Raw genomic sequence first — 576,716 nt, 5'->3', positions numbered from 1 at the left:
TGCATGATGTCATAAAAAACAAAAACAATCGATCAAATCCATTAAATTAACCTGGAGAACAATAAACAAAAGATAATAAAAAAATAATATACCTACATTAAAAAGGAATCTACAAGTTGTTAAGCAATTTACAAAATTATGATTCCTAGGAAATATTAGTATAGCTTTAACTCTTGGTGAACAAAATACACAATTCTAAGTCAGTGCAAACTGTAACCCCAAAAAATCCCACACATTTCCTCTGACTTTAGCTCTCCTGGCAGCAATTGCCTAAAAGGTGGTGCAGGGGTTGTAAACCATCAAGGGATATCAGAATCAACTCATAACCCACAACACTGCCTATAGCACCTTATACCAATGATCAAACCTAATAAAAATATAATTGATCAATAAATACAATGCAGCCTAGAACTAAGTCACGATGATGTAGTGTGGGACGGATACAGGGCCAGGTTAGGCCAGTTGGAAAAGTTACTTTCTCAAAGTCTGCTGTTCAGAGTTTAAAAAAAACAGGATTTCACAAGAGGAGCTTAACTGATGCCAGCCATGTCCTGGGGAGGCACCTCTTAGAAGCAGAGCCTCACACCAGCAGAGGTGAGTAGCACTTAGGCAGGCCCAGTTGCAGGTCCAGGCAGATCCAGTTGCAGGTCATGTAGGGGCAGGTGCAACAGATCTGCTGAGCAGTTTCAGGGATGCATCTAACACTTGTAGTGTCCCTATTGCTCAGAACAGGATATCAGCCAACTGACGCTTGGAGTCACTTGGAGTTAGTCCTGGGTCCAAGGTGATGATCCTCTCCCTTCAGGCAGGGCAGGCCTCAGGCAACAGGGTATTCGTCTGAACTGCCAGGTAGGCCCCAAGCAGCAGGGCAGCCTTCTCAGAGCAGCAGGGCAGTCCTCTGAAAAACAAGGCAGGTCTCAAACAGTAGAACAGTCCTCTGTGAAAATAGATAGGCCTCAAGCATCAAGCCAGTCCTCTGGAGTAGAAGGCAAACTTAGTTTAGCCTTCAACAGGTCGACAAGTGTACTGAAGAGTTGTTTTTAGTGTCCACTATTTATAACTGGTGCCAGCTTTGAAGTGGAAAAAACGTCTAGAGTTTTCCCTCCACAAATGTTTCTGGAATTGTTTTCCTTCCTGCCCAAGTCACAAGATGTCTGAAGTGACAAAAGCATCATGCCAAGTTTTTTCTGAGTGTGCTGAGGCAGCTCCTTTGAAATGTAAATGGGACACAGAACAGCTCTGTCCCTCCCTTGCTAGCAAGGTGGCACTCTCCCAGTTACACCTAGGTCCTATTCTTCACTGTCTGGGTCCAATACACATTCTTGATGGGGAAGCAATTAACAGGCCCAGGCAGCATAAAACTCCTAGAAGGCCTCATAAAATTTAGGGCAGGAAAACGTAAACTTTACAAACGTGGCATTTTCAAATTTGTAATCTAAAATCCAACTTTACGATTAAAGAGGGTTTAAATTACAATTAGTTTGAGTCCCAATAGAACATTTCTGGCTGCTCCTAGTCAAAGGTTAGCACTTATTAAGTGCAACTTGGTAACACAATATTATCCTATTGCAGGGGTAGGCCTAAATGTAGTGACAAAACGAATTTAGGAGTTTGCCACTACCAGGACATGTAAAAAGTAAAAGTACGTGTCCAATATTTTGAACACAATGCCTTCTGCCCCATGAGCTGTTTAGGACCTACCCTAGGGGTGTCTAATATGTATTTAAAAGGGAGGTTTAGGCCTTCCAAAACGTTTTTTTTTTGCTGGGACCAATTAACAAGTTAAAACTGCACTGCAGGCTGCAGTGGCAAGCTGAAGAGATGTCTTAAAGTTCTACTTAAGTGGGTGGCACAATAGGTGCTGCAGGTCTACTAATAGCATTTAATGTACAGGACCTAAGTACATGTTGTACCACTTTTCTAGCAACTTATAAGTAAATATGCCAATCAGATGTAGGCTAATTGTACCATGTTTTAGGGAGTGAACCCAAGCACTTTATCACTGTTTAGTTGTGGCAAATGAAGTGCACAGAGTCCTAAAAGCCAGCAAAACAGATTCAGAAAACAGGAGGGGTGAAGGCAAAAGGTTTGGGGGTGACCCTGCAGAGAGGGCAAAATCCAACAAGTGTATTAGCTGGGTGCTAGGATTTTTGCTATTATTCACAAATTTCTGTGTTTACTGTTACATAGAAGTAAGGAAATTGTGTTTTTTTCGCATTTCTTCATATTTGCTTGGTATTCTGCTTATAAAACGTAATGGAATCCATGCAGACCACACTTTCAAGAAGTCCTCTGGTATCTAGTGTTCAGTTGATAGTGTTTCCTAAGTGTCGGCTGACCACAGGCCCAAATATCCAAGCTACCCACATACAACTTGTAACCGTTCTCAAAGCAATTTCCACTTTCTTTATAAGATATTTATTTGCCTTTACTATTGCTGGCACTAGCAACCTTCCAAACACACACCATACTGGAATTTTGGTGCTCTGGCTTTTGCCTTCCCCACACATTTGTGGAAATGTGAGGGAATTCTGTTTTTTACATATAATTATGTGTAGTTGACTGAAGATTAGTCTGACAATATGATGGCAATGCACAGCACCATAGATTCCCTCATCTTTACTTATTGCCTCAGAGCCACCTAACACTTGGCCCTGTACTTCAGACATTTAGAGGCATATTTAAGAGCCCCTAGTGCCTTCTTGCGCCACATTATTGTTACTTTTTCTTTACACAAATTTGGCCCAACGAGGCCAAAATCCCTGTGCCATGTTTACAAAGTGGCGCAATGCATTGCGCCACTTTCTAACCCTTTGCACTACATAATGCCTGTGCCAGGTATAATGTATGCAAAGGGGGCATTCACCCATTAGGGGGGGCAAAAGAAATGGCACAAGGAAATCTAACAGATTTCCTTGCATCATTTTGTTGGCACTTTTAACGGCTGCTCAGAGCAGGCGTTAAATGTGGACACACCATTGTTTACAATGAGCCCAAATGTACCCTGCAGGAATAGTGCCAACATTTTAGCACTACTCCTGCAGAGTACATCAACACGTCATAAAAAATGATGCTACTGCCTCCTACCCTGCACCATGGTGCACCGTATTTTAAGTACGGCGCACACATGGTGGTGGTAGTGGGGCGGAAAGGGAACAAGAAAAGTGGTGCTGCTCTGTGTGCAGCGCCACTTTTCTTAAGTATTCCCATTAGTATTCCTGAATCTCTCTTAAGAAAGCATATTTTAGTCTATTGACTTTAGTGTGTTTTAGAGGTCTTTCTGTTCCATTAGTAAATTTAACCACAGGTTTGATATCATTTTTATTAGAGGGGTAGAAATCCTGAGAGTGGAATGGTAGAACTCTTGGTATTATCTATTGTGTTTCATTTTTTGACTTCCTTTGGAGGTGAGTGTTGACAAAATCACTGTTTTGGCATTGTGGAGGATCCATTATTGTTAGTGACTCAAATGGCCTGAATTACTAAACTCAGATTCATGGGTGATTTTCAAATAGATTTTCTTTCCTTCAAAACACATTTATATTCATTAGAGTTATAATTAAATGTTGCAAGTTTGGTGCACAATGACATTATTGTACGTCATGACTGGAATGTTGGCAATGGGTATCATTCCATTTCAGACAAACTATTACTAGAAGAGTTAGATACACCTACTGATATCTTATAAGTTGTAACTTGGCCTTCAGTTTACAACATTACAGATGAAAACGATTGCCTACACTTTTTCTCTTGCCCCACTTACAGTCACGTCCCTATTTTTTATGTTTACAATAAATCTCTGGGATAATCCTCATCATTCAGCTGTTAAATTCGACATGTCTAATTTTCCAAAATGTAGAACTTAATGGGCCCACCCAAGCATTTCAGACCTGTTTTCCATACAAATTTCGAAAAGATGCAAAATGCAAAATTAAGAAATCACTTTGATAAGAACAAAAACAGTGGTAAAGAAAAAAGATAAAGTTCCTCCCTGCCTCTGAAAACAAACAGGGAGGAAGGGGGATGTATCAGAACAAATATGTTTCGCCATTTTGAAATTCCATCCATCATCTGTTGTTTTTGCATTTGTTGCCTCAAGTGGGAAGGGTATGCCCAGACGTGGGTCCCCTGCTTGCTATGCCACCAGATTCAAGCTAGTCTGGCTGATGAAGCGTGATACCTTGAAACCGGTCCCAGGATGCTTGTTTCTGGTCCAGGGAAGACCTGGTCTGGCAGTTCAGGCTGGACTGTTCCCATGGGGAACAGGGTCAAGACTGATTTCCATATGGCTGGGTCTACACTGGAATGGCATGGCAAGCAAAAAAACTGATGGATTAAACCCAGATCTGTGACTGGAGTTGAATGTTTGATTTGTTCTGCATTCCGTCCATCATCTGTTGTTTTTGCATTTGTCGCCTCAAGTGGGAAGGGTATGCCCAGACGTGGGTCCCGTGCTTGCTATGCCACCAGATTCAAGCTAGCCTGGCTGATGAAGAGTGATACCCTGAAACCGGTCACAGGATGCTTGTTTCTGGTCCAGGGAAGACCTGGCCTCGCAGTTCAGGCTGCACTGTTCCAATGGGGAACAGGGTCAAGACTGATTTGATATGGCTGGGTCTAAACTGGAATGGCATGGCATGGCAAGCAAAAAGACTGATGGATTAAACCCAGACCTGTGACTGGGGTTGAATGTTTGATTTGTTCTGCATTCCGTCCATCATCTGTTGTTTTTGCATTTGTCGCCTCAAGTGGGAAGGGTATGCCCAGACGTGGGTCCCGTGCTTGCTATGCCACCAGATTCAAGCTAGCCTGGCTGATGAAGGGTGATACCCTGAAACCGGTCCCAGGATGCTTGTTTCTGGTCCAGGGAATACCAGGCCTGACAGTTCGGGCTGGACTGTTCCCATGGGGAACAGGGTCAAGACTGATTTACATATGGCTGGGTCTAAACTGGAATGGCATGGGCAGCAAAAAAACTGATGGATTAAACCCAGATCTGTGACTGGGGTTGAATGTTTGATTTGTTCTGCATTCCGTCCATCATCTGTTGTTTTTGCATTTTGAAAATAGACGCATAATGCACGCTATTTTTTCCATTTTTCAAACCAAAAAGTGAGCCATGTTTTGTCTACTTAATCTTGTGTCACTCCCTTGACACCATTACGTTCACCATTGTTTGGGAGAGAACGAAAAAAGGATAGAACTTTGGTCGAAATATCACTTGTGAGGAAAAAGGTATGGATCATGCGCTGTCTGAAATGTGAAAAAAAATTGTGAAAAAGAATTAGAGCCTGATTTAGACTGTGGAGAATGGATTTTTCTTCATCAGGGCGATGGAGTAAAATACTCCACAGCCCTTATTAACTGTCCTGGGAATCTGGAGATGTCCACTGGGCCAGTGGACATTTCTTACATTAGAAGGAACCACCGGGACGGCGGTGCGTTAAAAGTTTCAGAGATGGCCCCAAAAAGATGACAGTACCATCCGTTAAACTTTTAAACTCATTTTCTTTAACGTTCAAGAGCAAAATACCACATTGAATGTTTGTTTTTCGAAAATTCAGAAACTAATGACCCCCCCACACAATGAGAGTTTTCTGCCATGGTTTGGAGGTCTGTAGTAATCCATGTAATATGTGGGTTCTCTACGTGGTTGCTAGAGGCACGAGCTCTTGGAATCTTGACATTGTCACACTAATGTTCCACATAGAATGTGTCTTGAATCTGCCAGCATTTGGAGGTACCAGCAGTTCATTGTATACAGGCTTGAACAAATCACATTCTTGAACCTACTCCTGATGTCCTACGTCCTTAAAGTACTACAAGGTCATTTTGCAGTTTTTACTGCACCTTACCACCAAGTTTTACCTGCTGGTAACGGACAGTGAGCACTGGCCATTCGACCACCCATTCTAAAATGAATGGGTGGTCAAATGGCCAAACCTCTAACACCCTTGATGCCATCGGGCTGCTGGAGATGTATTTCAGTGGCAAAGATAGAGTAGTGTCAGCCCCTGACCTATTGAAGTTCTTCCTGAGTCTAAATGAGGTGGGTGGAACTTCATTTTGGCAGTGAGGTCATTCTGCCCCTTGTTGCAGTGGAGTACCCTCTCTGCTAAACTCTAAATCAGTGCCCCAGCATTTAATTTTAATCTATGCATTAGTATACTGATTTTGCGTTTCGTTTGTGTATTTCACCTCTGATTCAGTGCTTCTGAGGCAACATGTATTACATCAATGTTTGAGTTTATCCGCTGACATATAATATCCTTAGGGGCATATTTACAAGCTCCTAGCGCCATCGAAGCATCACTTTTCGTGATGCTCCAGTGGCTATGTACACTCCACTATATTTACAAGACAAAGTTAAGCCACTTTTTGTGGCGAAACGCCACTTTGTAAATATGGCCTCTTCACACGTAGCACTTTGCGTGGAAGGGGCATGAAATCGGTGCTGTTGTGGGTGTTCCACAGAAACACTCATTGTCTTTTGACACAGCACCAGATTTATGACTACTACTAGGGGTAGCGTTAGCATGGCAGAACGAGGAGAAATGCTTTTATTTCTCCACGTTTTTTCCTCTTTCTATGTGAGCTGCTGTGAGAAAGTAGCCTCTTTCTAGCCTTGTTACCCCCACTTTTGGCCTGTTTGTGAGTATATGTCAGGGTGTTTTCACTGTCTCACTGGGATCCTGCTAGCCAGAGCCCAGTGTTCATAGTGAAAACCCTATGTTGTAAGTGTGGTTGTTATGTGTCACTGGGATCCTGCTAGCCAGGACCCCAGTGCTCATATGTTTGTGGCCTATATGCATGTGTTCCCTATGTGATGCCTAACTGTCTCACTGAGGCTCTGCTAACCAGAACCTCAGTGGTTACGCTCTCTCTTTCCAAATTGTCACTAACAGGCTAGTGACCAATTTCACCAATTCACATTGGCATACTGGAACACCCTTATAATTCCCTAGTATATGGTACTAAGGTACCCAGGGTATTGGGGTGCCAGGATGACAATTCTTACACAGGCCTGCCACTGCAGCCTGAGTGAAATAACGTCCACGTTATTTCACAGCAATTTATCACTGCACTTAAGTAACTTATAAGTCACCTATATGTCTAACCTTTACCTGGTAAAGGTTGGGTGCTAAGTTACTTAGTGTGTGGGCACCCTGCTACTAGCCAAGGTACCCCCACATCGTTCAGGGCAAATTCCCCGGACTTTGTGAGTGCAGGGACACCATTACACGCGTGCAATGTACATAGGTCACTACCTATGTACAGCGTCACAATGGTAACTCCGAACATGGCCATGTATGTGAGTAAGTAGCCTCTTTCTAGCCTTGTTACCCCCACTTTTGGCCTGTTTGTGAGTGTATGTCAGGGTGTTTTCACTGTCTCACTGGGATCCTGCTAGCCAGGACCCAGTGCTCATAGTGAAAAACCTATGTTTTCAGTATGTTTGTTATGTGTCACTGGGACCCTGCTAGTCAGGACCCCAGTGCTCATAAGTTTGTGACCTATAGGTATGTGTTCCCTGTGTGATGCCTAACTGTCTCACTGAGGCTCGGCTAACCAGAACCTCAGTGGTTATGCTCTCTCTTTACAAATTGTCACTAACAGGCTAGTGACCAATTTCACCAATTTACATTGGCATACTGGAACACCTTTATAATTCCCTAGTATATGGTACTGAGGTACCCAGGGTATTGGGGTTCCAGGAGATCCCTATGGGCTGCAGCATTTCTTTTGCCACCCATAGGGAGCTCTGACAATTCTTACACAGGCCTGCCACTGCAGCCTGAGTGAAATAACGTCCACGTTATTTCACAGCCATTTACCACTGCACTTAAGTAACTTATAAGTCACCTATATGTCTAACCTTTACCTGGTAAAGGTTGGGTGCTAAGTTACTTAGTGTGTGGGCACCCTGGCACTAGCCAAGGTGCCCCTACGTGGTTCAGGGCCAATTCCCCGGACTTTGTGAGTGCGGGGACACCATTACACGCGTGCACTACATATAGGTCACTACCTATGTGTAGCTTCACAATGGTAACTCCGAATATGGCCATGTAACATGTCTAAGATCATGGAATTGCCCCCTCTATGCCATCCTGGCATTGTTGGCACAATCCCATGATCCCACGGGTCTGTAGCACAGACCCGGGTACTGCCAAACTGCCTTTTCAGGGGTTTCACTGCAGCTGCTGCTGCTGCCAACCCCTCAGACAGGTTTCTGCCCTCCTGGGGTCCAGCCAGGCTTGGCCCAGGACGGCAGAACAAATGACTTCCTCAGAGAGAGGGTGTTACACCCTCTCCCTTTCGAAAAAGGTGTTAAGGCAGGGGAGGAGTAGCCTCCCCCAGCTTCTGGAAATGCTTTCATGGGCACAGTTGGTGCCCATTTCTGCATAAGCCAGTCTACACCGGTTCAGGGACCTCTCAGCCCTGCTCGGGCGCGAAACTGGACAAAGGAAAGGGGAGTGACCACTCCCCTGACCTGCACCTCCCCTGGGAGGTGCCCAGAGCTCCTCCAGTGTGCTCCAGACCTCTGCCATCTTGGAAACAGAGGTGCTGCTGGCACACTGGACTGCTCTGAGTGGCCAGGGCCAGCAGGTGACGTCAGAGACTCCTTCTGATAGGCTCCTTCAGGTGTTGCTAGCCTATCTTCTCTCCTAAGTAGCCAAACCCTCTTTTCTGGCTATTTAGGGTCTCTGCTTTGGGGATTTCCTTAGATAACGAATGCAAGAGCTCATCAGAGTTCCTCTGCATCTCTCTCTTCACCTTCTGCCAAGGAATCGACTGCTGACCGCGCTGGAAGCCTGCAAAACTACAACAAAGTAGCGAAGACGACTACTGCAACTCTGTAACGCTGATCCTGCCGCCTTCTCGACTGCTTTCCTGGTGGTGCATGCTGTGGGGGTAGTCTGCCTCCTCTCTGCACTAGAAGCTCCGTAGAAATCTCCCGTGGGTCGACGGAATCTTCCCCCTGCAACCGCAGGCACCAAAGAACTGCATCACCGGTCCCCTGGGTCTCCTCTCAGCACAACGAGCGAGGTCCCTTGAATCCAGCAACTCTGTCCAAGTGACTCCCACAGTCCAGTGACTCTTCAGTCCAAGTTTGGTGGAGGTAAGTCCTTGCCTCCCCACGCCAGAATGCATTGCTGGGAACAGAGTCTTTTGCAGCTACTCCAGCTCCTGTGCACTTTCCGAGGGAATCCTTTGTGCACAGCCAAGCCTGGGTCCACGGCACTCTAACCTGCATTGCACGACCTCCTGAGTTGTCCTCCGGTGGCGTGTGACTCCTTTGTGCATCTTCGGGTGAGCACCATTTCACTCCACTTTGTAGTGCCTGTTTGGGCACTTCTGTGGGTGCTGCCTGCTTTTGAGAGGGCTCCTTGTCTTGCTGGACGCCCCCTCTGTCCCTTGACGCAATTGGCGACATCCTGGTCCCTCCTGGGACACAGCAGCATCCAAAAACCCTATCTGCACGACTTGCAGCTAGCACGGCTTGTTTGCGTTCTTTCTTCAGGAAAGCACAACTGCACAACTCTCCACGGCGTGGGACATCCATCCTCCAAAGGGGAAGTTTCTAGCCCTTGTCGTTCCTGCAGAATCCTCAGCTTCTACTGCCCAGTAGCAGCTTCTTTGCACCCACAGCTGGCATTTCCTGGGCATCTGCCCACTCTCGACTTGGTCGTGACTTTTGGACTTGGTCCCCTTATTCAACAGGTACCCTCGTCTGGAAATCCATTGTTGTTGCATTGCTGGTTTTGGTCTTTCCAGCAGAATTCCCCTATCACGACTTCTGCGCTCTTTGGGGAACTTTAGTGCACTTTGCACTCACTCTTCAGGGTCTTGGGGTGGGCTATTTTTCTAACACTCACTGTTTTCTTACAGTCCCAGCGACCCTCTACAAGGTCACATAGGTTTGGGGTCCATTCGTGGTTCGCATTCCACTTTTGGAGTATATGGTTTGTGTTGCCCCTATCCCTATGTGTCCCCATTGCATCCTATTGTAACTATACATTGTTTGCACTGTTTTCTAATGCTATACTGCATATTTTTGGTATTGTGTACATATATCTTGTGTATATTTGCTATCCTCATACTGAGGGTACTCACTGAGATACTTTTGGCATATTGTCATAAAAATAAAGTACCTTTATTTTTAGTATATCTGTGTATTGTGTTTTCTTATGATATTGTGCATATGACACTAGTGGTACTGTAGGAGCTTCACTCGTCTCCTAGTTCAGCCTAAGCTGCTCTGCTAAGCTACCATTATCTATCAGCCTAAGCTGCTAGACACCCTATACACTAATAAGGGATACCTGGGCCTGGTGCAAGGTGTAAGTACCCCTTGGTACTCACTACAAGCCAGTCCAGCCTCCTACAATGTAACATGTCTAAGATCATGGAATTGTCACCCCAATGCCATCCTGGCATTGGGGAGACAATTCCATGATCCCCTGAGTCTCTAGCACAGACCCGGGTACTGCCAAACTGCCTTTCCCGGGGTATCACTGCAGCTGCTGCCAACCCCTCAGACAGGTTTCTGCCCTCCTGGGGTCCAGCCAGGCTTGGCCCAGGAAGGCAGAACAAAGGACTTCCTCAGAGAGAGGGTGTTACACCCCCTCCCTTTAGAAAAAGGTGTTAGGGCTGGGGAGGAGTAGCCTCCCCCAGCCTCTGGAAATGCTTTGATGGGCACAGATGGTGCCCATCTCTGCATAAGCCAGTCTACACCGGTTCAGGGATCCCCCAGCCCTGCTCTGGCGCGAAACTGGACAAAGGAAAGGGGAGTGACCACTCCCCTGACCTGCACCTCCCAGGGGAGGTGCCCAGAGCTACTCCAGTGTGCTGCAGACCTCTGCCATCTTGGAAACAGAGGTGCTGCTGGCACACTGGACTGCTCTGAGTGGCCAGTGCCAGCAGGTGACGTCAGAGACTCCTCCTGATAGGCTCTTACCTGTGTTGCTAGCCTATCCTCCTTCCTAGGTAGCCAAACCTCCTTTTCTGGCTATTTAGGGTCTCTGCTTTGGGGAATTCTTTGGATAACGAATGCAAGAGCTCATCAGAGATCCTCTGCATCTCTCTCTTCACCTTCTGCCAAGGAATCAACCGCTGACTGCTCAGGACTCCTGCAAAACCGCAACAAAGTAGCAAAGTCGACTACTGCAACCTTGTATCGCTGATCCTGCCGCCTTCTCTACTGTTTTCCTGGTGGTGCATTCTGTGGGGGTAGTCTGCCTCCTCTCTGCACTAGAAGCTCTGAAGAAATCTCCTGTGGGTCGACGGAATCTTTCCCCTGCAACCACAGGCAACAAAAGACTGCATCACCGGTCCTCTGGGTCCCCTCTCAGCACAACGAGCGTGGTCCCTGGAACTCAGCAACTCTGTCCAAGTGACTCCCACAGTCCAGTGACTCTTCAGTCCAGGTTTGGTAGAGGTAAGTCCTTGCCTCCCCACGCTAGACTGCATTGCTGGGTACCGCGTGATTTGCAGCTGTTCCGGCTCCTGTGCACTCTTCCAGGATTTCCTTTGTGCACAGCCAAGCCTGGGTCCCCAACACTCTAACCTGCAGTGCACAACCTTCTGAGTTGTCCTCCGGCGTCGTGGGATCTCCTTTTGTGACTTCGGGTGAGCTCCGGTTCACTCCTCTTCGTAGTGCCTGTTCTGGCACTTCTGCGGGTGCTGCCTGCTTCTGTGAGGGCTCCCTATCTTTCTGGGTGCCCCCTCTGTCTCATCACGCAGTTGGCGATATCCTGGTCCCGCCTGGGCCACAGCAGCATCCAAAAACCCTAACTGCGACTCTTGCAGCTAGCAAGGCTTGTTTGCGGTCTTTCTGTGTGGGCACACCTCTGCAAGCTTCTTCACGACGTGGGACATCCATCCTCTAAAGGGGAAGTTTCTAGCCCTCTTTGTTCTTGTAGAATCCACAGCTTCTACTATTCAGTGACAGCTTCTTTGCACCCTCAGCTGGCATTTCCTGGGCATCTGCCCAATCTCGACTTTGTCGCGACTCTTGGACTTGGTCCCCTTGTTCCACAGGTACTCTCGTCTGGAAATCCACTTTGGTTGCATTGCTGGTGTTGTTCTTTCTTGCAGAATTCCCCTATCACGACTTCTGTGCTCTCTGGGGAATATAGGTGCACTTTACACCTACTTTTCAGGGTCTTGGGGTGGGCTATTTTTCTAACCCTCACTGTTTTCTTACAGTCCCAGCGACCCTCTACAAGCTCACATAGGTTTGGGGCCCAACGTTATTCGCATTCCACTTTTGGAGTATATGGTTTGTGTTGCCCCTATGCCTATGTGCTCCTATTGCAATACATTGTAACTTTACACTGCTTGCATTACTTGCTTTTGCTATTACTGCATATTTTTGGTATTGTGTACATATATCTTGTGTATATTTGCTATCCTCATACTGAGGGTACTCACTGAGATACTTTTGGCATATTGTCATAAAAATAAAGTACCTTTATTTTTAGTATATCTGTGTATTGTGTTTTCTTATGATATTGTGCATATGACACCAGTGGTATAGTGGGAGCTTTGCATGTCTCCTAGTTCAGCCTAAGCTGCTCTGCTAAGCTACCTTTTCTATCAGCCTAAGCTGCTAGACACCTCTTCTACACTAATAAGGGATAACTGGACCTGGTACAAAGTGTAAGTACCCCTTGGTACCCACTACAAGCCAGGCCAGCCTCCTACAGCTGCACTGGTTAAGGTCCTAATAACACGCAAGTGGATTGGCACTTGTGAGGTTAAATATAGGCACAGCTAATGCACTGTGAAAACGCTGCATGATACACTTCTTATGACGTCCGCATACTTTATAACACTTGTGGATAGTGAACTCTTTTCACCTCTCATCATAACGTAGTCTAATATTACAGATGTGATTGTTTCCGATCATGACTTGCTGACCAGTGCCTTTTGACAAGCATACAATTTTATGGCCTACAGGCTTTCTTGTAATGAATCCTTAAAGTACACAATCGCAATTATCGTTAAACTTTATTTGATGTAATCTCAAATATAAAAAATAGAATTAGGATATCATATTTGAAAGTAAAGTTATGATAGGCCAAAGTTTTACACTTCATAGAGGCAAAGGATGAAAAAAAATCACCTTGGTATCTGTAATGAGCTATAATTAAGGAACAAGATGCCTCTCAACGGGACAGTAGCACATTAAGGGGACCGTTAGCCATCTGGAAGAAAATTAAGTTAAGAGGTGACTCACCATGTCACCCCTTCCCTTTAGCCTCCTGGCCCTTACAGTACTCTCGGGCCTCTATTTAAGATGGCTGGATTGATGCAAATTAACTCTCATTGTGCAGTAGAAGGATTTCTGAACATTTTACAACTTTCAGTACTTAAAATGCTGTGGTATTACTCCATTGCACATTGATTATAACATTTGTAATGCGGTAATATAACAACACAGCACGGTAACGCCAGCTCCCCAACTAAAACTCATAGAAACTCACAGAAACAAATTATTCCTAATGTGTTGATGAATTTGCAGTATGCTGCAAATATCGGAGGTGTCGAATACCAGGGGTGCATGGATTTGATTCCACCTCGTGCCTCCTTCTTCCACCACCAAACACTTCCTGACCCTTTATCTCATTCCTTCAAGTTTATTCATCCCTGCTTTTTCCCTTTTTTGTTGTTTTCCATTGTTTCTTCATCTTTCTTTCCAACTTTTGAGTTTTTCTCTCTCTTTTGCTCCGTATTAAAGACCGATGAAGAAAAATAAGAGCTAGTACTCAAAAAGGAGAACCAGAGGGCCCTACCTGCAACCACTGGCTCAACTTATGCACTGGGGATTACTGTAACTTTTGAAGGGTACTCTAAATTAATGTTTTATTCTCTCAGAAAAGATTTGTTGGATTTCCAGCTTTTGTTCTTCATTGAGACAAGGGATGACAGTGGAGCACCAGGGATAGGAAGATAGGTAAAGGAATTGTTTTGTTCTCCCATCTTTCTTTGGAAGGAAAGTGCTAGGGAGAGTTCCTGGAGTGAAACCAATGAGCAAGTGCATTTATTTACATCATAATGTGCTGACAGGGTATATGGGAAACACTGGGAGCAGTGACGAAATGGTTTAGGGTATTCTTCTAAGAAATTTAAGATGTGACTTTTAACTAGCTGTGGGCTACTCGTGTAGCATGCATAACTACCATCTGTTTGCAAGGACAAAAGATTTTCCATATCTTTCCCTCACAAGCATCCACTGCCCAATTTTTGAAAGTCATATGGTGACCATTTCTAGTGCAGTGCACATAGCACACATCCAGTTTCACATTTCTATTCAAACCAAGCTTCACATGAAAGACAGCAGTATGGAGAAGTGTAAGTGAAAAAAGTAAATTACTCAAGATGTGGTTGTATGTCAGTATATCATATACAGACAAATCATGTGACATAAATATCATTTCAAAATATTTTCACAAAAACATCATCCCTTTGGGTGCAGATTTTCTGTTATTAACCCAAAGGCAATATTTTTTATAGATGATAATTAGCATAAAATAATTATTTCATACAATAGTATGAAAAAGATATCCTCATAACACACCCCGTTAAGAAGCAAGCTAAGAACTGCCTGTACTTTGGACCCTCCATAAACGATTCTCTTTTACAGGAAACACCTATACATTTATAGTATTTCCCTCCTAGTTCTTCACAAAGATTACATTAAGTGCATCTCCCACCCCAAGGTTCTGAAAAAAGGTTTAAATACACCTCGGTGGCTAACCAGAGTGTGTTTAGGAGACTGCTTAATCTGCTCCGTGGTTTAAACTGTGCTTGGAAGGTGTATGCAGCACTTTTTGTGGCTTGAAATGTGATTATTTTAAGTGCACAAAAAGTAGTATTTCAGAAGTTTCAAAATTTCCCTTGCCTGAAAAGTAGAATCTGCTAATTAGGAAGTGTGGAGTGTGCCTGTCAGTATCCAAAGCAATTCTGAATAGAGGTTTACCTCCCTGCCCCATGCCACAGCAGCCTGGGCTTTGCAATTTACTTTCTAGCTGCCAGGAAACATGAACCCTCCTCTCAAACCTATACTAGTCCTTTCAGCTTGTGGTGGTAACCTTAAGACAGCCACCTCCATTTAGTAAATCCAGCTTTTCTGCACCCTGAACAGCCGAGTGAGCAAGTGTCAAAGAAGGTGGTAAGATCACAGACTTTCTGTCTATTCTTGTAATAAAAAATAAAAAAAATCCCTATCTGTGACTGTTTACATTTGGCTCCCTGTTTTTCTGTAAACTTGGTACCTTTAACCCCATCTGTGCTGAGGGTGAGCAGGAGCCGTCGTCAGTCATGGTGCTTGTGTGCTGAGGATGGCCCCGGCTATCATCTGCACACAAGTAGGGAATATCTCTGGTGCCCGCACCAGAGGGATTTCCTTTCTGCAAAGACAGCCTCGGTAGGCTGTTTTTGTTTTCAGTGAAATGACATGCAGAGCGCATGTCACGCTTGTAGGAAGGTAGCCTCTTTCTAGCCTTGTTACCCCCACTTTTGGCCTGTTTGTGAGTATTTGTCAGGGTGTTTTTACTGTCTCCCTGGGATCCTGCTAGCCAGGGCCCAGTGCTCTTAGTGAAAACCCTATGTTGTCAGTGTGTTTGATATGTGTCACTGGGATCCTGCTAGCCAGGACCCCAGTGCTCATAGGTTTGTGGCCTATATGTGTTCCCTGTGTGGTGCCTAACTGTATCACTGAGGCTTTGCTAACCAGAACCTCAGTGTTTATGCTCTCTCTGCTTTTAAAATTGTCACTGCAGGCTAGTGACTAATTTTACCAATTCTGATTGGCACACTGGAACACCCTTATAATTTCCTAGTATATGGTACCTAGGTACCCAGGGTATTGGGGTTCCAGGAGATCCCTATGGGCTGCAGCATTTCTTTTGCCACCCATAGGGAGCTCAGACAATTCTTACACAGGACTGCCACTGCAGTCTGAGTGAAATAACGTCCATGTTATTTCACAGCCATTTTACACTGCACTTAAGTAACTTATAAGTCACCTATATGTCTAACCCTCACTTAGTGAAGGTTAGGTGCAAAGTTACTTAGTGTGTGGGCACCCTGGCACTAGCCAAGGTGCCCCCATATTGTTCAGGGCAAATTCCCCAGACTTTGTGAGTGCGGGGAAACCATTACACACGTGAACTACATATAGGTCAATACCTATATGTAGCGTCACAATGGTAACTCCCAACATGGCCATGTAACATGTCTAGGATCATGGAATTGTCACCCCAATACCATTCTGGTATTGGGGGGACAATTCCATGCATCCCCGGGTCTCCAGCACAGAGCCCGGGTACTGCCAAACTAACTTTCCAGGGTCTCCACTGCAGCTACTGCTGCTGCCAACCCCTCAGACAGGTTTCTGCCCCTCTGGGGCCTGGGCAGCCTGGTCCCAGGAAGGCAGAACAAAGGATTTCCTCTGAGAGAGGGTGTTACACCCTCTCCCTTTGGAAATAGGTGTGAAGGGCCTGGGAGGAGTAGCCTCTCGTGACCTCTGGAAATGCTTTGAAGGGCACAGATGGTGCCCTCTCTGCATAAGCCAGTCTACACCGCTTCAGGGATTCCCCCAACCCTGCTCTGGCGTGAAACTGGACAAAGGAAAGGGGAGTGACCACTCGCCTGACCAGCACCTCCCAGGGGAGGTGCCCAGAGCTCCTCCAGTGTGTCCCAGACCTCTGCCATCTTGAATGCAGCAGTGTGAGGGCACAATGGACAGCTCTGAGTGGCCAGTGCCAGCAGGTGACGTCAGAGACCCCTCCTGATAGGCGCTTACCTTTCTCAGTAGCCAATCCTCCTCGGTGGGCTATTTAGGGTCTCTCTTGTGGGTATCTCACCAGATAACGAATGAAAGAGCTCACCAGAGTTCCTCTGCACTTCCCTCTTCGACTTCTGCCAAGGATCGACCGCTGACTGCTCCAGGACACCTGCATAACTGCAACAAGTAGCAAGAAGACTACCAGCAACATTGTAGCGCCTCATCCTGCCGGCTTTCTCGGCTGTTTCCTGGTGGTGCATCCTCTGAGGGCTGTCTGCCTTCACCTTGCACTGGAAGCCAAGAAGAAATCTCCTGTGGGTCGACGGAATCTTCCCCATGTCAACGCAGGCACCATACTTCTGCATCACCGGTCCTCTGGGTCCCCTCTCATCCTGACGAGCATGGTCCCTGGAACACAGGAGCTGGGTCCAAGTGTCTTCAACAGTCCAGTGGCTCTTCTGTCCAAATTTGGTGGAGGTAAGTCCTTGCTCCCCACGCCAGACAGTAATCCTGTGTACTGCATGAACTGCAGCTGCTCGGGCTCCTGTGCACTCTTGCAAGACTTCCTTTGTGCACATCCTAGCCCAGTTCCCCAGCACTCCGTCCTGCATTGCCCAACTCACTGAGTTGGACTCCGACGTCGTGGGACCCTCTTTTGTGACTCTGAGTCGACTGCTATCATCAGATCTTCTAAGTGCCTGTTCAGGTGCTTCTGCTGGTGCCGCCTGCTTCTGCATGGGCTCTTCGTGTTGCTGAGCGCCCCCTCTGTCTCCTCCTCCAAGGGGCGACCTCCTGGTCCTAGCAGCACCCAAAATCCTAAACAGCAACTCTTGCAGCTAGCAAGGCTTGTTTGCAGTATTTCTGTGAGGAAATAACTCTGCATCCTCCACCACGCCGTGGGACATCTTCTGACCAAAGGAGAAGTTCCTGGCACCTTCCGTTGTTGCAGAATCTTCAGCTTCTTCCATCCGGAGGCAGCCCTTTTGCACCTTCATCCAGGGTTTAGTGGGCTCCTGCCCCCCCCGGACACTTGCGTGACTCTTGGACTTGGTACCCCTCCTTTACAGGTCCTCAGGTCCAGGAATCCATCTTCAATGTTTGGCAGTCAGTTATTTTCCTTGCAGAATCCTCTATCTCAACTTTACTGTCTTTCTGGGGTAGTAGGGTAACTTTACTCCTACTTTTCAGGGTCTTGGGGAGGGGTATCTTGGACACCCTTAGTGTTTTCTTACACTCCCGGCGACCCTCTACACACTACACTAGTCCTGGGGCAGATTTGTGGTTCGCATTCCACTTTTGGAGTATATAGTTTGTGTTGCCCCTAGGCCTATTTCTCCCTATTGCATTCTATTGTGTTCTACATTGTTTGCACTACTTTTCTAACTGTAACCTGATTTTGGTTTGTGTGCATATAATTTGTGTATATTACTTACCTCCTAAGGGAGTATATCCTCTGAGATACTTTAGGCATATTGTCACTAAAATAAAGTACCTTTCTTTTTAGTAACTCTGAGTATTGTGTTTTCTTATGATATAGTGCTATATGATATAAGTGGTATGGTAGGAGCTTTGCATGTCTCCTAGTTCAGCCTAAGCTGCTCCGCTATAGCTACCTCTATCAGCCTAAGCTGCTAGAACACCTCTATTCTACTAATAAGGGATTACTGGACCTGGCACAAGACGTAAGTACCACAAGGTACCCACTATAAGCCAGGCCAGCCTCCTACAACGCTGGCTTCATTTCACTGAAACTGAAAGTGATACGGAACCGATCAACTCATTTCACTTTTCCTGCCTCAGTGCTCAGGGGACTAGTGCAGCCCCCTGAGCACTGAAGCAGGCAGAGTGGTATCATTGTAAAGGGGAGAATCTCTTCTTTCTTATAGAAGCCCTCCCCAGTAGATCCATGCTCTGGGATCGTCCGAGGAGGATGATCCAAAGGTAGGGATCCAAACACTAGGCACCAGGACAAGCAGTCCCTTGGGCAAGGGCTTTTGCTCCCCCAATAATTTTGGGCATAGTCAGTCTTTTAGCCCCCCCCCTAGTGGTGGGCAGAGAGCCCATTAGATCACCAGGGATTTTTTTGTTTATTTAGTTTAGGGGTGGGGGCGGTCTATGATGGCCCTGCCACTGCCACCTCCCAGCAAAAAATATATTACAGTTTTTCTGCTCCCTGGGGGGCAGATGGGGACAATAGCCACTGATTTGCCCACAGGAGGGGCAGAAAGGCCTCTTGGACACCAGGGATTTTTTTGTTTATTTAGTGTGGGGGTGGAGGCAGGCAATGATGGCCCTATCAATGCCCCCATCCAAATACAAATAAGTACAGACTGTCTGCCCCCATGGTGGGGATAATAGCCTTCAATCTGCCCTCCCCAGGAAGACAGAAAGTCCACTAGCACACCAGGGGAATTTTTATTTATTATTAGTGTAGGGGTGGCCTTGTCAATGCCCCTACCCTACCCTCCAAAAAAGTGGACACAGTCTTTCTGCCCCCCAGGGGGGTCAGAAAGTCTACTAGACACCAGGGAATATTAGAGTGGTGGCTGCCCGGGAACGAGCATGTCAATGCCCCCACCCGCCAAAATGGGAACAGTCTTTCTGCCCACCCTGCTGACTAAAGGATTTCATCCCAATGGCATGGAAAAGGAAATTTGACTTTTTTGAGTGTTTATTTCACATATAGTCCAGCAGAGCTTGGCTAAATCTCAATATTGTCCCACTTGCAATGGTGAGTGGCTGCAATTTATGGTTTTGGGAAGGCTGCTACCTGGAAAAACCTACCAGACCCAGTCACTTCTTAAAAGTAGACATCTGTGGAAGTCCAGGATGGTGTGTAGGAGGCTGGCATGGATTGTAGTGGGTACCTTGGGTACTTACACCTTATACCAGGTCCACTTATCCCTTATTAGTGAAATATAGTAGTGTTCTAGCAGCTTAGGCTGATAGAGGTAGCTGTAGCAGAGCAGCTTAGAAATAAAGAAGAGGGTGTAATAACAGGGGATTGATGGCGCTCAGGAAAACACTTCGCCAAATGTATCTTCAGGGGTTGCCACCACAAGGGAAAACACCCATTCCTCCGAGGTTTCGAAAAAACCCAACAACAATATTTAACACAGTGTGAGGCCCCCTTAGTACAAATTATACTTATGTCAGTACAATAAATCAAAAAATCAAAAATCAAGTGAGTGATATTGTGACACAAGTAGGTCAAATTCAAGTGAGTTAAATTCAAATGAATGCAGTCCAAAGTTTCACATAAATCATTTCACAGTCCATTCTAATCCAGAGATTTATTAGAAATGTCTTCTACTTTACAGCATCATCCATGGAAGAACACTTCGAGCCAACACGTGTTTCGTCATGGGGAAGTTCTCTAGTTCCCAACGACTTCTTCAGGGCTCTATATCATGAGTAAAGATTAGTATTAGAAACCAAAATGTTCAAACTATTTATTACAAATTGTAATATATTAAAGACCCTTGTGTAAAAGAAAGGAAAAGCCCAATAGTGATAGTAGAGAAGTGATTCTATTTGTTGTGATGGCTCCAATACATGAAGAAAAAAGTCTTGTTCACCATTGGTCCACTAGAACACCACGAAAACAAATTATTTTTCAAATTGGCACATATGAAGATTATATACTACTCGCTATGTACTGAATAGTATGTGATGGCTTTCTCTGTCCATTTAGGTTTATAGGTAGATATATAATCTGCCTCTTGAAGCTAGATACGATCATTTATAATTGAGAATCATATAAGGTATGATCACGTGTTAGCATACTGCACCTTTGACTCTATGGGTGTTTCTGTTATTTGTATTAAAACTCTTGATTTGATCTGTTATATAGTTAATGGTCGCCGTTTGTGGATTCTGGCATCGGACTCTTCCCATTAGCTAACAAACCAAGTGAGTCACACATTTAAATATGTGTGGATTTATAATTTACCTGGTGTTGGTCTCACTGTTTTCATACTTATTATATTTTATTAATTTGAAAAATAATTTGTTTACGTGGTGTTCTAGTGGACCAATGGTGAACGAGACTTTTTTCTTCATGTATTGGAGACATCACAACAAATAGAATCACTTCTCTACTATCACTATTGGGCTTTTCCTTTCTTTTACACAAGGGTCTTTAATATATTACAATTTGTAATAAATAGTTTGAGCATTTTGGTTTCTAATACTAATCTTTACTCATGATATAGAGCCCTGAAGAAGTCGTTGGGAACTAGAGAACTTCCCCATGACGAAACACGTGTTGGCTCGAAGTGTTCTTCCATGGATGATGCTGTAAAGTAGAAGGCATTTCTAATAAATCTCTGGATTAGAATGGACTGTGAAATGATTTATGTGAAACTTTGGACTGCATTCCTTTGAATTTAACTCACTTGAATTTGACCTACTTGTGTCACAATATCACTCACTTGATTTTTGATTTTTTGATTTATTGTACTGACATAAGTATAATTTGTACTAAAGGGGCCTCACATTGTGTTAAATAAATGTAGCAGAGCAGCTTAGGCTGAACTAGGAGACACGCAAAGCTCCTGCAATGCCACTATAGTTACACAGTAAAAGACAATTCTCAGTGTTATCAAAAATGAAGTTAGTTTATTTCAATGACACAAGCCCAAAAATATCTTAGAGGCAATACTCCTTCTGTGGCTGCAGTGCAAGCCTCAGGGAGCTGGTTTGGCAGTACTGGGCGTCCATGGTGGAGACCCCAGGATGCATTGAATTGGCTCCCCAATACCAGATTTGGAATGGGGGACAATTCCATGATCTTAGACACCTTTCATGGTCATATTCAGAGTTACCATTGCAAAGCTACATATAGATTTGATTTGATTTAGATTTATTGTTCGATTAATAAAAACCATTGCAATATAAAACAAACACATTACGCAATAAAAATAACACTGTTAAAAATAAAAGATATTTTTTTAAAAAGCTTGACAGCTAAAAAACATTTCTAACCAGAATAGATTTAAAAGGTCAACCTTTGAGAACTAACCTACAGCAGATTTCCCAAGTCCGCTTCGTTCAGTTTCTTATGGAGCAGTTGTAAAATTGTTACCCCTTTACAGCAAAATGAAATTGACTCACCCTTGAGCCAGAATATTACCGCCGATCTACATGAACGGATATTATTAACTATAAAATCATGTTTTAGCAGTTTCCTCCTTTTCAGACCTAAAGCGGGACAAATACAAAACACATGCAGCAAAGATTCTTGTTTATAGCCGCATAGGCGGCAATTTTGATCGATGTACTAGCCTTACCAGGAAGGGCGATCTTCTTTAGTGTCAAAGAAACCCATACAGTATAACAGGAATTGATGTTTGATGTTAACAGAAAAGTGGTCGGCCAAGTACCCCTGTGTGGACAATTGCGAATAGGACCCCATGACGGCCCAGGCATGCCGTCTTTTGGCCAGGATGGCTTTGTCTGTGATAAGCGACAGTAGGCAAACCATCTTATTAACTAATCGGTTAAATTAAGCCTTCCCAATATTACATTTCCAGGCTTCTTCCATTCCCAGGCTAATAATAACCTGGGTTGGGTAGCTTCCCCATGTTCCTCTCACTTTACCAATCTGCTGCGCCTGCACTTCTTGCCAGCAGGAGTAGAGAATGGAGGAATCCTCTGCCGCACGTAACTTCCACGATGATTTAAGGAAGGCGCCCTGTTGCCGGAAACTTTGTTTTTTTAGGCCCATCTCCAGTCTGACCTACGCCGGGGAGGCACTTTTCGGGATGTTAAAAAAGGCCTTGTATGTTTTAACCTGACTGGTGTTCAGGGCCATGATCCCACGGCCTTTCAATATTTCAGACCTATATGTAATGCACACGTGTAATGGTGTCCCCGCACTCATGAAGTCCTGGGATTTGGCCCTGGACAGCATGGGGGCAGCTTTGCTAGTGCAAGGGTGCCCTCACACTTAGTAACTTTTCACCTAGCCTTCAGTAAATGAAGGTTAGAAATAAAGGTGATTTATAAGTTACTTAAGTGCAGTGAAAATGGCTGTGAAACAGTCTGTGCACTATTTCACGCAGGCTGCAGTGGCAGTCCTATGAAAGGGTTGGTCTGAGCTCCTTATGGGTGGCAAAAGAAATGCTGCAGCCCATAGGGATCTCCTGGAACCCCAATGCCCTGTGTTCCTAGGTACCATATACTAGGGACTTATAATGGGGGTCTAGTGTGCCAATTGGAATTGGTAAATTAAGTCACTAGCCTATAGTGACAAATTTAGAAGCAGAGAGAGCATAAGCACTGAGGTTCTGGTTGGCAGAGCCTCAGTGACACAGTTAAGCACTACAAAGACATACACATTAGGCCACAAACTATGAGCACAGGGGTCCTGACCAGCAGGCTCCCAGTGAGACAGACAAAAACATACTTACATAAAGGTAAAAATGGGGGTAACATGCCATGAAGGATGGTACTTTCCTACACAACCCCCCCCCCAAACGAGGTACAATAAGGCTAACCTTGCCCAGATGAGTCTCCATTGACTAAGTGGAAATATCTGAAGAGTCCATCTGCATTGGAGTGGGTACTCCCAGGTCTATGTTCCACTGTAGAGAAATGGACCTCCTCAACAATTTAGGGTTTTCCCCTTTCATTTGTTTAAACCATAATAGAGGTTTGTGGTATGTTTGAACAATGATGTGGGTCCCAAACAAGTAAGGTCTCAACTTCTTCAAGGCCCAGACCACAGCAAAGGCCTCCCTCCCTATGGCACCAGCGCTTTTCTCTAGGGGTTAACCTTCTGCTGATAAAAGCAACAGGTTGATCCTGGCACTCTAGTTAAGTTGTGATAACACTGCCCCAACCCCCAGTTCAGAAGCATCTGTGTTGACAATGAATTTCTTGGAGTAATATGGGATTTTTAGGACAGGTGCAGTGCACATAGCCTGCTTAAGCTCCTCAAAAGCTTTTTGACAGCTGGCTGTCCATAATACCTTTTTAGGCATTTTCTTTGAAGTGAGGTTATTAAGAGGGGCAACAATGAAGCCATAGTTCTTAATGAACCTCCTGTAATACCCAGTGAGTCCTAAAAAGGCTCTGACCTGGGTCTGAGTCCATATTGTCTGGATCTCCCAAATAGTGGTTCGGTCTGTTCTCCACCTACCAGGTGGCCCAGATAAACCACTTTCCCATGCCCTATCTGGCACTTTGAAGCCTTGATAGTTAGGCCTGTCTTTTGCAGGGCCTCCAAAACTTGCCATAGGTAGACCAGCTGGGCTTCCCAGGTGGAGCTAAATACAGCAATGTCATCTAAGTATGCTGCACTAAAAGCTTTCAAACCTTGGAGGACTGTATTCACCAGCCTCTGGAAAGTGGCAGGTGCATTTTTCAAACCAAAGGGCATAACTGTGAATTGATAATGCCCTCCTATGGTAGAAAATGCAGTTTGTGCTTTAGCATCCTCTGATAACTTGATCTGCCAATACCCTGCAGTCAAATCAAAGGTGCTTAGATACTTGGCAGAAGCCAGTGTATCTATTAGCTCATCTGCCCTGGGTATAAGGTGAGCATCAGTTTTGGTTACAGTATTAAGACCCCTGTAGTCCACACAAAACTGCATTTCTCACTTTCCTTCTTCGCTATGTGGTTGGGGGACAAGAACCACTGGGCTGGCCCAGGTGCTATCAGAGGGCTCAATAACTCCTATATCCTAGATCTAACATTTTCTGGACCTCAGTTTTGATGAAATCTCTTACATGGTCAGGCTCCCTATAAACTTAACTATTGACAGGTAAACTGTCTCCAGTATCAATTGAATGTTCACACCAGGTAGTTGTACCAGGTATGAAGGAAAATTGTTGCAGTCCTCCCTCTGCTCAGCAGTGAGGCAGTCTACATGCACCACTCCTTCCACTAAGCCATCAGCTTCAGTGTTGGAGAAAAGGTCAGGGAAAGTAACACTCTCTTCTTCCCGCCCCTCATCTGTGGACATGAGCAGGGTTAAGTCAGCCCTCTCATAATAAGGTTTAAGGCGATTGACATGAAGTACCCTAGGTGGGCTTCTGGCACTGCCCAGGTCTACCAGATAGGTGACCTCACCTTTCTTCTCCACAATGAGATGGGATCCACTTCATTTGTCCTGGAGTGCTCTTGGGGCCACAAGCTTCAACACCCACACCTTCTGTCCTGGGTCGTACTCTGTCAGGACAGCCTTCTGGTCATGCAATTGCTTTTGGAGCTCTTGGCTGGCATTAAGGGTTTTAGTGGCCTTTTCCATGTACTCAGCCATTCTAGATCTTAGGCCAAGTACATAGTCCACAATGTGTTGTTTAGGGGGCTTTAATGGTTGCTCCCAACCCTCCTTCACAAGAGCAAGGGGACCCCTAACAGGGTGACTAAAGAGAAGCTCATAGGGGCTGTGGCCCACTCCTTTTTGGGGTACCTCCCTGTAGGTGAAAAGGAGGCATGGCAAGAGTACATCCCATCTCCTTCTGATTTTCTCAGAGAGTCCCATGATCATGCCTTTGAGAGTTTTATTAAACCTCTCAACCAATCCATTTGTTTGTGGATGATAAAGGGTGGTGAATTTGTATGTTACACCACACTCCTTCCACATTGCCTTGAGGTATGCAGGCATGAAGTTACTACCTCTGTCTGATACAACTTCCTTAGGGAAACCCACCCTGGAAAATATTCCAAGGAAGGCCTTTTCCACTGCAGGTGCGGTAGTAGTCCTTGAGAGATAGCTTCTGGATAGCTTGTGGCATGGTCTACCACCACAAGGATGAATCTATTGCCAGAAGCTGTAGGAGGGTCAAGGGGACCAACAAGGTCAAACCCTACCACCTCAAAGGGCACCCCAACCACTGGCAGTGGGATTAAGGGGGCCTTTGGGGTGCCACCAGTCTTGCCACTGGCTTGGCAGGTGACACAGGAGTGACACCATTCCTTTGTGTCTTCTGACATATGAGGCCAGTGAAAATGGGGAACAAGTCTGTCCCATGTTTTACTTTGCCCCAAATGTCCAGCAAAGGGAATGTCATGAGCTAGAGTTAGGAGGAATTCCCTATGCTGTGGGGGGATGACCAGTCTCCTCGGGGTACCAGGTTTAGGGTCCTTTGCTTCAGTATAGAGGAGGTTATTCTCCCAGTAAACTCTGTGGCTGTCATTGACATCCCCAGTCTGCTGTTTGACAGCTTGCTGTCTGAGAACCTGTAGTGTGGGACAGGTCTGCTGTGCCACACTCAGTTCCTCCCTTGCACCCAAAAGCTCAGCTGTGTCAGCTTCAAACTCCTGTGGTGTAGGTTCTGCACAGGGAGAAGACTCCTCCTCATCAAAAGGGGAATCATCTGGAAAGGGAGGGATAGTGGACAAGGGTTTGCCTTTCCTATCCCTAGTTTTTGGTAGCACTTGGTCCATTGTTCCAGGACCCAAGTTTCCCTGTGCTCTTTGCTTCTTGGCCTGAATCCCTCGTAAGAGCAAAGATATACCCCGGAATGCCCAGCATTGCTTCATGGGCCTCCAATTGCACTTCAGCCCAAACTGAAGTCTCCAAATCATCTCCTAAGAGACACTCCACAGGTAAGTCAGTGGATACCAGAACTTTCTTTGGACCACTAACCCCCCCTCCCCAGTTGAGATTCACAACAGCCATGGGGTGGCTAACAATGTTGTTATGGGTGTCTGTCACTTGGTACTGATGACCAAGTAGGTGTTGCTCAGGGGCTACCAGTTTCTCCATCACCATAGTTACACTGGCACCTGTGTCCTGTAGGCCTCAACCTGAACATCATTTATTAGGCATAGTTGTTTGTACTTATCCATATTAAGGGGGCAATAAACTAAGGTGGCAAGGTCAATGCCACCATCAGAGACTAAAACAGCCTCAGTGGTCTCCCCAACTAGACCAACCCTCACTACATTACCAGAAGTAAGCCCAGCTACACCATTTGACTGGCTATTTGCAGTGTTTTTCCCACCACTACTGCTATTGCTAGGGGCACTAGTGGAAGCAGCGGGGTTGTCGTGCTGGGAGGTTTGGTGTTTCTTTTTGGATAAGTGGGGTCACTTGCCCTATGGCCTTTGGCTTTACAGAGATAACACCATGGCTTTTTCTGATTGTGTGAAGAGGATTTGGACCCACCACCCCCAGAGGATTTTTGTGGGCCTCATAAAGACTCAAGATTTTTTATCTTTGTCCCCACCCTTGTAATGAGACTAACCATCCTTCTTCTTGCTGTCTTTGTCACCCCCTGTATGAGCTTTTCTGCTCACCCTTGTTCTGACCCATTTGTCTGCCTTCTTTACCAATTCTTGGGGAGAGGTCAGATCTGACTCCACAAGATAGTGATGCAACAAATCAGGCACTTAATTGTTCAATATATGCTCTCTCAGAATTAAGTTATATAGGCTTTAATAGTCAGTCACCTTACTGTCATTTAACCAACATTCTAGGGCCTTTACTGAGCAGTCTACAACATCTGTCCAATCCTGTGATGACTCCTTTCCGGTCTCTCTGAATTTTATCCTGTATTGTTCAGTGGTTAAGCCCAGACCATCTAAGAGTGTATTTTTTAGTACATGGTAGTTATTTGCATCATCCTCCCTGACAATATGGAGTCTGTCTCTCCCCTTCCCAGTGAAAGATAGCCACAAGATAGCAGCCCACTGAACTTGAGGGACCCTCTGAACTTTACAGGCCCTCTCAAGTGCAGCAAACCACTTATAGATGTCATCCGCATCCTTGTAAGGGGGAACAACTTTGTGCAGATTTCTGGAATCAAATGTAGGTTCCCTAACACTGGAATTCCTGAAATTGCTGCTGCAACCATGGGGAACTAACCCAAACCCCTGCCTTTCCCTTTCCACAGCCAGGGCTTTCCTGGCCTCCTCTAACCTCAGCTTTCTGAGTTCCCTATCTAGGGACTGGTCCTCGGGGTTCGATGTGTGGGATGCTTCTGAAACAGAAGTAACATTGGAATTGGCAGAGGCTGATCTTTCCCTAACTTGAGCCACCCTAGTGACCTGGACTCTAGGTGTGAAGCGACCCCTACTAGTATGAGAACCCTTCCCACTCCCAGCTACACCTGAGGATTTGTTGACAGAAAGATCAGTGGAAGGACCCTCCTCAGGATTATCAGAATGCTCCTCTGAGTCTACCTGGTTGGAATTTTTCTCTACGTCCCCCTCTGGCTGTTCCTGAACAGTGCTAAGTCCCTGATCATCCATCAGGAGAAGATTTAAAAAGAATTCCTTATTGGGTTTCTTCCCAATCCCTAAACTCCTTTCAATGCAGAGACCCCTCAAACGTTTAAAGTTTAGATTCTTATATGTTGTCTTTACAACTCTAGTGGTAGCTTCTACACTAGACATGTTGAAAGAAAGAGCTTAGGAAAGAGAGTAAAAAGTTAGTAGACTAGCAGGCCTAACTTTTTAGAGAAAAGAAAAAATATTTTCAGAAACTTTGAACAACTTTTGCAAAGTTTAAATAACTTTTTAGAAAGTTAGAAATTACTCCCAGGTACAATCATGTATAGCGCTAAGTATTGGAGCAAGCATTTCTTGTGAAAAGCACTACTAACAAAGTGGTAAAGCAATTGCAAGTACTTCTCCCACCGCTGAACCACTAATGTAGGAGGCTTGCCTGGTTTGTAATGGGTACCTTGGGTACTTACACCTTATACCAGGTCCAGTTATCCCTTATTAGTGAAAGGTAGTAATGTTCTAGCACCTTAGGCTGATAGAGGTAACTGTAGCAGAGCAGCTTAGGCTGAACTAAGAGACATGCAAAGCTCCCACATTACCACTATTGTCGCTCAGTGTTATAAAAAATAAAGTTAGTTTATTTTAGTGACACAAGGCCAAAAATATCTTAGAGGCAATCCTCCTTCTGGAGGTAAGTATAATACACAGTTTATACACTATTAACCAAAATCAGGTAAGTAAACAGTTATAGAATAGTGTAAACAGTACAAAATACAATAGATTACAATGGGCCTAGGGGCAACACAAACCATATACTAAAATAGTGGAATGCAAATGTCAAATTCCCCCCTACGCAAGTGTAGTCTGTAGAGGGGCGCTGGAAGTGTAACACCAAAGGTAAGTAAAGTACCCCACCCCAGAGCCCAGGAAAGCAGGAGTAAAGTACAGCAAGTTTCTTCAGAACAAACTACAAGTCGTGATGAAGAATTATGCAAGAACCAAGCAGAGACTGCAAGCAACAATCAATTAATTCCTGAACCTGAAGACCTGTGGAGAGAGGAGACCAAGTCCAGAAGTCGAGGAAGAACAGGAGCCCCTACCAACCTGGAAGAAGGTGCAAAAGTGGATTCTCCGGTTAGAAGAAAAGTAGAGAAATGTACCAAAGAAGATAGCTGCAGGTTCCTGCTTGGTGCAAGAGATGTCCCACATCGGTTGGATACAGGCTGTTTGAGTCGCTGGATTCAACCAACAAGCCTTTATTCAAGCAAATATGCGGTTTGCGTCAAAGAGGAGCTGTCTGGACCCAGGAGGAACCTGGGGGTCTCAACTCAGACTGAGGAGACAGTTGGAGCTCTCAGCACTTCAGAGAGCCCAGAAGACCATGCAGCACCCACGAAAGTCTCAGAACACAGGGGCAAAGAAGATGCAAAGTGCGATCATTGCAGCACTACACTAGAGAGTCCCACGCCATCGGATAACAAATCAGGGAGCTGTGTGTCGCAAGATGGAGTGCTGGGGACCTGGGCTATGCTGTGCATGAAGAACTTTTGGAAGAAGTGCACCGAAGCCCAAGGAGCTGCAGAAGACACGGTGCACAGGGGTACTGTCGCAGCATGGGGAAGCAAGCTCTTACCTCCACCAAATTTGGACAGCTGGACCTTTGGACAGTCTGGGTCACTTTGGTCCACCACCTGTGTTCCAGGGAACACGCCCGTTGTCAGAGAGCAGTCCCAGAGTACCGGTTGTTGTCACAGAAGGGTGCCTGCAGAAGCAGTGAAGTGACTCCTTCACTCCACTGGAGATTCCTTCGGTTTTTCTGGTGCAGGGTGAAGACAGGCAGTTGTCAGAGCATGCACACCTTGGAAACTGTTGCTAGTGCTGGCTGGAGCTGAAGTTGCAAGTCACAATCGTCATCCTGGATACTTTGTTTGTAGTTACAGCGGTTCCTGGAGCAGTCTGTGGTTGATCCGACGGTCAGAAGCTGAAGCAGAGGATGCAGAGAAGTCCTGGAGGAATCTTGCGAACCGAATCTGAGGAAACACCCATTGGAGAGACCTTAAATAGCCCTGCAAGGGGGATTTTTCTACCTACCCAGGTATGCACCTATCAGGAGGGGTCTCTGATGTCATCTGCTGGCACTGGCCACTCAGAGGCCTCCATAGGGTCCCCCCACCTTGGAATCCAAGATGGCTAACGCCAAGGACACTCTGGAGGAGCTCTGGGCACCACCCCTGGGGTGGTGATGGACAGGGGAGTGGACACTCCCCTTTCCTTTGTACAGTTTCGCACCAGAGCAGGGAGTTGGGATCCCTAAAAAGGTGTAGTCTGGATTATGCAAGGAGGGCACCGTCTGTGCCCTTCAAAACATTTCCAGAGGCTCTGGGAGGCTACCCCTCCCATGCCTGTAACACCTATGGGAGCGGGTATAACACCCCTCTCCTAAAGGAAATGCATTGTTCTGCCTTCCTGGGATTGAGCTGCTCAATCCCCAGGAGAGCAGAAACCTGTCTGTGAGGTGGCAGCAGCTGGGGCAGCCCTGACTAAATGTTTGTATGAGCTCCTAATGGGTGGAAAAAGAAATGCTTCAGCCCATGAGGATATCCTGGAACCCCAATGCCCTGGGTACCTATGTACCATATATTAGGGACTTATAAGGGGGGTCCAGTGTGCCAATCTGAATTGGAATATGGAGTCACTAAAGTTTAGTGACAAATTTGGTAAGTAGAGAGAGCATAAGTTATGGCTAGCAGAACTTCAGTGACACAGTCAAGCATACTGACAACACACAGGCCACAAACTATGAGCACTGGGGTCCTGGCTAGCATGATCCCAGTGAGACACACAAAACACATTGACAAACAGGCAGAAATATGGGGTAACATGCCAAGAAAGATGGTACTTTCCTGCAGTGAGGATAAACTGCCCTAACACACTTAAACCAATAAAGCGACGTGCTCCTCACATGGGCAAGACATAAAGGAACGCTTGTCACACACTTGAGTAAACAAAGCAAAGTGCTCTGACTGCACTTCAATGAAGGGAACACAGGCCTGAGCATCCAGCCCCTGGAGACAGTCAAAGGGAGCACAGGACAGTAGGGCCCATCAAGCACGCCTGCACAGAGTTACAGTTAGAGGCAGTTCCTCCTGGAGACCCAACAGGTCACAGGTCAATGCAACAGCAGCAGTCCAAGGTGGTTCCTGGTGAGTCCCTCCAGCAGGTTCCTGTGTCCATTTCAGTAGTTCATCAATGTCTCTCCGACCATGGGGAAAACCCCCTGTACTCATACTCAGTTTTGCACAAGCTTTCACAAAATGGGAAGAAGAGGTTCAAAACAGTTCCAACTGGTTTTATGAGTGTCACCTCTCTCTTCCAGCAGAGGCTCCAGACATCAGTTGGGGGTAAATAAGCCCTTTGTGTGAGGCCAGGGCACAGCCTTTACAAATGCAGGTGTGTCCTGCCTCTGCCTCTCTCACCACAGGAAGACCATTCAATATGCATATGCACTGTTGTGACACCTCCACCCTCCCTGTGTACAGACTATCTGAAAAGTATGCACAAAGCACATCTGTCACTCTGTGCCAGATGTGGAATGGAGTCAAGCAGCAAAACGCCAGAGTCGTAAGCAGAGAGACATGTTCACTTTATAGAAGTGGCATTTGTATGATGGTAATAAAAAATCCACCTACACCAGTAAGCAGCATTTCTCACTACCATTACGACCATACAAACATGCCTAGTTCCCCCCTTAGATCAGACAATACCCCATAGACATAAGGCGGGGCATTTCCGATGCAATCCTATGAGCAAGGCAGCCGTGAGAAACCAAATATTCTGTTTGTCAGTAGCAGGGCAGGCCACACAACCATGCACATGTCCTGTCTCTTACATACATAGCACCCTGCACACAAGGCTAGCTAGGGCCTACATTAGGTGCGGCGTACATGCAGTAAAAGGGGAGTTGCAGGCCTGGCAAGTAAATTTAGATGCCATGTCCCTGTGGCAGTAAACTGCACATGCAGGCCCTGTGCTATCAGGCCTGAGACAGATTTGAAAGGCTAATTATGTGGGTGGCGCAAGCAGCACTACAGGCCCACTAGTAGCATTTAATTTACATTCCCTGGGTACAGACATTCCGCTCGCTGTACAAGGGACTTACAGGTAAATTAAATGTGCAAATTAGTTGTAAGCCAATCTTACCAACTTTAGAAGGGACCTGTACCTTATCACTGATCAGCAGTGATAAGGTGCTCAGAGTCCTAGAGCCAACAATAAGAGGTCAGCAAAAATAGGAGGAGGAAGGTAAAAGGTTTGGGGATGACCCTGCAAAAAGGGCCTAGTCCAATAACTAAAATAAGAAATCACTTTGAGAAGAACACAAATAGTGGTAAAGAAAAATGATTAAGTTCCTCCTTGCTCCTGAAAACCAGGAGGAAGTGGATGTATCAGAACAAATATGTTTTTGTTCATTGTTAAAACAGACAAATGTAGCACACTATTTTTTCCATTTTTAAAAACAGAAAGTGAGCCATGTTTTGCCTACTTAATCTTTTGACACCATTACATTTACCTGTGTTTGAGGGAAACTGAAAAAAGGACACAACCTTCGTCCGAATATCATTTGTGGGGAAAAAGGCATGGATCGTGTGCTGCTCGAAATGTCAATGACTAACTATTCTGGGTGAAGAATAATTAAAGCCTGATTTAGACCATGGAGGATGAGATTTTCTGAGGACGATCGGGTAAAATACAAATACACAGAAAGAGAGCAAGGGAAGCAAAGCTAACCCACACCGCTTCCCAAAAGAAACTATATAATCACAAAAGGTGTGGGGTAGTGGGAACAGGGGGTAAGACTGGGTTAGTCTTTTAACCAGTGTCTGGTTATTTTAGGTTGCTTGATATGGGGTGCTGTGTTGCCCTACAGGAATGGCGGGGGATTTTCCTTTACGGACTAGGTGGTCTCACACACATAGTAGTGTCATGCTTCATCATATGACCACCTAGCCCCACCTAAGTAAGATGATACTACTCAGGCGGACTCGACCTCTGGTTAAAAGAACCAGAGGTAGTGCTGAAATTAAATTGACTGGATAATTACAGTGATCCAGAGGGGGTGAATAATAAAATTACCTAACATGTCACCGGTGGCTCTTGTTAGTTTTAATAGTGGTGCATGTTGGTAAGACTAAAACTAAGGGGGAAGGCTCGTTAGAGGATAATGTCTCTTGGAGTCTAAAAGGGGTTGTACATGACCAACATGTTTCTGCCCTCACTAAGTGCTGGTAGGTCAGGGGCATTCGTCAGGGTCGGAGCACGTGTAATAAGTACGGTGCTCAAAGTAAAAGTGTGTGTCCTACCTGAACAGGTAGTTCACGGTGGGGTAGGCCCCGGAGCTGGGGGCGTATTGCCTCTGGTCTGGCTAGAACCGGGGGGGGGGGTTTCCCTTGTAGTCACACTCACGCCAAAGGGAATACCATGGGGGTTACCTACGTGCCGGAGCCAGGCCGGTCATGTACAACCCCTTTTAGACTCCAAGAGACATTATCCTCTAACGAGCCTTCCCCCTTAGTTTTAGTCTTACCAACATGCACCACTATTAAAACTAACAAGAGCCACCGGTGACATGTTAGGTAATTGTATTATTCACCCCCTCTGGATCACTGTAATTATCCAGTCAATTTAATTTCAGCACTCCCTCTGGTTCTTTTAACCAGAGGTCGAGTCCGCCTGAGTAGTATCATCTTACTTAGGTGGGGCTAGGTGGTCATATGATGAAGCATGACACTACTATGTGTGTGAGACCACCTAGTCCGTAAAGGAAAATCCCCCACCATTCCTGTAGGGCAACACAGCACCCCATATCAAGCAACCTAAAATAACCAGACACTGGTTAAAAGACTAACCCAGTCTTACCCCCTGTTCCCACTACCCCACACCTTTTGTGATTATATAGATCGGGTAAAATATTCTTTTGCCCTGAATAATTGTCTTCGAAATCTGGAGATGTCCACTGCACCAGTGGACATTTCTTACATTAGAAGGAACCACTGAGACTGCAAATTGTATCAATGTGTTAAAATTCACAGATGGCTCCAAAAAGATGACAGTACCATCCGTTAAACTTTTAAACTCTTTTATTTTTAACTTTCAAGAGCAAAATGACACATCAGATTTTTGTTATTGAAAATCCAGAAACAAATGACCCCCCACACAATGCGAGTTTCCTGCCATGGTTTGAAGGTCTGTAGTAATCCATGTAATATGTGGGTGCTCTACGTGGGTGGTTGAGGCATGAGCTTGTGGAATCTTGGCATTGTCACGCAAAGGTTCCACAAGGTATGTGTCTTGAACCTGGTTGCAGTTGGAGGTTTTCTGTGTGCCACCAGCAGCTTGTTGTGTACATGCTTGAATAAATCACATTCTTGAACTTACTTCTGATGTCCTACGTCCTTGAAGTACTACAAGGTCATTTTGCAGTTTTCACTGCCACTTGGCACTAGGTTTTACCCGCTGGTAACAGACAGTGCACACTGGCCATTTGACCACCCATTCTAAAATGATGGGTGGGTAAATGACCAAACCTCTAACACCCTTTGCTCCATCAGGCTGCTGGTGGTGTATGTCAGTGGCAAAGATAGAATAGTGTCATCCCCTGCAAAAACTGACATTCTGCCTGAGTCTGAATGAGGCAAGTGGAACTTCATTTTGTCAGTGAGGTCATTCTGCCCCTGTTGCAGTTGAGTATCCTCTCTGTTAAACTCGAAATCAGTTCCTCAGCATTCAATTTTAATCCATGCATTAGCATACTGATTTGTGTTTCATTATTATATTTCACCTCTGATCCAGTGCTTCTGAGGCAAAATGTATTACTTCAATTTTCATGTTTATTTGTTGACATATAATATCCTTAGAGCCATGAGTGATTTTTATTTTTAAATATCTAGATTCTAGCTGTGCTTTAACCAGATGCCTCAATTGATTTTCAAGTGGCTTACGCGTGTCCTATGGTTGAGTCCCTATTAATGCGCAAGTGGATTGACACTTATAAGGTAAAAAACTGGCATAGCTAATGCACGCAATCGCAATTATCGGTAAACTTTTATTGGTGCCACCTCAAATATAAAATAAAGAATTAGGATATCATATTTGAAAGGAAAGATATGATAGGCCAAGGTTTTACATTTCATAGAGGCAAAGGATGAATAAAAAGAAATGTCACCTTGGTATCTGTAATGAGCTATAATTAAGGGACAAGATGCCTCTCAACGGGACAGTAGCACATTAAGGGGACCGTTGACCATCTGGAAGAAAATTAAGTTAAGAGGTAATGCACCATGTCACACCTTCCCTTTAACCTCCTGACCCTTACAATACTCCTGGGCCACTTTTTAAGAGGGCCTGATTCATGGAAAGTAACTCATTGTGCAGTAGAAGGATTGCTGCACATTTTACAACTTTCAGTGCTTAAAATGCTGTGGTATTACTCCATTGCACATTGATTATAACATTTGTAATGCAGTATTATCACAACACAGCATGGTAAAGCCAGCTACTCAACTAACACTCATACAAACTCACAGAAACAAATTATTCCTAATGTATTGATGAATTTGCAGTATGCTACAAATATCGGCGGTGTCGAATACCAGGGGTGCATAGGTTTGATTCCACCTGGTCCCTCTTTCTTCCACCACCAAACACTTCCTGCCCCTTTATCTCATTCCTTCATGTTTTTCTATCCCCTTTTGTTGTTGTTTTCCATCTTTTCTTCGGCTTTCTTTCCACCTTTTGAGTTTTTCTCTCTTTCATTTGCAACGGGGTTATGTTAAAGTGTTAAAAGAAAAATAAGAGCCAGCTCTCAAAAACGAGTGCCAGTGGGTCCTACCTGAAACCACTGATTCAAACCATGCACTGGGGATTACTGTAACTTTAGTAGGGTTCTCTAAATGAATGTTTTTTTCTTTTGTTGGATTTCTAGCTGCTATTCTTCATGGAGACAAGGGATGCCAGTGGAGCAGCAGGGATAGAAAGATAGGTAAAGGATGTGTTTTGCTCTCCAATCTTTCTTTGGAAGGAACATGCTAAAGAGAGTTTCCGGCATGAAACCCATGAGCAAAGGCATTTGGTTACATCATAATGTGCTGACAGGGTGTATGGGAAATACTGGGAGCAGTGAGGAAATAGTTTGGAGTATTCTTTAGACTAATTTGAGATGTGACTTTCAATTAGCGATGGGCGATGTAGCATAATTTCTACTCATGTAGCATGCATAAGTCCCATATGTTTGATCAAATGATCTTCCATATCTTTCCCTCATAACTGTCCACTGCTTAATTTTATACAGCCATATGGAGACCATTTCTACTGCAGTGCACATATCAAACATCCAGTTTCACATTTCTATTCAAACCAAGCTATGAAAGACAGCAGTATGGAGAAGTGTAAGTCAACAAAGTAAATCACGCAAGCTATGGTTGTATGTCAGAATATCATATACAGAAAAATCATGTGACAAAAATATTAGTCCTAAATATCTTTCACAAAAACATAATTGCTTCAGGTGTAGATTTTCTATTATTAACCCAATGGGGCAATATCTTTATAGACAATAATTAGCATACAATATTTATGTCATGCAATAGTCTGAAAGGATATTCTTTAAACCACACCCCCTTAAGAAGCAAGCTAAGAACTGCCTGTGCTTTGACCCTGCATAATCCATTCTCTTTTACAGGAAACACCTATACGTTTATAGAATTTGCCTTTTTGTTCTTCACAAAGACTACATTAAACTTATCTCCCCACAAGGTTCCAAAAAAGGGTTAAATACTCCTCAGTGACTAACCAGACTGTGTTTAGGAGACTGCTTAATCTGCTCTGTAGTTTAAACTGTGCTTGGAAAGTGTATGCTGCAAATAAACAGGGTAACCCAATATTCCCCACAGAAATGGGTAATCTTAAATATAAGGCACACAATGTTCATGGAGGAATCATTTGCATAGAAATATTTCAGCAATATTAAATACTATTAATGTTGCAATAAACCATAGATTAAATTACACAAATGAACAAACAAAACAGGACAAAAGAAAACAAGCACCTTGGTAAAATACAGAAATAAAATAGATAAAAAACAAATCAAACGCTGTAACAAACCTGGCTGAAAACAAACATGAGCTATGCAAACTTAACAGAATATACAAATCATCAATCAAAAAAGCTAAAAAAAGGCACTACTCAGACAGAATTCAAAATGCTATGTCTGCAAATAAAGAATTACAATTTCAAAAACCTAAATTCATGGAAGCAACTCATCCTATTACTCAACAATTCACATACAAACTGGCAAAGCATTACACAACCAAGGCAAACACATTGAACTCCTGTTTAAAACAAAGTAAAACGACCAGCACCAACCCGTTTCCAAAAATCCCCTCTAAGAGTGAGCCAACCCAGTCTCTGCAATCCTTCAAACAAATATATTACAAAGTGAATTTATGGATCTGGTCAAAGCAAGTAGCCTTAAGGCTGCCCATCTAACATTTGTCCACCACACATCTTCAAGAACATTCTTCTTTTTACCTCGACTGCCACACCAGTAAGAAGAATCATCAATAATTCTTTAACTAAGGGAATCTTTCCTGCAGGCCTAAAAAAGCCATACATATGCCCATTATTAAAGAAAACAAACCTGGACCCGCATGACCCAACAACTACAGGCCAATAACAAATGGACGTTTCCTGGGCAAACTGATGGAAAGAGCGGCATTCACCCAGATGTCACAATTCATTGAAGATACCTCCATACTTTCAGACTACCAAACTGGATTCCACCCAGGAAGAAACACTGAATCTGCCATCATTGCCATCTGGTATGATCTTAAAAACACAATTGACTACATTGGAGTTGCCCCGCCCCCCCCCTTCTCCCGGACCTCTCAGCTGCCTTTGACACAGTTGACCATGATGCTCTAATACATAATAAGACCCTACAAAGCCCTTCATAGAGGGGACTGCTCTTGACTGGATCACATCCTACCTTCAAAATAGAACTAATATCACCCATACTCCCCCTTTCTTGCCCAAACCGTGCTTCACAAAAGCAGGGGTCCCTCATGGCACATTCATCTCACCCATGCTTTTCAACGTCTATATGATATCATTACCAGCAATGATCAATGATTTTTAAATCACATGCTACAACTATGCAGATGACACACAAATACTTCTTAAACTGGAGTGCCCCAAAAACATTGGAAACTCACTACTCACAAATCTTCTGTTGTCTCAGAGCCCTTGATCAGTGGATAACATGGCACCATTTCAAACTGAATGCTTCCAAAAAAGAAATACTCACATGTGGCAACTGGAAAAATGATGAACCACTCTGCGTGTGGCCTGACAGTCTGGGACCACCTTCTAAAGTATTTAAAGAAGTAAGAAACTTTGTAATTACCATGGACAAGTTAACAATGAATGCTCAAATAGACTAATTAGCAAGATCAAGCTTCAATACCATGAAAACTCTGCAACATATTTTCCCCACCTCTGATTTCCACACAAAGGGCCTGCTACTATCTCTTTTGTACTGTCTAAATTGGAATATGCTAATGGCCTGTACCATGGATCATTCCGATCTACTGTGAAAAAACAACAATGCATTCAGAACTCGGCTGCCAGACTACTCCTACATGTAAAGCCACAAGCCAACATCTCCCCTGCCTTGAGGGCCCCACATTGGTTACTGGTTGCCAGAATATCCACCTTCAAGCTTCTTGGTATCACCCACAAAGCAATACATGGAACAGGACTGCTTTCAATCAGGAATAAAATCACAAAATACATTCAACAAAAAAAACTTCACTCAAGATTGGCACCCCCTCCTCAAAACACCACCATCTAAGAAAAAGACAATAGATGGCACCGCTTTCTCTTTCAAAGCATCCAAACCATGGAATTCATTACCCCCAAATATAAGATCCATGGATAACTATCTAATCTTCAGAAGACTACTCAGGAGTTGTCTCTTTCCTACACAACCACCATACTCAAACAGCAATGGACTACATATGCCTGTGTATTGAAACATTTCCTAATATGATTATATGTATATATCTAGATGTGTCTTTCTTTGTACAAATATGTATAATAACTATTTTATCTTAAAATATATACAAACTCTTTAGGCCTGTTTAACAAATGTGTATTTTACCTATGGTAAAATGCATGTATGTATGTATATGTATGTGTAGGTGTGTGTGTGTGTCTGTGTGTGTTTATATATATATATTATATGTATGTGTAGGTGTATATACATATATGTATATATATATATATATATATATATATTTATATATATATATATATATATATATATATATATATATGTATGTATATGTAGGCATGTACATATATATGTGTATATTACTCTACACTTGACATGTTCATAGGTCATTGCATAGTTTCTATATAAGTTGTTTGATTAGATGCTTATTAGTCTCTGTTTTATTTTATATATCTCAATAGGCAAACATTTTCTTAACTACTACTCTACAAACATTTCACTTTTGAAATATTGAGGAAAGATAAAATAATGTTGTGAAAGTACACAAATAAAGTAACATCAAATACTACAACTCTAGAAACTCTGCGTTTATATGATACAACTGCAAATCTCAATGCATTCTATTCCTTACACATATATTCCCTTATTATGTCATCATGTATCTATATATTTACTTCTAAAGTCATACTGTACAAGATGGTAAAAAATAAAGAATAAAGAAATAAAAAAAGAAAATTACTCTCTTGAAAGCTTCACCCTGCCTCACCATCATCCTATACCGCTATCATTCTATCCTCCATCTCCACCCTCTGACTCATCCCAAACCCATTCTACTACTATATCCAAAATACCAAAATAACCCTCTAAGAATCTTCACTCCTCTATCCTTCTGGCTCACCCCAAACCTCAGTTTACTACTATGATCTCCCTAACAACCCTTCTAAATTCTCCCTCATTTATCCCTTGTTTGACTCATCCCAAACCCCATTTTACTACTATGATGTCCCTAATCCCTTTCTACAGACTCTTTCATCCTCCACCTCTCCTTTACTCATTCCAAACCTCATCTTACTATTATGATCTCCCAATTAACTCTTCTGCATTGTATCTTCCTCTATCCATCCAATATTCTATTCAATCCAACTTAGAGACTCACATGTCCTCCTTTCAAATTAACTCACACCTCCCTATATGAACACTGTACTCATATTCCCCCATAACATTCCACCACTAAAGCTTTTGCGTCCTGGATTAGTGTGCTACTCGCCAAAAGTGCTTCAATACCTCATCAGGGGTAGTAAGTGCTATAGAAATTACAATACCAAGGCAATGTTTTTGTAAATCCTTTTCTATCATGTTAAGTGGCTGTTCATGTGTTACAATCTGTTGTGTTGCTGAAGTTACCCTAAGTGGCCAGGGTATGCCCAGACCTGGGTCCCTTGCTCACTGTGCCACTGGATACAAGCTAGCCTGTCTGATGAGGAGTGATACCTTGAAACCAGTCCCAGGATGCTTGTTTCTGGCCGGGGAAGGACCTGGCTTGGCAGTTCAGGCAGGACTGTTCCCAATGGGAGCACGGTCAAGACTGATTTGCATATGCTGTGTCCAAACTGGGGTGGCATGGTGAGCAAAAGAACAATGTATTTAACCCTGATCTGTGACTGTGGGTGAGTGTATAAAAAGGTTCAGCACTCTGTATATCACCCTTTTATGTTGCTTAAGTTGCCCTAATCAGCCAGGGTATGCCCAGACATGGGCCCTTTGCCCACCATGCCACTGGATTCAAGCTAGCCTGGGTGTTGAGGGGTGATACCTGAAAAATGACCCCAGGATGCTTGTTTTTGGTCCAGGAAGGACCAGACCTGTCAGTTCGGTCTGGACTGTTCTCATGGGGATCAGGGTCAAGACTGATTTTCATATGGCTGGGTCCAAAATGGGGTGACATGGTGAGCAAAATAATGATGGATTAAAAAGTTTCAACACTCCATCCATCATTTTATTTTTGTGATGTTAAAGTAAAAAGATCTGTGACAGGAACACAAGGGCAGCTCCTCCTTATGGACATCTTTATGGACGTTATTTGGGATCCTATCCCCTTCTTTTTTCAACCTTTTTTTTTATACTAATAATGTAAATCAATATATTATCCTCTATTATTGTAATAGAAATGGAGCACAATGAGCTGGACTATAACCCTCTCTGGTAGAAGAGGTAAATAAAAAATTCTTTTGAATATTCAATGTGTGCATTCGTGCAGGTGACACTGTTTTTTTGTGAGAAATAGCGTGTGCATGTGTGACTCTGTGTGATTATATAAGCATGTTTGTGTGTGTGTCTGTCTGTGTGAAGAACAAGTTACTTACCTTCTGTAACGAGGTATGTGGTAGAGACTCTATCTAGCTGCAGATTCCTTACCTTAGAATTCCCCGGCGTCAGCTTCGAATGTGGAGTTTTTTCTGAGCAGTACCCTGCTCGCGCCGCCGGTCGGCGTCGTTCGGATCCACGTGTGTCGACCAGCTCCGCGTGCGTTGTCAGCGTCATTGGAGCCGTCTATGACATCGTGGTTGTCTATATAGATGCCATCTTGGCGCGTGTACATCAGTTCTTTTCCACAACTTCCCACGCCAGAAGCGCAGAGTCATGGAAGAACCAACAGTTATGGATTTTACTTCTTTGACTGTTTGAGGTAAAAATGCTTTCATGCCTTTAAGAAAGGCAACAATACCAAAATCATATTTATACATATGTATATATATATATATATATATATATATTTATATATATATATATATATATATATATATATATATATATATATATATATATATATATATATATATATCTGTATAACAAAAAAATATCCGCAGAGCGGGGAGGCTTGGGTGGGTGTAAGGAATCTGCAGCTAGATAGAGTCTCTACCAGATACCTCGTTACCGAAGATAAGTAACTTGTTCATCTGATAGAGACTTCTAGCTGCAGCTTCCTTACCTTAGAATAGATACCCAAGCTATAACCCCTGGCGGTGGGCCTGAAGGAGATTTTTACACTAGGAAGTCCTGCAAAACAGACCGGGCAAAATGCCCCTCTTTTCTCACCTGGCTATCCAGGCAGTAGTGTTTTGTAAACGTGTGCAAAGAAGCCCACGTTGCAGCCTGATAGATGTCCACCACCGGTACGCCACGTGCTAATGCAGTGGTAGCAGCTTTCCCCCTAGTAGAATGAGCTCTCAAGCCCTCGGGAGGCTGCTTCTTTGCCAAAGCGTAGCAGATCTTTATACCGAGAACGACCCAGCGTGAAATGGATCGTTTCTGCACTGCCCGACCCTTCTTTGCGCCAACGTACCCCACAAAGAGTTGGTCGTCCACCCGGAACTCTTTAGTGCGGTCAAGGTAGAACGATAAAGCTCTTTTTGGGTCCAGCCAATGGAGATGCTCCTCTTCCTTAGAGGGATGAGGTGGTGCAAAGAAGGTGGGCAGGGTGATATTTTGACCCAGATGGAAAGGGGTCACCACCTTGGGGAGGAAAGAGGCACGAGTTCTTAACACTACCTTGTCAGGATATATCATGAGATAAGGTGGCTTTGAAGATAAAGCCTGCAGCTCACTCACTCTCCTGGCAGATATAATTGTCACCAAAAAGGCTGTTTTAATAGTGAGCAGCAGGAGAGGACAGTTATGCAAGGGCTCGAAGGGAGCACACATAAGGAAGGTAAGAACCAAATTAAGATCCCACTGGGGCATAACGAAAGGCACAGGCGGGAACAGATGCACAAGCCCTTTCAAAAACCTCTGTACTATAGGTGATTTAAACATAGATGGTTGATTGGGCAACTGAAGAAAAGCCGAGAAGGCTGCAAGATAGCCCTTGAGAGTCCCCAAGGAGGAACCCTGGTGGGCGAGAGACAATATAAACAAAAGGATGTTAGACAGGGAAGAAGAAAGAGGATCAATGTACCTCTCTGTACAATATGAAACAAAACGTTTCCAACTGCAGGCGTAGATCGACTTAGTAGAGGGACGCCTGGCTGCCAGAGTGACATCACAGACCTCAGGAGGAAGGTCATAAACCATCAACTGTCGCCGCTCAATCTCCACGCATGAAGGCGCAGAGTTGACAGGTTCGGGTGGAGAACCTTCCCCTGCTGCTGTGACAGAAGATCCTCCCGAAGAGGCAGCCTGATTGGAGGACCGATGCTCATTTTGAGAAGCTGAAGATACCAAACTCTCCGTGCCCAAACCGGAGCCACTAGGATTACTTGGGCCCGGTAGTAATTGATTTTCTTGAGAACTCTGGGCAGAAGTGGTATTGGCGGAACGGTGTACAGGAGGCCTGAACTCCACTCGCGATGAAAAGCGTCACCTAGCGATAGCCCCCTTGGAAACTCCAACGTGCAAAACTGCTGACATTGCGTGTTCTCTACGTAGGCGAACAGATCTAACCAAGGCTCTCCCCACTGCTGAAAGAGTCCTTGCACCACCTCCAGATGGAGACACCATTCGTGATCCCCTAAGCATTTTCGGCTGAGCTCGTCTGCCATGGCGTTCAGAGAACCTGCCAGGTGTTGAACCACCAGGGTCATGCCCTGCTGTTCCAGCCACGTCCAGAGACGTAAAGCCTCTTGACAAAGGGTCCACGACCCCACACCACCCTGCTTGTTGCAGTACCACATTGCGATAGTGTTGTCCGTGAACACCTGCACCACCTTCCCTTTCACAACAGGAAGAAATGCTTTTCATGCTAGCTGGATCGCCCGAAGCTTCAGCAAGTTGATGTGGAGCCCGGATTCTGCCGGAGACCAGTGACCTCTGATCTCCATCTCCACCAGATGGCCGCCCCATCCCAGAAGTGACGCATCTGTCACTACCGTTATATCTGGTTGGGGAAGGGACAGGAGTCTGCCTTTGACCCAATCGCAGTTCACTAACCACCACTGCAGATCTTTTGCAGTCCCCTCCGAGATCTGAACCACGTCGGTAAGATTTCCCTGATGCTGTGCCCATTGGAACTTCAGGTCCCACTGCAGAGCCCTCATGTGCCATCTGGCATGCTTGACCAGTAGGATGCAGGAAGCCATGAGTCTCAAAAGCCTTAAATGTCTGTCTCACTGAAATCCAGGATAGAGGCCGAAACATCGGTATCATAACCTGAATATCCTGGACCCGCTGCTCAGGAGGATAAGCCCGATACTGCACTGTGTCCAGAACAGCTCCGATGAAAGTGAGCTTCTGAGAGGGAGTCAGGTGTGACTTTGGCACATTTATAGTGTACCCCAGCAAAAGCAGGAGGTCCGCCGTCGTCTGGAGGTGGGTGACGAGAGCCTGGGGCATAGAAGCCTTCAACAGCCAATCGTCCAGGTAGGGGAAGACTGAAATCCCTGACCTGCGCAGATGAGCTGCCACCACCGCCATCACCTTTGTGAACATCCGAGGGGCACTGGTGAGACCGAAAGGGAGCACGGTAAACTGAAAGTGCTTGTGGCCCACCTTGAACCGCAGGTAACACCTGTGGGCTGGCAGGATAGGAATGTGGAAATACGCATCCTGCAAATCCAACGCTACCATCCAGTCTCCTTCGTCTAGGGCAGACAAAACCTGAGCAAGAGTGAGCATCTTGAATTTCTCCTTCTTGAGGAAGAGATTGACGTCCCTTAAATCCAAGATAGGGTGAAGGCCTTTGTTCTTTTTGGGAATCAGGAAGTAGCTGGAATAACAACCACTGCCTACTTCTGATATCGGGACTCTTTCTATGGCTCCCTTGGCCAAGAGAGCCGTAACTTCCTCGCGGAGCAAAGCTAGATGCTCCTCCATCAGCTATTCCTTTGTCGGAGGGATAGAAGGAGGGAAAGACTTGAAGGCAAGGGAGTAGCCCTTCCGTATGATCTGCAGGACCCACTTGTCAGTGGTGATGGAAAGCCAGTGAGGGAGATGAAAATGAATCCTCCCTCCAACTGAACAGACGTGATCCCGCAGAACCATACTAGGAGGGCTTGGGCGCAGTGGAGGGGGGGCTGTGTGGCGGCCAACCTCTGGCCAGACCCTCAGGGTCTGATGGTACCATGACCACGTCCTCTTCCGGGATGCTGTGAAGCCTGAGGACGGTGGCTGAACTGTGGCTGGCGTGGTACCACGCCCCTTCTGAAGCCACGAAAGGGGCAAAAAACAGACTGCTGTCATGCTGGCGCTGAAAGGCCCAAGGATCTGGCTGTGGCTCGAGAATCCTTGAACCTCTCAAGCGCGGAGTCTGCCTTTTTCGCCAAAAAGGCGAGAGCCATCAAAGGGCATGTCCATCAAGCTGGACATCCCCCGAGAAACCATTAGAACGTAGCCAGGCGTGGCGACGTGGGCCACTGTCGTGTCCAAACCACACCGGATCGTAAACTTGGCTGCATCTCTCCCATCCTTGACAGCCTGGGTGAGAGTGTCCCGTACGCCCTCCGGGACTTGGGGCAGCACCTGTGCCACCGTATCCTGTATGAGAATAACGTCCCAATAGGCAAGAGGTGTTTACGGACCTCAATGCCAGGCTGGTGGAAGAAAACATCTTCTTCCCAAGCTGATCCAGCCTCTTGGATTCCCTATCTGGGGGAGGGAAGGGAAGGCACCACGGGAAGTAGAGGCTTGGACAACCAAGCTCTCAGGAGTGAGCTGTTGTGTCAGGAAACTAGGGTCTCTCGGAGCGGGCCTCTGGTGGCGGCCGACCGTCCTATTCACAGGAGCCCCTGTGCTGGGTTTGGACCACGTACCCAGAAGGACGTCATTGAAGGGCAACACTGGCTCTGATGTGGTCACCCCCGGCTGAAGCACTTCTGTCAGGATATTCGTCCTGACTGGCACCGTAGGCAAATCTAGGTCCAAGACCTCAGCTGCCCCACGCACCACCATAGCAAAAGAAGCACCCTCCTCCGTAGCCACATTAGGAGGAGAGAGCATACCAGTATCTGGAGACATGTCCAGTCCACTGTCCTACCCTAGATCCTCATACCAGTCCTGTTGTAATCCATGACGTCGCTCTGGCTCCGGATCATCCGGGATAAGGATGGGGCTGCCATCGGTGGGCGCCGGATCCAGTATCGATCCTGGGGTCCCCAACCGCGCCAAAGCCGCCAGTGTAAAATCCGAAGGGGCCCCTGCTGACCCCGCGGGGCCCAAAGACCCACCCGAGGGTGCAGCCCACTCAAAAACGAGACGCATGGCCTCGTAAAACTCTTTTATTTGAGCAGGGGTCGATCCGGTCCCTGGAAAGGGGTGAAGAAGCGGAGTTGACTCTGGCGACGGCTCCGCGGAACCGCTTTCGGAACGTTGATGTTCCCTAGGCGCCTCGTCGGCCGACGGGCGTGGCGAAGGTGAAGTCCGCTTGGACTTCTTCTTCTTCTTGTGCCTCTTACCTTTGGATGACCTCGAATGCAAGGAAGAGGACTTGGGACTCCAGGAGCGGTGCAGCAACCTCCTCCTGCTGCGGGACCGTGATCTCTGCGGAGTCGCGCCGATTGAAGATGAATGTCGGGCCGCAAGAAGCTTAAGGGATCTCTCCCTCAAGGCCTTCGGCGCCATGGCCCGACAGTCGGAGCACGAGGTGGAATCATGGTCCTTCTCCAGGCACCAAAGACAAACACGGTGCGGGTCCGTCACCGACATGGTGCGATGACACGCACCACACGGCGTGAACCCTGTCTTTCTCGAAGACACGACTTCAAACAATCAAAAAAGCCTCGACAAACCGTTGAAGAAGGGTAGCTCTTTCGGGAACTGCGCTTAACCGGCGCGAAAGGAAAAGAACTGACGTAGGCGCACCGAGACGGCGTCTATATAGACAACCGTGACGTCATAGACGGCTCCAACAACGCTGACGACACACGCAGACAGCGCGCAGGGTACTGCTCAGAAAAAAACCCGGATTCGAAGCTGACAGCAGGGAATTCTAAGGTAAGAAAGCTGCAGCTAGAAGTCTCTATCAGATCATAAAGGTTAAATGGGGTGTGATGTCACTGCCGCTGCTCCAGGCTTTTGGTGAATTGACATTCGTGGTCATGTTTACATGGAACCTTATAGCTGAAGTAACAAGGTGGTCTGCTCAGGTAATAGGTACAGTGTGCAATTCAATCTATTGCCCAGCTCGTTTTAGTTACGTATGGATTTGGCTTAAACTGAAATGTAAAAATGTGCATGAAGAGTGAAGCAAGTCTTTACCACCACTCCCCCCAAAGGGACGACTTCTCCATTAAAGACAATTTTCCCTGAATATTGGTTTTGGCAGGGGCATCAGTCCTACCACCTGCAAAATATGTCTACCCGAGGGAAATCGATCAGTACCTCTACATTTTTACAAATGAAAGTGTTTCGTGATGGATTTGGGTTTGTCTGTGGTCCTAAGTAGAATGAATAAATGGATATGTGTGACTGAGTGAGTGGAACGTTGAACGGTGTGAGTGACTGGACTTACAGATGAGTGTATGGACTAATCAATAGCTAATTAATGGTGTATGACTGGATGAATGTGCAAGTAAGATGGTTCATGAGTGTATAAACTTCGGAGGTCAGGGTACTTGAGACAGCCCATTTGTTGTTGAGGGAATAAGGATACCACTCTGTCCTTCCACCACTGCACCTTGCGCACTAATCCTTACACTCACTCATCCATATACACTCATTCATTCATCCATCCACGCTTACAATAATCCATCCATTTATCCGCCTATACATCCTCATCAATTTACACACCACACACACTAATTTATCAACCAGTGAATGATCAATGTCAGTAATATAAAATGTCAGATTTATTGAATTTGCAAATGTTTTATTAATGTAAATTTCAATTGTACATCATGCTTGCATTTGTGGCTGCCTTCCTGCACTGTGTGCAGCACCAATACACACGATGAGATCTCCATCAAATCAAAAGAATAAATAGATAAATAAATAAGTGTATGAACGTAGATTTAGATTACTGGAGCGATTTTGTGGATTAAATCAGGCTAGGTAATAAATAGGTTAGCGCTTTACAAAATGTTATGAACCATATCGTTTGGACGGAGCCCTTCACCCAAAGCTTTACGTGCATGATATTGTAAGCTTAAACGTGTGGCACAATTTGTAACTGAATGAAGGGCTGTTAGATTTTTATAATATGTACACTGTAGAAGGAGGCGTTTAAAAAGTGACAGAAAATCATTCTGCTAATAAAAGATTGTAAGGTTCTAGTGAAGCTACTGATGGAACAATGTGTCATCTCTTAGGTTTTGTAATGTTGAGAATATTTCAAAACAATAAAAGGTGACATGTCAGTAACAACATTTTATAGAGGACTCAGGATGGAAGCTCCAAGGTGCAGACTGACAGCAGAACCGTAGATCATCTTCATTAGGGGAAAACGTTTTATGGTTGAATGATTGAGGTGAAGACCATTATGAAAGTAATAAAATACAAAATATGTGTGTGACAAAAGTCTTTGAACAGCGCTTAAACCAAACAGTGCGTAGGAAACACTGCATGTAAGAAACCTTACTCGCAGTGGATTTTGAGTAAAATAATGTTTGAACAAACATTAAAGCTGGATTTAAAGCAGAATCACTAACAGACAAAGCCATCATATTCTTGCTTTGGAAGATGTACATGGGTAATTCGCTTTGAGACTATCATATGTAAGAATCTTCATACAACAGCACCAACAGAAAACGACTACACAAAAACATATATTTTTTAAATAGATACCTTCTATTTTCCATTCACATGTTCTGACTGTGCTCACTTTACATGCTGGAAGGCGAAACAATAAACAGCTGAACAAAAAAAGCACATCCCAGAATGACACAGCTGAAGGAGCATAATATGGCTGCGCCATTATGCATCTTAAAACGTGAGAAGAAGGGGTGAATAATTTTCTTCTTTTGATGTGTAAAACAAATTGTTAAATGCAGTGCACTGAAATATAGAAGTAAAAGTGCACATTGAAGTTATGTTTCATGTAAACTATATTTATTACTTGTTTACAAGAATGTATATATGTTATAGTATTTTAGAAATGTTAATCTTTATAATCAACTGATATTGGACATGTTAGATATTTAAAGCATATTGAACTAAAAGTTTTTTCCTGTTAATTTTAGTTGGTCAGTGTGAAGGCCACATTCCTTTTGTATGTTAATCTTCAACGTGAAAGCTTGTTTTCCCAAAGCTGCAGGTGCTGAAACTAACAAGGAGCTTGTTGTGCACAAGAGATAAGAGGGTCTAAACGGAGCGCTAGCAGACGGAAGGAATATCCTGGTATTGGCAGCTATAGCTTTTGATATTCCTGAATCTGAGGGTGTATCAAGTTTGAGTGTGGAAGACTTTGGAAGACCGAAGTGTTAATTATAATTGATTTACAGTTTTTTTTTCAAAAGAGAGTTTTGGTTATGATGTCATCACACCTGGAAAAACTAAGATTTAACTGTAGTGTATAAGGAAAGAGATTCAGATTATCTTTGCCCCTTGCTCAGAGCAGACCTTTTTGAGGTACAGACCTCATACTTTCTATGTGGCTTTATGCCACTGCACCTCTCTTGAGCAGAATCTTCCACTGAAGTCTTGTTTGCTAACTTTTCTCAAATATTCTTTTAGTATTAGAATAGTTTAGGAGCTAGACTCAATGGTTAGGCAAGAAAACTTAGGCCCATATTAATACTTTTTTAGCACTGCATTTGTGTCATTTTTTGATGCAAAAGAGGAGCAAACTTACAAAATACAATTATATTTTGTAAGTTTGTGCTGCTTTTGCGTCACAAATTACACAAATGTGGTGTTGAAAAAGTAAAAATATGGGCCTTAATTTTAGAATCCAGACATCTCTTACTTTTCCTGATTTTCTGCATTGTTGATATTGAAGTCTTTGGGGGTCATTCCGACCCTGGCGGTAGTCTACCGACAGAGCCGGGGACCGCGGATGCACCGCCAACAGGCTGGCGGTGCATCCATGGGCATTCTGACCGCGGCGGTACAGCCGCGGTCAGAAACGGGAAATCGGCGGTGTCCCGCCAGTTTCCCGCTGCCCTGGGGAATCCTCCACGGCAGCGCTGCTAGCAGCGCCGCCATGGGGATTCCGACCCCCTTACCGCCATCCTGTTCCTGGCGGGTTTCCCTGCCAGGAACAGGATGGCGGTAACGGGTGTCGTGGGGCCCCTGGGGGCCCCTGCAGTGCCCATGCCAATGGCATGGGCACTGCAGGGGCCCCCTAACAGGGCCCCACCAAGATTTTCAGTGTCTGCCAAGCAGACACTGAAAATCGCGACTGGTGCAACTGCACCCGTCGCACCCCTTCCCCTCTGCCGGCTCCATTCGGAGCCGGCATCCTCATGGAAGGGGGTTTCCCACTGGGCTGGCGGGCGGCCTTCTGGCGGTCGCCCGCCAGCCCAGCGGGAAACTCAGAATTACCGCGGCGGTCTTTTAACCGCGCAGCGGTATTCTGACGGCGGGACTTTGGCGGGCGGACTCCGCCGCCCGCCAAAGTCAGAATGACCCCCTTTGTCTGTTATATGTTGCTTCGATTTAATACTGGGCAATGCCTAATCCTCCATTGGTGATTTTGTATAAATCTACACTATGGAGACGTGGACTGGTACATGTTTGCCATGTTGGAAAGATGATGGGATTTAGACATCCCTTCATGTGTGTTTTCCAACAGGTTAAAGCTGTGATACAATCATGGCCATTAGTCCATGATGTATCTTCTCTTACTAATGGCATTAAGGTTTTTTGACGTACATAGACGTGGCACCAGAAGTTCCACTTACACTTCTCACAAAGACCTTATTTACACAAACCCCACTCTATTCTGCTGCATATTTCCCAGTCATGGTTGCAAGTGTTCAAAGGCTACTGAGTCTCATCACGCTCTGTTGGGCCCTTTTATCAGCAAAATCATAAAATTCACCACAGGTATCCGCAGTTGTTGTTATTATTATTATTATTATAAGTGTTGTTATTGTTATTATTATTGTTGTTGTGCACACATACACCGAGGTCTCTTCGTGCTTGGAACATCTTTAAGAATGATAAAAGGTGTAAAATGCTTACAGAGACGCATGATTGATGTAAAGTCTCAAGCTCAGAAAAAAAGCAAATTCCTATTCTCATTCCTATATGCTAGACCATTTACAATTGTGCCTTTCCTCAATGACTGACATTCATCTCAATTTCAATAGGGAAAGGTAAAAGTCAGTTCATTAATTCACTATGGAATAGATTTGATAGCGAGCAAGAAAAATTACAAATTACACATTCCGTATGTTTTCTCTTACACAGACGATAATATTACCAATACAAATATTACAAAAATGGTAAATAACAATTCCCTTAAAGAGAGATGAAAATACAAAAACACATGCATACCTTAATCTTAATGTCTAGTTCATTACATACAAACGGAGGAATTATTTTTCTGAAACTTGGTGCTTCAACTGCCACTTTTTGTCAAGTGTGATTTATTGACTGATTTCTGAGCAGACGTTAAGGAACAGAGCAAGGAGCAGGCACTACAAAGATTCCTTCCAAAGAGGCGTAAAGGACAGTCCCGGTTGTAATTCAGGCTCCAAACCACAGGGAAGGTGGAAGGGACGAGGCTGCCCAGAGACTTATCACCACCTGCTCAAATTGAATACAGAGACACAAGAGTCCATTCTGGTGAGATCAACATCGTAGAGGCCTCTGTTGGAAACAGCCATCTTCACAAGCATTACCAGTTGTTAGTCATAGCGGGATTTTGGAAGATGGGAAAATAAGAAGTTTTGCTGGCACTAATGCTGAGACAAGGTGAGCAGATTGGAATTGTTTTCATCAGGAGAGGCTGGTGAATTTTAATGGAGAGCTAAAATAACTATCCTAGACTGACTTCCTTTGGTTTTCACTCCACTACTTTTTTTAATTGTATGAAAATGTGCTCTTTGCAGCTCAATTTTGACATGCACTCGGTTACATTCCAAAGATTTTTAAGGGAAACTAATGGTATATTGAACACTTTTTGATGCCCTGATAAGAGTTACCTTCCCCAGACGTAATAGATTTTGAAACTAAAGGTCCCTTAATACAATGTGGCTCTGAAGTAAGTCCGGGACCGCTACCTTAAAATTCTAAAAGCAAGAATTGGTTGGATTGGCCACAGTTTCAAATTCAGGACCAACTGGCGCAGGGCGTACCACATCACCTAATAAGAAATGACAGACACCCGAGGCAAAAACATGCATCAATCCTACGACGAGGCCGTTGACCCGATGTTCAGCTTGAGCATTCTCTGAAGTAAGTGGCTTCAATGTATTTATGCGCAGAATGGAAGACCAACTTGCTGTGTCTCTGTTCACTACAGCTGCCCTCCCACTCAAACTATGAAAATGAATAAGCCTGTGGTGTAATTTGCCCGATACATTTGAGCAAGTCTCACTACAAGAGCTTGAAGGGAATTCATCGCCTTTCCGTCACTGACGGCATGTACTTTTGCATGTGATAGAGGACTGAGAAGCCATGTCTCTTTTCACTACAGCGGCCCTCACTTAGACTAGGAAACTGCAATCAAGCCGCCTCTTTTTCTTCAAAGCACGCAGTGTAATGTGCCACAGTGGCTTAAGCGGCCCATACATTGTAGCAAGACTCTCCACATGAGCCTGATGGGCTTCTAGCGTCTTTGTTCCACACATGGCAGAAGCTTTGTAGCTGTGTTCATTCCAAGTAAATTTTGTTTCCAGAGATAAATTACAGTTTTCTAACATTGACCATCATAAATTTACACTTTAAGAATTGCGAGTGACTTCTGATGAAAACTTATTTTGGATTGAAAACGCTGTGAAACAATTGGGGCCCTGTTAGGCTCACATTATCAAGTGAGTCAATATGTAATTTCAGGTTTCAAAGCAGTCTCGAATAACAGTTTGCATGGTTCTCCAACTGGTCATACATTGTTTTGATTAGCAAATCCAAAGTACTTGTATCTACGTGGGAGCAGAGGATTTTGAGCATACAGGACTGAAGTAGATGTAAATTTCTTAGTAGAGGAGATTTCTAGAATTAGTATAGAGCCCACGACTTAGGGGGTTATTACAACTTTGGAGGAGGTGTTAATCCATCCCAAAAGTGACGGTAAAGTGACGGATATACCACCAGCCGTATTACGAGTTCCATAGGATATAATGGACTCGTAATACGGCTGGTGGTATATCCGTCACTTTACTGTCACTTTTGGGACGGATTAACACCTCCTCCAAAGTTGTAATAACCCCCTTAGTCATTTGTAGGGTTCACAAAATGTAACATTCAAGAAAGTTTTTTTTCATTTTTCATTTTTTTTGTTTTAATTAGTATCCAGCAGTTCTTAGTCCTGAGAAGAACCCTGTAACTCTGTTTGGGTTTGAAACACATAAACCGATTACATACACAAGAGAGAGTGTATGAAAAAGAAGCTGTGGCATACAGGGAATTCCATGTACTATCCACACCTTTAGTCCCCTGTTTTCTAGCCAGTAAACATAATATAAGCTTCTTTCCCCTGGTCTTGGGTGATTCACTAAGAGCCTCAATTGTCAACTCAATCCATAATAGGCTCTTGTTGATGGTTCATTTCAGAACTGGGACAGCAATATTTATGCGTTTCAATAATTTGATGTTGTGTGATTTCTAACAATTTAGTATATTTAAAGCAGTCCAATCTGTTAAAAAAGTGAAGTGGGCACCTAAAAACTTCATTTGATGTGAATCAGTTTGTCTATTATTTCAAGGTTTATGATAGATAATGCAAAAACAAAAGATATAGAATAAGTGTGTGTTTCATAAATAATGATGTAAGTAAAAGGAAAACACGATATTTGAGTTGTGTGTTCTCAGATGTTAACAAGTATTTTGGTGAAGTAATGTCAGTACTGGCTTTTGTTTGTTTGACTGATACTTTTAGAAAGTTGGCTTTTTTTGCCTTAGCCCTTTGGTGCCTGCAGCTTGTCACATGACTGAGTGTAGCTGGCAGTTGGGCTTTGTGTATTCCTCCTAGACAGGCACACACAATGGGAGCTCAGGTGTGAGCCAATGGGTTATCCTGGGCAGGATGGGAGGGAGAAGTTGGACACAGTCTCATTTACAGCTGAATAGGTTGCATCTGTCCACACACAAAGGGCTTAAGGGCCCTTCTCCAGCCAGCTTGGAGCCAGGGTAGAGGAGGAAGGGGATTGTTTGCATTTCAAAGGCACTCTCTAAAAGCTTACCCACCTTTCAGAATCAGGGCAACCAAAGTATAAATACTGAAATTCAGACACAATCACTTCAGTAGACGTCTGGACCTGTGGATACTCTGCCAGGAAGAAGGACTGCTGTGCTGCTGAAGGACTACCACTCTGCTGGACTGCTGTTTTGCTGGACTCCTGCTTTGCTGACCTGTGCCTGCTGCCCTCTGTCTGTGGAGTGTGAAGAACTGAACCTACATCTCTTTATCCAAGAACTCAAAGTGACTCCAAGGGCTAGTTAGCTAGACTCTTGCTCTTAAGCCTCAGGGAAATAACAGGCTTCCAACAACTGTGTTCTGTTCCTGGATCCTGCCATCAGTGATTCTTCCTTGTCAAGTAATTTCATGGAAGCAGGCCTAAAATGTTGCTCCAGTGAAACCAACATATCCTGTACTGCAGAGCAGAATCAATGCATTAACGCTGTTGTGAGGAACAGAACTGACACATCACCGCTGATGCATGTGTGGAACTGACACAACAATCTCAACTCACTGCATCTTGGGACCAACACATCCCCTTCAGAATCACCACTGTGTGATGCTTTTCCCTTGCCCAAGCTCCTCACATCCCTTGTCAAAAGCATCCTTAAGAGCAACGCTGAACCTCTGCATTGCTGTCACTGAGTGAATCGGAAACCAATCCATCTCCTTGACTGCGCCATGCATCTTTGAATCCAGTCTTCACATTGCATGCCCCGATAACAGGATACTCAATGTGGATGCATCAGGATCTCACCCCCAAGCCTTGTCACATCTTGGAACCAACACATCACCTCCACTGCACAATGCGTCTATGCTTTGGACCCTTGCATCGTGCCACAACCAGGATTTCAGATAATTTGGTACCCTGGGCTAACTTGGTACTTGAACTTTTGACTTTGGCATGCTACTTTGCGACCAGATATCCCAGGTAGGCATTTCTTGCTTCTAAGCACTGTTTCACAGTTTATTCTTTCAAAATGTATTACTTAAATTCTACTTACTGGATTTTTATCATTTTTGGCCTTGTTTTATATATTAAATTAAGTTATATTTTTCTAAGGCCAGTGTGGGATCCTTTTTGTGTGGTATTTATACTGTTTTACTATTTAATGTGTTGCAGAAATACTTTACACATTGCCTTCAAGTTAACCCTGACTACTCTGTGCCAAGCTTCCAGAGGGTGAGCATAGGTTAAATTGGGGTGTTGCTTGTGCCCTACCCTGACAAAAAGGGTGGATGCTACCTGACCATGGATCCACCTCGGTCAACCAACAACTCATATTCTCACATTAGTGATTGTGAGGATTTGAGCGTACTATATGATATGACTCTGCAGCCTTATCATGCATACACTCACAAATACTGTCTTGGGTCCAGTCGTCTTTATTTACTTCACTTTAAGCTCAACCATGAGTATCTGTGGCTGTGAGCAGTGAGGCATCACAAAGGAGTTATGTGCAATGCATTTAACAGCATCAAACAACAAAATAAAAATGTCACACAATGAGAAAGAGGCATGAGAACGATTTTAAAAAATAAGCACATTTTTGTGAATTTAGAGTCCTTGATCTTCAAAATCCACCAGAGGGTTCAGGAGCTATACCTTTTTAAAGCATTAAGTAACTTTATATCACCCGCAAACAAGCATTGGTCAACAATAAAACTTGTAAACTTTTGAAACGATTGAAAGAGTTAGTCCACTAACTTCAACCCGTGTTAGGCAAGGAGGCCAGTTAGGATACTTTACAGTTACCTGGCCATCAGAGCCTTTCCCAGTCCAGTTCTAGCCTCTAGGAGACGACTGCCATAGATGACAATGCAGTGGTCCTGAGCTGGGGATGCATGATGAAAAGATGCTCAAAGATGATCCTGATGCTGTGTGGTCAATGGGGGTAAGTTCCTGGTTAGCCCTTGTTCAACAAGTGAGGTTGGGTGACTTTAGCTGCTGAGCTTGGGGGTCCCACTAAGTCCTCATTGAGATGGTTGTGAGGGTAGAAGGGTAACTGCAGTAGACCTTCAATTCTCACAACACAGATGTGAGGCTTCATATGTTTGGTGGGGGTCAGGGTCCCGCTTTGGTGATAAATCTGAAAACAGACAACACCCATGGGTCCAGCAGATACTGGTGCAACATTTGGGTACTTCAGATAAGTCTCTTTATGTGACTGGCATCTTTGTGTTTTCAGCTCTTCCAGCTTGGATGTCCCTGGTGCTGTTCCAGGGGGTCAGCTACCTGACCCTTGGAGTCACTGCTTTGATCTGGGCCTGGGAATCAACTTTTCCCTGAGCCAGGAGCCATAAAGACAATCCAAACTTTACTAGCCCAGAGTTCTGCAGGTGCAGTTCTTCAGATGGTGCAGACTCTTTTTGTGTGCTTTCACCACCAGCAAAATGGTCCTCTATCAGTACTTTATCCAACTCCACAGCGTATTGAAGTCTAGGGTGCCAGGGGTATCATACTTATCCCACAGAAGTGTCCCAAGGGCACAATGTGGTCACTAAGCAATGGAATCGGAGGTCCTCTCCTCTTCGATGACGAAGACTCTGGGGGTCATTCTGACCCTGGCGGTCTTTGACCGCCAGGGCGGAGGACCGCGGGAGCACCGCCGACAGGCCGGCGGTGCTCCAATGGGGATTCCGACCGCGGCGGTAAAGCCGCGGTTGGACCGGCACCACTGGCGGGGTCCCGCCAGTGTACCGCGGCCCCATTGAATCCTCCGCGGCGGCGCAGCTTGCTGCACCGCCGCGGGGATTCCGACCCCCCCTACCGCCATCCAGATCCCGGCGGTCGGACCGCCGAAATCCGGATGGCGGTAAGGGGGGTCGCGGGGCCCCTGGGGGCCCCTGCAGTGCCCATGCCAATGGCATGGGCATTGCAGGGGCCCCCGTAAGAGGGCCCCTACATGTATTTCACTGTCTGCTGCGCAGACAGTGAAATACGCGACGGGTGCAACTGCACCCGTCGCACAGCTTCCACTCCGCCGGCTCGATTCCGAGCCGGCTTCATCGTGGAAGCCTCTTTCCCGCTGGGCTGGCTGGTGGTCTGAAGGAGACCGCCCGCCAGCCCAGCGGGAAAGTCAGAATTACCGCCGCGGTCTTTCGACCGCGGAACGGTAACCTGACGGCGGGACTTTGGCGGGCGGCCTCCGCCGCCCGCCAAGGTCAGAATGAGGGCCTCTGTCTTGTGTGGGATCTGCCTATCCCATAGAGCAACATCATTGCCCAAGCCAAGATCAACCCTTCCTTGATCACCAGGAGCTTTGTAGACCACCTCAGAGGAGTAGCTGTCCAAGGGTTATACACCAACAGGAAAACCAGTTTTGACACTGGGTTTTCCTCTCTCTCCCTGTCTCCAACTTCAGGAACAGAAGGCAGCTTGCTTAGGAGTGTTATCACCATTTGCCCTTAAAAGCCGGCTTCCCCTTTGAAGCTCGTATTTTGGGTAACACCCCAATTGGCCTTCCTGGGGAAGGAGGTCACACCTCACTCTGTGGCAAATGCCTTTGTTTCTGAGCCTGGGAGTCATTCACAAGTCTGCCCATGTGGACAGAAAGCTGTCTATGTGCCTGGTCCTGTGTGAGGCAACTGAACTAGCTGAGACAAACAGTGACAACTTTCTAAAAGCTGCTTAACTTTAAAAGTGACATAAATGTTGACTTGACCATCAGGTCACATGTAATACCATGATTAATTTGATACCTTATAGTACAGAGTTAGAGAGTCCTATTCAGAAGTTAGCCAGGCTGAGATGCCAGCAAGTAACTCTGTGTTTGCCTAAGGAGTTACTAACTTTACTCAGCAAAACAACTTTTAGGACATATATGATACTGTGGGGTATGCTTATACTTGGTATGCTTGGTTTATGCTGTTTTAGCATCATTTATTTTGACGTTAAAATGGCACAAGCTTAACTCCATATTTATATTTGGACTCTAGGCCTGTCTAGTGTGAAAATGTAGGGGCTAGTGTCATATTGTGGATGCAGCAATCTACCTCCTGCCAATTAGATGCAAGGTAGGCATTCCCACCCACAATATCACGCTAATCTCCCACCGCCTTATTTTTACTCCAGCACACAAACGATGTGCACGGAGTAGGCAGACTCAAATAATGATGCTAAGCTTGCTTGGCGCCATTATTTAACGCCTTTGTCTGACCAGTCGTTAGCGGAGCTGTGGACTCATTTCAATGGCTAAACACCATGGAATGGGCCCACAGATGCCCACCTCAAGCCCCAGGAACAGCCCCACCCACACCAGAGGGACACCATAGGATGGGTAAGTATGTTTTAATTATTTTTTATTTTTTATTTCAGTGCCCTTAGGGGACCCTTACATGGGGCCCCCTGTCTGGCACTGGGTATTATTGTCTTGCCCAGGGGGCCACTGGTCCCCTGGGCTTGCCACTGGCTTGGTGGGCATGACTTCTGCCTTTACTAAGACAGGAGTCATTGTTGGGTGCTTGCATCGTAAAATGGAGCTAAGCTGGTTAGCAGCATATTACTTGCCGCTAACCTGCTTAGTGTAATTTCTGTCCCCGTAGCGCCTTTTCCCCTATCACCATCCCCCCAGCTAGGGTCTTATTCTTAGACGCTAGCCTGTGCTTTGTGCCAAAATGCACCATTCCATTAATATGGTATCCAGCTGGCACTTCGGAATGGCGCTAGCAGGTGCTATCGATTCTGACTCAAGACTGCGTTAGTGCAGTTTTGTGTCCGAAATCATAAATATGGCCTATATGTCTTGCTCAATAATATACAGCTCCTTGCCATACGATTTGCTAGGCCATCCTTATAAGAGACTTACTTCTATTATTAAGGGACTTGTGGGCTTTGGGCCCGATTTAGATCTTGGCAGAGGGGTTACTCTGTCACAACGGTGACAGGTGTCTTGTTTGCCAAAATCCAAATCCTGTAGAAAATAATGGTATTTCAATTTTGGCAGACTGGATATCCGTCACTGCTGTGACGGAGTGACGTCTGCACCGAGATCTAAATCAGGCCCTTTGTCAGTAATGGCAATGGCAAAGTCGAACTGACAGTGTGACACAGCTTTCTAGTCTGCAGTGGCAGGCTGGGAGCCATGTTTCACTTTTTGCACAGGCTGGCACAAACAGTGATGAAGCCTTGTGTGGACACTCCTCCTTCATGCCCTGTGTACCTAGGTACCAAATACTAGGGACTTATAAGGAAGCCAGTTCTTGCCAATTGGGAACACCCAATTCAATATAACTCTTTTAAAGAGACTGAACAGTGTCAGTGACTTCTGAACAGCAGGCGTAAGTGCACTCTCAGAGTTGAAAAATTAGCAGCTAATAGTCCACATTAGGGTAAAATGTGGAGGGAACCTGCAAAAAGCCTGTTTCCTTAAAGTGATCAGTAGTGAGGATAGGACTTGTGTTTGTGGTGTGCCATACAGTGATTTGGTCTACACTACAATGCCACACCCAAGACCAATTCAAGTTTGAAATTCTCCCTGATTGTTTCTTTTGCTTTTTCTGTAAAGTAATTGCTATAACACTTGTCTACCTGAAGATGGGGCCCTACCTGCTAAAGTGGATTTTGATCTGGCCAACCTGGAATCCTACCCTGTAGCCCAGCTCAAGGAGTTTTGTAAGCAGAGGGAACATCCAGCACAGATCACCAACAGGAAGGTGGAGCTACAATAAGCACGGAGAGCTTGGGCAGAAGTTAACCAGTCTTTGGCTGCAGCAACAGAGGATGAAATGGACAGTGAATTAGAGGATTTAGATACCAGCTCTGAGTGGGAAGGGCCTGGAGAGGACCTTTCTGTGGTTCCTCCTGCTGGGGAGTGAGATGACGTGAACCCTGAATTGGCAGTGGCTCCTCACACAAGAAGTAGTGTGTCTTTGAGGGCCCCCATCTTTGAGGAGCTGGAGGACAGGAGTGTTGTGTAGCCATTTTAGTTATGGCACGTTATTTTTGCATACTAGGCCTGCCGTTGTGCATTTTAACCTCAATATATTTTATTCAGATTTGTTTTATTGTTCTTACAATAGCCACTTTTGCGGTCTTGTTTTATTTCACTCTATCTAGCTGTTTTTGCCTAGGCCAGCACTACGTTCTCAAACAAAACATTCTTGCTCACTCTGTGCTTCTTTCAAGGCTGCCGTAAGATAGGTTGCCGGTGAATGTGATACAAGTTTTGCCTCTGCCATTCATAGAAAAAACACATCCTTACGTAGGGAAAATTTCTCAGAACATCAGCTGTTTTATTCAAATCAAATCAAATCATTAACATTTATAAAGCGCGCTACTCACCCGTGCGGGTCTCAAGGCGCTAGGGGGAAGGGTGTTACTGCTGCTCGAAGAGGCAGGTCTTGAGGAGTCTCCGGAATACGGAGTGGTCCTGGGTGGTCCTGAGGATGGTGGGGAGGGTGTTCCAAGTCTTGGCCGCCAGGTAAGAGAAGGACCTCCCACCCGCTGTGGAGCGGCGGATGCGAGGGACAGCGGCGAGAGCGAGGCTGGTGGAGCGGAGTTGACGGGTGGGGGCGTAGAAGCTGAGGCGGCGGTTGAGGTATTCTGGTCCCTTGTTGTGGAGAGCTTTGTGTGCGTGGATGAGGAGTCGGAAGGTGATCCTTTTGCTGACGGGAAGCCAATGCAGGTGTCTCAGGTGGGCGGAGATGTGGCTGTTGCGGGGTATGTCGAGGATGAGGCGGGCGGAGGCGTTTTGAATTCGTTGCAGACGTTTCTGGAGTTTTGCGGTGGTCCCAGCGTAAAGGGTGTTGCCGTAGTCCAGGCGGCTAGTGACGAGGGCGTGGGTCACGGTCTTTCTGGTGTCGGCGGGGATCCAGCGGAAGATCTTCCGGAGCATGCGGAGGGTGAGGAAGCAGGAGGAGGACACGGCGTTGACTTGTTTGGTCATTGTGGGAAGTGGGTCCAATATGAAGCCGAGGCTGCGAGCGTGGTCTGAGGGGAACACTTCCCTGTTCCTTACACATTAAAGGGAGATACCAGCCAGAAAACCACGACTGTATGCTGATTGCTGAACGCTTTACTACAGCTGCTTATGCAGACTTCAGGCCTTTGCTCAGGTATGGGGGATGATGTCTTCCCAGGGGAACCTGAAGGGCAGAATTAGAGCTTAACATGCTGTGCTCTATTATAGCCTAGGTAAGAATTAGTCTATTGACTCTAGTGGCAATATGGTAGCGTTATTTCTATGCTTCACTCTCCTTGTCACAATTTAAATTTGTCATGTTGTATCATCCTGGTTATTGCAGCACATGCTTTGCTATCTAAGATGCAGTTGCTTCAATAAAATCTTATTGAAACATATACTGCCTCTGTTTGTCATTGTGCATGTGAGACTAATGTAACTGAGAGAAACGGAGGAGACCTGAGTGACCACGTTTCCCTGAGAAATCAATTATATCATGCACTCAGCTGCCCAATCATCCCTGCCCTTGGGTAGAGATGAGGCACTGCTAGTTTGTCGGAGCAAAACCCGGATTAGGGAGACAGGTGTCACCTGTAGCAGGTCAGACTTGGTCTCCCACACCGCAGGCGATTCTGCCGCTCCAAATCAAGTAGTCTCATTAGAATAATGAGAGCCTATGCGAAATGCGCCGCCAATGTTTGGGCAGGCTCTCATTTTTGGGTCCTCCTGAGTAACTCTGTCTCACTATATACATGGACACCTCAGTACTATATACGGAGATGTCCGTAGTATTGAGGACTTCCTCCTCAGCTAAGGAGGGCACCCTATCTGATGCTGGAGGGTGTTCAAGCTTGAACCCTAAAAGGAAAATACCCATTTGGTATGCTTATCTCTGAACACATTTACCATCTAATATGGCAAATCCGCAACAGGTAGCAATTGCAGTCAATATGAGACAACCCCTGACTGCACATTTATTGACAAATGGCCTACCCCACACAATTGTACCAGTTAGGTTAGGTCCTCTAAGTAATGATGATCCTACCTGGCCTTTATTAGCCACTTATACACCTCACCCTGCAGTAGCAAACCTAGCCGAAGCTGAAGTCTGTCACTTATATACTGAGCTGATGGCGATATACAGATGATTAGTAAATTTGTAATGCAAACATAAAATACAAACCCAGCACATGCTGCTCCAGTGCAACCACATGCATTGACGCCAGGCATTAACCCTGTGACTGTAAATTCGATCATGGGTAAAGTACCCCCCAAACGAGAAGCAATTACATCTTGGTTAGCTCAAAAAACAAAATGCACTGGAAGCAGTATTTCCTCATATGGGACCTCAGGATAAACCTAGAATACTAACAATGTGCTTGCCATTTGGGATGGTTCCCACAATAGATAACTGTAATAAATGGGGCACAGTATTTGCCACGCTCATACTACCGAACACAGTACATCGACACTTGCCAACTTGCCGGAAGTGTTGAAACAGATTCAAGATGAATACGGGGCTGCTCCAGCCCTAGATTTGGGGATGCAATTAATGGGCAACTTTGCCACAGTCTCCTCAACTATGTTGAGTAACCTTAAAGGGGAAGTGGTCGCATTAGCGGTGCGCATGTGGCTCCGGGATGTTCCTCAACAGGATCAAGAACATGAGCTGCCAAAGATTACTCTACCATTGGTCGAGATAGTTTGGGGGCCAGACCAACAAAACCACAAATTCAGGGTAAATCTAGTAAAGATTTTTCCAAGCAAGCTCCTGAGGGTAATAAGAAACGCTGGGATAAAAAAAAAAAAAACTCCTAAAAAAAGAAAGGGGAGAGTCTCCGCGCACGGAGACCCTGCAGAATAGATATAATTTCAGAAATAGCGATAATAGAAAAACACCTGACAGAAATCAGTATACTGATACACGCCAATCTCATTCCTTTCAGGACTCATCGGAAAAACGCAGGCCCATATTTATACTTTTTTAGCGCCGCATTTGCACCACTTTTTGATTCCCCCTACCATGTAATTCCCATAAAAAATCAACCCCAACCTCAACCCCAATATCAAATAAAACATGACGCTAAAGCACCCATGATGGAAATCCTCACACAACTGGAGTACCAGGGGATAATTGAACCCTGCGTCTCCCCAAAGAATAATCATTTATTCCCAGTAGCTAAACCGGACCATTCATACAGAATAGGTTTAGATTACGGACACTTATACAGTTATACACGGACATATGCTATACAAAACTCACAGAGCACAGCACTGATGAACAACGTAGTGCGGAAAAAATATAAAACAACACTGGACATTTCCAATGTTTTTTTCTGCCAAAATATAGCATCTGAGAGTTGAGACTTAACAAGTTTCAGTGCACTAGGCTCTCAGAAAATATTCTGTTGTTTACCCCAGGGGTATAAGAACAGTCCAGGACCGTTCGCGTTTCATGTGACTTCAATTTTGCATGACATTGATCCTGAAGCGTTGACCTATGTAGATGATATCTATCTCAGGGATAATGAATTGCTACAATGTTTAAGATGAGTAGCCTGCATTGTTATGGGATTTGCTGAATTTGGCTACAAATTCAATAAAAAAAAAATATATATATCCTTCCTTAGCGTCTGGTTTCTGGGATATGAGCTATCGAGTGAAGGCTAGAGCCTAGCGCCACAATTCTTGGAAAATTGTGCACAATTACAACCTCCAAATACCGTTAAAAAACTCCAATCCCTATTTGGTTTCCTAAATTTTGGCAGAACTTACATTCCTGATTACGCAACACGCATAAAATATAAAACCTTTATGTGACTTAACACGTCCTGGCTTTTCAAGTAAATTTTGGAAAGTTGAACACACACACATTCTCAGAGACCTGCAAACAGACATGCTTGCAACACAACATTTACACACAAGAAACAACAAAACACGTTTAGTCATCAGAGTAATTGCTGGTGCCATTGGTTTCACCTTTTAATCTTTAATGAGGGTGAGACCGTCCCGATTGCATGCAAATCACATTTGTACTCAGCAGCAGAACAATGCTTTGCTCCCACTCAAAAAATTCTCACTGCTGTACAGATGGCTGTCATTAAAGAAAGACCTCTAGCCCAGGGCAAACGCATAATTGTCATCTCTCAAATTCCAGCCCTTGAGGCTGTCACCAAAGCCAGCGTTCCAAACGCTAAAGCATTACATCCACGTTGGATAAAATGGCCAACATCTTTGACAGCCACTGATGCAGACTACATTTGTGAGCCAAAATTGCAACCTCAAGAATTTTTGCAATACGAACTAGGGTACACAGTTCCTGCAAACACACTGCCTATTATTCAGTATCAAAGACTCAGGTACACCGATGGATCAGCGCAACATGCAATTGGCACAAAGCATAAATACTTTGCTGCTTTCACTGTTGTAAGTGGCTATATGGAGAATAATACATTTTGTCCCCAACATACCTACACACAAACCCTAGGGGATTGCACAGCACAAATAACAGAACTAAAGACTCTGGTGCTGGCACTGGAACATACTGATCCTGCACAGCTAACACTGATTGTTTGTGATTCGTACTACTTTGTCCAATCCTTCAATGAATACCTGCATTACTGACACCAGAATAGGTTCAGAGATTCTAAAGGCAACACCATTAAACACAGCCTTCTGTGGGGGAAAGTAGCAGATCTGAAGGAAACGCAACCAATGTGCATGTTGTACATACACTTGGACATCAGCGCATTGGACTACACGTTGCTAGGAATACACTGGCAGATGAAGCTGCAAAGTCCGCAGTAGCTACGACCACTGTTGCTGCAGTAACCTGCTTAGGTGCAAAACCGGACGAAGACATATGGGCTGCAATGAAAGCTACGGCTGAAGGTACACCCTATCCAAAAGCATTTCATGCTAAATATTCCTACTGAATGGGAGGCTGCCTAAATGCTGAGGTTAAGATACCAGACGTGGGGGATCGAGATATTCCCAAAAAAGATATACGACCAGAGTTGATTAAAGCAGTGCATGAGGGGGAAGCATCTGCCCATGCTGGTGTGGCGGCTACAATATCATTGTTACAAGCCCGTTATTGGTGGCCAGGCCTAAACAAAGAGGCCAAGCAGTATGTCCTTTGTTGTGACATCTGCCAACAAATTAAAGTTTCCACTGCTAAGTACCCACCGCAGACACCCCTCCAAATTTCCAAAAAACCTTTACAATGTGTGTACTTGGACCATTGTGGTCCCCTAACACCGGACAGTGCATACAAATACATCTTAGTCGCTGTTGACTCCTGCTACAGATTTCTATGGGTGTGGCCACAATGCTCTGCTGACGCTCGGACTGTTATTAAAGATTTGCAAGTCTTATCGGTGCATATGCAATTACGGCCTTCCACTCAGACCAGTGCCATGCTTTTGCCTCAAGGGGATTCAGGGATGCCATGGCTTCATTGGGGGTCCAACTCCAGTAATCGTCTCCATTTCATCCCATGGGAAATAGTGCTGTGGTGCGACTAAACCGTGATTTAAAGCAGTCCTTAACAGCCAGAGTTTTAGATACGGGTCGTAGTTGGCTTAATCACCTGTGTGGAGTCCAGAGAGAACTTAACAATCTGCCTCGAAGGTCCCTGGGGGGTTGTACTTCATATGAGTGCCTGCTCGAAACTAGAATGTATGTTGCCGATCTTGATGGTCCTGGCGAGGAAGCAGCAGAAACACCTTTTGACATAAATTAACATGTCACTGTCTTACAGGAATTGCAACAGTTCTGTGACGACAACGCTTCTGCCAGTGCTACCTCCTGGAAAGTACCATTTTGCCTGGCATGTTACCCCCATTTTTAGTTATGTGTCAGTTTGTTTTTGCCTGTGTCACTGGGATCCTGCTACCCAGGACCCCAGTGCTCATAGTTTGTGGCCTATATGTGTTTCCTGTGTGGTGCTTAACTGTATCACTATCAATAACCATATTTGTTGTAGCTCTAGTCACCCTTAGGTGTTTCATATTTATACCCATGGGCACCAGTTACTATATTAACTCCACTTGGATATTTGTATACATCCGTCTTGTACATTTGGTGTATTTGCACAAAATCTAATACACTTTCGGCCGTGGATTTTTGGACTCCCTTTTTTCAAGGTTGTTATTCATATGGTTATTTATATGTTTGTTTGTATTAGACATCATCCATCATTGTGACATACATCCGGAATTTGGAATATTGAGGCGTCAGATCGTTTTGTCTCTGGGTCCACATCAATATTGGACTAGATGGTTGAGAACTGCCCTGATGAAGGTAGCCTCTATGCAAGAGAATTATCGAAATTTGCGTAGGCTCTGGGTTCCTTCTGTGTTATTATCTGAGATTTTTGTAATATCAGACCCTAGATAGATTTTTTTATATATTTTTGTATGTATATAGATATGTAATTTTTCTGTATTTATGTCTTTTGATAAGTCCTTTTTGTATTAATACTAGGTTTTCTGTATTTATATTTATTTTTATCTATTTTGAGTATGAATGTGGAGTGATTGAGTCAATTTTGTAGTTTTTCTGCATCATATTAGTTTTTGTGAAATTTTTTATTTTTTCTAATAAAATGATATATTGTTGATACAATTTTCAGACCTCATGATGGAATATCTCATAGAGATTTATATCAGATCATTGATGTAGCCTAGACTGAAATTATAGTTATTAAATGTTCCTGTTTTGATGTATATATATTTTTGAAGACATACATAATCAGCCATATTGATATATATTTCAATGATTGTTGTAGATGAATGTCCTTTAGTAATATTAAGGAGTAGCTCTTTATATTGATTTACTTTTCAGTTCTTACTGCCTGTTTGAGCTACCTCATCTAGGTCAGGGAACCCCTTTTGTTTTTGACTTACACTTTACCACTGCTAACCAGTGCTAAAGTGCATACGCTCTCTGTGTAAATTGTATGTAATTGGTTTATCCATGATTGCCATAATTGATTTACTAGCAAGTCCCTAGTAAAGTGCCCTCGAGGTGCCAGGGCCTGTAAATCAAATGCTACTAGTGGGCCTGCAGCACTGGTTGTGACACCCACATAAGTAGCTCTGTAATCATGTCTCAGACCTGCCACTTCAGTGTCTGTGTGTACAGTTTTAACTGTAAATTCGACTTGGCAAGTGTACCCACTTGCCAGGCCTAAACCTTCCCTTTTCTTACATGTAAGGCACCCCTAAGGTAGGCCCTAGGTAGCCCCAAGGACAGGGTGCAGTGTATGGATAAGGTAGGACATATTGTAATGTGTTTTATATGTCATGACAGTGAAATATTGCTAAAATTGTTTTTCACTGTTGCAAGGCCTGTCCCTCTCATAGGTTAACATGGGGGCTACCTTTAAATCTGATTAAAATGTAGATTCCCTTTGGGAGTGGATGGACATGTGGAGTTTGGGGTGTCTGAGCTCACAATTTAGAAATACATCTTTTAGTAAAGTTGGTTTTAAGATTGTGTGTTTGAAAATGCCACTTTTAGAAACTAAGCATTTTCTTCCTTATACCATTTCTGTGACTCTGCCTGTTTGTGGATTCCCTGTCTGGGTCAGTTTGATAGTTGGGCTGGTCGCACCTCACACTAGACAGTGACACAAAGGGAGCTGGGGTGTAGTCTGTATTTCCTGATGAGCCATCTGTGCTAGGAGGGAGGGGAGGAGTGGTCACTTACACCTGAAAGGGCTGTGCCTATCCTCACACAATGCCGTCTCTGACGCCCTGGTGAGTGTCTGGGGCCTGGCCTGTGCAAGGCAGGATTTCACATTCAAAAGAGACTTTACTTTGAAGTAGGCCTACTTCAAAGGAGAAATTTGGTATAAGAAGGGCACCCAAAACCACAGACTTTAGATCACTTCTGGATATCAAGAGGAACCGGTGCCTGGAGAAGAGCTGAAGAGCTGAGGAGAAGTGCTGCCCTGCCTGTGACTGTGCTTTGTGGAGCTATCCTGCAGTTGCTGCTTCTGCCAGAGTAAGAGGGCAAAGACTGGACTTTGTGTCCCTTCCATCTTGTGAAGAAATCTCCAAGGGCTTGATTTAGAGCTTGCCTCCTGTTGTTTGAAGTCTCAGGGACAGCAAAGACTTCTCTCTGCCAGCGCCTGGAGTCTCTGGAGAGACTCCTGCTCTGACAAGTGGTGCCCTATCCAGTCCCTGGGCCCTTGAAAAGAAATCTGGTGGAAATCCAAGGAAATCTACTTCGCACAACTTCGGACCGACGCCACTGCTGATTCCGGTGACGCCGCCTGCAACCGACTCCGTGATCTTCACTGGAACGCGACAACCTTCACAGGCCTGATGCCGCTGCAGCCCCGCTGAAGTCTGCGACTCTGTGGAAGTCGCCGCACCACGTCGTGACCGACACCGCTCGAAGTGCGCGGATTCAACGTTTCGCACAGATGACGCGATCCCCGACTTCGTGCATCGACTTGTTTTCACTCTTCACCAAAGGTACTGTACTTGGAGGTCTAGGCAACTCCGTGTCCAGCGCCGCTGGTGTCGGCTTGTTGGGAATGACTCCGTCACTATGCCATGTTAACACCTTATCGAAGCATTTTGTGTTTCTAAGCGCTCTTTTTGAGTTTAATCTTTAAAAATTCATAACTTGACTTTTGTATGTCGTAGTTTTGTCGTTTTGGTCTTGTTTTGTTTAGATAAATATTTCCTATTTGTCTAAACTGGTATTGTGTCATATTTTAGTGTTTTCATTAAGTTACTGTGTGTTGGTACAAATACTTTACACCTAGCACTCTGAAGTTAAGCCTATTGCTCTGCCAAGCTACCAAGGGGGTAAGCAGGGGTTAGCGGAGGGTGATTCTCTTTTACCCTGACTAGAGTGAGGGTCCTTGCTTGAACAGGGGTTAACCTGACTGTCAACCAAAGACCCCATTTCTAACAGACTGCCTCCCTCATAATGTTGGCCATGTCTGCCAGCACCCCTGCAGTGGAGACCAGGATGGTATTGATGGCCTGCAAGCCCTCGCTGATCCCCTGGTACTGTCCCTCCTGCAGCCGCCTGTTCTCCTGCACATTGTCCAGGATCTGGCCCATCGTGTCCTGGGAATGTTGGTAGGCTCCGGGGATCTCGGTGAGTGCCTCCTGAAGAGTCAGTTTCCTGGGCCTGTCCTCCCCCTGGCGCACAGCAGTCCTCCCAGTTTCCCTGTTGTCCTGTGCCTCTGTCCCCTGAACCATGAGCCCACTGCCACTGACCCCAGGTCCCTGATTGTCTTGAGTATGGGGGGTGCCCTGGGGACCCTGTAGAGGTGGATACACTGCTGATTGACGTGTCCTGGGGACAGAGACATGGGTACGCTGCGTGGGTGCTGTGGTGATGTTTCCAGATGGGGGGCTCTGTGGTTGTCTGTGACTGGGCCGGGGCAACCGACTGTCCAGAGGTCCTTGATGGGCCAGGTTGGTCATCCAGATCCAGGTGACCAGAGTTGCTGTCATCACTGTGGGCCTCTTTAGTTAGGGGACTAGATAGTGCTGGCACCTCTTCTCCGCTGACATTGGCTGGGATACCTGTGGGGATGTAAATGTTGTGTTATTGTTTTTGTGTCTGACATATTGTGCATCCGTGGCTTGCCCTCTTTGGTTGTATTTGCCCTGGCAGTTTTAACTTGTGTAAGTTGGTATGTGGTTGGCTAGCTGATTCTCTCTAGTGTGCATGCTTTGGTGATAGGTGTCCATGCAGTGCTGTGAGTGATGTCCATGCATTGGTGGTGAATGCAGGGCTTGCCATTGAGATGGGTGGGATGTGATGGTGGGGTGTGTGGGAGGTGATGGAGTGATGGGAGTGAGGGTGGAATTGCGTGTTTGGCATGCAGGTAGGGGGTGATAGTAGTATAGAGTTGACCTACCAGAGTCCAGTCCTCCTCCTACTCCATGCAGGCCCTCAGGATGCATGATTGCCAAGACTTGCTCCTCCCATGTTGTTAGTTGTGGGGGAGGTGGTGGGGGCCCACTGTCATTCCTCTGGATAGCGAGCTGGTGTCTTGCTGCTATGGAATGCACCTTCCCCCATAGGTCGTTCCACCTCTTCCTGATGTCTTCCCTGGTTCTTTGGTGCTGTCCCACAGCGTTGACCCTGTCTGCAAACCTCCGCCATAGCTCCATCTTCCTAGCAATGGATATCTGCTGCACCTGTGCTCCAAATAGGTGTGGCTCCACCCTGATGATTTCCTCCACCATGAACCTTAGCTCCTCCTCCGAGAATCGGGGGTGTCTTTATGGTGCCATGGGTGTTGTGTGAGTTGTGTAAGTGAGGGTGTGTAGGGTGATGTGTTGGGGTGTGTGATGTGGGGTACATGGGTGGTGTGTAGGTGTAGGTAGTGTGTGGCTCTGGTTTTGTCTGTGGTTGTGGTGTTTGTCCCATGAAAATGGTTTGTATTCGTAAGGGGTTGTGGGTAATGTGGCTGTGTGTTTTATAGTGGTGTGGGTATGTGGGTGTGGTAGGTGTATGTGTGGTAGGTGTGTGTAGTTTGAATTGTCCAATGTGGTGGTGTTTTGTTTGAGTATGTGTATTTTGAGCGCTGTGGTATGTACCGCCAATGGGTTACCACCATTGAATGTCCGCGGTGGTGATTCGTGGGTCATAATGTGGTGGGCGTTGTTCTGTTTGCGTAACGGTGTGGGTTTTTATACCACCAGTTTATCACTGACCTTTGGTGTGGGGAACTTGTGCATGTGGCTGAATTCTGTCAGATTGTTGTGTGTGTCATAATATGGTGAACGGATAACCGCCGCGGCGGCAGTATGTTGGCGGCAGTCAGCATGGTGGTAAGTGGGATTTACCGCAAATGTCATGACGAGGGCCACAGTCTCTTCTGTATAGACATCATACAAACAGATATGTCTTCCTTACACCATGGACAGAGTCAACTACGGTCCATAATGCAGTTGGGTTGGACAATCCAAATACTGAAGGCAGGCCGCGTTCCCTGGCAACACGTTAGCGCAAGGGACATATTTTCTACATTTATTTTAATGCGACAACAACAACTAATGGCTAATAAAGAAGCGACTTATGTTATGCTAAACATTGAAAAGTTAGAAAAGTTGCCTTTTACTGTGGCTGAAATACCATCTGCTGAGTGACTAGTACTTGGGGTCATTAATATGCCTATTTCCACACTACAATTCACGTCCTGTTTAAAGCACATTCCAGTAGGCAGATGTGAAAGGCTGGGACATAGTTACATCCATGAGGTGTGGGAGCTGCCCTTCTCATACGAATGTCTCAGTGGCATGAAAGAGGTCTTTCTTAGCGGTAGTGAATACAAAACTTCTGTCAGCCATTCGATGGTTTGTAAACAGCTGTCCTTGCTTGGGGCATGTAACGCGTCTGCAGAGAACTTGGCTTGTTATCTGAAGGGAGTTCCAGTCCCCTTGATTAGAACTATGTTCCAGGTGCTTTAAAACGTCAGCTATGTTCTCCTCAATGGTGAAGACTGTTGTGGGATGTGAGCCGGAATAGTTTATGTTGTTTCAGTCTCAAAGAGAGTTACATGCTGCAGGAACTTAGGCCCATATTTATACTTTTTGACGCAAAACTGCGCCAACGCAGTTTTGCGTCAAAAAAATTAGCGCCGGCTAACGCCATTCTGAAGCGCCATGCGGGCGCCGTATTTATTCAATGACGTTAGCCGGTGGCGCTGTCTGGTGTGCGTTAAAAAAAACGACGTACACCAGGCAGCGTAGGGGGGAAATGGCGTATGGGCGTCCAGAAATGGTGCAAGTCAGGCTGAGGCAAAAAAATCGCCACAACCCGATTTGCGCCATTTTTTTACGACGCCCATCCCCCATTGAAATGACTCCTGTCTTAGCAAAGACAGGAGTCATGCCCCCTTGCCCAATGGCCATGCCCAGGGGACTTCTGTCCCCTGGGCATGGTCATTGGGCATAGTGGCATGTAGGGGGGCACAAATCAGGCCCCCCTATGCCACAAAAAAAAAAAAAAAAATACTTACCTGGACTTACCTTAATGTCCCTGGGGTGGGTCCCTCCATCCTTGGGTGTCCTCCTGGGGTGGGCAAGGGTGGCAGGGGGTGTCCCTGGGGGCAGGGGAGGGCACCTCTGGGCTCATTCTGAGCCCACAGGTCCCTTAACGCCTGCCCTGACCCAGGCGCTAAAATCCAGTGCAAATGCGGGTTTTTTAGACCCGCCCACTCCCGGGCGTCATTTTTGCCCGGGAGTATAAATACGACGCATATGCATCGCAGTCATTTTTTAAGACGGGAACGCCTACCTTGCATATCATTAACGCAAGGAAGGTGTTCACGCAAAAAAATGACGCTAACTCCATGAACTTTGGTGCTAGACGCGTCTAACGCCAAAGTATAAATATGGAGTTAGTTTTGCGTCGAATTTACGTCGAAAAAAACGACGCAAATTCGGCGCAAACGGAGTATAAATATGCCCCTTAGTTTTTCCTCCCACTAGATTAAAAGAGGTAGCTGATATTTGGCCCCATATTGCTGCTTCTAATGTGAATTTTGACAAGTTGAGCAGACTCAAGGCTTTACGGTGTGACAATGGCGCCCCTTCCTAATACCGGATCCAGATGGTATGTATGGTTGTTTTGTGACAGCGAATGCGGTCGCGAAACAATTGTAGTTAGCACCAGTTTCAAACTGGTGCTAACCCATTCGCGAACGGGAAGGGGTCCCCATGGGATCCCTTCCCCTTTGTGAATGGTAGCGAAAACATTTTTTCAGTGCAGGCAGTGGTTAAAAGAAAACATTTTATTGTTGATTTTGAAATGCATCTCGTTTTTCTTTAAGGAAAATGGGCTGCATTTAAAAAAAACTGCTTTATTTAAAAGCAGTCACAGACAAGGTCTCCAGCAGTTCACCATCCCTCTGAGGGCAGCCATTCCCAATGGGGTCGCAAATTGCGACCTACCCTATGAATAGTCAAGAGGTAGGTAATTTGCGACCCCATTGGGAATTGCAAACAGTGTCCTTGACACTGTTGTACATCCGGTTTTGAGAGTCGCAAATTGCGAGTCGTTCTGACTCGCAAAATGCGAGTCGCAAAACCTGATTTTTGTACATGTGGCCCTAGATTCGGTCCCTTCTACGTCACATGTTAACATTTTAAATTGTCCTTTTATATATGCTCATGTGTCATTTAAACTTATCATTATTGACATTTTTTACATACATATATATTAGGTTGAGTTTTAGTAGCTTTTATGTATATTTAGGCTTTGAACCACCTTCAACCGACTAGGGGAGGGTGTTGTGTAGCCATTTTAGTTATAGCTCCATGCACGTTATTTTTGCATACTAGGCCTGCCGCTGTGCACTTTAACCTAGATATATTTTATTCAGCTTCATTTTATTATTCTTACAATAGCCACTTTTGCGGTCTTGTTTTATTTCTCTCTATCTAGCTGTTTTTGCCTAGGCCAGCACTACGTTCCCAAACAAGACATTCTTGCTCAGTCTGTGCTTCTTTCAAGGCTGCAGTAAGATAGGTTGCCAGTGAATGTGGTACATGTTTTGTCTCTGACATTCATAGAAAAACACATCCTTACGTATGGACATTTTCTCAGAACATCAGCTGTTTTATTATAAAAACACTTCCCTGTCCCTTACACATTAGAGGGAGATTCCAGCCAGAGAACCATGACAGTATGCTGATTGCTGAACGCTTCGCCACAGCTGCTTCTGCATACTTCAGCCCTTTGCTCAGGTATAGGGGATGATGTCTTCTCAGTGGAACCTGAAGGGCAGAATTAGAGCTTAACATGGTGTGCTCTCTAATAACCTAATTAAGAATTAGTCTAGTGACTCTAGTAACAATATGGAAGCATTATTTCTATGCTTTACTCTCCTTCTCACAATTTTAATCTTGTCATGCTTTATCGTCCTGCTTATTGCAGTACATGCATTGCTACCTAAGATGCAGTCGCGTCATTAAAATCTTATTGAAACATACAGCATCTGTTTGTCATTGTGTCTGTGAGACCAATGTAACTGAGAGAAACGGATGAGACCTGAGTGACCACGATTTCCCTGAGAAATCAATTATGTCATGCTCTCGGTTGCCCAATCATCCCTGCCCTTGGGTAGAGATGAGGCACTGCTAGTTAGCCGGAGCAAAACCCGGATTAGGGCGACAGGTGTCACCTGTAATGGGTCAGACTCAGTCTTCCACACCGTGATTCTGCCGGTCAAACTCCAGTAGTCTCATTAGAATAATGAGAGCCTATGTGATTGGAGGGAGGAAAGAAGCTCAAGCTAGAGCTGACAACATTAGAGTTGAAGTAAGATGCAAAGAAACTGCCCATAGAGAAGAGGAAATTGATGTTGGCTCATGAAGTGAGTCTTAAGGAGCTGGACATCAAGGCCAGGCAGACAGACTCCAACAGAGATGGCGGCAACACTGTTTCAGTGCCCTCTGGAGACAAGAAGGTTCACATTCCTAAAGGTCTGGTGACTTTGTTGTGGGAGACAACATTGACAAGTCGTTTGAGGCCTATGAGATAGCTGTACAGATACACAGGATCCATGAGGAAGACTGGGGGGCTAGTCTGTGAATTAATATCCTGAGTGAACAGGAAGGACACTTGAAGGTGATGCCAAGTGTCTCAAGTGGGAACAGCACCTCTTACCAATGGGCAATCACTGGGGCAGGCTAGTGTATCCCTTGGGGAGGAGATTGTTCCAGATAGTTCTAGGGACAGAGCAGAGGTTACCCTAGTGTCACTGAGTGACAAGGAGATGGTACAGAGGGCCATAATGCCTAGCAATACTAAGAAATATAGGCAGTGGATCACCATCGATGGGCAAAGGGTGAAGGCTCTGAGAAATACTGGTATCGTCATGACTACTGTTAGATGTCATCTTGTTTTCTCAGTGACCGTAGTCTCTAATGCATTCTGCCAGCTGCTGACAACTGTGAGAGCCACTATCCAGTGGCTCTGGTTCCCTTTGAATGGGGAGTGGTCTCAGGTTCCTTGGGATAGCTGTGAGTCTATCCATGCCTGTGGATTGTCTGCTTGCCAATGACCTGGAGCATACCGCCTGGAGGTAGGCGGAGCCAAGGTCCCACTTGGAGACATTAGGGTTGCCTGAATGGGTGTGACTGACCACACAGTCCATTGCAGCCTGAGCGGGTAGTCAGAATAGCCCTGTGGCTGGAAGAATGAGCCTGCCAAGGAAAGAAAGGGCAAGGGTTGTGGGAAACCCGCTCCTGAACCTCCTAATATCTGGGAGGAGACTGACCCTGAGGGCGATGCCCCAGAGCCTATAGGGGAGGATGTGGCTGAACTAGGGAAGCTGGCTGAACTAGCAAAATGGCAGAAGGCACTGGGTCCCAACAGGGAGGAGTTCTGCAGAGCACAAAGGGAATGCTTTACTCTTGTGGGCCTCCAGGAGCTGGCTGAGGCCCAGGCAGCTAGTGACACCTCTGGTGATCACCTGATTTGGTGGGAGAATAGCCTCCTGTATATTGTGCCTAAGGTTCCTGAGTCTGCTGCAACCTGTGTGTTGGTGGTATCCCAGTACTACAGGGCCTTCCTACTGGAGCTGGCTCATGATATACTCCTGGCATGTCATTTGGGGCAGAACAAGACCTTTGACAGGCTTGTCACTCACTTTTACTGTCCCCAAATGAGGAACGCCTCAGATGTGTTGTGTAGGTCCTGTCCTACCAGCTATGCCAGTGGCAAAACAGAAAGGCAGTGCAAGTCTCCCCTGCAACCTTTTCCTATCATTTGCAACCACTTTGAAATTGTGGGCATGTACATCAGTGGGCCTCTGGACCTCAAAACAGCCATGGGCAACAGGTTCATCCTGGTCTTGGTGGACCATACCACCGGGTAGTCGAAGGCAATCACTCTGAGAACCATGACCTTGCCCGCAGTGGCCATTGCACTGATGGGGATCTTTACCAATGTGGGATTCCCCAAGGAGGTGGTGTCAGACAGGAGTAACACCTTCATGTCTGGGCTCTTCAATACCATATGAAAGGAGTGTGGGGTAACCTACAAGTACTCCACTCCTTACCATCCACAAGCCAATGGGCTTGATGCAAAGTTAAACAAGGGCATGATAATGAGACTATCACTATTCAAGAGGTGAAAGTGGGATGTCCTCCTGTCATGCCTTTTGTTTGCCTACAGAGAGGTTCCACGGAAGTGATTGGCATTAGCCCCTTTGAACTTCTGTATGGGCACCCTGTGCAAGGTCCACCAGGATGTGGCCAGCTACATGCTGGTGCTTCGCAACTCTGCAAGCCAGCCAGATAGACATGAAATGGTGGTATGACTAGAATGCCACACTGGTTGAGTATCAGCCTGGTCAAAAAGTTTGGGTTATGAAGCCTCTGGTGCCTGGGGCCCAACAAAACCGCTGTTCTAAGCCTTATGAAGTGAAGAAGTGCAAGAGTGATGACACTTACCTGGTGGACCTCAAACCTCCTAGGAACCCTTTGAGGGTTCTGCATGTCAATAGCCTCAAGGCCCACTTTGAGGCCAGAGTTGACATGCTCCTTGTCACAGATGATGGGGTGGCAGAGGAGACACTGGAGAGGCAGAGTAGACAGCGAGCCTCTCCCTGACCTCCTTTCCTCCAAGGAGCAAGATGGGTCAGTGGAGGGTGTCAGCCTCTTCCCTACACTGATGCTAAACTACCAGAAGGACTACCATCAGTTGAAGGGACAGTTTGCCTCTTTATTTTCCCTTACCCCAGGACTTACTACATGGTGCACCCATGATATTGATACCAGGATGGCCTGCTTGTAAAGATCACAATGTACAGGTTGTCTGATAAGGTTAGAACCACCATTAAAGGGGAGGTATCTAAAATGCTGCAGTTCAGGATCATTGACACCTCAAACAGCCTTTGGTTCAGACCAGTGGTGTTGGTCCTCAAGGCTGCAAATACAGGTGTCACTGCAGAACGTAGGTTCTGTGTGGACTACTGTAGGCTCAATATAGTCACTAAGACTAATGGGCACCCCATCCCCAGAGCTGATGAGCTCATAGATCGGTTAGGGGCAGCCAAGTACCTCAGCCAGTCTGAAGTAACATCATGGGTACTGGCAGATTGCTTTGGTCGAGGGGCCAAAGAGAGATCTACATTCTCTATCCCTGAAGGGCACTTCCAGTTTTGGGTAATGTCCTTCACCTGAAGAATGCCCCTTCTACCTTCCAGGGATTGGTCAACCAGGTCCTGGCTAGGTAGGAGGACTTCAGCACAAAAGAGTGTGGCTCCCACGTGGGTTTTCAATTCAGAACTGGAAAATAAGGGAGTGTATGTGTTCACACATAGGTGCTAGTAGATTGTTGATGGTTTTTCACATGTCTCAACTATGATTTATGTGTAACATTCTGTGGTTCATTAATTGTAATGAAAGGTTTGTTGATTTTGTTATTCATGTATGTATGACAACTGTATATGAGTTTATTTCTACATAAAATGTCTTGGGAATATTTCGGATTATCGAAAAATAAATGGCGGACTCAGTAATTAATTTGCAGTCCCATGAAATAAGAGAATAGATCTAAGGATAGTCAGCATTGGTATTACTATTGTTGTTGAATCAGACTCTGCAGAGTGCAGGCCTAACTATTAAGGCCCATAAATGCCAGATAGGGCATGGTCTACTTGGGTCACAAGTGGGTGGAGGTAAAAGCAGGCTTAAGTTGAAACCATCCTTGCTTGGGAACCCCCCAAGACCCAGTCAGAGGTAAGGGCCTTCCTAGGTCTCACTTGATATTACACAAAATTTGTCATGGGGTATGGCACCATTGTTTCCGCCTTGACAGAACTGACTTCTAAGAAGCAGCCCCATCATGTGAGCTTGACAAAGATGTACCAGAAAGTTTATGACAACCTGAAGGAGGCCATGTGCACAGCACCCATGCTTAAGACCCCTGACTTCTAACTAGAGTTAATTGTGAAGACAGACACCTCAACACATTGCATGTGGATGGTCTTATCACAGTTAAATTAGAAGGGCCAAGATCAACTGGTAGCCTTCATTGGCAGGATGTTACTTCCACCAGAACAGAAGTGGAGTGAAACTGAAAGGGAGACTTTTGCTGTAGTCTGAGCACTAAAGAAACCAAGACCATACCTGTTTGGGACTCAATTCCAGGTCCCGACAGACCACAGGGCCCTCAGATAGCTTTTGCAAAGAGGGGTGAAAATCTCAAACTGTTAAGGAGGTTCATCTCCCTACAGGGAATGGACTTTACAGTGGTACACTGTCCTGGATCAGACCAGTCTATTCAGGTTCTTAAGCCTTAGTGAAGAGAATTTCCAAGGGGTTGGGATAGTTCTCCCCACTTTCAGCTGGGGGGACGCATATTAGTCCTGTCAGCCTTAGGGTGATTTTCCCCCAAATTCTTGACTTTCTCCTCCATTTTTTCTGACCTCGTTTTTGCTGGCCTGAGGACTCTGCACACTTTGGCCCTCATTCCGAGCCTGGCGGGCGGCGGAGGCCGCCCGCCAGGCTTCCCCCCTCCGAAATACCGCTCCGCGGTCGTAAGACCGCGGAGGGTATTCCGAGTTTTCCCCTGGGCTGGCGGGCGGTCTTCACAAGACCGCCCGCCAGCCCAGGGGAAAACTCCCTTCCCACGATGACGCCGGCTCGTAATAGAGCCGGCGGAGTGGGAAGGTGCGACGGGTGCAGTTGCACCCGTCGCGTATTTCAGTGTCTGCTTTGCAGACACTGAAATACTTTTAGGGGCCCTCTTACGGGGGCCCCTGCCGTGCCCATGCCATAGGCATGGGCACGGCAGGGGCCCCCAGGGGCCCCGCGACTCCCCCTCCCGCCATCCGGTTCCCGGCGGGAGAACCGCCAGGAACTGGATGGCGGGAGGGGGAGTCGGAATCCCCAGGCCGGCGCAGCATGCTGCGCCGGCTTGGAGGATTCCTTTGGGGCAGCGGGAAACCGGCGGGAGACCGCCGGTTTCCCTTTACTGACCGCGGCTAAGCCGCCGCGGTCAGAATGCCCCGCGGGGCACTGCCGGCCTGTCGGCGGTGCCACCGCGTCCCACGGCCCTGGCGGACTTGTTCCGCCAGGGTCGTAATGACCCCCTTTGTCACTGCCTACCAGTATTAAATTGCTTGAGCTGTCTCATCTACACATGGTAATACTGGCTTATCCCCAATTGGCATAAATAGTTTACTTATAAAACCCTATTAAAGTGATACTACATATAACTAGGGCCTGCAAATTAAATGCTACTCGTAGGCTTGCAGCACTGGTTGTGCCACCCACTTATGTAGCACTTTAAATGGCTTATTTAGTTTACTAATAAGACCCTAGCAAGGTAGAAGCACATGTACCTAGTGCCTGTAAATTAAATGCTACTAGTGGAACTGCAGCGCTGGTTGTGCCACCCAGTTATGTACCACTTTAAACAATTCAGGCCTGCCATTGCAGTTTTTAACTGCCATTTAGACCTGGCAAAATAAACCTTTTGCCAGACCCGAACCTTCCTTTATAATACTAGGCGTGGGTGGTAAACTCAGCTGGCAGAGTTTGTAGAATTTTGCCACTTCACGCTCCACTTGGAGTGCAGAGTTTGCCAAAAACCCAACCAACCACCACATTGCAAAGTTTACTGTTTACCGCAAGCAAAAAACACGCTATTAGCCTGTTTTGTCCTGCAGGATAGGGGGCTCTACTTGTTTACCAGAATGCTGAGTTAGCACTCAAATTGTTTATTAGACCTGTGTTCACAGGATGGAAGTCAATAGATTGCCAAATACACTTCCTGGTCAGCAGGTCACGTGAAGAATATAGCCAAGGAAGGTGATGTGGTAGGTAACAAGCAAATCATGTTTTTCCTGGTTTTTTTCTCCTTCTAAATTTCCCACTTAATTGTTCCCAGATCTTTGCATCTACAATCAATTAGTCTGTTCTGTTTTGATGGGGCATGGGTTGGTTGTTTTAGTGTCTACTGCATCATTAGTTGGGGCAGCCACTTAGCAATGGTGTCATGCATTATAGTACATGCAAGGAAGATGCCGTGCACCTTCCCTGGTTTGTTATCAAAAGCTATCCTTAGTATGGAGCAGTGGGGTCTTCAGACTCTCGGATCCTGGCACCACTAAACTTGCTGCACTAATGAATTATTTTGATTTACCCTTGTGAGCAGCCCATTCCCATCTTCTGCTCAAAGCAAAAATTGTTACTACTGGCATCCACTTTCCAAACATCAGTGTCCCAGGTGCACCTTTTGTGAGCACATCATTCTTCAAGCGAAGTGTAGTATAGGGGTAGGAAAGGAACCACATCACAGAGGAGATGCAGCTAACAAGCTTATTTTGGAGTCTGATGGCTTTTTCATAATATTAGATACAAAAAGATACAAAGATTACTGGCCTCTGAGATCTTAGAATTTGAAAAAATGGACGAGCAAACGTCTATATCTTCTGCCAGGGAGCAGAAAGTTTATCAGGTCAATGTGACATATGCAAATCACACTGCTGTTTATTCTGATAGCTTGTGGCAAATTAATTTAAATCAAATTGTGTTGGATGGATCTTTACACACAGGTTTTTTCAGATTTCAGCACGTGAATGCATTCAATGTTTTTTTTTGTTAGCAAAGACTGCACATAAAATACTGGAACCTGCTTTATTTTTGAGGATTCTACGAATTTGTGGCAGCTTTTCAGAAGCACATGGTGCACTAAAGGGACTTGGAAGCAGACAAGGCATATCTTGCTCCCAGAAACCCATAGCTCACTCCAGCAGGGAGCCCTGATGTTCTCCCTCCGAGGCTGAGCAGTTCCATTGCACTTCTACCCTGGACTGAAGCGCTGTTCACGTTCAGTGATAACACTCTTCACATTTCATATTTAACAGAGCATTTGATGCTTTGTCGCTGCCATTCCCCATCTGTTGAACCTGCTGTGTCTCCAAACTTTTTTTTCACTTCTAGAGGACTAATTCATTCTAAAAATTAACACAACGACTGAAGACATCAATGGGGTGGATGGAACGCTGCGGAATCTCACTAAGTTTTTATGTAAATCTGCAAAATTCTGCAGAGTAAAACTCTGCGAGTTCCGCCCATCCTATTTAATAAATAAAAATCACCCTTAGGGTAGGCCCTGGAAAGCCCAGAGGGCAATGTGCACTTTAGTTAAAAATAGGACACATTCTATTATGTTTTACATGTCCTAGTAGTAGAAAACTCTAAAATTATTTTTTCACTGCTGCAAAGCCTTTCTCTCTCATGGGATAACATTGGAGTTTCCTTATTATATTATATAAGTGTAATTTCCAAATATTCATGTTTGGTGTCCCCGGAATCACAATTTAAAATCCTAACTTATGGTGGAGTTAGATTTTAAATTGTAATTCTGAAAATGCCACTTTTAGAAACTTGGCATTTGTATGCTTTATTCATTTAGTGCCTGTAGCGTGCCTCTTGGCACAAGACTGGGCGTAGCGGACAGTTGCACTTTATGTATCTCTCCTAGACAGCCAAACAGCAATAGGGAGCTAAGGTATGCCTGGATGGGCCATCACTGGCAGGTTTGGAGCGATGGGCTGGGCACCGCACACTTACACTTGAATAGGCTGTGTCCTATCTTCACACAAAGGGTTGCATACCCCCAAGTGGTTAATCTAGAGCTGTAGTAGGAAAGGCAGAATGCTTTGTGACTTCAAAAGGAAACTTCTAGAAGCTTTTCTCCCAATTTAAAGGCACTACTTGGTATTAATTCTGGACCTCAGTGACCTCCACTTCTGTATACGTCTGGACCTGTGGATTCTGTGGATTCTGTTCCATGAAGAAGGACTTCTGTGCTGCTGAAGGACTGCCACTCTGCTGGACTGTACTTTGCTGAACTTCTGCTTTGCTGTGCTGACCTGCTGCCTACTGCCCTCTTGCCTGTGTGAGAAGGGCTGGGTTTGCTTCTCTTGAATTCAGAACCCAGAGTGACTCCAAGGGCTAGTTGGCTGGCCTCCTGATCTGAAGCTTCAGAGACATAACAGGCGTCCAACAAATGTGCATCTGCTCCTGGACTCTGCCATCACTGGACACTTGGAAGTGTGCTTAAGGTGTTTTTCCAGCCTCTGTGAATCAAACAGAACCAAACCATCTCCTCTGCTACCTGGCACAACCCCAAGCAGAATGGGCGCATCTCCACTGCTACTTGGATTGGCCTATTCGCAAAGACTTGTATTGTCTCCACAGTCTGCATTGCCTTCGGAGCTGCCACTGTGCAATGCATCCTCGATAAAGGCCCTTGCATCTCTCGTTGATGGCAGCCTTTGAATATGACACCAGACTCCACATCCCAGTCTCATGGCTCTTCGAGACCGACACAACGTCCTAACTGAGCGCAGCATCCTTGATGCCAGACTTCGCGTCACATGACTTGTTGACAGGAACCTAAACACTGACGCATCTCAGACTCAATGCATCGCTTTAGCTCCGTGATGCATTTTAGGGGCAGATCGCATAATGCTCTGCAAACCAGGATTTAAGGTCATCTGTTCAGTGGCCCTAACTGGGTCCCTGCAACCAGCCCATGCTCTATCACAGTTGGCATGATCTTGTGACTTTGTCCCAGTCCAGCACGGCAACATATCCACACATCGCGCTATTAAACCTTTTAGTGAAATTTTCTCCAAAAACATCAAAATGTAATATCTCCAGGCCAACTAATTGGATTTCTTTAATCTTGGTCTTGTTTAATGTATTAAGAATTACTCTACTGTTCTCATACTGTTGTGGTCTTCTTTAGTGGTGTGTTTTACTGTTTTACTGTGTGAACAATGGTACAAATAGTTTACATATTGCCTATGAGCTAAGCCTGACTGCTTTGTGCCAAGCTACGGGGGTGAGTGCAGGTTAATTTATGACTTCACCCTAACACAATTTGTGACTGTTGCTTGAGAAGGGTTTTACCCCTCCCAATCAACCAACTACCCAATTTCTCACTTTCTTTCTTCCTTCTCAGTAGGTAATTTAGGGGGGCTTCTTCATTCAAACACCAGAACTTCTGAAAGCAATACATATATCTACAGTTTACTAAAATTGATAGGTTGTATATACAGGTTTAATAATCTGGGCTTGTTTTTCACACTAAGGATTATTTTTTGAGAAGTAATACTCATCTACATAGAAGGTGAAGAATGGCAAAATTAAAAAGAAATGCATATGTCACAATCTCACCCACTAGATTACAGAACTATCTCATGGTTACAGAGACTTTCTGTGGTTAACCTTGGGCATGCATTCTTGGCTGGAAACTATGTATGCATTTTAGAATGTGTAGGATTGAAGTGGGAAGTGGTTTCACCAGTGGTCCATTATTAGGGGGTCTCTACTTTCCTGTGAGCTTGGTGATATTATTCCAGATTATTACTATTGTTTTTTCTATATACATTTATATGGCTATTTTTGAAGATTGGTGATCTCCTGTTAGGACTTTACAGGCATAGGTAGGTCACAGGGATCAGTTTCACTCCACATCTGTTCTGTACACTTTTTAATGTTTTTTTTTATATTGGGGAGAAGGTTTGTAGCCCTCCTCCCAGAGAATTTGCTGGCCCCGGGGACAGCACTCTTTGTTGCAAGTGATTTTGTTATGGAGAGGGGGCATGCAGCCCTCCTCACAAGGCTCGAAATTCTCAGGGGACCTAATCCTTCTGGGTTGATATTCATTGAAAGAGGAGGAGGCATGCAGACACCTTCACCAATCCAATAATGGCCCTGAGGATGCCATCACCTAGGGACAAAGGTCGGTGCCCTGGTTTCACCCGGGTACCCACAAGACATACAGGCCCTCATTACAACCCTGGCGTCGGTGTTAATGCGGCAGTAAGACCGCCAACAGGCCAGCGGTAAAAAAAATGGAATTATGACCGCGGCGGAAACTGCCAACATAGACAGCCACTTTAACACTCCGACTGCCACGGTGGTACACACAAACAGCATGGCGGTCACCGCCAACAGACAGGCGGAAGACAATGTACCGCCCACACCATTATGAGAGGCCAATCTGCCATCTTTTCCGGGCAGATTCAACGCAAACAAAAACACGGCGGAAACTGGACTTAGAAGGGGAAACTCTCACCTCTACACACTCCACGAGGAACCAGGACACCATGGAGCCGGAACTCCAAATTCTACCTGCGATTGTCTTCCTGCTCCTCTACCAGGAGCGCGACCGACGGCGGCGACGACCAAGGTGAGTAATGCACCTACGACACGGGGGAGGGAAAAGAGAGTGACAGACACATGCAGCAACCCCTCCCTCACACACAACAACACACACACGAATACATGCTGAATCATTACATTTACACCCCCCAACACCCCCTGGAAGAACGCAAGGACAAAAGGAAATGAGGTGAACGATTGTAATCAGGAAAAATCCATTAGTCAAAAATATATATACACTATTAACAAATATGTACACCAAGAATTCAAGTCCATGTACTGCACCTACATAGTCCGTGGACCACTGGGCCCAAAATGCATGGGTGAGGCCCATACTCAATACCCGATCCAAACGGAGAGAACACTGCAGGGGCATCAGATCAAAATAAAACAGGCACCTCAGGGGGATGGGTAGGGGGGGCACCTCAGCCGGATAGCCACAGTCTCTCAAGTCTCTCGAGTGGGTGGTTTGCCCACTGATTTATCCTGGGGAGTGCAAAGCCACAGTCTCTCAAGTCTCTCCAGTGGGTGGTTTGCCCACTGCTTTATCCTGGGGAGTGCAAAGCCACAGTCTCACAAGTCTCTCCAGTGGGTGGTTTGTCCACTGCTTTATCCTAGGGAGTGCAAAGCCTCAGTCTCTCAAGTGGATAACAGTCTCCACTGGTTCTGGAGGGGGCTTTGTGCCCAGAGTGCTTCATCCTGCCAAGGACAGAGGTAGTGGATGTAATTCTCCACTGGTTCTGGAGGGGGCTTTGTGCCCAGAGTGCTTCATCCTGCCAAGGACAGAGGTACTGGATGTCATTCTCCACTGGTTCTGGAGGGGGCTTTGTGCCCAGAGTGCTTCATCCTGCCAAGGACAGAGGTAGTGAATGTCATTCTCCACTGGTTCTGGAGGGGGCTTTGTGCCCAGATTGCTTCATCCTGCCAAGGACAGAGGTAGTGGATCTGACACTCCACTGACGGTGGGGCAACATGGAAGCTGTCCAGGCCCCTGGAACTGACCACCAGCCTCGTAGGACTGACCACTGGGGATGGCAGCCATGTCTGCGGTGGTGCCACTGGCACAGGATGTGGCGTGGCTGCTGGCGGTGCTGGCGGCGGCCTCACTAGGGGCAGTGCTTGTGGTGCTCATTGGGCAGCGGTGCTGGTGTCCTGAGTGGTGGTGCTGGTGGGGGGCTCACTGAGCGTGCTGCTGGCGGCAGTGTCCTGAGCGGCAGTGCTGGTGGGGAGTTCACTGAGCGTGCTGCTGGTCGTGGTGTTCTGAGCAACGGTGCTGGTGGGATGCTCACTGCGTGTGCTGCTGGCTTACAAGGCCTATGCCCAATTGCTGCACACATGGAAGTCACAGGAGCCTGACTAGGTGTAGATGGCTCTTAACACTGGTGGGGTGGGGTGCCACATAGCCTGCCTCACGAAGGCACCTTGCCTACAAAACTCGCCCTGGCCTAGGGGAACCCCCAGCCCACCTCCCCCACCCAGACACCTCCAATGCGCGCTGAATCAGATGGATGTGACGGTACTCACCCCCTTGTGGCTGCTGTGATGCCCTCAAGCGCCCATCCAACTCCGGATACGCCACCGCCAGGATCCGGAACATCAGGGGGGTCATGGTGCGATGGGTACCTCTCCCACATTGGGAGATCATCCCCAGCTGGGCCTCCGCCATCTTCTTGCTCCAGCGGCCAATGTCCTCCCATCTTTTACGGCAGTGGGGGCTCTGTCTGTGGTGGACCCCCAGGGCCCGGACATCCTTCGCAATGGCCCGCCAAATATCCTTCTTCTGGTGGGCGCTGACCTACAGGAATAGTACAGGGGAAACGGAAAAACGATAACCGTCTGGACCGTCACAGTCATTGGCCCACGTTCCCACCCTTGCCCTGACGCACATACAATCACTTGAGCCATTGCCGCTTCCAGACTGAGGTCACAGCAGCACTTGCAGTGTAGGTCCTCTCCTGTCGAAGATCAGGTATCAAGTGAGTGAACAGAGAGAAAATGGTGGTCACGTCCACGGCGGTGCGTACCATCATGGCCGGCGTACATCGTCATTGGTTCCTGGGACCCATGGGGTCCAATGTTAACCAATGCAGGTTTGCGCCACGGTCTTCGACCACCTACCGCGACGGTGTACGACGCCAGCGCAGTTACCTCATATCCCCTTGTCCCACATTACAGGTCAGACAGCCGCCATTTCAGGGGGCCACATGGCATAAATTTTAAATGCGTCACACATATCTAGGCCTTGCATACACACTAAGACAGGCACATAGCGGATTGACAAATGTGTGCAATAAAGTTGTTTATTTCGTATCTCAGTGTTGGCTGACCCGCTGATCGCTGTTCTCGTCCATAGAGCACGTGCGCTGGGGCAGGTGAGGAGATGGCGGCATCCTCCAGTGTACAGACCGCTGGTGGACCTGTCGACAAAGGAAGAGCGACATGTAATAGTCACCTACAGACTTGGTCGTGCCACAGTCCAGGAACTGTGTGCCCAGTTCGAGCCAGACCTGATGTCAGCTATCTGCCATCCCACAGGAATCCCCCCTCTAGTCAGGTCCTGTCAGTACTCCATTTCCTGGCAAGTGGGTCCTTTCAAACAACAGTGGCCATTGCATCAGGCATGTCCCAGCCAATGTTCTCTAACGTGTTGTCCTGAGTGTTGTCTGCCCTGCTGAAACACATGCACAGCTACATCGTGTTCCCTCAGGTGGAGGATTTGCCTACAGTGAAAGGTGACTTCTATGCCCTGGGACATATCCCCAACATCATAGTTGCCATTGATGGGACACATGTGGCCTTGGTACTCCCCCACAGGAGTGAACAAGTGTACAGAAACCGGAAGAGATACCATTCAATGAATGTGTAGATGGTGTGTTTGGCTGACCAGACATCTCCAATGTGAATTCCAGGTTTCCTGGCTCATTGTATGGCGCTTACATTCTAAGGAATAGCAGCATCCCTTATGTGATGGGGCAACTCCAGAGGCACTGTGTGTGGCTATTAGGTGAGGACATGGACCCTATTCAGTGTGAATAAGTGTCTGGGTCTGGGGTTGTCCCTAATGGTTAATGTGTGTCTAACAGTTGTCCCTCAACATTTGCAGGTGACTCTGGCTACCCCAACCTGTCATGGCTACTGACCCTAGTGAGGAATCCCAGGACAAGGGCAGAGGAATGCTACAATGAGGCACATGGGTGAACTAGGAGGGTTATAGAGAGGACCTTCGGCCTCCTGAAGGCTAGGTTCAGGTGCCTCCATATGACAGGTGGTTCCCTATACTACTCACCAAAGAAGGTGTGCCAGATCATCGTGGTCTGCTGTATGCTGTACAACTTGGCTTTGCGACGACAGGTGCCTTTTCTGCAGGAGGATGGTCCTGAAGGAGGTGTTGTGGCAGTTGTGGAGCCTGTGGACAGTGAAGAAGAGGAGGCAGAAAAAGAGGACATAGACAACAGAAGCACCGTTATCCATCAATACTTCCAGTGAGACACAGGTAAGAAGACCTCACTGCCTCCTACATCTGATAAAATTGTTCGACCTCTCATCTGTCTGTCACTTTCACCCAGTGTATGGACCCTGATTTGCCACTTTCCCTTTCAATTTCACAGATGTGGGTCCCACTGTGTGACCTCTGCTATGTTACCTCATGGACTAGAGCTGTGTGACATAGGTATGTTGACAATACAATGGACATTGCTATTTCCCTCAGTTATTGCAAATACACAATTGTGAAAGCACAGACTGACTCCAGATTGTTTTGTGATTCAAGGGTGTTTATTTAAGTGATAAATAGTGGAGGGGGTTGTAAAATGGTCAGGGATGATGGTGAAGGAATGTCCATGGCAGAGTCCAGTCTATTTGTCTCACAGGTTCATTGTCCAAAGGGGCATAGGAAGTGGAGCTAGGGCAGTTTAAGGATGGACAGGGTGACAAAGTGGGACAGAAGGATGACAATCAGGGTGGTCTCACTTCTTGGCGGGGGTTGTGGCATTGTTCTCTGTCTTTGTCCTGGATCTCAGGGACCGGTTGTGGGGTGGTTCTCCATCTGCAGGGAGTGGGGTGCTGGTGTCGTGGTCCTGTGGCGGTGCCTCCTGTCCACTAGCGCCGGCAGATGTGGTGGGCAGTTCATCGTCCAGGCTGGTGTCAGGGGCCCCTTGTTGTGCCACAGTGTCCCTCCTGGTGTTCATGAGGTCCTTCAGCACCCCTACAATGGTGCCCAGGGTGGTATTGATAGATTTGAGTTCCTCCCTGAACCCCAAATACTGTTCCTCCTGCAGCTGCTGGGTCTCCTGAAACTTGGCCAGTACTGTTGCCATCGTCTCCTGGGAATGATGGTAGGCTCCCATGATGTTGGAGAGGGCCTCGTGGAGAGTGGGTTCCCTGGGCCTGTCCTCCCCCGTCGCACAGCAGCCCTCCAAGTTCCCCAGTTTTCCTGGGCCTCAGTCCCCTGAACCGTGTGCCCATTACGACTGACCCCAGGTCCCTGCTGTTCATGGGGTGGTGGGTTAGCCTGGGTTCCCTGTAGTGGTGGACACACTGCTGCTTGACGTGTCCTGGGGACAGAGGTATGGGCTCGCTGGGTGGGTGCTGTGCAGGTGTTTCCTGAGGGGGGAGGCTCTGTGGTGGCCTGTGACTGTGTGAGGAAAACCGACTGTCCCGAGGTCCCAGGTGGGCCGGGCTGGGCATCTAGATCCAGTTGAACAGAGCTGTTGTCATCACTGTGGGCCTCTTCTGTGGGGGGAGTGGAAATGTCTGGAACCTCCTGTCCGGTGACGTTGGGTAGGGGTCCTGCAGGGGTGTAAAGGCATGATTATTGCATCTGTGTGTGCCATGGTGTGCAATGGGTGGGTGACCCTGTACCCCAGTGCTTCCGTTCCTGTGTAGGCCCTTGTATGATAATTGTTTAGGGGTCTGTGTGGGTATGTGTATTGGACATGCATTGGTAATGGGTGTCCATGCTTTGTTGTTGCATGCAGGGCTTGGTGTTGGGATGTGTGGTTTGTGATAGTGGGACATATGTGAGGAGTTGGAGTGATGGGGGTGAGGGCGAGGGTGGGGGTATGGAATAGCATGCAGGTAGGGTGGGGGGTGAAGAAGTTAAAGATTTAACTTACCAGAGTCCATTCCTCCAGCTACTCCTGCAAGGCCCTCAGGATGCAGTATAGCCAAGACCTGCTTCTCCCATGTTGTTAGTTGTGGGGGAAGAGGTGGGGGTCTGACGCCAGTCCTCTGAACCGCAATGTGGTGTCTTGAGACCACGGAACGCACCTTCCCCCGTAGGACTTTCCACCTCTTCCTGATGTCATCCCGTGTTCTTGGGTGCTGTCCCACTGCGTTTACCCTGTCCACGATTCTGCGCCTTAGCTCCATCTTCCTAGCTATGGTGGTGTGCTGCACCTGTGATCCGGATGATTTCCTCCACCATGACCCTGAGCCCCTCCTCAGAAAACCTGGGGTGTCTTTGCGGTGCCATGGGGTGGTGCGGTGATGTGTGAGGTGGTGTGTGTTGTGATGTGTGGATTGATGTTTAGGGGTGTGTGGTGTTTTGTGCGTGGATGTCTATGTGTGATGTTGGTGTGTGCCTGTGGATGCTGGTGTGGTCTTTGCTTTGCTGTCTCTCTGGCCTTCTGAAAATTTTTGGGTAGTAAGGGTTTGTGGGTAATGTGGGTGTTTGTTTTATATTGTATTGTGTGCGTGGGAGTGGTTTGTGTATGTGTATCAGGTGTGTGTATTTCGATTTGTCCAATGTGGTAGTGTTTTGTAAATGTGTGTGTATTTTGAGCGCGGCGGTGTGTACCGCCAATGGAATACCGCGGTTGAAAGACCTCCGCGTGGATTCGTGGGTTGTGATAGTGTGGGCGTATTCCTGTTGGTGTGACAGTGGAGGTTTTGTTATTGCCACTTTATCACTGACCTTTGGTGTGGGGGACTTGTGTGGGTGTCTAGATTTTGGCGGGTTCTGAGCTGTGGGTCGTAATAGCTGTATGATCACAGGTGCAGCACACCTCCATTGCTAGGAAGATGGAGCTATGGCAGAGAATTTTCGACAGGGTCAACGCTTTGGGACAGCATCCAAGAACACGGGATGACATCAGGAAGAGGCGGAACGACCTACGGGGGAAGGTTTGTTCCGTGGTATCCAGACACCAGGTAGCCGTACAGAGGACTTGCGGTGGACCCCCACCTTCTCCCCCACAACTAACAACATGGGAGGAGCAAGTCTTGGCAATTATGCATCCTGAGGGCCTCGCAGGAGTAGCAGGAGGAATGGACTCTGGTAAGTCAAATCTTTATTACTATATCCCCCCCACCCAGCCTGCATGCCATCACATACTCCCATCCTCAACCTCACCCTCACTCCCATCACTCCACCATCTCCCACACACCCCACCATCACGCCCCACCACTCCCAAAACCAAGCCCTGCATGCAACAACAATGCATGGACACCCATCACTGACATGCAGAGACACCCATCACCAAAGCATGTCCAAGAGAGAGACTCACTCAGGGCACACAATCACCACTCACACAAGGGCCAAGGCGATAGTGCAAGCACAGTAATAGAGGGAAATACACCCATTGCACAAGATGGCCCACACAGATAAAATAACAATGCATTTTCACCCCAACAGGACCCCTAGAAAGTGGCATACCACCGGGCCCCTGACACTAGCCCAACCAATGAACATCCTTCCACCTCCACCGTGGAGCAGTTGGACAAACTGGTGGATGGGGTCCTCCCCGAGTACACGCTACTCTACGGTCCTCCAGACAAACAGGTGAGTACACTGTGAGCATGATGCGTGGGAAATGCCTGTTTTGAGTGGTGTGGATGGAAGATACATGTGGGTGGGGGCTGAGGCCTGCATGTGAGGATGGTGAGTGTATGTGCGTCAGGCATGGGTGGGAACTGGTGGGCAATGAGTATGATGGTCCGGACGGGAGACTAATTTCCTTTCATCCTGTACCTTTCCTCTAGGTCAGTGCCCACCAGAAGAAGGGTATTTGGTGTGCCATTGCCAAGGAAGTGCGGACCCTCTAGGTCTATCATAGACGGAGCACCCACTGCCGCAAGAGATGGGAGGACCTGTGCCACTGGAACAAGAAGACAGCAGAGGCCCAGCTGGGGCTGGCCTCCCAAAATGGAAGGGGTGCCTGTCGCACCATGACCCCCCTGATGTTCCGGATCCTGGCGGTGGCATATCCGGAGTTGGATGGGTGCTTGAGGCCATCACAGCAGCCACAAGGGGGTGAGTACAGTGTCATTAAGCTGACTCTGCACGCTCTATGAAGTTTCTGGGTGGGGGATGTGGTCTGTGTGGTCTGTGGGTTCCCCTAGGCCAGGGCAAACTTGGTAGGGTAAATCCCTTGTTGGGCAGTCTCTGAGGCACTCCAACCCCAATAGTGTTAGTGGGCATCTATAACTAGGCAGGCTCCTGTGGGTTCCAGGGGTGCAGCAAATGGTGTTAGGCATAGTACCCCATGGGCTGGTCCTACTAACTGCTTGTGCATGGCCTACTGCATAGGGCTGCTCCCTGTGTGTTGTGTCCGCCAACGGTAGTGGTGTTGCTGGCATTGACCATGTGTGTCCTCTGTCTTTCCCCCCCTTCTTGTTTTTTCACCCTGTCCTTGTGTGCATTAGCATCATTTGGCGGAGGAGCACAGGCACCGGCAACGGAGAGAGCTGCATCCCACATGGGCCTGGAGGGTGAATCTACGGAGTCTGAAGGCACCAGTGGGACGGAGGGCAAGAGGAGCTCCACGACGGGGACAGGAAGGGACACCAGCGACAGCGACTCCTCCTCTGAAGGAAGCTCCCGGGCGGTGGTGGGCACCTCTGTGCCCACCGCAACAACAGATAGAGCTGCCACCTCATCGTGTTTCCCGTGCCCGCTCTCCCAGGATGGTGGGCATCTCCTTCGCCCCAGGCACCTCAGGCCCTGTCCCAGTCAGCTCTGCTGCCCTCAGTGAGGAGGCTATTGACCTCCTGAGATCCCTCACTGTTGGGCAGTCAACCATTCTGAATGCCATCCAGGGTGTCGAGAGGCATTTGCAGCAAACAAATGCATACCTGGAGGGCATTCATTCTGGCGTGGCGGCCCAACAGAGAGCATTTCAGGCTCTGGCCACAGCACTGATGGCAGCCATTGTCTCTGTGTCCATCCTCTCCCCTCCAACTTCCACTACCCAGACCCAATCCCTTCTACCTTAGCCTATCCCAAGCACACCATCGGACCAGCATGCACACACATCAACACACAAAAGTGGCTCAGGCAAACATAAGCACCACACATCCCACAGACACTTACACAAGCACCATACCCATGCAGACACACCAACATCCACTGCCTCCACTGTGTCCCCCTCCTCCACATCCTGCATCTCCCTCCCAGTCTCGTCTCCACTCACACCTGCATGCACTACATCCTCAGACACTACCTCCATCACCAGCACGCCCATTACTACACACCGCTCACGTACAATCACCACACCCACTACCATTCACATGTCCCCTTTGTCCTCTCCCATTGTGCCTGTGAGCCCTCCTCCCAAAGTACACAAATGCAGGCACACACCCACTCAACAGCCATCCACCTCACAACAGCCTTCAACCCATGCACCTTCACTCAAACTCAGCAGACGTACACCTCCTACAACCACTACCTCTTCCTCCACTCCCACACCCTTTTCCTAGCTAACTTTGACCTCTTCCCTACACCTCCGCCCGTCCTTCCCCTAGGACCAGGATGTCTAGATCCCAGCCCAGCACCTCAGCCACAAAATCTACATCCGCTGTGGTCCCTGCTACTCCAGTACGGTCTAAGGGGGCACCCGTCAGAGCTGCCAGTGTGCCAACAACAGAAAAGAAGGACCACCCTATTCCACCACCTGCAAAGGTAAAAAAGGGGCCGACTTCCAGCAGGGGACAGTCACACCGCCCACCCAGCAAGGCCTCGCCCAAACACCGAGTGGATAGTGCCAAGGTCCCTGCAGCGACTGTCAAGATGGGGAAGGGCCACAAGCCAAAGGGCACATCACCTCTGGGCACGATGTCTCCTGGTGAGTGGCTGGTGACAAGTATATCATCAGGGATGGCAACCACATGCACCACAGTCACCACCGTCGCTCCGACTGCCACCTGCACCGGCGCTGCCACAACGTCAGTCTGCAGCATTCTCCCCAAGGATCAGCCATCCGAGGCTGCCGGAGACGGTATGGTGTCTCCATCCACGCAACAGTCACTTGCACCACAGCTAGCACTGGCAGCATCTCCGCCGCAGCCACCGCCATCTGCACCACCATCAGTACCGCCACGTGCACAGCCGATGCCACTCTGTCGGACGTCAGCCCCATCCCCAGTGTGCAGCGTCAGAGTCTGCAGGTGACGTCCTGGACCCTGGACATGCCACTTGGGACATCACCTCCAGCACTGACACGAACCAGCAATTGGCAGCCTAAGTTGCCGCAGGATGGAGTGTGGGTCTGCCTCCATGGAGTATCATGCTACCTGTTCCAGGTACATCACTTGGCTGAGACACCCAGGTGAGACAAAGTCAACTGCCACACCCCAGATGCAGCATCACTGAGCACAAAGCCCTCTCCAGAACCAGTGGAGAACAGCATCCACTAACCCAGTCCTTGGCAGGATGAAGCACTCTGGGCACAAAGCCCCCTCCAGAACCAGTGGAGAAAAGCATCCACTAACCCAGTCCTTGGCAGGATGAAGCACTCTGGGCACAAAGCCAATGGAGAAGCCATCCACTAGAGAGACTGTGGCTTTGCACTCCCCAGGACCAAGCAGTGGGCAAACCACCCACTTGAGAGACTGTGGCTTTGCACTCCCCAGGAGGAGGCAGTGGGCAAACCACCCACTTGAGAGACTTGAGAGACTGTGGCTTTACACTCCCCAGGACCAAGCAGTGGGCAAACCACCCACTTGAGAGACTTGAAAGACTGTGGCTTTGCACTCCCCAGGACCATGCAGTGGGCATGGAGCCCCCTAGAGGAGCATTGGCGTCGTACCATCATCCGGCTGAGGTGCCCCCCTCCCCTTCCCTCTGAGGTGCCTGTTTTTTTTTCAACCTGATGCCCCTGTAGTGTTCTCTCCGTTTTGAGGCAGGTGTCATGTATGGGTTTTGCCCATGCTTTTTGGGACCACTGGTGCACGGACATTACATGGGACAGTGTACGGACTTGTGTACTTGCTGTAAATATTTGTGTATACTGATTATTTGCTGTTCTCTTGGGCTATCTAATTGTTAGAATATTACACTAGTTAAACTAATTTCGTTTTGTCCTTGCGTTCTTCCAGGGGGCGATGGGATGTATCTGCGATGTTATTGGATATGTCTGTGCGTGTGTTGTTTGGGTGGGGTGTGGGGGGGTGTTGCATTTTGCGTGTGTGTGTCACTCTCTTTACCCTCCTCCCCTCCCCTGTGTGCTAGGTGCAGTACTCACCGTCGTCGTCGCCGCCACCGCCTTCTTTCCACTTCGTGGTGGCCCAGCAACATGGGTAGGATCTGCAATTCGAGCTCCATGGCGTCCTAGTTCTTCCTTGATTGTCGAGAGGTGAGTGGTTTCACTTCTGTGTACTGTTTTCGCCGTGCTTTGATGGCGTTGGTACCACCCCGGAAAAGCTGGTGGATTGTTGCCTTGTAATAGTGTGGGCGGTACATTGTCTTCCACCTGTCTGTTGGCGGTTACCGCTGCGGTGTTTGTTGCTTCCGCCGTGGCGGTCGGACTATTCTGTGTTGGCGGTTTCCGCCATGGTCGTGATTCAATTTTTTTAACCGCCTTCGTGTTAGCGGTATTACCGACACTTTAACACTGACCGCCGGGGTTGTAATGAGGGTCATAGTGTACACAGGCACAAATGGCATCTTTGTATCAACCATTCATCCGGTCTCCTTTATACCTATAATGAAATATCAGTTGCAGAAATATTATGAACTCTAGTGCAAGTATATTTGTGCATAGTATGAGCTGGATTGTTAAGCCCACATAAGATGTGAACAGATAACTGACAAATAGATGAAAGAGGAACAGCTGTAGTGATAGAACCAATCATTTAGTAAGATGTTTTACAGCAGAGAAGGAAGATTATATGATGGTCTTAGCATACTCTATGGGAACCCCTCTGCTGGTCTTACTTGAACACAGTGGCACAAGATCAGACCCAAGATCTTGAGATCCGTTGGCATGGTGACAAAATCTCCTCTTTGTTCTTCTTTCTGTATGTGTTGTTTGGATGCCACAAACCTGCAGAGATCGGGAGGGGTCTATCCTTATCACATGTTTGAAAGATAGAGGGACTTTGTTGCTTTGTTGAGATAATATTACATCCTCCACAAATATAGTTCATTTAGGAGAGATACATTATTGTCACAACCTGAATCAAAGGTGATTTTTCAGTCAAGCACCAGACATTACCATCATGTGTAATGTCTATTTCTTATATGATGTAATCACTGTTACTTTAAAAGTGATTGTTGGTGATCTCTGTGCATCGTGCTTGACCCTCTACTGCACATGTCCCATCCTGCTGCACCTGTAGTGGTGCTAATTCCTCCTCTTATTCAGAATGGACCTCAGGGTCCATGCTGTGCAGGCCCTTCCTCATGGCTAAGTTGTGGATAATGGCATCTGGCAAGGATCGTGTATGCAACACATCTCTGGCCTGTAAAGCAGTGCTCCACCAGGCTTGTGAAGACATCGGAGCCTAGACTTCAGTATGCCAAATGTAGATTCAATGATTGATCATGTTGTCTTATGTGCCCTGTTGTACTGCCTTTCACTTCTTGGATTCAAGAATATTGTCAGTATCCAAGGGTGCGAGGTATATGCACTGTCTCCTTTAATGCTATGAGAAACCATTAGGTCACATTACAGACACACTTATGGGCACTGTATGAATTGAGTTTGCTATTCTCTTACCAAGTAATAAGCAATCACCAAAGTCACCCTGAGGGAGACGGTTATGTATTCTACTGTGGTAGAACTTAAAGAAATCATGTGTGGGGCCTGGAAGTCTGCCTACAAGGTCAGTTATGATGGCACATTGTGTGAATGCGTGCTTTTACTATTTCTATATTAAATTAATTAGCACAGGAGGCCTATCTCAATATGTATGGCCTCAACTCAGCCAATTACATTAGGAAACTATGCTACCCTGTAATACATTTGTGTGGTCTGTTGCTAATACTGGGGCATATTTGGTAAACATGAATATTTGTTCACATGCTAACCATGATGACCAGAAACCTGTGAAAGAACTTTGAAGGTTCATTTTGTGACACTCCTGCTGCCACTGCTGTGACTCCCTGGTGACTGCCTGAAGCCAAAAGGTGTAGACAACACTATACCTGCATGTGTGGTGGCATGGCATTGCTTCTAATTGTTGAGGTCTGTAGCTGAGGTTATAATTCAGCAATTAATTCCAGGATTACCTCACTACTGAGTCTGTACTTCTCAAATATCTCATCCTCAGTCTGTTCAAACTGCGTGAACCACTCCTGAAATATCCTCACCTGTCTCTGCCTCCATCTCTGCCTACTAGCCAAAATCTTTATCCTCCTCACTAAGACATACAAAGCTGCCATTCTGAATGAGCCAGATGCATTTTGGGTGTTTTTTTGAGTTTGCACCTGGCTAACACCAGGGCCACATTGATGGTAATTGCATTTTCTAAATGGCAATTTTGCAATGAGTAAATCCTTTGTACATAGTGTTAGCGATTTGCTATTTAGAAATCCCAATTTGGTATTTCCTATTTAGCGATTTCCCAAATGTGATTTCTACTAGATAGAAATTGCATTTTGCACCACCACAAATGCCTTTCATACATAACGAAATGGCATTTTGCATTTCCTAGTGGCCTGAATTTGCGAATCGCATCATTGAGATTGAAAAATGTCTTAATCCATATGGCCCCTAGTACTGTTTCAACTCAAAGATATTGCAAAGGTAACATAAGTCTCATTGCCTACACTTCTGCATCATAATAAGCATACCATCATTAAACAGGAAGCAGCTGCTTGTGCTTATGCACATGATCATTTCAGATCCTATATTTGAGGAACATCTTTTATCACCCATTGTGACCATAAACCACTTGTTAAAATGTTAGCAACAGGAGATATGGTTTTGCAAAGTTGGCACTATTTCTTTGAGAATGCAAGATATTCTCTACACAATTGTGTAAACACCTGGGAAGTAGAATGCTTGTCTAGAATGCATGTTCATTTAGACAAATGTGAAAATGAGGAATGAATTTACCTCCAGGTGTTATTCATTCATAATTTCAGGTTTCGTGCTAAAACAAGAATGATTGATAAAAGGAGGATGAAATTGACAGTGTGCCACAACCTGTTATGGAGTTCTTGAGTAGGGTTGGCCAAATGATGATTCATTTCCTCATTTCCTCCCTTGTAGTATACTCAATGTTATAGCGGAGCTATTCCCTGAGGGCCATTTTGGAACTGTTAGAACAAAATCTACTGTTATGAATTTGCTTTGGCAGCCTGGTGTTGAATCAGCTATTGGAAGATTTGTAAGGGATTGTAAAATGTGTTTAAGGATGGAGAAGCCCTTACATACTGAGGCCTCCATTGTCTAAAGATATACTGTAACTCCTAAGGTTCTTTGGCAGTCAGCTGTTATCAATATAATAGGTGGTCCCATTGATGTTCCCCAGAAATATGTTTTGGTATTAATGGGTACATTCTCTCCCTGCTCAGTGGTGAAGGGGGTGGATAAAGCGGATACCAATTAAGTTGTAGAATTTCTTGATCATATTTTTATCTGAAAGTATTGCAGCACACCTTGTAAGTGATAATGATATGTGAATTTTATCTGGGAAGTTTAAATCATACTTTGAAAGACTGGGTATAAGACATAGAACAACCTCATCGTACAGTTCTAGTGACAATGAAATCATGTAAATGTCAGTCATCAAAATACCTATACAATCTGTGATCAGTAGTAATAAATATTGGATCACAGAACTTGGTAAAATGGTTTGGCCTTATTGTGTCACTAGAAATGATGTCACAAGAATGTGACCTGTTGTTGTTCTGAGGGGAAGGAATGCTAGATCCAATGCAATCTGGGTTGGTTGTTTCATACAAGGGTAGAACAATAGTCTTTGAAGGATGTTGATAGCAAAATGTTGGAGAAACATAGCAGAAGTAAAGAATATTAAAGTATGTTGACATCAAAGTAGTGATTGGGAGTAAAGTAAAGTCTGTAAGGGTGAATTCCAATTTATCCTCCTGAGGAAATGTTTGAAATTTTACATAATGCACTTAGGTTAAGGAATGATAAATATGGAATTTAAATTAAGTGTCTAAAGGATCTAATGCTTTTTGGAGAGGTATGGGTGAAAAAGGAAGTATGGGTAATTATGGTTGTCTACAGGATGAATGGGTACAAGACATCCTCAGGACATCCCTTCCTAATTGTGACTCGCAATCTCTATTTTGCAAGTCGGTACCTGGATACCGACTCACCAAATTGGGATGATGCATTATACAAGGCCATTTTGCGGTCACAAATGTCGATTTTTGCCTTTTGCAATCGCAAAATCGTGTCGTAAATCTGGCACCAGCTGTTATATTTGTGTCCTTAGCTGAATGACTTGACACTTTTACAGTTCTTAGAAAGGTCAGACAACACCTGTGACAGTATCAGAGATGACAATGATTCTGCACAAAAATAGATATGTGGCAACTCCCGTTTCTAAGATGGTGTCTGGGCCTACTCAAAATGGAGTCAGGCCTTATGTGCTTCACATCAGTTTTGAAAGCACTCTGAGCTGGGAATGTATGTTCTTCATCTCGAGTGAATGCCCCCTGTGATGGTTCCAAGGCTACCAATCATAGCCTGAAAAAGATAGAAGAAAGACTCAAATACATGTTGATGTATTTTTTATTGAGACTTTATTAAAAGCAAGTTATGACAATCACTTTTATTAAACATTGCAAAATGTGAATTTCTATAACATACATTTGATTATACTTATTGATTACATTTTGGCAAAGATAATATGTCTGTTTTATGTAAAAATTTGTTGACCTCCTCATAAAGCCAACAGGTCCACGTTTTATATTATGATGTTCTGACTGTTTGACAAAGTCAATAGATCTGTCTTACTTCTAATAACATCTCCTTATATTGTAATATCACGAAGTCAGTCGTGCACGCCGATGGTTTTTGGACCTGGGCCCTGGGCCCAATTCCCCACAGCTGAATTTGGGCACTGCACATGACCAAAGATTTACGTATGGTAATAAAAGATTTCTTTACATTAAGAAAGTTCTAGAAATTCACTGAAAAAACAAAGGTTAAAGTGGGGTTACAGTTAGGTAAGGCAACAATACCTTGCTTTGTATTTTAAAAAAAACTTAGAAATGTACTGAAAACCAGATCTTAAAGAACATTATTGCTAGGTGAAAATGTTGAAATTCACCAGTTATAGTTATTTCAAATAACTATAATAATTAGTGCCCTAAAGTAACCATAATGTATGCCCTAGACATTCACTGCATATGACCTCACATATTACAGCATTCAGAAAATTTTCTATCACATCATGAATAAATGACTGCCACATCTGAAATTACAACAGTGATGATAACACTGTGCATGGTGGGGGTGCAAGTAGTAGTTATTTTAGCACTAGTTATTGTTACTGAAATAATTATAACCGGTGAATTTCAGTGTTTTTTGTTTAAAACGGTATGTTTGAACAGGCATTTTTTCAACTAACTATAAAGTCCCTTTAACCTTTTTTCAGTGAATATATATATATATATATATATATATATATATATATATATATATATATATATGCACATCAATCTATCTATCTATCTGTATATGAAAAATGAAAAATAAAATGATACCAAGCTATCATTATACATATCTATCTATCTATCTATCTATGAAAAATGAAAAATAAAATGATACCAAGCTATCATTTTATTTTTCATCAGCTGGCTCATTCAGGGGCACGACACCCCTCCACCACTGTGGAGGAGCAGCCCCTGCTTCTTTGTTTGGTGGAGGTGTGGTCATATTCCTCCGTATGAAGAACTCATCTCCAAAAACAGAGGAAAACATGCTTGGGGAGACTTTTATTAGCTGTGCATTATCCTGGGGAAAGGGGGGAAGACGTTGCATACCACTTATGTATATGGGGGGAGCAAATGAATTGGGCTTCTAAGCCATTTTACATACTTGTAGTTTTTAAGAGAGTACACAATCTCTGGTCTCAGCAGCAAATTCAAGAAAGAACACTCTTGTCACAGTCATTACATGAGATGTTGACAAACACCTCCATCAAGGATCACAGATAACATTTTATGGTGAAAATGCAGAAAAAAACACTTGCTTTGCTTGGGTAATGCACAAGGACAGCTGGGGGTGCCTCAAGGCTGTGGCAGTCCCAGTCGGTTCCTCGCCTCCTGTGGGAGCCCACATTGCAGCCACATGCAGGGAGCTGCTGGAAATGCAGCTCCCTGTGTGCAGGAGCAATGCGTTCATCTCTTTCCCTGACTGTCTGCATGTCTGCTAGCAGGGAAGGAGATGAAAACACTGTTTCCAGCAACCAGGAGCATTTTGACAGCCCCCGCTTGCTGGAAGTGGAGTGTTTGCTTTTGCTTGTTGGGAGCTGTCACATCTGCTGCCAAGCAAAAGCAAACAGCTATCTTCCAAGAGGGCGCCTATGGAGATACCAGGGGCTGGCTGTGGTGGGTGTCAGTCACCAGGGCCATAAAGGGCTACAGGAGAGGTGGTCCCCTTCCTTTGATGTGCATGGGCGGGCCTCAGGGAGGTGGCTGTACATGGCACGGGAGGGGGGCAGTCTAGCGCCCTCCAGCTTCTTACCAAAGTAAATGCCCCTAGAGAGGTGGTGGTCCCCGGAGCTGGAGGTTCATGAAGACCCCTCCTGCATTCTCAATTTCACCCTGGGGAGACGGCGGTCCCTGGGGCTTCTAAAAACTCCAGGACAGTTATCATTGCAGCCCCCTCCTTTTTTTTTAAACAGCTCCAGGGAGTTTGTGGTCCCTGTGGGTCGTGTGGTAACCCCCTACACATTGATTTGAATTATCCCATGGGAGGTGGTGGTCCATGAAAAAGCCCTTAAAGGGGGGCACTATAAGCCCCCTTCCATTTTTTGAATGAACAGTGCCTTCCCCGAGGCCTGGCCCACCCAGGGGCTTCATTAAAAACAAGTGTGGGAGACTGTGCTTGTTTTGTTTTTTAATTCAGGGCAATATTCACACATTTCAACATAAATTTAAAACAAAATGTTTTTTTGCCCTGGAAGGATCCCAGGGGACCTCAGGACCAAGGCTGCCAACATTTCCTAGTTGATGTGTTGGCAGCCAATCAGATCTCTGCACAAGATCGGGAGTATTTGCAAAGTTGCCTATCTATCTATCTATCTATCTATCTATCTATCTATCTATCTATCTATCTATCTATCTATCTATCTATCATGCATCCATCCCCCTGCAGGCAGCTAACCCCACACCTTTCACAACCCTTGGCTGTGCTGGGTGCATATTGGGCACATGGCTTGGCCTGCTGCTAGGTCCTGCACCTAATCCCCTACTGTTGTGGGGTTGGGTGGTTGGAAACAGGGTCTGGCAGTGGGCACCCATGGCAGACTATGTGATTTTATAAAGGGTGACCTGCTGACTTTGTCAAATGGTCAGAACACCAAAATATAAGAGGTGGGCCTCTCAGAGGCTTGGGGATAAGGGACGCACGACCCTTCCCCTTTAAAATAGAAAATGCCAACCCCAGGCCCTGGGGCATCTCTGGGTATTTCTTTTAAAGAGAGGCAGAGCAAGTTCTTTTTAAAAAAAAAACTATTACTGTGGATTTTCATGTCCACCACCAATTCACAGTGCAAATTAAAAAAAATAAAGAATTCTTGGTCCTGGGAGGCCTATCAGAGACACCCAACTCAGGCCTAGAAGGGCCAAGTTATCCTTATCCTACCCCACTATATGTTTTTTGCCTAGGTCTGAGTCCCAAGTCCTGAAATGGTCTCCACATCTTTGTTGATGGAGTGGCAGTCAATCAGATCTTATCTCTAGATCTGTTGGTTCCATGGATGCTCCGTAGTATTAAATAGACAAATGTTTTGGGCTATAATTTCTCCAAAACTACTGAACAGATTTATACCAAATGACAAAAAAGGAACATTTCTTGGACAGGTTTTACCTCTGCTAAATTTGGTATAATTCAATTCTGCAGTTTTTGCATTATCTCTATTCAATTTTCCTATGGAAAAATGAAAGGGGAAATTGTGAAAAGTTATAGGCACACCAAAAAATACTGGTCGCTGGAGGTTGGGCCCAGGACCTGACCCCAAGCCTAGCCCTATGGCCGATCCCACACCACACATGACCAAAGAAGTTGGCCTTCTATGCGGTTGAGTGGGATTTTTTTTGAATGAGTACTCTGATTGGGCAGCCACAACTTTAACAGAAATGTTGAGGCACACATTATAGCAGTCAGTTACTTGGTCCCCTCTCTTGAAACCGTTTTGAAAGTTCAGGAGTAACAACTTTCAGGATTTACAGCATCCATGAGGGAGCACAAAAAGCTGATATTGTTAGTTAACTCAAAATGCTGCTGCTAGATTTGCTGCAAATCCAAGTGCAAGAAACTCAGGAACTACGACAGGCTCTCTGTCCCATATTTATACTTTTTGACGCAAAACTGCGCTAACGCAGTTTTGCGCCCAAAAAATTAGCGACGGCTAACGCCATTCTGAAGCGCCATTCGGGCGCCGTATTTATTGAATGGCGTTAGCTGGCGTTAGCCCACCGGCGCTGCCAGGTGTGCGTGAAAAAAAACCACGTACAACAGGCAGCGCCGGCGTAGGGAAAAATGGCGTTTGGGCGTCCAAAAATGGGGCAAGTCAGGCTGAGGCAAAAAAATCGTCTTAACCCAATTTGCGCAATTTTTTTACGACGCCCATCCCCCATTGAAATGACTCCTGTCTTAGCAAAGACAGGAGTCATGCCCCCTTGCCCAATGGCCATGCCCAGGGGACTTCTGTCCCCTGGGCATGGTCATTGGGCATAGTGGCATGTAGGGGGGCACAAATCAGGCCCCCCTATGCCACAAAAAAAATATAAAAAAATACTTACCTGGACTTACGTTAATGTCCCTGGGGTGGGTCCCTCCATCCTTGGGTGTCCTCCTGGGGTGGGCAAGGGTGGCAGGGGTTGTCCCTGGGGGCAGGGGAGGGCACCTCTGGGCTCATTCTGAGCCCACAGGTCCCTTAACGCCTGCCTTGGCCCAGGCGCTAAAATCCGGCGCAAATGCGGGTTTTTTAGACCCGCCCACTCCCGGGCGTCATTTTTGCCCGGGAGTATAAATGCGACGCAATAGCATCGGAGTAATTTTTTCAGACGGGAACGCCTACCTTGCATATCATTAACGCAAGGAAGGTGTTCACGCAAAAAAATGACGCTAATTCCATGAACTTTGGCGCTAGACGCGTCTAACGCCAAAGTATAAATATGGAGTTAGTTTTGCGTCGAATTTGCGTCGAAAAAAACGACGCAAATTCGGCGCAAACGGAGTATAAATATGCCCCTCTGTGTCTGCTTTACCATACCTCAAAGTCCATTTCTCCCTGACCTACTATCAAATGCCCAGGCCGTCATCTTTGTCAACAGGCCCTGTAGGTCACACCTACTTGTTGATGGAAATTGCATCTCTTTGTCAGATGACTTTTCAGCCATTAGCAACTCCAAATGGAAGCAATTCCTGACACTCTGCCCCCTCTTGCAGCACCATGGTAACAAATACGGACTCATGGAACCACATGGATGGTGCTGATGATGGATGGCTCCACAAGAGACTTCATGGACCCTGGAAATCTTGAACTGTTCCTGGACTCACTGTGTGACCCTGCCATGAACAATGCTGCAAAGAACGCACTGACCCCCCACTTCCCAAAAAGACTGTCTACCCCATGGAAGACAAGGGGGCCAGATTTAAGAAAAGTGGCACTGCACCCAGTGCAGCGCTGCATTTCTTGCACCCCTTAGCACCCCTTAACGCCATCATGTGTGTGCCATATCTAAGATATGGCACACCATGGTGGTAGTTATGGAACGAGCGTCAGAATTTTTGATGCTAGTTCTGAGCTCTGTAGGATTAGCATCAACTATTTTGAAGCAAATCCTGCAAAGTCCATTGAGGCCAATTTTAAACAATTGTGTGCCTTTTAACATCTGCTCTGAGCAGGCATTAAAGTGCCGAAAAAAATGATGGAAAGAAATCTCTTAGATTTGTGTGCACCATTTTTTCAGCCCCCTTATGGGGGAACACCCTTTTGCATACATTATGCCTGGCACAAGCATAATGTAGCGCAAAGTGTTACAAAGTTTTGCAATGCATGCATTGCACCACTTTGCTAATTTGGAGCAGTGATTTTGGCCTCATTGGGCCACATTCGCAAAAAAGAACATGACGCTAATGTGGTGCAATGAGGCACTAGGGGCTCTTAAATATGCCCCTAAGTATTAACCCAGTCACATCTGCACTTGTAGACCACTATGGAGGAGGTCTGATTGAGAGGGCCTCCATCAAATTGTAGATGAGCTTCACAAGGACAGACACAAATCCAGATCACTATGAAGCAGGGGGAACCAGCTGCTAATAACAACAGAGAGACTAAATCATATCCTTTTCACTGTGATGACTCTTTTTCTTTTTCTCTGGCTCTTGATGCTACCATTTCCTATACCCCTTCTGCTCCTCCCTTTTTGGCCTATACCTGCCATTGTCCTCTGGATCTCACTTGTGCATGCCCTGCTGGGGTGGCCCATCTGCCACACTGATGCATCTTCAGTTATGAGAGGCCATGGCCCCATGCTTCTCCTTCCCTCCTGGGCGATGGGCAGTCCCACCTTCGACTACATGCAGGGGGACATATCCCTGCTCTTTTGCTGCACCCTGAACACATAATGCACATGTAGCTCCCTACTTAACTAACCTGTGTTTTCTCACCCCTTTTCACCCTCACCTTGCGATGCTGCCCCCATTGGGGTGTCTGATGGCACTAGCAGGGGTGACCCCCGTCTCCTTTGCACACTCTTTGCCACCATACATCTGGGGGCATGGAAGGGGGTCCCAACACATGCCACCGGTGCAGTCCCTAGCCCAGCTCCACTCTATTATCCCAAGATCCCCATAAGGTTTTTCCTACCCCCAGTTACTTTCTTCCCTTAGAACCCTACCCACCCAGCCCACCTATTACAACGGAGACTTACAATCCAACACCCCTATAGAATATGTCCTAACTCCACCACTCATTTCTGCACATGTATAATTGCCACGCCCCAGGTAGCTGCCCTTTGACTTGGGAACACTGCATCCTTTCTGCCACTGTAACGTGTCACCCATCCTTCTCACTCTCATTCCAGTATGTTAATGGCATCTCTCACTACCTCACATGCACTAAGATCCTGCACTACGTACACACTAAGGCCCTCATTATGACTTTGGCGGTCTTCAATGAAGATCGCCAAAGCTGTGGGCTCCAGGAGACCGCCAGTGCTAGCAGTCTCCCGATCACCATATTCCAGGTACTGCCGGATTTCTGCCACACTTTGGGTGGAAATCCAGCAGTATTCGTGCTGGTGGGTGGAGGCGCTCTGGCAGTTCCACCACTAGCTCAGTCCCTCCAGTAGGACTCTGCCTGCCATATTATGGGTCATAATACGGCTTGGTGGTGTCCTGCTGATGGTGCGCTGCCAGCGTCTGAAGCACCCCTTCCCGTTCCCTGTCCGACGACCTTCTCCCCGGAGCAGGTAAGTTGATCGTCAGACAGGAGAGGGGGGTGTGAAGGGAGGGGATGTTGTGTGTGTGTAAGTGTGTGGTGTCTGCGTGTGTGCATGAATGTGTGCATGCGTGGCTGTATGCATGTCTGAATGTTAAAGTGAGTTTGTGTATGCATGTAAGTGTGTATGCGTCTGAGTATGAGTGTTTGGATGGGTGCGAGTTTGCATGCTTCAATGGCTGTGAGTACGCATGTTTGAATGGCTGTAGGTATGTGTGCTTGTATGCGTGTATGAATGTTGTTGTGAATGCGTGTATGGATGTGTGTATGAATATTGTTGTGAATGCATGTATGGATGCGTATGAGTGGATGTATGTTTGCAAGTGTAGGTGAATAGGTGTATGCATGTGCATGTGGGTGTCTGTGTGCATGTATGTAGAGAGGGGGTGCTGTGGCTGAAGGGGGTGGGGCACAGTGGCTAAGGGGGTGGGGGAGCAGGGTGCTGTGGCTGTAGGGGGAGTGGGGGTTGGGGGAGTCTAGTGCTTGCTGGGGGAGGTGGGGGAATAGGGGGTCTAGTGCTTGCTGGGGTGCCCATCTACTGGGGACCAGGAAGAAATTCCCTGTCACCTGTAGCCTTTCCGCCATGGTTTTCATGGCAGTGCTACTGCCACAGAAACCATGGTGGAAAGCCGGCTCCTAATACCTCCAGCAGTCTTCTGTGGACCGTCTGGTCGGAGATGATCATATCTGGCCCAGCAGTTCCAACCACCATGGTGGTATGAGTGGAGATGTGTCAGGCTGGCAGAGGCAACCAGCCACACTCATAATGTGGCGGTCTGCACCGCCACCCTATTGGTGGTGCGACTACCACACGTACCCTGGCGGTTAAAAGCCAGCCAGGTTCAAAATGAGCACCTAAATGTGTGGACATGACCCTGCTGCAGGAGACCCTTCTATCCCAAGCTAAATCTGCCAAACTCAAATGGGAATGGTTGAGGACAGTCCTGGCAGCAGTAGATTGGTCTCAGATCGCGATGTTACCACTTACAGTTGTAACTGCCCCAAAAAATGCAGGTGGCCATTCTCATGAGGAACTCATTACCCTGCACAGTCATGAGCAGACTACGGAGGCTGCTGGGTGTTGGCAAAGCTACAGATCCTAGAGAGAATCATAATAGTTGGTTCATTCTGTGCTCCCACCACAGTAAATCCTGGCTCAGCTTTCCACGCTCCTGTCCACCATTGGCAGAACACTAGTGCTGGTGGATGGCGATTGGACCCTGGCTCCTGACCCAATCCTGGACAGGTCATGCAGGGAAAATGTGCACAATAAGTGGGAATGGGCACTATTTGGGGACCTTGTGACTGATTATGAACTGGTGGATGTGTGGCATCTGCTGCACTGAGGGACCGAGAAAATACACTTGTCTCTTTCCGCAATGAGACTCAGTCCTAGATTGATTACTTCATGCTCCAGGGCCAGCTCCCACCAAACGTCACCATTTATGACATTCTGGAGGTGGACCTCACCTGCCACAGTGTAATCTTGCTTGGGCTCTGCATTAGGCACACTGCACCAGCCCCTGACGTTGGTGCATGAAAGTTTTCACATAGCAGCTACCTGTGGAAAAAATCCAATCTGAGCAGCCACATACAGTCCTACCTCTTTGACAAAATGATCTCTGTGCCCTCCCTCTGAGTGCTGTGGGCAACCAGCAAGACAACACTCTAGGGCTCCAGGATGGCAGATACTCTGGCCACAGACTGTAAGGAGTGCCCTGACTGGGACCTCCTAGAAAGAGAGATATGTGCACTCACGGAGGAATACACAACCTCCAAATCCCATTCTATTCTTAAAGGACTTAAACTCACCAAATTCCAATAAAACGTCCATTTCGCGAAATCGTTGGTCAGTGATATGACCATGAAGAAAATGTGGATAGGCTCTAAGTCACGCAGCTGAATCAAAAGGAACCACAACTGGCCATATGTGTGAAATGGAATCAAAAGGTGTCATTGTTTGTAAAATTGTGTGACATTCCCTCCGAATCTCTTCCTTCTACAGCTACCTCTATTCCTCAGAACAAGGGACCATCATAGATCAATTGGGTGCCTTTCTGATTCCCCACATCTGTTGGCACTCTCTGATGAGTTCTGTGACTTCTTGTCAGGAGCCTTCACTGAAGATAAAGTAGCTAATGCTATGGCAGACCTTCCAACGTGCAACTCCCCAGGGGGTGATGGGTTCACCTGGTGAATATTACAGGGTGGGAAAATACCTACTGGTCCCACACCTGACAGGCGCTTTCCAGAAGGCAGAAGAGGTGGGTACGCTGAGGGCTATTTTCAATAAAACCACTCTCATGTTTCTTCCCAAGATGGGTAAGGACCACTTAGATTGTTGCCTTTACCTCCTGAATTTGCTGCTCAACATTGACACAAAAATTATGGCTAAGGTGCTGGTTGCTCACTTGGGCAAAATAATACCCCTTCTCATCAATGAGTCCTAGGTGGGCTTCATCTTGGGCTGTAGCTCCTGTGACCACCTGTGGGTGCTTTCCTACCTGTTGTGGCAAATGAAGGATAATCTATTCAAACTCCAAGAGCATTCTTTGGACACTGAGAAGGAGATTAATCGTGCCAGCTGGAGATTCCTTTTCCATGTCATGTTCCACAGGGTGCTTGGGAGTGGACTTCATCTATAACACCCCGGTGGCTGAGGTCTCTTGCAATGGGCTCATATCGGACCCATTCTCAGTTGAACGGGCCATCTGCCAGGGATGACCCCTCTAGTACTTTTTATTCCTTATTACTTGGGAGTCTCTAGTGGAGGTGATCCAGCACTCACTAGCAGTGTGAGGTATCTCTACAGCTTTTGGAGAAGTTTAGACACTTCTCTACACAAATGCATCCTACTTCTCCAATCCTGCCCCTGAACCACAGCAGCAGCCACCATGCCACTCATTGATGAATTCTCCCACCTTCTGGGGTACAAAATTAACTGAGCAAAGAGTAAGGTCACCCTATTCCCCTCTCAACCATAAAAGGTTGTATCCATGATTACCTCATGTGATGGGTCCTGACAAGACTTACCTTCCTGGAAGTCAAGATCAACCAATGCCTCGCTTGTATGGTGAAGAACAACTGGCTCCTACTGATGGATTGCATGAAACAGGAATTTCAGAAGTGGTCTTTCCTGCATCTCTCCTTAGGAACCAGAGTACAGACTGTGAATATGATAGTGGCGCCTCATTTGAATTACTTGTTTGGAATGCTGCCATCATGAATACCACATACCATGCTTGCGAACACAGATGCAGATATTCATGCCTACATCTAGAGCTGGCATAAACCTAAGCTCTGGCTCATCCATCTTTGGGCAAATGTGGAGATAGATGGACTGCAATAGCCCCACTTGATATCATACTACCTAGTGTTCCAACTCTCCTGAGTTGCGGCTAACCTGGGCTGGCAATAGAATGCCCCATTGTGGACAAGGCAAAGCATTATTTAATTGGTGGCTCATTCCCTCTCACTACTCTATCTATCTCCCTCCCACAGGACAGTAGCCCATAATCTAATTCTGGTGGCGACTGCAGCGGCATGAAAGGAGGCACACCGACTGATAGGCGTGCCCCCGTTTCTGCATCTCAAGACACTATGATGGTGGAATTGGCCCTAAGAATTGGGGACATGCTGTTCTACTGTGTGTCCTGGAACACACTTGGGGTGCACTCTGTGGACCAAATGTTTGATGGCAATCTACTAAAGACTTTCCTGGCACTCAAAATGGACTGATATCAAATCATGATTGCTCCAATACTTCCATGCCCTAGGACATTACTGGGAAATGGTGTCAGGCCTCTATGGGGTTATTATTAAATTCTCCCATTTTGGACCATGTTGCATACTGTCCCCATGTTCTCACTCTCTAAAACCATTGCTGCATGGCTCGCTGCCTACTGATGAGGAAGGGTTCCTCTAATTTCACTCCTGGGCAGAGGATTCTGTCCCTCTCACTAGTCAACACATATGAGTCATTTTGGCTCCCTAGAGGCTTATATGTATACAGCAAATTCCACAACAAGTTATATGTTGACTGTTTGTATGATGTTCATGATTTATGAGGCCTATAAAATACCCCAGGAACCAAATGTTGCATGAAAGAAAATGTTTTGTAAAAAATAACATTAGGGGTGCAGCCTTGTGGTAAGTCACAAAGAATGCCCTTTTTCAATAAAATCCCTAGGTTTAGGCGAGTCCTCAAGGTATTGGCACATTCTGCTTTATTTTTTAAATAAATGAACGTGGGGTGGAGGTATGTGTGCTTTCCCCTCTCCGAGCCACACAGGCATGTTTCTTCACTGCCTGCACTCTTGTGGAAGCAGGGGGCACCACACCTGAGTTGTGGTTGTCCCGAGTGGGACCAGTGCACCTGGAAAATAAAATATGACCAACTCCCTTGGGTGCCCTAGTATTAGTGGCGGCTGGGTAGTCGATGGGGCCGCAGGGCTCTTACTACAGGACCTTAAAATATGCAAGTTCTGGGTGCCACAAGTAGGACCAGTGCACCTAAAAAACACAAATGAAATAATATGTTGTGGGCCGTCAAAGTAAAGCCATTTATTATTCACTGCTTCTGGCAAGTAGCTCCACATAATGCTATTTGTGGGCTAATTGCAGATATTTTCCTGATTTGTGGTGCTCCAATCATGGCAGGGGCATCTCCAACATGTTACAAAAATGTTGTGTTAGTGATGTGATCATTGATGTTCTCAATGATGGCATCTGAGATGTCATCAGTGTTGCCATTTACCATTTCATCAGTGATGCAATATGTGAGGTCATCAGCAGTGAGTGGTGGGGCTCAAGTTATAGTTAGACTAGTTAAGTATAACTGGTTGATTTAAGTTATTTTTTTTGGTTTTAAGCATTAGTTTGTATATTATCAGTCTTTATATTATTACTATCTTTGGTTTTTCAGTGAACAAATATATAGCACTATTGGGTTTGTCTCTTTGCTCCTTAGTTCCAATTCAATAGTGTCAAGATACTACTTAACTGTGTGGACACTACATGACAGAAGGTAAGGCTTATTTTACTGGCCTTACGCTTATGACTCTAATGTGATATTGAAATCAAAAATCATAAGATGCAAAACCAAGGATGTGCTTTCCATCAAATCTCCCCAAATCCTGTATAATCATAAATTAGTTTTACCTGTCACAGCTGCTTTCCATGGAAACTTGCAGTTTTATATAGCATGAACTCAGCCCTAGGTCATAAGAGAAGTTTGTATAAGAACATGAGGTTACACGTTTTTATAAGGCACAGGAAGATAAGGGGTTTGTCCTGAATCACACGATTCAAACATGGTTCCCTGGGACCAGCATTGGTGGCTCTAACCACTATGCCAAATTTCCTCCATGCTTGTATTGTTTGCAGTTTTAATTTGCCTATTCTTGATAGATTTGCTAGTTCATAAAAACTCAGGCACAGATTTAGAAGCCCCTAGCGCCTCCTTGCACCACATTAGCATCTGTTTTTTTTTACTGCCAATGTGGCCCAACAAGGCTAAAGTCGCCACACCAAATTTACAAAGTCACACAATGCATGCATTGCACCACTTTGTGACACCTTGCACCACATTATGCCTGCACCAGGCATAATGTATGCAAAGGGGACATTGCCCTGTTGGAGGGGGGGGGGGAGCGAATGGCACCAAGAAATTTAAAAAATTTATTTGTGCAATTTTTTTGGCATTTTTAATGCCTGCTCAGAACAGGCATTAAAATGGGGCACACCATTGGTTACAACAGGCCCCTATGTACGGTTCAGGGTTAGCGCCAACATTTTGGTGCTAACCCTGAACAGTACATCAATAGCGTCAAAAATGTTGATGCTATTGCCACCTTCCCTGTGCTATGGTGTGCCATATTTTAAATATGGTGCACACATAGTGGTGGTAGGGGGGCACTAGGGGGCGCAAGGAAAGTGGTGCTGCACTGGGTGCAGCGCCACTTTCCTTAAATCTGCCCCTCTGTTTTACTCAGAAGCCCTTGCAAGCCTAACACTTTAGCTAAAACACAGGTTTTCTTCACATTTCTCTGAGGGAAAGTTCAGGAATCCACAGATTTCTTACTACCCAGTGTTCCCATAGCTGGGATGATAAAACCACAGAACATAATATGGCCAAATCAAATTTTTCCACAGAAAATTCATTATATACCATATACAATCCGTTGTGCTACATTATGCCTGAGCCAGGTATAATGTATGCAAAGGCAGCATTACCCCTTTACAGGGTCTGAAAAAATGGCGCAAAGAAATCTAAGAAATTTCAGCACTTTTAACACCTCCTGAGACCAGGCATTAAAAGGAGGCACACCATTGTTTATAATAGGCCTCAATGGGCTTTGCAGGATTAGTGTCAAAATTGTTGACACTGATCCTGCAAAGCTCCGAACTAGTGTAAAACATTTTGATGTTAGTTTTCCTACCTCCAGCCATGATGCGCCATATCCTAGATACGGCGCACACATGGTGGTGTTAAGGAGGGTGCTAAGGGGTGCAAGGAAAGTGGCTCTGCACCTGGTGCAGCACCACTTTCCTTAAATCAGGCCCTCACTGCTTAATTTCAGCCAGTGGTTGCAGGTGGGGCCCACTGGCACTTATTTTTGGGGACTGAGTCTTATTTTACCTCATAAGGCTTTCACACAAAGAGCGAGAAAAGCACTAAACCTGAACAGAAGAAGGAAGAAAAATATTGGGAAAAAAACAATAAAGAGAGAAAACAGGGACGAAAGGGAACCTGAAAGCGTGAGACAAAGAGTCATAGATTGCCTGGGGGTGGATTAAAGAGGCATGGGTGAAAGGAACACTATGCCATCTTGGGAATCCTGCACTCCTGCCTTCGATAGCGCCGGCTGCGTGCTTCTGAGCAAGACTGTGGACACCCGCGCTTAGGGCCATATTTATACTCCGTTTGCGCCGAAATTGCGTCGGTTTTTTTGACGCAATTTCGACGCAAAACTAACGCCAACTAACGCCATATTTATACTATGGCGTTAGAGGCGAATAGCGCCAAAGTTCCCGGAATGTGCGTCATTTTTTAGCGTGAACCCCTTCCTTGCGTTAATGATATGCAAGGGAGGCGTTCCCGTCTAAAAAATGACTCCCAGGCCTTTACGTGGTATTTATACTCCCGGGCAAAAGAGACGCCCGGGAGTGGGCGTGGCTAAAAACGGCGCATTTGCGCCACTTTTTAACGCCTGCTCAGGGCAGGCGTTAAGGGGCCTGTGGGCTCAAAATGAGCCCACAGGTGCCCTCCCATGCCCCCAGGGACCCCCCCTGCCACCCTTGCCCACCCCAGGAGGACCCCCAAGGATGGAGGGACCCACCCCAGGGACATTCAGGTAAGTTCAGGTAAGTATAATTTTTTATTTTTTATATTTTTTTTTGGTGGCATAGGGGGGCCTTATTTGTGCCCCCCTACATGCCACTATGCCCAATGACCATGCCCAGGGGACAGAAGTCCCCTGGGCATGGCCATTGGGCAAGGGGGCATGACTCCTATCTTTACAATGATAGGAGTCATGTTGATGGGGGATGGGCGTCGAAAATAAATGGCGCAAGTCGGGTTAAGACGATTTTTTCGACGTAACCTGACTTGCCCCATTTTAAGACGCCCATACGCCATTTTCCCCCTACGCCGGCGCTGTCTGGTCTACGTGGTTTTTTCCCACGCAAACCAGGCAGCGCCGGTCTGATTGCGCCGTCTAACGCCATTCCATAAATACGGCGCCCGCATGGCGCTTCAGAATGGCGTTAGACGGCGCAAAACTTTTTGACGCTAAACTGCGTTAGCGCAGTTTAGCGTCAAAAAGTATAAATATGGGCCTTATTGTGTTAGAAATGAAGCACTGTAAAAAAATGTATGAATAACATTAGATGGGATTTGCGTCAGGCTTCATTGGCGGCTATGAACAAAGCTTTGGACAAGGTAAAATTGAAAAAGAGGTAGTTTCTCGATCTAAATACACTGATTCTCATAATTAGACAGCAGAAGTCAAATTGAAGTTAGATGCCAGGATTTCGTACTAAGACCGGACACTGTCTAAATATGTCTTAAAGAGACTGTTTAAAATATATCAGACTGCTTTCTGACATTTACTTTATAATAACAAAAAACAGCCCGCGTGGACTGTATATTTTTAGAATAATCTGCACACTTTATTCATAAAACAACTACAGAAGGGTTTAACTGTTCAGCAATATCTTTTTTTTTTTTTAAATCAAAACAATGTGTAATCTGTGTTTCGCCCACGCATTTACACAACCATTCTTTTTGTCCTTTTGCCATAGATGACATCAAAATACACGCTGTCAGGTTATGGTAAATCAGGACATTAACACCCAATAGTGCAAAACCGAAACTTCTTAAATAATTGTGCTATGTTCATTAAACCTTACTTTTAAGGTACTGCAGTGTTTTTTGACTTCCAAGAATACCAGTTCTAGATTAGAAAGTCAATTTTTTTGGACACATATTTCATGAAAAAGGCGAGAACCACGTGCGATAAACACCAAGTATAATGGCTTCTTAGTTTCTTAAGAATTCTATTCACCTACACACGATGCCACTCTTACAGATAAGTCAGTAAATAGTCAAAGAGAAAACTTCGTTGAAAGCTCTGTATGATGTCTTCCTGATCCCGGAGTCGGTCAAAGCAGCCTTAGGTTTGACATGCCACCAATTGCCTCAAATGCTTTGACACATAATGGACATAATATAGATGCCTTCACAATAGGATGAGCTGTGTGGTGTTAAAGAAAAAAAAACATTTTCAGTGTAGTTCACCAAATGCTGTCACTATGGCAACCACATTATCAATGAAAAAAAGAGAAAAGTGTTTACGCAGCAACATTCTTGAACTCTTGCAGCTCACTTTTTAAGAGAAGGGGAATTCAAGAATATTACAGGAACTGTTATGAATTTAGAATTATTTGGGTCCCCAATGGCCTTCTGAAGGAGAGTAGTTACTTTTATATATTGTGCATTTCTTGTCATGCAAGACAGTCCTGTTAGAAAAATTGAAAACAGGTAGCCACCAACAGGAATTTGCATTGACGTTAACAAAAGAGTGATGATAGAATTGCTGGAGTGCTCGTGGAGGTCTTCTTCCCGCCTCAGGTTCAGAAACCACAAGCGCTCTGGTGAGACATCATACCTTCTCTCACCACTAGAAGTCAACTGGATCTTTGGACTCAGTGAAGACTGTGGGGGTCAGATTCATTCAACACAAACCAATAACATAAAAACCATAAACAATTCTGGACACTGAACAATTTAAACACCAATTCAAACCCCAAGCTGAATATAGTTTCAAAATGTTATTACAATCCCAATATCAATGTAATGGATATGATGCACAAAACTAAGTTATAAACACACATGAAAACCATTGGCAGCAACCAACAGGAATTTGCATTGACGTTTACAAAAGAGTGATGATGGAATTGCTGGAGAACTTGCGGAGGGCTTCTTCCCACCTCAGGTTCAGAATCCACAAGTGCTCTGGTGAGACACCATACCTTCTCTCACACTAAAAGTCAACTGGATCTTTAGACTCAGTGAAGAGTGTGGTGGTCAGATTCATTCTATACAAACCAACAACATAAAAAACATAAACAATTCTGGACACCGCGAACAATTTAAACACCAATTCAAACTCTAAACTGAATATAATTTCAAAGCTTAGTTACAATCCCAAAAACAATGTAATGTATATGGTCCACAAAACTAAGTTATAAACACACATGAAAACCATTGTCTGACCAAAACGCCTAAAGAGATTAAGCCTACTAAACCTCAATTCTGTTAGACACTCCAAATGAATGACATAAATTAACAAAACCGAAATATGCACATTCATTTCAGATTTCAAAGCAGATGATGGTGACATCAGTAAATCATCAAAATACAATTTTAACAATCAATTTCAGAGATGGTCCATCCTTATCTCTGACATAAATTTGGACTTGCATGTATGGGAAGGGCTAACACATGCGGGCAAAACAAAAGAAAAATGCAAACATAATTTGGAAAAATCACCTAACAAAGATAACTCACTATAAAAATATGCTGGTGTAATTATATAAGCGGAAACAAGAAAACACATTTAGTAATACCTCTGATCATGGGACAGCAGACAGGAACATTTCATCAGAAGAGTGTTCACCTTCTTGTGACATCAGTAGACAGCAGCATCAGGAAAGGGCAGCACATGACAGGTCAGCAGATCAGAATTAGTGGCCATATTGGTACTGAACAGCATAAGCAAGTGGGACTATTAGGAATAAGAGGAAACTTAAGACATAAAGATTATATATGGCAGAAGTCTTGTAGAGGGACAGGAGGGGGAGGTTGTTAGAAATGGGGTCTCTGCTTGGAAGTCAGTTTGCATTCTGTCCAAGCAGGGACCCTCACTCTAGTCAAGGCAAGGGAGATACTCACTAAAGATAACCCCTGCTCACCCTCTTGGTAGCTTGGCACAAGCAGTCAGGATTATCAAAGGCAATGTGTAAAGTATTTGTACAAAAACACAGAATAATACAGAAACAAACACTACAAAATGGACACCATACCAGTTTAGAAGTATCGCCAATATTTATCTTAATCAAACAAGACCTAAACAACAAAAAGCCAAAATACACAAGTCGAGTTATGAATTTTTAAATTAATAGAATCTTACTCCATAGAAAACAGTTGAAAAGTTGTTGTTACACAAAGTACCTTGTTTGAGTCAAAAATAAAGCTGCACGGGCATGTGCATCAGAAAAGTCAGCTATGCCTTGATTCCTTTCTCGCAAGTGTGTCGTTTCTTCTCCAGTCGGGAAGGCGATGCATAATTTTTCTCTCCCGCAAAAGAGCAATACACTGATTTCCGGATGGGGCACCTCGGATCCACGCAGGTTCATGTTGATTTTGATGCCCAGCAATGATGCATGCGAAATCCAGCCGCACGATGATGGAAAACTGTGCTGCGTGGTGGTTACATTGTTTTCATAAGCTCCAAGTGGGTGTTGCATCATTTCTCCAGCCACGATTCAGGTGATGTGTGGATTTTTCCCAGCCGCGATGCAGGTGATGCTTTGATTTCTCAGCTGGGATGCAGGTGGTGCGTTATTTTCACAGCCGCGTTGCAGGTGGTGGGTCAAAATCTTCCTGGCACGGCTCCTCTCAGTGGAGTTCCACCTTGGTTCCACCAGCTTCACCTTTTAATGGCCCAGGGACTGGATAGGGCACCACTTAACAGGGTAGGAGTCTCAGCAGAGAGTCCAGGTGCTTGTAGAGGTAGTCTTCGATGGCCCTGAGACTTCAAAACAGGAGGCCAGGTCAATCCAAGCCCTTGGATACACTTCACAAGCAGGAATATACTACAAAGTCCGGTCTTTGACCTCTTTCAGGCAGAAGCAGCAACTGCAGGCAAACCTAGCAAGAAACAGTCACAGGCAAAGGGGCAGTACTCCTCCTCCAGCTCTTCAGCTCTTTTCCTTGGCAGAGGTTCCTTTTGGTTTCAGAAGTAATCTGAAAATATGGGGTTTTGGGTCCACTACTTATACCCCTTTCTGCTTTTGAAGTAGGCAAACTTCAAAAGAAAGTGTCTGTTGTTCACAAGATCCTGTCTTGCCCAGGCCTGGCCCCATACACACACCAGGGGGCTGGAGACTGCATTGTGTGAAGGCAGGCACAGTCCATTCAGGTGTAAGTGTCAGCTCCTCCCTCCACTCTAGCCCAGATTACCCATCAGGCTATGCAGGCTACACCCCGGCTCCCTTTGTGTCACTGTCCAGTGGAGATTCACAAACAGTCCAACTGTCAGACTGAATCAGACAGGGAATACAGAAGAAGGCAGAGAATGGTTCAAGCAAGAAAAAGCACACTTTCTAAAAATGACATTTTCAAACTGACAATTTAAAAGCCAACTTTACCAAAATGTGTATTTTTAAATTATGAGCTCAGAGACTCCAAACGCCACAACTCTGTCTGCTCCCAAAAGGAAACTACACTTAAAAGATATTTAAAGACAGTCCCCATGTTAACCTGTGAGAGAGTTAGGCCTTGCAACAGTGAAAACCAAATTTGCCAGTATTGTACTGGTAGGACATGTAAAACATATCAGTACATGTCCTACCATTCACACACACTTCTCCCTGCCCAGGGGGCTGCCTGGGTCTACCTTAGGGGTGTCTTACGTGTACAAAAAGGGAAGGTTTGGGCCTAGCAAGTATGTACACTTGCCAGGTCAAATTGGCAGTCTAAAACTGCACACACTGGCACTGCAGTGGCAGGTCTGAGCCATGTTTACAGGGATACTCATGTGGGTGGCACACCCAGTGCTGCAGGCCCACAAGTAGCATTTGATTTACAGGCCCTGGGCAGCTCTAGTGCAATTTATTAGTAACATACTAGTAAATCAAATATGCCAATCATGGATAAACCAATCATCAATACAATTTACACAGGGAGCACTTGCACTTTAGCACTAGTCAACAGTGCTAAAGTGCCCAGAGTGCCAACACCATCAAAAACAAAGTCCAGCAAACAGTCAAAACATGGGAAGCAGAGGCAAAAAAAGACAGGGAGGCTACATCAAGGATACCAGGTCTAGCAGAGGAGGTGATAGCAGCAGTATTCGCCAGACTCTCGTAGAGTCCAAGCAGGACAAGACAAGACTGACTAAACTCTCAAAAGACTCTCACTAATTCAAAATGTCCAAAGGCTTTCGATAGTTCCTTCGGATAGGCTCATCTTGCGCACAAGATCCAGCATCAAATGGTAGCCGCTGCCACTTCGAGTTTCCAACTATTCCGGATTTTCTCAGAGAAAGCACATAGTCATTTCAATGATTTCATATAGTCTTGCCAAATTATTACATTTTCTAGTTGATTGTTACTCCGGGATCCTTTCTCATGGTACACAGGATAAGCTGAACAATTCTCACATAATACTATAAAAAATTTCTGTCTTGTTCGACAGGTAGAACAAATATTGTTACTTAGTTAAAATTGAAACATGTTCTTCATCTTCAGTACAATAGGACTTTACATTAATAAACGATACCGCATTGCCACTGGTTTCAGCATATAGGATCCAACAACGCACAGAGAGCGATCACTTTCCACAACTTCTTAAGATCCGGAATGAACGGAATCGGCTCACCACTGCCAATATCATAATTTCAGCCCCAGTGACTTATGATACAAAAAAACAGAAATGGAAGGGGCTGGGCCTCGACAAAGTAATGGAAGAAGTGTACCACAGTGCAGGCACAACCAAAGAGCTCAAAGAATCACTAAGTGCACAGGAACTGGAAGATCACCCCCAAGGAGAACGAGTGATCGCTTGGACGCACTTGTGTGATTCTTTAATAAATACATTTCCCATCAAAAAACGTCTCCCAATTTGGGTCATAGAGTCAAAAAACAAAGTCAAGAGTTGCAAAGACGAAAAGCCATGGTTCAACAGGACATTGCGCAATCTGAAAAATCAAGTCTCTAGAGATTAAAAAAAAAGTCCTGAAGAACGTACACTGGGGGAGGAAATCTGATGACACAAGGCTTTCTGAATTAAGAGCCAAATATAAGAAAAACTGCTGGGTGGCAAAACAGAGTTATCACGAGGATCTGTGGACCAAGCTGCTTATGTCCAACAAACAGAAAAATAACAAAAAGTTCTAGGAACTAATAAACGGACTAACTAAGGGACAAAATCGACACACGAATGCAGGTATCAATGCAGCCAAACCTGCAGCCAAATGGGAAGCCCACGTACAGACAATGTTCTCACTCCCAGAGCACCATGCGAAGGAGCAGGCCTCAAAGATAGCCAATGACTTAAGCAAGATTAATTTTGGCTTCAGAGTGACAACGCAAACAGACTTAACTCTAAATGGAAACGAAGGTAAGCACGCACTAATGACCATTGACATAGAAATTCTGACAAGCCTTATCAAGAAACTAAAAATGGAAGGGGCAGCTGGTCAGAACGGTATTCTGAACGCCTTGTTTAGAGGAGACCCTTCATTCTGGGCGTATTATTTGGCACTGCTTTTTAACGAGCTCCGAGGCACTACGGGTCTCCCAGCTGCATGGAAAGGCAGCATTATTCACCCTATATACAAAGCAGGTAACCCTGCAAATCCTTCAAACTACAGGCTAATAGCATTGATAGACGTGGAAGCAAAACTCTGCACATCCTGCCTACTGCAACTACTAGCAGAATGGATTCATGACAGACAGTTAATTCCACAATGCCAGACAGGTTTCAGAGCTGGTATGGGTGCTTCCACCAACCTGGCAACCCTGGCCCTGCTGGGAAACAAAGCCAGGCTTAAGAAAAAAAAGGCTACTTGCATGCTTTATTGATCTAAAGGCAGCTTTTCATTGCATACCAAGAACCCGCCTATGGGAGAAACTGAAAGGGTGGGGCTTACCATGCAGCCTTCTTAGCGCAATGATGGACTTGTACACAAGTACTTGGGCGCAAGTAAAAATTGGAGAGGGTAGCCACGTCACCAAGAGAATATTAACAGCAAAAGGACTTAAACAAGGGTGTGTATTGGCTCCCACGCTGTTCAACTTATATCTTGTAGACCTAGCCGAGGCTCTAGCCCCCGTAAACAGCCATCCGACAGTATTGGCCAAGAAAGGAATTGCATAGCTACAGTACGCAGACGACATAGGTCTACTCAGCCAAACACCTGTTGTGCTACAGCATAGCATTGATGCATTTTATACATACATAACAATGCAAGGCCTAGAATTGAATTTGAGTAAAACTAAGGTTGTCCGCCTAGTTGACAGGAAGTTTAAATCTGCTTCATGGTTCATAAACGGATCCTGGGTGGAGGTTGCACCCACATATAAGTACTTGGGATTCACTATGGACCGCCTCCTGACTTTCAAGCCGCAGCTTGCTGTCGCTCAAGCAAAAGCCCTCTCACTGACCTATGGTTTTAAAGTTTGAAAACAAAAACTGAGCTGCCCTTCATACACTCACCTGCTTTCTGTCGTGGCAGCGCGGCTAATGCCCACCATCACTTATGGTGCCGAAATTATGCTGGGGAAGGAGGCAGTTTCTTTCAATCAAATCCAGACGAAGGCCTACAAAACAGTTTTTCGGATACCACAACCAGCATCTCCAGCTCAGGTTCGTTTAGAATTGGGTCTGAAAAATTGTGAATTTCAGAGTAGATGTGCCTTCATTAAACTATGCTGGAGGATGCGTGCAGCTGAGACTGGTACTCTAGACAACCTATGTTGGATGGAAATTGAGGAGCAACAGCGACACAATGATAAAAGCATCTGGGGTCATCACTTAAATAACTGTATTAAAGCACTAGGTTTGCTAGAAGCCTGGGACCAGAACCTGGACAAAAAGGAGTTTTTTTCGGAAAGCAAACGCTGTCACTAAAAAGAAATCTTTAAATTCTGATAAATAAAAACTGGCAAGCAGACAGCACGCCTGGACTATAATAACATCATATAAAACTTTACGGGGACAGGAATACCTAGCAGCAAACTTCAACCAGTCGCTGAAACATCGGTTTATGCTTTTCCGCTTTGGGTTGATGTAAACTAAGGATATGGTCCCTTCATGGAGAAAGCAGGATCTGACACATTTATGTCAACTGTGTGGGTACAGACAAGAGTCATTAGAACACACTTTTTGTGTGTGCCCGGCTTTGCTAAGCATCAGGACATTATATTTGAAAAACATTTTTAAGACACTGAACATACGCTCATGCAGACCGGCCATTATAAACTGGCTTAGGGGACTTTCAATCCCGTTTTCTTGTCGAGGGACTAAATTCATGGTACAGGCTCAGAAAGAATTAGTGAATAAAGTTGAAGCAGAGTGTGCAAGGGCCATAATTTTATGATTAGTAAAGCTCCGAAAGTTTAGTTCCAGCCAGGAAACAGCCCTAGGTACTACTTAGTATTCTCACTCAGTGTTAGTAAGGGAGCAAGAAAGTCCTAAAGTTAAGTCCAAGACCAAGGTTGGAATTAGCGGAGAACTTTTTAGCTATGCACAACTCTTTACCATGATATGTTTTAGTTTCAAATAAGCTTTATGATTTTATTATGGGTCTCTATTAACATAATGAGTAGGCAAAGTTTTTATATTATTATGCATTTTGGAATTGCGATGGTTTTAATTAACTGTGTCAAAAAAATGAAACTTTAAACTTGAACTTCGTCTTCAGTACAATAGGACATTCAACACCACATCAGCAACCTAGGGAAAAATTCAGGTCAAAGGGAACAGAATAAGCAAGTAATTTTCCTTTACTGCTGCAAAAATGAATCTTCAGGCCTAGTCCAGCTAAGAAAGCCTAAATGCACATTAATACAATTAATAGACGTAAATCCTATTGCACACCTTACACATTAAATCAAATAAACAGAGCAAAATAGTTCATTGCAAACATCATTTATGACATATTAGGACACTTTTAAACATGCATTTATTTTTCTGCACACATGTATATAAATTCATTTATTTCAATATAAGTATGATTAATTGATATTCATTTAGTACTCTTAATATACTTCATTTCCACTGTTTGTTCTTCAACATAATACTTTGAACATTAATTCATGTCAGTAATTCACTTAAATATGAATGCAAAATACCTTCATGTTAAAACATGATGTCAAAAACTAATGGAGGCCACATTTTCCACCATAGTTCAAATGTATACATTTTATTTTTCCATGTTAATATTTTCTGTTAGGCTTTTAGACAAAGGTTTGTAAGTCACCATATGCTAACTTCTATGCCGCTAAGGTATTAATAAAATGTGATGTCTATCAGAATGCTTGAATTGATCTCAGCACTGGTAATTATTTGGGCCTTAAGGAGTCCATTGTTATTGTGAACACAGCATGTTACCTCAGTAACAGCACAGTCATATGTAAATCAGTCTTGACCCTGAACTGCCAGGCCAGGTCCTCTCTGAGAAAACAAGCAACCCATCTACTCAGGAGCAGCTAGGTTCCAGCATCAAAGTGAGTAAGAGACCCACATCTGGGCATACCTGTTGCACCTAGTGCATTACACTGAAGTTTACAAAACATGATGGGTGAAATGCTTGATCTAATCTCAGCTACTGGTAATTACTCATGGCTGGATTGCAGCTCATCAATATTTTGCACATCATGTCACGTCACTTTGGATCCAGCCATATGTAAATCAGTCTTGACTCTGTTACAATAGGAACAGTCTACCCGAACTGCCAGGCCAGGCCCTACTGAAACCAGAATACAAGCAACCCAAGACTGCTTGTTCTATACCTTAAAATCTTCACTTTCTAAATAATTGAGTACCTCTAACACCAACCTGGTTGTTTTGAGATTGCTAGATCTGACCCAAGCTCAAGGATGTTTTAAGAATTTTTGTTTCTATAAACTCTAACAGATAATGGCCCTAATTATGTAATTGGCAGTAAAAAACGCCTACCGCCACAGTGACGGCTACCATCCGTCTGTCATACTATGCTCGCTGCAGGACTTCTGCCACAAGAAGGGTGGAAATCCGGCAGTGATCATAGTGGCGGATGGTGGTAAGGTGGTGCTGCCACCACCAGCACCGCCACGCCAGTAGACCGCCGCCAGCCATATCATGACCTGTAATATAGCCTGGTGGTGTTCTGCTGGCAGGCGCTGCTGGCGGTAGCAGCACACCTACCCATTCCCTGCCAGAAGACCACCTGGAAGAAGGTAAGTGGGGCTTCTGACAGGAGAGTGGGGAGTAGTGTGTGTGTGTGGGGTTGTGTGCATGAATGTGTGAGTGTGTGCATGAATGCATCTGTGTGTGTAGTGTTGTTTGTGTGGGTGTATGCATGTGTGTGAATGAGTGTAAGAATAGTAATGTGTGTGCGTGTCTGCATGTCAGTGTGAATGTGTGCACGAATGTGTGAGAGCATGACTGGATTTATGCTTGTATGAATGCGTGTATGCCAGTGTGAGTGAGTGGGTGTATGTGTGGTGCGTGTCTGCGGGTGTGTGCATGTATGGAGGGGTGAGGGGATGTAAAGGGAGAGTGGGGATGGAGGGGGCATCTGGGGAGTGTTGGGGGGTGGGTGAGCTGCCTACCTGTGACAGGGAATACCTTCCAGTAGGGCCTAACGCCATGGTTTTTATGGCATTGCTAACGCCACGAAAACCATGGTGGTAAGCTGGCTCAAAATGCCGCCGACATCTCCGGCCTGGCGCCTGCTACCGCCATGGCAGTCTGAATAGAGAAGTGGCGTGTTGGCTGTGGCTAACCTGCCTTTCTCATAATGTGGTGGTATGTACCACCACATTACCACTCACCGCCGGGGTCATAATGACCCCCAATGTGTTGTGCATTGCCACAGCATGCTTTAAATTCATTAACCTCTCATATTAGGCATTTACCACGGTCTACCAATGGGATTTATTGCACACGTAATTCACATGTATTTCCCACATAGTTTAAACAGAGACTCTGGAACATCTATAGAAAAATATCTAGCATACACACATACCTTCCAAGAGAAATATTGACTCCTGTTAAAAATCCTAAATCCTAATTCTTCACACATCTCTTCCAATTTCGAGAATAACGGGGTCATTATGACCCCGGCGGACAGCGTTAATATGGAGGAAAGTACTGCCAACAGGCTGGCGGTACTTTTCTCCATATTAAGACATTGGCTACAGCCAAACCGCCAATGTACCACACCAACCACCACAGCGGTAATGACTACCGGGCTGGAGACTTCAGTCTCCAGCCCGGCGGCCGTCACTTGCCTGCCTGCGGGATTATGACCGCGCCTACTGCCATGGTTTTTGTGGCAACCTTACCGCCACGAGAACCATGTCAGTAGGCAGTATCAGTGACAGGGAATCCCTTCCCTGTCACTGAGAGGGGTCTTCCCCACCCCCTCTCCTCCCCAGACCTCCCTTACATACACGCACCTTCATGCACACACGAACACACGCATACACACACTCATACCCACATTCATCCACACATGCATACATCCATTCACACACACATCCACACACACTAACATACATACAAACACACACGCATTCACACAATACAACATACATGCACTCACACATCCATACATGCACACACATACAACACGCATCACACACCTGCATACACACACGCACAGACATACAAACACCCCCCCACACAACACACCCCCTCCGCTGTGGTAGCACCCAACTTACCTGATGCCAGGGTGTCCTCCGGCAGGTGACGGGACGGGGCGCTGCTGCCGGCAGCAGCGTCCACCAGCAGAACACCGCCAGGCCGTATCATGGGTCATGATACGGTATGCGGCGGTCCATTGGCGTGGCGCTACTGCTGGCAGCAGTGCCACCTTACCGCCATCCGCCGGCATGACCACAGACGGATTTCTGCCAACCTTCTGGCAGAAATCCGGCTGTGGTCATTATAGGGCGGATGGCTGGTAGCCACGGCGACAGTCTTTTGGCAGCCGTCGCCACCGCAGTAGGAGGTTTTTACTGCCAATGACATAATGAGGGCCTTAATACTTTGTGCCTCCTTTTCCTCAAAGGTACATGAAACACTCAGGAGGCCGATTTATATATGAAAGATCCAGTAAACTTCAGCATACAATAAAGAAACTTTGGCCCAGATTTAAGAAAAGTTAGCACCTCCTTTGCACCATTTTTATGCAAAAGCGGCACTAACCCAGCGCCATATTTAGATTTGGTTGCTAGAGCAGTCTAGTGACACAATTTCTGACTTAGGGTCATTTTTTGGGAGCACCACCTCACCTTGTGTCATTCTACGACAATGATATGCAAGGTAGGCTTTCCCTCCCAAAAAATGAAGCTAGCCCGTTAGCACCATATTTGAAAGCCAACAAAAAAATGATGCACCCCTATGACCGGGTCCAAAAAATAATGCTAAGTCCCATTAGCGTCTAAATTTTAATGCGTGGTCAGACCCGGCCTTTAAAAGAGGTCCAGCCTCTACTACATAAGGGAAGCATGCACAAGTCACATCACCCATCAATACACATGGAGAGAGTAAGTGGGAGAAAGGGATTTTGAAGGGAACAAAGCGGTCCAGGGAGAGGACGGTATAAGCGCACAGCGAGCGCCATCTTTGATGCATGTCTGACTATAAGGGGACACTCCCCCTCCCGGACACCAGAGGCCAGTAGCGTCTAGGGATAGGGCCTCCTCAAGGTAGCCCCTTGGCAAGGTAGGCCGTTTTCTTTACCTTCTAGAACTGTTACTGACCGGACAGTGTTTTCTTATACTCCTAGCGTGAGTCTTAGGGATCCTTTGCCCTGATGAATGCCCCAAGACCTTCCTAGGCTCACCACTGAGGGCAGAAAAATGTCGGCTATCACTCTTTAGATAGGTGACCCTGTGAGTCATTGCTCTCACAGAGGTGTCTCAATCTACGCTTTTAACCACACCAAACAGACCCTACTATTAAAATTTACACAGGTATCTGTTTAGGTGTTTTTATTCCCTAGATTAGCTGGATCCCGATCTTTCCAGACCTAGAATTGATTTACGCACCCCCTCCTGTTCTTTTAACAGCGAGGTTGAGTCCGCCCAGGTGGCACTGTCCTACCTGGGTGGGGCTAGGTGATCATATGATGAAGCATGACACTATGGCCCTCATTCTGACCCTGGCGGTCGGCGGAGAGGCGGCGGTCGGACCGCGAACAGACCGGCGGTATTAAAAATGGCATTCTGACCCTGGCGGGAACCGCCAACACAGCCCGCCAACTTAACACTCCGACCGCCACAGCGGTACAAACAAACAGCGCGGCGGTTCCCGCCAACAGCCCGGCGGCAGACAAAGTACCGCCCACCCTATTACGACCCACCAATCTGCCACCTTTTCCGGGGCGGGAGCACCGCCGATAAGAACACGGCGGAAACAGACTACGAACGGGAAAACGCTCACCTCTACGCACTCCACGCGAGATTCCGGCAGTATGGAGCCAGAGTTACAGGTCATCCCCGCACTCCTATTCCTCCTCATATACCAGGAGCACGCCCGGCGGCGCGGAAGACATCGGTGAGTACTGCACCTACGACACAGGGGAGGGAAAAGATTACCGGCACACACCCACCCACCCACACCCACTACAACACACACATCAATGCATTCCCACAGATCACTGTCACAACCCACAAACCACCCCCCTCCGAAATAATGCAAAGACCAAAAGAAGAGATCATAAACGGCCAGATATATTGAAATATGGACACCAGTAATCCAAATAAATAAATAAACTATGTACAAAATATATACAGCTACTAAATGTAGTCCAACCACTGTCCGTGGATCACAGGGGTCCTGTGCAAAGGGGCAAGGCCCAGTCCCACGACAAGAACTCCACGGAGAGAACACTGCAGGGGCATCAGAAAGAAAATAGGACAGGCACCTCAGGGGGAAGGGAAGGGGGGGCACCTCAGCCACTTGAGTACACGACGCCAGATCCACGAGGGGACTCCATGACCACTGGCCCATCCTGGGGAGTGCAAAGCCACAGTCCATACAGTCCATACAGTGGGTGGCCTGCCCACTGGGCCATCCTGGGGAGAGCAAAGCCACAGTCCATACAGTCCATACAGTGGGTGGCCTGCCCACTGGGCCATCCTGGGGAGAGCAAAGCCACAGTCCATACAGTCCATACAGTGGGTGGCCTGCCCACTGGGCCATCCTGGGGAGAGCAAAGCCACAGTCCATACAGTCCATACAGTGGGTGGCCTGCCCACTGGGCCATCCTGGGGAGAGCAAAGCCACAGTCCATACAGTCCATACAGTGGGTGGCCTGCCCACTGGGCCATCCTGGGGAGAGCAAAGCCACAGTCCATACAGTCCATAACAGACCCCACTGCCACTGGAGGAGGCAAGTTGGCCAGAGGACATCCTGCAGCCCTGCCCGAGATAGATCCTGCCCTGCCACGTCTGCCAAAGGGCCAGCGGTTCTTGCCCTGAAGGGCCCAGTTCAGCGGTTCTTGAGACGGCGGGGCCCAGTTCAGCGGTTCTTGCCCTGAAGGGCCCAGTTCAGCGGTTCTTGAGACGGCGGGGCCCAGTTCAGCGGTTCTTGCCCTGAAGGGCCCAGTTCAGCGGTTCTTGAGACGGCGGGGCCCAGTTCAGCGGTTCTGGAGACGGCGGGGCCCAGTTCAGCGGTTCTTGCCTTGAAGGGCCCAGTTCAGCGGTTCTTGAGACGGCGGGGCCCAGTTCAGCGGTTCTGGAGACGGCGGGGCCCAGTTCAGCGGTTCTTGCCTTGAAGGGCCCAGTTCAGCGGTTCTTGAGACGGCGGGGCCCAGTTCAGCGGTTCTTGAGACGGCGGGGCCCAGTTCAGCGGTTCTTGAGACGGCGGGGCCCAGTTCAGCGGTTCTTGAGACGGCGGGGCCCAGTTCAGTGGTTCTTGCCTTGAAGGGCCCAGTTCAGCGGTTCTTGAGACGGCGGGGCCCAGTTCAGCGGTTCTTGCCTTGAAGGGCCCAGTTCAGCGGTTCTTGCCTTGAAGGGCCCAGTTCAGCGGTTCTTGCCTTGAAGGGCCCAGTTCAGCGGTTCTTGAGACGGCGGGCCCAGTTCAGCGGTTCTTGCCTTGAAGGGCCCAGTTCAGCGGTTCTTGAGACGGCGGGGCCCAGTTCAGCGGTTCTTGCCCTGAAGGGCCCAGTTCAGCGGTTCTTGAGACGGCGGGGCCCAGTTCAGCGGTTCTTGCCCTGAAGGGCCCAGTTCAGCGGTTCTTGAGACGGAGGGGCCCAGTTCAGCGGTTCTTGCCCTGAAGGGCCCAGTTCAGCGGTTCTTGAGACGGCGGGGCCCAGTTCAGCGGTTCTGGAGACGGCGGGGCCCAGTTCAGCGGTTCTTGCCTTGAAGGGCCCAGTTCAGCGGTTCTTGAGACGGCGGGGCCCAGTTCAGCGGTTCTGGAGACGGCGGGGCCCAGTTCAGCGGTTCTTGCCTTGAAGGGCCCAGTTCAGCGGTTCTTGAGACGGCGGGGCCCAGTTCAGCGGTTCTTGAGACGGCGGGGCCCAGTTCAGCGGTTCTTGAGACGGCGGGGCCCAGTTCAGCGGTTCTTGAGACGGCGGGGCCCAGTTCAGCGGTTCTTGAGACGGCGGGGCCCAGTTCAGCGGTTCTTGCCTTGAAGGGCCCAGTTCAGCGGTTCTTGAGACGGCGGGGCCCAGTTCAGCGGTTCTTGCCTTGAAGGGCCCAGTTCAGCGGTTCTTGCCTTGAAGGGCCCAGTTCAGCGGTTCTTGCCTTGAAGGGCCCAGTTCAGCGGTTCTTGAGACGGCGGGCCCAGTTCAGCGGTTCTTGCCTTGAAGGGCCCAGTTCAGCGGTTCTTGAGACGGCGGGGCCCAGTTCAGCGGTTCTTGCCCTGAAGGGCCCAGTTCAGCGGTTCTTGAGACGGCGGGGCCCAGTTCAGCGGTTCTTGCCCTGAAGGGCCCAGTTCAGCGGTTCTTGAGACGGCGGGGCCCAGTTCAGCGGTTCTTGCCCTGAAGGGCCCAGTTCAGCGGTTCTTGAGACGGCGGGGCCCAGTTCAGCGGTTCTGGAGACGGCGGGGCCCAGTTCAGCGGTTCTTGCCTTGAAGGGCCCAGTTCAGCGGTTCTTGAGACGGCGGGGCCCAGTTCAGCGGTTCTGGAGACGGCGGGCCCAGTTCAGCGGTTCTTGCCTTGAAGGGCCCAGTTCAGCGGTTCTTGAGACGGCGGGGCCCAGTTCAGCGGTTCTTGAGACGGCGGGGCCCAGTTCAGCGGTTCTTGAGACGGCGGGGCCCAGTTCAGCGGTTCTTGAGACGGCGGGGCCCAGTTCAGCGGTTCTTGAGACGGCGGGGCCCAGTTCAGCGGTTCTTGCCTTGAAGGGCCCAGTTCATCGGTTCTTGTGACGGCGGGGCCCAGTTCAGCGGTTCTTGCCTTGAAGGGCCCAGTTCAGCGGTTCTTGCCTTGAAGGGCCCAGTTCAGCGGTTCTTGCCTTGAAGGGCCCAGTTCAGCGGTTCTTGAGACGGCGGGCCCAGTTCAGCGGTTCTTGCCTTGAAGGGCCCAGTTCAGCGGTTCTGGAGACGGCGGGGCCCAGTTCAGCGGTTCTTGCCTTGAAGGGCCCAGTTCAGCGGTTCTTGAGACGGCGGGGCCCAGTTCAGCGGTTCTGGAGACGGCGGGGCCCAGTTCAGCGGTTCTTGCCTTGAAGGGCCCAGTTCAGCGGTTCTTGAGACGGCGGGCCCAGTTCAGCGGTTCTTGCCTTGAAGGGCCCAGTTCAGCGGTTCTTGAGACGGCGGGGCCCAGTTCAGCGGTTCTTGCCCTGAAGGGCCCAGTTCAGCGGTTCTTGAGACGGCGGGGCCCAGTTCAGCGGTTCTGGAGACGGCGGGGCCCAGTTCAGCGGTTCTTGCCTTGAAGGGCCCAGTTCAGCGGTTCTTGAGACGGCGGGGCCCAGTTCAGCGGTTCTGGAGACGGCGGGGCCCAGTTCAGCGGTTCTTGCCTTGAAGGGCCCAGTTCAGCGGTTCTTGAGACGGCGGGGCCCAGTTCAGCGGTTCTTGCCTTGAAGGGCCCAGTTCAGCGGTTCTTGAGACGGCGGGGCCCAGTTCAGCGGTTCTTGAGACGGCGGGGCCCAGTTCAGCGGTTCTTGAGACGGCGGACGGTCTATGGCCAACTGCTAATTGCCTGGTGGTGCCCTCCTGGGCAGCGGGGATGGTGCTCCTTCACTGCCCTCCTGGGCTGTGGGTGGTGGGGCCCTCCTGGCCAGCTGGGCTGGGTCCTCCCTGGGCAGCGGCTATGGGGGTGGTGGGCTCTCCCGGGGCAGCTGTGCCGGTTCCTCCCGGGGCAGCAGCTATGGGGGTTGTGGGCTCCTCCTGGGCAGCAGGCCTGCTGCCTGACCTCTCCAACTTGCTGCCCTTGCCCTCCTTAGTCGTCGGCCTGTGGCCCTTGCCTCCCTTTGGAGCTGTGGCTGGTGACTGTCTCTGGGTGGTGTCCGGGGGGGATGTAGAAGGCGGGCTCCTGCGGCGCCCCTTCCGCCTTCTGCTCCTCTTCCCAGGGGGTGGGCTGGCTGTCCCCTTGCTGCTGGGCGAAGATCCAGACATGCGGGCTGGCGGGCTCCAATACCCCTGCACCCTTGTCAAGGGGGCTGCAGGGCTGGTGGTGGCTGAGGTGCTCTTCTTACCCCGACGAGAAGGAGGGGGGGGCTCAGGGTCAGGAAAGAAGTTAGTAGTGGCGAGGAAGAGCTTCTTGGGACAATGGAGAGTGGTAGGTACAGTGGGAATGGGAGTGGAGGGAGAGGATGTGGTTGTAGGTGAGTCACGTTTGCTGTCTTTGGGTGCAGGTGCAGGAGGGATAGGCTGTCGTGAGGTGGATGGCTGTTGGGTGGGTGGGTGGCTGCGTTTGTGTGGTGTGGAAGAGGGGGTGACAGACACAGTGGGAGAGGACACAGGGGACGTGTAAATGGCAGTGGGGATGGTGACTGCACGTGTGCGGACTGGAGTGGAGGGTGTGCTGGTGATGGAAACACTGGCTGATGGTGAGGTGAATGGAGGTGTGAGTGTAGACGTCACAGGGAGGGAGGAGGGAGACGAGGAGGTGGGGGTCACAGAGGTGGTAGTGACTGTTGGCATGTCTGCATCGGAATGTTGCGTGTGTGAATGTCTGGGTGATCTGTGGTGCTTATGTTTGGATGAGCTTCTCTTGGGTGTTGAGGTGTGTGCAGGCTGGTCTGATGGTGTGGGTGGGACAGGCAGAGGAACAGGAGACTGGGAGGAGGGAGTTAGTAGAGGCAGGCAGGAGACAGGGACAATGGCTGCCGTCAGTGCTGAGGCCAGAGCCTGGAACGATCGCTGATGGGCAGCCTGACCCGAATGAATGCCCTCCAGGTACGCATTGCTGCGATGAACCTCCCTCTCCACCCCCTGGATGGCATTCAAAAGGGTAGTCTGCCCAACAATGAGCGTTCGGAGGAGGTCAATGACCTCCTCACTGAGGGCAGCGGGGGTAACAGGGGCAGGGCCTGAGGTGCCTGGGGCGAAGGAGATGCCCGGCTTCCTGGCAGAGCGGGCACGGGGCGAACGCGGAGGGGCTGCTGGGAGGGCGGAGATGGTGCGCTGGGTGGCGGCTGTACCTGTAATGGCGGGGGGCACGGATGGTGCCACCCCCGCAAGGGAGCCCCCTTCCGAGGACGTGTCCGTGTCGCTGCAGGCTCCAGTCGTCCCCGTCGTGGAGCTCCCCTCGCCCTCCGTCTCACTGGTCCAGTCTGACTCTGTGGCATGGCCCTCCTGGGCCATGTGAGATGCAGCTCCCTCCTGCCCCGATGCCACTTCTCCTCCGCCTGATGATGCTGATGCACACAAGCACAGAAAGACAAACAAAAAGGGGGGGGGGAGAGAGAAATAAAGGGATATTGAGTACATGGATCTCCGGTACAGTTAGCGGACATGACAGACACAGATGCCCCCTGCACTAAGTTGCGCACTTGGGGTCCGCTACGCATTCCGTGGAACATGCCCTACACGCCTAGAGTTGTCAACTGCACCCATGGATGACACGGCCCAGGGATGGCTGTACTGACACACTACTGAGGGTGGTGGCTGGGGACACAGGGGCTTACGGGGGTGCCCAGCCTACAGATATCGCCCTGGCCTAGGGGGACCCACAGCCCTCCTCCCCCACCCAGACACCTCCACTGCACGACAACAGAGTAGATGATGCTTGTACTCACCCCCTTGTGTCTGCTGTGCTGCCCTCACGCGCCCATCCAAATCAGGGTAGGCCACCGCCAGGATCCGGAACATCAGGGGGCTCAGTTGACGGCAGGCACCCCGCCTACGTTGGGAGGCCATCCCCAGCAGAGACTCGGCGGTCTTCTTGGTCCCGCGGCGGATGTCCTCCCACCTCTTGCGGCAGTGGGTGCCCCGTCGATGGTGGACCCCCAGGCCCCGGACTTCCTTGGCGATGGCACGCCAAATCCCGATCTTCTCATGGGCGCGGACCTATGTGACACGTACAGGGAGGGAGAAATACCACGTTCAAGTTACTCAGCATTTTCCTTTCCAGTGGCCCAACGCCCCCCATCCCCACCAGGCCCCCCGCCAGGCCCCCCGCCATGCCCAACATGCCCCCCATCCCCGCCAGGCCCCCCGCCAGGCCCCCCGCCATGCCCAACATGCACCCCATCCCCGCCAGGCCCCCCGCCATGCCCAACATGCCCCCCATCCCCGCCAGGCCCCCCGCCAGGCCCCCCGCCATGCCCAACATGCACCCCATCCCCGCCAGGCCCCCCGCCAGCCCCAACATGCACCCCATCCCCGCCAGGCCCCCCGCCAGGCCCCCGCCATGCCCAACATGCACCCCATCCCCGCCAGGCCCCCCGCCAGCCCCAACATGCACCCCATCCCCGCCAGGCCCCCCGCCAGGCCCCCCGCCATGCCCAACATGCCCCCCATCCCCGCCAGGCCCCCCGCCATGCCCAACATGCACCCCATCCCCGCCAGGCCCCCCGCCAGCCCCAACATGCCCCCCATCCCCGCCAGGCCCCCCGCCAGGCCCCCCGCCATGCCCAACATGCCCCCCATCCCCGCCAGGCCCCCCGCCAGGCCCCCCGCCATGCCCAACATGCCCCCCATCCCCGCCAGGCCCCCCGCCAGGCCCCCCGCCATGCCCAACATGCCCCCCATCCCCGCCAGGCCCCCCGCCAGGCCCCCCGCCATGCCCAACATGCACCCCATCCCCGCCAGGCCCCCGCCAGCCCCAACATGCCCCCCATCCCCGCCTGGCCCCCAAGCCAGCCAGTGGCCCCAATCCAGATAGAATTAAACTCACTTGTTGGTCTGGAGGACCGTAGAGTAGCGCATACTGGGGGAGGACCCCATCCACAAGTTTCTCCAACTCCTCTCCAGTGAAGGCAGGGGCCCTTTCCCCAGTCACAGCAGCCATTGTCCCTTCCAGACCGAGGTCACAGCAACACTTGCAGTATAGGTCCTCTCCTGTGAAAGTTCAAGTCGCAAGTGGATAAGTAGATAGAAAATGGCGGTCACGTCCGCGGCGGTGCGTACCGCGGCGGTGCGTCCCGCCACCGCCGGCGCCCTTCGCCATTGGCTCCTGAAACCCATAGGCTTCAATGTTAACCAATGCGGCTTCGCGCCGCGGTCTTGGCCCGCCGCCCGCCGCGGTGTGCCACGCCAGCGCATTGACCTCACATCCCATTGTCACACTTCACAGGTCAGGCAGCCGCCATTTCCAGGGCCCACATGGCTCAATTTCAACTGCGTCACACAGGCCTAGGCCTTGCATAGCCACTCATACACGCCATTCACTGCATAGAGAATCGTATACTGTGCTAGCTGTGAGTACGTACCTGTGGGTTGCCTGACTGTGTGCTCCATGTTGTCCTTCCTAGGCACCGTCCGCTGGGTTGGGCGAGGAGACGGATGAATCCTCCCGTGTACCGACCGCTGGTGGACCTGTCGACAATGGAAGAACGCCACATTATCCTGACCTACCGTCTTAACCGTGCCACTATCCATGAACTGTGTGCCCGGCTGGAGCCCGACCTGATGTCCCCCATCCGCCAACCCACAGGGATTCCCCCTCTGGTGCAGGTCATGTCAGTACTCCATTTCTTGGCAAGTGGGTCATTTCAGACAACCGTGGGAATTGCTTCTGGGATGTCTCAGCCCATGTTTTCAAAGGTGTTATCCAGAGTGTTGTCTGCCCTGATGAAATCCGTGAGGAACTACATCATTTTCCCTGAGGTGGGCGAACTGGCTACAGTGAAGGGTGATTTCTACGCCCTTGGACATATTCCCAACGTAATTGGTGCCATTGATGGGACCCATGTGGCTTTGGTTCCCCCAAGAGACAGGGAGCAGGTGTACAGGAACAGAAAAAGTTACCATTCAATGAACATCCAGGTGGTGTGTTTGGCTGACCAGTACATCTCGCATGTAAATGCCAAATTCCCAGGGTCAGTGCATGACGCCTACATCCTCAGGAATAGCAGCATCCCTTACGTGATGGAACAGCTACAGAGACACCGTGTATGGCTAGTGGGGGACTCTGGGTACCCCAACCTGTCGTGGCTACTGACCCCAGTAAGGAATCCCCGGACCAGGGCAGAGGAACGGTACAATGAGGCCCATGGGCGTACTAGGAGGGTGATCGAACGCACCTTTGGCCTCCTAAAGGCCAGGTTTCGCTGCCTGCATATGACCGGTGGATCCCTAATGTACTCACCTAAGAAGGTGTGTCACATCATCGTGGCCTGCTGCATGCTTCACAACCTGGCTTTGCGCCGCCAGGTGCCTTTCCTGCAGGAGGATGGTCGAGACGGTGGTGTTGTGGCAGCGGTGGAACCTGAGGAGAGTGACGAGGAGGAAGACGACGGGGCTGAAACAGACAACAGGGACAGAATCATTGAACAGTACTTCCAATAGGACACAGGTAACATTTCAAAGATAATTTAGTAAAAGTTAACTACTCTGCAGCATCTCTGCTGCCTGTCTATTTGCCCCAGTGTATGATGACTGAGTTTTGGCTTTTCCCTCCCTATTTCAGATCTGGGGTCCCCACTACGAGTCCTGTGCTTCATTTCCCCATGGACTACAGCTTTGTGGCAGCTGTTTGTTGACTTCACCATGTACAAGGACATATTTGCACTGTCATGTCAATTACAATCTATTGAAATCACAGCCAGACTCCTGATATTTTGGTGCAAAATAGGTGTTTATTGAAGTGCTCAAAATGGGATGGGTGGTTTCAAGTGGGTGGGGGCTATGGTGAAGGAATGTCCATGGCAGAGTCCAGAGTAACAGTCACACAGGTGCATTGTCCAGAGGCCTGTGGAGAGATGGAGCATGGGCAGTTCGAGGATGGACAGGGTGACAATGTGGGACAGTGGGATGACATCAGGTGGTATCCATTGCTGGCGGGGGTCTTGACATCCTACTCTGTCTTGCGAGATCTCAGGGCCCTCTTGCGGGGTGGTTCTTCTCCTGCAGGAGGTGGGGGTCTGGTGGGCTGCTGCTGTGCGGGGGCCTCCTGTCCACTAGCGCCGGCGGAGGTGGATGGCTGTTCTTGGTCCCGGCTAGTGGCAGGGGCCCTTGGGTGTTGTTCAGTGTCCGCCCTGCTGTTTACGAGGTCCTGCAGCAGCCCTACCATGGTAACCAGGGTGGTGTTGATGGCTCGGATGTCCTCCCTGTACCCCCGATAGTGTTCCTCCTGCAGCACCTGGATCTCCTGGAACCGGGCCAGTACCGTCGCCATCGTCTCCTGGGAGCGGTTGTATGCTCCCATGATGGTGGTGAGGACCTCGTGGAGAGTGGGTTCCCTGGGCCTCTCCTCCCCCCCCTGTCGCACAGCTGCCCGCTGAGTTGCCCTGTTTCCCTGGGCCTCTGCCCCCTGGCCGGTGTGCCCACTACCACTGCCCCCAGGTCCCTGTTGTTGTTGGGGTGGTGGGTTATCCTGGGTGCCCTGTAGTGGTAGACACACCGCAGATTGACGCGCCCTGGAGACAGAGGCATGGGCCCGCTGGGTGGGAGCTGTGCTGGTGTTCCCAGAGGGGTTAGGGTCTATAGTGGCCTGTGCCTGTGTGAGGGGAACCGACTGTCCAGAGGTCCCCGATGGTCCGGGCTGGTCATCGGTGTCCAGATCGACAGAGCTGCTGTCATCGCTGACGGCCTCTTGGGTGGGGGGTGTGGATAATTCTGGCCCCTCCGCCGCGGTGTGTTGACGGTCGGGTCCTGCAGGGGTATAGAGGTATGGTTATAGTTTCAATGTGTGGCATATGGGTGTATCTGTGGGTTCCCGTGTCCCCAAGTGCTGGCATTCGTGTGTGGGGGCTTTGGTGAGGGTGGCTTGTGGGGGGGATGTGTATATGCATTGGGCATGCTTTGGTGATGGGTGTCCATGCTTAGTGGACGCATGCAGGCCTAGGTTTTGGGATGTGTGGGTTGTGATGGTGAGACATTGGCGGGGAATAGGTGTGCTGGGGGTGGGGGTGAGGATGGTGGTGGGGGTGAGGGTGGGGGTGAGGATGGTGGTGGGGGTGAGGGTGGGGGTGAGGATGGGGGTGGGGGTGAGGGTGGGGTTCGAGGATGGGGGTGAGGGTTGGGGTCTGATTTGGCATGCAGGTGGGGGGGAAGCAGTATTGAAGCTTCAACTTACCAGTATCCATTCCTCCGCCGACTCCTGCGAGGCCGTCAGGATGCAGGATGTTCAAGACTTCCTCCTCCCATGATGTGAATTGTGGGGGTTGAGGTGGGGGTCCTCCGCCAGTCTTCTGCACGGCGATGTTGTGCCTGGATACCATGGAACGCACCTTCCCCCGTAGGTCGTTCCATCGCTTCCTGATGTCTTCCCGATTTCTGGGGTGCTGTCCCACTGCGTTCACCCTGTCGACAATCCTCTGCCATAGCTCCGTCCTCCGGGCAATGCTGGTGTATTGGACCTGTGTGCCGAACAGCTGGGGCTCTACACGAACGATTTCCTCCACCATAACCCTGAGTTCTTCGTCTGTGAAGCGGGGTTGTCTTTGGGGTGCCATGGGGTGGTGTGTATGATGTGTGGGGTGGAGTATGTGTATTTAAGTGAGTTGAGTGTGGTGGTGTGTGTTGTTTTGTGTGTGGATAGTGTGTGGGTGATGGTGTTGAGTGGCTGTGGCTGTTATGTTTTGGATGCTGGTGTCTCGCTCTTGCCTTCTTTACGATTTTGTAAGCGTAGGGGTTTGTGGGTGATGTGGGTGGGTGTTTTATATTGTATTGTGTGTGTGGGAGTGGTGTGTGTATGTGTATCAGGTGTGTGGGATTCAAATCGTCCAATGTGGGTGAGTTTTGTTCGTTGGTGGGTATTCTGACCGCGCCGGTGTGTCCCGCCAATGGAATACCGCATTTGAATGACCGCCGCGTGGATTCGTGGGTCGTAATGGGATGGGCGTATTTCTGTTGGCGTGGCGGTGGAGGTTTGGTCACCTCCACCTTTCCGCCGACCGCTGGTCTGGCGGTCTGTTGTGGCGGTCGGATTTTCGGAGGTTTGCCTTCTGCGGGTCAGAATGACCGTGGCGGGTTTCCGCGACCGCGGCGGGATTATGGAGGATTTCTGACCGGCGGTAGGCGCCTTTTACCGCCGAGGTCAGAATGACCCCCTATATAGTGTATGAGACCACGTAGTCCGTAAAGGAAATTCCCCCCTTTCTTTTCCCATTCCCAGTGCTTTCCCTCTTCACACTGACCCCCTTCCTCCATTAGAGGACCACGAGGAACCTAGGGCACAATTGGTGCACCTGGTGTTTACCCCTCGACGTATAAGAAGAACCCCGTACTCCATTTGTGTGTTTTCAAACTTGCACAAGACCATTGGCATGCAACCGGACAACATGGACGAGTTACTGCTATCATTCAACACCAAGAGAAGACAACAGCATTGGCGTCAAGTGCCACCAGCACCACCACATCAGACACAAAGGCAGGGCAGAAGTAAGGAGAGGATATTGTGCCAGCGTACATCCATCCTTGGCCTCAGGGAAGAAGAGGTGATCAGACTCTACTATATGAAGTGGGAGTCCATTGTATGTCTGCTCCACTACATTGCACCTGACATCACAATAAGATTGTAAAGTCACACAACCACACCACCAGTGACCAGAGTCCTGGCTGTCCTACAAATGCTGGCCTCAGGATCATTCCAGACCACTGCTGCACAAGTGGGTGGTATTTATGCCTACCTTCCTATGGTCCTGGATGCCATCATCCCACTCACTCCCCACCACATCTGGTTCCCCAACACCCAGCAACTGCAGCAGGAGACCAAACAAGGATTCTGCACCCATTTCCAACTTGTCGCTTCTGCTGCAACTGAACACGCCTACAGGAACTGCAAACATACCCACTCTATCATTGTGCAGGCCATTGTGGACCCTCGTGGCAATAATCTCCAACAGCCTAGCAAAATATCCTGGCAGTGTCCATATTGCTTACATCTTCAGACACTCAACCAATGATTCCAGGATGAACAGTATGACAATGGCCTACTCATAGGTAAGCCAGCATACACACAACACACCAAACCTGTGGGACAAACAATACATGCACTACACTAAACACACATGGACAAGGAAACACATATGTTTTGACAAGAACACGTATGTCACATGCCACACTACACTGCATTCAATACACATCATCCTCACAAAGGCCCATATATACAAGTTGCTGGTACCACCTGACTGACACTTTACATGATGGACAAGTGGAGCGATGTCCCCTTTGCATACAAAAACTGGCCTCAAACCACTACATCTGTCCATAGGATGACAACAAATTACAGATCCTTTAAAAACATTCTGTTTAATCAGATCTGTAACTAATTTAATAACCGTCTGACCCAACTCTCTCCCTTCTGGTATCCCAGTGAACCTCAAGTTGGAGCGACAGGAGCGATTCTGTGCATCATTGACTCGAATATGAAGATCAGTTAATTCAGCTTGGTATCTAGCAACTGATGCTTCCATCTGTGATCCACCATCATCCAGGTCTGATACCCAATGTCGACTTCTTTAACACGAGTACTTAATTGCTGTGTGTTATTATTTATGAGACTGAGTTGAGTTTCCATCTCACGATTTGTCTCCTCTTATGATAGCTTTAAAGCCTTAAGTTCAGTAAGGAGCTGCAGAAGCATAGACTCTGTAGCTGAAGAGCCTTCAGCCACTTGTCCCCCTTCTGCCTGATTATGAGAAGTCCGCTCAGCATGTCCAGAACCTGGATATGGCGAAGAGCTTGTATTTTCAACTATTTTGCCAACTTCCTGGTGCCCTGCTGTGACCCCCATCAGAATAGAGTCTGTCATCAGCGAATAATTTCCTAATGCAGGAGAGATGTATGGATCTGAGTGACCCTGAGTACTGAACAAATTATAGGTGGTTGGAGACTGGCGAATAGGTACTGAGTTGCATCTAGCCTGCCCCTCCTTGTGTAACTGTTCTGCTGGAAGTGCTTGTTTAGATGGTTCTTTGGGCTCCTTGGGTCCAGCCACAGTAAATAGTGGATACATCTGTAGTTGCCCATTGCTATTCTGTTGGGTGGTAATTTGACCTTACCCTGCCTGTTCGGAGGGGTAGAGGTCCTGTGAGCAATTCTGGATATTTCCAGTGTTCTGTAGATAACCCTCTATCCGGCTACTAATTACCCATTCCTTGCCCTTTGCTTCCATAATTGCATGTTTTGCTTCAGAGATGATCTGGGATTCGAAGGAGGGTAGTGCTGCTTGGGAGGGGGTTCCGATACTGGAGAGGTTGGGTCTGGGCTAGAGGTTTTCTCTCATGAAGCAGGACATTTAGTTTTTAGAGTTCACGCTACCGTCATGTTTTTGCCAGATGGACGTGCCTTTGATTGTGGATCGTGAGTAATCCTTTTCATAATGTCAGATAGTTGTTTCTTTTGAGGTATAACATGTTCTCACCCCCTTTTACTTATCTGCACCAGCTTGGTTGCCACAAACCGCACCCACACCTACGTGGGCTGCTTCCGTAGCATACAAGTCTTGTGGCAGCCCTATAAAGAAGGCCTATTGCCACTCTCTCGGGGGGATTATATTCTCCTTTTGACAAGCCTCGCCCCCCCCCTTTTCCACACTGTTGTAGCACTTTCAATTCTGGGTCCTCATACACTCAAAAAATGGCCAATGTCCGTATATAAACTACTTTTATGGACTTTTAAATTGCATTCCCTAATACAGTCCCTAATGCCTCCTTCTGCCTCCGTCTGCCAGCAGAAGGTTGTACCCCATTGTTAGGAGTAATAGTAGCAAAGCACTGAGGATATATAGTAGAACAATTGAGAAAGCACAGAATATTATATTAGTCAAGTTCTTTAGTAGATTGAGCTTCTTCTGGCGCAAGCTGATGTAAGGTGATGTGCTGAATATCACCAATACAAACAAAATTTATTTCAGGTGCCTAATTATATTCAAATGAGAGTTCAATGCAGTTTATGAAAGTCTTTATATTGATATTTTGTCCAATTTCACTGATAGCCTGACACCACAACACTTACCAAGGAATAGCTCAGCTATGTGAATTGCATCGGCCATGCCACTGCAAACATTGGCACTGAGCAACATTTACCATGCTGTGGAAATCTCAGGCAGCACCGATATCAATTGCCACCCAAGTGATGCCATCACCATCTACGTATCACTAAAACATACCAGATATACTCATGATGTTCACCTTTCCCTTGTGTGGTGCATAATGCAGCAAATGTTGAATATACAACATCGCCATCAATTAAAGATCATGTGCAGCAATGGACACCTCAAAGCACACCAACAATCATACCCGCAAATCTCAGCTCCTTACTATGATACAAGGGTACTGTGACCGGGTTGGCCCGGAAAGATCACTCAGAACTCGCTGGTTCTATGTACAAGTGTTTTATTAAGTCGTTTGGTAACTAGTAAGAGTAAGTGTAGGTAAGTTTTTGATCTTGTTTCCACATATGGTGAGTGGGATGGCTGTATCCTCTCGGATTCCGTTCTTCTCTCTTTTCTCCTTTTGTCTCCTTGTCTCACAGGCGTCCCCGGGAAGCACATGCAGAGAGAACAAAATACATGAGGTAAGTGTTCTGGGTTTCTATTGGTGTAGTCTTACTGTATCTCTTTTCCTGTCTCTTCCCCTTTCTGTTCTCTCAAAGTTCGGTATCTGTCCCTTCTCTGTTTCTCGTTTTGTCTAGGCGCGGTCCTCTCATACTTCGTTTGGCCTTGGGCGATTGCTTCGGGCCTCTCTCCCTTCTGTTACCCTTAGTGATCGTGTGCGCGGTGCCTTTGATGTGACATATGCTCAATATAGTGCATTCTTGTGATTAATGGTGGTTTTCCTGTTTTCTCCCTTCCCCCCCTTCTCTTGGTGCCCGTGCCCTTCTCTCAACCCCCTCTTCCCCTTTTTCCGCTCTCCTCTCTCTCTCTCTCTCTCTCACTCGTACTTCACAGGCCCGTAGTCCCACGCACCTGGAATAGCCACGCTTCTCCGGAAGCGCGGCGGGCTCGATCATTCCGTCCTCCCGGTTGCCTGCCTTTGTTGAATTCGCCTGGCGCCTTCAGAGGGCTTCTCGCGGGGAAGATTGGATTTGCTGTCTCCGTTTCCTTCCTCCTGTGGCCATTCGTCTTCCTCCTCCTGTGTTCGTTCGTCCTCCTCCTCCGGTGTTCGTTCGCCTTCCTCCTCCAGTGTTTGTTTGTCTTCTTCCTCCTTTGGTCGTTCATCCACCGCTTCCAAACCTCCGACCCCTGCATGTTCTGTCTATGGCAGTTTTATCCTCCCGGCGGCCCGCCGCCATTGATCGTCCCACCAATCACGGGGCGAGAGTTTGGCAAGGTCGAGGCCGCCAGAGGCAGAGTCAGCACAAGCCTGGGCCATGTGCAGGCGATCAGGATCCAGCCCGTCACTGGTACCAACAGTAAACTGTGGCACCTGAACTACTGACTATGTACAGGGAGATGCCAGAAATGCATATGAATGAGGAGAAATGGGACTCAGCAGGGCTGGACTCGAGATGCATGGCAGTGCAGAAAAGCACATCATGTCCTGTCCAGTCCCACAGGTATCTGAAAACTCTTGCATATATCACAATACATCCCATACAACAGTGCCACACTGGGCATATGAACCTCATGCACATATGTATGCCAGCCAACAATTGACAATAGCAACACTTTGTGCAAGAGAGGCATTTCAAGGGCAAAGGGATGGGATTCACATGCAACACACATGGTGTAACACCTGTAACATGGCACACAACACACAAAATATGTACAAATCCCCATAATATCACTTTTCTGCAGGTCTAAAGTGAAGGAGCTAAGGACCACATGTTAGAAAAGTGGTGCAGCAATTAAAGCAGTGGCACTTTACTTATGCCCCTTAGCACCACCCTACCACCACCTTATATTCCCCATATTCAGTATGCAGCGCACCATGGCACAGGGTAGGTGCAACAATGGATACCATTGATGTTCTGTGAAGGATTATTGCCAAGTGTTTGCTGTAAATCCTGCACAGTATATAGAGGCCCATTTAACGCAATAGTGTGCCCCCTTCTAAAACCTGCTCTGTGCAGGCGTTAAAAGTATCTGCTAAAAAAGATGCATTGGAACGTCTTAGATTCCGTCACATCATTTCTGCATTCCCCCTAATGGGGGAACACCCCCTCGCATAAATGATGCCTGGTTGCAATGCATGCATAGTGACACTTTGTAAACATGGTACTGTGATTTTGGCCTTGTTGGGCCACAATAGCGCCAATCAAAATGAGACTAATGTGGTGCTAGGTCCTCCTACATTTGAGCCAAACGGTCAAATATAGACAATACCACACATTTTTGGCATTGGTGAACTGTCAGAGAAGAATTCACATTACAATCACCAGGTCCCTGAGGCACAACCCATGATAGGAAACTGCACTGCCACACACCAATACAACCATCCATACAAAGAAGAACACACAATACCAGATGCAAGTCTGAATCACCACTGCACGTAATACAAACGTGCCATGGCACATAGCAAATAACAAATATGCATGACTGACATATTTTCTGACATTCCTTTGCAGCGGACCAAGGTTAGGGCATCGCGCCATGGGTCATGACCCCTTTTGGAAATCCTACAACTGATGCAAAGTGCAATGAAGGCCACAGAAGGACCAGGAATGTGGTGAAGAGGACATTTGGCCTCCTAAAATCCAGATGCAGATGCCTAGCTCTAACAGGAGGAAGCCATGCATATGCACCAACCCTTGTCTGCAAAATGATCCTTGTATGTGCTATTGTGCACAACATATGTTTAAGCACCAATATCCCCGGGGATGAACAGGTAGAAGTCCCCAATGAGGAGGATGATGACACAACAGGAAGAGGGGGACCAACCAAACTCTGCTGCTGGGGTATGCAGAAGAGAAAATATTCTGCAGAACTTTTTCACATAGACACTGTACTCCAAGAGTCACGATTTAAATATTTGAATAAATTCATGCTAACTCAGAATGTTCAAGACGTACATATTATCACCATCACATCCAATTTGTAACTTGCTCATATTTCAGAGATCATGACTACACCACAAGAGTTGTAAACGACTTTGGAACATAGGCCCAGATTTAAGAGGGCCTAGAGCCTCCTTGTGCAACATAAGTGTCATATTTCTCATGCTAATGTGCTCCAACAATGCCAAACTCTGTGCACCAGAAATACAAAGTGGTGCAATGCATGCATTGTGCCACTTTGTGACACCTTACACCACATGATGCCTGGGCCAGGCATAATGAATAAAAGAGGACATACATCCTCATAAGGATAATGAATAATGAATGAATAATGATAATGAATAAAAGAGGACATAAGGAGTACCAGAATGGCACTGTGGAATCTAATATATTTAACTGTGTAAGATTTTACGGCTACCTTTAGAGCCTGCTCAGAGCAGGCATTAAAGGGGGACACCATTGGTATCAATGGGCCCCTAGGTACTGTTCAGGGTTAGGTCCATAATTTTGATGCTAACCTTGAATAGTACATCAACAGTGTCAAATACCTTGACGCTATTGACCCCTACCCTGCGCCATGGTGCATCTTCTTTTAAATATGGCACACACATGTTGGTGGTAGGGGGGCACCAAGGGCTACAAAAAAAGTGGAGCTGCACTGGTTGGCCCATAGCCAGGAACAAAAAACTGTTAAAAGAATGCACTACCATATGAATGCGTGGGTAGAATGTAGACAGAGTCTGTAGCAATTACAATTTACATTGTCACACACAGATCACACAAGTGACAGCAATCCTGGAAATACATGTGAAGACTGCTGTACAGATGTATGGGCTAGGTAGCAAAAGGGTAGCAATTACCTACAATGGCAAGTTTGTAACTGCTTGGTAATCATGCAAAGTCTGAATGACACTATCACATGTGATAACTGAAAACATACTTGTGAGTGGCACTCACATGTATGTCCAAGAGAGAGATACACAGGGACCTAAACACGTAAATGTCTAGGTGTATCACACCCAAACTAGTTTGGAATGTGCATGTAAGTCAAGTAATGTCCACCGAGGCCCTTGCTGAATTGTATGTGAGATGAATGAGACAGAAAGGTTAAATGTGACATATCCTCTACTCATTGCTGACATGAGTATTCACACTAAGAAAATACACTCATGGTGAATGTGACATAGTTTGTGGAATGCAGATGTGAGTGCGTGCCTATGTTGAATAAATGATGTGGAAGGATAGCTGAGAGACTCCCTTACGTCACTTTGAGTTTCAACATGTGGAGGTCACTCGACACTACACAAGTGCTGTAGCTGGTGTTCTGTGATGTGTGGAGGCAGTAATGTATTCTAGCAAAGCCTGGATATGGGAGGGATACTACTACTTAGCCTGTAGAAGAAGCTGTGTCCATCTACAAAGTTTACAAGTCTGACTTTGTATGCTGTGCATGAATGTAGGGACAATATTGATGACGAAGATGCGTGCTCAGGGTAATCAGCAAAAATAATGCCAGCAATGTTAAATTAGAACCATATAAGACGAGATATGCCATCAATCTGTGTGAAGGAAGGAAAACACATAGACTAATACTAATATGTTTACATGTAACAACAACTATGTACTTGGTAAGCACTAACAAGTGTGACAAAAGCTAGTAACAAATGACAGTATCTGTACCCTCAGTCGAAAGACATGACCCAGTTCCACTATCTACCAATTACTTAACCAAACATTATAGAAATAATCTCACTGATGTATGCCACGTCGTGTAAAACCATGACAAATGATGAGAATGTCCTACACAAACAAGCTGCCAGTCCCCAGTATATTATAGGACAAGCCTGACATCAGAAACTCCAAAGGTAACAAAACATACTTGGCCATGGGTTCACAAATGTGCAGGTGTATGTCTGCAGGGGACTGTGTATCGCATTGCTGATGATCGATCATGAGAGTGGCAGATCCCCACCCAAAGGCTCCAACCCCCAGAGGAGGACACATTGACTCTTGACACAGTCAGGGGCCTTCTGCTTGTGCACAGTGAACTGAGCTGAAGTGACCACAGTCAACCTGTGTCAATACATGAAACAATGGGCCTGTGTGGGCATACAAAGTGCCACAGGAGCACGGATGACTAGGGTGCCATCACTGCCTGAGAGCAGCCCTGCCATGCAGACTGTGTGCAAGTACGTAAATCTGGCACTAAAAACACAGTTTTAGTCATTGTACATTCCAAGTGTATGTTGTTGACACATGATACCAATATCTTAGCACACATGTCCCACCTAGGTGGACCAGGCTTGGTTGCATATATTTGCTATGGACAAAAGGGTACAATTTACATATGAAAATGTGTATGTGTCATATGATTACTTACAAACTTATATGACCAGTACAAATATTCCCACATTGGAAAACATAGTCAACACAGATATGAGTACAGAGCCTTGAGGCAATGGCTTACATATATTCATGCTGGAATTGAGATTTGGTAGGAGTCAAAACCCTAAACACACCACTGTAGCATGCATCACTTATCATACATGAAACATACATTCTCACACACAGAGATGTCACATACATACCTACAATTACACGTCAGCACACCTTCTCCAACCTTTTGCATGCATGGGGAACTATGGGGGTGATTCTAAGCTTGGCGGCCGCAAGAAGACCGTACAGCAAAGCAGACACTGAAATTCTTCGTGGGGCCCTCTTATGGGGGCCCCTGCAGTGCCCATGCCATTGGCAGTGCCATTGCCATGGGCACTGCAGGGGCCCCCAGGGGCCCCGCGGCACCCCCTACCGCCATCCTGTTCCTGGCGGGAGACCCGCCAGGAACAGGATGGCGGTAGGGGGTGTCAGAATCCCCATGGCGGCGGAGCGCGCTCCGCCGCCATGGAGGATTCTCAAGGGCAGCGGGAAGTCGGCGGTACACCAGCGACTTTCCGTTTCTGGCCGCGGCTGAACCGCCGCAGTCAGAATGCCCAGCGGTGCACTGCCAGCCTGTTGGCGGTGCTACCGCCGACCTCCGCCATGGCGGTAATTACCGCCAGGGTCAGAATGACCCCCTATATGTTTTACATGTTGGTTTGCATCATGAAACCTGGTCCTTATAATACACAAGAATATGGACATACTTGCACTCACATTGTCACGGCTTACCAGATCTTAACCCAGCCTCAGTCAACAGCATCCTTTGCTAAAGATTTGTGAAGGGTATCACATGCATGAACATGTGTTGCACATGGCCCATCCTATCCTATGCGATGTTGTGAAACATACAGTCAGAATTCTGCCATGACAATGTGATAGACCCACATTATGAGTGTCATCACATATGAATGCTCAGTACACATATCTAAACATGTATGTGGCAAGGAGTCTTTCTACACATTTGCAAACAATAGCAGTACTCCTATGCATCACACACACCTACAAACATTTAATAACACATTCCTATGTCACCGGTACCCATTGAAATACACATGCATACACATGCATAGCCCCTGTAACTAGGTATACAAATCTGCATGCCCTGTGAGCTGCCCTCAAAAATCCATGCATGCCTGTCATACGTCAAAAAAATGACGCATATGACAGTTCTCCATACATTGCAAATCAATAAAATGACACCACAACTTCTACTGTAATCCTTGTACCTTGTCAGCGTTCAAAGATAGATCCACGCATGGCTGTCGTTCATCAAAAAAAGATGCATACCATAGGCCTACAACCATTCCATATGCCAAAAATTATGCCTAGCACCATGCACATCCCATCCAAGTAGACAGCCCTTGTCAGCCTTTATAGAAAAATCAACGCTTGGCCGTCATGTGTCAAAAAAGACGCATATCAGAAAATGTGATGCATATGCGCAGGAAGTGATGTGATATGTCTTCCTTGCTGCATACATGGAAAAGTACATTTAATTTCACTTTTACTTTACATATTTAATATTGGTAATCATGGGTGTGTGTGTTCCTTGAGTCATGTTTGTGCAGAGTGACACGATGAGAACACAAATGTAAGAAGGATTAATTGGCTCCTACTGCAACATCAGTGTCATCGTTTTTTAAGATAATGTGGCTGATGAAGGCAAGTATTACCACACCATATGTCAAAAGTTGTGCAATGCAAGCATTGTGGCAGTTTTAAGGCCTTGTGTTACATGATGGCAGCATCAGGCCTGAAGAATGCAATGTGTGTATTCCTGCAGTAGACGGCACACGAAAAATGAGCCTTTAAATTTGATTGGTTCCACTGTGCCATTTTCTGCGTTAACTTGAATCTGTGCCTAAGGCAGGTTGGTTAAATGACAATTCCATTGTTATCAGAATATCTAATTTCACTTAGCAGGTTTAGCACCTTCATACATGGTGCAAAGCATGCTAAGTGCCACCATAATGTCATAGTTTACAACGTCAGTGCCCTGACGCGCCATGGTGTGCCATATGTTACGTTCCGCACACAAGTGATGGAGTTATGTGGTGGCACTATGGGGTTGAAAAGAGTCAAGCATCTGAGTGGTTGCTCCATTTTCACATAGATTAACTACAAGGTTATAAGCTTCTGCCAAAGGACAGTATCCTCTTCCCAAAGACATGTATGTATGGGTGAATCCCATATGTTTACATGTTTTTGTGGGCTAACTATGTCTGGTTAACTGACATGTTATAGATGGCAGTTGTTCATTTCTAACACTAAGTTGACTAGGTCACTCAGCTAAATAAGTGGAATGTGTAACAGTTGTCCATGCTCTTATTTGTTCGACAATCACAAAGCTATGTTTTCCTATCATGTCTTGCAGGTGGCATGTGTGTCAATTAAGACACCATCATCTATTCTTGGGTATCGACATTATGTCTGATGTTAAGTTGAGGATGTGGAAGGAGCTGAATGATGCACATGTGCCAACGTGTGCTGCAATGGATTTGGAGGTCTTAGGAAAAGGTAAATATGCCCACAAACACAGTGATGTCAGTCAAGATATGTGTCAGAGATGATGGCTTTTAGAATTGCATGAATGTTGCCAACATTTTTGTCACAGCATATGTTACTGCACTGTGTGCCACACATTGCACTAATTTACTCTGGACATGATACGATTTATGTACATGTGTTGAGGTCTCAAAGGGGCTTATCAGTGACACTCTTGCACCACCGGTGCTTCACTAATCTTCAGAAATAAAGTGAAGCACCAGCCGTGCAAGGAACGTTTTGTGAAGAGCAACAATCATTTGAGTACACAAAGAGATTTCAGCTCTTCTCCAGATTGATGTGGGGCATGTCTAGGGATTGTAGCAAACAAGAAGTATGCAGACGAACCTACATGATCTACCCATCATGTTAATTGTGAGAGAGCATGGTCACATCATGTGTGTATGAGATGTGCATGATGAGTGTTTACCTGGTACTTAGGAAATGTAACAAGTTTGTGCACAGATGGGGTAAGATTTTTTAAAAGTGGTGACGCACCCAGTGCAGTGCTACTTTTCCTGCACCTCTTAGCACCCCCTAACGCCACCATGTGTGCGCCATATTTGAAATACGACACACCATGGCACAGGATAGGGGGCAATAGCGTAAACATTTTTGACGCTATTGATGTACAGTACATGGTTAGCACAAAATATTTTGGAGCTAACCCTGAACTGTACATAGGGGCCCATTGTAATCAATGGTGTACCCTCTTGTAACGCCTGTTCTGGGCAGGCATTAAAAGTAGCTGAAATGAATGCCGCAGTGGAATCTCTTAGATTCCCCAGCTCCATTTTTGAGGCCCCCCTACCGGGAGAATGCCCCCTTGCATACACTATACATGGCCAAGGCATAATGTGGCCCAAGGGCTGACAAAGTGGCACAATGCATGCATTGTGCCACTTTTTAATTATGTTGCAGGGAATTTGGCCTTGTTGGGCCACATCAGCATCAAAATAATGATGACACTAATGTTGCCCCAGGAGACGCTAGGCCCTCTTAAATCTGGGCCCTAGTGTGCAGGATTGGATAGCCGTTATTCCTGTGATATGAACAAGATACCATAGATGCCTGGTAGGCAGATTTGTATAGACTTGGGACTTGACATTGTTGTAGTATGTCTGGGGGACAACATGTGTTTTTGATGACATGTTCTCCTCATGTTTTATCATCCGCAATGACCTCAGCACAGAAGCTTGCTTTTTATAAGAGGGCTGAGCGATTCTGGCACATTTATGAAGTCCAGACAGGTTACCACAAGATGGCCAAGAGGTACCGAAGGGAGAAGGCATTGGGGTAGTGGCTGGTGTTACCACATGGGGTACCAGCGAAACAGCCTGCAACCAGTGCCATAATAGGTGTGACCTCAAAGCCAAGGGTCAGGTGTGCCTCAGCAGGTCCCACCCCCTCCAGATCCACAGCCCAAACAACACCAGCAGCCCGGCAGCAGCCACCACCAGCTGCCACAGGCTCTACATTTGAGGTAGATATGTGGAAGGACATGGCAGAGGTCAAAGCAAGGTTGGTCAAACTGGAGGCAGAGAATATCCATAACTTCAAACTGTTAAAACATATTAAGAAGAATCTTAAGACACTCTGAGTGTGGACAGTAACTGCTTCCCAGTTCCTTCCCTTCCCCTAGTTTCCATTGTAAATAGTTTTAGTCAGTTTTAGGTGGGTAGGTATAGGTTAGGTAGCATGAAGTAGGTTAGTGTTAGGACATAATGTAGTTGGGGGTGTGACTTACGTATTTTTTTGTTTTCAAGGGGTGTTGGGAGTTATGAATGCGGCTCTATGTTTTGAAAAAAAAACAGAAAAATATATATATTTGTTTAGGCAATAGGTATAGTTAGTTCATGTGTAGCTTTAGTTCATGTTGTCACTCTCGTCTATTGTCTCTCAAGAGGTTGAAGGGACAATGTTTATTGTGTAGCATTACATGTATGAAATACATTTAGATTAGGATAAACAGTTGTAGGGATAAGTTAAGATAAGTTAGTATAGGTAAGCTTGGTGTAGGTTAGTGTGTAGTTTAGGTTTATAATAGGTACTGTTTTTTAGTATTAATAAATCCTGTTAGGTTTCTACAATTTAGTGTCCATAGTGATTGACTGTCTGGGTGTTATCATGTCTGCACTAGCGACGTTAGACAAATGCCTTTGGGTATGCATTCAGTTTTGATTTACATGTGTGACTATGTCTATCCCCTATGACCAACAAGCTGTCTGATTGCAAGCGGTATAACATCAGCTACTAAATACACTTTAGAGCGCAGTCCCTCTGACACTCGGGTTGTGTCTGGATAAAAATACTGACAAGTAACCATGAAACATCAATTGTTAGTGCTAAAGTCTGTAACAATCATTATTGAAAGGTTTAGCACATTGCACGCCACCTTATTTGGGGAATTGATACTAACAGCTGTACCTCACAGTCTTACATATGCCTATTTTGTTGCTCACATCAATGTTGTACTGAACCACACATGCCATATGTCAACTTGCATGGATACCTGTTTAATACATGCTTTGAAAACTCAGAAAGTTGGCTGTAGTCCACAATGCTATCGGTCACCTTAATCATGTTTGAGTCCTAGCGAGTGCCTTTGTCTCTGACAGAAAGCCACACATGTCCTTTGGTTCTGTAGTCATTGACATAGCTTTACACAATGCATACATTTGTAACAGTTGATGGAACACTGAAAAAAGCAGAGTACAAGGGTGAGGGACATGTCATGAGACATGTAGGAGAGGTGTGCATTAGTGAGGAGGTGTCCAAATTGACAAAAGGTAGGGATTGAGGAAATTACAGTCTATGCATGATAAGTCAACATTAGTAGAGTGAAGAGGGCATGTTGCCAGCTGCCACAACACTGGCATGATCTTAAGCACAAAAGTAGAGATACTGTCTATGTGGCACACACTGTAGATACCAGGTGACTTTATGTGAATGATGTTCCTTCCACATCTTCACTCTCTGATGTGTATGGTGACTCCTGTGCTATGGGTGGTGCTGTTGTTGAGGGGGGCACACACATATCAGGAGATAGAGATTTGGAATCAAAGGAACTGGCAACTGCCATTTGTGGGAATTTATAAGGTATCACTGCAGCAAGGAGGAACTGCTGGTTTCGCAACACAGCAGCTACACTACGGTGGTAGATGGCCATGTTTTCACTGACGGAGGCCAAATCCCACTGCATGGACTCCAGGACATTTTGTATAGCCCCCAGCCTGTTATCAATCATGCTGCTTCCACTTTGGCAGGGCAACTGGTCAAGCCTCTGCGTCATGACAGCCAGGGACTGATGAAGTCCATGTAGCGGAGAGTGGGTACCTCTGATGGTAGCAGAGTTGTCCTCTTTGCACTCCCTCTAGGCTGCCTTCCATGGTCTCCCTCCCCCTATGCACCTGTTGTGTGAGCTCCCGCTGAACTCCTACCTCTGTCCTCTGAAAGGTAATGTCTGGGTACTCAGAGTCCAGGACTGTGGCAAGACTGGTCGGTGCTGTGTGTTGGTAATTGGGTGATTCATGTGGAGACCCTGCAACACTGTGTGTCCTCCCTGTGACTAGAGATGGTGTCTAGAAGGAACCCAGGACATCCCGGAGAGTGTCAGCACTGATGGCCAGCAGCTGGTCATCCATATCATAGGTAAAATCTAGGACAGGCATATCCGCAGGAGGTAAGGCATCATCCTCTACAAGTAGTGATAGTCAATAGTGAAAGGTCAATCTTTGACTGTAGTGGCTGTTGACATGGCTTTTCATTTACGTGCTACTGGTGGCTCAGTGACATGGTACTGACCCTCACAACAAGGCATTCATTTATGGACCTCTAATGGCACACTGTGCCACCTCAGCATCATTTTAGTGGAGTTACCATTTGGGCAGTCTGCCCGTTCCCAGTGTGTTACACCCACCTTCATTATTTAATCACGGTCTTTAACATATGTACCCCATTCATTGACTTGACTGTGTTAACTATGCATGCCATGGGCATTGTTCTAGAGTTGCGCTCACACCACAAGTGGAGATGTGCAGCGATACTTTGAATTTGGTTTTACAGATATTTGAGAAAGTAACTGACTCATCTGCCACCCTACGTGTGTTGTTGGAGTGATGGTAGGGAGTGAGCTGTCCACGTGCATCCTCCTAGCCACTTTGAGTAGTGTGTCCAGCATCCTGCCCCCATTGTGAGATTCAACCACCTTGTGTGCATATGTGCAAATTGTATTTTCTCCCTTACTGCCGGGCAATACTCACCCGTACATCTCAGGTTTCTTTGTTGCATAGCTGCAAGGATGGCTGCATTGCTGGACTGAGTGTTGTTTTTGTGGAAGATAGACCTTTCTTTTTGCACTCATACACAAGAGGTAGTTCATTGTTATGTTGTGTGGTGCAGGCTGATAAATACATGATTCAAAATGGCTGGGGAATGCATGTGGAAAGCCCACCCACTTCGATCACTCTCACAACACAAGTGTGGTGGGATGCAGACCTGATGCATTTTGAGGCTTGTTGATGTGTGGATGCATCATGTTGGGACACCACATCAGGGGTGGCATTATAGTTATGGTGCTAAGGACTGACAACGTTGCAATCCTATTGTGGACGACTTTCAATGTGTGTTGCAATCATCGTCAAACATTGTAAGTGACAGACATCATTCTGTTAGTAGATTTAGCAGGATGTGTTCCTTCCTGCAGATGTGCATTTGGACTGGCAAAAGGGACACCCCTACACCATGCAGATTGTGTGGCAAAGTTGGTATTGTACATCATATCGTTAAGCGTTGCCAAGGTTAGTAGAGGGATGCTTTGGCTCATGGTGAGAAGTACACATCCCTGCACATTTGAATTAATGATGCACAGCAGAGCAAGCTGAGCTGTTGCACTGCGTGTTTCTGCATAAATGGGTAGTTATGTGCCAATACTTCCAGAAAAGACATCAAAGTGCTCTACCCAAGCATATTCTTTTTTTGACTTCTACTCTAGTGGTGGATAGTGATAGGTCATACTTAACATGCCAAGGTGAGGCACCTTGCAAACCTTACCCTGGCGTATTTATCATGTGCCGCTCTCACATCTGACACTGTGTGTAGCAGGCATTCCACCTGAATATTTGTGATCTTCCCATACAACACATGTGTGATCCACCTAGCTTCTGATGCCTCTGAAAAGATCTGCATTTCTGGATTTGGTTGAGGGTAGTCCAGGAACTCAGGGTGGTGTGGGAGTGACAAGTGGGTGTGTGACAAGTTAGTATTTCTACAAATTGTATTTGTTTATTGTGTGTTGCATTGTGCATCACACATAAGGCAAACTTTCAATGTATGTTCTTAATTGATCCCATAACACAATTTTTCTTGCAGGCATCTTGACCCAGCCACTGACACCGTGGAAGCACGTTACTTACATTACTGGTTAACATGGTGGACATTCCCACAGTAGTCTAATGAGTTTTGCCACTACAATGGTGCTTTACTGCATTGGCACCATAAATGATGGCACTAGTGCAGCAAAGCACAGGGAGGTCCATTGCCTGCAATGCTTATATCATCTGCCTTTGGCATGCCTCACACATGAGGTTATTACTTAGCACATTGCAACCTTTATGGATTGTTAACCCTGTTAGTTCTTCCCTCCCTGCATTATGGATATTTCCTTTTATATATCATATCTGGCACAGGGATATTGTGGTGGAAGTATATACAAAGTGGATCAATGCATGCATTGTGTGACTTTGTTAATGTAGCATAAGTGGAATGGGCAGCTTGATTCCACATTGGCATCAATTGATATGATGCTAATGTTGCATTATGGGCTTGTAAAATTGGGACCCTAGTGCGGCAATGAGAACACTTGTAGCTGTTGTTATGCATGAAGGTGATCCATTGTGCATGACACCAACCATTCTCACTACACAGGCAACCTTGCTACATGGTGAAATGGAAGCTACCTGTACAGCAGCACAGGTGATGATCACAGACATGCCCCATACATTGTATATGTTAACTTTTGTGCCCATTCCCAATGGTGCATGGAGGTGTATAGCAGTTCTTGTTGGGCCACCCTGTGCAACAAGCATAGTATATGTTGCCAGCTGAGTGTTACAGGTGAATCAGTGGCAACAGTGAAGCAATTGCTGTGAGGGTTGAGAAATGGTCAGTGCGTATAGGGCGGAAGGTGTGGGTGCATTTGAAGTGTTTGGCCATTATGTCCCAGATTTAAAAGAAAATGACGTAGCGCAACACAGCGCCACATCTGGCAGCACCGCGCTCCATCTCTTTAAAAAAGCAGGGATGCACTGTATTTAATTGAATATGGTGCACCCCTGTGTTGCCCCCTGCACCGGTGGTGTTTTTGCTACCGAGCTCCAACGCAGCCAACCTTGTGCCATGGTGCAAGGATGGCTGTGCTGCAGGGGAGATTGCACAAAAGCAATCTCCAATGGGGAATTGCTCTCTCTATGTGTGCTGCAAGATGCAGCACAGATAGGAAGAACAAAAAACTATGAGAAATTAAAGCATTTCTCCTCATTGCGCCCCGCTAATGCCACCCCTGGGGTGGTGTTAGATTTTGATCCTGCCTCTGGCTTATGAAAACTCATAAATCTGGGGAAGTGTCAAAATGCAATGGGTGTTGCTGTGGCAAGCCCATAGCAACACCCATTGCACGCCTCTTCCACGCAAAGTGCTGCCTGTAAAGGGGATGTATTTACAAGGTGGCATTAAGCCACAAAAAGTGTTTTTTAATGCCACCTTGTAAATACGGCACAGTGCGTAGCGCCACCGGAGCGTCACTACAAGTCTGTCTCTATGTGTCATTATATGACCCTTTTGCATGCATTCAGTGTGTCCTATAAGCCTGCCTCTTCTGAGTACAACTTTGTGTCTCATTTTTACTAAACCTGGGCCTTTGTTCATTAGTCACTCACCTTTACAAGAATAATCAATATGAGCAGTCTAATCAAACAGCATATGAAAAAAGGAAGACTGATTCATCCTCTGCTTGTGTGAAATAAAAAGACCATGGGCATGGTTTAATACAGGGTCATAATCCAAAAATCCTCTCACTTGTGGAAAAAGAAGTAAATTCAGATGAGATTCTAGAGGCTTACTTTCTTTAACCATATCCATAATCTTGTGGGGAAAATCCTACTGTTGATTTTCCGCCAGGTTTGGCACTTATTACTCGAAAAAAGTTTTTTCCTAGCTATAGATTACATCATCATTAGTTTTTTAACCTTTTGTACATACATGTCACTGACTCCTAAAATGGGTTTGTGATTCCATATTGTTCTGAGCATCCCTTTCAAGTAGTGACTTTGTATGAGATGTATTAATGATTTGTGAATCATTCACAATTGGTGTCAAATCATGGAAAAGTTCCCAACCCCTAAGTTCTGGTAGAGGCCAATTCTCAAAAGGACAAGGTTCATCTTTGGACCAATTCCTCTTTGTGAATGTAGAAAAAAGATTTCAGGAGGAATAGGCAGCAGACAAATGACACATTTTCAACCCTCAGTAATACATTTTTAAATGAACAATTGTTTTATTTAAATGGAGTCACATTTCCTTATGGGGAAACACGCAGCATGTTGTTAAAAAAAGCTTTCCTATATTTAAAAGCTATCACAGGCATGGTGACATTCTGAACAATGCAATTCACCATTCCGTTTGTTGTGACTAATCAAATGGAGTAGCAATTTGTGACCTATTTAATGCATATTAATGATGTAACTCAGATTGCGATATTGGCACATTGGTCAGTTCACAAAATTTACTTATGGTCACCAAAATACTGGTAGCAAATTCCGATCAGTTATTGTGATGAGTGTTATAGTAAATTTGGTGCGAAATTCTGAACACAATTAAAACATTTGCCAGATTTTAACGTCCAGATAGAATATGTCCACCACAAAAGTAAAATTGTCTGTCAGGTATCACTGTTCTCTCAGATATATTGTCAACTTGATACCCTATATGAATGACGGATTATAATATAAGACTGTTTTAATTTTACAGAGAAAGTTGTCAAAGGCCAATAAGATTTCTCATAGGATTAAACTCTAGAAGACATGTATCATGAAGGTGTGTGCTTACACAGGGCACTGCTATGTATCTGCATACAATTATCTCATAAATTCTCTACATTAGTTCAAGAGCTTCAGATAGTATGATTAGTTAAAAGGGAAAAGTGGTTCTCTCCCTCTGTTTCCAAGCAGCACTGGAGGCAGCTAAAGCAATCATGTGGGAAGTTCTGATTCAAAAATATGGACTCTGAGGAGTGAGGATGGCGAAGTTTCTGTGTGTTTGTTTTGTAATCTGGCTCTTAATGACTAGACCAAAGAGAATGTGGTCTGTTTTGTAAGAAATTGGTTTATTATTTGAAAAGGGTGAGACCCTCATTCAATTATTAAATACAATACTTGTCAGGGTGAGCCACAAAAGTCGCTAACTAAACCTGTGCTTAATCCTCTGGTAGCTTTGTAGCAAAGCAGTCAGGCTTAGAGGAGAACTGTAAAGTATTTATGCAGCACTCAAACAATACTAACGTAAAAACATAACAAGAAAAATCACAGACCAATTTACTAAATTTCAGCACATAAAATGATACTAAAATGACAAACATCTAATCCTTAGAACTAGAGTTATGTATTCTTAGTTAGAAATAGCACCCAGGAGCACAAAGCACCACTTGCAGTTATCTGGTTCCGTCAGGCTGGGTGAAAGTCATAGTTGAAGCTGACCACAGTGGGGTGTGGGTCAGATACAGGCATCAGGTTTGTCCTGTTGGATGTTTTACGATTTTAGTGTCAAAGTCCACACAAGAAGCCAGAACTTTGTGTCGGCGGGGTTTCAAGCAGGTCATGGAGCGGTTTTCGCTGTGACTTCACGTTGTCAGTTGATGTGTACTGTTGCTGTTTGACACGAAGAGCAAGTCACTGTTAGAACTTTGCATTGGTTGGTGATGTGCTGAAGGATGGTGATGTGAGGAGCCCACTCGAATTGTGAAGAGCCCCAAATTTCTAAATGTTCATCTGGAGTGCAGTTTTATGTAGACGTGAGGCAGGAGATCTACACTCTGATGCCAGCTAAGGGTACAGAACCTTGGGGGGCACCTCTTGGTGATCAGGACTGACTCCAGCATAAGCTAACATCAGGGCTCATGGAGGTACAGGAAGGTCTAGTTGGTGCTGGTCATCTGAGTAAATAGAGGTCCCTTTTGGGGAATCTCTGTTCAAGGCAAGGAGGTCCAATCTTCCCTCTTCAGACAGAAGGGCAGTCCTTCTGAATCTTCCACAGATCCCAGGAGTGTTCTGATGAGAGGCTCTGAAGGGACCACATTTATACCCGTTGCCAATCTTTGTATGCAGGAAATTTCTGGCTTACTCACCAAATTGGTTCTGGTCAGTTCTTCCACTTCCTCTGGGTTTGGCTCCAAACAACGTAGAATGACAAATGTGGAGGAAGGCCTGCATTCAGGTCCCCTTGTGTGTGCTCCTTGCAATGTAAACAGGGCAGAGCACAGCTCCTCCCTAGCCATCCAGTCAGTAAGACCCAGGCCCATATTTATACTTTTTGACGCTAAACTGCGCTAACGCAGTTTAGCGTCAAAAAAGTTAGCGCCGTCTAACGCCATTCCGAAGCGCCATGCGGGCGCCGTATTTATGGAATGGCGTTAGCCGGCGCAAGCAGACCGGCGCTGCCTGGTGTGCGTGGAAAAAAACCACGTAGACCAGGCAGCGCCGGCGTAGGGGGAAAATGGCGCTAGGACGTCTTAAAATGGCGCAAGTCGGGTTGACGCTAAAAAATCGTCTTAACCCGATTTGCGCCATTTTTTCGACGCCCAGACGCCATTTAAATGACTCCTGTCTTAGTAAAGACAGGAGTCATGCCCCCTTGCCCAATGGGACTTATGTCCCCTGGGCATGGTCATTGGGCATAGTGGCATGTAGGGGGGCACAAATAAGGCCCCCCTATGCCACCCAAAAAAAAATTAAAAATATAAAAAATTATACTTACGTGAACTTACCTGAATGTCCCTGGGGTGGGTCCCTCCATCCTTGGGTGTCCTCCTGGGGTGGGCAGGGGTGGCAGGGGGGGTCCCTGGGGGCAGGGGAGGGCACCTGTGGGCTCATTTTGAGCCCACAGGCCCCTTAACGCCTACCCTGACCCAGGAGTTAAAAAGTGGCGCAAATGCAGGGTTTTTTGACCCGCCACCTCCCGGGTGTGATTTTTGCCCGGGAGTATAAATAAGACGCATTTGCGTCGCCGTCATTTTTTTAGACGGGAACGCCTTCCTTGCATCTCATTAACGCAAGGAAGGCGTTCACGCTAAAAAATGACGCTCTTTGCCCATACTTTGGCGCTAGACGCGTCTAACGCCAAAGTATAAATATGGCGTTAGTTTTGCGCTGAATTTGCGTAGAAAAAAACGACGCTAATTCGGCGCAAACGGAGTATAAATACGGGCCCCAGTTTCTCTACACCCAGGCCCCTTTTGTCCCAGTGTTTGAAAGGAATACCCAACCCACAGCAGGAAAGTCATTAACAGACATCTGACCCTGGACAATGGCAGAAAGTCACATTAGGTTTAGGCAGAAACATTTAAGGTTTATAACAGTAGTATTTTCACAATAGCATCTGAAGAAACAACTTTAACATTAAAGACTGTTTTAAATTACAATTCAAAAGAGTGGAAGACCAATAACTACATGTGTTCCCATACTGAAGTCATCACTAATTAAGTGCAATAAAGTAGCCCAGGACTAGTCTAAGGGAGAAATAGCCTTGCAAAAGTGAAAAACGTTTTTAGGGGGTTTTTCACTGTCAGGACATGTAAAGCTTAAACACACATGCCTGTCTTTTAAATACCATGCACCTTTCCCACTGAGTGGTTAGGGCCTACCTTAGGGGTGACTTACAACTATTAAAAATGAAGGTTTAGGCTTAGCAAAAGGTTTTATTTGCGAGGTTAACATGGCTGCAATGGCAGGCTTGTGATGTTTTACAGTGCTACTTTAGTAGGTGGGAGAATGGGTACTGCAACCCTCTTCTTGCATTTCATTTACAGGCCCTGGGTGCATGTGGTACCATTTACTAGAGATCTATAAATCAATTAAATGTGTTAATTGTGTGTATGGCAATTGTAACATGTTTAAGTGATATAGCACAAGCACTTTACCATTGATTAGTGTGGGTAAAGTGCACAGATTCCTAATGCCAATAAAAAATGAGGTAAGCAAAAATGAGAGAGTGAAGGCAAAACGTCTGTGGGAATACAATGCTAAGGATGCCAGGTCTATCATGTGTCAATAATATAACTTTTATATGGGTGGCTTGATGATCTAGAGCTCTGGGAAATCAGCTGGAAGAGGCTGCCCCAGCTGTTAAGGTCTGGCTAATGGTATGATCTAAGTTAATAAACCCTATTTCTGATGTTACAGATAGCTGGATCTCTATTAACTTCAAAATACAACAGTTAGATTTTTCCCAAAGTTGCAGTCTACAGCACCTGTAATAAGTCAAAAAATCTTTAAATTAATGGACTAGCAGAAGACAGAGAAGCGCTGGGAAAAAAGAGCAATTACTGCCCTGTGTTTTCGGAGTTTGCTTTTTAAAGGCATGCACTAACTCAGAGATTTTGAGGGTTAGTATAAGTTATGTAGACAGGACAATTTTGGGAAAAACAAATGCACAGACTATGGGGCATATTTAGAATCCCCATGGCACAGGGCAGTGCAGCAAATCTCTTAATGAACTTCCCTGCACCACTGGGATTGGGCAGAAATGTCCCATTTCTACAAGACACGGTACATTTCTGTCCTCTCCCCGTGCGCTAGCACAGAAATGACTGCCATGCGCCAATGCTTGGGGCATGGGTGTCTGAATTGTTGAGATGATTGTTTTTGAGCAGGAAGGGACACCTTACATGCACAAAAACAATCAATGGAGGTGATTTTTCCTTTTATGTGTGCTGCAGAAGGCAGCACACGTATAAAGAAGACAAAACAGGAAGAAATAGTGTTATTTCTTACCATTGCACCTCGCTTATGCCACCCCTGGGGAGGTGGACGCTTTTGACGCATTCCCAGGTTTACGATTTATCGTGAATCTGAGAATGTGTTAAATGCTATGGCTGTTACGTGGGAACACCCACTCTAACACCCATGGAACGTCTCACCAACACAGTAAGAGGCAAGTCAGTGACTTGCACTGTGTTGTCTCACGCGATATCTACAAGGCCATGAAAAGCCATGCATGGTGGCTTTACTTGGCCTTGCAGATATGGTTCTGCAGTTTACACCAGTGGAGCGTCACAAAAGTGACGGTCCCGTGGTGCAGTGGGGCTTCTAAATATGCTCCTACATCTACTTTTTTGCTCCACACTGACTGGTAACACGATAGAGTCCTTGCTGCAGAGCAATGTACGTGACCAGTTGATCACTAGTCTAACTACACAGGCCACTCATCTTCACACTTTTTCAAGGTCAATAAAGGGGGAGCCTTCAGTTGGCTAATAGCACCTGTTATAAGCACTTTAAGATTTTAGTGGCCGAGTGCTGTATGTACGATTTATTATTTTGCTGAAAATGTAGTTCAATTGCGTAGCGCTGTCTTTGAAGTGTTAGTTGTGAGAAGGACTGCAATACTGTAAGCTTTTGCAATATCTATTTGTCAGCGAACGTATTCCTTATGTGAACCAAAGCTCAATGGATGAAATATTGCCTCGTAAAAAATTGGTGCATGCTCTGTTTCCCTTCAGGTGCCAGTGTTTTTCAGTTTTTTAGTTGGCTCAGGCTGACAAAGAACACATATAGTGTGTACGTAGTGGCTGCAATTTATACTGAAACAATTTTCATTTTCGTGCTTATCCAGACGCCTGAACAGTCTAGATACCATTATTTTCACTGAGCAAACCATTTAACCTTTGTGTGTGGAACATCAGTCATATCCTCTATCGGCTCCGTTTCCTTCTTCCCCTCTCCTCCACAACATATTGCAGTCGTCTATCCATTCCGCGTGTCACATGTGCATCGGTGCATCAAGAGAAAGTATTGTCTACACGACGGTTTCCATTTCTAACAGAGGTATGGGGTAAAAAAAAAAAATATTAAGACGCGATGTGCAGGTTGTTCAACAATGTCTGAGCTGAGGTACAGACTGGCCCAGATGAAAACATTTGCTTCTGCAGTAAAATATCTGAAATCAGTACCAGAAGTGACACGACAGGGCAGAGGGATAGTAATGGATCAGAGTATTAGCAAAACAAAGGTGCACAAAGGATTAATCAAAAGATTTGGATTGCGCACATTTATAAATTGTGCTTTGCAAAGGAGAATCCCAATCATCCATATAGAATTCTTTATCTTCTTTTGTTATTCACAAAATTACATTTTTAGCCATGCTTCTTTGTAAAATGAGAAAGTCAATGTGCTGTCGAGCTTCTGAGTGAGACCAAGCAAAAAGATCCCAGTCACTGATTCGATTTTTTATCACTACTACCTGTAAACCTACCTAAAATGCAGTAGCCTTAAAGCCAAAGATACTGTAAACACAGAGGTATAGCTGTGTTTCCCGAGAGCGGAAGAGAACTGTTTTGACATTTTGATGATGTGTCCTTTAATGAGATGTGTCAATCACGAAAAAGGATGCCTTTGTGATAGCTTTGGTAGGTGATACAGCTGGTTTTGAAGATAGTGCTGCTGGCAGGGGAAGCCAGTAGAGCTACCTCAGGCTGAGGAGAGGTGATAATATTTCTTCCGGCCCTTTATACTGCAACCTGTAGAATGCCATTAAGGGACAATGTAAAGTCTGGGAGGCCATGCACAGAGCGTGGTCTGAGTTTGCGTGGTGATGTGTGCTTTGAGGCTGAGGTCAATGTTCAGAAAGGATCAGAGCACCTGGGCACAGGGTGGACTTTGGGGTTTGAATCTGCCTAGGTTCAAGTTGTTGAGCCAGGTTTTGATGGAATGTTGCATGTTAACCCTGTCAAATAACCGGAATTCTTTTTTGGATGGATTGAACTTCACTTAGGTGGTAAACATACTGGGTGAAGTGCTGGCAATGTTTAAATCGTTGGATGTGTGAAATGGAGGACGTTTCCAATTCGAGTTTTGTGTGGTGTATTGGTAAATTTAGATGCCATTAACATGTGAGTTGAGTCCCACTAAGCAACATGTCAAATGTAGTTTAATAGATGACAGCACAGTGACCTGTTGGACTCTGCATATGGTAGGGATCTTAGTGCCCATATTAATGAACTGGGAACTGCTGTTGGGTGGATTAGTGGGAGAATCAGTAAAGGACGTTTCCAGTGAGGTCCATTAAAGACTTCAGAGTGTGGCTACAGATGTGATAATCAATGGTGGTGAAGGTAGCAGGAGGAAGGTTCGCCTTTATCTGTGGTCAGGAGATCATATTAATTTGTAAAGAAGCTGTCATTAATCTAAAGTTGGATTAGTAGTCATGCAGAAGGTGGGGCCATATTTTAGACATATCAGTCATTGCCAAAACATGCTATTGGCATACATATTGAAATAGGCATTTCAATCAGGTGCCCTGTACAATCATATTGAGGCCAGCACTGTCATTAAGTGTCACCTCTAAGCACGTCAAGGCCAATTTAATTGCTACGATGTGCCATGCAGACATATTCAAAACACTCTTTTCATATGCCATTTACAGACATATCCAGGATAACACTGCCAGTCATGTGCGAACTATATACTTAATATGTCCCCTGCTTCAATGTGGAACTAGGTTGTGTCATTGGGGGAAGTAGATTGCTTCAATGGTGGAAGTAGGTGGTAGTCTCCCAAGACAAATTATGAGCACAGATGACTTATTTTTTCACAAATAACCAATGGTCAAACCCCCAGGGGGAAGCAAATATTTAACCTAGCTAAGAATTTGAAATTGAAGGCAAACACCGTTTGCCCTATATTTCAGGTTATTCTGGACAATCAGAATAAGGATGATTGTTCATTATGCCTGCCCATATTTGTTGTACAATGTTTCCTCTACGCTAGCCATCTTCCCAACAAAGCAACACATTACATAGGTAACCTTTTCGTTAGGAAGTCACATGAAACAGATTGTAAGTCAAATCAGGATAATGCAATCCAAAATTTTAATGAAGTGTTTAGGACGCGTTCAGAATGGAATGTAATATGCAGCAAAAATAATAAAGTATGACAAGATTACAATTTCCAGCTCCATTTTAACTACAAAAGGCAATCAACGTAATAGCAGGCCGTCACAATCAAGCAATTCACCTCACCTGGTGGCATGCTTTATGAAATGTAAAACTACATTTTGCAGAGAGTCAGTGGCGTTTAAGAGTTCTTCAATGCCACCCTTGTTGTGAAAAAGGTTCTTTCTCTTTAGTTTTCATTTGATTTACCACTGGTACAGCTTGTGAAATGTTCTGTTGCCCATAACTTTAGCAAGCAGTAAGCAAATCCTAGTTTGGCAAATAACATGATGTTGCTGGTCCATTTTTACATCAATGGCTGGGTGACGATTGGTTGAGGGTAGGATATTTTTTTAACAAGGTCAGATTAAAGTTTTCTATCTAATTCTAAGACCCATGGTACCAATTGTAATTATAATTTACCGACAGCCATAATGAAACCTATATTATGTTTAAGCGGAAATGATGCAAAAAGGTGAAACAGATATTTCGAACGCAGCTTCTGCAAAAAAGAATATGTATCATTAGAATCTACAGAATGATCAAGGGGGCAAAATGGAAAATTGAATATATTACCAACTGAATGTACGTGTTTTGTCTCAGGGCGCAGAGGAGGCTGAATAACTGTTCTAACGCCACATCTAGAATATTTTTGAGAAATTGTAATTCTCCCCAAGCTTGTTTTATACTACTAACTTGTATTGTATTGTATTGTATTGTAATCGTATTTATATAGCGCTTACTACCCCTGACGAGGCGTCGAAGCGCTTTTCGATGAGTAGCACGCTACTCTGGAACCCAACAAGAATTAGTGATGGATTAGTATTGTTAAATAATGAGTACAGTTTTAGTATTATTATGAGTTAATTTGAGCCGCGGATATGAGAGTTTGTTAGTTAGATTGACTGGAGTAATGGAGGGGTGGAGGAGGAAAGAAATCCAGAAGTGTTAATTGGGAGTATATCCTTCATTTACTCAACCCAAAGGCTTGGGATGAGTAAAGGGGGGCGGAGGGGGAAGAGTATGTGGAAGAGATAGGGAGAGCATAGTAGCAGGGTGAGATGAATGCAGGAGAATTTAGTAGGGTTGTATGGGAGGTCACAGAGGTAGAGTGAGGTTTGGTGAGTTAGATGTGGAGGTGGAGGGAAGAGCTTAGGCAGAGATATTTAGGAGATGAAAGTAGTAGAATGGAATTGGGATGAGTCAGAGTGAGAATGGAGGATAGTTTGATAGAGACATGACATAAGAGTGATGAGTAGATAAGTGTGATAAGATGAGAGCAGGAATTCATAGATATCTAGTATAACAACCCAAAAACCAGGAGCCATGCAATGATCCACGAACATGCCAGGCACAGAAACAACATATACACATACATACATATATATATATATATATATACACACACACACACACATGAATATACACACATATGCACATACAATACATAATTAGAATCATGGGTAAAAATACTCAGTCAAACAGGTTTAAAGAGTGTGTGTGTATTTTATTGTTATGACATAGTAGCAATACATATTTTCCAAAGAAACTATAAATAAATAGAAATATACATATAATCTGAAAAAAATATTTATCCACATAGGCATATGCAGTTCATAGTTGTTTGAAAAAGGTGGTTAAGAAGGAAAGTGCCAACTCTTGAGTAGTTTTCTGAAGACAAGAAAGTTATCTGTGGCTCTTATAGTTGGGGGTAATGAATTCCATAGTTTGGGTGCTTGGACGGAGAAGGATGTACCACCTATAGTCTTTTTCTTGTATGGTGGTGTTCTAAGGCGGGGTGCCAATCTTGAGCGGAGGGTTCTTTGTTGGATGTATTTGGTAATTTTGTTTCTGATAAAAAGCGGTCCTGTTCCATGTATAGCTTTGTGGGTGATACAAAGCAGCTTGAAAGTGCATCTTCTGGCAACGGGTAACCAGTGTAGTGCTCTCAAGGCAGGGGAGATGTGGGCTTGCGGCTTTATATGTAGTAGTAGCCTGCCTGCGGAATTCTGGATACGTTGTAGTTTTTTCATAACAGATAGAGATGATCCATGGTAGAGGCTATTGGCATAATCCAGTTTGGATAGTACAAGCGAGATAGTAGCTTGCACCTTGTGTGGAAATCTGAGGTGGGGGAAGATGCGTCGTAAAGTCTTTAAGGTGATGAAGCTTGTGTGTGCTAATTTGTCTACTTGGGCATTCATAGTTAACTTGGAATCCATGGTGATTCCTAGGTTTTTAACTTCCTTGGATAATTGAGGAGGTGGTCCGAGATCGTCAGGCCAGACGCACAGAGGGTCATAATTTTTCCAGTCACCACATATGAGTATTTCTGTTTTGGAGGTATTTAGTTTGAGATGACTCCAGGTCATCCACTGATCAACGGCTCTGAGGAACCTGAAGATTTGTTAGTTTTCAATGTTTTTGGGGTCTTCTAATTTAAGTAGTATCTGTGTGTCATCTGCATAGTTGTAGCATGTGAGATGGAAATCATTGATCAGTTCTGGTAAAGATATCATGTAGATGTTAAAAAGCAAAGGTGAGATGATTGACCCTTGGGGGACCCCTGCTTTTGTGAAGTAGGGTTCGGACGAGAAGGGGGGCGAGTGGATGATATTTGCTCTTTTTTGAAGATAGGAAGTAATCCAGTCGAGAGCAATCCCTTGTATGCCTGCTTCGTGGAGTCTTTGAGTTAGGGTGTCATGGTCAACTGTATCAAAGGCAGCTGAGAGGTCCAAGAGAAGTAGTGCTGCAACTCCTTTTCGGTCGACTGTGTTTTTAAGATCGTCCCAGATTGCCATGAGTGCTGATTCAGTGCTTCTTCCTGGGCGGAATCCAGTTTGGAAGTCTGAAAGTATAGAATTGTCTTCAATGAATTGTGACATCTGGGCGAATGCTGCTCTTTCTATCAATTTGCCCAGGAAAGGTCCATTTGTGATTGGTCTGTAGTTGTTGGGGTCTTGCGGGTCTAGGTTTGTTTTCTTTAATAATGGTCGTATGTATGCCTTTTTCAGGTGTGCAGGAAAAGTTCCTGAAGTTAAAGATTTGTTGATGTTGTGCAGCACTGTACAAGTTATGACAGTGAAAAACTACGAAATGTATTTTTCACTACTTTGAGGCTTATACCTCCCATAGGATAACATTGGGAATTCCTTATTACATTTAATTGGATGACTTTTCCAATTGGGAACAGGTGGCTGTATCATGTTTGTTTTCTTTGGAATTGTAGTGAAATACCCTACTTGATAGTAAAGTTTAGATTTAGATTACGTTTTCAAAAATGCCACTTTTAGAAAGGTGATAATATGTCAACAAGGGGGAATGAAGATGTGGGGTGATAACTAACAAAAAGGAGCACTGGTCCCTAGTACAATACTTTAGATGCAAAGTTCCAAATGGCAAATAAAATGTATTCAAAGGAAATTAAGATAAAACAATTTAAAGGCACATAGTGGCACAGTGAATATTAGTGCTCTATTTGGAGGTAATGCACTCAAGTGATAAATCACGATCAACAAGTGTATCAATTAACAAATGAACAGCACAATCCTTTACAGCAAGTTATCAACATTCATATAGGGTCTGTGTTTGTAAAGTTGATAGCATTTCGATCCTAATAAAAATGGCGGGATCATCATCATCATCAGGATTCTGGGAACCCAGAGAGAGCTGAAACTGTAATAAAGCAAGGGAGGTCAGAGTAAGGCAAAACAAAAGAGAAAATTGAGCCAGTGCAAGGCATAGACAATACTCACGAGGCCATAATTACATTATGAAAGGGAATGCAGTTGTCAATGGAGGTGGGTCCCTGGTGACAAGCCTCAGGAACAGGGTGGGTGTGAATGGCCTAAATAAAAAGATATAGAAAGAGGAGCTGCTTAAAACATATGAAAATGGTTGAGATTGGTCAAGGAGAGCGTGTGCAGGAATATGAGAGGCACTGACCTCTGTCTTACGAGAAAAATTTATAAGATTAGAAAGATTGAAAAGGAATGAAATGTCTAAATGGTGGGACAGTGCAACACTAAAACAATATAAAAAACTAAATAGAATACCGAGGGGCCTTAGATCACATAACTTTCCCACCTATGATGATTTAGATACAGACTTGCTGATACGATGGGATGAGGAATTGAAATCTAACTCTATGAAACTAATGGACATTCTTATAGAGAATGCAGATAGGAAAGACCAGATATTACAATCAGAGATGTGACACTGGAGAAAAAAATTGAAGAGCTGAATTTAAAAGCAGCGACAGAAAATAACTATGATATTCTTAATAATATTATAATGAGATTACAAGAGGAAATAAAATAGAGGAAGGCAATAAAACTTAAGACAGATGAACAGGATTATGTAAATGGTAGGGTATTTATGTTTTCTAGTAAGTATGATCATTTGATTCAGGGAACGATATCGAGAGTACAATCCACAATTTCAAGTACCTCAACAGCAACATCGAGAAGCATTCAATCTACCAGTGGCAGTGAGGCAGAAAATGTTGAGGGTCATACACTAGCTTCTACTACAAATAAGAACACTTTTTTACAGGAAATGTGGAGGATAAAGCAAGGTAATCGGGAACAAAATATGAGAAAGGATAGAGAAGGAAAACTAGAAGTGGGAAGAGTGGAAAGAGTACAAGAGCAACGTATGGGTATGAAAACAAGATCCTGGGACAAGAAAGTTTAGAATTACTTTCAGAAAAAGAAAATATTGTGATAAACATATCAAATAAAACTTTAACATCAGCTACAGTAACACTTCTAAATAAAGGATTGGGATTTTGACCCAAAAATAAGGGAAATGTTTGCAAATCAAAAATTGATCTATTAAATTTGTACGAAGAGTGAAAATCAAGAAATATTTTGAAATAAATAGTATACGAGATGAGAGTAGGGAGCGGTCACCATATCAGAGGTTACAGAGTGAACTATCAATACAGGATATAAGAGATACGGTAACCCTGATGTTGATTACAGACTATGAGGAGTTCCAAATTACCACTTCAAGAGTTTTACAAGAATTGAACATAGCATCTGATGTACGTCTAACCAGTGGTCTTTAACCGAAATCCACATGGCTACGGATAATAATATAGATGTATTTTACAAATTGGTATGTGAAGATTTAGATACATGTATGTTGACAGATACATAGAAAATTTGAAAATACAATTTGAACTACAAAGAACATTTAGCTTTGAAGACATTAATGCAATAAGAGGATATAATCATTAGGCGAGCAGATAAAGGGGGAAACATTGTGATTATGAATCATTGTGACTATGATAAAGAGATCTATACATAATTGAATGATGCAGACTGTTTTGAGAAATTGAAAAATAATCCCATTTTGAATCTAACTGTATGTATATTGGGAGATGAAGAATATGTGTATTTATGGGTGGATCTTCCGAGGTATCCCTGTTTCTATACCCTTCCCAAAATACATAAAAATCTTCCTTTCCCTACAGGGAGACCGATAGTATCGGGATTGGTGGTCCTACAGAAAAAATATCACAATTTGTAGATATATTTTTGCAACCTCTAGCAGCGAACCTTCCGTTATATATTAAAGATACGAAACATTTATTAAGTATGCTTGGAGACATGAACTGGGAATCAAATATGGTAATGGTGACACTGGATGGGGTGGCCTTATATACTAGTATAAGACATGAATCAGGGACTCAGGCAATTAAAAATATGTTAAATAAGAGGTCAGCGAGCTTGATGGAGCACACAGATATGCTATTAGAAATATGGACCTTATTCTCAATCATAATTATTTTCTTTTTAACAACGAATGGTTCAGACAAAAAGAGGGAGTGGCGATGGGGTCCAGATTTTTTCCCTCTTACGCTAATCTATTTATGGGTTGGTTTGAAGAGAGTTGGATCTGGGGGCGAGGAGCAGCAGAATAGCATACATATTTCCTCTATTGTGGAAGATATATAGATGATTGTTTCATGATATGGAAAGGTAGTTTGGAACAACTGAAGGGATTTTGCAAATACTTGAATAATAATGTGGTGAATATCAAATTTACATACCAATACAGTTCGACACATATAGAGTTCTTAGATGTAGAACTATATGTGGAGAATAATAGGATAGAAAGTAGGTTATATCGAAAACCAACATCGTGTAATTCAATACTGCATGCTACAAGTGCACACCTGCTATGTCAGATAGAAGCTATACCATTCGGAGAAATGTTAAGAGTGAGACGGAACTGCAGTAGAGATAAGGACTTTTTAGAATGTATACAGGATATGGGAAAACGCTTTATAGCTAGAGGATACAAGGAAGACTATGTGAAAAAATCTCTGAATAAGGCAATTCGGACACCCCGGGTAAAAACTACCAGAAAAGATAGAGAAGAGAAAATAAGAATAATATTGGATTATACAGAAAATTCTGCTTTATTATTGAAAAGTATTAGAAGACATTGGAATATTCTATTACAAGATCAATTATTAAGAAAGCACATTAGGATAAAACCAAAGGCAATATACCGTAAAGGGAAGACGTTGAATAATTGTTTTGCCCTACCTATCCAAATAGAAGAATTGAGACAAATTGGCTGGATACCTATAATAAAGGTTTCTTTAAGTGTGGGCGTTGTGGGATGTGCAAATGGACATGGCAAATGAAAAAATACTTTCATGGCTTTGGAGAAGAGAGATATACGATTCAAACACATATAAATTGTAATACAACTTATGTAATATATATGTTGATTTGTAAATGTGAAAGGATATATATATAGGAAGTACGATTCGTCCTCAGAGGGTCAGAATTGCAAAACATTGGAGGGCTATTAGACAAGATGATGAACAATATCCTATTGCAATGCATATGAGAACTTGTCCTGCACAGAATGTACATAAGGAATTTACATTTTTTGTTTTTTAACATATAGGGGTGAATCCCCGAGGAGGTAATAGAGAGTTAGCACTGAGGAGAAAATAATCTATTTGGATTATGCACTTGAGAGTAGTGGAATGTGGATTGAGCTCGGATTATGAATTTGAGTATTTTCTGGGTGAGAGATAAAAAAGTTAAATAATCTAGAGAGGAATTTGGGGGTGTAATTAAAGGAAAAATTAATTGTTCATTAGAAAAATCTTTATAATTAAACAATGCACCTGCAAGTGGAACTTCTAACATATTAAATCATTATATGAAAGAAGAGATATATAAAAATTTATTAGAAAATGAATATAAAGTGTATCTCTGTGTATAGTCTGTGAGATATACCCTCTATATATGATATCAAGAGTTGGATTGAAATGAGTAAGTTATAAGTATCAATAATAAGACTTAATGAGACCAGGATAATTTACAAAATGCAACACATCATGTGAACATATAAATACTCTTTGTATTTTAACTACATAGGAGATAGACATATATATCTACTGTCTAAAGATTATGGAATTGTTTATTCAGTCGGAACAATTAAGGAATCTCTTATTAGCAAGTAAGTAATATGACTTGTAATAGAATTATGAAAGTTATTACAAAGGTGACGTAATAACCATGAAAAATGATCTCTTTTAAAGTTCATATGACAATATAGTCCTCTTTCTATCTCTATAAATGGGGGTATGTAAGTAGTGGGATGAAAAACGGACTCCGCTTTGGGAAAGCGTATTCGCGACCACTTGAGAACCAGAAAGAGTTCCCTTTCTATTTTTAGAAGGGGCGGGCATTAAATAGTATGATGGAAAACGGACTCCGTTTGGGAGTCCATTAGCGTACTCGCAGTGGGAGCACGCCATAAGATAGAGGTAAGAGAGACGGCTTGTAATAGTAAGGAGGAGTGAGGTAGGGAAATATAGTTGCCCAACGGAGGCTGGACTCGCAGTAAGGTACTGTATACCTATTTACAGGATACGCTTCGGTTTCTGGGAAAGAAGCATCCATTATAAGTGAGACAATTTATGAACAAAAGAATAGAAGGTAAGCGAGTTTAGTAGGAGAGAATATTTAGACAGTCACTTATTTAGAGGGAAGAATAAATACAATTAGACCTATTAAATATTTAATATGATATTATTGTATACAGGAGTAAATAGGCAATATCTAATTGGATACCACAGAGAAAGTCATACTTATAAGGAGTACTGGAGAGGAAACTTAACATTTAAAGACAGGTAGAATGGTTGGGTATATTACAGAGCTTTTTCACGGATATGCCTATAAAAATTCACAATTAAAGGGTTGGAAGTTCACTTGTGTGTGCATGCACTAAACACCAGGGTGAGGTAGCTAGAATGGAATTATGTATAGTAGAGATGAGATACAAATTGAGATTCCAAATTACAAGTTTATGGACGAATGTTAACACACAAACAAAAACAATCTAATGCATGGTCTCCACCTAGGGTATATACAATGATAAATTAGATTGCACAAGCTTGGTTGGTGGCACATATAATTAATTTGGACATTTCATTAAAGAATGTACATTATGTATTGTTTACAGCCATAGAAAGCCCTGAGGAAGTCGTGGGGCGACACACCCCAGATGAAACACGTGTTGGCTTGGCTGGAGCAAAAATAATAAAAAGAAATAAAGAAGAATATTTGGAATCTGTTGGGACTGAATTTGATTGTATCAATATATACAGTAGGACGTGTGCTTAAAGTACATATATTTAGGGGATTATAAATATGCCCGTAACCTTTTCCCTGCTAGACCATGGTCTAAAGAGCTATTATCATCATCATCATCATTATCACTGTCATCATCCTCATCACCATCATCATCATCATTATTTAATAGTAATAGCAATTTCTCAAACTATTCCTTTATTTGTGTTTTCTTTGCAATTCTATAAATAATCGTATTGCAAGTATTGAATAATTATTTTTTACATTTGCGTAGGTTACCCATTTAAGTATTTACATGCACTTTTAATGAATCTATTTATATAGATTTTTAAAATATATTTTCCCATTACAATGTGGCACCTGACAAACTGGTGTTCTCTCTCTCTCAGAGCAGTAGTGGAAGTTTACTTATAAAACAGTGCAGGGGGGGGGCAATTTACTATGCTGGTTGTGGTATCAGAACACTTTTGATAAGTATTACATTTACCAAATGCTTTAAATGATTGTTTTCCTGTTCTAATTTAATGTTAAAATGTATACCCAGTGGCTGTTCACATGAGCGTATAGCTAAAGGCAAAACGCTAGAAATACTGGGATAGTAGAAGACACAACAATATGAAGCATTCTCTTAAGTACCTTATGTGTTATATAATAAAAAGGTATCAGGTTTAAAACAAGGGTAGCATGATGACATTTGTTACAGCAAGAACTGTTTTACTGTAATGCGCAGTGACTTGTCCCAGATGGGGAGCTTAATGGAGTTCCTTTAAATACTAGGCTAAACAGCACACTTGAGTTAAAAAATAGTGTATTAGTAATTTCTCAAAAGTTGAAAGCAAAAATGAAAAAAGTAATGTTAGTAGTAGCATTAGTATCTACATAACTATAGGTAAATAGAAAATTATTATTTCTTCCTGCAAAATCATAAAATAATGATTCAAATGTATTAGGGACTGTTGGAAGTTAATGCAAGGTGCTTGTGCCCTGCGTGCAGCACCGTGCTTAAAAAATATAAATATTTGCTATTCCTGCATAACTACAAGAATCAAGCTGCAGCATACTGATGAGACTTGATATTGCCAAGATGTGTCTGAGATTGTTTGTGTGGGTTTAGGCTAGCAATCTGTTCTCCACTCTACATTTTGAAGTTGTGCCAAATCTTCTTTTCATATGGTTGAGCAATGTGTTCTAATGACATAGAGAAGCAAAAGTGTTCACAGGAAGACAGCCCTGAATGATTACCCATATGTGAGATTAATTAAATCCACCCACTAATCATTTTTGTTCTTTCTAAGTCAGTCTCCCTAAGTAGGTAAAATAGCCCCAGTCGTGGGTCCTAAGCTTACTGTTCCATAGAATTCAAGTGGCACATCACTAGACTGATGAGTTTAACCACTTAGCTGCTGAGCCTTCTCTCCGCCCCCCCCCCCCCACCAAAGTGCTGAGCCCTTTTTTTGGCTATTTGGGCTAGTTCGTGCTTAGGTCCCCATAACTTTTTGTGCACATAAACTATCCATGCCAAATTTACATCCTTTTTTCCCAACATTCTCAGGATTGTAAAGGTACCCTGAGTTTGTGTGTTCCCCTGCAGGAGAACAAGAATTTAGCCAAAATATAGCTAAAATGTGTGTTTTTTTAATGGGAAAAAAGTGCTGCAGAAGAAAGCATCTATTTTTCCCTACAAAAGGCATCAGCAAAGGGTTTGCAGTGCTTAAATCACCATCTTCCCAGCTTTCAGAAACAGGCGGACTTGAATCAGAAAACCACATTTTTCAACACAGTTTTTGGCATTTTACTGGGACATACCCAATTTTTACAAATTATTGTGCTTTCAGCCTCCTTCCAGTTAGTGACAGAAATTGTGTAAAATTAATGGTGGACCCCAGATAGCTACACATTTATAAAAAGTAAACAAAATCTGAATTCAGCACGGGGTCCTTTGTGTAGATCCTTCAAGGCTTTCCTTGCTTTGGTTTTCCATCTTCCCAGCTTTCAGAGACAGGCGGACTTGAATCAGAAAACCACATTTTTAAACACAGTTTTTGGCATTTTACTGGGACATACCATATTTTTACAATTTTTTGTGCTTTCAGCCTCCTTCCAGTTAGTGACAGAAATTGTGTAAAATTAATGATGGATCCCAGACAGCTAAACATTTATAAAAAGTAAACAAAATCAGAATTCATCACAGGCTCCTTTGTGTAGATCCTTCAAGGTTTTCCTACAGAAGATAGCAACTGAAATAAAACAAATATTGAAATTGAGTTGAAAAAAGAAGCAATATACTGTTACGTCTTCTGGACTCTTCTGATTGCGGGGATATATGGGGTCTGTAGGTTCATCAAGACCCCTAGGTACCCAGATCCAATAAATGAGCTTCACCTTGCAATGGGGTTTCATTGTATACCGGGTATAGAGCAATTCATTTGGTAAAATGTAAAAAGTGGGAAAATGTATCAAGGAAACCTTTCTATTTCCAAAATAGGCACTTGTGTGCTAATTACATGGCATTTCTCAAAATGGCTCCTGTCTTTCACACTGCCTTACATTTGGAAGGCAAAAATTTAGAGAAAAAAAATGCCAATGGCACATGTTCTACTATTCTGTGTCCCCTAAGTCTCCCGATAAAAATGGTACCTCACTTGTGTGGATCGGCTTAGTGCCCGTGACAGGAAATGGCCCAAAACGCAACATGGACACATCACATTTTTCCATTGAAAAATTATGGCCCTCATTCTGACCTTGGCGGGCGGCGGAGGCCGCCCGCCAAAGTCCCGCCGTCAGGTTACCGTTCCGCGGTCGAAAGACCGCGGCGGTAATTCTGACTTTCCCGCTGGGCTGGCGGGCGGTCTCCTTCAGACCGCCAGCCAGCCCAGCGGGAAAGAGGCTTCCACGATGAAGCCGGCTCGGAATCGAGCCGGCGGAGTGGAAGCTGTGCGACGGGTGCAGTTGCACCCGTCGCGTATTTCACTGTCTGCGCAGCAGACAGTGAAATACATGTAGGGGCCCTCTTACGGGGGCCCCTGCAATGGCCATGCCAGTGGCATGGGCACTGCAGGGGCCCCCAGGGGCCCCGCGACCCCCCCTACCGCCATCCGGATCTCGGCGGTCCGACCGCCGGGATCTGGATGGCGGTAGGGGGGGTCAGAATCCCCGCGGCGGTGCAGCAAGCTGCGCCGCCGCGGAGGATTCAATGGGGCCGCGGTACACTGGCGGGACCCCGCCAGTGGTGCCGGTCCGACCGCGGCTTTACCGCCGCGGTCGGAATCCCCATTGGAGCACCGCCGGCTTGTCGGCGGTGCTCCCGCAGTCCTCCGCCCTGGCGGTCAAAGACCGCCAGGGTCAGAATGAGGGCCTATGTGTCTTTTATGAAGTGCCTAGCTATGGATTTTGGGCTGTAGCTTAGCCGGCACCCAAGGAAACCTACCAAACCTATACATTAATGGAAAGTGGACACCTAGGGGAATCCAGGATGGGATGACTTGTAGGGCTCTTCCTGGGTTCTGTCACCCAGAATCATTTGCAAACCTCAAAACTGTGCTAAAAAACTATTTCCTCACATTTTGGTGCTGCAAAGGTCTGGAATCTGAGGGGAGCCACAAACTTCCTTCGACCCAGCATTCCCTCAAGTCTTCGAATAAAAATGGTATCTCACTTGTGAGGGTAGGCCTAGTGCCCGCAACAGGAAACGCCACAAAACGCAATGTGGACCCATCACATCTTTCTAATGGAAACAGAGGCGTTTTTTGCAAAGTGCCTAGCTGTAGATGTTGGTCTCCAGCTCAGCCTGCTCCTAGAGAAACCAACCAAACCTATGCATTTATGGAAGTTAGATACCTAGGGGAATCCATAATGGGGTGACATGTGGGGCTCTCGACAGGTTTTGTTTCTCAGAATCCTTTGCAAACCTCAAAATTTGGCTAAAAACTGATTTGCTGCAAATTTCGGCGATGGAAAATTCTGGAATCTGAAGGGAGTCACAAACGTTTTTCCACCCATCATTCCCCCAAATCTTCAGATAAAAATGGTATCTCACTTGTGTGGGTAAGCCTAGTGCCCGTGTCAGGAATGGATCACACAACAGTCAGTGTTAGTCCTTCCATGTGGGCAACTGTTGACCCTGGGGTGATCCATTGCTGACGCAGGCACTAGGTGAGGCACTCAGGTGGGTATCGTTTTTATAAGGACAGGTGGAGAAACACTGGGTGGTAGGAATTTTGTGGATCCAGCATATTCTGGTAGTTTGTGTGACAGAAATGGAAGAAAAAATTGAGTTTTCATTCAACATTTCATCATTGCAGGGTATTCTGGGTAAGAAAACATTGGGGAATTCAAACAAGCCACACCTCTGTGGACTCCCCCGGATATTAAGTTCCCAGAAATGTCTGGGTTTGGTAGGTTTCCCTATATGGCTGCAGAGCCCAGGACCAAAAATGCAGGTGCCTGCCTTACAAAACCAAGCTGTTTTGTGATAGATAAGTTTGATGTCTCAACAATACGATTTGGGTGGTGGAATTTGAGGCTGAACTAAACTGGAGAGCTCCCAAGAGAGCACTCTCTCTGTGCTTGCCACCGCATGCACCTACTCTCTGGGTTGGGCTAACCCGCTATTGTCCCATGCAACAGTAAAGGTCACCTTACCTTTGCTTCTTCCCTCAATCAGCAGGTTCTCTTAAGACACTCAAAAAAAACAAAAAAGACTTACTATCACTTCACCTTTTCACATACCAATCGTCACAGTCTTTAGCGCCTCTAGTGCCCAATCCGAAAATCATTATTAGTGCTTCCACTCCCATGACCTCCTCCTCGGATTCCCTCACTACCACCCAGCAAAAGTGCTCTTCATCTCTCCATAGCCCCCCTCGCACATATATTTCATTTGTATTATAGTGCAGGTAACGACTGGCTTTACTAATCCACTCAGCTATTCACATAAAAAAACAGATTTGATCTTTGCAGTAGGCATATAAACTTTCTGTGCTACTTTATGGCATCAACACTGCCACTAGATAAAAATCAGATCATTTTCTAGCAGGAACATAAACACAAGAGTTAGCTTGACTTTTTTATTGCTGCCTCAAAGCTACAGTTGAAACACGTCAGTTGGAGTATGTGCATTGCTTTGAGGACGCGAGCTGCAAGACTCTTGGGGAACAATGTATATATATATATATATATATATATATATATATATATATATAGAGAGAGAGAGAGAGAGAGATAGATATATATATATATATATATATATATTTAAAACCTATGTATATAAACTATATATATATATATATATATATATATATATTGCGCTCTTCTTCTAAAGCCATATAGAAGATTACCCGGACAGAAATGGAAATCCAAATTTCTTTAATCACCAATGCTTCCTCCCAGTACAACGTGTTTCAGCCGTAGCCTTGCTCACATACAACATGGGAGTGTACTACACCCAATTTAAACACCCCATACTTGCCAAAACACAAAGAAACGACTACAAGAAAGAAAAGTTACATTATACTGTGCAAAATACACGCCATCTTGAAATGTCCAAGTACATAATAATATAGTATTATAATAAATCAATCTCATAATCATTAGCCAATCAATGATCTTTTTTTCAATAAATATTACATAAATATTATTGTAAAAATATATATCCATATAATATAGTATGTTGACATCTAAAACACACATAGTATAAAACCATTGTGCAGCCTGATTATCCTTATACTTTGGAACATACGATTATCACTACAGTGTACCTATTCCTTAATCAATGTGTTCCTGCAGAAAAATATCTACCTACCGGCTAACAGGTGAGTTTTGTGGCCTGTTTGAATAGGAATGACTATAATCTACATCTGAGTGAACAATGTAGTTAGGAACAAATTCCATTTTTGGATGTGGATGTGATAGTCCAAGAGCAATCACTAAGAACTAAACTACATAGAGAGGCCACTGCTGGCAATATTTTATTGAATGCGATTAGTGCTCATCCACCGAAGCTTATTGCCAGTATTCCTTTTGGTGAATTTTTGAGAGCTCTCAGGACATGTAATACATGGGATGATTATCAGAAAGAAAGCAAGAATATGGTCAGATGTTTCCAGGAGAGAGGTTATAACAGTAAAATTATCCTTCTAGCTAGAAGAAAGGCAGATAATATAAAGAGGGAGAGTTTGTTATACCCAAGGTTAGAAACTGTTAGTAGTGAGCAGAATGTAAGATTTATAACAACATATTCCAATCAATCTCAAGTTTTGAGAAAGATCTTGAACAAGAGCTGGCATATTTTACAGACTGATTCTGTTTTAAGTAATGTCATTTCCAGTATGCCCTTGATTACTTTTCGGAAGAGTAGGTCATTGAGAGAAGATCTAAGTCCTAATAGAGTGACTAGTGCTGATAACAGAGCTGTGTCAATGGAGCATCCTGTTGTTTTTTTGTGTTGTAAACAATGCAAAGCGTGCAAGTATAGTAAGAATTGCTTTGAAGTGTTGGGAGATAGTGGCCATTGGACCCATCGAATCCGAGGACATTATAATTGCAATACTGACTTCTGTATTTACTGTCTGATGTGCCCATGTAAAAAACTATATGTGGGCAGCACAATACATAAGGCCAAGAAGAGGGTTCTGGAGCACATAAGAGCCATTCGTAATTATGATCGAACATACCCAGTGGCAAGGCATTTCCATGAGAAACACAATGGGGATGAGAAGTTGTTGAGTTTTGCAGTCATAGATCAGATCAAGCCAAACAGGAGGGGAGGCAATAGAGAGAAAATTATGAGGATTTTAGAATCCAAGATGATTATCAGACTTAGGGGGTCATTACAAGCACTCCCGCGGTCCCCATTACAACATCCCCGCTGGGCCGGCGGGCGCAAACCTAGTTGTTGCGGTGTTGCGGCCGTGCGACAGGTGCAGTAGCACCCGTCGCGCTTTTCACAGTCTGCTATGCAGACAGTGAAAAGCTGCACGGGGCCCTGTTAGGGGGCCCCTGCACTGCCCACTGCCCATGCCTGTTAGGGGGCCCCAGGACTCCCCTTACCGCCAGCCTCTTCCTGGCGGTGCAAACCGCCAGAAACAGGCTGGCGGTAGGGAAGTCATAATCCCCAGGGCAGTGCTGCTTGCAGCGCTGCCCTGGCGGATTATCACCGCCGGGGCTAAAATGGCGGGAAACCGCCAGCCCCGGCGGTGTGACCATGGCGCTACCGCCGCGGTCAAAATATGGGTCTCCGTACCGCCAGCCTGTTGGCGGTACGGACGCGACTTTAGCCCTGGCGGTCTCCGACCGCCAGGGTTAAAATGACCCCCTTAGTACCTTGAGCCCGGGTGGTCTTAATTCAAGTGAGGAAATTAATGTGCATTTGGGTTGATTAGAGTTGCTGGAGTTGTCTTTTCGTGATAATACTTTTGAGACAATCTAAGAAATATACTATATTTTTAATTAACTTGGAATATACAGGGTTTTACATTAAAAGATTTTTTAAATTTTTTTATAAGGTAGGTGTGATTGGCATGGGGGTTGCTCACCTGTTAGCCGGTAGGTAGATCTTTTTCTGCAGGAACACGTTGATTAAGGAATAGGTACACTGTAGTGCTAATCATATGTTCTAAAGTATAAGGATAATCAGGCTGCACAATGGTTTTATACTATGTGTGTTTTAGATGTCAACATACTATATTATATGGATATATATTTTTATAATAATATTTATGTAATATTTAATTAAAAAAAGGTCATTGATGGGCTAATGATTATGAGATTGATTTATTATAATACTACATTATTATGTACTTGGACATTTCAAGATGGCGTGTATTTTGCACAGTATAATATAACTTTTCTTTCTTGTAGTCCTTTCTTTGTGTTTTGGCAGGTATGGGGTGTTTAAATTGGGTGTAGTACACTCCCATGTTGTACGTGAGCAAGGCTACGGCTGAAACGCGTTGTACTGGGAGGAAGCATTGGTGATTAAAGAAATTTGGATTTCCATTTGAGTCCGGATAATCTTCTACATGGCTTTAGAAGAAGTGCGCAATAATTAGTGGATAGCCAGATCCACGTTCGGACCGCTACTATTTCTAGCAGCCTCGGATGTCTGGCATTTGTTTGGAGTTTAAGATATATATATATATATATATATATATATCCTATATATATAAACTATATATATATATATATACATATATATGTCTATGTAAAGAGATCACTCTTACATGTGGGTGTGGTTTCCCTGGGGGCCGATCGTAGTCCCCAGGGAAACCACACACGCTTTGACATACGTGATCTCCCTCTATATATATAGATATACATATCTATATCTATAGATAGGTATATCTATATATATATATATATATATATATATATATATAGATCTCTATATATTTTTTAATAGCTGTATGGTTTCTCTGGGGGGTGGGCGATCATGGCCCCCAGGGAAAACATAGAGCTATTAAAAAAAATTGGCCCCACAGGGGTTCAGCCCTGCTCATGGGCGACCCCCTGTCAGTTTCATTTTTTTTTTATAAATTAATTTTTAAACCCTGGAGGGCCCGATCGCGTCCCCCCAGGGGGTGAACTAATATTTTTCTAAAAAAATATATGCCACGGGGGGCATTTTCAGAGGGTGGCAACCCCCCCAAGTTTAATCCCTGGTGTCCAGTGGGGTTTCTTGGCCTTGTCTACCAAGGGTATGTAAAAAAAAAACCTCCAGTGCGATGCACCAGAAGATTTTTCAAACCCCTCCCTGGCCTCGGCCATTGGCTGTGACCCACACCAGGGAGGGTGCGCGTGCATTGGCCAGTGGCCGACGCAGGCACTGATCGGGTTAAAGAAGGTTGAAACCGATTCGGAATTGCTTGTGTTATTGTTAACTTAGTTGTTTGGGCTGGACTGTCCATTTTGAGATGAGATCAAGTCTAATTTGCTTGTGGTTGGACCCTCTCCATAATGGCATTAATAAGATAAACTAACTAGGATGAGACCAATAGAGATTAGCTCTAGCATCCTACCCATGTTTTTTATTATGTACTGTCTAAATGTGAATAATGTAACATCTGTCTGGAATTCTACATCCGATTCAGGAGTACTAAGTAGACAAAGGATCTGATTCTTAAGATAAAAGGCAGAGGTTTGAGGTCATCTCAGAAATGCTTGCATTTCATACAGAGAGAGTGCCTAAGAGAGAATTGAGGGGGTTGCTTTACTAAATAGTTTTGAACATTAAATTGTGGAAAGTGACCAGGACTTTATTTTTCAAAGAGAAAAAGCCACCCTCTAATGGTTCATATGTTAGCTCAACTTGAGCCCTGTAAAAACAATTTTCTACAGCTAATGTCTTGAAACCACTTTCATGGAAAGACTGCTGTAATTCTGTTCTGTCGTTTTTTTTCTTTTTTAGGGTCGATCGCGCGCAAGCGCTCTGGACCATTTTGTAATTTCTCTTTGGGCTTTTAACTACGCTCATGTCACCCCCGTCACTTTCATTAGTTTGTGGGCTTGCCTTTTAAAAATTTATTAATACCATGTGTGATAGGCATGCATGCGTCATGTCTTTTCCGGTGTTTAGCCCTCCTCGAGCGCACTGCTAAACTACTGAAAACATACGAGGCTCTGTGTTTTCAGCTAGTTTCTGGACTACTTTATCTTTTCATTTCCTGTGCATCGTGATCTCGCTAGGCAGAAGTCAAGCACTTTGCATGACATCGACCCTGTTACATGGATAGTTGCACTTTTGCTGGTTACATGGATAATTGCACTTTTGCTGGTAACATGAATTATTGCACTTTTGCCGATGAGTTTCACTGCGAGTGAACTTCTTTTTAATTTTCTGTGCCTCCTTCAAGTTCATGGCAACCATCAGCTCGCATATTTGAAACTGTTTTACTTTTCATTATTAGTTTATGTGGCAAGAAAAGTTTGGTTAGGAGTGTACAACGCTAATAGCTCTAACGCGAGCAAACGTGAGGCCCGTTTCATTGCAAATGCTTGTTTATGTTTAGGGAAGATGGAACAAAAATAGTAATTTCATACAATAGCACAATGGAGTTTTATGGTGGTGTTATACAAATATTGAACCAAATGTTGTACTTTCAACTTTGTCATATTTCTCAGTTGCTAACGTCCTATAAAACTATTGCTAAAAACAATTTCGTCACCATCTGTTCACTAAATAAGTTTTGGGATCCCCTGTTTTCCATATAAAATAATATAACAATCATATTCTGCCCTTTCCTCTCCCTTTACCATTAGATCTTTTATCATTTGAATTAGTTCTAAAGGAAGGTCACATTTTCATAGCACATTCAAGTAACCTCTCATGCCTGGGAATGACTGCCGCATGCAGAAATTCTCAGAATGAATCAATTTCACTAGCTCTGTAATGGTGTCCTATAGCTTATAAGTGAATATGTCCCCATGAATGTACATAAAATGTAATGGAAAATGTTTATACCGTAGTGGGGAATATTTTGTAATTCTGAGAATTTCAAGATGCTTCAAAATACTCTTTTACGAATGGGTGAATATCAACAGTGTCTTCAATCTAGTTCTTTTAAAATATGAGGGATCACAGAGCACACTTCTTGAGGAGATATCACTACATAGATTACAGAGTTGCCACAGATGTATCCCTAGCCCGTACTATGGGCTATGGGCCATCCTGTCTCCACAAGAAGCCCAATTATAATATTTTAGGGGGAGAGGGCCCAAACTTCCTTACATAGAGGTAAATACATATATCAAACAGACCTATGTTTTTATACCCCCAGGGCAAAATTACTCCAGGCTGTCTCCTGAAAAAGACTAGTAGTGTTATGGAATGGAAAAGACACACAAATTTCAGTAAACTCGAAGGGCCAATTGGCTGTCAGTGCCATTTACATATAGACTGAGGGCCATATTTACGAGAGCCTTGCATCACGTTTGCACCATGCAACGTGGTTCATGTGTGACACAAGGCTTTATGTCAAATCTATGAAGCCACACAAAGTCATTTTGCATGGCTTTGAGTGGCCTCATAAATCTGGATCTGCCCTGGTTATGCATTTCATGGTTGTTGTGGTGGGTTTTCCCATGCAACACCCATGAATTTTGATGCATCTCCAAATTTAAATCAGGGGATGCACCAAAACCTTACGCATCCCCGGGGGAGGTACAACGAGGAGAAATGTCTTTATTTCTACTCTTTTTTTCCCCTTTCTATGTGTGCTATATTCTACAAAGATTAGAAGCCTCCCATGAATGTTTTTGTACAGGAGGAAATTGCCTGTGACTCAACCTTTTGTCTGAGGGTCTGAGAACGTAACCACTAGGTCACAGGTGACTCCTTACTATGCAGGGTCCAGACATCTCTATGACATTCAATCCAAAGATGGTGATGGGAAAAAGATGTAAATGTGCCATCACTAGGAATGTTTAACATTCCAAACATGAGTAAATAAACAGACACACTGCCATGAGATACCAGAATTTGAAACTTCAACCTGTTGAGTGACAGTCCAAGAGCTTTACCAGTAGGCCCAAGGTGACTCTGTTCTGCTGTGCTTCAAAAACTAACTATAACATTCCAACCAAACATCTTTCTAGTGTAACACTTTAAAGTCATTGTATGGAGAGACCATTGCAATAACAATCTCTCTCTCTTCCATCCCATTATGGCATGAAGAGAGAGAGAGAAAAAGTGACAGGGCTGCAAGGGGAGACTTACCGCCTCACATCTCCTGCAGGGGCCAGCATTGCTACGGCACGCAGGGAGCTGCTCCAAATAGCAGATTCCTGCATGTGGGAGCAATGTTGTCATCTCTTCCCCTTTCCGCATGTAGTTTGGCAGCTCCTACTTGCTGAAAGCAGAGATGTGGTTGCTTTTGCTCATTCCACTGTATGCTACTCCACTATACAGCAATACGCTATATGCCACTACAGTGCATGCCATTCCACTCTATGCCACTCCACTGTATGACACTCTCCTCCACTCTATGTAGGTCAAGTCCATTAAAGATTGCCACACTTCATGGCACCCTTCGACATTCTACTCAACTGTACCCAATACACTTCAGTGCCACCTCTGTAATCCACTCCATGCCCTTACACTCCAATGTACAAAGCCCTATTGCACTGTACAACACTTAACTATACGACACAGCACTCCTCTGGACTGTACAAGACTCGACTTCAATTTATAACAGTTTATTACCTATGCTATGCCATTACACTACACTCAATGCCACTCTATTCTATGACACCCCAATACACTCTATTGTACTTTATTCCACACTTCGGTACACCATTCAATTGACTCCACTGTATGAGACTTTACCTCCCTTGTGCTACTGTACAGCAATCCACTCTACACAGCTCCACTATTTAACACACTACAGTATTCTATGCAGTTCCACTCTACAGCACTCTACTACAGTGTAGGCCACCCTGAGACACTTTATCTATACCCCTTCACTCCACTGTACAAGACTGTACAATACTTTAAAATACTATATGCCACTGTACAGCACTCTACTTCACTCTACCCTATGATACGCTAGTCCATTGTACCACACTGCATGCAGGTCTTTCTATGCCACTGAGCCGCACTTTACTCCTCTCAACTCTGACACAGTACTGCATTCTAATCCACTGCTCCACTCTATGCCACTACACTTCAACACCACGTAATGCCATTGTACTCTATTTCACTGTATGTCAATCCACTGTGCCACACTCTACAACATTCAACTAGACTGTATACTACTCTACTCTACATCACCTTCCAATACTATGACACCCCACTACACTCTACTGTACAACACAGTACTCCAACTTATGACACCTTACTCAATTGTAGGCTACACCACTCCTGTTACTGCACTCCACTCCACTATAGTCTACGACACAACACGCCACTCCACTCTGACACTTTACTGCCACTCCACTCTCCAACACTCTGCTTCATTGTATGCAGCTCTACTCTTCAGCACTGTACTACACTCTATGGCACTCTATGACACTCTATCCATACTATGCCACTGTACTACACTTTATGACAGTCAATGACACGCCACTCAACTTCTCTCTACAATACGCAACTCACTATATGGCACAGCACTCCACTCTACGACACTCTCTTCCACTGTACTCTACGACACTCCACTTGATGATACTCCACTCTATGACACTCTGCTTCACCCTACTACACTCTAAAATACACTAGTTCACTCTATGATAATGTACAACACCCTACTCTACTGTTCAACACATCATTCTACTGAACCACGTGCTGCTCCAGTCTAAAATATGTTAATTGATAAAAACGATGTCAATGTGCACCATTATATTTTTTCATATAACAACAAACACACTGTTGTTGATTCCACCCGATGTGACTTCCTCCTCAACCCTGAGTAAGAATGACGTGGTAAGGCAAGCCCTGCAACTTAGGCCTGAAGCAACTGATTGACAGATCACTGAAGCAGGTGACACGTAGCCTGTAGACAAGCATCCAAACAGGAAACGTCCAGATTGATCTCCTTGATAGGCAGGGACACCACAATAGTCGTAGGAGGGTGGCCCCCAAAAAAACACATTTGGTTGTAGGGGTGCCCGAGCCCACAACACCATAAAAGTTAGATGTCACTTGAAATTAGGAAGACTCAGCTCTCCAGAACACAATACACACACAACAGGCAATGATCATGTGCTCCTCATGTAGGACATCTGGACATGCTACCTACTGGCACCCAATGTAGAGATCCACCTGCACACTTTATCAGATGGCCAGATTTACAACTCTGTGACTAGGCCAGGATTCCTTTCTCCAAAGATTGCATATTCAGCATGGAGTGCTGCAGTTCACGCATAGTCCTTATAAGACATCATTTCTGCAAATATACATGTGTTTTTTCCACCTTTCACCCCTAGAGAGTGTAGCGACATAGAAACTCATGTTATACAATTTCAGGCTAAAACTGGTTACAGCCATGATCTCCGCCCCTTCCGACTCTGAAGAACAAAAGTCTCAGGAGAGGCAGGCTTTGAAAAATACTTGGAACCATTGAGTGGTTATCTTTCCAGAACTACCCTAGACGTAAGGAGGGGACTCTGGCACTTCCTCTGGGGGAAAGCTGTGCCATGCCTACAGCTGCTCGCGCACTTTAGTAACATTTTCATGAGACCCCGCTCTCCTGGGGTTACCACAAGCACACACTAGTGATTTTGGTGCAAGAATGCAGCCAAGTCCTGCAAAGCATTATGGGGCACTCTTCATAATTTCTTTCTGCAAATTTGAATAGAGGATCTACTGTGCTGGGGAGAACCATGCCTGTGTCCTTTTTTCCTTGTTGCTTCCTTTCTGCAGCCACATGCCATGTTTTGCTTTTCTCTGGGTGCCCAGTCCCACCAGTGCACCCAGTGGCCTTTCTCCAACTGGAGAGCAGCTTGGGGGGGCCATCCCTGACTGCTCCTCTTGCCTGCTCCCTACACAGCCAGCACCACTGCGTGCTGCCAAGGGAGCTGTCTCTTTTCTCTGGTCTGTCCACTCCAGCTGGCAGATGCGTGTGATGCTGTGGCCTTCCTGGTTGCATGGGGGAGTGCAGCGGCACTCCCCCATCCTTACTCTGGTGATCGGGGCCCAGGGATGGGGTCCTGGGCCCCCTCCCATCATCACAGTGGGCACGATGGTGCTCCACAGCCTAGACTCTTTGTCAAGGCATTGGGGCCCCCAGGCAGCTTTGCGAGGAGCAAAATGGTGCTCCCTGACTTCTCTTCTGGGTTGGGCCCAGGGATGGGTCCTGAGCCCGTGAACAGATCCACAGGGGAACAACAGCACTCCCTGTCTTCTCTTCTTTACCCAGGCCCAGGGATGGCTTTCTGGGCCCCCTCCTTGCATCACGAGGGAGTGTGATGGTGCTTCCCTCATGCAGTTTTTTCTCAGGGGCAGTCTCTGGACCCTGGCCCACCCTAGGGGCAGAAATCATGCACATTGAAGAGCCCCACTTCTCCAGGGCACATCTTGGGCCTTGGTGGGCTGTTTTTGACAGTTCTAGTCTCCTTTTGCTCCTAGTGGTGAGTCCCTGCCACTTGGAGCCCTTTCTTCAGGCCTCCTGGCCTGACGAGTCCCAGCTTGATAAGGAACAAGTCTCACTGCCTCCCTGTGCCAGCCTTTCACTTGGTTGTCTCTAAGCAGTGCTCTTTCCTTGAGCAGAAGCCCAGTTTTCCCCCAACTGGTCCTGAGGGGGTGTAAGGAGACAAAGCTTCCCTGGTACTGGGGGTGCCCCACTGGGCCTGGGGTCAGTTAGAGACAACAACCTTGATTCAGTGGGCAGCCAGAGGGATTCTTCCTTCCAATTATTCATGGTGCCAGCCTCCCGTCTTAGTGTTCCACAGGAAAGCACATACAAGAGAGAGTTCTATTCCTTTTGCAAGACCTTTTAGGTGAGGAAGTGTCCAGCAAGACTGCGCCTCTGGCCTACCCTAATGTGCCACATCACCTCTCCACTCCTGCCCCAACCTCCCTGCACAGTCTTCTGGAAACTGTGTGCAGAAGTAGTCATGTGTAACCAGCCATGTGCCTCTTGCCATTGCTATGTCACAGAGAACTTTTCTTAAAAGGTGGCACTGGAGGTAAACACTCACAGTCCATTTTACTGTGAATTTGCTGTGGGTGAGTCCCAGGCTCTGAGGCTCCCTCACTGTAAAAGGTCCAAAAACCAGGTGATCCAAATGCAAAACAATCTGGGCAGATCATATAGCCAGAACCACCTTCTCATACTAAGAATAAGCATACAAATGTAACCTGAGCACCCTGCCATGGAGTTCACCTTTTTATGATAGTGGACACACGGCTAGGGAACGTGAAAGTGTTGTTCCCTCGCTTAGACCACTAGGTGTGTCACAGATGATACGCTTGATTATAGGGTGTGATACAGGCAACCGCTTGGACTACTGAGTGTAACACAGATGGTATGGTTGACCCCTACGTTTGACATAGGAACAAGGCTTCACCACTTCGACCACTGCATGTAACACAGATGGTACAGATAGGCCCTGGGTGTGATATAGGGCCAAAACCTCAATCTTGTTATTTAGTCTAAAAGGATTTTCTCAGCACTACTGGTCTCTTAAAAACTGTTGGTGTTTGAAAGGAGTGAAAGATGGTGTCTGCTTCGTCCGCTGGGTGTGACGCAGATGGTGTGCTAAGCCACTGGGTGTGAAACTGGGTGTAATTCAGACATTAGGTAAAGATTTGGATCTTGGAGATTAGGAGTAGTTGTGCTTGGCTGAGGTGGGCCTGTAGTTATTGAGTTATTCTTTCTTTTCCACGTAAATTGTTGCTATCTTTGTCCCTGAGCTGATATTGACAGACTCTCGGGCTCGCTTAGTCCTGTGTGCTGCGCAGAGCCCCCCTCGACATCGGGCAACATGCAGTAGGAGCAGGCTAAGGATTTTTTTTTTTGACAAAGTCAGCATTTTGTTTTCTGACGCTTTTCCTCAGTTTTCCTATATTGCCACTGTGGTTTTCAACTGATGCATTGTTGATGTATGGTGCTAATAAAATATTGCAATTATATTTCATGTTGAAATTCCATGTCTTTTTAAAAGTTTAATGTGCATTTAAAGAAGTTGTTATCTTTCTTTCACAAATTTTAATTCAGTATCTGCTATTCCGCTGCTAAAACTGGTTCATAATGTTTTGAATTGACCACTGCTCTTTCTTTAAGGTTGTGACTCTTCATATGGGTTGTTTTATGTATTGTAAAAATGTCTGTTTGATGCATCTTTGTCTAAAGTTGAGCTTGTAGCCAATAGTTATTACTGGCATAATCCTGTGTACACATTTCACCATGTTTAGAGTAGAGATTAGAATTACTTAAAACTCAAGAAAGTTAGCACTATATTAGTCCCTTAAGGGAGGTTCCCAATCAATTATGGACTCACTGTTAAGCCACATGCAAACCAGATTCCCCACACAGGCTTATAGTGTCACCGTTAAGCCACATGCAAACTAGATTCCCCACACAGGCTTAAAAGCTAGATAAATTTTGCTGTGAATGGCATGCACATACTAAAGCACACAGGTTCCCCTGGCCAGAGGGGAGAACCTTTGACACCAACATAATAGAACACACAAGGACACATATTCAGACCAACTTTGTAGGATGAAAGAGGGCTAAAAGAGAGGTACTGTTTGAACTATGTGCCATCTTCGAGGTGGCCCTGACCTGCAGCTACCCATAACCCACAAGCAAGGCTTCCGCACCTCCCCCACCATATGTACAGAGGTGCTCTCTCTGATGTCTGCTATCCCAGCCGTTCCTGCCCTAGATTATACCAACCTACCAATTATGGGGCCTTGAGGGCTCCCTGCCAGGCAGCGGGCCACTGGATCCATGGCTGGGATTCACCAGACCAGCAGGCCCAGATGATTTCAGCCCCATCCCAGGTCGGCATTAGGGTTCCCCCATGATCGACCCCCATCCGTCATGTTCAGTTGTTTGAACCTAGGCAGCATGGGGAGCATATACTCAAACCCATCTGTTAGAGTGCTCTCAGGGAGATTCTAACCTAACCTGGGAGGTTCCTAGCAGTCCTGGATAATGACACCACCAGTGTGGGGGGGGGAGCTCCCAGCCTTCCAGGGTTCGACATAGAGGGGGGAGCCATAGGATACACTCTCCTAAGGTGTCCCCACTCAACAAAGAGACAACAGGAAGTGAGTTTGATGACATGTTCCCACCAAGGAGAACTGTGCACAGCACTGAGCAAAGGAGGCAGCCCAGGAGGTAGTTAGAAGAAAGGAGGAGAGAGAGATCTTACCTGGGAAGCACAAAGGGAGAACAGAAAGGTACATCTTCCCCTGGAGATGAGCAGAGCAATGCCTCGGGCTCCAGACAAATAAGAGTCTAAAGTAGAACCAGAGGGGAGGCCTCAAACCCCACCAGGACATCAGCTTAGGAGAGGGGCCAACTGAGAAATAAGAGATCACAGTACCCTAGTCCAAACACACTCCCCTCAAACGCGGTGGTCAGAAATAGTGACCCCTAGAGAGATAGTACCTAGAGAGGAAGGCAAAACTTATGCGTGACAGTTTTGCCACCTGCTGGACTACTGGACCAAAATGAAGGGTCAGTATGATAGACCCTGACCGGAGGAGGAATCCTTTGAACCAGAAGACATGGCTGTCACAGAAGACTGCATTAGTCATGGAAGGTAAGATGTCAAATGGAACTTCCCCTACATGCAGGGATGCCTAGGAAGACGAGAGCGCTACATTGAGGAAAAAACAGAGAAGCTGCTCCAAGCCAAAATATGCTTGTTGTTACAGAAGGGCATGTCAGGGACAATCTATGTGCCATGGGTACAGCTGGACAAAGAAAGGCTCAAGACCAGACTGCCCCTAATGATGGACAAAGCAGGAAAATGGATCTCATGTTTTGAGAAAAACACAGCAGAACAAACTTAGCAATAGGCTATGTCAAGAGTCTGCTCAACAGCCTCATTGGAGAGCAGACTAACACAGTGTTTTCCTGAGCCTGCATCCCAGCAGTCACACTGACTAACACTGAACATGTCAGGGCCACATTCAATTCATTCAGACGCCAGATATGGGTGGCCCTGAGGGCAATGTTCCCTTACTGCTCTGAATTAGGAGGATTGATGGTGGAGAACATGAAGCCTCAGTAAACCACAACTTACTTTCTAGACAGAATGAGGGAATCATGGGGACAAGCAACAGGACAGCCATGGACTGACATTGGTCCCCAGGTTGCATTCTTTTAGAACATCCTCGAAAAAATGCTGCCCACCAAAATACAGAGTGGGCTGGACAGTGTAGTAGGATTCAACACCAAATTTTGGTGAGAAATACAGGTCCACATATTACACTACTACAGAAAGAAAAAGGACAGGGAGAAGCAAGAGCAAGCCCAAAGAGACACCACTAAGCTAGTCCAACATAAATTAATGAAGACAGGCCTCAAGGGAGCCGCGTTGGCCACAACTGTGCAAATGACACCAGTCTTGAAGGGAGCTCCACCTTAGAAACCCAGAAGGTTTCCACCCACTCCTAACAGCAGAGCTCAGGGAGCCTGGCAGCAACCAAACCTCAGAGAGTGCTGCTATTGCCACACAATAGGCCACATGACCGACCGATGCTGCCTAAAGGCATATCATGAGCAAAGAGCAAGAAGCCTAGGCAAGTCCCTGCAAAATCCCCATCCACAAAAACAATCCCAGGTCAACCCAAATGCATCCTACATTCAACTGCAGGGAAATCAAGCAGCCACCACACCACTTCAGCACTGGTTGGCCAAACACATGACAACAGCAACAGCAGACAGGGAATACAGCCCTGCAAGGACCGGGGCCACAACCATGGCAGGGAGGGGTCACTGTCTGGGAGGGCAAGGCCTTTATACAATTTCAAAACCCAAATACACAGGTAATCCAAATCCTCCAATAAGTTTGCATTTATATCATACCCACTTCAAACCTCATTTCAAAATAAAGAATAGTGACAATGTTAGGAGAAAACTCACACCTTTACTTGCATTCAGGAAAAACTCATGGCTGTTATACACTCTGTTGATCGGGAATCCATGCTAGAGTCCACCATTCGGGTGCCTGCAGGGGGCTTGGGACCCACTCTGCTGTTAGTCCCCCAGGGAGAGGTTGGCAGGTCTCACCCCTGGAGTATGGTAGTTTGATAAGGGGGAAAGGCAGCCCACAAACAGCTCATAAATGCAAGTACCCAGGTCCCTGCATCCGAGTTCAATTGGGATGGGGTTCACTAACCAGATCAAATGGTCCCCACTCAAGGACACGTAGCCAGGGATCAAAGTTCCCTTGTGGTGTATAGTCCTAACTGCAGTGCCTCCAATGGAGGCCTCCTTTTAATTCCAAAATGAAGCGATGTTACAGTCCTGGGAGCCAGGTTTCCTGTGCACTTGGGATTATGGTGTCTCCATAAAACTCCAAAGTGCATGCACAAATCTGATAGATCACGAAGCAATAAGATGGCACCTAGTCATTAGGGAAACTCCCTGTATCCGGATAAGTCCTGGCCAAGCACCTGACTCCCACCATTAAGCAAATGATCTGCTTCCTCCACTCCCCAAAAGGCTTCCAAACTACGAAAGACTGCTCATCGAACATGTCCTTCCAAAACAGCAGGGGTAGCGTAGAAGTCTCTGGTCCCAGCCAGGGCAGCAGACCCACCACGTCCCGGATCAGAGAGAAATGGGGTGCCGGGAGGGGAGGAAATCCTAAAAATGACCATCGTAAGTCCATACAAAGATGTGCGGATATGCTCACTGCCACATCCAGCCTGTCGATCAGACCACACAAAGCCTCCCAAACACCATCCGAGGAGGCAGTAGGCCCGACCCCAGTCTTTGCGCATCAAAGTCACACGGGGGACACAGAGCACCTCTCAGACACCCCTATAGTACATTGCAATAAAAGTAGCATTATATGAAGAACAAGAGAGGTGCCCAAAGACCTGCAAAAAAAGTAGCCCATAACTAACTTTCCAGAAAAAGGGCATTTGCAAGACACCTGACTCTGATAGGGAGAAGCTCATTGCATGCCACATGAAGTAGCTGGATATACACATGTCCATCGAGCACATTACATTCACCAGCAAGCCCCAAATTGTGACACACACCCTTCCTTTCACATCATTCCATGCACATGTAGGTCAAAAGATTCCATCAGGATTGGTAAAACACACACACACGGGGGCGTGGCTTCGGGCGTCAAGATGGCGGTCGCACTCTGAGAGTGCTCTGGACCCCTCCGTCATCCGCCCGAGATTACCACGACTTAGCGACCCATCGGTGCCGTGCCGACCATCCCTGTGATCTCCCCGTCCCGTTGGGGTCCCAGGGTGGTGAGTGGTGGCGAAGCGGAGCCCCGCTCACGCGACGCGGCCGGAGCAAGAAAATGGCCGTCGGAGCCGGAACCCCCCGGGCAAACTGACTCGGAGCTGCCTGCTCCTTGACGTAGCTGCTTGGACCGGGGGTGCGGCGGTGGCGAGGGGGAGCCGGCGCTGGGCCCTGGAGTGCGGGTCCCGGTGGATTGAGGGACCGCGCGGCCCTGGGCGGTAAGCGGGGCTCCCGGTGTCCCGGGCTGCGCCGCGCGCCTGTCCGGCGGAGCCAGCTGCGGGAGCTGCGGTGTCCGAGCCGCTTGAAGAGCTGATCTCCGCCGGATCCACCCGGGCGGCGAAGGAGCCACGATGGGAGCGCCCCTGCGGTGGGGGCCCCCCCGGGCTCCTAAATGAGGTGAGCAATGTGCAGCAGGCCGCGAGGGCGACAGTGGAGCTAGGACCCAGGCTCCGAGACACTCCAGGAGGGAGCCCCCCCGGGGCCTGCCCGAACGGGAACATACGAGGCATCCTTGTAACGAGGCCCCCCCTGGCCCCCCTGAATGAAGACAACTCCGATGCTAAGGGTTCACAGTGGGCCGTGTACGGTGACTAAACAGTAAGCAGGATACCAAATCAGCTTGGGCCCTGAGAGACGCGCCAAGAGGGGGCTCGGACGCTCCACTGAGACATTCTCTGCCCCTCTGTCTGACTCAGCACCTAATCTTAGTAAACTTTAAATATGCTCAGCTTCGCTCTGTAACGTCGAAGACCACCTTAATAGTGCAGCGCGGGGCGGGCTGGAGAGGAGACAGATGTGATGGGACCCAGGCACTGAAAACGAAACACCCCCAATAAAAGGCAGGGGAAGAGGCACAAAAGAAAGGGGAGCCTGGCGATCCGGATTGCCTTCTGGGCCCCGGAACAGGTGGGGCCTACTGCAGAGCACCTCATAGGTGTTGATCGAACCGAACAGACAAGATCAAAATCCTTGGGCCCCATCAGATTGTGCGGTCGCAAAGCAACTAACACATACTCATCACCAACAGCCGTGGGACCAGTAGTCCGGCTGGAGCGGTGGCGGACCTACAGCCGGGACGCCGCGCCCTTGGCTCACGCCTCAGCAATCCTGGGGAGGTGGCCGCTGGACGAGGCCCCAGGCACATTGGAGTAGGCCCCCTGGGTCCCCCCGCTGCACCGACGACACAGCTTCCCCGGGGGGAGGAGTGGAATTACGTCCTTGCGCCCCAAATAAAAGACCGCGACCACACAAACCTGCCGCCACAAAAAGCCCTGCGGAGACACGACCTGGAACACCCCAAGAAGTTACAAAACTGACCCTTGTCTCTTACGCCAAAATGGGGAAAGACAAAGCAAACAAACAACTCCCGGCCTCCCAGCAAAAGATCGACCAGTTCACGACACCGGCGGGTTCCCGGGGAGGAGGAGACGCGACTGGTGGAGGTTCCGCGCCGGATAGGGTGAATGCCATCCTCCTTGCAATCCAATCATCGCAAGTAGCCGTAGAGACCAAAATTGGGGAAGTGCGAGAAGACATGGGCCTTATTCGTCAGGACCTCAGAAATGCGGTGAGCCGAATAACCGATGTGGAAGCCCGCGTCTCCCAGACGGAAGACGAATTATCCGATCTCAGAACCAGGGTAGCCCAGCTACAAACTCGAACTAGTGAGCTGCACCGCCGCGCAGAGGATGCGGAAAACCGTTCGAGGCGCAACAACCTGCGCTTTGTGGCATTCCCTGAGGGCGTGGAAGAAGATAAGGCCTCCGAGTTTCTGGAGCAGTGGATTAAGACCTGGATGCCGGATCAAATTCTTTCACCTTGGTTCGCAGTTGAGCGCGCACACAGGGCTCTTGCCCCGCGGCCCCCTCCGGGCGGCCCTAAACGCCCGATGATTGCACGCTTCTTTAACTTTAAAGACCGAGACAATATCCTTAAAGAAGCCAGACGCACCGAAGACCTCCATTGGGAGAATCATAAAATCCTGATCTTCCCAGATTACACCCGAGAAGTTCAGACTCGCTGCCGATCGTATGAGCAGGTAAAGCAAAAGCTCAGAGCAATGCAGCTCTCATACATGCTCCTCTTCCCCGCGAGACTTAAGGTCCTCATGGCCGGAAAAGCGTACTTTTTCGAATCTCCTGAGAATGCGTGGGACTGGCTAACAGAGGAAGGCCTCGGGGCCCGGAGGGGTCCCCTGAAACCAGTCGGGGGACCCCCCCACGAAGGCCCCCCCCCCGTTTGGGAAGCCCCGGAGGAGCCGGAGGCGCACCAGATCCCGCAGAGGGAGGCAGAAAGACTCGGGCACTCCCATTAACGACGGGATGGCTCGCGACTCCGATGTGCAGACCGAGAAAGCCCCGGCTGGACCCCCGGGACCCCGGGACACAACACAAGCCACGGATGACAATCGCCTGAGCCAGTCCCCGGTGCTCGGCTGACTGAACCACTGGATCCCTATTGGGTTACATTAGGAGGTCCTGGGCGTCGGCGCGCGCCTGGAGATCCTGGAGGAGCCACTGAGGTTGGCGCTACCATTCCTCAGCGCAAGCCGCGCTGAATTTGAACCATGTCTGCTAAATTGTAATTGATCCGACTAAATGGAGGGGTCCACCACTCCATCCCAACGACAGTCCTCTTGGCTGTTAGGTTCTGGTTGGGTATTTGGGCGACAGGTGCTTCCAGGGAGGGAGTATGGGGAGGGGGGTGGTTGGGGGGTAAAGAGTTTAAAATGGGCTTAAATAGTAAAATGTTGATTAGTTTTTTCTATTATTCTAACATTTCATTGTTGTGTTTTAAACAGTCGTCCCGGGGTCCACAGACAGGCACTCAAAACCTTGTAACACCCATGCAACCCACGCCCGGCCCTCACTGACCCAGATTATTTCATGGAATGTAAATGGCCTACTAGATAAGATCAAGAGATCCGCAGTATTCAATACTCTCCGCAGATACTCCCCCTCAGTAGTCCTACTACAGGAAACCCACCTCCTTGGGACCAAGTGTCCCATGCTCGCACGAGGAGGGTACGACAGGGTGTTTCATGCGGGCTTCTCTAGAGGATCCAGGGGAGTGGCCATTCTGCTCCACCGCTCACTACCCATGGTGGTTACAGCCACGCAATCCGACCCCCAGGGCAGATTTGTAGTAGTTCAGGGGACTCTTCACGGGTCACCGATAAACCTGGTATGTGCGTACGGGCCTCCGGCAGGACTTGACGCATTCCTGCTTTCGCTCCGCCATGTGGCAACGGGTCTCCCCCAGGGTATCACCCTGCTGGGAGGGGACTTCAACGCCGTTCTCAACCCTAGTCTGGATGTATCCGGCGAAATCACTGCTAGTAGATCCGCCCGGGCCTCGAGTCTTAACAGTTGGGCCGAGAGCCTTGGCCTATGCGAGGTATGGAGAATCTGGCATCCTAGGGAACGCCGCTATACACACACCTCGGCTGCTCACTCGACACAGTCCAGAATAGACCTTGTATTTATGCCCGCCCTAGACATTACCAGCGTTACGGGTCCGGAGTTGCTGCCCCGCGGGGTCTCAGATCATGCACCAGTGCGCGTCCGGTTGGGCGGTACGGACCCCGCTAGACGCCCGATGTGGCGCCTGAACGCATGGTTCCTACAGGACAACGACTATACCCAGGAGATCAGGAAACACCTTACCCAATATTTCGAGCTGAACGTGGGATCGGTCCGATCTCCAGGTACAATATGGGCAGCCTACAAGGCTACTCTCAGAGGACAAGCCAAATACCTCCTGCGTTCACGCGAGCGGGCCAGAGATTCACAACTGGTTGAGTTGGAGGCCAGGGCGCTAACCCTGGAACGCCAACAAACGACCTTAGCGTCGGCCTCTACTTTAAGACAGCTCACTACGGTTAGAGAAGAAATTAAACACATAACACTAGAATCAGCAAAACATATCTGGAGGGCCTCGGCAGCACGAATATATGGCTGGGGGGACAAAATCGGGAAAATCCTACACTGGCTGGCCACCCGCCCTCTGGCCAACAGGGTCATACCTGAAATTGCAGAGGATTCAGGTTCGCTTTCCAAAACACCCATTGAAATCGCGCAAAGGTTTGCCTCCTATTATTCGCGCCTATACGCAGAGCACCCTCGACCTAGTGCCGAGAGAGAGTCCCCCCTCCTAAACGACATAGCTCTTCCAAAAATTCCCCTTGCGATGAGGAACAGACTAGATGAATCTATCGACCTCGCGGAGGTCACAAACGCGATTGCTAACCTGGCGCCGAGCAAGACCCCGGGACCGGATGGATTCCCTGCGGAGCTATACAATAGATGCGGCGACATTCTGGGTCCCCACTTGCTCAATATGTACGAAGAAGCCGAAAGGCAGGGTCGCTTCCCCATTGAGATCGACCAAGCCACAATTGTAGTGATCCCCAAGACCCAACCCCCGTCGCGACATTGCTCGGCATACCGGCCCATTTCACTTTTGAATACAGAGATCAAAGTGCTGTCCACGATCCTTGCATCCAGATTGAGGGAGGTGATGCCCACCCTGGTTCACCCTGACCAATGCGGTTTTATGCCTACCCGTAGTACCCGACATTGCATTAGACGATTACATCTGGCGTTAGCACATAGCAAGACCTTGTCATACACCCCCCTGGCGTTACTCCTGCTCGACTTTGAAAAAGCCTTTGACACAGTAGATTGGTCCTTCCTAGACCAAGTGCTGCATGGAAATGGGTTCGGGCCTAAATTCCGAGGCCTGGTGAAACTCCTCTATTCTAACCCGACGGCCCGGGTGCAAGTGAATGGAGTGGTCTCCGACCCGTTTCCCATTGGTCGCGGCACCCGACAAGGATGCCCGCTATCCCCACTGCTCTTCGCACTAACAATAGAGCCCCTGGCGATACTGCTACGGGAAGACCCTTTGATCGAGGGCTGGCCCTGGCCCGCCAGCCCAGAGGACCAAATAGCGCTATACGCGGACGACGTCCTACTGTACATTTCCAACCCTGCTAAAAGCGGTCCCCGCGTCCTACAAATTCTGAGCCTCTTCGCAGAGGCCTCGGGTCTGATTCTAAACCCTAATAAATCCCTCTTGGTCCCCTTACATCGTTCCCGGGACTGTGTGGACTGGCAGCACACCATCCCAGTGCGAAGGAACAGTTTTAAGTATTTGGGAATATATATTTCACTACTCCCTGAGCTGACCTGGGAGGTTAACGTGACGCCGCTAACCAAAAGAATTAGATCCGACCTTCAACGCTGGAAGACTCTCCCCTTAAATCTGCTTGGCAGAATAGCACTCTACAAGATGATGATCCTCCCCAGAGTCCTTTACTTATTGCAAAACTTCCCTCATCCCATCCCTAAGAGATGGTTTGGTGAGATGGATTCACTGGCACGTCAATTCTTGTGGAACGACACCCGCCCACGCCTAGCGCTGAAAACCTGTCAAAGAGATGTTTACGACGGGGGACTGGGCATGTCCAACATTCATTATTATCTCCTTGCGATGCACCTGCTCGTGATCAATGACTGGGTTGGGGGCGGGTGGTCGGACCCGGCGTATCGGTTGGAACTCCGGTCGCTGGGCTACCCACGGATCTTTGACACCCTATATGGGGGCCCGATCTCCTGGGACATCCCGGAAGTGACTAGAGTGATTTTGGTGGGTTGGCGGACGGCCCAGAAACTGTCGGGGTGGTGGGGGCGCCTCACCCAGCGGACCCCACTGTGGCACGGGAAGCACCTAAAGGAAGCAGCGAACCTGGAGGGTTTCCAGAAGTGGGACAGTATAGGAATCTCCACTTTGGGCGATGTTTGGGAAGGGTCCCACATGCGATCATTTGGGGACCTACAGAGACTCTTCTCTTTAAACAGGACACAATTTCATAAGTATCTCCAGCTCCGACACGCCCTACTAGTACACATGCAAGTAGGAGACAACACACCCGAATATAGCCCCATGGAGGCGAAGGTATTGATGGGGAGCCTGGGTAGGGGTGGTGTTTCCCAGGTATACCGTACTTTGATCACTCACACCGCCTGTTCCCTAGGGGGGCTCCGCCAGAGATGGGAGGGATGGGTGGGCCCCATGGAAGAGATGGATTGGAACGAAGCACTGATGGCCCCCCGTACTCTATCAATGGCCTCCCGCTTCCGGTTAGTACAGACTTTTTACCTCCTAACAGCATACCTCACTCCCTCCAAACTACACCGGGCGGGCCTCCAACCTACAGCGGAGTGCCCGCGATGCATGAACCCCGCAGCCGACTTCTTTCACATGGTATGGACGTGTCCAGTCATAGTGACCTACTGGGGAACGGTCCTACGGGAGGTCTCGGGAGCCCTACAGGAAAACATAGAAAGGGACCCACTGCCCCTCCTTTTGGGGATCATGGGAGACACCGGACTGAGAAGATCAGACCGAACCTTCCTTGGGGTGGCATGCCTGGTGGCTAAGAGGGATATAATGGCAGATTGGAAATCTAGGGGTGCCCCAGCTCTGGCTAAGTGGAGGCGGGGGATGGACTGGTGTGCACAACGTGAAAAATTGGTATACGAGGCCAGGGGATGCCCGAATAAATATGACAAGATATGGGGGAAGTGGGAGGCAGCAGTGGATGCCTAAGTAGTGTTTGATCTTACTTATATTGTGATGCCTGGGAGCTGGGAATCGGGACGGACCAATGTCAGGTGCCACGTTGGCTCCTTGTTAAATTGTTGAATCATTTACCTTTTTCTTTCCCGAAAATTAATAAAATGTCTTTATAAAAAAAAACACACACACACACGTTAATAGGAAAAAAGGAATATTCCTACAAAGATCACCCCATAGAAACACTCACCTCTGACATGGGGAGAGGAGAGGACCATATGGGCCGCAAAATGAAAATCAGGTGATCCATAACTAAAACACTCACTGCTTCCTAAAAATAGTTGCCCCAACCGGAGCCACCTTCAAAATAAGTGTACAGAACATACGTAAAAAAGAAAGGCAAAGGAATCTCCAGAGACTGAAGAATGATGTATGTTTTTCTAAAGCTAATCTACAACTCACAGCTGTTATCGAAGGGGTCTGCAACTGAACCACAAGTGCACCACCTTTACAACAGCCTGCCATTGCTTCAGTAGCAGCTTCCTGAACCCCAACAAAACACAAGTGTATAAGACAAAGACATAGGGGGTCATTCCAACCCTGGCGGTCATCGACCGCCAGGGTGGATGACCACGGAAGCACCGCCATTCGGAGCCGGCTTCTATGTTGCAAGGCCTTTCCCGCTGGGCCGGCGGGCACTCCTTTGGCGGGCGCCCGCCGGCCCAGCGGGAAAGCCAGAATGGCCGGTAATGACCGCCATAGTTTTGGACTATTTTTTACAGACATTCTTCCACTAACTCTTTTTCCAAAACCAAAGACACCACTCGCACCGTAGCATTTTGCCAGAGCAGAAACATCCCCAATTGCCAGAAGATCAGATATGTTTCCTCAGGAAGCATTCCTGAGACCTGCAACGTTCCAAAAGTTATGTACTTTGTACCCATTGTTTGCCATCTGTTTGCTTTAGGTGTGGCTACATCCATCCATAGCCAGAAATCTGCCTAGTCTACCTCAACACTTCTACAGCCCTTGCATAGGGACCTTTCCCACACCTCACTGAACCTAATGTTAGTATTCCACACACATTACACAGCACACTCTTACCCAACACATGGTATCAACACATGACCGCTGTGTGCACCCAGACATCAGTCAGACCATGCATTGTCTGTTCACATATACCACATGCTGTAGGTGCAGAAAGGCTTTGTTGGACCTGGCTTTTTGACAGGGACATCCCCAAACATTTTGCCTCCTTCTTCCTATTTTTTTTTTTGACCTGTTGTTGGCTTTTGACCTCTGAGCACTTTACCACTGCTAACCAGTGCTAAAGTGCATATGCTCTCTGTGTAAATTGTACTATTGATTGGTTTATCCATGATTGACTATTTAATTTACCTGTAAGTCCCTAGTAGAGTGCACTACATGTGCCTAGGGCATGTAGATTAAATGCTACTAGTGGACCTGCAGCACTGGTTGTGCCACCCACCTCAGTAGCCCCTTAACCTTGTCTCAGGCCTGCCATTGCAAGGCCTGTGTGTGCAGTTTCACTGCCACTTCGACTTGGCATTTAAAAGTACTTGCCAAGCCTAGAACTCCCCTTTTTCTACATATAAGTCATCCCTAATGTGTGCCCTAGGTAACCCCTAGAGCAGGGTGCTGTGTAGGTAAAAGGCAGGACATGTGCCTGTGTAGTTATATGTCCTGGTAGTGTACAACTCCTAAATTCGTTTTTACACTACTGTGAGGCCTGCTCCCTTCATAGGCTAACATTGGGGCTGCCCTCATACACTGTTGAAGTGGCAGCTGCTGATCTGAAAGGAGCAGGAAGGTCATATTTAGTATGGCCAGAATGGTAATATAAAATCCTGCTGACTGGTGAAGTCGGATTTAATATTACTATTCTAGAAATGCCACTTTTAGAAAGTGAGCATTTCTTTGCACTAAAAACTTGTTGTGCCCTTCAATCCACGTCTGGCTAGGTTTAGTTGACAGCTCCTTGTGCATTCACTCAGACACTTGCTGGAGAAGAAACCTGAACCAGAAACTACATCCTGCCAAGAAGAACTGCCTGGCTGCTCAAAGGACTCACCTGTCTGCTTTCTACAAAGGACTGCTGTCTTGCTGTTGCCCTGCTGCCTTGCTGAACTCTTGTCTGGCTGTGAAAGTGCTCTCCAAGGGCTTGGATAGAGCTTGCCTCCTGTTCCTTGAAGTCTCAGGACCAAAAAGACTTCTTCCTTTCACTTGGACGCTCCGTGCGCCGAAAATTTCGACGCACAGCTTGTTTCGCGGCGAGAAAAACGCCGCACACCGACGCTGATCGACGCGACGCCCTCGGGACGATCGAGACTTCGACGCACAACCTCGCAAGGACACAGCCGCCTGACTTTCCAGGAGAAATCGACGCGACGCCTACCGTGAGTGCGAAACTTTGACGCACGGCCTCGCAAGGACAACGCCGCCCGACTTCCAAGGAGAAATCGACGCGACGCCTGCCGTGAGACCAAAATTTCGACGCACGGCCTCGCAAGGACAACGCCGCCCGACTTCCAAGGAGAAATCGACGCGACGACTACCGTGAGATCGAAACTTCGACGCGCAGCCCCGCAGAACGACGCGCAGCCGGAAAATAAGCAGGAGAATCCACGCACAGACCCGGGACATCTGGTAATCCCCGCAATCCACAAAAAGAGACTGTCTGCGCGCCGGAAAAACGACACCCGACTTCCCCGCGTGGAAAAGAACGACGCAAGTCTGTGTGTGCTGAGGAGAAATCGACGCACACACCCCTGTTTCCACGCATCTCTTCTCCTGTGGCCCTCTGAGGAGATTTCCCACCAGAAACCAGGTACTCTGTGCTTGAAAGACACTTTATTGCTTTTTAAAGACTTAAAGACACTTAATATCACTTTTCAGTGATATCTTTACAAATTCATATTGCAACTTTGATCGTTTTGACCTACAATTACCCAGATAAATATTCTATATTTTTCTAAACACTGTGTGGTGTATTTTTGTGGTGTTATACTATGGTGTTGTATGATTTATTGCACAAATGCTTTACACATTGCCTTCTAAGTTAAGCCTGACTGCTCGTGCCAAGCTACCGGAGGGTGAGCACAGGCTGATTTTGGATTGTGTGTGACTTACCCTGACTAGAGTGAGGGTTCTTGCTTGGACAGAAGGCAACCTGACTGCCAACCAAAAACCCCATTTCTAACATTGGTGATCAGCGGTGAGGATAGGACTTGTGTTTGTGCAGTGACATACAGTAGCTAAGTATTTCACTACCTACCCACAGTTGAAGGTCAACTTGATTTTTCATCTTTTCTGGCTCTTGGTTCTCTGATGTCCTCCTGGATATACTATTGATATTTTGGACTTTGGATTTTGGTTTTTGCTGATAAGATCTTATCAAAATGGGATTATGTACCGACTCATTCTTTGTTCGTACTGACCACCTCACTAAGGCTGACCTAAGGAAGCTTTGCAGACAATGGGGCCTTCCTGTAGCAAGGAGATCTACTAAAGCGGAGATGCTCCATCACTACATAGTCTGGGGGGAGGAAAGATGGGCAGAGAGAGAGGCAGCAAGAAACCAAATGACTAAGTACCCCTCAGATGAGGAGGAAGACTACTCAGATGAGGAGGAAGGCTACTCAGAGTTGGACAGTGACCCAGAAATAGATGAATGGCTCCGAAGTCAAAGGCGACAGGAGCAACAATTAGAGGAGTATCTTGCAGAGGTTGAGGCAAAAAGACTTTTAGCCCTGGAAGAAGAAAAGATTGCAGCTCAAGAGCTGAGCTGTAAAGAGCTGAAACTGGAGGCCGGAAGGGCTGAGTCCAGTTCAGATGGTGGCAGCAAAAATCTTGCATCCAGTACTGCTGAAGAAGGGCACAAGCCCAGAGATGTGGTGCCCAACTTGAAGAAGGGAGTTGACACACCCCAGGTGGTTCAAGAGTATGAGGTAGTTCCCGTTATGCACAGGGTCCCTGAGAAGGATTGGGGAACTGGCACAGGGAGTCATATTCCTACTGGGGGGAGGGACACTTTACTGACTCTAGCAGAGAGTGACAGAGAAAAGGGTTCCCCCCTGGTGGACGTCCTGGATATAGAGTGTAGAGACATCCCAGAAGAGTATGGGTTGAGTGTCAGGGACAGGCAGATACTGTCTCACCAGTCTCAAGAGGGTGACATAGAGTGCTTTTCCAAGGCTGAGTTACTGGGTGGTTGGGTGAAGGGTACTGTGGTTAATACATGTGAAGGGCAGAGTGATGTAATTGCTGGAGAGCATATGTCTGGTCCTTATTTTCCAGAGCTACGCCAACACCAGGTGGAGTGTGAGTTCTCTGACCCCAGGGAACTTACAGTGGAGGCAGACTTTTTGGTGAGTACCAGAGAGTCTGAAGAGGCATTTGGGGGTGCTCCTGAAGGGAGTGGTCTAGGTGGTTCCCGACCAAGTGAGGTGGGAGAGGATTGTAGTGTCCCAGGTAGGTCTCAGAGCCTAACCGGTACCGTAGGGCCACCTTTTGAGGGAAGCCCCGCAGTGTCAGAAGAACTTGGGGGGATGACTGTAGACAGCATCCCAACAGTTCTGGTGTCTGGCAGTACCACTCCTAGTGAGGGGGTGCAGAAGTCCAGACATAGGGTTGAGAGGGGGTGGCAGACCCCAGTGGAGGATCTTGAAAGTCAGGGGTCAGCTCTGAGAGCAGAGCCCCCCAGGAATGACCCAGGTGAGACCGTTTCTGGTTTGGGGGAAACCCAGACTCTGCCGGATGGGCAGAGGTCGGGAGACCTGCGCCAACCAGACTCTTGTGTGGCCCTTGGGGACGGCGTGTCCCTTGTGGGGGGTGAGAGTGCCCCCCAGGAAGTCCTGGCATGCCAGGCAAAGATTCAACCTCAGGGTGGTGACTCTGGGTTGGATAACCGGGTTCAGAGGTTAAACTTTGACCTGGTGGGGGGTAGATGTGCCCCCCAGAAAGTCCTGGAATGCCAGGCAATGGTTCAACCTCAGGGTGGTGACTCTGGGTTGGCTTACCAGGTGAAGAGGTCAAACTCTGACCGGGTGGGAGGTAGGTGTGCCTCCCAAGAAGTCCTGCTGTGCCAGGCAATTGTCCAACATCAGGGTGTTGACTCTGGGTTGGATGGTCAGGTTCAGAGGTTAAACTCTGACCTGGTGGGGGGTAGGTGTGCCCCCCAGAAAGTCCTGGCGTGCCAGGTAGTTGTCCAACCTCAGGGTGTCGACTCTGGGTTGGATGGCCAGGTTCAGAGGTTAAACTCTGACCTGGTGGGAGGTAGGTGTGCCTCCCAGAAAGTCCTGGGGTGCCAGGCAATTGCCCAACCTCAGGGTGGTGACTCTGGGTTGGCTAACCAGGTTCAGAGGTCAAACTCTGACCTGGTGGGGGGTAGGTGTGCCCCCCAGAAAGTCCTGGTATACCAGGCAATGGTTCAACCTCAGTGTGGTGACCCTGGGTTGGAGAACCAGGCTCAGAGGTTAAACTCTGACCTGGTGGGAGGTAGGTGTGCCTCCCTTAAAGTCCTGGCCTGCCAGGCAATGGTTCAACCTCAGGGTGGGGACTCTGGGTTGGAGAACCAGGTTCAGAGGTTAAACTCTGACCTGGTGTAGGGTCAGTGTGCCCTCCAGGAAGTCCTGGCGTGCCAGGCGATTTTTCAACTTCAGGGTGGTGACTCTGAGTTGAATGGCCCAGTTCAGAGGTTAAACTCTGACCTGGTGGAGGGTCAGTGTGCCCTCCAGGAAGTCCTGGCGTGCCAGGCAATTGTTCAACTTCAGGGTGGCGACTCTGAGTTGAATGGTCAGGTGCAGAGGTTAAACTCTGACCTGGTGGGGGGTAGGTGTGCCTCCCAGAAAGTCCTGGTTTGCCAGGCAGTGATCCAGTCTGAGGGTACAGACCCTGGGCTGGAAGACCAGGTTCAGGGTGTCCCCCCGGACCTTGAGAGAGGGGCTACTGATAACAGTGCCCCTACCCTATTGTCTTCTGAGGAGGCCACTCCTAGTTGGAGGGTGCTGGACCCCAGAAGGGAGGGCAGGGGGAGGGAAGCCTCACCCCGGGCCCTAGTCCAACCTGAAGGTACAGACCCCAGGTTGGAGGGCCAGTTGCAGGTTAACATCCCTGCACTGGTGGAGGAATGGTACAGGGCGACTTCTATAAGCACCCTGACCATGGTGGACTCTGGGGGTACCGCTCCAGGAGGGAGGGTACAGAGCCCCAGAGGGGAGGACCAGGTTCAGGCTGTCATCCCTGACCTGGTGGAAGGGAGAGTGGTTAAAGGGTGCCCAGCACCTGGGGCTACCGCCCCCCACTCTCCACAGCCACAGTGGTGGGAGAGCTTTGAGAGGCCTGGGGCCTGGCTCTCATCCCTGACAACTGTCAGTAACCACGGTGGCTTGCTGTCCGGGTGGACAGAGTTATCCCTGGGGAGGGGACAAGTGTCACACCCCGGGGATAGAATGGGCAACACCACTGTGTTGGTCCTGGTGGTACTATCCTGCTCCTGGGATACATCTGTGAGCGAAGTAAGGTTAGGTGCTGCACAGATGGGATCCGCAGGAAAGGAGAAAGGTTCCCCATGGATGGGCTTAGTGGGCCCTGAGAGTATGGACAGAGGGATCCAATTGGAGTCAGGAAGGCGAAGAACTGGAGCATGCCCCTGCTGTTGTGGGCCTGGGTCCTTGTTCTGTCGCCTCAAACAGGGAAGTACATCAGGATAGTGATTGTTCTCCCCTGGCTTTAGGCTGGTAGGGTGTCATGTTGGACCTGGCTTTTTGACAGGGACATCCCCAAACTTTTTGCCTCCTTCCTCCTATTTTTTTTTTTGACCTGTTGTTGGCTTTTGACCACTGAGCACTTTACCACTGCTAACCAGTGCTAAAGTGCATATGCTCTCTGTGTAAATTGTACTATTGATTGGTTTATCCATGATTGACTATTTAATTTACCTGTAAGTCCCTAGTAGAGTGCACTACATGTGCCTAGGGCATGTAGATTAAATGCTACTAGTGGACCTGCAGCACTGGTTGTGCCACCCACCTCAGTAGCCCCTTAACCTTGTCTCAGGCCTGCCATTGCAAGGCCTGTGTGTGCAGTTTCACTGCCACTTCGACTTGGCATTTAAAAGTACTTGCCAAGCCTAGAACTCCCCTTTTTCTACATATAAGTCATCCCTAATGTGTGCCCTAGGTAACCCCTAGAGCAGGGTGCTGTGTAGGTAAAAGGCAGGACATGTGCCTGTGTAGTTATATGTCCTGGTAGTGTAAAACTCCTAAATTCGTTTTTACACTACTGTGAGGCCTGCTCCCTTCATAGGCTAACATTGGGGCTGCCCTCATACACTGTTGAAGTGGCAGCTGCTGATCTGAAAGGAGCAGGAAGGTCATATTTAGTATGGCCAGAATGGTAATATAAAATCCTGCTGACTGGTGAAGTCGGATTTAATATTACTATTCTAGAAATGCCACTTTTAGAAAGTGAGCATTTCTTTGCACTAAAAACTTGTTGTGCCCTTCAATCCACGTCTGGCTAGGTTTAGTTGACAGCTCCTTGTGCATTCACTCAGACACTTGCTGGAGAAGAAACCTGAACCAGAAACTACATCCTGCCAAGAAGAACTGCCTGGCTGCTCAAAGGACTCACCTGTCTGCTTTCTACAAAGGACTGCTGTCTTGCTGTTGCCCTGCTGCCTTGCTGAACTCTTGTCTGGCTGTGAAAGTGCTCTCCAAGGGCTTGGATAGAGCTTGCCTCCTGTTCCTTGAAGTCTCAGGACCAAAAAGACTTCTTCCTTTCACTTGGACGCTCCGTGCGCCGAAAATTTCGACGCACAGCTTGTTTCGCGGCGAGAAAAACGCCGCACACCGACGCTGATCGACGCGACGCCCTCGGGACGATCGAGACTTCGACGCACAACCTCGCAAGGACACAGCCGCCCGACTTTCCAGGAGAAATCGACGCGACGCCTACCGTGAGTGCGAAACTTTGACGCACGGCCTCGCAAGGACAACGCCGCCCGACTTCCAAAGAGAAATCGACGCGACGCCTGCCGTGAGACCAAAATTTCGACGCACGGCCTCGCAAGGACAACGCCGCCCGACTTCCAAGGAGAAATCGACGCGACGACTACCGTGAGATCGAAACTTCGACGCGCAGCCCCGCAGAACGACACGCAGCCGGAAAATAAGCAGGAGAATCCACGCACAGACCCGGGACATCTGGTGATCCCCGCGATCCACAAAAAGAGACTGTCTGCGCGCCGGAAAACGACGCCCGACTTCCCCGCGTGGAAAAGAACGACGCAAGTCTGTGTGTGCTGAGGAGAAATCGACGCACACACCCCTGTTTCCACGCATCTCTTCTCCTGTGGCCCTCTGAGGAGATTTCCCACCAGAAACCAGGTACTCTGTGCTTGAAAGACACTTTATTGCTTTTTAAAGACTTAAAGACACTTAATATCACTTTTCAGTGATATCTTTACAAATTCATATTGCAACTTTGATCGTTTTGACCTACAATTACCCAGATAAATATTCTATATTTTTCTAAACACTGTGTGGTGTATTTTTGTGGTGTTATACTATGGTGTTGTATGATTTATTGCACAAATGCTTTACACATTGCCTTCTAAGTTAAGCCTGACTGCTCGTGCCAAGCTACCGGAGGGTGAGCACAGGCTGATTTTGGATTGTGTGTGACTTACCCTGACTAGAGTGAGGGTTCTTGCTTGGACAGAAGGCAACCTGACTGCCAACCAAAAACCCCATTTCTAACAGGCTTTATTCATCCCAGGAAATAGCCACCAAGAAAGCAAAATGTCTCATCCATCTGTACCTATGTATGATTAGAGCCAAGTTAAAACCAAGTAGAGTGGAACCCCATAGGGTAGCAGTAAACATCACCCAATATGAGATCAATCCCACTGCACTGTACCTTTACGATGAGCCTAGTGATATTCAAAATGAGCTAGACAAGATGCACAGGTGAGGCACTGTAGGGTAGGACACTGTTTGACCTGAGACTTTCCAGAAAAGTCATTCTTGGAGGTAGCAAAACCACCTTACCAGTGTATGACCAAGTCCGCTCCTGTATCCTTCTGTTGTTCCAGGGTAGACTTTAGCATGTCTGGGGCAGTCTGATTTAACAACAAATGGACCCCAGACATGAAGGTCCTGGGTAGGGCCATCCACATCAATGATATAAGGGGAAACAAGTCTCATAGGAGAGGATTGAATACCAGTATAGGTACCCCATGTCAGAGAATCTGGGATGCTGAGATAGATAAGTACACGTGGTTGGAGGGGAAGGGGCCACCCTAACTGTACAGAACCTTTCAATGTATTCCTTGTGTTTCAGAGGCAAAGGGGCGATCCCGCTCGGCACAAATGAGCATTTTGAAACAATACTGCACATACTAGACATTCACTGGGGCAGCTTAACGCTGATGGACTTCTACTGGCAGTGTAGAGAATTTGCCTAAACAGAGCTTGTTCCTGGTTGGAGGGGCATCGGCTCCCTCGAGACCATATACACCATGATCCTGGTCATTCCTGGAGAAGACCTGTCTGAGTTGTTCCTACATCCACTACAGAAGAAAACAACTTTGTTGCATCAGGCTCAAGAAGAAAGAACTGCTGGTTATTTTAGCTGGGCTCAGTACAAGAACATTCCTGAAGAATTCAGACTGTTTACTGATGCTCAAGTAAACGTGGAGGGGCCATACCCTTCTTCACCCTGCAGACAAAAGCAAACACCTCTGGTTGCAAATAAGGTGGGAGATGTTGAAAATGATTAATAACACTACACTCGGCATAAATGCCATCAAGGAAAGATTAAGAGCCATCCACCTCATGGTAATGCAACATTTGTATGTGTTGGACTTGATGACCATGATAGAGGGTGAGGTGTGCACCAAGATTGGTGCATCCTTCTGTACATATATCCCTGGTAACAACCTTTTTGCCATCCAAGCACTACATTGTCTACAAGCCAACATGAAAAAGGAGAGAGGTGCACTGGAGCAGGATTGGTTATTTGAGTGGTTTTCCTGGTTCCCCCGGTGGGTGACCAGATTGTGTATGTCATTGCTGTATATCCTCAATCATGTGCCATTTTTGTGTTGTTTCCCAAAAATGAGGGGTTCCTGCTATGAAAATGCAGTCCTCAAAATAGGTAAGATGCAACAACTGGGGAAATAGTAATAGAGACAACAGAAACACACCATACCTCAAACATTGTGACTGTCATGAATTATGGGGTGGATAACATAGTTGAAAATTCAACTAAAGGGGGGACTGTTGGGATCAATAAAAAAAATGTCACTGTACTCCATGATAACCTAGGCCTAAAGCAACAGATTGACAGATCACAGGTGGGGTGTCACATAGCCCGTAGACAAAGGTGCGAACATGAAAAACACAGATCGATCCCCCAGATAGACGGTGACACCATAATAACACTCCACATATCAACTCTTTACTTGCGACACTGGACTCTAGGATTTAAAACACATTTTTATTTAAAAAAATGTTTAAAAAATGAATTCAATGAAAAAAACAAAGGTTAAACCTTAGTGATAGTTAGAAAAACTCATTTTCCTACACTAGGCAAGTTAAACTATACAAACTTTAAAAATTCTAGAGTTATACTTATAACTTTCATTTATAAGTTCACCACCACCTACAAATTTTTATAAGTAGCGGACATTGTTGCACACACATTTCAACTTAATAACCAGACAACACTAAATAAAATGTAATAGTTAGTTGTGAAAAAAAGATCTGATTTAAAAAAAAAAGGTAGAAATTCACTGAAAGAAGCAAAGATTAAAATGACTGTTAGAAACTGGGTTGTTGGTTGACTGGGTTGTGACCCTGGACAAGCAGCAACCACAACCCTTGAAAAGGTGAGGCACAAGCCAACTCGAAATTAACCTGTGCTTAACCCTCTTATAACTTGGCAGAAAGCAGTCAGGCTTAACATAGAGGCAATGTGTAAAGTATTTGTGCAAAACTTAGAAGAGTAATAAAGTGAATACAAAATAGATCCCACACCAAGTTAGATAAATATATCACATAATTTAATAAATAAAAAATGACCAAAACAACAAAAATCCAATCAGTAGAACCAAAGATATTCAATTTTACAGATTTAAGTAAAAAATTGCACGAAAAAGCACAAATCTCAAACTGTATGGTCAGCTACAGGGACCCAGTTAGGTCCGCTGAACTAAGTACCTTAAATTCTGCTTTGCAGAGCATTGTGAGTATCCACTTTGACGAAGCGTCATGCAGCTGAAGCGATGCATTGATTCTGAGATGCCATCATCATCAAGGATCCCATTGACAGTGCTTGGGATGAAAAGTCTGATGCCTAAGATGCTGTATGCATTTGGTGCGATGCGTTGTTCCGAGGAGGTACAAGCCTGCAATGCAGAGTCCAGCTTCATTGTCAAGGCTGCCATTGATGAAATATGCGGAGGCCTGTGCCAAGGATGCACCGCACAGCTGGTGGTTCCAAAGGGCTACAGTGAGCTGCAGGTCTTCGTGATGGGTCCAATCCACGCAGCAGCATTGGTGTGTCAGTTCTGCTTAGGTTTGTGTCTCACAACAGAGGAGATGCGTCAGTTCCACTGGTTCCTCAGAGGCTGTCAAAGCACTTTAAGTCCACTTCTGAAGGTCTGGGACTGGGGTAGCAAACCTTGGTGGGGAAGACTCACAGATGGAACAATCCAGGCGCAGTTCCAAGGTTGTTGCAACCCTGTTGTGTCCCTGATGCTTCAGATCAGGAGGCCAGCCAACTAGCCATTGGAGTCACTCTGGGTTCTGGGTTCAACAGATGAAGGTCCAGCCCTTCTTACACAGGCAAGAGGGCAGCAGGCAGCAGATCAGCACCTCAGGGCAGCAGTTCGTTCTGAGAACCAATCCAGCAGAGTTGCAGTCCTTTCAGCAGCACAACAGTCCTTCTTCCTGGCAGCATATCCACATGTCCAGGAGTGGGCTGAAGAGTTGTTGTCTGAAGTCCAGTATTTCTACCCAGTTTTGCTTTAAAGTGGGGAGAAGCTTCTACAGGTATGCCTTTGAAGTACACAGGTGCCTTACCTACCTGGTAGTGGATCCAGACTAACTACAGGGAGTATACAGCCCTTTGTATGGTGACAAGACACAGCTTACTCAAGTGTAAGTGGAGCTGGGTCCAGCACACCTGCCTCCCATCCTGCCAGTGATGGTCCATCCAGTCACACCTAAGCTCCCCATCATGTGTGGCTGTCTAGGCGGTGTAAACTAAGGCCAGCTTTCAACCACACTTAGTCATGTGACTCAGACACAGGCTGCAGACACTGGGGGCATATTTATACTCTGTTTGCACCAAAATGACATAATTTTTTTACGCCAATGCGGCGCAAACGCAATTCCATATTTATATTTTGACGCTAGACATGTCTAGCATCAAAATATTGGAGTTTGCACAATTTTTGTAGATGCGTGAACCTACTTTGTGTAAATGAGATGTAAGGTAGGCGTTTCCCTCTAAAAAATAGTGCTATCCCCATAGCTCCATATTTATCCCCCCATGCTAAAATGATGCATGGGTGGAAGGAGGGGCTAAATAATAGTGCAAAGTTTGCTTTGTACCATTATTTAATGCCTGGGTCAGACTATGCATTAGGGGACCTGTGGACCATGTTAAACACCATGGAATGGGTCCACAGGTGCTCTCCCCAAGCCCCAGGAACACCCACACCAGAAGAACACCAGAGGATGGGGGACCCCATCCCAGGTAAGTAGGGTAAATATTGGTAAGTATTTTTTTTTTTTGTGCCATCGGGTGGCCCTAACTTGGGACCTCCTGCATGGCACAGGGTGCAATGACCATACCCAGGGGACACTTGTGGTGTGGTGGTCTTTCCTAAGGCATGAGTCATGTTTTGGGTGGAAATGGCACCAGTCTGGTTAGAGGCATTTTTTTGCCTCTAACCAGGCTAGCATCATTTTCTAATGCACAACCCCCTCCTTCCCTACCGCCACCGCCACCCGGCTAGCGTCTCCTTCTAAGACGCTAGACCAATTTAGTGCCGGCTTGCACAATTCAATAACTACGGAGCCCAGCTGGTGTTGTTAAATGACGCAAGCTGGCAATAAACTTTTTACTGCAAAACTGTGTTGGCACAGTTTTGCGGCAAAAAGCATAAATGTGGGCATAAATGGCTCAGACAAGAAAATGGCAACTTTCTAAAAGTTGCATTTTCAGAACTGTAATTTAAAATCTGACTTCACCATAATTTATGATTTTAAATTGCGATACCAGAGACACTATATTTAAAGGAGTTACCTGTTCCCTATGGGAAATTACACTTGTAAAATGTAAAAAGGTAACTCCTATGTTATACCTAAGGTACAGGTATGCCTTGCAATAGTGAAAATGAATTGAGGGGTTTTCCAGTACCAGGACATGTAAAACTTAACAGTGGAGGGGGAGGAAAAGAGAGTGTTACACACATGCAACACCCCCACCCCCACCCTCACCCACAACACCATACACACAAATACATACATCAACATTACATTTACACCCTGTCACCCCCTGGAATAACGCAAGGACAAAATGAAATGATTGTAACAAGTGTGATCATCGAAAAATCAGATAGGCCAAAATTAAAATCATCAGTATTTACAAATATGTACACCAACTACACAAGTCCAGATAGTAATAAAATCATTGTCCGTGGACCAGTGGTCCCAAAATGTGTGGGCGAAGCCCACACATGATACCTGACTCGAAACGGAGAGAACACTGCTGGGGCATCAAATCAAAAATAAACAGACACCTCAGGGGGAGGGGGGCACCTCAGTGGGATGAACGGACGACACCACTGCTCCACGAGGGGGCTCCATGCCCACAGTTTGGTCCTGGGGAGTGCAAAGCCACAGTCTCTCAAGTCTCTCCAGTGGGTGGTTTGCCCACTGCTATATCCTGGGGAGTGCAAAGCCACAGTCTCTCAAGTCTCTCCAGTGGGTGGTTTGTCCACTGCTTTATCCTGGGGAGTGCAAAGCCACAGTCTCTCAAGTGGATGTCAGTCTCCACTGGTTCTGGAGGGGGCTTTGTGCCCAGAGTGCTTCATCCTGCCAAGGACTGTGAGTGGATGCTTTTCTCCACTAGTTCTGGAGGGGGCTTGGTGCCCAGAGTGCTTCACATGCAGTGTGGCAGGTCCCATTCCCTCACCTGGGTGTGTGTGCCACAAGATTGCCTGGGAATAGGTAGCATGATACTCCATGGAGGCAGAGACACACTCCACCCTGCTGCGACTTTGCCTGCCACCTGCAGGTACAAACAGTGCTGGGTGTCGTGCCTCATGTCTGCTGTGAAGGGTCCAGGATGTCTCCTGCAGCCTCAGACGGCTGGCCACTGGGGATGATAGCCATTTCAGCTGTGGTGGCACTGCCTGAGCACGTTGCGGGGCTGGTGGCAGTGGTTGCGGCGGTGTCTGTGGCAGAGATGCTGGAGGTGGTGAATGTGTCAGCACCTGTGAAGGGACACAGCAGGACGTCTCCTGCAGCCTCGGATGGCTGCCCAGTGGGGATGAAGCTCGGGACTGTTGCTGAGGCAGGAGACGTGCAGGTGGCGGTGTAGGTGGTGGGGCAGGTAGCAGTGCAGGTGGTGGTGTCCACCGCTGTACATGTTACTGTTCTGGTTGCCAGAAGGGGTTACTCGGGTCCCTCAGCCGGAGGCTCCGTGCCCTGTCCTGACTTGCCCCTCAACTTGTGTCCCTTCCCCACCTTTGATGTCACTGCAGGCCCCTTGACACTGTCCCCTTTTGGTTTGGAGGAGCCCTTTCTGGGTGGTTGGTGCGGCTTCTCCCAACGGCATGTGGGCACCTTCCTCACCTTGGCAGGTGGTGGAATGGGCTGATCCCTGGCCTCACTAGGTGATGAGTGCCGCCCGCAATGTGACAGGACTTGCTGAGACCACAGTGCTGGAGGATTTGGTGGCTGAGGTGCTGGGCTGGGACCTGGACATCCTGGCCCTAGGGGAAGGACGGGGGGGAGGTGTAGGGAAGAGATCAATATTAGCCAGGAAAAGTTTTTTATACACACTGGGACAGGAAGATGGAGGGGGTTTTGGGAGTGGAGGAAGAGGTAGTGGTTGTAGGAGGTGTACGTCTGCTGAATTTGGGTGAAGGTGCATGGGCCGGAGGCTGTTGTGAGGTAGATGGCTGTTGGGTGGGTGTGTGCCTGTGTTTGTGTACTTTGGGAGGAGGGCTCACAGACACACTGGGAGAGGACACAGGGGATGTGTGAATGGTAGTGGGGGTGGTGATTGCATGTGAGCGGTGTGTGATGATGGGCGAGCTGGTGATGAAGTTAGTGGATGAAGATGTAGTGCATGAAGGTGTGAGTGGAGACAAGACAGGGAAGGAGGAGGAGGACGTGGAGGAGGGGGACACAGTGGATGTTGGTGTGTCTGCATGGGAATGGTGCTTGTGTGAGTGCCAGTGGGATGTGTGGTGCTTATGTTTGCCATGTCCACTCTTGTGTGTTGATGAGTGTGCATGCCGGTCTGATGGTGTGCTTGGGATAGGCTGAGGTACAGGGGATTGGGTCTGGGTAGAGAAGTTGGAGGGGGGAGGCTGGACACAGGGACAATGGCTGCCATCAGTGCTGAGGCCAGAGCCTGAAATGCTCTCTGTTGGGCCACCACGCCAGAATGAATGCCCTCCAGGTATGCATTTGTTTGCTGCAAATGCCTCTCAACACCCTGGATGGCATTCAGAATGGTTGCTTGCCCAACAGTGAGGGATCTCAAGAGGTCAATAGCCTGCTCACTGAGGTCCGCAGGGCAGACTGGGGCAGGGCCTGAGGTGCCTGAGGCGAAGGAGATGCCCATCCTCCTGGGTGAGCGGGCACGGGAAGCTCGATGAGGGGCTGCTGGGAGGGCAGTGCTGGTAGGGGGGTGGCGGCTGTACCGGTTGGTGCCTGCCACCGCAAGGGAGCTCCCATCAGAGGAGGAGTTGCTGTCGCTGTTGTCTGCTCCTGTCCCCGTCATGGAGCTCCCCTCGCCCTCCGTCCCAGTGGTGCCTTCTGACTCCGTAAATTCACCCTCCAGGGCCATGTGGGTTGCAGCCCCCTCCATCTCCGGTGCCAATGCTCCTCCGCCAGATGATGCTAATGCACACAAGGACAGGGTGACAAAACAAAAAGCGGGGGAAAGACAGAGAAGACACATGGTCAATGCCTGCAACACCACTACAGTTGGCGGACACAACACACAGGGAGCATCCTATGCACTATGCCATGCACTTACAATGCAGGGGAAAAGCACATGCCCATGGGTGACTATGTCTAAACCCATTTCATGCACAGCTGGAAGCCATAGGAGCCTGACTAGGTGTAGAGGGCAACTACCACCTTTGGGGTTGGAGTGGGACTGAGCCTGCAAATCAATGGATCTACCTTTGTGCATCTGCCCGGGCCTAGGGGAACCCACAGCCCACCTCCCCCACCTAGACACCTCGTCAAGCGCGCAGAGCCAGCTAAATGAGAGTGTACTCACCCCTTTGTGGCTGCTGTGATGCCCTCAAGCGCCCATCCAACTCAGGATATACCACCGCCAGGATCCGGTACATCAGGGGGGTCATGGTGCGACGGGCACCCCTTCCACGTTGGGAGGCCATCCCCAGCTGGGCCTCTACCGTCTTCTTGCTCCAGCGGCCCAGGTCCTCCCATCTTTTACGGTAGTGGGTGCTCCGTCTATGGTAGACCACCAGGGTCCGCACTCCCTTGGCGATGGCATGCCAAATACCCTTCTTCTGGTGGGCGCTGACCTAGAGGAATAGTGAAGTAAAAATGGATCTTACTCCCCCGTACAGTTCTTCTCACACATTGGCCACAAACCTCCCACCCTGTCCCAGAAAAACATACACTCACCATCCTCACATGCTGGCCTGTCCCCCCCATCTCTTCCATCCACGACACTCCATACAATCATGTCCCATCCACCATGCACACGGTTCACTCACCTGTTTGTCTGGAGGACCGTAGAGTAGCATGTACTAGGGGAGGACCCCATCCACCAGTTTCTCCAACTCCTCCGCAGTGAAGGCAGGGGCCCTTTCCCCAGACACTGTAGCCATTGTCACTTCCGGACCCATGTCACAGCAGCACTTGCAGTGTAGGTCCTCTCCTGTTGAAGGTCAGGTATCAAGTGAGGGAACAGATAGAAAATGGCGGTCACATCCGGGGTGGTGCGTACCGTCACCGCCGGCGTACATCGTCATTGGCACCTGGAACCCATAGGGCCCAATGATAATCAATGCTGAATTGCGCAGCGGTCTTTGACCGCCTACCGAGACGCTGCACAACGCCAGAGCAGTTACCTCATTTCCCCTTGTCCCTCCTTACAGGTCAGGCAGCTGCCATTTCAGGGGGCCACATGACAGGCCAACTAACTGCGTCACAGCTATTTTGGCCAGAAATACGAACAGACAAAGGCACACAAAGATTATTTCACGATTGTGCTAACAGCCTTGTGAAACCTATGTGGTGTATGACCCTCTGCTCACCCTTCTCCTCCATAGGGCACGTCCGCTGGGGCAGGTGATAAGATGGCGTCTTCCTCCGGTGTACAGACCCCTGGTGGACCTGTCGACAATGGAAGACAGACACATCATTATCACTTACAGACTGATCGTGCCACAATCCATGAACTGTGTGCCCAGTTGGAGCCAGACCTGATGTCAGCTATCCGCCGTCCCACAGGAATTCCCCCTCTATTGCAGGTCCTGTCAGTGCTCCATTTCCTGGCAAGTGGGTCCTTTCAAACAACAGTGGCCATGGCATCAGGGATGTCACAGCCAATGTTCTCTAACGTGTTGCCCAGAGTGTTATCTGCCCTGCTGAAACACATGCGCAGCTACATCGTTTTCCCTCAGGTGGAGGATCTGCCCACAGTGAAAGGTGACTTTTATGCCCTGAGACATATCCCCAACATCATTGGTGCCATTGATGGTACACATGTGGCATTTGCCCCCCCCACCACCCCCCACCCCCTGCAGGAATGAACAGGTATACAGAAACCGGAAAAGCTACCATTCAATGAATGTGCAGATAGTGTGTTTGGCAGACCAGTACATCTCCCATGTGAATGGCAAGTATCCTGGCTCAGTGCATGACGCTTACATTTCGAGGAATTGCAGCATCCCTCATGTGATGGGGCAACTCCAGAGGCACCGTGTGCGGCTAATAGGTGAGCTTGAGGTTCCCACACAGTTTAAATAGGTGTCTGGGTATGGGAAATTCCATACTGTTTGGAGGATGTCTAACAGTTGTCCCTCGATATTTGCAGGTGACTCTGGTTACCCCAACCTGTCATGGCTACTGACCCCAGTGAGGAATCCCAGGACAAGGGCAGAGGAACGCTACAATGAGGCACATGGGTGAGCTAGGAGGATAATAGAGCGCACCTTTGGCCTCCTGAAGGCCAGATTCCGGTGGCTCCCTATACTACTCACCGAAGAAGGTGTGCCAGATAATCGTGGCCTGCTGTATGTTACACAACCTGGCTTTGCGACACCAGGTGCCTTTTCTGCAGTACGATGGGCCTGATGCTGGTCTTGTGGCAGCTGTGGAGCCTGTGGACAGTGAAGAAGAGGAGGCAGAAGAAGAAGATATAGATAACTGAAACAACATCATCATGCAATACTTCCAGTGAGACACAGGTAAGAGAATGGCACTGCTTAACACATCTCATACTACTGTAGTGCATAGCATAAATCTGCCTTTTTACCTCTGTGTATGGACACTGACATGTCACTTTGCCTTTCCATTTCACAGATCTGGGTCCCACTTTGTGCCCTCTGCTATGTTTACTGCTGCCCAACAACTGTGTAACAGTGGTGTGTGAACATGAACATTGACATTGCTATATTTCAGAGAGGTTGCAATTACACATTTGTGAAAGTGCAGACTGACTCCAGATTGATTTGTGATTCAAGGGTGTTTATTTCTGTGCTAATAAGTTGAGGGGGGGGTGCAATGGGCTGGGGTGATGGTGGAGGAATGTCCATGGTAGAGTTCAGTTTCTTGGTCTCACAGGTGCATTGTCCAGGGGGCATAGGAAATGGAGCAACAGCAGTTTAAGGTGGACAGGGTGACAAAGTGGAATAGAAGGGTGACAATAAGGAGGGTCTTATTTCCTGGTGGGGGTCTTGGCAATGTTCTCTGTCTTGTTCCTGGTTCTCAGGGACCGTTTGCGGGGTGGTTCTCCTCCTGCAGGGGGTGGGGTGCTGGTGGCCTGTTGTTCCTGTGGCGGTGCCTCCTGTCCACTAGGAGGTGGAGGGCTGTTCATCGTCCAGGCTAGTGTCAGGGGCCCGTTGGTGTGCCACTGTGTCCCTCATGGTGTAGGCCAGGTCTGCCAGAACCCCTGCAATGGTGACCAGGGTAGTGTTAATGGACTTCAAGTCCTCCCTGATCCCAAGGAGGATTTCCTCCTGCAGCCGCTGGGTCTCCTGAAACTTGGCCAGTACCGTGCCCATGGTCTCCTGGGAATGGTGGTATGCTCCCATGATGTTGGAGAGCGCCCCGTGGAGAGTGGGTTCCCTGGGCCTGTCCTCCCCCTGTCGCAGAGCAATCCTCTCAGTTTCCATGTTGTCCTGTGCCTCTGTCCCCTGAACTGTGTGCCTACTACCACTGACCCCAGGTCCCTGATTGTCTTTGGTTGGTGGGTTTGCCTGGGGTCCCTGTAGTGCTGGACACCCTCCTGATTGATGTGTCCTGGGGACAGTGGTATGGGCCCACTGGGTGGGTGCTGTGGTGGTGTTTCCTGAGGGGGGGAGGGTCTGTGGTGGCTTGTGACTGTGGCAGGGGAACCGACTGTCCAGAGGTCCCTGATGGGCCGGACGGGTCATCTTGATCCAGTCGCGCAGAGCTGTTGTCATCACTGTGGGCCTCTTCTGTGGGGGGACTGGATATGTCTGGCACCTCTTGTCCGGTGACGTTGGGTATAGGTCCTGTTGGGGTGTAAATGCAGAGTTTCAGTGTCTGTGTGTGCCATCTTGTGCATTGGGTGTGTTACCTTTTACTCCTTTGCTTGCATTATTGTGTTTGCCCTTGTGTGATTAGTGTTTTGGGGTGTGTGTGGGTATCTGTACTGGACATGCTTTGTCAATGGGTGTCCATGCTTTGGTGTTGAATGCAGGGCTTGGTATTAGGATGCGTGGGTTGTGATAGTGGGGCATATGTGGGGTGTTGGGGTGATGGGGGCGAGGGGGTGGGTGGGGGTATGTGATGGCATGCAGGTAGGGTGTGGGGGATATAGTAGTAAAGATGTGACCTACCAGAGTACAGTCCTCCTGTTACTCCTGCGAGGCCCTCAGTATGCAGTATTGCCAAGACTTGCTCCTCCCATGTTGTTAGTTGTGGGGGAGGAAGTGGGGGTCCACCGCCAGTTTTTGTACAGCAATCTGGTGTCTGGATACCACGGAACGCACCTTCCCCCGTAGGTCGTTCCACCTCTTCCTGATGTCATCCCGTTTTCTTGGATGCTGTCCCACTGCATTGACCCTGTCGACGATTCACTGCCATAGCTCCATCTTCCTGGCTACGGAGGTGTGCTGCACCTGTGATCCGAATAGATGTGGCTCTACCCGGATGACTTCCTCCACCATGACCCTGAGCTCCTCCTCTGAAAACCTGGGGTGTCTTTGAGGTGCCATAGTGTGGTGTGGGTGATGTGTGAGGTGATGTTTGTTCTGCTGTGTGATGTGTTGGGGTGTGTTGTTTGAGGTGCATGGATGTTGTATGAGTGATGTTGTGATGTACCTGTGGATGCTGGTGTTGTGTTTGCTATTCTCTCTCTCTCTCTCTCTCTGCTTTTTCAAAAAAAAATTGTTGTAAGGGTTTGTAGGTAATGTGGGTGTGTGTTTTATAGTGTTGTGAGTGTGTTGGTGTGGTGTGTGTATGTGTATCAGGTGTGTGTAGTTCGAATCGTCCAATGTTGTTGTGTTTTGTAACTGTGTGTGTATTTTGAGCGCAGCTGTGTGTTCCGCCAATATATTACCACGGTTGAAAGACCGCCGCGTTGATTCGTGGGTCGTGATAGTGTGGGCGTATTCTTGTTGGCGTGACGGTGTAGGTTTTGGTATTGCCAGTTTATCACTGACCTTTGGTGTGGCGGACTTGTGTGGGTGTCTGTATTGTGGCGGATTCCGAGATGTGGGTCGTAATACCTGTAGCGGATTTCCGCCACGGTACGTTGGCGACCTTCAGCACGGCAGTAAGCGGGATTTACCGCCAGGGTTGTAATGAGGGCCTAAGTCATCAAAAGCAGAAAGTCTGATAGGAAAAAGCTAGGGGGAAACTACACCAAGAATGTCAGGTTTAACAATGACGTTATAGTTAGCTGAATATGGTAGTCAGAACATTCATGCTTTGAACAAAAAAAACTAATAAATTCACCAGTTATATTTAGCAGCGCTAACTATAACGTGTGACCCCACCATGCACTGTATTTGACCTTATATATTACATCACTCATGACATGTTCTATGATATAATTTATGACATCACTGTAGCTGTGCACCGTAGGGGGGTCAGCAACAGGGCTTAGCCTGCCTCAGGCCCTGTGTCTATACTGGCAGCAGTCTGATAATCCTATGCCATGTACAGCCTTTTGTATGAACAGAGTAGGGCTGGCCTTTGGACCGTAAAAACCCCATCCGGCAAGGTTAAAATATATATATTAAGAAAACCCTTATTTGGCCCCATGGACCCTATTCCTGGGGATGGGCATGCTGCGCCCTTACACAAGCCATTTTGGGCCCAAGGTACCCCATCCCTAATTGGTCATACTTTAAGGGGGGCGGGTATCCAGCTGCCCTCTCAGAGCTTTAACAGGCCCCCAGAACCATATCTCCTGGGGTGAATTAAAATAAAAAAGGCGACCATGTGGTCCCCCTCCCCTGTTAATAAATGTATACTGCCCTGGGGGATAGGGTCCCCAGTGCTAAATGAGGCTCACCAAGAAGGCCACATGGACCCCTCCCTTTCAAACAAATATGTCCCTGGTGGATGACATTCCCGGTGTCTAATAAGGCTGGGGGACGGGCCCACATGCCCTCCTCTCCTCTTAAAAAAGTCACAGCTCTGGGTGATGTTGTCCACAGAGCCACTAAAGGCTTAGGGAAGCCTTTACATTTTGGCCCTGGGGATGGGGTTTCCAGGTCCTAAATAAGCTCAGGGAGGGTGGTTGCATGCCCTCATTCCCTTTTTAAATTAATTTGGCCCCAGAGGATACAATCCCCGTGGCCATAAAGGCTTGGGGAGGGGGAGTCATATGCCCCCTCCTATTTTTAATTGATTTTGACTCTGGGCAATGGGGTCACTGGGGCCTGATAAGGCTTGAGGTGGGGGCCATGCAGTCCCCTTCCCATTTAAACAAAAAATGGCCCTTGGGTATGTGATCCCTGGGGGCCTATGAAGGCTCGGGCAGAGGGTCCACATGGCCCCTTTTTCCCTTTCTTTTGGTTTAGGTCTGGGGATGTGGTCTTTGAGGCCTATTAAGGCTTTGGGAGGGGGCTGTACACACACTTCTTCCTTGCGTAATTGCATTTGGACCAAGGAGATGTGGTCCCTAAGGCCATTTATATGTCAGGGAGGGGGCTGCACACCCCCTCTCCTTAATCTATAATGTGTGGCCTCAGAAGATGGTTCCGTGGGGATCAAAGGGCAACCCTATCCTTCACACACCAAAAGGCTGTGTGTAGTATGGGGCTGGCAGCCTGCTGGGGATTTGGTTGCAGGGCTGGGAGGCAGGCCAAGCCCTGTGACGAACCCCCCTGTGCATCGTAAAAGGCTATGTCGGTTTGGCTGCTACTGGGAGTTGGAAGCAGTACCTGTCTGTATCACAGGCCATGTGGCTAACCCATGCCACTCTCGAGCAAAGGCTGTACATGCATGGGGTTGGCTTCATTGGGGTGTCTGCCTGCTGTGAGTTGGATGCAGGACCTGGTTGCAAGCATGTCCCTGCGGCCAACCCCTCACCATGCCCGATGAAATACCATGCACAGTGTGAGGTTGGCTGCCTGCGGGGAGGTTTGTCTGTTTCCAACCAGTCAAAGGCCGTGGGGTTCACTGTCCATGGGGGTGTTTGCTGTCAACAAACCATCATCACACATGACTTTCAGCAGGAGTTGGCTTTAAGTTTGGTAATAAATTTTACCTTACGATTAAAAAAAACATATGAACTCACTGAAAAAAACAAAGTTTAAAGTAAATTATAGCTAGGTGAATATATCAGTGACAACATTAGCATTATGAGCTCAAAGAATCACAGAAATTGGCTAGTTATAGTTAGCAGAGATAAATATAACTTGCACCCTCGCTATGCACTACCTAAAACCTCACATGTTACACCACGCATGACATGTTCTATGACATCATTTATGACATCACTGAAGGCATCTCAAATGGCATCAATTATGACACCACTAATGACATCATCCAATTAGTGTATTAGTTTGTTTTATAGTTTACATACTGGCAGGTGCCTGCTATATTCTTCTCCGTAGCAGATCCTTTTCAGTCATCGTTCACCAAAGGGGTATCCAACTTCAGGGAACGGTCTTTGGCTACAGCTCTCTGCCTCATCCTACTAGAGATATTTGACTTCCATTTTGATGACTAAATGTAGAACACAGAAATCTTCACTGCAACTTCAACCCAAGGCCATCCAATGATGACGCTCCCTCCTCGGACACCTCCTGCATCCCGGCCCCGATGAACTTTATCTTCTCAGACATGTTTTCTCTACATTTTTTCAAAGTCTGAAGGTAAGCCCTCTCCAGGCCAAATCCATCTGAACCATGCTCCATCGCAGCTGGACATAACTTTTGACTTTGACCCACTCTGGGTGACTAGATGTCAGTGCTTGGCACTTTGATCTTATAGGTGCTAATTTTCACTAAAATGTTTGAAAATGTATCTCTTCAGTTCTACTGACTGAATTTTTGTTATTTTGGAGTCAAATAATTTATTACATTTTACTCTAAATTTCTAAATTGGTTTGGGCTTTTTCTTGTGTTGTGTTTTTACTTTATCACTGCCTGTGTACTGCATAAATGCTTTACACATTGCCTCTAAGATAAACTTTGGCTTTTTGTGCCAAGCTACCCAGAGTTAAGAACAGATTAATTTAGTGACTTTTTGTTGTTCACCCTGCAAGGGATTGTTACTCCCTCTTGACCAAGGCTCACACCCCAATCAACCAACAACCCAATTTCTAACATCACCTAACTATTATGTTACTATATGCACACATGCATATGTAAATAAATTCATGTTATTGTTAAGAAAATGTTCAATAACAACTAAACTCTAAAAACCACATCATTTTACTAGTTAAAGTGATCTCAAGTAACAATAACTCGTGCCCTAAGGAAAATGTAAAGTGCTCCTGCCATATATACACATATGTACACCATATATAAAAAATACAAATATACCTATATATGTAACAACCTCTCTCTTTTCCTTTTTCCTTGCAGTAATGGCTGAGACTCTGTCTCACAGAGAGATTAGAGTGCATTTATTCCTGCAGCTAAGGTGTTCACATCTAGGCATTTTAGTTAATCAATAGCATTTCTCATGAAATGTGACACACTATTGAAAAGTGTTTAAATACTCCCCATTTTATTTTAGGACGCATGTTCATATATCACAGCACATGATTCAAAGTCAATTAATCTTCGTAAATAAGACTCAAAGAATATTCTGATTTTCTAAACATTAATTAGAGAAAAAGGCTTCCACTCAGCTTTTGTTGTGCTTTATTTAGATTTTATTCCTGTGGGTTTGTTGCCACTGGCCTCCGTGCATTATCATTACCTCTATTTATACATTCATCAAGATCTAAATACAAAGAATAATTCAGTAATGTATTGTACATACACGTTTAACCGATAGGGATATCAAGTTCATAATAATTTCTATATCTTATAGTATCTTACCATTATCAGCATTGACCAAAAATCACCACCATTACTTCATCATTAAAATGATAGAAAAAGGGGTAAATATCTGAAAGGTAAACAACTATTTAATCACTGTTTATACACTTTCTTGGTATTTATTACTAAACTAAACCAAACTGATAGCAGTAATGTCTACAAATGTGTGTACAATTCTTCTTCACCATTTAACCCATGCTATTTCAATGTCCATCACTAGAAAATAGGAGTCTAACTTGCACAATTCTGTTTCCCTATCACCAGATGTGGCTTTCATGGGGATACTACTAATCACACTGTACTTAAATGTATTTTTATCTCCTCAGTGCAGTTTGTAAAAATGCCTCACTGCTAGGTAAGTGTTGTCACTGTTCTTTATGGCTCTAAGATGTTGTATAATATGCTTGTGGAATGTCAGAATCGTGCTAGCAGTGTATATTTTGGGATTGAGCATTTTCTTACAGTATAGCTCCTCTTTTTCTTTTCAACACTCGTTTCTTTGCTAGATCCAAGAATACTCTTAATTTTTTTATCATCTCACTCTCAATTTTATCATACTGTTCCTCAGTGCTGCAAATGCTTTTTATCTCTCCATTGGGAATGCTAATTTTCAGTGGTGTTGGGTGAAAACTATGTGCATGCAACATACTATTACCTGCACTTGGTTTTCTGTAAAATGTTGTCATCAATTTACACTGTTCTACGACAGGCATCACATCTAAAAAATAAATTTCTACTACACCGATGTAGCAGGTGAAACTGAGATTGTGATTGCTACAGTTGATCATGGCTACCTAGTTTTATGCTAGTTCAAAAATGCCTTTTTAGATGATAAATATATCATCTATGAAGTGAACCCACATGGTAATATAGTGTGCCTATTTCTCCATTCTCTGATCATTGAGCACCTGCTCCTGTAACCAGTCCACATGCAGATTTGCATAGCTGGGGGCAAAGCGGGTGCCCGTCAATATTGAACTGAAAGTGTTTGTTAGTTAGATATCAGTGGATCATCTTCAACAGTATGCAAGTACATTGATACTATTTAAGGGGCTTAACCTTCAAGAAGTATTTCATTGCCATTTTACCATCCTCATGATGTATACTCGTTTGCAATCACGACACAGCTAGTGTCATCATAATCATGTTTTCTTCCCAATCAATATAAAATACTCTCTTAAGGAAGTCTGTTGTGTTCTTGATATAGGAATGTAGTGAAAACCAAAGGACTTAGGAAAGCATCGATAAATTTTGATATATTTTCAAACATGCTTTCTAGGGCCGCCATTATGGCTCTATCTCATAATATCTAGGCATCATTTGTAGTTTTAGGATTAAGTAAATGATTGGGAGCTTGGGGTTATCTAAATTCAATGCAGTTCAATGAACCCGGATCTATCCACTATATTAAATCTCCATGGTAATCCCTTTGGAGTTTAAGACAGTAATCTTTGTTGATTTTTCCTGTAACACTCTGAATAGTTAAATTAAATGTAGTCTTCATCCATATACTTATATAGGCCATAGAACAATATTGACCCTTTGTCATAGCGCTTCACAATGCACCTTTTGTTATTCCTTATTTTGGTTATAGTTAGCTTGCATGTATTTGCAAAGGCAGTTTGTGTATGGTTTGTGTATGGTTTTTGTCTGCTCGTGATCTGCAAAATCTGCAGTTCTTTGATCATAGTTTCAGAGAACTGATCTATAGTGTCATTTGGAGCTGTAAGTACAAACAACGATTTAGCTTTAAATATGGTACCACACCCTTTCAAAACATACAGAGTCAATAATTCTAGTGTGAGATCTTACCTACAACCAGATTGGCCCCCTCACTCTCATACTCAAATTCAATTAGTTTGCTCCTAAAATCCACACTCTCTGCTAACAATTTACACCCAAGTCAAGACATATAAGTCTTGTTGTCCTTAGTTTTATAGGCCTCATTAGCTGACGTTTGCTAATGCACTTATACATATATATTCTGGTTTGTACATAACTAAACTCAGACTTTTGATTTAATGACAGTATTTTAATATATAAGTCTCATCAGGCAGTTTATATAGCACTTTCTCATCATTGGTTGTTTCTTGCTTCTTGTGACTCTCCCACTCAGACATTCTCTTTCTCCTCCTGTTTAATTTTACTCTCATTTGTTTTTTTTTCCTCTTTGATTTCATTGATTGTACTGAGGTCTGTCATTGGTTCACAGTCTATCCATAAAAATGAAGCTCATCAATGATTCTAATATGTCTAATTTGTGTCCCTTCTTTCTTGGGTTACTCATCCTGATCTGTATCAGAGCTGAGATCAGTACTCACACCACTGACTGTCACATCATGCTTGTGTCTATATTTTTCTCCCAGCCCTTTCCTCTGCATTTTATCAAACCTTTTAGTGAATGTGTATATTATACCCCGTTTATACCCTGTTATAATCCATTTATTCTCTCAAATATTTGAGTACTTTTTCACTTCGATGTTTTCTTTCAATGAATTTAATCCATCTGTTGAGTGAGCTCTGTACCCTTAAAGTGTTCACCTCAATAGAGTCAAGGTTAAAAACACATTTCAAATGCAGTCAAATAAAGAAACAGATCACTTAAAAAGTAAGGTATAGAGTGGAATTTAGGAAATCATGAAGGTCTATTACAAAATTTAAAAGAGAACAATACAGACATTATAAAATTCAGATGCAGCAAATCTCATTTAAATGCATGGACTCATTGCCACGAAGGCTCTTAGTAATAGGGAAAATGTAGAATAATAGATAGGATCAACAATGGACCATGTCTCAAATGTGCAGCAAAATCAGCAAGAAATCAGACAGCATTCATGTGTATCCAGCTCACACCCACATGCAATGGTTTATGTAGCCATTTTGGCCATAAGAAAGCATTTGACATGTCAACTCATCATTGTGTGTATAAAGAATTATAATTTCAACCAATCAGCTTACAAAACCTTAAAACATCATGCAGCTCTACCACATTAGCATAAATCCATTACATGACAATTAAATCAGTCACTCTAAAATAATGTCATCTGGAGGTGTCAGAGCAAACTAGTTACATAAACAACAGCGAAACACTGGTGAATGAATTCAATACTATATGCAAGCAGATAGTCCTTGCAAATACGCAACAAAGCTAGAGGCTGTTCTTCAACAACACTATCATTCAGAAATAAAAATGCACATTTTGCTGCATATAGTGTCAGGCAGAAATACAAAGAAAGACTGCACATGACAAGATAGCATCCATTTTAGACAAGATTGTATTGAGGCCTAACTGAGGCCTAGTTAGCATAAGTCAGGAAAACTGACTTTAACAAGTCATAACAAATTTGATTCAATTGTAGCACTTCCATGAAAGTATTCATATGTACATTCGTGTGTTTTATTTGCTCTGCACACTATTAATGATGCACATTTTGATTGAACGCATGAAAGCTCCATCACTGTCATTCCTTTATTCAATTTGCTTATAGTATACTTTTCACATTCTTTTTCAATCCAGTCATTCAGTCTTTTAATTTGTCTCCACTGCTTAGTTTGCAATGGAATGAGTGCCGGTGCCCAAAGCTTTGCACAGAAATCCTCAGCCAGAGCTTATAAATGTTGGTCAATGAATAGAAAGGCTTGGTAGTCTGGAATTGACCCCATGGCTCTCCCATCCACTACCAGACACTCCCTGCCCCTTTATCTTGTTTTTCCAACAGTTTTATGGTCTATCTTGTATAACTTATTTCCCTTTGTGTGTTTTTCCCTCTCTTGCTCACGGTCAATGTCTGATGAGGAAAAATGAGTGCTGGCGGGTCCCACCACTAACCACCAGCTCAAATAAGCACAGTGTATCTCAGTTTCATCTCTCTCAATTTCCATATGCTTAATTAAAATTGCTGTAATTTATGTGAGCTATCTGCTCATTTTTTCAACAAACCAGAATATGGATTTTAAAAGTTTATGTGATTAAAATCTGCAATCCTCTTGGTACATGCCCTACTGCCGAATGTTGTCTTATAGAAGTGATTTTCCTCCATTTTAGTAAGCTCACGTTTATACAGTCTCCCCAGTTTGACCAGCTTCCTTGCAGATTCTCAGTTTTGCCTTGGTTTCTCTGCCCCTTTAAGACTCATACTGAGCATTTCATTGAAAAATTATCTGCAACAGTTCTCTAGCTTTGTGGTTATCCTTAGCCAGATTTTAGTGTTTTTAGTAACCTAATCACTCCTGCTGTATTCATCCAATGTTAATGCATTTGCATCCACTATTTCTTACAGCTCTGTCTCTCACTGCCAATATGACTTACCCGGGGGAGTTTGGTGACCAGTGAAGGGCCTTCTTAATCTCTACTGATGATCCTCAACTGCCATCTCCTTTTAGTGTGGGTATCAGTGGGGGGCCCGCCGACTTCTATTACTCTTCACAGGGTCTGGCGGTTGCCAGCAGGCTCCTGAACACTAGTGGTGCACAGTAAGTGGCATGGCTGCCTTCAACTCCAGACCATAAAAATCTCTCTCTCACAGTAAAGGGTAAGCCCAGCACTCAGGGAATGATTAAAGTGTATTTATTCCTTCAGTCGAGGAGTTCACATTTATGTGTTTTGATTGAACACTAAGCCATATTGAAAAGTGCCTAATGCACCATGCAAATTAAGTGAATTATTAACAGAAAATAAATACTCCCCATTCATTTTAAGAAATGTTTTTAAACGTCACAGCAATTCAAATCAATGCATTTTTATTAAATAATCTTCTAATAATGTTCTTAAGCTCCAAAAATTAATTAAGAAAGGGTTCTTTTTTCCATATTTTCCCAATTTTGAAGCAGAAGTATAAAACTATTTCTGTCCATAACCCACGGACTTTGTGCTAGTGCAATTAAATCAGGGAATCTTTCTAGATAGAGCTAGTCTGCACCTACCTCGATTTGTAGCCATTTTTCTTGGTTGCATTCATTTTCAGCTGGTTCTTGCACATGTAAGTTTGGATCATTGACAGGTAATCTTTCTGTCTCAGCCATATGCGACTTCCAGATGGAGTTGGGTGTTACGTTTATACCATTAGAGTCTGACATATTTGCTAACTAGGTGGATTCTATTGAGTTCTATATGCAGGATTAAGATCACTGGTAAGAGAATTGAGCATTGTAAGGTGCCACAGCTGAAGGGTATAGGTTTGGATGTGATGAGGTTCATCTCTACCATCTAGGTTCTATTATCCAGATATTGGCTGAGCTAATGAAGTATTATACTAAGGAAGCCTCTTCAAAATGGAAGGTGTTAATTGTGGCTCAAATATTAGTGGTGTAGAAAGCTTCAGCGAGGTTGAGCAGCATGGATTGGAAGTGCTCATCATTGTTGCATTCCTAAAGAAGACTAACGTTGACCAAAATTACTTCACAAATAAATGTCCCTTTTTTTTGCTTCATGTGCAGATTTCAGTGTGGGCTACTGATCACGGAAGCTTGTAGAAACTTTAATCTATATGCCTTCCATTTATTCACACTACTTCAGGTGTCAACAGTGACTTCTTAATTTTGGCCATTTTTTAATTTAATTTGTTCTGAACATCATACTGACATTCCAACTGGTTTTCTCATTAATTGCTATTTATTTCTCTCACGTCTTTTATAATTATATCAAGTAATCCAATTGTGGTTCTATACATGATGTATTTTTTTTTTTACATCGTTATTTTCATAAGCTTCCTGTCACTACACATTACAGGTAACTGCCCTTCTTCAGGGGGTAACTCTAGGCTTGGGAGAAATTTTAATTATGCTGGAGTAAGCAGAGTAATCTCAGTAATTACAGTTATTACTCATTATTATTCGTGTGAGGCAAAATTTCTGAAATTATACAACTAAGCCAGGTTGAGTAATTAAGAGTAATTTGGGGCAAAAATCCTACCACAGGAACATAGGAAAAATGAACTAAGAGGAAACCATAGCTGCTGGTTGCTGCAGTTTGCATCTTGTAGCATTAAGGGCCTCATTACGACCCTGGCGGTCATAGACCGCCAGGGTGGAGGCCGTAGGTAGCACCGCCAACAGGCTGGCGGTGCTACATCAGGTATTCCGACCGCGGCTGTCGCCCAGCCGGGTCCGGCGGTTTCCCGCCGGATTTCCCCCGGCTGGGGGAATCCTCCATGGCGGCGCTGCATGCAGCGCCGCCATGGGGATTCCGACCCCCTTCCCGCCAGCCTGTTCCTGGCGGTGTAAGAGGCTGGCGGGAACGGGTGTCGTGGGGCCCCTGGGGGCCCCTGCACTGCCCATGCCACTGGCATGGGCAGTGCAGGGGCCCCCTAACAGGGCCCCATTAAGATTTTCAGTGTCTGCTTGGCAGACACTGAAAATCGTGACGGGTGCAACTGCACCCGTCGCACCCCAGCAAATCCTCCGGCTCCATTCGGAGCCGGCTTCATCTTTGCTGGGGCTTTCCCGCTGGGCCGGCGGGAAAGTTAGAATGGTCCCCGCGGTCATTTGACCGCGGGCGGTGTTTGGGCGGTTTCCGCCCGGCGGGCGGCGCCGCCGGGGTCAGAATGACCCCCTAAGTGTTATTTTCTTAGAGCAAGATGCTTCCTTGGGCCTACTTTGTATGCAAAGGTACATTTATTCTAAGAAAATACTGCTAAATGCTGGATTATGCTTCTCACATAATTATGCATAATTCTGAAAAATTTGCTGTAATTAGGAGAAATTGTACTATAGCTAATTACACCAGTTATGCCCTGCTCTAGATAATTCATAAATTTGAAACCAGAAACCATGCCGACTGCTGCCAACATACCGCCGCCACAGCGGTTTACCGCTACCCATATTATGACCCACACATAGCAATCCTCCACTATACAGCCACACACACAAGTCTGCCAGCCCAAAGGTTGGTGATAAACTGACGGTAGCAAAACCCACACCGTTACTCCAACAGAACTATGCCCATAGCATTATGACCCACGAATCACTGCGGCGGACATTCAACCACGGTAAACCATTGGCGGTACGTACCGCCAAGCTCAAAATACACACACACTAACAAAACAACACCACATTGGACAATTCAAACTACACACACCTGATACACATACACACACTACACCCACACATCCACAACACTATACAACACACACACACTACCCACAACCCTTTATGACTCAAATAAATTGACAACAGAGAGAGAGAGACATCAAGAGCACCCACAGAACACCAAGAGCACCCACAGCACACCATCATCCATACACCATCCACGCACCTTACAGCACAGACCCCAACACATCACCTCACACACCCTCACACACACCATACACACTACACCCGTGGCCCCACAAAGACACCCCAGGTTCTCAGAGGAGGAGCTAAGGATCATGGTGGAGGAAATCATCCGGGTAGAGCCACAGCAATTCGGATCACAGGTGCAGCAGACATCCATTGCTAGGAAGATGGAGCTATGGCGGAGAATCGTGGAAAGGGTCAACGCCGTGGGACAGAACCCAAGAACAAGGGATGACATCAGGAAGAGGTGGAACGGCATACGGGGGAAGGTGCATTCTGTGGTTGCAAGACACCAAAAAGCTGTACAGAGGACTGGCGGTGGATCCCCACCTCCTTCCCCACAACTAACAACATGGGAGGAGCAAGTCTTAGCAATACTGAATCCTGAGGGCCTGGCAGGAGTAGCAGGAGGACTGGACTCTGGTAAGTTAAATCTCTATTACTGTCACCACCCCTATCTGCATGCCATAACACACCCCCACCCCTACCTGCACCCCCATCACCCCACCACCTCACATACACCCCACCATCACAGCCCACCCATCCCAATACCAAGCCCTGCATGCAACACCAATGCGGGACATCACTCACATCCCTGCATGAACACTCATCACTAAAGTATGCACATTAGAGAACCTAGCCCACAAAATCACTACATGCACAAGGCAAAGCTGACAGGGCAATCACAACCATACAGGGCAACACACCCATGCACAAGATATCAAACACAGAAACAATAACACTGCATTTACATCTCCACAGGTCCCCACACAACGTCACTGGAGAGGAGGTGCCAGCAACATCCAGCCCCCCCACAGAAGAGGCCCACAGTGATGACAGCAGCTCTGGACACCTGGATCTGGATGACCAACCTGGCACATCAGGGATCTCCGGACAGTCGGTTACCCAGGCACAGTCCCATACCACCACAGAGCCTCCCCCCTCAGGAAACACCACCACAGTACCCACCCAGTGGGCCCATACCTCTGCCCCCAGGACACGTCAATCAGCAGTGTGTCCACCACTACAGGGACCCCAGGCAACCCTACAAACACAAGACGATCAGGACCCGGGGTCAGTGGCAGTGGGCACACGGTTCAGGGGAGAGAGGCACAGGACAACAGAGAATCTGGGAGGACTGCTGTGCAACAGGAGGAGGACAGGCCTAGGGAACTGACTCTCCAGGAGGCACTCACCAACATCCTAGGAGCATACCACCATTCCCAGGAGACAATGGGCCAGATACTAGACAAGTTGCAGGAGACCCAGCGGCTGCAGGTGGGACAGTGCCTGGGGATCAGGGGGGACATCCACACCACCCTTGTCACTATTGCAGGGATGCTGGAAGACATGCCAACATCATAAGGGAGGCAGTGGCACACCTGTGGGCCCCTGACACTAGCCAAACCGATAAACAGCCCTCCACCTCCACTGCAGCTAGTGGACAGCAAGCCCCGCCACAGGACCAACAGGCCACCAGCACCCCTCCCCCTGCAGAAGGAGAACTACCCCACAAACGGTCCCTGCTATCCAGGCAGAAGCCAGAGAACATTGCCAAGACCCCTGCCAAGAAATAAGACTCTCCTGATTGTCACCCTTTTGTCCCACTCTGTCACCATGTCCACCTTGAACTGCCATTGCTCCACTTCCTATGCCTCCTTGGACACTGCACCAGTGATACCAATAGATTTGACTCTATCCTGAACTTTCCCCCACCGTCAATCAAGCCCATTCCACTCTCCCCTCTACTTCTTAGCACTTAAATAAACACCATTTAAAAAATACAAGTATGGAGTCTGTCAAATGATTGAACAAAGCATTTGTTTAACAAGCTTTAAACACTGCAATACAACTGTACAGGAATAAATACATAGGAATGACCTGTAGTAGGCTGCAGTCAAGACACCAGATGCCAGAGTGGGGCACAGATACCTGAAAATAGAGATGCCAAAGGGTACAGTAAGTGGCCATAGGATTGGGAGAATCAGCCTGCCATGTACAATGTAAAATATAAAACTGTCAATGCAAAGTGAAGTTACAGTGTCTTACCTGTGTGTCACTTGAAGTACTGTCGTATAATAGCTGTTCTGTTTTCCTCATCCTCATCCTCTGCCTCCTCATCTTCACTGTCCACAGGGTGCACTACTACCACACGCCCATCTCCAGCCTCCTTCTCCTGCAGAAAGGTGCCTGGTGCTCAAGGCAAGGTTATGCAACATGCAGCATGCCACAATTATCTGGCACACCTTCTTGGGTGAGTAGCACAGGGATCCACCTGTTAGATGCAGGCACTGAAACCTGGCTTTCAGGAGGCCAAATGTCCTCTCATTTATTCTCCTTGTTCGCCCATGTGCCTCATTGTAATGTTCCTCTGCCCTTGTCCTGGGATTCCTCACTGGGGTCAGCAGCCATGAGAGGTTGGGGTAACCAGTCACCTACAATTATCGAGGGACACCTGTTAGACAAACACTAACCCTTAGTGCGCACACCATACCCATAAACCAACATCCACTGGGTGGGAACCAAGAAGGTGCCACCAAACCTCGGCTACGGCAAAAGTGTATTTTTCATCAAAATGGTGCTGGATGGACCCAGGAGGGATCTGGGGGCCTCAACTGTGTGTGAGGAGGAAGAGGAGGCTCTCAGTACTTTAGAGAGCCCTCAGTATGCCAGCCAGCACCCCCAGAAGCTACAGGATCCAGGTTCAAAGGAGGTGTGCAAAATGCAGTTGATGCAGCACAACAAAAGAAGGTCCCACGCCGCCGGACAACAACTCAGTGAGTTGACCGTCACAGGATGGAGTGCTGGGGACCTGGGCCAGGTTGTGCACAAAATAATTTTGCAAAGAGTTCACAGAGGCCTCTGGAGGTGAAGAAGACACAATACACAGGGATACCGTTGTTCTCTGGGAAGGCAAGGTCTTACCTCCTCCAAATTGTGTCAGCAGGCCCTCAAGAAGGTCTGTGTCGATGATGTCTACCCTCTGTGTCCTTAGGAGCACGCTCATTGCCATTGCCTTGGAAGGTGCCTGCTTGGAGCAGGGGAGTGACTCCGTCACTCCACAGGAGATTTCTTCGGTCCTTCTGGTGCAGGATAAAGACAGGGAGTCACCAGAGCATGCACACCATGGAAACTGTTGCAGTTGCTGACTTGGAGCTGAGGTTACTGAAGAAAAGTGTCTCTTGTAGACACTTTGGCCCTCATTCTGACCCTGGCGGTCGGTGATAATGCGGCGGCCAAGCCACCAACAGGCCGGCGGTCCAAAATATGCAATTCTGACCCTGGCGGGAACCGCCAACACAGCCCGCCGCATTAACACGCCGCCCGCCACGTCGGAACAAACAAACAGCGCGGCGGTCCCCGCCAACAGCCAGGCGGCAGACAATGTACCGCCCACCCTATCACGACCCACCAATCCGCCACCTTTTCCGGGGCGGGAGCACCGCCGATAAAAACACGGCGGAAACAGACTACGAACGGGAAAACGCTCACCTCTACGCACTCCACGCGAGATTCCGGCAGTATGGAACCCGAGTTGCAGGTCATCCCCGCACTCCTATACCTGCTCCTGTACCAGGAGCACGCCCGGCGGCGCGGAAGACATCGGTGAGTACTGCACCTACGACACAGGGGAGGGAAAAGATTACCGGCACACACCCACCCACCCATACCCACTACAACACACACATCAATGCATTCCCACAGATCACTGTCACAACCCACAAACCCCCCCCTCCGAAATAATGCAAAGACCAAAAGAAGAGATCATAAACGGGCAGATATATTGAAATATGGACACCAGTAATCCCAATAAATAAATAAACTATGTACAAAATATATACAGCTACTAAATGTAGTCCAACCACTGTCCGTGGACCACAGGGGTCCTGTGCAAAGGGGCAAGGCCCAGTCCCACGACAAGAACTCCACGGAGAGAACACTGCAGGGGCATCAGAAAGAAAATAGGACAGGCACCTCAGGGGGAAGGGAAGGGGGGGCACCTCAGCCACTTGAGTACACGACTCCAGATCCACGAGGGGACTCCATGACCACTGGGCCATCCTGGGGAGTGCAAAGCCACAGTCCATACTGTCCATACAGTGGGTGGCCTGCCCACTGGGCCATCCTGGGGAGTGCAAAGCCACAGTCCATACAGTCCATACAGTGGGTGGCCTGCCCACTGGGCCATCCTGGGGAGTGCAAAGCCACAGTCCATACAGTCCATACAGTGGGTGGCCTGCCCACTGGGCCATCCTGGGGAGTGCAAAGCCACAGTCCATACAGTCCATACAGTGGGTGGCCTGCCCACTGGGCCATCCTGGGGAGTGCAAAGCCACAGTCCATACAGTCCATACAGTGGGTGGCCTGCCCACTGGGCCATCCTGGGGAGTGCAAAGCCACAGTCCATACAGTCCATACAGTGGGTGGCCTGCCCACTGGGCCATCCTGGGGAGAGCAAAGCCACAGTCCAAACAGTCCATAACAGACTCCACTGCCACTGGAGGAGGCATGTTGGCCAGAGGACATCCTGCAGCCCTGCCCGAGACAGATCCTGCCCTGCCACGTCTGCCAAAGGGCCAGCGGTTCTTGCCTGGAAGGGCCCAGTTCAGCGCTTCTTGCCTTGAAGGGCCCAGTTCAGCGCTTCTTGCCTTGAAGGGCCCAGTTCAGCGGGTCTTGCCTTGAAGGGCCCAGTTCAGCGGTTCTTGAGACGGCGGGGCCCAGTTCAGCGGTGCTTGAGACGGCGGGGCCCAGTTCAGCGGTTCTTGAGACGGCGGGGCCCAGTTCAGCGGTTCTTGAGAAGGCGGTCCCCAGCGGAGCGGTGCTGGAGACGGCGGGGCCCAGTTCAGCGGTTCTTGAGACGGCGGTCCCCAGCGGAGCGGTGCTGGAGACGGCGGGGCCCAGTTCAGCGGTTCTTGAGACGGCGGGGCCCAGTTCAGCGGTGCTGGAGACGGCGGGGCCCAGTTCAGCGGTTCTTGAGACGGCGGTCCCCAGCGGAGCGGTGCTGGAGACGGCGGGGCACAGTTCAGCGGTTCTTGAGACCGCGGTCCCCAGCGGAGCGGTGCTGGAGACGGCGGGGCCCAGTTCAGCGGTTCTTGAGACGGCGGTCCCCAGCGGAGCGGTGCTGGAGACGGCGGGGCCCAGTTCAGCGGTTCTTGAGACGGCGGTCCCCAGCGGAGCGGTGCTGGAGACGGCGGGCCCAGTTCAGCGGTGCTTGAGACGGCGGGGCCCAGTGGAGCGGTGCTGGAGACGGCGGGGCCCAGTTCAGCGGTTCTTGAGACGGCGGGGCCCAGTTCAGCGGTTCTTGAGACGGCGGTCCCCAGCGGAGCGGTGCTGGAGACGGCGGGGCCCAGTTCAGCGGTTCTTGAGACGGCGGGCCCAGTTCAGCGGTGCTTGAGACGGCGGGGCCCAGTGGAGCGGTGCTGGAGACGGCGGGGCCCAGTTCAGCGGTGCTTGAGACGGCGGCCGGTCTATGGCCAACTGCTCATTGCCTGGTGGTGCCCTCCTGGGCAGCGGGGATGGTGCTCCTTCAATGCCCACCTGGGCTGTGGGTGGTGGGGCCCTCCTGGCCAGCTGGGCTGGGTCCTCCCTGGGCAGCGGCTATGGGGGTGGTGGGCTCCTCCTGGGCAGCAGGCCTGCAGCCTGACCTCTCCGACTTGCTGCCCTTGCCCTCCTTAGTCGGGAGTCTGTGGCCCTTTCCTCCCTTTGGAGCTGTGGCTGGTGACTGTGTCTGGGTGGTGTCCGGGGGGGATGTAGAAGCCGGGCTCCTGCGGCGCCCCTTCCGCCTTCTGCTCCTCTTCCCAGGGGGTGGGCTGGCTGTCCCCTTGCTGCTGGGCGAAGATCCAGACATGCGGGCTGGTGGGCTCCAATACCCCTGCACCCTTGTCAAGGGGGCTGCAGGGCTGGTGGTGGCTGAGGTGCTCTTCTTACCCCGACGAGAAGGAGGGGGGGCTCAGGGTCAGGAAAGAAGTTAGCAGTGGCGAGGAAGAGTTTCTTGGGACAATGGAGAGTGGTAGGTACAGTGGGAATGGGAGTGGAGGGAGAGGATGTGGTTGTAGGTGAGTCACGTTTGCTGTCTTTGGGTGCAGGTGCAGGAGGGATAGGCTGTCGTGAGGTGGATGGCTGTTGGGTGGGTGGGTGGCTGCGTTTGTGTGGTGTGGAAGAGGGGGTGACAGACACAGTGGGAGAGGACACAGGGGACGTGTAAATGGCAGTGGGGGTGGTGACTGCACGTGTGCGGACTGGACTGGAGGGTGTGCTGGTGATGGAAACACTGGCTGATGGTGAGGTGAATGGAGGTGTGAGTGTAGACGTCACAGGGAGGGAGGAGGGAGACGAGGAGGTGGGGGTCACAGAGGTGGTAGTGACTGTTGGCATGTCTGCATCGGAATGTTGCGTGTGTGAATGTCTGCGTGATCTGTGGTGCTTATGTTTGGATGAGCTTCTCTTGGGTGTTGAGGTGTGTGCAGGCTGGTCTGATGGTGTGGGTGGGACAGGCAGAGGAACAGGAGACTGGGAGGAGGGAGTTAGTAGAGGGAGGCAGGAGACAGGGACAATGGCTGCCGTCAGTGCTGAGGCCAGAGCCTGGAACGATCGCTGATGGGCAGCCTGACCCGAATGAATGCCCTCCAGGTACGCATTGCTGCGATGAACCTCCCTCTCCACCCCCTGGATGGCATTCAAAAGGGTAGTCTGCCCAACAATGAGCGTTCGGAGGAGGTCAATGACCTCCTCACTGAGGGCAGCGGGGGTAACAGGGGCAGGGCCTGAGGTGCCTGGGGCGAAGGAGATGCCCGGCTTCCTGGCAGAGCGGGCACGGGGCGAACGCTGAGGGGCTGCTGGGAGGGCGGAGATGGTGCGCTGGGTGGCGGCTGTACCTGTAATGGCGGGGGGCACGGATGGTGCCACCCCCGCAAGGGAGCTCCCTTCCGAGGACGTGTCCGTGTCGCTGCAGGGTCCAGTCGTCCCCGTTGTGGAGCTCCCCTCGCCCTCCGTCTCACTGGTCCAGTCAGACTCTGTGGCATGGCCCTCCTGGGCCATATGAGATGCAGCTCCCTCCTGCCCCGATGCCACTTCTCCTCCACCTGATGATGCTGATGCACACAAGCACAGGAAGACAAACAAAAAGGGGGGGGGAGAGAGAAATAAAGGGATATTGAGTACATGGATCTCCGGTACAGTTAGCGGACATGACAGACACAGATGCCCCCTGCACTAAGTTGCGCACTTGGGGTCCGCTACGCATTCCGTGGAACATGCCCTACACGCCTAGAGTTGACAACTGCACCCATGGATGACACGGCCCAGGGATGGCTGTACTGACAAACTACTGAGGGTGGTGGCTGGGGACACAGGGGCTTACGGGGGTGCCCAGCCTACAGATATCGCCCTGGCCTAGGGGGACCCACAGCCCTCCTCCCCCACCCAGACACCTCCACTGCGCGACAACAGAGTAGATAATGCTTGTACTCACCCCCTTGTGTTTGCTGTGCTGCCCTCACGCGCCCATCCAAATCAGGGTAGGCCACCGCCAGGATCCGGAACATCAGGGGGGTCAGTTGACGGCAGGCACCCCGCCTACATTGGGAGGCCATCCCCAGCAGAGACTCGGCGGTCTTCTTGGTCCCGCGGCGGATGTCCTCCCACCTCTTGCGGCAGTGGGTGCCCCGTCGATGGTGGACCCCCAGGGTCCGGACTTCCTTGGCGATGGCACGCCAAATCCCGATCTTCTCATGGGCGCGGACCTATGTGACACGTACAGGGAGGGAGAAATACCACGTTCAAGTTTGTCTGCATTTCCGTTGCCAGTGGCCCAACGCCCCCCATCCCCGCCAGGCCCCCCGCCAGGCCCAACATGCCCCCCATCCCCGCCAGGCCCCCCAACAGCCCCAACATGCCCCCCCATCCCCGCCAGGCCCCCCGCCAGCCCCAACATGCCCCCCCATCCCCGCCAGGCCCCCCGCCAGCCCCAACATGCCCCCCCATCCCCGCCAGGCCTCCCGCCATGCCCCAACATGCCCCCCCATCCCCGCCAGGCCCCCCGCCATGCCCCAACATGCCCCCCCATCCCCGCCAGGCCCCCCGCCATGCCCCCGCCAGGCCCAACATGCCCCCCCATCCCCGCCAGGCCCCCCGCCATGCCCCAACATGCCCCCCCATCCCCGCCAGGCCCCCCGCCATGCCCCCCGCCAGGCCCAACATGCCCCCCCATCCCCGCCAGGCCCCCCGCCAGCCCCAACATGCCCCCCCATCCCCGCCAGGCCCCCCGGCAGGCCCCCAAGCCAGCCAGTGGCCCCAAATCCAGATTGAATTAAACTCACTTGTTGGTCTGGAGGACCGTAGAGTAGCGCATACTGGGGGAGGACCCCATCCACAAGTTTCACCAACTCCTCTCCAGTGAAGGCAGGGGCCCTTTCCCCAGGCGCAGCAGCCATTGTCCCTTCCAGACCGAGGTCACAGCAACACTTGCAGTATAGGTCCTCTCCTGTGAAAGTTCAAGTCGCAAGTGGATAAGTAGATAGAAAATGGCGGTCACGTCCGCGGCGGTGCGTACCGCGGCGGTGCGTACCGCCACCGCCGGCGCCCTTCGCCATTGGCTCCTGAAACCCATAGGCTTCAATGTTAACCAATGCGGCTTCGCGCCGCGGTCTTCGCCCGCCGCCCGCCGCGGTGTGCCACGCCAGCGCATTGACCTCACATCCCATTGTCACACTTCACAGGTCAGGCAGCCGCCATTTCGAGGGTCCACATGGCTCAATTTCAACTGCGTCACACAGGCCTAGGCCTTGCATAGCCACTCAGACACGCCATTCACTGCATAGAGAATCGTTTACTGTGCTAGCTGTGAGTACGTACCTGTGGGTTGCTTGACTGTGTGCTCCATGTTGTCCTTCCTAGGCACCGTCCGCTGGGTTTGGCGAGGAGACGGATGAATCCTCCCGTGTACCGACCGCTGGTGGACCTGTCGACAATGGAAGAACGCCACATTATCCTGACCTACCGTCTTAACCGTGCCACTATACATGAACTGTGTGCCCAGCTGGAGCCCGACCTGATGTCCCCCATCCGCCAACCCACAGGGATTCCCCCTCTGGTGCAGGTCCTGTCAGTACTCCATTTCTTGGCAAGTGGTTCATTTCAGACAACAGTGGGAATTGCTTCTGGGATGTCTCAGCCCATGTTTTCGAAGGTGTTATCCAGAGTGTTGTCTGCCCTGATGAAATACGTGAGGAGCTACATCATTTTCCCTGAGGTGGGCGAATTGGCTGCAGTGAAAGGTGATTTCTATGCCCTTGGACATATTCCCAACGTCATTGGTGCCATTGATGGGACCCATGTGGCTTTGGTTCCCCCAAGAGACAGGGAGCAGGTGTACAGGAACAGAAAAAGTTACCATTCAATGAACATCCAGGTGGTGTGTTTGGCTGACCAGTACATCTCGCATGTAAATGCCAAATTCCCAGGGTCAGTGCATGACGCCTACATCCTGAGGAATAGCAGCATCCCTTACGTGATGGAACAGCTAGAGAGACACCGTGTATGGCTATTGGGGGACTCTGGGTACCCCAACCTGTCGTGGCTACTGACCACAGTAAGGAATCCCCGGACCAGGGCAGAGGAACGGTACAATGAGGCCCATGGGCGTACTAGGAGGGTGATCGAACGCACCTTTGGCCTCCTAAAGGCCAGGTTTCGGTGCCTGCATATGACAGGTGGATCCCTAATGTACTCACCTAAGAAGGTGTGTCACATCATCGTGGCCTGCTGCATGCTTCACAACCTGGCTTTGCGCCGCCAGGTGCCTTTCCTGCAGGAGGATGGTCGAGACGGTGGTGTTGTGGCAGCGGTGGAACCTGAGGAGAGTGACGAGGAGGAAGACGACGGGGCTGAAACAGACAACAGGGACAGAATCATTGAACAGTACTTCCAATAGGACACAGGTAACAATTCAAAGATAATTTAGTAAATGTGAACTACTCTCCTGCATCTCTGCTGCCTGTCTATTTGCCCCAGTGTATGATGACTGAGTTGTGGCTTTTCCCTCCCTATTTCAGATCTGGGGTCCCCACTACGAGTCCTGTGCTTCGTTTCCCCATGGACTACAGCTTTGTGGCAGCTGTTTGTTGACTTCACTATGTACAAGGACATATTTGCACTGTCATGTCAATTACAATATTTTGAAATCACAGCCAGACTCCAGATAGTTTTGTGCAAAATAGGTGTTTATTTAAGTGCTCAAAATGGGATGGGTGGTTTCAAGTGGGTGGGGGCTATGGTGAAGGAATGTCCATGGCAGAGTCCAGAGTAACAGTCACACAGGTGCATTGTCCAGAGGCCTGTGGAGAGATGGAGCATGGGCAGTTCAAGGATGGACAGGGTGACAATGTGGGACAGTGGGATGACATCAGGTGGTATCCTTTGCTGGCGGGGGTCTTGACATCCTACTCTGTCTTCTTGCGAGATCTTAGGGCCCTCTTGCGGGGTGGTTCTTCTCCTGCAGGAGGTGGGGGTCTGGTGGGCTGCTGCTGTGCGGGGGCCTCCTGTCCACTAGCGCCGGCGGAGGTGGTTGGCTGTTCTTGGTCCAGGCTAGTGGCAGGGGCCCTTTGGTGTTGTTGAGTGTCCGTCCTGGTGTTGATGAGGTCCTGCAGCAGCCCTACCATGGTAACCAGGGTGGAGGTGAGGGCTCTGATGTCCTCCCTGTACCCCCGATAGTGTTCCTCCTGCAGTACCTGGATCTCCTGGAACCGGGCCAGTACCGTCGCCATCGTCTCCTGGGAGCGGTTGTATGCTCCCATGATGGTGGTGAGGGCCTCGTGGAGAGTGGGTTCCCTGGGCCCGTCCCCCCCCTGTCGCACAGCTGCCCTCCGAGTTGCCCTGTTTCCCTGGGCCTCTGCCCCCTGGCCGGTGTGCCCACTACCACTGCCCCCAGGTCCCTGTTGTTGTTGGGGTGGTGGGTTATCCTGGGTGCCCTGTAGTGGTAGACACACCGCAGATTGACGCGCCCTGGAGACAGAGGCATGGGCCCGCTGGGTGGGAGCTGTGCTGGTGTTCCCAGAGGGGTTTGGGTCTGTAGTGGCCTGGGCCTGTGTGAGGGGAACCGACTGTCCAGAGGTCCCCGATGGTCCGGGCTGGTCATCGGTGTCCAGGTCGACAGAGCTGCTGTCATCGCTGACGGCCTCTTGGGTGGGGGGTGTGGAGAATTCTGGGCCCTCCGCGGCGGTGTGTTGACGGTCGGGTCCTGCAGGGGTATAGAGGTATGGTTATAGTTTCAATGTGTGGCATATGGGTGTATCTGTGGGTTCCCGTGTCCCCAAGTGCTGGCATTCGTGTGTGGGGGCTTTGGTGAGGGTGGCTTGTGGGGGGGATGTGTATATGCATTGGGCATGCTTTGGTGATGGGTGTCCATGCTTAGTGGACGCATGCAGGCCTAGGTTTTGGGATGTGTGGGTTGTGATGGTGAGACATTGGCAGGGAATAGGTGTGCTGGGGGTGGGGGTGAGGATGGTGGTGGGGGTGAGGATGGTGGTGGGGGTGAGGGTGGGGGTGAGGATGGGGGTGGGGGTGAGGGTGGGGTTCGAGGATGGGGGTGAGGGTTGGGGTATGATTTGGCATGCAGGTGGGGGGGGAGCAGTATTGAAGCTTCAACTTACCAGTATCCATTCCTCCGCCGACTCCTGCGAGGCCGTCAGGATGCAGGATGTTCAAGACTTCCTCCTCCCATGTTGTAAATTGTGGGGGTTGAGGTGGGGGTCCTCCGCCAGTCTTCTGCACGGCGATGTTGTGCCTGGATACCATGGAACGCACCTTCCCCCGTAGGTCGTTCCATCGCTTCCTGATGTCTTCCCGATTTCTGGGGTGCTGTCCCACAGCGTTGACCCTGTCGACAATCCTCTGCCATAGCTCCGTCCTCCGGGCAATGCTGGTGTATTGGATCTGTGTGCCGAACAGCTGGGGCTCTACCCGAACGATTTCCTCCACCATGACCCTGAGTTCTTCGTCTGAGAAGCGGGGGTGTCTTTGGGGTGCCATGGGGTGGTGTGTATGATGTGTGGGGTGGAGTATGTGTAGTTAAGTGTGTTGAGTGTGGTGGTGTGTGTTGTTTTGTGTGTGGATAGTGTGTGGGTGATGGTGTTGAGTGGCTGTGGCTGCTAGTTTGTGGATGGTGGTGTCTCGCTCTGGCCTTCTTTCAGAATTTTTGGTCGTAGGGGTTTGTGGGTGATGTGGGTGTGTGTTTTATATTGTATTGTGTGTGTGGGAGTGGTGTGTGTATGTGTATCAGGTGTGTGGAATTCAAATCGGCCAATGTGGCTGAGTTTTGTTCGTTTGTGTGTATTCTGACCGCGGCGGTGTGTCCCGCCAATGGAATACCGCGCTTGAAAGACCGCCGCGTGGATTCGTGGGTCGTAATGGCATGGGCGTATTTCTGTTGGCGTGACGGTGGAGGTTTTGTCACCTCCACTTTTCCGCCGACCGCTGGTCTGGCGGTCTGTTGTGGCTGTCGGATTTTCGGAGGTTTGCCTTCTGCGGGTCAGAATGACCGTGGCGGGTTTCCGCGACCGCGGCGGGATTATGGAGGATTTCTGACCGGCGGTAGGCGCCTTTTACCGCCGAGGTCAGAATGACCACCTTTGTTGCAATTACAGCACTTCTTGGAGCAGGCTGTGGTTGATCCAAGGTCAGAAGAGTCTGAAGTTGTTGCAGAGCATTCTTGAAGGAATCTTGTAAGCAGAATCTGAAGAGAATCCACAGGAGAGACCCTAAATAGCCCTGAGAGGGGGATTGGCTACCTTATCAGGAATGCACCTATCAGGAAGGGTCTCTGACATCACCTGCTGGCACTGGCCACTCAGAGCCCTCCAGAGTGGAACCACACCTTGCAAAGCAAGATGACTGATGTCTGGGACACACTGGAGGAGCTCTGGGCACCACCCCTGGGGTGGTGATAGACAGGGGAGTGGTCACCCCCCTTTCCTTTGTCCAGTTCCCCACCAGAGCAGGGGAGAAGGGGTCTCTGAACCAGTGTAGAATGGTTTATGCAAGGAGGGTACCATCTGTGCCCTTCAAAGCATTTCCAGAGGCTGGGGGAAGCTACCCCTCCCCAGCCTGTAACACCTATTTCCAAAGAGAGAGGTTGTAACACCCTGCTCTCTGAAGAAATGCTTTGTTCTGCCTTCCTGGGACTGGGCTGCCCAGACCCCAGGAGGGCAGCAGCTGTAGCTGCAGTGCAAGCCTCAGAGAGCTGGTTTGGCAGTACTGGGGGCCATGGTGGAGCCCCCAGGATGCATGGAATTGGCTCCCCAATACCAGATTTGGAATAGGTGGACAATTCCATGATCTTAGACATGTTACATGGCCATATTCGGAGTTACCATTGTGAAGCTACATATAGGTGTTGACCTATATGTGGTGCACGCGTGTAATGGCGTCCTCACACTCACAAAGTCTAGGGAAAGGGCCCTGAACTATGTGGTGGCACCTTTGCTAGTGCAAGGGACCCTCACACTTAGTAACATTACACCTAACCTTCAGCAAGTGAAGGTTAGACATACAGGTGACTTGTAAGTTAGTTAAGTGCAGTGAAAATGGCCGTGAACTAGTGTGTGCACTTTTTCACTCAGGCTGCAATAGCAGTCCTGTGTAAGGGTTTGTCTGAGCTCCTTATGGGTGGCAAAAGAAATGCTGCAGCCCATATGGATCTCCTGGAACCCCAATGCCCTGGGTACCTAGGTTCCATATACTAGGAATTTATAAGGGGGGTCCAGTATGCTAATTGAAATTGGTAAGTGAAGTCACTGGCCTACAGTGACAAATTTAAAAGCAGAGAGACAATATTCACTGAGGTTCTGATTAGTAGAGCCTCAGTGGCACAGTTAGGCACTACACAGGCATACACATTAGGCCACAAACTATGAGCACTGGGGTCCTTGCTAGCAGGATCCCAGTGAGACAGGCAAAACACACTGACATATAAGTTTGTATCTATGAGCACAGAGGTCCTGGCTAGCAGGATCCCAGTGACACAGTAAAACACACTGACACACACTCACAAAGAGGCCAAAAGTGGGGGTAACCATGCTATAAAGAGGCTACTTTCGCACACAACCACCCCCCGCTCTCCCCCAACGAAGGACAATAAGGTAACCCTTGGCCAGTTGAGGCTTTATTGTCTAAGTGGTGATAAGTGGAGAGCAGATCTGCAATAGACTGGTTTCTACCTTTATCATTCACTATATGGTTTATTCCCTGTGGGGATGTAAACCACCCTGTTTGGCGATTTTTACCTAACCAACAGTGTGAGTGTAAATTCTCAGAGTTCCTATGAGTATGTTTTACAGTTGGGCAGTGGGATTGGTCCACTGGTCCTGTGTCAAATGCAGGAAATGCTAGACAGGGATGCTGTCTCAATAAAGTCATAGCTGGGCAAAAACTTTGTCCATATGGCTGTAAGAGAGAACAGGGTTGCTGTTTCTCTTGAGTTGGAGCAGTGCAGGGCTGCTGTCCTATAAGCTCTTCACTAGGACAGAGCTGCTATCCTAAGTGTTTAGAGGCAGTGCAGGGAGGCTGCACTAAAGTTTCTCTGGGAGGGCTGGAGGGATGCTCCATATTTACTAAAATAGTGCAATTTTGCACATCTGGCTTAGTAGTTCCACAGAGAGGTACTTTTACCTCTGAGAGTCCAGCTGTGGTAGCTGAGGGCTCCTTTGGTACAGGTTCCACCCCAGGAGAGGTTTATCCCACCACAGGAATGGTATCCTTAGTGGCAGGGTAGGAAAGGGATACATTGATCCCCTTTTTACCTGTTGGTAGAGAGGGATCCTGAGATTTCAGACCTTTTTCTCTCCTTTGCTTTTTCATTTCACCAGAAATGAGAGGAAGCAATTCCTCAGGGATACCCAGCATGGATGCATGGGTACTAAACTCTACCTCAGCCCTATCTGAGGCCTCTAGGTCATTACCTAAGAGACAATCTACAGGTAAGCTACGTGATACCACCACCTGCTTAGGGCCAGTAACTCCACCCCAACTAAGTTGAACTACAGCTAAGGGGAGAGACTGAGTGGAGTTATTGACATCAGTAACTTGATACTTCTGTCCAAGGAGGTGCTGTGCAGGTGACACCAGGTTTTCAGTCACCAAAGTGATACTGGCACCTCTGTCCCTGTAGGCCTGGGCCTCGACACCATTTATTAAGATTGACTGCCTGTACTTATCCATGTTAAGGGGACAAGCAACCAAGGTGGCAAGGCCAATGTCACCAGGTGTGACAGAAACTGTATTGGGACTGTCTACCCCAGTTTCTATTATGGTCCCAAAAGTGAACCCAACTACACCTTTAGTTTGACTATTGTCAGTAGTCCCACCACTATTACCACTACTGCTAGGGGCGCTAGGGTCTGATGTCTTAGTGGTGGTAGGCTCAGGGACTTATCCCCTGGCCAATGGCCTTTATTTCAACACACATAGCACCAAGGCTTTTTCTGATTGTGTGAAGAGTTTGAAGAAGATGAAGAAGTTTTATCCCCATCCCCAGAGGAGTGTTTTGGGCCTGAAGAAGGATCTTTGGCCCTCATTACAACCCTAGCGGTAAATGCCACCTACCAAGATACAGTGACTGCGGCGGTAACTGCTACGGGTATTATTACCCACAGTGAGAAGTCCGCCACAATAAAGACACCCACACACGTCCGCCAGACCAAAGGTCAGTGATAAATTGGTGGTACCAAAACCCACACCGTTACACCAACTGGAATACGCCCACAGTATCAGGACTCACGAATCACCGCAGCAGTCTTTCAACCGCGGTAAACCATTGGCGGTACACATCGCCACGCTCAAAATACTCACACACTTACAAAACTACACCACATTGGACAATTCAAACTACACTCACCTAACATATACACACACACACACCACACACACACACTGAGACCACTATAAAACACACACACACATTACCCACAACCCTTTCAATGAAAAAAGAAGATTGCCAACAGAGAGAGACACAAGCCAGGAGCACCCACTCAATCTGAGCCACAGAACACCATCACCCATACACCATCCACGCACCTCACAGCACACACCACACCACACCATATTACCCCACATATCACCCCACACATCCTCACACATATCACTTACACCACATCCATGGCACCCCAAAGACACCCCAGGTTTTCAGAGGAGGAGGTAAGGGTCATGGTGGAGGAAATCATCAGGGTAGAGACACAGCTATTCGGATCACAGGTGCAGCAGACGTCCATTGCAAGGAAGATGGAGCTATGGCGGAAGATCTTGGACAAGGTCAACACTATAGGACAGCATCCAAGAAAAAGGGATGACATCAGGAAGAGGTGGAACGACCTACGGGGGAAGGTGCATTCTGTGGTTGAAAGACACCAGGTAGCTGTACAGAGGACTGGCGGTGGACCCCCACCTCCTCACCCCAACTAACAACATGGGAGTAGCAAGTCTTGGCAATAATGCATCCTGAGGGCCTCACAAGAGTAGCAGTAGGACTGGACTCTGATAAGTCAAATCTTTACTACTATATCCCCCACCCTACCTGCATGCCATCACAAACTCCTACCCCTACCCTTACCCCCATCACTCCACCACCTCACATATACCCCACTATCACAACCCACCCATCCCAAAACCAAGCCCTGCATGTAACACCAATCCATGGGCCCCCATCACAGACCTGCATGGACACCCATCGCCACGGCATGCCCATTAGAGAGAATCAACAAGCCCACAAAATCACCACACACACAAGCCTAAGCTGCCAGGGCTATCCCAACCATACAGGGAAACAAACCCATGCACAAGATGGCACAAGCAAATACAATAACACTGCATTTTCATCCCCACAGGACCCCTACTCAACGTCACCGGAGAGGAGTTGGCACCAACATCCAATCCCCCCCAGAGGAGGCCCACAGTGATGACAGCAGCTCTGAACGCCTGGATCACGATGACCAACCTGGCCCATCAGGGACATCTGGACAGTCGGTTACCCTGCCACAGTCCCAACCCACCACAGAGCCTCGCCCCTCAGGAAACACCAGCACAGCACCCACCCAGCGGGCCCATGCCACTGTCCCCAGGACACGTCAATCAGCAGTGTGTCCACCACTACAGAGACCCCAGGCAACCCCACAAACACAGGACGACCAGGGACCTGGGGTCAGTGGCAGTGGGCACACGGTTCAGGGGACAGAGGCACAGGACAACATGGAAACTGAGAGGATTGCTCTGCGACAGGGGGAGGACAGGCCCAGGGAACTGACTCCCCAGGAGGCACTCTCCAATGTCCTGGGAGCATACCACCATTCCCAGGAGACCATGGGCCAGATACTGTACAAGTTGCAGGAGACCCAGCGGCTGCAGGAGGGACAGTACCTGGGGATCAGGGAGGACCTCAAAAACATCTACACCATCCTGGTCACCATTGCAGGAGTGCTGGTAGACATGGGCAAGACCATGAGGGAGGCAGTAGCACAAAAACGGGCCCATGACACTAGCCACACCGAAGAACAGCCCTCCACCTCCACTGGCGCTAGTAGACAGGAGGCCCCGCCAAAAGACCAACTGGCCACCAGCACCCCACCTCCTGCAGAGGAGAACCACTCTGCAAATGGTCCCTGCGATCCTCGCAGAAGCCAGAGAACATTGCCAAGACCCCCGCCAGGAAATAAGACGCTCCTGATTGTCACCCTTCTGTCCCCCTCTGTCACTCTGAGACTGGACTCTAACTGGACATTCCTCCACCATCACCCCAGCCCATTGCACATCCTCCTCTACGTATGAGCACTTATATGAACACCCTTGGAACAAATACAAATCTTGAGTCTGTCAAATGATTGAATCATGTATTAGTGCAACATTCTGAAAACATTGCGAGTCATTTGTACAGTCATTTACACATTGGTATGACCTTTGGTGGGCAGCAGTAAACATACCAGGAGCCAGAGTGGGCCACAGAGATCTGAAAATGGAGATGCCAAAGGGTACAGTAAGTGGCCATAGACAGAGGGAAATCAGGCTGCCATGTACAATGTACAACAGAAAACTGAAATGTAAAGTGAAGTTACAGTGTCTTACCTGTGTGTCACTGGAAGTACTGCTGTATTATATTACTGCTGTTGTCCACATCTTCTTCCTCTGCCTCCACTTCCTCACTGTCTACAGGCTCCACCGCTGCCACAAGACCATGTCCAGGCTCACCCTCCTGCAGAAAAGGCACTTGGCGTCTCAAGGCCAGGTTGTGCAGCATGCAACATGCAGCGATGATCTGGCACACCTTCTTGGGTGAGTAGTACAGGGATCCACCTGTCAGATGGAGGCACCGGAACCTGGCCTTCAGGAGGCCAAAGGTTCTTTCAATTATCCTCCTTGTTCGCCCATGTGCCTCATTGTAACGTTCCTCTGCCCTTGTCCTGGCATTCCTCACTGGGGGCAGTAGCCATGAGAGGTTGGGGTAACCAGAGTCACCTGCAAATATCGAGGGATACCTGTTAGACACACACTAACCCTTCGGGACAACACCATACCCACACACCAACTTATACTGGATGGGGACCTTGGGCTCACCTATTAGCCACACCCGGTGCCTCTGGAGTTGGCCCATCACATATGGGATGCTGCTATTCCTCAAGATAAAGGCGTCATGCACAGAGCCAAGAAACTTGGCATTCACATGGGAGATGTACTGGTCCGCCAAACACACCATCTGCACATTCATAGAGTGATGGCTTTTTCTATTCCTGAACACTTGTTAAATTCTCCGGGGGGGGGACACAAAAGCTACATGTGTACCATCAATGGCACCAATGATGTTGGGGATATGTCCCAGGGCATAAAAGTCAGCTTTCACTGTGGTCAAATCCTCTACCTGGGGAAATACGATGTAGCTGCCCATGTGTTTCAGCAGGGCTGACAACACTCTGGTCAGCACGTTGGATAACATTGGCTGAGACATCCCTGATGCCATGGCCACTGTTGTTTGAAAGGAACCACTTGCCAGGAAATGGAGCACAGACAGGACCTGCACTAGAGGGGGGATACCTGTGGGCTGGCGGATAGCTGACATCAGGTCTGGCTCCAATTGGGCACACAATTCTTGGATTGTGGCCCGATCAAGTCTGTAGTTTAGGATAATGGGGGTTATTCTAACTTTGGAGGAGTGTTAATCCGTCCCAAAAGTGACGGTAAAGTGACGGATATACCACCAGCCGTATTACGAGTTCCATAGGATATAATGGACTCGTAATACGGCTGGTGGTAAATCCGTCACTTTTCCGTCACTTTTGGGACGGATTAACACCTCCTCCAAAGTTAGAATAACCCCCAATGTGTCTGTCCTCCATAGTCGCAAGGTCCACCAGGGGTCTGTACACCGGAGGATGTCGCCATCTCATATTTATCCTCAGCGACTGAAGCCTATGGAGGAAAACGGTGAGCAGAGGGTCATATTCACACATCAATTGAAATAATGATGCATCTTTTCCTTTACAGAACCTGTATGTGAATCTAAGAGTCAGTTGCTGTGCCAATGTCTGCTGTGACGCAGTTAGGTGCCATGGCCTGTGCCCCCCTGAAATAGCGGCTGCCTGATCTGTGAGGAGGGACAAGTGGAAATTAGGTAATTCCACTGGCGCTGTGCGCCGCTGCGATAGGCGATTGACGACCGCCGCGCAACTTCACATTGGTTATCATTGGGCCCTATGGTTCCAGGAGCCAATGGTGATGTACGCCGGTGGTGACGGTACACACCGCCACGGACGTGATCGCCATTTTCTATCTGTGCACTCACTTGCTATCTGACCGTCAACTGGAGAGGACCTACACTGCAAGTGCTGATATGACCTGTGTCTGGAAGCAACAATGGCTCATGTGTCTGGGGAAAGGGCCCCTGCCATCACTGCAGAGGAGTTGGAGAAACTGGTGGATGGGGTCCTACCCCAGTACACATTACTCTACAGTCCTCTAGACAAACAGGTGAGTACACTGTGAGCATGATGCGTGGGCCATGAATGTATGGATTGTTGTGTGTGCAAGCCACATGTAGGGGGGGCTGAGGCGTCTGGCCAGGGTGCTGCATGTATGGTGGTCAATGTGTGTGCATCAGGGGATGGGAGGGATCTGGTGGGCCATGAGTGTGAAGGTCTGGATGGTTAACTAATTCCCTTTTCTGCTGTCTTTTCCATGCAGGCCAGTGCCCATCAGAAAAAGGGTATTTGGCGTGCCATCGCCTAGGAGGTGCGAACCCTGGGGGTCTTTGACAGGCAGAGCACCCACTGCCGCAAACTGTGGGAGGACCTGTGCCGCTGGGCAAGGAAGGCGGCGGAGGCCCAGATGGGGCTGGCCTCCCAATGAGGAAGGGGTGCCCGTCGTACCCTGACCCCCATGATGTTCCGCATCCTGGCAGTGGCCTCTCCGGAGTTGGATGGGCGCTTGAAGGCATCACAGCAGCCACAAGGGGTTGATTACAGATTCAGATTCAGACTATGCGCACGTTAAGGTTTACCTGGGTGGGGGATGTGCTCTGTGGGTGCCCCTAGGCCAGGGCGAACATGGCAGGATAGGCCCCTTGTTGGGCAGTCTCTGAAGCACTCCACCCCCAATAGTGTTAGTGGCCATCTACTAATGGGCAGGGTCCTGTGGGTTTCAGGTGTGCAGCTAATGGCGTTAGGCATTGTAACCCATGGGCTGGTGACTATTTTAGAACTGGTAGTGCATGGCCTAGTGCATAGGGCTGCTCGCTGTGAGTTGTCTACGCCAACGGTAGTGTTGTTGACGGCATTGAACAAGTGTATCCTCTGTCTCTCCCCCCCTTTTTGTTTTGTCACCCTGTCCTTGTGTGCATTAGCATCATCTGACGGAGGAGCAGAGGCACTGTCGATGGTGGGAGATGCATCCCACATGGGCCTGGAGGCCAAATCCACTGAGGGTGAGGGCACCAGTGGGACGGAGGGCGAGGGGAGCACCACGATGGGGACAAGAGGGGACACCACACCCTGGCGGTGCAGGACACCTCTGTGCCCACCCCAACAACAGTTACAGCAGCCACCCCCCTACCAGCACCGCCCTCCCAGCAGCCCCTCAGCGTGTTTCCCGTGCCCACTCACCCAGGAGAGTGGGCATATCCTTCGCCCCAGGCACCTCAGGCCCTGCCCGAGTCAGCCCTGCTGCCCTCAGTGAGGAGGCTATTGATCTCCTGAGATCCCTCACTGTTGGGCAGTCAACCATACTGAATGCCATTCAGGGTGTCGAGAGGCATTTGCAACAAACAAATGCATACCTGGAGGGCATTCACTCTGGCGTGGCAGCCCAACAAAGAGCATTTCAGGCTCTGGCCTCAGCACTGATGACAGCCATTGTCCCTGTCTTTAGTCTCCCTCCTCCAACTTCTTCTACCAAGTACCAATCCCCTCAACCTCAACCTATCCCAAGCACATCTTCAGACCAACATTCACCCAAATCACCACACAAAAGTGGCTCAGGCAAACACGAGCACCACACATTATCTCACAGGCACTCACGCAAGCACCATCCCCATGCAGACACACCAACATTCACTGCCTCCACTGTGTCCCCCTCCTCCTCGCCGTCCACCTCCCTCCCAGTAACGTCTCCACTCACACCTGCATGCACTACATCCTCATCCACTACCTCCATTACCAGCACGCCCATCACAACACACCCCTCACTGCCAGTCACCACCCCACATCCATGCACACTTCCCCTGTGTCCTCTCCCAGTGTGTCTGTGACCCCGCCTCCCAAAGTACACAAACGCAAGCACCCACCAACCCAACGGCCATCCACCTCACAACAGCATCCAGCCCATGCACCTGCACCCAAACTAAGCAGACACCTCCTACAACCCCTCCCTCTTCCTCCACTCCCAAACCCTCTCCCTCTTCCCACCCCAGTGTCCCTAAGAAGCTATTCCTGGCCAACTTTGACCTCTTCCCTACCTCTCCCCCCCCGTCCTTCCCCTCGTGCCAGGGTGGCCAGAACCGAGCCGAGCACCTCAGCCTCCAAATCATCGTCCGCTGTGGTTCCTGCAGCTATCAAAGGATCAAAAGGAGGCACCTGTCAGCCCAGCCAGTATGCCACCAAACCCTGCGAAGGCCAAAACCATTCGCCTCCTGGCAAGGTGAAGAGAGGGACAAGATCTAGCAAGGGGAAGGAGCCACAACCACCCTGAAGCCACCTCAAAGACTCCAGCTGCCAGACCCAAGGTTACACCACCATCTGCCAAGGTGAGGAAGGGGCAGAAAACACCAGCCAAGGCACTTCAGCCGTCCGATGCTGCAGGTGAAGGCCTGGTGGGTACCAGCACAACCGCCAGCACCGCCACCTGCAGCACGGCCAGCATCGCCAGCAGCCCCACCGCTAGCACCGCCGCAAGCCCCGCCACCTGCACCGCCACCGGCACCGCCGCAAGCGCCACTACTGTCAGCAGCAGCAGCCCCAGTGGGCAGCCGTCCGAGGCTGCAGGAGAAGGGCCAGAGCCTCCCTCCACCACTGGCAGCACCGGCACCTGCACTACGGCCAGCACCACCACCTGCACCACAGCTAGCACTGCCACAGGCCCAGCCACAAGTACCGCCACCTGCACCGCTGACAGTAGCACCACTACCAGCAGCGGCAGCTCCAGTGGGCAGCCATCCGAGGCTGCAGGAGAAGGGCTGGAGCCTCCCTCCACCACTGACAGCACCCCCCGACGAGCCATGGCACTACCACCAGTTTGCAGCCGTAGCGATAGCCGTAGCCGGATGGAGTCTAGCCCTGCCTCCGTGGACTATCATGCAACCTGGTCCCTGCAAATCTTGTGCCTCAGACACCCAGGTGAGGGACTGTGAATTGCCACACCCCAAGTGTTGCATCACTGGCACAAAGCCCCCTACAGAACCAGTAGAGATATGCATCCATTCACCCTATGCATGACAGCTTGAAGCACACTGCACACAAAGCCCCTCCCAGAAGCAGTGGAAGAAGGCATCCACTCACCCAATCCTTGGCAGGATGAAGCACACTGGGCACAAAGCCCCCTCCAGAACCAGTGGAGATATGCATCCACTCACCTTATCCTTGGCAGGATGAAGCACAGTGGGCACAAAGCCTCCTCCAGAACCAGTGGAAGAAGGCATCCACTCACCCAGTCCTTGGCAGGATGAAGCACACTAGACACAAAGCCCCCTCCAGAACCACTAGAAGAAGGCATCCACTCTAGAGACTGTGGCCTTGCACTCAAAAGGACCAAGCAGTGGGCAAACCACCCACTTGAGAGACTGTGGCTTTGCACTCCCCAGGACCAAGCAGTGGGCAAACCACCCACTTGAGAGACTGTGGCTTTGCACTCCCCAGGACATCGCTGTGGGCAACCCACCCTCTTGAGAGACTGTGGCTTTGCACTCCCCAGGATCAACAGTGGGCAACCCACCCACTTGAGAGACTGTGGCTTTGCACTGCCCAGGACACCGCTGTGGGTAACTGTAAGAAGATAGCCTCTTTCTAGCCTTGCTACCCCCACTTTTGACCTGTTTGTGAGTATATGTCAGGGTGTTTTTACTGTCTCACTGGGATCCTTCTAGCCAGGATGTGCTCATGGTGGAAACCCTATTTTGTCAGTGTGTTTGATATGTGTCACTGGGATCCTGCTAGCCAGGACCCCAGTGCTCATAGTTTGTGGCCTATATGTGTTCCCTGTGTGGTGCCTAACTGTATCACTGAGGCTCTGCTAACCAGAACCTCAGTGTTTATGCTCTCTCTGCTTTTAAAATTGTCACTGCAGGCTAGTGACTATTTTCTCCAATTCTTTTTGGCATACTGGAACACCCTTATAATTCCCTAGTATATAGTACCTAGGTACCCAGGGTATTGGGGTTCCAGGAGATCCCTATGGGCTGCAGCATTTCTTTTGCCACCCATAGGGAGCTCAGACAATTTTTACACAGGACTGCCACTGCAGCCTGAGTGAAATAATGTCCATGTTATTTCACAGCCATTTTACACTGCACGTAAGTAACTTATAAGTCACCTATATGTCTAATCCTCACTTAGTGAAGGTTAGGTGCAAAGTTACTAAGTGTGAGGGCACCCTGGCACTAGCCAAGGTGCCCCCACATTTTTCAGGGCAATTTCCCCAGACTTTGTGAGGGCGGGAACACCATTACACGTGTGAACTACATATAGGGCAATACCTATGTGTAGCTTCACAATGGTAACTCCGAACATGGCCATGCAACATGTCTAAGATCATGGAGCCAAATCTGGTATTGGGGTGCCAATCCCATGCATCCCCGGGGCTCCAGCATGGACCCCGGGTACTGCCAAACTAGCTGTCTGGGGTTTTCTCTGCAGCTACCGCTGCTGCCAACCCACAGACAGGTTTCTGCCCCCCTGGGGCCTGGGCAGCCCAGTTCCAGGAAGGCAGAACAAAGGATTCCCTCTGAGAGAGGGTGTTACACCCTCTCCCTTTGGAAATAGGTGTTAAGGGCCTGAAAGGAGTAGCCTCTCCTGGCCTCTGGAAATGCTTTGAAGGGCACATATGGTGCCCTCCTTGCATAAAGCAGTCCACACCGGTTCAGGGATCCCCTACCCCTGCTCTGGCGCGAAACTGGACAAAGGAAATGGGAGTGACCACTCCCCTGTCCATCACAACCCCAGGGGTGGTGCCCAGAGATCCTCCAGTGTGTCCCAGACCTCTTCCATCTTGAATGCAGAGGTGTGAAGGCACAATGGAGACCTCTGAGTGGCCAGTGCCAGCAGGTAACGTCAGAGACCCCTCCTGATAGGCTCTTACCTGGTTAGGTAGCCAATCCTCCTCTGAGGGCTAATTAGGGTCTCTCCTGTGGGCATCTCACCAGATAACGAATGCAAGAGCTCATCAGAGTTCCTCTGCACTTCTCTCTTCAACTTCTGCCAAGGATAGACCGCTGACTGCTCCAGGACACCTGCAAAACCCCAACAAAGTAGCAAGAAGACTACCAGCAACATTGTAGCGCCTAATCCTGCCGGCTTTCTCGACTGTTTCCTGGTGGTGCATGCTCTGAGGGCTGTCTGCCTTCACCCTGCACTGGAAGGCAAGAAGAAATCTCCTGTGGGTCGACGGAATCTTCCCCCTGCCAACACAGGCACCAAACTTCTGCATCATCGGTCCTCTGGGTCCCCTCTCTTCTTGCCGAGCGTGGTCCCTGGAACACAGGAGCTGGATCCAAGTGATCCCGACAGGCCAGTGGTCCTTCTGTCCAAATTTGGTGGAGGTAAGTCCTTGCCTCCCCACGCCAGACAGTAATCCTGTGTACTGCGTGATCTGCAGCTGCTAGGGCTTCTGTGCACTTTTGCAAGACTTCCTTTGTGCACAGCACATCCCAGGTCCCCAGCACTCGGTCCTGCATTGCCCAACTGACTGAGTTGACCTCCGGCTTTGTGGGACCCTCTTTTGTTGTGTTGAGACGACCGCCATGCTCAGATTTATTGAATGCCTGTTCAAGTGCTTCTGTGGGTGCTGTCTGCTTCTGCGTGGGCTCTCTCTGTTGCTGAGCACCCCCTCTGTGTCCTCCTCCAAGGGGTGACCTCCTGGTCCTTTCTGGGCCCTGACAGCACCCACAATCTTCAACCGTGACCCTTGCAGCTAGAAAGGCTTGTTTGCGGTCTTTCTGCATAAAAACAACTCTGCATCCTCCAGAACGCCGTGGGACATTTTCTGACCAAAGGAGAAGTTCTTGCATTCTATTGTGTTCTACAGTGTTTGCACTACTTTTCTAAGTGTTTTACTTACCTGATTTTGGTTTGTGTGTATATTTTGTGTATATTACTTACCTCCTAAGGGAGTATATCCTCTGATATACTTTTGGCATTTTGTCACTAAAATAAAGTACCTTTATTTTTAGTGCTATATGATATAAGTGGTATAGTAGGAGCTTTGCATGTCTCCTAGTTCAGCCTAAGCTGCTCTGCTATTGCTACCTCCATCAGCCTAAGCTGCTAGAACACTACTAATCTACTAATAAGGGATAACTGGACCTGGCACAAGGTGTAAGTACCATCAGGTACCCACTATAAGCCAGGCCAGCCTCCTACAGTAACCCACCCACTTGAGAGACTGTGCCCTTGCACTCCCCAGGACATCGCTGTGGGCATGGAGCCCCCTCCAGGAGCAGTGGCGTTTTACTATTTTCTGGCTAAGGTGCACCCCCCTTCACCCTGAGGTGCCTGTGTGTTTTCGACCTGGTGCCCCTGCAGTGTTCTCTCCATATTGAGGCAGAAGTCAAGTGTGGGCTTGTCCTATGAGTTTTGGCTCAGTGGCCCACGGACATTTTGTGTGGACAATATACTGCCTTATGTATATATTGTATATTTTTGTAAATACTGTTTTTAAAAATCCTACGTATATCTGACTATTTCTAAAATATCACTGATTTGACTCTATTCCGTATGTCCTTGCGTTCTTCCAGGGGTTTACGGGGTGTAAATGTAATGTTGATGCATGTGTTTGTGTGTAAGGTGTTGTGAGTTAGGGTGGGGGGGGCGGCATGTTGCGTGTGTGTGTCACTCTCTTTTTCCTTCCCCCTCCCCTATGTACTAGGTGCAGTACTCACCGTGGTGGTCGTCGCCGCCGTTGGTACTCCTGGTAGATGAGGAGGTGGACAAGCATGGGGAGGACTTGCAGCTCAGACTCCATGGCGTCCTGGTTCTTCGTTGAGTGTCGATAGGTGAGTGGTTTCCCTTCCGTGTACTGTTTCTGCTGTGCTTTTGATGGCTTTGGTACTGCCACGGAAAAGCTGGCGGATGGGCGGGTTGTGATAGGATGGGCGGTACACTGACTTCCGCCTGTCTGTTGGCGGTTACCGCAGCGGTGTTTGTTGCTACCCTGTTGCGGTCAGAGTGTTAAAGTGGCTGTATGTTTTGGCGGTTTTTGCAGTGGTCGTGATCCCATTTTTTTTATGACCGGCCTGTTGGCGGTATTACCGCCGCTTTAACACTGACCACCAGGGTTGTAATGAGGGCCTTTGTCTTTACTTTTATCCCCATACTTGTCCTGAGATTTGTCACCATCTTTCTTCTTGCCATCCTTGTCACCCTCTGTATGAGCTTTTTTACTCACCCTTGTTCTGACCCATTTGTCTGCCTTCTTTCCCAATTCATGGGGAGAGGTCAGATCTGAGTCCACAAGATACTGATGTAACAAGTCAGACACAGAAATATTTAAGATATGTTCTCTCAGAATCAAGCTATATAGGCTTTCATAATCAGTCACCTTACTGCCATGTAACCAACCTTATAGGGCCTTCACAGAACAGTCCACAAAGTCTGTCCAGTCCTGTGATGACTTCTTTCTGGTCTCTCTAAACTTAAGTCTATACTGTTCAGTGGTTAAGCCCAGACCATCCAAGAGTGCATTTTTAAGAACCTGGTAATTATCTGCATCATCCTCTCTGACAATAAGAAGTCAGTGTCTACCTTTGCCAGAGAAGGATAACCAAAGGATAGCAGCCCACTGTGCATGAGGGACCCTCTAACTTTACATGCCCTCTCAAGTTCAGCAAACCACTTGTTGATGTCATCACTATCCTTGTAAGGAGGGACAACTTTGTGTAGATTCCTAGAATCAACTGAGGGTTCCCTAACATTTGTATTCCTAAAACTGCTGCTGCGATCATGGGGAACTAACCCCAAACCCTGCCGCTCTTTCTCCACAGCCAGGGATTCCCTGTCTAAGGCCAACTGCTGCTGCATTAGCTTCAGTCTGGCCTTCTCTAACCTCAGCTTTCTGAGTTCCCTATCTAGGGACTGGTCCTCAGGGTTCGAATTATGTGAAGCCTCTGAAACAGAGGAAAGATGAGAGTGTGCCGATGAAGACCTATCTCCAACGGGCCACTCTAGTGACCTGGCCTCTAGGGGTGAAGGGAGCCCTACTTGTGTGTGAACCCTTACCACTACCAGTTATACTAGGGGGCTTGTTGACAGATAGGTCTGTGGAAGGACCCTCCCCATGATTGTCATCTTGCTTGACTGAGCTATCCTTGTTGGAGTTATCCTCTACCTCTTCTGCAGTACTGATTCCCTGGTCATCCTGAAGGAGGAGATTTAAGAGGTACTCCTTATTGGGGTTCTTCCCAATCCCTAAATTTCTCTCAAAGCAGAGCCCCTTCAAGCTTTTATAGTTTAAATTGTCATAAGTAGTCTTGACAGATCTAGGGGTGGCTTCTACAGAAGACATATTAAAAGAAACAAGTTTAGGAAAGTGTAGGAGGCTGGCCTGGCTTATACTGGGTACCTTGTGGTACTTACACCTTGTACCAGGTCCAGTATCCCTTATTAGTAGAATAGAGGTGTTTCTGGCAGCTTAGGCTGATAGAGGTAGCTATGGCAAAGCAGCTTAGGCTGAACTAGGAGACATGCAAAGCTCCTACTATACCACTTATATCATATAGCACAATATCATAAGAAAACACAATACTCAGAGTTACTAAAAATAAATATTTTAGTGACAATATGCCAAAAGTATCTCAGAGGATACCCTCACTTAGGAGGTAAGTATTATACACAAATTATATGTACACAAATCCAAAACAGGTAAGCAAAACAATGTAGAATCACAATAGGATGCAATAGGGGCACTCTGGAGGGCTCTGAGTGGCCAGTGCCAGCAGGTGACGTCAGAGACCCCTCCTGATAGGTCCTTACCTGATAAGGTAGCCAATCCCCCTCTCAGGGCTATTTATGGTCTCTCCTGTGGGTTCTCTTCAGATTCAATTGCGAGTTTCCTGCAGGAATCCTCTGCAACTACTACTTCATCCTCTGACCTCGGATCAACTGCAGCCTGCTCCAGGAACCGCTGTAACAGCCACAAAGTATCCACAAGGGATACTTTACTTCTGCAACTTCGGCTCCAGCCAGCAACAGTTTCCATGGTGTAAATCCTCTGAGGACTTCCTGTCTTCACTCTGCACCAGAAAGACCAAAGTAATCTCCCATGGGGTGATGGAGTCAATCCCCTGCTCAAACAGGCACCTTCTAAGTCAATGACCGGTTCTCTTGGACTCCTCTCACAGAGACAAGCGTGCTCCTTGGAACACAGAGTGTAGACCCCATCGACACAGACTGTCCTGAGGTCCTGCTGTCCCAATTTGGAGGAGGTAAGACCTTTAATTCTCCCAGAAAGACAGTATCCCTGTGTACCACGTCTTCTTCATCTCCTTAGGCCTCTGTGTACTATTTCCAAAATTTATTTGTGCACAGCCTGGCCCAAGTCCCCAGCACTCTATGCTGCGACGCTCAACTCGCTGAGTTGTTCTCCGGCGGCGTGGGACATTCCTTTGTAGTGCTGCACCAACCGCATTTTGCACCTCCTTTGTCCCCATTTCCTGGGGCACCTGTAGGTGCTATATGGTGTTCTGAGGGCTCTCTGAAGTGCTGCGAGACCCCTCTTCCTCGTCACACAGAGTTGAGGCCCCCAGGTCTCTCCTGGGTCCAAAAGGCTTGTTGGAGGAATCCAGTGTCAAAACTCGCCTGCATCCAACTTCAGGACATGGGACATCCTTTGCATCATGCAGGAACCCGCTGGCATCTTCCTAGGGTACATTTCTGCAATCTTCGCCCAACCGGGGACTCTTCTTTTGCACCCTCTTCTGGGTTGGCAGGTGCTCCTGTCCTTCGGGGAACTTCTTTCAACTTCTAGACTTGGTCTCCTTCCTTTGCAGGTCTTCAGGTCCAGGAATCCACTGTTCGTTGTTTGCAGACTTGGTTGGTTCTTGCAATAATTCAAATCATGAGGTGTAGTGTGTCCTAAGGAAACTTGCAGTACTTTACTCCTAGTTTTCTGGGCTCTCGGGTGGGGTAATTTACTAACCTTTACCGTATTCTTACTCTTCCAGTGATTCTGCACACACTTGTCTAGGGGGGAATTTGTGATTTGCATTCCACTTTCTTAGTATATGGTTTGTGTTGCCCCTAGACCTATTTTCTCCCATTGCATTCTACAGCATTCCCATTGTTTGCACTATCCTATGCCTAATTACTTATCTTATTTTGGTGTCTAGTGTATATATTGTGTATAATACCTCCAGAAGGAGTGTTGCATCTAAGATATGTTTGGTACTGTGTCACCCAAATAAACTACCTTTATTTTTGTTAACACTGAGTATTGTCTTTACTTGTGTATAAGTACTGTGTAACTATAAGTGGCTTTGCATGTCTCCTAGTTCAGACTAAGCTGCTCTGCTATAGCTACCTCTTTCAGCCAAAGCTGCTAGAACACTGCTACATTTCACTAATAAGGGATAAGCGGACCTGGTATAAGGTGTAAGTACCCAAGGTACCCACTGCAAACCAGGCCAGCCTCCTACAGGGCAACACAAACCATATACTAAAATACTGGAATGAATATACCGAATTCCCCCATTGGCAAGTGTAGTGTGTAGAGGGGCGCTGGGAGTGTAGGAAAACACCAAATGTAAGTAAAGTACTCCACCCCATTGCTCAGGAAAGCAGGAGTAAAGTACATAAAGTTTCCTCAGGACACACTACAAGTCGAGTCCAGTTTGACGCAAGAGCAGGGACTGGGGGTCCCTGAACCAGTGTAGACTGGCTTATGCAAGGAGGGCCCCATCTGTGCCCTTCAAAGCATTTCCAGAGGCTCTGGGAGGCTACCCCTCCCAAGCCTGTAAAACCTATTCCCAAAGGAAATGCATTGTTCTGCCTTCCTGGGATTGAGCTGCTCAGTACCCAGGAGGGCAGAACCCTGTCTGTGAGGTGGCAGCAACTGTAGCTGAAGTGGAGACCTCAAAGAGCTAGTTTGGCAGTACTGGGGGTCCATGGTGGAGCCCCCAGGGTGCATGGAATTGGCCCCCCAATTCCAGAATTGGAATGGGGGGACCATTCCATGATCTTAGACACCTTACATGGCCATATTCAGAGTTACCATTGTAAAGCTACATATAGGTATTGACCTATTTGTAGTGCACGTGGGTAATGGTATCCCCACACTCACGACGTCTGTGAAATTGGCCCTGGATAGCGTGGGGGCACCTTTGCTAGTGCAAGGGTGCACTCACACTTAGTAATTTTGTACCTAACCTTCAGTAATTGAAGGTTAGACATATAGGTGACTTATAAGTTACTTAAGAGCAGTGAAAACGGCTGTGAAATACTGTGTGCACTATTTCACACAGGCTGCAATGGCAGTCCTGAAGAAAGGTTTGTCTGAGCTCCTTATGGGTGGCAAAAGAAATGCTGCAGCCCATAAGGACCTCCTGGAACCCCAATGCCTCGGGTAACTCGGTACCATATACTAGGGACTTATAAGGGGAATCCAGTGTGCCAATCAGAATTGGAAAATGGAGTCACTAAAGGGTAGTGACAAATTGGGTAAGTAGAGAGAGCATAAGCACTGGAGTGCTGGTTAGCAGAACTTCAGTGACACAGTTAAGCATACTGACAACACACATAGAACACAAACTATGAGCACTGGGGTCCTGACTAGCAGGATCCCAGTAAGACAGGCAAAACTCACTGACAAACAGGCAGAAACTGGTGGGTAACATACCAAGAAAGATGGTACTTTCCTACACTGAGTAGTAGGGGGAGCCCAGTCTAAAATACTTGGGATCTCCCCATTTAGTGGTTCAATCTGTTCCCAACAACTAGGTGTCCCAGATAAACCACTTTCCTCTGCTCTATCTGACATTTAAAAGCCTTGATACTGAGACCTGCCTTCTGCAGGGCCTCCAAAACGTTCCAGAGGTGGACCAAGTGGGCTTCCCAGGTGGAGCTAAATACAGCAATGTCATCTAGATATGTTGCACTGAATGCTTCCAGACTTTAGGGGACTGTCTTCACCAGCCTTTGGAAAGTGGCAGGTGCATTTTTCAGATCAAAGGACATAACTGTGAATTGATAATGCCCTCCAATGGTTGAAAATCCTGTTTTTGGATTAGCATCCTCTGATAGCTTGAGCTGCCAATACAAGCACCACTGGACTGGCCCAGGGCTGTCTGAGTGCTCAATGGCACTTAGGTCCAACATTTTCTGAACCTCTGATTTAATACAGTCTCTGGCATGGTCAGGCTGCCTATAAATTTAACTTTTGACAGGCAAACTTTCTCCAGTATCAATAGTATGTTCACACCAAGTAGTCTGACCAGGTGTGAGTGAACACAGTTCAGAACATTGGCCTAGGAAGTTCTTGCAGTACTCATTTTGCTCTGCTGTAAAGCAGTCTACAAGGACAACCCCCTCCACTGGGCCATCAGCTGCAGAGTTGGAGAAGAGGACAGGGAGAGGGCCACACTTTTCTTCCTGCCCCTCATCTGTGACCATGAGTAGGGTCAAAGCTGGTAGGTTAGGGATGCTCCCACCCCTATTTGACAAGTACGAGTGGACCACTAACAGGGTGCCCAAAGAGGAGTTCAAAGGGGCTGTATCCCACTCCTTTCTGGGGTACCTCCCTGTAGGCAAAAAGGAGGCATGGCATGAGGACATTCCATCTCCTTCTGAGTTTTTCAGAGAGTCCCATGATCATGCCTTTGAGAGTTTTATTAAATCTCTCAACCAGTCCATTTGTTTGTGGATGACAGGGTGTGGTGAATTTATAGGTTACACCGCATTCCTTCCACATTGCTTTTAAGTATGCAGACATGAAGTTGCTACCCATGTCTGATACTACCTCTTTAGGGAAGCCCACCCTGGAAAATATTCCCAGGAGGGCCTTTGCCACTACAGGAGCTGTAATGTTGCTTAAGGGGATTGCTTTTGGGTATCTTGTGGCACTGTCCACTACCACTAAGATGAATCTGTTTCCAGAAACAGTTGGAGGGTCAAAGGCCAACAATATTAACCTCTACCCTTTTAAATTTAAAGGGCTCCCCAACCACAGGCAGTGGGATTAAGGGGGCCTTTGGGGTGCCACCAGTTTTGATACTGGCCTGACAAGTGATACAAGAGTGACAGAACTCTTTTGTGTCCTCTGAGATGTAAAGCCAGTGAAAGTGAGGGACAAGACTGTCCCAGGTCTTACTTTTCCCCAGATGTCCAGCCAGGGGAATATAATGTGCAAGAGGTAGGATAAATTCCCTAAACTGCAAGGGAATAACAAGTCTCCTGGTAGCACCAGGCTTTGGGTCCCTTTGCTTCAGTATAAAGGAGATTGTGAGTCACTGATATCCCCAGCTTGCTGCTTGACAGCTTGCTGTCTTAGACTCTCTAGTGGGACAGGTCTGCTGTGCCACACTCAGTTCCTCCCTGGCAGGCCCCCCTGCACCCAAGAGCTTAGCTGTGTCAGCCTGAAGCTCCTCTGGTGTAGGTTTTGCACAAGAAGTTGACACCTCCTTATCAAAAGGGGAAACTTCTGGAGAGGGAGGGATATTGGACAATGGTTTGCCCTTTCTACCTCTAGTTTTTAGGAGCACTTGGTCCGTTGTTCCAGTATCCAAGTTTCCTTGTCCTCCTTGCTTGTTGGGCTGAGACCTGGTAAAATCAAAGATGTGCCCTGGAATGCCCAGCATTGCTCAATGGGCCTCCAACTCCACTTCAGCCCAAGCTGAAGTCTCAAAATAATTGCCCAGTACACACTCTACAGGTAGGTTAGTGGATACTACAACTTGTTTAGGACCAGTAACCCCACCAGTTGAGATTCACAACAGCCATAGGGTAGCTAACAGTGTTGTTATTGGCATCGGTAACTTGGTACTGATGACCAAGTACGTGTTGCTCAGGGGCAACCAGTTTTTTTATCACCATAGTGACACTGGCACCTGTGTCCCTGTAGGCCTCAACCTGAACACCATTTATTAGGGGTAATTGTTTGTACCTATCCATATTAAGGGGACAAGCAACTAAGGTGGCAAGGTCAATGCCACCATCAGAGACTAAAACAGCCTCAGTGATCTCCCTAAATAGACCAACCCCCACTACATTACCAAAAGTGAGACCAGCTACACCCTTAGATTGGCCATTTGTAGAGTTTTTCCCACCACCAATGCTATTACTACAGGCACTAGTGGAAGCAGTGGGGGTTGTGGTGGTGGAAGGTTTGGTGTTTCTCTTGGGACAAGTGGGATCACTTGCCCAATGGCCTTCATTTTTACACAAATAACACCAAAGCTTTTTCTGATGGTTGAAAGAGGATTTGGGCCCACCACCCTTAGAGGATTTTTGTGGGCCTGATGAAGACTCTGACTTTTTATCTTTGTCCCCTCCCTTGTCACGTGACTTACCATCCTTCTTCTTGTTGTCCTTGTCACCCCCTGTATGAGCTTTTCTGCTCACTCTTATTCTGACCCATTTGTCTGCCTTCTTAACCAATTCTTGGGGAGAGGTCAGATCTGACTCCACAAGATACTGGTGTAGCAAATCACACAAAATTGTTATAAAATATACTTTCTCATGATTAGATTATATAAGCTTTTATAATTAGACACCTTGATGCCATGCAACCAACCCTCTAAGGCTTTCACTGAACAGTCCACAAAGTCTATCCAATCTTGTGAAGACTCTTTTCTTGTTTCTCTGAACTTAATCCTATATTGTTCAGTGGTTAACCCAAATCCATCTACAGTCAGATGTGTTTTCTCTGACCTTGTAACTTCTAAAACTGCTATTGCTCGTGCCACCATGGGGAACTAACCTCAACCCATTGTCTATCCCTTTCCACAGCTAGGGATTCCCTATCTAAGGCCAACTGTTGCTGTTGCAGCCTCAGCCTGGCCTCATCCAACCTCAGCTTTCTGAGTTCCCTATCTAGGGTGTTGTCCTCAGGGTTGGATGTGTGGGACATCTCTGAGACAGAGGTGACTTGGGAATGAGCAGAGGCTGATCTTTCCTAACTTGTGTAACCATAGTGACCTGGACTCTAGGTGTGAAGGGTGCCCTACCTGTGTGTGACCCCTTCCCAGTACCAGGCACACTAGGATGTTTGTTAATGGAAAGATCTGTAGAAGGACCCTCCTCTGGATCTTCAGGATCCTCTCTCGAATCTACCTGGTTAGAATTCCCCTCAACCTCCCCCCTCTGGTTCCACATGACTATCAGAATGCTCCTGATCATCTGGCAAGAGGAGATTTAAGAGGACATCCTTATTGGGATTCTTCCCAATCCCTAAGCTTCATTCTAAGCACAGTCCCCTCAGACTTTAAAGTTAAGGTTCTCATAGGTTGTCTTGATAACCCTAGGGGTGGCCTTAATAGAAGACATAGGCCCTCATAATGACATTGGCAGTAAATCTTGCTGACCGCCACGCTGACGGCAGCCAACATACCGCCACGGTGGCGGATATCTATTTGTCATATTATGACACACACACCAATCAATCTGACAGAATACTGCCTCATACACAAATCTGCCAGACCAAAGGTCAGTGCTAAAGTGGCGATACCAACACCCATACCGTTACGCCAATAAAACAACGCCACCCAAATTATGATCCAAGAATCGCCATGGTGGACATTCAACTGCGGTAAACCATTGGCAGTACATACTGTTGTGCTCAGAATCGACACCAACATACAAAACAACACTACATTGGCCAATATCAAAATCACACACCTGACCCCCATACACACACCACAGCCAAACACCCACACCACTATAAAACACAAAGCCACAATACCCACAACCCCTTACGAACACAAATTGCTACCAGGAGACTGAGAAGAATAGCACAGAGACAACTAGACACACACACAACACACACCCATACATCCCTCACGCACTCCACATCACACAGCCCACCACATTATACAACACACTCTCACCAACACACACCACACAACACCCATAAAACCACAAAGGCACCCCTGTTTCACTGAGGAGGAGTTAAGGGTCATGGTGGAGGAAATAATCAGGGTAGAGCCACAGCTGTTTGGAGCACAGGTACAACAGATTTCCATTGCAAGGAAGATGGAGCTATGGCGGAGAATCGTGAACAGGGTGAACGCCATAGGACAGCACACAAGAGCAAGGGATGACATCAGGAAGAGGTGGAACAACCTACAGGGGAAGGTATGTTCCATTGCAGCAAGGCACCAGCTCGCCATACAGAGGACTGGAGGTGACCCCCACCTCCTACCCCACAGCTTACAGCATGGGAGGAGCAAGTCCTGGCAATACTGTATCCTGAGTTACTTGTTGGAGTAGCTGGAGGACCTGACACTGGTAAGTCAACATTTACTACCTATCACCCCCATACCTTCATGCCATCTCACACCCTCACCCTCACTCCCCTTACTCCACTCCATCCCACACACTGCACCTGCACATGACTAGCCCCAATGCCAAGCCCTGCATGCTATAGCAATGCATTGACACCCCTCCCAGCCCTACATGGACACCCATCACAAAAGCATGCACAGCATAGGGAAACTAACATACCCACAATACATCAACATACACAAGCAAAAGCTGGCAAGGCAACACCAATGATAGAGGGGAAGCCAGGGATGTACAAATGTCATACACATGGAGCATAATACATCATTTACATCGCCACAGGTACCCCAGCAAATGTCAGTGGAGAGGAGGTGCCACCACTATCCAGTCCCACAACAGAAGATCCCCAGTGATGACAATAACTCTGGACTTCAGGATCTGGAGGACCTACCTGGCCCATCAGGGACCACTGGACAGGCAGTCACCCAAGCACAGTCACGGGCTACCACAGAGTCTCCCCAATCAGGATCCAACACCACAACACCCACCCAGCGTACCCACACCTCTGTCCCTAGGACACGTCAATTAGCAGTGTGCCCACCTGTACAGGGACCCCAGGCAACACCTTGCACCCAAGACAATCAGGGACCTGGGGTCAGTGGCAGTGGGCACACCGTTCAGGGAACAGGGGCACAGGCCAACAGGGACACTGGGAGGACTGCTGTGCGCCAGGTGGAGGACAGGATCAGGGAATCAACTCTCCAGGAGGCACTCTCAGTGATCCTACCAACATTCCCAGGATACAATGGGCCAGATCCTAGACAACGTCCAGGAGAACAGGTGGATGCAGGAGGGACAGTATCAGAAGATCAGGGAGGACTTGCAGACCATCAACACCACCCTGATCTCCATAGCAGGGGTGCTGGCAGACATGGCCAACATCATGAGGGAGGCAACAGCATACCAGCCAAACCCTACCACTAGCCAGTCAACTGAACAGCACTCCACTTCCGCTGCTGCTAATGGCCAGGAGGTCCCACCACAGGACCCACAGGCCACCAGCACCCCTCCCCCTGCAGAATGTGAACCACCCTGCAAACATTCCCTGCGAGCCAGACATTGGACAAGGTTTTGCCCTTTCTACCCCTAGTTTTTAACATTCCCTGTGGGCCAGACAGAAGCCAGAGACAATTGCCAAGACCACAGCCAGGAAATTAGACTCTCCTGATTGTCCCCCTTGTGTCCCACCGTGTCACCTTGTCCACCTTGAACCTCCTTTGCTTACCTTCCTATGGCCACTTGGACACTGCACCTGTGCTACAAACAGACTGGAACAATGCCCTGGACTTTCCTCCATCATCACCCCATTCCATTGCACTTTCCCCTCAATTTCTTAGCACTACAATAAACACCCTTGGACAAAACTTGACTACTAGCATTTCATGTATTGAAAATTTGTATTGATGGAAACAGCTACATCCAGTGCAAATTAACTGTACATTGTGAAAGCACAGAAATAATGACCTGTAGCTGGCTATAGTCAGCACATCAGTACACAGTTGTAATATCACCAATATCTGTAAAATGACAAACCATAGGTGACAGTAAGTAGAGGTAATAGGAAGTTAATGCTATCATGCCACAGCCACACAGAATACATCAATAGTCATAGAAATGTTAAGTTGCACCGTCTCACCTGTGTGTCATTGGAAGTACTGACATATATATCGGATGTTCTGTTATCCTCATCCTCATCCTCTTCATCCTCACTGTCATCAGGGTCTACTGGAGCCACAGGGACATCTCCAGTCTCCTCCCCCTGCAGAAAAGGTACATGGCGTCTGAGGGCCAGGTTGTACAACATGCAGCATGCCATGACTATCTGTCAGACCTTCTCGGGTGAGTAGCACAGGGATCCACCTGTCAGATGGAGGCACCTTCACCTGGCCTTCAGGAGGCCGAAGGTCCTCTCGATTATCCTCCTGGTTCGCCCATGTGCCTCATTATATATTCTTCAGACCTTGTCCTGGTGTTCCTCACAGGGGCCAGCAGCCACAATAGGTTTGGGTAGCCAGAGTCGCCTGCAGGTATTGAGGGACAACATTTAGACACACACTATCCTATGAGTTTAACATCAGAGGCATACACTAACATACACTGGGTGGGGACCAAGGCTCACGTATAAGCCACACCCTGTGCCTCTGTAGTTGGGCCATCAAATTTGGGAAGCTACTATTCCTCAGGACAAAGGCATCGTGCACTGACCCAGGATACTTAGCATTGACGTGGCGATGTACTGGTCCACCAGGCATACCATCTGCACATTCATGGAGCGGAAGCTCTTATGATTCCTGTACACCTGTTCATTCTGACAGGAAACATGACAAATGCAATATGTGTCCCGTCAATCGCCCCAATTATATTGGGAATATGTCCCATTGCATAGAATCCGGCCTTCACAGTGGCCAAACCTTCCACCTGGGAGAAAGCTATGCAGCTGCACATATGTTTTACCAGGGCAGAGAACACTCTTGCCAGCACGTTTGAGAACATTGGCTGTGACATTCCTGCTGCCAAGCCCACTGTCACATGGAAAGAACCTGTCGCCAGGAAATGGAGCAATGATAGCACTTGCACAAGAGGGGGGATCCCAGTCGAGTGACGGATAGATGAGATCAGATCAGGCTCCAACTGGGCACACAGCTCTGTGATTGTGGCCCTTTCCAGTCTATAGGTAAGGATAATGTGCCTGTCCTCCAGTGTAGCTAAGTCCACAAGGGGTCTGTACACTGGAGGATGTCTCCACCTCCTATTCATCCGCAGCGGTAGGTATCTAAGGGACACAAGAGTGTTTAGGCTGTCACAATTTCAACTACTAAACCACAACAGCAGTCCACGTGGTGCACTTATGTATTGGACAGTGTAAATTTCGAAGTATGTGCCTATTTAACCTGTGACGCAGCAATTGTGGATAGGCCTGTTCAACCCCCCTCCCCCGAAATGGCGACCACCTGTCCTGTATGGAGGGACAGGTGGAAGTGAGGTAAATCTGCCGATATTGGGCGTGGTGGCGGTAGGCAGTCGTGCACCACCTTGCAATTCCTCATTGCATAATATTGGGCCCTATGGAATACAGTGACCAATGGTGATGTATGCCGGTGTTGACGTTGTACACCGCCGTGGACGTGACCACCATTTTTTATCTCAATCCCCATTTTTTTCCTGACTTTCAACAGGAGAACACCTACACTGCTTGTGCTGCTCTGACCTGTGTCTGGAACCTACCATGGCCCTTCTGACCGGGAAAACGGCCCCAGCCTTCACTTCGGAGGAGTTGGAGCGACTGGTGGATGGGGCCCTTTCCCACTACAGACAGGGCCTCCAGACCAACAGGCGAGTACACTTTGGGCACAATCCATGTGACATGGATGCATGGAGATGTGTGTGAAGGCATCTTGTATGGGTGGGCGCTGGGGGATTGTCTGTTAGCGGTGTACATGTTGTGGGCTGGCCTATGTGTTTGCCAATGATGATGGAATCGGGTATGGTGGGCCATGTGTGTGACAAGCTGGACTGTTAGTTTAATGTAGTTCTCCTGTCTGTATTACCTCTGCAGGTGGGCGCCCATCAAAAGAAAGGATTATGGCGTGCCATCGCCAAGGATGTGCGGACTCTGGGAGTCTATGGCAGGCGGAGCATCCACTGTCAGAAGCGGTGGGAGGACCTGAGATGCTGGGCACAGACGACCACAGAGGCCCAGCTAGGGATCGCCTCCCAATGAAGAAGGGGTGCCCGTCGGACCCTGATGCCACTGATGGGCTGCATACTGGTGGTGGCCTACCCTGAGCTGGATGAGCGCTTGAGGGAATCACAGCAGACACATGGTGGTGAGTACAGTGGGTATTATTACACATTTTGGCTGGTGGGGTGGTATCCGGGTGGTGGTTCTGTGTTAGTGGGTGCCCCTAAGGCCAGGCCAGACATTGCAGAGTGGGTCATCTCTAGGGTAATGTTTGCATGGCAAATACAGGTAACCTAGCTTGTTAGTAGTCAATTTCAGGCACAGCATCGTAGGTCCCAGGTGTGCTGCAGTTGGCGGTGAGTGCTTGTAGGAAGGTAGCCTCTTTCTAGCCTTGTTACCCACACTTTAGGCCTGTTTGTGAGTATATATCAGGGTGTTTTTACTGTCTTACTGGTATCCTGCTAGCCAGGACCCCAGTGCTCATAGTGAAAACCCTATTTGTCAGTGTGTTTTATATGTCTCACTGGGACCCTGCTAGCCAGGGCCCCAGTGCACATAGTTTGTGACCTGAATGTGTTCCCTGTGTGGTGCCTAACTGTGTCACTGAGGCTCTGCTAACCAGAACCTCAGTGCTTATGCTCTCTCTGCTTTTAAAATTGTCACTGTAGGCTAGTGACCATTTTTACCAATTCTTATTGGCACACTGGAACACCCTTATAATTCCCTAGTATATGGTACCTAGGTACCCAAGGTATTGGGGTTCCAGGAGAACCCTTTGGGCTGCAGCATTTCTTTTGACACCCATAGGGCGCTCAGACCATTCTTACACAGGACTGCCACTGCAGCCTGAGTGAAATAACGTCCACGTTATTTCACAGCCATTTTGCACTGCACTTAAGTAACTTATAAGTCACCTATATGTCTAACCCTCACCTAGTGAAGGTTAGGTGCAAAGTTACTAAGTGTGAGGGCTCCCTGGCATTAGTCAAGGCTCCCCCACATTGTTCAGGGCAATTTACCCAGACTTTGTGAGTGCAGGGACACCATTACACGCGCGCACTACATATAGGTCAATGCCTATATGTAGCTTCACAATGGTAACTCCGAATATGGCCATGTAACATGTCTAACATCATGGAATTGTCTCCCCATGCCAAATTTGGTATTGGTGTGCCAATCCCATGCATCCCAAGGGCTCCAGAATAGACCCGGGTACTGCCAAACTAGCTATCTGGGGTTTTCACTGCAGCTACCGCTGCTGCCAACCCACAGACAGGCTTCTGCCCTCCTGGGGTCTGGACAGCCCAGTCCCAGGAAGGCAGAACAAAGGATTTCCTCTGAGAGAGGGAGTTACACCCTGTCCCTTTGGAAATAGGTGTTAAGAGCTGGGGAGGAGCAGCCTCCCCCAGCCTCTGGAAATGCTTTGAAGGGCACAGATGGTGCGCTCCTTGCATAAGCCAGTCTACACCGGTTCAGGGATTCCCCAGCCCCTGCTCTGGTGCAAAACTGGATAAAGGAAAGGGAAGTGACCACTCCCCTGTCCATCAGCACCCCAGGGGTGGTGCCCAGAGCTCCTCCAGTGTGTCCCAGACCTCTGCCATCTTGAATGCAGAGGTGTGAGGGCACAATGGAGGCCTCTGAGTGGCCAGTGCCAGCAGGTGACGTCAGAGACCCCTCCTCATAGATGCTTACCTGGTTAGGTGGCCAATCCTCCTCTGAGGACTATTTAGGGTCTCTCCTGTGGCTTTCTCTTCAGATAACGAATGCAAGAGCTCATCAGAGTTCCTCTGCATCTCCCTCTTTGACTTCTGCCAAGGATTGACCGCTGACTGCTCCAGGACGCCTGCAAAACCGCAACAAAGTAGCAAGATGACTATCAGCGACATTGTAGTGCCTAATCCTGTCGGCTTTCTCGACTGTTACCTGGTGGTGCATTCTCTGAGGGCTGTCTGACTTCACTCTGCCCTGGAAGCCAAGAAGAAATCTCCTGTGGGTCGACGGAATCTTCCCCCTGCTAACGCAGGCACCAAACTTCTGCATCACCGGTCCTCTGGGTCCCCTCTCATCTTGAAGAGCGTGGTCCCTGGAACAAAGGAGCAGTCCAGTGGTCCTTCTGTCCAAATTTGGTGGAGGTAAGTCCTTGCCTTCCCACGCCAGACAGTAATTCTGTGTACTGTGTGATCTGCAGCTGCTAGGAATCCTTCATGTACAGCATAGCCCAGGTCCCCAGCACCCCGTCCTGCATTGCTCAACTCACTGAGTGGACCACCGGCTTTGTGGAACCCTATTTGTAGTGTTGTGACAACTGTTGTGCTCAGATTTCTTGAACGCCTGTTCAAGTGCTTCGGTGGGTGCTGCCTGCTTCTGTGTGGACTCTCTGTGCTGCTGAGCACCCCCTCTGTCTCCTCCTCCAAGGGGTGCCTCCTGATCCTTCCTGGGCCCAGGCATCACCCATTTTATTCAACCGTGACCTTTGCAGCTAGCAAAGCTTGTTTGCGGTCTTTCTGCATGAAAACAACTCTGCATCCTTCAGCATGCCGTGGCACATCTTGTGTACAAAGGAGAAGTTCCTGGCATCTTCCGTTGTTGCAGAATCTTCAGCTTCTTCCACCCTGAGGCAGCCATTCTGCACCTTCATCTAGGGTTTAGTGGGCTCCTACCCCCCCTGGACACTTTCGTGACTCTTGGACTTAGTCCCCTTCCTTTACAGGTCCTCAGGTCCAGGAATCCGTCTTCAGTGCTTTGCAGTCAGTTGTTGTCTTTGCAGAATCTACTATCACACCTCTAGTGTGTTTCTGGGGGAGTAGGGTAACTTTACTCCTACTTTTCTGGGTCTTGGGGTGGGGTATCTTGGAAAACCCTTAGCGTTTTCTTACACTCCCAGCGACCCTCAACACACTGCAGTAGGCCTGGGGTCCCTAAGTGGTTCGCATTCCACTTTCTTAGTATATGGTTTGTGTTGCCCCTAGGCCTATTGCATCCTATTGTATTCTACAGTGTTTGCACTACTTTTCTAACTGTTTACTTACCTGATTTTGGTTTGTTTGTATTTTTTGTGTATTTTAGTTACCTCCTAAGGGAGTATATCCTCTGAGATATTTCTGACACATTGTCACTAAAATAAAGTACCTTTATTTTTGGTAACTCTGAGTATTGTGATTCTTATGAAATAGTGCTATATGATATAAGTGGTATAGTAGGAGCTTTGCATGTCTCCTAGTTCAGCCTAAGCTGCTCCGCTATAGCTACCTCTAGCAGCCTAAGCTGTTAGAACACTACTAATCTACTAATAAGGGATAATTGGACCTGCCACAAGGTGTAAGTACCATCAGGTACCCACTATAAGCCAGGCCAGCCTCCTACATTGATGGTGCAGCAGTGGGATAAGTACTTGTAACTGCTTTAACACTTTGTCATTGGTGCTTTTCATAGGAAAAACATATATCAAATACTTAAAAATATACACAGTTAACCTAAACAGTTTAACTTTCCTTCTACAAACTTTCTAAAACGTTTCAGATAAGTTTTTAAAAAAAAAGTTTTGAAAAGTTTGAAAAAGTTTTTATCTTTTCTCTAAAAAGTTTCTAAACTTTTTTCTCTTTGTCCTAAACCCTTTCTAACAATCATGTCTGCAGTAGAACTTACTCCCACAGTTGTCCAGGCAACATATAGTAGTTTTAAACATTTGAGGGGTCTCTGCATTGAAAGAGGTTTAAATATTGGTAAGAACCCTACCAAAGATCTTCTCCTTAGCCTTCTCCAAGAAAGTGACCAGAACCAGTCTGGCCCATCCCAGGATCAGGAGGTAGAAGAGGGGGGAACCCAGCCAGACTCAGAGGAGTCCCCTGAGGATGCTGGGGAGGGTTCATCCAAAGACCTGCCAGCTAACAGGCCAGCTAGTGGCACTGGTAGTGGGAGGGGGTCACACACTAGTAGGGCACCTTTCACTCCAAAAGGCCAGGTTACTAGAGTCCAGCCAGTTAGAGACAGGTCTCACTCTGCCAATTCCCACATTTCTTCAGTGTCTCAGAATTCCCAAGCCTCCCACCCTGAGGATAACACTATGGAAAGGGAACTCAGAAACCTGAGGTTGGAAGAGGCCAGGCTGAAGCTAAGACAGCAGCAGTTGGCCTTAGACAGGGAATTTCTAGATGTAGAGAGGGAAAGGCAGAGGTTGGAGTTAGTTCCCCATGGTGGCAGCAGCAGTGCTTTTTCCTGTAAGAGAACAAGATTCCAGAAACCTGCATAAGAGAGTCCCCCCTCACAAGAAGACATTAACAAGTGGTTTGCTGCACTTGAGAGGGGTTGTGTGGTACAGATGGTCCCTCAAAGGCAGTTGGCTGCTATCTTGTGGCTATGTTTCACTGGTAAGGGTAGGGATAGGCTCCTTTCTGTCAGAGAAAGTGATGCTAATAATTACAAAGTTTTGAAGGATGCACTCTTAGATGGATTTGGCTTAACCACTAAACAATACAGGATAAAGTTCGGAGATACCAGAAAAGAGTTCTCTCAAGACTGGACAGACTTTGTAGACTGTTCAGTGAAGGCCTTGGAGGGTTGGTTACATGGCAGTAAGGTGACTGACTATGAAAGCCTGTATAATCTAATTCTGAGAGAGCATATTTTGAACAATTGTGTGTCTGATTGGTTGCACCATTACTTGGTAGACTTAGATCTGACCTCTCCCCAAGAATTGGGAAATAAGGCAGTCAAATGGGTCAGAACAAGAGTTAACAGAAATGTTCATACATGTGGTGACAAGGATGGCAAGAATAAAGATGGTGAGAAATCTCAGGATAAGCATGGGGATAAAGGTAAATCTAAAGATCGTTCTTCACATCCTATACACTCCACAGGGGGTGAGAATAAATCATCTTCTTCCTCTTCTGCACAATCCACACACAATAAAAAGCCTTGGTGCTATGTGTGTAAAAATAAAGGCCATAGGCAAACCCCCTGAGCCTACCACCACTAATACATCAAACTCTGGTGCCCCTAGCAGTTGTGGTTAAGAGTGGTGGGACTGCTGGCAACAGTCAAAATAAGGGTGTAGTTGGGTTCACTTTTGGGTCCATCATAGAAACTGGGGTAGTCAGTCCCAAGACAGTTGTGGCTTTGCCACACTGGCTGCTTGTTCCCTTACAATGGGTAAGTACAGGCAGTCAGTTTCCATAAATGGTGTTGAGGCTCAGGCCTACAGGGACACAGGTGCCAGTATCACTTTGGTGACTGAAAACCTATACATCATTGGACAACAGTACAAGATTATGGATGTCCATAACTCCACTGTGTTTCCCCCCTTAGCTATAGTTCAGTTTAGTTGGGGTGGAGTTACTGGCCCTAAGCAGGTGGTAGTATCACCTAGCTTACCTGTAGACTGTCTCTTAGGTAATGACCTAGAGAACTCAGGATGGGATGAGGTAGAGTTTAATACTCATGCTTCAATGCTGGGTATCCCTGAGGAATTGCTTCCTCTCATTTCAGCTGAAATGAAAAAGCAAAGGAGAAAAAAAGGCCTGAAAACTCAGAATCCTTCTCCAACAACAGGTAAAAAATATCCCCTACCCACCCTGCCATTAAGGATACCATTCCTGTGGCAGGAGAAATCTGTCCTGGGGTGGAACCTGTACCAAGGAAAATATCAGCTGGCACAGCTGTACTCCCTAAGGTGGAAGTACCTCTCTGTGGGATAACTAATATTGGTGAGAAAAAGTGCACCATTTCAGTTAACATGGAACATCCCTCCAAACCTCCCAGAGAAACTTTAGTGCAGCAACCCTGCACTGCCTCACAACACTTAGGATAGCAGTCCTGCCCTAGTGTGGAGCTTATAGGACAGTAGAGGTATAGGAACATCCCTCTCTTACATGGTAACATACACATGATTATTATTATTATTATTATTTTGTGAGTTTATTGGTTCGTGTGTATGTTACCATGTAAGAACGGGATGTTCTTATACCTCTGGTAAACTACCCTTGATCTCTCTCGATATTGATTTGGGGGCCCTGTTTTCTACTTGGTTGGCTTATAGGACAGCAGCCATGCTCTGGTCCAACTCAAGAGAAACAGCAACCCTGTTCTCTCTTACAGCCATATGGACAAAGGTTTTGCCCAGCTATGGCTTTCTTGAGATGCATCCCGGTCTGGCATTCTCATCACTTGATATAGGCCCAGTAAACAATCCCCCTGCTCTAAACTAAAACATACTAATAGGAACTCTGAGAATATAGCTTCACATTGTTGGCTAGCTAAAAAACTCCAAACAGGGTGGTTCACATCCCCACAGGGACGTAACCATACAGTGGATGATAAAAGGAGTAACCAATCTGTTGCAGAGCTACCCTCCACTTATCACCACTTAGACAATAATGACTCAACTGGCCAAGGTTAGCCTTATTGTCCTTCGTTTGGGGGGGTTATGTAGGAAGGTAGCCCCTTTTAGCCTTGTTACCTCCACTTTTGGCCTGTTTGTGAGTATATATCAGGATGTTTTTACTGTCTCACTGAGATCCTGCTAGCCAGGACCCCAGTGCTCATAGTGAAAACCCTATTTGTCAGTGTGTTTTATATGTCTCACTGGGACCCTGCTAGCCAGGGTGTCAACATTAGGACAGTGCGCGCTCTACGGGCGACAAACATGCAAAAACCCAGCCTTTATGCAAGAGCATAATTTATGCATTGTGTTTATATGCAGTATATTAACCTTTTGTATTGCAGAGTTTAACCTTGAAAAACACTATTAATGATGTTTGTAATAACTGTTCATTTGCAAGGTATTGCTGCAGGCTTACTGAGTGTGTTAGGGTGTGGTCCCTTTCTAGGACCTTCTAGAAGCTTTCCCTGCAGCATGACTGGGTGTGGTTTGTGGGCTGGGCCAGACTCTATATAAGGCAGCCAGCCCAGCTCCACGTGCTCACTATTCAGAGGTCCCGGTGCAGAGCAGCAGCAACTTCCTGAGCTCCTGTTCCGGAGGCCTACCTTGATGTTCCAGGCCTGCCCCGCATTATATTGGTGATCCTTGAGCAGGGCAATAAGGCGGAGGTCGAGCTGGGCCCCCAACCCCGTTCTCAAAGACTCTCTAGTTTTGGGCCTACTTGTGAAACTTTCAGAGTGCGCGATTCGTTGCTCTCATGTAACCTTGGGATTAGATCGGCAACAGCTTGCGCAATCATTTCATGGCATTTGTATATTCTTGTTCGAATTGGCAGTGTGCGCGATTCATTTCCAGCATGTAAAACTTGATGTTCAGATCGGCAACGGCTTGCGCGATCATTTCATGGCATTTGCATATTCTTGTTCAAATCGGCAGTGTGCGCAATTCATTTACAGCATGTAAAACTTAATGTTCAGATCGGCAACGGCTTGCGCGATCATTTCATAGCATTTGCATATTCTTGTTTGAATCGGCAGTGTGCGCGATTCATTTCCCGCATGTAAAACTTGATGTTCAGATCAGCAACGGCTTGCACGATCATTTCATGGCATTTGCATGTTCTTGTTTGAATTGGCAGTGTGCGCGATTCATTTCCAGCATGTAAAACTTGATATTCAGATCGGCAACGGCTTGCGCGATCAATTCATGGCATTTGCATATTCTTGTTCGAATCAGCAGTGCGCACAATTCATTTCCCGCATGTAAAACATGATGTTCAGATCGGCAACAGTGTGCGCGATCATTTCATGGCATTTGCATATTCTTGTTCGAATCGGCAGTGTGCGTGATTCATTTCCAGCATGTAAAACTTCATTTCATGGCAATTAAAACTTTGGTGTGTTGTGTTTGTTGAGGTGCATACATATATTCCGAGCTTTTGGATTTTCTGTGAAGATGCTTATTTCAAAATGTGACATTCTTTGTGCATATTAAGTCCCTAGTACAATTCTTATTGTTTTCCAGGGAATGTTTCAGATAACCTGTTGTCCTCATGTAAAAATGCAATGCTTGTTCTGAAACATTATTCTAGAAGGTTCTTGTATTTCAAGACAGTATGTGATATTTCATGAAAAGCTCATATGAAACATTGTATTAACCCATTCTTGATTTTTTACAGGTACCTAGATTTCTTGAGGTCTAGTTATAGTCACTTCTTACCTTATCCATGGTTACAGTATGAGAACTCTTAGAACCATAGTCTATTGAAAGCCAATGTGACTATATCTTGATATTGTGTTGTTTAACCTTTTGCTTTCTACAGGTCTCCTTCCCAGCTGTTCCCTACCTAATCCCCTTTTCCCCCACTTGGACTCTCTCAGGCTCTGTGATATTTCTATCAGAGCTTTGGAGCTGTCTAGTGGTGGACATGTTGGGAGCGTGCGCAGGCCCCGAGGGTCTGGTCTCCCTGACAGAATAGTGAGCCCACAAATTTATTATCCTCCTGGTTTGCATGTGTTCTCAGCATGGCCACATTGGACGAGCTAGTCAAAGTTATCACGCAGCTCCAAGCAGAGGTAGTGTCATCAAAGGATATAGCAGCCAGCTTAGCTGAGAGAGTGAGTCTGTTGCAGGAAAGGGTAGAAAAGAAGGAACAAAGGGGGTCATTCTGACCCTGGCGGTAATTACCGCCATGGCGGAGGTCGGCGGTAGCACCGCCAACAGGCTGGCGGTGCACCGCTGGGCATTCTGGCCGCGGCTGAACCGCCGACTTCCCGCTGCCCTTGAGAATCCTCCATGGCGGCGGAGCGCGCTCCGCCGCCATGGGGATTCTGACACCCCCTACCGCCATCCGGTTCCTGGCGGTTCTCCCGCCAGGAATAGGATGGCGGTAGGGGGTGCCGCGGCGCGGGGCCAATGGCATGGGCACTGCAGGGGCCCCCGTAAGAGGGCCCCACGAAGAATTTCAGTGTCTGCTTTGCAGGCACTGAAATTTGCGACGGGTGCAACTGCACCCGTCGCACCTTCCCACTCCGCCGGCTCCATTCTGAGCCGGCGTCCTCGTGGGAAGGGTGTTTCCCGCTGGGCTGGCGGGCTGGCGGGCTGGCGGGCGGACTTATGATCCATAATAAGACGTGATGGGAGACCGGCAGTAGACGTATCATGGTCTTCGTGACTCCCTGTTCAACTCATGATATACCATACATACCTGTTCTACATTCATGATTACTGGAATCTCATAATACAAGCAATACCTCCAACTTGCGAAAGCCTTGAAAAAGTCCAGTGTGACGAAACACGTGTCGGCTGTTTTCTTTCAACTACAAAAAACTGTATTGGTCTAGAAATCACTTGGTTGTTTTCGCACAACTACGAAAAATTGTATTCGGCCTGGAAATCACTTACCCAGTATACTTCATTGGATCAGATCACCAACTCTCCTTTTACAAGTACCAAGGAATATATGGCTTATACTGTGACTTTGAGATGTGCCGTGGTTTTTTGTTCTTCATAGATGGACTGTGACCTACATAGGAAACAACCCTCACACCCTGTGGCTGGGTGTGGTACCACCGGAGCACTCTTCTTCACGAACAATGACTTTCTCTGCATAAACTTCAATCATCCATTTTGGCAGACATATTGGAAGTGCGCACCATTCTTCCACAGCCACATCTGCTGATCTTTCTGTTGTTGATAAACTATTAGACTTGCGACAAGGTAACCAAGATCTAGTTTCCTACTTAGCTAATTTTAATCGGCTGGTAGCCGAGACATCCTGGACTGAAGAAAAGCAAGCAGCCTTGTTTTACAAAGGACTAAAGGATGAGTTAAAGGACATTCTTGCCCAGAAAGGCCCGCAGCCTATAGATTGTCAAGATCTAATAAACCTTGTTTTGAGACTGGATCATCGTCTTGCAGAACGAACGGGAACACGCAAAAAGACTGAGAAATATTCCTGGCGTGTTCACGATCATAGAGAATCAAGAACTCAGAAAGAGAGAACTCTGGAACTTATGGAAATCAGAACTGTCAGGAGACCTTTGACCAAAGACGAAAAGGACCTACGTAGAAAGAGCTCCAGATACGACGTGATCCATAATAAGACGTGATGGGAGACCGCCAGCAGACGTATCATGGTCTTCGTGACTCCCTGTTCAACTCATGATATACCATACATACCTGTTCTACATTCATGATTACTGGAATCTCATAATACAAGCAATACCTCCAACTTGCGAAAGCCTTGAAAAAGTCCAGTGTGACGAAACACGTGTCGGCTGTTTTCTTTCAACTACAAAAAACTGTATTGGTCTAGAAATCACTTGGTTGTTTTCGCACAACTACGAAAAATTGTATTCGGCCTGGAAATCACTTACCCAGTATACTTCATTGGATCAGATCACCAACTCTCCTTTTACAAGTACCAAGGAATATATGGCTTATACTGTGACTTTGAGATGTGCCGTGGTTTTTTGTTCTTCATAGATGGACTGTGACCTACATAGGAAACAACCCTCACACCCTGTGGCTGGGTGTGGTACCACTGGAGCACTCTTCTTCACGAACAATGACTTTCTCTGCATAAACTTCAATCATCCATTTTGGCAGACATATTGGAAGTGCGCACCATTCTTCCACAGCCACATCTGCTGATCTTTCTGTTGTTGATAAACTATTAGACTTGCGACAAGGTAACCAAGATCTAGTTTCCTACTTAGCTAATTTTAATCGGCTGGTAGCCGAGACATCCTGGACTGAAGAAAAGCAAGCAGCCTTGTTTTACAAAGGACTAAAGGATGAGTTAAAGGACATTCTTGCCCAGAAAGGCCCGCAGCCTATAGATTGTCAAGATCTAATAAACCTTGTTTTGAGACTGGATCATCGTCTTGCAGAACGAACGGGAACACGCAAAAAGACTGAGAAATATTCCTGGCGTGTTCACGATCATAGAGAATCAAGAACTCAGAAAGAGAGAACTCCCGAACCTATGGAAATCGTAACTGTCAGGAGACCTTTGACCAAAGACGAAAAGGTCCTACGTAGAAAGAATGGACAATGTCTTTACTGCGGGCGCAAGGGTCATTTCACAAAAGATGGTCCAATCAAACCAAAGAGCAAAGAAGGTCCTGCCCAGAAAATTGCATCCAATGTACAAGTCGAGCCGGAAAACTAGATCACACAAGATGTAAAGAAGGGTTGCTCTTGGGTGTCACTGTGGACCCTTCACAGTCTAGACATCTCAAGCTGGGCATTAAAGTTCAAGTAAAGAAAAATAACTATTTCAAGAACACACTCATGGATTCTGGGGCTACCAGGAACTTTGTTGATGCCCATTTGGTTTGCGCATGGGGGATCCCATGCACCAAGAAGAAGACTCCAGAGATAATACAAGCAGTAGACGGAAAACTCTTGACTGGAGGCCCAGTAACTCTTCAGACTGTCCCCCTGTCGGTGATCTGTGATGGGGGAGATCAAAGAACCAAACATGAAGAGAAGCTCATCTTTGATGTGATCCATGCTCCTCAGTATGGAATTATCCTTGGCTTACCATGGTTAACTCATCACAATCCTGAGATTAACTGGACAGAACTGCAAGTCATGTTCTCTTCCATCTTATGCAATAAGAAATGTTTCCAGACGTCTCGAGTCAGCAAAAATTGCAACTCTCTCCCATAGCCACTGCAGCGGAGAAAGAAGTAAAGTTGCCCAGGCACTATTCATCCCATGAAGATGTGTTCGATGAAAAAGAAGCAGAAACCTTGCCTCCTCATAGACCTTATGACATCCAAATTGATCTAACTCCAGGTGCGATACTCCCTAGCTGTCGTGTGTACGTCTTGTCACAACATTAAAATCAACACTTACGAAAGTACCTAGATCAATTCTTAGAGAATGGCTTCATCCGCCCTTCCAAGTCTCCTGCAGCCTCTCCTTTGTTTTTTGTCCCCAAGGCTAATGGGGACCTTCGACCCTGTATTGACTATAGGGGTTTGAACAAGGTCACAGTCAAGAACAAATACCCCTTGCCTCTGATTCCTGTCTTGTTGGATCAAGTGAAAAAAGCAAAGATTTACACTAAGCTCGATCTACGAGGTGCTTACCATTTAGTCAGAATGAGAGAAGGCGACAAATGGAAAACTGCGTTCAAGACAAGATATGGTCTCTTTGAATATACAGTCATGCCCTTTGGACTGTGCAATGCTCCAGCAGCATCTCTATTTTTCCTGAGTGACGTCCTTAGAGAGTATCTAGACATATTTGCAATAGTCTATATCAATGATATTTTGATCTACTCTGACAATGAAACCGAACATGCACAATATGTCAAGAAGATTCTCACAGTTCTTCGAAAGCATCATTTATATTGCAAACTAACCAAGTGTGAATTTCATGTTACCACAGTTGAGTTTTTAGGGGTTATCCTTACCCCTCAAGGTATTGTCATGGCAGAAAAGAAAGTACAAGCTGTATCCGATTGGCCCACTCCAAAGACTGTTCGAGATGTACAGTGCTTCCCGGGTTTTGCAAACTTTTATCGCAGGTTTATAAACCATTTCTCTCAGACAGTGGGGCCAATCATCAAGTTATTGAGAAAGAAAGAAAAATTTGTGTGGTCTCCAGAAGCTGACAGAGCCTTTTCAACTTTGAAAGAAGCTTTTTCAACTGCCCCAGTCTTGACTCACCCTGATGTGGATCGTCCATTCATAGTTGAAGCAGATGCCTCAGATGTGGCAATTGGTGCAGTCTTGTCACAACGAAGTAAAGACATTGGCCAACTTCATCCTGTAGCTTACATGTCTCGAAAACTGAACAAAGCCGAACAGAACTATGGGGGTCATTCCAACCCTGGCGGTCGGTGTTAAAGCGGCGGCCAACCCGCCAACAGGCAGGCAGTAAAAAAAATGGAATTCTGACCCTGGCGGGAACCGCCAACAGAGACCGCCACTTTAACACTCCGACTGCCACTGCGGGACAAACAAACAGCGCGGCTGTGACCGCCAACAGACAGGCGGGAGACAATGTACCGCCCACCCTATCACAACTCACCAATCCGCCACCTTTTCCGGGGCGGTAGCCCCGCCGATAAAAACACGGCGGAAACAGACATACGAACGGAAAACGCTCACCTCTACACACTCCACGAGGAATCTGGACAGCATGGAACCCGAACTACACATCCTACCAGCTATTGTCTTCCTGCTCCTCTACCAGGAGCACGAACGCCGCCGCAGAAGACAACGGTGAGTACTGCACCTACGACACAGGGGAGGGGGAGGCAAAAAATTACGGGGACACACATACGCGACACACCCACCCTCACCCTCACCCACAACTACATACACATCAATGCAGAGCAACAACTCAGAGTGACACCCCCAAACCCCCCGGAAGAATGCAAAGACAAAAATAAATGATCCTGAAATTTGAAGTATATTGTACGGCTAAGTAAAAAAATATATCAAACATCTCTAAGTATATATACATATGTAAATTGTCCAGTCCAAATTGGGTATCAGCCATTGTTCGTGGGCCAATGGGCCTAAACACATGGGCAAAGCCCACACACGATACCCGGCTCCAATGGAGAGAACACTGCAGGGGCATCAGATAGCAAAACTACAGGCACCTCAGGGGGAAGGGAAGGGGGGGCACCTCAGCCAGATGAGTCCACTACGCCAGATCCACGAGGGGCCTCCCTGGCCACTGTTCAATCCTGGGGAGTGCAAAGCCACAGTCTCACAAGTCTCTACAGTGGGTGGATTGCCCACTGTGCCATCCTGGGGAGTGCAAAGCCACAGTCTCACAAGTCTCTACAGTGGGTGGGTTGCCCACTGTGCCATCCTGGGGACTGCAAAGCCACAGTCTCACAAGTCTCTACAGTGGGTGGGTTGCCCACTGTGCCATCCTGGGGAGTGCAAAGCCACAGTCTCACAAGTCTCTACAGTGGGTGGATTGCCCACTGTGCCATCCTGGGGAGTGCAAAGCCACAGTCTCACAAGTGGATTACAGACTCCACTGGTTCTGGAGGAGGCATGGTGCCCAGAGTGCTTCGTGCAGCCCTGCCCGACACAGTTGCAGGGCTGCCCCTTCTGCCAATGGGCCAGCGGTGCTTGAGACGGCGGTGCCCAGCGGAGCGGTGCTTGAGTTGAAGGGCCCAGCGGGGCGGTGCTTGAGTTGAAGGGCCCAGGGGGGCGGTGCTTGAGACGGCGGTGCCCAGAGTAGCGGTGCTTGAGTTGAAGGGCCCAGCGGAGCGGTGCTTGAGACGGCGGTGCCCAGCGGGGCGGTGCTTGAGACGGCGGTGCCCAGCGGAGCGGTGCTTGAGTTGAAGGGCCCAGCGGAGCGGTGCTTGAGTTGAAGGGCCCAGCGGAGAGGTGCTTAAGATGAAGGGCCCAGTTCAGCAGTGCTTGAGGTGAAGGGCCCAGCGGAGCGGTGCTTGAGTTGAATGGCCCAGCAGAGCGGTGCTTGAGTTGAAGGGCCCTGTTCAGCGGTTCTTAACTTGAAGGGCCCTGTTCAGCGGTTCTTGACTTGAAGGGCCCTGTTCATTGTTTCTTGACTTGAAGGGCCCTGTTCAGCGGTTCTTGACTTGAAGGGCCCTGTTCAGCGGTTCTTGACTTGAAGGGCCCTGTTCAGCAGTTCTTGAGATGGCGGTGCCCTGTTCAGCGGTGCTTGAGATGGCGGTGCCCTGTTCAGCGGTGCTTGCCTTGGCAGTCCTTGCCATGTTCAGCGTTGCTTGAGTTGGTGCTCCTTCATTGCCCAGCTGGGCTATGGCTGGCGCTCCTTCATTGCCCAGCTGGGCTGTGGCTGGCGGGGCCCTCCTGGGCAGCTGGGCTGGGGCTGGCGGGGCCCTCCTGGGCAGCTTGGCTGGGGCTGGCAGGGCCCTCCTGGGCAGTTTGGCTGGGGTGGCGGGGCCCTCCTGGCCAGCTTCGCTGGGGCTGGCGGGGCCCTCCTGGGCAGCTTGGCTGGGGCTGGCGGGGCCCTCCTGGGCAGCTTGGCTGGGGCTGGCAGGGCCCTCCTGGGCAGATTGGCTGGGGCTGGCGGGGCCCTCCTGGGCAGCTTGGCTGGGGCCCCCTGGGCAGCTTGGCTGGGGCTGGCGGGGCCCTCCTGAGCAGCTTGGCTGGGGCTGGCGGGGCCCTCCTGGTCAGCTTGGCTGGGGCTGGCAGGGCCCTCCTGGGCAGCTGGGCTGGGGCTGGCGGGGCCCTCCTGGGCAGCTTGCCTGCTGCCGGACTTGTCGGGCGTGCTGCCCTTGCCACCCTTTCCTGCTCGTCTGTGGCCCTTTCCTCCCTTTGCCGGTGTGCCAGGTGGCACCCCACTCCCTGACGGTGCCAGGGTAGTGCTTGTGGAGCCTGCTGTCTTTGGCCTCTCGCGCCGGGCACTGGCTTTCTTTGCTTTTTTTGCAGGGGGTGGGCTGGCCGTCTCTTTACTCCCAGCCGAAGTAGCTGGGCTTGAAGGTGGTGGACTCCAAAATCCTTGGATTATTTTCTTAGTAGGTCCAGGTTTTGTGGTGGCTGAGGTGCTGATTGGAGCCTTATGAGATGGAGGGGAGGGGTCAGTTGATGGAAAGAGGTCAAGGTTGGAAAGGAAAATCAATTTAGTAAGACAGGGACGGGTAGTTGTAGTGGGTATGGGAGTGGAGGAAGAGGATGTGGTTGTAGGAGAGTGAAGTCTGGTGTCTTTGGGTGCAGGTGCTTGTGCTGGAGACTGTCGTGAGGTGGATGGCTGTTGGGTGGTTGGCTGCCTGCGTTTGTGTGGTTTAGAAGAGGGGGTGACAGACACACTTGGAGAGGACACAGGAGACGTGTAAATGGTAGTGGGGGTGGTGACTGCACGTGTGCGGAGTGTTCTGGTGGGTGTGCTGGTGATGGACGTAGTGGCTGAAGATGTTGTGCATGCAAGTGTGAGTGGAGACGTCACAGGGAGGGAGGAGGGAGACAAGGAGGAGGGGGACACAGAGGAGGCAGTGGCTGTTGGCATGTCTGCATGTGGATGTTGCTTGTGTGAATGCTTGTGTGATGTGTGGTGCTTATGTCTGGATGAGCTTCTCTTGGGTGTTGAGGTGTGTGCAGGCTGGTCTGATGGTGTGTCTGGGATAGGCAGAGATACAGGGGAGTGGGACTGGGTTGAGGAAGTTGGAGGAGGGAGACAGGAGACAGGGAGAATGGCTGCCGTCAGTGCTGAGGCCAGAGCGTTGAACGATCGCTGATGGGCAGCCTGACCCAAATGAATGCCCTCCAGGTATGCATTACTCCGGTGCACCTCCCTTTCTACACCCTGGATGGCATTCAAAAGGGTAGACTGCCCAACAATGATGGTCCTCAGGAGGTCAATGACCTCCTCACTGAGGGCAGCAGGGGTAACTGGGGCAGGACCTGAGGTGCCTGGGGCGAAGGAGATGCCCACCTTCCTGGGTGAGCGGGCACGGGGCGAAGGCTGAGGGGCTGCTGGGAGGGCAGAGCTGGCACGCTGGGTGGCGGCTGTACCTGTTGTTGCGGTGGGCACGGATGTAGCCGCCACCACAAGGGAGCTCCCTTCCGAGGACGTGTCTGTGTCGCTGGTGTCCCCGCTGTGGAGCTCCCTTCGCCCTCCGTCTCACTGGTGAAATCAGAGTCAGTTGCATGGCCTTCCATGGCCATGTGAGATGCAGCTCCCTCGTGCTCCGATGCCACTTCTTCTCCGCCTGATGATGCTAATGCACACATGAACAGGAATACCACAAAAAAAGGGGGGTGGAGAAACAAAGACATGTTGAGTGCATGCATTGGCGACACCGTTGGCAGAGAGGACAGACACAGAAGCCCCCTGCACTACGCTGCGCACTTGGGGTACACTACTCAATCCGTGGGACATGGCCTACAAGCCTATGGACGACAACTCCACACATAGGTGACACAGGGCCATGATTAGCTGTACTAGGCAACCTACAGAGGTGGGGGGTGGGGGTACAGGGCCATGCCTAACGGAGGGGCCTAGCCTACAGAAAACGCCCTGGCCTAGGGATACCCACAGCCCTCCTCCCCCACCCAGACACCTCCAATGTGCGCAAAATCAGCAGAATGTGCTTGTAATCACCCCCTTGTGTCTGCTGTGATGTCCTCACGTGCCCATCCAAATCGGGGTAGGCCACCGCCAGGATCCGGGACATCAGGGGGGTCAAAGAACGACTGGCACCCCTCCTACATTGGGAGGCCATCCCCAGCAGAGCCTCCGCGGTCTTCCTGCTCCCGCGGCGGATGTCCTCCCACCTCTTCCGGCAGTGGGTGCCCCGTCTGTTGTGGACCCCCAGGGTCTGGACGTCCTTGGCGATGGCACACCAAATGTCGATTTTCTGATGGGCGCTGACCTATGTGACATGTGCAGGGGGAGAAAGAAAAACAAACATCACCTTCTGCATGCTCGATGTGATTGGCCCCCCATCCCCACCCTTGCCATGTGGCACATGCTCTCATCTTTCGTTTGATGCATGCCTCATTCGCTCCCCTCCCCACCATTCACCCCACTCAACCCAGGCATTGGCCACAAAGCATGGTCCCAGTGTACTTACCTGTTGGTCTGGAGGACCGTAGAGTAGCGCATACTGGGGGAGGACCCCATCCACGAGTTTCTCCAATTCTTCAGAAGTGAAGGCAGGGGCCCTTTCCCCAGTCGCAGCAGCCATTGTCTCTTCCAGACCGAGGTCACAGCAGCACTTGCAGTATAGGTCCTCTCCTGTGGATGATCAGGTATCGAGTGATTAAGCAGATAGAAAATGGCGGTCTCGCCCGCTGCGGTGCGTACCGCAGCGGTGCGTACCGCGACCGCCGGCGCACATCCTCATTGTCTCCTGAAACCCATAGGGTTCAATGTTAACCAATGCGGCTTTGCGCCGCGGTCTTCGACCACCTACCGCCACGGTGTGCCACGCCAGCGCATTGACCTCACATCCCACTGTCGCACTTCACAGGTCAGACAGCCGCCATTTCAAGGGCCCCCATATCTTAATATTTACTGCGTCACACATACCTAGGCCTTGCATCAACACTCATACAAGCCATTCAATGCATTGAGAATCGTGTACTGTGCAAGCTGTGGGAACGTACCTGTGGGTTGATTGACTCTGTGCTCCATGTTGTCCTTCCTAGGTACCGTCCGCTGGGACTTGCGAGAAGATGGAGGAATCTTCCTGTCTACAGACCGCTGGTGGACCTGTCGACAATGGAAGAAAGACATGTCATACTGACATACAGGCTTGACAGAGCCACTATACAGGAACTGTGTGCCCAGCTGGAGCCAGACCTGATGTCACCCATCCGCCAACCCACAGGGATCCCCCCTCTAGTGCAGGTGCTGTCAGTACTCCATTTTTTGGCAAGTGGATTATTTCAAACAACAGTGGCCATTTCATCAGGGATGTCTCAGCCCATGTTTTCCAAGGTGTTGTCCAGAGTGTTGTCTGCCCTGCTGAAATACATGCGGAGCTACATTGTTTTCCCTGAGGTGGGCGATTTGGCTACAGTGAAGGGTGATTTCTATGCGCTTGGACATATTCCCAACATCATTGGTGCAATTGATGGGACACATGTTGCTTTGGTCCCCCCCAGCACGAGTGAACAGGTGTACAGGAACAGAAAAAGTTATCATTCCATGAATGTCCAGGTGGTCTGTTTGGCTGACCAGTACATCTCCCATGTAAATGCCAAGTTCCCTGGGTCAGTGCATGACGTGTACATCATGCGAAATAGCAGCATCCCTTACGTGATGGAACTACTTCAGAGACACTGTGTGTGGCTAATTGGTGACTCTGGTTACCCCAACCTGTCCTGGCTACTGACCCCAGTGAGGAATCCCAGGACAAGGGCAGAGGAACGGTACAATGAGGCCCATGGGCAGACTAGGAGGGTGATCGAGCGGACGTTCGGCCTCCTGAAGGCCAGGTTTAGGTGCCTCCATATGACAGGTGGATCCCTAATGTACTCACCAAAGAAGGTGTGCCATATCATCGTGGCCTGCTGTATGCTTCACAACCTGGCTTTGCGACGCTAGGGGCCTTTCCTGCAGGAGGATGGTCCAGATGGTGGTGTTGTGGCAGCTGTGGAGCCTGCGGAGAGTGAAGAGGAGGAAGACGAAGAGGACGACACAGACAACAGGGAACAGTAATACTGCAGTATTTTCAATGACATACAGGTAAGAATCAACACCGGCATTTTACATTTAATTAAAGTCTCCTGCCTCTCTACTGTCTGAGTTTCCCCCCAGTGTATGTTGACTGAGTTGTGACTTTCCCTTCCAATTTCAGAGATGTGGGCCCCACTCCGTGACGTCTGCTTTGTTTCCCCATGGACTACAGTTATGTGACAGTGGTATGTTGTCATCACAATGTAACTGGACATTTTGGCACGGTGCTGTGTAATACATTTGTTCAAAAATACAGGCAGACTCCAGATTATTTTTCTGCAATAAGTGTGTTTATTAAAGTGTAAAATTTTGGGAAATGGTTGCAATTCGGTGATGGGTGATGGTGGAGGATTGTCCATGGCAGAGTCCAGATTTTCAGTCTCACTGGTGCATTGTCCATATGCCTGTGGAAGGTGGAGCAGGGGCAGTTTAAGGTTGGACAGGGTGACAATGTGGGACAGTGGGATGACAATCAGGGGGTATCCTTTCCTGGCGGGGGTCTTGGCATCCTACTCTGTCTTCTTCCTAGATCTCAGGCACCGCTTGTGGGGTGGTTCTCCTTCTGCAGGGGTTGGGGTTCTGGTGGCCTGTTGTTCTTGTGTCGGGGCCTCCTGTCCACTAGCGCCGGCGGAGGTGGTAGCCTGTTCTTGGTCCATGCTAGTGACAGGGGCCCTTTGTGGTGCCACATGGTCCCGCAATGTGCTGACAATCTGATTGAGAGCCACAACGATGGTGCCCATTGTGGAACTGATGGTTCTGAGTTCTTCCCTGAACCCCATAAACTGTTCCTCCTGCAGTACCTGGATCTCCTGGAACCTGGCCAGGACCGTCGCCATCGTCTCCTGGGAGCGGTGGTATGCTCCCATGATGGAGGAGAGAGCCTCGTGGAGAGTGGGTTCCCTGGGCCTGTCCCCCCCCTGTCGCACAGCAGCCCTCCCAGTTCCCCTGTTTCCCTGGGCCTCTGTCCCCTGGACCGTGTGCCCACTACCACTGCCCCCAGGTCCCTGTTGTTGTTGGGGTGGTGGGTGAACCTGGGTGCCCTGTAGTGGTGGACACACCGCTGATTGACGTGTCCTGGGGATAGAGGCATGGGCCCGCTGGGTGGGTGCTGTGCTGGTGTTCCCAGAGGGGGGTAGGTCTGCTGTGGCCTGTGGCTGTCTGAGGGGAACCGACTGTCCTGAGGTCCCCGATGGGCCGGGCTGGTCATCTGGGTCCAGGGAGACAGAGCTGCTGTCATCACTGTGGGCCTCTTCTGGGGGTGGAATGGACATTTATGGACCCTCCTGGGCGGTGTTGTGGCGTTCGGGTCCTGCAGGGGTATAAGAGTATGGTTATTGCTTCTGTGTGTGCCATAGCGTGCAATGGGTGGGTGCCCGTGTACCCCAGTGCTGGCATTCCCTTGTGGGGGCTGTTGTGACAGTGGTTTGGGGGGGGATGGGTATGTGCAGTGGGCATGCTTTGGTGATGGGTGTCCATGGTTTGTGGTCGCATGCAGGGCTTGGTGTTGGGATGGGTGGGTTGTGATGGTGAGACATTAGCAAGGAGGATGTGTGATGGGGTGAAGGGGGAGGGCGGGGGTATGATTTGGCATGCCGGTGGGTGGGGGGATGAAGTAGTTGAGATTCGACTCACCAGAGTCCATTCCTCCGCCTACTCCTGCGAGGCCCTCAGGATGCAGGATCACCAAGACCTGTTCCTCCCATGTTGTAAATTCTGGGGGTTGAGGTGGGGTTCCGCCGCCAGTCTTCTGCACCGCGATGTTGTGTCTGGATACCATGGAACGCACCTTCCCCCGTAGGTCGTTCCACCGCTTCCTGATGTCGTCCCGATTTCGTGGATGCTGACCCACAGCGTTGACCCTGTCCACTATTCTTTGCCATAGCTCCATCTTCCTGGCAGTGGTGGTGTGCTGCACCTGTGCCCCGAAGAGCTGGGGCTCTAACCGAACTATTTCTTCCACCATGACCCTGAGTTCAGCGTCTGTAAACCTGGGGTGTCTTTGGGATGCCATGGGGTGGTGTGGATGAGGTGTGGGATGGCGTTTGTGGTGATGAGTGTGGTGAGTGTGGTGGTGTGTGGTGTTTTGTGCGTGGATGTTGTGTGAGTGATGGTGTTATGTGCCTGTGAATGATCTGTACTAGCTGGTGGTGTCTCTCTCTGGCCTTAGTCAATAAATGGTGGTCGTAGGGGTTTGTGGGTGATGTGGGTGTGTGTTTTATATTGTGTTGGGTGTGTGGGAGTGGTGTTTGTATGTGTATCAGGTGTGTGTATTTCAAAATGTCCAATGTGGCAGTGTTTTGGAGCTGTGTGTGTATTTTGACCGCAGTGGTGTGTACCGCCAATGGAATACCGCGGTTGAAAGACCGCCGCGTGGATTCGTGGGTCGGAATGGAATGGGCGTATTTCTGTTGGCGTGACGGTGGAGGTTTGGTCATCGCCAGTTTTTCGCTGGCGATTGGTGTGGCGGACTTTTGTGGATGTTGGGTTTTTGGCGGTTTGCCTGTTGCGGGTCAGAATGACCGTGGCGGTTTCCCACGCCCATGGCGGTCTTCTGACCGGCGGTAAGCGCATTTTACCGCCGAGGTCAGAATGACCCCCTATGTCATTGCTAAGAAAGAGCTTCTGGCGATCCGCGATGCATTTAAAGAGTGGAGACATCATTTGTTAGGTGCCAAGTACACTATCACAGTATATACTGATCATCGCAATCTCCAGTTCATGAGTTCAGCTAGACTTTTGACTCCTCTGCAATTACGCTGGATGCTGTTTTTTGCCGAGTTCGATTTTGTGGTAACTTTTTGTCCTGGTAAAGATAATCGCAAAGCAGATGCCTCGTCCCGCCAAGAGTCTACCACATTACCTAGAATCCAGCCTTCCAGAGCTATCATTGCTCCAGACAAGGTCCTCTGCATAATAAGGACCGATGACTTCTTTGAAGAAATACGTAATTCCTTCACCATTGAGAAATGGCAGGCATGGGCTCAAGCAGATCCCAAAAGATCAATCAAGCAAGGACTACCTTTCCATGATGCACGTTTGCTCGTGCCAACTACCAAGCTTTGCAAGTTAGTATTTCATTGGTTGCATGTTATACCTATGGCAGGTCACCCAGGCACTCCTAAAACTCTTGAATTAATCCAACGCTACTTTTGGTGGCCTATTCTGACAAAAGACGTTAAAACAATGGTCACTAACTACGAAGTCTGTGCTCGCATCAAGACAAGTCATTCAAAACCGAAAGGTTTGTTGCATCCGCTCCCAACTTCACTTCGACCTTGGGAACACATCTCGTTAGACTTCATGACAGGTCTACCAGTTGTTCAACAGCACTCACTAATCCTTGTGGTGGTAGATAGTCTCACAAAATATGGACATTTCATTGCCTGTAAGAAATTGCCCACCTCCAGTAAACTGGCGACCATACTATTGAATAGAGTGGTCCGCTATCAAGGGCTGCCGAGAATGATTCTCTCCGATCGAGGATCGCAATTTGCCTCCAACTTCTGGAAAACGTGGTGCAAAACGCTTCAAGTTACATCCACACTATCTACTAGCAATCATCCTCAAACAGATGGCCAAACTGAGAGACTGAATCAGACATTGAAACAATACCTGCGTGCTTACGCTGAGAAAGCACTTCATTCCTGGACATCAATGCTCTGGTTAGCTGAACTAGCCTACAATAACTTGTTTCACACCTCCACTGGTTTCACATCCTTTTTTGGCTTGTTTGGCTACCATCCTGATACCTTGCCCATCACGATTCCTCAAGAAAGTTCACTTACACCAGCTTTGTCAGAAACCATTCAACAACTCCACCAAACCCAGAAACTGATTCAGCAGCATCTATAAAAAGCTAAACAAAAATACAAAAAGCACTACGACAAGAAACATTGTGAAGGACCTCAGTATCAACCAGGTGATAAAGTATGGCTTTCTACAAGACATATTGACTTCAAGAAAAAGCACATGTTTAATCTCAAATTCATAGGTCCTTACCCTGTCCTCCAGCAAATTCATCCAGTGACCTATAAACTGCAGTTGCCCCGGTCACTACGTATTCATCCGGTGTTCCATACTTCCCTCCTGAAAAAAGCAGTCCAGAAGGTACGCTCCCAACAGCTCCAGTTCTAGTACAGGGGGAATTGGAATACGAAGTTAAACAGGTGTTGGATTCCAAACTTAGAGGTCGTAACCTGTGGTATCTGATCTCTTGGAAAGGTTACGGTCCTGCAAGTAACTCATGGGTCTCCGCATCTGACATTCATGCTCCACTACTATTGAGACATTTTCATCATCTTAACCCAGGCAAACCAGGCCCTAGAGCGCGTTTGGGAGAGGGGAGTACTGTCAACATCAGGACAGTGCGCACTCTACGGGCGACAAAAATGCAAAAACCCAGCATTTATGCAAGAGCATAATTCATGCATTGTGTTTATCTGCAGTATATTAACCTTTTGCATTGCAGAGTTTAACCTTGAAAACACTATTAATGATGTTTGTAATAACTGTTCATTTGCAAGGTATTTCTGCAGGCTTACTGAGTGTGTTAGTGTGTGGTCCCTTTCTAGAACCTTCTATAAGCTTTCCCTGCAGCATGGCTGGGTGTGGTTTGTGGGCTGGGCCAGACTCTATATAAGGGAGCCAGACCAGCTCCACGTGCTCACTATTCAGAGGTCCCGGTGCAGAGCACCAGCAACTTCCTGAGCTCCTGTTCCGGAGGCCTACCTTGATGTTCCAGGCTTGCCCCGCATTATATTGGTTAACCTTGAGCAGGGCGGTAAGGCGGAGGTCGGGCTGGGCCCCCGACCCCGTTCTCAAAGACTCTCGAGTTTTGGGCCTACTTGTGAAACTTTCAGAGTGCGCGATTCATTGCTCTCATGTAAACCTTGGCATTCAGATCGGCAACAGCTTGTGCGATCATTTCATTACATTTGCATATTCTTGTTCGAATCGCCAGTGTGCGCGATTCATTTCCCGCATGTAAAACTTGATGTTCAGATCGGCAACGGCTTGTGCGATCATTTCATGGCATTTGCATGTTCTTGTTTGAATCGGCAGTGTGCGCGATTCATTTCCCGCATGTAAAACTTGATGTTCAGATCGGCAATGGCTTGCACGCTCATTTCATGGCATTTGCATATTCTTGTTTGAATCGGCAGTGTGCGCGATTCATTTCCCCCATGTAAAACTTGATGTTCAGATCGGCAACGGCTTGCGCGATCATTTCATGGCATTTGCATATTCTTGTTCGAATTGGCAGTGTGCGCAACTCACATGTAAAACTTGATGTTCAGATCGGCAACAGCTTGTGCGATCATTTCATGGCATTTGGATATTCTTGTTTGAATCCGCAGTGTGCGCAATTCATTTCCAGCATGTAAAACTTGACGTTCAGATCTTCAACAGTGTGCACGATCATTTCATGACAAAGTAAAACTTTTATGTGTTGTGTTTTTTGAGGTGCACACATTTATTCCGAGCTTTTGAATTTTCTGTGGAGATGCTTAATTCAAAATGTGACATTCTTCGTGCATATTAAGTCCCAAGTACAATTCCTATTGTTTACCAGGGAATGTTTCAGATAACCTTTTGTCCTCATGTAAAAATGCAATGTTTGTTCTGAAACATTAATCTAGAAGGTCCTTGTATTTCTAGACAGTATGTGATATTTCATGAAAAGCTCATATGAAACATTGTTTTAACCCATTCTTGATTTTTTCCAGGTACCTAGATTTCTTGAGGTCTAGTTCTAATCACTTCTTACGTTATCCATGGTTACAGTAGGAGAACTCTTAGAACCATAGTCTATTGAAAGTCAATGTGACTATATCTTGATATTGTATTGTTTACCCTTTTGCTTCCTACAGGTCTCCTTCCCAGCTGTTCCCTACCTAATCCCCTTTTCCCCCACTTGGACTCTCTCAGGCTCTGTGATATTTCTATCGGAGCTTTGGAGCTGTCTAGTGGTGGACATGTTGGGAGCGTGCGCAGGCCCCGAGGATCTGGTCTCCCTGACACAGGGCCCCAGTGCTCATAGTTTGTGGCCTGAATGTGTTCCCTGTGTGGTGCCTAACTGTGTCACTTTGGCTCTGCTAACCAGAACCTCAGTGCTTATGCTCTCTCTGCTTTTAAAATTGTCACTGCAGGCTAGTGATAATTTTTACCAATTCTTATTGGCACACTGGAACACCCTTATAATTCCCTCATATGTGGTACCTAGGTAACCAGGGTATTGGGGTTCCAGGAGATCCCTATGGGCTGCAGCATTTCTTTTGCCACCCATAGGAAGCTCAGACCATTCTTACACAGGACTGCCACTGCAACCTAAGTGAAATACCGTCCACGTTATTTCACAGCCATTTTACACTGCACTTAAGTAACTTATAAGTCACCTAAACGTCTAACCCTCACTTAGTGAAGGTTAGGTGCAAAGTTACTAAGTGTGAGGGCACCCTGGCATTAGCCAAGGTGCCCCCACATTGTTCAGAGCAATTTCCCCAGACTTTGTGAGTGCGGGGACACCATTACACGTGTGCACTACATATAGGTCAATACCTATATGTAGCTTCACAATGGTAACTCCGAATATGGCCATGTAACATGTGTAAGATCATGGAATTGTCCCTCCATGCCAAATCTGGTATTGGGGTGCCAATCCCATGCATCCAGCATGGACCCCGGGTACTGCCAAACTAACTCTCTGGGATTTTCACTGCAGCTACCGCTGCTGCCAACCCACAGACAGGCTTCTGCCCTCCTGGGGTCTGGACAGCCCAGTCCCAGGAAGGCAGAACAAAGGATTTCCTCTGAGAGAGGGTGCTACACCCTCTCCCTTTGGAAATAGGTGTTAAGGGCTGAGGAGGAGTAGCCTCCCCCAGCCTCTGGAAATGCTTTGAAGGGCACAGATGGTGCCCTCATTGCATAAGCCAGTCTACAGCGGTTCAGGGATCCCCCAGCCCCTGCTCTGGTGCAAAACTGGACTAAGGAAAGGGGAGTGACCACTCCCCTGTCCATCACCACCCCGGGGGTGGCGCCCTGAGCTCCTCCAGTGTGTCCCAGACCTCTGCCATCTTGAACTCAAAGGTGTGAGAGCACAATGGAGGCCTCTGAGTGGCCAGTGCCAGCAGGTGACATCAGATACCTCTCTTGATAGGTTCTTACCTGGTTAGGTGGCCAATCCTCCTCTGAGGGCTATTTAGGGTCTCTCCTGTGGGTTTATCGTCAGATAACGAATGCAAGAGCTCACCAGAGTTCCTCTGCATTTCCCTCTTTGACTTCTGCCAAGGATCGACCGCTGACTGCTCTAGGACGCCTGCAAACCCGCAACAAAGTAGCAAGACGACTACCAGCAACATTGTAGCGCCTAATCCTGTCGGCTTTCTCGACTGTTTCCTGGTGGTGCATGCTCTGAGAGCTGTCTGCCTTCACCCTGCACTGGAAGCCAAGAAGAAATCTCCCGTGGGTCAACGGAATCTTCCCCCTGCTAACGCAGGTACCAATCTTCTGCATCACCGGTCCCCTGGGTCCCCTCTCATCTCGACGAGCATGGTCCCTGGAACACAGGAGCTGGATCCAAGTGACCCCGACAGTCCAGTGGTCCTTCTGTCCAAATTTGGTGGAGGTAAGTCCTTGCCTCCCCACGCCAGAGAGTAATCCTGTTTACTACGTGATCTGCAGCTGCTAGGGCTTCTGTGCACTTTTGCAAGGAATCCTTTATGCACAGCATAGCCCAGGTCCCCAGCACTTCGTCCTGCATTGCTCGCTGAGTTCACCACCAGCTTCGTGGGACCCTCCTTTGTAGTGTTGAGATGACCGCTGTGCTCAGATTTCTTGGAAGCCTGTTCAAGTGCTTCTGCGGGTGCTGCCTGCTTCTGCGTGGTCTTTCTGTGCTGCTGGGTGCCCCTCTGTCTCCTCCTCCAAGGGGCATCCTCCTGGTTCTTCCTGGGCCTTGGCAGCACCCATTTCCTTCACTGCTACCTTTGCAGCTAGCAAGGCTTGTTTGTGGTCTTTCTGCGTGAAAACAACTCTGCATCCTCCAGCACGCCATTGGACATCTTCTGTGCAAAGGAGAAGTTCCTGGCATCTTCTGTTGTTGCAGAATCTTCACCTTCTTCCACCCGGAGGCAGCCATTTTGCACCTTCATCTGGGGTTTAGTGGACTCCTGCCCCCCCCCCGGACACTTTCGTGACTCTTGGACTTGGTCCCCTTCCTTTACAGGTCCACAGGTCCAGTAATCAATTTTCAGTGCTTTGCAGTCAGTTGTTGTCTTTGCAGAATCTCCTATCACGCCTTTGGTGTGTTTCTGGGGAAGTAGGGTAAATGTACTCCTAATTTTCAGGGTCTTGGGTTGGGGTATCTTGGACACCCTTAGTGTTTTCTTACACTCCCAGCGACCCTCTACACACTACACTAGGCCTGGGGTCCCTAAATGGTTCCCATTCCACTTTCTTAGTATATGGTTTGTGTTGCCCCTAGGCCTATTGCATCCCATTGTATTCTACAGTGTTTGCACTACTTTTCTAACTGTTTACTTACCTGATTTTGGTTTGTGTGTATATTCTGTGTATTTTACTTACCTCCTAAGGGAGTATATCCTCTGAGATATTTCTGACACATTGTCACTAAAATAAAGTACCTTTATTTTTGGTAACTCTGAGTATTGTGATTCTTATGATATAGTGCTATATGATATAAGTGGTGTAGTAGGAGCTTTGCATGTCTCCTAGTTCAGCCTAAGCTGCTCCGCTATAGCTACCTCTATCAGCCTAAGCTGCTAGAACACTACTAATCTACTAATAAGGGATAACTGGACCTGGCACAAGGTGTAAGTACCATCAGGTACCCACTATAAGCCTACAGTGCTCCTCATCTTGCCTTGATGACTAGCCATAATACTGGTAGTGCAATGCATATTGCTTAGGCCTGTTCCCTGTGTGTGCGGGTGATGTGCATGCCAATAGTGGTGTTGGTGCAGTCATTGACCAAGTGTTTCCTTTGCCACCCCTTTCTTGTTTTGTCACCCTGTCCTTGTGTGCATTAGCATCATCTGTCAGGGGCACCGGTGACAGAGGGAGCTGCATCCCACAGGACCCTGGAGGCAGAGTCCACAGACGCCGAGGGAACCAGTGGGATGGAGGACGAGGGGGGCACCACGGCGGAGACAGGAGGAGACGACACAGACTCAGATACCTCCTCCAATGGGAGCTCCCTGGTGGTGGCAGACACCTCTGTGGCTACCCCATCTGCATGTACATGCGCCACCCCGTACCTGCACCGCCCTCCCAGTGGCACCTCAGCGAGTTTCCCATGCCCACTCACCCAGGTGGGTGGGCATCTACTTTGCCCCAGTTACCTCAGGCCCTGCCCCAGTCAGCCCTGCAGCCCTGAGTGAGGACGCTATTGACCTCCTGAGATCCATCTGTGTAGGGCAATCAACCATTGTGAATGCCATCCAGGGGCTGGCATCCAGGATGCAGCAATGCAATGCATTCCTGGATGGCATTCATGGTTGATTGGCAGCCCAACAGAGATCGATTCAGGCTCTGGCCTCCTCTCTGATGGCAGCCATTTTCCCTGTTTCTTCCATCCCCCTCCAACTACCACTTCCCAGTCCCATTCCCCTCAACCCCAACCCATCCCAATGCACACATACAGATGAGCAAGCAAGCAAGGCAACACACCAGAGTGGCACAGGCAAACCCAAGCACCACACTTCATCCCACAGGCACTCACACAAACATCATACAGTTGCAATCACGACAACATGTATTGCCTCCACTGTCTCCCCTTCGTCCTCCACCTCCCTCCCAGTCACGTCCACATTCACACCTGCATGCACTACATCAGAACCCACTACCAGCATCACCACACCAAGCAGAACACACAACTCCCTGGCAGACACTTCCACAACAGCCATGCACGCGTCCCCTGTGTCCTCTCCCACCGTGTCTGCCCACCAAGGGACAGAAACGCAAGAATTCACACACCCAACAGCCACCCACTTCACATCAGCATACTGCTCATGCACCTGCACCCAAGTCCAGCAGACATATACCTCCACCAACCACTCCCTCATCCTCCACTCCCATTACTCCTCCCTCCTCCTGCCCCACCGTCCCTAAAATGCTTTTCCTTTCCCAATTTGACCTCTTCCCTACCCCTCTCCCCATCCTGCCCGTATGGGCGGGGTAACCAGGACACAGCCCAGCACCTCAGCCAAACAGTCCACGGGGACAGTGGTAGCACTAGCTACTCGTGGTGGTAAGGATACCACACCTCCATCGCAGAAGGGGAAGGAGCCAGCACCACCAGGATAGAAGGGGAAGGGGCCTGCACCACCTGTGAAGAAGGGAAAGGAGCCTGCACCACCTGTGAAGAAGGGGAAGGAGCCTGCACTACCTGGAAAAAATGGGAAGGAGCCTGCACCACCTAGAAAGAAGGGAAAGGGGCCTGCATCCCCTGTGAAGAAGGGAAAGGAGCCTGCACCACCAGGCAGAGTGGAAGAGCCCATCTACCCCTGCTAAGAATGGTAAGGGATCCACGACCCATGAACAGGAGGAGACGAAGCACTCTATGCCAGCGGAGGCTGTCAGGCTGACACCGCCACCACCGCCAGCTGTCACGGGGCCCCCACTGCCAGCTGTGGATGTGCAGCCATCAGAGAGTGCAGAGGCTGCCCAGGAGGCACCTCCATCCAACACCACAGTGCAGCATCAGAGAGTGCATGCAGAAGCTGCCCAGGAGGCCCCTCCAATCACTACCACAGTGCAGCCATCAGAGAGTGCAGAAGCTGCCCAGGAGGCACCTCCAACCACCACCACAGTGCACCTGTCACCGCCAGCGGACGCCATGTACGCCACACTCCAGGGGCTGCTATACGAGTTGCCCCCTCTAGAACCAGTGGGGAAGTCACCCACCTGAAAGACTGTGGCCTTGCACTCCCCAGGACAGAGCAATGGGTACATTGCCCCCTCCAGAACCAGTGGGCAAGTCACCCACTCCAGAGACTGTGGCCTTGCACTCCCTAGGACAGAGCAATGGGCCTGGAGCCCCCTCCAGAACCAGTGGGCAAGTCACCCACTCCAGAGACTGTGGCCTTACTATCTCCAGGACAGAGCAATGGGCATGAAGCCCCCCTCCAGAACCAGTTGGCAAGTCACCCAATCCCGAGACTGTGGCCTTGCACTCCCCAGGACAGAGCAATGGGCCTGGAGCCCCCTCCAGAACCAGTGGGTAAGTCACCCACTCCAGAGACCGTGGCCTTGCTCTCTCCAGGACAGAGCAATGGGCATGAAGCCCCCTCCAGGACCAGTGGGCAAGTCACCCACTCCACTCCCCAGGACAGAGCAATGGTTGTGTTGCCTCCTCCAGAATGAGTGGGCAAGTCACCAACTCCAGAGACTGTGGCCTTTCACTCCCCAGGACAGAGCAATGGGCATGCAGCCCCTTCCAGAACCAGTGTGGAAATTCCCCTATTCAGCTGAGGTGCCCCCATCCCCCTGAGGTGCCTTCCCACTTGCAAAATGATGCCCCTTCAGTGTTCTCTACAGATGTATAAGGATACAGGTTGGGCCTTGGACTGTGCCCTGTGGCCTTGTGTGCCCTTTTGACTTTGGACTGGGATTTGGCCCTTTAAATACATCTGTGAATATATATTTGTTTTGTGTGGTGGGTTTTGCTATGCTAATACATTGTCAGTACTCCAGCAATGTGGTCCATGTTTTATTATGCTGTGTGTTGTATGCCATTGGTTTATGTGTGCAGCTGGTTGTGTCAATGGGTTGTGTGTGAATGGTGTGTGTTTTGCCTGTGTGTGTCATTCTCGCTTTCCTCCCTCCCTCCCTTGTGTGCTAGGCGGCTGTACTCACAGTCATCATCTTCATTGACGTTGGTGTTCCAGGTGGACCATTACGTAGGAGATCATCGGGAAAACTTGCAGTTCGGGTTTCATGGTGGCATGGTTCTTCCCTGCGTCTCCAATGGTGAGTCCTTTCACCTCTGGGCTCTGTTTCCACCAGGCTTTTGTTGGCGTTGGTACTGCCCCAAAAAAGGTGGAGGTTTTGTGTGTCTTAATATAGTGGGTGGTACTTTGTCTCACGCCTGGCTGTTGTTAGCTACCGCCATAGTGACTATTGTTTCCGCCGTGGCGGTTGGTGTGGTACATTGGCTGTCTATGGGAGTTTTCACTGCCATGGTCATAATTAGGTGGAACTTACCGCCAGCATGTTGGCGGTATTAGCACCACTGCATAACTCACTGCCAGGGTCATAATGAGGGCCAAAGTGATAGAAAAAGTTAGTATAAAGTTGAGAAAAAGAAAAATACCTACTTTATCTAACTTTTCAGAAGTTTTAGAGTGAAAATGAGACTTCTAGGTATACTTATGTATAGCTGTAAGTATTAGAGTACACTTTCTTGTTGAAAGCTCCAGTGACAGAGTGATAAGGCAATTGCAAGTACTTATCCCACTGCTGCACTTCCAATGTAGGAGGCTGGCCTGGTTTGTAGTGGGTACCTAAGGTACTTACACCTTATACCAGGTCCAGATGCCTTATTAGTGAAATGTAGGCAGTGTCTAAAAGCCAGGCTGTCTAGAGGTAGCTGTAGGCAGAGCAGCCAAGGCTGATGTAGGAGACATGCAAAGCTCTTGCAATATCACTGTAGTCACACAGTACTCACACACATGAAAGACTAATACTCAGTGTTACCAAAAATAAAGGTAATTGGTATTGGGGAGCCAATTCATTGCATCCTGGGGGCTCCACCATGGACCCCCAGTACTGCCAAGCCAGCTCTCTGAGGCTTGCACTGCGGCTACAGCTGCTGCCACCTCACATACAGGGTTCTGCCCTCCTGGGGTCTGGACAGCCCAGTCCCAGGAAGGCAGAACAAAGCATTTCCTCTGAGAGCAGGGTGTTACACCCTCTCCCTTTGGAAATAGGTGTTACAGGCTGGGGAGGGTAGCCTCCCCCAGCTTCTGGAAATGCTTTGAAGGGCACAGATGGTGTCCCCCTTGCATAAGCCAGTCTACACTAGTTCAGGGACCCCTTCTCCCCTCCTCTGGTGCAAAACTGGACAAAGGAAAGGGGAGTGACCACTTCCCTGTCCATCACCACCCCAGGGGTGGTGCCCAGTGCTCCTCCAGTGTATCCCAGACTTCAGCCATCTTACTTTCCAAAGTGTGGGGGCACTCTGGAGGGCTTTGAGTGGCCAGTGCCAGCAGGTGACGTCAGAGACCCCACCTGATAGGTCCATACCTGATAAGGTAGCCAATCCCCCTCTCAGGGCTATTTAGGGTCTCTCCTGTTGGTTCTCTTCTAATTCTGCTTGCAAGTTTCCTTCAGGAATCCTCTGCAACAACTTCATTATCCTCTGACCTCGGATCAACCGCAGCCTGCTCCAGGAACCACCGTAACAGCAACATAGTGTCCACCATGGATACTTTTCCTCAGCAACTTCAGGCCCAGCCATCAACTGCTACAGTTTCCACAGTGTGCATGCTCTGAGGACTCCCTGTCTTCATCCTGCACCAGAAGGATGGAAGAATTCTCCCGTGGAGTGATGGAGTCACTCCCCTGCTCCAGCAGGCACCATCCAAGATGACGACCAGTACCCTTTTACTCCTCTCACAGCGATGAGTGTGCGCCTAAGGACACAGAGGGTGGACATCATCGACATAGACTATCCTGAGGTCCTGCTGACGCAATTTGGATGAGAAAAGATATTGCCTTCCCAGAGAGCGACGGTACGCCTGTGTACTGCGTCTTCTTTACCTCCTGAGGCCTCTGTGACCTACCTGCAAAATTCCTTCGTGCACAGCCTGGCCCAGGTACCCAGCACTCCATCCTATGATGTTCAACTCGCTGAGTTGTTCCCCGGTGGCGTTGGACCTTTCTTTGTTGTGCTGCATCAACCGCGTTTTGCACCTCCTTTGTCCCCATGTCCTGGGACTCCCAGGGGTGCTGTCTGGCATCCTGAGGGCTCTCTAAAGTGCTGAAAGCCCCCTCTTCCTCCTCACACAGAGTTGAGGCCCCCAGGTCCCTTCTGGGTCGATCCAGCACCATTTTGACACAAAACGCACTTTTGTCGTAACCAAAGCTTGTTGGCGCTTCCAACACGAAATCACATCTGCATCCATCTTCACATCGTGGGACATCCTTTGCATCATGCAAGAACCTGCTGGCGTCTTCCTAGGGTGCATTACTGCAGTCTTCAACTAATCGTGGACTCTTCTTTTGCACCCTCTTCTTGGTTGGCAGGGGCTCCTGTCCTTCCTGGAACCTCTTTCAACTTCTGGACTTGATCCCCTTCTTTTGCAGGTCTTCAGGTCCAGGAATTCATCAGTTGTTGTTTACAGACTTGGTTGGTTAGTGCATAATCCCAATCACGAGGTTTAGTGTGTCCTACGGAAACTTGCAGTACTTTACTCCTGCTTTTCTGTGCTCTGGGGTTGGATAATTTACTTACGTTTATGTATTCTTACTCTCCCAACAATTCTGCACACATGACACTTGTCTAGGGGGGAATTCATGATTCACATTCCACTTTCTTAGTATATGGTTTGTGTTGCCCCTAGACTTATTTTCTCCCTTTGCAATATATAGCATTTCCCATTGTTTGCATTGTTCTATGACTATTTACTTGTCTATTTTTGGTGTCTAGTGTATATATTGTGTATAATACTTACCTCCAGAAGGAGTATTGTCTCTAAGATATTTTTGGTACTGTGTCACCCAAATAAATACCTTTATTTTTGGTAACACTGAGTATTGTCTTTAAGGTGTATTAGTACTGTGTAACTATAAGTGGTATTGCATGAGTTTTGCATGTCCCCTAATTCAGACTAAGCTGCTCTGCTATAGCTACCTCTATCAGCCTAAACTGCTAGAACACTACTACATTTCACTAATAAGGGATAACTGGAGCTGGTATAAGGTGTAAGTACCCAAGGTACCCACTATAAACCAAGCCAGCCTCCTACAGTTATCAACAGTGATGTTGCTGCTGGTGGAAATGATGATGTTGAGTGTGTGTCCAGAGATGTGTGCTGGTGAGGTGATCATTGCTTTAGTCCTATTGTGGTGAGGTTAACAAGCAAGGAAGTGGTGTTGGTGTCATTGCTGTTTTCAATGTGGAAGTTGAGGTCTCCGAGGAGGAAGTAGTTGGAGAAGGCGAGAGAGTTAGGAGAAATTATATTAACAATGGAGTAGCTGAAGGCTGTGCAGAGGCTGGGTGGCCTGTAGATGAGGGTGCTACGGAAGGTAGACTTGGGGGTGGCGTGTGTCTGGAAATGGAGGTGCTCCATGAGGGGGGAGTGTTCTTCAGTGTTGGTTGTCAGGTGGAGGGTGGATTTGTGTACGATGGTCAGGCCGCCACCTGGAGGAGAAGGTCAGTCTTTGCGGAGCAGTTTGTAGGTGCCGGGGATGGTGATGGCAGTGCCCGGTGCAGACTCCGGGTTTGTCCATGTTTCGGTGAGACAGGCGAAGTGTGAGCAGGTGGTGTCTTTTAGGTCCCAGAGTTCTACAGAGTGTTTGTGGAGGCAGCGAATGTTGACGAGGATGCAACTGAGGTCTTTTGGGTTGGTGTTTGATGGCTCAGTGGTGGGGGGGTCTGGTGCTTGGCGTAGGGTGGGTTTGGGGTGGCAGTAGAGGCAGGAGAACTGTCCACTGGTATCTCTGGGTGATGCGAAATGGCAGACTGGGGAGAGTCCTGTGTTAGGCTAATGGAGGCTCTCCAAATGGTATCAATGGAAGGGCAGAGGATCAGGGTTTGTGGTGCTGGGTGTGGTCCAGGTGCTGATGGGCACAGACAGGCTTGACTTTGGAACGCCTTTGGCACATCGATGCTGTGGCTGCCATTAAGAAGTGGAGGGGGTTGGGGGTCTGGTCAGCTGGGAGGCGAGAGAGCGGGAAAGTGCTTCGCAGGGAGTGAAGGGGCAGGGTCACAGGGGCAGCAGTGGCAGGGAATGGAGTGTGGAGGGAGTGAAAGGACGGAGAAGGAGACAAGAAAGAAAATAGAAAGTAAGCAAAAGTAAAAGTGACACCAAGATACTTAAACACAAATGACCACTAGGCCACCAGGGATGAGGGGCAGGTGGGAGCCTGTGGGTGGAGATGGACCTCGAACTGAGAGTCAGGCAAGCTCTAAGTTTGAACATAACAGCAGAAGCAGCAGCAACAGGAGGAGCTGCACAGTTGAGAGTGAGTAGACACAGACCAGAAGGTCAGAGGAGTCGCCCTCTTAGTGTGCATCGGCCAACATTAACAAGGGGAGGGAGACGGGGGTCCAGTCAGCTGGGAGGCATTATGGCGGGAAAGCACTTTGCAGAAAGAAAAATAAGCAAACTTACACATGAGCAGCAAGATATTTACACACAGATGGCCACTAGGGAAGAGACATAGGTGGAGGTGGGCCTCGAACTGAGAGTCAGGCAGGCTCAGAGGCCCATATTTATTGATTTTGCCGCAAAATGGCACCAGGTGTGCACCATATTTATGGAATGGTGCACTGTGGCGCAAAGAACAGGCTAGCATCTATGAAAAAGACGCTAGCCGGGTGGGATGGCGGTAGGGGAGAAGGTGCTTAGTGGATCAGAAATGATATGCCGCTAACCAGCCTAGCTTCATTTTCTGACGCTAGCACCCAGCAATGACTACTGTCTCAGTAAAGACAGGAGTCATGCCCACCACCCCAAGGGCCAGCCCAAGGGACCAGTGTCACCTGGGCAAGGTCATGATTCCCAGTGCCAGACATGGGGCCCCATGTAAGGACCCCCAATGGCACAGGAATAAAAAATAAAAGAATACTTTTCTGTACTTACCCTGGATGGGGTACCCCATTCCTGTGGCGTCCCTCTGGTGTGGATGGGGGTGTTCCTGGGGCTTGGGGTGGGCATCTGTGGGCCCATTCCATGGTTCGTAGCCATGGAAATGAGTCTATAGGTACCCTAACACCTGGTCTGACCCAGGCATTAAAGAATGGTGCTAATAGGCTTAGCACCATTATTTGGGGCCGCCTACTCAATGCACATTGTTTCTGCGCCAGGGTATAAATATGACGGCAGGGGTGTTAGCGTCATTTTGTAGACAGGAATGCCTACCTTCCATCTAATTAGCGCAAGGCCACATCCACAACATGGCGCAAACTCCTATATGTTGACGCTAGAAGGGTCTAACATCAAAATATAAATATGGAGTTAAGGTTGCACCGTTTTAGCGTCAATAAAAATGACACGAAAATGGTGCCAACCAAGCATAAATATGCCTCTTAGTTCAAATGCAGCAGAGGCACCAGCAACAGGTGGAGCTTCGCAGAGGAGAGCAAGCAGACGCAGACCAGGAGTTCAGAGTAGTCGCACTGTTCACCTTGTTTCCCCTTCCTTAACTTGTGATGTATCTTCCATAGCATCTATTTGGTCTGCCCAAAGACGCCCTACGGGGCTTCCTCGACACTATAAGAACTGTAACAGTAAATATGTATAGGAGTTATTACAAACAAATATATCCAGGAAGAGTTTTCCATTCCAGAAAACGGTATCAGATAACCAGATATTAATCTGTGATGTCTATCAACATTTTGGTGTAAAGCGGACGTTAAAAAGACTCGCATAAACATTTTAGCAGGGGATACTATTAGAAACGCTTTGAGGAAGAAGCCAAGAGATTTAAGTGATACCGTTTCAGTAATTTCTCCAGAATCACGCGTGCATGCTTTTTTCTGCTATCTTCTTCGAGGTACTAATGATACGTTCATCAATGCGATAATGTTACAAGATAGTCTATACACTCTGCAAAAGAGGTACTGATTGTATCTAGCAGCGTAAAATGTAAGTGCTACACACTTCATACTAAAATATTGTTCCTACTGCATCCTTAAAATTTCATTTTTGGTGCTGCAAAATGAAAACACTCAAGTACCTTGTGGAAAATAAAAAAAATAATCTTGACTACAGACACTGCTGTAGATAAAAATGCATTTCACTATGGTTACTTCAAAGTCTTTATTGAAAGTTATTTTTTTCTCATCCTTTCGTTATTTTACTAACTTTCTCTCTAGAGGAAATCATTTAATCTATTTAGAGAGGTAATGGAAACTCCGCCAAGTACGGTAAATGTTAAAATTGTTACAGAAAGCAAACATGGGGAGTATGTACGTGTTCAATGTCCATCAAGCCAATGTCATCTGGTGGCTTCAGTCTGAAGATTCTGAAGGTAGCTGTCAGAGCAAACTGGAGCACTGAAGAAATCCCCCGAACTCAAGCCAGCTCAGTGAACGTTTGAAGCTTATACACCTCAAGCAGATTGGATTCTAAAAGCTATATTACAACACTGGAATGTTGAGAGCTTCACTGAAGACAATGAAATAGCTCAGGGCTAATAAAATGTGGTATTAGCTTCTGCACCAACATCTGTCTTACTGTTTCTCCCTTTTTAATTTAGAACAATCTATTCTGAGTGGGCTAAATGGCTTAATAGCCTTATAGCCATTTTGTCTCAGGCTATATCAGTTGTTAAAGACCCTATCCCTTGCTACAGGCCAGCAAGACTTAGGCCTATGACTCAGGTTCAGGGCCTAAGCAACTGGTATAACCCTCACCTCAAATTAGCATAAAAGACAAACATTGGAATGCTGTAGCAGAAGGCTTACTCTAGCCATTATTAGCCCTGAGACACTTTCTAGCCTTCAATGGAGCTCTCAACATTCCAGTGTTCTAATGTTATCTCCATCAGTCAGTATAACCTCACATACGCATTGAGAAAGATTCAGGCAGGAATTGGGTTGTATAATTTCCGAAAGGAGATGAGGAGCTGATGAGACGATGTGGACCCTAACAAGATTGATTCTAAAAACTGTGGGCGAGGCCTAGAGGCAGTCATTGGCAGATTCAAGGGCCATGCCGGGCAGCCACAATCAAAACCTTGGTGACAGGCCCCAGAGACCCACACAGCCATTAGGCTCTGCCAACAACTGGGGGGCACAGAGAGTCCAGCTACATGGCATGCGGATGCCAGTGAGGCCCAACCATATCCTGCTGCATGTCCTGGAGCCACAAGAATCCCTGGGGTCTGGATGTCAGCTGAGATCCTCACGTGGCTCACACAGAGTCTTGAGAAGAGGAGGCACCAGGCTCCAGTATTGGTGTGGAGTAGGGAGGGCGACCTGTTTGATCAGGGACCTGTGTGCCCCAAAGGGATGTACAGGCACTGGTCCACTGTAGACATGGCACCGATGTCCCCTCTTTTTTCTGGCCTATTTAGATGCCATGGTGATGGCGAGGGCACATCATTTTTACAAACCTGGGCCTGTTGAGGAAGAGAGGGATACACCTTTCAGAGCCAATGTGGAACTGGAGAGGAGAACTGTGAGAGGGCTCAGGAACACCTTGAATATGCTAAAGGGTGGTGGGAATACTCTCTGGACAATTGCTTCAGACACTCAGAGGAGAACTCTCCTGATCATGGGGGTGCATCCTGGGTAAGCCTTACTTCCCTGACTGGTCATTGGTGGAACCTGTGCAGTGGCCCGGGAGCTCCGGACATGCATAATGAACTGTTGCAGACCAACAAGGAACCACTGGTTAGTGACAAGGCCCTGGCAGAGGCCAATAAGGATTTGGAGGCCCACACTGCCAAAATACTGGTGGTGATACGTAGCACCAAGGAAATTCTGGAACAGAAAATAAAGGTGGTAGTGCTTGATTTTGGACTGCTACATGCTGATCATAAGAATCTGGCGGACAGAGTGGTGGGCACAGAATCCATTCTGGCACAATTTTAGCCCACTGTCACTGACTATACAGCTAAACGACAAAAAAAAAGTTCTCACAGCCAATTTAGATGAAGCAGAGGGTCAGTAAAACAATGTGCGCCTGGTGGGAATCCCAGAGAATGCACTATACTGAACTCTATGTGGAACAATGGTTGTTGTCAACAGTGATGGGGGAGGCTGCAACCCTATTCACAATGGGGCTCGCACAGAGTCCTGGGATGACCCCTGGAGCCCCGAGTACCATCTCAGCTGATTGTGACCCAATTGCTTGATTTCTGAGACTGGAATAATATTCTCCAGAAGGGACCCACTAACCAGCACTGATAAATCAAGGGGTGTTCGGTGAGCATCTACCCAGACTACACTAATGCAATGCAGTACCCATAAGAAATGTTCCAGACAGTTAAAATCATTTGAGACTACTCAACATAAAGTCCTCTCTGCTCTTTCCGGCCCGACTCAGGGTGAAAGTAGGGATGGAATCACACTTCGTCACCGTGATGGACTGGTTGGAGAAGAGCAACTACCTAATTTTGGTGGCCTAAAACTGGGAACGTTCACAGGCTGGCAGGAATGGGGGATCAAAGCATCATTTGCTCCGTCACTCCAAGGTGACTCCCACAAAGGACCAAGCGTAATCAGAGTGGGCAAAAGTAGTGGAGGAGTTGCAATAGGGTCTGTGGACCACCATAAACAGATGGGCAGCCCTAGATGGATACTCTGTGGACTCTGGGGAGGGCCCTGCCACCTTGGGAGGAACAAGTTGAGTAGGCCTACCTGCCAGTGGTCACCCCTGTGATGGCAGAGGAAATTCTCATATGTATCTGACTTGAATGGGATGGTCTGCTGGGCCACTGTGTGACACTAGGGTGGGATATGTGGCTAGCCTATATGGCTCTTCTAGAGATTTCCCTGGCAGGGCCCAGCCATGTCACCACCACTTTCTGTTTTCTGTTTATGTTTGGTAATGTGTAGAACATTTAAGGGTGGGCAACAGGCATCTCAAACACTGGGGGTGGGTAGTTGTACACTTGCAGCACAAAGTGCTAGGGTGAAAGGGTTTTGGAGGGCGGTTGAGGGTTGCTACGGCTGAGCAGTTTGGATTTTTCTAATTATGGCATGAGTGTATTTGGGAGAGATCACAGATAGTGTGCTAGCATGACACAAGTTACACCACATAGTGACAGGTGGGGCATATCTCTCATAATTCTGTCCTAGAACGTGAATGTATTTGGCAATAAAATGAAGGGATGGGTGTTGATTAAACACCTGATATGTCACTCCCCTGGCCTTATTCTACTGCATGAAAGACACTTGATTCATTACAACTGTGTTTTTTTCTGTAGAGGCAGGTACAAGACACTTATGCATGCAGGTTACTCAGCAGATTTGAGGGGGATAGGGATTCTAACCTACAGGTCCCTACCATTTCAGGTTACAAAGATGTGGTTAAGACTACTAGGGTGCTAGGTGGTTGTAGGGGGGCATGGAATGGGGAAGGCTTGATAGTGACCTCCTGCTATCTCCCCAAGGCCTCCAATGAGGTGGACTAGGGAGGATGGGGGACTGGTTTGTCAAGACTCCTGAGGCACTACTGACTGTGAGAAATTATCTCAACTTGATGCTGCAGGGGAACATGGATAGTATACTCATGTGTATAGACCTAGACCTAGAGAGGACATCCTAGTGCGGTCCTTACTGAGGCATTGGGGTTGGTGGATCCATGGCAGGCCTCGCACCTGGGGGTTCAGCATTACTTCTACACTCTCAACACATCCCACTCCCTGTTTTTGGTGCCAGTGACATGAGATTATGTCCTCCCTGCGGATAGGCATCTCGTGCCACTCTTTGCTGGTAGCAAACCTATGATTGCCAGGGTCCCAACCAGCACAGAATGGAGGTTGGCCCCTGGGAGCTGCCTCATTGTGCTACTGGAAACAGGTTCAGGAGGTGACAAATGCCTACTACAAGGAGAATAAGGGGTCAATGGCCTCAGGGTGGTCCTATGGGAGGCATACAAAATAGTGTTGAGAGAGCATTTCATCTCCCTCATGGTATGGAAGGACAGGGCAGAGAAGGTCATAGACCTGGAGATGATAATACAAGAAGGGAAAGCATGTCATGTGGTTCTATGTGACCCTATGAAGGTTGCATAATTAGCACAACTCAGGTAAGTATATGGGCTCCTTCCACACCGAGAACCAGGACACTCTACATGGCGCAGCAGAACAAGATATTTGAAATGTGAGTTAAAGCAGGAAAAATGCTCACCTTGCTGGCACAGAAATAGAAGGGTTCAGCGATAGGGCCACACTACGTGCACGGGCAGCGGTAGACTGGTGGACTCAGCAGGGTAAATGAAGGTACTTTCGCATGGTTCCTATATATCGCATACATCTTATACCAATGGAAGGGCCAGGAGAGATTTGCATAAATTCATAAATAACATCAGAGTTGTCCTGTGTTGGATATCAGGAAATTTCTGGATGAGGAGAGAAAGGAGGGAGAAATTGCGGAGGCTCTGACTCAGATTAAGAGTGGGACATCCCCAGGTACCAACATTCTACCACAAGAATTTTTCAAATGTGTTAAAAGCTGAGTTGTCCAACCACTCTGAGACATGTTGTATGAGTTAAGGGCAAGGGACAAGCTCATGTGCGACCTCCCACAGGCAACTATAGTGCTCATACATAAACTGGAAAAGACACCAGAGGAATACAAATCCTATACCACAAATATCTCCTAAAAATAGAAAGAAAGCTACTGGCTAAGGTCCTAGTGAGTCTCCTGATGCATGTGACAGACAGTATTATCACTCATGAGCATGTCTACTAGACACAATCCCCAGCGATTGTTTGGTTGCCTGGGGCACAGACAGAGAGAGAAAGACGCAATCACCGGTGCTCTTGAGGCCGGATGCAAAGAAAGCATTTGACTCACAGGAATAGCCCTACCTAATAGTGCTGCTCAGATGTAAGGCTTTGAGCCCTTTTTTTTTACATGGGTACATCTTACCTCTGTCAAACTGATTGCCTGGGTTTGAGTAAATGGCAGTATGTCTGTGTAATTTGAGATGGACAGGAGCACCCAATGTCGCATCCACACTAATCTTCACAGTTGCAATTGAAACACTGGCAAACTGGATACAGTGAGACGCCCTGAAACATGGACGAAGATGGGATCACAAGTGGGAAGACGTGATTTCGCTGTATGTGGATGATGTCCTACTGTACATTTTGGACACAGAAAAATCCATTCTAAGGATTGTTGAGATCATGAGAATTTTTGGGAATTTCTTAGGCATTAACATAATTTGGAAGAAGTCCATTACATACCCTCTTTCGAACTGGCATCCAAGTGGAGTGTGAACATGTTTGCTGACTTGGGAAGAAAGGGGCTTCGCCTACTTAGGGATCTATGAGACCACAGCCCAAAAACTATTTCACAATATGAATGTATGAAGCATAATTACAAATTTTAAAGGGATGTGGGACAGTGGTATCAATTCCCCCACTCGTTGCTGGGAAGGTCCACACTCTACAAGATGATTTATCAGTCCAAATGTCTCTATGTTCCACAAAATTAACAGTTTGAGGACCCCCAACCTATTCTTCAAGTCTGTGGAGGCCAAAGTTAGACCTTTGCTGTGGGATGCTCTCTCCACCCTGACCAGAAAGCCTGTGAAGGGGGGCATGGCATTCTCAGATCTGCTCCTGTACCACTGGGTGACCCTATTGTTGGTTGTAAATCACTGGCCACTTCCAAATCAATGGGAGCTGTCCCTAATGGAAGCCTGAAGGGCTAGGAACCTTTGAGTCTACGTTGGGCACCCATCTGGTAGGGGGAGTCTCACAAATCTCATGAATTGCCTGGAGATGGAGGTGCATAAATTAGAATGGAAAGACAAAATGACGCTGGAGACACCTCTGTGGGATGCAAACGCTCTGGCGGATTTGCACAGAGTGGAGAACTATAGACAACGGGATATGTTGGACATCTTCACACTGGGGCATATATGGAATACCAATGGGATACTAACCTTTAAAGAACAACAGGAGCAATATAACTTGGTGGGGAGCCAATTCCTGTGATACCCATTGATTTGATCAATCCTAGTCCACCATGTTGAACAGTCCCAGTAAATAGCAGAAAATAACCCTCTGGAGCACAGGGGTCCTGGGGTCATCTCTAAACCAGAATGGGACATATCAAATCTACATCACACTCCTTAACAACAGTCAACCCTCATTACTGAAAGAAATTACAATGTGCCCTTTGTGGCATCAGTGGAGGACGATGATTGGAGAGTGGCATGAAGATACCGGAGTGAGATAATGACATCCAGGTTCTAGCTGACCCAATTAAAAATTCCTCCATCAAGCTTACTTCACCAAGATAAGGTTTTTGCCATCAGCAAGATAGACACCAATAACTGCCTGAGAGGGTGCAGCCAAATGGGCACACTGCTGCACACGGTCTGGGAGTGTCAGAGAGTCAGGGATTTGTGCCCAAACCTTCACTGGTCATCCCTGAAACTTACACTTAAGATGGTCACACTGGGAATACGGGAAAGGTGACCCTGAATGGGTCCTTGGTTAACTTTTTCAGCCATAGCGGTGGTCACGAGGTGCATAGTAGGGTGCTGGGGGAGTTAAGGCATTTCAATAGTGGAATACAAGCCACACACTTAGGATTGATGCTGTATGCTACCAATTTATGGCATTGAAGGGAAGTAAGAGTAAAAGACTGAGCAGGAATTCACCTTTGTCTGGTCCATCATGCCGAACATGTCCCCATCCAGTTAAAAATATTAACCTCATCCTCAACATATAAGGCAGAGTAGAGGCATGAGCTTTAGAGAGAAAATCTTACAAAAAGTAGGAAGTAGGTGACTCATCTGCAAAAAAGTAGCGGGAGAGATGGTACAGTACAACATTTTTACCTTTAGACATGAAGTTCTAGATGAGAAAGGGGTGCCTTAACAGCTGAGCAGTAAATAGTGTTTGTCTTTACAGTAAACTCTGAAAAAAAGCTTCAAAAGGAAGTGAACAATAGAGGTGGGAGATTACCAGTAAAGCCATGCTGACCATGTAGACTTAAAAGTATTTCTGGTTCCGGGAGATTAATACCTGGCTCTTCGACTGATCCTCAGCACCCCCTACCTCCCCCAGCACCTTGAGACCCTTATGGGTGAGTAGCTGCACTTTACAAATTCCCTAATTGATTGATTAAAGCTCAGGCCGTGACAGACATACCTGCAGCAAGTTCTGAAAGACCTGGTCATTGCAAGGATTTTCAGAAATTCTCCATGTTAGAAGGCACTACTGGCCATGAAGGACCAGTTTTGAAGGTGAATCTCTTTGTGATGGGAACTACCCTCTGAAGGAGAGAGAAGGGGTTAGTTATAAGGGTAATAATCCATTTAGTCCTGAAGAGAGGCTTCTGCATCCCATTTCTCTGTGTCCATACACCAGCGCATGAATCTCATATTCCGGTGATTCAGGTAAGATGCAACAAGATCTATATCCATAGGAGGTCAGCTTTAGAAAATGGCCTGAAAGAGTCCAAAGATTTCAGAGTACCAGTCTGCCATTAAGTTGGACAGCCTAATATATACCATGAAATATTTATAAGATTGTTGTGAAGAGAGTGCTCCTAGAAGTCTCTGTAGAGGTCTGTTGTCCCGAGATTGTTGACCTACTTTAGTGCTGAGAGATAGTTCCTCATGATGTGGACAAAGCAGTGTATCTTCTGTTTGGACAGACCCTTGCCAGCAAATGCACCAGAAATAAGTTCCTGCAAATTAGGTTCTATTGTGCTAATAACCAAAAACATCCAGTGACATTCCAGCAAGACATGCTGGCATCAAGATCTAGATGAGAAGATTCAGAGCAGTAGCAACGATGTCTTTCACTTTCTAGGTATTAATGATGGGCAATTAGCAATAAAATCTAAAGCAAAACCTCTCATCCAAAGAGATGAGGTCTCTTTTTTTTTTTTTTGCAGGTGCAATTATATTACATAAATCAAAACTTGATCCTATTACATCATGGCATACAATGTCTGTAAATCAATTTAATGTACTAAAATACTTACAAAATGCCCTTATCACAATAATAAATAAGCAAATATATCTATAAGAGGGGTCTTGTATCTTGAACTTTATCCCCCCCACCTAACCGTTCTCCAAATTGCTAATCTTCCCCCATATATCCTGGTATCTCTGTAAAGCTCCGACTCGTTGAGCATACAACTTTTCTTTTGGCCATATTGCCTCCATCTTTGCCTCTAATGAAGCACATGTAGGAGGTACTGGTGATTTCCACGCCTGAATAATCATTTGTCTAGCGTAAATAGACAAATCTGTGCTTTGCGTAATACCCCATAGTGCCACTAATGGGCTAGGAGCTAGCTTGTACGATATCATGACACTAATCCTTTGAAAAATATTTTGCCAATACCCTGCCAAGTGCATGCATGAGAAGAACATATGGAGCCAATCCCCCTGAATCGTTTGATAGCGCGGGCACAGACCTGATGCCTCCGGGCACATTTCCTTCATTCTATCGGGGGTATAATAAAGCAACCATTCGGAACAGAGTGTAATTCTTTTAAAATCTGCCCCTCTAAGTGCTTTTTGTGACACCTCGTTGTGCTTTGACCATTGTTGTATCCCTATTTTGCACCCAGTAATATTTTCTACTCTGACCAAAGTTTGGGATATTGCCTTAGTTGAATGTCCTCCCTGAAGTGTCTTATACCATTTGCCAATGCCCAATTGATCATTATAAAAAGCCCAGAAAATAGCTTCATTGGAGCCATCTATTACTTTTTCCGTTGATTGTTAAAAATGTTCAATTTGGCAATAGGAAAATTTTAAACTTTCTGGAATGTCACTTTTTTCCATTATGCACTGCGTCTATGTTTTGATTCGATCCCCTTAAGGAAATCCGCTAGGGTCCTAATCCCTATCTCTTCCCATTTTTTAACATATCTTTGACTAATTCTAAGCCTATTATCTATGTATCCCTAAGTTTCATTAAAGGGTAAATCTTACAAATTTGATAGTTAGCCTGTATTAATAGTATACTAGACTGTATCATTACCGGTATTTTATATCTTACCCTTTTGGGAGGCGAGGATATTTAAGAAATGGTGAAAGCTCTGTGTTCATTTCTGCCAGCATTTGGTTAAGATAGAAATTGAGATTTGGCATTTGCACGGCTCTTGAAGCCCAACCCAATATAGTAGCTTCATAGTATGTTTGAACATTGGGGAGTGCCAGCCCCCCATCTTCCACTGTAAAAGTTAGCTTCTCTATCTGTAGCAGAGGTTTCTTATGGTTCCATATGAATTGTCTAATCAATGAATCCAGCTCGTGGAAGAACTTTTTAGGAACTCTCAAAACTATTCTAGAAAAAAACAAATAATAACAAAGGAAGAATCATTATTTTGACCAGTGTGTTCCTTCCTATAATCGTCATAGTAGATTCCTGCCATTTCAATAATAATCCTTGAATTTTTTTAAGAACACTTGTGTAGTTCAGTTGAAACAAGTCTGCTGGGTTCTTGGACACATATATGCCTAGATACCTAATGGGCCTAGAAGATGAAGATAATACCTGAATATCCTTTGATAGAACTGATATTTCTGCATTATACAAAAGAGCTTCTGATTTGGACCGATAAATTTTATAGCCCCCCAAGTCCGAAAAAGCCTTGATCTTTGAAAAAGCTCTGTCAAAATTATGTAGATCCGCACGAAGATACAAGTTTATACCATCGGCGAATAATTTCACCCAGGAAGCGGAGCCTGTATATATTGGCCCTGCCGAATTGCTGCAGCCTATGGCTCAATAAAGTGCACAAACAGCACTGGGGACATAGGACAACCCTGTAGCGTGCCCCGTGATATCTGTACCAGTCCTGCTATTTGTGCGTTTACTGAGAACTTTGCTTGGGCCCCTACGTATAGCCTATGCAGCATCTAAATAAACTTCCCTGGAAAGCTGAACTTGCCTAGAACCATAAACAATGCTTCCCATTGAATTAAATCAAATGTTTTTTCAGCATTGAACATTATGATTGCCGTTGGATGATGATTATGAGATAAGTAATCCATCGCCTGAACCAAAAAAATAGTATTGGTGTACAGCAACCTTCCTACTAAAAATCAGCATTGATCCTCATGTATCAGTCCTTGAGCCACCTGAGCCGTACGGACCACAAGTATCTTGGTGAATAAGTTATAGTCCTGATTTAGAAGGCTAATCGGATGATATGAGCCAGGATATTCCGGTGGTTTATCCTTTTTAGCAAAGCTAACCACTACAGCCCTGGAAAATGCTGAAGGGACCTCAGCTCCTTCTATTATTTCATTGAATAGATCAACTAATATTTTGGTGATTTGACCCTCTAATATTTTATAAACCTCCACGGGAAGGCCATCTTCTCCTGGAGCTTTTAAATTGGAGGCACCCTTCATTGCCTCCACTACTTCACTAAGAGTGATGGGGGACGTTAATATATTCTGGGCCCCTGGGACTAAGCTTGGCAGTATCACTGAGCCTAAATACTGTTTGATTTGTAAAGTATTCGCTTACATCGTCTTGGTCTACAACTTACAATAATGCAAGAGAAATGCTTTTTTAATCTCCTTAGGCTGACTAACCATTATACCCAACTCCTCATCAAAAATAGCTTTTATTAAATTAGAGTTGGATCTCTTTTTAACTGACCAGGCCAGAAATCTACCTGAATGCTCACTTTCTTCATACTGCCTCTGAAAGCTTGTATGCCTATTGAGTATCTCCTGAGATAGATAGAAATCCCTTAGTTTGGCCTGAGCCCTTTTCAATATTAACTCTGTCTCTGGAGTGGGTAATAATTGATTTCTTTGTAATGCCTGCTCTACCTCTCATCAAAATAAATTACTTTGATTGTGAGCTGTTTTCCCTAGGTAAGCCTTAAAGGAAATCGCCTCCTCTCGTATATAAGCTTAGTGGCACCCCAAATGCTAAAAAGAGAGGCTGAATTCTTATTCACCTCTAAAAATTCCGTAACCGATGCTTCCTCTGCCAAGAGGGATCTATCCAATCCCCATTGCGGGCGGCTAGGCTGATTTCCTATTTCACTAATATTAACCCAGGGAACGGAATGATCAGAAAAAGAATTTGCAAGTATTCCTGACCCCTGCTACTTCAGTGCAAATGAGATTAGAATATAGTCAATTCTTGATGCCGTATTGTACCTTTTTGAATAGCATGTGAATTCTTTCTCCTGGGGATGGTCAGCCCGCCACACATCTACTAATGCTAAAAAGCATTTGACAAGCTCTTGGTTTATTTTGTGCTTTATTGCTACGTAATGTGTCCCATTTGATATCAGGTATAATATTGAAATCACTCCCGATTATAAAATAGCTTGAAGGTGAAGATAAATGTACATATAGAGCAGCATTGACGCTGTATCATCCTCTATTGGGCCATGAAAACTTACAAAATGGATCACTTTTTCTGCCAACACAGCTGTAACTACTATCCATCTTGCCTGCGGATCTCTAAAAACTCCCTTTATCCTCCCTGCAAATGTTCTTAAAATCCAAACCGCCACACCTCGTACTGCGGCGTTAGCTGAAGCAAAGTAAGAGTGGGCGATACACACAGGAAGTTTAGGTAGCTTGACATTGACGAGTTTCCTGCAAGAGGGTGACTTGTACTTGAGATGTTTCAAGCCAGTTAAGAACCGCTTGAAGTTTAACCTTATTTTTAGCCCCATTTAAATTACATGAAGCTACTCTTAACTTGTACCCAATCATTTCTTAATATTCCACCCCATCATCTCCGAGGTCAATTCTATTTCAACTGCATTTTCAAATGCGCTTAATTGCACTCCCATCTTGTATCTCATCTTCGAATAAAGGATATAGCTGGCTGACCGCCACCTGCATTTTATCTCTAGCTCCACCCTGTGCCTCCCTGTGAGAAGGTAGCCTCTTTCTAGCCTTGTTACCCCCACTTTTGGCCTGTTTGTGAGTGTATGTCAGGGTGTTTGTCACTGTTTTCACTGTCTCACTGGGATCCTGATAGCCAGGCCTCAGTGCTCATAGTGAAAACACTATGTTTTCAGTATGTTTGTTATGTGTCACTGGGATCCTGCTGGTCAGGACCCCAGTGCTCATAGGTTTGTGGCCTATATGTATGTGTCACTGGGACCCTGTCACACAGGGCCCCAGTGCTCATAGGTGTGCATGTATATGTTCCCTGTGTGGTGCCTAACTGTCTCACTGAGGCTCTGCTAACCAGAACCTCAGTGGTTATGCTCTCTCATTACTTTCAAATTGTCACTGACAGGCTAGTGACCATTTTTACCAATTTACATTGGCTTACTGGAACACCCTTATAATTCCCTAGTATATGGTACTGAGGTACCCAGGGTATTGGGGTTCCAGGAGATCCCTATGGGCTGCAGCATTTCTTTTGCCACCCATAGGGAGCTCTGACAATTCTTACACAGGCCTGCCACTGCAGTCTGAGTGAAATAACGTCCACGTTATTTCACAGCCATTTTACACTGCACTTAAGTAACTTATAAGTCACCTATATGTCTAACCTTTACCTGGTAAAGGTTAGGTGCAAAGTTACTTAGTGTGAGGGCACCCTGGCACTAGCCAAGGTGCCCCCACATTGTTCAGAGCCAATTCACTGAACTTTGTGAGTGCGGGGACACCATTACACGCGTGCACTACATATAGGTCACTACCTATATGTAGCTTCACCATGGTAACTCCGAATATGGCCATGTAACATGTCTATGATCATGGAATTGCCCCCTCTATGCCATCCTGGCATTTTTGGTACAATTCCATGATCCCAGTGGTCTGTAGCACAGACCCTGGTACTGCCAGACTGCCCTTCCTGGGGTTTCACTGCAGCTGCTGCTGCTGCCAACCCCTCAGACAGGCAGCTGCCCTCCTGGGGTCCAGCCAGGCCTGGCCCAGGATGGCAGAACAAAGAACTTCCTCTGAGAGAGGGTGTGACACCCTCTCCCTTTGGAAAATGGTGTGAAGGCAGGGGAGGAGTAGCCTCCCCCAGCCTCTGGAAATGCTTTGTTGGGCACAGAGGTGCCCAATTCTGCATAAGCCAGTCTACACCGGTTCAGGGACCCCTTAGCCCCTGCTCTGGCGCGAAACTGGACAAAGGAAAGGGGAGTGACCACTCCCCTGACCTGCACCTCCCCTGGGAGGTGTCCAGAGCTCCTCCAGTGTGCTCCAGACCTCTGCCATCTTGGAAACAGAGGTGCTGCTGGCACACTGGACTGCTCTGAGTGGCCAGTGCCACCAGGTGACGTCAGAGACTCCTTGTGATAGGCTCCTTCAGGTGTTAGTAGCCTTTCCTCTCTCCTAGGTAGCCAAACCCTCTTTTCTGGCTATTTAGGGTCTCTGTCTCTGGGGAAACTTTAGATAACGAATGCATGAGCTCAGCCGAGTTCCTCTGCATCTCCCTCTTCACCTTCTGATAAGGAATCGACCGCTGACCGCGCTGGAAGCCTGCAAACCTGCAACATAGTAGCAAAGACGACTACTGCAACTCTGTAACGCTGATCCTGCCGCCTTCTCGACTGTTTTCCTGCTTGTGCATGCTGTGGGGGTAGTCTGCCTCCTCTCTGCACCAGAAGCTCCGAAGAAATCTCCCGTGGGTCGACGGAATCTTCCCCCTGCAACCGCAGGCACCAAAAAGCTGCATCTCCGGTCCCTTGGGTCTCCTCTCAGCACGACGAGCGAGGTCCCTCGAATCCAGCGACACCGTCCAAGTGACTCCCACAGTCCAGTGACTCTTCAGCCCGAGTTTGGTGGAGGTAAGTCCTTGCCTCACCTCGCTGGGCTGCATTGCTGGGAACCGCGACTTTGCAAGCTTCTCCGGCCCCTGTGCACTTCCGGCGGAAATCCTTCATGCACAGCCAAGCCTGGGTCCACGGCACTCTAACCTGCATTGCACGACTTTCTAAGTTGGTCTCCGGCGACGTGGGACTCCTTTGTGCAACTTCGGCGAGCACCGTTTCACGCATCCTCGTAGTGCCTGTTTCTGGCACTTCTCCGGGTGCTACCTGCTTCAGTGAGGGCTCCTTGTCTTGCTCGACGTCCCCTCTCTCTGCAGGTCCAATTTGCGACCTCCTGGTCCCTCCTGGGCCCCAGCAGCGTCCAAAAACGCCAAACGCACGATTTGCGTGTAGCAAGGCTTGTTGGCGTCCATCCGGCGGGAAAACACTTCTGCACGACTCTCCAAGGCGTGGGGGATCCATCCTCCAAAGGGGAAGTCTCTAGCCCTTGTCGTTCCTGCAGTATTCACAGTTCTTGAGCCTAGTAAGAGCTTCTTTGCACCAACCGCTGGCATTTCTTGGGCATCTGCCCATCTCCGAGTTGCTTGTGACTTTTGGACTTGGTCCCCCTTGTTCCACAGGTACCCTCAGTCAGGAATCCATCGTTGTTGCATTGCTGATTTGTGTTTTCCTTGCATTTTCCCTCTAACACGACTATTTTGTCCTTAGGGGAACTTTGGTGCACTTTGCACTCACTTTTCAGGGTCTTGGGGAGGGTTATTTTTCTAACTCTCACTATTTTCTGATAGTCCCAGCGACCCTCTACAAGGTCACATAGGTTTGGGGTCCATTCGTGGTTCACATTCCACTTTTGGAGTATATGGTTTGTGTTGCCCCTATCCCTATGTTTCCCCATTGCATCCTATTGTAACTATACATTGTTTGCACTGTTTTCTAAGACTATACTGCATATTTTTGCTATTGTGTATATATATCTTGTGTATATTTCCTATCCTCTCACTGAGGGTACACTCTAAGATACTTTGGCATATTGTCATAAAAATAAAGTACCTTTATTTTTAGTATAACTGTGTATTGTGTTTTCTTATGATATTGTGCATATGACACTAAGTGGTACTGTGGTAGCTTCACACGTCTCCTAGTTCAGCCTGAGCTGCTTTGCTAAGCTACCATTATCTATCAGCCTAAGCTGCTAGACACCCTATACACTAATAAGGGATAACTGGGCCTGGTGCAAGGTGCAAGTACCCCTTGGTACTCACTACAAGCCAGTCCAGCCTCCTACATTGGTTGTGCAGCGGTGGGATAAGTGCTTTGAGACTACTTACCACTCTTGTCATTGTACTTTTCATAAGAGAAAAATATACAAAACAAGGTCAGTGTATATACACATAGCCAAAAAGTTTTGCATTTCCTCTTTTCACTCTTTTCTAAGTGCTGAAAAGTACTTCTAAAACTTTCAAAAAGTTCTTAAAAGTTTAAAAAGTTTTTTCTGTCTTTCCAAAAAGTTCTGAAAACTTTTTTCTCTTTGTCTATCACTTTAACTCTCTCTAAAAAATGTCTGGCACAGGCCAAAATGTTGAACTGTCCAAACTTGCATATGATCACCTTAGCTGGAAAGGAGCAAGGAGTCTCTGCATAGAGAGAGGTTTGAATGTAGGGAAGAATCCTTCTTTAGAACTGTTAATTAATATGCTTAGAGTACAGGATAAGGCCATAAGTGCCCAATCTGTAGAAAAAGTAGCTAATGGTTCTCAATCTGATCCAGGGACTCCCCCAGGAAAAGGTTCAGGAAAGAAACTTCTCAGCCTGCCCATTACTAGACAGTCTAGCATAGTTGGTACAGAGGTTGAATCACATCATACTGATGATGTGCTCTCACATTATGCTGGTAGCCAAGCTGTTAGGGTGCCCCTTGTAAGGGACAGGTCTCCTTCTGTTCATTCCCATCATACCTCTGTATCTAGAAATGTCCCTCCCACCCACCCTGATGACAGATTGTTAGAAAGGGAGCTCAATAGATTGAGAGTGGAGCAAACCAGACTGAAGCTCAAGAAGCAACAGCTGGATTTGGATAGACAGTCTTTAGAAATAGAGAGGGAAAGACAGAAGATGGGTTTAGATACCCATGGTGGCAGCAGCAGTATTCCCCATAGTCATCCTGCAAAAGAGCATGATTCCAGGAATCTGCACAAGATAGTTCCCCCTTATAAGGAGGGGGATGACATTAACAAGTGGTTTGCTGCACTTGAGAGGGCCTGTGCTGTACAGGATGTCCCTCAAAAGCAGTGGGCTGCTATCCTATGGCTATCATTTAGTGGAAAAGGTAGGGATAGGCTCCTTACTGTGAAAGAAAATGATGCCAATAACTTTACAGTTCTTAAGAATGCACTCCTGGATGGTTATGGCTTAACCACTGAACAGTACAGGATAAAGTTCAGAGAGACCAAAAAGGAGTCTTCACAAGACTGGGTTGATTTCATTGACCATTCAGTGAAGGCCTTGGAGGGGTGGTTACATGGCAGTAAAGTTACTGATTATGAAAGCCTGTATAACACAATCCTGAGAGAGCATATACTTAATAATTGTGTGTCTGATTTGTTGCACCAGTACCTGGTAGACTCTGATCTGACCTCTCCCCAAGAATTGGGAAAGAAGGCAGACAAATGGGTCAGAACAAGGGTGAACAGAAAAGTTCATACAGGGGGTGACAAAGATGGCAATAAGAAGAAAGATGGTGAAAAATCTCAAGATAAGCATGGGGATAAGGGTAAAACCAAAGATCCCACTTCAAATCTTAAACACTCTTCAGAGGGTGGGGATAAAACAAATTCTTCCTCTTCTTCCCAACCTGCACACATTAAAAAGCCTTGGTGCTTTGTGTGTAAAAACAGAGGCCATAGGCCAGGGGATAAGTCCTGTCCAGGTAAACCCCCTGAGCCTACCACCACTAATACATCAAGCTCTAGTGCCCCTAGCAGTAGTGGTACTAGTGGTGGGACTGCTGGCAACAGTCAAGCAAAGGGTGTAGTTGGGTTCACTTATGGGTCCATAGTGGAAACTGATGTAATCAGTCCCAAGACAGTTTCTGTCACACCTAGTGGCATTGGCCTTGCCACACTGGCTGCTTGTCCCCTTACAATGGATAAGTACAGGCAGACAGTTTCAATAAATGGTGTTGAGGCCTTGGCCTACAGGGACACAGGTGCCAGTTTCACTTTGGTGACTGAAAACCTAGTGCCTCCTGAACAACACATCATTGGACAACAGTATAAGATTATTGATGTCCAAAACTCCACTAAGTTTCTTCCCTTAGCTATAATTCAGTTTAGTTGGGGTGGAGTTACTGGCCCTAAGCAGGTGGTGGTATCACCTAGCTTACCTGTAGACTGTCTCTTAGGTAATGACCTAGAGGCCTCAGGTTGGGCTGATGTAGAGTTTTATGCCCATGCAGCCATGCTGGGCATCCCTGAGGAATTGTTCCCTCTCATTTCTACTGAAATGAAAAAGCAAAGGAGAGAAGGCCTGAAAACTCAGGATCCCTCTCCATCAACAGGTAAAAAGGGTATCACAGTATCCCCTAACCACCCTACCATTCAGGATACCATTCCTGTGGTGGGAGAAACCTCTCCTCGGGTGGCACCTGTTCCAAGGGAATCATCAGCTGGCAAAGCTGGACTCCCTGAGGTGGAAGTACCTCTCTGTGGGATAACTAACATTGGTGAGAAAAACAGCACCATTTTAGTTAACATGGAGCATCCCTCCAACCCTCCCAGAGAAACTTTAGTGCAGAAACCCTGCACTACCTCACAACACTTAGGACAGCATCCCTGCCCTAGTGTGGAGCTCATAGGACAGCATCCCTGCCCTGCTCCAACTCAAGAGAAACAGCATCCCTGTTCTCTCTTCCAGCCAAATGGACAAAGTTTTTGCCCAGCTATGGCTTTACTGAGACAGCATCCCTGTCTGGCATTTCCATCATTACAAATAGGTTCAGTGGATAATTCCCACTGCTCTAAACTAAAACTTACTGATAGAAACTCTGAAAATACATCTTCACATTGTTGGTTAGCTAAAAAACTTCAAACAGGGTGGTTTACATCCCCACAGGGAAGTAACCATATAGTGGATGATAAAGGGAGTAACCAGTCTATTGCAGAGCTACTCTCTACTTATCACCACTTAGACAATAAAGTCTCAACTGGCCAAGGTTAGCCTTATTGTCCTTCGTTTGGGGGGGGGGTTGTGTGAGAAGGTAGCCTCTTTCTAGCCTTGTTACCCCCACTTTTGGCCTGTTTGTGAGTGTATGTCAGGGTGTTTGTCACTGTTTTCACTGTCTCACTGGGATCCTGATAGCCAGGCCTCAGTGCTCATAGTGAAAACACTATGTTTTCAGTATGTTTGTTATGTGTCACTGGGATCCTGCTGGTCAGGACCCCAGTGCTCATAGGTTTGTGGCCTATATGTATGTGTCACTGGGACCCTGTCACACAGGGCCCCAGTGCTCATAGGTGTGCATGTATATGTTCCCTGTGTGGTGCCTAACTGTCTCACTGAGGCTCTGCTAACCAGAACCTCAGTGGTTATGCTCTCTCATTACTTTCAAATTGTCACTGACAGGCTAGTGACCATTTTTACCAATTTACATTGGCTTACTGGAACACCCTTATAATTCCCTAGTATATGGTACTGAGGTACCCAGGGTATTGGGGTTCCAGGAGATCCCTATGGGCTGCAGCATTTCTTTTGCCACCCATAGGGAGCTCTGACAATTCTTACACAGGCCTGCCACTGCAGTCTGAGTGAAATAACGTCCACGTTATTTCACAGCCATTTTACACTGCACTTAAGTAACTTATAAGTCACCTATATGTCTAACCTTTACCTGGTAAAGGTTAGGTGCAAAGTTACTTAGTGTGAGGGCACCCTGGCACTAGCCAAGGTGCCCCCACATTGTTCAGAGCCAATTCACTGAACTTTGTGAGTGCGGGGACACCATTACACGCGTGCACTACATATAGGTCACTACCTATATGTAGCTTCACCATGGTAACTCCGAATATGGCCATGTAACATGTCTATGATCATGGAATTGCCCCCTCTATGCCATCCTGGCATTTTTGGTACAATTCCATGATCCCAGTGGTCTGTAGCACAGACCCTGGTACTGCCAGACTGCCCTTCCTGGGGTTTCACTGCAGCTGCTGCTGCTGCCAACCCCTCAGACAGGCAGCTGCCCTCCTGGGGTCCAGCCAGGCCTGGCCCAGGATGGCAGAACAAAGAACTTCCTCTGAGAGAGGGTGTGACACCCTCTCCCTTTGGAAAATGGTGTGAAGGCAGGGGAGGAGTAGCCTCCCCCAGCCTCTGGAAATGCTTTGTTGGGCACAGAGGTGCCCAATTCTGCATAAGCCAGTCTACACCGGTTCAGGGACCCCTTAGCCCCTGCTCTGGCGCGAAACTGGACAAAGGAAAGGGGAGTGACCACTCCCCTGACCTGCACCTCCCCTGGGAGGTGTCCAGAGCTCCTCCAGTGTGCTCCAGACCTCTGCCATCTTGGAAACAGAGGTGCTGCTGGCACACTGGACTGCTCTGAGTGGCCAGTGCCACCAGGTGACGTCAGAGACTCCTTGTGATAGGCTCCTTCAGGTGTTAGTAGCCTTTCCTCTCTCCTAGGTAGCCAAACCCTCTTTTCTGGCTATTTAGGGTCTCTGTCTCTGGGGAAACTTTAGATAACGAATGCATGAGCTCAGCCGAGTTCCTCTGCATCTCCCTCTTCACCTTCTGATAAGGAATCGACCGCTGACCGCGCTGGAAGCCTGCAAACCTGCAACATAGTAGCAAAGACGACTACTGCAACTCTGTAACGCTGATCCTGCCGCCTTCTCGACTGTTTTCCTGCTTGTGCATGCTGTGGGGGTAGTCTGCCTCCTCTCTGCACCAGAAGCTCCGAAGAAATCTCCCGTGGGTCGACGGAATCTTCCCCCTGCAACCGCAGGCACCAAAAAGCTGCATCTCCGGTCCCTTGGGTCTCCTCTCAGCACGACGAGCGAGGTCCCTCGAATCCAGCGACACCGTCCAAGTGACTCCCACAGTCCAGTGACTCTTCAGCCCGAGTTTGGTGGAGGTAAGTCCTTGCCTCACCTCGCTGGGCTGCATTGCTGGGAACCGCGACTTTGCAAGCTTCTCCGGCCCCTGTGCACTTCCGGCGGAAATCCTTCGTGCACAGCCAAGCCTGGGTCCACGGCACTCTAACCTGCATTGCACGACTTTCTAAGTTGGTCTCCGGCGACGTGGGACTCCTTTGTGCAACTTCGGCGAGCACCGTTTCACGCATCCTCGTAGTGCCTGTTTCTGGCACTTCTCCGGGTGCTACCTGCTTTAGTGAGGGCTCCTTGTCTTGCTCGACGTCCCCTCTCTCTGCAGGTCCAATTTGCGACCTCCTGGTCCCTCCTGGGCCCCAGCAGTGTCCAAAAACGCCAAATGCACGATTTGCGTGTAGCAAGGCTTGTTGGCGTCCATCCGGCGGGAAAACACTTCTGCACGACTCTCCAAGGCGTGGGGGATCCATCCTCCAAAGGGGAAGTCTCTAGCCCTTGTCGTTCCTGCAGTATTTACAGTTCTTGAGCCTAGTAAGAGCTTCTTTGCACCAACCGCTGGCATTTCTTGGGCATCTGCCCATCTCCGAGTTGCTTGTGACTTTTGGACTTGGTCCCCCTTGTTCCACAGGTACCCTCAGTCAGGAATCCATCGTTGTTGCATTGCTGATTTGTGTTTTCCTTGCATTTTCCCTCTAACACGACTATTTTGTCCTTAGGGGAACTTTGGTGCACTTTGCACTCACTTTTCAGGGTCTTGGGGAGGGTTATTTTTCTAACTCTCACTATTTTCTGATAGTCCCAGCGACCCTCTACAAGGTCACATAGGTTTGGGGTCCATTCGTGGTTCACATTCCACTTTTGGAGTATATGGTTTGTGTTGCCCCTATCCCTATGTTTCCCCATTGCATCCTATTGTAACTATACATTGTTTGCACTGTTTTCTAAGACTATACTGCATATTTTTGCTATTGTGTATATATATCTTGTGTATATTTCCTATCCTCTCACTGAGGGTACACTCTAAGATACTTTGGCATATTGTCATAAAAATAAAGTACCTTTATTTTTAGTATAACTGTGTATTGTGTTTTCTTATGATATTGTGCATATGACACTAAGTGGTACTGTGGTAGCTTCACACGTCTCCTAGTTCAGCCTGAGCTGCTTTGCTAAGCTACCATTATCTATCAGCCTAAGCTGCTAGACACCCTATACACTAATAAGGGATAACTGGGCCTGGTGCAAGGTGCAAGTACCCCTTGGTACTCACTACAAGCCAGTCCAGCCTCCTACACTCCCCCCACCCCATCATTTTCAAGGGCTGCACCCATCCTGGCCCCTCCCTCCCTTAAAGCCCCTGTGCTTTCCCTTCCACCATAGCCTCCCCCCCCATACCCAAAAGGAGAGTGCACTGACATGGCACTCCTAGAGCCTGACCCCAGAAGACCCGCAAGACGGCCAGGCGGAGGAATCTAAAGAGAGAGAAAAGAAAAACACATGACATGACATTAATTTAAATAAGCAAAAACGTTCTCAAAACAACAGTTTTCCTTCCTACTCCTTTTCCCCCTCTTCTCCCTTACTTTGCTAATTATCTTATAACCTCTTTTCTTTTCCCCCTCCCCCACCTCACTTCATCCTCCCCTATTCTCCTGCGAGAACCACATCAACATTTCTTTAAGGAAGCTAAAAAGTTCTTTTGCATCCTGTATGCACTGGAAAACATATGCTTGTCCTTTATGAAGCACTTTCAGCTTAGCTAACTGTACAATACCAGCCGGAGACCCTAGCCCTTTAAAGGTATCTATCAGGCCAATGAACTCACGTCGCTGGTGGGCCGCAGTAACAGACACATCAGAAAATACGCAAAAACTGAAGGTGTCCCCAGACTTAAAGTTCCTCTTTTTGATTGGTTGTGAAAGGATTTGCTCTTTCATCCTATAGTCTCTGAAATTGACTAGTATAGTACGAGGATATTTTGAGTTCACTGGGCGCGTAAATGGTACCCTTTGTGCTCTCATTATTGAAAGATCTGCTTCGGTTTTTGCCTTGTCTGAAAGAATGCAATTGCAAATACTGTAAGATCCGAGACTACCTTTGTTACAGATGAAGCTGCCTCCATCTCTTCCGGTACCCCTATAAATCTAAGATTTGAGCGCTGAGATCTGTTTTCCATCTCATCTACCTTTAACTGGAGCTCCTCAAGTTCTGATTGTATCTGAGGTATTGCTGACTCTGCTTGCTTTCCTGCGTCTTCTAAGTCGGAGACTCTCTGTTCCACTTGGGTTAATCTTGTGGAGAGGTGGGTTAAATGAATGTTCAGCTGGCTGAGCTGATCCTTGGTCTCCTTATGGGCCACCTCCTGAGATAGCTTAATTGCTCGCAGCTCCCCTAAAATCTGCCCCATCCATTCTTCCATTGAAAATGTGTGAGATATCCTTTGTGTTGGACTGTGGTTACTAGGACTGAGGCTGGGAATGCGAGGAAATACACAAGCACAAGCACTAGCACTAACATTCAGTAATGCCAGATCAGACATCTCCAAACAGGAGTTTTCTAGTACAGGATTTGAAGTCGTGCCGTGGATTGCACCACTGTCTATAGCCGCTTCTTTGACTGATGGTATTTGTAGGAAAGTACCATCTTGCCTGGCATGTTACCCCCATTTTTACTTGTGTGTCGGTTTGTTTTTGCCTGTCTCACTTGGAATATGCTATCCATGACCCCAGTGCTTATAGTTTGTGGCCTGAATGTGTTCCCTGTGTAGTGCCTAACTGTGTCACTGAGGCTCTGCTAACCAGAACCTCAGTGCTTATGCTCTCTCTGTCTTTAAAATTGTCACTGCATGCTAGTGACCATTTTTACAAATTCTGATTGGCACAATGGAACACCCTTATAATTCCCTAGTATATGGTACCTAGATACCCAGGGTATTTGGGTTCCAGGAGATCCCTATGGGCTACAGCATTTCTTTTGCCACCCATAGGGAGCTCAGACCATTCTTACACAGGACTGCCACTGCAGCCTGAGTAAAATAACGTCCAAGTTATTTCACAGCCATTTTACACTGAACTTAAGTAACTTATGAGTCACCTGTATGTCTAACCCTCACTTAGTGAAGGTTAGGTGCAAAGGTACTAGTGTGAGGGCACCCTGGCACTAGTCAAGGTGCCCCCACATAGTTTAGGGCAATTTCCACGAACTTTGTGAGTGCGGGGACACCATTATACGCGGGCAGTACATATAGGTCAATACCTATATGTAGCTTCACAATGGTAACTCCGAATATGGCCATGTAACATGTCTAAGATCATGGAATTGTTCCCCCATGCCAAATCTGGTATTGGGGTGCCAATCCCATGCATCCCCAGGGCTCCAGCATGGACCCCGGGTACTGCCAAACTAGCTCTCTGGGGTTTTCACTGCAGCTACCGCTGCTGCCAATCCACAGACAGGCTTCTGCCCTCCTCGGGTACGGGTAGCCCAGTTCCAGGAAGACAGAACAAAGGATTTCCTCTGAGAGAGGGTGTTACACCCTCTCCCTTTGGAAATAGGTGTTTAGTAGCCTCTCCTGGCCTCTGGGAATGCTTTGAAAGGCACAGATGGTGCTCTCCTTGCATAAACCAGTCTACACCGGTTCAGGGATCCCCCAGCCCCTGCTCTGGTGCGACACTGGACAAAGGAAAGGGGAGTGACCACTGCCCTGTCCATCACCACCCCAGGGGTGGTGCCCATAGCTCCTCCAGTGTGTCCCAGACCTCTGCCATCTTGAATGCAGAGGTGTGAGAGCACAATGGAGGCTTCTGAGTGACCAGTGCCAGCAGGTGACATTAGAGACCCCTCCTGATAGGTGCTTACCTGGGTAGGTAGCCAATCCCCCTCTCAGGGCTATTTAGGGTCTCTCCTCTGGGTGTTTCCTCAGATTCAGCTTCAGACTCCTCAAGGAATCCTCTGCATCCTCTGCTTCAGCTTCTGACCGACGGATCAACCGCAGACTGCTCCAGAAACTGCTGTAACTACAACAAAGTATCCAGGACCACTCCTGTGACCTGCAACTTCAGCTCCAGCCAGCATTTGCAACAGTTTCCAAGGTGTGCACGCTCTGTGGACTGCCTGTCTTCATCCTGCACCAGAAGAACCAAAGGAATCTCCTGTGGAGTGACGGAGTCACTTCCCTGCTTCTGCAGTCACCCTTCTGCGATGATGACCGGTACTCTGGGACTCCTCTCCTGATGACGAGCATGCTCCCTAAAACACAGGTGGTGAACCAACATGACCTAGACTGTCCTAAGGTCCAGTAGTCCAAATTTGGGGGAGGCAGGAGCTTGCCTTCCCATGCTGTGACAGTACCCCTGTGCACCGTGTCATCTCCAGCTCCTTGCACTTCTTCCACGAATCCTTCATGCACAGTGTATCCCAGGTCCCCAGCACTCCATTTTGTGACGCACAACTCACTGAGCTGTTCTCCGGCAGCGTGGGACCTTCCTTTGTTGTGCTGCGAGGACCACACTTTGCATCTTTGTCCCCGTGTCCTGGGACTCCCATTGGTGCGGCCTGGTCTTCTGTGGGCTCTCAGAATTGCTGAGAGCCCCCTCTGTCTCATCAGTCCGAGTTGAGACCCCCAGGTCCCTCCTGGGTCCAGGAAGCTCCATTTTGACACAAACCGCGTACTTGCATGAACGAAGGCTTGTTGGTGGAATCCAGTGGCACAAACAGCCTGCATCCAACAACTCAACATGGGACATCACCTGCACGAAGCAGGAACCCACAGCCATCTTCTTTGGTGCTCTTCGGTACTCTTCTTCTTACCAGAGAATCCACTTTTGCACCATCTTCTAGGTTGTCCTGAGGAAACTTGCTGTACTTTACTCCTGCTTTCCTGGGCTCTGGGGTGGGGTACTTTACTTACCTTTAGTGTTTTCTTACACTCCCTGCATCACTCTACACATTACATTTGCCTAGGGGGGAATTCGTGACTCGCATTCCACTTTCTTAGTATATGCTTTGTGTTGCCCCTAGGCCCATTGAAATCTATTGCATTTTCTGCTGTTTACACTATTGTATGACTGTTTACTTATCTGATATTGGTCACTAGTGTATATATTGTGTATACTACCTCCAGAAGGAGTATTGCCTCTAAGATATTTTTGGCCTTGTGTCACTAAAATAAAGTACCTTTATTTTTGGTAACACTGTGTATTGTCTTTTATTATGTATAAGTACTGGGTAACTATAGTGGTATTGCCTGAGCTTTGCATCTCTCCTAGTTCAGCCTAAGCTGCTCTGTGAAAGCTACCTCTAGACAGCCTAAGATGCTAGAGCACTGCCTACATTTCACTAATAAGGGATAACTGGACTTGGAATAAGATGTACGTACCTTTAGTACCCACTACAAACCAGGCCAGCCTCCTACAGCTTCTCCTTTAAAATGGTTCAATTGGTTTATCACTGATTTAAATATTTAACCTGCCTATAGGTTCCAAGGATGTGGTGAATAAAGTGCACCGGGGGCCTGGATAGTAAATGCCACCTGTGAACTGCAGCACCTATTGTGCCATCCTCATAGTGTGCCTGAAAAATATGACCTCATCCCTACCATGTCTAGCGTGACTGCAGTAGCCTCAAAACCTACTATCACACCTGCCACGATAACCCTTTAACAAGCATTATTCATGCTTTTATATATAAATGTCAACTCTAAGTATACCTTGCTGCCCACAAGGTAGTGTGTCTGATATGTAAATGTGTAACATGTGCAAAATTAAAGTTGGCAGGTTCTTTCAGTAACTAGACCCTACTGACTATTGTTGCTAGTAGGGCTGTAGCTGCAGTCTGGAAACTGTCAAAATATGATCTGTAAACTTGAATTTATATCTTTTGATAGAAAATAGAAAGAATAGTCATTCAAAGTCTATGTTCCATATTTATTAAAAAATCTAGATCTGATTTAGTAACAGTTCATGCAGCACAGTGCAGCAAAGCACCTTCACAAATACATGCTACAGCGTAGTGCCAATGTAGATACCCTTGTGTCATGGTGCAAGGGTGCCTGCATTGTGGGCAGAGTAGTTTTTGAAATGTAAAATTGGTGTACAGTTCTGGTCATATACTGAGGCCCATATTCATACTCTGCACCAAATGTGCCTCATTTTTTTATGCAAATTTGGTGCAATGAGATAGAAAGTAGGCATTTCCAACAAAAAAATGGTGCTATCCCCTTAGCCCCATATTTATCCCCCCCCCCCATGGTAAAATGTTGCACGGGTGGGAGGAGGGGCTAAATAATGGTGAAGAGCTTGTTTTGCACCATTATTGAATGCCAGTGTCAGATCAGGTAATAGGGGACCTGTGGACCCACACCAAGGAATGGATCCACAGGTGCCCTCCCGAAGCCCCAGGAACACCCCCACCCCCACCAGAAGGATACCGGAGGATGGGGGACTCCACCCCAGGTAAGTCCAGGTAAGTATTTTTGTTTTGCCATCGGGGGCCCTAACTTGGGTCCCCCTGCATGGAAGAGGTTGCAGTGGTGATGCCCGGAGCACACTTGTGCCCTGTGCCGGCCCTTGGGGTGGTGGGTATGACTCCTGTCTTTCAGGAGTCAAGTTTTCGGTAGTTGTGCGTCAGAAATGGCGCTAGTCTGGATAGAGGCATTTTTTTGCCTCTAACCAGGCTAACCAGGCTAGCGTAATTTTTTGATGCACAACCCCCCTCCTTGCCTACCGCCACCCCCACCCAGCTAGCATCTTTTTTGAAGAAGCTAGCACAAGTTTAGTGCCGGCTTGCGCCATTCCTTTAATATGGCACCAGACTGGCACTGTGAAATGGTGCAAGCCAGCGCTATACTTTTTGCCGCAAAACTGCGTTTGCGCAGTTTTGCAGCAAACAGTATAAATCTGGGCCTGAATCTTAATTAGAGAGTAGAAATTATATGGTCCTTGGGGCATCCTATTTAGGATTCACAAGCCCTACCCACTAACATGGCATGCTTCAACTTCGGGCTGTACTTCTCCCTGAGTGGGCACTGCAATACCTAGCAAGCTCCACAATGGGGCTCTTTGCTAGAGATCTTTTAGTCTCTGACCCTGGTTTTAGATATGACGTTAGATGGTGCCCTTTTCTGGAGTTTTGAATGTAGTGTGATAGATTGGGAGGGTGTTCTATATGAAACTGGCTCTTGGCAACCGTATGGATGTTTTTTATTTTTTATTTTAAGGGAGTGTTCATGACATGATTAAACAGTAGTGTGAACCATCTGGGTGGAATGAGGAGCCCATGGTTCAAGATAGCAGTTGACATGTTTCATGAACAACTAGCTCAAAATGGGTCCTTGCCCTAATCTACAGTTATAGGTTTCAGGACAAGGTGTTTGAGTGCCTGGTGATGTGCAGATGTCGCATCCACAGAAAAAGAAGACTTATATTTCACATTGGAGCACTTAGTGCTCTTGTGACATGACGAGAGAACTTGTTAACATTGATTTCAATGGGCCTCAACACTATACTGGACTAGCGTCTTTTCTTTTTACGCCAATCCAGTATAGCGTTACAATAGCGTCAAAAAGTGATGCTATTGCCCCTAACATGAGCCATGGTGCACCGTATTGTAAATACAGCGCTACCATGGTGGCATTAGGGGACGCAAGGGGCAGCAAGAAAAGTGGCGCTTTCACAACTGATGCGCCACTTTCTTGTAAACATGGCCCTATGTGCTGCCTTGTGCCAACGCAGGCATCTTTTCCCCATGGGGCAAGGGTGCCTGTGTCATTTTAGGCAGGATTGCTTTTGTGCAGAAAGGGGCAACTTCCTGCACAAAAACAATCCTTGGAGGCTTTTTCCTCATTCTAAGTGTGCTGCCTAATGCAGCACGTGTAGAAAGAGAGTACAAGAATAAATAATGCTTTGTTGCACCTTTATCAGGGAGGTGTACAATTTTGATGCATTCCCATGTTTACTTGTCTTAGTACATCTGGGAAGATGCAAAAATGCATGAGTGGATGTGTGGGAACCCCCACACTCCACCCAGGTAGAGTAAAGTAAGGCAGTGACTTGCGCTGTCTTGCGTTACCCTGATTTAGGGTGTTGTAAATCTGATTTAATGTAGTTGCAGCTTCAACTTATGGCGCTGAGCTTTGGGGACACACTAACTCTAGGTGTCTGACCACGGTAGAAAACCGTTTCATACGAAACTTTTTGAGGCTGCCGATAAGCACCCCTCTCACCCCCCTTAGATTTGACCTAGACCTTAACGAGATCCACAACGAAATTGCATTAAGACCACTCATGTATTGGATTCGCCTTTGGACTTCGGAGTATTTGTCCACCCTCCATGTAGCATTAGATGAGTTTCTCGTAAGTGACAGTGCACTAAAGATCCCTTGGTTTAGACATGTTAGAGATACGTGTACATTTCTCAAGATGGAGGAGGTGTGGAGTGCTCCTAATAATTTGACCAAGGAAGTAAAAGAGCATGTAAAAAGGTGCTACTGGGAGAACATTTTGGCTCAAATTTGGTCTAAAAATCATGGCAGTCGGACCCTACAGTTCCTAGACCATAAATGTAGCCCCAAATTTGGGGCCTATATGGATAATGTAAATCCTCCCTATACTAAAACACTATTCATCAAGTTCAGATTAGGGACCCTCCCGCTCAAGACATTTACAGCGCAGTGGAGATTGGAGGACTGTAACTTAATATACTGCCATTATTGTCAAAAGACAAAAGAGTCTCTTGCGCACTTTATGTTTTTTTGTCCTAGATATTTGGCACCTAGGAAGAAGTGGATTGCTCCGTTATGTAGGTCAGTTGGGATAAGGGAATGGAATACAGCATTACGCCTTTTGACAACTGACACAAATGACAAAATAGTTTTCCCAGTTGCAAGATACCTGCAAATTGCATGGGCCATAAGAACCAGAGAAATGCTGTAATAGTGTGTTTTTAACACATTGGTTTTAGATCATATTTATTCAATATAACAAGTCTTAACCGGTTGGAGTTAAGATATAATGGCCCAATATTTTATATTTTTTATTTCTGGATCTTAAGATTTTGAGAACAATGATTGTTTGCTCAGTTTCCTACAACTCTGTGATTCTATAACTTATCTAGGGCTCTTAAAGTAAACTGTGGTATGCTTTGCCTAATCCATTTCTCTTATAATTTCTCTTATACTCAACAACTGATACAAATGATAAAATAGTTCCCCCAGCTGCGAGATATTTGCAGAATATATGGGCTATAAGAACTAGAGAATTGCTATAATTGTGTGTTTTTAACATATTGGTCTTAGATTATATTTATCCGACATAACAAGTTTTAATTGATTGGAGTCAAGATATAATGACCTAATAATTTTATATTTAATATTTTGGGATTTTAAGATTTTAAGAATAATGCTTGTTTTGCACTGTTTTCTACAACTATGTGATCTTATAACTCATTCAGGGCTCCTAAAGTAAACTGTGTTACCTTTTTGCCATTTTCTCTTTCTTATAACTGATATGTTGCACAATTATGTTATGGCGTTTTATTGTTTACTTTTATGGCTTCTAGCCGAAATAAAGTTACTATTTGATAATGTTTGATTTAGTGATGTGTGATGCAAGGACAATGCAATCTTTTGATAAATCTGGGCCTAAATGCCAAGGCTGAAAGGTTTGCTCAGAAGCTCAGGGCAGGTACCTTAGAAGGTCGGAGTGGCACACACCAGGGAAATGTAGTTTTGACTACACCTGATGCCACAACATGATGTTCCCTACCTCTTTATATCTGCTAGAGTTTGCAGTGCTAGCATAGTCCATAATATGTGGTGGGACCCATTAGTACTTACATCTAGGCTTGTGGCATGTTTGCATTAACCCATAGTATACCATTCCTCCACTATCTGATCACACTCACATGCATGACTGACTTTGAATCCCTAGACACTCCCCATCACCCCTTCTACGCATCGCGTCCTTTGCTTACACTTGAGATGTTCTTGATCAATTGCAGGATTGCTTGAAAAGGATGCCTGAGCCATTTTGTGCAGCTTACAGGGACCCCAGCATGCATTACTTTTGAGAGGTTATACTCCTGTTACCTTCCCTGAACTTTAAAGCCCTCCTTCATCTTCCGGACTCCACAGGACTCAAGAGCTCGTGGAACACAGAACCCAAGGTCTCGCAATACTTGGCCGTCATCTTAAAAAAGCTGATTATAAAGCAGCACTCTAACATTTTACCTGTGCTTGACTTCATGGATCCTTCGTGGGAGGAGGTTCTCATCATCTTGTCAGCTCTGGCTTTCATTGAATCCCTTGACCATGCAAACCCTTATCCCGAAGGCACTACTGAATTTGGCATGTGCATCAGATTGTTGCTATGTGACCCTATTTTTGAAACATTTGTAAGGTAAAGACATTTTTTTTCTGAGAGCATCTTTTTTGCTTGAATCATGTTTATCTCATATTTTAGGTCAGTGCACTGCACCTTTATCCCAGAGACTTGGCAATTAAGGGTAAGAAGCACTATTAACCTAACACAGGCATACCTGATTTTCCTTATCCTTCTCTCCTGCATTTCAAGTGATCCACCTTTGCCTATCAAGACCTTGCAAACAGAATTGACTATCCTGTGCCATTTCCTCTGGATTGTCTAGCTTCATACCGCCTATAGAGACTATAGGAGTTTTCAGGGAAACATTATTCTTATGCTAGGAACAGGAATGTTGGATAATTTATGCCCTTTCCCTGGAGGCAATGGTGAATGTGAATGACAGTATGGACAAACAGGGTTAGTGTGGGTGTTTAGATGATGTAATATGAGAAACTTGAATTTTCCTTAAATTTTCTTCAAAGGGATGCATGTTGTCTGTTGACAAAGCATCTCATTGCAGCCTCAGAGATCCTGGTCACACATCCCTCTAACAGCAGGGCTGGTATCTCCCTGTTAGACTAGGCATCCTTGACATGGTCTCCCGTGTCTTTTTTGCCTTTCTTTCCCATGTTTTGACTGTGTGCTGGACTCTGTTTCTGCTGTTTGTGTTACTCTGGACACTTTAACACTGCTAACCAGTGCTAAAGTGCAAGTGCTCCATGTGTAAAATGTATATGCAATTGGCTTTTCCATGATTGGCACATTTGATTTACTAGTAAGTACCTAGCAAAGTGCACTAGAGGTACCCTGGGCATGTAAATCAAATACTACTAGTGGCCCTGTGGTACTGGTTGTGCCACCCACATTAGTAGCCCTATAAACACGGCTTAGACCTGCCACTGCAGTGTCTGTGTGTGTAGTTTTAAACTGCCCATTCAACTTGGCAAGTGTACCCCCTTGCCAGACCCAAACCTTTCCTTTATATACATGTAAGGCACCCCTACGGTAGGCCCAACGTAGCCCCCAATGGGCAGAGTGCAGTCTATGTTAAAGGTGGGACATGTATTGAAGTGTTTTACATGTCCTAACAGTGAAATACTGACAAATTTGCTTTTTACTGTTGTAAGGCATATCTCTCTCATAGGTTAACATGGGGGCTGCCTTTAAATATATAGTTCAGTGTCTCTGAACTCACAATTTAAAAATACATCTTTTGGTAAAGTAGTTTTTTAAATTGTCAGTTTGAAAATGCCACTTTTAGAAAGTGGGAATTTCTTGTTTAAACCATTCTGTGACTCTGCCTGCTTGTGTATTCCCTGTCTGGGTAAGACGGACAGTTGCGCTGTTTGTAAATCCCCACTAGACAGTGACACAAAAGGAACTGGGGTGTGGCCTGCATATCCTGATGGGTCATCTAGGCTAGAGTGGAGGGAGGAGTGGACTCTTACACCTTAATGGGTTGTGCCTGCCTTCATACAATGCAGTCTCCAACCCCCTGGTGTGTGTATGTAGCCAGGCCTGGGCAAGGCAGGATCTTGTGAACAACAGAGACTTTCCTTTGAAGTTTGCCTACTTCAAAGGCAGGAGAAGGTATAAGTAGTGAACCCAAAACCCCAGATTTTCAGATTACTTCTGGAACCAAGAGGAACCTCTGCCAAGGAGAAGAGCTGAAGTGCTGGAGGAGGAGTACTGCCCCTTTGTCTGTGACTGTCTTTTGCTGGGTTGGCCTGCAGTTGCTGCTTCTGCATGAAAGAGGCCAAAAACTGGAGTTTGAGGTATATTCCTGCTTCTGAAGAATCTAAAAGGGCTTGGACTGAGCATGTCTCCTGTAATGAAGTCTCAGTGTCATCAAAGACTTCCTCTGCCAGCACTTGGACTCTCTGCTGAGACTCCTGCCCTGCCAAGTGGTGCCCTATCCAGTCTCTGGGCCCTTGAAAGGTGAAGCTGGTCGAACAAGAACTGAAATCCACACACAGGTAGCCATGCAGGGAAAATTCTGATGCACTACCTGCAACACAGCTGTAAAAATGACATGCCTCAATTCTGAAATTGATGCACCACCAGCAATGAGGCTGGGAAATTATTGCATCACCTGTATTGTGGCTGGAGAACCAACGCAACACCCGCTTGCGGCTGCTGAAAATGACACAAACCCCCCGCAGAACAGTTTTCCATCACTCTGTGGCAGAATTTTCACACATCATCGCTAGGCGTCAAAATCAATGTCAACCTGTGTGGATCCGGGGTGCCCTGCCCGGAAATTGACTCATTGCTTTCTTGTGGGAGAGAAAAATGATGAATCAACTACCTGACCAAAAAAGAAACGGTGCATGGTCCCACTTGTGAGTAAGGAATCGGTGCATTGCTTCCTTTTCCGACGCACGCTTGCCCGTTCCGCTTTATTTTGGACTCAAACCAAATACTTTGTTTAACAACAACATTTCTATTGTTTTCTATGGAGTAAAACTCTTATTATTTTAAAAATTAATATCTTGACTTGTGTATGTTGGAATTTTGTTGTTTTAGTCTTGTTTGATTTAGATGAATATTGCCTATTTCTCTAAACTGGTGTGGTGTTCATTTTGTATTGTTTTCATTGTATTATTGTGTGTGTTGGTTCAAAAACTTTACACATTGCCTTTGAGATAAGCCGGACTACTTGTGCCCTGCTACCAATGGGGTGAGCAGGGGTTTTCTTATGAGTTTAACTCACTTACCCTGACTTTAGTGAGGGTCCCTGCTTGGACAGAGAGCAAACTGAGTGCCAATCAGAGACCCCATTTCTAACTCACCCTCTATTTCTTCTTTTCCCTTGGGAGCTAATCCACCTTGCTCTTAGTTATTGGAGCATTGGGGGGCTAGCCTGAGGGTGGGAGGACAGACTATCGTCTGTCCTGCGGAACCTGATTTACAAGTAAGTGGGATCTTGACAATATCCCTCTTGAAGGTTCTATTTCATCCCTGCTTTTCCCCTTTGCTACTGTTTTTTCTGTCTTTCTCTTCCTTCTCCTTTCCCACTTTTGTGTTTTTCTCTTGCTCTGAATAAAAGCCTGTTAAGGAAAAATAAGTGCCAATTCCCAATACTAGGTGCCAGTGGGATCCACCTGCAACACTAGATCAAATTGGGGATTGGCCTTTATAATAAAATATTAAGAAAAAAAGAAATTATGGTGCTCAGAGAGTATAGTGCATGTCTGGGCAGACAAGGAAAGAGAAGAAACGTCCACAAAGCAGGGAGGGAACAGAAAACTGAGGACTAGGTAGTTATGTACAGAACATAATACCTAACCCTATTTCAGTGCAAGGAGCAGACATAAAGAGGCTTATTCTGAGGACCTAATGACTTTCATGGGATATTCACCAGCGAGGTTACATGTTGCTTTTTCTTTATTTGGCCTACGGGTCATCAATAATAAAAATAATCACTGGGTACGGATCCCTTGAATGATTTCATTTTGTATTTCCATGTAGCCTCAGGCGAGTAATCTCATTCATTCAGAAACTAAAAAAAGGACATGAAAGCAGGGTCAGAAAGAGCTACGGGTCATGTTGATGAACCTACATGAAATCACAAATATGAGGAGGTGTTAAAAAGAGGCTTCCACAGGTTACAATGGGCTTCAGGGTGCTTAGCAGGATTAACGTAAATTTTTTTGATGCTAATCCTGCAAAGCGCCCGACCAGAGTAAAAAATTATGACCCTAGTCCCCTAACTACTGTCATGGTGCATTTTATTTTAAGATGATCATAGTGATGGTGGCCTGCTGGGACTAGCAGACCACAGTTGTACTGCTGAATATGGACACCAGCAATATTGTGGTACAAGAATATCAAGGACAGAATACCAAACGGCAAAATATTGAAAGTACTTGACTATAGAAAAAAAAGATTTACTATTCCTAACTCCACATCTACATACATTAAGATATATGTACCACATAGGTACATATATGCGGAGTTAGGTATAGAAAATCTAGACAGTTGATATTTGGTTTTTGGTAGTCTGTCTCATCAATATTGGGTTTTTAATGATAAGCAGGAACACAGTAGACCACCAGGTCTGTGATTACTCGTAACTGAAGCACATACATATTTTTTTAAATGTAGCCCATTTCCCCCAAAGGAAACAGAGCTCCACTTGCAATAAGGTTTTTCTTTTTTCTTAAAATTTGTTTAAGAGTAGGTTGTAATCCCGTTGACCACTGCCTCCACATTTTTTTCACATTCACAAAGATAAAGAGGTCCCAAAAAGATCCTTCCCTTTTGTGAATAGGTTACCACCCAGTTTGAGGATCTGGTAAAATATCAATGTTTTGCACCTAAATTGTGGTCACCAATGATGGACAGTAGATACCCATTTGGTATTTGAAAGGGATACCTACAACACACCGTTCCAGATACTTTTTCGGTCTCCTAGAAAGGGTTCAATACGTATGAAAAAGCATTTTGACAGATGTAAATGCCAAACTGGAGCGTTTTCGACCATTAAAATTCTTAGGACATCTGGCCCTTAGGTCTAACAAAAAATAAATATTAAACCATTCATTTCAAGTACCCCAATATTTCATGATCGGATTTTGACCAAATAATTTTACAGCCCTCACATAGCCTTACTTGTTCATTTCCACCAGTCCTGAACAGACATGGGCCCTCATTATGACAATGGCAGTAAATCCTACTTACATCCGCGGTGACAGCTGCCAACATACCGTCACGGAGGCGAACATCCGTCCGCCATATTATGATACACGCACACCAAACTGACAGAATACTGCCACAAACACAAATCCACCAGACCAAAAGGTTAGTGTTAAACTGTCGATACGAACACCCATACCATTACGCCAACAAAACCATGCCCTCCACATTATGGCCCACGAATCACCATAGTGGGCATTCAACGGCGGTAAACCATTGGCGGTCATAATGGCCACCCAAATACATTACAACACAAAATAGGCCAATACCAAAAACACACACACACACCTGACACTAATACACACACCACGCCCACCCACCAACAGCCCTATAAAACACACACCAACATTACCGACAACCATTTGCCAACAAGAAAAGACTGCAATAGCTAGCCACGCAAATCACAGAGACAACTACACACAGACACCACAACCACCCATTCATCCGTCACGCACCCCACACCCCTCACCCCACCACATTACTCAACATCCTCTGCACAACACACACCACACAACACCCATGTCCCCACAAAGGCACCCCCATTTCACTGATGAGGAGTTGCGGGTCATGGTGGAGGAAATAATCAGGGTAGAGCCACAGCTGTTTGGAGCACAGATCCGGCAGATATCCATTGCCAGGAAGATGGAGCTAGAGAATTGTGGACAGTGTGAATACCGTGGGACAGCATCCATGAACAAGGGACGACATCAGGAAGAGTTGGAATGACCTACGGGGGAAGGTATATTCCATAGCAGCAAGGTACCAGCTCGCTACCCAGAGGACTGCTGGTGGACCTCTACCTCCGCTCCTACACCTGACAGCATGGGAGCAGCAAGTCTTGACAATCCTTCATCCTGAGGGACTCTGTGGAGTTGCCAGAGGACTGGACACTGGTGAGTCAATATTTCCTACCTATTCCCCCATACCTGCATGCCACCACCACCCCTCACCCTGACACCCATCACTGCACCCCATCCCACACAGTGCACCACCACAATTAACTAACTAAATGCCAAGCCCTGAATGTCATTCCCACTGCATGCACACCCCTCCCAGCCCTGCATGTATATCCACCACCAATGCATGCACAGCATGGAGAACTAACAATCCCACATTTCATCACCATACACGAACAAAGATGGCAGGGCAACAACAATAGTATAGGGGAATCTATGGATGCAGGATATGTCACAGACATGTAGCATGATACACCACTTACATCCCCACAGGTGCCCGAGCCAATCTCAACGGCGGGGAGGTGCCACGGCTACCCACTCCCTCACCAGAAGATGCCCTCAGTGATGACAGCAACCTTGGACTTCTGGATCTGGATGAAATTCCTGGCCCATCAGGCACCACTGGTCAGTTGCATACCCCAGCCCACACCCAGTCCACCACAGAGCCTCCCCCCTCAGTATCTAACACCACAGCAGCCACCAAACGTCCCCAGACCTCTGTCCCCAGGACACGTCAATCAGCAGTGTGCCCATCTGTACAGGGACCCCAGTCCACACCTCACAGGCAAGACAGTCAAGGTCCTGGGGTCAGTGGCAGTGGGCACACCATTCAGGGGACACAGGCACAGGGGGCCAGGAACACTCGGAAAACAACTGTGCACCAAGGGGAGTACAGGCCCAGGGAACCAACTGGCCAGAAGGCACTCACTAATGTCCTGGGGGCTTACCAACAATCTTCTGTGCCCTGTGTCTGGAACCTGCCATGGCCCATGCGACAGGGGAAAGGGCCCCTGCCTTCACTTTGGAAGAATTAGAAAACCTGTTGGATGGTGTCCTACCCCTGTATAGACAGGTGTATGGGCCACCATTGGGACATTGCATGTGACAAGGCTGCATGGAAATGTGTATGTGTGTGCTGGCAGTGTGTCACTTGGGTGGAGGGTAGGGCTGGTGGTAGTGTACGTGCAGGGCGCCGGGTGATGTGTGTGCCATTGGAGGGGCAAATGATGTCAGAACGCCATATGTTTGACAGGCTGGATATTCAGATTCATGGTGACCCTCTGTTTGTCTTTCCCTGCAGGTCAGCGCCCATCAAAAGAAGGGCCTGTGGTGTGCCATCGTCAAGGAGGTGCGGACCATGAGGATTTATAGCCGCTGCAGGAAACAGTGGGAGGACCTGAGATGCTGGACCCGGAAGACCGCGGAGGCCCAGTTGGGGATGGCCTCCCAACAAGGAAGGGGTGCCCGTCAGAGCTTGACCCCCCCGATGGCCCGCATGCTGGCGGTAGCCCAACCACAGCTGGATGGGTGCTTGAGGCCATCACAGCAGTCACAAGGGGGTAAGTCTAGTGTGTGACAACCATCTTTGTTGCCTGACATAGGATTCTGGTGGTGAGTGTTAGTCAGTGGATGCCCCTTTATGCCAGCTCATACATTGCTGTGTGGTCCAGCTCAGGGTAATTGGGTGAATTGCAATGTCTAGGTAGCTAGCTAGGAGGCTTTCCATGTCAGACAGGGCTTAGTAGGTCCCAGGAGGTGTGCAGATGGCAGTGTTTGGCTCTTATCCTGCTGTGGTATCTAGCCAATGGTATGCCAGTGCGGTGCATCATGCTCAATCTTGGTCCCTATGTGGTGTTAGTGCTGTAATTGACTCAGTGCTCCCTTTCTTTCTCCCCCCCTATTTTCATCTGTCATCCTGTCCATGTGTGCATTAGCATCATCTGGCAAAGGAGCAGGGGCACTGGAGACAGAGGGAGGTGCAACTGACGCGACCCAGAAGGCAGAGTCCACCGACACCGAGGGGACCAGTGGGACGGAGGGAGAGGGGAGCACGACGGCTGGGACAGGAGGTGACAACATCGACTCTGAAACCTCTTCCGATGGGAGCTCCCTGGTGGTGGCAGACACCTCTGGAACCACCCCAGCTACAGGTACAGCCGCCACCCCATACCAGCACCTCCCTCCAAGTAGCCCCCCACCGAGTTGTCAGTGCCCGCTCACCTAGGAGGGTGGGCATCTTCTTCGTCCCAGGCACCTCAGGCCCTGCCCCAGTGAGCCTTTCTGCCCTCATTAAGGAGGCTATTGACCTCCTGAGATCCACCTCTGTAGGGCAGTCAACCATGGTGAATGCCATCCAGGGGCTGGCATCACAGATGCAGCAGTGCAATGCCTACCTGGAGGGCATTCACAGTGGCTTGGCGGCCCTACAGAGATCATTTCAGGCTCTGGCCTCCTCTCTGATGGTAGCCATTGTCCCTGGTCCTACAGTACCCCCTCCAACTACCACGTCCCAGTCCCAGTCTCCTCAACTCCAATCAATCCCATGCACACATACAGACAAGCATGCACACATAACATCACACAAGAGTGGCACAGACAAACACAGGCACCAAACTTCAAACCACAAGCACTCACCCAAACAACAAACAGATGCACACACATCATCCTCCATTGCCTCCACTGTCTCCCCCTCCTCCTCCTCCTCACTCACAGTCGCATCCACACTCACACCTGCATGCACTGCATCAACAGTCCCAAACCCTGCCACCTGTACACCCTTGCCCAAAGACACAACAAGAGCAGACCCGCAGACATGCACCCCACACACTACATGCGCAGTAACCACCACCTTCACTACCTCATGCAGCACACCCACATCACTTGCAGACACCACCACAACATCCATCCACATGTCCTGTTTGTCCTCTCCAACCCTGTCTTCCCCCTCCAAAGAAACACAAACCTCACACACACACTGATCATGCACCTGCACCCAAGTCCAGCACACCTACTCCTCCGACTACCACTCCCTCTACCTCCACACCCATCCCTCCTCTCACATCCCACCCCAATGTCCCTAAAAAGGTTTTCCTTGCCCATCTTGACTCTTCCATACCCCTACTTCCCCATCCTGCCCGTAAGTAAAAGGTCCCAACCACCCATCCAGGAACCTCAGCCAACCAGTCTGCCACTAATCCCACCCAAAAGTCTGCTGCTGCCACTAAGGGGCCCCTGAGTGGGAAGGCAGCCACGCCCAGCAAGAACACACCTCCGCCTCAGAAACTGAGGTCTAGGGTGGCAAAACCAAAGAGACAGGGGACCAGGATCCAAGTTTCCCTGTCCTCTATGCTTCTTAGCCTAAGCCCTGGCAAAAGCAAAGATATGCCCAGGAATGCCAAGCATTGCTGCATGGGCCTCCAACTACGCTTCAGCCCAAGCTGAAGCCTTCAAATCAATGCCTAGCAGACATTCAACAGGTAAATCAGTGGCTACCACAACTTTCTTTGGACCAGTAACCTCCCCCCCCCAGTTGAGATTCACAACAGCCATGGGGTGGCTTACAGTGTTGCTCTGGGCTTCTGTCACTTGGTACTGGTGACCAAGTAGGTGCTGTGCATGGGCAACCAGTTTGTCTATCACCATTGTGACACTGGCACCTGTGATCCTTTAGGCCTCAACCTGAACACCATTAATCAGGGGTAGCTTATTGTACTTATCCATATTAAGGGGACAAGCAACTAAAGTGGCTAGGTGAATGCCACCATCAGAGACTAAATCAGCCTCAGTGATCTCCCTAACTAGACCAACCCCAACTACATTACCAATGGTGAGCCCAGCTACACCCTTTGATTGGCTATTAGTAGTGCTCTTCCCACCACCATTGCTATTACTAGGGGCACTAGTGGTTGCAGTTGGGGTTGTGGTAGTGGGAGTGTAGGAGGCTGGCCTGGCCTATAGTGGGTACCTTGTGGTACTTACACCTTGTGCCAGGTCCAGTTATCCCTTATTAGTAGATTAGCAGTGTTCTAGCAGCTTAGGTTGATAGAGGTAGCTATAGCAGAGCAGCTCAGGCTGAACTAGGAGACATGCAAAGCTCCTTCTATACCACTTATATCATAAAGCACTATATCACAAGAAACAAAATACTCTGAGTTACTAAAAATAAAGGTACTTTATTTTAGTGACAATATGCCAAAAGTATCTCAGAGGATATACTTCCTTAGGAGGTAAGTAAAATAAACAAAATATACACACAAACCAAAATCAGGTAAGTGAAACACTTAGAAAAGTAGTGCAAACACTGTAGAACCCAACAGAAGAATAGGAGACAATAGGCCTAGGTGCAAACCATATACTCCAAAAGTGGAATGCGAACCACGAATGGACCACAGGCCTAGTGTAATGTGTAGAGGGTCGCTGGGAGTGTAAGAAAACACTAAGGGTGTCCAAGATACCCCACCCCAAGCCCCTGAAAAGTAGGAGTAAAGTTACCCTACTACCCCAGAAAGACAGTAAAGTCGAGATAGGGGATTCTGCAAAGGCAACAACTGACTGCAAAGCACTGAAGACGGATTCCTGGACCTGAGGACCTACAAAGGAAGGAGACCAAGTCCAAGAGTCACGCAAGTGTCCGGGGGGGGGCAGGAGCCCACAAAATCCCGGAAGAAGGTGCCAAAGTGCTGCCTCTGGGTGGAAGAAGCCAAAGATTCTGCAACAACGGAAGGTGCCAGGAACTTCTCCTTTGGTCAGAAGATGTCCCACTGCGTGCTGGAGGATGCAGAGTTGTTTTCATGCAGAAAGACCGCAAACAAGCCTTGCTAGCTGCAAGAGTCACAGTTGAAGATTATGGGTGCTGCCAGGGCCCAGGAAAGACCAGGAGGTAACTCCTTGGAGGAAGAGACAGAGGGGGCGCTCAGCAATACAGAAAGCCCACTCAGAAGCAGGCAGCACTGGAAGAAGCACTTGAACAGGCATTCAAGAAATCTGAGCACAGCAGTCTTCTCAACACAACAAAAGAGGGTCCCACGAAGCCGGAGGTCAACTCAGCGAGTTGGGCAATGCAGAACAGAGTGCTGGGGACCTGGGCTGTGTTGTGCATAAAGGAAGTCTTGAAAAAGTGCACAGAAGTCCTAGCAGCTGCAGATCACGTAGTACAAAGGATTACTGTCTGGCGTGGGGAGGCAAGAACTTACCTCCACCAAATTTGGACAGAAGGACCACTGGACTGTCGGGGTCACTTGGATCCAGCTCCTGTGTTCCAGGGACCTCGCTCGTCAAGATGAGATGGGACCCACAGACCGGTGATGCAGAAGTTTGGTGCCTGCGTTTGCAGGGGGACGATTCCGTTGACCCACAGGAGATTTCTTCTTGGCTTCCAGTGCAGGGTGAAGGCAGACAGCGCTCAGAGCATGCACCACCAGGAAACAGTCGAGAAAGGCAGCAGGATTAGGCGCTACAATGTTGCTGGTAGTCTTCTTGCTACTTTGTTGCGGTTTTGCAGGCGTCCTGGAGCAGTCAGCGGTCGATCCTTGGCAGAAGTTGAAGAGAGAAGTGCAGAGGAACACCCTCTCTCAGAGGAAATCCTTTGTTCTGCCTTCCTGGGACTGGGCTGCCCAGACCCCAGGAGGGCAGAAACCTGTGTGAGGGTTGGCAGCAGTGGTAGCTGCAGAGAAAACCCCAGAGAGCTAGTTTGGCAGTCCCCGGGGTCCATGCTGGAGCCCCGGGGATGCATGGGATTGGCACCCCAATACCATATTTGGCTTGGGGGGACAATTCCATGATCTTAGACATGTTACATGGCCATGTTCGGAGTTACCATTGTGACGCTATACATAGGTAGTGACCTATGTATAGTGCACACGTGTAATGGTGTCCCCGCACTCACAAATTCCTGGAATTTGCCCTGAACAATGTGGGGGCACCTTGGCTAGTGCCAGGGTGCCCACACACTAAGTAACTTGGCACCCAACCTTCACCAAGTGAGGGTTAGGCATATAGGTGACTTATAAGTTACTTATGTGCAGTGAAAAATGGCTGTGAAATAACGTGGATGTTATTTCACTCAGGCTGCAGTGGCAGGCCTGTGTAAGAATTGCCTAAGCTCCCTATGGGTGGCAAAAGAAATGCTGCAGCCCATAGGGATCTCCTGGAACCCCAATACCCTGGGTACCTAAGTACCATATACAAGGGAATTATATGGGTGTACCAGTGTGCCAATGAGAATTCGTAAATTTAGTACTAGCCTGCAGTGACAAATTGAGAAAGCAGAGAGAGCATAAACACTGAGGTTCTGGTTAGCAGAGCCTCAGTTATACAGTTAGGCACCACACAGGGAACACATACAGGGCACATACCATGAGCACTGGGGTCCTGCCTAGCAGGATCCCAGTTACACAAGGGCTAAAACAACATACATACAGTGAAAAATGGGGGTAACATGCCAGGCAAGATGGTACTTTCCTACATCCAGTGTGCCAATTGAAATTGGTAAATGAAGTCACTAGCCTACAGTGACAAATGTAAAAGCAGAGAGAGCATAAGCACTGAGGTTCTGATTAGCAGAGCCTCAGTGACACAGTTACACACTATACAGACACACACATTAGGCCATAAACTATGAGCACTGGGGTCCTGACCAGCAGGATACCAGTGAGACAGCCAAAAACATACTGACATACAGGTAAAAATGGGGGTAACATGCCAAGAAAGATGGTACTTTCCTACACGGGGTCAGTGGAAGCACCTCCTAAACCTGGAGGCAAGGACACAAGCCCCATGACAAAGACCAAGGGGGCCCCTCACGGGAATCAACTCAAGGATCCCCATCCACCACCTGAGAGGAAGGATCCCTCCCCTCCACCACCACCTGAGGCCATGTACCCCCCCTTCAGGGACTGTGGCCTAAGACTCCCCTCCAGGGACAGTGGGAAAGGAGCCCCCTCCAGAACCAGTGGGCATGATACCCACTCCAGGGACTGTGGCCTAAGACTCCCCTCCAGGAACAGTGGGCAAGGAGCCACCTTCATAACCAGCGGGCATGATACTCACTCCAGCTGAGGTGCCCCACCACGCCCCCTCTTCCCACTGAGGTGCCTGCCCATTTCCAACATGATGTCCCTGAACAGTGGAGTTCGGATGATGTCATGAGTCAAGTTGGGGCTTGGACGATGCCCTGTGGCCATGTGGCCCTTTGGTACTTTGGACTGCCCATTGGCCAAATCTGTACGTTGACACGTATATAGTTATTTATTTATTTATTATGATGGCTGTTGGCAGCAAACTACAGTTGTTGTACTACAGGTATGTGTCCTTGTATTCTTTGCTCCTGGGTCCTGGAACTGTAAATGTACTGTGCAGCTGGTTGTGTGTGTGTGTGATCTGTGTTGTGCATGTGTGTGTCACTCTCCTTTTCCTCCCTCCCTTCCTTGTGTGTTAGGCGCCTGTACTCACCGACGTCGTCATTGTCGGCGTTGGTGCTCCAGGACGGCCATGGCATGGTAGAGCATCAGGAAGACTTGGAGTTCCGGTTCCATGGTGGCCGCGGAGTCCTCTGTGCCCCTGAGGGTGAGTCTTTCCGTTTTTGAAATGTGTTTCTGCCAGGCTTTTGATGGCGTTGCTAATGCCCCGGAAAGCCTGGTGGTTTGCTATGTCATATTATGTTGGGCGTTACCTTGACTTCTGCCTGGCTGTAGGTGGCTACCGCCATGGGCGGTGGTGTTAGTGCCCTGGGGGTTGGTGTGATACATTGGCTGTCTATGAGAAGTCTCACCGCCATGGTCATAATTTGGCGGTAATTACCACCAGGCTGTTGGCGGTATTACTGCAACTTTAACAGTGGCGGTCAGTACACTGCCAATGTCATAAAGAGGCCATGGTGTCTTTCCTGTTATTCATACGGTTCCAGCATGTGTTTCAGCAAGTGTTATTCCAAAGAGGGTCATATTATCACCACATGAAACTTAGCTCTTTGTAGTGATCATGTTGGACAGGAATTGCATGAATGCAGATGTATTTGACAAAAAAGAGACAGCCAAGGAGAAGAATCTTGACCTGGCCATGGCTTTCAATACAACTGCTGTCCTCCACTCAACTGATCCTAAGCATTCCACATTAGAACTCACATCACAAACACTTACAACCTTACTGAATATCAATGAGGCCTACAGTGCAAGTCTGCTGGTTTGAATACTACATTATCTTCTTCCACTTTTACATTTTTTTAATAAAAGGAACACAGTACTAGAATGTATAACTATAAAGAAATGCCTCATAAAATATAAACTGAAATTTAAGCTACACAAGTAATTACCAAGAGTACAACTGAAATATACACTAATTCTTACTATTTATACGAACAGTTAGCATCTTTGGAAAAATCATGTAATACAGCTATATTTGAAAAACACATTCCACAAAACAGACATTTCATCGATATCTAGCAGGCACTTTTGGCTGCTGATTGCTTCCACAAATGCAAGTTTTATCTTTATTTTACTCATTTACTATGCTGGAGCCAAACATTTGCTCTCCAGTATTAATAATCTTTCCTTCTTCAGTGTCTTGAATCTTGACCACTTTCTCAAAATTCTTCCTATTACGTTTATTGACATTGATTGTATTTCCACAAACTTTGTCAATGATGAAGGGCTCCTTGTATTTCATACTTAATTTCTTTGTATGCACAGGAACTTTCATCCGTACACAATCATCAATTTTAAGATGATGACAAACCATTTTTTTTCCTTGAATCAAAATATATCCTTTGATTCTCTTGAGCTACATGCACATTTTGTCTCACCACAACGTCCACATCTTCCTGTACATTTTATTTTACCCAATTTGACATCCACCCTGGACAAATCGTGGATTATTGTGTTCTGCCCCTCAATAACTCATAAGGTAATATTTTTATAGATAAACGGGGAGTGGTGCAATAAGGCCATAGCATGGATCATACTGCATTTTGTATTACAGTTTTGCTAGCAATTGCCCATTGAACACAGTTACCTAATACTAGGTTCATGCGTTCAACTAGCCCATTTGTTTGTGAGTGATATAATGAGCTTTTAAGATTTTTATACCAACTTGTTGAAGCAAAACTTGAAATTCTTGGCTGATAAATTGTACTCCATTGTCATAGACAAGGATAAATAGAAAACCTTCTCTCACAAAGATTTCTTTAAAAAAAAAAAAATGTCATTTTTTGACGTGGGATCCCTCATGAACCCGACCTCAGGCCATTTTGAATAATAGTCTATAAGAACCACAGCAAACCTTGAAGAAGGAGGCGAAGAGTTAAATGAACCTACAAGGTCAATAACAACCTTTTTCCCATGGTCAGGAGGGAAATTCAATTGGTTGCATAGGAGGATTCCGGATTTTGAGACATTTTTCAGAATTGGTATATATTACACAATTACCAGCATGTTAGTCAATGCCTTAATTCATACTATGCCACCAGAAGGTCTCACACACTCTGCACTTAGTGTTCTACCCTAATGGCCCTCATTCACATCACATAAAATTATTTTATTTAATCTCTCAGGAGGCACACATTTTTCTCCACACATAAATATGCCATCCTCCACTGAGAGTTCTAAAGAAACTTTACAAATGTCTGAAATTGATAGGGTGCATTTTTTTCTTTCGGCCATGCGTTCTTCACAAACTTTATCACCTGAATCAACAATTCATCTTTGTTTAACTCTTTCCTCAATGCCACCTCACTAATGGAACACATGTTGTTAATATCTGTGGATGTCATGAAGCAACATTCTTGTTCTTGCTCATCACCTACATTATATTGAGTTCCTCAACAGATAACTTATATAAGCAGTGTGAGAAAACAGGGCTGATTGCAGAGGCCTCCTACGTTTTTGCCCCCATTTTCCACTTTTTTCTGGTGTTTTCCTGACTCTGATGGTGCCCTGGGTACTGCTAACCAGTCAGTGTAAAATGAGTTGCAAATTAGGCTAATTATAATTGGCTATGTCAACCTACCTATAGTCCCTAGTATGTCGTAGGGCATGTAGGTTTGACCCCAGCATAGGTAGTGCACTCATAGGTGCACTGCTGAGGTACCAGGGTCATTTTAAAGGAAGGCCTTCCTTGCTGGCTGCTTTTAAATTGAAGTTATATGCAATATTGCCCTTGGAATTAAAAGTTCTTCCACAGTACTACACTACTTCTTTTTTACATATGAGTCACCCCTAAGGTGTGCCCTATGAGCCCCTAGGGTTGGGTGCCATGTAACTATAAGCATGGACCTTGTATAAATAGTTTTATAAGCCCTGGTGAGGTAAAATTGCCAAATTCGCTTTTCCCTCACTATACTAAATGGCCTCCATAGGCTAAAATGAGACTTTATTTTAATTAACAAGTGCCAGATACCTTGAGCTTAATATCCAGTTAATTGTTATAATAAATCCTACTGCTTACAATTGTTGGATTTAATGTAACTAATTCAGGTAAAGAGATTTAAAACTCTACCTGAAAGTTGACAACTTCAGCTCTGTAGTACCCTTCTCAGATTGACCAGCCTCTGGAAGCCTGGCCAGACTGCTTTGATGAGGTGTGAAGTGGCCTGGGCTGAACACAAAGCATATGCCTAAGGGAGGAGATCTGACTCTGCAGATGTTGAAACAGGATTGGGGGGAGAACAGCCAAACTGGCCTTCAAAGGTAGGGAAGGACATTTGGAGCACTGAGGACCTCCCCCACTTCCTGCAACTCCACCTCAGATCCCTACAAGGAATAACAAGACAAAGAAGAAGAAGGACTGCCCTTCTGGACCCCTGACCTGCAGCTGGACACTGCAATCAGAAGGACTACACTAGATGCACACTTGGGCTTCACCACTAAAAGGACGTTGTCTGTCTTCAAATGCTTCAAGAAGGGACTTCCTGTAAGCCACAGGTACAAAGGAGTGCCCTGCATCAAGTCCTGCAAGCAAAGCCCTGCTGACCAGTGTCCACTGGCCATTTTTAGGATTCTGACCAGGTGCATTCTGGGAATTGTAGTCCCAACTCCCAAGGAGCAACTCAGAGCTTCTGGAACCTTGGATCAAGTTGTAGACATTTCAAGGACCCAAAAAGGACCTCTGAAAGAAGATCCAGAAGTCTGGAGACGTTTGAGAAACTCCGGAAATTGAAGAAGTGCAGTGTAATCCCAGACCGCAGGAGGCAAACCAGAGCCTCTGAACCCTTGGCTGGTGCTGTGGACCACTTTCCTGAATCAAGAAACCCTTCTGAAAGTAAGTGTAACAGTGTTACCTCATGGGTTCCTTGAACTCTGGAATTTGTCCCTGTCTAGTGTGACCTTTTTTAACCCTTTGAGCGCTAGTTGCTTCTGTGCGCTACAAAACATTAATTCTTTAAAAATTCATAACTACGGTTCCCCTGATCCGATTTTAATTGTTTTGGTGTCATTTTAAAGATAATCTATTTTTATAAACTAGTATTGGATTTTTATGGTATTTTGTGTTTTGCTCATTTACTGTTTTGTGATTTGTAAATGCTTTACGCACTAATCTCCAAAGTTAAGCCTTGTTGCTCGTTGCCAAGCTACCAAGGGTAGCTGGGTTTAATTTATTGAGACCTAACTGGACCTAAGTGGAGGTTAGTGGCCTATTGCTAAGTGTAGGCACGTACTTGTCCTTACCAATAATCCACTTTCCAACAAGCAGCCTGCCATAAGATTTATAATCCCAGGAAGATATACAACTTCAAAATCGTATTGTAGAAGTTTTGTAGAAAACCTAGCAATGTGTGGCATATGTTCCTCAATCCTATCCCCTGTCAATATGTACACTAGTAAGTTGTGGTCAGTTCTTAAAAATGAAATAATTTCCCTCTATATAAGGATGAAATTTCCTGATAGCCCACCAACAAGCTAATAGTTCTTTCTCAATTACCGAAAAGATAACCTGAGCTCCTTTCAACGCTCTTGATGCATTCCCAAGTGTGTTCTCCACACCATCCTCAGTTTGAGTGAGGACAGTTCCAAGACCAAAACTGCTGGCATCAACTTGGATTGTACATTTTTCTTTAGAATCAAATGGTTTCAAAAACTTTGACCCTGCCAACTGGGATTTGATCCATTTAAAAACCTCTTGACATGACTTATTCAACACAAATGCAACATTCTTCCTCAACATACAGGACAACGATTTCACCTTTGATGCGTTATCAGGTATGCACCTCAAATAAAATGTACAAATTCCGATGAAAGACTTAAGACCGGTCTTATCAACTAGCTGGGATGCATCAGTAATAGCTTTGACAAGTCCAGGCCTCGGCTAAATTCCATGTTCAGACACTACATGCCCCAAATACTCAACAATGTCCTTCAAAAACTGACAATTTTTAACGCCACACCTTTTTCTTGTACGATGCTCAAAACCTCTGTTAAAGTATGGTTGTGTTTCTTCCTTGTTGACCCAAATATCAAAACATCATCCTGAAAGACTGTTACCATTTATATAGCTGAGTGATCTCAGGAAGAGGATGTGAATCTACCCAAATATGTTTATTCAAGCTGCAAAGATCATGTCAGTCAATTCTTGCTCCAATTTCTCTCTAACACGAAGGGACACACTCCTTAATTTGTGTTTGACTGGGATGGTTTCCTCTTTGACTTTGATTTGATGTCTAAGCCCCTTAATAATGCCTAATTGTACAATAAAGGCAGATGGAAAACGTCTTATGAGTTCTTCAGTGTAATCATTGGACTCAACAACTGAAACCTGGTCTTTGGTGCTTGGTCTTGAAACCATCTGTAAAGGACCCTGGTGAAAACATCCCAAAATTGACAATCTTTCAATTGCCACATAGACTTTTCCTAGAATGTTCCTTCCCCTAAATTCCACAATATCCAGCAAGATCAATTTTGTGTCCTTCACATGATACAGGCGACTTATCAGGTGGCTCCAGAGGTCTATTGTCCAACGTCTCTTCAAACAACTCTTACACAATCATGGTAATCCTGGCACCAGAATCTACCAATAAATTGACCTTTTTATCTCCTATTCAAATTTCAACATAAGGATAAACACATGGGGCAGCATTATCTTTTATCACCGAGTCATCTTTAACAACCATTACCATCTCTCTAAGATCATCTTGTATCTTATCCATCTCATCATTTTCCAACTCAAAGACATTTGCCACCTCTGTATTATTCATAATAATATGGTTGCTCTGGAAGTTACCCTCACTGCGTTTGCCACTTTGACACACCTTGAGAAAATGACCCATTTTACCACAAAATCTGCATGTGACATTTCTTGCTGGACATACTTTGTTTCCCTTAACATGAATACTATTACCACACCTAAAACATATATCAGTTTGCTTGAAAAATGACTTTTTGTCGCTGTGTGTTATTTTACTTACATTATCCTCTTGGACTTTAACAATTGCTATGGCTTCAGTGGATTTATCCTCAAGTTCCTTAATCAATTCTTTGGACATTTATATACTTTTCACTGCCCATCGAAAGAAGCTTCTGCTGAATTGTCTTATCAGTGCATTTGGAAATGCATTGGTCCCTGACTAGCTGATCAGTAAATGCCTTAAATTGACATTTAGCAACTCATTTTCTGAGAGCTGAAATGTATGCATCAACATTTTCTCCAGCTGTTTGTTCCTGCTTGAAGAGTTAGTGCCTAATGACCTCCAGACTAGTTTGAATGTCAAACCCCAATTCTAGTTTCTTTACTGCTTCCGTTTATTGCAAAAGGTTGTTTCACACTTTCAAATGGTGTCCAAAATAGTACATTCAAAACAATAGTAAAAAAAGAGGTGCACGTGGTCTGGTGCCCTACTACCCCAAGGCACATAAATAGTGTATACAAGTATACATAAAGTACAATAAACAAATGCGACCACAGCACACAAAGCATATGAAGTAGCGGAGTACAGGTACAAGCTTAGATGTAGCAAATCCGTTGATGAATAGTACAGTACTCTTCCTAATGTTCCAGAAAATTGTTTATTCGGACCAATAGTGGTGTGTCCAGAAATACAGTCAATCAAGCACAGCCAACACGTGTTTCGTCACACAGTGACTTTATCAAGGCTCGACTGGAAACGAGTAGATGGAATATCCAATTGGGAGAGATGAGGTAGAATAATGCCGTGGGGATTGTGTCCTTATTTGATGGATAAGGAGGTCCGTTCTTTCAGTATCAAACACGCATATGGAAACTCTGAGTTAGTATATATCGCCAAACGTATAATGGGTAGTACCGTCCTAGGTAAGCGACGGATCCGAGGACCTTGGTAAGTCCTAAAAGTAGTGCTCTAAGCACAGATTGACTGTATTTCTGGACACACCACTATTGGTCCGAATGAATAATCATTTTCAGTTCTTCTCACTATTAAAACATTTTCTTGCAAATAACAAATTAAACCTATTGTTTCAATCATTCCATCCGCATGTTCTAGTTATAACTTGCCCAATTTACAGTCTTAATGGCACAATAATTTTCCAATTGTGAATAGGTGTGTAATTTTATGTTTCTTCTGTTGGAAAGATTTTGCTACATTTGACCTTGTGTCACATGTACGTATTGTATATTTGTGCTCCACAATTGTTTCAATCTTTTTTTGCAGTTTGACCAAAATAAACCATACCGAATTAGCATTTTAGTAGGCAAATTACATTTGACATTTCACAGTTTCCAAACAAATCTGCTTTACATTTTTTGCATGTGAATGGATACATTATGCCAGGTCCTTGAATGATTAACATAATTATTACAATGTATGCATGGGTATGCTCTGTTTTTTCATGGTCATTAACGTTTGTTTTACCAACTCCTTTATCGCTGATCTGCTCTCACCACTTAATTGCTTATAGTAATTCTACTCGTGCAATCAGTGGCTTTTCTTTTTCAAACGTTTACATTTTTTCACCATATTTAATACAATTACAATTTTGCAAGATATTTCTTTCACTTTCCTTATCTGTCCCATCGCCCTAGCTTTAGGCGTCTTCCCCCATTCAATAGATAGCTAAAGTGCGATAGTGAAAGCAGTCGGCAAGTTTTCACTAGATAGGCCCATGTGACGAATAAGTAGCAAGAGTACAGTAGGCCCTCATGCAAGCAATGAAAATCTACGGTGCTGGGTAGCTATAAACTAAAACGAAAATATGATTAATTTTTTTTTTTTTATCATTGTATTTTTCATCACAGAGCCAAGTCTTGGGGGCGGGGCCATCCTGGTGAGAGCAGCACGCATTGAGATGGAGTGGTGGACACTGCAAGTGCCCATGTTGGTTTGGCAAGCTGTCTAAGGAAGGCCAAATTGACATGCAAACTTAGATTTCTGCAGACACCAACCTGAGCTGTGTTGCACAGCTGGGTAGAGAACATCAGGCTCAGGCTCTCAGTATTTGTGGGAGCATAAAACCAGGCCACTCTGACTAATCCTGGTGCTTCCCTCATGTTGGGTAACAGTATTACCAGCACGAGAGCAGCATCTGGATTGGGGCAGGGGAGTCTGGGAGCCGGTGCACCAGCAGCAGAGGAACAGCAGCGCACCAAGGCAGTGAGGCGATGGGTGGCAGATGTTTGTTTAATTTATTTTGCTATTGTCCCCCACGCTGCCCCACCACTTTTTGCCAACAGCAGCTGCTACTGTTCCTTTCCTGTGCAAGGAGAAAGCTCTCAGTAGGAAGGAATATTGAAATTAATTCATAATATTATACCCCTAACTCTACCATGGAAAGGATATTCTAAGCCATATCAGAGTGTGAAGACGTCATAAAGGCAAATCAGCCTGCCTTCTGGTGCCTCAATATTATTACAGAACTAAACGGTGTCTGCAAAATATCCTTTCAATGTAATATTTTGGTTTACCTTATCTCCAGTACTTAATGTTTTAAAAAAGGAGTGCCGGTGCGAAAGCTCAACTGAGAAGCCAGCAGCCGGTGCAATTAAACATGAGTGTGCGGAAACTAAGATTGGCAGTCTTTAATCCACTACCAGACACTCCTTACCCCCTTTTCTGGCTCTTGCAGGATCCTGCTTCCTATCTTTGTGACTGTTTTGCCATCTTCCTCCATTTTTCGATCTGTGTGCTGTACTCTCTCTTGCAGTCAGCAAATATTTGGTGCCAGAAAATAATTGCCAGTCCCTAAACATAAGTGCTGGTGGACCCCACTGGCAACCACCGGCTCCAATAAATACTGCTTATCTCATATATAAAAAATGGGAGACACTAATAAGTGCATGACTCCACTTCTTCTTTTTCTTATTACAGCCGAGTTCTGGTGGAGGAAAGTGTCTGGTAGACATTGAATTCAGGTTTGCAGAAATACGCACCCTGTCCAAGCCAGAACCACAAACCTTGTCAGGGTAAGTCAGATATACACAATAAATTAACCTGTCCTCACTCGCTAGTATCTTGGTACAGAACAGGTAGGCTTAACTTAAGAGGCAATGTGTAAAGTATTTGTGCAACATTTTAAACAGTAAAACAGTGAAAACATCACACAAAAAGACACTAAACTTGTTAGAAATATAGAGCTCACTTTTAAGAGTAAAACAAAAGCAAAACTAAAAAAATACAATAAGTAGAGGTCAAGATATTTTTTTTTTAAATAAACCGAAATGTAGTGCTTAAAAGCATAAAGCGCCAACCAGAGCTATCTGGTGGCAGAAGACTGAGTTAAATCCAAAACTTCAGGCTGACTGTGGTGGAGCATGGGTCGGACACAGTTACAGGGAAGTCCTGTTGAAGTTTTACCTTCTCAAAGTTGAGCCGAGAGTCTCGTTCACAGGAAAGAATTTTGCCGGGAGCCTGGAGCGCATCATGTCAGGAATGGAACCATGCGCGATCCAGGTCCCACCCGAAGCTCCGCTGCGTGGCTCTGCAGCGCTTTCTGCGCACCACTTGTCATCCCCTCTTGCTCCAAAGGTGGCCATCAACATCGTCTGCCCTAAGGCAAAGCTCATAGAGCTGCAGGTTCAGGTCATTGGTGGACAAGATGCACTTATCAGTGCTATTCCATGAAGGGACTACAATTCCCATGTTTTTAGAGGCAGCAGCCATCTTGGGGTGTGGCAGGCCTATAAAGCTTAGCCACACCCAAGCACGTTGCTCACTATTTTGAAGACTTCGATGCAGCCAGACCTCGTGGGGATTTCTCTGGAGAAGAGCGGAGTTCCTAAATGGCAGAGTGTCATCCAACCGAAGTATCCTTGTTTCCATGGTGCATAAAAAAATGAGTAGGTCGTACTCGTGGCGGTAAGGCCTTGCTGAATCCAAGTTTGAAGGAAGTCGTTACTTCCAAAAGGTAAAGCGCCCCTTAGCAAAACGAGCAAATCGTTTCAGGCCACACTGGTCAAGCGCCCCGGGCACGACATTTAAAGCGCTTCAGTTCACAGGAGTAAAGCGCACTTGGCATGGCATTTAAAGCGCTTCATTTCACAGGAGTAAAGCGCACTTGGCATGGTATTTAAAGCGCTTCAGTTCACAGGAGTAAAGCACACTTGGCATGGTATTCAAAGTGCTTCAGTTCACAGGAGTAAAGTGCACTTGGCATTGTATTCAAAGCGCTTCAGTTCACAGGAGTAAAGCGCACTTGGCACAACATTCAAAGTGCTTCAGTTCACTGGAAGTAAAGCGCCCTTTGCACAGCAATCAAAGCGTTCATATGAGTAAAGCGCCCTTGGTCCAATAATCAAGGCGCTTCCGTTTACATGAGTAAAACTTTCAGGCCTAGGTGGCAAATGTGAAAACATCTCAAAGATAAGCAAATCATAGTTTTGTTGTTTTTTGGAAGCATAATATATGAGAGACATATTTAAGTCTTTGATGATATGTGAGATACATATTTAAGTCTTTACGAATTTCTAGACTGAGACCAAACGTTTTATGTTTATGAATGCATAGTAGTTGCATGATTGATGTTCAGAGTATGTCCATGGTCCAAGCTCTTGCCTTCTCAAGGTTCAGAGGTCTCAGTTTGTTCTTGTTCCATGATTCAGAGAAGGGCCACGTCCAGTTTTGTTTAATGCTCACGACATCCTGAAGTATCCTGATTTTACTAATTGTTCTTGTTCCATGATTCAGAGAAGGGCCATGCCCAGTTTTGTTTAATGCTCACGACATCCTGAAGTATCATGATTTTACTAATTGTTCTTGTCCCATGATTCAGAGAAGGGCCACGCCGAGTTTTTGTTTAATGCTCACGGAATCCTGAAGTATCATGATTTTACTTATTGTTCTTGTTCCATGATTCAGAGAAGGGCCACGCCCAGTTTTGTTTAATGCTCATGACATCCTGAAGTATCATGATTCTACCAACTCTTGCATTCACGGAGACGCCTTTGTCTATTCCATAAGGGTCTCAACACTTGCATCCACAGAGACGCCTTTTTCTGTTCCATAAGGGCCTCAACTCTTGCACACACGGAGACGCCTTTGTCTATTCCATAAGGGTCTCAACTCTTGCACACACGGAGACGCCTTTGTCTATTCCATAAGGGTCTCAACATTTTCATCCACGGAGACGCCTTTGTCTGTTCCATAAGGGTCTCAACTCTTGCACACACGGAGACGCCTTTGTCTATTCCATAAGGGTCTCAACACTTGCACACACGGAGACGCCTTTGTCTATTCCATAAGGGTCTCAACACTTGCATTCACGGAGACGCCATTGTCTATTCCATAAGAGTCTCAACTCTTGCATTCATGGAAACACCTTTGTTTATTCCATAAGGGTCTCAACACTTGCATCCATGGAGACGCCTTTGTCTATTCCATAAGAGTCTCAACTCTTGCATTCACGGAGACGCCTTTGTCTATTCCATAAGGGTCTCAACACTTGCATCCACGGAGACGCCTTTGTCTGTTCCATAAGGGTCTCAACTCTTGCACACAGGAGACGCCTTTGTCTATTCCATAAGGGTCTCAACTCTTGCATTCACTGAGACGCCTTTGTCTATTCCATAAGAGTCTCAACTCTTGCATTCACGGAGACGCCTTTGTTTATTCCATAAGGGTCTCAACACTTGCATCCACGGAGATGCCTTTGTCTATTCCATAAGGGTCTCAACATTTTCATCCACGGAGACGCCTTTTTTCTGTTCCATAAGAGTCTCAACTCTTGCACACACGGAGACGCCTTTGTCTATTCCATAAGGGTCTCAACACTTGCATTCACGGAGACGCCTTTGTCTATTCCATAAGGGTCTCAACTCTTGCAATCACGGAGACGCCTTTGTTTATTCCATAAGGGTCTCAACACTTGCATCCACGGGGACGCCTTTGTCTATTCCATAAGGGTCTCAACTCTTGCACAAAGGAGACGCCCTTTTCTATTCCATAAGGGTCTCAACTCTTGCATTCACTGAGACTCCTTTGTCTATTCCATAAGGGTCTCAACTCTTGCATTCATGGAAACACCTTTGTTTATTCCATAAGGGTCTCAACACTTGCATCCACGGAGACGCCTTTGTCTATTCCAGAAGAGTCTCAACTCTTGCATTCACGGAGACGCCTTTGTCTATTCCATAAGGGACTCAACTCTTGCACATACGGAGACGCCTTTGTCTATACCATAAGAGTCTCAACACTTGCATTTATGGAGACGCCTTTTTCTATTCCATAAGGGTCTCAAATGTTGCATTCATGGAGATGCCTTTGTTTATTCCATAAGAGTGGCATGGTTCCTGTCCAAGCGGGCCCATTCGCAGATGGAAGGAGCCAAAAAGCTTAATTTTAGGACCCATAAAACCACTTTCAAGGGCCCAGGACTGAAGAGGCGCCTCATGGGAGTCAGGAGCTAGATAAAGATGGGTCCAGGAGCTGTAGAACATGTGGTGCAAGCCTTTTGTGTCCCTGAAACTGTGGAAGAACAGGAGGCAAGCCAGCAAGCCCCTGGAGTCGCTCTGGGTTCAAGTGACATGGGTGCAGTACATCCTCAGAAGGGCATAGGGCAGCCCAGCCAAAATGCAGTTCTTCCAGAGCAGAAGTCCATAGTGGCAGTCCTTGTAGCAGCACAGCAGTCCTTCTTCCTGGCAGTTCTTCACATGTCCAGCAGTATACTGATTTGGTAAGGTCAGAGGTCTGGTAAACCCAGTTATGCATTTGAAGTGGGGGTGACTTAAAAGAAAGGTCATTGAAGTGTCCTTTCTTCCTGTGCTGGCTCTGGACCTACTACATGGGGTTATGCAGCCCTTTGTGTTGAAGCAGGACACTGCCTATTCAGGCATAAGTGTCAGCTCCTCCCACCCATCCTGGCCAGGATGGTTCATCAGGATGTTGATGGCCATCAGTCACACCTAAGCTCCCTTTCTGTGCGGCTATCTGGAGGGAATGCACAAAGTCCAGCTGTTACCAAACGTGTATTGGAGGCACTTTCTTAAAGTAGCATTTTCAAAATGTTAACAATAAATCTGACTTTATTATTAAAGTGGTTTTATTATTATAATTCCATAAGTACTTATCATGACATATCTACTTGTTCTCATTTAGGAATTACAGCCTATTAAATGTAATAAGGAATCCCCAATGGCACCCTATGAGAGGGGTAGGCCTCGCAGTAGTGAAAAATTAATTTAGGAGTTATTCACTACCAGGACATGTAAAACTTAAATATATATGCACCTGCCTTTCAGCTACATAGCACCCTGCCTTATGGCCTACCTAGGGCCAACCTTACAGCCAACATATGTAATGAAATAGGAGCCTAAGGCATGGTAAGGGGTTTTAAATGCCAAGTAGACATGGCTGTGAATCTTCACATAGACATCATGCAATGGCAGGCCTTACATATGGCTAAGGACTACTTGAATGGGTGTCACAAGCAGTGCTGCAGTCCCACAAGTAGAATTTAATTTAGAGGCCCTGGGCACATGTAGTGCACTTTACTAAGGACGTTTAAGTAAATTAAATATGCCAATTGTGGATGTATCAATCGAACCATGATTAGGGGACAGAGCGCATGCACTTTAGCACTGGTTAGCAGTGGTAAAGTGGTTACGGCCCTAAATCCAAAAAAGAGAAACCAGAAATAAATGTGTAGCAAACAGGAAAAATATTTGAAGAAAGACCACCTTAAGCCTGTTAGGTCTAACAGTGCCTGTAGTAGGAAAAAAGTTGCTATGACTGGCTTGTGAAACGTTATTACAAATGAATCAATGTGTCTCCTCTTGTAGTCTGTTGAATCCACTCCCGCTGGTAGCAAGTCTCCTCTCTCTCTGCCACAACCTCACCTAAAGGCCTGACTGGGATCCAAAAGGAGCCCAGGCAAAAATGTTCAAACAAGTTCCTCTCCCTTCCTTCTCTCTTGTCACTCACCCGCTCTCTCACATAAAGCACTCATTGTGTCTCCTGTAATTACCTGATGGAGTTGGAAAAAGTGACCAAGGAGTCAGCAGTGGACCTCTATCTTCAATACTGGCTTCTGGTTGTTCCTGCCCAATAGAACGCCAGATTGAATAAACAGGCAGGCTGACCCTTCCCCATCTACAGGAGGGTGATGCTTATTCTAACAACACAAACATCACATTGTGCCCACACTCTGGGCCCGATTAACAAATGTAAATGTACACTTTTGTGTTACCATTAAATTTTAGTTTACTCACACTAAGATTTAATAGTAACTTTGCAACTGTCGAGACTCCACAGTTGGGGTGAAAAACTCAGCATATAAAAATTTAAGCTTGTCCTATTTTTTTACATGTGGAGTACTCCATCCTGACTGCAGAGTCTCTAAAGTCATAAAGTTACAATTAAATTGTAGTTTGTGAATACCAGAATGTAGTTTGTAAGCCAGGCCCTCACAATAGAGTCGAGCAGGCAGGCTGGCTGAAAGAGGTTGTGGTGCAGACATCTGTCTGATAACCCAGACTGAAGTCCCCAAGTTGCTCACACATTTTTTTACAGTTCAAAAGCTGTATGTGGCACTGTATAGAAAAAGTATTGTTTCTGATTGTGGGCACATCGCTCCGGTGTTCATTCGGCATGTTTTTGTGACAACTCCTGGCTTATTTTTCACTGTCCATTTGTGGACTTGCCATTCTGCTTTTAAAACAAAAGCAACTCCAAACCCTATGCCACTAAGAAAAACAGTAATGACTGAACATACATTATACCTTGTGTAAATTCGTTTGAGAATGAAGATTATTGGCCGGGGCAGATGGTCGTCCACCACAAGTAATAATGGCACTATTTCTGATACCTCCACTAACATGTTTCAGTAACTTAAAACTGAGCTCAACCCTTGGTAGCTATGGCACAGAGCATACAGGGTTAACTTAAGAAAATGTGTGAAGCATTTAGAAGTACTGAAACTGTAAAAAGTCAAAAACAAAACACAGTAATAATCTTACTTCAATTTAAAAAGTAGACTATTTTTATGAATAAAATGGCACAAAAATGAAAAAAATCCACAATGAGAAATCAGAGATATAAGTTTTTAAAATTTGAAATAAATTTTAGCATCAAAAAGCATAGAGTGCAATCGGCAGGCAACTGATCATAGTAGACCAGGACAAGGATAAGGTTTGAGATGACTGTGATGGAGTGCAGATGATATAGAGTATAATACTACTACTACTACTAATAATAATAACAACAACAATAATAATAATAATAATTATTATTATTAAAATTATTATTATTATGATTATTGTTGTTGTTGTTCTTATTATCATCATCTTTATTTTTAACATGTATGAAAGAGTTTTTATAGGCCTTAACTAAACACTGTTTTTTAAAGGTGACTTTCCATTTGGAGCTTGCATGGTGACATGTACTTAGCTGAACTGCTGACAAGGAAACATTCTTATTTCTTTTAATTCCTTCTTTCTTTTTTAACCTGTGTCATGGTCATGAGTATAACATTTCATAACACAAATGCTCTATAGTATCAAGTAAATGAAAAGAGGGAGCGTTAAAGCTTTGTTTCTTTCCCATTTAACATATGAAAATAATTACTGCAATGTTATATTAATCTTAAAAACCGTTTTTTGTATGATTATGCTCTGTCAGAACAGCGTATGAGAACAGAAGTGAAACCATCTCAAACTTCTAGCATACTTACCTATACTATTTTTTGCCTCATAGACAATTGGTGGAAATAAACCAGCAGGTTTCCTTCTGCTTTAGATAATAGTCAAATGTATTATGTGTTTAGAATGTTCTTTGGTAAAACTTGCCTTCTCAATGGAAGTTGCACTGTTCACATGAAGACATCAAGCTCTGATTGGTCAGAGCCAAAGATTATCTACCCAAGTATTATAATTTAACAGCATTGGCACCAGGGTTCACTCCAACAGAAGCACCAGAGAGGTCCAGGCCAAGTCAACTTGAAATTGGTGAGCTGGAAGCTGCAGGAAAAGAGGCTATTTGCACTTCATTGCCCTGGGCACAAGTGGGAGCCAGTCCAGCCCCTGGGGTTTACCTCACAAGTCACAGCGTCAGGTTCAGTCCTTCTTCTTTCTTCCACAGATCCAGAAGTGTTCTGAAGGGGGAACAGGGTGCCGCAAACATACCCATTGCCAGCATGTGGTTGGGCAACCTTCTGGCCACTCCCTAGCCTAGATAATAAATGTTCCAAGGGGATCTCCACTCATTATTGCTGTGGGCGTTACTGTAAACAATCCCACCATGTCCTTTTCTACCTAGAACCAAGGGGCAGAACATTTATTCCCCCCTGCAGAGCTCTATGTACCCACCTGGAGATATGGCTAAGATAATGGACAAACCCTACCTTGTAGTCATTCAGATCTGGTTCTGGTGGCAGCTCCCTTCCCACTTGAAGTGGTGCCTGGCAGGCTAGCAGTACAATACAGGCGGCACAGCCAGTTGTGAGCAACATCTGTGAATAAGATGGTAGTCATCCTTTGAAGTCAATTAACTTCTTGGGAACAGCCCAGATGGCCATCCTGTCAAGGGAAGATCAAGGCTTCTCTCAGTGTCTCAGATCAAGGAACTATTGGTTCTGGTGACAATGAACACTGTTAGAACTTTCTAAAAGCATCAGTTTCAAAATAGTAATATCAAATTTGAGTTGACCATTAGGATGGATTTTAAATTACCATTAAAATGAGCCCTTGAATCATATTTATATCTACTCCTATACTGAAGTTAGGCATTATAAAGTGTCATAATGTAACCCTGTACTTCTCTATAGGAGAGTCAGCCTTGTCACAGTGGAAAAAGACATTGGAGGTTTTTCACTGCCAGGACATGTGAAATATAAAAGACATATATCCTACTTTTTAAATACAAAAAACCCTGCCCTGTAAGCAATTAGAGACTACCTTATGAGTGAATTAGAATCGCCTCAAAAGTATGGCTAAAACTGGATAAAAGCCTGCGGTATACAATTAATGAATGCACACAGGACGGAGCAATGCATTATCATCTTAAATATATATCAAAATAAGTGTACGTAGTACCTCTAATTACAAGGTGTAGGAAAGTACCATCTTGCCTGGCATGTTACCCCCATATTTCACTGTATATATGTTGTTTTGGTCTATGTGTCACTGGGACCCTGCCAGGCAGGGCCCCAGTGCTCATAAATGGGCCCTGTATGTGTTCCCTGTGTGATGATTAACTGTCTCACTGAGGCTCTGCTAACCAGAACCTCAGTGGTTATGCTCTCTCTGCTTTCCAAATTGTCACTAACAGGCTAGTGACCAATTTCACCAATTCACATTGGCATACTGGAACACCCTTATAATTCCCTAGTATATGGTACTGAGGTACCCAGGGTATTGGGGTTCCAGGAGATCCCTATGGGCTGTAGCATTTCTTTTGCCACCCTTGGGGAGATCTGACAAATCTTACACAGGCCTGCCAGTGCAGCCTGAGGGAAATAACGTCCACGTTATTTCACAGGCATTTACCACTGCACTTAAGTAACTTATAAGTCACCTATATGTCTAACCTTCACATGGTGAAGGTTGGGTGCAAAGTTACTTAGTGTGTGGGCACCCTGGCACTAGCCAAGGTGCCCTCACACCGTTCAGGGCAAATTCCCCGGACTTTGTGAGTGCGGTGACACCGTTACACGCGTGCACTATACATAGGTCACCACCTATGTATAGCGTCACAATGGTAACTCCGAACATGGCCATGTAACATGTCTAAGATCATGGAATTGTCACCCCAATGCCATTCTGGCATTGGGGAGACAATTCCATGATCCCCCGGGTCTCTAGCACAGAACCCGGGTACTGCCAAACTGCCTTTCCGGGGTCTCCACTGCAGCTGCTGCCAACCCCTCAGACAGGTTTCTGCCCTCGTGGGTCCAGGCAGCCCTGGCCCAGGAAGGCAGAACAAAGGATTTCCTCTGAGAGAGGGTGTGACACCCTCTCCCTTTGGAAATAGGTGTGATGGCTGGGAAGGAGTAGCCTCCCCCATCCTCTGGAAATGCTTTGATGGGCACAGATGCTGCCCATCTCTGCATAAGCCAGTCTACACCGGTTTAGGGATACCCCAGCCCTGCTCTGGCGCGAAACTGGACAAAGGAAAGGGGAGTGACCACTCCCCTGACCTGCACCTCCCAGGGGAGGTGCCCAGAGCTCCTCCAGTGTGCCCCAGACCTCTGCCATCTTGGAAACAGAGGTGTTGCTGGCACACTGGACTGCTCTGAGTGGCCAGTGCCAGAAGGTGACGTCAGAGACTCCTTCTGATAGGCTCTTACCTCTCTTAGTAGCCAATCCTCCTTCCTAGGTGGCCAAACCTCCTTTTCTGGCTGTTTAGGGTCTCTGCTTTGGGGAATTCTTCAGATACCGAATGCAAGAGCTCACCAGAGTTCCTCTGCATCTCCCTTTTCACCTTCTGCCAAAAGATCGACTGCTGACTGCTCAGGATGCCTGCAAAACCGCAACAAAGTAGCAAAGACGACTACTGCAACCTTGTATCGCTTCATCCTGCTGGCTTTCTCGCCTGTTTCCTGGTGGTGCATGCTCTGGGGGTACCCTGCCTCCTTCTTGCACCAGGAGCTCTGAAGAAATCTCCCGTGGGTCGACGGAATCTTCCCCCTGCAACCGCAGGCAACAAAAGACTGCATCACCGGTCCTCTGGGTCCCCTCTCAGCACGACGAGCGTGGTCCCTGGAACTCAGCAACTCTGTCCAAGTGACTTCCATAGTCTAGTGACTCTTCAGTCCAAGTTTGGTGGAGGTAAGTCCTTGCCTCCCCACGCTAGACTGCATTGCTGGGTACCGCGTGATTTGCAGCTGCTCCGGCTCCTGTGCACAGCCAAGCCTGGGTCCCCGATACTCTAACCTGCAGTGCACAACCTTCTGAGTTGTCCTCCGGCATCGTGGGACTCCCTTTTCTGACTTCGGGTGGACTCCGGTTCACTCCTCTTCTAAGTGCCTGTTCCGGTACTTCTGCAGGTGCTGCCTGCTTCTGTGAGGGCTCCCTGACTTGCTGGGCGCCCCCTCTGTCTCCTCATCCAAGTGGTGACATCCTGGTCCCTTCTGGGCCACAGCAGCATCCAAAAACCCTAACCGCAACCCTTGCAGGTAGCAAGGCTTGTTTGCGGTCTTTCTGCGTGGGAATACCTCTGCAAGCTTCTTCACGACGTGGGACATCTATCCTCCAAAGGGGAAGTTCCTAGTCCTCTTCGTTCTTGCAAAACACCAAGCTTCTTCCATCCGGTGGCAGCTTCCTTGCACCCTCAGCTGGCATTTCCTGGGCCCTGCCCACTCTCGACACTGTTGCGACTCTTGGACTTGGTCCCCTTGTCTTACAGGTACTCAGGTCCGGAACTCCACTGCTGTTGCATTGCTGGGGTTGGTTTTCCTTGCAGAATCCCCCTATCACGACTTCTGTGCTCTCTGGGTTGTAGGTGCACTTTACACCTACCTTACAGGGTCTTGGGGTGGGCTATTTTTCTAACCCTCACTGTTTTCTTACAGTCCCAGCGACCCTCTACAAGCTCACATAGGTTTGGGGTCCATTCGTGGTTCGCATTCCACTTTTGGAGTATATGGTTTGTGTTGCCCCTATACCTATGTGCTCCTATTGCAATCTATTGTAACTTTACACTGCTTGCATTACTTCCTTTTGCTATTACTGCATATTTTTGGTATTGTGTACATATATCTTGTGTATATTTGGCATCCTCACACTGAGGGTACTCACTGAGATACTTTTGGCATATTGTCATAAAAATAAAGTACCTTTATTTTTAGTATATCTGTGTATTGTGTTTTCTTATGATATTGTGCATATGACACCAGTGGTATAGTAGGAGCTTTGCATGTCTCCTAGTTCAGCCTAAGCTGCTCTGCTATAGCTACCTTCTATCAGCCTAAGCTGCTAGAAACACCTCTTCTACACTAATAAGGGATAACTGGACCTGGCGCAAGGTGTAAGTACCTCTGGTACCCACTACAAGCCAGGCCAGCCTCTTACACAAGGGAAATCTTGAACTGTTTAAAAAAGATGTGCATAATATAGGTGCTTTGTACCACCATAGCCTGACTATTTTGACGGGAAACTTTAATCACAAACTCCTTTCTGAGATTGTGGATGGAAAATATGAGGATTGTTTAGCCACTTTCAATACACAATGGCGGTCATTCTGACCCTGGCGGTCAAAGACCGCCAGGGCGGAGGACCGCGGGAGCACCGCCGACAGGCCGGCGGTGCTCCAATGGGGATTCCGACCGCGGCGGTAAAGCCAGTGTACCGCCGCCCCATTGAATCCTCCAAGGCGGCGCAGCTTGCTGCGCCGCCGAGGGGATTCCGACCCCCCCTACCGCCATCCAGATCCCGGCGGTCCGACCGCCGGGATCCGGATGGCGGTAGGGGGAGTCGCGGGGCCCCTGGGGGCCCCTGCAGTGCCCATGCCACTGGCATGGGCATTGCAGGGGCCCCCGTAAGAGGGCCCCTAAATGTATTTCACTGTCTGCTGCGCAGACAGTGAAATACGCGACGGGTGCAACTGCACCCGTCGCACAGCTTCCACTCCGCCGGCTCGATTCCGAGCCGGCTTCATCGTGGAAGCCTCTTTCCCGCTGGGCTGGCGGGCGGTCTGAAGGCGACCGCCCGCCAGCCCAGCGGGAAAGTCAGAATTACCGCCGCGGTCTTTCGACCGCGGAACGGTAACCTGACGGCGGGACTTTGGCGGGCGGCCTCCGCTGCCCGCCAAGGTCAGAATGAGGGCCAATGTGTTTCTATGCCTTTAAATGCGGCATCAGGGAAAGATAGAGCTTTTTTAGATTTTCTTTTATGAAATGCTTCAGTGAGCTAAATGGTTGAGTCCTTGCAGATACTCCTCCTAGGAAAACATTTAAGCAGGGTAATCAGAGTTATCTAATTGATTATGTGATCGTATCATTATGGGCCTTTGAGAAATTTTAGGTCTTTTTGTTGGAGGGGAGTGATCATTACCCCTTATATACAATTCTTAAAGTATATATTGCACTTAGGCAAACGAGGGAGCTGCCTTTAAAAGTTGGTTGCTCAAAGCATTTAGGAATGAGGCTCTCTGGGAAGCATTTAAGTTTATTGAAGTCTCTCGACTATAACTATGGACAATTAGATTCTGGGAAAGTATCCTTAAATCACTTAAGGCCATATGTACGAACACATTTTCTCATTGACACAGAATGGGAAAAACCCTTTGGTACATCTGGCCCTTAGTCTCATGTGAAGAAATAATAAACAGGTGGCTGTGTGCCTCGAACAAGAAGTTATGACCTATAACACTTTATAAAATAAAAATAAATCAGCGAAACATGCCAGGGTTAACTGGTTTGCCATAGACGATATAATATTAAAAAGTAATGTTCAGAAGTTGGAACAACACTTAAGGTTCTCAATAAATAAAATTGGGGGATGGTGTCTTCTTGGCTTAAAGAGAGGATTTAAAAACCTGGTTGCTAGGAAGAAGCGGGAATCAATTGCAAAATGCTGAGAAGCCAGGATGGAAACCATAGAGATCAAAAATTTAAGGAAATTTTGGAGGCTGGTACAGAGTAGGTCAGGTAATTCCCAGGAACAATCATTGGATCCTGTGGGATAGGATGTGTGGGAAAATTTCTTAGTGGAGACGTATAAAAATGGTGTTATGGCCGGCCAGAATCCAACTAAATTCATTGTTAAGAAGGAGACAAAGGAGAAGTTCTCCGACGTAACAATTAAGAAAACAATTGAGATGTCAAAGCTCACAAGGCCTGCAGGCTGGGATAATGTACCAGCAGGTGGTAATAAAAACTAATAGCATATGGTGGTCAAGGTTCTTTTGTATCCTCTATCAGGAAATACTTTTGATGGGAAGATTTCAAACCAGTTCATAAAAAAGGTGAGAATGCCCTCCCGGGAAACTACCAGCAAATCGACCTGTTGGACATAAGTGGCAAAGGTTTCTCTAAAATTGTTCAGGGAATGGTAAAGGATTGGGCAGAATTAAATTCCATTATATCCAAGGAAGGGGGTGGTTTAAAGGAGAATCATTCGATGAGTGACCACTGTTTTAGTCTGTGGGCCATTGAAAAGAAATCTGTAGAGCGGGGCAGAGTATTTTATTGTTGTTTTTTTTTTACTTTAGCTCCGTATTTGATTCTGTCTATCATATACTGTTGTGGGGAGTGCTAAAGGAATATGGGATTCCTAAAGATTTACTTTTGATTCTGCAGGAACTACACAGGGATAATTGGGACCAAGACGAGCTGGACAGTAGTAGTTCCCTTTCTAGGAGAATTAATATAAGAAATGGCCTCAAGCAAGGGTGCGTATTGGCACCAACATTGTCTTCCTTGTTTCTGGCTGATCTCCTTAAGACCCTAAGACAATCTGATATGTTTAGCCCTAGAATGAATGGTACACACATCAGTTGCCTTTTGTTTACGGATAACTTAGTGATCTTCGACTTGACAGGAATCGGGCTCTAAAGAATATTGGATATATTTGGGGACTATTGCATGAAGGAAAAATTGAAAATAAATATGGAAAAGACTAAAATGCTTCAAATAGGGAAACTTAGGAAAAGTATGAGTTGAGTAACAAATAAAGTTAAAATAGAGAGAATGGGCAAATGTAAATATCTAGGGGTATGGTTTTCCCAGAACTTAGGTTGGAAGGATCACCTTGCTTCATCTCAAGACTAGGCACTCTTGTCAGTAGGGAGATTAAAGAAATTTGACAACCGCTGTGGGCAACCCTCCCTCTGGCCTGTGCTGATGGCCTATCAGGATACAATAAGGCCACAATTCATGTTTGGTGCTGAAGTGGTCGACCTGGGGATGAAAAGAGTTGGGAACTTGAATGAGCAAGGTGTCTAAAAAAGTTGCTATGTCACCCATCCTCCTCCATGGTGCAGGCAGTTGGAGTGGAAGCGGGCTACCAGGGTGGACGCACTTAGCTTATGCAGAGATAATACAATTTTGGATAAGAATAGACAGTGTGGAAACAACACAAATCTTCCTGTTATATAAAAAGAAGACATTGCAAAGCAAGCTTTCCTGGGCTCGTGGAGTCAGAAGAAGGATCCAAATATGTGCCAGGGAATTAAAGATAAATGTTGTAGAAGGCTTAATTTATTGGGAGTGAGTAAGGTGGAGCTGAAAAGAACATTAAGCCGGGTTTCAAGGGATGAGGATCTCATCTACTTGAGAAAGAAGCAATCAGGTTCCCACCTATTAAATTCATGGATGAGCAGTGAGACCTTTCCCTATCTGGAGAGATGTCCATATATTAAGATACGTTGAATTCTCTTAAGGTTTTGGTGTGGTTTAAACCTAGTTTTAACGTCAGGGAATCATGACATCTTGCTAAATGAAGGAAAAATCTGTCAATGTCATCATAACATAAAATGGAATTCAATACATGTGCTTCTAGATTGTCTGTGGTTTTTACCCCAAGGAAGATATTTTTAAAGCTTTTTTTTAAATTATGGTATCAGGGATAGGGGAAAAGCAATCAAAGTACTAGTTGATATGAGATTTCTATATGTGATGTGTGCTATGGGGTGATTTTTAGTTTCTGTTCAAACTCTTTTAAGCCAAATCGAGATTAACTATTTAATTTAGCTGGAGCTAGCCTTTGACATATTATGATGTGCTAGAATGTATAGATTTTATGATTGCATGGGTTGTGTTTTATTGCATTTTATATCACGTTCATTTTAATTGTTTGCATTGGGTTTTTTATCACGTTATTGTTTTTTTCACGAAATGGAATGTTTACACCTGAGCTAGGTTTATTTTGCCAGGTTGAATTGGTAGTTTTAGAACAGCATACCCATGCTGCAGGGGCTAACCTGGAGACATGTTTTACACTATTACTTTAGTATTGGCACAATATATCCTGCAGCCCACTAGTGACATTTACCTTACAAGTCCCTGCTACACAATTGTACCATAAACTAGAGGCTTTTGTGAAGTTTAATATGCCAATCAGAAGTGTAGTGAAGGAGGCTGGCCTGGTTTGTACTGGGTATCTAAGGTACTTACACCTTATACCAGGTCCAGTTATCCCTTATCAGTGAAATGTAGTCAGTGTCTAGAAGCCAGGCTGTCTAGAGGTAGCTGCAGGCAGAGCAGCCAAGGCTGAACTAGGAGACATGCAAAGCTCTTGCAGTACCACTGTAGTCACACAGTACTCACACACATGAAAGACAATACTCAGTGTTACAAAAATAAGGGTACTTTATTTTAGTGACACAAGGCCAAAAATACTTTGGAGACTATACTCTCTTAGGAGGTAAGTAAATTACACAATAGATACACTAGTAACCAAAAACAGGTAAGTACACAGGAGGAAAACAGTGCAAATAGTGAAAATCAAAATAGGTTGCAGTGGGCCTATGGGGAGCACAAACCATATACTAAAATAGTGGAATGCGAAAGTCGCTTTCCCACCTAGGCAAGTGTAGTGTGTAGAGGGGTGCAGGGAGTGTAAGAAAACACCAAAGGTAAGTAAAATACCCCACCCCAGAGCCCAGGAAAACAGGAGTAAAACACAGCAAGTTTCCGAAAACACACTAGAAGTCGTGATAGAAGATAATGCAAGAACCAGAAGAGACTGCACGACACCAATGATGGATTCCTGGACCTGAAGACCTGTGGAAGAAGGGGATCAAGTCTAAGAACCGATGAAGATTCCAGGGAGAATAGGAGCTCCTGCTATCCCAGATGAAGGTGCAAAAGAAGAACCAGCGGTGAGAAGATAAAGTCAGAATTGCACCAAAGAAGACAGATGCGGGTTCCTGGTTGGTGCAGAAGATGACCCACGCCGGAAGGATCAATGCAGGTTGGTTTGCGTTACTGGATTCTGTCCACAAGCCTTAGCTCATGCAAAACACGCATTTGGCTGAAAATGGCACTGCCCACGACCATGAGGGACCTGGTGGCCTTTACCCAGGAGGGGAAGACAAGAGAGCTCTCAGCAACTCAGGGAGCCCTCAGAATACCAGGCAGCGTGCACAGGAGTCCCACAGCATGGGGATAAAGAAGGTGCAAATGGAGGCCCACGCAGCACAACACAAAGGGATCTGACGCCTCTGGAGAACCACTCAGGAAGCTGTGCGTAACAGGATTGAGTGTTGGGGGCCTAAGTTGTGCTGTGCACGAAGAACTTCTTGGAAGGTCACACACAAGCCTTGGCAGCTGTAAGTCACGTGGTGCACGGGGGTACTGTCTTGCGTGGGGAGGCAAGCTCTTACCTCCACCAATGTTGGACATCTGGATGTTGGAACTGTTGGAGTTACTTTGGTCCACCACCTGTGTTGTGGGATCCAGGTGAGTCATATGGAGAGGGGACCCAAGCCACCAGTAGTCGCTACAGAGGGGTGCCTGCTGACGGATGGAAGTGACTCCATCACTCCACGGGAGATTCCTTCAGTTCTTCTGGTGCAGGCTGAAGACAGGCAGTCCTCAGAGGATGCATGACCTGGAAACTGTTGCAGTTGCTGGCAAGAGCTGAGGATACAATGTTGCAGAAGTTGTCTTAGCTTCTTTGTTGCAGTTTGTGAAGTTCCTGGAGCAGCCAGCGGTTGATCTATCAGTAGACGATGAAGTAAATGATGCAGAGGATTCCTGCTGGAGTCTTGCAATCAAATCTGAAGAAACACCCAGAGGAGAGACCGTAAATAGCCCTGAGAGGGGGATTGGTCACCTAACCAGGTAAGCACCTATCAGAAGGGGTCTCTGATGTCACCTGCTGGCACTAGCCACTCAGATGTTCCCACCACCTTGCAATCCAGGATGGCAAAACCCTGGGACACTCTGGAGGAGCTCTGGGCACCACCCCTAGGGTGGTGATGGACAGGGGAGTGGTCACTCCCTTTCCTTTGTCCAGTTTCGCACCAGAGCAGGGACTGGGGATCCCTGAACCGGTGTAGATTGAATTATGCAAGGAGGGCACCGTTTGTGCCCTTCAAAGCATTTCCAGAGGCTCTGGTAGGATACCGCTCCCATGCCTGTAACACCTATTTCCAAGGGGAGAGGGTGCAACACCCTTCTCCTAAAGGAAATGCATTGTTCTGCCTTCCTGGGATTGGGCTGCTCAAGCCCCAGGAGGGCAGCAGCCTGTCTGTGACGTGGCAGCAGCTGGGGCTGCATTGAAAACCTCAGAAGGCTGGTGTGGCACTACTGGGGGTCCACTGTGGAGCCCCCAGAGTGCATGGGACTGTGCAACCACTACTGGAATCAGTATCGGGGCACAATTCCCAGTTGTTACACACCTTCCCTGGCCATATTCAGAGTTGCCATTGTGAAGCTGTTCATAGGTAGTGACCTATGTCCAGTGCACACTTAAAATGGCATCCCTGCCCTCACCATGCCCGGAACAAATGGGCCTGGATGATGTGGCGGCACCTCTGCTAGTATAGGGGTGCCCTCACACACAGCTACATTGCACCCAGCCTTCTTGGTCTGAAGGCCTGACATATAGGTGACTTATAAGTGACCTGGGGCCAGATGTACGAAAAAACCAAATTGCGAGTTGCAATTTGCGAGTCCTTCCGACTCGCAAATTGCAACTCGCAATTTGGTATGCAGTACGGTGTCTCAGACACCGACTGCAACTCGCAATGGGGTCGCAATGACCCACCTCATGAATATTCATGAGGTGGGTCGCAAATTGCGGCCCCATTGCGAGTATAGGCACTCGCTAACATGGATGCCTGCTGTAGTCAGCAGGCCTCCATGTTAGCGACCTGCTTTTAAATAAAGCAGTTTTTTTTTTTTTTTTAAATGTAGCCCGTTTTCCCTAAGGGAAAACGAGCTGCATTTCAAAAAATCCGAAACCTTTTGTTTCGTTTTTTTCAGGGCAGGGAGTGGTCCCTTGGTCCACTCCCTGCCCTGAAAAAATGTTTTGGGGTCCATTTACAAAGGGGAAGGGGTCCCATGGGGACCCCTTCCCATTTGCGAATGGGTTACCATCCACTTCAAGTGGATGGTAACTGCGACTCCATTTGCGACTGCATACGCGGTCACAAATGGAATTGCATACCATTGCGAATCGCAAATAGGAAGGGAACACCCCTTCCTATTTGCGATTCGGAAATGCATTTTGCGAGTCGGATCCGACTCGCAAAATGCATTTCAACATAGCAAAGTGGCTTTTGCGAGTCGCAAACGGCGTTTTTCGCCGTTTGCGACTCGCAAAACCCTTGCTACATCTGGCCCTTAGTGCAGTGAAAATGGCTGTGAAATAGTGCATGCACTATTTCACACAGGCTGCAATGGCAGTCCTGTAGAAGCCTATGCATGGGCTCCTTATGGGTGCCAAAACAATGCTGCAGCCCAGAGGGATCCCCTGTAACCCCAATGCCTTGGCTACCTAGGTACCATATACTAGGGACTTAGAAGGGGGCACCAGTATGCCAATGTGGAGTAAAATACTGGGTTATCAGTATGTAAGGACAAAATTGAAACCACAGAGAGCATAAACACTGTGGTCCTGGTTAGCAGGACTCCAGTGACACAGTCAAGCATACTGACAAAAACAGTGAAACATACTGACAAGTAGGCCACAAACCATAAGCAATGGGGTCCTGACTAGCAGGATCCCAGTGACACAGTGAAAACACACTGACAAACAAGCAAAAAATGGGGGTAACCATGCTAGAAAGAGGCTACTTTCTCACATGTATCCAATATCAACATGCTTACGGTGTCAAAGCATATACACTGGACATTGAATAGAAGTTTTGCAGAGCTGAGAGTCAAAAACTCAGCATCAAAATCTAGCAAAAGAATGGGGGTTGAGGGAATCACTCAAAAAGAGGCATTTCTTTTCCTAGCCCCCTCCCCCAGCTAAAAAGGAAAGGAGGAACAGCCATTCCCAGGACAGTTCTTTGTGTTTTTTCAAAAAAGAGGCTGTAGAAAAGCCCTCTTCATTGGTTGGGTCAGTTCTGGCCTCACATCCTCCTGTCAAGTCCACTTCCTGTGGGAATTTGGACCACGTCAACAGTGTTAGGCCTTCCCTCAAATTCTGCCTTCAATAGTGCTGCTACTCTGTGAAGTTCAGCCCCAACTACTTCCCTGGTCCAAGGGGAACTCTTTTTATCTGTAGAACCCTCATGGGATAAAACTACCTATAGCCTGCCCACAGAGGCAACTGGGCATGTAAACAGCACCACAGTGGCCAACAAGGTAATGTTACCCATCTTGCCTCCCATGGCAGGCTTCTGTGCCCAAATGAAGGCCAGTGCTGTACCAAAGGCAAGTAACCAGCAGTGGCCACTGACATCTTGCAGGATGAGGAACCAAGCCCCTAGCCATTCATTGACAAGTGGAAAGTCCAATCTTGTACCCGTAGGGTGCCTCCATTCTAGTCTTCGGGTTGTCAAGCAGACAGCCACATGTTTCTGATATCCCTCTAGCCTCTTAGTTTTTTTTAAAATGAGAGCTACAGCCTCAAATTGTATACACTCTACTGCCACTTTCATGCCTGGCTCCTCATAGTCTGTATCTTTAGAATGAGCTGGTGCCTGGGAATCCAGGACTTCTTTGTTAAACACACAGTCCCATTCAAGAGTGACAGTCTGTTGTAGTGTCTTGAGTGAGTCTCCCTGGCCTGGGTGTCCTGTATCCTGTTGCAGGGGCAACAAACTTTTATACATTATTAGTTTGGGTTTCAATCCATCCCTGAATTTAGTAATCTGAAGGATATTGGGTGCCTGGTGCTTTATTTGTATGTTGTGATATAATTATTATTATTTTTGGTGTTATGGTTCAATGATTATCACTTGTTCACTGCACTGCCACTGGAAGCACCTTATTTTTCTTCATATACGTTTTTGAAAAATATACATTTACAATATCAGCATTATGATGTATGTAATTCTTTTCTTGGAAGGGAACAATAGGCCTAGATGGCAGGTCAATGCATTTCCCATGCCTCGCTATCATAGCTATGCTTGAAAGGTTTTCTTCCCAGTAGAAAACTTGTTTGAATGACACTATTACCCTTATTTTAGGGATTAAAGAGTTCCCATTTTAGTTTCTGGGCAGTGCAGGCAGCACCAAAAGGTCAGTAGGGGCCTCATCAGTGCAAGCCATGGGGTCCTCTCCTATCAGAGCAGGTAACTCCTTTCTCTTTTGTCCACTAACTGTAGAAGGCCAACTCCTCCTATGCCTTCTTTTCCTCCAGGGCCTCTGTGCCCTGCACTAGGGACAGTATCCCCAGAAATCTATTTTTGGGGCACCATGAGTGGCTGCCCCACCTAGTTCTTTTTTTTTACCTCTGGGAGCTCACTGTCAAGGATACAGTGTAGGAGTAGATCAGGACTGACAACTACCCTCTTCTGGGCATGTAGCCCCTCCCATTCTAGGGATACTAAGGCCAGAGGGTGGACAGATTACCACCCATGTTCATTCCTTACCCTGCAAACCAAACCTCTCCTGGGAAATACTGATCTGGGGAAAACACCCTTTCTGGCACCACCTGTTTCCTTCAGAGCTGTGACAAGGACCCCATTCACTGTGATCCTGTGGAAGTGATTCCTACCAACCTCGGGGATCACCAGCTTACCTGCTGCATCCACTTCCCAACTAAAGGTTATTAAGACCTCCTCTGAGTAATCCCCCTTCCAATTTTCCTAAAATACATGAGTTCACTTGTGGATTCTTTGGACATGAAATAAGACCCACTTATTGCAAGGAATAATGTATCTCCCAAATCTACATTAGATATTGCAAGACATGTTGTAACTTCATGACATCACAAAGGTACTCAGCCTGTGGCCTCTTGACTCCATAGGTTAATGGGACTCCTTAGTCAGCAATGATGGTTCACTATGGGTCACTTCTACTTCTATTGCATCCAAGCCTACTTCCTGCTTTCGATTATGAGGATCATAATCTTATGTTTTCAGAAACAAAATAAGCACTCAAAAATCAAAATAATGAAGAAAGAAAACTGGACGCACTACTCATGCCTAACCTGGGAAAACTAAGGATCTGTATGGGGTAAGATTAATGGCAGTAGTACAACTATTGTAGGAAAACGTACCCCAATTATAAAGTAAAAAGGACATTACAAATAGCATTGGTGTTTCTTTACCATGTAAAGGTTTTGGCCTGTTGTCTAGTGTCAATAAAAACAGAAATGTCTGGTGACTTGCAACATCTTTATATAGCTTGGTCCCAAATATATCACTTATAGAAGTCTGCAATCCCTATTAAAATCATGAGCCTAATTTTGTTGTAGCATTACTAAACATCTGCAATAAGAAAATTATATCATTAAAATATTATAATATTTGATCACAGTTGAACAGTGTCATCATAATGGCTTCCTGCCAATAGTTTAAGAAACAGATTCTAAGCAGAGCATTAACTGCAACAATGCACCTAAAATTAAAAGGAAATATGACTACTCGTCTGTAACAAACCGATAGCTGCACACTGGTGAGTTTATCTGTAGAAAAAGGATTCCACACATATGCTACAAATTTAGGAAAAAAAACTATTATTTCACCAAAAGGATCCAAGACCAAAGATTTAGTAGTGGTCTGGGGCAGAATGAAGGTACAGCCATGCATTGTATAGAATAAAAAACCCACTTCCCTACTTTCAAACGACATTGCAGGACACCTTGTTCTTACTTGACCTTCTGATAAACTATATTTAAGACTCAACAGTAATACAAGAGGATAGTTCTGTAGACAATATCTGAATTATAACCCTTACACAAAAACGTAGGGGCAGATTTATGAAAAGTGGCGCTGCACCTATTGCAGCGCAACTTTTCAAGCACCCCTTAGTGCGACTCTAACGCCACAGTGTGTGCGCCATATTTAATATACGGTGCACCATGGCAGTAGTTAGGGAACTAGAGTCATAATTTTTTACGCTAGTATTGAGCTGTGCAGGTTTAGCATCAAAAATGTTGACGCTAATTCTGCAAAGCACATTGAGGCTCATTGTAAGCAATGGTGTGCCTCATTTTAACGCCTGCTCTGAGCAGGCGTGAAAAGTGCTGAAAAAAATGATGCAAACAAAAATCCTCCATTTCTTTCCACCATTTATTCGGCCCCCAACGGGGGAACGCCCCCTTTGCATACATTATGCCATGCATGCATTGTACCACTTTGTAAATTTGGAGTGGCAATTTTGGCATTGTTGGGCTACATTAGCATTAAAAAAATGACACTAATGTGGCATAAGGAGGCACTAGGGGCTCCTAAATCTGTCCCTTAGTCTTCAGACTTGTTACACTGTATGGACTCAATACTCCTTGATGACTTTTATTGTCCTTGGGTCAACAGTACGGGGTATGTTACCTCTTACTTTTCGCAGCGCTTGCAAGCAAAGTCTGCCAAATAATGGGATCAGAAAATTATCTACTTTAGAACGATGTTTGTCCACCTGTTACGAGTAAGGCAAACACTAGACCTAAAATCGATTTAAGAATTTACTCAGTCCAGTTCTTACCTCTGACATTTTTACATTTACATTACTTTACAGACAAATGCAGAAAAACAATATATTTTAAAGGCATGTAAATGAAAATAAATAGTTTTTCACTAACAGAGTTTCACATTTGTGGTTAGCGCATAATGGCTCAAAATGGTTTGGGCACTCGTTACAACTGCTAACAGTTGATACAAGAATTGTTTTCTCATACAAACTGAGCTTGCTGTAGAGCAAAGTGGGGGATTCTAGGGCTGTTTTGTGCAGCAGCACTACACACATTACAGACACTGACCAATCGCTGTAATGAAAAATTAGAGCCTAAATGGAAATGTGTGAGAAAGTAGCCTCTTTCTAGCATGGTTACCCCAACTTTTGGCCTGTTTGTGAGTGTGTATCAGTGTGTTTTTACTGTGTCACTGGGATCCTGCTAGCCAGGTCCCCAGTGCTCATAGATAAAAACCTATATGTCAGTGTGTTTTGCCTGTCTCACTGGGATCCTGCTAGCCAGGACCCCAGTGCTCACAGTTTGTGGCCTAATGTGTGTGTCTGTATAGTGCTTAACTGTGCCACTGAGGCTCTGCTAATCAGAACCTCAGTGCTTATACTCTCTCTACTTTTACATTTGTCATTGTAGGCTAGTGACTTCATTTACCAATTTCAATTGGCACACTGGACCCCCCTTATAAGTTCCTAGTATACGGTACCTAGGTACCCAGGGCATTGGAGTTCCAGGAGATCCATATGGGCCGCAGCATTTCTTTTGCCACCCATAAGGAGCTCAGACAAACCCTTTCACAGGACTCGCATTGCAGCCTGTGTGAAATAGTGCACACACTATTTCACAGCCATTTTCACTGCACTTAAGTAACTTATAAGTCACCTATGTGTCTAACCTTCACTTTCTGAAGGTTAGGTGCAAGGTTACTAAGTGTGAGGGCACCCTTGCACTAGCAAAGGTGCCCCCACATAGTTCAGGGCCATTTCAGAGGACTTTGTGAGTGTGGGGACGCCATTCCACATGTGCTCTACATATCGGTCAATACTTTTATGTAGCATCACAATGGTAACTCCGAATATGGCCATGTAACATGTCTAAGATCATGGAATTGCCCCCCATTCCAAATCTGGTATTGGGGAGCCAATTCCATGCATCCTGGGAGCTCCACTATGGACCGCCAGTACTGCCAAACCAGTTCTCTGAGGCTTGCACTGCAGCTACAGTTGCTGCCACCTCACAGACAGGGTTCTGCCCTGCTGGGGTCTGGGCAGCCCAGTCCCAGGAAGGCTGAACAAAGCATTTCCTCTGAGAGCAGGGTGTTACACCCACTCCATTTGGAAATAGGTGTTACAGGCTGGGGAAGGGTAGCCTCCCCAGCCTCTGGAAATGCTTTGAAGGGCACAGATGATGCCCTCCTTGCATAAGCCAGTCTACACCGGTTCAAGGACCCCTTGTCCCCTGCTCTGGCGCACAACTGGACAAAGGAAAGGGGAGTGACCACTCCCCTGCCTATCACCACCCTAGCGGTGGTGCCCAGAGCTCCTCCAGTGTGTCCCAGACTTCAGCCATCTTGCTTTGCAAGGTGTGGGGCACACTGGAGGGCTCTGAGTGGCCAGTGCCAGCAGGTGATGTCCGAGACCCCTCCTGATAGGTCCATACCTGATAAGGTAGCCCATCCCCCTCTCAGGGCTATTTAGGGTCTTTCCTGTGGGTTCTCTTCAGATTCTGCTTGCAAGTTTCCTTCAGGAATCCTCTACAACAACTTCATCATCCTCTGACCTCTGATCAACCGTAACCTGCTCCAGGAACCACTGTAACAGCAACAAAGTATCCACAAGGGATACTTTTCCTCTGCAACTTCAGCTCCAGCCAGCAACTGCAACAGTTTCCATGGTGTGCACGCTCTGGGGACTCCCTGTCTTCATTCTGCACCAGAAGGACTGAAGAAATCCCCCATGGGGTGACAGAGTCATGCAAGCACCTTCTAAGATAACGACCAGTACCCTTGGACTCCTCTCACTGCGACAAGCGTGCTCCTAAGGACACAGAGGGTGGACCCTATCAACATAAACTGTCCTGCGGTCCTGCTGACACAATTTGGAGGAGGTAAGATCTTGCCTTCCATGAGAGAGACAGTGCCCCTGTGTACTGCGTCGTCTTCACCTTCTGAGGCCTCTGTGCACTATTTGCTAAATTTCTTCATGCGCAGCCTGGCCCAGGTCCCCAGCACTCCATCATGCGATGCTCAACTTGCTGAGTTGCTCTCCGGCGGCGTGGGACCTTCCTTTGTGGTGCTGCACCTCCTTTGTCCCCATGTCCTGATACTCCCTTGGGTACTGTTTGGCATCCTGAGGGCTTTCTAAAGTGCTGAGAGCCCCCTCTTCGTCCTCACATAGAGTTGAGGCCCCCAGGTCCCTCCTGGGTCCAGCCAGCGCCATTGTGATGCAAAACACACTTTTGTCGTAACCAAGGCTTGTTGCTGACTTCCAACACAAAATCATATCTGCATCCATCTTCACCTCGTGGGACATCCTTTGCTTCATGCAGGAACCCGCTGGCATCTTCCTAGGGTGCATTTTTGCAGTCTTTGACTAACTGTGGACTCTTCTTTTGCACCCTCTTGGGGTTGGCAGGGGCTCCTGTCCTTCCTGGAACTTCTTTCGACTTCTGGACTTGGTCCCCTTCTTTTGCAGGTCTTCAGGTCCAGGGATCCAGCAGTTGTTGTTTGCAGACTTGGTTGGTTACTGCATAATCCCAATCACGAGGTGTAGTGTGTACTAAGGAAACTTGCAGTACTTTACTACCTGCTTTTCTGGGCTCTAGGGTGGGGTAATTTACTAACCTTTACTGTATTCTTACTCCCCCAGCGATTCTACACACACTACACTTGTCTAGGGGGGAATTTGTGATTCGCATTCCACTTTCTTAGTATATGGTTTGTGTTGCCCCTAGACCTATTTTCTCCCATTGCATTCTATAGCATTTCCTATTTTTTGCACTGTGCTATGACTATTTCCTTGTCTAATGTCGGTGTCTAGTGTATATATTGTGTATAATACTTACCTCCAGAAGGAGTATTGTCTCTAAGATACTTTTGGTACTGTGTCACCCAAATAAATACCTTTATTTTTTATAACACTGAGTATTGTCTTTTCTTGTGTATAAGTACTGTGTAACTATAAGTGGTATTGCATGAGCTTTGCACGTCTCCTAGTTCAGCCTAAGCTGCTCTGCTATAGCTACCTCTGTCAGCCTAAGCTGCTAGAACGCAACTACTTCACTAATAAGGGATAAATGGACCTGGTATAAGGTGTAAGTACCCAAGGTACCCACTACAAACCAGGCCAGCCTCCTACGAAATGTGATTGAAAACAAAATATAGCTGTACTTATATAGACACTATACCATAAACATGCATCTGCCAAGTGACAAAATAGTGGACAAAGTCACATTCTTCAGTGAGAAGTGTCACATTGTTCAAATGCCTTTATTACAAAGCCAGTCAAGCAACCGCTGATCTGAATTGCAACCCGTGGATGTGTCTCCAAGCCATAGTTTTGTGAAACGGCTACTAGCTACACCTAGGGTTTACAGCGCTTCCAAATGCTGTGCGTAGTTATTACTACGATCACTGTGTATTATGTATTCTGTGAATCCACCAGCCACGAAAGTAACATAAGAAAGACATTAAAGTTTGAAAAAGGCCACATTTAATATTCCTCCACCCATAACATGACAATTTATGCATACTGGTTTCAAGCAATATATTCTATGGACTAAGCATAATCCAAACTCTAGTTAGGTACATCGAAAAAATATCCATCTAATAATTGTGCAATGTAACTGCAACGTTTGCTAAGAAAATGTATGTATTCTAGTGTTTCTAGCCCTGCTCTGCATGTTTCTTTAATAGTGTTTGATACAAATGTTCTCCATGTCATTGCAGAACTGCCAATTCTATAACAAATGAATCCCTACTGGAAAGAAGACTATGGCTTCATTTCTGTATGTCAATTATAGTTCTGTGGGATCGACATTGGTTGAAACCCCCAGGTATAGTGTTTTCGTGGCCTTTAGTTTTAGGTAGGCGACTTGAAACACAAATAAATATGCCAAAGACCCCTGGGAAATTGAGCAAGACATACTGTTTCCTCTATTTCATTTGTCGTACGATTCCCAGCGGGGAGGTATTGTCCAAGATAAATAACAGATTCAAGCATCTTACTTTCTTTACCACAATTCATCAAAGGGTAACTCGCCTTCACGTTTTACACATATCTGCAGTCTTGCACGTTCAACATAGACTGAGTCGGGTTCAGTTGCAAATCAATCAACATGATTTGTCTGTAAAACAAATCCAGTTTATTTCACTAATAAATTTCCATGTATTTTTTGTTTATCTCCCCTCACTAAGTAAAAAACATCAGCCATTTTTCTTAATTATATTTTGTACTACACTGAAAGTAATGAATCTGTGTTCATATTGTTTCGAATACATAATGATAGCTTAAATCTGAGAAACAGGTGTAGTTTCATGGGATGTCTAAGTAGTCACATTTCCAAAATTAAATCTAGTGTTTTAGGTTCTGCCCATGGGCCAGTTGAGTGTGGTTTTATTTGTACCTGATTTCCTTGGGATCAGTAGCCCTCAAAGCACAAGAAGTGTTCCTCGAAACATTTGAAGAGCTTGATCAGAACACCTCTCTTTCTTCCACAAGCACCATAGTGGGAATAAACGAGGGAACTAATTAGTCCACGTTTCTTAAAGGATCTGATGCAGAAAAGCATTTCACATTCCAAACTATTTTCTCCACATTTCTTGCCTAGGAGAATTCGTTTTCACGTGGTTGTTTTTTCAATCTCCAAATTGGGGGCTCAGGATACATGCGATATGATTGGAATTGAAATAGGAAAGCAGGGTACATGTCAGCTGTCTTTTGTTGAATAGTTTTTCAGTCTTTTTCGTAGGGGTATAGAGTGAGAGAGCAGGACAAACGTATGCACTATCCTTGCTTGTATTGTTATTATTTCTATTTTTTACACGGGTAAATAGAGACCATGCTTAGATTTCAAGCCCTTATATTTCATAACTGTGCCTTTTTATAAAGATCATTACTTTCAGACCTATATCCGGCACATACGTGTGTGTAGCTAGAAATATCACATCATTTTTCTTCATAAAAGACCTTTCTGCTTAGCATTGAACAGCATTCATATCTATTGTTGAAGTGCATAGCAATGGGTCAGTTAGCATGTTGATTGCCAACAGGTTTATGCGTCCTAGATCCCAATTTGAAAAATAGCGAACTAACATGTTCATCCGAGCCACCTTCTCATTACACCCTTATCATTGTAATCTGGTTTCACCCCAACCTCACTTGCACAAAATAGTATTATGTCCAGCAACTCTAATTTATGACACTCCTACAAGAATAAATATGTTGTCCATGAATATTCACGATATCAAATATTTAATATAAAATCTCTGCCCTACAAATGCATTAGGCATTGAAGATTTCTAAATTCCATTGAAACATCACTGCATAAGACACTAAGGGGGTCATTACAACATTGGCGTTAAAAGGAGCTTACCGCCGTGCAGAAGACCGCCAAAACACCGCCGCGTCCGCAGAATTCCGCCACAGCTATTATGACCCACATCTCAGAATCTGCCAAAATTCAGACACCCACACAAGACCGCCACACCAAAGGTCAGTGATAAACTGGCGAAAACAAAACCTCCACCGTCACGCCAACAGAAATACGCCCATGCTATCACGACCCACGAATCCACGCGGCGGTCTTTCAACCACGGTATTCCATTGGCGGTACACACCGCCGCGCTCAAAATACACACACATCTCCAAAACACCGCCACATTGGACAATTCCAAATACACACACCTGATACACATACAAACACCACTCCCACACACTCAATTCATTATAAAACACACACCCACATCACACACAAACCCCTACGACTACAATTCACGGACGAAGGCCAGATATACAGAGAGCACAGCAACTGAGAACCCCACCACACAGAGGCACACAACACCATCACCCATACAACATTACATGCACAAAACACCACACACCACTACACATCAACACACACATCAACACTGACACCACCCCACACATCACCCACACCACCCCATGTCACGCCAAAGACAACCCCGGTTTTCGGAGGAGGATCTCAGGGTCATGGTGGAGGAAATCCTATGGGTAGAGCCACAGCTATTTGGCTCACAGGTGCAGCACACATCCATAGCCAGGAAGATGGAGCTATGGCAAAGAATCATGGACAGGGTCAACGCTGTGGGACAGCATCCAAGAAATCGGGAGGAAGAGGTGGAACTACCTACGGGGGAAGGTGCGTTCAGTGGTCTCCAGGCACAACATCGCGGTACAGCGGACTGGCGGCAGACCCCCACCTCCTCCCCCACACCTAACAACATGGGAGGAGCAAGTCTTGACCATCATGCATCCAGAGGCCCCGAAGGAGCGGAGGAGGAATAGACACTGGTAAGTGAAATCTCAACTATCATATCCCCCACACTACCTGCATGCCATCACACACCCCCACCCTCACCCCCTCCCCTATCACTCCAACTCCTCACTAATGTACACATAACACAAACCACCCATCCCAACACCAAGCCATGCATGCAAAAACAAAGCATGGTCACCCCTCACCAAAGCATGCTCACTGCACATACCCAGAACAACCCCCTAACCAACATCACACAAACCCACACACAGGAATGCTTGCACTGGGGTACACAAACACCCACCCATTGCACACCATTACACACACACATGCAATAATCATGTTCTCATATCCCTGCAGGACCACTACGGAACGTCACCACAACGGAGGGTCCAAACAACTCCACTCCACCCACAGAAGAGGCCCACAGTGACGACAGCAGCTCTGCCATACTTGATCCTGATGACCAGCCCGGACCATCGTGGGCCTCGGGACAGTCGGTTCCCCTTGCACGGGCACAGCCCAACACTGACCTTCCCTCCTCTGGTAACACCAGCACAGCACCCACCCAGCGGGCCCATACCTCAATACCCAGGACACGTCAATCAGCGGTGTGTCCACCACTACAGGGAACCCAGGATAACCCACCACCCCAACAACAACAGGGACCTGGGGGCAGTGGTAGTGGGCACACGGTCCAGGGGACGGAGGCACAGGAACACAGGGGAACTGCGAGGGCTGCTGTGCGACAGGGGGCGGACAGGCCAAGGGAACCCCCCCTCCACGAGGCCCTCTCCTCCATCATGGGAGCATACCACCACTCCCAGGAGACGATGGTGACAGTCCTGGCCACGTTTCAGGAGACCCAGCGCCTGCAGGACGAACAGTATTTGGGCTTCAGGTAGGAACTCAGAACCATCAGCTCCACCCTGGGCACCATCTTAGGGGTGCTGAAGGACATACAAAAAACCATGAGGGACACCATGGCACTCCAAGGGGCCCCTGACCCTAGCATGGACGATAAACTGCCACCACCTCTGCCTGCGCTAGTGGACAGGATGCCCTGCCACAGGACCACCACACCAGCACCCCACCCCTGCAGACGGAGAACCACTACGCAAGCGGTCCCTGAGATCCAGGAACAGGACAGAGCAAGATGGCAAGACCCCCGCCAGGAAATGAGGCCACCCTGATTGTCAAACCACTGTCTTACTTTGTTACCCTGTCCAGATTGCAACTGCCCCAGCTCCACTTCCTATGCCCATATGGGCAGTGCACCTGTGTGACTAATGGACTGGACTCTGCCATGGACATTCCTCCACCGTCCCTCATCACCATATTACTACCCCCCTCCATTTTTGAGCACTTAAATAAACACCCTTGAACCACAAAACAATCTGGAGTCAGTCTGTGATTTGGTAAATATGTATAATCAATGACAGTGTCAACATGCGTTTCCAATGGTAAAGACAACATACCTATGTCACACATCACAAGTCCTTGAAGGATGCAAGCAAGCAGATGACACACGTTGCTAACCACACCTATGGAACCGTAATGGAAAGGTACAACTCAGTGACGAAATACTGCTATGAAATGACAGACAGGATAGAGGTAGAAGTGTGAAAGTGAATGTAATGCTAAAAAGAAAACTGTTCTCACTTGTGTGTCACTGGAAACATTGCTGTATGACTGACTCCCTGTTGTCTATGTCTTCTTCCTCAGCGTCCTCCTCATCACTGTCCACAGGCTCCACAGCTGCCACAACACCGCCATCTGGACCATCCTCCTGCAGAAAAGGCACCTGGCGTCGCAAAGCAAGATTGTGAAGCATCGATCAGGCGATGATGATCTGGCACACCTTCTTCGGTGAGTAGAATAGGGAACCACCTGTCATATGGAGGCACCTGAACCTGGCCTTCAGGAGGCCGAAGGTGCGTTCGATCACCCTCCTAGTCCGCCCATGGGCCTCATTGTAGCGTTTCTCTGTCCTGGTCCTGGGATTCCTCACTGGGGTCAATAGCTAGGACAGGTTGGGGTAACCAGAGTCCCCCAATAGCCACACCCGGTGCCTCTGGAGTTGACCCATCATATAAGGGATGCTGCTATTGCGCAGGATGTAGGCATCATGCACTGAGCCAGGGAACATAGCATTTACCTGGGAGATGTACTGGTCTGCCAAACATACCATCTGTACATTCATCGAATGATAACTCTTCCTGTTCCTGTACACCTGTTCACTCCTGTGGGGGGGGGGGACCAGAGCTACATGGGTGCCATCAATAGCACCTATGATGTTGGGGATATGTCCAAGGGCATAGAAGTCACCTTTCACTGTAGCCAAATCCTCCACCTGAGGGAAAACGATGTAGCTCCTTACGTGTTTCAGCAGGGCAGACAACACTCTGGACAACACGTTGGAAAACATAGGCTGGGACATCCCTGATGCCATGGCCACTGTTGTCTGAAAAGATCCACTTGCAAGGAAATGGAGCACTGATAGCACCTGCACTTCAGGAGGGATTCCTGTGGGATGGCGGATTGGTGACATCAGGTCTGGCCCCAACTGGGTACATAGTTCCTGGATAGTGGCACGGTCAAACCTGTAGGTGATGAGTAAATGTCGCTCCTCCATTGTCAACAGGTCTACCAGCGGTCGGTACACCGGAGGATTCCGCCATCTTCTCAAATGTCCCGGCTGACGGTGCCTAGGAAGGACAACAGCGACCACAGAGTCAACAAAATCCCAGGTATGTACCCACAGATACACAGAACACGACACCAAAGACAAATATCTTCCTGTATGTGTGTCGAGTGTAGGCCTAGGTATGTGTGACGCAGTTGTAAATGAAGCCATGTGGGCCCCTGAAATGGCGGCTGCCTGACCTCTAAACTGGGACAATGGGATGTGAGGTAACTGCGCTGGCGTCGTACACCGTCGCGGTAGGCGGTCGAAGACCGCGACGCAATGCTGCATTGGTTAACATTGGACCCTATGGGTCCCAGGAGCCAATGATGAAGTGCGCCGGCGGTGATGAGACGCACCGCCGCGGACGTCACCGCCGCGGACGTGACCGTCATTTTCTATCTGTTCAATCACTCGATACCTGATCTTTGACAGGAGAGGACCTACACTGCAAGTGCTGCTGTGACTTCGGTCTGGAACAGACAATGGCTGCTGCGTCTGGAGAAAGGGCCCCTGCCTTCACTGCTCAGGAGTTAGAGAAGCTCGTGGACGGGGTCCTCCCCCAGTACACGCTACTCTACGGTCCTCCAGACCAACAGGTAAGTACACAGGGAGCACGTTGTATGGGCTATGCCTGGGTGGAGAGGGCTGGTTGTAAGAGGGAAGGGGGCAGAGTGCAGTGAACATGAAGGACTGTGAATGCATGTGCCACATGGCAAGGGCAGGGATGTGGGCCACTCACTTCGACGGTGCTCTTGCTAATGACTTCTCTTCTTCCCCTGTGCATGTCATGTAGGTCAGCGCCCACCAGAAGAAGGACATTTGGCGTGCCATCGCCAAGGACGTCCAGGCCCTGGGGGTCCACCAGAGACGGGGCACCCACTGCCGAAAAAGATGGAAGGACATTTGCCGCTGGAGCAAGAAGACGGCGGAGGCTCAGCTGGGGATGGCCTCCCAACGTGGGAGGGGTGCCCGTTACCCCATGACCCCCCTGATGTTCCGGATCCTGGCGGTGGCCTACCCGGAGTTGGATGGGCGCTTGAGGGCATCACAGCAGACACAAGGGGGTGAGTACACCCTCATTCTGGGGACTTTGCGCGCAGTTGAGGGGCCTGGGTGTGGGAGGAGGGCTGTGGGTTTCCCTAGGCCAGGGCGACTTCCATAGGCTAGGCCCCTCCGTAATGCAGGCCATGTGCCACTCCACCCCACCGCAGTAGAGTGCCAAGTACAGGTATGCATACCCCTGTGGCATCCATGTGTGCAGATGTCCACCATAGCGATGTAGGCCATATCCCAGGAATTGCATCTGTAGAGGCCAAGAGCACGGCGTAGTGCAGGGGGCTGCTGTATCTGTATTGTCCGCCAACGGTAGCGGTAAGCCATGCACTCAACCTGTCTTTCTTCTGTCGTCCCAACACCCCTTTTTCTGCTCTCCCTGTTCTTTTGTGCATCAGCATCATCAGGCGGAGGTACAGTGGCACCGGAGCACGAGGGAGCTGCATCCCACATGGGCATGGAGGGCCACAACACAGACTCAGAATGCACCAGTGGGACGGAGGGCGAGGGGAGCTACACGTCGGTCACCGGATCACCAACCAGCGACACGGACTCGTCCGCCGATGGGAGCTCCCTTGTGGTGGCGGCACCATCTGTGCCCCCCACTTCTACAGGTACAGCCGCCACCTCCCCTACCAGCACCGCCCTCCCAGCAGCCCCTCAGCGTTCGCCCCGTGCCCGCTCACCCAGGAGGGTGGGCATCACCTTCGCCCCAGGCACCTCAGCCCCTGCCCCAGTCACCCCTGCTGCCCTCAGTGAGGAGGCCATTGACCTCCTCAGGTCACTCACTGTTGGGCAGTCTACCATTGTGAATGCCATCCAGGGTGTAGAAAGGGAGTTGCAACACGGTAATGCATTACTGGAGGGCATTCATTCTGGTCAGGCTGCCCTTCATCGAACCCTGCAATCTCTGGCCTCAGCACTGATGGCAGCCATTGTCCCTGTGTCTAGCATCCCCCTCCAACTTCCTCCACCCAGACCCAATCCACTGTACCCCAGCCCATCCCAAGTACACCATCAGACAAGCATGCATACACCTCAACACCCAAAAGTAGCTCAGGCAAACACAGGCACTACACATCCCACAGGCACTCACACAAGCATCACACACATCCAGAAACAGCAACATCCACTGCCTCCACTGTGTCCCCCTCCTCATCGTCTCCCTCCTCCCTCCCAGTGTTATCTACACTCTCACCTGCATGCACTACATCTACAGGCACTAGGACTCGCACCACAACACCCAGCACCACTCCCCGCTCACCTGCACTCACCACCCCCACTCCCATTTATACGTCCCCTGTGTCCTCTCCCAGTGTGTCTGTGACGCCCCCTCCCAAAGTACACAAATGCGGGCACCCACACACCCAACATCCATCCACCTCACGACAGCCTCCAGTACCTGTACCCAAAACACCTAAAGTGACACATCCTACAACCACCTCCTCTTCCTCCACTCCCAGACCCCCTCCAGCTACCCATCCCAGTGTTCGTCAGAAACTCTCCCTCAGCAACGTTGACCTCTTTGCCCACATCCCCACCCCTCCAATTCATAAGTCCTGTGGTAGCGCCTCAGCCAAAAAGACTCCAGTACCAGTGGTGCGTGTAACAGGTGTGTGGAGTGCACCGGCCACCAGGGCAGGCAGTGTGACATGGAGCCAAAGCACTGCCAGTCTACCCCCTGTAAAGCATCTCAAGTTGGAAAGTGGCCGACGGGGCAGGGTGAAGACTCCTGGCGGCAAAACTGCTCACAAGGGTCCCAGGGGGATTGCAGAGTCAGCTGTGACTCCTCCAAAGGTGGTGAAGTGCCAGAAGAAGTCTGCACAGTCTGGTGAGAGCAGCACGGTGGAGAAGGACGCCATCCTCCCCGGCGGCCGGGACGCCACCGCCAGCACCGTCGTCACTGGTCAGGAGACCACTGCTGGAGTCATTGCCCAGGAGGGCAGAAGTATCAGGGCAGAAGTATCGTCACTGGTCAGGAGACCACCGCCGGAGTCATTGCCAGGAGGGCAGAAGTATCGTCACTGGTCAGGAGACCACCGCCGGAGTCAGTGCCCAGGAGGGCAGAAGTATCGTCACTGGTCAGGAGACCACCGCCGGAGTCATTGCCCAGGAGGGCAGAAGTATCGTTACTGGTCAGGAGACCACCGCCGGAGTCAGTGCCCAGGAGGGCCCCGGCTGCCACAACCCCGCTGGGCAATGAGGGACCGTCATGCCACACACCAATGCACAGGTCAGAGACCGCCATGGCAAAGCACCGCTGAACAAGAGAATCACCGCCATGGTGAAGACCGCTGAACAGGGCAAAGCACCGCTGGACAGGGCAGAGAACCGGTGAACAGGGCAGAGACCGCCATGGCAAAGCACCGCTGAACAAGAGAATCACCGCCATGGTGAAGACCGCTGAACAGGGCAAAGCACCACTGAACAGGGCAGAGAACCGCTGAACAGGGCAGAGACCGCCATGGCAAAGCACCGCTGAACAAGAGAATCACCGCCACGGTGAAGACCGCTGAACAGGGCAAAGCACCGCTGAACAGGGTAGAGAACCGCTGAACAGGGCAGAGACCGCCATGGCAAAGCACCGCTGAACAAGAGAATCACCGCCATGGTGAAGACCGCTGCACAGGGCAAAGCACCGCTGAACAAGGAAACACCGCCACATCAAGCATCGTTATCCCATGTACAGCTGGGACTGTGACGGAACAGGAACCGTCACGGGGAGCCTAATGCAGTGTGGGCACCATTCCCCCTCCAGAACCAGTGGAGACTGTTATCCACTTGAGTGACTGTGGCTTTGCACTCCCCAGGATGGAACAGTGGGCAAACCACCCACTGTATGGACTTGAGAGACTGTGGCTTTGCACTCCCCAGGATGGAACAGTGGGCAACCCACCCACTGTATGGACTTGAGAGACTGTGGCTTTGCAATCCCCAGGATGGAACAGTGGGCAAACCACCCACTGTATGGACTTGAGAGACTGTGGCTTTGCACTCCCCAGGATGGAAGAGTGGGCAACCCACCCACTGTATGGACTTGAGAGACTGTGGCTTTGCACTCCCCAGGATGGAACAGTGGGCAAACCACCCACTGTATGGACTTGAGAGACTGTGGCTTTGCACTCCCCAGGATACATCAATGGGCATGGAGCCCCATCGTGGATCTGGCGTGGTGCTGTAATCCGGCTGAGGTGCCCCCCTTCCCTTCCCCCTTAGGTGCCTGTTGTATTTCTATCTGATGCCCCAGCAGTGTTCTCTCTGTTTGTGGACAGGTATCTATTGTGGGCCTCGCCCATGCATTTTTGGACCAGTGGTGCACGGACATTGATATGTGCATACCTGCACTACTTGTCGTAATGTATATACTTTTGAATGTGTACAGGGAGTGCAGAATTATTAGGCAAATGAGTATTTTGACCACATCATCCTCTTTATGCATGTTGTCTTACTCCAAGCTGTATAGGCTCGAAAGCCTACTACCAATTAAGCATATTAGGTGATGTGCATCTCTGTAATGAGAAGGGGTGTGGTCTAATGACATCAACACCCTATATCAGGTGTGCATAATTATTAGGCAACTTCCTTTCCTTTGGCAAAATGGGTCAAAAGAAGGACTTGACAGGCTCCGAAAAGTCAAAAATAGTGAGATATCTTGCAGAGGGATGCAGCACTCTTAAAATTGCAAAGCTTCTGAAGCGTGATCATCGAACAATCAAGCGTTTCATTCAAAATAGTCAACAGGGTCGCAAGAAGCGTGTGGAAAAACCAAGGCGCAAAATAACTGCCCATGAACTGAGAAAAGTCAAGCGTGCAGCTGCCACGATGCCACTTGCCACCAGTTTGGCCATATTTCAGAGCTGCAACATCACTGGAGTGCCCAAAAGCACAAGGTGTGCAATACTCAGAGACATGGCCAAGGTAAGAAAGGCTGAAAGACGACCACCACTGAACAAGACACACAAGCTGAAACGTCAAGACTGGGCCAATAAATATCTCAAGACTGATTTTTCAAAGGTTTTATGGACTGATGAAATGAGAGTGAGTCTTGATGGGCCAGATGGATGGGCCCGTGGCTGGATTGGTAAAGGGCAGAGAGCTCCAGTCCGACTCAGACGCCAGGAAGGTGGAGGTGGAGTACTGGTTTGGGCTGGTATCATCAAAGATGAGCTTGTGGGGCCTTTTCGGGTTGAGGATGGAGTCAAGCTCAACTCCCAGTCCTACTGCCAGTTCCTGGAAGACACCTTCTTCAAGCAGTGGTACAGGAAGAAGTCTGCATCCTTCAAGAAAAACATGATTTTCATGCAGGACAATGCTCCATCACACGCGTCCAAGTACTCCACAGCGTGGCTGGCAAGAAAGGGTATAAAAGAAGGAAATCTAATGACATGGCCTCCTTGTTCACCTGATCTGAACCCCATTGAGAACCTGTGGTCCATCATCAAATGTGAGATTTACAAGGAGGGAAAACAGTACACCTCTCTGAACAGTGTATGGGAGGCTGTGGTTGCTGCTGCACGCAATGTTGATGGTGAACAGATCAAAACACTGACAGAATCCATGGATGGCAGGCTTTTGAGTGTCCTTGCAAAGAAAGGTGGCTATATTGGTCACTGATTTCTTTTTGTTTTGTTTTTGAATGTCAGAAATGTATATTTGTGAATGTTGAGATGTTATATTGGTTTCACTGGTAATAATAAATAATTGAAATGCGTATATATATTTTTTTTGTTAAGTTGCCTAATAATTATGCACAGTAATAGTCACCTGCACACACAGATATCCCCCTAACATAGCTAAAACTAAAAACAAACTAAAAACTACTTCCAAAAATATTCAGCTTTGATATTAATGAGTTTTTTGGGTTCATTGAGAACATGGTTGTTGTTCAATAATAAAATTAATCCTCAAAAATACAACTTGCCTAATAATTCTGCACTCCCTGTATATATATATATCTGTATATATTTGGTAACTGTATTTTGATACATTACAATTTTTTAACTCATTTCCTTTTGTCTTTGCATTCTTCCGGGGGGGTTGTGGGTTGTTACTGTGATGTTTTTAAATGCATTGGTGTGTGTGTTGTAATGTGCGAGGGTGAGGGTGTGGGTAGGGGTGTTGCGTGTGTGTCCCCCTGACTTTTGCCTCCCCCCTCCCCTATGTCGTAGGTGCAGTACTCACCATTGTCTTCGCTGCTGCCATTGCTGGTGTTTGTAAATGAGCAGGAAGACAAGGCAGGTAGGATTTGTAATTCAGGCTCCATGGTGTCCTCCTTCCTCGTGGGATGTGTAGAAGGTGAGTGATTTTTCCATTGCAGAAGCTGTTTCCGCCATGTTTTTATCCACGGTGAATCCGCCCCGGAAAAGGTGGCAGATTGGCGGGTTGTGATACTGTGGGCGGTACATTGTCCTCCGCCTGTCTGTTGGCAGTGACCGCCGCGCTGCTTGTCTGTACCGCCGTGGCATTCGGAGTGTTAAAGTGGCTGTCTATGTTGGCGGTTTCCACCACGGTCATGATTCCCCTTTTTTGTCCGCCGGCCTGTTTGCGGTATTACCGCACCTTTAACACCGTCCGCCAGGGTTGTAATGACCCCCTAAATCTCTTCAACAATCTCATTGGGATTGGGGAATGGAACATGCATGTGTTTACTTTTAAGAACATTGATTATCTTCAGTCCCACACTGACAGCTTTTTTCAAGTATTTTAATTCAAAATCTAGATATCTCAATGACTTGAAGGGCTTGAAGAAAGTTGTTTACACTGATCACATAACAATTATGTTCCTCTGTGTTTTGACACTGTCTTGAGGTTTCACACCAAATCTTTTATGCGTGAGACTCAGCGAGGAATGTCTGTTTGTTGTGCCCTTCGTAAGCTATATGTAACCCCAACTTTGGAAGTCTGAATATATTTCAATCACGCATGCCTTCATCCCCACTTGACACAAAGGGTCTGGTTGCTCCTACGTGCTGGAACTATAGCTGCGTTCTACTACGTTGAACCTGTAGTGAATATGATGCCTCCTGCATGATATTTCCTTGAGAATGAATAATATTATGCAGGAATAAATCCTACTCAGGAGGCTGGGAGTGAGTGTTTGAAGGTACCCTTAGCGTCGACAGTTCCGAACACCTACGTACTGTCAGTTTGTGGGGAAAATAAAAGAAAAAAAGATGCCATTGCACAGAGACTACATTTCGACTCTGCTGGAATATTATTGATAATTCCTTCTAGTCTGACTGGCACAGATTCAATCCCTGCATGCAAATCTGTGTGTTTTGAGTCTCTTGAGTGTAAGGGTAGCAGTCGTATATGTTTTCTATGTGTTTAGGGCACTCACATGTGATAAACCTGGTGCAGTACATTGGAGAATGTGGGAAAGCAACTGAAAGTGAAATTCCAGATTATGGTACCTGTCTTTTGGTTGTAGGTATTGACGTTGGTTCATATGGAAACATGCTACAACCATATATATATATTCATCATCTAGACAGCCTAAGGTGTTTCTACCTGGATGCTTGGCATTCTACACCATGATTAACTGGCCAGGGTGCGCTCTGAGCATACAGTTTGGGATCTCTGGCCCATATTTATACTTTTTCAGTGCTGCATTTGCGTAATTTTTTTACGCAAAAGTGCCTCAAATTTACAAAATACAATTGTATTTTGTAAGTGTGCGCCGCTTTTGCGTTAAAAAAAGACACAAATGCGGCGCTAAAAAAGTATAAATATGGGCCAATCGTATTTTGTAAATTTGCGCCACTTTTGCGTTCATGAAACAGTGCAAATTTGGCGCTAAACAAGTATAAATATGGGCCTCTGTCTTTTGGTCATAGGTATCACTTGTAGGCTGTGTGCAAGCCTACCATAACGATATATTCTCAACAGGTTCACTGCCTGAGGTTCTTATCACTGGGTGCCACCCCACTGCTGGGCAGGAGAGCACATTGAGCATTATCCTTGTTACATTTGGAAACACGTCTACTACTTTAAAAAAAGCAACAACCTCTATGGTAATAAACGCTAGACAAAAATAGAAGTTATACATGGCGATTAAGTCTGAAACAAAATAATACACTTTAAAAGATGACCCCCATGAACTCCTTTTGGTTACAAATTTGCGAAAAAAGGTGACTGTCTATAGATTAATGACAACAGCAAGAAACAAACCGCACAGCAATTCCAGGCTGAAACTCAGTATTCACGTATTTCAGCAACAACATGAAATGCCCCAAAACGTTTATAAACATAAATTAACATTTGTTTCGAAGAAACAAAATGCACTACTGTATATTGCTAAAGTAAATAGCTCACAGAGTAGTGATGTCAATTGTTGTTTCAGGTAACCACATAACCCTGTGTTTCTCACCATCTTTCTACTTGGCTATAGAATGAAATGATAATTTAGCAACAAAAGAAAACATTTATTCGATGCCTTTAAAAATTTCGCACTTTCTATTAGTATTGCTGCAGGTTATGTGCCACATATTGATATGTTTATTCATTTTAATGTTTCTAAGAACGGCGTTCAGATAGGTGCAAGTAGCGTCAAGGTTCAAATGTGAATGGTATCTGTGCAACTTAGGAGGGCACATAAAAACGATATTTAATGCTGGAAAAAGTGTCAAAGAACATTTCCTATTTGGTCTTGCGGTCCTCTGCTTTACCATTTATAGTCGAATGGATGCATAATAGATAGTGGTAAAACATTCGTAAATTGTGCTGTGCTGTATCACTTAAGGTGAAGGCGCTTCCTACAGTTGAAAAGTGAGACAATCTGCAGTACAATGAGCAAAGGGAATCGGTCTCTCTTCCCTTATATTGCTTTTCTTTTGCTGCTGTCCGCCTTTGTCTTTTTTTTTCTTTTCTGGTCAGCTTTACCCACTTAGAAGACGCACCCTTAAAAATGTACCCTTCTGATGCCTTAATTTGTGAACATAAATTACGAAGTGCGTGTCTCCGAGGCGCCCAGATTAGAGGGAACTGTGCAAGATGCGTATGGGTGATCATTGGGTTTGGGGAGTCCTGAGGTGATAAACTATGTGCAGTGCGTTCAGGTACTTTTAAAAGCAAACGAAAGCGAAATAACAGTATATCTTTCATATGGCCGTACGTATCACCTCTGAGCTACATGATAACCACAACCACATATTTGCAATGACTACACATCCTAAGGTTTCTACCCCTGGGTTCCGGGCTTCCTTCCCCCTGATTTTCTGGCTAGGAAAACACTCTTAACATGACGTTTCTCAAACTTCAGCAATTGGGTTCCCTGCACTTGGTAGTGTCTTTCAGTTTTCCTCATGAAGGAAGATATCTCTTCCAAGGGTTGACCCACATTTGTGTTCTACCTGATCTTCTCAGCGTGAGGGTATCAAACATTTATGCTCCAAGAAAGCATTCACACACTTAAAGCCTCATTTACAAGGCCTTTGCGCCGTTTTAGTATAATGTTCTTTCATGCTAAGGCAGCGCTAAAACAACTCCAAGTCTACAAAGGGACGCTAGAGCCCTTTAGCGTTACTTTTCACCCCTGCATTGATATGCAAGGTAGGCATTCCCAGGCAAAAAACCTTGCATAATTTACAACATTTCACTGCATCATTGTGCGCTTTCACTGCATCAGAATTTTACTGCCTGCTCATAGCAGGCGGTAAATAGGGCTTTTGTCTATGTGGGCCTTCTCACATTGCTGGAGTAGGGTAATTTTTTTAACGCTTGTCCAGCAATGCATGACTGTAGCACCACAGATGTGTCAGAATTTCTGTTGCATCTGTGAAAACGTGCCATGGAGCTCTGTGTTGTTAATACGGTGCATCCATGGCATTGTTAGGGGGCAGCAGACATTGCAAGAATTCTGACGCATCGGAGCCGATGATTTGGGTTCTTGTAAATTAGGTCCTAAGTTCCAAGAAATGTTTCTGAAGCTGTGGGTGAGCTTCCTTTCGGTATATCTTCAGTATTTGTGGCTTATATTAGCTGGCACTCAGTGCATCCTGCTAAGCCTGAACATTTCTGAAAACTGGAGAATCATTGGTGTGTGACTCGCCTAAATCCCACCTTTTTTATTAATCAAAATCCCTTCCATTTGTCAAAATAAGGGTACGAAAATCAACATGTATTTGTGTAGGAAAGTACCATCTTGCCTGGCATGTTACCCCCATTTTTACATGTATGTAAGTTTGTTGTTGCCTGTCTCACTGGGATCCTGCTAGCCACGACCCCAGTGCTCATAGTTTGTGGCTTAAATTTGTGTATCTGTATAGTGACTAAGGACCAGATGTAGGAAGCCTTTTGCGCGTTGCAAACTGCATTTTTTGCAGTTTGCGAAGCGCAAAAGGCCAAACGCGATGCACAACCGTAAATTGCGAGTCGGTACCGACTCGCAATTTGAGGCTGCGACTCGCAAATAGGAAGGGGTGTTCCCTTCCTATTTGCGACCGCATCGCCATGCTGAGTTGCTTTGTGACTGCGAATGCGGTCGCAAACCAACTCGCAGTTACCATCCACTTGAAGCGGATGGTAACTAATTCGCAAAAGGGAAGGGGTCCCCAGGGGACCCCTTCCCATTTGTGAATGCCCCCCCAAATTTCTTTTTAGATCAGGCAGTGGTCCTATGGACCACTGCCTACTCTGAAAAAAACGAAACAAAATGGTTTCGGAAGTTTTTCTTTTTGCAGCTCGTTTTCCTTTAAGGAAAAAAAGCAGTCACAGACAGGAGGCCACCATCCCTGTGAGTGCATGGACTCGCTCTGGGGTCGCAAACTGCGACCCATCTCATTAATATTCATGAGGTGGTTCTTTGCGACCCCATAGCGAGTCGCAGAAGGTGTCTGAGACACCTTTCTGCATAATATTTTGCGAGGTGCAAATTGCGAGTCGCTATGGCTCGCAATTTGCAAGTAGCAAAATGTTTTTTTGCTACATCTGGCCCTAACTGTCTCACTGAAGCTCTGCTAACCAGAACCTCAGTGCTTATGCTCTCTCTGCCTTTAAAATTGTCACTATAGGCTAGTGACCATTTTCACCATTTCTAATTGGCACACTGGAACACCCTTATAATTCCCTAGTATATGGTACCTAGGCACCCAGGGTATTGGGGTTCCAGGAGATCCCTATGGGCTGCAGTATTTCTTTTGCCACCCATAGGAAGCTCAGACAAATCTTACACAGGACTGCCACTGCAGCCTGAGTGAAATAACACACACGTTATTTCACAGCCATTTGCACTGCACTTAAGTAACTTATAAGTCACCTATATGTCTAGCCTTCACTTGCTGAAGGTTAGGTGCAAAGTTACTAAGTGTGAGGGCACCCTTGCACTAGCAAAGATGCCCCCACATAGTTCAGGGCCATTTCACCTGGACTTTGTGAGTGCGGGGACACCATTACACACGTGCACTACATCTAGGTCAATACCTATATGTAGCTTCACAATGATAACTCCGAACATGGCCATGTAACATGTCTAAGATCATGGAATTGTCCCCCCATGCCAAATCTGGTGCTGGTGAGCCAATTACATGCATCATGGGAGATCCACTATGGACCACCAGTACTGCCAAACCAGCCCTCTGAGGCTTGCACTGCAGCTACAGCTGCTGCCACCCCACAGACAGGGTTCTGCTCTCCTGGGGTCTGGGCAGACCAGTCCCAGGAAGGCAGAACAAAGAATTTCCTCTGAGAAAGGGGGTTACACCCTCTCCCTTTGGAAATAGGTGTTAAGGGCTGGGGAGGAGCAGCCTTCCCCAGCCTCTGGAAATGCTTTGAAGGGCAAAGAGGGTGCCCTCCTTGCATAAGCCAGTCTACACCGGTTAAGGGAACCCATAGTCCCTGCTCTGGCGTGAAACTGGACAAAGGAAAGGGGAGTGACCACTCCCCTGTCCATCACCACTCCAGTGGTGGTGCCCAGAGCTCCTCCAGTGTGTCCCAGACCTCTGTTATCGTGAATCCAGAGGTGTGAGGGCACTCTGGAGGCCTCTGAGTGGCCAGTGCCAAAAGGTGACGTCAGAGACCCCTCCTGAAAGGAGCTTACCTGACTAGGTGGCCAATCCTCCTCTGAAGGCTATTTAGGGTCCCTCCTGTGGGCTTTTCCTCAGATAACGACTTGCAAGAATTCACCAGAGTTCCTCTGCACCTCTTTCTTTGACTTCTGCCAAAGATCGGCCGCTGACTGCTCCAGGACACCTACAAAACTGCAACAAAGTAGCAAGAAGACTACCAGTGACATTGTAGCACCTAATCCTGCCAGATTTCTTGTCTGTTTCTTGGTGGTGCATGTTTTGGGGGCTGCCTGCCTTCATCCTGCACTAGAAGCCACGAAGAAATCTCCTGTGGGTCGACGGAATCTTCCCCCTGCTCCAGCAGGCACTAAACTTCAGCGTCACCGGTACTCTGGTGCTCCTCTCATCCTGACGAACATGGCCCCTGGAACACAGGTGGTGGACCCAAGTGACCTAGACTGTCCAGTGGTCCAAGTGTCCAAATTTGGAGGAGGTAAGTCCTTGCCTCCCCTTTCCAGACAGTTATCCTATGCACCGCGTGAGCTGCAGCTGCTAGAGCTCCTCTGCACATTTCCAAGGAATCTTTCATTCACAGCCAAGCCCAGTTCCCCAGCACTCTGTCCTGCATTGCTCAGTTCTCTGAGTTGACCTCCGGCTTCGTGGGACCCTCTTTTGTAGCGTTGAGACAACTGACAAGCTCAGTCTTCTTGAACCCATTTTCAAGGACTTCTGCGGGTGCTGCCTTCCTGTGCATGGTCTATCTACGTTGCTGAGGGCCCCCTCTGTCTCCTCTTCCAAGTGGCGACATCCTGGTCCTTCCTGGGCCCGGGCAGCACCCTTTTTCTTCAACTGCAACCTTTGCAGATAGCAAGGCTTGTTTGTGGTCTTTTGCCAAAGAAACAACTCTGTATCCTCCAGCACTCCGTGGGACATCTTCTGCATGAAGGAGAAGTCCCTAGCCCTTTTCGTTGTTGCAGAATCTTCAGCTTCTTCCATCCAGAGGCAGCCATTTTGCACCTTCATCCGGGGTTTAGTGGGCTCCTGCCCCCCCCCGGACACTTTCGAAACTCTTGGTCTTGGTCTCCTTCCTTTGCAGGTCCTCAGGTCCAGGAATCCGTCTTCAGTGCTTTGCAGTCTGTTGTGGTCTTTGCAAAATCCTCTATCACGAGTTTAGTGTGTTTCTGGGGAAATAGTAGTACTTTACTCCTACTTTCCAGGATCTTGGGGTGGGGTATCTTGGACACCCTTATTGTTTTCTTACACTCCCAGCGACCCTCTATACACTACACTAGCCTAGGGGTCCATTCGTGGTTCGCATTCCACTTTCTTATTATATGGTTTGTGTTGCCCCTAGGCCTATTGCATCCTATTGTATTCTACAGTGTTTGCACTACTTGCTGACTTTTTTATTTACCTGATTTTGGGTTGTGTGTATATTTTGTGTATTTTACTTACCTCCTAAGGGAGTATATCCTCTGAGATATTTTTAGCACATTGGCCTTCAATACAACATTGGCAGTAAAAGCCGCTTACCACTGTGCAGAAGACCGCCAACACACCGCCGCGGCAGCGGAATTCCGCCACGGTCATTATGACCCACAGCTTGGAATCCGCCAAAATTGAGACACCCACACAAGTCCACCACACCAAAAGACAGTGATAAACTGGCGATAACAAAACCTCCACCATCACGCCAACAGAAATACGCCCACACTATCACGACCCATGAATCCACGCAGCGGTCTTTCAACCGCGGTATTCCATTGGCGGTACACACCGCCGCGCTCAAAATACACACAGATTTACAAAACAGTACCACATTGGACAATTCAAAATACACATACACACACCACTCCCACACACCTAATACAATATAAAACACACACCCACATCATCCACAAACCCCTACTACCACAATTGCAACAGAAGGCCAGAGAGAGACACTACAATCTACAACCAAGCATCCACAGGTACACAATACCATCACCCACATAACATCCACGCACCTCACACAACACACCACTAAATATCACCCCACATATCACAACACACACCACCCCACACATCACCCACACCACCCCATGGCACGACAAAGACACCCCAGGTTCTCTGAGGAGGAGCTCAGGGTCATGGTGGAGGAAATCATCGGGGTAGAGCCACAGCTATTAGGATCACAGGTGCAGCACACCTCCACAGCTAGGAAGATGGAGCTATGGCGAAGAATAGTGGACAGGGTCAACGCAGTGGGACAGCACCCAAGAAATAGGGATGACATCAGGAAGAGGTGGAACGACCTACGGGGAAAGGTGCATTCCGTGGTCTCAAGACACCACCTTGCGGTTCAGAGGACTGGCGGCGGACCCCCACCTGCTCCCCCACAACTAACAACATGGGAGGAGCAAGTCTTGGCTATTCTGTATCCTGAGGGCCTCTAAGGAGTAGCTGGAGGAATGGACTCTGGTAAGTCAAACCTTAACTACTATATCCCCCACCCTACCTGCACGCCATCACATACCCCCACCCTCGCCCTCACCCCCATCACTCCTACTCCTCACAAATGTCCCAATATCACAAACCACACATCCCAACACCAAGCCCTGCATGCAACCACAAAGCATGGACACCCATCACCAATGCATGGCCACTGCACATACCCATACACTCCCCTAAACCATCATCACAGAAGGTCCCACGCAGGAATGCAAGCACTGGGATACACGGTCACCCACCCATTGCACACCATAGTACACCCAGATACAATAATCATGCTTTTACACCCCTGCAGGACCCCTACCCCACGTAACCGCAGAGGAGGGTCCACACATGTCCACACCACCAAGAGAAGAGGCCCACAGTGATGATAGCAGCTCTGTCCAACTGGATCTAGATGACCAGCCCGGCCCATCTGGGACCTCGGGACAGTCGGTTCCCCTCACACTGCAACAGGCCACTACAAAGCTTGCCCCCTCTGGAAACACCAGCACAGCACCCACCCAGCGGGCCCATACCTCTGTCCCCAGAACACGTCAATCAGCAGTGTGTCCACCACTACAGGGAACCCAGGCTAACCCACCACCCCAACAACAACAGGGACCTGGGGGCAGTGGCAGTGGGCACACCGTTCAGGGGACAGAGGCCCAGATAAACAGGGGAACTGGGAGGGCTGCTGTGTGACAGGGGGAAGACAGGCCCAGGGAAGCCACTCTCCACAAGGCCCTCTCCAACATCATGGGAGCGTACCATCCTTCCCAGGAGACGATGGCAACAGTACTGGCCAAGTTTCAGGAGACCCAGTGGCTACAGAAGGAACAGTATTTGGGCTTCAGGGAGGAACTCAGATCCATCAATTCCACCCTGGGCACAATCGTAGGGGTGCGGAAGGAAGTCCTTAACACCAGGAGGGACACTGTAGCACAACAAGGGGCCCCTGACACTAGTCTGGACGATGAACTGCCCACCACCTCCGCCGGCGCTAGTGGACAGGAGGCACCGCCACAGGACCACCACACCAGCACCCCACCCCCTGCAGAGGAAGAACCACCACACAAACTGTCCCTGAGATCCAGGACAAAGACAGAGAACGATGCCAAGACCCCCGCCAAGAAATGAGACCGCCCTGAATGTCATCCTTTTGTCCCACCTTGTCACCCTGTCCATCCTCAAACTGCCCCAGCTCCACTTCCTATGTCCCTTTGGACAATGCACCTGTAAGACTAATAGACTGGACCCTGCCATGGACATTCCTCCACCATCACCCCTCACCATTTTACAACCCCCTCCAATATTGAGCACTTAAATAAACACCCTTAAAGCACAAAACAATCTGGAGTCTGTCTGTGATTTTGAAATAGTGTATTAGCAATTACAGTGACAAAATGCTCTTTCAATTGTAATGTCAACATACCTATGTCACACAGCTCTAGTCCATGAGGAAACAAAGCAGATGTCACACAGTGGGACCCACATCTGTGAAATCGTAAGGGAAAGTGACAACTCAGTGACCATACACTGGGTGAAAAGGACAGACAGTAGATAGGTAGTAGTGTTAAAGTACATGTAGTAGGCAGGTTTGTCTTCTTACCTGTGTCTCACTGGAAGCATTGCAGGATCACTGAGTTCCTGTTGTCGATGTCCTCTTCTTCTGCTTCCTCGTCTTCGCTGTCCACAGGCTCCACAGCTGCCACAACACCTCCATCTGGACCATCCTCCTGCAGAAAAGGCACCTGTCGTCGCAAAGCTAAGTTGTGAAGCATACAGCAGGCCACGATGATCTGGCACACCTTCTTTGGTGATTAGAATAGGGAACCACCTGTCATTTGGAGGCACCGGAACCTGGCATTCAGGAGGCCGAAGGTCTGCTCTATAATCCTCCTAGTTCTCCCATGTGCCTCATTGTAGCGTTCCTCTGCCCTTGTCCCGGGATTCCTCACTGGGGTCAGTCGCCATGAGAGGTTGGTGTAGCCAGAGTTACCTGCAAATGGCGAGGGACAACTGTTAGACACACACTAACCTGTAGGGATATACCCAGACAACTATTCCCACTGATTTGGTTCCAGGTGCTCACCTAATAGCCACACACGGTGCCTCTGGAGTTGCCCCATCACATAAGGAATGCTGCTATTCCGCAGGATGTAAGCGTCATGCACTGAGCCAGGGAATTTGGCATTAACATGGGAGATGTACTGGTCTGCCAAACACACAATCTGCACATTCATTGAATGTTAACTCTTCCGGTTTCTGTACACCTGTTCACTCCTGCGGGGGGGACCAAGGCCACATGTGTCCCATCAATGGCACCTATGATGTTGGGGATATGTCCCAGGGCATAAAAGTCACCTTTCACTGCAGGAAAATCCTCCTCCTGAGGGAACACGATGTAGCTCTGCATGTGTTTCAGCAGGGCAGACAACACTCTGGATAACAAGTTGGAAAACACAGGCTGGGACATCCCTGTTCTATGGCCACTGTAGTTTGTAAAGACCCACTTGCAAGGAAATGGAGTACTGACAGCACCTGCACTTTAGGGGGGATTCCTGTGGGATGGCGGATAGCTGACATCAGGTCTGGCTCCAACTGGGCACACAGTTCCAGGATTATGGCACGATCAAGCCTGTAGGTGATGATTACATGTCTTTCCTCCATTGTCGACAGGTCCACCAGCGGTCTGTACACCGGAGGATGCCGCCATCTCCTCACATGTCCCAGCGGATGGTGCATATGAAGGACAACAGCGAGCACAGAGTCAACCAACTCAGAGGTACTTAAACACAGCTTACTCAGAAAACCATTCATAACCCGAATTTTGCCTGTATGAGTGTTGAGACAAGGCCTAGGTATGTGTGACACAGTTAAAAATAAAGCCACGTGTGCCCCTGAAATGGCGGCTGCCTGACCTGTAAAGTGGGACAATGGGATGTGAGGCAAATGCGCTGGCGTTGTACACCGTCGCGGTGGGTGGTCAAAGACCGCGGCGCAATTCTGCATTGGTTAACATTGGACCCTATGGGTCCCAGGAGTCAATGACGATGTACGCCGGCGGTGATGGTATGCAACGCCGCGGACCTGACCGCCATTTTCTATCTGTTCAATCACTCAATACCTGAACTTCGACAGGAGAGGACCTACACTGCAAGTGCGGCTGTGACCTCAGTCTGGAAGAGACAATGGCTCGTGCGTCTGGGGAAAGGGCCCCTGCCTTCAGCATGGAGGAGTTGGAGAAACTCGTGGATGGGATCCTCCCCCAGTACACGCTACTCTACGGTCCTCCAGACAAACAGGTAAGTACACTGTGAGCATGCTGTATGGGCAATGCCTGTGTGGAGTGGTGTGGATGAAAGATAGTGTGGAGAATGATGCGTGCATGAAACGACGGTGAGTGCATGTGCCACATGGCAAGGATAGGGATGCGGGCCAATGACTGTGACGGTGCAGTTGGTAATAACTTCTCTTTTTCCCATGTACAATTCATGTAGGTCAGCGCCAACCAAAAGAAGGATATTTGGCGTGCCATCACCAAGGACGTCCCAACCCTGGGGGTCTATCACATATGGAGCACCCACTGCCGGAAAAGATGGGAGGACATTTGCCGCTGGAGCAAGAAGACAGCGGAGGCCCAGCTGGGGATGGCCTCCCAACGTGGGAGGGGTGCCCGTCGCACCATGACCCCCCTGATGTTCAGGATCCTGGCGGTGGCGTACCTGGAGTTGGTAGCAGCAAGGGGGTGAGTACACTATCATTCTGCAGATTCAGCGCGCAGTGGGGTGTCTTGGTGGGGGAGGTGGGCTGTGGGTCTCCCTAGGCCAGGGTGAGTATGCTAGTTAAGTCCCCTTTTTCAGGCAGACCCTGTGGCACCCCACCCCACCTGGGTACAGTGCCAACTACACCTAGTCAGGCTCCTGTGAGATCCATGTGTGCAGATATCGGTCATAGCCTTGTAGGCCATGTCCCAGGGATTGAATAGTGGACCCCAAGTGCGCGGTGTAGTGGAGGGGGCTTCTGTGTCTGTTGTGTCCCCCAATTGTAGTGGTAATGCATGCATGTCTTTCTTCTGTCTTCCCCCCCTCCTTTTTGTGGTCTCCCTGTACATGTGTGCATTAGCATAATCAGGCGGAGGAGCAGTGGCACCGGAGCAGGAGGGAGCTGCATCCCACATAGCGCTGGAGGGCGACACTATAGAGTCTGATTTCACCAGTGGGACGTAGGGCGAGGGGAGCTCCATGGCGGGGACAGGAGCTGACACCAGTGATACGGACTCGTCCTCTGGTGGGAGCCCCATCTGTGCCCCCCTCATCTACAGGTACAGCCGCCACACACCCTCCAGCACTGCCCTCCCAGCAGCCCCTCAGCCTTTGCCCCGTCCCCGCTCACCCAGGAGGGTGGGCATCTCCTTCGCCCCAGGCACCTCAGCCCCTGCCCCAGTCACCCCTGCTGCCCTCAGTGAGGAGGCCATTGACCTCCTCAGGTCCTTCACTGTTGGGCAGTCTACCATTTTGAATGCCATCCAGGGTGTAGAGAGGCAGTTGCAACAAACCAATGCATTCCTGGAGGGCACTCATTCTGGTCAGGCAGCCCTTCAGCGAGCTTTTCAGACTCTGGCCTCACCACTGATGGCAGCCATTGTCCCTGTCTCTAGCCTCCCCACTCCAACTTCCTCCACCCAGACCCAATCCCCTGTACCTCAGCCTACCCCAAGCACACCATCAGACCAGCATGCACACACCTCAACACACAAAGGAAGCTCAGGCAAACATAAGCACAACACATCCCACAGGCACTCATGCAAGCATCATACACATGCAGACATAGCAACATCCACTGCCTCCACTGTGTCCCCCTCCTACTTGTCTCCCTCCTCCTTCCCAGTCTCGTCTCCACTCACACCTGCATGCACTACATCTACAGCCACTACTTCCATCACCAGCACACCCACCACCACACCCCGCTCACGTGCAGTCACCACCCCCACTACCATTCACACATCCCCTGTGTCCTCTCCCAGTGTGTCTGTGACGCCACCTCCCAAGGTACACAAACGCATGCACACACCCACCCAACAGCCATCCACCTCACGACAGCCTCCAGCGCATGCACCTTCACCCAAAGTCACCAAACGCACACCTCCTACAACCACAACCTCTTCCTCCACTCCCAAACCCCCTCCAGCTACCCGTCCCAGTGTTCCTAAGAAACTTTTCCTGTCCATCCTTGACCTCTTTCCCTCAAGTCCCCCACCCCGTCAGTCTCCTAGGGCCCGACTCTCCAGGTCCCAACCTAGCACCTCAGCGACAACATTGGCGGGCACAGTGGTGCCAGTAGTCACCGGATTCTGGAGTGCACCAGGCAGCAGGGCAGCCGGTGTGGCAAGGAGCCACAGCACGGACAGTTCCCCACCTGTCAAGCATCAAAAGTTAGCCAGTGCCCGGCGGGAGAGGGGGAAAACAACAGCCACCAAAGCCGCTCCCAGGGGTACAGATGGGAGTGTGGAGTCAGCTGCGACACCTTCCAAGGTGGGGAAGGGGCATAAGAAACCCGTCAAGTCTGGGAAGATCAGCACTGCGGAGAAGACCGCCATCAGTTCCGCTGCCCAGGAGCCAGCCAGCAGAAGCCCCGCTGGCCCAGACAGGACCACCAGCAGCAGCCCCGCTGGCCCAGACAGGACCGCCAGCATCAGCCCCGCTGCCCAGGAGGCGACCGCCAGCAGCCCCGCTGGCCCAGACAGGACCGCCAGCAGCAGCCCCGCTGCCCAGGAGGCGACCGCCAGCAGCAGCTCCGCTGGCCCAGACAGGACTGCCAGCATCAGCCCGCTGCAGAGGAGGCGACCGCAATCAGCAGCCCCGCTGGCCCAGACAGGACCACCACCAGCAGCCCTGCTGCCCCAGACAGGACCGCCAGCAGCAGCCCCGCTGCCCAGGATGCGACTGCCAGCAGCCCCGCTGGCCAAGACAGGACCGCCAGCAGCTGAAGCTCTGCCAAGGACACCCCCACCACAATCACCGCTGCCAAGGACACCACCGCCACAAGCACTGCTGCCAAGGACACCGCCACCACAAGCACCGCTGCCAAAGACACCGCCTCTACAAGCACCGCTGCCAAGGACACCGCCACCACAAAAACGGCTGCCAAAGACACCGCCGCCACAGGCACCGCAGGCCCATGAGCGCCAAAAGCACTGACGCTATTGAGGCCGCCACAAGCAGGATGAAGCACTCTGGACACCAAGCCCCCTCCAGAACCAGTGGAGATTTACATCCACTACCTGTGTCCTTGGCAGGATGAAGCACTCTGGGCACCAAGCCCCCTCCAGAACCAGTGGAGACTGTTATCCACTTGAGAGACTGTGGCTTTGCACTCCCCAGGATATAGCAGTGGGCAACCCACCCACTGTAGAGACTTGTGAGACTGTGGCTTTGCACTCCCCAGGATTGAACAGTGACAAACCACCCACTGTAGAGACTTGTGAGACTGTGGCTTTGCACTCCCCAGGATTGAACAGTGGGCAAACCACCCACTGTAGAGACTTGTGAGACTGTGGCTTTGCACTCCCCAGGATTGAACAGTGGGCAAACCACCCACTGTAGAGACTTGAGAGACTGTGGCTTTGCACTCTCCAGGATTGAACAGTGGGCAACCCAGCCACTGTAGAGACTTGAGAGACTGTGGCTTTGTACTCCCCAGAATATAGCAGTGGGCAACCCACCCACTGTAGAGACTTGTGAGACTGTGGCTTTGCACTCCCCATGATTGAACAGTGGGCATGAGGCCCCCTTGTGGATTTGGCGTTGTGCACTCAACTGGTTGAGGTGCCCACCCTTTCCCTTCCCCCTGAGGTGCCTGTTTTATTTCTTTCTGATGCCCCTGCAGTGTTCTCTCCGTCATGTTCAGGTATCTTGTGTGGGCCTCGCCTATGCAGTGTGGGCCCAGTGGTCCACGGACTTTAAGGGTGGAATAGCTTGGACTAATATTCCTGGTGTATATATTTGTAAATAGTGTATGTATATTATTTGACTACTGAATTTTAATATATTACAATCGTTCACCTCATTTCCTTTTGTCTTTGCATTCTTCCGGGGGGTTGAGGGGTGTAGCTGTAATGTATCATGCTGTATTAGTGTGTGTTGTCGTGGGTGAGGGTGGTGGTGGGGGTGTTGCATGTGTGTGTTACTGTTTTTACCCTCCCCTGTGTTGTAGGTGCAGTACTCACCGTGGTCTTCACCGCCGGCGTTCGTGCTCCTGGTAGAGGAGCAAGAAGATAAGGGCTGGTAAAATGTGGAGCTCTGGTTCCATGGCGTCCTGGTTCCTCGTGGGGTGTGCAGAGGTGAGCGTTTTCCCTTCGAAGTCCTGTTTCCGCCATGTTTTTGTTCGCAGTGAATCCACCCCGGAAAAGGTGGCGCATTGGTAGGTTGTGATACTGTGGGCGGTACATTGTCTCCCGCCTGTCTGTTGGTGGTGACCGCCGCGCTGTTTGTTTGTACTGCCGTGGCGGTCGGAGTGTTAAAGTGGCTGTCTTTGTTGGTGGTTTCCGACACGGTCGCAATTCCATTTTTTTTTCCGCCGGCCTGTTGGCGTTCTTACCTCCGCTTTAACACCGACCGCCAGGGTTGTAATGAGGGCCATTGTCACTAAAATAAAGTACATTTATTTTTTGTAACTCTGAGTATTGTGTTTCCTATGATATGGTACCTATATGATATAAGTGGTATAGTAGGAGCTTTGCATGTCTCCTAGTTCAGCCTAAGCTGCTCTGCTATAGCTACCTCTACTAGCCTAAGCAAGTACCATCAGGCACCCACTATAAGCCAGGCCAGCCTCCTACAATTTGCTTTTGTTTTAGAGAAAAAAAACTCCACAACCATTAGCAAACAACAAATGTCCTACCATCTAAAGTTCCAGGTGACATCTTTTTTCTTAAGTCTGAAGATCCCACAGACATCCAGTACCTGAACTATCCATGGAAACATATGCACTATCTGTGCATATGTTTCCTTGGGTAAATTGATAATGATGCAGATTCGTTTTTGCTATAGAAAAACATTTGTATAGGAGAAATTATCATTGATTTATAATCATATCATATTTGTTTAGGTTTCAAATATACTTTCATGTAGCATTCTTAATAGATGCTAAACCTCTCATCTTCTTGTCGTGGAAAACATGTACTGGGCTAAACAATGTCAACTTGGTACTTCTGTCAAGGCATGCCTCTCTTAATGTGTCCCCTCTAATATTAAAGCCTTATGGAAATGAAGATGAGAATGAGAAAGTGAATTGTTCATTTGAGAAAGAGTTTAGGAAATGGGTATGTCAGGCTATAAGGAGAGGTCATAGTACTAGAAGGACTTCCCACACTGACCACATTGATCACTCCTCAGAGGTAACTCAGTTTCAGCAAATGTAACCTCTGGCTATTGGCGTAATAAAGGTACCTACTTTCAAAATAAATTACTATGTCAATTCAAGTGAACAAGCAGTACTCTAGCCATGCAAGTAGCTACTTTGTATAAATGATAGAGCCATGTCAAAATTAAACACAAATTATTTCATCTAGTCTAAAAAGTGTTTTTTTATCCATCTGTACCTGTTAAGTTGAGATGTACGTCCACATGCATATAATTAACGAAGTGGGTATTTACCCAGCCAGGATGAGAAACTGAGGACCAAAACAACCCAAAGGAGCAGGACTTGGAACAACACCAGAAATCATAGAAGCACCTGCTGAATGAATAGGACCTGGGGGAAGGGAGACACCTATTTGTTTCTAAAGTATGTGTATTAGGATATCCCTTTTGTAGACAGTTCTTATCATTCTTATTAGGGGTAGCTGGAATGTTTCTTTCTGCCCATAAAATTAATGGAATTTTGGTTATTACAGTGTTACTCTTTGACACAGAATTCTGGCCAAATTCTGACAATCACTGCAATGCAGAATGTTTTCCTGTGAGGCACCAGAAAATGGGAGCTGGTGAGCACGAGTTAGATTTAGTGCCAGCCAGGGCAAGTTTGTAACATGGGAGGTCATGAGTGGTCTTGATCAGAGGGCTGCTGTTCGAGTAGCTTTGCTGCTGCTCGAGTAGTTTTTCTACTTAAGTGGTAGCAAAATTAACTCGAATGGGCTTTCTCTCTTGCCCAATGCATGGTGCCATTCCTGCTGATTTTCAGCGATGCTCGCACTACCGGCACTAAATTGCATCACGAGCAGCACAATATACATATTTTCTGCCCTGTGGAAGAACTCCATGGAATCTCTCTGAGTTTTTGGGTAACTCTTTAGAATTCCCTTGAGTGAAGTTCTGTGAGTTTTGGCCACCCCTACCTCTTATGCTGACAAACCCTGGCAACCTCACCTTTTCAGTCTGCATATGGAGCTGGTAAGTATTTGTTGACAATTAGAGCATGCAAAGTGAATAAAAAGCCTGGACTGTTATACTGTGACCTCTAGTAATAAAAATCCATGTGTAGTAACAGTCTAAGTGGTGAAGCCAGTGGAATGCATTTTGATGGCCCCTGGATTAGCATGGCACATGGCGAAGGTTATATACAGTTTCTCTTGACAGTAGAAGTGTTTTGACTGCATCCCTCTTTCTAAATGGAGGGTGGAGAGCTTGAACTGAAGTGAGGAATTATGGAGATAAAACTACCCACATACATTCTGTGAGATATTTGTCAACAAGAGGACTGCTGATTATTTCTTCCTGACTGGAGCAAAGTGTAGGTCAGAGGTTTCTCTTGTTAAAGGTGACAAGTTTCTAAGCAGGGCCTGCTTTTTTGTCTGTGCTTCATGACTGCCGAGAAAGGCTGATGACAGCAAGATGCAGAGAGTTCACACTTCCTTGTGTCTTTGTTTTGAATACTACTGTTTTGAGCCAACACTATTGCTACGGCTTTGATATCCATCTCCTAGTATAAAGGTGGTGTCTGAACTAGAGCCAGAAAATGGCATTTGAAAGATAGTCTCTCTTAATCATTTCTGAAACCTCAACAGTGGATCCAAATCATCTGTCTGATAAATTACTATAAAAGTCAAACTGAAAATGAAATGATGGATCTATAGGTCACAAGAAAGGAGGTAACAAAAGTTGCTGTTTATTCAGTGTCTTATTTTTTACAACATTTCTAATAAAGTCAATGAATAAAATACCTCTGTGAGTTTCTTTTGTTCTGTTTCTTTGAAGCCTATGGGCCTAATTAAGACCTTGGCAGCTGGGATACTCCATCACAAAGGTGACGGATATAACGTCCTCCATATTACAAGCCCCATTATATTCTATGGACCTTGTAAAACGGCGAGCGGGATATCCGTCACATTTGTAACAGAGAATCCCATCCGCCAAGGTCTTAATCAGGCCCAATATGTCTTTCTCTGATTTATTGGTAATGTTCATTCATATTCCACTGACAATCAATTCCACTAATTATAGTTCCATTCCTGCATTGATTTACTCTGTCAAAAGAATACTTTCTCTAGAGGCCCAGTGGAAAAGGGGCCATTGTAGGAAGAATTTTATACTGTCCACCCTACTTTTGGTAAAACCTACTTACAGTAAATAAATAATGACCCCTTACATTCTGGGAGAAATCTCCCAGGATATGGGGTCTAGTAGCATTTTGTGTTTCCGAAACAAATTTTTCACTTTGGAAGTTTGTTTTTGAAAAACAAAAAACGTTTGTAACATTGGCTGACCATCGTGTCTGACTGTACCATCCATCAAACATTTTCTGTATAAACAGGAACCCCCATGCCATCAGTGCCTCTCAATATAGAGAGTTGCCCAGGGCCAGCTTACAACGTTAAACTTGGCTTGTGGGTGCTCGTCAGGATGGTGTGTATATACTCTTCACCCAACATGACAGATTTCACTCTGTCCCCCAAACTCTAAATAAGGACTATAGTTTTTCTTCCTTCTGTCATGAGATTAGAATGAAGTCTCTCAATTAAAATGTTTTGTAACTTCACAAGGGCCCCTAGGCAATTGTTTATATTTTGATAGGATACCCCTAAATGCCAGATTACAGCATTTCACTGGGTACATTTCCAATTCTCACCTCTCCTTTTACAAATCATTGTTTTGGGGTGTTTTAGTCTGATGTATTCATTGAACTGAACTAGAAATATTAATTTGAGGAGGTGCAGATTTTCTTCAGATAAAGATGTGTTTGATAAGATGAAGCCCTTTGGTAATCTTATACCTGTCCCTTGCACATGACTTTGTGTGAAGGAGCAAGTACATAGCTGTTAAAAAGTAAACAGATTCTTCTGGTCTTGCAAAGGGCCTAATCATCGTCATCATTATCCACCTCTGCAGGTAAACCTATATTTGTGGAAATAGATAATGTAATCACTTTGGTGTCAAACATGTTCCCCTAATGGGCTAGATATGAGTGGGAATAGTAAATGTCATCCTGTAGTGTCCAAAATGTTCCCGTAAACAGCTTTCATTTGATTGAGAGTGTCACCAGTTCAGGGTCCAAAATCTTTCCCTACATGGTTTATATTGTAGAATGCATGGTAAATGCCATTGCTTTAGTGCCCAACACCTACCCCTAAATGGCTTAGCTCAGAGTGAGGATAGTAAATGCCACCCATTTAGTGTTCAAAACTTTTCACTAAATGGCTTTGATTTGAGAAAGAATTGTAGGAATCGTAAATGTTACCCCTTTAGAGTTCACATCCTTTCCATACATTGTGTAAATTGGAGTGGGAATAGTAAATGTTTATTACCTACCCATAAATGTCTTAGATTGGAGTCGAAAAAGTAAATGTTACTCCTTTAGTGCCCAAAATTGTCCCCTAAACTGCTAAGGTTGGAGTAAGAGTATGAATAATTAATATAACTCCTTTAGTGTTCACAACGTTCTCCTAAAAGGCTTAGATTGGAGTGGGAATAGTAAATGCCACCTCTTTATTGTCCAGCACTTAACCCCAAAGGTTTGAATGGGAATAGAAAATGTCACCCCGTTAGTGTCCAGAACCTTCCCTTATATGACTAAGATTGGTGTGGGAATAATAAATGTGATCACTTTAGTATTCAACACTGTAGGAGGCTGGCCTGGTTTGTAGTGGGTACCTTAGGTACTTACACCTTACACCAGGTCCAGTTATCCCTTATTAGTGAAATGTAGTAGTGTTTTAGCAGCTTAGGCTGATAGAGGTAGCTACAGCAGAGCAGCTTAGACTGAACTAGGAGACATGTAAAGCTCATGCAATATCACTTATAGTTAGTCAGTACTTATACACAAGCAAAGACAATACTCAGTGTCACCAAAAATAAAGGTATTTATTTGGGGTGACACAGTACCAAAAATATCTTAGAAGCAATACACCTTCTGGAGGTAAGTATTATACACAATATATACACTAGACTCCAAAATTAGACAAGTAAATCGTCATAGAACAATGCAAACAATAGGAAATCCTATAGAATGCAAAGGGAGAAAATAGGTCTAGGGGCAACACAAACCATATACTAAAAAAGTGGAATGTGAATCACGAATTCCTCCCTAGACAAGTGTAGTGTGTGCAGAATCGCTAGGAGAGTAAGAATACAGTAAAGTTAAGTAAATTACCCCACCCAGAGCCCAGAAAAGCAGGAGTAAAGTACTGCAAGTTTCCTTAGGACACACTACACCTCGTTTTGGGGATTTTGCAGCAGACAACCAAGTCTGCAAAGAACTAATGCTGGATTATTGGACCTGAAGACCTGGAAAGGAAGGGGACCAAGTCCAGAAGTCAAAAGAAGTTCCAGAAAGGACAGGAGCCCTTGCCAACCCAGAAGAGGGTGCAAAAGAAAAGTCCCCAGTTAGTCAATGACTGCAGAAATGCATCATAGGAAGATGCCAGTGGGTTCCTGCATAATGCAAAAGATGTCCCACGGGGTGAAGATCGTTGCAGATGTGATTTCGCATTGGACAGCGCCAATAAGCCTTGGCTATGACAAAAGTGATTTCTTTTCCCAAATGGCGCTGGATGGACACAGGAGGGACCTGGGGACCTCAACTCTGCGTAAGGAGGAAGAGGGGGCTCTCAGCATTTTAGAGAGACCTCAGAATGCCAGTAAGCACCCCTAGAAGCCACAGGATCCGGGTTCAAAGGAGGTGCAAAATGCAGTTGATGCAGCAAAACAAAAGAAGTTCCCACGCCACCGGAGAACAACTCAGTGACTTGAGCATCACAGGGTGGAGTGCTGGGGATCCGGGCCAGACTGTGCATGAAAGAATTTTGCAAAGATTTTACAGAGGCCTCAGGAGGTGAAGAAGACAGAGTACACAGGGGTACCATTGTTCTTGGGGAAAACAAGGTCTTACCTCCTTCAAATTGCATCAGCAGGACCTCAGGACAGTCTATGTTGATGATATCCACCCTCTGTGTCCTTAGGAGCAGGCTTGTTGTTGTGAGAGGAGTCCCAGGGTACCGGTCGTTGTCTTGGAAGGTGCCTGCTTGGAGCAGGGGAGTGACTCTGTCACTCCACGGGAGATTTTGTCGGTTCTTTTGGAGCAGGATGAAGACAGGGAGTCCCCAGAGCATGCACACTGTGGAAACTGTTGCAGTTGCGACTTGGAGCTGAGGTTGCTGAAAAAAAATTTCTCTTGTAGACACTTTGTTGCAGTTACAGCGTTTCTTGGAGCAGGCTGTGGTTGATCCAAGGTCAAAATCATCTGAAGTTGTTGCAGAGGATTCCTGAAGGAAACTTGCAAGCAGAATCTGAAGAGAACCCACAGGAAAGACCCTAAATAGCCCTGAGAGGGGGATTGGCTACTTTATCAGGTATGGACCTATCAGGAGGAGTCTCTGACGTCACCTGCTGGCACTGGCAACTCAGAGCCCTCCAAAGTGCCCCCACACCTTGCAAAGCAAGATGGCTGAAGTCTGGGACACACTGGAGGTGCTCTGGGCACCACCCCTGGGGTGGTGATGGACAGGGGAGTGAACACTCCCCTTTCCTTTGTCCAGTTTTGCACCAGAGCAGGGAAGGAGGGGTCCCTGAATCGGTTTGGACTGGATTATGCAACGAGGACACCATCTGTGCCCTTCAAAGCATTTACAGAGGCCGGGGGGGTACCACTCTCCAGCCTGTAACACCTATTTCTAAAGGGACCGGGTGTAACACCCTGCTCTCAGAGGAAATGCTTTGTTCTGCCTTCCTGGGACTGGGCTGCCCAGACCCAAGGAGGTCAGAACCCTGTCTGTGAGATGGCAGCAGCTGTAGCTGCACTGCAAGCCTCAGAGAGCTAGTTTGGCAGTACTGGGGGTCCACGGTGGAGCCCCCAGTATGCATGGAATTGGCTCCCCAATACCAGATTTGGAATGGGGGAACAATTCCATGATCTTAGACAGGTTACATGGTCAAATTTGAAGTTACAGTTGTGAAGCTACATATAGGTATATGTAGTGCACGCGTGTAATGGTGTACCTGCACTCACATAGTCCCGGGAAATGGCCCTAACTATGTGGGGGCAACTTTGCTAGTGCAAGGGTGCCCTCACACTTAATAACTGGCCAGCAGGATCCCAGTGACACAGTAAAAACACACTGACACACACTCACAAACAGGCCAAAAGTGGGGGTAACCATGCTAGAAAGAGGCTACTTTCTCACAACCACCTACCCCTACCTTGCTTAGATTGGTGTGAGAATAGTGAATGTGATCACTTTAGTATCCAACACCTACCCCTACATAGCTTAGGTTTGTGTGGAAATAGTAAGTGGCATATTTATACTCCATCTGCGCTGAATGTGCGTCAAAAAGTTTGCTGCACATTTGGCGCAAACCTTGCCCCATATTTAAACCCTGACGCCCAAGCCCACGGACGTCAAAATCACACTGTGTGCATAATTTTCTGGATGCGGGAAACCGCCTTGCGTTAATCATATGCAAGGTAGGCGTTCCCGTCCAGAAAATGACTTAAACCCCCCTGCGTCGTATTTATGCTTCCGGGCAAAAATCCTGCATGGCCAGGAGGCGGAGTCGGAAAATGACGCACAGCCCGATTTGCGTCAAAAATTAATGCCTGGGTCAGGGCAGGCGTTAAAATGGGGCAAACACACCTGTATTTAATCAGAACACACAGAAGCAACAGCAGAGCAGCAAAAGGGAGACATGGAGGTGCTTCTCATCCAGCGTGCACACAGACGCAGAGCCCAGCAACAACAACAGCAGCTAGCACAACACCAGCAGGGACCCCAAAGGCAACGCAGAAGGCAGGAGAGGATATTCCGGACCAGGACAACCCTTCATGGCCTCAGGGAACATGACATCATCCAGAGGTACAGGTTGAATTGGCAAGCCATTCAGCAGCTGCTGCGCAACATAGAGCCACAGTTGGCACCCACCTTGCTGACACCCCACACCATCCCAACAGAAACCAAGCTGCTAGCTGTACTTCACATGTTGGCAAGTGGCTCCTTTCAAACTACTGACGCCATGGTTGCAGGGATAACACAGCCATCATTCTCTGCCTTCTTGCCCAAAGTATTGGACTCACACCCCGCCACTTCTGCTTCCCAAACACACAGCAGAAGCCGCAGGAGTCAAAACAGGGGTTTTACCTCATTAATGGATTCCCATACGTCCTTGGTGCCATTGACTGCACACATGTATGCCTTGTGCCACCTGTAGCAACTGAACACCTATACTGCAACAGGAAGCGCACACACTCCATCAATGTCCAGGCCATTGCGGATCACCAAGGATTGATCACCAATATTGTGGCAAAGTATCCTGGGAGTGTCCATGACTCATTCATCTTTCGTCACTTTACCATCAATCAACACTTCCAGGATGGACGATATGGCAATGGACTACTTGTTGGTAAGTACAGAAACCTACTTATATACACACTGCGCAGCAACCCTCTAGGGCACACAACACATACACCACTACAGCAAAATGTGGACAGGAACACACTGAGGTTGTGATACCGCTAGCCATGTTTGACAGGTCTGCAGTGAACGTGTCACACATCTGAAATTAGTGTACAGTCTAATGTCAATATGTCAATGATAACAACGTATAGAGAGTTTTTGCTAATTGTCACCTTGCAAAACGTAAGCGTCTCACTGATGTTTAAATTAATCCATTGCATATGTCTAAAGGTATGGGATGTCCAGGGTACATAGATGCTAACGTTTTACCACCACTGTCAAATTGAATCTGTGTATGGAACTATCATCTCACCCCCAGTGAAGACACAGGGACACCTGCATCACAAGTCACAATGCTAGGGAGTGCTCACTGTACTGCAAATCCCAAAACATACTGCTGACAACCGGTCAGCAGGCAAACACTCATTCAGCCAAGGAAACAACCCAATGCAGATGGTACATCCTAGACGCCTAGGAGTCAACACAATAACACAAAATAGCCACATACAACACAAGACAACTACTGCCATTCAAGGTGATATGAATGGGGCAAGATACGTCAACATGATCCCAATCATTTTCTCTTTCAGCTGATGAGTGGTATGGGATCCAGCCATGGATTATGACACCATTTGGCAACCCAAACACTGCAGCAGAGCGTGCCTACAATGAGGCAAATAGGAGGACACGCACCACAGTCGAGAGGACATTCGGCATCCTCAAGTCGAGATTCAGGTGCCTCGACATCACTGGTGGCAGCCTCCTATATTCACCAGAAATGGTCTGTAAGATCATTTTAACATGTGCCATCCTGCACAACATTTGTATAGGAAGGAACATTCCCCTATTAGAACCAGGGCCACAAATGCCTGAAGAGGAGGAAGAGGAGGATGTTGGCCTGCAACATGAGGGGGAACAACAAAACACAGCTGCTGGATTGCGTAGGCGCCAACATATTGTGAATTTCTTTTTTGAAACAACTCACCATCACCACTGTATCAACATATGTAAATAAACACCGATAATAATCACCATATCATGGTCTGGGTAATAATTTTTGCTCACCTTTATCTCTAACTATCAGAATAAGAGTGTAGCCTCATGGAGCATTGCTGATATAACGATCAGGACACGGAAAATTCCAAAGCAATTGTGATGCGTATAATTCAACAGTCACATTCACACACACTGTGAATGACATATATCCTGTACATTTCACCTCTGAAGGGCAATAGCAGAGGACCACACCTATTTCACACATACATGTTGGCAACATGGTTCATCGCAGCATATGGCACACAACTAAGACACCATCAGTCTATAAGGGAAAAACATGCCTCATACATGAGGCAGTGGATGTGCCATTGCATTGGTAACAGGAATGTATGATCAGACCCTTGACAGCAGTAAGTCGTACAGCACCTATCTTTGCAAGGACTATCTGTGACTAGAGTTTCATATAAGCAGAACATAGACAGCACAAGTGCCACACCTATGACAAGCATTGCGCACATGACATTCCATGTACATGTCAGCTCATGTCCTAACTCCTGACACACCCATGCTTCTGGTCTCACCCCACCTGTCTGAAGAGGTCCCTGGAATGGTAATATGTGTACCCTGATATTCCCTCCTCTCCACACACATACTAACAATAGTAATCCAGTGTGCTTCACCCTTTCGTATGGTATGCCATTGTCATAGTACATCTGACTGCATGGACGTAAGGTCAATTAATACACTGGCTTCTAGTTTCTAAGCCCTGTTATCAGCTGTAGATAGCTTCCCATGTAAAAGGTACTGTTGGCCATTTTAACTAGAATCTCACCTACAGGACTTTTGAGAAACTGATGCAGCAAACACCTGTGAGCGCCTCCATGCAGACCACCCATTTGAACATGCACTGCCCTTGCAGATGCTTGGAACAGCATAGAAGCTTCCATTTAGTCTATTACACTGTTATGCATTGGTAGAAAAATAAGCCGTGTAACACAGCCTTGGGTTTATGTGTCACCTTCCAAAACACAGGACAAACACAGTCTTCCATGTCAACTGTCTTGTTCTTCCTCCGACCAGTGTATGTAAGACCACTGAGTATGTACCTTGTAAAATTGCTGGATCCTGATAGACCCTGCATCCTGTCAGCCTGACTGGCACCTGTCTGTGCGTCACCTTAAATGTTCCTTGTGTCTACATATGTACCACACTTGCTTTCCCAAAGCTCACATTCCTCAGGGGGTATTTTGTCAGGTGCTTCCTCAATGCATACTCAAATACATTGTATAGCATCATCTGCTTTTTTATTGTACCATAATTGTAAATAAATGTGTCTCCAAATACCAAAATCATGGCCTATCCCTTGTCTGGGTCTCATGTATGCATGAACAACAAAGTGTGACAGTGTACCAGGGCCGTATGCAGGGATTGGGTATGGTGCCTCCAGCAGAACCAGCAACCTCTGGTAATGTGCATGAAAAGTCCACACATGTTAGGACCCTGACAGTTCACACGCTGAATCAGATTGCTCACAACATATTGATGGCCTGTTCGTGCTGAATAACTGCAAGATTAATCAACACAGAGGTTATGATGTTCCCAGATGCAGTGTGAACTTTACAGGCCTACCTGTGTACAAATGTTGTAATGACACCTCCCGGAACATGACTCCTGAGATATGATCTCACTCAACACACCAAGGTTGCCCTGTTGACAGTCTCATAACACGTCTGCAGTGACAGGGTGGGACCATCCCCATGTAGGTTCTCATGTCCTCATCAACTTTACTTCCATTGATCTCCGAAGGATACTCATTAGATACAGGAATAGCCGCCACTGACTCATGATGAGACCTGGACGTAACTGTGACAACATAGACCCCTAAAAATATACAGGATCAACATTGGACCACACACATGAACCAGATACCTCTGTGCAATTGATCACTGGAAATATGTGGCCACGTGCTGCCTCGTCTGCTGGTCCACCACTGCCACAGGAGAGTTGTGGCTCAGTCATATGACCACAACTGTGGGGTGATATTACATTTGTGGGTCACCTTTGGCTTTCCGTGTCAATAACATGGTACCCACTTAGTCTGTACATGTGCCTGATTCATGGTGGGTTCACCACCAAGTGCCTACGAAGCAGTTTCCAAATTTCCAGGACATGTGATGGGCAACTTTTGGACCATTGACATGAACAAGCGTCTGCCATCTATCCGGTGCATGCTTTGTCATTTGTGGTGTCTACGTTACCCAAAATCTCGGAAGTGCACACAACAGATGTTGCTACATGTATGACTAACACATGTCCTCTCCCATTTCCACACTGACTTTCATCTAAGGTTTGGACACATTGACTTCACTTTCATACAAGCATATTTTCAATAATGCATCTTGTGATGCACACACACTGGGTCAACAACTACATTAGTAGCCAATGCACACACATTGGGCCATAGGCATTGAGGTATTGTATATATGTGCGTTACATTGCTATCCTCTCCTGACACCAAGCATGCCCAATTTGTGCAATACATACATGTAGGCCACACATATGGCCACCTAGTGCCTCAGCCAAGGGTGAAAATCCTGTTAAGGAAGTAGCGCATCATGGTCCACAGCAGTATGATGTCTCACATGTGACCATACACCGTCAAGACCAAAGTGGGTGGAATCAGCCTATCTCAGTTGTGTCACATATGTAACATAACATTAAAATGGTAAAATGACCCAAACCCAGTTAATGCCCTGAAATTCTGACGCATATGCGTCAAAAAAATGATGCACAAGCATCAAGAAATGACGCTTATGCCTGAAAAACGATGCATAATGCCCTGAAAACACCATTGACTCTTCCACACTGTACCTCAGAAAATTGGTTAAGTGTTAGACTATTTCCAAATATATGGATGCGGGCTCATTTTTACTCCCACGCGTTGAAAGAAATTACGCCCAGACTGTATGCGTCAAATTGTTTTGACGCATAACGATAAAAACGGCCGCCATTTTAGCCAAGAAGTGATGTAATAGGATATCCTGTTTACAGATTATGTACAGTGGGTACAGTGGGTGTACTTTCACTTTGCAGTCTGTGATTCTTCTAGACCGTGTGGCTATGTTGAGAGTTTTGTCTGGTCAAATTGCGCTTTTGTCTCCTGTGTGGTCCATTACTTGTCATTTTGTGAATAAAATATTGTTGTTGTATCCTGTCTGAGTGTTTTATTGTGTACAATTGTCTAGTATTATATTGTCTTTGTTGTTTTTGGGAGTTTGTTGTGGGTAGTGATAGTTTGGGGATAGTTGGGCTGTTTTAGTTGTTTAGTTTACGTTTTTCATATTCTATTTTCCCCCTATTCTCCTTTGTTCTCCTTTATCCCCCATTACCCTTTGTTCTTCTAAGATGTTGGGTAGGCCTCGTTTTGGCAAGATGGGTGAGGAGGAGCTTGGGGGTTTCATATGGCTGGTGTGCCATTTCCTCCCCCTTATGATTGAGGCAGGTGGGCGGGTGATACAGGGGTATCACACCGAGGCACGGAGGCTCCTGTGGGGAAAAGTATTGCATCACTTGCAATGCATCTATCGGACCCCAAGGAATGACCACCCGCTGTGTTAGTTGTAAGTCATGGCTTACTGGAAGTATATGATGTGGACAAAGGTCTGCATTTCCAGACATTTGTGGCGCTGGGATTGGTCAAGGGTTTTCTGTCTCCTATTTGTAGATACACCTTCCCTGTGGGGTGTGTGTAGAGCCAAAGACATGTCCAGCTTTCATAAGCTTCCTGGGTGTCCATGTTGTTTGAAATTGTTAGTTGTTACTCCACCCCCCACCCTCAAACACAGGCATGGGTTTGTGAATAGTGTACCTAGGACTGATGATACAAGTTTGGTACACAGACATGAAAATCAGTGAATCTTTTCTCTGAGCCTAGTATACATACTCATTTTCCCACATGAGTACTATACTAGCAAGTCCGTTTACAACTTGCAGATCATGTGGCCCTAAATTTCCATCCCGCACAATGACATTTGTAGCCCTGGCATTGGCGGAGGATGTGCTGCATGATTGTTAGCTGACAACTGGCAGAACTCTGATGCCAAAACATGCCAGTTGTTACCCATCTTGTAGGGTTTGGATGTGCTATGTGTGATAGAACCTTTGTAGGCAGGCCTGCCATGTACTTCCTCAGGGACATTCAGTGATCTGTATGATGATATGAGCTGTTACTAGTACAGTAAATGTATTGTCTGATTTACTTCTTGTGCCATTTCACACAATGCAGTTCCTAATGTTATTTTTTCGATTTTTCTTCACAGTTGCAAATATGACACCCATCCAGGTGCGGGAATTCCAAAGGCGGGCAATGAGGTACCAGCATATACTTCAGGTAGAGTCTGGGTACCAAAGAATGGTCCGCAGATACCGGAACGAACGGGCCTCCGGAGCCTGGAGGGCATTCCCACAGGGAATAGCCCCACTTTGCCCACCACAGCCACCACCAGTACCACCATCACTACCACCCAGGTGGCACCACCAACAGCTGGTACCGTTGTGGCAACCACATCAGCAAGTGCTCCAGGCCCTAGCACAGCACCGCCTGCAGGACATCCCATAGACATGGACACTACACGGCCCCACACTTCATCAGCTGGCACCCAGACCACCCCAGCTGCAGCTATTGACCCTGCTGCTTTTGTTGAGATGCAGCGTAAATTGGACCGTGTCCTGCGAAAAATGAGTCGCCTGCGGCAGGATGTGCGACATATAAACCGACGGGTGCGGTCCATTAAGTGGACCCTGGGAGGGCCAACCTATAGACATTTTGATGGACATGATTTCCTCCCCTCCCTCCTCTTTCCTTATTCTTATACTTTGTGGGGTTAGGAGGCTTAGTGTTAGGTTAGTATAGGCTGTTAGTTTAGTTAGTGTTAGTGGGTGGGTGGGGGTTCCTGATTATTTCTACTGCTTCTTTTTGAGTGTGTGGGCAATGTTGGGGTTCTTGTGTGTTTAAAAAAATATATATATATATAAAAATAAAACAATTACAAAAAAATATATATTTGTTTAGTATAGGATAGTATGTGTTTAGGTTAGTATCTGTTGTCCTCCATGTGTCCCATCTCATAAGGAGGGTGGTGGGTTGATGTTTAGAACATTTCATGTGATAAGTAAGTTTAGCTTAGGTTAGTTAGGGACAGTTGTGGGTAATGAGTAGTTACAGTAGATTTGGGTAGGTAAGGCTATTCCCCGAGTTTTCTCTTCTGTTTTTACAGTTTAATAAATATGTAGTAAACCCTTTACAGTATGTGTGACATGCTTGTAGATCAGGGCCTTGGCATGAGTGTACAGTATTTCTTTTGTATTACAATTTGTGTCCTCTGCTACAAAAAAATCCCAAATGAGCTGTAACATTGGCAGCTACCCCAAAGCAACCTTGCAAAGATTAGACCCTTCATTGCAACCACCAATCACAGTTACTATGGATCCCAACGTGTTTTTTTCAATAAGAATGTTTTCAAAGTCGCATACAGTGCTTCCAGATTTTTTATTGGGGACACTGTGTTATGTTTGACTGCAGTCTGATATTCAAGGAAACCCTTATAAGGTGAGTGTTAGTAAGCACTCTTTTAATATCGTGTTCATGACTCACATAGATCATTTGTTACACTGTTCAGCATGATTACTTATTTGGATGTAAACTCAGGCACCTCCATTCATGCAGTTTGGTGACTGTTCGCTTAGATTTGGGGGCAATGTTATTATATGTGTTAGTTTTGCATGGAGGCAACATTTTGCAGGCACTATTTAATGGCTTAGATATCCCTTGAGGAAGCATTATTCTGTCCAACACAGCATTATGGTGTGTAGTTTCGCTTTTCTTCAGATATTATCCTCAGGAAGGGCAGAGTATAGTGGAATCCAGGCCACTGTGCATAGTTAGCAGACTACATTATTTCAGGACAGTTGTATTGACAAGCTATGTAATTTGACAGGAGGCAAAATTCAGTGGTGTACTGCACGGTTAATGTGTCACATTACACAGAGACAAAGTGGTTGTGGAAGTGCTATTTATTTAAAAGTGTTGTAGTGCCATATGTACATTGTCCATGATTGTGAGTCCATTATAGTTACATCTTCCATTGTGATCCTACACAAGTGCTAAAGGAAAATGCATTTGACATGCTGGGGTGATGTATCAGACAGTGCAGAGGGACAGGATTTGCCAATGAGTAAGTGAGAGACAATCACAAGGCAGGCTGACAAGATATACAGTGGTTTGAAGAACAGTCGTTGAGTACAGTTGTTGTAAGACTGGCATGTTACAAAGCGCAGGACCTTGGTAATAGGTGGTCATCTGGCAGGGACTAGTGCTTCCGGGTACTTTTAGGTGTGAAGGGGATCTGTTCCATGTCTTCCTCTTCTGATGGGTGTGTTGCCTCCTCTGTCCGAGGTAGTGGTGGATGTGAAGGGGCAACACACACCTCAGTGTTTGAAGACGTGGAGTCAGACATCCCGGTAGCTGCTACCTGTGAGGGTCTTATGGGCAGTACTGCTGCAAGGAGGATCTGCTGGTTCTTAAGAATAGCAACCACATCACAATGGTAGGCAGCCAGGTCGGCCCTAAGGGGTTCAATGTTGCATTTGTGCATGCGTTGACAGGATTGCTGTTGCAGGTGTTGGGTCAACTGTACAACTGTATTACGGCTGTGCTGATTTCCTTCAGTCTTTTTCTACTTCCTGCAAGATAGTTGTTTGCCCTTGCATAGCTGCTGCCTGTTCTTCAGTTGACATCATGCACAAACGCACCCCCTCTAGGCTGGCTGCTGTAGTTTGCATCCCCACCTGCACCTCCTTGGCCAGCTCCCGGTGTACTCCGACTACAGTTCTCTCAAAGCTGGTGCCTGTGTCATCTGAGTCCTCAGCTGTATTGGAGCTGGCAGGTCTTATAATTGGGGTGATGGGTGGGTCCTCTGGGTGGGTCCTCTGTGATGGCTGCTTGTTCTGTGATCCTCCTTGTGACTGAAGGTGGGGTCTGGAGAGTTCCAAGGACATCTTGGAGGGTCTGGTGGCTGATGTTTGTCAGCTCGTCATCCATGTCATCAGGGTAGTCCTGGACAGGCATATCCGCAGGAGATCCATCGTCCTCTGCAATGAAATAGGGTACAATTAGTGTGTCTGTGCTGTGGCATTTGTGATGTGACATGCCTGCCTTGTGATGATTTCACATTGTGATCCTGTTTCCTGTTCATTGCTCCAGTCTTTCAGATGGGCATTCTCCCAGGCCTATGCCCCACCTGCACGTCACATGTATTGTGGTAAGTTATTTGACTTGTTAGCAACATCTCCTCTAGGTGTTGGTTTTGGCCAAACAGTGATTTGCCACCTTCTTGTCCTACTCAACCCTCTGTCTACATCCATTCTCATGGTGAGACCTTTCACTGGGTGCTCTTATGGCACTAGCAGCACACTTAACAATCTGGACCTGCCCCAGTCTCTGATCTTTCACATCCACTTATATGTAGTTGAAATGTAGCGTATACTATGCATAGCATTGTTATGGCACGATATGGATGTCAGCATTGGTAATGTGTACAGCTGATGTTGGGGAATGTGTGGCACATTGGATTGCCTTGATAGTCGTAGCAGTGTCCTATTTGCTCCTCTGACTGTGCAGGCATATTTCTGTGACCAGTTACATGTGCCCCCCCCCCTCAATGCTGTTGTCTGAGCAAGATTACATTTGGGATGTTGCATTGTGACCCAGGCACAGGATGGACCCTGACATATGCAGCATGGGTGTGACCTTAGTGCTGTGTAGCTCCTAATGTTGATGACATTGGCTGATGTTTGACGCAACTATGGGCATTCACAATTGACATGACTGAAACATTTGTCTTGTTTCAGGGGATTGTTAAAGTTGTCATCTGCAACCCTCAAATTTAGGTGTGTATGGTCCATGGGGACGTTACTGCCATTGGCTACTTGAGCTGCACACACAGCGGAGGTGGTAGTGGCAACTGTTGTCACTGTTACATTCCAGTTGTCGGTATTGCTAGAGGTTGTTAATTGGGCCCTAGTTGATGTAGGGGGTATAGTGGCTGACGTGTGACAGGATATCAGTTTGACGTTGTGCTCTTCCCTCCTGGGGTGGCTTTACCTTTGCTACATCGTTGGCATGGCAACATATCCCCATGGAACTGTTGTTGGTGTAGTGTTATGGTGTGCCCCAGCTTTTCTCTGTACAGGCCATGCCCCCTGCCGTACCCCTTTACCCATGCCACTCCATGTATATGATGACTTCCATGCATTTTATAGTCGGTATCCCCCCCCCGGTTGTAGTTGACATTAGTGCATTTTAATTCCCCATGCAACTTACCCTGCATGTGCGTTGTCTCCTGGTGGTCTGCGCTGTCCTGTCCTTGAATCCCTGCGACGATCTCCTCAAGGATGACCGCTGCGACCATCTCCTCCATGTGGTCCAGGGGCTCCTGGTGTGCTGAACTCCCACCTCCAGTCTGCAGTGCTGCCTTCCTGTTCCTGGCCATCTTTTCCTTGGTCCTGGGCATGCAGTCATGCCAGTGTTTCATGCACTCGATGACTGTTCTGCGTACTTCTGCCACACTGTTAATCTTGTCAACAATTTGTTGCAATATTGCCTCTTTCCTACTGATTGGCAACTTTGAGGTGACAAACAGTTGGTGCTGGTGTTCCGACACCTCTTTTACCAGGATTTCCTGCTCCTCCTCACTGAAGGCACACTTTCTTTTCTTCTTCTCCCTGTCCTGGTTCTTGTGTGGGTCCTCCTGGCTGGTTCCTGGTCTGTTGTCATCTTCCTGGGGTCTATACAGGCATCTGGAATCCATTTTGGCTCTCCTCTGCTGAAATGGCTGTGTTTGCGGGGAATTTTGACGCTATTGTGTCAAAAAACACTGCATATCCGGTTTGCGGTGTCGTAAATCGGCTCACAGTCATTTCTGCTGCGTTAACATCGTTTTCCTTTATGACGTGACGCTGCGGTGTGCGTAAAAACAAATGACTTACACCTGTGGTTTGCACCGCTGTGCGTCAAAGTATAAATTTGACGCCCGCACGGTGCAAAGAAATGGTGTTAGCCGGCGGTAATATTTTTTGATGCAAAACATAGTTTTGCATCAAAAAGTATAAATATGGACCTAAATGTTTTCCCTTTAGTGTCAAAAATCTTCCCCTAAATGTCTCAGATTGGAGTGGGAATAGTAAATATCAAAATGTAAGTGCCAAATGTCTTTCCCTAAATGGCTTAATCTGAGTGGGAATAGTAAATGTCATCAATTTAGTATTCCAAACCTTTATCTAAATGGCTTAGATTAAGGTGAGATTAGTAAATGCCATAACTTTAGTATCCAACTCCTGCTCTAAATGGCTTGGAATGGAGTAGAAAGAGTAAATATCACCTCTTTAATGTCAAGCACCATCCCCTAAATGGCATAGAATGGAGTGGAAACAGTAAATGGCACAACTTGAGACCCCTAAATGACTTATATTAGAGGGGAATAGTAAATATCAGCCATTTAATGTAGAGCACATTCCCCCCAAAAACTTAAACTTGAGGAGGAATAGTACATGTCTCCCCTTTTGAGCCTAAAACATTCATCTAAATGTCTTAGATTGGAGTGAGATTAGGAAATGTAAAACTTTTTTTTTGAAATTGTATTTATCCTTTCGTATCATAAGGTCACGGACAGTACATACAATCTCAAATTAGGAGTACATAAAAGAGATTGGTTTTATTAAGCATATAGTAAATGTAATGGAGCATCAGCAGGTTCAGCAATAACATTATTTGATGGCAGGAGAAATGAAAAAGTAGCTCACAACAAACGAGTACAGGAGACATCAACAGCATTGGCACACATGTCTCATAGCATAATATAGACTTTGGAGGAACAAACTCATGGAGCAACATACATACATAACAGTGGTCGCTCTAGTATGAATTGGGACTCTTGTAGCAATAAGTAATCTCTAAGTGGTTGCCATATGTCTTGGGGCCAGGTAGATGCAGGCTGAAGTGAGGCATAGATTTTAATTGTAGTATCACAATATGTCATACTACACAGCTAACCTGAAGCAGAAGGACAGTGCTTACTTCCTCAGTGTGGGGCGATCTCTCGTTTGACTAATAGTATTGCAATAGCAGTGAATTTAAGCAGCCCTTGTGGTACATCAGCAGCATATCCGAGCAGGGCCATTAGTGGGTCAGGAACCAATTCTGCCTTAATCATCATGAAGAGCAGGGTTAAAAAACATTTCCGATAGGCTCCTATAAGGCTGCAGTTCCAGGTCATATGGGTAAAGTCAGCGACAGGGACTCTGCACTTTGGGCAGGTGGAAGAGTTGGACGGATCACATTTGGCTAATGGACTAGGCAAGAAGTAGGCATGTCAGAACTTGGAGTGTACCAACTCATGTCCATGGTTAGGTGATATGAGTTTGGCTTGGTTGCAGCAAAAGAGCCATACTTTATCTGACAGTTGTCTGTCTAACTTCAGCTCCCAAACTGCTCTAAGTTTTGCATTCTGGGGAGGCAGTAGAGCCACACAAGTATGGTACACCTTGGACAACAAGGGCGGGCCCTCTGGGTAGGTGATAAACCTTGACAGGGGAAGGAACTTGTCAGGGGCCAAAGGGTAAAGCTTGCAAAGCACTGTGGATTCGCCGTAAGGCAAAAGGGTCCAGGAGGGAGGCATCTGCAAATCGGATATCATCCCCATGGGACAGGGCATGTCCGTCAGGGAAGAGGTCTCCAAACGTGTGAAGACAGTGGAGTATCGGAGTTTGTTGAACCAATTTGTCCTGTGTAGAGGTTAGCAATCGGTTGTTGATAAGTGGCAGAGCTGAAAAATAGAGGATCCCCCTAGCAGCTGGAGGAGCCTCATCCAGGCCCAAGTGGAGAGGGTCTGCATGTCGATTGGGTCCAACGGGAAACCCAGCAGGATGATGGAGGCAAGAGGCAGCCTGGTTAGCCTGCCCTAAATGGCTTAGATTGAAGTGGAAGTAGTAAACATCACCCCTTTAGTGTCCAGAATCTGTCCCTAAATAGCTTAGATTGGATTGGGACTAGTAAACGTCAGTACCTTAGTGTCCAACACCTCTCCCGAAATGGCTTAATATGGAATGGGAATAGAAACATCACCCCTTTCATATCCAGCACCTTCCCATAATTGGCTTAGATTTGAGTGGTAAAGGTAAATGTCACCTCTTTAGTGTGGCAAATGTAAATGTTACCCCTTAAGTGTCCTTCCTCCTAAATGCTTATATTGGAGTGGGAATAGTAATTGTAACCCTTAAGTATACAACATAGCCCATATAATGGTTTCAATAGTAGTAGCAATAATAAATGCAACTAGTTTAGCATACATAGGCCCTCATTACAACATTGGCGGTAAATCCCGCTTACAGCCGTGCAGAAGACCGCCAACACACTGCTGCAGCGGCGGAATACCACTACAGCTATTACGACCCACAGCTAGGAATCCGGCAAAATCTAGACACCCACACCAGTCCGCCACACCAAAGGTCAGTGATAAACTGGCGATAACAAAACCTCTACCGTCACGCCAACAGGAATATGCCCACACTATCACGACCCACGAATCCACGCGGCGTGCTTTCAACTGCGGTATTCCATTGGCGGTACACACCGCTGCGCTCAAAATACACACACATTTACAAAACACGACCACATTGGCCAATTCCAAATACACACACCTGATACACATACACACACCACTCCGACACACCCAATACAATATAAAACACACACCCACATCACCCACAAACCCTTATGACCAGAATAGCAACAGAAGGCCAGAGAGAGACACCACCATCAAGAAACTAGCATCTACAGGCAATCAACACCATCACTCACACAACATCCACGCACCTCACACAACACACACAAACACATCCCCTCACACGTCACAACACACACCACCTCACACATTACCCACACACCCCCATGGCACGGCAAAGACACCCCAGGCTTTCTGCGGAGGAGCTCAGGGTCATGGTGGAGGAAATCATCCAGGTAGAGCCAAAACTATTCGGATCACAGGTGCAGCACACCTCCATAGCTAGGAATATGGAGCTATGGCGCAGAATTGTGGACAGGGTCAACGCAGTGGGACAGCATTCAAGAACACGGGATGACACCAGGAAGAGGTGGAACAACCTACGGGGAAGGTGCGTTCCATGGTCTCAAGACACCAGATTGCAGTTCAGAGGACTGGCGGCGGACCCCCCCCTCCTCCCCCACAACTAACAACATGGGAGGAGCAGGTATTGGCTATACTGCATCCTGACGGCCTCACTGGAGTAGCAGGAGGAATGGACTCTGGTAGGTCAATTCTTAAATACCATATCCCCCACCCTACCTGCATGCTATAACATACCCCCACCCTCACCCTCACCCCATCACTCCAACACCTCACATATGTCCCACTATCACAAACCACCCATCCCAACACCAAGACCCTGCATGCAACAAGCAAGCATGAACACCCATCACCAAAGCATGTCCAGTACAGATACCCACACAGACCCCAAAACAATTATCACACAAGGTCCTACTCAAGAATGTAAGACTTGGGTACAGGGTCACCCACCCATTGCACACCATGGCATACACAGATGCAATAATCATGCCTTTACTCCCCTGCAGGACCCCTACCCAACGTCACCGGACAGGAGGTTCCAGACAAGTCCACCCCCCCACAGAAGAGGACCACAGTGATGACAGCAGCTCTGTCCAACTGGATCTAGAAGACCAGCCCGGCCCATCTGGGACCTCAGGGCAGTAGGTTCCCCTGACACTGGGACATGCCACCACAGAGCCTCCCCCCTCAGGAAACACCAGCACAGCACCCACCCAGCGGACCCATACCTCTGTCCCCAGGACACGTCAAGCAGCAGTGTGTCCACCACTACAGGGAACCCAGGCAAACCCAACACCCCAAGAACAGCAGGGCCCTGGGGGCAGTGGGCACACGGTTCAGGGGACAGAGGCACAGGAAAACAGGGGAACTGGGAGGTCTGCTGTGTGACAGGGGGAGGACAGGCCCAAGGAACCCACTCTACACGAGGCCCTCTCCAACATCATGGGAGCGTACCATCATTCCCAGGAGACGATGGCAACGGTACTGGCCAAGTTTCAGGAGACCCAGCGGCTGCAGGAGGAACAGTATTTGGGGATCAGGGAGGAACTCAAGTCCATCAACACCACCCTGGTCACCATAGTAGGGGTGCTGAAGGACCTTGTGAACACCAGGAAGGACACTGTGGCACAACAAGGGGCTCCTGACACTAGCCTGGACGATGAACTGCCCACCACCTCCGTCGGCGCTAGTGGCCCTTTGGACAATGCGCCTGTGAGACTAATAACTGGACTCTGCCATGGACATTCCTCCACCATCACCCCTGACCATTTTAAAACCCCCTCCACTATTTTGCACTTAAATAAACAAACTTGAATCACAAAACAAGTTGGAGTCAGTCTGTGCTTTCAAAAATGTGTATTTGCAATAACCCAGGAAAATAGCAATGTCCTTTGTATTGTCAACATACCTATGTCACACAGCTCTAGTCCATGAGGTAACATAGCAGAGGTCACACAGTGGGACCCACATCTGTGAAATGGAGTGGCAAAGTTACAGGTCAGGGTCCATACACTGGGTGAAAGTGACAGAAATATGCTAGGTCTAACAATTGTATCAGATGTAGGAGGCAGTGATGTCTTCTTACCTGTGTCTCAATGGAAGTATTGCTGGATTACGTTGTTTCTGTTGTCGATATCCTCTTCTTATGCCTCCTCCTCTTCACTGTTCACAGGCTCCACAGCTGCCACAAGACCTCCTTCTGGACCATCCTCCTGCAGAAAAGGCACCTGCCGTCTCAAAGCCAAGTTGTGCAACATACAGCAGACCACGATGATCTGGCACACCTTCTTTGGTGAGTACTAGAGACCTGTCATATGGAGGCACCAGAACCTCGCCTTCAGGAGGCCGAAGGTCCTTTCTATCACTCTCCTAGTTCGCCCATGTGCCTCGTTGTAGCGTTCCTCTGCCCTTGTCCTGGGATTTCGCACTGGGGTCAGTAGCCATGACAGGTTGGGGTACCCAGAGTCACCTGCAAATGTCGAGGGACAACTGTTAGACACACACTAACCCTTAGGGACAACCCCAGACCCAGACAACTATTCACACTGTATAGGGTCCTTGTCCTCACCTATTAGCCAAACACAGTGCCTCTGGAGTTGCACCATCACATAAGGGATGCTGCTATTCCTCAGAATGTAAGCGTCATGCAGTGATCCAGGAAACTTGGCATTCACCTGGGAGATGTACTGGTCGGCCAAACACACCATCTGCACATTCATTGAATGATAGCTCTTCCGGTTTCTGTACACCTGTTCACTCCTGTGGGGGGGACCAAGGCCACATGTGTCCCATTAATGGCACCTATGATGTTGGGATATGTCCCAGGGCATAGAATTCACCTTTTACTGTAGGCAAATCCTCCACCTGAGGGAACACGATGTAGCTGCGCATGTGTTTCAGCAGGGCAGACAACACTCTGGACAACACGTTTGAGAACATAGGCTGGGACATCCCTGATGATATGGCCACTGTATTTTGAAAATATCTACTTGCCAGGAAATGAAGTACTGACAGGACCTGCACTAGAGGGGGGATTCCAGTGGGATGGCGGATAGCTGACATCAGGTCTGGCTCCCACTGGGCACGCAATTCCTGGATTGTGGCACGATCAAGTCTGTAGGTGACTACTACATGTCTCTCTTCCACTGTCGACAGGTCCACCAGCGGTCTGTACACCAGAGGATGCCGCCATCTCCTCACCTGCCCCAGCGGACGTGCCCTATGGATGAGAACAGCGAGCACAGAGTCAGCCAACACTGAGGTAGTAAAAAAAGAATTTAATTGCACACATTTGTCAATACGCTTTGCACCTGTCTTTGTGAGTACGCAAGGCCTAGATATGTGTGACACATTTAAAAATATTGCCATGTGGCCCCCTGAAATGGTGGCTGCCTGACCTGTAATGTGGGACAAGAGGATATGAGGTAACTGCGCTGGCGTTGTACACCGTCGCGGTAGGCGGTCGAAGACCACAGCGCAATCCTGCATTGGTTAACATTGGACCCTCTGGGTCCCAGGAGCCAATGACAATGTACGCCGGCGGTGACGGTACGCACCGCTGCGGACATGACCGCCATTTTCTGTTGAGTTGAGTTGGACAAACTAGTGGATGGGGTCCTCCCCCAGTACACGCTACTCTACGTTCCTCCAGACAAACAGGTGAGTACACTGTGAGCATACTGGATGGGCAATGGGTGGGAACGAGGGACAATGACTGTGACGGTCGGGACGGTTAAAGATTTTCCTTTTCCCCTGTACTATTCCTGTAGGTCAGCACCCACCAGAAGAAGGATATTTGGTGTGCCATCGCCAAGGATGTCCGTACCCTGGGGGTCCACCATAGACAGAGAACCCACTGCTCTAAAAGATAGAAGGACATTCGCTGCTGGAGCAAGAAGACGGCGGAGGCCCAGCTGGGGATGGCCTCCCAACGTGGGAGGGGTGCCCATCGCACCATGACCCCCCTGATGTTCCAGATTCTGGCGGTGGCGAATCCGGAGTTGGATGGGCGCTTGAGGGCATCACAGCAGCCACAAGGGGGTGAGTACCGTCACATCCATCTTACTCTGCGCGCATTGGAGGTGTCTGGGTCAGGAAGGTGGGCAGTGGGTTCCCTTAGGCTAGGGCGACCTTTGTAGGCAAGAACCCTTAGTGAGGCAGCCTAAATGGCACCCCAACCCCAGCAGTGGTAAGAGCCAACTGCACCTAGTCAGGCTCCTGTGACCTCCATGTGTGCAGCAATTGGGCAAAAGCCTTGTACCCCATGTCCCTGTGACGAATTGGGGAACTCTAAGTGCATGGCATAGTGCTGAGGGTTGCTGTGTCTGTAGTGTCCGCCAACGGTAGCGGTATTGCATGCACTGAACATGTCTTTCTTCTTCCCCCCCCCTTTTTGTGGTCTCCCTGTTCTAGTGTGGATTAGCATCATCAGGCGGAGGAGCAGTGCCACCGGAGCAGGAGGGAGCTGCATCCCACACGGCCCTGGAGGACGACACTACGGAGTCAGAAGTCACCAGTGGGACGGAGGGGGAGGGGAGCTCCATGGCGGGGACAAGAGCAGAGACCAGCGACACCGACTCCTCCTCTGATGGGAGCTCCCTTGCAGTGGCAGGCCCCTTTGTGCCCACCGTATCTACAGGTACAGCCTCCACCCCCCCACCAGCACCGCCCTCCCAGCAGCCCCTCAGCGTCTGTCCTGTGGCCGCTCACCCAGGAGGCTGGGCATCTCCTTCACCCCAGGCACCTCAGGCCCTGCCCCAGTCAGCCCTGCTGCCCTCAGTGAGGAGGCCATTGACCTCCTGAGATCCCTCACTGTTGGGCAGTCTACCATTATGAATGCCATCCAGGGTGTAGAGAGGCAGTTGCAACAGACAAATGCATACCTGGAGGGCATTCATTCTGGTCAGGCAGCCCAACAGCGAGCATTTCAGGCTTTGGCCTCAGCACTGATGGCAGCCATTGTCCCTGTGTCCAGCCTCCCCCTCCAACTTCCTTCACCCAGACCCAATCCCCTATCCCAAGCACACCATCAGACCAGGATGCACACACCTCAACACACAAGGGTGGCTCTGGCAAACATAAGTACCACACATCCCACAGGCACTCACACAAGTATCATACCCATGCAGACATACCAACATCCACTGCCTCCACTGTGTCCCCCTCCTCCACATCTCCCTCCTCCCTCCCTGTCACGTCTCCACTCACACCTTCATGCACTACATCTTCAGCCACTACCTCCATCACCAGCACGCCCATCACCGCACACCGCTCAAGTGCACTCACCACCCCACTACCATTCACACATCCCCTGTGTCCTCTCCCAGTGTGTCTGTGAGCCCTCCTCCCAAAGTACACAAACGCAGGCACACACAAACACCCAACAGCCATCCACCTCACAACAGCTTCCAGCCCATGCACCGTCACCCAAAGTCAGCAAACGAACACCTCCTACAACCACTACCTCTTCCTCCACTCCTAAACCCCCTCCATCTGCCCATCCCAGTGTGTCTAAAAAGCTTTTCCTGTCAAGCCGTGAGCTCTTCCCTTCACCTCCCCCACCCCATTCGTTCCCTAGGGCCCGCCTTTCCAGGTCCCAACCCAGCACCTCAGCCACCACATCACCGAGCACTGTGGTGCCACAAATAGCCAGATTTTGGAGTGCACCAAGCAACAGGTCAGCCAGTGTCCCAAGAAACGAGGCCACGGACATTTCCCCACCTCCTAAACAGAAAAGGTTGCCCACATCCCAGAGGGAGAAGGCCAAAACACCTGCCACCAAGGGCTCAGGCAAGACAATTGTTGGAAGTGGCAAGACAGCTGTGCCACCATCCAAGGTGGGCAAGGGCCTAAAAATGAAAGGCAAGTCCGCGCCGCTGCCAACCTTCACGGCGGACAAGACCGGCACCGCCCCATGCACCTCCGCTACGGACACCGCCGCCAGCACCTCGAGATACTGAGTCCTTCACCAGCACTGCAGACACTGTGGCCTCCAGCAGCACGGCAGTCAGTGAGCCTCCCACCAGCACTGCCACTACTGACACCGCCGCCAGCACCACAGTCGGTAAGCCTCCCACCAGCACTGCCGCTACTGACACTGCCACCAGCACGGCAGTCAGTGACCCAGCCACCAGCACGGCAGTCAATGACCCAGCCACCAGCACAGCAGTCAGTGAGCCAGCCACCAGCACTGCCGCAACAATGACCGCCACCAGCTCTGCCGCAACAATGACCGCCGCAAGTACCACCACAACAATGACCGCCGCAAGCACCGCCGCTACTGACCCGCCACCAGCGGCCCGCAACATCCTGAGCCAGTGGCACTACCGCAGACATGGCTGCCATCCCCAGTGGTCATTCGTACGAGGCTGGTGGTCAGTTCCAGGGGCCTGGGCAGCTTGCATGTTGCACCACCGTCAGTGGAGATTCACATCCACTACCTCAGGCCTTGGCAGGAAGAAGCACTCTGGGCACCAAGCCCCCTCCAGAACCAGTGGAGAAAGACATCCACTACCTGAGTCCTTGGCAGGATGAAGCACTCTGGACACCAAGCCCCCTCCAGAACCAGTGGAGAGATACATCCACTACCTCAGTCCTTGGCAGGACGAAGCACTCTGGGCACAGAGCCCCCTCCAGAACCAGTGGAGAAAGACATCCACGACCAGTGTCCTTGGCAGGATGAAGCACTCTGGGCACCATGCCCCCTCCAGAACCAATGGAGAGATACATCCACTACCTCAGTCCTTGGCAGGATGAAGCACTCTGGGCACCAAGCCCCCTCCAGAACCAGTGGAGAAAGACATCCACTACCCTAGTCCTTGGCAGGATCAAGCACTCTGGACACAAAGCTCCCTCCAGAACCAGTGAAGACTGTTATCCACTTAAGAGACTGTGGCTTTACACTCCCCAGGATAAAGCAGTGGGCAACCCACACACTGGAGAGACTTGGGAGACTGTGGCTTTGCACTCCCCAGGATGCAGCAGTGGGCAAACCACCCACTGGAGAGACTTGAGAGACTGTGGCTTTGCACTCCCCAGGATTCATCAATGGGCATGGAGCCCCCTCGTGGAGCTGGCGTCTTGCACTCATCCGGCTGAGGTGCCCCCCTTCCCTTCCCCCTGAGGTGCCTGTTTTTATTCGATCTGATACCCCTGCAGTGTTCTCTCCGTTTCGATCGCGTATCGAGTGTGGGCGTCGCCCATGCATTTTGGGCCCAGTGGTCCACGGACTATATAGGTGCAGTACCTGGACTTGAATTCTTGGTGTACATAATTGTTTATAGTGTATATATATTTTTTACTAATGGATAAATCTTAATTGCAATGGTTACAATCATTTCCTTTTGTCCTTGCGTTCTTCCGGGGGGGTTGGGAGGTGTAAATGTAATGTTGCAGCATGTATTGGTGTGTGTGTTGTTGTGGGTGGGGGTGGGGGTGTTGCGTGTTGCATGTGTGTGTCACTCTCTTTTCCCTTCCCCCTCCCCTGTGTTGTAGGTGCAGTACTCACTGTGGTTGTTGCCGTGGTTGTCGCCGCCGTCGTTCGTGCTCTTGGTAGAGGAGCAGGAGTACAATCGCAGGGAGGATTTGGAGTTCAGGCTCCATGGCGTCCTGGTTCCTCATGGGTTGTGTAGAGGTGGGTGTTTCCCCTTCCAAGTCCTGTTTCCGCCGTGTTTTTGTTCGCGTTGAATCCGCCCTGGAAAAGGTGGAGGACTGGCATCTCATAATAGTGTGGGCGGTACATTGTCTTCCGTCTGTCTTTTGGCGGTGACCACCATGCTGTTTGTTTGTACCGCCGTGGCAGTCGGAGTGTTAAAGTGGCTAGCTATATTGGCGGTTTCCGCCATGGTCATAATTCAATTTTTTTTTTGCATTTTGTGTGCATTTCTGAACTACAATTTACGTTTTTGGGGGGTTATATTTTGAGAACAAGATATGGATAGAGATCTAAAGCTACAGAATAGTAAGTAGTTTTTATTTGTATACTTTTGGGTGTGAAATGTTATATTTTAGTACCTATATGTATTTGCTGCAAATATAAGTGTTATTTCATATTTATATGTGCTGGATATACTTGTTTTTATTTTGTGTTTATTTCCAAAGTTGTGTTTTGTGATTGTTGATGTGTTGATGTTTAATTAAATGTTAAACTCATTTTTATTTTGTCAGTCTAATTTTCTACATTATTTCTATGTTTTTGACTGATGTATAAAATATATTGGTTAATATTTATTTTAAAATCCTTAAGTTGTGGTTGTGTCTACATTTTGTAAGGTTTGTTGATTACTTTATACGTTTCTCTGTGTTTTAAACAAGGATTTTGCTATTGTTTCCAAATAGTGTACTCTTTTGTTGTTATAAAGATTCAAAATTTTTGTTATAGCTTGTTGTAAATTCTACTGGTTAATGTATTTACTTTACATTTAATTTGGGATACAGATTGCTCTATTCTTAGTTGTTGGTAGATTTGTTCTTTTTGTAGAGCATCTATCAATTTGTTGAGTGTAGGTATAGGTTTCTATAGTGCTGCTTGGAAGGTGTTTGCCAACCTTCTACTATGTTGTTGGATTTGGCTTCTTGAGCATCTATGTCCGGTGTACAAATTAGTCCATTAGTGGACTTAGAATGTGTTTGCTTTGTTGGCAAAATTGACTTTCTGTAAGTAAAGTATAGTGGTTACCTACCTCTGTTACAAGGGCAAAGGCTATTGAATTAGTTTTGTTATTTCAAAGGCAAACTGTTTAATGCATTTTCTACTCTTAGTGCATATTGTTGTTAAACGTCTCCAAATGCTTTGATTAAAGTGTTAGTAAGAGTCTTGAATGGATGTATGTGGGTAGAGTTTAAGTATTGTTGTATCATGGCTTGTTTAACATTGATTATTATTTTATGTGGGGAGTAGTTTGTTTGTTTTAATTGTAATTTGGTTTAGTAGTTTGTTGAACGTGCTACTTTCTTTTTATGTAGCAAGGCATATATAAGGAGTACCTTAGGGCTTTGATATTCACCATGTATTTGTAGGTCTAAGTGAATGGTTTAGTGGACATTTTGAATTTTCCACCCATCATTTATGCTTGGCATTGGCTTTATCTGCTACAGCAAATATAATAATGTATTTTTCATTAGTTAGGTGTTCATGTAGGAGGAGGGGATAATCATTAAGTGTTCAGGTATTTACATATCTTTGTATCTTCTAGGGGCAGCAGAAGTGGCACTGGTGTCTTTTTAGATCATGCTAAAAAGCATTTTAAAGTGGATGTAGCTGGTATCTGTCTAGTGAGGTGTCAGATATTTTAGGTAGTATAACTTTCAGAATTTTAGTAGTGGGCTTCTGGTAACTGGTGTTCGTCTCTTTACATCTTGAATTACATATCTTACTTTTATTTCTGTGACATTTGTGGGGTGGTTGTGTTGCAACAACAATATAAACTTTCTAAACATAACATTTTCAGAATTGCAACTTAAAATCGGACTTTAACATTAAGGGTTTTTTTAAATTACCATTTGTTTGAGTCTAAACATGACATCTCTATTTGCTGCCAGTGCAATGTTAGCACTTATTAAAAATATAAATATAAATATAAACATAATATAAAAAATATAAGGTAACACAGTATTGTAGGAAAGTGTAGGAAAGTACCATCTTTCTTGGCATGTTACCCCTAATTTCTACCTTTCTGTCAGTGTGTTTTACTGTCTTACTGGAATCTTGCTAGTCAGGCCCCTAGTGTTCATAGTTTATGTCCTATATATCAGTATAGTTTACTGTATTGCCTGTATGCTTGACTGTGTAACTAGAGTCCTGCTAACCAGGACTCCAATGCTCATGCTCTCTCTGCTTCTAAATTTGTCAATATAGTCTAGTGACTCCATATTCCACTCCAGATTGACATACTGGACTCCCCTTATAACTCCCTAGTTTATGGTACCTGGGTACCCAGGGCATTGGGGTTGCAGGAGATCTTTATGGGCTGCAGCATGTCTTTTGCAACCCATAAGTAGCTCATACAAACACTTCTTCAGGACTGCCACTGCAGCCTGAGTGAAATAGTGCAAGCACTATTTCACAGCCATTTTCACTGCACCAGGTAACATATAAATCACCTATATCTCTGACCTTCAGTTCCTGAAGGTGCAAAGTTACTGTGTGTGAGGGGACCCCTGCACTAGCAGAGGTGCCCCCACATTGTCAAGGACCAATTTCCCGGAGTTTGTGAGTGCGGGAACATCATTCTAAGTCTGCACTACATATGGGTCAATACATATATGTAGCTTTACTATGGTAACCCCGAATATGGCCATGTAAGGTGTCTAGGATCTAGAAATTGTACCGCCAATCCAATTCTGGTATGGGGGGCAATCCCATGTACCCTGGGGGCTCCACCATGGACCCCCAGTACTGCCAAACCGGCTCTCTGAGGTTTCCACTGCAGCCCCAGCTGCTGCCACCTCACAGACAGACTTCTGCCCTCCTGGGGCTTGGGCAGCCCAATCCCAGGAAGGCAGAACAAAGCATTTCCTTTGGGACAGGGGTATTACACCCTCTCCCTTTGGAAATAGGTCTAACAGGCATGGGAGAGGTATCCTCTGCAACCTTTGCTTCACCTTCTACTGCCAGATCAACTGCAGATTACTCCAGACTACTGCAACCCTGCAATTTCAGCTCCTGCCTGCAACTTCAACAGTTTCCAGGTCGTGCACGCTCTGAGGACTGCCTGTCATCATTCTGCATCAGAAAAATTGAGGGAATATCCTGTGGAGTGACAGAGTCACTTCCCTGCTTCAGCAGGCACCTCACTGCAGCGACGACCGGTATTCTGGGTCCCTTCTCCTGACGACGAGCATGGATCCTGGAACACAGGTGGTAGACCGAAGTGATCCAGACTGTCAAAAGGTCCAGATGTCCAAATTTGGTGGAGGTAAGTGCTTGCCTCCCGGAGCCAGACACTACCCCTGTGCACAGTGTGTTTTGAAGTTCATAGGGCATCTGAGTGCATCTGCAAGAACTCCTTTGTGCACAACGTAGGCCAGGTCCCCTCCCTGAGATGCTCAGCTCCCTGAGTTGTTCATTAGCTTTGTGGGATCCCTTTGTGTAGTGCTGAGATGACCGTGATTTGCAACTCCTTTGTCCCCATGTCCTGGGACTCCTGTGGGTGCTGCCTGGTCTTCTGAGGGCTCTCCAAAGTGCTTAGAGCCCCCACTGTCTCCTCAGTCTGTGTTGAGACCCCTAGGTCCCTTCTGGGTCCAGGTAGTGCCTTTTCCCGCCAAACATGTCTTTTGCATGAGCCAAGGCTTGTTGGCAGAATCCAACAATGAAAAACAGCATGCATCCATCTACTCGACGTGGGGCATCTCTTGTACTAAGCAGGAACTTGCAGCTGTCTTCTTTGGTGCACTTCTGACTTTTTCTTCTAACCGGAGAATCCACTTTTGCAACTTCATCTGGGTTAGCAGGGGCTCCTGTTACTCCTGGACTCTTCAGATGTACTTGGACTTGGTCTCCTCTCTCCACAGGTCTTCAGGTCCAGGAATCCATCATTGGTGTCTTGCAGTCTTGCTTGTTTTTTGCATAATTCTTTATCACGACTCCCAGTGTGTTCTGAGGAAACTTGCTGTACTTTACTCCTGTTTTCTTGGGCTCTGGGGTGGGCTACTGTGTTTACCTTTGGTGTTTTCTTACACTCCCAGTACCCCTCTACACACTGTTCTTGCCTAGGTGGGAAACCAACATTCGCATTTAACTATTTTAGTATATGGTTGTGTTCCCCCAGTCCCATTATAGCCTACGGTGATTTTCACGGTTTGCACTGTTTTATGACTGTTTACTTACCTGACTTATGGTTACTATTGTATATTTTATGTATAATACTTACCTCCTAAGGGAGTATAGTCTCTAAGATATTTTTGGTGTTGTGTCACTAAAATGAAGTACCTTTATTTTTGGTAACACTGAGTATTCTCTTTCTTGTGTGTAAGTACTGTGTGACTATATTGATATTGCAAGAGCTTTGCATGTCTCCTAGTTTAGTCTTGGCTTCCCTGCCTACAGGTACTTCTAGACAACCTGGCTGCATTTTACTAATAAGAGATAACTGGACCTGGTATAAGGTGCAAGTACCGTAGGTACCCACTACAAACCAGGCCAGCCTCCTACAAGTAGTAGTCAATCGAAGAGATAGACTTTACAGTAGTGAAAACTGACTTTAGGAGGTTTTTTACTGCCAAAACATTTAACACTTAAACCCACATTTTCTACTTTTTAGATACAATGTACTATCCCCTATTAACCTTTAGGGCCTACTATAGGAGTGACGTATATATATGAAAAAGTACAGTTTAATCTTTGAAAAAGGTTTATTTTATTGGGTTGCAATTACAGTTTAAAACTGCACACATGCTGCACTGGCAGGCCTGAGACAAGTTTTAAAATGCTACTTCAATGGGTGGCAAACGAGTGCTGCAGGTCCACTCATGCAAAAAAATAGATGATGGACGGGATGCTTAACAATGTCAAACTTTCACACCCAGTCAGAGATCTAGGCCTGAATATATCCGCTTTTTTGTCCACCATGCAACCCCAGTTTAGACCCAGCCATATACAAATCAATCTTGACCCTGCTCCCCATAGGAACCGTCTATCCTGAACTTCCAGGCTAGGACCTCCCTGGACTAGAAACAGGCATCCTGGGACTGGTCTCGAGGAATCACCCCTCATCAGCCAGGCTAGCCTGAATCCTATGCCACAGTGAGCCCGTAATCCACATCTGGGCATACCCAGCACACTTAGGTCATCAAATGCAAAAAGAACAGGTCATTGGTGGAATGCAGGACAATATCAAACATTTAACCCCTGTCAGAGATCTGGACTAGAATCCATCTTGCCCACCATGCCACCCCAGTTTAGACCCAGCCATATGCAAACCAGTCTTGACCCTGCTCCCCATGGAAACGGTCCAGCTCAAAATGCCAGGCCATATCCTCCCTAGACTGGAAACAAGCATCCTGGGACCAGTTTTGGTTTAACACCCCTCATCAGCCATGCTAGCGTGAATCCAGTGGCACAGTGATTTACAGGTACTAGAAACATGCAGTACCATCTACTAGCGTCTTACATTAAATTAAATGTGCCACTCATCTGTAGACCAGTTTCATCATATTTTAGGGAGAAAGAAAATAACTTTCCCACTGCTTAGCAGTGGTAAAGAGCACAGAGTCCCAATGTCAACAAAACAAATTCAGAAAAAAATGAGGGGTGAAGATAAAATGTTTGGGGGAATATCACGGCAAGGTTGCTAGGTCCAACAATAGCCTCTTTAAAAGATATCCCACACATTTTCAATCACAAAAAATTACCACTATACATCACCTATGCATGTTTTTCTGGACCTTCTTACCCAGAAACCTCTTCTCACCAGTAATATTCAATTATACAGTTGTTGCATATCACTACCTGTCTTGGACAACCAATGCATTGTTTTGTTTTTCGGTTCAGGTCATCTCTTAGTTTGAGTGGTGTATAGAGGGTGAGGGTGTCCTTAAGCATAATGATGTAGGGAGTGGCTTCTGGGGGTAATTGGAGAACTTCTCGGGTATGGCATTGTATGCTGATACAGTGCATTAAGGTGGACTAGTTAACAGAGTAGTGATACAGCCAGACCCTCTCCCATACTATGGGTTAAGACGTGATGGTTCAATATTATCAGGACCTGCTACCTTTGGAAGTTCCCAGACATGGCCAGTGGCTTTTGTTACTATGCACTAACGCCTAACTCATCAGTGTGTTAATGGGAGGATTGTCATAATTGATTTGATTATGCAAATGAATAATATGCAATTGGTTAGTGATTGAACAAATATCTCATTCATGCTATCTTTTATGGCATTTAGTGTAGATTTGTATAGTTTCATTTGACTCTAGCCACTTCTATTTTCTTCTTAGTCAAAGAGGAGATGTAGGAGTTAGAAGGAAGAATACTGATATATTACTTAATGATGCATTAACTACTTATGGGTTATTTACGAGTCTTAATTGACACTTTGAAGCTCAGTCTGGTCCTGCTGTGGCTTGACCATAATACCTTTCATGGTTAAAGCTAGCAAGATATTGAGGCCCATATTTATACTTTTTTAGCGCCAAATTTGCATCAGTTTTTGATGCAAAAGCAGAGCAAACTTTCAAAATACAATTGTATTTTGTAAGTTTGCGCCACTTTTGCGTCAAAAAGCGGCGCAAATGCGGCACTAAAAAAGTATAAATATGGGCCTGAGAAACTCATTAATGGTGCATTGACAATGAGTCTCTATTAAACACTCAATGTCCTTATTAATTAGACCCATAGTGCCAGAAAAGTAATTTGCAATCAAACTTGAAACCAACTGCTCCTTACCACTAACTCCTGAAGTTGACATTCTCTTCCCCATCATCTTAAAACTGAGCATGTTATTAATATTTGTATGGTAGCAGAAAATGGTTGTCAGACAGGTGGCTCAGCCTTTGTCAGTCTCTGACAGGCTCAGATGGGCCCACAATGGCCTGGCCTTAACCCGGTTGCAGCATGGGCACATCCCACATGCATCCTGCACTGCAGTAGCATCTTGCACCTATAGTACTGAGGTGGTGGGACTGAAAAGTCCCACATGTAGTGATAGGCGTGTACCCTTGCTCTGAGTGCCCCAACTGTAATAAAGTCTAGATCACAGGTGCTGAGTTTTGTTGTCATGGGAGAACACCGATCATGTCCATGGACCATGGCATAGACCTGTCCCATGGATTGTGGCTTACTTGGACCAGAAGGTGCCCAAAGATCTACCCTCACGGTGGTGAAAAACTATTGCTTTTGCCAGGAGTTAAGTGTCACAAGCGTAGTGGTGGTAGAATACTCTGTAGTGATCAATAAAAGTGAACAGATCTTTTTGTCTGTGTCACTGGAGTGAGGCCTTCAGACTTGCTCATGTCAGGTCCTGTTGGGGTTTACTTAACTCTCCCTTGGCGTACATCACATTATTATGTAGCACTGTGCAGGTAGTGTGTGTGTGTGTGTGTTTTCTATGCATTTTGTGGTTGTATGTGAGAATGCGATTGGTGCATTACATAGAGGATGTAGTGCTGTGCAATACATATGTGTTGTATGCATATGCTGGGTGTATGTATGCCTGTGAATGGTACAATACACAGAAGATGTAATGCTGTGTAGTGCATGTGTGTTACATACTCTGGGTGCATGTGTGTCTGTGAATTGTACAATCCATTGAAAATTCTGGTTCCACTTTTAGAGACCTAGAGCTGAATGGATGAGCATGTGGAGAGAGATAGAGCAATTCCCCTCCCTCTAGACAGCTTTGTGGATTGATGCATTCCTGTGTGCTGGGTGGACAAACTGAAGAGAGAGAGAACCAGGCCGTAGACTTCAAATGTGTGCTCTTTGATGCAGAGAGAGGTCACTGAAAAGAATCCTGGTAACACTTCAGGAATGAGAGTCACAACAATTAGTGGTGAAGCCCTGGGGAAACCTTTTGATACACATATCACTGTTGCTGACATCCAGACATAAACCTCTAGTCACTCCCATGACGTGATATAGGCAAATCAGATTTGGAGTCATTCCTGCTGTGACAGAACTGCTTTCTGTAGGGAGGGCAGGGCAGAGGGGAGGGCACTTCAAAAGGGAGCAGGTTCTCACTGCACCAAATTCAAAGACTAGGGGGCAAATTTATAAGGCAAAAGAGCTCAAGCAAGGTGGAGCACCAATGACTCTTGAGCAGATGGTCCAGGCCTACCTGGATGACCCAACAGAGGTCTATCTGGATCAAAACCCCATTAGTGTATTGGTATGGGTAGAGGTGACAATGGACAGTGCTCAGCAGGCTGGCAATAAAGCATCGGTTTGCCCTGTAGCCAGCCTGTCTGCTGAGTGTGTGTTCAGCGCAACATCACAAAACAAAATAAAATGATGGACAGAGTGTTGAAACTTTTCAAACACTCACCCCCAGTCACAGATCTAGATTTAATCCATCGTTATTTTGCTCACCACGTCACCCCAGTTTGGACCCAGCCATATGAAAATCAGTCTTGACCCTGTTCCCTTGCCACCAGATTCAAGCTAGCCTGGCTGATGAAGGGTGATACCCTGAAACCAGTCACAGGATGCTTATTTCTGGTCCAGGGAGGACCTGGCCTGGTAGTTCAGGCTGGACTGTTTCCAGGGGGGACAGGGTCAAGACTGATTTGCATATGGCTGGGTCTGAGCTGGAATGGCATGGCAAGCACAAAAAACTGATTGATTAAACCCAGATCTGTGACTGGGAGTGAATGTTTGATTTGTTCTGCATTCCGTCCATCTTCTGTTGTTTTTGCGAGTGTGTGTTCAGTGCAGCTGGTGCAGTTGTGACAGTGAGAAGGACCAGTCTCTCACCCAAAAACATTGAGAGATTAACCATGATCAAAATGAATCAGCACTTATACCACCAAATGACAGCATACCTGAAGTACAACAAGAAGTGGATGAAGGTGATGATTGGTCAGACTCAGGTCCTGGTTGTGTGTTAGCTGACCAACGTCTGGCCGAACCACCTGAGTTTGAGGATGAACTCTACATTCCTGACTAGATCTGTGATTGTTGGTGAATGATCGCAAAGGGCTTTGCTCTTGCTCTGCTACCTCTGAGTCTTTGTGGTACACTACTCCTCATGAAGCTTACCTTCTATTCCATTCTTCTTGATTCTACAATATCATGATGATAATGATTTCTGTTTTACAATCCACAGGCATTCTCTTTTCCTGCACCGTAACATTCATGCTTACCTTATCAGATCGCTTCAGGCAGGTACCCAAGAAGATTGACAGGGCAATCCAAGAAGATTGCAGATGCACCACCCAATTTGGCAATACAGATTATTATGATTTCTCTTTCAATATTTCCTATTTTTGGAACTGTGTGTGTTGGCTTCACTCCAAGATTAATTATATATACTATTTTGCAAACGTAGTTGACCGAATATTTTTATATATGTAGAACTTGGCTCTCATTGGGGTTGAGAGAATGAAAAGTTATCTGGATCATACAAGTTCATGTTTTTCTATTCCTCCCAAAACAGGTTGCTGATCATTTCCCAGATGAATATTGTGTTTGTGTTGTGTTTATCTTTGTGTCTCATCTATCCCAAAATTCCTTTCCCATTCTTTCATCAAATCCCTAACCCTCTTCCCCCGGCTGTATGATTAATTAAGGTGTTATTTAATAATTTACACCATTGATTAATCACACACTTCGTGGGGCGGATGTTGTAGAAGCAACCTCAACTAAGGCCCATATTTATACTTTTTTAGCGCTGCATTTGCTTGAAAAAATGGCGCAAATGCAGCGCTAAAAAAGTATAAATCAGGCCCTTAATGTGCAGGATCTTCATTTGAGTTCGCCTAGGTGGAGTAGGACCTCACTTCCGATGTCTTCACCGTTAGTGTGTTAACATGCTACTAGTACACTACCAAGGTACCTTGAGAACCCATGCAGCCCTCGCTTTACCCATTCAGGTAAGAGAATTATGGAGCCCTGTTTTACCTTTAGTTTAGACAATAAAGTGGCAATGGCAAATATCTCCTCCCCACTCCTATGGGTCACTTTTTGCAGAATGCACTGCAGAGACTACAAGAGCATTAGGACAAGGTTATCTAATCCCTGTCAGAAGATTTTTAAAACATGCTGTACTAAAAGGAATACTCAGCAGATTTTGAAAACTCGATGTGTAAAGGCAGCCGTGCGAAGTAAAACACCTCAAAAAAGATTTTAAGCATAAAGAACTGTAAATAACTATTTATTTTATCTCTTCCCTACCAAAAAGAATAAATATCCACCCTTTCCACCCAAAACTGGCCCAGCCTCAGGAACCCCTCCAAACGTGCCTGACCGGCCTTTAACTGCACCAGCCTCCAAAGGATATAGCATTGGAAGACAGTCTGTGACGGGGCAGCAGTGGCTGCCCTGGCACTACAGCGAGGTGTTGCTGGGCTAGAGGCACTGGGGCCTCGGTGGGACCTTGAGTACTGGCAGCAACTGCTGCCAGCTTATCCTCTTCTTCCTCAAGGATCACCAGCCACATCCGCTGCAGCCGAGCTGCTATGGTGGACTAGCAGGAATAGCTATATCAAGAAAGAAAAAAGAGACATTGTAAACAATGCTCTGAGCAAAACACTTGTTTAAAATCATGTAGTATAGTGGCACAGTAGCAGTACATTTGTGGTAACCTCAGAACATTCAATTTTAAAGTGATAACTGTCACAGCCATAATATGCACTTTGGAGTAACATATTCTCTCTCCTGTTGGGCTAAATTAAAGGTGGTCTTTCTAGCTCAGCTGGTGCCGTAGGCATACTTGTTACTGTCTGCAGCTGAGGCAGCTGTACTAGAAAATTATTTTATTCCAATGGCCCTGTTCTGTTGTACCTGGATTACAAGGCAGATGAATACTAAAAATGAAACACGCCGCATAATTTAATCAATCATGCAGACATCCTTTCTGCTATAAGTAGGCAGTGGGAAAAGTGATGCACTGCAGTACAGGGAAAGTATTAAGATATGGGATATAGGTTGTATTTGGCGCATTTGCATCATCACAGACTATTCCATTCAGGAAAATTAAGGCACTTACTTATGGACCACTTTACTCATGCCCCTCCTCCACCACACTTTGTAAGAACTACTTAAAAAAAATGCATGTGCTTTGTAGTAAGGAAAGGAATCTTCCTAATGTATTCAACTGCAGGGTAAGCTAGAGTGGATTAGGATGGGTAGGTAGAAAGCAAACTTTACAGATCAATCAATTCCACATCATCATCATGTGCCTAGGGTGTGGCTAGTAGTGTGACTCACTGTGATTGCCAAATATTGAAAGGGAAAAATTGGAACAGAAGTAAATCCATTGTGAAAACCATAATGAATTATATTGATCACTTCGCTTGACAAATGTGGCACAAAGAAAGATTGGAGTTTTGAAATTATTCAGAAGTCTGGGACACAATTTAAGAAAGATTAAAGGAGTGAAGTACTAGGAAGTGACTTATACAGTGGGCACTGGGAGGAAAGGAAAACACACCTTGTTTTTGCATTGCCATGCATTGAAAAGTGTTTGACACATTATCTCAACTTAAGCTGACAGACGTGCATTGCACAGACAACATTGCAGTGCTGATTCTGCTGAATTGAACCAGGCAGCTGTAAGGTCATAATGGGTGGCACTGGTGAAAGGCCATAGCGAAGGAGGGAGGCGATGGTAAATGGATGCTGGGATACATATTACCTGCTTCGCTTGCAAAATGCTGTGAGTCAAGGGAATATTATAAACTACCATCCAAACATCTGCATCAAACCTTTGATAAAAAACATTCTAAGCAAGTAAAGTAGGTGCACCCCTATCCAGAAGAGCTCCCTTGTTTCTTAATTCCAAACATTTGTCTATACATCATTGCAGATGCATACTTGTACGCCTATTATTTACCCTTGGCTTTGACACACACCATTTAAGATAAGCTTTACATTCTCTCATCCAGTACTTCCACATTTAAAAGCATCCAAATTTCAAACATGGCTCCGTACTAACCTTTCACCAACATTCGTTTACCCAATAACCACCCATGCATCCTTTTACCCATTCATCCATCCAAGAGATCAAACCCACCCGAGGAGTCCAATCACCCATCAAGGCATGGAATACTTCCACCCATTCCCTTTCACCCACCTGAGCTGGCATCCTTCACCCGTACACCCTTTCATCAATACTTCACCCACCCATGCATCCTATCATCCTCCTCATCACCTATATGTTTATTATTATGCACCTTTTCATTCACACACACATCCTTCCACTCATATTATATTTTACCCATCCATTCTACTTCCATCCTTCTTTCAATTTTCCAAAACACATAATAGTTCAAGTTAATCTAATAAACCTTAGTCTGCTGAGTTGCAGATAGAAGAGCCCAATACTTTCTTAACTCCTGCTGCATCTGCAAAAGCAGGGTGTTGACGAGTCAGTCAACAACACTAGTATACCCTTGTAGTGACTATATTCCTAATTGTCAATCAGCAAGCAATAGGACTTACCACTGCCTGCCATGGCCGCAGCAGAAACCCCCCTCGATACACTTCTGCTGCCGTGTAGCCGCTGGCGCAATCGCTGCTGGCCCCAGCACTGGTGGTCGGTGCGGCAAGAAAAAGAATTACACAATTTAGACACCACATATGCCTCCCCCTATTGTTTTCTTGTAATAGCAAAATATAAACACAATACATAATTATGTTTTAGTTACAGATTCTCTTCTATCAAAATATCAGGTGGGCATTTTGTTGTTTGGCAATTTTTTAAAAGCTAGGTACTCAAGTAAAGAGAAAGTATAATGGAGGGACAGAACTAGCTATTGATGAATCTGAGTTTTTCAAGAGAACTAAAAAGGTGCAATAAAAAGAAAGTATAATGGAGGGGCAGAATTAACTATTGATGAATCTGAGTTTTTCAAGAGAAATAAAAAGGTGCAATAATTGATCAATCAAGGACATATGGTTTTGTTTGGCTAATGCAATGGGCCATCCTCCTCATATTTCTAACTGTGATGCACGGTCATCAACTGCTAGCATACTAATGATACATACAGAACATTGGAGGGTACAAAAAATTACATGACCATGTGCAAAAACACCTTTTTTTCCAAATGATTGAGCTGGAGCAAGAAAAAAAAGGCCTACTCACAAAACATGTGTAGAATAACTTACATGGGCATGCAATCTTCAGTACATGTGTTCTCTAAGCCTTACCACACTCCACAAGACAAGATACGTAAGGGGAGAGGGAAAGCTCACTGACAAAGCAGTAGAAAGGAAGCTACAGACAGGCTAGTAAAACTAGACAGTTTGAAGTAAAGAAATTTGAAATGTAGCAAATAAGTAAATAGGATAATGCAGGGATAAGAAGAATTTACGAAACAGATAAATCGAAGTGGAGTTGGAAACAATTAGGAGATAGGCACGGGAAAAAGGTGTGGAGCGGTAAAAGTAAAGGAAATAAATATTAATATTAACAACAACAGGAGGACTTACAAGGGCCAGGAGAGCCATCTCCCCTGGCACTTGTGGAGGGCCTACCTTTAGCTGCCTCGTCAGCCTCACCACCAGCCCTTTTCCTGCCCCAGGATGCTGAATGATGTAAGAATTTCTTTTAGAAAAGATTAGTGGTACTGTTAATAAATAATCTCTCCAAGAATATTATATATTTTTAAAGAAAATGCAAATGCAGGAACTTTTCTACATCAGAGGTTCAGAGCATCTGTATAGTAGTAGTACTAGTATCATGGACCACCCTAGTCGAAATTTCCTAAACTACATTTTGGAATTACTAATAAATTGCAATGAATGATTTCTACAGTTCTGATCTCATTCTCTAGCTCTCAATTCATAGATTGGATTCATGCAACAAATCACTGGGAAAGTGCCTGGCAGTTGGCACTGTACGAGCTGCAACAAAGAAAGGTACAAAGAAGCGAGAGGACATGCAAACTCACTAATATTAATATATTAACAATGTCTATCTTAGACAGGGCACATGAGGAGTCTCTGCATTATTTCTTCATCAGCCCAAGCAAGCGCCAAAAATAAGTACAATTAGGTAATGCTGAGCACCTGTCTAGACGACAATCACGTAATATTATATTTGTAACATAAAGTTAAATTACCTGCGTGTGAACAGCATGCTTGCAATTTAGGAAGAAACTATTAGCATAGAGCACAACTCATAATTAATTTTCACTCACTGAGCCCTGCAACCTCGATGTCTAGCAGGTTGAGCAGGTTCATCTCCCAATCTAAGATATCGGCCCAACCGGTGCGTCAGCTGTTGCTGGGTGTGCCAGACGCCAGAGCTGCGGAAATTAGGAGAAAAGTAAAAATAGAAAAAGAGATAGAAAAAAGGTAATATAATAAAAAGAAGCAGGTGGAAAATAGGTTTTAAAACAGAGGGATGAGAGAGATCTAGAGGGATAGAAAAGTAGGACCGAGCACCATAACAGCATCATAGCAAAGAAAAGAACAAGATGGCATAGTGCTGCTACGTGATCTCCACCCAGGACTGGTGCAAGCAGGTGCTGCTGAGGATCCCAGACACTGTTCTTCCCTCCTGCTGCTGAGCCTAACTCAAGCAAGGGAAGGAAGAACAAAGGATATCCTGTAGAGGAGAGGTGTTACCATCTCTAAATAGGTTCTCTGGGCAAGGGTGGGGATGATCCTAAGGGCCAGATGTAGAAAGCTTTTTGCATGGCGCAAACTGCGAAAATCGCAGTTTGCGCCATGCAAAAAGCCTTTTGCGATGCTCATTCACAAATTAATTTGTGAATGCGACTCGCAAATAGGAATGGGTGTTCCCTTCCTATTTGCGACTCGCATCGCAATTCAGAGTTGCTTTGTGACCTCGAATGCGGTCGCAAACCAACTCGCAGTTACCACCAGTGTCACACTGGTGGTAACTCATTCGCAAAAGGGAAGGGGTCCCCATAGGACCCCTTCCCCTTTGTGAATGTCGCCAAAAATATTTTTTCAGAGCAGGCAGTGGTCCTATGGACCATTGCCTACTCTGAAAAAAACGAAACCAAATGGTTTCGGTATTGTTTTCATTTTGCAACTCATTTTCCTTTAAGGAAAACGGGCTGCAAAATGAAAAAATAAACTGCTTTATTTACAAAGCAGTCACAGACATGGAGGTCTGCTGAGTACAGCAGGCCACCATCCCTGTGAGTGCAGGGACTCGCTATGGGGTCGCAAAATGCGACCCACCTCATGAATATTGATGAGGTGGGTCTTTGCGACCCCATAGCGAGTCGCAGAAGGTGTCTTCTGCATATGCTTTTGCGAGTCTGAAATTGCGAGTCGCACTGACTCGCAATTTCAGACTCGCAAAAGCATATCTACCTACATCTGGCCCTAACTACCACCAGACTGTTTTGAAGGACCGATTAGGTGCTCTCCTTGCATAAACTGGTTTACTCCAGTGCAGGAGCCCCCGCTCCCACTCTGGGGCAAAATTACACAAAGAAAAGGGAAGTGGCCATTCCTCTTTCCAGCTCTTCCCTTAGGGAGGTGCCCAGAGCTCTGCCAGGGGCCACTTGATTCTGTCATCTTGGAGATAAGACGAGCAGAGGGCCCTGGGAGTATCTGACTGGTCAGTCCAGCAGAGGTGTGTCCCTGACACCCCAAGAAAGGTGGGTCACCGAAGAAGCTGTCCAACACCCTTCTTGCATTACTTAAGGGCTCCCCTGAGGGTGGGACCTAAGATTAGTATACAAGATTGGCCTGCAAGAGTCTTCTACATGATTCAACTGCAAGATTCTTCTTCAAGACATTTCTGTGATCTGGACACCAAATTCTGCTGCTGGACTTCTCTGGGACCCAAGACAAGAATGCAACTAGTAGGAGGGCTCCTACTGCAACTTTGTCCCTGAGTCCTGCAAGGACTCTGCAACTTCCATGGCTGTGCATCCTCCAGAGTCACCACGATTCTGCCTGCACTAAGGACCTCTAGAAGGAATCTTCCTTGGAGTGAAGGAGTCACACCCTGCATCTGCAGGAATCGCACTGATGATGACTGGCTTGTGGATCCTGCTGTCCCACAGACTCTTCAAGGCTCTGCAACATGGGTGGTGTCTCTGTGGCTTTCTAGGTCTGACCTGTCTTCCTTGCAACTGGGGAGTTCCCTCGCTGGAGCTGCTGGGACAGAACCCCTGTGCACCATGTCTTCTTGCCATTGCCAACAATTGCTGGCTCTTCAGATTGGAAGCCTCCTAGCTCCACGAAACTCCAGCCTCCAGCCTCAGGCAGCTTCAAGACTGATTTAATCCTTGTAACTCCTGCAACATGGTCATCCATTTTGCTTGTGCTACTTGGGCTTCCCAGCTATTCCCTGTGCCTGCTGCCGTGGGTCCTCCTGGGGTTTCCATCAATTCCTTCTGGCTCTCCTTCTTGCCCTTGGACCTTGTTGGTTTCCACTTCTGCAACTTTACCTGCAACACTTTTCCTGCATTTACCAAGGCTTGTTGGTGGTCATGCTGACAACTCACCCTCCTGCAATTTGACGCTTGGCATTGGGTAGCTCATGGATGACTCCTGGAATCTTTCTGCATCATCTGGATGCCACAGCTGCATAATCACAACAACCGTCCATAAGGAAAGGGCCACAGGAAGGGTGGGCATTGCCCTCCTGAAACCTCTGAGCAACTCTGGGTGGTCTGGACCCTGTCCCCTCTTTCTACAGGTACCCTTTCACTGGAATCCATGCCTGGGTTCCGCCCACCTGGTCCCGGAGTCACGACTGCAGCTGGATAGCTGAGGTCCCCATGGGCTTCAATGGGAGGTTCCGACATTACTTCACCCCTATGCTCCTGGGCTCCCGGGTGTAGGTACTCCACTTCTCTGGGTATCCACAAGTGGGGGCCTTCCTTGTCCCAGTGGGTTTCCTCTGGGTCCACTGGGAGGGATCATGATACACGAAAACTCCAACTGCGACTTCCCCATGTAATCCTACGGACACCTGACCCTCTGTAACATCTCTACACATGGGCGCCTGCTGAATCCTAGCTACTTATCTCTGTGTTTTTACTACTTTTGCAGTCCCTAAGATCATTGGGTTCCAGTCTTAGTTGGCTGTCCTTTTCACATCTCATTTTTTAGTAAATGGTTTGCCCCTCCCCCTCCATAGGGGCCCATGGTATTTCAGGTTTTTACTGACCTGTTTCTAAGTATATTTTTGTGTGTATATATCTCCGGTTAGGAGATATACCAAAGTTAGTTTATTGCATGTGTTGTAGGAAATAATGTGTTATTTTTCTAACACTGTGGTGGTTCTTTCTTGTGTGAGCTTTACCAACTGATTACTATGGTATTTGCAATTGCTTTACACTCTCTCTGATCAGCTTTAGCTTCTTGCCACAGCTACCCTATGAGAGTTTTGGTTATCTGGAACCACTAACACTATCATTAAGGGTTGCCTAGACTCAGTGCAGTGTACCTCATATACTGAGTCACCCTCCTACAGAGAGTTATTGGGATAGTTTGCAAATCTCTTCAAGCTTGCTCCACACCCGTTTGTGTGCATCACATAGTCACAGGAAATGTCTACTGATGAAGGGCAGGATATATTGAAGGTCTGACAAGGTTAAGGTAAGGGATGCATGCATTAGGGCAAAAGTTGCCAAAACAATGGATCTGGGTGGTCACTGAGGGATTTCCTAGACCCTGGTGTTGGAAATGGCCATTTATGCAGGGTCAATCCCAAATGTTTTACTTTCCAAGATCTCCTAGTTCATGGTGTTATAAATGGCCTTTATTCAGGGTCACCCCCATACAATTTTCCTTCCTCCTCCACCTTTCTGACCTCGTTTTTTCTGGCTTTAGGACTCTGTGCACCTTACCACTGCTAACCAGTACTAAAGTGATTGTGCTCTCTCCCATAAAATGTGGCACCATTGGCTTAACCGCAAATGGCATATTTAATCTACTTATAAGTCTGTAGCAAAGTGCGCTACAGGTGCCCAAGGCCTGTAATTTAAATGCTACTTGTGGGCCTGCAGCGCTGATTGTGCCACCCACTTCAGTAGCCCTCTCACCATGCCTCAGGCCTGAAATTGTAAAGCCTCTGTGTGCAGTTTTACACTGCCATGTCGACCTGGCACAATAACCCTTTTTCCAAGCCCAAACCATCCCTTCCTGTACATATATCAACATTAAGGAAGGACTTAGACAACACAGAGGGCACAGTGCAATTTATTTAAAAGGCAGGGCATGTACTTTTAAGTTTTACATGTCACGGTACTCCCAAAAGTTGTTTCTCAGCACAATAAGGCCTATCTGTCCCATAGGATGACATTGGGATTATCCTATTGCATCTTATCGTTTTAATTCATAATCTGGAAGATATAGGTTTACGGAGTTTGGTATCTCAAGACTCACAATTTAAGAACACAAATGATTTTAAATTGTTCTGAAAATGCCACTTTTAGAAAGTTGGCATTTTCTTACTTCAGCCATTTGAGGCCTGCAGTCTGTCTCCAATATATATCTGAAATGGGTGACTGCTGGATTTGTGCATTCCCTCTTGACAGCTACTCACAAAGGGAGCTTAGGTGTGACTGATGGGCCATCCACACCCTGAAGGGCCATCATGGGCAGGATGGGAGTGAGGAGCTAACACTGACACCTGAATGGGCTGTGTCCTTTCCCCCTCACAAACGGATGCATACCCCTGTGCATGAGTCTTGAGCAAGGGCTGGCAGGCAGGGATTCTGTGTACTACAAAGGCATCTATTTGAAGTCTCCCCCTTTCCAAGGGCACAACTGGGTATAAGTACTGGACCTCTGACACTGACACTTTAGTGCACTTCTGAACCTGTTGATACTCTGCCAGGAAGAAAGACTGCTGTGCTGCTGTAAGGACTGCCACTCTGCTGTGCTGCTGCAAGGACTCCCAATCTGCTTGACTGCTACTCTGCTGAACCCCTGCTTTGCTGTGCTGATCTGCTGTGTGCTTCCTCTTGCCCATGAGTGAGAAGGACTGGGCCTGCATCTCTCCACCACAGAACCCAGAGTGACTCCAAGGGCCAGCTGACTGGTCCCCTGTTTTCTGAAGTCTCTGGGACATAAAAGATATACAACTTACCTGCATCTGCACCTGGACATGACCAGCTGTGAGTCTGCCCTGCCAAGAGGTGCCACCCAGTCTTTGACCCTTGGAAGTGAGGTCTAAGGGGCTTCTTCAGTCAAAAGATGCATCCTTGTCAGAACTGATGCATCTTCTCTGTTATGAGAATCGGAACCAGAGCATCTTCATCTTTAGATGGATCAGAACTGGCCCATCCTCGTCATAGCATGGAGTGGGCCAGGTGCGTCACCTTCATAACCAGCACATTGCCCGTGGAATCAATGCATTCTCTGCTACAGGAGCAGAACAGATGTGTCGCATTCAGGACCAGTGCTTGGCCCTCAGAACCAAAGCATCACCGACTTTGCATGGAGAAAACGGATGCATCTCCTTCTGTTGTGGGATCTGAACTGATGCATCGCCTTGGCTGCACCTCACATCTTCCCCGACATTGAAGCAACCAGGATCAAGGTACTTTTGTTCAGGGAGCCTAAGTGGGTCTAAGTGTTTTTCTACAGTTTAATCTCTAAAAAATTGTAACTCAAGTTTTACTTTTTGGATTTTTGTCTTTTTGGTCCTGATTTATTTATCAAATTAAGTTCTATTTTCCTAGCTAGCTGTAATATCTTTTTGCGTGGTACTTTCACTAGGGCTGGGCAGTTAACGCCACTTGGCCGATGTAGTTCACAGATTTTGCCACTTCGCACTCTGCTTGGAATGCAGAGTTTGGCAAACACTCTGCCAGTTGCCATGTGGCAGAGTTTACTGGCGCTCGCTCACCTCTAGTGTTTATCCTTCCCTGAGAAGTATGTTGTCATCTGTATAACAGACATGTCTTTTATTGTTTACCGCTAATGCGACTTGCAGGTACATTCACTTTGTTATAGCACAGAAGCTGTCTAGTCTTCTGTTTTATGAAGAATGGAGCATTAACTTCAGTCTATGCAGATTAAGCTGAAAACAAACTCTAATTGAAATCTCGGGACATGCATTTATTTATAGTAAAAGCTTTAATAGACAGTCAATTACAATGGGTGAATAACTATGTTAGACTGTGGGCCTGCGCCAATACGGCGGGGTTGAACCTGCCGTCAAGCTGGCGGCATCACCCCCATTGTATTATGATGTTCCCTTCGGGCTGACCAACATAAATGTCATATTACAACATTTCTGACAGTCAGCCAGGTGGAAACAGTGCAGCAGCTTTGGCCTTGGCTCCCTTAGGGAAGCAAGGCCAATGCTGTCGCACACAATCACCCCCAAAATGAGCACTGTCTGCATAGCAGACAGTGCTCATTCTGAGGGAGTTGGCATGTGGCCCCTGCACTGCCCATGGCCTGGTGCCTTTCTGCCAGCCTTTCCATGGTGGTTCAACTGCCATGGAAAGGCTGGCAGAAAGGGAAGTTGTGATCAGCATGGCAGTGTCAAACTTGTTACTGCCATGGCTGACCACATCTTTGACCGCCGCCAACCCGTTGGGATCCCTGATCCTGGTAGAGATGACAGTCTCCTGGTGGTCCGACTGCTAGGATCATAATCTGGAATTTGGACTACTAGCGGTGCGGCAGTCCAACCGCCACTGCGAGTTTAGCTGTCCTCAGACCACACAACTCGTAATCGAGCCCTGTGTCACTGGGATATGGTAAATGTAAGTTCTGTTATAAATATTGTTTTCATTTAATCAGTTGGCTTAATATTCATTTTCAAATGTGGCTTGTTGAAGGGAGTCCATTAAAGTAGTTAGGTGCCTTTTATACGCAGAGGCAGTGAACTGATCGACAAACGAGATGTAATGTGACTTTAGGTTTACATTTTGTTTTTCCTTAATGCGCATTGAATTTTTGCAGGTGTGTTGCAGACATTCATAATTTCAACATGTTCTAAAATTCAAGGCCTCCATTAAAAAAATCATAAATAAGTTCCCAGAAGACATTATTTTATACAGTTCTTTCCTCAACAATGAACGGAAAGAAGGCAAATTAAGTGCAGTTTATACGTGAAAAAGATTGGATCATGGGGAGCAAATGAGAAAAGGGACAGCTTTTCATAAACTTGCACACTACCCCATTGGAAGCATTAGCATTTCCATAAACTACTTTGCAGTTAGATTGTGTATGGATTCTTACTTAACATAAATTTTAGGATGCAAGCACAGGTGAGCCTGACCCTGTACTGAGCTACATGCACAGAACGTGAGTAGAGAAGACTCGCAGGCCCTGAGTTATACTTTTTTGGGGGCGCATTGGTGTCATTTTTAGACGCAAAAGTGGCGCAAACTTACAAAATACAATTGTAGTTTGTAAGTTTGTGCCTCTTGTTCGTAAAAAAAATTACGCTAATGCGGTGCAAAAAAAGTATAAATCAGGGCCTCAGTGTTTAAAGGCCTGAGCAAAAGTCTCAGTTGTAAAGTTGCACATGTACAAATATTCTGCAAAGAAGAGTATCCCTAAATTGAATTACCATTATCACCCTGATCTCTCATCAATACTTTTGCAAGTGCAGCATTATTTGCATTTATGCATATTATAATTTACAAGGTGTTCACACCCATGCAAACCCAAAACCTGTAAACACAAAGGGGCAGATTTACAAGCCCCTAGCACCTCTTAGGACCACCTTCGCATATATATTTTTTTTACGCTAAAGCAGCACTAAGCATGTCGTTACCGTGTGCTATATTTACAAAGTGGCACAATGGACACACTGTACCACTTCACAACCCCTTACGCCACATTATGCCTGCTCCAGGTATGATGTATCCAAGGGGGTCATTGCCCCGGAGGGAGGCCCGAAGAAATGGGACAGTGAAATTTACAAGATTTCACAGCGCCATTTTTTTCATACTTTTTAACGCCAGCCCAAGGCAGGCATTAGAGTGAAGCTCCAGCAATAGCCTATGGGCCTCTCAGTGCTTTTCTGCACTAACTCCAACATTTTTGGTGCTAGTGCAGCAAAGCACCACAATAGGGTCAAAAATGTAGATGCTGTTGTGGTAACGACCACCATGGTGCACCGTATTGTAAATATGGTCAACCATGGTGTCATTGGGGAGGAGGGTTAAGAAAAGTGAAGCATCAAGATCGATGCGCCACTTTCTTGTGAAGATGCCCCAAAGTTTAACATCACTCAAGTTAATGCTCCTCATTTAATCAATAGCATTGAAAGGCTTTGGTGGCCTGGTGGAATCCAAAACAGTGAAATGTATGTTACGTTGATCTTTGCTGCAGAGGTATTAGCCCACTGACCTACCACTCCAGCACACATACAAAGACACTATGGCACTCATTATGACATTGGCAGTAAGTACCGCTTACCACCATGCCAACTGACGGCAACATACCGCCGCTGCGGCCGTTTACTGCTACCCATATTATGACACACACATAGCAATCCATCACTATACAGACACACACACAAGTCTGCCAGACCAAAGGTCTTTAATAAACTGGTGGTACCAAAACCCACACCATTACACCACAGAACTACACCCACAGCATACTGCGGTAAACTATTGTCTGTACATACCGCCGCGCTCAAAATACACACACACACATACAAAACTACACCACATTGGACAATTCAAACCACACACACATGACACACATACACACAACACACCCACACCACAATAAAACACACACACACATTACCCACAACCCTTTACGACTCAAAAACATTGACAACTGAGAGAGAGACACACCAAGAGCACCCACAGAACCAGAGCCACAGAACACCATCACCCACACACCATCCACGCACTTCACAGCACACACCCCAACACATCACCCCACACACCCTCACACACACCACACACACTACACCCATGGCACCACAAAGACACCCCAGGTTCTCAGAGGAGGAGCTAAGGGTCATGGTGGAGGAAATATTCCTGGTAGAGCCACAGCTATTTGGATCACAGGTGCAGCAGACATCCATTGCCAGGAAGATGGAGCTATGGCGGAGAATCGTGGACAGGGTCAACGCCGTGGGACAACACCCAAGAACAAGGGATGACATCAGGAAGAGGTGGAACGACCTTCAGAGGAAGGTACGTTCCGTGGTTGCAAGACACCAGATAGCTGTACAGAGGACTGGCGGCAGACCCCCACCTCCTCCCCACACCTAACAACATGGGAAGAGCAAGTCTTGGCAATACTGAATCATGAGGGCCTGGCAGGAGTAGCAGTAGGACTGAACTCTGGTAAGACAACTCTTTACTACTTTCACCCCCCTACCTTCATGCCATCACCCACCACCACCCCTACCCTTGCTCCATCACTGCACCACCTCCCACATACCCCACCATCACAACCCACCGATCCCAATACCAAGCCCTGCATGTAACACCAATGCATGGACCCCCATCACAGACCTGCATGGACACCCATCACTAAAGCATGCACATTAGATTCATATTAGAATTAGATTAGATTAGAATCACCTAGCCCACAAAATCACTACTCACACAAGGCAAAGCTGACAGGGCAATCACAACCATACAGGGCAACACACCCATGCACAAGATGTCACACGCAGAAACTATAACACTGCATTTACATCCCCACAGGTCCCCCACCCAACGTCACCGGAGAGAAGGTGCCAGGAACATCCAGTCCCCCCACAGAAGAGGCCCACAGTGATGACAGCAGCTCTAGACGCCTCGATCTGGATGGCCAACCTGGCCCATGAGCGATCTCCAGACAGTCAGTTACTCAGCCACAGTTCATACCACCACACAGCCTCCCCTCTCAGAAAAAAACAGCATAGTACCCACCCAGCAGGCCCATATCCCTGACCCTAGGACGTGTCAATCAGCAGTGAGTCCACCACTAGAGGGACCTCAGGCAACCCCACAAACACATGATGATCAGGGACCTGGGGTCAGTGGCAGAGGGCACACGGTTCAGGGGACAGAGGCACAGGACAACAGGGAAGCTGGGAGGACTGCTGTGCGACAGGGGGAGGACAGGCCCAGGGAACCAACTCTCCACTAGGCACTCACCAACATCCTGGGAGCATACCACCATTCCCAGGAGAATATGGGCCAGATACTGTACAAGTTGCAGGAGACCCAGCAGCTGCTGGAGGGACAATACCTGGGGATCAGGGAGGACCTGAAGAACATCCACACCACCCTGGTCACCATTGCAGGAGTGCTGGATAACATGGCCAACACCATGAGGGAGGCAGTGGCACACCACTGGACCCCTGACACTAGCCAAACCGATGAACAGCCCTCCACCTCCGTTGCCGCTAGTGGACAGGAGGCCGTGCCACAGGAACAACAGGCCATCAGCACCCCTCCCCCTGCAGAAGGAGAACCACCCTGCAAACGGTCCCTGCAATCCAGGCAGAAGCCAGAGAAGATTGCCAAGACCCCACCAAGAAATAAGACTCTTCTGATTGTCACCCTTGTGTCCCACTCTGTCACCCTGTCCTACTTGAACTGCCATTGCTCCCTTTCCTATGCCCCCTTGGCTAAAGCACCTGTGATACAAATAGACTGGACTCCATCCTGGACTTTCCTCCATCATTACCCCCGCCCATTGCACATCTCCTTCTACCTCTTAGCACTTAAATAAACAACCCTTTGAAAAAATTAAAGTATGGAGTATGTCAAATGATTTAACTATGTATTCGTTTAACAAGGTTTATACACTGCAATACAACTGTACAGTAATGTATACATAGGAATGACCTGTAGTTCGCTGCAGCAGTCAACATACCAGGTGCCAGAGTGGGGCACAGATATCTGAAAATAGCGATGCCAAAGGGTACGGTAAGTGGCCATAGAAGTGGGAAAATCTGCCTGCCATGTACAATGTCAGATACAAAACTGTCAATGCAAAGTGAAGTTACAGTGTCTTACCTGTGTGTCACTGGAAGTATCATTGTATAATAGCTGTTCTGTTGTCCTCATCCTCATCCTCTGCCTCCTCATCTTCACTGTCCACAGGGTCCACTACTGCCACATGCCCATCCCCAGCCTCCTCCTCCTGCAGAAAAGGCACCTAGCGTCTCATGGCAAGGTTATGCAACATGCAGCATGCCACGATTATCTGGGACACCTTCTTGGATGAGTAGCACAGGGATCTAAGTGTTAGATGCAGGCACCGAAACCTGGCTTTCAGGAGGCCAAATGTCCTCTCAATTATTCTCCTTGTTCGCCCATGTGCCTCATTGTAACGTTCCTCTGCCCTTGTCCTGGCATTCCTCACTGGGGTCAGTAGCCATGAGAAGTTTGGGTAACCAGAGTTACCTGCAATTATCGAGGGACACCTGTTAGACACACACTAACCCTTAGGGACCATATACACCAACATCCATGGGTGGGAACCAGGGCTCACCTATTAGCCACACCCAGTACCTCTGGAATTGACCCATCACATATAGGATGCTGCTATTCCTCAGGATATAGGCATCATGCACAGAGCCAGGATACTTAGCATTGACATGGGAGATGTACTGGTCTGCCAGGCACACTATCTGCACATTCATCGAGTGAAAGCTCCTTTGATTTCTGAACACCTGTTCATTTCTCCGTTGGGGGGTGACAAATGCAATATGTGTACCATCAATTGCCCCAAAAATGTTGGAGATATGTCCCATTGCATAGAAGTCAGCTTTCAGTGTGGCCAAATCCTCCACCTGGGGTAAAACGATGTAGCTGCGCATGTGTTTAATCAGAGCAGACAACACTCTGGTCAGCACTATTGAGAACATTGGCTGTGACATTCCTGCTGCCAAGCCCACTGTCACTTGGAAGGAGCCAGTTGCCAAGAAATGGAGCACAGATAGGACTTGCACAAGAGGGGGGATCCTGGTGGGGTGACGGATAGCAGATATCAGGTCAGACTCCAGTTGGGCACACAGCTCTGTGATTGTGGACCTGTCAAGTCTATAGGTGAGGGTAATGTGCCTGTCCTCCATTCTTGACAAATCCACCAGTGATCTGTATACGGGGGGGATGTCTATGTCTCCTATTCATCCGCAGCGGTTGTAATCTAGGGGGCAAAACGGGGAGCAGCTGGTCAGTATTCCACATTTCCAAACACTACACTGCATTGCATTTTATGACTGTAATAGTATGTCGTTGGATAGGTCCAAATGGTGCCTATGTGTACTGTGACGCACTTAGGTGCCATGGCCTGCCCCCCCCTGAAATGGGGTCCGCCTGTCCTGTTTGGAGGGACAGGTGGAAATGAGGTAATTCCACTGACGTTGTGCACCGATGCGGGAGGCGGTCGAGTACCGCCGTGCAACACCTCATTAGTTGTCTATAGGCCCTATGGGTTACAATGGCCAATGGTGATGTACACCGGCAGTGAGGGTACACACCACAGTGGACGTGACCACCATTGTCTATCTGTTCACTCACTTGCTACCCGACCTTCAACAGGAGAGGACCTACACTGCAAGTGCTGCTGTGACCTATGTCTGGAACCGACCATGGCTCGTGTCACTGGGGAGAGAGCCCCTCCCTTCCCCGCTGTGGAGTTGGAGAGACTGGTGGATGGGGTCCTACCCTAGTACCAAATGCTGTATGGGCCTCCAGACCAACAGGTGAGTACACTGTGAGCACGATGCATGGGGCATGATTGCATGGAGTGGTGCGTGTGAAGGCCTTGTGTGGGGGGGTTGGTGGAAGGGTTCTGGGCAGCGTGATTCATGTGTGGTGGGCAATGTCTGTGCATAAGGGGATGTGAGGGCCATGTTGGGCCATAATTGTAACAGGCAAGATGGTATGACTGATACCTTTCTCATTGTATCTTTTTCTGCAGGTCAGCGCCCATCAGAAAAAGGGTATATGGCGTGCCATCGCCAAGGACGTATGGACCGTGGGGGTCTACGACAGGCGGAGCACCCACTATCGCAAACGGTGGGAGGACCTGAGACGCTGGACAAGGAAGATGGTGGAGGCCCAGCTGGAGATGGCCTCCCAACGAGGAAGGGGTGCCCGTCGAACCCTGACCTCCCTGATGGCCCGCATACTGGCGGTGGCCTATCCGGAGCTGGATGGGCGCTTGAGGGCATCACAGCAGCCACAAGGGGGTGAGTACAGTTTCCAAATATACTACTTGCGTGTGGTGGGGTGGTATCTGGGTGGGGGGTGTGGGTCTATGGGTGCCCCTAGGCCAGGCCAGACATTGCAGGGTAGGTTCCATGTTTGGCAGGGGCTGATAAACACCACCTCCAACCAAGCTAGTTGGCATCCACTACTGGGCAGGGGTATTGGCATTAGGTATTCCCGTCCATGGGCTGGTGACTACCATTGTGACTGGTAGTGCATTGCCTAGTGCGTAGGGCTGTTCCCTGTGTGTGTGTGTGTGTTTGGTACACCAACGGTGGTGTTGTTGCAGCCATTGACCAAGTGTATCCTTTGTCTCTTCACCCCTTTTTGTTTTTTTCACCCTGTCCTTATGTGCATTAGCATCATCTGGCGGAGGAGCAGAGGCATCGGCGATGGATAGAGCTGCATCCTACAGGGCCCATGAGGCTGAATCAACCGACGGTGAGGGCACCAGTGGGACGGAGGGTGAGGGGAGCACCACGTGGAAACAGGAGGGGACAGTTCAGACAGTGAAATCTCCTCTGATGGAAGCTCCCTGCTGGTGGTGGACACTTTTGTGGCCACCCCAACTACAGGTACAGCCACCACCCCAGTACCAGCACTGTCCTCCCAGCAGCCCCTCAATGAATTTTCCATGCCCGCAAACCCAGGAGGGTGGGCATCTCCTTCGCCCCAGGCACCTCAGGCCCTGCCCCAGTTAGCCCTGCTGCCATGAGTGAGGAGGCTATTGACCTCCTGCGATCCATCTCTGTTGGGAAGTCAAATATAGTGAATGCCATCCAGGGGCTGGCAGCCCATTTGCAACAAACAAATGCATTCCTGGAGGGCTTTCACTCCGGCATGGCGGCACAACAGAGATCAATCCAGGCTCTGGCCTCCTCTCTGATGGCAGCCATTGTCCCTGTCTCTGGCCTTCCCCCTCCAACTTCCTCTGCCCAGTCCCATTCCCCTCAACCCCAACCTATCCCAAGCACACATTCAGACCAGCATGCACCAAAGACAACACACAGGAGTGGCTCAGGAAAACACAAGCACCACACATCATCCCCCAGGCACTCACACAAACACCATCCAGATGCAGACATAACAATAACCACTGCCTCCACTGTGTCCCTCTCCTCCTCGTCGTCCCCACCCTCCCAGTAGCGTCTCCACTCACACCTGCATGCACTACATCCTCATCCACTACCCCCATCACCATCTCGCCTATCACTACACACCCCTCACTGGAAGTCACCACCCCCACATCCAAGCACACCTTCCCTGTGTCCTCTCCCACTGTGTCTGTGCCCCCCACTCCTAAGGTACACAAACGCAAGCACTCAGACACCCAACAACCATCCACCTCACAAAAGCATCCAGCCCATGCACCTGCACCCAAACACAGCAGATATACACCTCGAACAACCATTCCCTCTTCCTCCACTCCCAAACCTTCACCCTCTTCCCGCCCCAGTGTCCCTGAGAAGCTTTTCTTTTCTGCCGTCGACCTCTTCCCTACCCCTCCCTCGGATCCTTCACGTCCGGCCAGGGTGGTCAGAACCCAGGCTAGCACCTCAGCCACCTAGTCCACAGCCACAGTAGTGTTGGCAGCTACTGCAGGTGGGCGAGGCTCCAGGGAACCAACCATCAGCACTGACAGTGGGCCTGCACCAGCTGCCAAGGGGAAGGGCAAGGAGGCACCACCAGCTACCAAAGGCAAGGGCAAAGAGGCACCACCAGCTGTCAAGGGCAAGGAGGCACCACCAGCTGCCAAGAGCCAGGGCAAGGAGGCACCACCAGCTGCCAAGGGCAAGGAGGCACCACCAGCTGCCAAGGGCAAAGGCAAGGAAGCACCACCAGCTTCCAAGGGTAAGAGCAGGGAGGCACCACCAGCTGCCAAGGGCAAGGGCAAAGAGCCTGCACCTGTAGGCAGGACGGACAGGAGTCCTGGTGCTGGGACTGATTCTGAGCCCCCACTACCAACCATGGCCGTTCATCTGTCCAAGGCTGCAGAAGAAGGGCTGGAGCCTCCCCCCACCACTGGCATTTCCGCCACCAACACCACCACCAGCACCACTGCCAGCAGCAGCAGCCCCTGTGGGCAGCTGTCAGCCCTGTGGGCAGCTGTCCGAGGCTGCAGGGGAAGGGCTGGAGCCTCCCCCACCAATGCCTGCACCGCCACCAGCACCACTGCCAGCAGCAGCAGCCCCACTGGGCAGCCGTCCGAGGCTGCAGAGGAAGGGCTGGAGCCTCCACCCACTACTGCCTGCACCGCCACCAGCACCACTGCCAGCAGCAGGCCCAGTGGGCAGCCGTCTGAGGCTGCAGGGGATGTGCTGGTGCCTCCCCCCACCACTGCCTGCCCCGACACCAGCAACATCACTGCCGCCACTGAGCAGCCGTCACCGCCGGCGGGCAATGTGTAGTCCTACCTCCATGGGCCGTAGTGAGTCTTGGACCCTGCAAATCCTGTGGGTCTGACACCCAGGTGAGAGACTGTGACCTTGAACTCCACAAGATCTGCATCACAGGGCACAATGCCCCCTCCAGAACCAGTGGAGAAGCCATCCACTCACCCCTCCTTGCCAGGATGAAGCACACAGCACACAAGCCCCCCCCCCAGAACCAGTGGAAGAAGCCATGCACTCACCCCGTCCTTGCCAGGATGAAGCACACATGGCACAAGTTCCAGTCCAGAACCAGTGGATGAAGCCATCCACTCACCCACTCCTTGCCTGGATGAAGCACACAGGGCACAACCCCCCCTCAGAACCACTGGAAGAAGCCATCCACTCACCCCCTCCTTGCTAGGATGAAGCACAAAGGGCACAAGGCCCCCTCCAGAACTAATGGAAGAAGCCACCCACTGGAGTGACTGTAGCCCTGCATTCCCCAGGACCAAGCAGTGGGCAAACCACCTACTTTAGAGACTGTGGCCTGGCACTCCCAGGACCAGGCAGTGGGCAAACCACCCACTTGAGAGACTGTGGCTTTGCACTCCCCAGGACCAAGCAGTGGGCAAACCACCCACTTGAGAGACTGTGGCTTTGCCCTCCCCAAGACAGCACAGAGGGAATGTAGCCCCCTCCAGGACCAGTGGTGTTGTACCATAATCCGGCTGAGGTGCCCTCCCATTCCCTGTCCCCCTGAGGTGGCTGTGTATTTTCGCCCTGATGCCCCGGCAGTGTTCTCGCTGTGTTGTTGCAGGAGTCAAGTGGGGCCTTGGCCTATGTGATGTGGCCTTGTGGCCCACGGACATTGTGGATTGTGTAGTGTCCCTCCATTTGTTTATATGTATATACCGTTTTGATTTTTATGCACGATTTTCTAGTATTTTATCTTATTACAATCACTTTAATCAATTCCTTTTGTCCTTGTATTATTCCTGAGGGGTACAGGGTGTATATGTAATTTTACTGCATCTGTTTGTCTGTATGGTGTTTGGGTGGGGTGGTGGTGTTGCGTGTTGCGTGTTGCGTATGTGTGTGTCACTCACTTTTTCCTCCGCCCTCCCTTGTGTGATAGGCGGTAGTACTCACTGTGGTCGTCTTCGCTGGCGTTGATGTTCGTAGTGAATGAGGAGGTATACAGTCATGGGAAATATGTGCAACTGGGGTTCCATGGCATCGTGGTTCTTCCTTGAGTCTCCAGAGGTGAGTCCTTTGCCTTCTGTGTACTGTTTCTGCCATGCTTTTGATGTCGTTGGTACCGCCCCGGAAAAGGTGGCGGATAAGTGGGTCATATTACTGTGGGCGGTACATTGTCTTTTGCCTGGCTGTTGGCGGTTACCGCCGCGGTGCTTGTTGGTACTGCTGTGGCGGTCAGTGTGTTAACCCCTTCCCTGCCACGGACGTAATGGTTACGTCCATGGCAGCGCCCGTGTGGCGCCATGGACGTAACCATTACGTCCTGAATGCTGCCCTCGGGAGAAGCGCTAGCGCTCCTCCCGAGGGCCGCCCCCCCACCCCCCTAGGTCAGGGCTGACAGGGAAATCCCTTCCCCTTCAACCCCCGACCCCCCCCACCCCCCCTGTGACATCAGCGCGCGAGCGCGCGCTGACAATCACACAACCTCCCCCATCGCACTGGAAGCAGAGCTTCCAGCGCGATCGAAAGAGAAATGCTCAGCATTTCTCTTTCGATCACGTGGGGGAGGCCCGGAGGGGCTTCAAAGGGAAGGAAATGTATTTCCTTCCCTTTGAAGTCTCTCTGAGGGTTTCAAAAGCCGGATTGCTTGCAATCCGGCTTTTGAAACCCCACTAGACACCAGGGATTTTTTTTTTTTCTATGAAATTGACAGAAGGGAGCGACCCCTTGGGTAAGGGTCGCTCCCAGGGGGTCATTTTTTTTTAAGGCCTTTTCTGCCCCCCCTGGGGGCAGATCGGCCTATTATTAGGCCGATCTGCCCCCAGTGGGGGCAGAAACCTCTAGACACCAGGGATACTTTTTTTTGGTTTGTTTTTTTATTTGTTTTCTTTTGTTTTTTAGGTGTGGGATGCGACCCCTTAGGCAAGGGTCGCTCCCATAGGGGGAAATTATATTTAGGCCATTTCTGCCCCCTTTGGGGGCAGATTGGCTTATTTTTATGAGGCCAATCTGCCCCCAAGGGGGGCCGAAACCACTAGACACCAGGGAGTTTTTTTTGTTTGTTTGTTTTTCACGTAAGGGGAGCGACCCCTTAGGCAAGGGTCATTCCCTTGGGGGGCACATTTATTTTAGGCCATTTCTGCCCCCCATGGGGGCAGATCAGCCTATTTTTATTAGGCCGATCTGCCCCCACGGGGGCAGAAACCACTAGGCACCAGGGATTTTTTTTGTTGTTGTGTTTTACAGATGGGGAGCGTCCCCTTAGGCAAGGGTCGCTCCCCTGGAGGGGCAAATTGTATTTAGGCCATTTCTGCCCGCTTTGGGGGCAGATCGGCCGATTTTAGGTCAATCTGCCCCCAAGGGGGGCAGAAACCACTAGGCACCAGGGATCTTTTTTTTGCGCCGTCACGCAAGGGGAGCGACCTTGTAGGCAAGGGTCGCTCCCCGGGGGGGGGTGAGGGGGGCAAATTTATTTTAGGCCATTTCTTCCCCCCCTGGGGGCAGATCGGCCTATTAGTATTAGGCCGATCTGCCCACAGGGGGGGCAGAAACCTCTAGGCGCCTGGGCAAATAGTTTTTTTGTGTTTTTTTTTTTTTGTTTTTTTTTTTAGAGATGGGGAGCGACGCATTAGGCAAGGGTCGCTCCCCTGGGGGGCAAATTGTATTTAGACCATTTCTGGCCCCCTTGGGGGCAGATTGGCCGATTGTAGGTCAATCTGCCCCCAAGGGGGGCAGAAACCACTAGGCACCAGGGATCTTTTTTTTTCGCCGTCACGCAAGGGGAGCGACCTTGTAGGCAAGGGTCGCTCCCCGGGGGGGGGTGAGGGGGGCAAATTTATTTTAGGCCATTTCTGCCCCCCCTGGGGGCAGATCGGCCTATTGGTATAAGGCCGATCTGCTCACAGGGGGGGCAGAAACCTCTAGGCGCCTGGGCAAATAGTTTTTTTGTGTTTTTTTTTTTGTTTGTTTGTTTTTTTAGAGATGGGGAGCTACGCATTAGGCAAAGGTCGCTCCCCTGGGGGGCAAATTGTATTTAGACCATTTCTGCCCCCCTTGGGGGCAGATTGGCCGATTGTAGGTCAATCTGCCCCCAAGGGGGGCAGAAACCACTAGGCACCAGGGATCTTTTTTTTGCGCAGTCAAGCAAGGGGAGCGACCTTGCAGGCAAGGGTCGCTCCCCGGGGGGGTGGGGGGGCAAATTTATTTTAGGCCATTTTTGCCCCCCTGGGGGCAGATCGGCCTATTGGTATTAGGCCGATCTGCCCCCGGGGGGGGCAGAAACCTTTAGGCGCCAGGGCAAATTTTTTTTTGTGTGGGTTTTTTTTTGTTTGTTTTTTTAGAGATGGGGAGCGACGCATTAGGCAAGGGTCGCTCCCCTGGGGGGCAAATTGTATTTAGACCATTTCTGGCCCCCTTGGGGGCAGATTGGCCGATTGTAGGTCAATCTGCCCCCAAGGGGGGCAGAAACCACTAGGCACCAGGGATCTTTTTTTTTCGCCGTCACGCAAGGGGAGCGACCGTGTAGGCAAGGGTCGCTCCCCGGGGGGGGGGGTGAGGGGGGCAAATTTATTTTAGGCCATTTCTGCCCCCCCTGGGGGCAGATCGGCCTATTGGTATTAGGCCGATCTGCCCACAGGGGGGGCAGAAACCTCTAGGCGCCTGGGCAAATAGTTTTTTTGTGTTTTTTTGGGGGTTTGTTTGTTTTTTTAGAGATGGGGAGCGACGCATTAGGCAAGGGTCGCTCCCCTGGGGGGCAAATTGTATTTAGACCATTTCTGCCCCCCTTGGGGGCAGATTGGCCGATTGTAGGTCAATCTGCCCCCAAGGGGGGCAGAAACCACTAGGCACCAGGGATCTTTTTTTTGCGCAGTCAAGCAAGGGGAGCGACCTTGCAGGCAAGGGTCGCTCCCCGGGGGGGGTTGGGGGGCAAATTTATTTTAGGCCATTTTTGCCCCCCTGGGGGCAGATCGGCCTATTGGTATTAGGCCAATCTGCCCCCGGGGGGGGCAGAAACCTTTAGGCGCCAGGGCAAATTTTTTTTTGTGGGGGTTTTTTTTTGTTTGTTTTTTTAGAGATGGGGAGCGACGCATTAGGCAAGGGTCGCTCCCCTGGGGGGCAAATTGTATTTAGACCATTTCTGCCCCCCTTGGAGGCAGATTGGCCGATTGTAGGTCAATCTGCCCCCAAGGGGGGCAGAAACCACTAGGCACCAGGGATCTTTTTTTTGCGCCGTCACGCAAGGGGAGCGACCTTGCAGGCAAGGGTCGCTCCCCGGGGGGGTTGGGGGGGCAAATTTATTTTAGGCCATTTCTGCCCCCCCTGGGGGCAGATCGGCCTATTGGTATTAGGCCGATCTGCCCCCGGGGGGGCAGAAACCTCTAGGCACCAGGGCAAATTGTTTTTTTTGTGTTTTTTTTTTGTTTGTTTGTTTGTTTTTGTAGAGATGGGGAGCGAGCCATTAGGCAAGGGTCGCTCCCCTGGGGGCAAATTGTATTTAGACCATTTCTGCCCCCCTTGGGGGCAGATTGGCCGATTGTAGGTCAATCTGCCCCAAGGGGGGCAGAAACCACTAGGCACCGGGGATTTTTTTTTTGGCACCAATGTCACGCAAGGGGGGGCGACCCCATAGGCAAGGGTCGCTCCCGGGGGGGCAGGGGGGTTGGGGGGTGGGGGACAAATTTATTTTAGGCCATTTCTGCCCCCCCTGGGCCCGGCTGAGCTAGAGGCCAAAATCCACAGGTAGGCACTGTTTTCTATGAAAAAATGTGATGTGTCCACGTTGTGTTTTGGGCCATTTCCTGTCGCGGGTGCTAGGCCTACCCACACCAGTGAGGTATCATTTATATCGGGAGACTTGGGGGAACGCTAGGTGGAAGGAAATTTGTGGCTCCTCTCAGATTCCAGAACTTTCTGTCACTGAAATGTGAGGAAAACATGTTTTTTTTAGCCAAATTTTGAGGTTTGCAAAGGATTCTGGGTAACAGAACCTGGTCAGAGCCCCACAATTCACCCCATCTTGGATTCCCCTGGGTTTCTAGTTTTCATAAATGCGCTGGTTTGCTAGGTTTCCCCAGGTGCCGGCTGAGCTAGAGGCCAAAATCCACAGGTAGGCCCTGTTTTCTATGAAAAAATGTGATGTGTCCAGGTTGTGTTTTGGGCCATTTCCTGTCGCGGGCGCTAGGCCTACCCACACAAGTGAGGTATCATTTTTATCGGGAGACTTGGGGGAACGCTGGGTGGAAGGAAATTTGTGGCTCCTCTTAGATTCCAGAACTTTCTGTCACCGAAATGTGAGGAACATGTGTTTTTTTAGCCAAATTTTGAGGTTTGCAGAGGATTCTGGGTAACAGAACCTGGTCCGAGCCCCGCAAGTCACCCCTCCTTGGATTCCCCTAGGTCTCTAGTTTTCAGAAATGCACAGGTTTGGTAGGTTTCCCTAGGTGCCGGCTGAGCTAGAGGCCAAACTCTACAGGTAGGCACTTCTCAAAAAACACCTCTGTTTTTTTCCAAAATTTAGGATGTGTCCACGTTGCGCTTTGGGGTGTTTCCTGTCGCCGGCACTAGGCCTACCCACACAAGTGAGGTATCATTTTTATCGGGAGACTTGGGGGAACGCTGGGTGGAAGGAAATTTGTAGCTCCTCTCAGATTCCAGAACTTTCTGACACAGAAATGTGAGGAACATGTGTTTTTTTAGCCAAATTTTGAGGTTTGCAAAGGATTCTGGGTAACAGAACCTGGTCCGAGCCCCGCAAGTCACCCCTCCTTGGATTCCCCTAGGTCTCTAGTTTTCAGAAATGCACAGGTTTGGTAGGTTTCCCTAGGTGCCGGCTGAGCTAGAGGCCAAAATCTACAGGTAGGCACTTCGCAAAAAACACCTCTGTTTTTTTCCAAAATTTAGGATGTGTCCACGTTGCGCTTTGGGGTGTTTCCTGTCGCCGGCGTTAGGCCTACCCACGCAAGTGAGATATCATTTTTATCGGGAGACTTGGGGGAACGCTGGGTGGAAGGAAATTTGTAGCTCCTCTCAGATTCCAGAACTTTCTGCCACAGAAATGTGAGGAACATGTGTTTTTTTAGCCAAATTTTGAGGTTTGCAAAGGATTCTGGGTAACAGAACCTGGTCTGAGCCCCGCAAGTCACCCCTCCTTGGATTCCCCTAGGTCTCTAGTTTTCAGAAATGCACAGGTTTGGTAGGTTTCCCTAGGTGCCGGCTGAGCTAGAGGCCAAAATCTACAGGTAGGCACTTCGCAAAAAACACCTCTGTTTTTTTCCAAAATTTAGGATGTGTCCACGTTGCGCTTTGGGGTGTTTCCTGTCGCAGGCGCTAGGCCTACCCACACAAGTGAGGTATCATTTTTATCGGGAGACTTGGGGCAACGCTGGGTGGAAGGAAATTTGTGGCTCCTCTCAGATTCCAGAACTTTCAGACACAGAAATGTGAGAAACATGTGTTTTTTTAGCCATATTTTGAGGTTTGCAAAGGATTCTGGGTAACAGAACCTGGTCCGAGCCCCGCAAGTCACCCCTCCTTGGATTCCCCTAGGTCTCTAGTTTTCAGAAATGCAAAGGTTTGGTAGGTTTCCCTAGGTGCCGGCTGAGCTAGAGGCCAAAATCTACAGGTAGGCACTTCGCAAAAAACACCTCTGTTTTTTTCCAAAATTTAGGATGTGTCCACGTTGCGCTTTGGGGTGTTTCCTGTCGCCGGCGCTAGGCCTACCCACGCAAGTGAGGTATCATTTTTATCGGGAGACTTGGGGGAACGCTGGGTGGAAGGAAATCTGTAGCTCCTCTCAGATTCCAGAACTTTCTGCCACAGAAATGTGAGGAACATGTGTTTTTTTAGCCAAATTTTTAGGTTTGCAAAGGATTCTGGGTAACAGAACCTGGTCCGAGCCCCGCAAGTCACCCCTCCTTGGATTCCCCTAGGTCTCTAGTTTTCAGAAATGCACAGGTTTGGTAGGTTTCCCTAGGTGCCGGCTGAGCTAGAGGCCAAAATCTACAGGTAGGCACTTCGCAAAAAACACCTCTGTTTTTTTCCAAAATTTAGGATGTGTCCGCGTTGCGCTTTGGGGTGTTTCCTGTCGCCGGCACTAGGCCTACCCACACAAGTGAGGTATAATTTTTATCGGGAGACTTGGGGGAACGCTGGGTGGAAGGAAATTTGTAGCTCCTCTCAGATTCCAGAACTTTCTGCCACAGAAATTTGAGGAACATGTGTTTTTTTAGCCAAATTTTGAGGTTTGCAAAGGATTCTGGGTAACAGAACCTGGTCCGAGCCCCGCAAGTCACACCTCCTTGGATTCCCCTAGGTCTCTAGTTTTCAGAAATGCACAGGTTTGGTAGGTTTCCCTAGGTGCCGGCTGAGCTAGAGGCCAAAATCTACAGGTAGGCACTTTGCAAAAATCACCTCTGTTTTTTTCCAAAATTTAGGATGTGTCCGCGTTGCGCTTTGGGGTGTTTCCTGTCGCCGGCACTAGGCCTACCCACACAAGTGAGGTATCATTTTTATCGGGAGACTTGGGGGAACGCTGGGTGGAAGGAAATTTGTGGCTCCTCTCAGATTCCAGAACTTGCAGACACAGAAATGTAAGGAACATGTGTTTTTTTAGCCAAATTTTGAGGTTTGCAAAGGATTCTGGGTTACAGAACCTGGTCCAAGCCCCGCAAGTCAGCCCTCCTTGGATTCCCCTAGGTCTCTAGTTTTCAGAAATGCACAGGTTTGGTAGGTTTCCCTAGGTGCCGGCTGAGCTAGAGGCCAAAATCTACAGGTAGGCACTTTGCAAAAATCACCTCTGTTGTCTTCCAAAAATTTGGATGTGTCCACGTTGTGCTTTGGGGCGTTTCCTGTTGCGGGCGCTAGGCCTACCCACACAAGTGAGGTATCATTTTTATCGGGAGACTTGGGGGAACGCTGGGTGAAAGGAAATTTGTGGCTCCTCTCAGATTCCAGATCTTTCTGCCACAGAAATGTGAGGAACATGTGTTTTTTTTAGCCAAATTTTGAGGTTTGCAAAGGATTCTGGGTAACAGAACCTGGTCCAAGCCCCGCAAGTCACCCCTCCTTGGATTCCCCTAGGTCTCTAGTTTTCAGAAATGCACAGGTTTGGTAGGTTTCCCTAGGTGCCGGCTGAGCTAGAGGCCAAAATCTACAGGTAGGCACTTCGCAAAAAACACCTCTGTTGTCTTCCAAAAATTTGGATGTGTCCACATTGCGCTTTGGGGCGTTTCCTGTCACGGGCCCTAGGCCTACCCACACAAGTGAGGTATCATTTTTATCGGGAGACTTGGGGGAACATAGATTAGCAAAACAAGTGTTATTGCCCCTTGTCTTTCTCTACATTTTTTCCTTCCAAATATAGGAGAGTGTGTAAAAAAGACATCTATTTGAGAAAAGCCCTGTAATTCACATGCTAGTATGGTCACCCCGGAATTCAGAGATGTGCAAATAACCACTGCTCCTCAACACCTTATCTTGTGCCCTTTTTGGAAATACAAAGGTTTTCTTGATAGCAATTTTTTACTCTTTATATTTCAGCAAATGAATTGCTGCATACCCGTTATAGAATGAAAACGCACGTCAGGGTGCAGCTCATTTATTGGCTCTGGGTTCCTCGGGTTCTTGATGAACCTACAAGCCCTATATATCCCCGCAACCAGAGGAGTCCAGCAGACGTAACGGTATATTGCTTTCGATAATCTGACATTGCAGGGAAAAGTTACAGAGTAAAACGTACAGAAACATTTATGTTTTTTTCACCTAAATTTCAATATTTTTCTTTTTCAGTTGTTATTTTCTGTAGGAAACCCTTGTAGGATCTACACAAATGACCCCTTGCTGAATTCAGAATTTTGTCTAGGTTTCAGAAATGTTTAGGTTTCTGGGATGCAGCATTGGTTTCATGCCCATTTCTGTCATTGACTGGAAGGAGGCTGGAAGCACAAAAAATTGCAAAAATGGGGTATGTCCCAGAAAAATGCCAAAATTGTGTTGAAAAATTGGGTTTTCTGATTCAAGTCTGCCTGTTCCTGAAAGCTGGGAAGCTGCTGAGTTTAGCACCACAAACCCTTTGTTGATGCCATTTTCAGGGGAAAAACCACAAGCCTTCTTCTGCAGCCACTTTTTCCAATTTTTTTGAAAAAAACAAAATTTTCCCTGTATTTTGGCCAATTTCTTGGCCTCTTTCAGGGGAACCCACAAAGTCTGGGTACCTCCAGAATCCCTAGGATGTTGGAAAAAAAGGACGCAAATTTGGCTTGGTTAGCTTATGTGGACAAAAAGTTATGCGGGCCTAAGCGCGAACTGCCCCAAATAGGCAAAAAAAGGCCTGGCACAGGAGGGGGAAAAGGCCTGGCAGCGAAGTGGTTAAAGTGGCTGTCTGTCTGAGTGGTTTCCGCCGTGGTCATAATTAAAAAGTTTTACCATCGGCCTGTTGGCGGTGTTACCACTCCTTTATCACTACCCACCAGGGCTGTAATGAGGGCCTAAACCACTTAATAATACCGTTATATGTTACCCCTGCTTGTGAGCTACTGGTTTGGTGTATAAATCTGTGAGATGTGTGCACATTAGAAAACATGAAAGCATGTATGTGTTTAGCAAGCAGTTACTGAAAGGACATCAACATAATAGGACTTTTCTGATATTATTAATAAAATGAAAACTTAAACGCACAAACCTATCTATTATGTAAAAAGAAATGTCCAGTTAGGTCAAAGTCTGAGTCTAAAAGTAGTATCTGGAGATACGTATGATGGATAAATTGTCCACTGACACAGTGACCAGAGTTCTGACTTCCTTCCTCATCAAACGACGTGATCTGGGGCATATATTTCTCGCTCCCTGGGTACAGGTCACTTGGAATATTAGGTATGACGATTCATTCCGAAGTACGCAATTTTAATATCCCTAAATTCTTCTCAGTAAGCAATTTCTGAAGGTGGCATGAGGGCCCGATCGAGTGCGTTGTTGGAAATCTTAACCTGGGATAAAAGAAAAACAAACTTTTTAGGCCCTGGCGAATGAGAGGGGACATTTATGTTACATTTAATATAAAATCAAGCCAGCTTTGACTTCATGCAGGAAAGTACCATCGTACAACAAAAAACCTGCAATTGTACAAGCACACCCCATCCACTTCGAATGGAGGGACCAGCGGGGAGTAAGAGCACTTTCGGGGGAAGGAAGTGACAGCGCGCGGACAGGATTGGTCCTCAGGTAAGTGGGGGTGGGTTTAGAAGGTGGGGATAAAAGAGGTGTGGGGGGGAGGGACCGACCTCTTTCCGCGCAGTCCATCGCGCGGTTAGTTTGGCCGGTCCTGGGGGATTTCAATCTCAGGCAAGTATTCGGGCAGGCAGGGCTGCGGGCGGTTTGGTTAATTAGGCAGTTAGGCGGAGGAGGGCGCGTCACCCGGACCGCGTGGGAGTCATCTGGACAGGGGGCGGCAGCGCTCTCTTTCATCAAGATGCCGTCCCTCGGCGGCAAACTAATTTTGCCAATTTCTTGTTGACCGGCGGCGTGCTGGGCCCCGCCCGCCGGCCTTAGGCAAACAATACCTATTTTTAACGGCGGTGCAATAGAAGCAACGCGCCGACCGCGGGGGGGCAATATATACATATAAAAAATAATTTAAAAAAAAAAAAGAAATTTAAAAAATATATATATATTATTTCTTGGTGGCGGGTCAAGGCCCAGAGGGGCATAGAGTTAGCTACACATAAGTGGCGGTGCGTTTGTGCGCGTGAGGGGCGGGCGTGGGACAGAGAACACCGTCTAACACGACGGGAGCTTGCTGGAACTTCAACAAGGAGTTCTGTTCCGGACATCCTTGCAAATTTAAACATGATTGCTCCAAATGCGGGGGCTGTCACCCGGTCACACAGTGTTTTTCGCTTTCCAGTCCAGCGGAGCAATGGAGAGCAGCTAAAGGCAGAGGGACACAGGGTGCTCCTGCTCCAAAGGGGGCCTACGCCAGTTAGGTTAGACTTCCTCTTACCATGGCTGCACAGATATCCGGATAGGGCAACAGCGATTAAGTTAGCAGAGGGTTTTCAAGAGGGTTTCAGGGTCAGCTACCAAAGCCAACGGAGAAGGCGCTGGGCAGACAATTTGCGGTCTGCAACAGAACTACCACAGGTGGTAAGGAATAAGCTGGATAAAGAAATGTCATTGGGCAGAATTGCGGGGCCTTTTTTATGAGTGGCCAAGCCAAAATTTTATGATCTCCCCACTAGGAGTCGTGCCGGAGAAGGCCCCGGGTGAGTTCAGGTTGATACATCACCTGTCATGGCCGGAGGGCACATGTGTTAACGATTTTATTGCGGCTGAGGACACCAGAGTAGTGTACGCATCGGTGGATGATGCTATAAAACTGGTCAGGGGATGTGGTTAGGGGGCGGAACTGGCAAAGTGTGATATACAATCTATAAAGAAAGCCCTAACCACCAGAAGGGGTAACCAGGGAAAAAAAAGGGCCACCGGTTGGTTTGATTATAATTGCTCACAAGCACATAAGAAACTGAAAAAAGCTTTAAAAGCCCCAAAAAGATCTTCATCCGAGATACGTAAGTGTAGACAAGAATATAAAGCAGCAATGAAGGGAAGGAAAATGTCCCTAAAAAGAACCTTGTGGGAAACTCTTCATACAGCTAGCCGCACAAAAGATAATATTCTTTTTTGGAAAACCATTAACGCACCTATGCTTGGGGATAGAGACCCCCCCAGAATGGAAATAGCGATATCCGAAGAAGACTGGATAGCACACTTTTCCAAAATATATGCGCGAGTCAGCGTAGAGAACCCTACACCGTCCGTATATGATCAAGCCCTACAGAAAGGCACACGCCCGTTAATAACCCCACAATTTAGCCTTGAGGAGGTAGAGGAAGCCATATCTCTAAGCAAATCAGGAAAAGCTCCGGGCCCCGATGGCGTCCCGATAGATATATACAAGGCCAACATCCACCTATGGGGCCCTGTACTAACGCAGTCACTAAGGGACATTTGCACACAAGGTCCCCTACCATCTTGGCGAGATTCTAATATAATTCCTATATATAAAAAAGGTGACCGTCTCAACCCAGCCTGTTATAGACCCATCTCTGCTGGATTCAACAGCTAAACTAGCAGGGAGAATTATCTTGAATAGATTGCAAACATGGGCAGAAGAAAAAAGAGTCTTATCCCCTGTCCAATATGGATTTCCGAAAGGCATTGGGACAGTGGAACAAAGCCTGAATCTAAGTATTATTATAGGAAAATATACAAGGATCAAAGAAGGTAATTTGTACCTGGCTTTTATTGACCTATCATCAGCATTTGACTGTGTACTACACGACAAGTTATGGGACATTTTAACCAGCTTGGGGGTAGAACCAGCTATAATCCAGTTTATACGAGACATGTATTCAGGGTGCAGAGCAAGAGTGAGGTATGGCCTAAAGGGGGAGAGTACTCGCCCTTTTGGCATATTTAGAAGTATGCGCCAGGGCTGTGTTCTCGCCCCATTCCTATTCTCGATGTATATAAACAACCTAGAAAATGTGTTGGCTACTAACTGCAACGATCTTCCCCAAATAGGCAATCGCGCTGTCCCGGTCCTACTTTATGCAGATGATGCAGTTCTAATGGCCAGGACCCCGCTAGCCTTACAAAAATTATTAACTACTTGTATCACATTCATGTCACAACTGGGTCTCACTGTCAATCACTCAAAAACATTCATTATGAATTGTGGTGGGAAACGCGGAAAATCCTACAACATTACAACTGCGGAGGGGAGAGTAGAAACTGCGCGTTCCTTTTCCTATCTGGGCCTAATGTTTGACAATCAGGGCTCTTGGGCCAATTGTAGGAAGTCAAAAAAAGCCCAGCTTATAAAAACAACGATGGCCATAAGGCTTTTTTCTAAAAGAATAGGGGGATTACTCCGCCAAACATGATAAAAATTTACAAAGCAAAGTGCATCCCAGCAGTCACGTACGGGTCCGGCATCTGGGGACATACTGATTGTAACCTAGTACAGACGGTTGAAAACGACTTTTTAAGATACTTACTGATGGTTCCAAAAGGTACATCATCTTACATAATTCATTCAGAACTGGGATCCCCTTTTATTACCGATCTGATAAAGATCCAACCCTTACTGTTATGGCACAAAATCTGGACCTCGGAACATACTGAACTAAATAAGGCCATTTTGACCGACTGTATGGAATCTATATACGCAACAAGGGTGCCTTGGCTAAAATACATTATGACTTTTTTTTTAAACATGGGCAATAAAGCTTTTTACACAAATCCAGCTCTTCTGGAAACAATCTCTAGGAAGGACCTGAGCGCTTTGGCATTAAAACATTTAGAAGACTTACGATGGGAGGCTGAATCAAAAAAGCCCACTGTCATTCAAAATCAAATAATCCTGTCAACGGAGGCTATCCAGCCTTACCTGATGAACGTGATAAACCCCCGCCATCGTTTTGTGCTCACCAGACTGAGGCTGGATACATTCCATCGACTAGTAACCTTCCCAACCATGAATGATTGGAGCACCACCTTGAAGGCCTGCCCCTGTGACGCAAAGTCACTACAAACCACAATCCATGTGGTTTTATTTTGCAAACTGTACGCCAAGCAAAGAAAGCGCCTAGTAGCCCCTCTCTTAAGGCTAATCAACCTCCCTCAGTGTCGTACTGCGTACGCTAGCCTCCAGGTTCTATCATCCATGGAGATGTGTGGAACCTTGGCCAATTTTTTATGCTCCGTACTAAGCACAAGAAAGCGCATGGGGGTAGCAATATAACCTGAACTATTTTAGACCTTTATTATTGTAAACCATTAAGATTTTAGCCTATTTATTGTATTTATTTATTGTATATTGTATATTAAAATGTAAATTATTGTTACTTTTATGACTTGTTGAAAGTCGAATAAAGTGTTTGTACTTGTATATACAATCAGCCTTCAGGCTACTGCCGATACACCCAGGAGATTTTGATTTGCTGGGGATGCAGTTTGAAGTGGCAATTTATGTGGACAGGGTCCTGCCCATGGATTGCGCAATTTCATGCGCCCTGTTCGAGGCCTTTAGCACCTTCATGCAGTGGGTCTTTGTCAAGATCAGTGGGCATTATGCGGTGACCCATTACTTGGATGATTTCCTGTTTGTAGGGAAAAGGGATTCCGGGGATTGCGGGAAGGCTTTGACAGTTTTTCAAGACATGGCGCATCAGATGGGGGTGCCTCTGGCACCTGAAAAGACCGAAGGACCCTCGACGGTTCTCACCTTTCTGGGCATTGAGCTAGACTCCATTACCCTGACAGCCAGATTACCGGCACAAAAAGTAAAAGACATGCTGGATTTCTTGGGTACAGTGAAGGAGGCACGGAAAATCAATTTGCGAACAGCTCTGAAGTTGCTGGGGTACCTTAATTTTGCTTGTAGGGCAGTCAGAGGGGGGAGGACTTTTTGCAGGAGATTGGGGCTGGCTATGTCAGGAGCAGTGATGCCACATCACAGAATAAGAGTTTCAATGGGCCTTAGACAAGACGTTAGGGTGTGGGAAACATTTCTGAAACATTTCAAAGGGGTATCCATGTTTTTCTGTGTGTGAAGAAGAGACAGTATGGCAGGTACAGATATTTTCAGATGCGGCAGGAGCAAATGGATTTGGGATCTTTTGGGATGGCAGGTGGTCCGCGGAGGCGTGGCCAGCACTATGGTTGCAGCAAGGGAGGAGTATTGCCTTTTTGGAATTTTTTCCCCTTTTGGTAGCAATGGCGTTATGGGGTCATGAGTTAGCAAATAGAACAGTTTTATTCAGAATTGACAACATGGCAGTCGTGGAGCTGGTTAACAGACAGAAGCCAAGGGACCTGAGGGTTTTGCGCTTGTTGCGACGTATTATGTTGCAGTGTTTAACTTTGAATGTGATATTTAAAGCTGTCCATATACCAGTAGTTTTCAATGAGATTGCGGATTCCCTGTCTCGTTCACAGTGGCAGTGTTTCTGGAACCTGGCACCAGGAGCAGAACAGACCAAGACAGCGGTCCCGGCAGACATTTGGGAGTGGGGGGCATGATGATCACAGGGCTGGTGGAGATGTCTTTAGCGGAATCCACTCGGCGAAGTTACCGGCTGGCCTGGTTGGATTTTCAATGGGGAGGATGTTAAAAGGTTGGGGCAGGATTAGAGCAGCTGAGGGTAGAATGGCCAGAGAACCCATCGATTTCGAATTGTTACTGGAGTTGTTACATGTGCTGCCGGTGTGTTGCGCAGACAAATATGAGTTAGCACTGTTCCGCTTCTGTATGGTGTGGATGTTTTTTGGAGCATTTCGTGTGTCGGAGTTGTTGGAGCAGCAGTTGGGATACGCTAGAGGGAGGCTTGCTTACATGGCGAATGATTGGGGATCTGGCTTAGACGATCTAAAACCGACCAGCTAGGCAGGGGGAAGTGGGTGTGGTTGGAAAAAGGGGGCAACGTTTTGGCCTGTCCAGTGATGGAATGTAGGAATTTTCAATCCTTGAGTATGTCGAACAGGGAAGCCAGGGTGTTTGTGCACAGGTCAGGGTCCAAGCTCACCAGCTTTCAGCTTTTACGTGTGCTGAGGATGGCGCTGGGACGGACGGGCTGCCGGGCCATGGATTTTGGCAAACATTCGTTCAGAATCAGGGCAGCTACGGACGCAGAGCATTTGGGTTGGGATTGGGCGAAGATCAGGGCGATAGGCTGCTGGAAGTCAAGGTGTTGTGAACGATATGTGAGACCCTGAGAGGCGAGGAAGGACAGCTGGAGGGTTTGGGGGGGGTACGTGATGTAAACACGTTACAGTTATTTTCCCGTTACATGAGATGCATTTGCTCCATCGCAGGGCAAGATGGTAACATGGCTTGTAGGCCATTAATTTATCCACTGGGCAGCGAAGTTCGCGGAGAAACAAATATATGGTCAGGCCCTGGGACTGTCCAGCAAACGTCACGAGGTGTTATGGTGGGGAAAGAGCGGCATGCGGTGGGGTAACCTGCTTCCTTTCATCACATCTAACTTATTGAACTGGGGATGTCCAGACTTGTTAATCATCCACTTGGGTGAGAATGATCTTGTGAAATTATCAGGACTCACGCTACTGCAACACATGCAGAGAGACTTGGAGATTATCAAAAAAAATTGCATTGCACATGCTTGGTGTGGACAGAATTTGTTCCTCGTAGAGTGTGGAGAGGGGCAGTCAAATATGGAGCCATGGAGCGGGCTCGCAGGAAACTTAACAGAGCGATGAGAGTTTTTTGCTGGGCACAGGGGATAAAAATCCTGAAACATGAGGACATTACAGAGCATGATGTAGCATTTTTCAGAGATGATGGCGTTCATCTGTCCACGCTATGGAACGCATACTATCTGATGGATTTGAGACTGTTGGTTGAGGATTTGTGGGGGGAGAACATGTAGATCAGGGATAAGGAGTGAGGAGTTCAGGTTGCAGTAGCGTGGCTTCGGGGGTGGGGCAGCAAAACGCCAAATGGGTTTGTGCTGGTTGGCAGTAGATGGGGGAGGGTGGTGAGTCAGATGCGGGCTTGGCCACCCTTCCAGGGAATAAACAAGCAGGTGAAGGCTGTGAGTGGGGGTACGCACGAACCAAATGGGGCATGAAAAGAAAAGGGGAGTGCGTAGGGGAATGGAAATGAAATAAGGGTTTGGAGGGGAAGGATGAGCGAGGAGATGTTAAAAGGAGGGCGTTATTAAAGTTGCGGTTTTCGTTTAAAAGTTAAGGTTATGTTGCTTATTGCAATCCTGTCCTAATAAATGACCTTTTACACTAAACAACTGTCACTGAATTATTTCCTGAGATAATGTGGTGGGAACTGGGACTACATCCCAAAAACACGTAGACCACTGTTTATCCTTCAAAGAAGACAGACTGCTGCATGACACGCAAAGGCGGCGCTCACACCACTGTTATGAACATTCTACTCTGAATATTGCGGGCCGTGCCAATTCAAGGCACACGCTTTCTGTACACATGTACAGTGCAGTACCACAGTGTACACGCGAGCCATAGCTCTACGCCGAGGCAATGTCCCTCGAAGGCATAGGAGTGCATATGATCATTGCACATCTCACATCTGTACTTGTCTGGCAAATTCTGCAGTAATTTTGTATTGATGGAAGTATTATATTGCCGCATTTTCAACTTGTGTTCTAAATTAGCCCATCTACTTTACTCTCAACCACTATTACTTAAAGGGCAGGTTTTAAAAAGTGCTGAACTCATTTTAACACACCATGAATGGTTCAATAATGCTTCAGTCCTGATCTGTCCGCAAATTAGATTTTTCACGCACGTCCTTGCAGATGTACACACAGTAATATGGTTTAGCAGAACTCTGCCAAAACGAACAGAGGGGCATATTTTTACTTGTTTTGTCCCCTTCGCGTCATTTTTTTAATGCAAATTTGGTGCAAAACTAACTCCATATTTATACTTTGGTGCTAGACCCGTCTAGCACAAAGGCCCTGATTTATACTTTTTTGGGCAAAACTGCACTAATGCAGTTTTGCACCAAAAAGTTTAGCACCGGCTTGCACCATTTCTGTGCACCAGCTGGGCACCATATTTATGGAATGGTGCAAGCTGGTGCAAAGCGTTGGCTAGTGTAAAAAAAAAAATGACTTAGTCGGGTGGGGCTGGCAAAATCGAAGAAGGGGGTTGGCACCAAAAAATGACGTTAGGCAGGTTAAAGTAAAAAAAAAGACTCTAACCTGCCTAGAGTCATTTTCTGATGCAAAAACATCCATACCACATGCCCCCACCCCAGTGGCCAGCACAGGGGACCAGGGTCCCCTGGGCATGGCCATTGCACTCTGTGTCACGTAAGGGGACCAATTTCAGGGCCCCCTACGGCACTTTAAAAAATAAAAATAAAAGACTTACCTGTACTTACCTGGGATGGGGCCCGCCATCCTCCGCTGTGCCTCTGGTGTGGGTGAGGGTGTCCCTGGGGCCTGCGGAGGGCCCCTGTGAGCTTATTCCATGGTGTTCCACGGAAACTCAGGGCGTGTTTGTGACTTACCATGACCAGGACTTTGGTTCCTGTTTGGACAGGGTGCATACCTCTGCCAACCAGAGAACCAGTTTCTAACATTAGTGACCAGCGGTGAGGATAGGACTTGTGTTTGTGCAGTGCCATACAGTAACTTAGTGTACACCACCCATCCATATCCAAGACCGTTTTGAATTTAAAATTCTTTTTGACTGGCATTTTTAATTTTTTCCTTAATCATGTCTTTAACTGGAAGGTATACATCTGCACCTGCAAAAATTGAATTTGAGGCAGCTAACCTGGAGAGTTATATTGTGGCCTAGCTCAAGGATTTCTGCAAGGAGTTTGGCTTCCTGCAGAGAGTGCCCACTGGAACGTGGAGCTTCAGAAAGCAGGGTGGGCCTGAGAAGAAGCTTGTGATGGTTTGGATGTGACCCCAGGGGAGGATGAGAAGATGGGTGGCCCTGAGGAGTCTCCTTCAGAGGAACCACCCATAACAGAGGGGAAAGAAATGATCCCAGAATGGGAGCTTCCAGAAAGTCCGGAAAGAGCAAGGAGCAGTGTCTTTTCCCATGAGGACCTGGTAGACAGGAGGGAGGAGATAGAATTCAGGCAGCAGATGGCAATATTAAAAATGGAAGATAACCTTGCTTTGGAATGATTGACTCATGAGAGGAAGCTGAAAGAGCTGGAACTGAGGGCAATGCAATCAGAGTCCAGCAGTGGTGGCACCGTTACTTCAGTACCCCCTGGAGACAAGAGGGTCCAAATACCCAAGTGTCTGGTGTCTGATGTTTTGGTGGGAGATGACATAGATAGATGGTTACAGGCTTATGAAATTGCTCTGCAAATACATAGAGTTCCTGAGGGGCATTGGAAGGCTAGTCAGTGGAGGCACATCAGTAGTGAGGGGAGGGGCATCCCACTGGCCCTAGTTTTGGGGTCAGGATGAGGTATCCCCCATTAAAGAAGCAATGATCAGTAAATTTGGTATGACCCCTCAAGAGTGCAGGCATATCTTCAGAAATAGCTAGAAGCTATCCCAACAGATCTGGGTGAATTGTGTGGATTCTTTTTGCATGGCACTGGATGGTGGGGTGAAGGGCAGTGAAGTGAAGGATTATCAGGGACTGTATACCTTGATTGCGAAGTAGTTCATGTTCTGCACCAACACCTTGTTGGAAGTAATCTCTCTGACCCCAATAAGCTAGCTAAGGATGTGGACTGCTGTGTCAGCACCAGATTCCACTACAGGGTATTTAGGGGGGTTCATCACAAGGTGGGTCAGAATCCTCACTAGATAGAGGAGGGAGGACAGGACAAAAAGCAAGGAGTTCTCTAAAGGGCCCCGAAATAGTTCTTCAGGTCAGGACTACCATTCCCTTACTGAGAAGAAGAAGCAATTGTTCCCTGACAGGAGGCCTGCAGGGAAGGCCCCCCCTAAGTACTATGAGACTCAGCAGGAATGGCCTCTGGAGCCAAAAACAGAAATGAGCAAAAGATGTGTTCCGGTCCTGATGGAACATGCCACGTGGTAGCCAGAGGCTATTCCTTTAAAGACTGTGACCCGCTGATGCCAGGGTACTGATGGGGATCTTTACCCATGTGGGTTTCCAAAGGAGGGGGTGTCTGACCAGGATATCAACATGTCAGGGTAGATGAAGGCCATGTGGAAGGAGTGTGGGGTAACCTACAAGTTCTCCACTCCTCACCATCCCCAAACCAAAGAGTGTGTTGAAAGTTCCCTCAAAGGCATGATATTGGGCCTACCAGTGAGACATCTTGCTGTCATGCCTTTTGTTTGCCTACAGGGAGGTACTTCAGAAGGGGGTTGGGTTCAGCCCATTTTAACTTCTGTATGGGCACCCTGTTTGAGGACCTCTCAGTTTGGTGAAGGAGAGATGGCACCAAAATGTTGTCAACTACCTGGTGGCTCTCTACAACCAGACAGCACGCTGCTGGAATCTTGCACAAGAGAATCCGTAAGCCAGCCAGGAGAACATGAAACACTGGTATGACCAAAATGCTAATCTGTTAAAGCTTCATCTTGGCCAAAAAGTGTGGGTGATGGAGCCCAGGTCCCTGCAAGATGACTGCTCTGAGCCTAATGAGGTGAAGGACTAATGTCACCTACCTGGTGGGCATCAGGACTCCTAGTAACCCTTTAAAGGTCCTACATGTCAATTGCCTGAGGTCCTATTTTAAGAGGTCTGAGCTTAGCATGGTCCTCGTTACTGAATATGGGGTGGAAGAGGTGAGAGAACCTCTCCCTGACCTCCTATCTTCTAACAAGCAGGATGGGTCAGTGGAGGGTGTCAGCCTCTCTATTACAGTGACCCAAAACCAACAGAGAGACGACCAACCATTGCCTGGGCAGTTTATCTCTCTAATCTCACTTACCTACAGGACTCACTTAAGGGTGTACCCGTGGTATTGACACTAGGGACAGCACACCTGTGAAAAACAAAATGTATAGGTTGTCTCACAAGATGAGGGCCAACATTAAAGAGGAGGTCTCTAAGATGCTAGTGTTAAGGGTTATTGAGCCCTCAAACAGTCCTTAGTGTGGCCCAGTGATATTGGTCCCAAAGGTTGGCCCTCCAGGTGTCACATCTGACCTTAGGTTCTGCGTTGACTACCTGGGCTCAATGCCGTCACGGAAACTAACACACGCCCCATCCCCAGAGCTGATAAGCTCATAGATCAACTTAGGGTTGCCAAGTTCCTCTGCATGTTTGACTTAACATCCGGGTTCTGACAGATTGCCTTGCCCGGGGAGGGGGAACAAGGAGAGGTCTGCATTCTCTACCCCAAAGGGAACTTCGAGTTCCATATAATGCCCTTTGGGTTGAAGGAACCCCCTGCCATGTTCTAGAGGTTGGTAAACCAGGTCCCAATTGGATTGGAGAGCTTCAGAGCCACCAACCTAGACACATTGCAGTCTTCAGTTCTAGCTGTGAGGACCATCTGTTATACCTCAAAGAAGTGCTGCCGGCTCTGAAGAGGGCAGGCCTGACTATCAAGGCCAGTAAGTGTCGGATAGGCCAGGGTTCATTTACCCCATAAAAGTGGGAAGTGGCACAGTACAGCTCCTCTAAGCCAAAATTGGAACCATTCTGGCTTGGGAAACCCCATAAAACCCAGAGTCTTCTTAGGCCTCACTGGTTATTACTGAAGGTTTTTTCAAAGGATGTGGCACCATTGTTGCCCTCTTGACAGAGCTGACTTCCAGGAAGTAGTTATGTCAAGGGTTATGGAAGAATGGCATTCCATAAAGCTTTTGACACCCTGAAGGAGGCCATGTGCTCAAGGCCCCAGACCTCTACCAAAATTTAATTGTGCAGAAAGACGCCTGAGAGCATGGCATAGAGACCATGATCTTGCAACTTAAACAAGCAGGCTGGGATCAGCCAGTAGCCTGCATCATCAAGAAGTTACTTTCCAGGGAAGAGAGGTAGAGTCAATAGAAATAGATGTCTTTGCTGTGGTCTGGACACTGAAGAAGCTGAGACCATACTGGTTTTGGACTTAATTTTGGGTTCAGACAAACCACAGGCCCCTCAGATGGTTAATGCAGATGAGGGGTGAGAATCCTAAACTGTTGAAGTGGTCTATCTCCCTACAGGGAATGGACATTACGCTGGAACTTCATCCTGGAACTGTCCATGCAAAATGCTGAAGGTCTCTCTAGGTTCTACTGCCTTAGTGAAGAGAACACTCAACGGGTTGGGTAGCCCCTCCCATTTGCACCTAGGGGGGACACGTGTTAGACCTGGAATCTTTGGCTTGGCTTTCTGTGAGAAAGTAGTCTCTTTCTAGCATGGTTACCCCCATTTTTGGCCTGCTTGTGAGTGCTTATCAGTGTGTTTTTACTGTCTCACTGGGATCCTGCTAGCCAGGACCCCAGTGCTCATAGTTTAAAACCCTAGTTGTCAGTACGTTTTGCCTGTCTCCCTGGGATCCTGCTAGCCAGGACCCAAGTGCTCATAGTTTTTGGCCTATGTGTGTTGTCAGTATGCTTAACTGTGTCACTGAAGGTCTGCTAACCAGAACTCCAGTGCTTATGCTCTCCCTACTTACCAAATTTGTCACTACAGTTCAGCTACTCCATATTCCAATCTCATGCACCCTGGGTGCTCCAACATCGACCCCCAGTACTGCCAAACCAGGTCTCTGATGTTTCCACTGCAGTCCCAGCTGCTGCGACCTCACAGACAGGTTTTTGCCCTCCTAGGGATTGAGCAGCTCAATCCCAGGAAGGCAGAACAATGGATTACCTTTGGGAGGAGGGTGTTACACCCTCTCCCTTTGGAAATTGGTGTTACAGGCTTGGGAGGAGTAGCCTCCCAGAGCCTCTGGAAATGCTTTGAAGGGCACAAACAGTGCCTTCCTTGCATAATCCAGTCTACACCGATTGAGGGACCCCCAGTCCTTGCTCTGGAACGAAACTGGACAAAGGAAAGGGGAGTGACCACTCCCCTGTCCATCACCACCCCAGGGGTGGTGCCCAGAGCTCCTCGAAAGTGTCCCTGGCATTAGCCTTCTTGGATTCCAAGGTGTGGGGAATGTCTGCAGACCTCTGAGTGGCCAGCGCCAGCAGGTGACATCAGAGACCCCTCCTGATAGCTGGGTAGGTAGCCACTCCCCCTCTCAGGACTATTTAGGGTCTCTCCTCTGGGTGTTCCCTCAGATTCGGTTTGCAAGATTCCTCCAGGACTCCTCTGCATCCCCTGCTTCAGCTTCTGACCGTCGGATCAACCGCAGACTACTCTAGGAACTGCTGTAACTGCAACAAAGTATCCAGGACGACTCCTGTGACCTACAACTCCAGCCAGCTTTTGCAACAGTTTCCAAGGTGTGCACACTCTGAGGACTGCCTGCCTTCACCCTGCACCAGAAGAACCAAAGGAATCTCCCGTGGAGTGATGGAGTCACTTCCCTGCTTCTGCAGGCACCCTTCTGCGACAACAACCGGTACTTTGGGACTCCCCTCCTGATGATGAGAGTGCTCCCTGGAACACAGGTGGTGGACCAAAGTGACCCAGACTGTCCAAAGGTCCAGCTGTCCAAATTAGGTGGAGGTGAGAGCTTGCCTCCCTGTGCTGCGACAGTACCCCAGTGTACCGCATCTTCTACAGCTCCTTAGGCTTCTGTGCACTTCTTCCAAGAATCCTTTGTGCACAGCGTAACCCAGCACTCCATCCTGAGACGCACAGCTCCCTGAGTTGTCCTCCGGTAGTGTGGGACCTTCCAGTGTAGTGATGCGATGACCACACTTTGCATCTTCTTTGTCCCCAGGTTCTGGGACTCCCGTGGGTGCTGCCTGGTCATCTCAGGGTTCGCTGAAGTGCTGAGAACCCCCTCTGTCTCCTCAGTCTGAGTTGAGACCGCCAGGTCCCTCCTGGGTCCAGCCAGCTCCTTTTTTACACAAACTGTATACTTGCTTGAACCAAGGCTCCTTGGCAGAATCCAGTGATGCAAACAGCCTGCATCCAACAACTTGACATGGGACATCTCCTTCACCAAGCAGGAACCTGCAGCCATCTTCTTTGGTGCTCTTCTGTACTTTTCTTCTGACCGGAGAATCCACTTTTGCACCTTCTTCTAGGTTGGCAGGGGTTCCTGTCCTTCCTGAACTCTTCTTCGACTTCTGAACTTGGTCTCCTCTCTCCACATGTCTTCAGGTCCAGGAATCCATCATTGTTGCTTGCAGTCTTACTTGGTTCTTGCAAGCTCCTTTATCACCACTTATAGTGTGTCCTGAGGAAATTTGCTGTACTTTACTCCTGCTTTCCTGGGCTCTGGGGTGGGGTACTTTACTTACCTTTGGTGTTTTCCTACACTCCCAGTGCCCCTCTACACACTACACTTGCCTGGGGGGAATTCGACATTCACATTCCACAATTTAGTATGTGGTTTGTGTTGCCCCTAGGCCCATTGCAATCTATTGTATTTTCTACTGTTTGCACTATTCTATGACTGTTTACTTCACTGATTTTGGTTACTGGTGCATATATTGTGTATAATACTTACCTCCAGAAGGAGTATTGCCTCTAAGATATTTTTAGCCTTGTGTCACTAAAATAAAGTACCTTTATTTTTTATAACACTGAGTATTGTCTTTTATTGTGTATAAGTACAGTGTAACTACAGTGGTATTGCAGGAGCTTTGCATGTCTCCTAGTTCAGCCTAAGCTGCTCAGCTACAGCTACTTCTATACAGCCTAAGATGCTATAGCACGGCCTACATTACACTAATAAGGGATAACTGGACCTGGTATAAGGTGTAAGTACCTTAGGTACCTACTACAAACCAGGCCAGCCTTCTACACTTTTCCTAACTTTTTTGCCTTCAGACCTCCTGCTTTGCTGACATCTTTTTTGCTGGTTTTAAGACTCTGGGTACTATACCTCTGCTGTCCAGTGCTGAAGTGCATGTGCTTGCTGCTTAAAACATGGTAACACTGTCTTATTGAAAATTGCCATATTTAATTTACTTATAAATCCGTAGTAAAGTACAGGGCCTGTAATTTAAATGCTGCTAAGTGGGCCTGCAGCCCTGTTGTGCCTCCCCCTTAAGTAGCCCTTTAAACATGTTTAAGGCCTACCATTGCAGGCCAGTGTGTGCAGTTTTAAACTGCCATGTCTACCTTGCAAATTAACCCTCTTGCCAGGCCCAAACCTTCCCTTTTAGTACATATAGGTTACCCCTAAGATAGGCTCTTCACAGCTCAAGAGCATGGTGCAGTGTATTTAAAAAGTAGGACATTTACTTTTAAGTCTTTGAAATCTTCCCCACTTCAAAGATACAACTGAGTCTAAGTACTATACCTAAGACATCACAAACTCAGTACACTTCTGGACCTGTGGATACCTGCAGGAAGGACGGCTGAGCTTCTGAAAGGACTATCACTCTGCTGGAACCAGCTGGACTACTGCTTTGCTGAGTTGACCTGTTGCCTTCTGCCCTCTTCCCTGGGAGCAAGAAGGACTGACCTACATCTCTCTATTGCAGAACCAATGTGTCTCCAAGGGCTTGCTGACTTGCCTCCTGTTTTTCTGAAGTCTCATGGACGCAAAAGAATTCCAACTCACCTGCCACAGCTCCTGAACCCATCTTCAACCAGCTTCTGACTCCCAAGAGGTGCCCTTACAGTCCTGGGTCCTTGAAAGTGGCTTTGTGACTCCTGAAATCTAGGTCTTTGGCTCTTCATGACCGTGAACGGGCCCGCTGGCACCCAAACCGTGCTACTCACGTGAACGGTCAGAGCTATCCACTGCAAGTTCATCTCTTTGCACAACAAGCATCATCGCTCACAACCACAAGACTCCAGTCCATCTGTTTGCATCACCCGAGCATCTCATTGTGGCCGCAGACCATCATCAGCAAAGCTCCTCTTGCTCCCAGCAAACCTCTTCCGTGCAAATGGGACTCATGGCTCAATTCTAAGAAGGTAAAACTTCAGTGGGACTTTCCTGGGACTGTATCAAGCCTGCGCTCCATTGCGGTCGGCCTGAACCTTTTGATTTAACCCAGTTCTAGCTTGACCAGATGGCCCTGATTGGTGCTTTACTGTTCTAAACACTACAACTAAGGGCCAGATGTAGGAAGGAAGCAATTTGCGAGTTGCAAATTGCGAGTCCTTCCGACTCGCAATTTGCAACTCGCAAATTGCTATGCAGTACGGTGTCTCAGACACCGACTGCAACTCGCTATGGGGTCGCAATGTCCCACCTCATGAATATTCATGAGGTGGGTCGCAAATTGCGGCCCCATAGCGAGTATAGGCACTCGCTAACATGGAGGCCTGCTGTAGTCAGCAGGCCTCCATGTTAGCGACCTGCTTTTCAATAAAGCAGTTTTTTTTTTTTTTTAAATGTAGCCCGTTTTCCCTAAGGGAAAACGAGCTGCATTTCAAAAAATCCGAAACCTTTTGTTTCGGTTTTTTCAGGGCAGGGAGTGGTCCCTTGGACCACTCCCTGCCCTGAAAAAATATTTTGGGGTACATTCACAAAGGGGAAGGGGTCCCATGGGGACCCCTTCCCGTTTGCGAATGGGTTACCATCCACTTCAAGTGGATGGTAACTGCGACTCCATTTGCGACCGCATGAGCGGTCACAAATGGAATTGCATACCATTGCGAATCGCAAATAGGAAGGGAACACCCCTTCCTATTTGCGATTCGGAAATGCATTTTGCGAGTCGGTAACGACTCGCAAAATGCATTTCTGCATAGGAAACACGCATTTGCGAGTCGCAAACGGCAAATTTTGCCGTTTACGACTCGCAAAGTGCTTCCTACATCTGGCCCTAAGTTTCTTATTTAAAAATTCATATCTCAAGGTGTACTTATTGGATTGTTGTCATTTTGGTCTTGTTTTGTTCACAAAATGAAGCCCTATTTTTCTAACCAGGTGGCATGTCTTTTGTGTGGTGTTTTTACTGTTTTACTGTTTTAAGCTCAAATACTTTAAACATTGCCTCTTAAGTTAAGCCTGACTGCTCTGTGCCATGCTACCAGAGGGTGAGCACAGTTTAATTTATGATGTGTATCTCACATACTATGATTAAGTTTGTGGTTCCTGTTTGGACAGGGTGAATACCTTTGCCAACCAGAAATCAAATTTCTACAAGTTCCCAAATGTTTGCTACATGGACATGTTGAAACCAGGCTAGTGCCATTCATTTTTTTTGTTTTTTTTCTCCTTTCCCTGTGGCTTGTCACTTTTCGTTTGTATGGACAGGTCTATGAGGAGCCTAGAGGTCATCCATTACATCAGGGAGGAACAGCCTGTGCTTCAGTGCAGCTCTCAAATCCATTCACAGTAGATGGAGCCAGTTGCATGCCAGAGTAGTATCAGTTAAGTAGCAAGGGTTCAGACTTAGATATCTCCTAAAGATACGAATCACATTTAATTAAAAACACATTATGCAGGAATCAGTACATACTTCTGAAACAGGAATGGACTGGACGTAATTGGTATGGTTCTTTCCAGCATAATTACTCGTAATTACTGCAAAATTACTTGTAGTTATGCATGACTGTGAGAGAAGTGTAATCCAGCAATTAGTGCAATTTTCTCTAGAATGAGCCAGAGGAAGCATATTGCATTAAGAAAAAAGCACTAGAGAGGTGTGGCCTGCAGCCAACTATCATGGCTGCATAACCGGAGTGCTCTACTTCCCAATCACCTAATCTGCCTGCATCCATCCGGCAAACGGGCTCCATCTGCAATTCTTCCCCATTTGAACATTTGGGATGCAAGCCTGAACCCCACTGGAGATGATAACCCCTGGACCTGCTGCGCTGCTGACACTGCTTCCAACCCAGCTGGTCCCACTGGCGGGCCTTGTGCTGGGCAGACTGATCTGGGCCTTGTGGTGCAACAGATCCAGGGGAGTAACTGAGCAGCCTTGTGTGGTGATTTTGAGCGGGTCTCTGACAGAGTTGCCACCCAACCCTTCAGACGTGCTTGAGGAAAAGTACAAGCAGGAGCGGCGGTAGCACTGCTGGAGTAATGAGAGGCATGTGCTAGCTGGGAGGTAGGCAGGCCACTGAGCCCTTCTAATGTCCTTTACCTTCCACTGCTGTTGGCATGCGAGGCATGACTCTTGCTTTGCGGGGGAGCCTGCATGAGTGTGTGGGGGCTGCTCCTGGTAGATGGCTGGCCTAGGGCTGGTGACCATGAGTACACTGCTGTGACACTTGGCAGGGTGCGTAGGGTAGGTAGGGGAGCCTCTGATGGGACGGACGACCACATGTTGCTTTTACAAATGAATAACTACCTTCAGCGAATTGACTCTAAAATTGACAGTTTGATCACCCGACTTGATAAAATGGAATCTCACCTCACAAAGTGGGAGAACCAGAACATTGACGTGGAGCGCATGTTTCCACTCTGGAAACTGTTCATAATACCTCCACCTTCAAACATCAAAAACATGCAGTGATCCTCAGCCTGGCAGCAAAGAATCAAGACTTGGAAGTGTGCTCCTGGTGCAACAACCTAAATGTTCTGGGCATCCCGGAGTCTGCCAACACCAGGAAGATAGAATCTTTCATTGAGAGAATGCTCTGTGACTTGTTTGATGCAGACTCCTTTTCCAAGTGCTTCCTTGTGGAACAAGCCCACCATTCCTTGGGCCCACGTCCTTTGCCTGGAGCCTACGGTCGCCCCATCATTGCCCACAGTTTGAACTATCAAGATTGTGACACCATTCTGCAGCTAGCACAGAAGAAGAAAGAGGCTCTCCAATACCAAGATGCTTGGCTGTCCATTTTTCCTGATATCACACTCCAGGTGCAGGAGGCTTGGCATCCTTTTCAAGAGGTGATTGCACTTCCACACAAACACAATGTGCTATACTTTGTGTGCCTTCGCTGCAAACTAAATGGCAAAGTGATTATCTTCACATCTCCTACTGAGGCTCTATGTGCTGTCAAGGGCGTCCTTGGGGTGGGCGCTCCCGTCACCATCATACATGCAATCTTCCACTCCTGCAAGCGATACTGGCCTTTCAGATACAATGGGTCCTGACATCTGGTGCCTCAGACACTTATCATTCACAATTGGTTTGTTTGCTGAAGGAATGCTGGTACCTGCCGACCCTGGTCTTTTCCTGTCAAGCTCACCTCTCTTTCAGCAGACTTTGGACAAATGCACTATTACTGTTGACTGTTGCCCACGCCTTGGTTGATGGGTATATGGTATATGACAGTGGTGTTTCTTTGGTTCCTGGTAACCGGATGGCATATACGTGGTGGGCCCTGCTTTCAAGAACTCTTTATTATCTTTGAATAGCTAGCCCTCCTATCGCGTTCTGTGAGTGGGGTGGTTGGCTGACTTCAGCCTACCCCCGTGCAGTACACAGTTCTTTGTTAGTCTCTCTATTGAAATGGGGTTGCAAGTTCACACTGTCTTCCTGGTACTCTACCTGTTGTTAGGAGTTTCACTGATGAGAGGGGAAATCAGTGTGGGTGGGTGGTTGACTGGGTTATTTTATTGTTTATGCTGTTTGTTCTACTAGCTGCTGTTCTCCTATAGCTCATGAGACCACTTTATCCTGAACTTTCTCAGGGATCGACTGCATGGCTCATGCCCTTTTTGATCACCTACCAGCCATATGTTCACAAACCTGGCATGGTGTGCTACCTTTTATGGTGCACAACTCCAACAGTAAATCAACCTTTAATTTCATCACCTGTAATGTGTGTGGCCTTAACGACCCACGGAAAAAGCTCAATGTCCTGTCCTACCTGACTCGACATAACATACCCATTGCCTTCCTGAAGGAGACACATTTAAAATCACCCACTGATACACCATTCACCACTCAATGGGCATATCATTGAATGTTTGCCTCATACTCGCCCTGTGCTGGGGGGGTTCTTTTGGTTAAAAACAGAGTTCCTGGTCTGCTTATTCAATCACATTGCTGACCCACAGGGAAGGTTTGTTACCCTACAATTACTACTTGTAAGAAATGGGGTCTCTGGTTGGCAGTGGTTTGCACACTGTCCAAGTAGGGACCCTCACTCTAGTCAAAGTCACACAGCTAAGATAACCCCTGCTTACCCCCTTGGTAGCTTGGCACAGGTAGTCAGCTTATCCCAGAGGCCATGTGTAAAGTATTTATATACACACACAGTAGAACAGTGAAAATACCACTAAAGTACGCCATACCAGTTTAGTGAAACAGACAATATTTATCTGAGTAAAAAATGACCAAAACAACAAAAATCCAAAATACACAAGTAAAGATGCACATTTTCAAAGATTAAATCACTTACAAACACAATAGTTCCTACTGGGGCTATCACAGCATTTTGACGGAGCCCTTCCCAACAGTCCAATGCCACTCACAAGGGAGTTCGAGACAGTCATGGAGTTGCATGGATCCCTGGTAAAGTACCTTGGAAAACAATGAGGCGTCACTGGAGCCAGGTGCGGCGTTGTAGGAAGGTAGCCTCCACCTAGCATTGTTACCTCCACTTTTGGCCTGTTTGTGAGTATATGTCAGTGTGTTTTACTGTCTCACTGGGATCCTGCTAGCCATGACCCCAGTGCTCATAGTGAAAACCCTATTTGTCAGTGTGTTTTATATGTCTCGCTGGGACCCTGCTAGCCAGGGCCCCAGTGCTCATAGTTGTGGCCTGAATGTGTTCCCTGTGTGGTGCCTAACTGTGTCACTGAGGCTCTGCTAATCAGAACCTCAGTGCTTATGCTCTCTCTGTCTTTAAAATTGTCACTGCAGGCTAGTGACCATTTTTACCAATTCTGATTGGCACACTGGAACACCCTTATCATTTCCTAGTATATGGTACCTAGGTACCCAGGGTATTGGGATTCCAAGAGATCCCTATGGGCTGCAGCATTTCTTTCGCCACCCATAGGAAGCTCAGACAATTCTTACACAAGACTGCCACTGCAGCCTGAGTGAAATAACGTCCACGTAATTTTACAGCCATTTTACACTGCACTTAAGCAACTTATTAGTCACCTATATGTCTAACCCTCACTTAGTGAAGGTTAGGTGCAAAGTTACTAAGTATGAGGGCACCCTGGCACTAGCCAAGGTGCCCCCACAGAGTTCAGGGCAATTTCCCAGGACTTTGTGAGTGCGGGGACACCATTACACGTGTGCACTACATATAGGTATATGCCTATATGTAGCTTCACAATGGTAACTCCGAATATGGCCATGTAACATGTCTAAGATCATGGAATTGTCCCCCCCATGCCAAATCCGGTATTAGGGTACCAATCCCATGCATCCCCGGGGCTCCAGCATGGAACCCGGGTACTGCCAAACTAGCTCTCTGGGGTTTTCACTGCAGCTACCACTGCTGCCAACCCACAGACAGGCGTCTGCCCTCCTGGGGTCTGGGCAGCCCAGTCCCAGGACGGCGGAACAAAGTATTTCCTCTGAGAGAGCGTGTTACACCCTCTCCCTTTGGAAATAGGTGTTAAGGGCAGGGGAGGAGTAGCCTCCCCCAGCCTCTGGAAATGCTTTGAAGGGCACAGATGGTGCCCTCCTTGCATAAGCCAGTCTACACCAGTTCAGGGATCCCCAAGCCCCTGCTCTGGCAGGAAACTGGACAAAGGAAAGGGGAGTGACCACTCCCCTGTCCATCACCACCCCAGAGGTGGTGCCCAGAGCTCCTCCAGTGTGTCCCAGACCTCTGCCATCTTGAATGCAGAGGTGTGAGGGCACAAAGGAGGCCTCTGAGTGGCCAGTGCCAGCAGGTGACGTCCGAGAACCCTCCTGATAGGTGCTTACCTGACTAGGTGGCCAATCCTCCTCTGAGGGCTTTGTAGGGTCTCTCCTGTGGGCTTCTCTTCAGACAATGAATGCAAGAGCTCACCAGAGTTCCTCTGCATCGTCCTCTTTGACTTCTTCCAAGGATCGACCGCTGACTGCTCCAGGACGCCTGCAAAACTGCAACAAAATAGCAAGAAGACTACCAGCGACATTGTAGCGCCTAATCCTGCTGGCTTTCTCGACTGTTTCCTGGTGGTGCATGCTCTGGGGGCTGTCTGCCTTCACCCTGCACTGGAAGTCAAGAAGAAATCTCCTGTGGGTCGACGGAATCTTCCCCCTCTTAACGCAGGCACCAAACTTCTGCTTCACCGGTCCCCTGGGTCCCCTCTCATTGTGACAAGCTTGGTCCCTGGAACACAGTTGCTGGATCCAAGTGACCCCGGCAGTCCAGTGGTCCATCTGTCCAAATTTGGTGGAGGTAAGTCCTTGCCTCCCCACGCCAGACAGTAATCCTGTGTACTGTTTGAACTGCAGCTGCTAGGGCTTCTGTGCAATTTTGCAATGAATCATTTGTGCACAGCACAGCCCAGGTCCCCAGTACTCTGTCCTGCACTGCTCAACTCACTTGGTTGACCACCGGCTTCATGGGATCCTCCTTTGTATTGTTGAGATGACCGCCATGCTCAGTTTTCGTGAACCTGTGTTCAAGTACTTCTGCAGGTACTGCCTGCTTCTGCATGGGCTCTCTGTTTTGCTGGGTGCCCCCTCTGTCTCCTCTTCTAAGTGGCGACTTCCTGGTCCTTCCTGGGCCTGGGTAGCACCCTTTTTCTTCAACTGCAACCTTTGCAGATAGCAAGGCTTGTTTGCGGTCTTTCTGCGTGGAAACAACTCTGCATCCTCCAGCACACCGTGGGACATCTTTTGTTGTTGCAGAGTCTTCAGCTTCTTCCACCCAGAGGCAGCCATTTTGCACCTTCATACGGGGTTTAGTGGGCTCCTGCCCCCCTGGACACTTTTGTGACTCTTAGACTTGGTCCCCTTCCTTTACAGGTCCTAAGGTCCAGGAATCCGTCTTCAGTGCTTTGCAGTCAGTTGTGGTCTTTGCAGAATCTCCTATCACAACTTTAGTGTGTTTCTGGGGAAGTAGGGTAAATTTACTCCTACTTTTTAGGGTCTTGGGGTGGGGTATCTTGGACACCCTTAGTGTTTTCTAACACTCCCAGCGACCCCCTACACACTACACTAGGCCTGGGGTCCCTAAGTGGTTCGCATTATACTTTCTTAGTATTAGGTTTGTGTTGTCCGTAGGCCCTATTGCATCCTATTGTATTCTACAGTGTTTGCACTACTTTTCTAACTGTTTACTTAACTGATTTTGGTTTGTGTGTATATTTTGTGTATTTTACTTACCTCCTAAGGGAGTATATCCTCTGTGATATTATTGGCACATTGTCACTAAAATAAAGTACCTTTATTTTTAGTAACTCTGAGTATTGTGATTCTTATAATATAGTGATATATGATATAAGTGGTATAGTAAGAGCTTTGCATGTCTCCTAGTTCAGCCTAATCTGCTCTGCTATAGCTACCTCTATCAGCCTAAGTTGCTAGAACACTACTAATCTACTAATAAGGGATAACTGGACCTGGCACAATGTGTAAGTACCATCAGGTACCCGCTATAAGCCAGGCCAGTCTCCTACAGGCGTTGGTTCCTTATTGCAACTGGGGAGGTGAGGCGTTGGTTCTTTACTGCTGGGTAGGGGAGGTGAGGGGTTGGGTCCTTATGGTTGCAGGTGAGGTGATGCGGTGTTGGTGGCAAGGCATTGGTTCCTTATGACAAGGTGGGGTCGATGAATCCAGCAGGTCAAGACGTCAGGCCTTGACTTCGTGGTGTCGTGATCACACCACGGGTCACAGGTGCTGTGGCAGAGCCAGGTGCCACAGACGTTGGTAACACGATGCTCTATACTTATGCTGGGGCGGGACTTGGGAGGTGCTGCGGTGGCATCGGGCCTGCGGAGTCAGTCACAGTCGTTGCAGTGGGACCACAGCTCCGGTGCAGGCAGCGGCATGGAGTCAGACAGTGGCACCAGTTCCGAAGTCGCTCTGGAGTTGATGTGCTTGGTTTCTCCTTAGTTGCACCAGAACTCACTTCCAAGGGCCTAGGAACTGGATTTGGCAGTGCTTGGCAAGCCAGGACTCTCAGCAAGGTGCTCGCAGATGAAAACGTTGATGTCCCTGAGTCTTCTTAATAGGAGGCAAGCTCAGTCCAAACCATTGCAGAGCCTTTGGAATCAGGATGTATAAAGCAAAGTCCATTCCTTTCACTTTCAGGACAGTTGCAGCAAGCAGCTGTCTAGCAGAGAGAAGCACCAGGCAGGGTGGCAGTCCCTCCAACAGCATCCAGCTCTTCTTCCTGGCAGAATGTCCTCAGTTCAGAAGGATTCTAACTATGGGGTGTCAGAGGTTCCGAACGTATACCCATTTCTGTCTTTGAAATAAGCAAACTCCAAAGAGAAGTCTTTGAAGTGCACAAGACCCTACTTTACCGTACTCCTGCCCCAGACATAATCCAGGGATTAGAGACTGCTTTGTTTAAGGAAAGGCACAACCCTATTCAAGTGCAAATGTCAGCTCCACACACCACTGTAGATCAGGAAGAACCATCAGTCTGGTGATTGGCCATCAGGATATGCAGATACCTCACATCCCTTGGTGTGACTGTCTAGAGTGAATGCACAAACAGCCCAACTGTCATCCTGACCCAGTGGTGAATTCCACAGACAGGCTGAGGCACAGAAAGGTCAAACAAGAAAATGCCCACTTTCTAAAAGCGGCATTTTCAAACTCACAATTCGGAAACAAACTTCACCAGAAGATATATAATTTAAATTGTGAGTTTTGAGCCCCAAACTCCATATCTTTATTTGCTTCCAATGGGAAATTACACGTAAAAGATATTTAAAGGCAATCCCCATGTTACCCTTTGCGGGAGATATGCCTTGCAATAGTGAAAAACAAGATTAGCAGTATTTCACTATCAGGACATGTAAAACACACCATTACATGTCCTGCTTTTTAAATACCCAGTACCCTGCCAATGTGGCTACCTTTGGCCTACCTTAGGGCTAATTTACAGGTAATAAAAGGGAATATTTGGGCCAGGCAGGTGGGTGCACTTGCCAGGTCAAAATGGCAGTTTTAAACTGCACACACAGACACTGCAGTGGCAGGTCTGAGACATGTTTACAGGGCTTCTAATGTAGGTGACACAATCAGCGCTGCAGGTCCACAAGTAGCATTTGATTACCGGGCCCTAGGCACTCCTAGTGCACATTGCAAGAGACTTACTAGTAAATCAAATCTGCAAATCATAGTTAAACCAAACACCAATACAATTTAGACAGGGAGCACTTGCACTCTAGCACTGGCCAGCAGCACACAGTCACAAACAGGAGGTCAGAGACAAAATGTTTGAGAGTAACCCTCAAAAAGGGCCATTTCCAACACAACAAACAGGCAGCCAGAGTAGGCCAATCAATGCCTTCCTGGACTTCCCTTCTTAGTGAAATAGAACCGGGGAATGGGGGGATGATCCTAACCTTGTCATAGATCATGATGGCGATTGCTCCAACCAAGTCTGCCACACAAACCATTTTGCTGCTTCTGCATTGTGAGCCATTTTGAACACTAATGATCCAGTGGACCAATGGACAATCTGTCATTCGAGAGGCAAGGAAGGCATACATGTTTCTACTGTTCTGGAGTACTGGGCAAGGCTTAATTACTGGCTCTGAAACACTGATGTCTGCAGCTGGGTCACATGGATAGAACATTTATCACAAATCCTTTCTGATCATTCACGTGTTATAATTACTCTTGGTTATGGAGCCCTTAGGCTGATGCTCAGTTGATCCACGACAATGGTACTCTGATCTATGATGCTGAGGATACATTGACAGAGTTTGCAGATTACTACACAGATTTGTTCACTCCGCGGCACACCTATGATGCAGAAGGTTTTACTCGGTATTTTGGCCGTTTAACCGTAGCTTGACTTGAGGGCTCTCGGCGTGCCTTCCTTGTAGAGCTGCTGACCCTGGAAGAGATCATAAAGGTGAATAGTGTATTACCCACCTCCAAGACCACCGGGAGAGATGGCCACCGCTCTGAATTTTGCAAGGCATACCTTGCGATTCTTGACCCTTGACTACTGCAAGTATATAAGGAGGCTATACAAACTGGTATCTTGCGTCCATCCCTCTGTGAATCCATTCTCATCACACTCTTGAGGCCAGATAAATTCCCAGAATGTCCAAAATCCTTCCATCCTCTATCCCTTATCCACATCGACACCACCATTTTTGCCCATTGGTCAATTGTCTGCTCTTTCTCGTCCCTGAACTGACCTCACCATATCAGGCCAGCTTTATCCCAAACCGCTCTACTTTCCATAACCTTCAGATGCTTTTTTCCCCCTTACATCAATTGAAGCCTGAGGAGAAGGCTGTGGCAGTCTTTCTAGATGCCACACAAGTGTTTGACTCTCTGAAGTGGCCATTCCAATTTGCGGTACTCTGGGGACTCAGGATCCCTGACCCTTTCCTCTGCTTGATTTATCTAATCTACACTGCACCTATGACTTGAATCCAGGTGAATGGCCTACTATCAGACCCCATACCTATCAGCAGCGGTACCTGTCAAGACTGTCCTCTGTCACCCCTGTTCTTTGATTTTGCTACTGATCCACTATTGTCAGCACTTCACTAATTGCATGGACATCAAGGACTGGCATTTATTCAGTGCAATATAGTAATCTCTCTCTACATAGACAATGTCACTCTTTATTTGAGTGACCCAGAGGGGAATTTAAAGCCAGCTACATGAGAGTTCTCCTTCTTTTGAGTGGTTGCTGGCATATCCATCAATTGGACCATATTCTCCATCTTCCCTCTTAATCTGACCACTTAACCTTCCACACTTTCAATGCCCATAGGATGGGCAACTGACTCAAACATTTGGGCTCTGAGTAAATGCAAACAAATCAAGTATTGTCCTAGAGCACTAAGGAGTGGCGCTTACTAAACTGGAAGAGGAGATTCACAGCTGGATTAAGTTACCTCTATCACTGATGGGAGGCATTGCCATTATGAAATTGGTTATCTCTTTACGTGTACTCTATCTTTTCTTAAACATCCCCATCCTTACACCTCGTCATAATTTTTGTATGCTATGTACCCGCATGGTGTGACTTGCTTGGGCAGGTGGTCAGCCTCCCATCTGTTGGGAAATGCTCACCCTGCCATATGATCAAGGAGTCTTAGCGACCCCCAATTTTTAACTGAATTATCTCTGCTCTGAAGCCTCCTTTGTTTATTATTAGCTGTGACATTCGCCATACCTGGTGCACAATGTCTCAAAACATGATCAGGCTTACATCTATTGTTGCAAGTATATAGTCAGGTTGCCAAATTATATCCTGGAGTTTTTGCAGCTGTCTTTCGTGTCCTTGATAAATGAAGGTAGATTTGACATGTGTTTCGCTCCATGCAAGGCTGAAGGTCTGGGTCTTTCTCAAGGCTGCAAAAGATGATATACAAAGTAAAAAGCCCTGGATTTAAAAAGGCAAGTAATTGTGTTTGTCACCTAGTGTGTTGAGTTCATAAAAGATAGTGAGTGGAAAACATCCAGTGACCTTCCTTCCAAGAGTCCAAAAAGAGGGGGGTCTTAGAGTCACAGCAGTGAAGAACTTTCATTAAGTCTGGTGACAGATAGTGTCCACATTGCACTTTGTCATAATAAAAGAAAAAATAAAGATAGTAACAATATGGGGTGGATTGTGCTTTCGCTTATTAAAGTATGTAGTCGAAAGCATACTAGTGATACCCATTTTCAAAATAATCTGAGATTGAGTTTATTTATAAAACAGAGGAGGGGAAAAGTAGAGATAGAGAACATAAAGTAGGAGATAGATATGTGAGCCCCCATGCTCTTGCAGGATGTGAAGTATACAGACTAAGAATTAGTCTGCAGGACGAAAAATACCTCTTGGTTTGAAATATTACTTTTTCAGTGTCCAGCGATATTAAAAAGGGTAGATACGGGTCATCAACATTAGTAGCCAACTTAAAAAACAACACATCTAAATTTAGAAATATCATTTGCTAAGTACAAGATAAGGTTGACATATATCATAGAAAGCGAATACTTAATGTAGGCCTGAAATATTGTATTCTTGGATATTAATTACATGTTGTGGCCGGATGATAGGTATAGTATAGTAATCACAAGGGCAAGCTAGATTGCATGAGTAGGTCAGTAGTGAGTGACAGGATACCCTTGGACTCTTTCAGAGAAACGCAGGCAGTGAAAGATTAAGAGAAGAGACAAACCGCTATCAAAAGCAGGTGGTCCATCTTGAGCGTAAAGTATTGCTCCAGAGGGGCTCACATTACCTCAAGTCTGTGGTGGGTCATGGTAACTGCAGTAAGTAAAATACTGATCTTCACAGACAGATGGAAACATATTTTTAAGTAGTACAAGTGTGTAGTGGTAAGGGGCAAAATTACCACAAAATAGCAATGTTAAAGAACTGCACATGTAGTAGAGAAGTCAGGCTTCTTTATTATTATGTATATATGCATGTACAGCCACCACAACATTCCCTTTCCTGCTGCCACCTCTGGCTTCCATCTCCTCTGTCACCCCTCTTGTTGCTCGGCAGAACCCATTCTATGTGATGTACCCAAGAATCCAGTAGGTACATCACAGTTAAAGGGACATCCCAACACATAGCATGTCTGCCAAACTATACATCAGACCAAACTGGGTAATAGTAACACCTTTCACAGCACTTTATAGCATTTACAAACTCAAAAACTGCAGTGTCAGGTGCTATGTAAAAATCTGCATCAGTGATTACAACGGTTTATTGTGAACTACTAAGCGCTTCAAGGCCAATGTACACATTTACTTACACTAATTCTGTCTCCCTCTGTACCAAGATGCACCTCAGCGAGTTGTGTCAACTGCAACATAAAACAAGCCCTTGCAATGCAATGGGTCTTGCGTTTGCTTGAGTTAAAGCAGTGTAAACTCCTAACTGGACTTTTCTTGCCACATAAACTGAAAATGAAAAGTAAAACAGTTTCACATAAATAACCGGACTTTTCTTGCCACATAGACTGAAAATAAAAAGTAAAACAGTTTCACGTAAGTGAGCTGATGGCCGCCACGAGTGCAAATAAGACACACAAAAGGGAACAAAAGTTTGCTCGCAGTGAAATACATGGGCAAAAGTGCAATTATTCATGTAACCGTCAAAAGTGCAAATATCCATTTAACAGGGTCGAAGTCATGCAAAGCGCTGGACTACTGCCCAGCAAGAGCGTGCTGCCTATGAAATAAAGCGAAAAAGTCGTCCTCGAGGAGGGCTAAACACTGGAAAAGGCATGATGTATGCATGCCTTTCACTAATTAAATCAAGCTAATTTTAAAAGGCAAACTCACGAACCAGCCAAACTGATTGGCTTGACAATGGGCGTGGTTAAAAGCCCACAGAGAGATTTGTGCTCGACCCTAAAAATGGTGATCTATGAACTGTCAGCCATAAGCATGCTATTTCCTTTACATATTGACTATATGAATGCATTTCTATAAATGAGACTGCGAAAGCCATGCAAAATACTTTGCCGTATTTATACTTTTTTTAGCGCCGCATTTGCGCCGCTTTTAGACGCAAAACGGCGCAAACCTACAAAATACAATGGCATTTTGCAAGTTTGCGCCGTTTTTGCGTCAAAAAACGACGCAAATGCGGCGCAAAAATAGTATAAATACGGGCCTTTGTGACGTAAATGACACTACTAGCAGCGCTGTACTATATGATGTGATCGGTATTTAAATTCTGCATATCAGTTTCACTTATGAAAACTAACGAGACGTTTCGTTTTTCCGCGCGTTACTTAGCCCATACTGCCATCTAGTGATAATCAGCTCTCTCGCCTTTGTCGATTTTAGTAGAGCTCAAGCAGTATCGAGCAGGAGTCTATGTGGTTAATTACAATCGTTAATTTTGGACGTATCAAAAACACGTCTCTCCACAAACAATATTTTTCGCGCTAGAAGTGTAATTTCTCTGGTAGAATACACAAGTTAGGGCTACTGTGAACATTCATAGTTACCTTTCCCCACGAGGAGGGTAATTTTCCATATTAAGGCTTTAATTCTGCTGCACATCCGATTCAACAAGAATGAAAGTGTAGCAATCTAGCTGTAAATCTTGCACCCTAAACCAGCTGTATTAAGGTTTATATTTAGACTGTGCGGATGCTTAATCCGTTTCCATTACCTACTCTCGCAGGGCCGTCAAGGGCGGGGAGGAGAAGGTGCGTTATTTACATGTCGCAGCATGTTTTTCCTGCAAATAATCTTTAATTGTGTGAATCCGATGTACACAATGCCTCTTGAAATACATTTTAGGTCAGACATAAAACTAATCAAAATGACTTCTCAGATGCAAATGTTTCAAAGCACACTTTCGAACTTTAGTTCAGCAATTGAGATTGTCCACAATGTGTAGTGGATTCGGAGCACACATAACAGGGGATCTCACCAGAGAACATGGAAAGAGCGTGACAGATACCGGTGGATAAGAACGAGGCAGGACGGGAAAGGCGGGGAAGTGACCACATTCCCTAATGAGGACGTCAGTTACCCATACAATAATAGTGGTACCCACCCTCAAACTGTGCAGACCCTTCATCATTACTGTTGTGTGGCCTCCGCCCCTTATAAATTATATCATACACACACTTGGGTTATGGTGGTTTACTGAACTGTGGCGCGGAACTCACAGCTCTCTTTATTTACTGTGCTCCTTACGACAGCAGCATACCATTCCGCGCATCCCGGACAGGGGAAAAGCAGAGACCAGAACAAGACAGGGCCCCCACATGGTACGGTCCTAAACATAACATTCCTCCTATACCCACAACATCAAACATAACAACAATATCCATAAGAGTCAAAAGTCACTTGCAGCAGAAACGTCGTAGATGGAAAAACCTATTTGAAAACTCGGAGATCTTGACCCCAACAGAATCATGCACGACTTAACGGTAGCACAAAATCCTTCAGTCTAGTAGACACCACTGGCCTGGGTCTTAGATGGTACCGGCCGGTACCTTGTTGTTTATCTCCCGTTTGTTCAGCCAATAACGACCCATCCGATCTCATCATGGATTGGTCTCCACATGCTCCGGACGGGGTTGTTGGAGCTATCCCAGGATGGGGCCCTTCGATGAGCAAGCCATTAGAGACGGGGTCCCAGCATCCACTGTTCAAGGGACGGGTGTATTCCCCTTCTTCCTGACTCAAGGCACCGTCTATTGCATCACTAGCCTCCCATCCAGAGTTGCGCCCATCACTAGGTATCGCTAGAAAAATGACACGTTCTTTGTTACGGATTCATCACCCCTATTGTCCGTGACCATGGTTCCTTGAGCTCGACTCATGGTCCACAGGATTGGTTCAAAAGGGAGTCTGAATTTTCCCCTGGGCTGCCTATTGTTGACCAAAAGGAGATCACCCACGTGAATGTCCGGATCTCGAGCACGACGTTTCTTGGACATGCGATCATTGTGAATGCATCTTTTCTGCAGTGTCCGCCACTTGCTCTCGCAATACCGAAGGACCTTCATGGTGAGAAATGGTGACACCCACCATCCAATTCATGCACAACACACTGGGGGCCACTTTGGTGTTGGCATGGGGAGTGAGCCGGTATTCCCGTAGGAAACTGTAGAGAGCACACTCAACGTTTTGACCGTTGGCCATGGCAATTCTCAACACCTTGTTTAGTGTTTTCATGAATTGTTCGCCTCTCCATTCGCCTCTGGCCATCGAGGTGTGATCTTCAGGTGGGAGTGCCCTGGAATACCAGAAAACTCCTGAAGTCTTGGCTTGAGAAAGGCGGGCCATTGTCTGTTCGTAGTTCTCGGATAAAGCCATGAGTGTCCATGACCTTCTCATGATGGGGCACAGATTGGGCACAGGTGATAGAGTCTAGAACTTCTACCTCTGTATATTTTGAGAAGTTGTCAATGATGACGAGCATATGTCGCCCGTCAGACAGGCTTCCAAAATCCATGCTGGCCCAGTACCAGCCAGAGGATCAGCTGGGCTTACAATCTGACAAACGTGACAGTATCTCACAGTACGTTCTACCTGTTCGTCTAAACCTGGAAACAACATCTTGCTCCTGAGTCGGTCCTTGGTCTTTACCACACCTTTCTGCGCAGTGTGCACAAGATCCACCAATCGCTGTTGCAGGGCCCGTGGGATCACTAAGCAGGGTTCCTATAACAAACATCCATCGGGTGACAGCACCAGTTCCTGCCAAACTGAGTGAAGCGAGGATAACATCAAACGCACCTCCTCGGTCCTCTGGGTGAGATGTTGCATCATAATGTGCAATTTTCCAGTGGGGACAGCAGAGAGAACCAGTTGAAGACCCTCATCATTTTGGATGGCTGTGTGAATTTCCTCCAGTGAAATGGGAAGAGGTCGGGATCGTTCCACTACCATCTGGACATACTCCTTCACGTCCTCTGCATACTTCTCTTCACGGAGGGTCACAGGCCTGGCATGTCAAGAAAGATAGTCCACAGGATTCTGTGCCCCTGGCCTGTAGACTACAGACAACTGATACTCTTGAAGTTGGAGAGTCCACTTCTCGATGCAGGGGCGGCTTGGACGAGGATCCAGTGATCAGCGGTATCAGGTGCTTGTGATCAGTATGTACAATGAACAAATGACAGTACAGGTACAGATGAAAGTGATGGCAGCCCCAGTGCACCGCAATGGCATCCTTCTCAATTTCCAAGTACCGCTGTTCGGTGTCAGTTAACGCTCAACTGGCATAGGCCATTGGGGACAATTCTCCATACCTCCCTTTTTGAGGCATTAGACCACTCGTCCCAGCTGGGGTTGGATTTGGTGAGATCTCAAAGAGGGGCCATAACAGAAGCAAGGTTCTGAATGAACTGCCCACAGTAACCATGCCCAAGAATTTCCAGGCTTCAGTGACTGAGGTGGGGGCCGGTGTGGACTGAATGTCCTTGACCTTGTCGAGGTCGGGCAAGACTCCCTTTTCTATGAAGTGGTAGCCAAAAAAGAGATCTCCGGCTGTAGGAAGGCACACTTTTCAAAATGGAGGGTCAAGCCATTGTCTCGTAGCTTTATGAATGTGGATCATAGCCTCTCCAGATGCTCCTCTACGGTGTGAGCATGCACCAAAATGTCATCGCTCATATCGATGACCCCTTCTAAACCAGTCCGCACACCCCTGATGGTGTCCTGGAAGACCTCGGAAGGGCTCGATATGCCGAGGCTGAGGAGTTTAATCAGCAGAGCCCCACATGTGTGGAGAACATAGTAATAGCTCGAAAATCTGGGGACAACAGTATTTTATGATACCCTGCCCTGAGATCCATCTTTGAGAACCAGCGGGAACCATTCACCTAGGCTACGATGTCATCAGTTGTAGGTGTCAGGTGGCATTCCCTATGAATGGCCATATTAGGCATTCTCATGTCCACACAGATTCTCACTTCCCCTGGTTGTTTTAGCTTTCTCATGACAAATATAGGGGAGAACCATGGTGTTGGCTCTTCCACCCGCTCAATGATATCAGCTTGTTCCAGTTTCCTTAGCTCCTCTTCCACTTTGGGGCGCAGGTGAAACGTGGCCCGCCAGAGTTTCAGGGCTACTGGTTGAATTGGCTCATTGATATGGAGATTACCATTCTCTCCTGGAAGCAACCAATACCTTCGAAGATATAAGAGAATTCAGACACCAGGTCTTCAACTGTCCCTAGGTGCACACTAAAAGCAAACAACACCAGATGTAGTTTTTCTACTGTCCTACAACTCAGCAGCATGTCACATCCTGACTTTGTGACATATACTTTGGCATTTGTTGTTCGTTGACCATAGACGAGGTTTGTCATGAACACTCCTGCTAGGGGAAGTGGAGTAGATGACCCAAACGCATAGACCTGAGTGTTGGTGAGGCAAAGGGTGGGGCGAATGGGTAAGTTCTTGAGTCTGATTGTGCTAATATATTTATTGATGCACCTGTTTCAATAAGGGCTGACACCTCCTGACCAGCCACTAAAATGTTGCATCTCAGGATCTTCCTCCAGGGTTGCTTCCCCGGCTGCTTGGCATGGATAACGTGTACAGTGCCTTCGAGATACTCTTCATCATCTTCCATTTCTTCCTCCAGTCCGGGAGAAGGTGTGTTTTGTGCACAGTTTACGCCTTTGGCCTTGTTGCCCTTGACGGCCAAGGCAGATGGACACACCTGTGTGAATGACTTAGCTTGCTGCAGCTGTTGCACCGCTTCCCCTGGGCTGGGCAGGGTCCTTGGTGCAGATATGTTCCTCCACACATGTAGCATGTCCTGGGTGTCAGTTTTATGGCGAGCCTTTCTTTTGTCTGTGGACGACGTGGCCACAACATTTACCAGTTCAGTCTTTATTTGCCTTTGCAATGCGGCTTCCGTGTGTGCGGCTCACACCTTGGAGAGCTCCTTCGATTGCCCCATGGTGAGGATATCCGCCATGGGCATGACAGGGACCTGCAGAATGCCTTCCCCTTAGCTTTACAGAGTGGCACCCCTGAATAAACTGTGCCCTGATCTTGTCCTCTGCACTAGGAAGGGTGCATGTGCTGGCCAGTTCACGTAGCCTTGCATAGAACGAGTACACCGATTCCTCGGGCAGTTGACGTGCCTGACATAGGAGGAACCTCTCATACTCCAGATTTGTGAGGGGTTCAAAGTGTGCAGTGAGAGCCCTCTTCAAGGTCTGATAAGTTAAAGGTGGTCCCTCTTTTCCTATGGTTTTGCTGATCTAGTTGATCATGGCACCCTCTCAATGCAACAGCATGGGATGATGTCGATCATTGTCCAGCGCAATGGCTGCAAAGTAGGTTTCCAGTTTTTCAAGCCATTCTTTCCAGCGGGCTGCCTGAGCTGACGGTGGGCCATTGGCTACAAACGGTTCTAGAGCAGATATTGATGCCATTGTGACCTTTGGCACAGAAACCTGGCTGGACTGACTGTCTGGGCCGTCTATTGATCATGTCCCATGTGCTCCAGAATACAGGGTGTGGTGACAGTCTCCTTTCTTTCTGTTAACAGTGGCCAGTGGGAGCACTTGTTTGACCAGAGTCCTCTTTACTCCTTCAATTTGTGTTATTATCCCCTTTTTTCAGTGTTGTGGCTTATTTTCTTGCTTTAACCCAGCTTGCCCTCCTACCTTCGGGTCCAGGGAGGGCCCTTTTTCTTTGTTACGGGGGGCAGTCTCTTTTTCAGTATTTTGGGTGGCAATTATTAAGGGTGTGCTCCCTCCTGTGAAGTCTTTCTCATGCCCTCCAGCAATGACCTGGGTGTGTGTTGCATACTCTTCATGAGCATCAGCAAGAGGCTGACTCCAAACCTTGTTTTTCTTCTGATGTGTGTCGTGCACGCTGAACGCGAGGCATGGAGGTATACACGCCCTCCTTGAGCCGTGGTGTGGCACCCCGACTAGGAGTGTTGGTGCCCGCGTCCTGCAGTAGCATGCTCCGTCCTCAGAGATGGGTGCCGGAGAGAGCGAACAGTGGGCTATCCAACCTACTCGTCACCAGATTGTTGTGTGGCCTACTCCCCTTGCCAATGATGTCATACTCACACTCGGGTTATGGTGGTTAACTGAACTGTGGCTCAAAACCCACAGCTCTCTTATTTTACTCTGCTCCTTATGCCAGGAGCATATCATTCTGCTCATCCCCAACAGGGAAAAAGCAGAGACCAGAATAAGACAGGGCCCCACAAGCGGTACAGCCCTAAACATTACAATTATCGCCATGCCCATCTTCCCCGATCCAGTCCTTACTCCTGGGATTCCATCTGTTCTTGGCAGACCTATTCCCTAGCCAACTCAAAATACTTTCCCAACATGGCTGCCGTTACCCAGATGCCATGTAACGCCAATGAAATTTGACACATAACCAGATTTACAATGATCTTGTCAACCTTGGAATGCATTAAAATCCTATGTCCCCCCAGGTCACAAAGGAGACGAAACAAGTAGAAATACCTTTATTTCTCCTTGTTTTTTTCTTTTTTCTATTTGTGCTGCATTCTGCAGCACACATTGAAAAAGGAAAACACCTCTTGTGATTGTTTTTATGCAGGAAAGTGTCCCTTCCTACACAAAACAATCACCCCTGCAATGCAGACTTGCGTTGGCACATGGCAGCCCATTGTGCGCCAGCGCAAGAAAAAATGACAGGAATGCACTGTATCTTATAGATACAGTACATTTCTGACATTTTGTTTTGATGCAGGGCAGCGCAGCAAGATTCCTTGCAATGCTGCCCTGCGCCAAAACCTTGTTAATGAGGCCCTGAGTTTGTGCTTTTCAAGATTAAGCACTCTTAAAATATACTGCTTGTGATTTCCTCTCCTTGTAACTAAAAAGTGTTAGGGTAGAAATACATTCTTATTAGTAAAGCCAACCCCAACCACTGTAGTGTTTTTTAAATGCTGAGGGGCTTATTAACATTTGTAAATAAGTACTGAGGCAACGCACCTCAAGTCGCTGCGTTACCTCACACTGTGACAGGGAGGCGAGCCATGGGTGTTAGGGTGGGTGTTCCCACATGTTAGACCTGGCATCCTTGGTGTGGTCTCCCCTGTCCTTTTTGCCTCTGCTTCCCATGTTTTGACTGAGTGCTGGACTTAGTTTTTGCTGATTTTGATTCTCTCAGCACTTTACCACTGCTGACCAGTGCTAAAGTGCAAGTGCTCCCCGTTTAAATTGTAGGTGTAATTGGCTTTTCTATGACTGCCATATTTGATTTACTAGTAAGTCCCTATTAAAGTGCACTAGAGGTGACTAGGGCCTGTAAATCAAATGCTACTAGTGGACCTGCAGCACTGATTGCATCGCGGCTGGGAAATCGGCACATCACCTGCATTGTGGCTGAAGAAACCATGCAACACTATGTGCGGCTGCTAAAAACCATGCAAACCCCACGCAGTATGGTTTTCCATCACCTTGTCACCAGGATTTCTCACGCATCGTCACCGGGCGTCAAAGTCATTGTGAACCTGCGTGGAACCGAGGTGCCCTGTTCAGAAATCGATGCATCGCTCTCAGCGGGAGAGAAAAACAATGCATCGCCTACCCGACCGGAGAAGAAATGACACACAGCCTCACTTGTGCGATGCATGCTCGCCTGTGCAGCTTTATTTTTTATGCAAACCAGGTACCTTGTGTAACAGCATTCTCATTGTTTTCTATGTAGTAAAACTCTTATTATTTTAAAAATTCATATCTTGACTTGTGTATGTTGAATTTTTGTTGTTTTCTTCTTGTTTGAGTTAGATAAATATTGTCTATTTTTCTAAACTGGTGTGGTGTCCATTTTGTAGTGTTTTCATTGTATTACTGTGGGTGTTGGTACAAATACTTTACATATTGCCTTTGAGATAAACCTGACTGCTTGTGCCAAGCTACCAAGGAGGTGAGGAGGGGTTATCTAAGAGTATATCTCCATTTCCCTGACCAGAGTGAGGGTCCCTGCTTTGACAGAGTGCAAACTGACTGCCAACCAGAGATCCCATTTCTAACACCATGTAACACCCATGGCATTTGACACATTACCAGGTTTACAATGATCTTGTCAACCTGGGAATGCATCAAAAGCCTATGTCTCACAGGGTAAGTATAAGAGAGTTGCAACAAGTAGAACTACCTTTATTTCTCCTAATTCTTTTCTTTTTTCTATGTGTGATGCGTTCTGCAGCACACATAGAAAAAGGAAAACACCTCTTGTGATTGTTTTAATGCAGGAAAGTGTCCCTTCCTGCAAAAAACAATCAGCCCTGCAATGTAGACACCCTTGCACCATGATCTAAATCAGGGCCTAACTGTCTCTGGAGTCTATAAACAGAAATGTAAGCCACACCTCACTCTGTGCAAGAATGGGAAGGCCAAGGTCCATTCCTCTGATTTCAACCTGCAAATGATGACCACATTAATTGATGCACTGAAAGCCCTAAAAGCTTCTGTCATGGCCAGGAATGGTAATAAAGATATAGGCGGTCATTCTGACCGCGGCGGGCGGCGGTCGCCGCCCACCATGCGGTCACCGCCAAATGGCCACTCCGCGGTCAGGAGACTGCGGATGCCATTCTGGCTTTCCCGCTGGGCCGGCGGGCGACCGCCAAAAGGCCGCCCGCCGGCCCAGCGGGAAAGCCCCTGCAACATAGAAGCCGGCTCCGAATGGAGCCGGCGGTGTTGCAGGGGTGCGACGGGTGCAGTAGCACCCGTCACGATTTTCACTGTCTGCAAAGCAGACAGTGAAAATCTTCATGGGGCCCTGTTAGGGGGCCCCTGCACTGCCCATGCCAGTGGCATGGGCAGTGCAGGGGCCCCCAGGGGCCCCACGACACCCATTCCCGCCATCCTGGTTCTGGCGGTGTAAACCGCCAGAAACAGGCTGGCGGGAAGGGGGTCGGAATCCCCATGCCGGCGCTGCAAGCAGCGCTGCCATGGAGGATTCCCTGGGCCAGGGGAAAACCGGCGGGAAACCGCCGGTTCCCCTTTTCTGACCGCGGCTTTACCGCCGCGGTCAGAATGGCCCTGGAAGCACCGCCAGCCTGTTGGCGGTGCTTCCGTTGCCCTCCACCCTGTCGGTCATAGACCGCCAGGGTTGGAATGAGGGCCATAATGCCTACCTTCTCTACTGAATGCAGCACCAAAAGCTTGGTTATCTCAGTATTCCCACCTCCTATTATCTCACACAGCCCTCAGGTAATGGAAACGGACACCATAATGTCATCATAAATCGAAAGGTTGAGATTGTGACCTAGAACAAATTCGTCACTACAATGACACAGACCCAAATATTTTCACGGACCAACCCTCACAGACGCTACAATGGCCTCTCAATACAGCCTCCCTCTGTCAGACAAATTCCCTGGCCAGTCCAGATACTCCTTCACAACAGCACAGAAACTGATAGAAGAACTCAATCATTCATGACATGATTCACATGACAGAAGTGATTACTCACCTATTTCACCTTTTACAGAAATTTGGAAAGCATCACACTAGAATGACCACAAAGCACGTCCTCAGATGGGTGGAGTCAGGCCGGAACGAAGTTGACCGCTTCTCCTTGAGGCTCCAGTCGGGCATGATGAAAGAGAAAGCCCCAGACTCACCATGGTGCCGCAAACTTCCTATCCTTGATGGCAAAAGATCGAGCAGGGTGGGGAGCCTCTGGAGAGACCACCTCTGTTCCACTGCCCCTATGCAAGTGAGCAAAGTAGCTTGCTGACTCAGTGAGTGTACTGCCTTGCTAAGCCAAGCTGATCAGGATAACTCCATTGAATTCCTGGAGGGTGGGGCGGAGGGCAGTGGGGTGCTCAGAGAGCTGCTTGGGGTGATGGAAAAGATCCAGTCTCCTCCCACTGACAATCCATGTGGGTAAGCCACCTATCGATCCTGGTGGGGTGGTGCCTGGCAGAAAAACAACACTGTCTCTGATTAGCGGAGGGTTACTCTGAAATTGGGTCTCGGGGGAGTCCCCTGAAGAGAGATTTGAGCCCATGCTTGTCCACCTGTCATGCCGAACCCCTACTGAGCACTTCAGATGGAAGTCACCACCCATGCAGTGCCCTCTGGTTGGGACTGGACCGCAATGCTGGAGGTTTGGCCTTCACTACTCTAATGTCAGGTGGCACTGTCCCCATGGCCTGAAATCCACCGTCAGCCATCTCTCATCCCGATTAAGGTGAGCAGGCTCCTCTATCAATAGAAACAACTGCAAGACAATTTCTTGCATCACCTACAAACAGCCCTTTATGTCTACCCTTCTTTCCATTACCGATGGGTGTGTGTGACGGGTGGGATGGGAGAAAAAAATAGGGGAACCCTACCTGGACTTCAGCACCTGTCGCACAGTTCCTACCTGCCCTTATGTACCGACCACTGTGAAGCCTTGAGTTGGCTTGTCAACCCATTGCTGGTTACTGTGCAGCCACTAAACCTCCATGGAGACTTGCCATCCTTTTACCGTCCTACTGCTTGTGCATCTAGCTCCCCCCCTCCCTAACTGACTCCCCATCTCAGCCTCACCAATTCGGCATCAAGTATGGTCTTTGGACAGTCGAGATTCCCCAATTTCCAAGAGGTCCCACAATCATGCTGTGGCCTCTGCATGACTTCAAGGCAACTATTATTCCTGCACGTGGTCGAGGTGCAACATTGTCACAGGACTTAACCATGGAGGTGATTCTGAGACAGATAGTGGTAGTGAGGACCAGTCAGGGGACTAGCAACTTCAAAATCACTGACCTGACTTCAGAAATTAAGTCCATCCGTTCCAAGATTTTACTTTTTCAGGTTAAAATGGCTGGTATAGACAACAAAGTGATAACCCTTAAAAACAAATTGATCAACGTGGAAATACGGGATTTCGATATCTCACACCTCCAACATCAGGTTGTATATTGGAAAGACAGGCTCCTCATGGGCAATGTGTGCTTTTACAGTGTCCCAGAGAAGCTGGAAAAAGATGGTATCAGAGGCTACCTATCTAAACTTAATCCCAAACATGCAGGCCTCTCCTTTGTTTCACCCTTGGAATTTCAACGGGCACATCAAATACCTACTAACGCACATCATGCAAGGGAAAGGGACCAACCAATAATAGCCTACCTTTTTCATTATGAACAAACCAGTCAGCTACTTACAGAGGCACATCAGCATGTCCCATTTGCTCTAGATGGTTTTATTATTCATATCACAGCAGACATCTCCAGGGAGACCAATGTAAAGCGAAAGCCTAAGAACTGCAGAAATGGGGCATTAAATAAAGTCTCCTAGAGCCTGTCTGGAAGTGGATAAAGAAAGACAGAAAGGTGAGAGACTTCCATGAACCACTTGACCTTCTACATTTCTTGGATGACCTAGAGAGTTCATTAATGAACACTATTGGGACCCAACTGAGTGAAAGAAGGTAATAAAGACTGTTAAGAACATCACCCATGACAACAAGAACAAATCTAGATCTCCCTTGAAGCACATGATAGCTCTACTGATGTTAGTGGTGCTAGACCCTACAACACCACTTCCTTATGTGGTACTGATGAGTATGCCATGCAAAGCCTAGTCTCCACTGGACTTTATGTGATAAATGTGGTTATGTTTCTAAGTATGTGTGCACTCACATAGGTATCCACTCCCTGTGTGAGATCTCATCTCCGTCCCAATGGTCTGCAGTTTGGACCATTCCCTTTCTCTGAAGTTCCCATTTAATGTTTGGCTCCTTCAGGCCAGTGTCCTACAAATGTTTTCTCTGGTCCTCTTTAATGCTGTCCATGCAGATCCAGCCGACTACTTTCATTACCCTGGGGGTATTTCCCTGCCTCCCTCATTTACACCCTTAGTGGTAAATCCTGTTTGTTTGTGGCACCCATCTGGCCATTGTCCCACAATTGTACAAGTGTCCATACCCTCTCAGTCTACTGCGGGTGTGAATAATCTTCACACTCTTACTCTCATAGGCACTTCGATACTGCTTTTTGCAAATCTTTTTTTCCTTCACCACCTCCCTGTTCCATACCTCTCTCCCACCTCCCCCACCTTTTCCTTCCTTTCTCTCTTTCCTGCTCCCTGGCTCTTGGTCCATACCACCACTGTCTCGGTCCCTGAGAGTCCAATGTTGTTCATGCTGTCCTCTGCCCTTTATTAATACCCTGGGCTGTAGGAGAAGCCATACTTTTTAAGGGGGAGGAGTGTCACTCCATGTTGAGATCTGTATTTGGTTATCCTTATATTCAGGGCTTCAGGGAATCTCAATGTGCATTCTCATGCGATGGCCTATTTTCATGTATTTGTAAAAGATTGAGTTTTTGACTGGGTGCAAGCCACTGATGCATGTTTCAAAATGCTGCATTGTTAGCTTTTTCTACTTCCACATTTGTTCTCACCTGCATTCTATAGATCTGACTGGCTTGTACCTTCTCTTCACTACTTTCAGTACGAACTCTGATAACATGTCTCCTGTTGGCCGTACCCACCTTCTCCTCACTGGGATTCATCATGATGCCCATAGCTGCACAGTGCATAGTAGGATAGTTCCCCCGCATCAGGCAACACTGATCCCAGATAACACTTGATCACCCCTCCACGCCTGCTGTGCTTCCCCCAGCCCCATTTGCGCCCCTCCCATTCTCCAACCCACATAGAGCGCTGCACATTAGGTACAGTCTACATCTTTCTCATCCATTGGGATCTCCCACCCGTGGCCACAAGAAGTTCTCCCGTACGTAGTAGACCCACCGATGAAAGCTGTGTCATAGTGCTCATAGCTTCATGTACCCTTTCACTTCTTGCATGTAGTGTATGCTCTATTGTTCCCCTTACTCCCATATATATCCTCCCCAATTTTGATTAGTCACACTTACATTAAACACTCCTACACACACACAAACATACCTCAACGCACCCACGCAAACTCAACATGCACACCCATTCACACTCACACACAACACCGCTGCACGCATGCATACACTCCCCCTCCACAACGCATACATGCATCCCCTCTCACCCACACATTCACGCATTCAAACACGCACTCACACTCAGCCCCGTATTCATGCATTCAAACATCCACTCACACTCAGCCCTGCATTCATGCATTCAAACACGCACTGACACTCAGCCCCACATTCATGCATTCAAACATACGCTCATTCATGCACGCATTCATGCATTCAAACACCCACTCACACACACACACATTCAACACCACCTCCCCCCGCATTCAAGCACACACGCAGACACCACACACACTCACTCAACACCCCCCAACCCCCTCCCTTGTCAGATGATCAACTTACCTCGTCCGTCGATGGGGTAGTCTTGGAGTGGATGGGTCCCGGCGCTTCCACAACCGGCATCGCTCCACCATCAGGACACTGCCACACCATATTACTGGTTATAATTTGGTGTGCAGCGTCCTTTGGCATGGTGGTGCCGGCGGTGGGACCGCCTCTTCAACGCTGACTGCTGACAGATTTTCACCTGATTTCTGACAGAAATCCCTCAGCACTCATAATATGGTGGTCTGAAGACCTCCAGCACTGATGGTCATCTGGCGGCTGCGGCTTTGGTGCTCTTGAACAAAGACTGCCAAAGTCGTAATGAGGAGCATAATGTTGAAAAGAAAAAAGTACTATCATGCATGGCCTCTAAATAGGCTGACATTTCCTTTTTACAAGAAACCCATATTCCAAATGCTCAGGTGGAGAAATTTATAAGAGATTGAACGGGGAGTACTATGTAAAGCTGTATAGAGGTTCCACTGAACCTTTCTGCCAAGCTTTCCACAAATAGCTAAAAGAAATGTGGGATATCAATTCTGATCAGCAAGGCATTCCCCTGTAACATGTTTGCTGTCCTGGATAGATGATGAAGTGGGTTGTGGGCTTACTAAACTGCGACTGAGGACAAGTAATAGGGTGGGTTCTGTCTACACCCAACTGGGATTAAAAAAGACTGTTATACCTGTCAGCCTTAGAGTGGTTTTCCCTCGAACCATTTGTCTTCTTACCTCAATCATTGTGCTGAAATTAGTTTTTGTTGGCCATAAGACTCTGTGCACTTTACCACTTCTAACCAGTGCTAAAGTGCTTGTTCTCATTCCCCTAAACGTGGCTTGAGTGGCTTACACCTGATTGGCATATTTAGTTTACTTAGTGTGTAGAGTAGTGTTAGAAATGGGGTATCTAGTTGGCAGAGGTATGCATCCTTGTCCAAGTAGGTACCACAATCCTATTCAGGGTAAATCATAACACAACACAAATCATCCTGTGCTCACCCTCTGGTAGCGTGGCATTGAGTAGGCAGGCTTAACTTAGAAAGGAGTCAAAGTGTAAAGTATTTGTGCACTAACTCATACAGCAACAAAGTGAAGATACCACAAAAATATACCACACCGGTTTAGAAGAATAGATAATATTGATATGAATAAAATAAAGTCAAAAGATGGAAATTCATTGTACACAAGCAAAGCTATGAATTTTTAAAGATAAAATCCAACTAAAGTGCTTAGAAACACAATAGCTCTCCCTGGAGCTTACACAGCATCGTTGACAGAGTAAGTTTCAATAGTCTGAGGCCACAGGCACCAGTCACTGAGTCGCACGGACACAGTTCCTTTGAAAACGAAGAAAAAAAGACATTGCCCAGAATCGTGGAGGTGATGCGTTGCTGGAACCGGTGCGTCGTCAGTCCCTTATCCGGGAGGTGAGGCGTCCGTTCATCACTGTGAGGCAGGGGAGACGAGGCACTGGTTCGATCTGGTTGCAGGGGGAGCTGGTGTGGCATCAGTGGCGAGGTATTGGTTCCTTGTGATCCGGCAGGGTTGATGGATCCAGTTGGTCAAGACGCGAAGTGTTGACTTCACAGAGTCGCAGTCACATTGCGGGCATCGTAGCGATATCCGACTTGTGTTGCAGGCCGCGGTTGCTGCATTCAGCGATGACCACGGAGCAGGCAGCGGTGTGGCATCTGGCAGCAGTGGCGGTGCTCAAATTGGTAAGGTCTGTACTGGAGTCGCTGAATTCAGAGAACTAGCTAGAAGCTAGTAGGTGAAGTCTCTGTTGGCCCTGAGACTTCTGAACAGGAGGCAAGCTCAATCACAGCCCTTGGAGAGCACGTTTGGGGAAGGCAGAGTCCTTTCATCAAAGTCCAAGGCCAGCAGGCAGCAGGGCAACAATCAGGGCAGCAGACCTCCTCAGCAAAGCAGTCCTGATGACTCCTTTAGGTAGCCAGGCAGTTCCCCTGACAGAGTTCAGGTGTCGATCCAGAAGTGTCTGATTTGGTGGGGTCAGAGACGCATTTTATATACCCAAAAATGCCTTTGAAGTGGGGGAAACTTCAAAGAGTGGTTTTGAAGTGCACAAGTTCCCCTTTCAGTCCAGTCCTGTCTGCCAGGATACCTGTGGGGGGTTATTAGTCCTTTGTGTGACCTAACCTATGACGTGTAAGAGAGAGCCCCTCCACCTCTCCAGCCTAGGGAGACCCATTCAGTATACAGTTGAATGCAGATGTGACTGAGTGTCCTGTGTTTATGGCTATCTGGGTGGAATGCACAAAGGGAGCTATCAAAAACAGAATGCTCGGGCCCACTCTTCAATTCACTCCTAGACCTAGGGAATGAATCTCAGAGGACTGCTTTCATCAGTGACTTGCTGTGCACTCTGAAAGACTGCTTTGCTGCTCTTGGAAGGACTGCTTGGCTGCCTGAAGCCTTTCATGAACCCTTAGAGGCCATCTCTGCTGTTGAGTTCTGCACCTTCACCTGAACCCAGGAGTCAGACTATCAGAGTGACTCAAAGGGATAGCTTGCTAGCCTCCTGTTCAGAGCCATAGGGACACCAAAGCTTCCCATCATCTTGAGCCCACACCTGGACCCACCTGAGTGAGTCCTGAACCTTAAAGTCCTGGGACCTTGGTGGTGGGTCTAAAGGTACCTAGGTGGCCAATATCCAAAACTGAGGACTTCTGAATTTTTGACCAAAAACTGCTCTGAGAACGAGAAGAAAGTGGGCCATGCTAGCTCTCCTATTTGTCTGAGGTGCTTTGCCAGTTGGATTGACTTTGCTGCTTCTCCTATTTCATTCTTCTCCACAGCAGCATATCCCATTCAGTGGTCTTTCTCAAAAGGGGTATCTGAGCCCCTAGAATGATCTTCGGCTACAGCCTTCTGGTTGGTCTTGCTGGAGATTTTTGACTCCCAAAAAAAGAGCCAAAGTCAGAATGTAGAACTCTTCACCTTGGCTCTGACTCATCGCTCCCCTACGATGATGCTCCCTCCTTGGACACGACCTGCAGCTGCGCCCTGCTAAACTAATGAAAGAGTGAGAGCTCATTACCTTCCAATCATAGATTAAGCTAATTGTTCAAAGTAATATCTAAACTCTATGCAAACCCCTTTTAAAATACTTAATATGCTGAGCCACTAAATAAAATGTATTTATCCAGGAATGAGGGGGCAGGGTTTAGTCCAAATCGTTTTGTGAATGATCATTGTTTGGTCTGGTGCTCATTAGCAGAAACAGCAACGGAGTCTTCTGCTCAGCTCTACTGCTGTTTTGTGGACCTTCATTATGCTTTTGATCTAGTAGGCAATAACATTCTTTGGAGAAAACTCCAAGCCTTGAATGTATATGCGGGACTCCTGTATACCATACGGCAAAAATTCCCATAATTGGCTACAGATTGCTAAGGATTAGATGAAGATTATTAATAGTAAACTCCCTGACCAATTTTCTAGACGCTAATAAAGGTAGCCATTCGTTTTCACTTAACATCTGCAATAACCACATTGCTTGCCTGAACTAAAAGAATGATTTATTTTTTTCAGATTACACTCTATTTGGATTTATACAAAATATCATAATTTTAGAGGACAGTTGTAAACAGAACAAATTGACCATCAGCATGGATAAATCCACAATGTTGATCTTTTTGGCAAAGCAGGCTAAATTCCACTGGTATTAAAAAAATTGTAATCTAGAGCAGGTGCAATCCTATTAATATTTGGGCCTTGACCTGAATTATAGGTTTAATTAGTGAACCCATTGTTCTTTATTTGGTTGTCCTTGCTGGGCCTTTTAATGGTCCAAGATTTGATGCTTGATTGAAGGTTTGTGTAATAAAAGACTTCTTGCAGTTTCTTCAAATACAATGGTTAAGTCAATCCATTTAGAGTGTTGTAGTGAATAGTGAAATTTACTTGCTGATGCTTGAGGTGTCCATTTTTTCTACCAATTGGAGCTCTCCACAAAAAAAACACCCCTGGGATCTCTTGCTTCCAACCTTGATCTCATCCCTACTATAATCAGCTCATGTAATGTCATACTGTGTTATATTATGTCATGTTATGTTATGCTGAATTTTATAGTGCCCTATTACTGGTGAGGGTATCCTGGCGCTTTGCAGGTCTGTTGGACTTGCCTCAGGGTTTCCTAGAAAAGCCAGACCTTTAGGCCCTGATTTATACTTTTTGACACAAACCTGTGTTAGCGCATGTTTGCGTCAAAAAGTATACTGCCGGCTAGCCCCATTCCGGGATGCCAGCCGGGTGTCATATTTAAGCTATGACACTAGCCGGCGGTAAGGCCCAGTTAGCTTTAAATTAATTAACAACGCTAACCGGGTGGGGGAGGCATAGGGGAAACTGGAGGTTGTGCGTGGAAGAATAGCACTAGTCAGGTTAGAGTAAAAGAAATTACTCTAACCTGATTAGCACCATTATTTCCACGCATAACCCCCATGGACATGACTCCTGTCTAAGTAAAGACAGAAGTCATGCCTCCAGCCCAATGGCCATGCCCAGGGGACTTAAGTCCCCTGGGCATGGCCATTGGGCCCAGTGCCATGTATTAGGGCCCAAGTTAGGCCCCCCTATGGCACTTTGCAAAAAAAATAAAAATACTTATCTGGACTTACCTGGGATGGGCCCCCCCATCCTTAGGTGTCCTCCAGGTGTGGGTGCAGTTGGGTGGGGGTGTCCGTGGGGGCAGGGAAGGGCACCTGTGGGCTGTTTCCATGGAAAAAGGCCCACAGAACCCCTAACGCCTGCCCATACCAGGCATTAAATAATGGTGCTAAGCAGGCTTAGCACCATTATTTAAGGCCCTCCTCCTCCCCTGAGTGATTTTTGTACGGGAGGATAAATAAGGCGCTAGGGCCTTTGAGTCATTTTTTGCCCGAGAACACCTACCTTGCATCTCATTGACGCAAGGTAGTTTTCCGCAGGCAAAAAATGACTTAAACTCCAATATTTTGATGCTAGACATGTCTAGCATCAAAATATAAATATGGAGTTATGTTTGCGCTGGATATGCGTAAAAAAAATGACACAATTTCGGTGCAAACAGAGTAGAAATATGCCCCTTAGTTTCTTGTGAAATTCAGGAAGTGATGAGGGGTCTTTGATGTGGCAATGGTATCAGGAATAGGGACATGCGCGGTCCAGGTCTCGCCCAAAATTCCGCTGCGCAACTCTGCGGCGCTTTATGCGCACCAATGGTCATCCTCGCTTGTTCCAAGAATGGCCATCAGTGTTGTCTGCCCTGTGGTACAGCTCACGAAGCTGCAGGTTCAGGGCATTGGTAGACAAGATGCACTCAGAGTTATCCTATTAAGGGACTACATTTCCCATGTTTTTAGAGGCAGCGGCCATCTTGGGGTGTGGCACGCCTATAAAGCCCAACTACACCAAAGCACGTTGCTCACTATTTTGAAGACTTCGATGCAGCCAGACCTCGTGGAGGTTTCTCTGGAAAAGTCCAGAGTTTCTGAATGGCAGAGTATCGTCTAACCAAAGTCCATGGTGCATCCAAAAACAAGTAGGTCATACTCGTAGCGGTAAGGCCTTTCTGAATCCAAGTTTGGAGGAAGTTAATACTTCCAAGAGGTAACGCGCTTTGTGCACATGTAATTCATGGTGTTTCCGTTCATAGATGTAAAGCGCTGCTTTGGCTCAGTGAATTCAAATCGTTTCAGTTCACAGTGGTAACGTGCTTAGTGCACATGTAATTCATGGTGTTTCTGTTCACAGATGTAAAGCGCTCTTTTGGCTCAGTGATTCAAAGCGTTTCAGTCCACAGAGATAACGCGCTTAGTGCACATGTAACTCATGGTGTTTCCGTTCACAGATGTAAATCGCTCTTTTGGCTCAAGTGATTCAAGGCGTTTCAGTTCCCAGAGATAACGCGCTTAGTGCACATGTAATTCATGGTGTTTCCGTTCACAGGTGTAAAGCGCTCTTTTGGCTCAGTGATTCAAAGCGTTTCAGTTCACAGAGAAAACACGTTATGTTCACAAGTAATTTAAGGTGTTTCAGTTCCCAGATGTAAAACGCTTCAATTCACAGAAGGAAAAGGTTCTTGGCACAATGATCTAAGTGATTTAGTAAAAGCGCTTCCTGGTGTTATTAAGTAAGGCGCTTTAGGTTAAAACCTTTTTGACATTTATTATTATGAATGTGAAAGTATTTTGGAGATAAAACCAATCAAAGTTTTCATTGATAGCCAGGACCCCAGTGCTCATAAGTTTGTGGCCTATATGTATGTGTTCCCTGTGTGAAGCCTAACTGTTTCACTGAAGCTCTGCTAACCAGAACCTCAGTGGTTATGCTCTCTCTGCTTTCCAAATTTGTCACTAACAGGCTAGTGACTAAATTTACCAATTCACATTGGCACACTGGAACACCCTTATGATTCCCTTGTATATGGTACCTAGGTACCCAGGGTATTGGGGTTCCAGGAGATCCCTATGGGCTTCAGCATTTCTTTTGCCACCCATAGGGAGATCAGACAATTCTTACACAAGACTGCCACTGCAGCCTGAGTGAAATAACGTCCACGTTATTTCACAGCCATTTTACACTGCACTTAAGTAACTTATAAGTCACCTATATGTCTAACCCTCACTTGGTGAAGGTTAGGTGCAAAGTTACTTAGTGTGTGGGCACCCTGGCACTAGCCAAGTTGCCCCACCATTGTTCAGGGCAAATTCCCCGGACTTTGTGAGTGTGGGGACACCATTACACGCGTGCACTACATATAGGTCAATACCTATATGTAGCGTCACAATGGTAACTCTGAACATGGCCATGTAACATGTCTAGGATCATGGAATTGCCCCCCCAATACCATTCTGGTATTGGGGGGACAATTCCATGCATACCCGGGTCTCCAGCATATAGCCCGGGTACTGCCAAACTAACTTTACGGGGTCTCCTCTGCAGCTACCGCTGCTGCCAACCCCTCAGACAGGTTTCTGCCCCCTGGGGCCTGGGAAGCCTGGTCCCAGGAAGGCAGAACAAAGGATTTCCTCTGAGAGAGGGTGTTACACCCTCTTCCTTTGGAAATAGGTGTGAAGGGCCTGGGAGGAGTAGCCTCTACTGGCCTCTAGAAATGCTTTGAAGGGCACAGATGGTGCCCTCCTTGCATAAGCCAGTCTACACCGGTTCAGGATCCCCCCAGCCCTGCTCTGGCATGAAACTGGACAAAGGAAAGGGGAGTGACCACTCCCCTGAGCAGCACCTCCCTGGGGAGGTGCCCAGAGCTCCTCCAGTGTGTCCCAGACCTCGCCATCTTGGATGCAGAGGTGTGAGGGCACAAAGGACAGCTCTGAGTGGCCAGTGCCAGCAGGTGATGTGAGAGACCCCTCCTGATAGGTGCTTACCTTTCTCTGTAGCCAATCCTCCTCTGTGGGCTATTTAGGGTCTCTCCTGTGGGCATCTCAGCAGATAATGAATGCAAGACCTCACCAGAGTTCCTCTGCACTTCCCTCTTCGACTTCTGCCAAGGATCGACCGCTGACTATTCCAGGACGACTGCATAACCGCAACAAAGTAGCAAGAAGACTGCCAGCAACATTGTAGCGCCTCATCCTGCTGGCTTTCTCGACCGTTTCCTGGTGGTGCATGCTCTGAGGGCTGTCTGCCTTCACCCTGCACTGGAAGCCAAGAAGAAATCTCCCGTGGGTCGACGGAATCTTTACCCTGCCAACGCAGGCACCAAACCTCTGCATCACCGGTCCTCTGGGTCCCCTCTCATCTTGACCAGCGTGGTCCCTGGAACACAGGAGCTGGGTCTTTGACAGTCCAGTGGCCCTTCTGTCCAAATTTGGTGGAGGTAAGTCGTTGCCTACCCACGCCAGACAGTAATCCTGTGTACTGCGTGAACTGCAGCTGCTCGGGCTTCTGTGCACTTTTGCACGACTTCCTTCGTGCACAGCCCAGGTCCCCAGCACTCCGTCCTGCATTGCCCAACTTGCTGAGTTGGACTCCGACGTTGTGGGACCCTCTTTTGTGACTCTGAGTCGACCGCTGTCCTCAGATCTTCTATGTGCCTGTTCAGGTGCTTCTGCAGGTGCTGCCTGCTTCTGCGTGGGCTCTCCATGTTGCTGAGCACCCCCTCTGTCTCCTCCTCCAAGAGGCGACCTCCTGGTCCTTCCTGGGCCCTAGCAGCACCCAAAATCCTCAACCACGACTCTTGCAGCTAGCAAGGCTTGTTTGCGGTCTTTCTGCATGGAAACAACTCTGCTTCCTCCAGCACGCCATGGGACATCTTCTCACTGAAGGAGAAGTTCTTGGCTCCTTCAGTTGTTGCAGAATCTTTGGCTTCTTCCACCCAGAGGCAGCCCTTTTGCACCTTCAACCGGGGTTTAGTGGGCTCCTGCCGCCCCCGGAGACTTGCGTGACTCTTGGACTTGGTCCCCTTCCTTTACAGGTCCTCAGGTCCAGGAATCCATCTTCAGTGTTTTGCAGTCAGTTGTTGTCCTTGCAGAATCCCCTATCTCGACTTTACTGTCTTTCTGGGGTAGTAGAGTAACTTTACTCCTACTTTTCAGGGTCTTGGGGTGGGGTATCTTGGACACCCTTAGTGTTTTCTTACACTCCCAGTGACCCTCTACACACTACACTAGGCCTGGGGTCCATTCGTGGTTCGCATTCCACTTTTGGAGTATATGGTTTGTGTTGCCTCTAGGCCTATTTCCCCCTATTGCATTCTATTGTGATTCTACATTGTTTGCACTACTTTTCTAACTGTTACTTACCTGATTTTGGTTTGTGTGCATATATTTTGTGTATATTACTTACCTCCTAAGGGTGTATATCCTCTGAGATACTTTTGCATATTGGCACTAAAATAAAGTACCTTTATTTTTAGTAACTCTGAGTATTGTGTTTTCTTATGATATAGTGCTATATGATATAAGTGGTATAGTAGGAGCTTTGCATGTCTCCTAGTTCAGCATAAGCTGCTCTGCTATAGCTACCTCTATGCAGCCTAAGCTGCTAGAACACCTCTATTGTACTAATAAGGGATAACTGGACCTGGCACAAGGTGTAAGTACTACAAGGCACTCATTATAAGCCAGGCCTGCCTCCTACAATATACATGAAGAACATGTTAAAAAAGTGTTAAAAACTCTACAAAAACATAATTTGTTTTGTAAACTAAGTAAATGTGAATTCCATACCAAAGAAGTTGAATTTCTAGGAGTCATTCTGACACCTGATGGCATGCAAATAACTGAAAGAAAAATTCAAGCTGTATCCAAATGGCCCACACCAAAATCAGTGCGTGATATTCAATGTTTTTTGGGTTTTGTGAATTCTTATCAACGTTTCATCCATCACCTCTCTCAAAAGGTGGCCCCAATCACCAAGTTGTTAAGAAAAAAGGCCGTCTTCAACTGGTCCCAAGAGACAGAAAAAGCATTTCACGATTTAAAAAAGGCCTTTATTACCGCTCCCATTTTAGCCCACCCTAATGTGGAAAAACCATTCATCGTGGAAGCTGATGCATCTGATGTTGCCATTGGGGCCATCCTGCCTCAACGTCATCGAGAAATTGGACGACTGCACCCCGTAGCATATGCATCAAGAAAATTTAATGAAGCAGAACAAAATTACACCATAGCAGAAAAAGAATTATTAGCAATTCGTAATGCTTTTAAAGAATGGAGACATTGGGGGTCATTACAACATTGGCGGTAAAAGCCGCTTACCGCTGTGCAGAAGACCGCCAACACACCACCCCGGCCGTGGAATTCCGCCACAGCTATTATGACCCACAGCTCGGAATCGGCCACAATTTAGACACCCACACAAGTCCGCCACACCAAAGATCAGTGATAAACTGGCGAAAACAAAACCTCCACCATCACGCCAATAGAAATACACCCACACTATCACGACCCACGAATCCACGCAGCGGTCTTTCAACCGCGGTATTCCATTGGCGGTACACACCGCCGTGCTCAAAATACACACACATTTACAAAACACATCCACATTGGACAATTCAAAAATACACACACCTGAGACACATACACACACCACTCCCACACACCCAATACAATATAAAACACACACCCACATCACCCACAAACCCCAACGACCACAATTGCGACTGAAGGCCAGAGAGAGACACTACAATCTACAACCAAGCATCCACAGGCACACAACACCATCATCCACATAACATCCACACACCCCATACAACACAACACTAAATATCACCAAACATATCACAACACACACCACCCCACACATCACCCACACCACCCCATCGCACGGCAAAGACACCCCAGGTTCTCTGAGGAGGAGCTCAGGGTCATGGTGGAGGAAATCATCTGGGTAGAGCCACAGCTATTTGGATCACAGGTGCAGCACACCTCCATAGCTAGGAAGATGGAGCTATGGCAAAGAATAGTGGACAGGGTCAATGCAGTGGGACAGCACCCAAGAAATAGGGATGACATCAGGAAGAGGTGGAACGCCCTGCGGGGGAAGGTGCGCTCCGTGGTCTCCAGACACCACCTTGCGGTTCAGAGGAATGGCAGCAGACCTCCACCTCCTCCCCCACAACTAACAACATGGGAGGAGCAAGTCTTGGCGATTCTGCATCCTGAGGGCCTCGAAGGAGTAGCTGGAGGAATGGACTCTGGTAAGTCAAACCTTAACTACTATATCCCCCACCCTACCTGCATGCCATCACATACCCCCACCCTCGCACTCACCCCATCACTCCTACTCATCGCAGATGTCCCAATATCACAAACCACACATCCCAACACCAAGCCCTGCATGCAACAACAAAGCATGGACACCCATCACCAATGCATGGCCACGGCACATACCCATACACCCCCCAAAACATCATCACACAAGGTCCCACACAGGAATGCAAGCACTGGGGTACACGGTCACCCACCCATTGCACACCATGGTGCACCCAGATGCAATAATCATGCTTTTACACCCCTGCAGGACCCCTACCCAACGTCACCGCACAGGAGGGCCCACACATGTCCACACCACCGACAGAAGAGGCCCACAGTGATGACAGCAGCTCTATCCAACTGGATCTAGATGACCAGCCCGGCCCATATGGGACCTCGGGACAGTTGGTTCCCCTGACAAAGGCCACCACAGAGCTTCCCCCCTCTGGAAACACCAGCACAGCACCCACCCTGCGGGCCCACACCTCTGTCCCCAGGACACGTCAAACAGCAGTGTGTCCACCACTACAGGGAACCCAGGCTAACCCACCACCCCAACAACAACAGGGACCTGGGGGCATTGGCAGTGGGCACACCGTTCAGGGGACAGAGGCCCAGGGAAACAGGGGAACTGGGAGGGCTGCTGTGCGACAGGGGGAGGACAGGCCCAGGGAAACCACTCTCCACAAGGCCCTCTCCAACATCATGGGAGCATACCATCATTCCCAGGAGACGATGGCAACGGTACTGGCCAAATTTCAGGAGACCCAGCGGCTGCAGGAGGAACAGTATATGGGCTTCAGGGAGGAACTCAGATCCATCAATTCCACCCTGGGCACCATCGTAGGGGTGCTGAAGAAAGTCCTGAACACCAGGAGGGACACTGTGGCACAACAAGGGGCCCCTGACACTAGCCTGGACGATGAACTGCCCACCACCTCCGCCGGCGCTAGTGGTCAGGAGGCACCGCCACAGGACCACCACACCAGCACCTCACCCCCTGCAGAGGGAGAACCACCCCACAAACGGTCCCTGAGATCCAGGACAAAGACAGAGAACGATGCCAAGACCCCCGCCAAGAAATGAGACCGCCCTGAATGTCATCCTTTTGTCCTACCTTGTCACCCTGTCCATACTCAAACTGCCCCAGCTCCACTTCCTATGTCCCTTTGGGCAATGCACCTGTGGGACTAATAGACTGGACTCTGCCATGGACATTCCTCCACCATCACCCCTCACCATTTCACTACCCCCTCCAATTTTGAGCATTTAAATAAACACACCTAAAGCACAAAATGATCTGGAGTCTGTCTGTGATTTCAAAATAGTGTATTATCAATAACAGTGACAAAATGCTCTTTCAATTGTACTGTCAACATACCTATGTCATACAGCTCTAGTCCATGAGGAAACAAAGCAGATGTCACACAGTGGGACCCACATCTGTGAAATCGTAAGGGAAAGTGACAACTCAGTGACCATACACTGGGTTAAAAGCACAGACAGTAGAGAGGTAGTAGTGTTAAAGTACATGTAGTAGGCAGTTTTGTCTTCTTACCTGTGTCTCACTGGAAGTATTGCAGGATCACCAAGTTCCTGTTGTCAGTGTCCTCTTCTTCTGCTTCCTCGTCTTCACTGTCCACAGGCTCCACAGCTGCCACAACACCTCCATCTGGACCAATCTCCTGCAGAAAAGGCACCTGTCATTGCAAAGTCAAGTTGTGAAGCATACAGCAGGCCACGATGATCTGGCACACATTCTTTGGTGAGTAGAATAGGGAACCACCTGTCATATGGAGGCACCGGAACCTGGCCTTCAGGAGGCCGAAGGTCCACTCTATAATACTTCTAGTTCGCCCATGGGCCTCATTGTAGCGTTCCTCTGCCCTTGTCCTGGGATTCCTCACTGGGGTCAGTAGGCATGACAGGTTGGGGTAACCAGATTCACCTGCAAATGGCGAGGGACAACTGTTAGACACACACTAACCTGTAGGGATATCCCCAGACCCAGACAACTATTCCCACTGACTTGCTTCCAGGTGCTCACCTAATAGCCACACACAGTGCCTCTGGAGTTGCTCCTTTAACATAAAAGATACTGCTATTCCGCAGGATGTAAGCGTCATGCACTGAGCCAGGGAATTTGGCATTAACATGGGAGATGTACTGGTCTGCCAAACACACCATCTGCACATTCATCGAATTATAACTCTTCGGGTTTCTGTACACCTGTTCACTCCTGCGGGGGGGTACCAAGGCCACATGCGTCCCATCAATGACACCTACGATGTTGGGGATATGTCCCAGGGCATAGAAGTCACCTTCACTGTAGGCAAATCCTCCACCTGAGGGAAAATGATGTAGCTCCGCATGTGTTTCAGCAGGGCAGACAACACTCTGGACAACACGTTGGAAAACATAGGCTGCGACATCCCTGATGCAATGGCCACTGTAATTTGAAAAGACCCACTTGCTAGGAAATGGAGTACTGACAGCACCTGCACTTGAGGTGGGATTCCTGTGGGATGGCGGATAGCTGACATCAGGTCTGGATCCAACTGGGCACACAGTTCCAGGATTGTGGCACGATCAAGCCTGTAGGCGATGATTACATGTCTTTCCTCCATTGTCGACAGGCCCACCAGCGGTCTGTACACCGGACAATGCCGCCATCTCCTCACATGTCCCAGCGGACAGTGCCTATGAAGGACAACAGCGAACACAGAGTCAACCAACTCAGAGGTACGTAAACACAGCTTACTCAGAAAACCATTCATAATCTGATTTTTGCCTGTATGAGTGTTAAGGCAAGGCCTAGGTATGTGTGACGCAGTTAAAATAAAGCCATGTGGGCCCCTGAAATGGCGGCTGCCTGACCTGTAAAGTGGGACAAAGGGATGTGAGGTAACTACGCTGGCATTGTACACTGTCGCGGTAGGCGGTCGAAGACCGCTGTGCAATTCTGCATTGGTTAACATTGGTCCCTATGGGTCCCAGGAGCCAATGACAATGTACGCCGGTGGTGACGGTACGCACCGCTGCGGACGTGACCGCCATTTTCTATCTGTTCAATCACTCAATACCTGATCTTCAACAGGAGAGGACCTACACTGCAAGTGCTGTTGTGACCTCAGTCTGGAAGCGACAATGGCTCGTGCGTCTGGGGAAAGGGCCCCTGCCTTCAGCATGGAGGAGTTGGAGAAACTCGTGGATGGGGTCCTCCCCCAGTACATGCTACTCTACGGTCCTCCAGACAAACAGGTAACTACACTGGGAGCATGCTGTATGGGCAATGCCTGTGTGGAGTGGTGCGGATGAAAGATTCAGTTGGGGAGAATGATGCATGCATGAAACGACAGAGAGTGCATGTGCCACAGGGCAAGGATAGGGTGGCGGGCCAATGACTGTGACGGTGCAGTTGGTAATAACTTCTCTTTTTCCCCTGTACAATTCCTGAAGGTCAGCGCCCACCTGAAGACGGATATTTGGCGTGCCATCGCCAAGGACGTCCGGACCCTGGGGGTCTATCACAGATGGAGCACCCACTGCTGTTAGAGAAGGGAGAACATTCACCGCTGGAGCAAGAAGACGTCGGAGGCCCAGCTGGGTATGGCCTCCCAACGTGGGAGGGGTGCCCGTCGCACCATGACCCCCTTGATGTTCAGGATCCTGGTGGTGACGTACCCGGAGTTGGATGGGCGCTTGAGGGCATCACAGCGGCAACAAGGGGGTGAGTACACACTCATTCTGCTGATTCAGCGCGCAGTGGAGGTGTCTGGGTGGGGGAGGTAGGCTGTGTGTTTCCCTAGGCCAGGGCGAGTGTGCTAGTTAAGTGCCCTTTTTCAGGCAGACCCTGTTGCACCCCAGCCCACCTGGGTACAGTGCCAACTACACCTAGTCAGGCTCCTGTGACATCCATGTGTGCAGATATCCGCCATAGCCTTGTAGGCCATGTCCCAGAGATTGTATAGTGGACCCCAACTGCGCGTCGTAGTGCAGGGGGCTTCTGTGTCTGTCGTGTCCTCCAACGGTAGCGGTAATGAATGCACTGAACATGTCTTTCTTCAGTCCCCCCCCCTTTTCGAGGTCTCCCTGTACATGTGTGCATTAGCATCATCAGGCGGAGGAGCAGTGGCACCAGAGCAGGAGGGAGCTGCATCCCACATGGCCCTGGAGGGCGAGACAACAGAGTCTGAAGCCACCAGTGGGACGGAGGGCGAGGGGAGCTCCACAGCGGGGACAGGAGCTGACACCAGTGATACGGACTCGTCCTCTGATGGGAGCTCCCTTGTGGTGGCGGCCCCATCTGTGCCCCCCGCATCTACAGGTACAGCCGCCACCCCCCCTCCAGCACCGCCCTCCCAGTAGCCCCTCAGCCTTTGCCCCGTGCCCGCTCACCCAGGAGGGTGGGCATCTCCTTCGCCCCAGGCATCTCAGGCCCTGCCCCAGTCACCCCTGCTGCCCTCAGTAAGGAGGCCATTGACCTCCTCAGGTCCCTCACTGTTGGGCAGTCTACCATTTTGAATGCCATCCAGGGTGTAGAGAGACAGTTGCAACAAACCAATGCATTCCTGGAGGGCATTCATTCTGGTCAGGCAGCGCTTCAGCGAGCTTTTCAGACTTTGGCCTCAGCACTGATGGCAGCCATTGTCCCTGTCTCTAGCCTTCCCCCTCCAACTTTCTCCACCCAGACCCAATCCCCTGTACCTCAGCCTACCCCAAGCACACCATCAGCCAGCATGCACACACCTCAACACACAAAGGAAGCTCAGGCAAACATAAGCACCACACATCCCTCATGCACTCATGCAAGCATCACACACATGCAGACATAGCAACATCCACTGCCTCCACTGTGTCCCCCTCCTCGTCTCCCTCCTCCCTCCCAGTCTCGTCTCCACTCACACCTGCATGCACTACATCTACAGCCACTACTTCCATCACCAGCACACCCATCACCACACCCCGCTCACGTACACTCACCACCCCCACTACCATTCACACATCCCCTGTGTCTTCTCCCAGTGTGTCTGTGATGCCACCTCCCAAGGTACACAAACGCAGCCACACACCCATCCAACAGCCATCCCCCTCACGACAGCCTCCAGCGCATGCACCTTCACCCAAAGTCACCAAACGGACACCTCCTACAACCACAACCTCTTCCTCCACTCCCAAACCCCCTCCAGCTACCCGTCCCAGTGTTCCTACGAAACGTTTCCTGGCCATCCTTGACCTCTTTCCCTCACCTCCCCCACCATGTCAGTCTCCTAGGGCCCTACTCACCAGGTCCCAACCTAGCACCTCAGCCACAACATCGGCGGGACCAGTGGTGCCAGTAGTCAATGGATTCTGGAGTGCACCAGGCAGCAGGGCAGCCAGTGTGGCAAGGAGCCACACCACGGACAGTCCCCCACCTGTCAAGCATCAAAAGTTGGCCAGTGCCCGGCCGGAGAGGGGGAAGACAACAGCCACCAAAGCCGCTCCCAGAGGTACAAGTGGGAGTGTGGAGTCAGCTGGGACACCTTCCAAGGTGGGGAAGGGGCACAAGAAACCCGGCAAGTCTGGGAAGAGCAACACGGCGGAGAAGACCGCCAGCAGCCCCACTGCCCAGGATCCGGCCAGCACCAGCCCCGCAGGCCCAGACAGGACCGCCAGCAGCAGCCCCGCAGGCCCAGCCAGGATCACCAGCACCAGCCCCGCTGGCCAGGAGGCGACTGCCAGCACCAGCCCCGCAGCCCACACAGGACCGCCAGCACCAGCCCCGCAGGCCCAGAAAGGACCGCCAGCACCAACCCCGCTGGCCCAGCCAGGACCCCCAGCACCAGTCCCGCTAGCCAGGAGGCGACCGCCAGCACCAGCCCCGCAGGCCCAGACAGAACCGCCAGCAGCAGCCCCGCAGGCCCAGCCAGGACCGCCAGCACCAGCCCCGCAGGCCCAGACAGGACCGCCAGCAGCAGCCCCGCAGGCCCAGCCAGGACCGCCAGCACCAGCCCCGCTGGCCAGGAGGCGACCGCCATCACCAGCCCCGCAGGCCCAGACAGGAGCGCCAGCCCCATCCCCACTGGCCCAGACAGGACCGCCAGCAGCAGCCCTGCTGGCCCGGAGGCGACCGCCAGCACCAGCCTCGCAGGCCCAGACAGGACCGCCAGCACCAGCCCCGCTGACCCAGACAGGACCCCCAGCACCAGCCCCGCTGGCCCGAACAGGACCACCAGCAGCTGAGTCGCTGCCAAGGACACCGCCGCCACCAGCACCGCTGCCAAGGACACCGCTGCCACAAGCACCGCTGCCAAGGACACTGCTGCCACAAGCACTGCTGGCCCATGAGCGCCAAGAGCACTGATGCTACTGAGTCCGCCACAAGCAGAATGAAGCACTCTGGGCACCAAGCCCCCTCCAGAACCAGTGGAGATTGAGATCCACTACCTCTGTCCTCGGCAAGATGAAGCACTCTGGGCACCAAGCCCCCTCCAGAACCAGTGGAGATTGATATCCACTACCTCTGTCTTTGGCAGGATGAAGTACTCTGGGCACCAAGCTCCCTCCAGAACCAGTGGAGATTGACATCCACTACCTCTGTCCTTGGCAGGATGAAGCACTCTGGGCACCAAGCCCCCTCCAGAACCAGTGGATTATCACATCCACTACCTCTGTCCTTGGCAGGATGAAGCACTCTGGGCACAAAGCCCCCTCCAGAACCAGTGGAGACTGTTATCCACTTGAGAGACTGTGGCTTTGCACTCCCCAGGATTGAACAGTGGGCAACCCACCCACTGTAAAGACTTGTGAGACTGTGGCTTTGCACTCCCCAGGATTGAACAGTGGGCATGTGGCCCCCGTGTGGATTTGGCATAGTGCACTCAACCGGCTGAGGTGCCCACCCTTTCCCTTCCCCCTGAGGTGCCTGTTTTATTTCTATCTGATGCCCCTGCAGTGTTCTCTACATCATGTTCGGGGATCTTGTGTGGGCCTCGCCCATGCAGTGTGGGCCCAGTGGTCCACGGACTTAAATGGTGCAATACCTGGACTTCTATTCTTGGTGTATATATTTGTTTATAGTGTATATATATTTTTGCGTACTGGATTTTAATAGATTACAATGGTTACACTAATTTTCTTTTGTCTTTGCATTCTTCCGGGGGGGTTGGGGGGTGTAACTGTAATGTATCATGCTGTATTAGTGTGTGTGTTGTCGTGGGTGAGGGTGGGGGTGGGGGTTTTGCGTGTTGCGTGTGTGTGTCCCTGTTTTTCCCTCCCCCTCCCCTGTGTCGTAGGTGCAGTACTCACTGTGGTCTTCGCCGCCAGCGTTCGTGCTCCTGGTAGAGGAGCAAGATGATAAAGGCTGGAAATATGTTGAGCTCTGGTTCCATGGCGTCCTAGTTCCTCGTGGGGTGTGTAGAGGTGAGCGTTTTCCCTTCGAAGTCCAGTTTCCGGTGTGTTTTTGTTCGCAGTGAATCCGCCCCGGAAAAGGTGGCGGATTGGTGGGTTGTGATACTGTGGGCGGTACATTGTCTCCTGCCTCTCTGTTGGCGGTGACCGCTGCGCTGTTTGTTTGTACCGCCGTGGCGGTCGGAGTGTTAAAGTGGCTGTCTTTGTTGCCGGTTTCCGCCACGGTCGTGATTCCAAATTGTTTTCCGCCGGCCTGTTGGCGGTCTTACCACCGCTTTAACACCAACCGCCAGGGTTGTAATGACCACCATTATCTGTTCGGAGCAAAACACACCCTAACTGTATATTCTGATCATAGAAATTTACAATTTATGAGTTCTGCCAGGCTACTAACTCCAAGACAATTAAGATGGATGCTCTTCTTCGCAGAATTTGATTTCATAGTGACTTTCAGACCAGGAATAGATGATCGTGAGGCCGATGCATTACCTAGACAAGATTCTTCAATGACATCTACTGAACAAAAACCCATGCCTATTATAACACCCTCAAAAGTGTTGTGTTTAATAGCTTCCGAGAAATTTTTCGATCTCATTCGTAATCATTTTCACATCACTAAGTGGCAAGAGTGGTTACAACAAGACACCAAGAGGTCTATTCAACAAGGCTTACCTCTACATGAATCTCGAGTATTTCTGCCTACTGAAGAGTTAAGAGAGACAGCTTTTCATTGGTTACACAAGCATCCTCTAGCAGGTCACCCAGGTCCTCAAAAAACAATAGAACTCATGAAAAAGTATTTTTGGTGGCCTACATTCGTTCCTGACCTTAAGCAAAAGCTACGATCAGGTGAAGTATGTTCAAGATGCAAAAGTGAACATAGTAAGCCCAAAGGTCTATTGATACATCTACCCGTTCCTAATCATCCATGGGAACATCTCTATGGATTTTATCACTGATCTTCCGCAAATAAAACAATTTACAACTATTCTAGTGCTAATAGACAGTCTTACCACATATGCACATTTCATTGCCTGTAAAGGACTACCGACGCCTTAGCGACTATCATTTGAAAAAATATAGTTCGGCTTCACGGACTTCCAAGATTTATCCTCTCTGATAGAGAGACACAATTTTCTTCACGTTTTTGGCAACAATGGTGCAAGGCTTTAGAAATCGATTCAACTTTATCTATTAGTTATCATCCACAAACGGATGGTCAAACAGAGAGACTAAACCAAACTCTGAAACAATATTTACGATGTTATGCAGCAAAGTCTCCGACAACCTGGCTGGATCTTTTATGGCTTGCAGAACTGGCTTACAATAACTCTCACCACTCGTCAATAAATTCAACTCCTTTCTATGGCTTATATGGACATCATCTGCATATTTTGCCTGCTATGTTACCTACATCTACTCAAACCACTCCAGCAGTCAAGGATATGCTAACACACATGCAAACGATACATGCACAACTACAAAAAAATCTTTGCCAAGCAAAGAAAAAATATAAAATACAATATGACAAAAGACACCAGCCTGGTCCTCAAAATACAACCAAAGGTAGAGTTTGGCTGTCCACAAAAAACTTTGTATTCAAAAACAAAAATATGTTTCATCCAAAATTCATAGGGCCCTATGAAGTAATACGACAAGTGAACCCAGTAACAGATAAGCTAAAATTACCGTCATCTTTGAAAATTCATCCAGTGTTTCACACTTCGCTTCTTAAACCAGCTTCGCCCTCAAGCGTCATGCAACCTGCTCCTCTATTAGTTCAGGGTCATTGAGAGTATGAGGTGCGAGCTATTCTAGAATCTAAATGTAGGGGTTCTTCCCTTTGGTACTCGGTGTCCTGGAAAGGATACAGACCCGAAAATGACTCTTGGGAACCTGCAAGACATGTCCATGCATCACGTTTGGTGCGACGATTTAAACTCCTCCATCCTACTAAACCAGGCCCTGGACTGTGCTTGGGAGAGGGGTGTTATGTCAGGAATAAGGCCAGGCACGGTCCAGGTCTCGCCCAAAATTCCGCTGCGCAACTCTGCAACGCTTTATGCGCACCACTGGTCATCCCCGCTTGTTCCAAGAATGGCCATCAGCGTTGTCTGCCCTGTGGTAAAGCCCACGAAGCTGCAGGTTCAGGGCATTGGTGGACAAGATGCACTTATCAGTGTTATCCTATGAAGGGACTACTTTTCCCATGTTTTTAGAGGCAGCGGCCATCTTGGGGTGTGGCACGCCTATAAAGCCCAGCCACACCCAAACACGTTGCTCACTATTTTGAAGAATTCGATGCAGCCAGACCTCGTGGAGGTTTCTCTGGAAACGTCCGGAGTTTCTGAATGGCAGAGTATCGTCTAACCAAAGTCCATGGTGCATCCAAAAACGAGTAGGTCGCACTCTTAGCGGTAAGGCCTTTCTGAATCCAAGTTTGGAGGAAGTTAATACTTCCAAGAGGTAACGCGCTTTGTGCACATGTAATTCATGGTGTTTCCGTTCATAGATGTAAAGCGCTGCTTTGGCTCAGTGAATTCAAAGTGTTTCAGTTTACAGCGATAACGCACTTAGTGCACATGTAATTCATGTTGTTTCTGTTCGCAGATGTAAAGCGCTCTTTTGGCTCAGTGATTCAAAGCGTTTCAGTCCACAGAGATAACGCGCTTAGTGCACATGTAATTCATGGTGTTTCCGTTCACAGATGTAAATCGCTCTTTTGGCTCAAGTGATTCAAGGCGTTTCAGTTCCCAGAGATAACGCGCTTAGTGCACATGTAATTCATGGTGTTTCCGTTCACAGGTGTAAAGCGCTCTTTTGGCTCAGTGATTCAAAGCGTTTCAGTTCCCAGAGCTAGCGAGCTTTGTGCATATGTAATTCATGTTGTTTTCCGTTCACAGATGCAAAACTTTCTTTTGGCTTAGTAATTCAAAGCGTTTCAGTTCACAGAGAAAACACGTTATGTTCACAAGTAATTTAAGGTGTTTCAGTTCCCAGATATAAAGTCCATGGTGCATCCAAAAATGAGTAGGCCGCACTCTTAGCGGTAAGGCCTTTCTGAATCCAAATTTGGAGGAAGTTAATACTTCCAAGAGGTAACGCGCTTTGTGTGCAGGTGGTTCATGGTGCTTCCGTTCATAGATGTAAAGCACTCCTTTGGCTCAGTGAATTCAAAGCGTTTCAGTTCACAGAGATAACACGCTTAGTGCACATGTAATTCATGGTGTTTCCGTTCACAGATGTAAAGCCCTCCTTTGGCTCAGTGATTCAAAGCGTTTCAGTTCACAGCGATAACACGCTTAGTGCACATGTAATTCATGGTGTTTCCGTTCACAGATGTAAAGCGCTCTTTTTGCTCAAGTGATTCAAAGCATTTCAGTTCCCAGAGATAACGCGCTTTGTGCACATGTAATTCATGGTGTTTTCCGTTCACAGATGTAAAACGCTCTTTTGGCTTAGTAATTCAAAGCGTTTCAGTTCACAGAGAAAACACGTTATGTGCACAAGTAATTTAAGGTGTTTCAGTTCCTAGATATAAAGTGCTTCAATTCACAGAAGGAAAAGGTTCTTGGAATAATAATCTAAGTGATTTAGATTACTTAAGTAAAAGCGCTTCCTGGTGTTATTAAGTAAGGCGCTTTAGGTTAAAACCTTTTTGACATTTATTATTATGAATGTGAAAGTATTTTGGAGATAAAACTAATCAAAGTTTTCATTGTTCTTTGAATAACTTAAGATATGAAAAAACATTTAAGTCTTTGAGATTTTCTAAGTCATGATCAAAGGTTTATGATGTGAATACATAAATGTTACAGGATTGAAATTCTGTGTAAAATCATAGTTCACGTTCTTGCCGTCTCTTGAATCTGAGGTCGTGTTTTCACCAGGGGCTTCGCCCGCATTTTAGAAGAGGTCTCCACCTGATATCTCGGAGACACATTTAGTCAAGAGTCTATAAATGATTTACGTTTTCTATGAATGAGTAAATGCAGATTGTTCTAACCTTTCCTTTTCAGATCTCTCTCCCTGCTGTTCCCTTCCCTAAAACCCCTTCCCCCAACTGGCTTCACCATAACTCTGTGCTATAATAGCTTTCTGAGTTGGTGACACCGGGAGGTGGACCTTTTGTTCAGCAACGTGCAGATCCCGAGGAAAGGACCCCGTGGCAAATGGATGTTGTTTCACACTGTAGAAGTGATGTAAGAGAAACCACGACCTCTTGCTCTCCTTTCGTGCATGTTTGGTACATGTGCTAGAGAGAGTCTGGCAGATCACAGGTGCCTGGAGGATTGGTAGAGCTGTATTCAGCTGTTTAATAGGACCGGACCTTTGTTGTGTAGTGCATTGTATGTGTGTGTAAGGAGCTTGATTAGTGAGTGCTGATATATAGGTAGCCAGTGTAGTTCTCTTAGGTGTGGTTTGATGTGAGATCAGCGTGGGAGGCTGAGGACCAACCTGGCTGTTATTTTCTTAGTGTTATGAAGTTTTCTGATGAGCTTGTTTGTAATAGCAGCCTAAAGGGTGTTTCTAGAGTCCTGTCTGTTTGTGATGAGGGTCTGGGTGACGGTATCCAAATGTGGTTAGCCAGACATTCGAAAACCTTTTCAGCGCTCTTGGGTTGTGGAAGCAGGTTGTGATGACAGCTTGCTGCTGATCATGATCCCAAGGTTTCTTACTTATGGGTTGGTGGTGAGGGTGGCTCCTAGGTCGGTCGGGCACCAGGTGGAGTCCAAAAATGAGGCATCCTTTGCGATGATGACCACTTTGATTTTGTCTGTGTTAAAGTTGAGGCACCCAGGTGCCTACTTCAGTCATGTAAAAGTTCCTGGTGTTATGTGATTTGTCTGAGAGAGACATTATCAGTCTTGTGTCATTAGCATAAGTAAGTATGTTGATGTTATGTGTGGGAATGACCTCTGCAGTGGAGCCATGTAGATGATGAAGAGAGTTGGGCTGAGCGATGAACCCTGCGGGACTCCACAAATGAGATTCCAGGCTTGTGAAAAGTACAATGGCATGCTGACTGTGTTCTTCTGGTAAGGAAGGTGCAAATTAATTGGAGGACAGGTCCTTGGATTCCAGCCTCATGAAGTCATCTGATCATAATTGGATTGGAGATTGTGTTCAGGGTTACAGAGAGGTACAGCAGCATGAAAGTTTTGATTTCTCATCTGAAAAGTATCTGGATGCCATCTGTTACTTTGAGGGCTATCTCTGTACTCTTGGTTGAATATGAAGTCTGATTGTGTGGCAACATAGAGTGTCTGGTAGGCAGAGAGGTGTTTGTTAATGGCTTTTTCGAAGTCCTTGGCTAGTTATGGAAAGAGGGAGATTGGTGGTATTTGTGAGTTTGGCTAGGTCTGCTGAGGGTTTTTTCAGGAAGGGATTTATGGCTGTGTGTTTCCATGCTTCCAGGATATTGGCTTTGTCGATAAAGATGCTGAAATGCATGATAGGGGCAAACGTCAGATTTTGCCATGGAGTATATGGTATACTTTATATCTGTGGTTTCCTCTGTGGTGATAGGATTCCATGTTGTCAGGGTGGCACTTTGTTGGGGTCCAGTTGCAGGTCAAAGTTGGTGTATATGGCTGCGATTTTGCTGCAGATTATTACTTAAAGAGTTTGAATACTGCATTTCCTGTTTTCAAATTTATATCTTTGCACCTGTTCTTATTTAGGTTAACAATGATATGAATTTTTCTGACCTTTTCTGCATGCTCTTCATGCATATTAGTGATTACTATTGTGCTCTTTGGAAAATCCAGTGTTATGGTTTTTACTGATGTTTTTACTGATATTTAGAAAACCTGATGCTTTTAATGTAATTAGTTAGTTTATGCCTATTGTTGATGTACTTTTTTGTTTCTGTCTTGATTTAAAAAAATTAATGCAGTTCGTTTTACTGAAATTAGTGATATTAATATATTGTATTTGGAAAGTGGGGTATTGGTAAGGGAAGGTAAGTACCTACACTTAGCAATAGGCCACTAACCTCCACTTAGGTCTAGTTAGGTCTCAATAAATTAAACTCAGCTCAACCATTGGTAGCTTGGCAATGAGAGACAAGGCTTAACATAGGAGACTACTGTGTAAAGCATTTAAAAATCACAAAACACTAAATAAGTAAAGCAGAAAACACGATAAACATCCAACACCAATGTATGAAAATAGATTATATTTTTATCTTTAAAATGACACCGAAACGAATAAAATCAGATAAGAGGAACGGGGGTATGAATTTGTAAAGAATTACTGTTTTCTAGTGCATAGAAATGAAAAGCGCCAATCTGGTCACCTGGTTGAACCTCGACCGGGGCAAAGTCAAAGTTTAAGGCCGACAGTGATGGAGCCCTGCTTGGCTACAGCAAGCCGGAGGCCTTGGTCAAAAGATTACCTCCGGACTTAGTCGTTTTCTTGAAGATTTTCTTCAGTGGGATGAAGTCGCTAGCCCTATCCAACCTCCCTGGAGCCCTTCCTCGGATACGTGACACGGGAGCCCTCGGTGAAGATTTCTACGTTCGGACTTAGATGATTTTTCAAGATGAAAATCCTTCGACCGGGCTGAACCTCAATTTTGATCTGATGTCCCTAGAGCCCTCTTCGGATACACTGTTCGGGATGTCCCGGTAAACTTTCTACGTTGGGACTTAGTAATTTTTTCATAGGCTTTCTTCAGCGTGAATAACCTGCAAGGCAGGCCTGGTCGCGTTTGAGGCAAGCCGGCTAGAATTGCCGCAGCAGGTCGGTCCCTCTATGGAGCTTTTTCCAAAAAGTTCTCTAAACTTCTGGATCTTCTTCCCAAAGGTCTTTTAAGGTTCTTTTGGAGTCCACAGCTCACCCCAAGGTTCCATAAACTCTGAGTTGCTTCTTGAGGGTGTGGGCTACAACACTCAGAATGCACCTGGCTCCAACTCCAAAACGGGCACTGGACAGTGGCCAGGTGGTCAGTTTCTTCAGTTTCTTCAGGATCTGAGACAGGGGAGTCTGTTTGGCAATTTGTCACCTGTAGCAAACAAGGAGTCCCTCCTTAAACCTTTTTTTTGGTGAAGCCCAAGTGTGCAGCTGGTGCTGTCCTTCAGAGTGCAGTGTCCAGGTGCAGGACAGGGGCCCAACAGGGCAGACCTTCTTCTCCTGATATTCTTCCTTCTAGGGATCTCGTAGGGATCTGAGGTGTGGGTGCAGCTATGCCATATTTATCCTTGCTCCTGGGTGAAAAACAGGGGGGTCCTGGTTCTCCAATCAGACGCAGGGTCCTTTCCCCTGTGAAGACTGTAGGAAAGTACCATTTTTCTTGGTATGTTACCCCCATTTTTACCTGTATGTCAGCATGTTTTTGCCTGTCTCACTGGGATCCTGCTGGTCAGGACCCCAGTGCTCATAGTTTGTGGCCTAATGTGTGTCAGAGACCCCTCCTGATAGGTCCATACCTGATAAGGTAGCCAATCCCCCTCTCAGGACTATTTAGGGTCTCTCCTGTGGGTTTCTCTTCAGATTCTACTTGCAAGTTTCCAGCAGGAATCCTCTGCAACTACTACTTCCTACTCTGACCTCGGATCAACCGCAGACTGCTCCAGGAACCGCTGTGACAGCAACAAAGTATCCAGAAGGGCTACTTCCTCTGCAACTTCAGCTCCAGCAGGCAACTGCCACAGTTTTCATGATGTGCACGCTCTGGGGACTCCCTGTCTTCACCCTGCACGAGAAGGACCGAAGAAATCTCCCGTGGAGTGACGGAGTCACTTCCCTGCTCAAGCAGGCACCTTCTATGTCGATGACCGGTTCTCTTGGACTCCTCTCCTGGTGACAAACATGCTCCTTGGAACACAGGCAGTGGACCCTTTCGACACAGACTGTCCTGAAGTCCTGCTGTCCCAATTTGGAGGATGTAAGGCCTTGCCTTCCCCGAGAACAACAGTACCCCTGTGCACCACATTTTCTTCACCTCCTGAGGCCTCTGTGCACTATTTGCAAAATTCCTTCATGCACATCCTGGCCCAGGGCCCCAGCACTCTACCCTGCGACGCTCAAGTCACTGATTTGATCTCCGTCGGCGTGGGACCTTCCTTTGCTGTGCTGCACCAACTGCAATTTGCACCTCCTTTGTCCCCATGTCCTGGACTCCCGTGGGTGCTGTCCGGTGTCCTGAGGGCTCTCTAAAGTGCTGAAAGCACCCTCTTCCTCCTCACACAGAGTTGAGGCCCCAAGGTCCCCCCTGGGTCCAGACAACGTCACTTTGATGCAAAACGTGACTTTGCCGGAACCAAGGCTTGTTGGACGGATCCAGCGCCAAAACTCACCTGCATCCAACATCTCTTTGTGGGACATAAATTGCATCATGCAGGAACCCACTGACATCTTCCTTGGGTGCATTTTTGGAGTCTTTGTCCAACCTGGGACTCTTCTTTTGCACCCTCTTCTGGGTTGACAGGGGCTCCTGTCCTTCCTGGAACTTCTTCTGACTTCTGGACTTGGTCTCCTTCCCTTGCAGGTCTTCAGCTCCAAGAATCCACCATTTGTTGTTTGCAGTCTTGCTTGGTTCTTGCAATAACTCTAACCATGTCTTGTAGTGTGTCCTAAGGAAACTTGCAGTACTTTACTCCTGCTTTTCTGGGCTCTGGGGTGGGGTAATTTACTTACCTTTACTGTATTCTTACTCTCCCAGCAATTCTCTACACACTACACTTGTCTAGGGGGGAATTTGTGATTCGCATTCCACTTTCTTAGTGTATGGTTTGTGTTGCCACTAGACCTATTTTCTTCCATTGCATTCTATAGCAATTCCTATTGTTTGCAATATCCTATGTCTAATTACTTACCTTATTTTGGTGTCTAGTGTATACATTGTGTATAATACTTACCTCTAGAAGTAGTATTGCCTCTTAGATATTTTTGGCCTTGTGTCACCCAAATAAACTTCCTTTATTTTTGGTAACACTGAGTATTGTCTTTACTTGTGTATAAGTACTGTGTAACTATAAGAGGTATTGCAGGAGCTTTGCATGTCTCCTAGTTCAGCCTAAGCTGCTCTGCTATAGCTACCTCTATCAGCCTAAGCTACTAGAACACTACTACATTTCACTAATAAGGGATAACTGGACCTGGTGTAAGGTGTAAGTACCCAAGGTACCCACTACAAACCATGCCAGCCTCCTACAATGACCATTTGTGGCAAAAATCAATCCCAGGGAGCAACATTCTTCAACAATCCATCATGGCTGAAACTGATTTTTGGAGGTTACATCTGGCTGAGCCCACCCACTGATGTGGCTAGCAGGATCCCAGTGAAACAGGCAAAACACACTGACATATAGGTTTTTATCTATGAGCACTGGGATCCTGGCTAGCAGGATCCCAGTGACACAGTAAAAACACACTGACACACACTCACAAACAGGCCAAAAGTGGGGGTAACCATGCTAAAAAGAGGCTACTTTCCTACAGTGCACTACCTATGCTGGGTTCCCTAAACCTACATGCCCTACCATATACTAGGGACTTATAGTTAGGTTGACAGAGCCAATTATAATTAGCCTAATTTGCATATTCATTTTACACAGAGCACAGTTCCTGAGACTGGTTAGCAGTACCCAGGGTGCCATCAGAGTCAGAAAAACACCAGCAAAAAGTGAAAAATTGGGGCAAAAAGTTAGGGGACCTCTGCTATCAGCCCTGTTTTCTCCCATTGTACCACATTTAATGCTACTGGATACATAGAATGTCTGAATTAGGTTGTGGTACTCCACTTTTAAATGTAATGTTTGTTTACAATTGATGTGTATTTCTAAGAGATTTTATCTTATCAATAAAATATTTATATTATATATCATCATCATCATCAAACAGACTTTATTCGACTTTCAACAAGTCATAAAAGTATCAAATAAAAACACATCTATATATATAAACACAATAAATAAATAAAATAGTAAAAGAATAAATAATAAAAAATAAAAAGGCACATCATTAATTTATCAGTATACAAATATTTAAATCACCTTAATAAATTTAGGCCAATGCGCCCATGGACTTCCTTGCAGTTAGTACTAAGCATAAAAAATCTGCCAAAATTCCACACATTTCGATAGAAGATAAAACCTGTAAGCTAAAATACGCATCACAACACTGGCGCAAGTTAATCAATCTTAGAAATGGCAATAAAAAGTGTTTTCTCTGTTTGTCATAAAATTCACAAAAGAGGACCACGTGCATCGTAGATTGGACTGCCTCTGAGTCACAGGGGCATACTCTTAAAACTGTGCTCCAGTCATTCATAGTCGGGAAAGTTACTAGACGATGGAAGGTGTCTAATCGTAATCTTGTAAGGACAAAACGATGTTGAGGGTTTGTCACTCTTACTAAGTGAGGCTGCATGCCTTCCATGGACAGAATTAGTTGGTTGGACATAACACTGGCCTTTTTCGATTCAGCTTCCCAACACTGGTCTTCCAGGTGCTTCAATGTCATGGCCCTCAATTCTTTCCTGGTTATTTTTCCCAATGATTCTGGGTTTGTATAATAGTCTTTACAACCCATATTTCAAAAAAAGAACATAATATATTTCAACCAGGGAACTATTAGCGAGTGAGTTTGCCTCATACAATCAGATAGGATGGCCTTGTGTAATCCAGTGTGCTCCGAGGTCCACACTTTGTGCCATAATAATAATGGCTGTATCTTTACCAATCAGCTATAAAAGAAACCCCTAATTCCACGTGGCTAATGTATGACGATGTACCATTTAGTACCATTAATAAGTATCTGAGGAAATCATTCTCCACTGTCTGAATCGGATTACAATTAATATACCCCCAAATACCTGATCCATACATGGCAGCCGGGATGCACTTAACTTTGTAGATTTTTACCATATTCGGCGGGGTAATCCCCCCTAGCCTTTTAGAAAAAATCTTCAGAGCCGCCGTTGTTTTAATGATGTGATCTTTTTTAGTTTTCACACAATGTGCCCAGGAACCCTGTTTGTCAAACATTATGCCCAGATATGAAAAGGTACAAGCTATCTCCACTTTGTCCTCATGGATGGTAGTATTGTAAATCTTACCCAATTGCCTACCACAATTCATTATAAAAGTTTTGGACCGATTGACTGGCATCATCTGCGTAAAGCAGTGCAGGGACAGCACGGTTACCTATTTGGGGGAGGTCTTTACATTTGCTTATCAGTTCACGTTCTAGATTGTTTATGTATAGTGAGAACAAGAGTGGAGCAAGAACGCAGCCTTGCCGCACCCCTCTATATATGCCGAAAGGCCTAGTGCATTCCCCTCTCATCCCGTACCTTACTCTTGCTATACATCCTGTATACATATCCCGTATAAACTGAACTATTGGTAATTCGGCCCCATGCCACTTAAAATGTCCCATAACTTCTCATGTAATACCTAGTCAAATGCTGAGGATAAATCTATAAAAGCCAGGTACAAGTTACCCTCTCTGGTCGTTGTGTACTTCCACACTAGGAGGATTAAATTCAGGCCCTGTTCAACTGTACCTATTCCTGTGCGGAAGCCATACTGCACTGGGGATAAGATGTCGTTTTCTTCCGCCCATGTTTGGAGTCTATTTAAAATTATTCTCCCCGCTAGTTTAGCTGATGTGTCAAGCAGGGAGATTGGCCTATAGGAGGCTGGGTTGAGGCGGTCACCTTTTTTATATATAGGGATGATGATGGAGTCTCGCCACGTCGATGGGGGGCCTTGTATACAAAACGCCCTCAGTACCTGCGTCATTAGAGGGCCCCATAGGTGCGTGTTTACCTTGTATAAATCTATTGGGACGCCATCGGGGCCCGGCGCTTTCCCCGCTTTGCTTATATTTATGGCTTCCACTACCTCCTCTAAACTAAACTGGGGTATTACAGCTGAACGTGGGCCATCCTGAACGTCTGGGGCCTTTAAGAAAACCACAGAGTCTATGTCAGTAGATTGGCGGTATATCTTAGAAAAATATACGATCCAATCCTCTTCCGAAATTGCAATTTCTATTCTGGGGATATCTTTATTCCCTAACACAGGTGTATTTATTATTTTCCAGAAGAGGATGTTATCCTTCGCAAGGCTAGCTTTATATAAATTTTCCCACAGGTTTCCTCTCAGGGTAGATTTCCTCTTTTTTATGGCTGTCTTGTTTGCCTGTCTACACATGCGTATTTCAATCAGGCATCTTATTGGGGCACTTAAAGCTTTTTTTAGTCTTGTGTGTGCTTTTGTGCAATCGTGATCAAACCAGCCACTTTTCCTTTTTTTCCCTGCTGTTCCCGGCCTGGTAGTAAGAACTTCCTTCACACCTTGCGGTATCTGAGAAAAAGCATTTAAACATTTTCCTGGTTCTATGTCCTCACTAAGGCAGTCTACGAAGACTTGGTTATATTTACGTAATAGCTGTTTCAATAGAACCTGTGAATCTATCTGAGACCATCTCAATGTATATCCATTGCTCGGGGCTAATTCAATGTCGTTTACCATTGTAACCTTCTCATCTTTAGCCAATGTAACAGGAGTTAGTGAGAGTTCCAAACTCTGAGGGAAGTGGTCGCTTATTGCAATGTCATGAATTATATAGTTAGTAAAATAATTAGAAAAATGGGTTGACATTAAAACATAATCGATCACCGTATCAGCGCCCCTTCCATTAAAAGTTGGTTTAAACTGTGGTTCTTTGAGATGTAATTCGTTTACAAAAGACAGATTATATTTTTGGGCCACTAAGTTCATTGCATCTCCTTGGGTGGTGTGTGAGAAATGAGGCCTTCAGCCAGTGTCTTCAGTGTTCCAACTGCACACCTTTTCCGAAAGTTCTTTACAGAGATGAACATTAAAATCACCTTCCCATATAATAAAAGTCTCCCATCTATTATTTGCACATGTTTTCTCTAGGTCCTCTCCCATCTCCTTTGAAATATTAAGAACTTCTCTTGGTGATGCATTGTTATAAAAATTAAAATCTACTAGCTGAGTATTCTGATCCAGATTACTCTCTATCATTTGGTAGTGTAGTTTTAAATTCTGTAGCCACAGCTTATTGGAAATGTATGTGCATAAGCCTCCTTTTGGTCTACCATGCTTAGTCTGTACTGCTGGTGTGTGAAATGTCTTATAGCCATTTATGTGAACAGGGTTTAATGCCCAGGTCTCCTGGAGGCATATGCAGGAAAAATCTTCTATAAAGTTCACCCAAAGCTCGTTATTAATCTTACTAATTAGGCCTGCCACATTCCAATAAAGTATGGCTATTCCCATATTCTGATGAAATTGGGAACACGCATTATCTGTGATTGGTGGGGGTATGACACCATCTGTAGTATAGATTACTGTTGAAAGGGGATCTCTCTGGTTCGACCGAGTCTCTGCGGTGTTCCTATCGGATACCATTGCATGCGGTGTATCTTCCCTGTTCATACTAGGCCCTTCTGTGTTTACTTCTGGGACCACTTCGTAAAAGGAGTCTTGCTTATTCATGCTGAGTCAGTCCAGACCTTCTAGTGTTGTAAGAGGTTGTAATCTATTGCTTGAAAAAAAGGGGTCTGGACTGGTTATGGATTGGTTGCTCACTAATTGAAGGTTCCTAAGGTTATGCCCTAGAGGTTTTTGATAGAAAAATCCCAGGGGCAATAGGGAGATTCCTTGGTAGGTGGCTTGTCTAGCTCATTATATATTTAAAAAGGCACTGAGTATAAAAACATGTTACATTACCAGCCATGTCATCAATTGTGTATGTCTTACCATGGATGATATTGTGGTTGGGGATTTTGAAACTGTTTTTTTTTTTTACTTTTTGACATTGCTGGTGTTATGTTGGTAGGTAAATGGCTTTTCCTGCAATGCTGCAATATTTTTTCTCTGGGGGAAGTGGTGCTCAAAGGAGGACAGGCCAACTGCATTCCTTGTTCTCCATGCCTCTTCTTTGCTGGCTAAGCATTGGTGGCCGTTTTGTGTAGCCAGTGCATGTTTGCACAGGTTGCACTGTGTTTGTTGGTTTCCATGGCTCTTTCCTTGCTTTCCTTGGATTGGTGGCCATTTTGTATGGCCATTTCATCTTTGTTCTCTATGTCTCCTTTGCTAGCCATATGGCAACCACCATTTTTTTGAGCTAGTTAGCATGTGTGTGATGGTCAATTCATCCTTGTTTTCCATGCTTCCTTCTTCATTGGCAATGTGGTGGATAAGCTAGCTTCTACCATTTCATGCAGCCAGTGTGCACTTCAATCCCTTTATTCCACTGTTAAAAACCATCATCTATGAGCCTCCCATAGAGCTCCAAAGGGACCCTGGTGGGGCACAAACAATTATTATTAATTGTTTTTTTTGCCTGTCTCACCTATCTTCCATAGAGTCTCCATGGGCTCTGGTGGGGCACCAGAAATGTAGGCATTTTTTTTATTTTTGCTAGTGTGTGTTTTTTGTGCTCCATGCCTTATTTTCTCCTGGCCCTGTGACGGTGGCCATTTTGTGTATCCAGTGTGTGTGTGTGGGTGGGTATGTGTGTGGGTGGGTGTGTATGTGGGTGTGTGTGTTTGAGAAGGTGGTTCGGACCATCTGATATGCCTGCATGCTTTGGGGTTACCTGGTATATGACCTTTTACTGTGGGGGATCTTGATTTCCTGTTACTCATTCATAGTAAACTCATATTAAAATGGACTGTGTGTGTTTACTGCCAGTAACTGTATTTTAAGACAAGGCCACTGTGAGGGAGCAAGGGTTGGAGGCACATAGCTACTTACATGTGACCACAAGTGCACACCCATGTACACCCATGTGAGGGCTGCACCAGGGAGACTCCTGTCATGCGCAGCCCAAGGACTGTGCACAGGTAGCCTGATGTAGAGGGGACAATGCAGAGTGGGTGGTGACCTGGAATAGGCCTTATAATGTGGGTGTACATAGGTAGGGAGAGTCAGTGTGCTTTACTGTTTTGACTGTAGTGACACTCCATTTTATTCCTATGGGAAAGGCTGCCCTCTGGCACAACTCCAGTTCCCTAGGGTCCACAGCTCAAATTACACCAATGTGCACTGTAACCTGTACGAAAAGCACACTGCTGTGAACTACAAGAGCATATCTGTACAGCTTATGGATCATCCACAAATGTCACATTTCTCTGACTCAGCTCAAGATCAGAGCCTAGGCCTTTTGTGACACGGCTGGGCTGGGTTAATTACTTTTCTTTCCAGTGGAAGGAGCAACGGCCTCATCCATCAAAGAGATAAACTAGCCATGCTTAAATCAGCTCTGAAGTAGGAAGGACTTGAGTGAATTTTCTCTGAATCAATCAGCCAGCTGTCATCATGTGCCAGGAAATGGCCTGCTCCAGTCCACTCAACAAAGGCGGGAGTCCAGACCTCTAGAGCCAAGCCAGAGAGGGGGTTCCTTTGAAGATTTGCTGGAGGAAGGCCGTGCTGTGATTTCAGCGAGGCGTGTAGCTAAGATCCCCAGAGCACATGTGACAACTGACTCCTGGGTGATGCCATTTTGAGCTATCCCAGAAGACTGAACAGGGATGCTGGGGCAGGTGCGGAGAGGTGATTTGTCACATTAGGACGGGCCAGAGGTGCAACACTGCTGGACACTCCTGCCCCCCACCTAAAAGGTCCTGCACAGGGAAGAAAGTTCTCTCTTGGATGTGCTTCTGCTGAGGAACCCTGGGACTGGATGCTGACGCAGACAATTTATAAGGAGGAGCCCCCTGACTGGCTTCAGGACTAGGGATTCTGACTATTACTGACTCCAGGACCAGTGAGGGGAAAGACGGGGCTCTGCGCCAAGAGGAGAGAGGCCAAGAAGGAGAGCAAGGTGAAAGTCCGATGCAGGGAGCCTGTGAAACCAGCTCCCTGAAAAATCTGTCACCCTTTCAGGCCAGGAGGCCTGATGAATGTGCTCCAGGTGGCAAGGGCTCGCTACTGGGAGCAAGATGAGCAAAATAACATCAAAATCGTCCCAATGGGCCTGAGATACGCCCTGGTGAAGTGTGGCTACTTTTGACCTTTTGTGGGGCACCGGTGAGGAAGCTGTGCCTCAACTGACGTTTTCAGCCCTGCTCCTGTGATGGGACGGTGCTCAGGTGCTACCCAAGAATGTAGAAGTTAAAGGGGAAGTGCTGTTGTGCTTTCCCCCAGCAAGGAGGAGGGGACCAGAACCCCAAACCTGGGCCCAAGAAGTTAAAGATGATAGGGGCGCCTGTGAGAAAGTAGCCTCTTTCTAGCCTTGTTACCCCCACTTTTGGCCTGTTTGTGAGTGTATGTCAGGGTGTTTTCACTGTCTCACTGGGATCCTGCCAGCCAGGGCCCAGTGCTCATAGTGAAAACCCTATGTTTTCAGTATGTTTATGTAGGAGGCTGGACTGGCTTGTAGTGAGTACCAAGGGGTACTTGCACCTTGCACCAGGCCCAGTTATCCCTTATTAGTGTATAGGGTGTCTAGCAGCTTAGGCTGATAGATAATGGTAGCTTAGCAGAGCAGCTTAGGCTGAACTAGGAGATGTGTGAAGCTACTACAGTACGACTTAGTGTCATATGCACAATATCATAAGAAAACACAATACACAGTTATACTAAAAATAAAGGTACTTTATTTTTATGACAATATGCCAAAGTATCTTAGAGTGTACCCTCAGTGAGAGGATAGGAAATATACACAAGATATATATACACAATAGCAACAATATGCAGTATAGTCTTAGAAAACAGTGCAAACAATGTATAGTTGCAATAGGATGCAATGGGGAGACATAGGGATAGGGGCAACACAAACCATATACTCCAAAAGTGGAATGCGAACCACGAATGGACCCCAAACCTATGTGACCTTGTAGAGGGTCGCTGGGACTATTAGAAAATAGTGAGAGTTAGAAAAATAACCCTCCCCAAGACCCTGAAAAGTGAGTGCAAAGTGCACTAAAGTTCCCCTAAGGACAAAGAAGTCGTGTTAGAGGAATAATGCAGGAAAGACACAAACCAACAATGCAACCACTGTGGATTTCCAATCTAGGGTACCTGTGGAACAAGGGGACCAAGTCCAAAAGTCACAAGCAAGTCGGAGATGGGCAGATGCCCAGGAAATGCCAGCTGCGGGTGCAAAGAAGCTTCGACTGGACAGAAGAAGCTGAGGTTTCTGCAGGAACGAAAAGGGCTAGAGACTTCCCCTTTGGTGGACGGATCCCTCTCGCCGTGGAGAGTCGTGCAAAAGTGTTTTCCCGCCGAAAGAACGCCAACAAGCCTTGCTAGCTGCAAATTATGCGGTTAGCGTTTTTGGACGCTGCTGTGGCCCTGGAGGGATCAGGAGGTCGCTAATTGGACCAGGAGAGAGAGGGGACGTCGAGCAAGACAAGGAGTCCTCTCAGCAGCAGGTAGCACCCGGAGAAGTGCCAGAAACAGGCACTACAAGGATGCGTGAAACGGTGCTCACCCGAAGTCGCACAAAGGAGTCCCACGTCGCCGGAGACCAACTTAGAAAGTCGTGCAATGCAGGTTAGAGTGCCGTGGACCCAGGCTTGGCTGTGCACAAAGGATTTCCGCCGGAAGTGCACAGGGGCCGGAGTAGCTGCAAAAGTCACGGTTCCCAGCAATGCAGCCCAGCGAGGTGAGGAAAGGACTTACCTCCACCAAACTTGGACTGAAGAGTCACTGGACTGTGGGGGTCACTTGGACAGAGTCGCTGGATTCGAGGGACCTCGCTCGTCATGCTGAGAGGAGACCCAAGGGACCGGTAATGCAGCTTTTTGGTGCCTGCGGTTGCAGGGGGAAGATTCCGTCGACCCACGGGAGATTTCTTCGGAGCTTCTGGTGCAGAGAGGAGGCAGACTACCCCCACAGCATGCACAAGCAGGAAAACAGTCGAGAAGGCGGCAGGATCAGCGTTACAGAGTTGCAGTAGTCGTCTTTGCTACTATGTTGCAGGTTTGCAGGCTTCCAGCGCGGTCAGCAGTCGATTCCTTGGCAGAAGGTGAAGAGAGAGATGCAGAGGAACTCGGATGAGCTCTTGCATTCGTTATCTAAAGAATCCCAAGAGACAGAGACCCTAAATAGCCAGAAAAGAGGGTTTGGCTACCTAGGAGAGAGGATAGGCTAGCAACACCTGAAGGAGCCTATCACAAGAAGTCTCTGACGTTACCTGGTGGCACTGGCCACTCAGAGCAGTCCAGTGTGCCAGCAGCACCTCTGTTTCCAAGATGGCAGAGGTCTGGAGCACACTGGAGGAGCTCTGGACACCTCCCAGGGGAGGTGCAGGTCAGGGGAGTGGTCACTCCCCTTTCCTTTGTCCAGTTTCGCGCCAGAGCAGGGCTAAGGGGTCCCTGAACTGGTGTAGACTGGCTTATGCAGAATTGGGCACATCTGTGCCCAACAAAGCATTTCCAGAGGCTGGGGGAGGCTACTCCTCCCCTGCCTTCACACCATTTTCCAAAGGGAGAGGGTGTCACACCCTCTCTCAGAGGAAGTCCTTTGTTCTGCCATCCTGGGCCAGGCCTGGCTGGACCCCAGGAGGGCAGATGCCTGTCTGAGGGGTTGGCAGCAGCAGCAGCTGCAGTGAAACCCCAGGAAGGGCAGTTTGGCAGTACCAGGGTCTGTGCTACAGACCACTGGGATCATGGGATTGTGCCAACTATGCTAGGATGGCATAGAGGGGGCAATTCCATGATCATAGACATGTTACATGGCCATATTCGGAGTTACCATTGTGAAGCTACATATAGGTAGTGACCTATATGTAGTACACGCGTGTAATGGTGTCCCCGCACTCACAAAGTTCAGGGAATTGGCTCTGAACAATGTGGGGGCACCTTGGCTAGTGCCAGGGTGCCCTCACACTAAGTAGCTTTGCACCTAACCTTTACCAGGTAAAGGTTAGACATATAGGTGACTTATAAGTTACTTAAGTGCAGTGTAAAATGGCTGTGAAATAACGTGGACATTATGTCACTGAGGCTGCAGTGGCAGGCCTGTGTAAGAATTGTCAGAGCTCCCTATGGGTGGCAAAAGAAATGCTGCAGCCCATAGGGATCTCCTGGAACCCCAATACCCTGTGTACCTCAGTACCATATACTAGGGAATTATAAGGGTGTTCCAGTAAGCCAATGTAAATTGCTAAAAATGGTCACTAGCCTGTTAGTGACAATTTGGAAAGAAATGAGAGAGCATAACCACTGAGGTTCTGATTAGCAGAGCCTCAGTGAGACAGTTAGGCACTACACAGGGAACACACACATATAGGCCACAAACTTATGAGCACTGGGGTCCTGACTAGCAGGGTCCCAGTGACACATAACAAACATACTGAAAACATAGGGTTTTCACTATGAGCACTGGGCCCTGGCTAGCAGGATCCCAGTGAGACAGTGAAAACACCCTGGCATACACTCACAAACAGGCCAAAAGTGGGGGTAACAAGGCTAGAAAGAGGCTACTTTCTCACAATGTGTCACTGGGACCCTGCTAGTCAGGACCCCAGTGCTCATAAGTTTGTGGCCTATATGTATGTGTTCCCTGTGTAGTGCCTAACTGTCTCACTGAGGCTCTGCTAACCAGAACCTCAGTGGTTATGCTCTCTCATTTCTTTCAAATTGTCACTGACAGGCTAGTGACCAATTTTACCAATTTACATTGGCTTACTGGAACACCCTTATAATTCCCTAGTATATGGTACTGAGGTACCCAGGGTATTGGGGTTCCAGGAGATCCCTATGGGCTGCAGCATTTCTTTTGCCACCCATAGGGAGCTCTGACAAATCTTACACAGGCCTGCCACTGCAGCCTGAGTGAAATAACGTCCACGTTATTTCACAGCCATTTTACACTGCACTTAAGTAACTTATAAGTCACCTATATGTCTAACCTTTACCTGGTAAAGGTTAGGTGCAAAGTTACTTAGTGTGAGGGCACCCTGGCACTAGCCAAGGTGCCCCCACATTGTTCAGAGCCAATTCCCTGAACTTTGTGAGTGCGGGGACACCATTACACGCGTGCACTACATATAGGTCACTACCTATATGTAGCTTCACAATGGTAACTCCGAATATGGCCATGTAAACATGTCTATGATCATGGAATTGCCCCCTCTATACCATCCTGGCATAGTTGGCACAATCCCATGATCCCAGTGGTCTGTAGCACAGACCCTGGTACTGCCAAACTGCCCTTCCTGGGGTTTCACTGCAGCTGCTGCTGCTGCCAGCCCCTCAGACAGGCAGCTGCCCTCCTGGGGTCCAGCCAGGCCTGGCCCAGGATGGCAGAACAAAGGACTTCCTCTGAGAGAGGGTGTTACACCCTCTCCCTTTGGAAAATGGTGTGAAGGCAGGGGAGGAGTAGCCTCCCCCAGCCTCTGGAAATGCTTTGTTGGGCACAGATGTGCCCAATTCTGCATAAGCCAGTCTACACCGGTTCAGGGACTCCTTAGCCCTGCTCTGGCGCGAAACTGGACAAAGGAAAGGGGAGTGACCACTCCCCTGACCTGCACCTCCCCTGGGAGGTGTCCAGAGCTCCTCCAGTGTGCTCCAGACCTCTGCCATCTTGGAAACAGAGGTGCTGTTGGCACACTGGACTGCTCTGAGTGGCCAGTGCCACCAGGTGACGTCAGAGACTCCTTGTGATAGGCTCCTTCAGGTGTTGCTAGCCTATCCTCTCTCCTAGGTAGCCAAACCCTCTTTTCTGGCTATTTAGGGTCTCTGTCTCTTGGGATTCCTTAGATAACGACTGCAAGAGCTCATCTGAGTTCCTCTGCATCTCTCTCTTCACCTTCTGCCAAGGAATCGACTGCTGACCGCGCTGGAAGCCTGCAAACCTGCAACATAGTAGCAAAGACGACTACTGCAACTCTGTAACGCTGATCCTGCCGCCTTCTCGACTGTTTTCCTGCTTGTGCATGCTGTGGGGGTAGTCTGCCTCCTCTCTGCACCAGAAGCTCCGAAGAAATCTCCCGTGGGTCGACAGAATCTTCCCCCTGCAACCGCAGGCACCAAAAAGCTGCAGTACCGGTCCCTTGGGTCTCCTCTCAGCACGACGAGCGAGGTCCCTCGAATCCAGCAACTCTGTCCAAGTGACCCCCACTGTCCAGTGACTCTTCAGTCCAAGTTTGGTGGAGGTAAGTCCTTGCCTCACCTCGCTGGGCTGCATTGCTGGGAACCGCGACTTTTGCAGCTACTCCGGCCCCTGTGCACTTCCGGCGGAAATCCTTTGTGCACAGCCAAGCCTGGGTCCACGGCACTCTAACCTGCATTGCACGACTTTCTAAGTTGGTCTCCGGCGACGTGGGACTCCTTTGTGCGACTCCGGGTTGAGCACCGTTTCACGCATCCTCGTAGTGCCTGTTTCTGGCACTTTTCCGGGTGCTACCTGCTGCTGAGAGGGCTCCTTGTCTTGCTCGACGTCCCCTCTCTCTCCTGGTCCAATTTGCGACCTCCTGGTCCCTCCAGGGTCCCAGCAGCGTCCAAAAACGCTAGCCGCACGATTTGCAGCTAGCAAGGCTTGTTGGCGTTATTTCGGCGGTAAAACACTTCTGCACGACTCTACACGGCGAGTGGGATCCGTCCACCAAAGGGGAAGTCTCTAGCCCTTTTCATTCCTGCAGAAACCTCAGCTTCTTCTGTCCAGTAGAAGCTTCTTTGCACCCGCAGGTGGCATTTCCTGGGCATTTGCCCATCTCCGACTTGCTTGTGACTTTTGGACTTGGTCCCCTTGTTCCACAGGTACCCTAGATTGGAAATCCACAGTTGTTGCATTGTTGGTTTGTGTCTTTCCTGCATTATTCCTCTAACACGACTTCTTTGTCCTTAGGGGAACTTTAGTGCACTTTGCACTCACTTTTCAGGGTCTTGGGGAGGGTTATTTTGCTAACTCTCACTATTTTCTAATAGTCCCAGCGACCCTCTACAAGGTCACATAGGTTTGGGGTCCATTCGTGGTTCGCATTCCACTTTTGGAGTATATGGTTTGTGTTGCCCCTATCCCTATGTCTCCCCATTGCATCCTATTGTAACTATACATTGTTTGCACTGTTTTCTAAGACTATACTGCATATTTTTGCTATTGTGTATATATATCTTGTGTATATTTCCTATCCTCTCACTGAGGGTACACTCTAAGATACTTTGCCATATTGTCATAAAAATAAAGTACCTTTATTTTTAGTATAACTGTGTATTGTGTTTTCTTATGATATTGTGCATATGACACTAAGTGGTACTGTAGTAGCTTCACACGTCTCCTAGTTCAGCCTAAGCTGCTCTGCTAAGCTACCATTATCTATCAGCCTAAGCTGCTAGACACCCTATACACTAATAAGGGATAACTGGGCCTGGTGCAAGGTGCAAGTACCCCTTGGTACTCACTACAAGCCAGTCCAGCCTCCTACATTGGTTGTGCAGCGGTGGGATAAGTGCTTTGAGACTACTTACCACTCTTGTCATTGTACTTTTAATAAGAGAAAAATATACAAAACAAGCTCAGTGTATATACACATTGCCAAAAAGTTTTGCATTTCCTCTTTTCACTCTTTTCTAAGTGCTGAAAAGTACTTCTAACTTTCTAAAAAGTTCTAAAAAGTTTAAAAAGTTTTTTTCTCTGTCTTTCTAAAAGCTCTGACAAACTTTTTTCTCTTTTTCTATCACTTTAACTCTCTCTAAAAATGTCTGGCACAGGCCAAAATGTTGATCTGTCCAAACTTGCATATGATCACCTTAGCTGGAAAGGAGCAAGGAGCCTCTGCATAGAGAGAGGTTTGAGTGTAGGGAAGAATCCTTCCTTGGAATTGTTACTTAACATGCTTAGAGAACAAGATAAGGCAAGAAGTGCCCCATCTGTTGAAAAAGTAGCTAATGGTTCCCAATCTGATCCAGTGACTCCCCCAGGAAAAGATTCAGGAAAGAAACTTCCTAGCCTGCCCATTACTAGACAGTCTAGCATAGTTGGTAATGATGTTGGGTCACACCATACAAATAGTGTTGTCTCACATCATAGCAAAAGCATTTACTCACACCACAGTGGTACTGATGTTTCTGTTAGCCAAGCTGTTAGGGTGTCCTCTGTAAGGGACAGGTCTCCTTCTGTCCATTCTCACCATACTTCTGTTTCAAGGCATGTCCCTCCCACCCACCCTGATGACAGATTGTTAGAAAGGGAGCTCAATAGATTGAGAGTGGAACAAACCAGACTGAAGCTCAAGAAGCAACAGCTGGATTTGGATAGACAGACTTTAGAAGTAGAGAAGGAGAGACAGAAACTGGGTTTAGAAACCCATGGTGGCAGCAGCAGTATTCCCCATAGTCATCCTGCAAAAGAGCATGATTCCAGGAATCTGCATAAGATAGATCCCCCTTATAAGGAGGGGGATGACATTAACAAGTGGTTTGCTGCACTTGAGAGGGCCTGTGCTGTACAGGATGTCCCTCAAAGGCAGTGGGCTGCTATCCTATGGCTATCATTTAGTGGAAAAGGTAGGGATAGGCTCCTTACTGTAAAAGAAAATGAAGCTAATGCTTACAAAGTTCTTAAGAATGCACTCCTGGATGGTTATGGCTTAACCACTGAACAATACAGGATAAAGTTCAGAGAGACCAAAAAGGAGTCTTCACAAGACTGGGTTGATTTCATTGACCATTCAGTGAAGGCCTTGGAGGGGTGGTTACATGGCAGTAAAGTTACTGATTATGACAGCCTGTATAACTTGATCCTGAGAGAGCATATTCTTAATAATTGTGTGTCTGATTTGTTGCACCAGTACTTGGTGGACTCTGATCTGACCTCTCCCCAAGAATTGGGAAAGAAGGCAGACAAATGGGTCAGAACAAGGGTGAACAGAAAAGTTCATACAGGGGGTGACAAAGAGAACACTAAGAAGAAAGATGGTGAAAAATCTCAAGATAAGCATGGGGATAAGGGTAAAACCAAAGATCCCACTTCAAATCTTAAACACTCTTCAGAGGGTGGGGATAAAACTAATTCTTCCTCTTCTTCTCAACCTGCACACATTAAAAAGCCTTGGTGCTTTGTGTGTAAAAACAGAGGTCATAGGCCAGGGGATAAGTCCTGTCCAGGTAAACCCCCTGAGCCTACCACCACTAATACATCAAGCTCTAGTGCCCCTAGCAGTAGTGGTACTAGTGGTGGGACTGCTGGCAACAGTCAAGCAAAGGGTGTAGTTGGGTTCACTTATGGGTCCATCATAGAAACTGGGGTAGTCAGTCCCAAGACAGTTTCTGTCACACCTAGTGGCATTGGCCTTGCCACACTGGCTGCTTGTCCCCTTACAATGGATAAGTAGAGGCAGACAGTTTCAATAAATGGTGTTGAGGCCTTGGCCTACAGGGACACAGGTGCCAGTATCACTTTGGTGACTGAAAACCTAGTGCCTCCTGAACAACACATCATTGGACAACAGTATAAGATTATTGATGTCCATAACTCCACTAAGTTTCTTCCCTTAGCTATAATTCAGTTTAGTTGGGGTGGAGTTACTGGCCCTAAGCAGGTGGTGGTATCACCTAGCTTACCTGTAGACTGTCTCTTAGGTAATGACCTAGAGGCCTCAGGTTGGGCTGATGTAGAGTTTTATGCCCATGCAGCCATGCTGGGCATCCCAGAGGAATTGTTCCCTCTCATTTCTACTGAAATGAAAAAGCAAAGGAGAGAAGGCCTGAAAACTCAGGATCCCTCTCCATCAACAGGTAAAAAGGGTATCACAGTATCCCCTAACCACCCTGCCATTCAGTATACCATTCCTGTGGTGGGAGAAACCTCTCCTGGGGTGGCACCTGTTCCAAGGGAATCATCAGCTGGCAAAGCTGTACTCCCTGAGGTAGAAGTACCTCTCTGTGGGATAACTAACATTGGTGACAAAAAGAGCACATTTTTAGTTAACATGGAGCATCCCTCCAACCCTCCCAGAGAAACTTTAGTGCAGAAACTCTGCACTGCCTCACAACACTTAGGACAGCATCCCTGCCCTAGTGTGGAGCTCATAGGACAGCATCCCTGCCCTGCTCCAACCCAAGAGAAACAGCATCCCTGTTCTCTCTTCCAGCCATATGGACAAAGTTTTTGCCCAGCTATGGCTTTTCTGAGACAGCATCCCTGTCTGGCATTTCCATCACTACAAATAGGTTCAGTGGACAATTCCCACTGCTCTAAACTAAAACTTACTGATAGAAACTCTGAAAATACATCTTCACATTGTTGCTTAGCTAAAAAACTTCAAACAGGGTGGTTTACATCCCCACAGGGAAGTAACCACATAGTGGATGATAAAGGGAGTAACCAGTCTATTGCAGAGCTACTCTCTACTTATCACCACTTAGACAATAAAGTCTCAACTGGCCAAGGTTAGCCTTATTGTCCTTCGTTTGGGGGGGGGTTGTGTGAGAAAGTAGCCTCTTTCTAGCCTTGTTACCCCCACTTTTGGCCTGTTTGTGAGTGTATGTCACGGTGTTTTCACTGTCTCACTGGGATCCTGCCAGCCAGGGCCCAGTGCTCATAGTGAAAACCCTATGTTTTCAGTATGTTTGTTATGTGTCACTGGGACCCTGCTAGTCAGGACCCCAGTGCTCATAAGTTTGTGGCCTATATGTATGTGTTCCCTGTGTAGTGCCTAACTGTCTCACTGAGGTTCTGCTAACCAGAACCTCAGTGGTTATGCTCTCTCATTTCTTTCAAATTGTCACTGACAGGCTAGTGACCAATTTTACAAATTTACATTGGCTTACTGGAACACCCTTATAATTCCCTAGTATATGGTACTGAGGTACCCAGGGTATTGGGGTTCCAGGAGATCCCTATGGGCTGCAGCATTTCTTTTGCCACCCATAGGGAGCTCTGACAAATCTTACACAGGCCTGCCACTGCAGCCTGAGTGAAATAACGTCCACGTTATTTCACAGCCATTTTACACTGTACTTAAGTAACTTATAAGTCACCTATATGTCTAACCTTTACCTGGTAAAGGTTAGGTGCAAAGTTACTTAGTGTAAGGGCACCCTGGCACTAGCCAAGGTGCCCCCACATTGTTCAGAGCCAATTCCCTGAACTTTGTGAGTGCGGGGACACCATTACACGCGTGCACTACATATAGGTCACTACCTATATGTAGCTTCACAATGGTAACTCCGAATATGGCCATGTAAACATGTCTATGATCATGGAATTGCCCCCTCTATACCATCCTGGCATAGTTTGCACAATCCCATGATCCCAGTGGTCTGTAGCACAGACCCTGGTACAGCCAAACTGCCCTTCCTGGGGTTTCACTTCAGCTGCTGCTGCTGCCAGCCCCTCAGACAGGCAGCTGCCCTCCTGGGGTCCAGCCAGGCCTGGCCCAGGATGGCAGAACAAAGGACTTCCTCTGAGAGAGGGTGTTACACCCTCTCCCTTTGGAAAATGGTGTGAAGGCAGGGGAGGAGTAGCCTCCCCCAGCCTCTGGAAATGCTTTGTTGGGCACAGATGTGCCCAATTCTGCATAAGCCAGTCTACACCGGTTCAGGGACCCCTTAGCCCTGCTCTGGCGCGAAACTGGACAAAGGAAAGGGGAGTGACCACTCCCCTGACCTGCACCTCCCCTGGGAGGTGTCCAGAGCTCCTCCAGTGTGCTCCAGACCTCTGCCATCTTGGAAACAGAGGTGCTGCTGGCACACTGGACTGCTCTGAGTGGCCAGTGCCACCAGGTGACGTCAGAGACTCCTTGTGATAGGCTCCTTCAGGTGTTGCTAGCCTATCCTCTCTCCTAGGTAGCCAAACCCTCTTTTCTGGCTATTTAGGGTCTCTGTCTCTTGGGATTCCTTAGATAACGAATGCAAGAGCTCATCCGAGTTCCTCTGCATCTCTCTCTTCACCTTCTGCCAAGGAATCGACTGCTGACCGCGCTGGAAGCCTGCAAACCTGCAACATAGTAGCAAAGACGACTACTGCAACTCTGTAACGCTGATCCTGCCGCCTTCTCGACTGTTTTCCTGCTTGTGCATGCTGTGGGGGTAGTCTGCCTCCTCTCTGCACCAGAAGCTCCGAAGAAATCTCCCGTGGGTCGACGGAATCTTCCCCCTGCAACCGCAGGCATCAAAAAGCTGCATTACCGGTTACGTGGGTCTCCTCTCAGCACGACGAGCGAGGTCCCTCGAATCCAGCAACTCTGTCCAAGTGACCACCACAGTCCAGTGACTCTTCAGTCCAAGTTTGGTGGAGGTAAGTCCTTGCCTCACCTCGCTGGGCTGCATTGCTGGGAACCGCGACTTTTGCAGCTACTCCGGCCCCTGAGCACTTCCGGCGGAAATCCTTTGTGCACAGCCAAGCCTGGGTCCACGGCACTCTAACCTGCATTGCACGACTTTCTAAGTTGGTCTCCGGCGACGTTGGACTCCTTTGTGCGACTCCGGGTGAGCACCATTTCACGCATCCTCGTAGTGCCTGTTTCTGGCACTTCTCCGGGTGCTACCTGCTGCTGAGAGGGCTCTTTGTCTTGCTCGACGTCCCCTCTCTCTCCTGGTCCAATTTGCGACCTCCTGGTCCCTCCAGGGCCCCAGCAGCATCCATAAACGCTAACTGCATGATTTGCAGCTAGCAAGGCTTGTTGGCATTCTTTCGGCGGGAAAAAAACACTTCTGCACGACTCTCCACGGCGAGCGGGATCCGTCCTCCAAAGGGGAAGTCTCTAGCCCTTTTCGTTCCTGCATAAACCTCAGCTTCTTCTGTCCAGTAGAAGCTTCTTTGCACCCGCAGCTGGCACTTCCTGGGCATTTGCCCATCTCCGACTTGCTTGTGACTTTTGGACTTGGTCCCCTTGTTCCACAGGTACCCTAGATTGGAAATCCACAGTTGTTGCATTGTTGGTTTGTGTCTTTCCTGCATTATTCCTCTAACACGACTTCTTTGTCCTTAGGGTAACTTTAGTGCACTTTGCACTCACTTTTCAGGGTCTTGGGGAGGGTTATTTTGCTAACTCTCACAATTTTCTAATAGTCCCAGCGACCCTCTACAAGGTCACATAGGTTTGGGGTCCATTCGTGGTTCGCATTCCACTTTTGGAGTATATGGTTTGTGTTGCCCCTATCCCTATGTTTCCCCATTGCATCCTATTGTAACTATACATTGTTTGCACTGTTTTCTAAGACTATACTGCATATTTTTGCTATTGTGTATATATATCTTGTGTATATTTCCTATCCTCTCACTGAGGGTACACTCTAAGATACTTTGGCATATTGTCATAAAAATAAAGTACCTTTATTTTTAGTATAACTGTGTATTGTGTTTTCTTATGATATTGTGCATATGACACTAAGTGGTACTGTAGTAGCTTCACACGTCTCCTAGTTCAGCCTAAGCTGCTCTGCTAAGCTACCATTATCTATCAGCCTAAGCTGCTAGACACCCTATACACTAATAAGGGATAACTGGGCCTGGTGCAAGGTGCAAGTACCCCTTGGTACTCACTACAAGCCAGTCCAGCCTCCTACAGCGCCATTGCGTTTCCTCACTGAAGTCAAAGGGGGGCTCAGGACCCCATCCTTGGACCCCAGCCATGAAGAAACATTGATGAGCGGGATTGAGCCCCTTACAAAGCTGCTTGAGAGCCCAGAACTCCATCCCTGGAACCTGGTGCGGAAGATGAAGTCAGGAAGCACCGTCACACCCCGTCAAAACTGCACAGGGTTCAAGACCTCATCCCAAGGCCCCCGGCAAAGAGGTGGAGGCAGGGAGCAGCGTCGTACCCCACAATACTGCCAGGATACCAAGGACTGCATCCTTGGGCCCAGCAAAGAGGTCCGGGCAGAGAGTGCCATCATGCTCCCACAAGACTGTCAGGGAGCCAGGTGCAGAGGGAGCTACAGGAAGAGTGCTGTCTACCCCTACAAGTGAGTCTAATGTCCTCACCCTCAGTTTCAGGGTACTCCCCTCAAGGAATTTGCCATGGTATGAAACACTAACCAGACTGGACCTTTTATTTTTAACTGAGAGTGATGCATCCTCTGGGGGTAAGAAGTAGGGCTATCGTGTGCTGGCATGAAAAGGTACCATATGACTTTTCATAGTGTAGACTCCCTCTTGGGATGAAAGAAAGTACTTGCATCTATTTCTTATTTTTTCAAGTAATAACTTCCTTTAGGTATTATGTTAAAAATACAGGTGGCAAGAGATTCTAAAGTAATTTTACAATATGCTGAAGGTCTATAACTGCATAAGTGATGGAATAAAAAATGTGTTGCCCTGTGGTTAAATTACATAGTTCATGTTAATAGTAATCTTGATAGCGCATAACAGTCAAACATGCCTATAACATATTCTTTTTGCAAATGCTTTATTTGAATAAAGAAATCGACAGCCACTAAGGGTCAAAGGACATATGCTTTATTGGCAGTATTAGTTGCGGTCACTCCAAGTCATACTCAGATATTGCATTTTGACATGTTGTTTTGTGGCCTAAAGCTCCCTGTGGGAGAGACTAGAATGATTATACAATGTCACCTAGAAGTACTTTCATCAGCGTTTGTGTATCTTTGTAAATTGTTGCATAGTTTTGAGTAATATGTGTGTAATAAACTTATGTTTTCCTTTTTTGAAAAGAAAAAGCACATACTAGGCAAACATTTATTGAGTGTTATTCTTGTGTACTTATATATATATATATATATATATATATATATATAGATAAAAATATGAAAACTTCCACAGTAAAGACGCACGCTCAGGAATTCACAAAAAGCTAATAGCGTTTATTAACACATGCGTTTCGGCTGGCAAACAGCCTTGATCACGTGTATAGTTCAACCAATGTACGCAAAGTTTAAATACCCACCAGGTACAGGCATAGAAACAGGACTACGTATTATCTTCTCTTTCAAGTATAAATATAAGTATGGAAGTAAATTCAAGAGAAATAAATAAAACTCATTAAAAATAGATAAATAAATAAATACTTCTCTATATATAAAAGACCAATTATCTCATAAATGACAAATTATTAGATTGTAATATCATAGAGACCAGGGGCCAGATGTAGCAAACGATTGCGACTCGCAAACGGGCCGAATCGCAATTTGCGACAGTGCAAAATCGGAAATGGGATGCAAAAAGCCCATTTCCGACTCGCAAAAAGCGATGGGACCCGTTTGCGAGTCGCATCCGCTGCGACCCCATTTTGCGACCCGCAAATTGCGAGTCGCAATTTGCGAGTCGCAACCCATATGCAATTGCAACTCGCAAATTGCGACTAGTCGCAAAAAGCCCAGTGTGCATGTCCCATTTACCACTAACTCAGAGCAGGTGGTAACCATTACCAAAGTATAAAAGGGGACCCAGAAGGCATCTGGGTTACTCAAGATGGCGGAGATATACCTGATAGCAGTGAGGAGGAGAGTCTACGCAGCCCTGCAGAGGAGGAGGAGGGGCCACAGACAGGAGAAGATATATAGAACCAGGCAGACTCTTTTTCAGCAAACTGAAGAGGAGATCTATGACAAATACCGCCTTAGCAGCGCAGCCATTCTAGAATTAATAGATTTACTGAAACCACAGCTAGAACACAAGACTCTGCGTGGCTGCGCCATCCCTACGCATGTGCAAGTACTATGCGCACTGCACCTCTTGGCCTCAGGGAGCTATCAGGGGGTCATTGCCGTGGCAAGTGGGGTATCCCAAAGTGCAGTGTCAAGGTTCCTCAGGGCATTCCTAGATGCCTTAGTCACGCACATGTCTCACTTCATATACTTACCAAGGAATGAGGCAGAAATTAACAGCACCAAGCTGGACTTTTACCGCATTGCCCACTTTCCTCATGTCATAGGGTGTGTAGATGGGACACACATTCAAATATGCCCCCCTGCTAATCTGGAACACATTTTCCGCAACAGGAAGTGTACCCACTCACTCAACATACAGGTTGTTTGTGATGCCCATTATGTCATCACGGACATCGTAGCTAAGTTTCCTGGCAGTACCCATGACTCATACATTTTTAGGCATAGTGGGATACATCAACGCCTGGAACGTGGGGAATTTGGAGACGGTTACCTCCTAGGTAGAGCCACAGACACTTGCAGACATACACACAGGTCACTGTGCACGACAATCTGGACTTCCTAACCGTGTACTTTTGTGCCCAACAGGTGACAGTGCATATGCTCTCAGGCCTTGGATCATGACTCCGTTTTTAACACCCAGAACTGAATCAGAGAGGCAATACAACAGTGCGCATAAGAGGACCAGGAACCTGATCGAGCGCACCTTCGGACTGCTGAAGGCAAGATTCAGATGCCTCCACCGCAGTGGAGGCGCCCTCCAATACACCCCCATTACCGCTTTCAAAATTGTGGTCGCATGCGCCATCCTCCACAACATAGCCACCCGACGTGGGCTACCTCTCACCCCTGCAGACCCAGATCCTGATGATGAAGAGCAAGAACAACCACATCGCCATCATGGGGATAGGAGTCTAGCTAATCATGGCAGACTGAGACGGGACCACATTGCAACGCAATATTTTGGACGGTACGTGTCAACTCCCACCATACTCACCTATTAACCATTTGTTAAGTGGAACAAAAATAACTGTTTTATTAATGTCATGAAGAAACTATATACAAGTTGAAATTGTCCATGGGCAGGAAAATGCCAACCAGTCATGTGGCACATTAACGCCATGTGCCACATTAATCTGTCCTGGCTGTTATCTATGATCTCCTGCCCCTCCTGCCAGCCTGGCTGGTCCCTGCTGCGTCCATGGTGCTGTGCCTACCACTCCTCAGCACCCTACTGTCAGTGGCAGAGACACTGCTCACTGTTGAGCCCTCCTCCCAGGTGTATTTGTTAACTTCCTGGCTGTGATGTCATCATCATGTGCCAGGAAGTGTTTCCAGAGTGTTCTGGTATGCTTTCTGGAGTGTTCTGCTGCACCTGCAAGCAATTTTGAAGGTAATCGCAATTTGCGACACCCACTCGTTAATTGCGAGTTTGTTTTTTGCACACTCGCAAACAGCGACCTCGCAAACTGCGGACTCGCACACAGCGTTGCGAGTCCGGCTGTGAGTCGCAAAATCGGATCGCTTTTGTTTCTGACATTCCAATTTGCGACTCGCATTTTGCGAGTCGCATCAACTCGCAAAATGCGAGTCGCAATTTTTATTTTTGCTACATCTGGCCCCTAGTTATGCTTGATGGTAATAACTAAATAGCTATATATCAATACAGATATAAATATACATATACATAAATACAGCTCCTATATACTTACAAAAAAATTATTATATATTCTTTTTTGCATATATAAAAATGTAAACAGAGACCAATATCTAAATTTCATTCCTCCTATTTAAAGCAGTAAAAACACATAATATCTATATTCTCTAAATCCATACCCAAATTACTAAACAATGTCACTGTTTTCTCTTTTCGTGGAAAATTAGAAACCATTTTCTATTCCAAATCATTATAAAGAAGCACAATTAACACTGCTTCTATATATCCAATACCCTTGACACCACGTGAAGGAACAAGCATTAATGCAATCTGGCATCAGGAATCCATCCGGACCCCTCCATTCTGAAAAGACATAATTAAAATAAATACATGAAAAAAATTTTTTTGCAGTAAGATATGGTAGAAAAACCACTACTGATTACGGTATAAAAAAAATACTACCAGATATAAAATAAACAGTAGTCCCCTACACCATAATCAATTCCTCAAATTAGTCATCAGATAAGGGAGTATTAAGCTCCTCACCAATGTTCAATCCTCCCGGTGTCTT

This window comes from Pleurodeles waltl, chromosome 5 (assembly GCF_031143425.1).
Source record: "Pleurodeles waltl isolate 20211129_DDA chromosome 5, aPleWal1.hap1.20221129, whole genome shotgun sequence".
Taxonomy (NCBI): Eukaryota; Metazoa; Chordata; class Amphibia; order Caudata; family Salamandridae; genus Pleurodeles; species Pleurodeles waltl.
Note: the sequence above shows the minus strand (reverse complement) of the source record.